The 576,716-nt window shown below is 46.6% G+C and overlaps 2 protein-coding genes across 2 annotated transcripts in view; both read right to left on the bottom strand.

Moving 5' to 3' along the window:
* Window positions 1-95,942: 95,942 nt before the first annotated feature.
* On the bottom strand, window positions 95,943-347,919 carry LOC147708717 (uncharacterized). The gene is made up of 22 exons (XM_086925766.1): window positions 347,796-347,919; window positions 346,284-346,382; window positions 345,703-345,833; window positions 331,495-331,641; window positions 323,227-323,313; window positions 320,560-320,635; window positions 318,058-318,110; window positions 301,810-301,881; window positions 282,492-282,581; window positions 253,373-253,503; window positions 251,556-251,778; window positions 240,031-240,120; window positions 222,673-222,744; window positions 220,732-220,821; window positions 171,324-171,395; window positions 163,386-163,475; window positions 130,941-131,012; window positions 129,122-129,211; window positions 128,384-128,455; window positions 101,377-101,466; window positions 97,333-97,422; window positions 95,943-96,035 (listed from the first exon to the last, which is right to left on the bottom strand). The coding sequence occupies exons 1-22, from the start codon at window positions 347,917-347,919 to the stop codon at window positions 95,943-95,945; spliced, it is 2,154 nt and encodes a 717-aa protein (XP_086781892.1).
* Window positions 347,920-527,087: 179,168 nt separating this feature from the next.
* Window positions 527,088-576,716, bottom strand: part of LOC147708716 (uncharacterized) — a 295,811-nt gene continuing 246,182 nt past the window's right edge. The window contains exons 19-24 of the mRNA XM_086927368.1: window positions 562,170-562,241; window positions 560,352-560,441; window positions 559,614-559,685; window positions 532,615-532,704; window positions 528,571-528,660; window positions 527,088-527,273 (exon numbers count right to left, since the gene is read on the bottom strand). Coding sequence (XP_086783494.1) covers window positions 527,181-527,273; window positions 528,571-528,660; window positions 532,615-532,704; window positions 559,614-559,685; window positions 560,352-560,441; window positions 562,170-562,241 — 507 coding nt within the window. The 3' untranslated portion in view covers window positions 527,088-527,180. The remainder of the gene's footprint in view (window positions 527,274-528,570; window positions 528,661-532,614; window positions 532,705-559,613; window positions 559,686-560,351; window positions 560,442-562,169; window positions 562,242-576,716) is intronic.

Genomic DNA, 576,716 nt, shown 5'->3' with positions numbered 1-576,716 from the left:
TGTCTTGATTCAGGCACATAGTCCTTCCTCTATTGTCTCTCCAAGGCTTTATATTTGGTTTATACTACTTTTAGGTTTTCAGAAAACCAAAGGGCAGGAGGGCGATGAGTGTTCATTTTTTTGTTAGATGTAGGAAGACAAGCATCAATGGATGTCGTCAGCTAGGTTTGAATGGTGTCAGCAACTGCTATATTGGTTAAAGTAATATCAGGAATGTTATTCTTAAGATGTTGATTAAATAGATCTACATCTAGATTCTTCCAATTTCTAAACCCCGCTTTGATAGAAGTAAAGTACTTATCACACCTCATCTCCAGTTTCACCTTCAAACCAACCACAAAATGATCTGACCAGAGTTTAGGGGAGGCTGCCTAGCGTGAGATATTAGCTAAATTGAAAAAAAAGAGTTCTAATACATATCCTGCCTTATGGGTGGGACCTGAGTTACAAAGAAGAACATTCATGGCTGCGAAATCAGATGTCAAAGTGGTGCTGTTAGTTCATGTGGGTTCATTAAAATGCATGTTTAGATCGCCTAAGATAGTGAAATTAGTTGCTCCCAACAACAGAGGGGCGATAAGTTCTGGGAGCGTCGATGCCCATGAACCTGCTGGTCCCAGAGGTCGAAAGATCAGGATCCCGGAGAAAGTGAATTGAGAAGAAAGCAAGAGTTTTAAAAAACTGGCTTCACAGCCTTTAAAGGGTAGGTGCTCCCATTTACAAGTGTAAGCATTTAAAAAAAATAGTGCAATATCCCCTCCAATTTTATCCACGCGATCCTTTCTAACGATCGTATAGTTAGGAGGCAGGGCGATCGCAATATCTGGTCCCAGGCTCTTATTTAGCCATGTTTCCGTAAGGAAAATGGCATCAGGTTTATTTAGTAGGAAGTCATAGATATCTTCCTTGTGTTTGGGAAGTGACCTACAATTTATACTAAAAAAGGTGAATTCCTTTAAGCGAACAACCTTATTTTCAGCAGAGGAGGGCATCTGTTTGTTAAGGTTCCTAGGGGTAATGATAGTATCAATATGTTCCCTATTGGGTAGTGTGGTGAAGGAGAAACCACAGCAGTGACAGTTAAAAGTGAAACATCCTGGTATGAGAGATTTAAATTTCAGTTTAGGCTTAGATCGCAGATCATGTAGTAGTTTTTGGAATAGGTCCTTAAGTACTTGAGAAAAGGAGCAGGGGTTGTGGCCTCTTGACCCGGCCAGGCGCAGATGGGGGCAGACGGGCTTGCCTTTGGTGCGCCTTCGGCACGCCACCGGCGCGCCCGTTGCGTGAGTCCGCTACCCGAAGCGTCGGCCATCGAAATGTATACTATTTGTCAGCTGATCTGACAAGAGCAGATCCCTGCCTCGCCTCGCCTTTAGCCCGGAAATGAAAACTAACTGCAGCTCCCTCCACAATAGTCAGGAAATCCTGTGGTGGGCCGGAGAGAATGCAGTGAAATACAGGTGTCAGAGGCGTTCTGGTAGGCACAGTAGTGCAAGCAATACTATTAGTGCAATTTTAAAAACGTTACTGTGAAGTTATTCAAAATAAAAGGATACGCTAAAACAGCCTCTTCTGTCAGGCTCTTGTTTCCTGCGCATGTTCTTTTTACAATCAGTGGCATAGCAAGGGGGGGCGGTCAGCAGGCGGCTATAGATTGCTCCTTCATGAGTTTGCTGCAGGGGCGGCAAATGCTGGAAATCTCGCCACCACCCACCCGCTCTTCAGCGCAGCCACAGGGCAGCAAAGGCAGGGGTACGCCACTGTTTACAATGTTCCCATCTGTAAAAGAAAAGATGATGGTTTGGGAAGAAGCAGATAGGAGAGCTGAAACTGTCATATCCTATTCCTCTCTTCAGACATCTGTGTGTTTTGAAACTGTTCAATGCCAACAAATAAATCAGCATGCCTTCACCTCCTAGGGCTGGTGATCCGGTCTGTTCCCTGCTGTGAGGCAGCAGTGTGGTGCTTCCGCTTGCTGTGTTCAGGTCCTATTGCGGCCCTCGGAGACCCTATGACGAAAGGGGCGGCGGGCTAGCCTGAGGGCAGGGCCACAATTGGGCTCGTCGGCTTCCCCCTAATCGAGGTCGGGCCATCTTTATGTCCTCCTCCTGTGAGGCTCGACTCTGGGTGCTCGCGACTGATAGTGGCGGGCACCCTGCTGCTGGGTGACACCAGGTTCCAGATTGCGGTGGTTAATTACTTGCTCTGTCTTATCCTGATGCCCGGGGGTGCCTCTCCTGTCATCCATGTCTCAGCGGGCTCCTCTGGGTTATCGGCTCTGCGGTGGACGTGAGTCCTGTTGCATGAATGCCACTCCTGCCATCACATTGATGTCTATCTGCATCTGCCTATTTATCACCACATGTGCAATCCAGACTGTTGTTGGAAGGACTGGAAGCATCATGACAATACTCATTATCTTACCAGTCCTGGCTTGCTTCTCTTCTCCCGTGCACGATTCTACTTAACAGGCCCTATGTAATTTTTCATATATAGATTCTAATGACCATTTGTTCACACCTATAGTTTTACAAGACCGCTCTCATACATAGTGGCCTAACTACAATCTACTTATTCATTTGTCGATGACCTGCTGGTGTTTGTCCTCGCTTTGCCTGCCTGGCGCTCTCTGTTCCTCTTCCCCTGTAATATTAGCACATAGCCCGAACGCTTTTGATTCCAATGGGGCGCAGCAATCTCAAGCAGCTCCTGCTGTTGTTTGACACTGCCATGACCCCCCATTGTGGGGAGATTGAACTTCTTCAGGGGGATGCCCCAGGATCATCCATAGCGGACGCACCTGCATTGGAAGGCACCGCAGCCATTATGGCCAAAATGAAAGTCGGCTTCAAATCAATTGGCTCTCATTTCAACGCTCTCTCATCCCGGCTGAAGAGCATGAACGAATGTCTTGACCAGCATAATAAGCAGCACAGTGCCGTGGAGCAGCATGTCTCCAACCTCGCGGATGCCAGTCCCACGACCAACAAGTTTATCTAGAAGATTGAGGGACTCCTTAATATGGTGGCCGGTAAAGCTGATGACTTGGAGGCAATTTGTTGTATGGAAGGCGGGTGCCTCATGAGGCTTAGAAACGAAGGGGACAAGGTGGTATTTGTACTATGCACCAGGGTAATACTGTGGATATCCACAGAGCGGCGAGGAAGGGATATCTGTACAAGGTAGTACCCTGGTGCATAGTGCAATTGGCACCTTGCCCCCCTCATTTCTAAGGCTCATGAGGCACCCGCCTTCCATACAACAAATTACACATAAGGAAATTCCTTTTGGTATCGTATTTTATCTTTAGGCCATTGGTCTCCTACATGTAGGATTCACTACCTGTTTATGTAGCAGTACACCATTAATGACATCATCAAACTAGCTATGTGAGTAGGGTAGGGATCTGTTAACCTGTCTTGAAGAAGAAGTAGCACGCTTCGAAACGTGTTGACACACACAGGAGGTTTTGTACATTGACACAACACATCTCCGTCCCACACCTTTTTAACAATACCTGCACCATGGCATATTAAAGTTTCTACTCCACAGGAGGTATGTATTTTTTTAACATTCACTTTGCACTCACTCCTTACCCTTCCACTCACTCATTTTCACACGACACATAGTGAACAATATCAGTACCCCTGCGTATCCGCAGATAGTAGCATGTTGCGTCCCGTAGAGGGGCGTGAAGACCACTATGATGAAGCATGACACCAAGGGCCCTTTTGGTGTGTGAAGGGTATTTAAGAAACACTGTGTGCTTCTAATCAATGTAGGCAATGCACATGACCCTGGGCTTAAGGAATCCTCTACTATAATCCTTTTTGGGTGGATCCTATTGTTTATGAGTAATTACAAGGGGAGGTCGAATCCACCCCCGGTATTCGGTTAGGACACCACCTCTCCACTCCCTCTTTTGTTATTTATGGTGGAATGCTCCACCCCCATATGAGGCTTCCTTCACCACGCACATGCATCTGGATGATGTTTCCTAAGTTACACATAGCGAAGACATCTCTGATGCCTTCCTCTCCTAGTACTTTCGCCTGTATACGCCCCGGAGCGTTGTAACTGATGAGGCACTGGCTGAATACGTAGCAGAGGTAGCTATGGTGTGGATAGGGGACATCAACAGTTCCTCTCCTCGCCCATCTACTGCGACAAGATTTCGCAGGCCATTTATGACCTGAGTGGCACTCGCGCCCAGGGTACGGATGGCTTCACTGGTGATTTTTACAAGGCCTATAAGCCTTTATTGAACCCTCACCTGCTACAAGTCTATGCAGAATCTTTAAAACAAGGAATCCCCCCCACAATGCATGAGTCCGTGATAACTCTTTTACTTAAACCAGGCAAATCTCTACAGAGTTGCACCTCATACAGACCTTTGTCCCTGCTAAATCACGACAACAACATTTCGGGTAAGGTCCTTTCTACTCGCCTCTCTCTTCTTATGGACAGCATCATCTCTTCATCGTAATCTGGATTAGTTCCAAATCGCTCTACATTGGTTAATCTCCAAACTTTATTCACTATCCTTAACCAAATAACTCCTGATCTCCCTGCTGCAGCGGTTTTACTCGACGCCGAGAAGGTGTTTGATTCACTTGGATGGTCCTATTTGCATGCTATGCTATGGAAAATTGGTGTGCCAAAGGGCTTTCGGTCCTTGTCCCACTACTCTATACTGCCCCATTGGCTCGACTCAAGGTGAATGGCTAGTTAACCGACCAGTGAGGCACTAGACAGGGTTGCCCTCTCTCTCTCTCTTATTATTTATCATCGCCATGGATCCCCTGGTGCGTAAATTCCAGGAGCGCCATTTGGAGTGCGGATTGCACTTCCATCATAGCCCCCTTTTGGCTTCCATATATGCAAAAAGCGTGATGCTCTTCGTCAAGGACCCCAAATTTAATCTTTCTCCCCTTCTCCGGGAGGTCGTCCGATTTGGGGTATTTTCAGGATTTACTATTAATTGAAGTAAATCTGAAATTTTCCATTGACTGAGGCCACTGTCCCCTGTCCCCTTGAGTTCCCTTTACAGTGATATACAGATTCCTCAAAATACTGGGGCATCAATCAGCATCGGAACAGCGCAGAGGTCAGCGCCTCAATTATGGCTCTGCTATCAATAGGCTGTCATCCCAAATCGATCAGTGAATTAAGCTCCCCTTATACATTGCTGGCAGAATTGCCATCATCAAGATGTTGGTGTAACCTCAGATTTTATATCTATTTCTTAATATTCCCATATACTTATGGGCGATTTCTTTGACACTTTGCGTAGCATGCTTATACAGCTACTCTGGGCCAGTAAACAACCAAGAATTAGCTGACAAACACTAACCTTGGCCTACACATGCGGGGGATTTTTGGTCCCTGACTTCTATCTCTACTATCTTATAGCACAGGCACATTTTGCAATTTATTAGTACCACCTGGATGCTCACTTGCAATTCCTGAAGCCGCAAGGCCTCCCCAGGACTCCCTCGGTAATACAGATGGTCCGTACTACGCACTGGGCCTGGACCAGACTTAAACATTTCCTGGACTTTGAATTCTTATACTCCCCACATATTCCTCTCCCAGATAATCCTTGGCTCCTGATAACGGCGGAGGCATTCACTAAGCGGACATTGGACACGTGCCGTCTTCACAGACTGGGCAATCTCTTTGTTGATGCCACGCTGCGATCTGTGACTTCATTGACAGAGGGGCATGACGTGTCCTATATAGACAGATTCATTCTGCATCGACTATATAACACCGTGCATGCTACACTCTAGTCCTTCCCTGCAAAGCCTTTGGCCTTCCCACCACTTACCATGTAAATTATCAGCCAGATTCATGAAGGTGCCATTCTGCGATTAGCAAATTGCGAGAAATAGCGAATCGCAATTTGAAAATCGCAGAATGGCATTCATGTAGGAATGCGATGCAAAAAAGAGAATCGCAATCGATCGCAATTGCCGATAGCGATCTTGCCACAATCGCTTAATATTCGCAGAATCTGCACTTTTCCATGTAGAAATTGCGACATCGCAATTAGCGAAATCGCAATTAGCGATCTCGCTAACTGCGAGATTGCAAAAACGGGAAGTCCCATTTCGAGCCCAGTGATGACATCACAACCAGGAAGTAGGCTTTCCCCACCCACAAACAGAAGACAGAGCCAGAGAGTGGAAGCAGGTTTCTGAAGACTTCCAAACCTTTGACTGTGCAGCACCCCAGCAGGACACAAATCACCAACATGTCACAGGATGCAACAGGGAGCAGTGGGCAGGAGAGGAAGCGAAAACTCAAGTTTTCAGAACTTGAACTCGAGCATTTGATTGAGGGGGTCACCAAGGACCATGCACGCCTCTTCGGCAAAGACTCCTGGAGGGTGACAGAGGCAGACAAGCGCAGGATATGGCAGTGCATCCGCGCTAAATTAAATTCGGTTGGGGTGACCCAGCGATAAATTGATGACCTCAAAAAGCGCTGGTATGACCTGAGAGGTCGTTCAAAGGAGCGTATTGCCGAGAGGCTTGGGGAGCGACTGGCCACCGGTGGAGTAGAACCTGTAGCCACACCAAACACTCCATTGGAGGACCTGATAGAGGACACCATTGCACCAGAAGCCTGCGTGGGGGTCATCCAGCTGGACTCGTCCCGACCCAGCCAACAATCAGAAGGTAAGTGCCATGCGACTGCGACCCTGTCCCCCAACAATGTCCATGACTCCTGAGCTAGCAATATGACATCCCCAACAATGCAGCCCATGCACACCTGAACTGCCCCATTGCATTGTGGTAGTTGTAGTGAAATCATATACCCCCAGTTAGCTGAACACAGCCAGACCTGTCAACTCAAAGTGAATCCAAAAGCCAGTCAGGGAAAGCAAGCCTGCATGCATGTATCAACATTGCTTGTGCAAGATACATAACATTAATCATGCACCCTTTTACATTACAGGTGCTGTTGAGCAACCCAGCACAGATAGCGAGGCCCTGCACATCGCCGAGACCTAGGAGGACACTGAGGGTGAGGGCCAGTCCAACCAACGACCCGGTCCATCACAGCCACCTGCAGTGCTCCCACCACCACCCCGTGCAGACAGGGCCACCCCTGCAGCCACAGGTGTGCAGCCAACACCCCAACAAACACCCACAGCAGTGGTACAGGCCCCACCACCAGCGCCTAGGAGGCAGACGGGGTGCACAGCTGGAGCCAGATCACACACCAGCGCACTGAGGCGCCAGCAGCGTCATGCCTCAGCAGGCACGGGCAGGGCACTCCTACTTTCTGATCCTGGCCTCGCCATTGAACGCTGCATGCTGGCGGTGCACCATACCCAGGCACGTCACCTGGCAGCAATTCACACACAGCTGCAGGCGACTGGCCAAAATATCGCCCAGATGACCACTGCTGTCAGAGAGAACAGCCAGCTGCTGGTAGCCCAGCAGGACATGACCCGCCGCCGCCACCGCCAACTACTGGCCCGCATGTCGGCATACACCAGGTCGAACCACATTGTTGGTAATGCAACGTCACAGCTGGCACGCAGGTCACTTGCCATGCAGGGCCAGATGGTACAGTGTTGCCAGGATGTGGCCAGGTCACTAGATTTCCTAACAGCAGCAGTGCTCGGCAGCCAGTCCACTGCCCATGGAGAACCAGGGGGGCCTGACGACGTGAGCGAGGTAGCGTCAACAAACAGCAGCGCATCCTTGACGCCTGTGCCTGTACGTCGCCGCAGCAGCAGGCCAACAGCATCAACTCGGGCCAACACCGTCCCTCAGGACACAGATAGACGACTTGGTGCGTCTCGTCGCAACCGACAGTGAGAACTCAGACACTCTCAGGGAGGCCATGCAGTACACCCCTGCAAGCCCACTACCCCAGCATGGGGAGGTATGAAGTAATACTCTCTTTATGTGACACCAAAATTACTAAAGACCAATTTATTGTGCATTAACAGTAAAGATTTATGGTCTGACCTGAATCACACTCATGCAGTGACGGCTCGTGGAGGGAGTTACGGTGGGGCAGGAGGGTGGGGAGGGGGAGGGGCAGGGTGGAGGTTGCTAAAAACCGGCATATGGATAATTGCAGGTAAGTAAACAATTTAATTAATAAAACGAATTTCGTAGCTCGCACTGCATTGCATTTTGCGATGCAAGGCGCACTACGAAATTCGTTTTATTAATTAAATTGTTTACTTACCTGCAATTATCCATATGCCGGTTTTTAGCAACCTCCACCCTGCCCCTCCCCCTCCCCACCCTCCTGCCCCACCGTAACTCCCTCCACGAGCCGTCGCTGCACTCATGTCATTATTACATTTGTCATGCATGAGTGCAGTGTTTTGTGAGGGGAATGGGTGCACTAGAAACAGTTAATAGTGAAGTGGTTGCAGCGCCTGTGTCCTTCAGCAGGATTTTCTCCGCGTGCATGACGCACATATGGAGGCGGGCGGTTGTCCCCTTCCGACTCACTGCCAGATATCTCCACTGGTATCCTGCGCTTGGTAGCAATGTTGTGGAGTATTGCACACACGGCCACGATGCGGCAGCAGACCTCAGGTGTGTATTTGATGGCCCCACCAGTCTTGTGCAGTATGCGGAAATGGCTCTTCAATAGGCCAAATGTCCTCTCAATGCAATTTCTTGTGCGTATGTGTGCAGCATTGTAACGCCGTTGCTGTGGTGTGGCAGGGTTGAGGTATGGGGTGAAGAGGTACTCACGTAGACCGTAGGCGCTGTCACCTGAAGGTAAGAAGCACAGGGTGAGTGCCTGTTCTGCGCAAATACATGATCACAGTGTACTATATGGGGCCATGTGTACTTACCTAGTAGGTGTCCTTCGCCAAAGTCTCCCCTGGCCAGTCTTGTGTGAATGCTGCTGTGCCGGAAGATGAAGGAGACATGTGTGCTGCCCGGATATTGTGCCACTATGTCCGTGATGATATTCTTGGCATTGCACACCATCTGGATATTGAGGGAGTGGTAGGACTCGCGGTTGCGGTACATGCATTCCGTTTGTGCTGGTGGGCAGATGTGGATGTGGGTACAGTCAATGCATCCAATTACATGTGGGAATTGTGCAATGTTGTAGAATTTCAGCTTGGTGTCATTCAAGTCCTGTTGGGTGGTGGGGAATGAGATGTAGTGGTGTAGCCGGGTCAGCATTGCATCCAGGAAACTCCTTAGGCAGCGGGACATGGTGGGCCAGGATATCCCCCCTGCAACAGCGACTATCCCCTGGAAGCTTCCGGAGTCCAGTAGGTGCAGGCTGCACAATCCCTGCACATGGGTGGGAACGGCATTGGTCCTCCTTGTTGGGTGCTGCATCAGGGGGTCTAGGTCTCGGATCAGCTTGATGATCATTGCCCCATTTAGGCGGTACTTTGAATAGATTTGCTCCCTGGTTTGGCCCAGAAGGGTGACCCGCTGACGGAATATCCGCTCCTGGATCCTACGTCTGTTCTGTGCTGCCCGCTGTAGCCTTCGCCGCCTGACCACCATGTAGAGTCCTGGCATTGTGAGAGTCCTCAGGCTCCAGCTGCATGTCCTTAAGTGTGTTTGGTCAGGCCTGCACCTGTTGGTAGTTTGCTAAAGTTATTAGTATTTTTTTTCCCCTTACTGGTTACCACCTGGTTTGGGTTCTCCTTAAATTGCGCGTCGCAAATAGCGATTTTCGGGATTTTCGCAATCAGCGATTTTTCATGAATGGCGATTGCGATTATTTAGCGAGTTCGCAAATGATTTTGCAGAATCCATGGTTTCTCGCAATTTCAGATTCGCTAATGGGCTTGTTCCAGGATGCTGCGATTTTATTTGCGGACTCGCAATTTTATTAACACATTCGCATTTTTGGTATTTTCACTATCATGAATTCCTTTTATTCAAATTGCGATCGCAATTGCTAAATCGCAGCTATTGCGATCGCAATTTGGCTTCATGAATCTATCTGTATGTCCCCTGATAATGACCAAGTGGTTTCTCAATTATACCATTCATCTCTCCAACTGAGACCTGCTGGGGTGGAGGGGGCTTGGGTTACATGGGAGAAAGATGGTTGTGTGACACTACAACGCGGGCTATTACCACGTGTGCCATTACAACGCTGTTTTTACAACGCAAGTCGTTACAACGACTTGCGCTGTAAGCGCTGGATAGTGGAATAGTTTAATTTTCTATTCCAACACCAGCCCACCTTACAGTAGGGAAGGTGTTGGAATAGAAAATTAAACTATTCCCTATCCAACAGTGCCCTCCAGTGCAAGTCGTTGTAACGACTTGCTTTGTAAAAGCAGCGTAGTAATGGCAACGCGTAGTAATGCCCACGTTGTAAAGGCTGCTCACCGAGAAAGATTCGGGGAACCCACTGACGGACGTTACATGGTACTTTTGTTGTGAACAGACACAGTTTGTCTCCAATGACCATCAACACAAGCTACTGCACTTTAAATACCTACACTGGGCATACACTACCTCACATCTCATCATTAAAATTGACCCCGCCAAATCGCCCTGTTGTCCCAGATGCGAGGCGGAGCATGCAGATTTTTCAAATCTGGCATGGAACTGTGCCCCAATACTTTCTTATTGGGAGGAATTCCTTCCAATTTATAGTGGATGATTGATTTTGCACTTACCCCAACCCCCACTATTGGCATTATTAGGCTATGTTAAACTATTGCCTGCAGGAGTCTGACGTTTTGCTGCGAATGCTCTGTTATTGGCTAAACACCAGGTGTCCCTGCACTAGGGCAGCACTACCGCCCGACGGCAAAGGCGTGGATTGTTGATTTGGTATACTGCGATACCATGAGTGATATATAATGCTACATTACAACCACCAGCCTCCATACCCAAGAACATATTGCAACTACTGCAAGGCTATTTGCTACTTTTCCCAATTGCTATAGAGGGACCCAAGAATGATTGATGCATACCCTATTGAGTTTAACACGCGACTGGGAACATACATGTATTCAATGTGATGACTCTGTTGTTTACTTCAACATGGCCACTATCGGGTTGCCCTTTCAGTTGGTGATGCAGTGTAGCTGCCTGATCCTCTTCATACTCCATCTCATGTTCTCTCTCCACTTATTCATTCTTTCCCATTGGCTTTAATAGGTGTCATTTATTTCATATATAATATGCACTGGCATGAATTGCTTTCTGTATTGTACGTGCTGATAATTATTTTGTATCTCTTCAGACCCTTGTACATTTACTTTGTGCTTCTTCTGCATTGTTTCATTGTTATAAAACTCTATAAATAAAGTTTTAAACTAAATTGTCTCCTTGCCCTTAACAGTGAAGTTTATAAAATGCCAATTACCTTGTGGACCAACTGGTCTTTCACAATTTTATCTATCTTCTTTATTATACCTTCTAATCATGATATTTTCTTTAATGTATTTTGTGAAGTACAGAATGTTGTTTTTAATAGCAAAAGGCTTTTTTCATCATTGTAATTTATTCTGTTTGGCCATATGCTTCTTAAATTGTACAAGGAACATCACCCTCCTGTTTTGGACTTGTGCTTTGCAAATGCCAGAAAGGCTTAAAAAGAGACCCATTGTTTCAATGTTGGGGCAAGACGAGGGTCATCAACCATAAGTGACTAACTTATCAGAAAATGTGTTAGATGCCCTCAAGCATGTTTTCTTTCATGTTTACCCTTTCAATTTCTCTCTCTCGGTAACATCATCAGGCACTACCTATTAAAGTAGCACACATGCTTTGATACCCTTGGATAGGTTTTAGTCAGAAAGGGGATCGTCCAGACTGAATATAGTGAACGATGAGAAAGGACACGGATCCTGTCTTGCTAGACGTCAACCTACTCATATCAGCAAATTGTAGTTTCAGCTGCCAAACTCTCTGCAACACTCAGTTCCTTATACAACTCCTCAATACATATGCATTTCTTTGTCCTGTTAATTGCCATTCCTTTAGTTCCTGATTAAGGCAATCATTAAGTATACTCCAGATAAACACATACACTCTGAGAAGGACATTTCCCTTCCTGTCTCCCTCACTCAAACACTCCCAGTGCTGTGCGTGCCTCTTTTCTTCCCAATTCGTTATTTCTTTATAATGCACACTTGCCCTGCAATTAGACCACCAGTGTGCACATAAAACAAATAAAAGGATACATTTTAAAGAATATTATGAATAAAATATAACAATCCCAAATTATAAAAACATTCTAATTTAATCCATTTATCTAGAAGAAAATCGGATCACATGATGCCATAAATATTCTTTCAGATAAAATATTCCCGCACGTCCACATCTTTAGCTTACTGTCTCTTGCCCCTCTTCTTCTGTTAACTCTACCCTTCTACAGATTTCTTGGACACGCCTATACATTGCCCTACTCAATTTTGCTACCCTGCATCGACTCTTTCTGCATTTTTCTAGCCATGCTGACACTGCTCCTTCGTCGCACAACCCTCTCCATCTCTCCATGACCAGTCTAAACAGACCCTGCAACTCTGATGGAAGACTTTGGAGTGTAATGAAACTAAAGAGAGTGGCTACTCCCTCAACCTACCTGCATGGAACGGTGCTTCTTCTGTCAAATGTACCAGTCCCCATCTCCCACATTAATTGGTGAGAGAAGGAGGATTGGATAAGCTGACAGCACCCCTGGTGTCCTAGTGGTATGCTAGACGTAGGACAATGGAACAATATTGGAACTATGGGTGTTTGCGATAGCCATTTTGGGTTTCGCAGACAGAAGTAGGGACTATAGAATTTATACTACACCTAATAGACTAGCCAGACACATAGCCTGCTGTCAGCTACCACAGCCCTCCTTGGCCCACATCTAATGATGGGACAAGTGGCTTTGTTGACCTGAAGCACTAGCCTGAAAAAAGCACGTCTATTGTTGCTCACAATGTCTTCTGTTGGCTTTATTATCATATCAGCTGGTAAGCGCATGCTGCAGTTTCTTCACCATACAATACAAGGAAAGACAAACATTTTCCTATTCAGTGTTCAGCGCGCCCTCGAGCAGCAGGATGGATCGGCCTATTCCAGCAAACATCCAACTAGTCCAACTTTGACACCACCTACTCACACCACTCATGCCACCTACGCCTGCATGAATAATACCAAGTGCAAAACTGCAGCAAGCGAGTGAAGCGAGGTAGCCTTCTTTCCACAAGTGGAGTTCCCCACATGAGAAAGATTTGAAAACATCCAGTCCAAGAATGCATTTTTCCGCTCACTTTTTCTTTAGACCTACACTTTCTAAAAAATCTAAAGTGCAGAAAACTCTTGCGAATAGTCCAGCACTTTCGAGGTGTGTTTTGGAGGAGGCAGTGCTAGTCACTAACACAGGGAGGTATCAGACTCTATGCAGAGTGGTACACCTTAGATTGGTGCCGGGGGCACGGCTTTAGAGAGTTTGTGGTCACTCTACCAACCATACAGAACAGAGAGGGAGCGCTAAATATACCGTCACACTTTACAACCTAGGGCCTACTGCATTTGTGGGCAGCTGTGTGCAATCCTATTGTATCTGTAGTGTACTGAAAGTAGGATTCCCACTTCTCCGTCCATGGTTTTCACAGGTCACTGAGTGGAGTTTCAGTGCCAACAGGAGGTTGGTTACTGGCCACGTAAAAAACATGACTGGACATTTGGGTCCTTTCTACATGTTGAGCAATTTTTACTTTTTATTTTTTATTTTTTAAACACATTTGATTGAGTTTTATTCCACAGACATGGCATTTGTACAAGAACATTCGAATCTCCCCCCCGCCCTTGCAGCAAACAGGTACAACTCCCCACTGCTGTTCCATTAAATAGACGTCCAGTGCAACACTTCTCGTGCATGCAGGATTGACTATCTGAGCCTGACTAACTCAACCTCATCGTATCTTAACCAACTATGGTCACATGCTATAAGAACAACTTAACTGTCGACTATCCCCCCTCCCCTTCCCATCTACATGTTGAGTAATCATATCCCTAATAACCATAAAACAATCGCATGTTAACAGCCACCATCCCTAGACCTAGAAATAATTGACACTGAAGGAAAGCTAAAGAGCAACTCACCCTCTCTATTCAGCATTGAATGTGTTGAGAGAACACTCATACAAAGGTTAACTTCAGTTCTCTAATACATCCACCACAAGGAAAGTACAGCCAGTACAGCTTCTCTCACTCGTGAGTCTCCTTGTTGCCAAGTGCCCACCACATTCCAAAGATCATGATGTCAACAAAGCTCCAAGGCATTGCATCACCTTAAGGAGATAGTACAAAGAAGGTGATAACAGGCCATAACACACCCTTCCCAACAATACCAACCAACAAAAACTAAACCAAAACAATAAACTAAGAAAACAAACACATGCTAAAGGAACTATATTAGCTCAACCAAAAAGAGATACAATGTATTTTCTTTTATTTATATTCTTTTATTTTTGTGTTTTATAGAGCGCAAACTTGACCTGTTAGGGTATCCGAGCGCTTTACATGTATCATATAAGTGTGCAATAGGCATGGAATCACAAAGTACAAAAGATAAAGAGGGTGCGGAGTGCAGGATACATAAGGGATAGAGGACATGTAGGCACAGATTAATTTTATTTACTTTACTTTGCTTATTCATAATAATATCATCATAGTATTATAATACAAAAATTATTATAGGAGCAGGAAATTTGGAATATACTCAAGCAGACACAGTTTTGCAATAATATGAGAACACAGGAAATAAAATCAGACATGGTCCTTGAGGTATATGGATCTCTCCATGTTAAGAGTGTCACAGGGTGAGTCAAACCCGTAGGCAAATCCTTGTTAAGAAATTTTACTTCCCCCATCCTGTTCAGGATTTACATCCTGTGTACTAGTGTCATGGGTTCCATATTGGACGTATTGTAGTTTTCCCTATATTAGACCAATTGTACACAACTTAGGCCGCATTAGCTATGCACATGTTACTACATAATCAAGTTTCCTTTTGCGCCACATTATATTTTCACACCGAACCTGCAGCTGTTTTCCAGTTCTGTTCTTTCCTGGGAATTGTCTGGACAGCAGACAAGATCAAACAACGTTGCTTGTTATTTTGTTCTGGTCAGGCACTTGCAACTAGACACAACACAGAAATACAGCTGCCTGTTTAAGAAAATGTGAACCTTGTGATATAGGTACGTTTATCATTGTAACAGAGAGAGAGAGAGAGAGATATTCCCAGAGAGATCACAGCTGTATCTGAGCTGTAGAACCTTCATCTGTGTATGCTAAGGTTAGCGGTCCGCTGCTAAGCCCAGAGATCTTTGCTATAAGAACAGTTTTGCTTCTGTTGAAGTGAAGGGGAGTTATGATAGATGGTCTTATATTATGCCATTCAGAGATCTTTTGAGAGAATCCCTTGTTCTTTTAACGCCTTGAACATATTACGTAGGTGTGGGGCCAGCAGTCCACTATTCCATTAAAAAAATTCCCACGGGAGTCCATTTGGGCCCCGGGTTTTCCCAGACTTTTGGCAGCCAATGGCTTCCGTCACTTCCTCGAAAGTGAGGTCTTCCTCCAGCCTATCTCTCTTGATTGAGTCTAAATATTGGGTTATTTGCACCTCATTCATCGGCAATTTGGCTGCATATAGATCCCTATAGTTCCAGGCAAAGTCCCCCGCTATATCTTTGGTGGTGGTGGTGTGTGTATGGCTATGTTCTTAAATGGACATTACCCATCTCGACTCCAGTTCCTTCCTACCCAGCCAAGCAAGCAGTTTCCCCGCCCTGTCTCATATAGCTGATTTGAACTGCCAATTGTTGAGACTTTACCTCCTGAGTTGCTAGCGCCTGGTATTCCCTTTATGTTATTTCAATTTGGCGAATGGTATGCCCACTTAGTGCGGAGGTTCAACTTCCTTCTAGACTTAACAGCTTATTTCTAATGCCTCCATCTCTTGGGTTTCCCGTCTCTTTTTATGGGCAATTATATTTTGCACTCTATCCCTAAGCACCGTCTTGAATGCTTACCATAAAGTGACTGTCGACTGTACTGAACCGACATTTTCCTTAAAATAGAGCTCCAAGTCCACCCTGAGTTCTTTAGCAACCCTTTTATCTTTCAAGGCCCATGAGCTGAGTCTCCAGTTGCTACCTGGTTGTCACTTCTCCCCCCCCCACCATTAATAGAAGCGGTGAATGGTCTGAGGTGCCCCAAGCTAAATATTCTGCTCTCTCCACATGTCCGATCTCTCCCGCTGGAGCGAAGAGGTAGTCCAGTCTCGATAACACCCTGTGGGCCCCTGAGAAATAGGAATAGGCATGTACATTTGGGTGATGTCATCGCCATAGGTCATTCAGCCCAAGGGCGTCTTGGAACTTTGCCAACAGTGTGGGTCCATGGGACCCAGGTCGTAATTGAGTTTGGTCTAAAGAGGGCTTAATCACGTAGTTGAAGTCCCCTCCTATAATATGTGTGGCGGGTCCAAAAAGCAATAGGAGCTCCGTCAGTCTGTCTAGCATACTTTGCTGTAATCTTTGGGGAGCGTAAGCACTAATAAATAAAAACATCTTACGATTTCAAATTCCCTGTAGTGCAACATATGTCCTGTCTGAGTCCACCCATTGTTGAGTAACACAAAAGGGGGTGACTTTTTAATGAGAATTGCCACTCCTCTTGAACCCTTAGTAAATCCCGCATGTGCCAGTGTAGTGTAATGCCATCTTTACAGGAAGGACCAACTCGAACCCATCAAGTGCCTCTCATGTAAAAATATTATGTCTGGTTTAAGTCTTTTGAGATAGTGAGACACTAGACCCCGTTTGATTTTGTTCCCTAACCCATTGACATTCTACGTGAGTGTCGTGAACCTGTCCACAGCCATTGCAATGCAGCTATAGAATGATCCCATGCCCAGCCCTCCCCAGAGGAGTGTCCACATACCTAATTTCCATCTCACTTTTGGTATTCATTTGATCTAACTGAAGAGAACATTCCCCCCTCACAATAACCATAACCCACAACATTTGACAATATCTAACATGCCCCCCACCCTACACTCTTCAAGTACCCACACCACCCCCCAATTCGTCAACATGAAAACTCTGCTACGGGTAATCCCTCCCCCCTTGTTTCAATTAACTACACAATAATGCAGGAACAGCACACAATATATTTCCCTTTCTCAGGCCAAATTTGTGCAATGTCTGCCAGGCTCTAGGGTTATCTTACTGTCTTTTGGCGGCCGTCTGGCCCCGAATATCATTCCTCTTTGCCATTGCTCGGTGGATGCAGTTGTTGCGTACTTGTGTCAAGCAAGATCGGGTCTGGAGCTTTGAGCCATTAAATGCTCTCAAGTAGTGTGTGTTTACTATCTGGATCCATTGATTCTTCTCTCTCTTACAGATCAGTGTTGACGTTGTCACTTGATCTCCACCGGGTCTGTGCCGCGTGGTCCAGTACTGTATCGTCGTTTGAGTCTGATATTTGTGTCTTGCTTTCTCTAGGCCTCAAAGTCCTCCCCGGTTTTCCCCCGGCCGTATTCCTCCAGACTTTCAACACTTGCCTCCGACGCTTTTATTAAGGCCATTCTTGGCTTGGGCCTATTCTCTTTTCTGTGTGCCGATCTTGAACCGGGGGTGTTATATGCCTTAACTTGGGCCGTTCTTCGATCCACGACCATGCCTCGTCTGAGATCTGAAAAAACAATATGTTGCCTTGGAAGATGACTTTAAGTTTAGCTGGGAACAGTAACATGTATTGGATCTCTATTGCTCGAAGATTCGCCTTGACTGGGTCAAAAGTTCGTCTTTGCTTTTGCACATCACATGAATAGTCCGGAAATATCATCACACGTGTATTTTCGTATTTAATCGCCCCCTTCTTCCTCAGCTCTCGTAGTATTAGATCTCTGTCTTGAAAGTTCAAGAATCGGGCTATCAAGGCTCGAGGTGGGGCCCCGGTGGTGGGCGGACATTACACATCCAATGCGCTCTCTCTATAACAAACAGGTTGAAAACTAAGTATCTGGAAGGGCATCTTTTAGAAATGTCAGGAGAAACTGGCCCGGATCGGTTCATTCCGCACCTTCCGGAAAACCGATAAATCGAAGGTTATGCCATTGGGCGTGGATTTTGGCATCGTCAACCCTCCAGGCCAGCTCTTTCATTGACGCAAAGAGTACTGTTACGTCTTTCCGCTTGGAGTGAGAGATATCTTCCAATTTCCTCGATATGGTGTTCCGCCTCAGTAACTCACTCTGAGACTTTCTGTAGATCATGGCATAGTAATGTGTCCTCCAAACGTATCTCCACCATCTTTTCTTCCACGCTTTCTCTTGATGCATGAATTGCTTGTAGTACAGTCGCTTTATCTGGAAGGGGAGCAAGACCTCCCTCTGCTCCTGCCGGTGCAGAGAGCCCTTTGGCAAATTGGTCCAGTTTTCCCTGCCTCAACGACTTAGGCTCCTTATCCCATGCCATCTTGAGTGATCTGGTGTTAGGTTGTGCCTATGCATTCTCTCCAACAGTCGTGGCCTCTGTAACACTGGTGGTGGCTTCTTGAAAACTCACACCCTAGAGTGTATCATAGCTACTAGAGCAATGTGAACAGCTTCTGTCAGGCTGTATAGGCTAGTGCATTGGCCCCAGTGTCCCTTCTGCCATGTTCGATGTCCAAAGAGGGCACCAAGGCCCACGTCTCCATCCACCTCTCCGCCGCTTACCTGGGTGATCATCTGTTGGGCAGAGGGTCCCACGAATGGGGAAGAGAAAGAGCCCAGGTCCAGGCCCACCGGTCTACTTTTAGGACGTCCTCTTGATCCCACCACACATAGCAGCTGAACTAGCGTGTCCCTCGTATCCCTGTGTTCTTTGTCGTGCCCCTGCAAGATTATATCAGGAGCATGAGGTTGAATGCCATTAAATCCCAGACAGTTGTGACCGGCAGCTCATGAAGCCACACTGTGAGACCACGGCGCTGCAGTATCTTCACCCACAAGGTCCAGGACCAGGAATATACAGCAGGGCCTGTGAGCTCACCATCTCCCTCAGTTCTTTACCCCAGCCGCCAAATTGGAATCTGCAGGGGAAGGGGGAGAGCAAGAGTCTCACAATTGTCCCACTGGACCCCTTGTATCAGCTCTGTGGACTTCAGCTCAGGCCGTAAGCCCAGGTTCGCAGCCTCCCGGTCTCTCCGCTGCTAGTCCAGGAGGAGCTCTCCAGGGTCGCTCGGTTTCAGGCGGGCTGGCTCGCGCGTGCCCCACAGCAGCCTTTGCCACCCGCTGTGAATAGGGAAATGTGGAGGATCTGCTCTCAACCCCAGGGCATCTTACCAGGGACCAATACCCGGTCCACACCTCAGCTGGGTGCGTTGCCCGAAGGTAGTGAACCACTTCACCACCGGCAAGGCGCATTCTTTTTGCCCATTCCACCTCCGCAATACAGGAGCGCCGCCTGCACCGGGTGGGCACCTACCGCTCTTCATCGCAGGGCACCATCTTGGAGATCGTCATGCGTATTGCATTGCAGGAAAAGGCTCCAATTACTACCTGGAACCTCCAATCGCCGATCTTTCAGCACTCCTCCGCTGCAGCACACCTTCCAATCGCCTCGGGTGCAATTTGTTTGGGCGTCAAGGGTCAGGATTGAAGTCAGGATGTAATCGGTGCCGGCGAAGCTCACAGAGAACGCAGCGACCCGGCCATGTTGTTGGCTGCACCCCCCAAATTGGGGCAGTTTGGAACTTGTGAACACACCTAGTGTCGATATTTCGAAAGGTATTGGAGACTGCATGCAATTGAATTACAATACAGTGCATTGATGTTTGCTGCATCCAATGTTTGTGGTAATATCAGAGAAATCAACAGTATGAACATGCCCACTCGACCACAAACAGCCAAACAACAGCCAAATCAATGGCCTGTCACTCAGACCAGCTCTTCCGGCACTGCCAATTGTCCGATAGGCTGGTCTGACCCTGGTTCTTACTTATCTACAGGTAGCTAACCTGACTTACATGCGCTAATAGCTTTGCTGTAAATTTATAGACACAATGTATCCATTCTAGGACTTATTCATCCTGAACTGTTGCTGAGCACTGTGCATCATATAAGGCTTAAGGTAAGGAGAGACTCCAAGTTATTAGACCCAGTTATATATGTAAAGTTTCCTTTAAGTTACCTAAACGTGAACTTCATCGGATATCATGGAGTTGAGCTTTAATGAAGGATTTTATAGGAACAGCAGACTATTACGAAGTGAAGTGAATAGAAATTAAAAATGAGTAAATGATAAAATGGACTAAAGCAATACATTTAAAATGTAAGAGGGTTCTTTATAAGTTTAATCTTGAGTCAAAGTACCTTTTTGAAGCTTAAAGAAGATCCTCACGCGTAGGTTTGATCCCATCCTCGTTGTTGCGTCATAGGTAGCCAATGTAGGGTGCACAGTAACATCATGGCAGACTGCCATCTCGGCTGCCTGTAGATCAATCTCGCCGCCTGATTCTGAATTATTTGTAGGCGATTGACCAGGCCTAAGGGAAGGCCGGTGTACAAAGAGTTGGAAAAATCAAGGCAGGAGAGTACCAGCGCAATCACCACCTGGATCAAGGCTTGATGAGACAACAGGTAGGCGATCTTTCTTATTTTACGTAGTTGGAAAAGAGAGGAAGAGACCACAGTGCCCACATGACCCCTCAGGGAGAGATCGGAATCTATGGTCAATCCAAGACTTTTCACTGATGGGGACGGGACAGGAGGGGAGCCTAATTCGTCCGGCCAGAAGTGAGGTCCCCAATTAATAAGACTCTTCCCAGGCAACACCAATTCGGTTTTCCCGGAATTAAGCTTCAGTTGGTTCTGATCCATCCAACCTTGAATATGCAGCATTGTAGCTTGAAATTCAGCGGCTGCATTTTGGGAGTCTAGCTTAAAGACCAACTGAAGGTCATCAGCATAATTAAATACTGTTGCACCTAGCCTTGAGTGAGTGAATCAAGGGTGGATATACAGATTGAACAGCAGTGGGGATAAAGATGAGCCCTGAGGAACTCCACATGAGGCAGTCAGGTTAGGGGCTGTATAACTCCCAAGACACACCGCCTGGGTTCTACCTGTTAAGAAGGATTTTATCCACCCATGTGCTGTTCCCCGGATACCCGCTTGTTCAACACGGTGCATTAAGATATTATGATTGACCGTGTCGAACGCGGCCGACAGATCTAACAGCACGAGTGCCTGCGGGGTTCCCTTGTCAGCGTTAGCTCTTAGTGTATCCATCCCCGCCAGGATTACCGATTCTGTAGAGTGGGGAGGCCGAAAGCTGGCTTGGTTCGGTTCTAGATAGTTGGAGTTTTCAATAAACCTAGAAAGGCATCTAGCCACATGGGCCTCCAATATTTTTGAGAGGTAGGGAAGAAGCGAAATCGGGTGGTAGTTGGCAGAGACGAAGGGATCTGCTCCTGGTTTCTTGAGCAGGGGGACTAAGACGGCCTTTTTAAGAGCCGTAGGTACTTCTACTTTACTCAGAGATTCATTAAGAAGGGGTAGGAGGCTGTGCGGTAAGGTCGAGAATACTTCCCTCAAAATAGCGGGGGGACAGCAGTCTTTGGGAGAGCCCGACTTGACTCGAGACATTAGTTCAAGTAGGGTATGAGGAACAATTTCCACGAGTTGATCTATGATAAATGGATTATCAGGGTTAACCCCTGGGAGTTCCTCATGCGCTACCGAGGGGATACTCGCCCTGATGATTTCAATTTTTTCCACAAAGAAGCTGTTTAGTGCATTACACCGCTCTTGAGTAGGGACCAAACAAGGGGTGATTCTGTGTTCGCTACTGAGGTCATTAACAATCCTGAAGATTTCTTTAGATTTATTAGGAGCAGCGAGCACCTTTGTGGAAAAGTATAAGGTCTTCGCAGCCAACAGGGCTTTCTTGTATTCCCTGCGAGCAGTGAGATAAAGTTGTCTTTCATCACTGGCGTAACTATGCCTCCACTTCCTTTCTGACTGACGCAGAAGTAGTTTTTGTGATTTCAGGTCAGAAGTGAACCATTTATGGGCTTCGGCCTGTCTCGCCCGGGAAAATTTTACAAGAAGTCCATGGATATCACTAGCCGCTAGTAACCAGTTTTTCCATCGAGTCGACATTAGCATTAGTGTCAACAGAAGGGAGGGAGCTAGCTAAAGTAGCTATACATTCCTGAGTAACAAGTGTTTTCTATTTTCTAGTCATGCCTCTCGCGACCTTCAATGGCTTAACCCTTCCATTAAAAGTAACTGTAAATTTGATTAAATGGTGATCCGACCAAATGCATGGGGAGATGAACGGGGGTGACAGTTCGATATTATACGACCATATTTTATCCAAGATATGGCCTTTTATGTGCGTGGGAGCCGAGATATGTTGGACCAACTTTAGGTTGGAAAGCGTTTCGGTCAGTTCTGCCGACTGAGTCCCTCCCCCTTCGTCGTTGAACCAGTAATTCAAGTCTCCAATGTGCATGACTCTAGCGTGGTTCATTGCGAGGTTGGCTATCTGTTCACTAAGAGAAAGGGGAAATGAGGGCATAGACTGGGGAGGGCGATACATGAGTACCAACGCCAGAGATCCAGAATTTGTATCAAAGTTGATGACCACATTCTCAGCCTCAGGGAGGATCAAAGAGTTCAACTTGTTGAAATTATGGCATTTACGTATAATGGCAGGAACACCCCCTCCCATCTTCCCTGCCGGCCTATTGACTGATAGAATGTAATAATCAGCGGGAAATGCAGCTAAGATGTCGGGGGTGGAGTCAGAAGTGAGCCAAGTCTCGGAGAGCAGCAGGACATCTGGTTTCACTGACGTCAACAGTAAAAAAATATCAAGTTGATGCCTCACTAGCAAGCTTGTATTAAGATACATGACCCGAAGGGAAGTCGAGTTAGGTTTAGTTGGCGACTCCACGGTTTCCGACGAAAGAGCAGGGTAATCTACCTGTTCGTGGGAGATACCGTGCATCCTAATCCGGTCCATGATATCCAATGATAGCCCAGATTCATATTGCTCAAGAGATCTAAGCTCATGTGAGCGATAAGCCATAATTTGACCAGGGTTTGTGGCCCCTGGGCCCGGGCTGGCGCGGACGGGCACAGGTGGGCATGCCTTTGGCGCACCCGGTGCGCGCATCCGCTATGCTTCCGCGTACTTATGCTCATATGTGCGTGCTCTGACCCCGCCTCTAAGCTCCGCACACAATATTTCAATCCCAATTAAATTCCCACAGTATTTCTATCACAGTTCAGTTTTCAGATTTTAATTAGTGCAAACTGAGAGGACCGCGCGGCAGTGAGCGTGTAGTAGCTGGCCCCTCGCGTTGTTCCTCCTTTTAAGGTCTGCCCCCGCCTCTAAGCTCTACCCCGCTCTGGCTGATTGGCTAAGGCCGCTGGGAGGGTGTCAGGCAGTGTAACAATTCAATTCTAGTGCCCTACGCGATTCGGTAAGTGAGTTTTAAAAACACAATATTTCAATCCCAATTAAATTCCCACAGTATTTCTATCACAGTTCAGTTTTCAGATTTTAATTAGCGCAAACTGAGAGGACCGCACGGCAGCGAACGTGTAGTAGCTGGCCCCTCGCATTGTTCCTCCTTTTAAGGTCTGACCCGCCTCTAAGCTCTGCCCCGCTCTGGCTGATTGGCTAAGGCCGCTGGGAGGGTGTCAGGCAGTGTAACAATTCAATTCTAGTGCCCCACACGATTCGGTAAGTGAGTTTTAAAAACACAATATTTCAATCCCAATAAAATTCCCACAGTATTTCTATCACAGTTTAGTTTTCAGGTTTTAATTAGCGCAAACTGAGAGGACCGCGCGGCAGCCCCCAGTTTTATATGAGCGAATGATTAGAGGTCTTGGGGCCGAAACGATCTCAACCTATCCAACTGATAGTCCCACTCACAGTATACCACACATTCCAAATGACATCATCATTCACACTAACATTCTACTCTCACTGGCTGAACAGCAGAGGCAGAAGCAGAGAAACAGGGAAGATGTAAGGTAGAAACCTTAGATATAACACATTTGTTGTGAAAAAGTAAGAGGAATACAAGGGCAGTTATGGTCAAGTCAAGGTATGAAATCACTGCAAGTGTTTCAATTGCTGCTGATAGTGGCAGCATCTGCTGCCAAGAGTTAGCTGACCTACATCTGTTCTGAGGTCCTAGAACACCTGGGGTGTAGAGCTCAGGTTAACAGATGTACCCACCCCATTCAGGTGTAACAGAATCCACCTATGTACAAACTGAAGTTCTGGGGCTCAGCATGTATTAGTTTAGACATTGACAATGTATTTTTAAGAAAACATGGGTTATTTTTTTCAACTCGTTTTCACTTTAATATCACATAGGCAAATTACAAGCAGATTGACCTGTGTTACATATACGTGTTTAGGAATCCCACCTTGAGCTATGCGCATACATGACAACATATCAAGTCCAACAGGAATAATTGGTCCAGAGTATAAACAATAGAAGCCGTAGGCCACAACATTCGCAGATACAGGTATAGACCTTTAAAGTCTGTATTGGTCCTCCCTTTGAGTGGTCCTCTCACATGTATTCTTTCACTTTCGTACAAGGAGTGCGCGGTGTGCATGGGGTAAGATCCGACCCCATGCCGCAGCGCTAACATGCCTGTGGGGCACAGTATCAGCAGGCTCTCGTGGAAGCTCTCATGTGCTACCTGCAACAGATTGTTGAAGAAAACATGGGTTAGGAACAAAGCACACATTTAGCATGTATGTATGAAGCATTAAAGAGTTGTCTAGTAGCCTATATTTCTACTCAAAAATGTCCTAGGCCACGGAGACAAAAATTAAAAAGAGCACCAGTCTCAGGACAGTGGTGTCACGAAACAAAACTTTAAAGAAAAGTCTGCTATTGTAGGAAGGTGGATATCTGACTATGGTTACCCCCAAACTTTTTGCCTGGTGTTTAGCTGGTTTTTGACTTAGTTGGCCTGGGATCCTGCTATTCAGGGCCCCAGGCTGATTGCTCTCTCCTTAAAATGGACTCCATGTACCTTAGGTGCATAACACAATTGGAAATGGTTCACCTTATGAGCCCCTGTAGTAGTGTACCCTAGGTACCCAGGGCATAGGTGTATCCAAGGCCTACCAGGGGCTGCAGCATGTATTGTGCCACCCCTGGCCTGGCCTCCATATTTGACACAACTGGCTGATCACTCAGCTGGGGTAAGTCGGTGTAACCACCTCTTACTTAGGCGCAGTATGTCTGTGCCTAACCCTAAACTGGACACATAAGTTCCTATCAGCCACTCCTATGGAAGGCCTCATCAATCCTGGAGGCAGAGTGCTTGGAAATATGTGAGATGGTGCTCTGGCATGAGCTGAGCCTGTCTGCAGCTGTCGGGAACAACTCCCTAAGCTGTTCCGGGATATTGCCATACCATATACTCTTAAGTGCATTATAATCCTCGCGGTTAAATGCTATCTTTGGTTTGGCTTTATCAAAACATGTCGAGTAAGGTGTCATACGAATTGGAATACTATCCCCTCGCCAATCCTGGCGACGGGGATAGCATTCCACCCTTCTAGAGGGACACGACATGTGTGTAGCCTTAACCCCGGTTAAAGTTAAACAGAGCCTCAGCTTCACAAAATGGACGCTGCCACCACAGACACAAGTCTGGCCTCCTGCTGCTGACCGAAACTCGGCAGATGGTGGCCTGGACAAAGGGTTTCCTGCCTTGGTAGGTGCGAGCACCACCCCAGACAGGATTTTGTGTATTGGGTAGGACAGGGCTGAATAGAATCAGACATGCCCGGGGCACACAAGGTGTCCCCGTGCATAGGCCAGTCCAAACCGGTTCTGGGGCCTTCCAGCCCCAGTCCTGGCGCGGAGCTGGACAAAGGAAAGGGGGTGTAACCGCCCCCCTTCCTGGTTCCTCCCAGAGGAGGGACCTAGTAGGTGATCCACCCCCTAGATTGGGAATAAGAGGGGGAGCAGTGCCATTGCACAGCAGATCATCCCGAAATCAACTTTAAACAAGAAGAAGACTGGACTTCGACATTCTGCTGCACAGAAGACTGAAGAGAATCTCCCTTGTGGCCTAGGAGTGGCCACCCTGTGAACACAGGTACCAACCAGCAAATCGACGTCTGCTTTGCCGCCGCCTCCCGCCGGAGACCGAGCCCAGAGCCCGACAAGAACCAGACTTCCAGACCTCTCAGAGCCCGATCCACAGTCCCTGCGAAGAAGGGACCCGTGGAGGCACCGAGTGACGTGGGACCGGACCTCTTGAAAGACACTCGAAAAGCTGACTGCGCAGCTTCTGAGGCATCCTCGACGTTGTGCTTTGGGGAGTGAGAACCCCCACCACCGAGCAGCCCTTGCACCGAAGATCAGCCCTCCAGCATCTCCACGATCTGCGTGGGGCCCTTTTGCATTGTGCCACTCGACGCGCCATCCCGGCCACTAGCCACGTGGTCAGCGGCCATCTTGGCGACGAACCCGAAGATTTAAACAGCAGGTCTGGTTGCTCCAGACCTACCCAAGCTCCTGTGAAAAGGAGCACCCGCTCTGACCTTGCTGGTCCGAGTGAACAGCATCTTTCAACTTCTGCGTGGCTTGCATTTGCCAAGGCCTGTTTGCTCCGATCAGGTCGCCGACACCGCCAACAGCGAGAAGCCTACGTGGGACAGCTCGTGACCGACTCCTGGACGTCCTCAACCCCGGGTATCCATGTGGCTGCAGAAAGAAGCTACCCGACAACGCCTGTTTGCACCCGACATCGCCTGGTTCCAATCTGGTTCCACGGTAGTCACTGGCTAGTGACTTTGAACACTGTCCCCTCTGCTTTCAGGTCTTCACATCTTCAGATCCACCCTTGGATCCACCGGAACTCTTCTCATCGAGCCGCCTGCAGCATCTTCAGCTCCAAGCACCATCGACCAGCGTGACGAAACCCGACACAACTTCGACCCTGTGCACCCGCTTCCTGTGGGTGAGGTAACTCAGCTCCGCCGGTGCTCCTGCACTGGTACACCTCCCAAGGGCCTGTGTTTTAAGTTTCAGCTCCGTAGGTCACTCGGAAGGTTCCTAACTTTCTAACTTTGTGCTTTTTACGCACCATAGACTTTGTATTGAGAAGTGCGTGCACTTTGAACACTGCACCCGAGTCCCGTGGGCCTTTCCCGACTTAGTTAACTCCAGTCTCGAATAGCTCCAGCGATTCCCAAGGCCCTAGGCCTCTTCACTTTCCTCTAGGTATCTCTTATACCACTTTCTTAGTATATGGTTTAGGTGGCCCCTAGGGCTCATCCATATTGTGCAACTTTTGTGTATTTTAAACTGTCTTGTGATTTAACGCTTGTGCTTCTGTGCTCATAAAGAGTCCAGGGGATTTTAATAGTTAATAAATCAATATATATTTTCAATATATATCTGTGTGGTGTCCCTTTCATTTGGTATTCAAGGGGGTTGTGTATGGTATAACAGCTGGCTTCACATGCCTTTCAGAGTTTAGCCTAAGACTGCTTTGTCCACGTTACCACTAGGATAACTGGTCTACAAGGTTGAATTACAACCAATCATCATAAGGGTTGCTTGGCATGGTACAAAGTGATCACTAGAACTAGTGAGCATTATATACCAGGCCAACTTCTCACATTGGTGAGCAGCGGATTGGGATCTGAGCTTGCTGTTGTTTTACCATTACAATCTTTGAGATTATCATTTGAAAGATCATACAGGTACCTGCTAGGTACATATAAAACAAGACTAGTATACTTAAGTTCTACTGAACTTAGTTGTTGTAGAGCAAAGGGAGTAGCACACCCTAGCTACAACTACTAGATAGGTTTAGTAGGTAAACACCAGTGTAGGTAGATTGCAACACATCCACCCACACTAGAGCAATGTCTGGAGCAGAGGGGTCCAGTGGACTTACTCCTGTTGAGAGTGACCCTCCAAGGGCACCATCCAAATTTGCTATTTTTTCCTTTAAGGAATTAAGACAGCTTTGTGTCTTAAGGGGTCTGAAGACAGGGCCTTCCCCTACTACAGACCACCTAAGAGAGCTCTTAGACCAGTCTGAGACTCTAAAGCCCTCTAAGGCAAACCCCACAGGGGAGGCTGAAGGAGGCCATCCTTCAGAGGATGACACTGTAGACACCCCTGCCCCTATCATCCTGGTAGGTGAGGAAGCCTCCACCACTGGAGCTCCTCTGGTAGATGTAGAGGAAGAAGAAGAGGAGGGGGAGGTGGAAAGCAGTGAGTCAGATGATGACAGAGATAGTCAGGTGCTGGTCAGTAGACTGAACCAGGCTAACTTAAGCTTACTTGGGAATGAATCAGGTAACAACCCATTCAGACCCCCAGGTGGACTTAACCAGAAGCCTAGGAGGAGAAGGACTCACTCAGGTGACTCTGACAACTCCCATGCTTCTAGAGGTTCTCATGGTCACTCCAGGAGGGAGATGACTAGCCCTCAGAGAAGGGAACATGAGGCCAAGATGAGAGAGGCTGAGCTTAGGATCCAGAGGCAAGAGTTAGAGGTTGCCCTGGCCAAAGAGAAACTTGCTAGAGCAAGACAGCCTAGAGAGAGTGGGGTAATAGAACCCACTGGTGGCAGCAATATCCACAAGGATAAAGACAGGTCTTTTGATAATAGAAACCTGAGTAAGATTGTGCCCCCCTACAAAGCTGGGGATTATATCCATAAATGGATTACTGCAATGGAGAGAGCCTGCAGAGTACAGCAGATCCCTCAGGAGCAGTGGGCAGCAATCTTGTGGCTCTCCTTTGAAGGTAGAGGCAGAGACAGACTCCTCACAGTTAGTGATGAGGATTCTAGAAACTACATGGTCCTGAAGAGCGCTCTGATTGATGGGTTGGGCTTAACCACTGAACAGTACAGGTTAATGTTCAGAGATACCCAGAAGACACAGACTCAGGACTGGTCTGAATTTGTTGAATGTGCCACTAAGGCTCTGGAGGGCTGGTTGCTGGGAAGTAAGGTTACTGACTATACAGGATTGTATAATTTAATTATGAGAGAGCAAATCTTAAGTAATTGTCAAAATCAGCTTCTACATCAGCACCTGGTTGACTCTGATCTGACCTCCCCACAAGAATTGGGTAGGAGGGCAGACAAATGGGTCAGAACCAGGATCAGGCCTAAGAACCAGGGTGGTGACCAAAAGAAAGAGACTACCAAGCCTCAAGAGAAGGGTGGGGATAAAAGTAAGGAAAAGACTTCCCCAGGGCCCCAAAACTCCAAGAATGGGGGTGGGTCCCAAGACACTTCTACAACCCAGAAAAAGCCTTATTGTCATACCTGTAAACAGGTGGGGCATTACAAAACAGATAGCTGTTGTCCCAAGAATGGCAATAAAGAGAATATACCTCCAGGTAAGGCTCCAACACCTCCTGTCACTGTTAGCAGTGGTCCCCCAGGTGGTGGGAGCACCCCCAAGAATTTGGGTGGGTTTACTTTTGGAGGACAGGTGGACTCTGGCCTATCCAGGTCCCCTAACTCAGATACTCTTGTCTATGAGACTGGCATGGGGTTTGCCAATTTCACTGCTTGCCCAAACACTTTGAGCAAGTATAGACAGGAGCCCCTCATCAATGGTTTGAAAGTTGAGGCCTTCAGAGACACAGGGGCTAGCATCACCATGGTGGCTGAATGTCTAGTCCCCTCAAGGCAACGTTTACCTGATGCCAGATATCAGGTGACAAACATTGATGGCATAGAAACCAATCATCCCATGGCAGTAGTCAATCTTAGCTGGGGAGGTGTCACTGGCCCAAAGAGAGTGGCAGTGTCAGCAAACTTGCCTGTAGATTGCCTACTGGGTAATGATTTGGAAATCTCAGCCTGGGCTGAGGTTGAACAGCAAACCCATTCTAGAATGGTAAATCTCCATGGAAAGGTTAGTGGGGCTGTAATGGCTACAGCCCCAATTCAAGATGTCCTTCCTGAAAAGGTTGGGAGGGCTGAGCAAACCTCAGCCCCATCTTTAGATAACCTCCCTCCTGAAAAGAGTAGCAGGGCTGTACTAGTAACAGCCCATACCCAAACTGTGTCTCCTCCTGAAAAGGTTGGTGGGGCTGTGATGGCCACAGCCCAAACTCAAACTGATACATGGGTAGTGAAGCCTGAAATGATGGATCACTACACCCAAACAGAGAGCATTGAGGAGGAAGAGAAATCTCCCTCCCACCAGACTTTAGGAAAGGATCAGCCTCCTCAGGGAACTGATCGTACCCCTGATGAAGGAACTGTCCCAGAGGTTGTTAGGCCTGGCCTAACAGAGCCTCTGATGGCAGTGGACCCTTCTCAGGTGGGACCCAGTCTGGAGCAGGTAACCTGCCCCTCTCTACCTTGCCTTACTCAGCCCAGGGCTGCAGAGGACAAGAAGGACAGTGAGACCCAAAGGGCCCCCTGTCAAATAAAGCACCCCCATCAGCAGATTAGGGGCACCGAAACTAGTAGCCCTAGTGAGGTGAAAACTTTAAAAACTCCTGAGGGATCCCCCTTAAAAGTAGTTAGGGACCTCCCCCAGATGGATATTGTTGGGCACAGCCAAACCTGGGACCCTAAGGGACCAAACCTGACCTGTCCCTCCAGTAAGCCAAACAGAGGGACCCAGCCTCCAGCTTTAGGTAGCCAGAGGTTGACCCTGAGAGCACAGTGCAACTCAGTCAGAGAAAGAAAGGCACACATGGTGGAGAGTGATTGGAGGAAGCTGAGCCCTACAGAGGAAACTCACTTCAGTACTCCATCTCAACACCAGCCTTTGACTTTGCAAAGACACACCACAGGTAGAGATTCCCTATGGTGGAGACCCTCAGATACCCTTAGGGTGAGGGATTGCTTAGTGGACCATGAGACAGGGGGTTACCAAGCCAGAGCTGGTACTTCCTTATATGGCCACTTAGGCAATATAGGCTTACCTGGTCAAGGATAGCCTTATCTCCTTTCGTTTGGGGGGGGGTTATGTAGGAAGGTGGATATCTGACTATGGTTACCCCCAAACTTTTTGCCTGGTGTTTAGCTGGTTTTTGACTTAGTTGGCCTGGGATCCTGCTATTCAGGGCCCCAGGCTGATTGCTCTCTCCTTAAAATGGACTCCATGTACCTTAGGTGCATAACACAATTGGAAATGGTTCACCTTATGAGCCCCTGTAGTAGTGTACCCTAGGTACCCAGGGCATAGGTGTATCCAAGGCCTACCAGGGGCTGCAGCATGTATTGTGCCACCCCTGGCCTGGCCTCCATATTTGACACAACTGGCTGATCACTCAGCTGGGGTAAGTCGGTGTAACCACCTCTTACTTAGGCGCAGTATGTCTGTGCCTAACCCTAAACTGGACACATAAGTTCCTATCAGCCACTCCTATGGAAGGCCTCATCAATCCTGGAGGCAGAGTGCTTGGAAATATGTGAGATGGTGCTCTGGCATGAGCTGAGCCTGTCTGCAGCTGTCGGGAACAACTCCCTAAGCTGTTCCGGGATATTGCCATACCATATACTCTTAAGTGCATGATAATCCTCGCGGTTAAATGCTATCTTTGGTTTGGCTTTATCAAAACATGTCGAGTAAGGTGTCATACGAATTGGAATACTATCCCCTCGCCAATCCTGGCGACGGGGATAGCATTCCACCCTTCTAGAGGGACACGAGTCACACGACATGTGTGTAGCCTTAACCCCGGTTAAAGTTAAACAGAGCCTCAGCTTCACAAAATGGACGCTGCCACCACAGACACAAGTCTGGCCTCCTGCTGCTGACCGAAACTCGGCAGATGGTGGCCTGGACAAAGGGTTTCCTGCCTTGGGAGGTGCGAGCACCACCCCAGACAGGATTTTGTGTATTGGGTAGGACAGGGCTGAATAGAATCAGACATGCCCGGGGCACACAAGGTGTCCCCGTGCATAGGCCAGTCCAAACCGGTTCTGGGGCCTTCCAGCCCCAGTCCTGGCGCGGAGCTGGACAAAGGAAAGGGGGTGTAACCGCCCCCCTTCCTGGTTCCTCCCAGAGGAGGGACCTAGTAGGTGATCCACCCCCTAGATTGGGAATAAGAGGGGGAGCAGTGCCATTGCACAGCAGATCATCCCGAAATCAACTTTAAACAAGAAGAAGACTGGACTTCGACATTCTGCTGCACAGAAGACTGAAGAGAATCTCCCTTGTGGCCTAGGAGTGGCCACCCTGTGAACACAGGTACCAACCAGCAACTCGACGTCTGCTTTGCCGCCGCCTCCCGCCGGAGACCGAGCCCAGAGCCCGACAAGAACCAGACTCCCAGACCTCTCAGAGCCCGATCCACAGTCCCTGCGAAGAAGGGACCCGTGGAGGCACCGAGTGACGTGGGACCGGACCTCTTGAAAGACACTCGAAAAGCTGACTGCGCAGCTTCTGAGGCATCCTCGACGTTGTGCTTTGGGGAGTGAGAACCCCCACCACCGAGCAGCCCTTGCACCGAAGATCAGCCCTCCAGCATCTCCACGATCTGCGTGGGGCCCTTTTGCATTGTGCCACTCGACGCGCCATCCCGGCCACTAGCCACGTGGTCAGCGGCCATCTTGGCGACGAACCCGAAGATTTAAACAGCAGGTCTGGTTGCTCCAGACCTACCCAAGCTCCTGTGAAAAGGAGCACCCGCTCTGACCTTGCTGGTCCGAGTGAACAGCATCTTTCCACTTCTGCGTGGCTTGCATTTGCCAAGGCCTGTTTGCTCCGATTAGGTCGCCGACACCGCCAACAGCGAGAAGCCTACGTGGGACAGCTCGTGACCGACTCCTGGACGTCCTCGATCCCGGGTATCCACGTGGCTGCAGAAAGAAGCTACCCGACAACGCCTGTTTGCACCCGACATCGCCTGGTTCCAATCTGGTTCCACGGTAGTCACTGGCTAGTGACTTTGAACACTGTCCCCTCTGCTTTCAGGTCTTCACATCTTCAGATCCACCCTTGGATCCACCGGAACTCTTCTCATCGAGCCGCCTGCAGCATCTTCAGCTCCAAGCACCATCGACCAGCGTGACGAAACCCGACACAACTTCGACCCTGTGCACCCGCTTCCTGTGGGTGAGGTAACTTAGCTCCGCCAGTGCTCCTGCACTGGTACACCTCCCAAGGGCCTGTGTTTTAAGTTTCAGCTCCGTAGGTCACTCGGAAGGTTCCTAACTTTCTAACTTTGTGCTTTTTACGTACCATAGACTTTGTATTGAGAAGTGCGTGCACTTTGAACACTGCACCCGAGTCCCGTGGGCCTTTCCCGACTTAGTTAACTCCAGTCTCGAATAGCTCCAGCGATTCCCAAGGCCCTAGGCCTCTTCACTTTCCTCTAGGTATCTCTTATACCACTTTCTTAGTATATGGTTTAGGTGGCCCCTAGGGCTCATCCATATTGTGCAACTTTTGTGTATTTTAAACTGTCTTGTGATTTAACGCTTGTGCTTCTGTGCTCATAAAGAGTCCAGGGGATTTTAATAGTTAATAAATCAATATATATTTTCAATATATATCTGTGTGGTGTCCCTTTCATTTGGTATTCAAGGGGGTTGTGTATGGTATAACAGCTGGCTTCACATGCCTTTCAGAGTTTAGCCTAAGACTGCTTTGTCCACGTTACCACTAGGATAACTGGTCTACAAGGTTGAATTACAACCAATCATCATAAGGGTTGCTTGGCATGGTACAAAGTGATCACTAGAACTAGTGAGCATTATATACCAGGCCAACTTCTCACAGCTATCAATAACAAAAGGAGCAACCAACCTTTTTCGGAGCACAAAGAGTGTCTGTCAGGCTGAGCAAAATCCAGCCTAACAGACACTCTTCATGGTCAGGTCAGGCAGTCAAGTGCGGTACATTCGATAATGTGCAAGCATCTGGCTGCCTGAGCTGAAATTTGCTGGGCTGAAGATTTCGCAACCCGGTGGGTATGACCTCCTTAGCCTGGCAAAGTCTTTTGGGAGCCTTTCCCTCATGACGAGAGGGAGTGACACTGATAGACTCAGACCTGGGCATGTCAGTTTGAAGCCCTGAAGTGCCAAGAGCCGAGTATCCATCAGTGACGTTGGTCACAAAGTGCGATCAGCAGCCTCACTGACCCCATTCCACACTGTGATCATAGGCTGGTCCATAACAAGGTCAGCCAACGAGAGAAGGCGGCAGATCCAGTTCTACAGGAACCACTCAGGCTTCCCTTACGCCACCCGAGATCAGCGCTGCGGCTTGGTGGTGTTTTTTTAGAGTGCATGAATATATAGATGAATGTTTGTGTATTTGTGCATGCGTGCCTGGGTGTATTGTGTTTAGGAAATATTCATCCATGTATTGGAAATCCATGTATTTTTTTTTTTTAATACTGTTGTTAGCATTTTACGCAGTAGCGTTTAGACACATACAATCACAACACCTCTCTATTTACCAATTGAATTACAATACAGTGCATTGACAGGAGACCCGTCCTTGTCGAATATGTCTCCTTACAACGCAAGTAATTACATTGCGTGCTTTTACACTGCGGTCGTTACAACGACTGCATTGTAACAACATGGGACCATACAACCACTTGCTCTAAATGGCGCGCTGGACTTAGAAATAGTATAATTTACTATTCCAAATACAGTGTGTGCAACAGTAGGGAAGCTGTTGGAATAGTTAATTATACTATTCCTTAGTTTGGAGCGCCATCTATAGTAAGTTGTTATAACGACTTGCGTTGTAATGGTACTGGGTTATAACAACGCAGTTGTAAAAACTGCGTTGTAAAGGTATTGCGGTGTGATGACCGCTTTGTAAAGGTTGTTTCCCGTCTTTTTCACTCTACGTGCGTCCAGCTATTGTAACAGCCACCATTGGTGACGGTCAGCAACAGTCACAGCACATATAAAAGGAACATAAAAGGAAATCATGGGATCCAGTCATTACATATTTGTAAGTATAACATCGTCTAATCTGTTTAAGGAAGGTGCTCCAGTGGGGAGGCATCCTGCACGCTACTCAACAAACTCAACTACAAACTAATAAGTGTAGGGTGGGGCAGGGAATGTCAGGAGTTACGAAAACAAGCAGAAGGACTTAAATTACCGTGTGGGCAGGAGACGGGGATGGGGTTTGTTCTAATTGGCTTCCAGCCAACAGGCTGTTACATCTTGTTCATAACTGACCCTGGGGATGTTCGGGGGGGAGGGGTGTCTCTGGCATCCCCGTCACACACCACTGCGGGGGCACACCAGAGCACAGTTTCAGTGTCTACTGCTCTCTCTCGCCCCTCAGTGGGGGCCGCCCCCAATCCAGGTTCCCCAGCTACGTGTGTGTGTTCCCCATCTAGAGTGAGATCTATTATAATTCCCTTCCCCGTCGCTACATGCACTTTCCAGATGATCCCAAGTACCCAGGGCCTCCCTCAATTGCTCTGCCATGGGGCGCCGTCTCAGTCCCCTCATTCTTCCCTAGTCAGAGCTCTACCCTCTGCCCCAGCTCAGTGGGATACATTGCGTTTGCAGGTCCCAACCACTGGCCTGCAAGCAGACTTCCATTGGAAATACATGAAGTCAGTGAATTTGGGAGTCGACTATATGGCAAGATTGTAGCCCGTTGGGCTCTGTGCCTGAGCACAAGTGAATAGGCCAGAGGCCTTACATATAGGTGCAGACAATGGTATATGTGTTAAGTTTGTAGTGACGATCACATCTGTCTTTAGATAGCTATACAAACTCTATGTCCAAGCATGTTGTAGATGTAGCGGTATCGGGTCTTTGTCTGCGTAGAGAACAGGTAGGTCTCTTGCAGTCTGGATGTTCCTAGGTCAACAGCATTTCTCTTTTACCAACTAAGGGCCTGATTCTGATCTCGCTAGGAAAGCCCTCCGTTCGACTCGGATCTGGAGGGCTTTCCAAGCGAGACATACTCCGGGAGTCTGAATGAGCAAGTACGATGCTGCCGTATGCTTACTGACTTGGTTCGCTCGGACTCCCATTGAAGTCTATGGGAGCCCATGTACAGACGTGTACACAGGCTCTCATAGCAGAAAAGGGGTGGGTGGGGAAAAGCGTACACCCGGTGGTGAGCACTCCATGGTGCCCGCCACATTGTGCATGCCTGGATCAGGGGCACCCATGGGCACAGCCCCGTGACAGATTTGGAGGGCCCCGGATGAAGAGGAGCCTGCTATGGCCCCCCCAAAGTATGCTTCCGACAGCCGTTTCATGTCGTTGAGACCAAGGCAAAGCGGCTGTCCGATTTGTGCATCGTACTCACTCAGTCAGAATAGGGCTCTAAAGCGCGGCATGATTTGGTTACGAACGAGTCGTACGGACAGGTTTGGGTCCCGGAAATTATTCGGTCGGCACGTACGCGATCTACACGTTGTACTTAGTCGTTCGAACCTTTTTACGATTCGGTCAGAAACAAGGGCTTTGAATTGGATCTGGGCATACCCGTGCCACTCGGGATGACAAATGCAAAAACAACAATTAATGGACAAAATGCTGAAACTTGTCATACATACACCCCAGTAGAGAGATCTGTGCCTAAATTCATTGTTTTTTTGCTTACCATGCCATTCCATTTTGTACCCAGCCACATGAAAATCAGTCTTGACCCTGTGCCTAACGGGAACAGTCCAGCCCGGTCCTCCTGTACTGGGAAGAAGCATCCTGGACTGGTTTCGGGGGTTCACCCTTCATCAGCCATGATAGCATGAGTCTAGTAGCATGGAGAGCACAGACCCCGTCTGGGCATACCCGTCCCACTCGAGGTGACAAATACAAAAACAACAAATTGATGGACCGAATGCAGAACAATGGAATACATTCACCCCAGTACAGAGATCTGGGCCTAAATCCATTGTTTTTTTTATACACCATTTCATTCCAGTTTGTACCCAGCCATATGCAAATCAGTCTTAAACCCAAACCAGATGGGATCAGTCCAGCTGATCTTACTGGCCAGGTCCTCCATGGACTGTAAACAAGCATCCTAGGACCGGTATCAGGGTTCCACTCCTCATCAGCAAGGATAGCTTGAGTCCAGTGGCTTGGATAGCACCGGACCCACATCTGGGCATACCCGTCACACTTGGGATGACAAATGCAAAAACAACAATAGATGGACAAAATGCAGAACATAGCTTACATTCACCCTAGCACAGAGATCTGGGCCTAAATCCATTGTTATTTTGCTCGCCATACCATTCCAGTTTCAACCCAGCCATATGCAAATCAATCTTGACCCTGAGCCCAATGGGAACGGTCCAGCTCGAACTGCCAGTCCAGGTCATCCCTGTACTGGAAACAAGCATCCCAGGACAAGTTTTGGGGATTCACCTCTCATCAGCCATGATAGCTTGATTCCAGAGGAATGGAGGGCACTGGACCTAAGTCAGGGCATAGCTGTCCCACTTGGGGTGACAAAATTTAAAAGTAATAATTGACGGACAGAAGGCAGAACAATGTCATACATTCATCCCAGTACAGAGATCTGGACCTAAATCCCACCATGCCATTCCAGTTTGTACACAGCCATAAGCAAATCAGTCTTCATCCTGTGCCTAATGGGAACAGTCCAGCCCAAACTGCTAGGCCAGCTCCTCCCTAGAGCAGAAACAAGCATCCTAGCACCGGTTTCGGGTTTTCACCCCATATCAGCCAGGATAGCTTCAATACATTGGCATTGAGAGCACAGGACCCATGTCTGGCATACCTGTCCCACTCGGGGTGACGAATGCAAAAACAATTGAAGGACAGAATGCACAACAATGTATTACATTCACCCCAGTACAGAGATCTGTGCCTAAATCCATTGTTTTGTTGCTCACCATACCATTCCAGTTTGAACACAGCCATATGCAAATCAGTCTTGACCCTGAGCCCAATGGGAACCGTCCAGCCTGAACTGCCAGGCCATGTCCTCCCTGGATTGGAAACAAGCATCCTAGGACCGCTTTCGGGGTTTCACCCCTCATCAGCCAGGATAGCTTGAGTCCAGTAGCATGGAGAGCCCAGGACCCACGTCTGGACATACCCGTTCCACTCAGGATGACAAACGCAAAAACAACAATTGATGGACAGAATGCAGAAGAATGTCATACATTCACCCCAGTACAGAGATCTGGGCCTAAATCCATAGTTTTTTTGATCACCATGCCATTCCAGTTTGAACCCAGCCATATGCAAATCAGTCTTGATCCAGTGCCCAATGGGAACAGTCCAATCCAAACTGCGAAGCAACGTCCTCACTGGCCCGGAAACAAGCATCCTAGGACCGGTTTTGGGGTTTCACCACTCATCAGCCAGGATAGCTTGAGTCCAGTGGCATGGCGAGCACGGGACCAACATCTCGGCATAACCGTCTCACTCAGGGTGATAAATGCAAAGATAACAATTGGTGGACAGAATTCAGAACAATGTCATACATTCATCCCAGTACAAATATCTGGTCCTAAATCCATCTTTTTTTGCTCACCATGCCATTCCAGTTTGAACCCTGCCATATGAAAATCAGTCTTGACCCTGTGCCCAGTGGGAACAGTCCAGGCCAAATTGCCAGGCCAGGTCCTACTTGGAATGGAACAAGCATCCTTGGACCGGCTTCGGGGTTTCACCACTCATCAGCCAGGAAAGCTTGAGTCCAGTGGCAGGGAGAGCGCGGGACCCACGTCTGGGCATACCGGTCCTACTCGGGATGACAAATGCGAATACAATAATTGATGGACAGAATGCAGAACAATGTCATACATTCACCCCTCTACAGAGATATGGGCCTAAATCCATCGTTTGTTTGCTCACCATGCCATTCGAGCTTGAACCAAGCCGTATGCAGATCAGTCTTGACCCGGTGCCCAAAGGGAACAGTCCACCCCGAACTGCCAGTCCAGGTCCATCCTGGACCGTAAACAAGCATCCTACCACCGGTTTCAGGGTTTCACCCCTCATCAGCCAGGATAGCTTGAGTCCAGTGGCATGGAGAGCACGGGACCCACTTCTGGGCATACCGTCCCACTCGGGTGACAAATGCAAAAAAAACAATTGATGGACAGAATGCAGAGCAATGTCATACATTCACCCCAGTACAGAGATCTGGGCCTAAATCCATCGTTTTTTTGCTCACCATACCATTCCAGTTTGAACTCAGCCATATGCATATCCGTCTTGACCCTGTGCCCAATGGGAACAGTCCAGCCCAAACTGCCAGGCCAGGTCCTCCCTGGACCGGAAACAGGCATCCTACCTCCCGTTTCGGGGTTTCACCACTCATCAGCCAGAATAGTTTGAGTACAGTGACATGGAGCCCTAGAAACCCACATCTGAGCAAACCCATCCCACTTGGGGTGACATATGCGAAAACAATTGATGGACAGAATGCAGAGCAATTTCATACATTCACCCCAGTACAGAGATCTGGTCCTAAATCTATCAGTTTTCTGCTCACCATGCTATTCTAGATTGAAACTAGCAATATGCAAATCTTGACCCTATGCCCAGTGGGAACAGTCTAGCCCGAACTGCCAACAAGCATCCTAGGACCGGTTTTGGGGTTTCACCCCTCTTCAGCCAAGACAGCTTGAGTCCAGTGGCATAAAGAGCACAGGATCCACTTCTGGGCATACCCGTCCCACTCAGGTTGACAAATGCAAAAAGAACAATTGATGGACAGAATGCAGAATAATGTCATACATTCACTCCAGTACAGAGATCTTGGCCTAAATCCATTGTTTTTTTATCACTATGCCATTCTAGTTTGAACCAAGCCATATGAAAATCAGTCTTGACCCTGTGCCCAATGGGAGCAGTTTAGCCCGAACTGTGAGTCACATCCTCCCTGGCCCGGAAACAAGCATCCTACGACTGGTTTAGGGGTTTCACCCCTCATCAGCCAAGATAGCTTGAGTCCAGTGGCATAAAGAGCACAGGACCCACTTCTGGTATTACCGGTCCCACTCTGGGTGACAAATGCAAAAACATCAATTGATGGACACAATGCAAAATAATGTCATACATTCACCCCAGTACAGAGATATGGACCTAAATACATTGTTTTTTTTTGTTCACCATGCCATTCCAGTTCGAACCCAGCCATATGCAAATCAGTCTTGACCCTGAGCCCAGTGATAACAGTCCAGCCTGAATTGCCAGGCCAGGTCCTCCCTGGACTGGAAAAAAGCATCCTACGACCGGTTTCGGGGTTTCACCCATCATCAGCCAGGATAGCTTGAGTCCAGTGGCATGGAGAGCACGGGACCCACGTCTGGGCATACCAGTCCTACTCGGGGTGACAAATGCAAAAACAACAATTGATGGACAGAATGCAGAACAATGTCGTATATTAACCCGAGTACAGAGATCTGGGCCTAAATCAATCATTTTTTTGCTCACCATGCCATTCGCGTTTGAACTCAGCCGTATGCAAATTAGTCTTGACCCTGTGCTCAATGGGAACAGTCCAGCCCGAACTGCCAGGCCAGGTCCTACCTGGCCCGGAAACAAGAATCCTACCACCAGTTTTGGGGTTTCACACCTCATCAGCCAGGATAGATTGAGGCCAGTGGCATGGAGAGCACGGGACCCACGTCTAGGCATACCTGTCCCTCTCGGGGTGACAAATGCAAAAACAACAATTGATGGACAGAATGCAGAACAATTTCATACAATCACCCCAGTGCAGAGATCTGGGCCTAAATCCATTGTTTTTTTGCTCACCATGCTATTCCAGGTTGAACCCAGCAATATGCAAATCAGTCTTCACCCTGTGCCCAATGGGAACAGACTAGCCCGAACTGCCAGGCAAGGTCCTCCCTGGACTGCAAACAAGCATCCTAGGACCAGTTTCTGGGTTTCACCCCTCATCAGCCAAGATAGCTTGAGTCCAGTGGCATCGAGAGCACGGGACCCACGTCTGGTCATACCCGTCCCGCTCGGGTTGGCAAATGCAAAAACAACAATTGATAGACAGAATGCAGAACAATGTCATACTTTCACTCCAGTACAGATATCTGGACCTAAATCCATTGCTTTTTTACTCATCATGCCATTTCAGTTTGAACCCAGCCATATGCAAATCAGTCTTGACCCTGTGCCCAATAGGGCTGTTCCTCCCTGGACTGGAAACAAGCATCCTAGGACTGTAGTGACGATATGGAATCAACTGCAGACATGGCTACGTTAGCATAAGTGAGTTATATGCTTAAGGGCCATTTTGTCAAATATTCACGTTTTAAGTTGCTTTCTGAATGCTAGGTGGTTCTGAGTAAGGCGAAGGTGAGTGGGAAGTGAGTTCCAGGTTTTAGCTGCCAGGTAGGAGAAGGATCTACCTCCCATGGTGGTTTTGTTGATGCGAGGTACAGTGGCAAGGGCTTGGTTGGCGGATCGTAGCTGGCGGGTGGGGGTGTAGAGGGACAGTCTTGTGTTGAGGCATTAGGGTCGTAGAGCGCTTTGTGTGCGTGGGTTAGGAGCCGGAAAGTAATCCTTTTATTGACGGGGAGCCAGTGGAGGTTTTTCAGGTGTCCAGAGATGTGATCTTTACGCGGGATGTCTAGTATTAGCCTGGCTGAAGCGTTCTGGATGCGTTGGAGTTTTTTCCGGAGTTTTGCGGTGGTACCGGCGTAGAGGGTGTTTCCGTAGTCCAGACGGCTCGTGACCAGAGCGTGGGTGACTGTTTTTCTAGTTTCGGTGGGGATCCAACGAAATGTTTTTTTGAGCATGCGAAGAATGTTGAAGCAAGATGAAGAGACGGCGTTGACTTGTCTGTTCATCGAGAGTGAGGAATCCAGGATGACGCCCAGGTTCCGTGCGTGGTCCGTCGGGATGGGTGCTTTTCCAAGGGCCTCTGGCCACCAGGAGTCGTCCCAGAAGGAGGGGGAGGTGCCAAGGATGAGGACTTCTGTTTTGTCTGAGTTCAGTTTCAGACGGCTGTGCTTCATCCAGTCGGCTACTTCTTTCATTCCTTCATGCAGGTTGGTTTTGGCGGTGTTAGGGTCTTTGGTGAGTGAGAGGATCAGTTGAGTGTCATCAGCGTAGGAGATGATGTTGAGGTTATGTTGGCATGCGATGGCCGCGAGGGGGCTCATGTATACGTTGAAGAGGGTGGGGCTGAGTGAAGATCCTTGTGGTACGCCGCAGATGACTTCAGTGGCCTCTGACTTGAATGGTGGAAGGCGGACTCTCTGGGTTCTTCCGGTGAGGAACGAGGTGATCCATTCCAGTGCTCTTCCTTGGATTCCGATGTTTCTGAGGCGTTGTAAAAGGGTGCTATGACAGACCGTGTCGAAGGCTGCGGAGAGGTCGAGGAGGATGAGGGCGACTGTGTCTCCATTGTCCAGTAGAGTTTGAATGTCGTCTGTTGCTGCGATGAGGGCGGTTTCAGTGCTGTGCTTGGCTCTGAAGCCGGACTGTGAGGAGTCGAGGGATTTGTTGGTTTCGAGGAATGTAGCGAGCTGGTTGTTGACCGCTTTCTCGATGACTTTGGCCGGGAATGGAAGGAGTGAGATAGGGCGGTAGTTTTTGAGTTCGGTGGGGTCAGCTGTGGGTTTCTTCAGGAGGGCGCTGAGTTCGGCATGTTTCCAGCTTTCCGGGAAGGTTGCAGAGTTGAGGGAGCAGTTGATGACGTCTCGGAGGTGCGGTGCTATAATGGAGTCTGCTTTGTTAAAGATGTGGTGAGGGCATGGGTCTGTGGGGGATCCTGAGTGGATGGAGTTCATCAGACGGATGGTGTCCTCAGTGGAGATTGGCTTCCAGTCATTGAGGATGTTCAGGGGGGGTGGGGGTCCTGCAGGGGGTTGGGTGGGTTGGTCATCGGGTCGGTTGTCGAAGCTTTTGTGGATGTCAGCAATTTTGTTGTGGAAGAATGAGGCTAGGGAGTCGCAGAGGGCTTGAGAGGGGGTGATGTCGTTGGAGTTGGCTGAGGGGTTGGTGAATTCCTTGACGATGTTGAATAATTCCTTGCTGTTGTGGGCGTTGTTATCTAGTCGGTCCTTGAAGGCGGTTTTCTTGGCATTCCGGATCAATCGGTGGTGTATGCGGGTGGCGTTTTTGAAGGCGTCCTTGGTGCTGGTGGTTGGGTCTTTTTTCCAGGCCTTCTCAAGGGAGCGACAGAGTTTCTTGGATTTCTTAAGATCATCGTTGAACCAGGAGGCCTTCTTGCTGCCTAGTTTGATTTGTCGTTTTTTCAGTGGTGCTAGGATGTCGGCGCTGTTGGATAACCATTGGGTGAGGTTGGTGGCTGCTTGGTCGGGGATTGAAGAGTGGGCTGGGGGGTTAAGAAGAAGCGATGAGGCGATCTGGTCGATGGTGATTTTGTTCCAGTTCCTTTGCAGAGTGGGTTGGGGGTGGTTGTTGGATGTGGGCTTGTTGTAGGTAAAGTGATCGCAGCTGTGGTCAGTCCAAAGGAGAGCTGTGGAGTGGCTGAAGGAGACATGTTTGCTGGAGGTGAAGATAGGGTCGAGTGTGTGACCTGCGATGTGGGTGGGGGTAGTGACAAGTTGTTTAAGTCCGAGGTTGGCGAGGTTGTCCAAAAGGGTGGTGGTGTTGCGGTCGTTGTTATTTTCAAGGTGAAAGTTGAGGTCTCCCAGAAGGATGTAATCCTTGGAGGGGAGCGCGTGTGGAGTGATGAAGTCCGTGATGTCTTCACTGAATTGTGCGCGAGGTCCTGGTGGCCTGTAAAGGAGGGTGCCTCTGAGTGTGGTCTTGGGGTCGATGTGGATCTGGAAGTGAAGGTGTTCGGTGTTGGCGAGATTGATGTCTGAGCTGGTTGAGATGCGGATGGAGTTCTTATGGACGATAGCGATGCCTCCTCCTGTATGGCCGGAACGGTCCTTGCGGATGATCTTATAGCCTTCCGGGATGGCAATGGTGATGTCTGGGGCTGATGAGGCGTTCATCCATGTTTCTGTTAGGAAGGCGACGTCCGGAGAGATGGTGTCTAGTAGATTCCAGAGGTCAATGGCGTGCCTGTGGACCGAGCGGGTGTTGAGCAGGATGCATTGTAGGTGGTTGGGGTCGGATACCTGTTGTGTGTTCGTAGATGAGGAGTTGTTCTTGGTGCCGTCGAACTTGCAGGAGTAGCAGGAGAAGGGTCCATGGGTGTGTCCAGGAGCGGTTTGGACGCAGTTGGGGGGGCGGCCAGGGTTTAGGGCTTGGAGGGTGGTGGCATCGTAAGTAATGCGGGAGGGGTGGACATGACGGGGACCAGGGGCTCTGGCGCTGGGCGCGGTCCAGGCGCGGACGGGCGTAGACGGGCTTACCTTTGGCGCACCTTCGGCGCGGATTGGGCGCGGTCGCTGCGCGTAGACGTTGCACGTGGGTGCATCTGGCATAAATAGGTGGAGGGGGAGGGGCGAGGGGGGCTCAGCTGGGAGGCGGGGCGGGCTCTGGAGGACGGCCTTGCAGGGGAAAACAACAACAACCAAATGGCGGCGTGTGGAAAAGCACGAGCAGCAAAGCGCCAAGCACTACCAATATAGCGCCACACAAGAGAGCAATGAAGGTACACTCAGAATAAAAGCGCAACAATTTCAGTTTATCTCTGCAGGCAAAATGAGGCACATTAAAAGCAAATCGTCACAATGCAAAATAACGCGCTGAAAGTAAGGAGCCAGATCTCAAGCGCAGATCTGTGCAATGATCGCGTTGTGAGTGTGTGAGCAGGAATTTCAAGCGCAGAATAACGATACCACAAAGCAGTTCGAGCAGCAGGGAGCCAGGGGAGCGTCTGCTCACAGCAAAGATGAGGCAGTCACAGCGCTTCCGGGGACGGGGGCGCTATAAGTAATCAGTGGGAGGGGGGCTCAGCTGGGAGGCGGGGCGGGCTCTGGAGGACGGCCTTGCAGGTGAAAACAACAACAACTAAAATGGCGGCGTGTGGAAAAGCACGAGCAGCAAAGCGCCAAGCACTACCAATATAGCGCCACACGAGTTTCCTAAGTCGCATGTTCTAGGTTGTCTAATCATTGGTAGCTTCGCTGGAGTACACCACAATACACCGAGGTCCTGGTTTCCTGCGCATAGTTCTGTGCTTGAGCAGAATCCCTGCAGCATGGCACACCTATTGTTTGGTCTTATTTTCGAGACACTTTAGTAGTGCTTATACTTGTCCACAATACCCTCACTCCTATTTCCGGAAAACAGTTGTGACCACATAACCTACCTCTATAAATTAATTATAGGTTCATTCAAGTGTGCGATTTTAAAATGGTTCACAATATTATGTTGAATTACTAACCCTTTTTGTGCTACCACAGATATAAGTAGTTTTTCTTTCTTAGTCATTATTGCAGTCGAAATTTCACAGCATAGTCGCGCGGCACTCCATCGTCATTTGACACAATATGGCGTTCCTGATGCAAGTATGGCTCGTATTTTTGTGGTTGGGGCGCAGAGTTTCAATTTGAAATTTTCTACTCTTGGGTTACCTTTGAGGCTGTGGATGGAGATGATAACTTATTCCATTCATATACTCCCACAGCCATACCTGTAGCATATCGGCCATATACGAAACTTGAAGTTCCGATTTTGGCATGGCAACATCGTATTTGGTTTCATGGTGCCCCCCCCCCCACACAGTGACTCTGTTCCGTTTAGGCCCTTTATCGATCGCAGGGGCCACTTGACCAGTTTTGGCCGGGTACACACCACATCCACGTTTTCCTAATGTCACGGTGGATGAATTGGGTATTTTGCGGCCCTCCTTAGTAGGGATGTATCAGGCTTTAGTCCAATATGTACCTCGCCATCTCCAGGTGGGGGCACCTGGGGTTGCAGCGCAACCAGCTGGCCCTGTCAGGATGTCAATTAGTCCTGTCATGGTTAATTCGGTTATGGGCAAGGGACCCCAGAATAAGGATGATTTACCTTATTGGCTTGCTGAGAAATTTGACCAGCAGGAAGCAGTATTTCCTAATAGTACGCCTTTGGAGAAACACAAGATACTCACTATTAGTTTGCAGAAAGACTTAATACCAGAGGTAACAGATTGTGAAAATTGGGGTAAGTCTTTGCAGCTGTGTATGCAAAGTGCTTCGGCATACCTTCCATGACTGTCCTGCCCTCCGTGATCAAACGTGTTCAGGATGAAGACGGTCCGGAGGCCGTAGTTAAGTTGGGAAGGAGGCTTGTTGGAGTGTTTGACGTAGTTGCTGATCTCATCCTTTCAAATGTGAAGGGAGATGCGGTTAACTTTCAGGTGTCTAATGCTTTGCGCCTTGTCCCAGATGCAGCAAAACCCAGTGAGTTACGGAAGATTATTGCAGAGGCATGTAAAACCATTGGCCACAATAGTTTGGGTTTTAAGTCTTTTGCTAAAACAGCAGCACAGACATTAAGAAACGGTTCACAACCTCTCTTTCCTTCTTTCATTTAGTTGCTTCTCTGTGAAATGGATCCAAAAAAGAAAAACACTTGCGAGAAATGCCCTTTTTCTGACATTTTTCTAGTCCAAAGTGCAGCCTCGGGAAGGAGAGAAATAAAAGGTTTTAAATATGAAAAATTAATACATAACTAAATTAAGTAAGACAGCGTGGTTGCAAAGTGGCCAGATTGGTTTCATTCACATCAGACTCACTTTACAGACTTGGCAGTGAAGCGCTACTTTTGTTTTCTCGTCTTTCTTTGAACAGCATTGTTGTCCCCAGGTGGGGAAGTGCACCATTCCTGGATGTATTGCAATACCTGGTTGATGGGTGGATTGGAAAATAAAATGTGTGCCATGACTCTGTGTTTATGGATGTGGTCTTTTTAAAACAGACTGCTTAAGTTTTGTAAGGATCTAAGCAATGGACATTAAAACAGTTCCCTTCAGGGCCCTGTAGTCATGTCCTTAAATTTTCAGCTAAAACCACTCGCTGATTTCTGAATAGTGAGTGAGAGATCGTTAAGGTAGCCATGTTGTTTCCGCTTACATTTCACATGCTTTACTTAATCTTTCATTCCCTATGAGTGTGTGCTTTTACTTTTTTTTTTTTAGGCAGCCTATTACTCTTATCAAGTGTATAATTTGAATTGAGCCACATCCAAGTGTTTATAGTGCGGCACAATTAGGTTGTAGCTAAAGGTAGTACGAGTTTCTCTCGGTGAGGCAGTATGGTGTTCAGTGGGGAAGAGGATGTGGCACTATGGCCAGAGCTGTCCAATTTGGCACTGGGGAACCGGGTTCAGCCTTCATGACTAGTCCACCAGACCACATTACTGAGGGAGCACATTCCCATGCTAGACCTTAGAAGGCCCCACTAGATCTGAGAAGGCCTGATGTCTTAGCACAAGCAGATGTCCCCTAGTGGTGTCAATTGTGGGTTAACCTTGAAGGCCTGTCCACCACAATCCATGCTGAAGTTCATCTCCAGTCTTGCGGGCAGGCCTACGAAGCAGCACACCCTAGACCAACAGTGATTCAGTCACTGTGACTCTGTCACTGAGGTCACATGAACCTTGAGCAGGTTCGGGCGGTGCGAACTGTGTGACTGCACTGGGTACCTATTTCGGGTTGGTGCGTAGTGTTTGCAAGTATATTATGGTTTTAAAAAACCTGCTGCGTCCTTCCTTGTCTCCAGCAATTTTCAGCAACAATAAAAATGTCATGATAACTTCAGTGATTATTGTTCTTCCTACAGAGAGATCGGAGTTTTTTCTAGTGGAAGGGTTGACTCCTGGAAAGGTAGCACAGAGAGTTAATGTGCCTGTTGCACAGAACATGCAGATCACAAAGTGCACACAATGTTAACTAGGTTAGTAGGTTACTGCTTTTGTCAGAGAGATCCCTTTATTACTTGCAGTTTATAAGTTAAAATCATAACATAGAATAGTGAGCTATTAAACTATACTGATTACTAGTATGGTTGTCATGTGGCTTCTACACCTTGTAGTCCTTTGTCTTATATAACATTTCCATTGGTCTTGTTTCAGCAGTAGTAGCTGCAACTCACCAAGGATCAGCAATGCAGGATTTATACACACACCAAACTAAGTTTGCAAACTTTTCAGTCTCTCTACTCATGCACAAACACTTTTAACATGTGCTACCTGCTCTGGAGCCACTGGAATTATACAGCAATGGGGGACAAAATGATCCGCAGTGATGACTGAATTATGCAACAAAAAAAAGGCTGCAGCGTAATGCAATATATTTTCTTATACTTTATTATTTAGACATTTTACACATATTAAGTTTCTGCAAAGATTCTGCCTCATTAGTATCAGTATAACATACAAATACAGCAGTGGGGAAGGTTATCAGTCAACCTTTGCAAAGGGCCATCCACTTTGCAGCAACTCAAGTCACGTTTTTTAGTAACCTTTTATCCATTTGAGCTACAAAAATGATTAGTTAAAACTGTAAGATTATGCAGTGGATGATGTATTATGTGGCAAATATGGCAGAGCCATAATTATATAGAAAACATTTGCAAACTAGGATATTTTGCCATTCATGTTTAAACTGCTCTTGTGGAAGAAGGGAGGAGAAGTACTAATGAGAGAAACTGCATGGTTTGGAGACAAATGGCTTATGATTCCACTTTTAAGCGTATTTGGGACATTCATGTGATTGGAAATAAATCCCACTTTGTGAATATATTGAAATGCCAATAACTCCTATTAAACCCGAAATAATCAAGTGTATCCATTGGTTGAATTAAATAACACAATAAGCTGTAACTGGTCGGTGAAATGCCATAAAAATACTAAAAATTGGGATGTTTGGCACATTCTGGCCACAACTCTGACTCCGCCCACTGATCCAATCCTTGGTTTATCCCAGCCCTCGGAGTCTCCTCCCACAGTTCCCCTACTTTTTATCCCCCCACTTTCACCACTGATTAAAAACCACCTGACCTGACCATGATGACGTTCGTATAGTTGTGGACGGGAACAGCGCACAGAAGTCTCCGCCTCCACGTCTGTGCGCCGGGGTTAAACAGTTAGTTTTACCTTAGGGTGGGGTCTCTGCTGCCTGGTGACGCGCATTAAAAAGTGCGTGTGACTCTAAGGCAGGCATCTCAGAGGCCAGAGACAGGGCTGGGAAAGAGAGAACCGCAGGTGAGTCTATTTAATTACGACTGAACGCCAGCCATTTAAATTGCATGCAATGCATATGCAATCCAGTATAGCATTTATGCCGCCCCAAGCCATGTTGGAGGCGATGAGACCGGCACAGGCATCCTGTTGAGAAAAACAGCATCATTGTTGTGGCTTGCCGTGTTTTGTTATGCTGGCTTTATAACAGGTCAGCATGGCCCTACCTGCAGAGCATAATTAAAGGACTACTTGGCAAAGAGGTGTTCAGTTATGAATGGATGTGCGTCACATCAATATATTCAATGTATGCAAAATTTCATGCATATTAATGAATTTAAAAAAAGCTTTTGTATATGTTTTCATTTATTTTAATGATTTACATAGCGCTGGCATGATGCCTTTATGTCTCTCTGCATCAAGGGGCCCAGTGCAGGCCCTTGCGGTGGTGTCGTTCCACCTTTAAGGGCGCCCAGTTCAGCCTCCATACTGAAAAAGTGTGTGAGATATGAGAGTTTCAGTGGCCTCTCAGCTCATATTGCTGGGGGAGGGGGGTTTGCGTCACACCAATATCTGAAGCTGGGTCTGTGTGATGAGCATAGCGCTACCAAGAACCACGTGATGCCTCCTAGGCGCTTGGCTAGTAAGGAGCTTAAGTCCTGGGAGTGCTAAGTGAGTGAGATAGCATCCCTCCTTTTTAGGTCAAGCTGGCGTTGGAGCGCAAAGCGCTCCCGCCAGCGAGTTCTATAGTCACCGTGCTAACTGGCAAGGGAGATAGAGCTGTGCACGAGCCGCTACTGGCCTGTGCACGAGCTGATTCAGCTCTGTGAACGCGCACGTCTCCGGAAGACGTGCTGCGCCCGAGCCGCCTCCCGCTTGTTTTCTGTAGAAGGTGTGCAGTTTTCGGATTATAGTATAGCACTTATGGTGCAATTCCTAATTTTTGAAATCTCGACTGCCAGAGGAAGGAATTAATAAATGAACATGGTAAGAGGAAAATAAATAAATAATCGGGGGTCCGCCATATTATTAGAATGGGAGGACGTGAGCCAGCCGCTTGACATTGGGCTGGTGATTCCAAACATCATACCCACTCCCTCTCCCCAAATGACTTTGAACGAAGAAGGCGTATCTTGCCTACCTATGGCTTTCATTAGTGGGATAAAATGTCAATGTGAAAATCTGCGCTAGCTCAGTGGGCTAAGGTGCCTGATGCAGATATGCCTGCGTGCACCCATCAGGTCGGGGGTTTTGAATTCCATCTTTTTCAGCCTCCCATCTCTCATGGGGTGCTACAGTGCTCTCCGAAGAGTCGGTAAAAGTAACACCGGATGTTGAAGGGCTACAAAACCAAGCACTACGTACACAAGTATAATTTGTAACCATTTTAATACAGTGTAGCAACCTTGAAATTAAGAAATACTTTTCTTTCGTCCTATATTGTTTACATACTTGATAGTGTCACATTTCATGCTCCATGAAAAATACAAAGTTCATGCTTATTTTTGCGTTTCTTTTTCCAATAGAGATTAACGTGTGACTGCTTATCTATAGTCTTTTGTTTTAGCACTACCGCCTTCATTGTAGCGTTAATATAGCGCCTCACACACACGCGAGCGGGGACATAAAGTGTTTTTGCTAATGTTATCATAGTTCTTACTGTATAGAAATATGCAAATGCCATTGCATGATATTCTGAAGCAAAAAACGCAGAAGTGTAACGCACAAGGCAAAACATCAAAAAAGTTGGCCTAGTTTGCCTCTCACATTAGAGCTGTGGGTTGTGTTGATCCACCCGTACTCACGACAGAAAAAAAACGTACTGCTATTTGCAATCATAAAATGAAACAAGTATTTTCAATGCAATTGGTCTCGCATTTGCGAGAGTTTGAGCTGTTTGCATTGTAAATGAGTCTTTTATTTATGTTTTGGTTTTTAAAACATAAATAAAAGGCATTGCCATTTACAATGCAAATAGCTTAAACTCTCGCAAATGCGAGACCTATTGCATTGCAAATGCTTGTTTAGCAGGTCAGTGAGTGACTAGAGATTTGCGATTTACCACCTCAGTTGTATTTACAACAACTTTTCTTGCCCTGTTTCCCAGTTTGTGTGCTGATACTTGTAACCTGTGTTCATAGGAGGACAATCTAAACTACACAAGCAGCTTGTGTTCTTCTTGTCTATGCGATATTGCATTCTGGTAGCTGCAGTCCTGCATTTGTAAAAAGAAAATCAAAATAACAGTAGGTGTTTGTTCCTTATTACAGGTACGGACTCAATTCCTCCAGGTCTACTACACTGGCTGACTTGATTTGAACATTGGTGGCTTACCATAGCCCCCTCTATTTTCCTGCTCCACACTTGTTGGAAGATGGGCATCCTATACCATTAACCAATGTGTTATACATGATTGCAGACTACTTGACCTGCGTATTGGACACATACGGACATCTACAAATATACTGAATGTTCTGATTTTCAGACGTGGGTTCAAATTTTGCTGATATCCATATATTAATCTTGAGTCGATCAACCTGGAGTAACTTATTACAACCTATGAAATAGACTTTCTGCAACTTCGTTAACACGCTGTTTTGAAATTGGACTCTACTTGTCTTCATCCGATTCGACTGTATATCATCTGGATCAAATTGTATGTCGTCCATTCATTTTGCTATTCTCCCTGATTGTCCGGTACCCCACAAGGCTTACCTTTGCTTGTGAAGCGGTTCCGCAGAGACGACAAGAGCTACCGCCCCTGTACCCACCTGACCCCGTGCAGAAAGTAATACCCGGCAGGGAATAGATGGACCCAGGGAAGGGAGCCAAAAAAGGAGGAATGACAGGAGGCTTGTGGCTGTAGACTCTGGGTTGATTCAGAAAAGGGGGTGGTGATGGACAGAGTATCTGAATTAAGCAGAACACTCCTCCTACCCAGTCCAAAGATCAGGGCTTGATCCATCACCGTTTTTTAGCTCACTGCACCATCCCAGCTCAGAACCTGGCTACATGCAAATTAGTCTGTCCCTGGCCCAGTGCATCATGGGAACAGGGCAGACCAAACTACCAAGCAAATTCTTATACTGGGAAGGAAACAAGCTTCCGGGGACCGGTTTCTGGCATTTCAGCCGTCTTCGGCTCGGCTTGCTTGAATCCTGATGGTGCAGTGAGCAAGGGACTCACATCTGAGTATACCCTTCCACGCTTATGGTGGACAAAACGATTCAGAAAGGGGGGTGGTGATGGACAGAGTATCTGAATTAAGCAGAGCACTCCTACCCAGTCCAAAGATCAGGGCTTGATCCATCACCGTTTTATAGCTCACTGCACCATCCCAGCTCAGAACCTGGCTACATGCAAATTAGTCTGTCCCTGGCCCAGTGCATCATGGGAACAGGGCAGACCAAACTACCAAGCCAATTCTTATACTGGGAAGGAAACAAGCTTCCGGGGAGCGGTTTCTGGTATTTCAGCCATCTTTGGCCCGGCTTGCTTGAATCCTGATGGTGCAGTGAGCAAGGGACTCACATCTGAGTATACCCTTCCACGCTTATGGTGGATAAAACGATTCAGAAAAGGGGGTAGTGATGGACAGAGTATCTAAATTATGCAGAACACTCATACCCAGTCCAAAGATCAGGGCTTGATCCATCACTGTTTTTTAGCTCACTGCACCATCCCAGCTCAGAACCTGGCTACATGCAAATTAGTCTGTCCCTGGCCCAATGCATCATGGGAACAGGGCAGACCAAACTACCAAGCCAATTCTTATACTGGGAAGGAAACAAGCTTCCGGGGACCTGTTTCTGGCTTTCAGCCGTCTTCGGCCCGGCTTGCTTGAATCCTGATGGTGCAGTGAGCAAGGGACTCACATCTGAGTATACCCTTCCACGCTTATGGTGGACAAAACGATTCAGAAAAGGGGGTGGTGATGGACAGAGTATCTGAATTAAGCAGAACACTCCTACCCAGTCCAAAGATCAGGGCTTGATCCATTACCGTTTTTAGCTCACTGCACCATCCCAGCTCAGAACCTGGCTACATGCAAATTAGTCTGTCCCTGGCCCAGTGCATCATGGGAACAGGGCAGACCAAACTAACAAGCCAATTCTTATACTGGGAAGGAAACAAGCTTCCGGGGACCGGTACAGGGCAGATACTTGGTCTGCCCTGTTCCCAAGATGCACTGGGCCAGGGACAGACTAATTTGCATATAGCCAGGTTCTGAGCTGGGATGGTGCAGTGAGCTAAATATCGGTGATGGATCAAGCCCTGATCTTTGGACTGGGTAAGAGTGGTCTGCTTAATTCAGACACTCTGTTCATCACCACCCCCTTTTCTGAATCGTTTTTGGCCACTATAGGTGTGGCAGGGTATACTCAGACATGAGTCCCTTGCTCACTGCACCATCTGGATTCAAGCAAGCCGGGCCGACGACGGCTGAAATGCCAGAAACCGGTCCCCGGAAGCTTGTCTCCTTTCTGGTGAAGAATTGGCTTGGTAGTTTCGTCTGCCCTGTTCCCAAGATGCACTGGGCCAGGGACAGACTAATTTGCATATAGCCAGGTTCTGAGCTGGGATGGTGCAGTGAGCTAAATAACGGTGATGGATCAAGCCCTGATATTTGGACTGGGTAAGAGTGGTCTGCTTAATTCAGACACTCTGTTCATCACCACCCCCTTTTCTGAATCGTTTTTGGCCACTATAGGTGTGGCAGGGTATACTCAGACATGAGTCCCTTGCTCACTGCACCATCAGGATTCAAGCAAGCCGGGCCGACGACGGCTGAAATGCCAGAAACCGGTCCCCGGAAGCTTGTCTCCTTCTGGTGAAGAATTGGCTTGGTAGTTTGGTCTGCCCTGTTCCCAAGATGCACTGGGCCAGGGACAGACTAATTTGCATATAGCCAGGTTCTGAGCTGGGATGGTGCAGTGAGCTAAATAACGGTGATGGATCAAGCCCTGATCTTTGGACTGAGTAAGAGTTGTCTGCTTAATTCAGACACTCTGTTCATCACCACCCCCTTTTCTGAATCGTTTTTTGCCACTATAGGTGTGGCAGGGTATACTCAGACATGAGTCCCTTGCTCACTGCACCATCAGGATTCAAGCAAGCCGGGCCGACGACGGCTGAAATGCCAGAAACCGGTCCCCGGAAGCTTGTTTCCTTTCTGATGAAGATTGGCTTGGTAGTTTGGTCTGCCCTGTTCCCAAGATGCACTGGGCCAGGGACAGACTAATTTGCATATAGCCAGGTTCTGAGCTGGGATGGGGCAGTGAGCTAAATAACGGTGATGGATCAAGCCCTGATCTTTGGCCTGGGTAAGAGTTGTCTGCTTAATTCAGACACTCTGTTCATCACCACCCCCTTTTCTGAATCGTTTTTGGCCCCTATAGGTGTGTCAGGGTATACTCAGACATGAGTCCCTTGCTCACTGCACCATCAGGATTCAAGCAAGCCGGGCCGACGACGGCTGAAATGCCAGAAACCGGATTCAAGCAAGCCGGGCCGACGACGGCTGAAATGCCAGAAACCGGTCCCCGGAAGCTTGTCCCCTTTCTGGTGAAGAATTGGCTTGGTAGTTTGGTCTGCCCTGTTCGCAAGATGCACTGGGCCAGGGACAGACTAATTTGCATATAGCCAGGTTCTGAGCTGGGATGGTGCAGTGAGCTAAATAACGGTGATGGATCAAGCCCTGATCTTTGGACTGGGTAAGAGTGGTCTGCTTAATTCAGACACTCTGTTCATCACACCCCCTTTTCTGAATCGTTTTTGGCCACTATAGGTGTGGCAGGGTATACTCAGACATGAGTCCCTTGCTCACTGCACCATCAGGATTTAAGCAAGCCGGGCCGACGACGGCTGAAATGCCAGAAACCGGTCCCCGGAAGCTTGTCCCTTTCTGGTGAAGAATTGGCTTGGTAGTTTGGTCTGCCCTGTTCCCAAGATGCACTGGGCCAGGGACAGACTAATTTGCATATAGCCAGGTTCTGAGCTGGGATGGTGCAGTGAGCTAAATAACGGTGATGGATCAAGCCCTGATCTTTGGACTGGGTAAGAGTGGTCTGCTTAATTCAGACACTCTGTTCATCACCACCCCCTTTTCTGAATCGTTTTTGGCCACTATAGGTGTGGCAGGGTATACTCAGACATGAGTCCCTTGCTCACTGCACCATCAGGATTCAAGCAAGCCGGGCCGACGACGGCTGAAATGCCAGAAACCGGTCCCAGGAAGTTTGTCTCCTTTCTGGTGAAGAATTGGCTTGGTAGTTTGGTCTGCCCTGTTCCCAAGATGCACTGGACCAGGGACAGACTAATTTGCACATAGCCAGGTTCTGAGCTGGGATGGTGCAGTAAGCTAAATAACGGTGATGGATCAAGCCCTGATCTTTGGACTGGGTAAGAGTGGTCTGCTTAATTCAGACACTCTGTTCATCACCACCCCCTTTTCTGAATCGTAGACTCTGGGTTGTGCAGTGGACAACAGCTGGGGAAAACAAGAGAAACCCGATTAGAAGATTCCCGCACCTCCCACGTCCTATTCCCACTATCCAATCACATACAGAAGAATGTACCACTGGGCAACTCACCAAGGCTTATAATGTCCAAACTGAAGAAGGATAAGAATAGCTCCCAACAAGGAAAGGAAAATAATGTAAACACTCCTGCGCTGGTAAGTATACACGTACAGTTTTTCAGATTAGTAGTTCTGCAAGCACAATGAATCCTGTGCAAAGGTAAGCATTACCTCAGCGCAATGTATATGAACCCATAAATAGCGCTCCTGCGCTATAAAAAGTAGCCAAGACCTGGCACTCTTGGGAGTGCTGGTAATCAAGGAAAGAGTAGCACCCCAGCGCTGTATAAATTAGCCAAGAACAAGCGCTCCTGCACGTTGATGCAAAAGAAAGAACAAGAGTGCCCCAGAGCTTTGCACGTAGAACCTACAATGCGCTCCAGCGCGGATAAAGCTATAACAAACGGAAGCGCTCCTGCATGGGATCAGAACTGTACCTCAAAGCGCTCCTGCGCTTGGATGTCACCCAACTGGTACTCCTTATCAGCGCTCACCAGGGCGGAAAGGAAAAAGGCAGAGTTCCGGCAGAACCAGAAGGAAGGTAGGAAGGCCGAAGGAGAGGCGTCCTCAGCTTTCAGGATTCAGCTCGGGAAACGTTCGCATGGAGACGCGAACCAGGAACACAAAGAATCCAAAGCGGCGAACCTGCGGGAAACGTTGAGTTTAAGTGAATCCCCCGGAAGCGCTACAGGGCAAAAGGCAGTCTCCAGAAAGATGAGACCGGGGCTCTGCTTCCGCCCGGAATTGAGGCTCTTGGTCTTCTGTATATGGATTGGCAGAACCCCCGGGATCGTCAAACACTGGAACGTGACAGTACCCCCACTAAAACAGAACCCCCCACCCACAACCGGGAGATCAAAGAGAAGAGGCAGGTCTGGGGCTAAGAGGGTGATGTAGATGGAAAGCGCGGATCAGCTGGGGAGAATGGCGTACATGTGACAGAGGTTCCAAGGAACGTTCATCAGGACCATAGCCCTTCCAGTCCACCAGGCAGTAGAGCTTACCCCTGGTACGACGAGAACCCAATATGGCCCTGACCTCGTACTCCACATGGTCCTCAACCTGCACCGGAGTGGGAGGAGTGGCAGTGGTGCAATAAGGATGGACTGCACGCAGAAGGGAGACGTGGAAGACCGGGTGTATCTTCATGTGAGGAGGCAGAGAGAGTTTCGTGGCCACCGGATTAACAACCTTCTCGATGACGTATGGTCCCTCATAGCGAGGCAACAGTTTCTTTGAGCCATGTACGTTGAGGTGGCGCATGGAGAGCCACACCTTGTCGCCTTTGTGATAGTCTGGTTCCTTCTGCCGATGAGCGTCGGCGTTTACTTTGTAGGTTTCCTTCGCCTTGGCCAGCTCGAACCGGGCTTGTTGCCAGAGGGTACACAGTGTTCCATTGTAGGCCCCCACAGTGGGCAATGGACTGCACAGAGGTTCCTCCCAAGCAGTGGTACGGGGATGCCGTCCTTGGAGGCAGAAAAAAGGAGACATACCGATAGCGGAATGCTTATTGTTGTTGTCGGCCGCGTTCGACACGGTCGATCACAACATCTTGATCGACCGTGTTGAACAGGCCTGCATACGGGACACGGCGGCCTGCTGGCTGAGGTCCTTTTTGGAGAACCGCACTCAAGTGGTACGCCTTGGAGACCTAGCTGGTGCCAAACAGTCCATCACATGTGGAGTACCACAGGGCTCCTCCCTATCACCCTATTATGACCAAAACCAGCTGAAATTAAACCCGGTGAAAACCTAGTTGGTTCTGACTAGGGATAGCACCAAGAACTGGGGCCCCCTCTACTGGCCATCGGATTTAGGTCAAGCCCCGACCCCTTCTCCATCGGCTAAAACACTTGGGGTCACAGTGGACTGCGATCTTTCATTAAAATCACAAGTGGGCCAGGTGGTCTCCAAATGCTTTTTCCAGTTAAAAAAAATTTGGAAGGTCCGGCGCCTTCTCACCTTGGAGGCAATTACCCAGGTCGTGATCGCCACCGTTCTGTCCCATCTGGACTACGCAAATTCCATTTATCTAGGTCTCCCCATCTACCTTTCTAATTGTCTCCAGATGGTACAGAACTATGCCGCTAGGTTGATTTTGAATTAACCGAGGTGGCATGCAGCCACTCCCCTACTCATGAAACTGCATTGGCTTCCTGTCACCCAACGCTGTGCCTTTAAAACAGGATGTATGATCTTCAAATCCTTGTACTGTAAAAGTCCCAAATTCATTAATCAACTAATTACTAAGTACGTACCATCTCGCAACCTCCGCTCATCCCACCAGGGCCTCCTCCAGACGCTCCCTTTCAAACTCAAGCGCTCTGGAGGCCGTATGTTTGCAATACTTGCCCCCTGCTTGTGGAACACCTTACCTCTTGAGATCCGGACCTGTCAGGACCTCCTCTAATTTCAGAAAGTCCTGAAGACCTGGCTCTACAGACAAGCATTTCAATAACTCTTCACCCCTCATCCACGATATGTTACTGTTGATCTCAGCGCCAAGAAACCAATCGGTGATAGTGCGCTTAACAAATGCTTTATTAACATAACATAACATAACGTAAGCATACTCCGCCATCCATAGTACGTCAGCCCATTCCCCTTCGACTACGAGCAGAAAACAGCGGAGGTACTGCTCCATGGAGTGGCTGGTCCTCTCAGCCTGACCATCCGTCTGGGGGTGGTATGCGGAAGAAAGACGTGCATCCATGTGCAGAATCCTGCACACTTCCTTCCAGAAGCGGGACACGAATTGCGACCCTCGGTCTGTTATAACCACCGATGGGATTCCGTGAAGGCGAACCACTTCCTGCATGAAGACCAGAGCCAGTTCGGTTGCCGTGGGTATTTTCTTCAGCAGCACGAAACAAGCGATTTTAGTGAGATGATCCACCACGGTGGGAACAGTGGTATACCCGGTTTTGGTGATGGGTAACTCCACCACGAAAACCATGGATATGGTGTGCCACGGGTATGGCGGAACAGGAATGGGACGCAACAGTCCTGTAGGAGGTTCCGATCTGTTTTTGCCTTGCAGGCAGATGGCACAACGATTTATGTGGTTCCTAGTGTCTGTGTCCAACGTGGGCCACCAGAAATGTATCTGTATCAGGTCGAGTGTTTTGTGATATCCGGAGTGATTGGAGAGAACATGATCATGGCACATGTGCAGTGCTTGCTAATGTTGAGCCACCGTTGGCAGGTAGTATTTGTCGTCCTTGTACAGGAAACCGTTGGTGTACGTTACACCCTTAAGCCCATCGGCTAGAACGGCCGAACAGGTCAGGCTTACGTCCCTTTGTAACTGAGCTAGGAATCTTGAGGACACAATGGCCCCTTGGAAGTGATGTTCTGGGATGATAGGAACGGGCCCGGTGGTAGGGGTTGCATCAATGGTTTCTTCCAATCGTGAAAGGGCATCTGCCTTTGCATTCTCTTTTGCGGGTGGAAACATAATCGTGAAGTTGTATTCATTTAGGAACAGGGTCCAACAAAGTTGTCTGGCTGTCAAGGCACGTGCTGAACGTAGGAACTGTAGGTTCCTGTGGTCAGTGTAGATGGTTACTGAGTGGTTTGCGTCTTTCAGATAATGATGCCATTCTTCGAATGCCATCTTGATCACCAGCTCCCTATCGGACACAGTGTAATTGCGTTCAGCGGGTTGGAGTTTCTTAGAGTACAATGCCACGGGGTGTAGAAGTCCTGTACTAGCATCCCTCTGTGACAGCACGCCCCCTAATGCATCTTGTGAGGCATCCGCCTCAACTATGAAGGGTAACTCAGTATCGGGGTGCACAAGTACAGGGGATGTGGTGAATCGTCTTTTCAGTTCTCGGAAAGCCTCTTCTGCTTTTGTATCCCAACAAAAGGGTACTCCTTTACGTAGGAGACGAGTGATAGGAACCACCAGCCTAGAGAATCCTGTGATGAAGCGACGGTAGTAGTTAAAAAACCCTAAGAATCTCTGGACGTCCTTCAAGGTAGTTGGAGTAGGCTATAGCAGAACGACCTCCACCTTTTTGTTGTCCATCTGTATACCAGCAGGAGTGATTATATGACCCAGGAATTCGACTTTGGTTAAGTGAAAGACGCTTTTCTCCAACTTCACATATAAACGATGTTTTCTCAACTGCTGGAGGACAGCACGTAGGTGGTGGACGTGCTCCGTGATGTTTTTCGAACAGATCAGTATGTTGTCTATATAGACGATACAGAAGACATCGATGTAGTCCCTCAATACCTCGTCTATGAAGAACTGGAATGCTGCGGGGGCGTTGCAGAGTCCGAAAGGCATGAGGCATGAGGACTAGGGCTGCGAGCTACCAGTCGAGCAGCATTCGAGTCCAGCGATAGATTTTAGATTGTGTTTTTGTACTGTAACGATTTTAACCTGAGGGGGGCTTTTTATTCCTAGAATTAAATGGGAATTGTTTTTTGAGGCACTCTGACACCTCTACACACGCTACTTCGTCGATGACAGCCTCGCCCAGCCGCTCTTTACTCCCGGTTGAGGCGGCGGCGGGCGCCATCTTGGCTGTGGGAAGGGGCTGCGCTATAGTCGCGCCGGCCTCCCACCCTCCTCATCACCTATAAAATGTGCGTAGGGTTCAGACGGCGCAGCGGGCTGGCGCAGCGGGCGCGCCGGACGCGCGCCGAAGCCGCGCCTAAGCCAAGCCCGTCTGCGCCCGTCTGCGACCGACCGGGGCCAGGGGCCCAAACCCCTACATCTCACGCATGCCACAGACAGTCCTAAACAAGTAAGAGACTGAGAGATCTTTGCCCCACTCTACCTACCCTCTGCCGTCACACGATGGAGCCTCTGGACCTAGGTCCATGCCTTCATTGTTCATTTAGAGGAAGTTGTTTAGCGCCCGTTGTCCCTGACTCTGAAGCGATTCTTGTTAAAGGGGGTCTTTTAAACTGTAGATCCATCAGAAAACACACTCTCCAGCTGTGGGATCTCTTATTGGATGAGGACATGCAAATATTGTTCTTAACTGAAACATGGTTAGGAGAACATTCTGATCCAGATATAGTGGACACTATCCCACCAGGTTTCACCCTCCACAGACTTGATAGGATAAAAGGAAGGGGAGGTGGTATTGCCATTATCGTCAAACACCCTTTTGAGTGTGTTCTAAAGCCAGTAAAAATTGATGACAGCGAAGCAGGTGAATTTAGTATTAAATTGACTCAACACGAGGCTATCTCGGGCATCCTAATATACAGACCTCCTGGCTCCCTGGGCAACTTCCGAAGTAGTTTATTAGAAGGGGTTGCTCAGACCGCAATTAAACACAATAAGGTTTTGGTGCTGGGTGACTTGAACCTACACCTAGAGGATCCCATACAGAAGGAGGCAGAGGATGTTCGCCTTGTTCTACAAGAATTACAGCTCAACCTGCTAAGTGTCGCAGCTACACATCAGAGGGGTCACTGTTTGGACCCTATCTTCGCCAGTTGGGATATGATAAAAATACTTACCCCTTGTCAGCTCCCTTGGACCGACCACTTCCTGGTCCCTTTTCAATGTTTTTACCAGCCTGCTAGGATTATTGACAATGGAATGGGAAACATTATGAAACGCAAATGGAGACAATACTCTAAAGAAAACTTTATAGGTGCCATCCAGAAAGCACAACCATTATGTGCCACGGACAGTGATCAGGCGAACAAGGAATTTAATCTACTTGTAACTGCCACCTTGGATGAGCTAGCTCCCATGAGCAAGGGTAAAGCTAGAGAAGGCAGACAACGTACTGCCCCATGGTTCACTACTGTACTCCAGCAAATCAAATCTAACTGTAAAAAACTTGAAAGGAAATGGAGAAGGAACCCGAGTGAACAAGCAAAAAACAGTTATAGCTCAGCACACCGGAGCAACCAGTATGCGGTGCGTAGAGCTAAAGCCAAATACTTTCAGACACGCATTGAGGCTGCCGAGAGCTCCTCGCGCGAACTGTTCAAAATATATAAAGAAATATCTTTAGTCTCTAGCTTTAACACCCCCACAAAGACCTCCAAGGAGGGATGCAATAGAGTCGCCGACTTTTTCTCTAGCAAAGTTAAAAAGATTTATGCTTCCTTCTCTCAACAACCAGATAAGGGCATAGATTTTATAGCAGGCAGCTCACCTGCAGCCCTTGATTCCTCATTACTAACTTTCGAGGTCCCCGCAGCTGACAAGCTAATAAAGATCTGTCAAAGTGTGAAGTCCGGTTCCCCCAACGATCCGGCTCCGGCCTGGGTCATCTCAGAGGGCCTGATAGCCCTGGAACCTCACATCAGACACGTCCTACAAACCTCCTTTTCCACTCAACAAGTCCCCATGGAGTGGAAGAAGGCCATAGTACTGCCAATAAGGAAAAAACCGAATGTAAGCATGGAGGTGCTGGAAAACCTTAGACCTATTTCCTTATTGCTGTACGTGGCGAAGGTGGCTGAGAAGGTGGTTAACGCTCAGCTTACGGAGCACCTGGAGAAATGGAATCTACTCCATCGCTCACAATCAGGTTTCAGGGCGGGCTACTCCACGGAGACGGCTCTCCTACGAGCCACTGAGACCTTAAGAGCTGGGGCAGATGCAGGTCATACAATGGCCTTGATCATGCTCGACCTAAGCGCGGCTTTTGACACCGTAGCGCATTCCATCTTGCTACGGTGTCTGAGCGAAGCCGGGGTCGTTGGTCCTGCGCTGTGCTGGCTACAATCGTTTCTTACGGAAAGATGTTTCCAGGTACAGCAAGGGACATGCCGCTCAGTTGAGATGTCACTAGACCAGGGAGTGCCTCAGGGCTCAGCCTTGAGCCCCACTCTTTTTAATCTATACATGGCCTCCCTGGCGAAAGTTGTACATTCATTTGGGGTGGAATTGGTGTCGTACGCCGACGACACCCAGCTGCTGATCTCCCTATCGCAGAACACCTCCAACACCCCCAACAACTTTAAATCCTGTATGCAGGCACTAGCAGAGTGGATGGATGCCCATTGCTTAAAACTCAATGGCTCTAAAACAGAGGTGCTGGTGGTAGGGGGTAAAAGCGAAAACTGGTTGGCCGAGTGGTGGCCTTCATGTCTGGGCCCTACCCCCATACCATGTCAGGAGGCTAAGAATTTAGGAATCTGGATGAACCCCTCTCTTTCATATGATGGCCATATAAGGCGTCTTGTGGGAAAATGTTTTGGAGTACTAAAGACCCTAAATAAAACTTTAGACCTCCTTCCCTTAGCAGCCAGAAGGACATTAACTCAGGCACTGGTGACATCGCGGTTAGATTATGGAAACATTCTGTTCCTTGGGGCAACCGAGGGCAGCATAGGCCGCCTACAAGTCATACAGAACTCCGCCGCCAGACTGGTGTTAAGAAGACCCAGGAGAGCTAACTCGAAAAAGGCGCTGGACGCGCTCCATTGGCTGCCTGTGAAGAAGCGTGTGCTGTTTAAGTGCCTCCTCTTCTGTCACCGAATTGTCTGGGACAGGTCGCCCGCATACCTAAAGGATCTAGTCAGCCGATATGAACCTACTAGGACCCTCCGTTCGGAGGGTGCCGGACTGCTGACAGTCCCCAGGATTAGGAAGGCTAGAATGGGTGGACGCTCTTTTGCGCTCCAAGCAGCTCAACAATGGAACAAACTTCCTCCTGCTCTGAGACTGGAGAGCAGTGAATCGCGGTTTAGGGCCATGCTTAAAACACATCTATACACTACGTAGATCCTAGGCTCTCTCACTGTTCACTGATAGCTTCAGCGCGGGGACGGCGTTACTGAGCGCTCTATAAGCTCTTTATTATTATTATTATTATGACCTGGTATTCAAAGAGGCCGAACTTAGTCCGGAAGGCGGTCTTCCATTCGTCACCTTTCCGAACTCTGACAAGGTGGTAAGCATCCCGTAGGTCCAGCTTCGTGTAGAGGGAGGCGTTTTTCACCTGATCCAAAAGGCTGGAGTTCAACGGCAATGGGTACCGGTTCTTCACAGTGATGGTGTTCATAGCCCTGAAGTCGATGCAGGTCCTCAGATCTCCTTCCTTCTTAGCCACAAAGAAAAGGGGAGAGGACACTGGAGACCTGGAATGGCGTATGAACCCATTGCTCAGATACTCATCAAGGTAGGAGCGTAGATGGTCGTTCTCTTTGTTCGTAAGGGAGTTGATTCGACAACAAGGGAGCGTTGAACCGGGTACCAGGTCTATCCTGCAGTCAAAAGATCGATGTGGCGGCAGCGTATTGGCTCCCTTTTTGACAAATACGTCCGCCAAGTCCAGATACACCTCTGGGACGTCTGCTTGAGTAACCATCCCCATGCCCAGCAGGGGTAACGGCTGTGCTTGTATAGCACGAACACCAAAGGAGCCACCATCTGTGTAACAAGAAGCGCTGCAGTGGTCCGAATCCAAAGTGATGACTCTGGACATCCAATCGATCCGGGGATTGTGGTTTACCAACCAAGGAAGACCCAGTATTATTTTAAATTGTGGAGCATCAATCACATCAAACCCAATGGTCTCTGTATGATGATTCACGAAGGACATGACCATGTCTTCTGTTTGATACCGAATAAGGCCGGAAGTCAAGTCTGTTCCATCCACTGCCTTGACTGTCTCTGGTTTAGCTTTGGGCACTGTGGTCATTCCCAAGGCTTGTTAATACTGAGTGTCAATAAAGTTGCCTGTAGCTCCGGAATCTATCAGAGCGGTTACCAGCCATGTTCTCCCAGTCATGTTTCACAAGGTTACCTCTACACCCACGTGATGACTACCATAAAAAACCGCAGGGATCGCTGTTTTGCAGGATGATAAACCCAGTGGGCGGACCCCTGTGTCTACTGGGTTGTCTCGTTTCCCGGCTTGTCCCCTTTGGAAACAGGTAACGCGAAGGGTCTTCCGCTCCGGGTGCGTGTGGGTTTCACAGGGCATTCCCTGACGAAATGACCGCTTTGCCGCAATACAGGCACTGGTTCTGTTTCCTCCTCTTTTCTCTTTCGTGGCTGGTTAGAGAGCCTCCTACTCCGCCTACCTGCATAGGTTCTGCGGAATCGCTAGGAGGTGCAGCTTCTTCCCTGCCTTGTCTGTGGCTTTATCTCCGAACGGCAGGAAGCGGATGTCACTTCCTTTCCCTTTTTCGTTTTTTTCTTTATTGTATTTGGTAGTTAACTTTAACCACCAGGTCAATGAACGGGCCTATTTCGTCAGGAGGGTTAGGCATTTGTGAAATCAGGTCCTTGAAGTCATCACGCAAACCCTGATAGAAAACAGACACTTGTTTGGATTCAGGCCAGTGTGCCTCGATGACAAGCCTACTGAACGTAGTAATTCAATGAAGCAAATCGTTGTTGCCTTGCTTTAGACTAAGGAGTTCGTTGTTGGCAGCCTGCACAAACGTGTGTCGGGCGAACATCCACTGCATGGTTTCTTTGAACACCGGTAAGTTGTATAGCATAGGATCATCGTTTCCACGAGAGCTATGGACCACTGGGTGGCGTCTCAACCCATGTAGGAGAGGATAAACGCGATTTTGTATGCGTCATGCGGGAACGCCGGGGCCCTGGCCATGAAGTGCAAGTGGCACTGATGGAAGAAGACACTGTACTTAGTGCTATCCCCATAGAAGCGTTCGGGGGGTGCCAACTGCACCGGATGGGGTGTGATGACTTGTATAGCTGTGTCTTGATTGGATGCAGAGGATGCTCCACCAAATGTGAACGTAGGTGGCCTTAACAACCCTTCTTGATGGACTCTGGGACTCAGGGTGGTTCCCCAAGGGCTGGTTGCCCCTGTCACTATCTGACCCTGTAAGGTGGTTATATCATGGCGTAGGCTAAGGTTCTCTGCCTGCATGTTAGCCAGTAGGGCTGCTATATCCTGAAGGGACACCTCTGGGTCGCTCATGTCGTCTGGGCGGAATAAGAAACGTGGGCTTTGGATTCTGTCAGGTGCCCCACAAGGCTTACCTTTGCTTGTGAAGCGGTTCCGCAGAGACGACAAAAGCTACCGCCCCTGTACCCACCTGACCCCGTGCAGAAACTAATACCCGGCAGGGAGTAGATGGACCCAGGGAAGAGAGCCAAAAAAGCAGGAATGACAGGAGGCTTGTGGCTGTAGACTCTGGGTTGTGCAGAGGACAACAGCTGGGGAAAACAAGAGAGACCGGATTAGAAGATTACCCCACCTCCCACGTCCTATTCCCACTATCCAATCACATACACAAGAATGTACCATGGGGCAACTCACCAAGGCTTATAATGTTCAAACTGAAGAAGGATAAGAATAGCTCCCATCAAGGACAGGAAAATAATGTAAGCGCTCCTGCGCTGGTAAGTATACACGTACAGTGTTTCAGATTAGTAGTTCTGCAAGCACAATGAATCCTGTGCAAAGTTAAGCATTACCTCAGCGCAATGTAAATGAACCCATAAATAGCGCTCCTGCGCTATACAAAGTAGCTAAGACCTGGCGCTCTTGCACGTGCTGGTAATCAAGAAAAGAGTAGCGCCCCAGGGCTGTATAAATTAGCCAAGAACAAGCGCTCCTGCGCGTTGATGCAAAAGAAAGAACAACATTGCCCCAGCGCTTTGCACGTAGAACCTACAATGCGCTCCAGCGCGGATAAAGCTATAACAAAAGGAAGCGCTCCTGCGCTGGATCAGAACTGTACCTCAAAGCGCTCCTGCGCTTGGATGTCACCCAACTGGTACTCCTTATCAACGCTCACCAGGGCGGAAAGGAACAAGGCAGAGTTACGGCAGAACCGGAATGAAGGTAGGAATGCCGAAGGAGAGGCGTCATCAGCTTTCGGGATTCAGCTCGGGAAACGTTCACATGGAGACGCGAACCAGGAACACAAAGAATCCAAAGCGCCGAACCGGTGAGTTTAAGCGAATCCCCCGGAAGCCCTGCAGGGCAAAAGGTAGTCTCCAGAAAGACTAGACCGGGACTCTGCTTCCGCCGGGAAGAGAGGGTCTCGGTCTTCTGTATGTGGATTGGCGGAACCCCCGGGATCAGCAAACGCCGGAATGTGACACTGATGAAGTTCTCACAACGGGAACGAAACGCATTGGCTGTTGTTATTTTCAAAATACGAAGAAGAATAAATAATTTTGATAAAGGTTACATTTGCCTGTCTTGTGACTTCATCCCTGGTGCGACCTCCACGTTTTTTGATGCATTGTTTTATATCATGCATGTACGTTAAATATTGCACTCTGGACCTTGGAGACGGGGTTGAGAGCCAAAATGCTCTGGACCTAAAACCCAGTCTGCGAGGAAAAGACGGGTGCTGGAGCAATCGGTAGAGTGAACAGGCAGGGGCTAAGGGGTGAAAGAACAACAAAGCCTCATTAACATGCAAATGGTCTTTCAAAGACCTGTGAAGTACTCGGGTGCGGCTGTGTGTGCTGTCTCAGCCCGGGATGACACCTCTTAACCCTCTAAGAAGGGGGAGACAGCAGATGGTTGCAAACTGTACTAGTATTTTCCCATTTTTACATATAAATACAGATAAAGGAAAACTTGCTTACCGTCTGTATTTATATGGAAAAATCCGTTTAAACGGAAAACCAGGAGCCCTATATATAATACACTTAGGAGGAATATTGCATTCTGGTACTTGTACTCCTGCCTTTATAAAACGAAAATCAAAGCAACATGTACAGTTTGTATTTTTGTAGCATATCTGTGCTTGATAGATTTCACTCTGGTACTTACAGAACCAGAATGAAATTCAAAATGACATGAATTTTTTATATCATACCTTCCCCAGGGATATTACTTTATGGAACTTGGATTCCTGCGTTTATAAAATGAATATCAAAACTGCATGTACAGTACACATCATTGTATATAGGACTTCTGCAAGGCAGAGTGCATTCTGGTACTTGCAGTCCTGTATTTATTTTTATAATGGTGTTCTGTTAGGGTATTTTAAAGTGAAGCATTTATAATGAGAATTCAAACCACAGATGATGCTTGTATTGTGTCCTCCCATGTCTGTGTGTGGAAAGCTGTTTTCCTTCGTATGTTTAGCACAGACAGGGTCCTGGTCATGATTGACTTGTATGTAGTCTGTGCAGATTAGGTGCTGGGGTTATGCACGTCTCAGTGGTTTAACATACTAGGCACCCTGCATGCTACATGCCCCACGATGAAGAGCAGTTGGCATTGGGTTGGTGCGCACACACTGCCAGGCCAGCAAACCTTGTGACCGAAGATGCTTGGAGTGGGTGCTGCGAGAGGTGTACCCACATATTAAGGGGTGCTCACACATGCAAGGGCAGTCTAATGTGTGTACCACCATGGGATGCCGGCTGGTTCAGGGGCACACTGCTGCTGGAGGGAGATGGGAAAGAAAGTTGGTGGCACCAGGAAAAGCCACTTGGTAACTGGAATCATGTCAGTAGTACCCTTTAAACCCAAGTATGTGGGCACACATTCAGAGATTAGGTGTAGTGAGTTGTAGCTAATGAGGAGGCCAAAACACTGTGTCAAAAACATTTTGACACAGTGTTTTGACATTTTTCTCACCACTGTTTGATGAAATTGTGATTTGCTTTGAAAAACAGACTGTAAAATGACTCCTGACATCTCTGTGATGCTTTCACCCCATCGTGACCTTTTAGCCTCAGCACTTTGCATGAAAATCTAGAACCAGGCCCATAACTGGAAAAACAAAACTACATGTCCTAGAATGCAAGGTAATGTCTATGAAATAAGACTAGCGCCTATTGTCATGGCATGTGTGATTCTGGCAGCACTTCACCCCTGCAGCGACCACAAGCACCCAACCCAGGAGAGACCATGGCACAAAGATGACGTCTTTAATTATTCTCTGGCTCAAGGGCATTGTGATGGAATCATTCATTATACCTATGAACTGGCTCAGTTGTACATGGATGACGTGATCAATTATTGAAATTGCTTCATTTGTTGCAGACATGGTGATGTCATCAGTGCGGTTTAGGAGAGAAAATGTGTAAATGCTTTGTTTTGGCCTTTCTGTCTCCAAACCTTTCTTGGGGGGACAACCCCCCCAAACTCCCCCTAGTAGTGGTTGCTCACTGCGCTTGCTCGCTACACACCATGTGAGGGCTGGTCTCACTTTTACTTTGTTCTCTCTGATTCACTACTTGTCTATTTTTGGTGCTCTGAAAGAATGTCTCTGGGTACATATGACTGGGCAAGTAGCCTGATGTTCTTTAAGGTCATCATCTACTATTTATTGTGCCTTGAAAGTTGATACAATTGAATATGTAATGAAAAATGTGCTGTACAATTCTTCATTTTGGGCTGTCTTTTTCCCAAATTTTCTTTGAGGAAGAACCCCCTACGGTGTACTTAAAGCTGAATTCCTAGCTTTACCCGCCAGAACCCTTGATACTCCTGAGGCGAAAAGCCGGGAGCCGCTTGCTACTCTGTTTTAATCTTTCTGTGTCACATATTTGTTAAATGCCGATTTTATGAGCACTTTTACCTGTGTTATGAAGCTGTGACTGCCATCCCCACCGCTCTGTGGGCTCAGCGCCGCCTCAGCGCTGACAGCCGATTTCAGGCAAGGTAACTCGGCGCCATTGCCGGCGTGCGACGTAACCACGCCCCCTTGGTGGCCACGCCCCCCCCACGGTGTACTTAAAGCTGAATTCCTAGCTTTACCCGCCAGAACCCTTGATACTCCTGAGGCGAAAAGCCGGGAGCCGCTTGCTACTCTGTTTTAATCTTTCTGTGTCACATATTTGTTAAATGCCGATTTTATGAGCACTTTTACCTGTGTTATGAAGCTGTGACTGCCATCCCCACCGCTCTGTGGGCTCAGCGCCGCCTCAGCGCTGACAGCCGATTTCAGGCAAGGTAACTCGGCGCCATTGCCGGCGTGCGACGTAACCACGCCCCCTTGGTGGCCATGCCCCCCCCACGGTGTACTTAAAGCTGAATTCCTAGCTTTACCCGCCAGAACCCTTGATACTCCTGAGGCGAAAAGCCGGGAGCCGCTTGCTACTCTGTTTTAATCTTTCTGTGTCACATATTTGTTAAATGCCGATTTTATGAGCACTTTTACCTGTGTTATGAAGCTGTGACTGCCATCCCCACCGCTCTGTGGGCTCAGTGCCGCCTCAGCGCTGACAGCCGATTTCAGGGAAGGTAACTCGGCGCCATTGCCGGCGTGCGACTTAACCACGCCCCCTTGGTGGCCACGCCCCCCCCTACGGTGTACTTAAAGCTGAATTCCTAGCTTTACCCGCCAGAACCCTTGATACTCCTGAGGCGAAAAGCCGGGAGCCGCTTGCTACTCTGTTTTAATCTTTCTGTGTCACATATTTGTTAAATGCCGATTTTATGAGCACTTTTACCTGTGTTATGAAGCTGTGACTGCCATCCCCACCGCTCTGTGGGCTCAGCGCCGCCTCAGCGCTGACAGCCGATTTCAGGGAAGGTAACTCGGCGCCATTGCCGGCGTGCGACTTAACCACGCCCCCTTGGTGGCCACGCCCCACCCCACTCCTACATAAATCATGTGCCATTTCCGTACGCGCAGCGGACGGGCGCAGCGGGCGCGCCGTTTGCGCGCCTAAGGCAAGCCTGTCTGCGCCCGTCCACGCCTGGACCGTGCCCAGGGCCAGACCCCCTGCCAGTTCCGCTGATTCTACCCGCACGTGCTGGACTAATACCCAACTACATCTCTTAAATCCCTCCCCCTGCTCGGCCACTACCCTCTGCAACCCTGACCACTTGGAAAATGTTCCCTTCCATTGCCCTCAATGTAACTTCACTCTCCCGCCCTACTTACCTCGTTTGCCTTCTTATCCTATACCGCAGCTCTCTTCGTCTCACCACCGGACGCTGAAAGCAGGCTTGGTTAACTACCGGTCACTACCCCGTCATGCCAACGATATCTGGATGTCAATTTCCTCTGACGAGTGGGATATTTTATTTCTCACTGAGTCCTGGATCACTGATTCCTCCTCTCCGGATATCTATCTTGCCATCCCCCCAGGCTATGATATAAAGTGCATCAATCGGGCTGGGGGAAAATCTGGAGGCGGACTAGCCGTCATCCTTAAATCCCATCTTCAGCTGACCGCCACCAAACTTACCAACATCGGTATAATTGAAGCCATGTACTTCTCTGTATCTGACTCCGCGGCAGCTATACTGGCTGGTACCTTAGTCTACAACCCCCCAACTGCCGCCTCCCCTTCTCTTACTGCACTTACCCACCAGCTGGCTGACCTATCCCTTAAACACCAACATTTTCTAGTCTTAGGTGACTTTAACCTCCACGTAGACAACCCTCTCTGCGTGAAGGCCAACAATCTGTTGGAAACCATGGATAGTCTGAATCTCACACAATTAGTCACTGGTCCCACTCATGTGGCTGGTCACACCTTGGACCTTATCTTCGCCAACTTCTCGACTATCACAGTCCTCCCCCCCCCTCCCCCTTACTTGGTCTGACCACTATCTTATCCCCTTTTCTCTCGCTCTAGGCCGGAAACCTGCCCCCACGGTCCCCAGGAAAGAGTTGGGAAGAAAGTGGCATAAGGTCACATGTGTCACTTTGGACCCAGTATTCCACTTCCAGGCGAAATACCTCTCCACTGATATTGACGGAAATGTCTCAAGGCTGAATACCGCCCTAATCAAAGCTATTGATGCCATTGCTCCCCAGAAAATCATTGCCTCCACTAGATCTCGTCCCTCCGCCCCTTGGTTCTCCACCTCCCTCCGTGAGGAAAAAAGCAGATGCAAGGCACTCGAACGTAAGTGGAGACAAAACTATGACCCTGAAGCTAAACTTACTTACAAATCTGCTTTGAAAAAATTCCTCAAACAAAAAAAAATTACTATGAAAGACCATTTCTCTCTTCAAATTGCTAATGCCAAAAACTCGTCAAAAACCCTTTTCACCATTGTCAAAGACTTCATTAATCCTCCTGCTAGGGCCACACAGAACTCTGCGAGTCAGGCCCTATGCGAGGGACTCTCTGACTACTTCCTTGAAAAAATAAACAAACTCTGTATCTCCTTCCCTAAAGGGCTAGCCTTCCTGCCTCCCTCCACAAGGTCCCCAGCTTCTCCGTCCTTCCTTTCCTTCAATAAACTTACCCTGGAGGCTGCTATTAGGTTACTCACCCACTGCAAATCTGGCGCCCCCTCGGACCCGGTCCCTGCTAAACTTATGGGAGAGCTGGCTCCTTCGTTAGCCAGCTCCTTCCTTTCCATCTGGAACGCCTCCCTCCACCATGGCTTTTTCCCTACCACTTGGAAGGAGGCTTTGGTGATTCCCATCCTGAAAAAGGCAGATGCTGATCCCACTATCTTCGCCAACTACCACCCCATTTCCCTTCTCCCCAAACCTGCAAAAGTCCTGGAAAAAGCCGTGCAGCTGCAACTCACGGAGTATTTGGAAAACAACTCTTTGCTGCACGACTCACAATCCGGATTTCGAGCGGGATTCAGCACAGAGACGGCCCTGCTGGAAGTATCGGAGACGATCCGGGAATGCGTGGACAGGGGCGAGGAGGCTATGTTGGTCCTCCTCGACCTGTCCGCTGCATTTGATACTGTCTCCCACCCCATCCTCCTTGACCGACTCAAACAGATAGGCATTGGCGGCACCGCCTTCAGCTGGATCGAGTCCTTCCTTTCAGGAAGAAGTCAGAGGGTTTTGCTGCGGCCGTTCAAATCTGAGGATAAACCCTTGTCATGTGGTGTGCCACAGGGCTCTGCCCTCAGCCCTCTATTTTTTAACATCTATCTTGCCCCACTGGCCGACGTTGTGGAGTCCTACGGAGTCAGGGTGCTGACGATACCCAGCTGATGTTTTCCTTCAGAGACCTCTCGGACTCCGCGTTCACCAACTTCCGCCAGTGCCTCAACAACATCAGTGTCTGGATGACTGATAACCATCTTAGACTCAATGCAGACAAGACAGAGGTGCTGTTTTTTACTCAGAAAAATTCCATCCCTTCCTCTTGGTGGTGGCCCACGGCACTTGATCCTGCTCCCTCTCCCGTTCACTCTGCTCGTAACCTGGGATTTCAGTTTGACGACTCCCTCTCATGCAAAACTCAGGTTAATAAAGTGACTTCTGCCTGCTTCCTGAAGTTGCGCATGATCAAAAAGATACTTCCCTATCTTCCTCTGGACTCCCGTCGAACAGTTACCCATGCTCTCATTACGTCTCACCTGGACTATGCCAACAGCCTTTATGCTGGTGCCCCTCAATATCTGATAGACCGGCTTCAGATTGTCCAGAACGCGGCGGCCAGATTGATTGGTAATATCCCCTACAGTCAGTCAGTCTCCGCCTATCGTAAGGAGCTTCACTGGCTACCGGTGGCCAGCCGTATCCAGTTCAAGATCCTTACCCTCGCCTACCGAGCTATCAATGACCTCGGACCCAATTATTTGAAAAAACAAGTCTCAATATCCCATTCCATCAGATCCCTGAGATCCAACGACCTCCGCCTTCTGATCTCTCCCCGTTTTAGACTCACCAGAATGGGCGGCAGAGGGTTCAGTGTTATCGCGGCAAAATTGTGGAACTCTCTGCCAATCGATCTTAGATTCTGCCCTTCTGAATCCATCTTCCGGGCCAGACTCAAAACTTGGCTCTTTTCTGGACTCTGATTTTTATCCTGCTGACTCCCCCCCTGCTCTTTTCTTCTCCCCCGGAGGTTCAGGTTCTAGCGCCGGGACACCCCCTCGGGGGTAGCTGCGCGCTCTACAAACTACATAAATAATAATAATAACCCCCCCAAACCTCCATATTAGCGGTTGGCTCGCTCACTGAGTTCGCTTGCTTCGTGCCGGACGGGGGCTGGTCTGTCAAAATTTGCCAGGGCTGTTTCAGTTCCCAGCACGTCCCTGCTAATGAGCGCACTTATGATTTGCGCAACCACGCTAGAATTAGGTCTCCTGATAGATTTCAGGTCCCTGATCAGCGTTCTTCTCATTCTTCACTGGGAACATCAGGCTCTCAAGAATGTGGAGGAGATCGCCAGGATCGCTGCAGATGTTGAGGTGCCCCGGAAGGATGCAAGCAACTTTGTCAGACTGACGGTAAAGGCAAGCAGGACGATTTCCCTTGTCAACGCCCTTTCTTTCCGAAAAATAAAGTTGCTGCTTTAACAGCAAGATATGCCACGGATGATGAGAACTCAACTTCGCAACCTTACATGGGCAGTAATGCTGCTAGACAGTGCAGTGGAGGTTACAATAGTGCTGCAAGCACTGCGTCCATTTCTGAAGGCGACTGCAACAGACACTTAAATCACAGTTGAAACTGCTAAACACCCGAGTGGCTCCCCCTGACAGACTATCTGACATAGTATTATTAATTGAAGGTGATATCCAACGTGTTGTTAAAGGGATTTTTTGGGAGAATCTGACTTCTTCATATGACATCTTGTTAGCTGAGACAGATTGACCCCCGCCTTTCGTTTTGGCCACTCCGAGGGGGGGAGGTAATCCTCCCTAGTTTTTCACACACAGTGCCCAAAGTGCAAGCTATGAACTTCGTGGAAGAGTGGGCTTTGATGCTTGCACCGGCATCGTACCATACTCAGGTTAGGTGGGATAAACTTTCACACAAACATGACATTCCATTACGGTCTATGCCACAGCCACAACCCTAATATGCCCCCTGGCGGGAGGCAAAGGCTCCCGTTTCTGAAATTCTAGAACAATTAGAGTATCAAGGAGTGATTGAGACATGTGTGTCATCGATGAATAATCCTCTTTTTACTGTAACCAAACCCGATGGGTCGTACCGCTTAGTTTTGGATTATCGACATTTAAACACACATTGTCGAACATGTGCGGCACAAAATACCCATAGTTCTGCATTCGTAGACAGACTTTACAGGTTTAAAACCACACTCAACACTTCCAACGGCTTTTTTAGTCATAACCTGTCCTCTATAAGTAGTCAATGGACAGCCTTTACTTCTGGCGGCAAACAAAAACAAGTCAAAACATTGGCCATGGGCTACAAGAACAGCCCAGGCGTTTTTGCTGCACGTGTCGTCTCTTCGTTAGACGGCATAGACCCTGATGTGTACTCGCACGTAGATGATATTTATCACACGGCGACAAATTATGGCTGTATCACTGTCACGTGGACCCCATCATAGTTTTGTTTGCCGACTACGGTTACAAATTTAACTTTGCAAAATCACATATTGCAGAGTACACAGTGTTGTTTCTGGGCAATGAGCTCAACAATGAAGGTAGAGACTTGGCGCCTCACTTCTTAGTGAAATGTGCACGTTTGCCTTCTCCAACAACCTTGAAAAAATGACAATCTTTGCTGGGATTTTTTAACTTCGATTGAACATACATCCCCGAATATGCCTAGCGTGTCAAGCCGCTATATGCCTTGATAAAACCAACCTTTCCAAAAGCCAGCTGGCTTCCGGAACATTCAGCTATACTGCAATGTTTGCAGTCTTATCTTCTTGAATCTAAATACTTGTTAACATATGACAACTACACAAACCTGGTGATAAGAATTGCCCCAGGCGCAGTTTGTTTTACATACTTTTTTAGTACTGTGTCACAATCACCCAGCCCAGACACAACACAATGCAATGCATGATAGCGGGGAAAATGAATCCGTGAAAAGCCAAATGTTCTCCGATGAGCTCTTTTCCTTTGTGATCATGTACATATGTTTTAAAGTCTACTTTTGAAATATCTGATCAGCCATAACAAACAAAGACAAAAAATGTATGGCATCACTCAGCAATTGCATATGAAATCCTTTCTAGCGTGGCACACCAGAGAGAATATGCTTTTTAGAGTTTCAGCAAGCAACACTAAATAAATGCATTTCACTTAATTAAGGAGAAAAGGCTGCCAGAACAAGGACCATGGTTTATAATTGTGAAATTAAGACATCTGTAATGGAACTCCTCCACACTCTTCACTAAGTTCGCTGGCCTGTCATTCTTTCAGTTTTTGCTTTAAAGTAATACATTCCAAAGTATAAATCTTTAAGGGCCTATTTTAGCTCTCCATACATCCAGTGGTCTCTCTGTATGTGTGTTAGCCTGTCTTCTTATCTTTAAGGCCATGGGCCAGCTTAATTGTTTGTTTCTATGCCTCCAGGCCTGTGTCCTTGCCCGTTGTAGGTAGAGCCTACCAAACAGTGCATGCGCTGTTGTGAGGCATATTGTGGGCTTTTGTAAGAACATACAGGAGCTTAGAGCCCTCCCATTGATTGTCACTGATTGGCTTTCCTGCCATTCTCTTTTGCCTGCTTCTTATTCAATGGGTTTCCTTTTCCTTCTTATGTCTGCCCCTCCCAAGAGCCCTGCCAATTTACTTCCACCCTTCTGAGTGCTTAATTTGTGCCGCTGGTGTCCCACAAGGAAGCCTAGGGTCTCGAGTTGGGTAGAGCCAACCCAGGCCCCTCCCTTCTTCTCAAAACATTTGTGGAACGGGGGAAGATAAACTCAGAAAGGGAAAGGTTATAGCGCTTCCATCTCTGATCCCGCAAGGTTTAGTATCTGCCCCCACCCAATTGGTCTGGCGCTAATTATAACTCTTTGGATTTTTGGAGGAAAGGAAGTAAGTAAACCAACAAAAGGTATAAAGATCCCCACCTCTCTATGCTCCTTCTTTAAGGTTTAGTCCAAAAAGAGAGAAGCACATAACTCCATCTCCACTTAGTCCTCTCCTAGTGGAGCAGTCACAGGAAAGCTACACCAGAACTGTGGAGGGGCAGCGGAAAAGGGGGATCTCCCTCTGTATCTGCTTTTCTTCCCCCATTCACACCTCACTCCTTTGCTTCTCTCCATTCTTCCTTCACGTTCTGCCCTACGTCCGCCTTTCCCCTTAATCTCTGCCTCCCCTCATTAACTGCTTTTAATTTTTCATCTTTCATTTCCACTCTCCTTTCACGCACTCCTCCCTGTCTGCACCTTCTTCCCTTGCCTTTCTCCTGTTTTCACTTTTCATTCACATCATGTTTCACTCTAATCTTTCTTGCACTCCCAATCTCTGCTTTCCCTCTTCTTTCCACATTCTTTGTCTACCTTTGTATCTTTGTATCTATTCTTGTCTTCAGACCTCTCCTTCTTCCTCCCTTTCCATTTTATGTTTTTCCTTCTTTTACATATCTGTATATCCACTCCAGGAATCTGTGGTTGATTTCAGGTTCATACATTTAAATCTTGGTGTGGCCACTCAGTCGTTCATCTTTCTGGGGTCTAAAAAATGAGTGCCATTGAGCTGGATAGCAACATTTTTAATTTGGTGTCAAGGCCCCCTCTGCTGAATATGTTCTTTACAAACATACATGGTGTGTTAAGGACGCAGACATTTATTTTAATCTTTTGTTTTTCAATTTCTTTGCAATATTACACTGTCATTATTCCCTCTGTCCCTACTTCATCCAGTACCTTTCAAACTTGCATCCATTCCCTTGACCTCCATTCTTTCCTTCGTCCCATCTTTTTCCTTTTTCTCATCCTCTGCACCTCCCGCCATACCTCCTTTCTTCTTTCCATTCTTGGTTCCATATATCCTCATTCATTCCCCATACTTCCTCCCTTGGTGCATTTTTTCCTCCATTTATTCCTTACTTTCTTTTTTTCCCCGACTCCTTCTTTCATTTCTTCCTTTCTTATCCTCAACCCTTCCTTCTGCTGTTCTTCCTCCTTTTCTTTCTTCTTTCTATTCATCCATTACACATTGTTCACTTCTATTCTCGCACTATTCCTTAATTTCTTCCTTGCACCTTCTTTTCTTATTTTCTCCTTCTTTCATCCATTACTTATTTGTTTCCTCACTCCAGTACTCTCCTTTGCACCTGCATTTGTTGCTGCCTTCTTTAGTATATTCCTACCTTCATCCCTTCCTTTCTTTTGAACAGCGCAGTGCAAGCACATTCTTTTTAGTTTGCAAAACTGCTTCAAGTCCTCAAATGGCCTTTCCTAAAGCAGCATTTTGAGATTTAAACACATTCTATAATTTGAGTTCATTTTTAAGTTGTTGTCATAGGCTTCCTATATGTTATATTATGTTATGTCATATTGATTTGTATACTAAACTAATCACTCAAGAGGGTATCCAGATGCTTGGGCAGGTATGTATGTACAAGGCCGCCGAGGTGCTTATGTGAAGAGCCAGGGTTTCAGCTTCTTGCGGAACTCAAGAAGTGAGGAGGTAGCTCTGATGTGTTGAGGCTTATGGGCGCGGGCCATAAGCCTCAAGTGGGCGTGGCCTTCTAAAAAAATGGGAGTACCTGCACTTAATATTTTACAAACTAAGCACTGTATATAAGGGTGCCTGTTTCTCCGTGTATCGAGCTGGAGGCTGTCGTAGTTTGGAGTCGGAGGACCCCGGATTTCGCCATCAACCGCCGGTAAGGAGCGACGACTGCCTGCAGTTACACAAGGAGCATTAGTGCAGGTGGGGTGATTGAGTTGATTCCAGAGACTTTTATTTCATTTTTGATTAGCGGGTTTCCACGCACTTCACAATCTTTCACCGTCCATTATGTCAGCCCAAGACGCGCTGCGTGACAGGGAAGCTGCAGCTGAGGCGCTGTTTGACAATTTGCCTATCGCTAATACAGAAGTCAACAAGCAACCTAATGACACCAATACCAATGATATCAGGGGCACACTAGGAAAATTGGAAAAACTAAAAAAAAATTAGCTTACCAAGTGGTGGGAAAGGAAATCCCTGGAACAATATTGGGATGTAGAAAAGGTGCCTCGTGGCTTGGGAGTTATGATTGCACCTTCATATGAAAATCCACATCCTGATATGCTTTCAGAATGGGCCACCAATATTCTTCAAGCGTCCATGAATATGGTCAACATCCTCATCGAATACGCTGATATTGATAAAGACAGAATTCTTAAAGAGATTGATAAACTTAATTGCATTTTCGACACCAGTGATCAAAAAGATCTTGGGCCCGATGTAGGTAAATCCCATTTACCGATTTAGAAATACCGAATTTTACTGATTCGGTATTTCAAAATCGGTAAATGGGATGTAGGTCCCAACATCTGGATTCGTTACCGAATCCTTACAAATTCGGTATTTACCGATTCGGTAAATACCGAATCAGTATTTGCTATTGAATCCTATGGGCCTTGAAGCCCATAGGATTCAAATCAAATACCGAATCGGTATTTACCGAATCGGTAAATACCGAATTTGTCAAGGGTGCAGGGGGTGTCACTTTGACACCCTCTAGCACCCCCAAAACGGGCATGTGTGCCATGTGGCACACAGACATGCCCTAAGGGCACGTCTGTCTGTCACATGGCACATGTGTACATGCACAGTTGTGCATGTGCACAGGAATCGGTATTTTACCATGGATTTGTATTCCATGGTAAAATACCGATTCTGTAAGCCATGTGCCAATGGTAAATTGGCTACCCACATTGCATTTTCGGTAATTTTACCGAATCGGTAAATATTACCGAATCGGTAATAATTTAACCGATTCGGTACATATTACCGAATCGGTAAATTTACCGATTCGGTAATAATGACGATTCGGTAAAATTACCGAATATGTTCACCTACATCTCCCTAGCCCTTTACCGATCGGAAACGGCCGAAAATCTGTATTTTCGGCCGATTCCGATCGGTAAAGGGCTACCTACATCTGGCCCCTTATCTCTAAGGGGTGAGCAGACATTCTGATCAAATTGAAACAGCATGAAGAGACTATCAAAACTCGCAAAGCTTTTAAATTCGCCAGAGATCGCGATGACTATGCAGCAGGAAGGGTATTTACCTTTTCACAAAAGTATGACAACGTCAAAAGAAAAGCTCTAACCAGCCAACTACCACCCATTGTAACAACTGATGGCGCTAGCACAAGTACAATTTAGGAGGATTCTGATTTGAATTCATTAACAAGTGGCGATTCGGATGATGGAAGAGGCCCCTCAGCAGTAAATCAAACCAGGGTGACGACCAAACACACCTTGGGAGAGGAGCTACATTTTTTAACCATGGACAGGCGCGCAACTCTCCGCCCCAGAAACCCTCAAATCCAAATGAGCACAGCACCAGTCAGCGCTGGAGGGAAAGGCGTAGACAACGGCTCAAACTCATCAAACAGAGGAAAAGGGAGGCGAAGATGGAATCGTTACACACAGGACAATACCATTATTAATTTAACTGACACAGTACTAACCAAAGCTGAAAATCAACTATTAGCTTTAGGTTTGTCTTTTTGCCCTGAGTCCAACTTTTTCTATGAACAGTCGCGCATTGACATATACAAATTTATACGAAAGATTGAGCTCAGAAAGTTTTTCCAATTAAATAAATCAACAAATGTCACTAACATTGAAAGAACCACACATGATAGTTTACAAGTTTGTGATCTTGATGTGCTACATAACATGCATTCACTGGCTAAAGAAAGTCTGGATGGTGATGTATCTGACACTGTTTCTGGGGGTCTTGAAGGAATTAATATGGGCATGGCGGCTGCCAGTCCATTTCGTCCCCCCTCTTCATTTTATCCAGTTATGCCAAAAGACTTTATGGATGTGTTTAATGAAATGGTCACTGAGGACTTAAAGAAATTAAATGTATCTGTTAAATCCCAAGGTCGTAGATAGAATCACAGAATGAGAAGCTAATGGACATTGATTAAAAAACTGTGTGAAAAAAACTATATTGTAATCATGAGTGCTGATAAGGGTGGAAACATATTTTTGTGGCCAAAGTGTGAGTATCTTCAAGAGGCTCAATGCCATCTTACAGATCCCGCTTGCTATTGTACAGTTGGTCATGATTATTTGAGCCAGGATAAATCCACTGTAATGAGTCACCTGCTACAATGGAAAAGAAAGGGTCATAGTCCAAAAACGAATTTCTCTTTCTAAAGGATGACTTCCCTACAACAGCTGTTATGTACTTTATTCCTAAGATTCATAGGGGTATCTCTTGTGTACCTGGTAGACCCATAATATCAGCTAGGAATAATCTTTTGGAGGCAATGTCTAAATACGTTGACTACTTTCTCCGGCCACACATGATGTCCCTGCCATCTTTTATTAAGGAAACAGGTGATGTTTTAAAATAAAATGCAAGCTATAGAGTGGAAACCTAGCTACATATTGGTTACCGTCGATATAGCCTCCTTATACACAAGCATCCTACATACTCAAGGTTTGGAAGCCGTCAAACACGTCCTTAACTCTCGTGCCATCAATCTATATGACCACAACTGCATGCTTCTTCAAATGATTGATCTGCGCCTAAACAACGTTTTCTTATTTGACAAAACTCTGTACCGACAACTGAGAGGGGTTGCCATGGGGGCGTGCTTCTCTCCATATATTCTCTCCATATATATGTATATATATATATATATATATATATATATATATATGTCAGTCTGGTGCATCGCGGCCACTGGTGTTATCGGAATGTTGTATGGCGCTACACGCGGCAAAGCCCCCCAGCAGTGAAATAGAAGGCAAGTCGTCATCATGTGCTAAAGGTCGGTTGTATGTATTCATATTAGAAAAGCTTTACTAAAATGAATGCCTTAAACCTCTGTAGATTTTAAGAAAAGATACTATTATAAAGACAAACATAATGGTTATAAAAATGTATACTGTAGATTAAAGAGAATGGCCACAAATCAGATGATGTTCATTAACTTGTTCGACTGAACTATCCTATGGAAAACCGTGCTTCCCTTTTAGTCTCTGGTTAAGTCTTGTTGGCACCAAATGCGAAGAGGAGTTTCAAAGGGCCTTCTTTGCATACCGCTGCATGATAACATTGTTTTCAACACGTCTGCTCCTGTGCAACGAGATTGGAACTTGTCTGAGTTTTGGTTGTTCCGTACTGTGAACATACAGATAAGTCTGACTCCCAATATCAGCATTTGCCCTTCAGCTCAAGATATCTACATTATACAGTGTTGTCTGCTCATAGCACCCAGAAAAGTCTTTACGTGTCACTCAGTAAAGATGCTTTTGCATCATACTTAGATCCACTTTTGTTGTTGTCATGATAAGTCAGACACCATGAACAGTGATTTAAAATCGAATTGGCAAACAAATTCTGCTTAACACACACTGAAACTTTCTGCGTTATAACTCACATCATATGTGAATAATGGGGGTACTGTCACCATCTAGAACACAACATGTATAAATGGTGCGTATTGAAATATGCATTTATCATGAGAAACGTGCATATATAATTGGATGAAGAAATGCAATTGGAGGCACAAGCAGAAAAATCAAAAGCTCCTGACACTCATAGAATTACATATTTTTTCTTCTCTCCCCACGTGCCGTCTCCCCCTCACATCCCTGCTCCCTGGGACTCCCCATGTTGCTTTCCACCACTCTCCTCATTTGTAAAAGCACAGCAACAGGTATATTTTTGCCAGATTTGGTTACAGGGCAGACATTATGATACTAGTTTTTCTTTTATCTCTCACCTTTCAAATGTTGCATCAAGCCATAGCACACACATGCAGAATTATGGCTATGTGGAGGGTGAGACAGCTGCACCCATTCAGCAATGTTTTAGACAGACAAGTGACTATAGTCTTCTGCCAGAGGCCATTATGTATGTTTTTCAGATTGTTGAACATCATAAAATGTCTGAAGCATTTGTTCCATTTCCTAGTCATTAATGGCAAGTATTTTGTTTTAAACACTGACACTTCCCCCAACAGCTGGTATTTTCGATTAATTACCTGTAACTATCCTTTAGTGGACTAGCTCCTTCCACAGCGCAAAGCCGTCTGGTAGCAGCTGCTGCTGTCCCCATCTACTGCTGCTACTGACCCATAGGCCAGGAATTCAAGGCCTTCCTCTACCCACAGGCTCCTGACTGCCCCTCATCTCTGGTGGTCCAGTGGTAGAGAATCACTGCTCTGCTACGTGACTGCCCTTCTGTCTCTTTTGCTGCTGTTTTTGTCCCTCTTTCTGCTTTTCTCTTTTTGTTTTTCTGCCTCTGTCTTTTGGCTTTTCCTTTTATGCTCCTTATTTCTGTCCCCTGCTGCTGCGATCACCCGCGTCCCAGCCTCCCTCTAGTGTTCCTTCCTGCATCCCAGCTGTCGAGCCCGCCCAGTAGCGCTACTTAATGGCTGATGCTGCGCAGCTGTGCAGGAGGCTTGCCGCTTTGGCGTGCAACGGTAAGCCATTCTAGGCCCGTCTGGGCCTGGAACGCGCCCAGCTACATGGAACCTGCTTTTCTGGCATTCCACCGCTAAGAAGCCAGGGCCCTCCTTGACCTCAACCCGGGACGCCACTCCACTCACCGTCTAACATCACCGAAGAAGACCCTTGGACCCTTCTCCTGTTGGAACTGAAACCAAACCTTCAGCAATGCCAACATGCCAGCGCCTCTCGCCACTCAGCCAACCAACAGCACACCGTCCGGCTCAACTACATCCTTCTCAACGTGGAGTTCCTCCATAAATACACCACAAAAATCTGGGACCTCCTTGACGCCACCTCTCCTGACATCACTTTCTTCACGGAAATCTGGACCAACCCCTGCTCCGGACCGGACATCACCATTGCCATTCCCAAAGGCTATAAAATCACACACAATGACCACGCATTCCAACAACACAACATCGACTATGGAACACCTCCACTTCCAGATCCAGACCAACCACAACACCACCCTCCACTGCACCCTTGTCTACAGGCCCCCTGACCCCGCTTCACCAACGCTATCGTAGACCTCATCAGCACCCCAGGCTCTCGCATACACAGACTACATCCTACTGGGATACCTCAACTTCCACATGGATAACCCCAGTGACCAGACCACGGCCTCCCTAATGGAGAACCTCCAAAATATTTGACTTAAGCAGCTAGTCACTGCATCAACCCACACAGCTGGACACACCTAGACCCCGTCTTCTCCACCTGTGAGAATATCAGCTACAGCCACACAACCAAACTCTCCAGGACTGAACATCACTGTGTGCATCTCGCCTTCACCATGCCAACCACACACCACAATCATCCTCACCCCTCCGCCACAGTTGGATCAAGGCCACCAAAGAACTTCTCATCAACTCTCTCAGCACAACCATTCCACCAACGGACGCCAACTCGGCAGCAGGCAACCTCCACTGCTGACACCCTGGCATCCTTCAAGAAAAGACCAGGTAAGCAACACTTCAGGAAGGCCAGCTGATTCACACCCACCCTCCACTATTTCAGACGCACTAGCAGACGACTTGAGAAGAGATGGAGGAACAACAAAACCCCAGAAACTCATGCAACCTTCAAACCCTCCATCAACACACACCATCGTCTCCTGAAAACCACAAAGAAAACGGTCCTCCAAGACAGGCCCATTGCCAATGCACACAACAGTAAAGAACTCTTCGCCATCGCTAAGGAGTTCACCATGCCCAAAAGTGAAACCACAGACGTTCTCTCATCCCAAGACCTCTGCAACAAACTGACACCTTCTTCCACTACAAGATTAGGAAGATCTACGACAGCTTCGATACCATAGACCCAGGCACTATGCCCACCACCATTGCATACAACCAAGCCACACCCCAACAGACCTTGCTGGACCCCCCTCACAACAGAGGACACGGTCAAGACCATGAAGAGCATCCACTCAGGTGCCCTGATGGATCCTTGCGCCTACGACATCTTTCACAGAGCAGCCGCCCCATCTCCCCCAAGCTTTGCAGCACCATCAACTGTTCCAGCAAAACCACCATCTTCCCTGATGACTGGAAACACGCCGAGATCAACCCCCTGCTGAAGAAGCCGTCCACTGACCCGACAGACTTCAAGAACTTCAGACTCATCACCCTCGTCCCCTTCCCAGCAAAGGTCATTGAGAAGGCCATCAACGCCTAACTGTCGCATTCATCGAAGTGAGTCACATCCTGGACACCTCCCAATCTGGCTTCTGAAGCACTCCTGGCCGCCAATGATGACATCTGCTCCCTCCTCGACCGGGGCGAGACCTCAGCCCTCATCCTACTAGATCTCTTGGCTGTTCTTAACATCTTCTCCCTCCGCACCCTAATCACGAGACTCCACAGCGCAGCCATCCGCAACAAGGCTCTGGACTGGATCCACTCCTTCCTCACCGGCTGGACTCAGTGACTCAGACTACAACCGTTCCTCTCAGAACCAACTGAGTTCAGCTGTGGATGCGCCAGGGTTTGTCCCTGAGCCCCACCCTCTTCAACATCTACATGGTCCTCCTGAAGCCATTGTCAGAAGCCATGGACTCAACATCGTCTCATACGCCAATGACTCCCAGCTGATCCTCTCCCTCACCAACAAACCCACAACCGCCAAAACAAACTTCCACTGTGGAATGAAGGCAGCTGCTACCTGGATAAAAGATAACTGCCTCAAGCTCAACTCGGCCAAGGCAAAGTACTCATCCTGGGACCCACCCCTTCAGCTAGGGATGACTCCTGGTGGCCACCCGCTCTGGGAATTCCCCCCACCTGACAGACCATGCGCGCAACCTCAGCATCATACTGGACTCATCGCTCACCATGAACCGCCAAATCAACGCAGTCTCCTCAGCCTGCTTTTACACGAAAGACATTCAGATGGATCCCCACAGAATCCGGAAAGATACCACTTTAAAGCTCCTCACTCACACCTACAAAGCTCTACACGACGAAAGACCAGCATACCTGAACTACAGCCTCACATTCCACATACCTGCCAGACAAATCAGATCCTACCAGCTTGCCCATGCCTCTGTCCCCAGGATCCACAACACCAGAACCAGAGGAAGGTTGTCCTCCTACTTCACTGCCAAGACCTGGAACACCCTGCCCCTCCACCTCAGGAAATCTGCGTCGCTGACCCAATTCCAGAATGCCCTGAAGACCTGGCTCTTCGAATGATCCTCCACCTATCTGACCAGCAGCCCCACTACCCCAGCGCCTTGAGACCCACATGGGAGAATAGCCATGCTATACAAAGCCCTGATTGATTGATTGATTGATTTAACTTTTCCTTGAAGCTGGTCACATGCAATAAGCTTTTGAATTGTGTTGATTTTTCTGTGTGGAATTTTACAAATAAACCATGACATTTATACAGATTTTAAATAATTAATTCAGTTCTGAGATACCTTAAGATAAGAATGAGCTTTTCCTCCAATGTTTTATGTTTTCTTTTATTTGGTTTAAATTATTTTTACTTTGATTACAAGGAAACCAAAATGCACAGTACAATGGGTACGTATATTAATGCAACTCTCATCGTTCAGAGGTAAGATTAAAGCAACACTAGAGTATGCAGTATGGCACACACAATCAAGGAAACAAAACAGTGAGACATCTGATTGCAACAGCATTCCATTACCATTCAAAGCGTACATCTCAAACAACCCAACAACCCTCTATTGCTCTCCCACTGTCAGAATAAGCTCAGAGAAGGTAGTGCCCAGAGTGCTGCTGGTGTCATTCGCTCAAAACGTATTTTATCCTGTTTTTACCTTGTCTTTCTAACAATTACTGGGGGTAACTTTTAGCTTTGTTTAAATTGTATCTGTTTGTTTCCCTGCGGCATGCACTTTAACCTGCTCACCTCTTTCATTGGTCCCCTGTTGCTCCACTCTCCGATCCACCGCAGCAGCTAGGCTGCTGTTTGAGTGGAGGGAGTTGTTCTCTCTTTCTTTTCAGGAAGTGGGTTTCTCCCACTTCCCTTGGGCCACTACATGGCGGCCATTTTGGAGGTGAGATGCTCTAGTCTTCCTCCAACTCCCATCAGGGCTTCTTGGCATAAACTTAGCTGATGGTGCTGACACGCAGCGGACGTGCACAGCGGGTACGCCGAAGGCGCGCCAAAGGCAGGCCCGTCTGCACCTGTCCGCATCCAGCTGTTACCGGGGGCCACCCCCCTGCCGGTTTCAGTCCTCACTGCCACATATACTCCTCAGAGTTACTTATGAGATTGAGGATGACTCCCAGTAAGAATTGCCTTCACGCCATTCGTTCACTTATGGACATCTTGACTTGTCCTCAATGTTCTTATTCTTTATGTCCTCCACCTAAACCCCACTGAGTTCCTGCCTCCTCCTTAGTCTACAAAATGATGTCTCTTAATTGCAGATCCTTATCCAAACATGCCAAGCAAATCTCTATCTTGCTCCAGGAGGAATTTCCTGCCTCGCTATTTCTTACGGAAACCTGGCTCAACACTGAGTAAGAACCTGATCTAGTCCAATGTCTCCTACCAGTTTATCATATCCAGAGGAAAGATCGGGAACAGGGGAGGGGAGGAGGCATTGCCATTATTCTAAAAGAAGGTTATAAATGCAGCATTATCCCCAATATCCTTCCTGACTGTGAGAACTACTCCTTCTCCATCTCACTTTCTTCAACTCATACCTTCTCAGGTATCCTTATATATCGTTCCCATGAACAACTGTTTAGAATCCTGCCAGGAGCTGGTGCTAACCTGGCAAGCTCCCCTTTTAACTTTACTATACTTGGGGATCTCAGTTTTCATTTCAATGACCCCCTCAGACCGAGTAGCGACTGAACTAATCCAAAATCTTTTGGCTCTCTGGATAAAGCAAAATGTTACGATCCTCACCCATGAAAAAAGGGCATCTTCTAGATCCCATTTTCTCCAACTGCAATGAACTTTCAGTCGCAGACCCAGTCCCAGGACAATGGTCCGACCACTTCCTGGTCCCCTTCACTTGGGAAATATCAACCCCCCCTTTAATACTGGCACGAACAGTAGCGGGAAACGTTCCTGTTCCAACATCCTGTTGGACTCCTGGAATTCAGCTCTGATAAATTACATACCTACTCTAGATCCCTGCCCCACGGTCGCAAATGACCAATTTAACCAATGGATCAACTCCTCCCTTGACCTAGTTATACCTAAGAAACCTATCCATAGAAAAAAATAGGAACAATCCCTCTCCATGGTACTCCTCTACACTGCATAAGTATAAACAAATCTGCAAAAAACTCGAGAGGAAATGGAGAAGAAATTAGGATACAACAAGCAAACAGATCTACATGCACTCTATTAAAATTTACCAATCCAAAGTGAAGGAGGCACAAACACTACACTATGAGGAAAGAACTCCACCTCAAACGCCCCACGTGAAATTTTTAAGATGGCAAGCACCTTCTAAAACTAACAGTCAGGGATATTCCACCAGACAGCTCAAATGCACGCTGTGACAATCTTGCAGAGTTCTTCTCTAATAAGATCAAGGATATCTACAGTTCCTTCTCCCCCCCCCGGTCCATCCATCAATCATCAGCTTACGGAGCACTCAATATTCGGTGAGCACTCTCTCAGGGAAATTCCCCTGATAGACATTGGCACCCTAGTATATACATGTGCCTCAGTAAAATCTGGCTCTTACAATGACCCAGCACCTTACAATTGTTTAGTAAAGCTGGGGATACAATCGTCCGAATGTTGCTGAAGCTGATAAACTCCTCCATTTCAACTAGATTTGTATCCCACCCAGGAAACATGTCATGGTTAGGCCACTATTGAAGAAACCCATCTTGACCCTGATACACTTGGAAATGATTGCCTTTTTTCTCTTCTCCCCAGGATCAGCAAAATGCTAGAAAAGAACGTTAAATCAGTTATCTCTGCTTTTCTTGAATCTAATATTATACTCCACCGTCTCAAACTGGATTTTGCCCCTCAACACAGGACTCAAACTGCATTACTCCCAGTGGTTGAAAAGGCCAAAATGATCCTAGCAGGAGGATCGGCGGCCATCATCCTCTTGGACCTCAGTGCCGCCTTCAACACTGTTAACTATGACATCCTGATCCACAGATTGAAGAATGTTGGTCTGTCAGGTAGTGCCATCACCTGGCTACAGTCCTGACTGTCCTGTCCTGGACACGAGCGGTCGCTCCCCTCGCCTCCTCCTCTCCTGATACCTGGTATTGTAGCGCCTGACTCTGCATTTGAAATTCATATCGTAGCGCTTGACTGCACATTATTTATTCATATCGTAGCGCTTGACTGCACATTATTCATTCATATCGTAGCGCTTGACTGCACAGTCTTTATTCATATCGTAGCGCTTGACTTCAGATTGGTATTTTGTATCGCTAGCGCGCACTTCTTGGCTGTGTATGTGTATGATTTTTGCATATTTTCATAGCGCTTCCACTTCCACTGCTGCTTTATCCTGACTATACTTCGCCCTCTTAGCGCCCCATTGCTCCCACTGCCTGTGCCCCTATCAGCGTTTGTTGTTGTTGCTGCATTTTGTTTGTTATCCCTGGCCCTTCCTCCACCTCGCTCCCGCCTCCCAGCTGACCCTCCCACGCTCCGCCCCCTCCACTATCCTTTTAAGACAGATGTCCCAACGCGCAGCTTCCACGCGCTGCTGCCGCGCCGAAGGTGCGCCAAAGGTAAGCCCGTCTACGCCCGTCCGTGCCTGGACCACGCCCAGCGCCAGACCCCCTGGTCCCCGCATCACCCACCCCTCCCGCATTACATACGACTCATCCACCCTCCTAGCACTTAACCCCGGCCGACTCCCTAACTGTGCCCAAGCCGCACCGGGACACACCCATAGACCCTTCACCTGCCACTCCTGCAAGTATGACTCCATCAAGACCCACACCAAACCCACAAACACCAAACAGAGATCCGACACCAACCACCTTAAATGCATCCTTCTCAACACCCGCTCGGTTCACAAACACGCCATCGACCTTTGGAGCCTACTCGACACCATTTCCCCGGACGTCGCCTTCCTAACAGAAACCTGGATGAATGCCTCATCAGCTCCAGACATCGCCATAGCCATCCCGGGCGGCTACAAGATCATCCGTAAGGACCGCACCAAGCAAACAGGAGGAGGCATCGCCATCGTCCATAAGAACACCATCCGCGTCTCAACCAGCTCAGAAGACAACCTCGCTATCGCCAAACAGCTCCACTTCCAGATCTACACCGACCCCAAGACCACACTCAGAGGCACCCTCCTCTACAGACCCCCAGGACCCCGTACACAATTCAGCGAAGACATCACTGACTTCATCACCCCACACGCCCTCCCCTCAGAAGAATACATTCTACTGGGAGACCTCAATTTCCATCTGGAAAAGAGCAACGACAGGAACACTACCACCCTCCTGGACAATCTCGCCAATCTCGGACTCAAACAACTTGTTAACACCCCCACCCACTACGCAGGACACACACTTGACCCTATCTTCACCTCCAGCAAGCATATCTCCTTCACTCACACCACAGCCCTCCACTGGACGGACCAGAGTTGCATCCACTTCATTTACAATAAGACCACGATCCACAACCACCCTCAACCAACTCTGCGAAGAAATTGGAACAAAATCAGAATCGACCAGATCTCCACATCACTTCTTCAAAAACCCCCTGCCTATTCGACGAACCCTAACCAAGCCGCCATCAACCTCACACAATGGTTAACCCAAACCGCCGACAAACTAGCACCCTTGAAAAAACATCAAATCAAGAAAGGAAGCAAGAACGCCCCATGGTTTAATGATGACCTTAAGAAATCCAAGAAACTCTGTCGCTCCCTTGAAAAAACTTGGAAAAAAGACCCAAACACTATCACCCAAGTCGCCTTCAAAAACGCCACCCGCAAACACCACCAACTAATCCGGACAGCCAAGAAATCAGCACTCAAAGACCGACTAGACAACAACGCCCACAACAGCAAGGAACTTTTCAACATCATCAAAGAATTCACCAACCCCACCGCCAGCTCCAATGACATCACCCCCTCTCAAGTCCTCTGCGACTCCCTCGCCTCTTTCTTCCATGACAAAATCGCCGACATTCATAACAGCTTTGTCAACCAACCCGTAAACCAGTCAACCCCTCTCACCTCCGAACCTGTACCTCCTCCGAATAACCTTCTCAACTGGAACCCAATCACCACAGAAGACACCATTCACCTAATGAACTCCATCCACTCAGGATCCCCTACAGACCCATGCCCCCATCACATCTTCAACAAAGCAGACTCCATTATCGCACCCCATCTCCGAGACGTCATCAACTGCTCCCTGAACTCCGGCACATTCCCGGAAAAATGGAAACACGCCGAACTCAGCGCCCTTCTGAAGAAACCCACAGCTGATCCCATTGAACTCAAAAATTACCGCTCCATCTCGCTCCTCCCATTCCCTGCCAAAGTCATTGAGAAAGCCGTCAACAATCAGCTCGCCGCCTTCCTCGAAACCAACAAATCACTCGACTCCTCACAGTCTGGCTTCCGAGCCAAACACAGCACCGAGACCGCCCTCATTGCAGCAACAGACGACATTCGAACACTACTGGACAACGGAGACACAATCGCCCTCATCCTCCTCGACCTCTCCGCAGCCTTCGACACAGTCTGTCATAGCACCCTAATACAACGCCTCAGCAACATCGGAATTCAAGGAAAAGCATTGGACTGGATCATCTCGTTCCTCGCTGGAAGAACTCAGAGAGTCCGCCTCCCCCCTTTTAAGTCAAAAGCCACCGAAGTCATCTGAGGCGTTCCACAAGGATCTTCTCTCAGCCCTACCCTCTTCAATGTCTACATGAGCCCCCTCGCAACCATCGCACGTCAACACAACCTCAACATCATCTCCTACACTGATGACACTCAGCTGATCCTCTCACTCACCAAAGACCCAATCACCGCCAAAACCAACCTACATGAAGGGATGAAAGAAGTAGCCAAGTGGATAAAGCACAGCCGTCTGAAACTGAACTCGGACAAAACGGAAGTCCTCATCTTAGGTGCATCCCCTTCCGCCTGGGACGACTCTTGGTGGCCAACGGCCCTAGGAAAATCTCCCATACCGACGGACAACGCACGGAACCTGGGCATCATCCTGGACTCCTCTCTTTCGATGACCAGACAAGTCAACGCCGTCTCATCATCATGCTTCAACATCCTACGCATGCTCAAAAAAATATTTCGCTGGATCCCCACCGAAACAAGAAAAACGGTTACCCACGCACTGGTTACAAGCCGTCTGGACTACGGAAACACCCTTTACGCCGGCACCACCGCAAAACTGCTGAATAAACTCCAAAGCATTAAAAACGCCTCAGCCAGACTCATACTAGACATCCCCCGCACAGACCACATTTCCGGTCACCTGAAAGACCTTCACTGGCTCCCCGTCAACAAAAGGATAACGTTCCGTCTCCTCACCCACGCACACAAAGCCCTCTACGAACTTGGACCTGACTGCCTCAACACGCGCCTTTCCTTCTACACTCCCACCCGCCAACTGCGTTCGTCCAACCAAGCCCTCGCCGCTGTTCCAGCGCATCCACAAAGCCACCATGGGGGGAAGATCCTTCTCCTACTTAGCGGCCAAAACCAGCAATTCCCTTCCCATCCACCTCCGCCTTCCCAAAACCACCTAGCCATCAGAAAACAGCTTAAAACCTGGATATTTGATAAGTAAACCCCCCCCTCCTCAAGCGCCTTGAGACCCTCTGGGTATGTAGTGCGCTATATAAATTTTTGACTTGACTTGACTTGACTTCCTCAAGGACATGAGCTTTCAAGTATTTGAAGGGGATAACTCGTCAGATCAAAACCCACTTGGCTGAGGCGTCCCTCAGGGCTCATCCCTGAGCCCGATATTGTTCAAGGTCTACATGAGCCCACTGGCACAGATTGTCCTCCCCCTCAGAATAGACGTTGACACCAAGTTAGGCCCTGAACTACCCAGGAACCACCTTGTCTAGTCTAAGCCCCTGCCTGGAGGGAGTTGCCAAATGGATGGCACTCTCCTTCCTTTAACTAAATGGAGATAAAACAGAGCTTATGATGCTGGGCAACTCGCCCATCTCTGGCATCGGCCTACCTTGGCCAAGCTCTCTTGGCCCTCCACCCACACCCAAAAATCAGATCAAAAGTCTAGGCATGTGACTGGATCAGTCACTCACTTTTGATCATCAGGCAACTAAACTGGCAGCATCCTGCTTTGGCATCCTGGGGATGCTCGGTAAAGTCCTTCCGCTCCTCCCTTTTTCAGCAAGAAGACTCATGGTCCAGGTTTTAATCCTCTCTCGCCTCAACTATGGAAATGCTCTGTTTTTAGGAGCTCATAGGGCTACCACAAATAAACTGCAAGCCATCCAGAATTGTGCAGCACGGATGCTTTGTGTGACTCCCAACAGCCAAACCTCAAGGACTGCTCTGAAAACCCTGCATTGGCTCCCGGTTGCAGACAGAATAAAATTCAAGTCTTTATGTATCGCCTACAAATCTTTCTGGAAGAAAGGCCCCCCATTCTCCAAGCCATTGTCTCCCTCACCACCCTAATAGACTCCTTCGTTCATCCAGTCCCTACCTAGCTGCGGTCCCAAAAATCAACAGGATGAGAAGTAGTAGTCGTTCCTTCTGCCTTACGTCCGCCAAGCTCTGGAATACGCTTTCTCCCCACCTATGATCTGAACCAAATCTCCTTCCCTTCCATAAACTTCTGAAAACTTGTTTTTTTCAAAACCCATCCTACTAAGCTGCTGTGACCTGCCTCTCTCTCGGCTAGTGCTGGGACACCTTTGGGTAGCCATGTGCTCTACAAATATCCATAACATAACATTTCTTTTACTTTTTGAAACTATTCTTTACAAACCAGCAGTCGCAAAGCAAGTTGCTGAATAATTACCTTAGAAAATGGAGATTTATTAGCTTTGTTTATTAATTACGAGGCAGCAAATACGGCTAATACAACTAAGTGGTGCCAGATGCTGGCTGTGCTGAGTTAGCTCTATCTATGTTATAAAAATTAAATAAAAAATATTGATAATTTTCAAATAAAGTACAGTTCGTTGCTGTTGACACCATTTACAGTATAAATATAAAGCATGTATTTACATGTGGCATAGGGGTAGCACATTTCTCCAAGGGGACATAAACAGGCATCTATGAAAAATCATTGTTTGGGTTGCAACTCCAATCTTGACATATACATTTCGTAAATATATGCCTGGGTCTCTTAAACAATCTGTTTAATGGGTTAACATTTCCAGCCTTAGTACTGCTGTGGCCTTGTTATTGCTGCATGCATGCCCCCCCCCCCACCCCCCCAATTACCTTATCTATTATCCTCGCCTCCCCCATCCCATTCCTATTCTTCTGATTGCTGGACATTCGTATTGTTCTGGGTTTCTGTTCTACTGTGTATGTAAGTCTTAAATGGTACCCATATGTCACGTGGTCTGCTACGAATCAGTATCAAGGTGTTAAATATGTCTGAATTGGTATTACAATAGGTCATATCGGCATACGATTCCGGGATCGTCAGCACCGGGCCTCTCATCCAGTACATCGCAACTCGTCTGTTTGCCAGCAGCAGACCTGTTGCCACTAACCTTCTATATTGTTTTGGTACGTCGCAGTCTAGACCCAGTAAGGCTAGCGTTGGAGAGTCTGGAACTGGTTGCCTCACCATTCCCTGGAGCTCATTTGCCATTTTAAACCAGAATGCTTGTATCTCAGGACAGGACCAAGCAAGATGGCCAAACCCAGCATTCTCAGCACCGAATCTTACACATTTCTCATCACTTTGCAGGCTGTATCTCTTTTGAGATATTTATAGCCCACCAGGCGATGTCTGCCATTTTGCGATATGCTCTTAGTGATTGACCACCAGCATGCCCATTACTTGTCTGTTATTATTACGCCCAAGTCCTCCTGCCATTCCCGCTGTACCTGTCTATTTGGTGGATCATCACTATGTCGCATAAGTTTATATAGTGTTAAAACCCCTCGGAGGTTGCCTGGAGCAAATATGTCAGGGTTTTTTTTCAGGCAGTTCTGCTCTGTCTGCGCCCAACAGCGCCTGCAGTGACTGACATGTTCCATGGCAATTATATCTGGTGATCAGAGTTTCCTCAGGTATCGAGTCTTGGACCACTTCCCAGGTTATCAGGATTCCATCTTTAAAGAAGTCTCTCATGTTGTGTATTTTACCCTTTGCAGTGTCCGCGTTATTGACCCATCTGCACTTAAGGGAAACCATGTGCACCACTCTATTGGTAGCTTTGGCGAATACAATAGCGAAATCCACCTTTCATATGCCGTTTCTTAAGTAGGTAACGCATAGACTATAGGGTCAATTGTGCAGGACTTACCCTGTCCTATGCTTAGCAGGTTGCATGGGAGCGATACGGGTCAGCTGCTTCCCTCTCCCAGTACAAGTGTGGGAAAACTGGCAGCCTGTGAATCCAATAATATGCATGCATGATCTGCGATGCCCAATAGTATATTTCAAGGTCTGGTGCATCCAGCCCACCCATCTTATAAGGGAGAGGTAATGTTCCCCATCCCAGGCACAGCAGTTTCCTAGCCCAGGCCAAGTGAGTCATAAGTGTGTGCAAATTGCAAAACACGTATTGACAAACAAGAAAATAATTTTCATGAGAGCTATTCTGCCCATCAATGAGGGGTAACCGTATCCAGCTCTCTATCACCTCTGTCAAAAGCTGCACTGCTTTCCCATAATTCTCTCTTATTACCACGTCAGGGTATGTATGTATCTGAATCCTTAGGTTCAATGGTCCGCACTAAAGGGAATTCTGTTTGTGTAGGCATGGTGGATGTTGTGAGTGAAATATCAATAATTTCTCCCAATTTACTTTCAATCCCGGGGTTTGTTCTATCTATGTAGTACAGATTTGTAAAACTTTTAAAAAATGTTAAACTTAGTCCTAAGGGCTCCTCTTCATTTTGCTTAACTCGTTCGCTGCGGTGGAAATTTCCCCACTGTGCAGGCGTATTGTACGCGTGCAGTAATTGGACGCCCCCCAGCCGTCCGACGCACACACCCAACGTGACAGCCGGGGGCCGTCCGACGCATGGATCGCGTTAATCAGGCCCCACAAAAAAATCTGACATGCTGAAATAGATAACACACCTGGTGGAGGTATTTTGTTAGCATGGTTTAGGCAAGAGTACTACACTTGAAGTAGCCATGCACTGCACATAGCCACACAAGCGAATGATAGCCATCTTCTGTTGTACTAGCACAGTTTGTACACAATATATGTCATTTCAGAAGGAACTATGCCCAGCCTTTTGGCTGTCATTCCACTTACTGATCTGGAAAATATCAGGAACAATAGTTTAACCAAAAGTGTTCTTCAAAAGCATAAATAATTTTCATCAACTTCCTCTGTTATTCAAATACTTTGTCAGTAAGTGTATGTACAGTGCACAGCTAGGGTGGGCAACAAGACACAAGATGAAGTCATACACCAAATTGAATCTGCTGCACAAATCACATGTAGACAGCAACAAACTATTTTATTTTTCAATAAGGTCCTTGACATTCTTTCCTATTTTACAATATGCACTTGGCAGTCTTATTTTTATTATCTGAAAAGAATATTGGCAATAGTGTTAGTTATCTGTGTAGCATTCTTTTTCAAGAAGTTGACTAGTTTGGGGAGAAAAGGCTGTGTTGCCTGGAAAAGAAAGAGATACACATATATAAATATACATTTCAGTTGGGAGTTAAAGAAAAATGGAAAACATTTTTACATTTATAGGTAACTTGAACCCTAAACATAAGCTACTCATGACCAAACAGCAATAGTGATTCATAAACTGCATTGAACAATTACATTATCTAAGTTTCAATACATACAGGTATTATAACTAATGTGGCTTGCAGTACACCTCCAGCACAAGTAAAAAACAGGATAAGTGTTAAAATTTGTCCTGAATTCTTATGATTGTTATGAAGTGCTCAGTTGCACAATAACTCAGGACCAATGTTTATGCTATTACAGTGTAGGCCCTGCATAGCTGAGCTCCCCAGGTTTCCGAGCTCCTTGACAAGTTTCCCAGATCCATGCATAACTAACTGCAATGGTGTGGGTTTTGACTTTCCACTCTGGGATTTGTAGTTCTTGTTTATCCACATAAAACCAGGAATACGCTTCCCAGAAGTCAAAGACTAAGCCCTGTTCTGGAGTAGCTAGTCAAGCCTGAACCAAGGATTCTTGGTAGTTACAAGGAAATGGCAGGGTGTGAAGGGCCTGAAAGGTTTGGGATGGGCGGAGATACCCGACCTCACGATTCAGCAGCTTACTTTTCTAATTTCAGAAAGTGCTAAAGACTCAGTGCCATGCCACAGAAATTTGCACTAGTCAAAACTGATTCCACACAATTTTTCTCTTTGTAAAGATCATATGTTCTCACAGCTTTTTTAATGGAAATTATCGCAGTATGTTTGAGACAAAGCCATTTTGCTCAATAGTTTATAACAGTAGTATCACAGATAGTGTAAAAATAGTTTTTTTTTCCAAAAAGGCAATTATGGATTAAGATTAGTTGAACTTTCTCTGGTGCTTTTTAAATGATGTATAAACAATACATATGTAAAATAAGGTTTCAGCATCCATCTGTAATATGGACAAAAACCTCAGCATAACCTGCAAAGTCAATAAATCTGTCTATCATGTGGGATTATGTGGAAGAAGTGGCTACTGGAAGGCGAGAACTGATGTAAAGATCAGCTAAATACACAGGGCTTGGAAGGATGGAGGAGATGTCATTGGGGTAACAGGATTGTCATGGAGCCATTTTAGTTGAGAGATTAGAAACATCAGTTATGTAGGGGGAGGGGCAGGCAGTGTAAGATGCGGATGGATAGTGGACACCCATTTTGAAGGACAACAACAAACCATGCATGTGGGGGTCAAATAAATACTCAACCATATGGCTCACACCCCTCCATTGATATTCCCTGATGCTTACCCTTTCTCTCTCAGAAACGTAACAGATCTGGTTTAAAAGTATAGGGCTGCTCCTCTGAAACATGCCCGATGTGCCGTGCCACAGTGAGTGCTGTGAAGACACAAAAAAGAGAATGAGGGAAACACTCAGTCAAAGTATTGTGCCCCTGTCAATAAGCATGTTACCCACCCCAAACATCACTTTCTCTTTTTTCTAGTCTCCCCAGTTTGCTCTGTATAAGCTGCAGAAGAATTGTAAACTCCCGTAGACTCTCTGTTACCATTTTGTTTCCAGAACCCACTTTAGATTGTATGTAGTGAAGTAAACCTGTGCAATGCCAGTTGAGTTTCTAGCACATAAGCATTCCTAAGACTGCTTAATTGGGTATAATAATAACTTACAGCCAGATTCATCAAGCGAAATGCGCTCGCAAAAGGGCAAGATTCGGAGAATCTGGCCCTTTGCTAGTGCAATTTTTGCATTTGGGATTCATCATCCCAAATGCAAAAATCGCTAATAAAGAATTCGCAAATTTGCGAGAATTAGCATTTAAGGAATCTGTATTAGAGATTCCTTAAATGCTATTCATGAAACATTTAAAAATTGCGAATTCGCAATTTAGGACCGCTATTTACCACGAAGTCAAACCTCGGTGTAAATAGCGAAAACTTAGAAAAATGCATTTAAATGCATTTTTCTAAGTTGCATGTTACACACACACATGTCCTTTGGACATGTGTGTGCACATCATCAGTGTAAATTCACATTTCAGGGGTGCTACAGGGTGTCCTTGGACACCCCCGGCACCCTTGAATTCGCATCCTTATTTGCGATTAGCAATTTGCTAATCGCAAATAAGGAAGCTGTAGGAATCGCAATTTATTTTGCGATTCCTACATGAATCGGTTTTGCAAGTCCTTAATAGCGATTCCTTAATAATCGCTATTAAGGACTCGCAAAACAGGACAATGATGAATCTGGCTGTTGGTACTTATATAGCGCACGACTCACCACCAGGGCATCTAGGCGCTGTACTCATACCGCTGTAGGAACCCTTCCTGGTTTTTCCCTGTGAAGTGTCCACTCCTGGGCACCCCCATGGTGAAACCAGGCGTCCCAGCGCTGTTGGGGCCGTTGTGGAGATTAAGCAAGCTATTGCCCAGAGTTGCAGCGTGGGACCCATGATTAGAACAGGCACTGAGGCGAGAATATAAGGTCCGAGGAAATTTTGAGCCCGAGACCCGCCGAGGCGGGAATCGAACCCTTGTCCCGGGCCAGAGCTCTGCATCAAGGTCTGCCGCTCTAGCCATTGAGCCACACTTCTCCACTGGCAAAAGGAACAAATGATGGATGGAATGCTGAACAATGCAAACATTCACCCCCAGTCACAAAGATCTTTGTTAAATCGATCGTTATTTTGGTCACCACACCACCCCAACCTGGACCCAGCCATGTGGGTAGGCCAGTAGTTGGAAATTAAAGGGATGGAAGATACCATTGCTGGACAAGCTATCACCAACCAATTATATGCTCACACTGAAACTTATAACACCCTAGGCACTAATGAACCACTGTAGAATGGCATTTTTCCTTACAGGCAATGAAAGCCCCACTCAGAAGCAATTGCATGTTTTCCTTCGGTGTTTAGTGTTTACAACTCTTTCCATTGATTTTTCACCTTCAGAAATGATCATTCTGATGCAAGAGCGATATTATCTTACATAATTCATAAGCAATCACACTAACAAGGAAAATTAAGACTCATTCAGTAACCGGGGGCTCGTTAATGCAACACCCTCTGCCACAAAATATGAGGGCAAAAACGGACAACCTTTCCCATTATTTAAAATGAACAGGGATTCATTTTTCCATTACAATAAATCTGCTTAAAACATGGAACAGAAACTGCACCAGTGGATATCTGGGTCAGCTTGTGAGATTCAGCTAAGGCTTCCTAAGCAAGATGATGCTTTTCAACCACTCTGTCTCATCTCCCTAGACTATCTGTTGCACACATCATTGACCACTCCGCTCCATTTCTTTGAAATCTCCCACACTGCGAGGTCACATGAAGAGTACTGCATCATCCTTCATTCTGACCTAAAAGACACAGCCTTACCTTCCACTCCTAAGATGATGACTTGTAGATTTATTTGCAGGTCACAGGAAGCAACTCATGAATGTGACAGAAGACCTCAAAGCAATAGAGATGTGGATGACTCCGAGCAGCCTGACACTCCCTGGCTCCAAAACAGAAATCCTGGTGCTGAGACACCACATCTCCCTTACAAAATACTGGCACTCTGATTCCCAACCTTCTTTGGAGACATTTTTCCATGAAAACCAAAGTCAGGTCATAGTCTTTATATAGCCACAAACCCCAGTCTCAACTGACAGAAGCAGTGGTCAATACCACTTTCTACTAAATATAACTCCTCAAAAAAATCTTGCCTCTCATCCCAAAAAATACCACCTCTGGAGATAGAAACATCAGTAAATGTGACTACGGCTATTTCCTGTACATCACTCCCCCTGCCAAACCAAAGTACTATGAAAAACGGAAACTTGCCGTTCAACGTTTACAATTCACACTTTTTTCCACATACAAAAGCATAGACCAATCACGCCTCAATAAAATATTCTCACTTTGCCTAACCTTCAACTGCCTTTAACCCGTTAACCGAGGCGGTAATTCCGCCGCGGTGCAGGCGTTTCCGTGCGCGAGCGGGGCCGCGTCGGCCATTGGCCGACGGCAGCACTGGGAAGGTAGTGCTGCCGTCGGCCAATGGCCGACGGCAGCAAGGAAAGGGTTAAGGTTCAACACCCTTATACCTACAGAATAAAATCATACACCACCAGCTTACCATCTAAGATTCAAAGCAATCAACCTTTTAGTGGTTACTGGAGCCAATTGTAGAACACACTTCAGAGTCACTGGCTTTCAATTTTTCAATATCCTCAGCCCACACACTAATAATCCTACTAGTAACCTGACCTTCAGGAATCAAAACTAACCTTGATCAAATTATTGCTTGCACAACCACTTATCAATACAATTAGAAACAATAAGAATGTCATGCAATAACAGTCATCCCCATACAACATGTGTCTTGCGGAAGCCTAGAAACAGTTGACATGAAGTGAGTGCTTAACTAAACAAATAAACATAAAAGTTTGTCAAGAATCATGGTGTCAGCATTAAGTGGTTATCAAGGGCTAGGTGGATGGAGACGACATCGGTCTGAGTTAGATAAAATAAGAATGTAGGGTCAGATTTATCAAGGCTTTGTGTTGGTGCAAAGTCACAAAAAGAGATGAGCACCGGTGCAAAGTCTTGATAAAGTTTTCAATTTTCAGTGCAAACGTTTATTTGTGAGGAAGGTTGACTAAGAATATCGCAAAGTAGCTGTTTGTGTTACTTTGCTTTACTTTATGTCAAGGGGTGTTCCATGGGTGGTACATGGGCGTTCCCATGTAATTACCCAAGGAGATTAACACAGAGCCCCATCTACTAACAGAGGTAGACAGGGGTTTACACTAAAAGAATGCCTCCATGAGAAAGGCACAAAGTAGGAGAAATACTTTTTTCTCCAAACTGTTCGCTCATTGCATGTGTATAAAGAACATGCACAAAGTGGCAAAGTTTAAAAGTAAGTCTAAGCAAAGTAATTTGTACTGGAGGGTTATCATTTCGGTACAAAACCTTCTGGTACAAAAGTTTCTGCATGGCGCTAGGCAACCTTAAGGAGAACAAGAACTTGGGGAAATGGCAGCAGTGCACTATCTGTGTAGATGTGACACTGTCCAGCTCTCTCCCTTCCACGCAACACACCACAGTAACTTTGCTTGTCGCTCTGCGCTGCATGAAAAGTAGATTTTCCCCTTAGAGCTTAATGGCATTTTCAAAATGAGAAAGCAATAGTTTAGAGATTTGATCATTTGGGGGGAGGGTATAAAAGTTTGCAGAAGATTTAAAGACAATTCACTGATAGAGAATTGTAACAGCATGCACTGGGTGGTGAAAAAGGAAACACTCACACATGGGTCTGTCCACTGATCACTTACCCTCTGCCTTCCTGAAGTGTGATTTATGAGGCGACACACCAATGCGATGCTGCTCTCTTGTTTTCCATCTGAGGAGCGTAAGTCTGGCAACTGTGAAGATACCGAAAAAAGTGTCAGGCAAGATATCTCCCAACAGCCACAACAGAGCACTTTATTTTTACCTGCCTGTAGTTCTCCTATTGTACAGTTATCTACTTTTGAAATAGCAACCTATAGATGTACTTCGGGACCAAAGCATATTCTTGAAACTATCAGAGAGGAATGAATAATTACGTAGAAAAAAACGGAATTCAGTTTCGTAAAGCTGTTTTCTGTGCATAGGGCTGATGCTTTAATGCATGGCAAGAAAGCTTTAGAATGCCCAACTATCGAATAAAGCCTGAAAATTGCGTTTTTGAAGTGTCTGGGGAGTGGTTGAGCAAAATACGTCTTTGCTATTTGTAGGGAAAACTCAGACACTGTTTTCTTCTGTGCAAAGAACCATAAAGAAGATGCAGGAGTTAAGATGAAAAGACACAAAAGAGGTGATTTCTGACCATTTGCAATCATGGCATAAAGATGAAGCACCCAGAGTGGGCTAGGAGGGATGGAGATGACATCAATGTGGCAACAGTAGGTGGCTTAAGTTGGCCATGGATTTGCAATCTGATCTGGGTGCCTAAAACTGGTTTATTGGATCACTCGATAGTTACCCTTATGGAAAAAAGATGGGATGAGGGATAATGCGGTTTTAGAATATCCAGTGGTGAAATATTTTTAAAACATATTGATCTAGGCCATTCCATTACAGCTAGCATGGAAACATTTAAAAAACAAGCTAATTCCCTATCCACTGATTACCTCTCACTTATTCTTTGACTTTCACTATCATAAGGGACAAGGCTTGTGGGGCCATATATACGATCATTCTCTTTAGCGAATCGCAAATCGCGACGTTTTGCGACTCACAAAATGGAATGTACAACAGTGTCTGTGACACTATTTGTGATTTTCAATTGGGTCGCAAGGTACCTCCCTCATTAATATTCAAGAGGCAGGTCGCAATTTGTGAATTATTGGGAATGGCCTGCAAACACAGGGATGGTGGTCTGTTGGGGATAGCAGACCCCAATGTCTGTGTTTGACTTTTTAATAAGCAACTTTTTTCAAAATTCAGTCCATTTGGGAGTGGCTTACCACCTACTTGAAGTAGGCTGTAAACTGCAAGTGTTTTGCAAACACAAATGTGGTTGGAAAACAATGGTACATACCATTATGACTCGCTATTAGGAAGGTACGCCCTTGGCATGCCCTATCCTAATAGCAACTTACAAACACTATTTTGCGAGTCACTGACTCGCAAAATAGCGTTTGTACATACCACCACCTTTTTTTGCTGTCACAAACGATCCGATTCCCCGTTTGAGGCCGCAAAAAAAGGTCATACATCTGGCCCCTGGTCTATTCCACTTCAAGTGTGGCAGGGCTGGGTTCTTGCTGTGAAGATACCAAAAAAGCATTAGGCAAGATTCAGTTCAAGGGCAATCTCCTCTATCCACACACATACAGTCTCTCTAGCTCCACAATGAAAGACATTTTGCTTTTTACTGTTGTGCAGCCTACAGGTGATCGTCTAAGTGGGAAGACAGCTCATGTTTAAGTCTGACCACTTTGTGAGATGATCGATTATTACTTCTAGCAAATTTGGCACAATGCCTAAAAAATAGTTTGGGTAATGTGTAGCCCTATTCATTTATTTAGTGTGAACAGGTTAAAAATGGAAATTACATTGTTGGTATGCCGGAAGAAACATTTCAGGGGAAGGTAACATGAGTAATGAGTAACCATTTATCCAGACATCAAGGGAAAGACAAAGAAGGGTGTTCCAGGTCAGCGATAATAATGCAGCAAGGCAAAAAGCCTCAATTACACTGCAGCTGAAGAACTGGTGCAGATAGGAAATTTGGTCTGGGATTACATGGCCCAGCAGCAAAAGATGACCAGCTACCCAACCCCTCAATATCACTTAAACCAGGTAAGGTGCTCCCTTCTTTGCTCAGTGTTCCGTCATGCAGTGATTTTGTGCAGCCTTCTCCTACTTTACCACCACAACTTCCTCTTTAAGCTCTGATTCCTCCACCCAGATGTCTCCATACCATTGGGTTCCCACTTCATCGCAGCCTACCCATGCCCCTGCACACTACCACATTCAACCTCAGACTTACTTATCCAACACACGGCACTAGCCTCTTCATCCATTCATATGCATGTACTTTCATCGCACCACCTATCCATGGACTCAGTTACTCTACAACCAACCAAGCACTAACTTCAATTTAGTCACCTTTTATGTTTAATGATCAGCAGTCAAACTTTAATCTGCAGTTACTTTTAAACACAGAGGGACAGCCCCCTCTTCTGTCCCTGTTTAAAAACCACGACTTCAATTATGTGTATACCCCTTGGTGCCCTTACATACTCAGAGTATTTAAGGCTTATGTACTCCGAGTATTTAACAGTGGCACCGATGGGAAGGTACTGCAGTGAATTTGGTATTTGGCAGCGCTATTTCTTAGAGCATCCTCACATCCATTTTTGGTTGCGAGGGTGCATTTAGCACTGAGAAAATAGCAGCACATGCACACTCCGCTCCATTGCTGAATTCCACAGAATTTTAATATAATACCACAGAATTACACAAAATCAAATTCGACCGTCTGTCTGCCCCAAATGGTACTGCCTGACTGCAAGATTTGGCTTTGCAACTTCTCCAGCAGAAAGGCTGGCAGGCCCAGCAGAGTGTGTTATATACTTAGCTAACTTGGGAGGTATGAAGGCAATGATTAGGAAAATATGGAAATTACAAAGAAAACAATTGGATTTGTTTAGCTGATGTACATGTCTTTTTCTCTTTAGCTTTATCATTTCCTTTGGTACATAATCAAGGATCTAGAGTAAAGAAGTAATGATCCATGTGTAAGAAGACACCTGACTATTTTTGGAGGAGAAAACCAGTGATTACTTATAGCAAGTCTGGCAGAGTCTAAAAGAATATTTTGAGTAAAATGCAGCCTAATTAATTTGTTTACTGTGAATAGATTTAGAATAGAAAATAGATTGATGGTATGTGAGAAGCCCATTGAGCCAGAAATAAAGGTAAAGACTAGGAAAGGGTTCGTGAGTAGCGAGAATCATGCTGTGAAGAAGAAAAGCCTAGCTCTTTGGAGGACGTAGGTAACATCAACATATTGATGGCAAGTGAGAAAGAGGGGTGCTGAGGGTGTACTATGCAACTTTTCCCCTCTACTGATATGTGCATTAATTCACTTAAAATGTTCTTCCTTTGAAAATGCCTGGACAGTAAGGCATCCATGTGGTGCAATGCAGTTGTAAAATTTTAATTTCAGCCCACAGCAGCATTTGCATTCTATTTCAAACCTCTTCAGTCACCCATGGCACTCTGCCTAAGTCAAAAGGTGATCATAAATGCTCCAGTACCATCAATATTGTTTTGAGGAAATCACAAGTGATGGCAGACAAAAGCCTTAACCTCTTAGCTATTAGGTCTTCCCCACCATCCCCCTGGTTATAAGCCTTTTTTTGACTATTTGGGGTAGCTCGCACTTAGGCCCTTGTAACTATTTGTCAACATTAGGTATCCATGCCAAATTTGCGTCCTTTTCTTCCAACATCATTGGAATTTTAAAGATACCCAGGGTTTGTGGATTCCCCTGGAGGGGTCCCAAAAATTAGCCAAAAGACAGCAAAGCACATTTCCTTTCTTTTTTGTGGAAAAGTGGGGGAAAAGTGCTGCAGAAGAAAGCATCAGTTCATTCCCCTGCACATGGTATCATCAAACAGTTTGTGGTACTCAAATCTCCATCTTCCCAGCTTTGAGAAACAGACAGAATTTTGTCAGAAAACCCATATGTTTTAACAGTTTGGGCATTTTACTGGGACATAGCCTATTTTTGCTACTTTTTGTGCACCAACCTCCTTCCAGTTAGTGGTTAAAATAGAATTGGAAGCAATAATGGATCCTGGAAAACTATACATTTCTGAAGTAGACACATTTCTGAATTTAGCTAGATTTTTAATAGAAACTAATAGTTGAAAATAAGAAAAATTGAAAATGAGATTTAAAAAAACAGCTATTTGTGCCAACGTTTTCACCTGTAACATCTTCTATGTAGTTCAGATTTCCTTACAGCAATATACCGTTAAATCCACCAGACCCTTCTGGTTGTGGGGATACATAGGACTTGTAGGTTCACTGTTAGAACTGGGGGTCTCTAGTTAGCAGAGGTAGGTACCCCTGTCCAAATAGGGACCCTTGCTTCTAGTCAGGGTGAGGAGGAAACACTCTTTAGATAACCTCTGCTCACCCCCTTGGTAGCTTGGCACAAGCAGTCAGGCTTATCCAAAAGCAATGTGTAAAGTATTTGTACCAACACTCACAGTGACTCAGTGAAAACACCTCAAACTGACTCCACAACAGTTTAGAAAAATAAAGGTATTTAATCTAAACTACACAACACCAAAACAACAAAAATCCAACATACACAGTTCAAAAATATGGTTGCAAAAGAGTTCTTAAGGCTGCGATAAAAGAATCCACAGTTGCATGAAAAGTTTTCAGTTGCGTCACGTTTAGTGAATAGTACCTTTTGAATGCGACAAAGTTCCAAAGCAGAAGCTGGTGCGGTGGAAAACAAGCGATGCGTTGCTCCTGAGACCCTGGGGAGGCGATGCGACAACCCCGCTGCAGCAGCGGGCGGGTTGCGACGAATCTGGTCTGTATGGGGAGGATGGCGGACTTGTATGGATTCCGATGCGTAGGTTCCGTGGGAAGTTTTCTCTCGCAAAGGCATGATGCGATGATCTTTGGAGTTGCGACGATCTCCAGGGCGACGATGCACGGACCAGAGGTGATCTCTCTCTCGCAGCTCCTCGATGCGATGGCTTCTGCGACGACACTCACAGCGACGTGATGCGGTCCGCAAGCAAGCGGTGCGGCAATCTCACCCAGCGACGACAGGCTCTGCGATGACACTCGCAGCGATGGTAATCTTCCCGCACCACTCTGGTGCGTCCCGCAAACGAAGGATGCGACGGCTCTGGCAGCGGCAACAGGCGCTACGACGATCTCGACCTTCGTAGCGGCGGGAATTTTGTTGCACTGTCGGGAATGCGCTCTGCAAGCGAGCGATGCGACAAAACTTGCAGAAATTCTTTAAAAGCTTGGTTTCCAGCTTCCCAACACAGGTACAACTTCTAAAGGCACCACACATGGGCCATGCACTCAAGGAAGGACAGAACTCTCTCAGTAGAGTTCAGGGAATCTGCGGGTGAAGTCCTTTTGTTCCTGGGACTTCAGAACAGGGAGCCAGCTCTTCCCAGGCCCTTGGAGATTCCTTCAAGACAGGGGACACAGCACAAAACAAAGTCCTTCCCCTCTCCTTGGCAGCAAAGCAACAGCAGGTCAGTCCAGCAGAGCAACAGCAGGTCAGTCTTCCGTCTTCAGTTTCAGCTTTCTCCTTGGCAGAGGTTCCTTCTTGATTCCAGGATGATCTAATTTTCTCTTGTCAGGGGTCCTGTAATTATACCCCTAAAAGTCTTTGTTCTCTTTGTGCAAGTGGGCCCTGAGCCCGGTCTGAACCAGTTCTGGGTGTTCCTCGAGCACTTTGTTTTCCTGGCTTCTCCTTTCCTTTCAGAGTGAGGGGCAGGGTCGTCAGTCGCCCAGCAGGAGGTGGAGCCAGCATTGTGGAAGGTAGGTACAGCCCTATTCAGGCCCAGGGGCTATCTCCTCCCACCACTCAAGTTGCAAATGCAGTCATTCAGCCTAGGGCTGAATCAGCCAGCCTCCTGGGGAATCCCCAGCCCCTGTCACTCTCAAAACAGACAGTCAATTCACAAACAGGCAAAGGCACACAGAAAGGTCAGACAAGAGAACAGCAACTTTCTAAAAGTGCTGTTCTAAAAACAGGATTTAAAAACAACCTTTCCTAAAAGATGTGTTATTAAATTCTGAGTTCAGGGATACTAGACTTTTATGTCCTATCTTGCTCCTATGTGAAGATATGCTGGTAGCCACTGTAGCCAGCATCCCCCATGATAGCCTATGGAGCATGATAGCCTTGCAGCTGTGAAAAACGAAAATGGCTGTAATTCATTACCAGAGCATGTCACCTGCACAAGTACATGCTCTACCTTTCACATACACTGCACCCTGCCCAAGGGGGTACCTTGGGCCTTCCATAGGGGTGACCAATGTGCACAGAAAGGGAAGGGTTAGGCCTGGTCAGTGGGGACACTGACCAGGAGGACATGGCAGTTCACAGATTGCACACAGGCACTGCGGTGGCAGGCCTGAGACACCATTTTAGGGCTACTTATGTGGGTGGCACAATCAGTGCTGCAGGCCCACTAGTAGCATTTGCCATCACCAGCCCTGGCACACTCAGTGCACTTTACTTGGGACTTCTTGGTAATACAAATATGCCAATCATGTATATCCAATCACAATAACAATTTACACAGAGAGCATATGCACTTTAGCACTGATCAGCAGTGGTAAAGTGCCCAGAGTCCTATTGCCAACAGCCACAGGTCAGGAAAAACAAGGGAGGAAGAAGCAAAACGTTTGGGGATAACCCTGCAAAAATGGCCAGTTCCAACATTCACCAAGAACCAGAGGAACCCAGAGCCAATAACTGCGCTGGGTCTTTGAATGACTTTTCATTGTGTACCGGGTATATAGCAATTCATTTATTAAAATATAAAGAGTGAAAAATAGGTATCAAGGACACCTATGTATTTCCAAAATGGGAAAAAATATAGAGTTTAGAAGCAGTAGCCATTTGCTCATCTCCGAAATTGTAGAAACCCATACTAGCATGTGAATTATAGGACATTTTTCAAAGTGACATCTTTTTTGCACATTGTCTTACATTTGAAAGGCAGAGATGCATACAAACTCAATACGGAATATCAGTTGCTCTACAAATTTGTGTTCCTCTAAGTTTCCCATAAAAATGGTACCTCACTTGTGGGAGTAGGATTAGTGCCTGCGTCAGGAAATGGGCCAAACTGCAATGTGGACACACCACATTTTCACAGAAAAAACTGACCCTTTTTTTACAGTGTTTAGCTGTGGATTTTGAACCCTAGCTCTGCTGGAACCTGGGGAAATCTAGCATACCTGTACAGTTTTAAAAAGTAGGCACCCAGTGGAATCCAGGAAGGGGAGACTTGTGCAGATCTCACCAGGTTCGGTTACCCAGTACCCCTTCCAAACCTCAAACTTTGAAAAAAAACACAATTTCCTCACATTTCTGTGATGGGAAGTTCTGGAATCTGCATGGATCTACAAAATGTCATGCACCCCGAATTCCCCAAAGCCTTCCAATAAAAATGGTACCTCACTCATGTGGGTAGGCCTAGTGCCCGCCACAGGCAAAATGCAACGTGGACACACATCAAATGTTTAGAGTGAAAATTACCCTTTTTTCTCAAAGTGCCTAGCTGTGAATTTTTAACCTTAGGCATGCCGACACCTAGGGAAACCTAGCAAACCTATACATTTTTTAAGGGTTGAGTTGTGTGGCTATCACCAGGTTCTGTTACTCTCCTGCAAACCTCAAAATTTGTCGCAAAAAATACAATTTCCGTACATTTCTGTGAGGAAAATTTCTGGAATCTACGTGGATCCACAAAGTTCCACCCACCTCACATTCCCCAAAGTCTTCTGATAGAAATCATACCTCACTTGTGTGGGTAGGCCTAGTGCCACGACAGGAAACATGCCAAAACGTAACGTGGACACACCCCATTTTTACAGTGAAAACTGACTCTTTTTTTTCAAAGTGCCTAGCTGTGTATTTTGAACCTGGGGAATCGTGGTAAACCTATACATTTTTGAAAACTAGACACCCAGGGGAATTCAGGAGAGGGTGGCTTGTGAGGCTCTCATCAGGTCCTGTAGCTCAGAATCCCTTGCAAACCTCAAACTTTGTCACATAAAACACATGTTCCTCACATTTCTGTAATGGAAAGTGCTGGAATCTACGTGGGCCCAGAAGATTCCACCCACCCCGCATTCCCGAAAGTCTCCCAATAAAAATAGTACCTCACTTGTGTGGGTAGGCCTAGTGCTCGCGACAGGAAACGGCCCAAAACACAACTTGGACATACCACATTTTTACTGTAAAAACTGACCCTTTTTTTTGCAAAGTGCCTAGCTATGGATTTTGAACCCTAGCTCTGCCGGCACCTAGGGAAACCTAGCAAACCTATACATTTTTTAAAACTAGACACACAGGGGAACACAGGAGGGGGTGACTTGTGTGGCTGTCACCAGGTTCTGTTACCCAGAATCCCTTGCAGACCTGAAAAACTACTGGCCCATCTCGCTCCTCCCCTTCGCTGCCAAAGTCATATCGAGGCTCGTGAACACCCAACTGACCGCCTTTGTCGAATATAACTCCATCCTAGATGCCTCCCAATCTGAATTCCGCAGCAACCACAGCACTGAGACCACCCTTCTAGCCACCACTGATGACATCCGCATGCTACTGGACCAGGGACACACGGCGACCCTAATCCTGCTAGACCACTCCACGGCCTTCAACACCGTGTCACACCGCACACTCACAGCCAGACTTCACGACGCAGGGATACAAGGAGCTGCCCTACACTGGACCCAATCCTTCTTCTCCGGCTGAACACAGAGGATCAGACTCCCACCCTTCCGCTCCAAACCCACCGATATCACCTGCAGGGTACCCCAGGGATCATCTCTCAGCCCTACGCTCTTCAACATCTACATGGCCCCCCTCACCCCCATTGTCAGACAGCATGGGCTCAGCATCACATCCTACACCGACAACACACAGCTCATCCTGTCCCTCACGAAAAATCCCGAAGACACCAGACTCTGCTTTCAGGAAGGAATGAAGAATGTGGCAACCTGGATGAAGGAAAGCTGTCTGAAACTCAACTTAAAGACAACCAAGGTCCTCATCCTCGGACCCTGCTCCACCGCCTGGGACAACACCTGTTGGCTGCCTGTCCTTGGGATCCCACCCACCCCCACTGACCACGCCCGGAACCTCGGCATCATCCTCAAATCCTCCCTGTCCATGAACCGCCAGATCAACGCTGTTGCCTCCACCAGTTTCAACTGCCTTCGCATCCTCCATAAGTCCTTCAAATGGTTCCCCTCTGACTGCAAAAGGACCGCCACCCACGCACTCATAACCAGCAGACTTGACTACGGCAACGCCCTCTATGCCGGAATCAACAGAACTCTTCTACACAGACTCCAAACCATCCAGAACGCCACAGCCAGACTTGTCCTCGGAACTCCACGGTTCAAGCACATGTCCCAACACCTACGCACCCTCCACTGGCTCCCCGTCAAGAAGAGAGTCACTTTCAAACTCATCACTCACTCCTACAACAACATCGGACCGAAATACCTCAACAAGAGATCCTCTTTCCACACACCAAAGAGAAATCTTCGCTTTACCAACCTCGCTTCGGCAGATGTTCCCCGCATCCACAGAAACAAAACCGGAGGAAGAGCCTTCTCCTACATCGCAGCCAAGCCCTGGAACGAGCTCCCGCCGGTGAACATCAGACGCTCCCCGACCCTGCACACGTTCAGGAAGAAGCTCAAGACTTGCCTCTTCGTCTGATCCGGAGCTGTCTCCCCCTCCCCCCCCCGCCCAGTGGCTTGAGACCCTCATGGGTGAGTAGCACCCTATAAGAACCCCTGATTTATTGATTGATTGAAAACACATTTTACTCACATTTCTGTGATGGAAAGTTCTGGAATCTGTGTGGATCCACAAATTCCACCCACCCCGAATTTTCCCAATGTCTCTCAATAAAAATGTTACCAAACTTGTGTGGGTAGGCCTAGTGCCGGAGACAAGAAAATGGCCAAAACACAAAGTGGATACACCACATTTTTACAGTGAAAACTGACAATTTTTTGGCAAAGTCCCTAACTGTGGATTGTGAACCTTAGCTCTGCTGGCACCTAGGGAAACCTACCAACCCTATACATTTTTGAAAATTAGACACCCAGGAGAATCCAGTATGGGTTGACTTGTGTGGCTCTCACCAGATTCTATTACCAAAAATCCCTTGCAACCCTCAAACTTTGCCAAAAAAACCTAATTCTCTCCACATTTCTGTGATGAAAAGTGCTGGAATCTACGTGGAGCCACTAACTTCCACCCACCCCGCATCCTTTAAAGTCTTCCGATACAAAATGGTACCTCACTTGTGTGGGTGGGCTAAGTACCTGCTGCAGGGAAGGGCATTGTAGAGATTTCAAAATTACCTATCACAAAACCCATGGTTTTGCAAAGGGACTCACATGGTTTTTTTGGCCCCACACTCAGTGGCCATCTATTTATTTATTTATTTATTTATGGATTTTATAAAGCGCACGGCTACCCCCAACGGGGGTGTCCCGGCGCTAAAATTATCTGCTGGAGGAGAAGAGCAATCTAAATAGAAGCGAATAGCCAAGTTTTCAGGCGTCTTCGGAACAGAGCTTCAGATGGGGCGAATCTAAGGTCGATCGGTAAGCTGTTCCAATGTTTGGCAGCTAGGACAGCAAATGCTCTGCCACCCATTCTTGAGCGACGGAATCTAGGCACAAGCATGAGACGCAGGTTGTTAGAACGAAGGTCTCTGACTGAGTGAGACAGTCTCAATCTCTTTCTTAAGTATTCTGGGCCAGAGCCGTTCAGAGCTCGATAGGCCAGAACAAGCGTTTTAAATTTGATACGGTTGGCTATTGGGAGCCAATGGAGTTCTTTGCGAAACGCAGAGATAGAGTGTCTGTATGGGATGTTGCCAATCAGTCTTGCCGCAGCATTCTGAACCACTTGCAGGCGTTCAATTTGATATAAAGGGGCCCCAGCATATAGACTGTTGGCATAATCCAGATGGGCAGTAATTAAGGCCTGAGTGACGGTTCTGCGAGCCTCCATTGGCAGAAATGGAAAGATCTTTCTCATCATTTTTAGTTTGCCAAAGCAAGTCGCAGTAACCTTGTTGATTTGAGGGCTACAGGAGAGGGTATCATCAATTGTGAACCCAAGATTGCGGGCAGAATGGACCGGGACTGGAGGGGGGTTAAGTACCGTTGGCCACCAAAGTGGGGGTGGAATGGTCATTTTTTGATTAAAAAACAAGACCTCAGTCTTGTCGGTATTAAGCCGCAGGTGGTTCGAGGACATCCACAAACAGATTTCGCCAAGACAATGGCGGAAGCTGGAGAGGCTGGAGTCAGAGTGATCTCTAAATGAGAATATCAGCTGTGTGTCATCAGCATATGAGATCACTCTGACTCCGCATGCCTCCACTACCTTGGCTAGCGGGGCCAGGTAGACATTGAAAAACAAAGGACTCAGCGCTGAGCCTTGTGGGACTCCGCGTTCGAGAGGTTTGCATCCAGATTTAAAGGGTCTGAGAAGAACCCTCTGTGAGCGTTCCAAAAGAAAAGAACAGACCCATGCCAGGGCAGTGCCGCTCAGTCCAATCTGCTCCAGTCGGCCTAGAAAAATTTGGTGGGACACCGTATCGAAAGCGGCGGATAGGTCGAGAAGGACCAGCATGGCCTCCTCGCCCTTATCCACACATTCTCGTACAGTCTCCGAAACCTCTAGTAATGCGGTCTCCGTACTGAAACCAGCACGGAAGCCGGACTGGGAATCATGTAGCAGAGAGTTGGTCTCTAAGTACTCTGCAAGTTGTAGTTGGACTGCCTTCTCCAAAACCTTTGCGGGTTTCGGAAGAAGGGAAATGGGCCGATAGTTACTGAATTGCATGGGGTCAGCATCTGATTTCTTTAGGATGGGCACAAGAAGGGCCTCCTTCCACGCAGAGGGGAATTGGCCTAATCGTAAGGAGGCATTCCAGATGGTAGTGAGTGGCTCCAGCAATAGGGTAGACAGTTCACTCATGATTTTTGGGGGGACTGGGTCTAGCGGGGAGCCCGATTTGCACTGTAAAAATAATTTAAGTGCAAGGTCAGGAGTAAGATCCTTAAAAGAGTCTAGTGAAGGAGCAGTATCATGGGTGGTAGAGGCCAAGGGGAGGGGAGGGGCAGGTGGAGGAAAGGAGGATGCAATTTTTAAAAACATTTCTTGAAAGAAATCAGATAGTCCGTTGCAAAGAGACTGGTTGGCTAAGTTGTTAGGAGTCATGGCAGGAGGTTTTACAAAATCTTTAACAATTTTAAACAGTGTCTTTGCTGAATTGTCTGCGGCTTTTATTTGGGAGGCAAAGAACTCTGTCATGGCAGATTTTTTTAATTTGATGAATTTCTTAAGGGCCATTCTGTAGATAGTTTTAGCCTCAGCATCATATGTCCGTCTCCAGCAGCGTTCTAATTTTTTGCAGTGACTTTTCTCTTTATGTAAAGCAGCTGAGAACCAGGGAGCAGAGGGGCGAGATCTTGCGGATGATACTGGTAGAAGTGGGGCAATTTCATCAACCGCAGCCGATAAGGTCGTATTGAATTTGGTGACGCAGTCGTCGATATTTACCACTTGAGACTCCAGAGGGCAACTAAATAACGGCTCTAAGGCAGTGCAGGTGATCTTGTGCCATTTTCTCCTGTAGTCTGTTCCCAATTCCACCGGGGTAGGTGCCTGAGGGAGTGGAATATCCACCCTGAGTAGGAGATGATCGGACCAAGTAAGGGGGAGGGAAGGATAAATAATGGTCCCTGGGAGGTTGGAAAAAATAAGGTCCAGTGTGTGGCCAGCGACGTGCGTTGGACCTTGGATTAGTTGCATCAGACTCAGGCTATGAAGGGCGTCGAGGAAACGAGTGGCTTGAATGCAGGTGGGATCATCTACATGGAGGTTGAAATCTCCTAATACAATAAAGTGCGGGTGCTTGAGGGATAAATCCGTGATAATGCTTACCAACTGAGATAATGCGGAGGGAGAAGCTTTAGGGGGATTGTAGACTAAGATGCCAGTTAGGTAAACTGCCGCTAGGTCAGCAATAGAAAAATACATAGCTTCAATCAGTCCAATGTTAGTAATTTTTTTAATGGTTATATTAAGGTGGGATTTGAACAAAATGGCAAGACCACCTCCCGTTTTTCCCTCTCGGTTAACACCCAAGAAGCGATAATCCGGGGGGGTGGCTAGATAGATATCCGGGTTAGAAGTATCTTTCGTCCATGATTCTGTAAGGAATAGAATGTCCCAACTGTAAGTGGTCAGAATCGACCAAATTTCATTGGCGTGACGAGGAAGGGATCTACAATTAATCAGTGCTAGTTTTAAAGTGCGAGCAGCCGGGGCGGGAGAGAGAGGTAAGGTACGTTCGCTCCAAGGGGGGAGAGATATGTTGCACTGAGGACAATTAAAGGCATGTCCGTCCAAGTTGTTAGGGGGGCAGCGAGCCGAAGTGGAACAAGAGCCCGCTCCTATTTGTAATAGCTGTTCCCTAGAACAACTTACGCAGGACTTGGTAGTTGCCTGAGCAGGGGGACTGGCCCTAGGCCCGTGCCAGGCGCGGACGGGCGCAGACGGGCTTGCCTTAGGGAACACTACCAAACCCAGACATCTTTAAAAACTAGACACCTGTGGGAGTTCATGGAGGTATGGCTTGTATGGACCCCCCAACGATTTCCTATCCAAAATCCCCTGCAAACCTCAAATTTAGTGGGGGCATTGGCATGCCAATTCTGGGCAGCCTCCACTCCTACATACAAAAATGCCAGTGTAATCCCTGGTGCCTGGGCTATTGACCCCAACTGCCTCCTGGAGGGGCAGAACGAATTTGGCATTTTTTGAGGGGGTGGAGGCATTGACATGCCCAATCTGGACAGCCCCCACCCCTGACCATTAAAAAAATAATGCATGGCCTGGTGGGTTTTCAGCCCGCCCATGGAGGCAGATACGGGGCTATTGCCCCCACCTGCCTCCCAGGGGCAGAAAGACTGTTCCAATTAGTTTTGGGGTAGGGGTATTGGCATACCCATTCTGTGCAGCCCCCACCCCTATGTAATAAAAAAAATCCCTGGTGCCTACTGGGCTTTCTGTCCCCCCCAGGAGGCAGATAAGGGGCTACTGCCCCATCTTCCTCTGGGGGGGCGTAGAATGACTGTGGCTTTTTTTTGGGGGGGGGGGGGGGGGCATTGACATGCCCATTCTGGACAGCCCCCACCCCTGACCATTAAAAAAATATTGCATGGCCTGGTGGGTTTTCAGCCCCGCCCATGGAGGCAGATACGGGCTATTGCCCCCACCTGCCTCCCAGGGGGCAGAAAGACTGTTCCAATTGATTTTGGGGTAGGGGTATTGGCATGCCCATTCTGTGCAGCCCCCACCCCTATGTAATAAAAAAAATCCCTGGTGCCTAGTGGGCTTTCTGTCCCCCCCAGGAGGCAGATAAGGGGCTACTGCCCCATCTTCCTCTGGGGGGGGCGTAGAATGACTGTGGCTTTTTTTTGGGGGGTGGGGGCATTGACATGCCTATTCTGGGCAGCCCCAACCTGAACTTTGAAGAAAAAAACATCCCTGGCGCCTAGTGGACTTTCTACCCCCTCCCGGGGCAAATTTTCACAGAGGCAAACGAACAGCATAACATATCCCCCAACTGTCAAGGACTTGGAGCGGAACATGCATCAATTATTACATAGGTCTTCCTGAGGCCTGGGCCGAAACATAATGCCAATGCAGTCTTTTTCCTTTCATTGTTTGCATCAACATGAAAACCCACCAGTTGAACTTCTGGATCAAGCCTGTTCCACCCTCCGTCAGCTAAGAATCTCCCACTTTTCCTCACTGTCTCTCTTTCCTCACTTTTCTCCAGGGTTGCTAATCTTCTCGAATTTGCATGGGCACCCTCTTGCCTGGTACACCAGTTTTTCTGCTCCCATACACTAATTCATGTCTTCCTCCCACTCCCGTATGATAGGTGTAGGAAAGTGTCCCTTTTTGCATGGTTGCCCCCCACTTTTTGCCTGATGTTTGATGCTTCTTGACTAAGTGTGCCCTGGGTACCTACTAATCAGGTACCCAGTGCCTATGTTCTTTCCCCAAAACTAAACCCTTGCTCCCACATTGGCACTCCGCTGGCCTACATATAAGTCCCAAATTAAAAGGTGCCTGGGGCTCCAAGGGCCTTGGAACCTGAGATAGTCTCACAGGGCTTAATCATATATTTTGCCACCCTCAGGAACTCCTCCGCCGATCCATACACCCTGCCACTGCAGTCTGTGTGCCAGGGGCAGAGCCTAAAACTACAGGTCGACATGACACAAATCGATGTGTGCCACACCCACCAAAACCCTGCCTCTAGTAGGCCTTACAGCCCTTAGGCAGGGTGCACTATACCACAAGTGAGGGCACAGTTGCATGAGCCCTCGGCCCCTACCGTACCTGTGCCATTTACAGGTGTTTGTAAGTGCAGTGAAGCCATTTTAGACCATGGGCTGGGAGTTTGGCACCCCGGACTCCACAGCTCCATGATGGCTTTAATGAAGACTGAGAAGTTTAGTACCAAACTTCTCAGCCCATGAAACCCACACTGATGCCATAGACTCATGAGGCTTGAGCCAGGAGCGGAACACAGCGTCTTTGCTCTTTTGCAATCTGCTCGTATTTTAATAGTATTTTAACCTGCTCGTGTTATATTAGAGGCTGTTGCTGGGGGGGGAGTCCGCAGTACTCTCTGTGATTGTTTGGAGCGGGACCACCATTTTGGGGTTAGTGTAGTTCAGCGGGCTAGTTTTCAACCCCTGACACTACATACGGACGTGGTAAGACGAATGCGCAGCGGACACACGCAGGGGGAAGGCAAGCCCATCTGCGTCCGTCCACACCGCCGCCAGATGCCAGACCTTCTGCTCAATCTACAGTTGCCCCGCGCAAGTATTCACACACTGTGCTTTTGTCTTTCGACACTAAATGCTCTACTTCTGCCTGGATTCCCCCACCTGGTTCCTTTAAGTGCAAGCAATGCCCCTTTCAACTCCAAATATATATGTTAGGCTCACTCCCTCTGTATTTAGTTGAGTTTAAGTTTCTAAGCCTTAATTGCCGGTCGCTGGCTAGGTACCATGCTGAGGTCTTCGACTTACTAATAGATGAGTCTCCAGATGTATTATTCTTAATCTTGGTTGGCTCTTCCTCAAGGCGTTATCATGAACCAAGTTAACAGATCAGGTAATGGGGGGGTGCATTGCAGTAATTCACAAGGAGTTTTACCACTGCAGTTTATTAAAGGAGGACATCCATGACTGCAAAAGCGCCCTTTTCAAAATAACATTAAATCAAATCTCACTGTTACTGGTCTTCTTATTTATCAACCTCCAGGGCCATCTAAAGTGTTTAGGGAAGAACTGCTGAATAAAGTTATCTTCTTTGCCAGCAAAGCGGCAAATTTTACTATTTTAGATGACCTCAATTTACATCTTGAAAACAATGGCAAATCGGAGATCGACAGTTTCCTGGCAGATTTAGAGGCCTGTCAATTGGCTCAATGTGTCTCTAATAGCACACATGTAAAAGGCCACCTGTTGGACCCTATATTTTCGAACTTAAGTTCCTTAAAGGTTCTGTTGCCAATCCCTGTGGTCTGGACAGATCATTTTCTCATAACTTTTTCCCTGCAGTGGCAAGGAAAACCTACATTGAACTGCTCTTTACCAGTTTTAAAACATCCTTGGCACAAGTTATACATAAATCATTTCTTGATTTACTGTTAAGCCACAAGCCTCAGCTTCCACCTGATATTGATGATGCAAATACGCTTTTTCGGGATTGGCTGACTCAAGTTGTGGACAGTTGTATCCCTGCCAAATTGAGTGTTAAAAAAAGAGGGCAGTCTAATCCCTGGTTTAATGAATCGCTGATTAAAGCTAAAAAAGACTGCAAAGAACTTGAGTGCACTGGGAGGCACGCTTATGATGTTGAAGCAAAAAATAAAACCGAGCATCTATGAAGCTCTATCATAAACTGGCCCGGAGAGCCAGAGCAGAGTTTATGGCCGGTAACATCTCGACAAGCAATAAACCCTCTAAAACAATCTTCACCCTGCTCAAGGTTATGAAGAGTTCTGGGTTGAAGGTTGACTCACCTGTCATCTCAAATCACCAGTGTGACGACCTGGCCAGTTACTTTTTGAATAAGATGGAAAAGATATATAAGAGTTTTCCACCGGTCACTGGCATCACTGACCTTATGGAAAGGCATGGGGGTATTGGATCCACTGTGATCGGAGCACTTTCGTCTTTCCCCCTGCTGTCTCTCACTGAATCTGAGTTCCTCTGTCTGAAAATTAAATCAGGCTCCCCTGCCGACCCTTTGAAACCCATTCACTTTCGTCAGTTTCATACCCTCATCACACCAGTGAGTAGGGACTTGGTTAATCTATCTTTAACCACAGCGTCCATACCATCTGCGTCAAAGCGCACTAAAGTTATACCTCTCCTGAAGAAACCGTCACTAGATCCATCTGAGCTGGGTAATTACAAGTCCTATATCCCAGCTACCATTCCTGGCAAAGGCGGTAGAATCTCATGTAAATACTGTGATTACAGAGTTTATCGAGCTAAATGAAATCTTAGATCCCTCGCAAAACGGTTTCAGATCTCGCCACAGCACCGAATCTGCTTTGCTGGCAGTGATGGAAGAAATCTGTGGTAGCCGTGATGTCGGAGATTATTATCTATATAAGAATATCCATTAAATAATGTAATCCCCAATATCTCTGTTTTTGGATAGGCCAAAAGAGAGTCAAAGATCCCCCAGAGCCTTAAAAAGAGTATTCTCGAAATAGACAGTATTGATAATGCCAAAGTGTGAGCTGATCTCGGCTCCCAAGAGAGGAATTCTGGAAACAAAACACCTAACCCCCCATGGTTCGCATCCCAATACTTTTACTAGTCTGGACATAAACGTTGCTAGAAAGTAGATACGTAAATCCAGTCATGGTCACTGCAACTAACCCTAGATGTAGTGGGTGGAGTGTGGCTATGCAGAGCGCCACGGAGTTGAGACCAAGCTCCATGAAAGTCTGCGTAGCTCCGCTACGTCACCCGCCTCCCACATCCCACCTGCCCTATTAACAATTGGTAAAAACTTTTTTAAAAAGAGTTAAAAGTAAATAAAAACGCCTTACCTTAGCTGCGCCGTCCCCGGACTGCCCTCTTCCTCTTCATCACGTTCTTGGTAAAAACAGCGCATCCGCGGGTGCCTGGGCATGTGCAGTTTTCACCAAGAACGTAATGAAGAGGAAGAGGGCAGCCTGGGGACGGAGCAGCTGAGGTAGCAGTTTTTATTTACTTTTAACTCTTTTTTAAAACGTTTTTACCAATTGTTAATAGGGCGGTGTGTGGCGGGGGCTAGCCAACTCTGCTCCGCCGCAGAGTGTGTGGAGATTTCCCTACTTCGTGTTCTCATCGGAACGCGGAGTAGGCAAATTTCCACACACTCTGCCGGCGGAGCGGAGTTCTCCGCACACGGTTAACTGTCACATATGTATGTTAACCTTAGGCTTTTTATACCCCCCAGATGATTTTTTGCCACATAGCCTCAGTCTGTGGAAAAAAACTTTAGCTAAATGCAAAGGTATGCCCGCAAGAGGTATAGTTAGAAAGGGAGAATAATCGTCTTGATTAAGTTGCATGGAATGATTAGACCTATGTGAAAATAATGCCACTTAATCAATATTGCCTGCGTTCTACTATATAGTACGCCATCATTTGATTCCCTTACATCCTCCATTTTTACAGAGACTTTGATTCCCAGGTAGGTGCCCATTTGACTCATCACCTATTATCCCAAGAATGGACAATGCTGGTGAGGACTAGGGTCTTATCAAAGTTTAGTTTGTACCCAGAGAATGCCCCACACTCATTAGCCAATTTTTCAATAGCTGCCAGAGAATCCTCTGTGGCAGAGGTCATGATGATAATGTCGTCTGTATACACAAGCACTTTGAGCTCAAGTTGATGTATCCGCAGCAAAGCAATATTCCTCAAGGTCTTGAGGACTTGAATTTAAGGTTCAATTTAATGGGCAAAGAGCAAGGTGAAAGTGCACATCCCTTTACGGATGCCACGATTTATCTAAATTAGGTAGGTAGAAGACCCTGAACACAAAACCCTTGCCTTAAGATTCTGGTAAAGCTTTTGAACCAAAGCAATAAAACACGGCCCAAACCCTTGCACAGCCATACTGCCCTAAGAAAAGGCCTTGAGCCCCAGTCGAAGGTCTTTTCAGCGTCTAACATTATTGCTCCGCCCGGATATCCCTGAGCACAGCCTGCCTCAAGAGCAGTGATAACAATATTGACATGAGCGGTGTTATCCTGCCCTGGAACAAAACCATGTTGATTCTCATAAATAACTGTAGCAAGTCTTTTTGCTAAAATCTAAGTATAAGTCTTGGAATCAGAATTAATCAAAGAAATAGGCTGATATGAATCACTAAGAAAGGGATCTTTCCCTTTCTTAGGAAAGATGACAATGTTGGCCTCAGTCCATGACCCAAGAACCTCCCTAAGTAATTCAAAAGAGTTGAATAGATCATGGAGAACCGGCACTACAAGATGTGACAAACTAACAAAGAATTCCAATGGAAGTTGATCGGTGCCACAGGCCTTGCCTCGTGCCAGCTAGCCAACAGCGTCTTACACTTCGGATGGCGATTTTTGACCTTCTATCTTATGCTATTGTGTAGAAGACAGTTTCCAATGATGGTGGACCCGAAGAAACTGAAAGATCTGGTCCGTGGAAGGGACCAATTCTTTGTCATAAAACATCTGATAAAAGCTGTGGAACTCCTCTTGCATGAGGGCAGAATTGCTCACAATAGCCCCTTGAGAGTTCTTAATCCCAGCAATAGCAGATGCATTAGCGCTGTCCAGGACCCAGAAAGATAACACTCAGCCCATTTCTTCGATAAAGAATTGTGATCTGATATAACCCTAGGATTTAAGGAAGCTCTCTGCAAATATGGACACCCTGAACCCACAACTTGTACAAGTTGAGAAGGTTCAGGAAAGCCTTCAAACTGCTGTGGGAGCAGTCAAGACCCAGATCTCATGACAGGAAGTTCAGAAGACCATACTCTCATCAAGAGTCAAAGATATGGAGAATAGGTCTCGCTGGAATAACCTCAGGGTATTGGGGATCCCAGAGGGGTCAGAGGAATAATCCTGGATGCTATATAGTTTGGTTGTTTAGTTAAGCCTTTACTACACTGCGGGGCTGGGACATGGACAGCATAATTCAGAGAACCCATCGCTATCCATTTCGGCCTCCCGTGAGGCCAACCTGATATATATGGGTTACTTCCTCCTCCATTAGGAGATAAACAGGGCTGCTAGTCCAAGATCACCAGTGAAAGCGGCTGGCCTGGACTTTTTTGTTCAATCAGATTTCTCTCATGAGATGTAGTCCTGGCACTTCAAAAGCTTGGAGCTTTGGTTTTATTACAGGAGCCAGCAATCCTATGCATCCAATACGAGTATAAAAAATGTATGAATGTTTTGAACAGCCTGAGAGTGAGGAGCGCTTAACCAAGTTCGTGGGGGGGGATAAGGAGGTTAATGGATCTTCCTTTTTTTGTTGTCTTTTTCCTCATAGGTTTCTACAGAGTTGTTTACTCAGTCTCTTGGGTACTCCTTCCCTCTTTTCTTTTTTTATTTCTCTTTGCGAATGGAAGCGTTAGATCTGCAAGGGCCAGCAGGCACCTAGTTTTGATTTCATGAATGTTTCATGAGGGTTTTTCACTTATTAATTATGGGTCTGGGGAAAAAAACATGTGGGTCATTTTGGAGGGTGTCTTGAGTGGTATCTGCCCTGCCCCTTTAGTGCTTTTCCCCAAATTAATCCTTGGTCTGGGGTGCTACGGGGGGGCAGGAAGTTAATGTACTCATGTCTACTGCCCGTCCTAGTGATATTATTTTGGCCAGGAAGTGGTAAGCCCTTTTTCTGGGCCTTTCATGAAAGGAACACGTTGGGGGAAGGCTGGGGGTGGAGTGGGTGGTTTCGCCAGGGTTTGGGGTCACTTTGTCTTTATAATGATTTTGTATTGTAGCATGTTAAGGCAGGTTGCTGGACAAAAATTGAGGCCTCATGGTTGTGGACGATAAAGTTGGGACCAAGAATGATTCTGTGTTGTTGTTCTCTTTCACTGTGTGCTGGTTGTTTGATCAAGAATGTCAAGATTTAGCCAGGGGTGTGGTCCAGTGACCAGCGTCTTCATATTCTTTTGTGGAATATCAATGGAATGTAGGCACCTTATAAGCAAAAATTAATTAAAGAGGTGCTACACTATCTTCATCTACATTTAGGTGGCCTACAGGAAACTCAGCTCTTGAATAAATCGGCCTCTCTTCTGGATGATTTCTCATATCAAGTCCTATCCTCAGCAGGTTTCACTTCTTTCAGAGAGGGATTACCCTATTGGCTCGGTATAAGAGCTGGAAAACTCACCAACCACTGTACAGATGTGGGTAGACGATGGCTCATAGCAACAGTCAAGAGGGGCCAACTAAGCATTATGCCATGTGTGCTCTATGGGGCCCACACTGATGATCCTGTGGGCGTTAATAGTCTGATTTCTGAGCTACATCAATGGTCAGAACCATTGATTATTTGCGGGGACTTCAGCATCGTCCTTAACCCATGGATAGAATCCTCTTTTAGTAGTTGAGGGCTAAACTCTTCTTCAAGAACCTCCTATAGCTCAAAGGAAATGGCTAGGGTTGCTTTGTTGCAAGTAATGGAATCTTATGCTTTGGTGGATGTCTGATAATATTCTCTGATGACAAAACATTGGTTTACATATTTTTTCGCCTCTCGTAAATCTTTTTTTTGGATAGACATGTTCCTTCCTACCAAGCTCTTATGCCCCATCTTAGGGCCTGATTACGAGTTTGGCAGTGCGTCGCTGGTTCTGCCCTGCTGCCGCAGCGCCAAACCCATGGTCAGGTCGCCTGCCAGATAACGAGTATTTCTTGTGTTTGGCGGGCTATTATTTGACGTTCTCAAGGCAGTGCCTCAGAAAATGGGCACCACAATTGGAACGCCAAAAACAGTTCCTGCATGGTATGGCATGTAATGACCATGCCGTGCAGGATCTGGGCTGCATGCACACAGGGGGGCACATATAGTGCCCCCTGCATGCACCCCATGGCCCTGAGATACAAGGGGGCCTTATCGGTCCCCCTTTGTTTCCTTTCCACCACAGTTTTCATGGAGGAGGAACCACCATGAAAAATGTAGCAGAGAGGAAACTTGTAATATGTTTGGTGGGATCGCAGCAGTTCCTCTGCGGTCTGTGGACTGCCAGACTCTTAATAAGCCCCTTGGTATCTCCTTGTACCCTAGGGTTATATCAGATCACAATTCTTTTTCTCTTCTCTCTTTCGTCCATCCTGACAAATGGGGACATAAACAAATGTAAGCATGTCCATCATAGGAATTGAAGATATAAGTTGGTGAGCTTTGCTGTCATTCCTAAATGTGCTCCTTAGTGTACACCATTTGATGCCAATATTTTGATGGTCAGTGTTAGGAACTTCAAAGTTAGTGACACCCAGTTAGCCATTAGTGTTGCCATAATTTGTTATAGAAGGAAGATAATGAATTCTTCATCTAGTTAATTGGAAAAATGCCTGTATCCAGTGGTTGAGGAATGAAAATAGCATAGTAATCCATTTTGAAATTCTGTAAAAACACATCCTGACTTATTTAATGAAATGCTAAAATGGACATTTATGGCGCTTGTGTTGGAAGATTATGATTGGCTCACATTGTATTTGTAGAGTAACAAGGAACGTTGAAATTACTCATATAGCCAGTCAGTTATGATAAATCATCTGAATAAATGTACATCTAATCATATTGAAGTAATTTAGAGATTTTTCTTTAATATATTGCTTTTGTTTATGATGAATCAGTTGCATTTCATAGTTAATCAGAGTTTGTTTACTCACAACTGATGCGATATCACCAGTAATTAGAAAGAATACAGATGTGCTGCCCAAAAAAGAAGCTCTGTAGACTGGTCATACTAGGCCTCGTTGCCCGGCTTAGAGGATATGTTTTTCCACAAGAAAATCTTATATATATTTATTTTGAATTAAAATTGTCAATTCATGCTTGTTTTTTAATTTATGAAGAGCAAGCATATTGCCACCCTTCTGCATATGCATAGCAAAGATGTGAATGGCTATCCTGCTACAGGACTTTTCGCTCATCAAAGCATCTCATTATTTCTGTGTATCTCTAAATTGTTGTGGAAGCAGTTTACTTTGTGAATGTTTAGCTTAAAAATATTTCACCATTGCGGGGCACGGCATCCTGAATTGCATAATCTAAATTGGATGAGTTTCATTCAGATTTCAGCTTTGGAGGTGTCTCACACAAATAAAATGTAACAGAAATACATCCATGGAGGTTAAAGGAAACACACAAATGTATAAATTATCCAACAACCCCCCCCCCACCCACTGACATCCCCTCTTACTTAACCAGTCTCCCTCGGCATTGTACAGGGTGACACTGAACATCGCAGTTCTGTTCCCCTGTGTAATTCTGTCTAGGAATGGCCCGACTGATAGCCCTATATACACAAAAAAGAGAGCCAGGCACAACCCAGTACAAGGCCCACCTTCAGTAACCGCCATCTCTGCCCTCCACAAATGATCCCTCTCCTATCACTAGACCACACTTCCCAAATCACTCAGCTCAAGTAAGAAGTGGCTACATAATCACTAAAGTAGTCTTTAAGACAGTGTGTGGAATAACAGACGAAATAGCGTTTAACCGGAATGCTATTGGCATCAGCAATCTTTAAAGATTCACTTGCTTTGAATAGAACTTAACATTAGAAGAGAATCCCATTCCACCTAGAGATGACACACCTATGTTGACCATTGCACTTAATAGAAGTCCCTTCAACGGAGTTCTCACTGAAGCTACAAGTGGCAAAACATGCAGCGGGCACAGTGTTATCACTTTGCAGCCATTCCTGCAGTTCTGCAGCATTCAGAGGTTTCATCTCTCCCCTACACACTGGCATGTATCTGAACCCCCCATACAATTACTGTTATCCTTATGAATATTTAATGGAGCTTTCAGTATGTATTAGATTGAGAAGCCATTAAAGTCAGTTCAAATAGACCAATACGTCTATGGAGAAAGTGATCTGGTATTACTCCTGGTCGAATCTTTCTTTTGACCAATGAGATCCAGCAATCCACAGAGGTAGATTCAAGTATTTTGGTACATGCCTCGTATCATTCATAGAGATGCAAGAATGCTGGAAGGAAGGGTTTTGCGTATTTCTTTATAGTTTATTGGACCAATTTTTGTCAGCCTTTTACAAGACCCTACTCTGCAGAGTAGATTTGAGCAATTCAAATGCGGTGCTGAACAGTTTAAGAAACTTTAAAAGACAAATGTACTTTCTATGTCAGTAGGGCGATGCTATGTTGTTGGAGAAAGATGCCCACAACTGGAGAATTAGTAGGAATTTTAGTTTTAAAAAACAGGAGTTATATGTTTTCTACTTTTTTTCCTTCTGGATGTCATTGTACTTTAATGTGTGCTTGTGTGTGAGTGTGCATGCTTCTGTATTAATGTGAGTTTTTATTTTTTGCAAATTAATCCAGCTTATTTACATTTGCATTTTTTAACACTGGTAGATGAAAGAAACATGCTGCCTGAACAGCAAATGGTTAAAAAAGTGTTTCTAGAGCTGGCATTTATAGCATGGGGGGGGGGGGGGGGAATCAATCTGTCGAAGGCACTTGTGTTGATGATTCTTGGCAAACCTGTTACATCCATTAGAGAATTCACATTGCCACCCATGGTAAAATACTGCCCTCCAATAATGGTAATATTTCTTGGCAACTTGTGGTCTACCTCCTAGTAACATTACAGCCCTGTGACAATAAATCCTGGCATGTTTTGGGCATCTGTGATGGTGTAAATCTCTGGCATAACGAGAGTCCTTGGAGAATGCTGGGTATTCTTGACAAATTGAGAAGTGCCATGGTCTGAATGATCTGCCATAGAAAATGAAACCAGTATGTGGCTGAGAGGGATTGGCTAAACGTGTTCTTTAGTATGTTCTTAAGTATTTCTACCTTATGTTTGTTAAGATGTCTATTCTGTAGATGATAAAGGTAGGACTATGAGTTTCCAGGATTTGCCATGTGGTCAGAGTATCCCAGAGGGTATGGATATTACCAGGACAAACAAGGCATTCCATTTGTCCACTTATGTGTGGTGTCACTAGGGACAGGAACGTTTTAAACGGCCAACATAAAGTTCAAGGCAAAACAGAAATCTTAGAAGCTTATTGTATCCAACACAAATATCTATCGTTTGGGGCACTGCTGCAGGTGATATGAAAATAACTATGTTGTTGAACAATCAAGCCAAATATTATGTTTCAGGTAGAAAGTACTGCAAGGTTACTGGAAAAAAAAGTTGTTTGAAAAATGTGTCCCAAGATAAGTGAACATGAATAGCACACAATGCAATCACCATTATGTAGTTATGTTTTAGTCACATGCTCCATTGAAAATGCTTTCTCAGATTGCACCAAGACCTTGGGCCCTGCAACAAATTGGACAAGATACTTTCCACCATGCCAAAATGTGTAGAGTTCTGCAAAGGGGAAAAAAGTTAGGAGGCGAGTTGAAAAACTTAAATATTCTAAATCTAATAAATGTCATTGTTAGCTGACCATTTGAGAGAACAGCTTGGACAATCCCTTACTCATACAAGAAGAATGTGTTTATTAACTGACTCTGGGGCATATTATCAAGGAGGACGTTAAAAATTATCGCCGGTTTAGCGGCAGAAAACTGCTGCTGAAGCACCGATAATGGGCTTGATAATATGCCCTTGAGAATTCCAATAGAAGTCCATGTTCTGGTGTGAACCTGGGCTTCTGTTGGAATTCTCCAGGGCATATTATCAAGCCCTTTATTACCGTTTTAGCAGCAGTTTTCTGCCGCTAAACCGGCGATAATTGTAACGCCGTCCTTGATAATATGCCCCAGTGTTTTTTCTAAAATTCCATATTCAACATAATCAAGCACTACTTTTTCTTTCCCTGGAGGCAACTAAATAGGATAATCCAATATTTTACTTACTATTGTCAATAAACATTTGTCTGTTTGAAATCAATATTTTCAAGTTTATTACCCCAAAGTAAATATGTAAAATAAAAAATACATCAAAGGTAACATTGAATATGGCCCACTAGCTTATAGATGGGTTCCTTTGACGTCATATACCAAAAAGGGTGGGGGGAAAGTGCTCTGCAAACATCCAAAAATAAGATTGTGCCTGAAATTGGATTGCCACTCCCAATTGGACTGGAAAACATGGTGTCTCTGTTTTGTCAAAAGTGCTGTCATTATTTACAAAATACAAAAAGAGGGTACTGGATTGTGAACAGTACAACAGTCAGATGTCTTAGGCACTTGTAAATGGTAATGTGGATATACACGTTGTGGAGATCTAGCAAGTAAAAATAAATATAATCTCTGTATCAATGGCAGAATAGTTGCAAGCTTACCTTGAAAAGTCTTGGTGATTACATAAATATGTTTACTCAGTGAAGGTGCAGAAAAGGGATGTGAAGGGAGTGTGGGATAATTTGGAAGAGTGAAAGAAAGGATGAGAGCCAGACTGCCTTGCAAATTGTGCATCGTAAATATTCATTCATGTAAAGAATTGATTGGTGACCTTTATTAGTCCTTGCAAAAACAGCATTTATTTGCCATTTATAAACCTTCAGAAACAGTCATTTCAAAACCCAGAGGCCAATAGGATTAGGATGCTGTAAAGAAGAGGTTGTACAGTTTTACTTTAGATGGGGGCCAAGGGCAAGGGATGAGATTGGCTTTTTAGACCATCCACCATTGCTAGAAGCCAACTGGATAAAATGTACTAGGAAAAAGAAAATACACAAAAACATGGTGGCCTTTGAAATACTGTCTCACTTACCCTTTCGCCAGAGTAAAGTATCAAGCTGTTATTCTTCCTCATCATTGCCTCTGTGGTGGGCCAGCGTGGCTGCTGAAGTGATAAAAAACCGCATGAGGAAAAATGTTCTCTAAGGCCCACTTCCATTATCTACACAACACCATGCCCATAAAGAAATACCCTCATCAAAGTGTTTAGCAGCGCCCACGTTTAAGAAGGTGATTTTATCTACTGGATGCAATCTCATAAATTGTATGACAAGCAAGTGCATGTAAATGTAGAAATATGGTTGTGGTTAAAACTGGCGAGCCAACAAATATCCAATGTGTATGAAGATCTATGCCTATTGAACTTATCTACACTTTATTTGTAGGTTGGGTAGGTGAGGGAGGAAGTGCCAGAGAATCGAATGGGGAAGCTAATAGAAGAGTGACGTCTAATCCAGCCATAAGGGGAAAGAAGAGGAAAGGGGAAAGAATTTGCCAGAAAAGAAGCATAGTGGAATAGTGAAGTGGGCTTAATGACAGCGCAACAAGTGGAGATACTAGATGATGGTCCAAATTTTAGAGGTATTATTGGTTAGTGAGAAATGCTAGGAACAGCTTTGTTTAGAGGCTGGTCAGGTTAGTTATAGATTGAGAGCAGGGTGTGAGAAATAACATTTATAGTGGATCCAATGTTAGAGAACAGGCATGGAGGGCAACTGAAACACCCAAATACCTGGCTCCTATTCCTCCATTAAAATACTTTTTAACTTACGCATACTCTTCCAGCAATATGATGTGGGATGCGCAGAATCAATGGAAAACTCCTCTGTCCCAGGCGGTGTCTAGAAAGGCATACAGGAAGCTGTAAAGAATCCAAAAAAGATTTCAGCAAAATTAAGGCCAACTCCAGCCTCCACTAATGAGGCTCACGTTCCTTCTTAGCCCACTACTTTGTATTTGAGGATATCAAACTATTAATATTGTCCTACCATTTTATAACAAAAACATGCTTGAATATATATGTATTATGTGTATATCATCAAGTTATACACACACAGACACATACATAAATGTATATAACATATATACATTTATATATAGATATATTTTGAAATATATGTATACATGTGGGTACAGAAGCTAGCCAACTATTCACTCAGTATGGCCCTTTCGTTTGGGTTGAGTATCCCTCTGTTCAAAATACATCTTTGGAAAACTCCCCTGGGAAATAATGAAGTCCACATAAACCTGTTTAGTTGTGCAGGTTTAGATGAGTCGAAGCTCAGTGAATCTCATGTCAGGTGTTTTCTTGCACCTGAATGTGTATTCAGAATGTGTGAAGCTGCAACAGTCACTAAAGTCTTCTGAATATGATAATCTAAGTGTTTCAAAAGACTACAGAATAGATACACATTGCATGGTGTGTGCATGTGTGTGCTTTCCCTAAGATGTCTCTAGCATTCCTCTAAGACCTTGGTAGTCCAGCAACATCTTATGAAGCTTGCAGGATTCCACAAGCTCCTTGAGTGACTGGGCCTAAATCAGCAGAGCTGGAGGAGGCTTCTTAGGTACCAAGGAATATTTATCATGCATTAAAAGTTACTCTGGCAGAGTAGTTCCATGTATTATGGCAGCTTTGGGTGCTAAGCTTCAATAATGCAATCTTGATTCTCGATCTTCCTACCAAACTAGTCCGTGACACATTTCTGGTCTGTCAATACCATGTCCTGGTCTTATCATCAAGGAGTACAAAGATTAAAATTAAGTCAGTAGATCATGGTAAGAGTGATGAAAGAGTTTGGTGGCTCTGGCAGAGGGCATCGAATTAACTGCAGATATTTCTGAAAATGTTGTATTCCAAATCTTGTATTATAAAAGGCATCATAATTCTTTTAGACTTGTTTGTGAAATATATGTAAAGGACACCATATTTCTACTTGTGAATGACATTAAGATGGGTGCTGCCATTAAATATGCATTTACAAAGCCAGGGAAAGTCCTATTTACTTTTGCACAGTTGAAGTTTGTACAAGCCATCAGTCTGGGTCTACTTCATTAGGAGAAAGTTTGCTTTCTGGTGGTGGTGAGATAAACAGTTTCAACGGTTTGCTTGGAATTTTTTAATTCATCTAGAAGATTGCGGTGTCTTTTATATTGAGAGTGTGAATGGCGAGTTCCGCTGGTAATGTTAGAATCAAAAACGAAAGAAACAGCAGTGATTCACATACAATCTTCCTTATTCATTTTGGCTATGTGTATATGGTAGTATTGCATAAACTACGCTGTCTTGAGAAATGTACTTTGTAAATAGTCATCTATTTAAAGAATCCATTAGAAACCTTTATTAACCTTGATGAAACAGCATTCATTTGAAGTTAACAAACTTCAGTAGGCAGTAAGATAAGACAATGTATGATAGAGCAGATTGTGTAGTTAGTTATACAGAGAGACAGGTGGCAAGAAACAACTGGTTTTGTCGACTACACATTCATAGAAACCAAAAGATTAAATGTTCTGAGGCACAGGAAATGCTCAAACACATGGTGAAGGAAATGCTCAAACACATGGTGGACTTTCGTGCCCCGTCTTACCCTTTTGCCAGAATGAGGTAGGAGGCTTCGGCTCTCGCTCATTATTGTGTCTGCCTGGAACTTCTGTGGCTGCTGTAAAGATAAAAATTGCATTAGGCAAAACATACTTTAAGGTCCATTTTCACTTTCCACATCAAACTCCCCTTCCATGACCACAATGAAAGACTCTCATCAAACTTTTCAAGTATATGTAGGAACATTGATCACACAGAGTTTGTTGCCAGCAACCTAGTTTCTAGTAAATCATGTGAAGTAGGAGATGACAATATTATTAAGCTGTAAGAGTATCTTTAGCCATGGCACCCTTAAGGGTTTAAAGGTTTTAAAGATCTCCAGTGTCAGAGCAGTGTATTTGGCTAGTTTGCCTATAGACATTCCATGAGTATAAATAGACTGCATGAAGTATTTTTCTGGCAGACAAATAATGCAAGCAAATATGTTTAAAGAGAAATAACAGCAAGGATGCATGTTCACCTTGTTAGGATGTAAGGGAGTGGACAAGTTCATAGCCAATGGAAAGAGGTGGTTTCTAGTAAAATATACTAATTCAAAACAACAAACGTAAACTGATAAGTTTAATGAAAGTTACATAATTTTGGAGAGAAAGGTGAGGATTATTGTTACATGTGCAAGTGATGTTTTCCTAAACATCAGCCTGCCTATGCAGTGTGTGCTATTTATTGGTACTACACTGATACATGCTTATTATTTTTTGTAATTGCACTCTGATCTCACTGCCCATAGGCATGTGTTCCCTAATGATGAAGAGTGTCCTAAGAGTTCTCATCTAGAGCTGATTGTAAGGTATTATCCACTATTGCAAAATGTGTTATGATTAGTTAATACCATCTGCTCAGAGCATAACCCATTAATTGACTACCATGTATGTGAGGGGATAAGACAAGAACAACAGGCAATTAGGAACTTTTACTACTGAGCATGTGGAGAATACATCTACTAGCACCCCTATAGGAAGGCCAAAAAGCTGATTGCACCTGCTGGCTTCTAGTCCTTCACTGAACCTGGAACACAGGCAAATAAGAATACTTAGTGTGATCATTCTACTGCCTTGGACTTGCTGAGCCAGTTTCAATATTCCAGAGAACATTTTAATAATTATATTAATCAAAAAATGTCCATCCACTGGAACAATAGCTGAAGATGAAAATCTTGAGAATTTAATACCACGCACAGAAAATGTATTTTTGGTATTGTTTATTTCTAAGAATGCTCTTTCACTGACTATACTAACAAATAAAAACAACAAAAATTCATACATGGTCACAAAAATCTTTATTTCGATGTTCCTCAAATTAGCTAGACATAGATTCCCTTCAAATGTGTTGCCATGAACAACAGGCATTCAATCCATACGGCCTCTCAGCATCAATCAATCAGTAGGTTTGTATAAACCTTCTTGTCACGCATGAGGTTATACAGGCGATGGCAGGGTTCAGTTGATTAGCCAAATAGTCAGGTTTTCAGGACTTTCAGAACTCTGGAAGAAGTAGGGAAGTCCGGAGGTAAGGGGGTAGCTCCTTCCATGTCTTTGTTGCTAGGTAGGAGAAGGCGCGACCTCTGCATCTGCTAAGTCAGATGCAGGGTGAAAGTTAGAGACGGAAGTGGAGCGGAGATGTATGGTGGGCGATGTAAGTACAGTTGATGGTTCAAGTAGGTGGGTCTGCAGTTGTGTAGGGCCTTGTATGCGTCGGCCAGGAGCTTGATACCTAGCATCTTTTATGTACAGGGAGCCAGTTCATTTCCCTGAGGTAGGGGGAGATGTGGGTTTGTCTAGGGAGTTCTAGGGCGAGTCTGACTGCTGTGTTCTGTATGGTCTGTAGTTGATTCGTATTGTGGTCATTGAGGGTCTGAGTGAAGAGGGCCACCATGATGCATCCGAGGGGGAGCTTTTGTTTCTGAAGATCAGTACTCCTGTCTTGTCTGTGTTGAGCTTCAGGCAGTTGTCCTTCATAAAGTTAGCAACGTCTGTACTGCAGTTGTGGAAGTTGTTCTTGGTGTTGGTGGTGTCTTCATAGAGAGAGAGGATGAGTTTTGTGACATCGGCGTAGGATATAAGGCCAGTCCATGGCTTTTGATGATGCTGGACAGAGGTAACATATAAGTGTTAAAGAGGTTGGGGATGAGCGAGGAGCCTAAGGGCACTCCACAGATGATTTCCTTTGGTTCAAAGGTGAAGGGTAGAATTATATTTTGCATTCTTCTGGTGAGGAGAGGCCATCCATCCAAGAGCAGCTCCTTGGATGCCCCTGTTGGGCAGCCATGTGATGAGTGTGTGGTGGGAGCCATATCATAGCCTTCTAGAGGTCTATGAGGATCAGAGTCACAGTCTCTCCTCAGTCGAGTAGGGATTGGATGTCGTAGGTAGCCGCCATGAGGGCTATCTTGGTGTTGTGGTTGCTGCGGAATCCAGACTGAGAGCAATCCAGTAGGAAGTTCGGTTCCAGATGTGAGGAGAATTGTTGGTTGACAACTTTTTCTATTACTTTGACTGGGAATGAGAGCAGAGAGATCGGTTGAATTCACTGGTCTCTGCTAATGGTTTCTTTAGTAGGAGGTTGACTTTTGCGTGTTTCCAGTGTTTTTGGAGAAGGTGGCTGTGGCTATTGATGTGTTAAACAAGGCAATGAAAAGGTGGCTGATTTCATTACAAGACCGGAGGCTACCATTATGCAATAACCTTTTATTGCTGCCCCAACATTCAGCTCTTTAAAGAACAATAATACATTATAAAGCAATAGAATGTCCAAACAATATGTATGTCCAGAGTCATCATCCTCTTTTATTCGTTGCTTCATTACAGATAAGTACTTCTGCTATTTGCTTGTCTGTTGCTACTTATTGATTGCTGTTAAAGATCATATCTAGTCTTTAGTCATAGTTTAGGACTGCCCTTCCAATTAATAGCTGGGCCTGATAAGTTTTTAGGGAATTGAGTTTAACCTTTGTTAATATTGTGTCAATGCTACTGCTTGACTTGTGTCAATACCTGCTTGAAAGACCGCTAGTCATTTGGCTGAGTATATTTGTGTAACACGAGGGTCCAGCCTGCAACATCCAGCCTCTTGGTCCCTTATCGGCTTCTTCGCCAGTAGTCAAACTGCTTCTATTTCAGTGGCAGCTTTCAAGCCGTAACACCACTTGCTCCTCAGTGCGATCATGGACCCACAGCAATCTCACACCTCCTCTTTCCACTACTTTGGGAAGGGGGCGAATGCGGAAGCTTTGGGTTTGTGATCGGGCAAGTATTTGAATATCAAAGATGACTAGAAATCCTCAATTGGAGATTTCTGGCAGGTTGCCTGGCAGAGTTGGTGGAGGCCAAGTGCAACCCTTACAACTAAGATCCAAGCTATTCTGGACTCGGAGGGTCCAACAACATAGAATCAAGTCAAGGCATTCCTTGGTTTCACTGTGTATTATAGGAGGTTTGTGAAGGGGGTATGGATCCATTATGACACCCTCACAGAACTCACATCCAAGAAAATGCCCAAGAAAGTAAATTCACCAGTTAGTTGTCAAACGGCTTTTGACACCATGAAAGAGGCAATGTGCTCAGCACCCATTCTCAAAACTCCAGTCTACACCAAGCTTTTAATGTGCAGACTGATGCCTCTGAGCTAGGGATAGGAGCGGTCCTATCTGAGAGCAATGATGATGGCCAAGACCAGCCTGTTGCTTTGATAAGTAGGAGGTTACTCATTTGTTACGGAAAGCCGTTTAGGAAGTTGTCAGGTTGTCCCGTCACAGCCCAAAGGTTTTGGACTCCATTACCCATTAGGCAGTGTGATGCGCAGAGATACGTCCTGAGGTATATTCGACGTCAAGGCGGCATTAAAGGAAGTACGGGTAAACAAGCGATGCCGATTATTCTTCTTGGATCCAGTTGTGACGCTGGTTGCCGGTTCCCATTCTTGGACTCGTTATGGTGTGTAAGGGTGCCTTAGCACCGGCTTTCATTTACGAACTGTTCTTGGTGAGTTTTGCTATTTAAAACATTTCACACGCGGCCGTGATGGAAACGGCTTGGGTGAATTTACTAGCATATTAAACAGTAACGTGTAACCAAAAGGGTTGTGGGTTCAAAAGGGCAGCGCTACTACAACCCACAATGGAACCAGTTTGGATGTATTCATTTTGTGCCACTACCATAAACGTGCAACGTAACGGCATTTCTGAGTTCTAGTGTGCTGTGTATTGTTTGTTGTTTAAACAGCCGTGACAGAAACGGCACAACTCTTGGATTGTAGTGTGTTCATAATCCACAGTGAAAACAGCTGTAAGTGTGTACTTGGTATTTTGGAGGATGCACTAGTAGCAGAAGCCGGGTTTACAGATGGCAATTGTATAGTGCTACATTGGAATGGTATGACAAAGCCGTGTTGAGAAACGGTGGATAAAAACAGTAAATATTGTATTGGTTCTTATTAACCAGCAAATTTCCATATACTGGGTTGTGTGTTATTTGGAATCCTTGTTTGCTTTTGATTCTTTGTCTTTACTATTATGTTTTGAGGAACAGGGGGCATTTGAAGTACGTAGTGAGAAGCTCCCCTGTGAAGTGCAATACCCTGATTGTAAGGGTGGGTACACGGATAAAAGATCACTCCTCTTTATTCCTGGACACACACTACATGCTGATGTACTGTTTAGTCTTTTTTGTATATTCATGTTCCTCTATGTCTTAAAAGGCGAACATGGAAAAGATAGAGCCATATGCATTTCATGATTATAATGAAGACCAGGTTCTGTTGTTTTCTCTTACAGGTAATAGAGAGTGTAACGCATTACCTATACCAGTTTGAAAGGGACCTATACCAGTTTGAAAGGGATAAAATTGTGTTTAGCTAATGTTATCTAATTGTTTGCTTTCTTTCATTGGTCTCCCTCCCTGCTGTCCCCATCCTTTCCTTCCCTCACTTGATCAGATCAACATTCTGTGCTGTAAGAGCTTCCAGAATTGAGAAGTTCAAGAGGTTGAATGCCTTTTTTGCAACAAACCAACTCCGAGGTATCAAACGATCTACGTGTGAAGCTTTCAGAGCTGACATCATTTAGGGAGCAGCTTTGGAGTGCCATTGAGAGGGAGGCATTTGGTTTTGTACCTGAAGAAGATGAGACAATACCTGTTTGATGCTCACTTCACAGTTCAAACTGACCACAGACCTCTCAAACGGCTAATGCAAATGAAAGGTGAGAATGCCAAACTTTTGAGGTGATCCGTCTTCCTACAGGGAACAGACTTTACAGGGGGGTGGCGCTTGCCTGGCCCAAAGATGGCTGCTTGCTAAGTGAGCTCCGCTAACCGCCACATCGATCCTTCAGCTATTAGCTATAATTATCCTGGTTACTCGCTCGAGATCCTGAGCGTGCTGTGCCCTATCGAAACGGAGGCTGTAGGAATGGAGTAATTCGGCACGGCCGGGCTGCAGTTCTCGGACCAGACGCTGCTTCCCCTGAGCCGCATGACGCAGCTGCTGAAGAGGACGACGATTCCTGCTGAGGCGGGGGCGAGCGTTCACCCGGCCCTCGCGACCATCGAGGTGTGGAGATGGCTGGCCCCCTGGTTGGTGGCAATCCTTCTGCGGAGTGAGTGGTGACTCTGCCGGCGACCGGGCTGCTGAGCTCTGTGGCGTGTTTGGTGAGACGGAGGTCAAGGCCAAGCTGCGGCGATGATCTTTGACGTGCGGCCTAACTGGCACCGACCTGGCGTGCAAGCCTGCTGGCAGACTACCTCCGGAGTGGATTCTTTGGCATTAGGCGAGTGCAGGGGGCCTGGATTCGTTGTGAACATTACACCATTTGCCTCATCACCTGGCGGGAGCGGCCCTATATCCCATTATGGGACTGCTACTGTATTGGGGATGTACGTCAGTACAACGCGATCTTTTAGATCGCAGTACTTTGCAACGCTGCCATTAGAACGCAAGTCGTTACAACGACTTGCGTTGGTGTGCGCGGATTGAGGATTATTATAATTTTATATTCCAACACCAGCCCACGTAACTGTAGGGATGGTGTTGGAATATAAAATTACAATAATCCTTATCCAACAGCGCCATCCAGCGCAAGTCGTAGTAACGACTTGCGTTGTAATGGCATTGTTGTAAAGGTACTGCAGTGTAAACACCGCATTGTAAACAATGTTTCCCGTATTGGGTCCTGGTAGCTGTGCATGGACAAGCAGTGCCACATTGCATGGCAACAAAGCGGGGGCCACACTCCAAGAGGGGCATGGTGGATCTGAGCCTTCCTTCATGGTGAACTATTAAGCTGCCTAGTGTGAAACCCTCATGGGACATAAGCCGCCCCCGGGAGCCCCTCCTCGACCTGTAAAAGCGAAGTTACTTAACTTCAGAGGCCGGGATGCGGCGCTGAGGAGGGCAAAAGAACTGGGAGATTTGCAACATGAGTGCTCTTCTCTCTCTTTATTCCCGGACTTTACTATAAGAGTCCAGGAGGCCAGGAAGCAATTTGCGCCTCTGAAACGCAAGCTGCGAGAGCAAAAAGTAGAATGCGCGATGCTGTATCTGACGCGGCTGCGAGTGATGTTCGATGGTAAAGCAAGGATATTTCTGACCCCCAGTCCCTGCAAAAATCCCTCAAAGATTGGGACTTGAACGGAAAGCGCAAGAAAGACAAGATGGCAGATGATCGGGCTGATGGAGCGGATGGAGGACTTGATAAAAATGACTGATGAGAAACACTGCACGGCAGACTTTTATGATGATTTTCCCCGTGAGTAGATAATCTGTGCAGGATTGGGGTGATTGGACCTTTAGCTTTCAGGGAGTGCCACCTTACTGTGAAATATAACTTTATGCCGAAATGTATGATTCTGCTGACGCTTACTCGCATAGGCCAGGCTTAATGGTACGGGAAGTCAGCATCATGTTGAGTGAGAGATGCTATCCATCAATAGTTGTTTCCGAGGCTCCCTGAGAGACTTAGTACCTCCAGTGGAAGTCTCTTATTATTTGGAAAGTGGGTGTGTGGCATTGGGACCCCACAGAAGGGATGGCGGTAACATCTGCCCCAATGCGTTTTACTCTCAACCGTCACAAGTTAAATAGTGCTTATTACTAAACAATTGTAGTTTTCTTGCTATATGTACTAGTAATTGCTAGTGAGGGGGAAGAGAGCAGCTTATGCCTAATTGGGGTTAGCATGGGATGGTACATTTGTTACAGTTCACATGGTCACACTGGGCGTGAATGATTAAGGCAACACATTTGTTATAGCAGCTAGGATTGTCAGAACATGTGAAAGTGAAGAATGACGCACAGTGAACATGAGGAGGGATATAGACGAAGCCTGCGATTAATGACATGGAACATGAGGGGCTTAAATGACCATAGAAAATTGTGTAAAATTCTGGCGTACTTGAACAGAAAGGAGGTAGACATTGAGCTGCTGCAAGAGACGCATCTTGCCCCTAATAGCGCTATGCTCGCGAGGTGTAACCTAGCAGGGCCATTCCATGCAAGCGGCTTCACCTCACACTCCAGGGGTGTAATTACCTTGGTTAATCCCAAGTCAGGCATACAACTTGAAGAATGCAAGACTGATCCTGCTGGTTGATTTGTAACCTCAAGATGTCATGGTAGGAAGGCTGACTTTCAAATTCTAAATACATACAGGCCTGACTATGATGACCCTCAGTTCTACCATTCACTGTAAACATACATTAGGGGCTGTCACCCATTGCCACTAATTTGGGGTGGGGATCTTAACTGCGTGTGAGATCCGGCGCTTGATCGATTGAAGAGACCCTCAGATTTTAGAACCATTGAAAATAATGTTGGAAGAGTACCACGGGGTAGCTGACAGAGAAATCAAGCAAATGGGGAAGTACACATTGGCCAGATCTTATGGTGAGGGAGACAGGCCGGGCTCAGTGCTGGCGGCGATTGCCCGCTGACGGTATGAATCTGGAGTCACCCAAGAATTGTTAGATGAGAGGGGAACTGCCCTGAAAGAGCAGGCGGAAATAGTAAATAGATTTGGCCAATATTATCAGAACCTGTATAGTTCCAAAGTTACCCCAGACAAAGAAAATATAGTGAACTACCTGAAATACATACAAGTACCCTGGCTGATGGATAGCCACGGAGAGTATCTCATGAGACCTCTAGATGCTGTTGAGATCCGTATGGCACTCAACTCCATGCGGGATGGAAGTGCACTTGGCCAAGATGGGCTCACTGTGGCCTTTTATAAGGCCCATACTTGATCACTCTACCAGGAGATGGAAGAACATGCCATAATTTATTTATTTAATTTATTTAATGGTTTTTGTAAAGCGCGTAGTAACTCCGAAGAGCATCCCAGCGCTGATCTGCTTCTCCAGGGGTTTTTAGCCAGCTAGTGAAATTATATTTGCGGGAAAAGGAGGGTTTTTAAGGTTTTTCTGAACTGGAGATAGTTCGGTTCTGTCCTGAGTTTCCGGGGTAAATGGTTCCATCGTTTAGCCGTGTGAACCGAAAAGCGACGGCCACCGGTCTTGGCTTTTCTCACTCTAGGGACTGCAATGAGATTTTCTGTATTGGACCGGAGATCTCTCTCTGCTTTGTATGGGATTAAAAGTTCTTTCAGAAGCGGGGGACCGTTGTTGTTGAGGGTTTTATGGGCCAGACAGAGGGCTTTGAAAACGACCCTTTCTCTGACTGGGAGCCAGTGGAGAGAGTTGAGGGCCGGCCTGGCGGAGGATCTTCCAGGTGTGCCCGTAAGTAGGCGGGCTACAGCGTTTTGGACTTTCTGCAGTGAGTTCATGGTGGCTTCAGGGGCTCCCAAGTATATAGCGTTACAGTAGTCTAATCTTGCCAGGATTAGACCCTGAATGAGGAGCCTCCTTGCGGTGTCTGGGAGCAGGGGAAAGATCTTCCTGCAGGCTCTGAGTAGCCCAAAGCATGTCCCTGCGGTTCTTTTTGCCTGGGTTTTAAAACTCATGTCCTTCTCAATCCACACACCAAGGCTCTTGACCTCTTCCTTGGGTGCGGGAGGGTCCCCTAGGCACCTAGGCCAAAGGTGAGATGGTAGAGAGGGCCCGTTGTGGCCCATCAGGAGGATCTCAGTCTTGGAGCCGTTCAATTTTAATGAGGAGAGATTCATCCATCTGTGGACTTCGGAAAGGCAGTTATGGAGGTCGGATGGGGCGTGATGAGGGTGAGAAAGGGTAACGACCAGCTGAGTGTCGTCGGCGTAGTTGATAACTGACAAGCCGTACGAGCTGTCCCTCTTCTCCAGTGGGGCCATGTACACGTTGAAAAGTGTAGGGCTCAGAGATGAGCCCTGTGGCACTCCACACTGGAGGGGGATGATGGGTGAGCAGCTGTCATTTTCCCGCACCTGGAAAGAGCGTCCCGTCAAAAAGGATTCTAGCCATTTCAAGGCCATACCCTTTAGTCCGATCTCTCCCAGTCGGTGGATTAGGGTGGGGTGGTCTACAGTGTCGAAGGCCGCACTGAGATCTAGGAGGATCACTGCCACTGATCCTCCCATGTCCATAATGCTTCTGGCCTTCTCCACTGCTGTCAGGAGGGCGATGTCCGTGCCCTGACCTGGACGGAATCCTGTCTGGGAGGCCGCTAAGAGGTTGTTGCTTTCTAGGTAAAGCGATAGTTGCTTATTTACCAGCTTCTCTGCGATCTTGCTGTTTCCAGGGAGAAGGGAAATGGGCCTGTAGTTGGCGAGATCCTGCGGGTCTAAAGAGGGTTTTTTCAGTAGACCTTTGACTGCCGCCGCTTTCCAGCTGGCGGGGACAATGCCCTCTGAGAGAGAGGAATTGATCAGGGCCGTGAGGGGGGGACGATGGTACTTGACACTTTTTTTAGGAAACGGAGGGGGGCAGGATCAAGGGGGGAACCACTTTTTATTGCGGCCAGCGTAGCTCCTACTTCTTCCGTTGTTACGGGACCGAAAGTGTCCAGGGAGGGTTGGGGGGCTGGCGGCAGGGGAGGGATGGTGGTGGTGATGGTGGGGTCCGGCTGTGTGGGTTCCTGTTCGGGGGGGGTATGGTTAGAAGAATGTTTTGAATCTTCTCATCGAAGAAGGTGGCTAATTTTCTACATTTAGTTTCAGCTGCATTGGGATAGAGGGGTTTGAGTGGGGGGTCAGGGGCGTGGAGTAGTTCTTTTAGAACTGAGTAGGTTTCATGGGCCGAGCAGGCAGCGTTTTTAATTCTGTCCTCGTAGAAACTAGTTTTGATGCTACGTAGCTCTTTTTTGTAGGATTTTACCGCGGTGCGGAATGCTTCTTTCCGTTCCTCGGTTTTTTCCTTCCTCCAAATCCGTTCATTTCTTTTGCAAGCCTTACGCAGCAGGTTGAGTTCCGGGGTATACCAAGGTGAGGGATTAACTCTCTTGATGTGTCTGAGAGAGTGGGTTTTGGGCAGGATGGCGTCTAGCGATTGGGTAATCCAGGTACTGAATTTTTTGTCCCCTACTAAGGTGTTATTGGGGGGAAGGGGAACGTTTTCTCGGAGTTTGGCTGCCCAGACGTCTGGTTCCAATTTCTGCCATCATCTGGAGTACGTTCTGATTTTTGGGGGTATAGGGAGCACTGTGATAATGTCCCAAACTAGGGGAACCAAGAAGTGGTCCGTCCAGGGAAGGGGGATATGGTCAAGGGATCTTAGGTTGGGGATGTTGGAGAAAATGGGGTCAAGCAGTTGACCTTTTTCATGGGTGGCCTGTGGGTTTTTAAGGTCAAGGCCCATTGCGGTGAGATCCTGGAGTAGTTCTTTGGCCGGTTTACCGTCTGGGTCCAGGAGATGTGCATTCAGGTCTCCTAATAATAGGTAGTTAGTAGTGGACGTGCATTTGGTGGAGGTCTGGTCAGTAATTTTGGTCAGAAAGTCTCCTAAGTTGCCTGGTGGACGATATATCAGCGTTCCTGATATCGAGGTGACAGGGGAGATTATAATAGTATAGTGGCAGCTTTCATAACCCTTGATGTTGCCATCAGACGTTTTGCAGGTGAAGGTGTCTTTGAAGATTATTGCAAGTCCACCTCCCCTACCCTCTGGTCTGTTTTGTGAGCACATAACGTACCCGGGGGGAGTGCTAGAACGATGTCTGGGCCACTACTGGAGGTAAGCCAGGTTTCTGTTAAAAACAGAATGTCTAAGGCAATGTTGGTGATTAGGAGATTCACTTCTTGTGCGTGTTTCACAAGCGACCTGCAGTTAAGTAGGCCTAGGTGCAAACCCTTTGATGCCCTGGTCTGATTGACGGGGTTGCATCGGTCACATCCGGAGAATTGGGTGTCTCCCGTCAAGATGCGTGAGCAGGAGGGATGTTTGTTGGGGTTCAAGGCTAGCAAGTCAGCCCGGGTGTATGTCTGGTTGTTAGAGGCTGCAGCGGGCAGAGTGACTGGGCCTAAGGCCGGCTGGGCCCGGACGGGCCCAGACGGGCTTGCCTTTGGCGCGCCTTCGGCGCGCTGACGGCGCGCCCGCTGCGCCCGTCCGCTGCGCGTCCGGTGATTGCACATCTTTATAGGTGGAAAAGGGGGCGGGTGGGCGTGGCCTGAGAGTGGGCGTGGCCTCAATTCCTCGCCGTGAATGGCGTCCAAAGGTTTGTTTTGTTCCTGATTCGGTGCAGCGAAGGGGTCGCTGTTTTGGCGTGTCTCAAGCCCGCTGTAGAGGTGCCAGCCGGGTGAGTGCGCAGTTAAAAATACAGGTTTATTTTATAAGTGACACAGAAAATTACAATTTAAAAAATTCGGTCGTCTCCCGGCTTCCGCCTCAGGAGTTTTAGCAGGTTCTGATTGCTTAGCGCTGTTAATCGCGCGTTTATACTGTGGCGGGTGGGCGTGGCCTGAGAGTGGGCGTGGCCTCAATTCCTCGCCGTGAATGGCGTCCAAAGGTTTGTTTTGTTCCTGATTCGGTGCAGCGAAGGGGTCGCTGTTTTGGCGTGTCTCAAGCCCGCTGTAGAGGTGCCAGCCGGGTGAGTGCGCAGTTAAAAATACAGGTTTATTTTATAAGTGACACAGAAAATTACAATTTTAAAAATTCGGTCGTCTCCCGGCTTCCGCCTCAGGAGTTTTAGCAGGTTCTGATTGCTTAGCGCTGTTAATCGCGCTTTTATACTGTGGCGGGTGGGTGTGGCCTGAGAGTGGGCGTGGCCTCAATTCCTCGCCGTGAATGGCGTCCAAAGGTTTGTTTTGTTCCTGATTCGGTGCAGCGAAAGGGTCGCTGTTTTGGCGTGTCTCAAGCCCGCTGTAGAGGTGCCAGCCGGGTGAGTGCGCAGTTAAAAATACAGGTTTATTTTATAAGTGACACAGAAAATTACAATTTTAAAAATTCGGTCGTCTCCCGGCTTCCGCCTCAGGAGTTTTAGCAGGTTCTGATGCCCCCCTCCATGCGTGAGGCACTGATCGCAACCATATTGAAATCTGACAAGGCTCCCCAAGAGTGCTCATCTTATAGACCACTATCATTGATAAATGTTGACACTAACATTTTTGCTAAAATATTGGCCAACAAACTGACCCCGCTTTTGGCTATTTTGGTGGGTCCTGAGCAGGCCGGCTTTGTACCTGGCCGTACAGTAGCCGACAATCTGATAACAGTTTTGCGGCTCTACAGCATGTTAAACCGGGTGTCAAGGCGGCAGCAGCTGAAAATGCCTTCGATTTGGTTGAGTGCTTTTGGGGTACACGAAGACTCTGAATAAGAAAGTCAGGAGACTGGTCTCCATGGGTCTACTCTTTTACAAGGTTTTGGGGTCTATATGTGCAATATTTGTTGGCGAAACAAGCTGATATTGGGGATAATGACTGAATGTATGTTGTACGAGGTTGCCCCCCAAAAAATGAATATTAATAAGCCATATGAGTCTCGTATTAACAGATTATGATAGCTTAATATCCTACATGTAATCGCTTGCACTCAGAAAAGTGAATTCTGCAGACTGTCATAGTATGGTTCTAGAGTATTTTATCCCACTGTGCAAACCCTGACTGTAACATTATAATGCTATAATGCTATTGTGTTATGTGGCAGCAATTGTTGCCAGCCACTTGAAGGCCCGTTTGTGATGTATATTCTGCTCTGTGTACCAATGTGAACTGGGTTATGAAAATTTATAAAAATACATTTAAAAAAAAAACAAAAAAAAAGGGAACAGACTTTACAGTAGAACACCGACCTGGGACTGCCCATGCCAATGCAGATTGACTTTCCAGGTTCTTCCACTTATGAAATGAAAATAAAATGTATAAAGCGTGACAATCACCCAGGGGTATCTAGGCACTAGCAGACACGGACAAGCTAAAAATCTAGCAGATATCAAGATTATTTACTATATAGCCAAGTTTTTAGATTCTTCCTGAATTCCAGTAGATCTGTATAAAGTTTTAGTTCTGTCAGGAGTGAGTTCCACAGCCTTGCTGTGCTTGAGATGAATCCTCTACCACCCCAGTTGGCTTTCTTAAATCTGGGGATTACAAGGTTTCCACTGGTGGATGAGCGTAGGGAGCATGTTGGGATATAGCGTTGAAAACATTGTATCAAATATTCTGGGCCAGCGCCTTTCTGTGACCTGAAGGCAATACAGAGTGTCTTAAACTGGATGCGTTTACTTATTAGGAGCCAGTGTAATTGAATCAATGCTTGAGATGTGGATTTATATTTCGGGATGCCTAGCAGTAACTGTACTGGAGCATTCTGCAGCGTTTGTAACTTATGTAAATATTGCTTTTGAATATTAATAAAAAGATTGTTGCAGTAGTCCACTTTGGATGAAATAAGAGTCGTAAATACCATCTTTTGTAGGCTCAATAATTACTCCAAAGTTTTTTACTTTACCACTGGGGATCGCTAGAATCCCCAGTTCCTGGGGCCACCAAGTGTTCGACCAAAAAGAGGATCTCAGTCTTGCATGTCATCCGCATACGAAACCAGAGAAAAGCCGAATGATCTGATCATATCTGAGCCCCCCTCTATTTAATCTCTGTGTTACCCCACTTACAGCCTTATCAGAACAGTCCACTTTTAATTCTTAGACATCAGTTCAGAGACATGATTCAATCCGTATTCGATTTTCATAAATACAGCTTCATCAAGAGCATGGCTTAGTTCATCAACAATGCAACTTGATACAATTAATTCATCAACTATACTACTAAGCCAAGGAAACACATAAAGAACACAGCCATTACTGTGTTCTTTATGTGTTTCCTTGGTTTATTCTTTTGAAACCTTTATTACTATACATAGTCTGTCACTATGCTGGGTGACGGTTCTGTCTCTTTTAATCACAATTACTCTATCGGGAGCTTTTTTCCTTTACAATAGGAAAATTCACTTTGCATGATGCACTAATGGGTGTCGGTTTTGTCTCGAGACTTGAGATAACTCTTGTGACACTGTGTATTTGGAATTGCAGCCCTGAAGAAGTCAAGGTGTGAGATAACACACAACAAAGTACGTGTTGGCTAGAAGAAACTGCATTGTTATTGAATCAACTGTAACACGTTTTATTGTTGATGAACTAAGCCATGCTGGTGATGAAGTTGTATGGATGAAAATGGATTATGACTGAACGGATGTCTATGGAATAAAAGTGGACTAGAATATTGGAGACTTTCAGATTGTTATTGATCATCTATTACTTAATGTGTGCTGAGAAAGGATTTGTATAGATTTCCTACTCTTTTCATTGAAGGGAATTTTGGGGTGGAATTGGCAACGGACCCCTCCTCACCTGGTAGCACCATCATTACTGCAGTACAACTACTTCCCAATACTGTTTGTTGAGCGCCCATTGTCTTCTTCTATGCCTGATTGCCAATCGATTGTTCATTAATGTCTGCAAAATGTCAGCCCGTTGTTGGATCTCTGTTGGCAGGATCATTTGATACGCCCAACTAATACCCTTCTTAGGTAGGACCTGCCTCAAGTATTCTAAAAAGGCGTTAAAGGAACAATTAACGTCTTCCACCCTCGAGGAGAAAACAAGCATGGAAGAGAAAATCGCTGTGATATTATCTCGAAAGAGAGAAGACAGCCACCTTCAAAGAAAGAGCCGCCTAAAGTAAGTATGCAGGATGCCTGCCAGCAGTTGATCAAATTTTCGTGCAGTTGAAGGGAATAGTTAGGATTATAACCTATATAAGAATATGTATTAAATAATGTAATCCCCGACATCTGCATTTTCGGATAGGCCCAAAGAGAGTCTAAGAACCCCCAGAGTCTTAAAACGAGTTTGCTTCAAATAAACAGTGTAGGAAAGTAGGATCTGCTTCTTATGGTTACCCCCACTTTTTTGCTTGATGTTACACTGTTTTGATTAGTCTGACTGGGATCCTGTTAATCAGGACCTCAGTCTATCTGCTTTCTCCTTAAATTAGTTATGTTGTGTACTAGGTACACTCTAGATTGGATACTGATGTACTCTTGTCAGTCCCTAGTATATGGTACACATGTACCCAGGACATAAGTACCCCAGAGGACTCCCATGGCCTGAAAGATGTATTATGCCACGCAGGAGAGGCCATGCAAAATGGAACTACAGCTTGCTACTGCAGTCTATATAAGTTGGTGCTTGCACCACTTACGAAAGAGATAGGTTGACAATATTTATGGGCCACTACACTTAAAACGTATAAGTCACCCCTATAGCAGCTCTTAACAATCCTGAAGGCAGGGTGCTGAGTTTTAAGTGAGAGGATGCCCCTGCAAGAACAGAGCCCTTCTGCAGCCTTGGGAGACCATTCTCCTGGGTTGTCTGTGACGCAGCCAGACTTGCGGTAAATGCTATCTCGAGAACGGCTGCAACAAAACATATCATGTTTGCTATCAAACATCAACCATCAAACATCTTGAAAACAAAGCTCAACCTGGTAACCAGAGTGGGAGGTATGATTCCACCCTTCTGAAGCAACCTACGTGGGACCCATTTGTCAAAAGATGCCAATTGTCCCAAGGCCAAGGATTCAACTCCAACCACTACTGTCCCTAAGGCAACTGCTCCCCCCAGTACAGTTTCAAGTGGTGGTACAGGGAACAAAGGATTAATAGGTTTAACCTTGGGCTTTGAGGTGGGGTCTGGCCTAGTCAGAACTCCAGCTCAGGCTGCACTTGTCTGTGATGATGGCAGGGATCTTGCCACCTTATTTGTCAGTCCCAGTAACCTGGGCAAATACAGGCAGCAGCCTTTAATTAATGGTATGGAGGCCATGGCATACAGGGACGCAGGAGCAAGTGTCACTATGGTGAGAACAGATCTTGTGGACCCTGACCAGATCATACTTGGTGAAATGTACCAAGTGACCAATGCTAACAATGTCAGGACAGACCATTCCTTGGCAGTTGTTAATTTCAGCTGGGGAGGGGTAACTGGCCCAATGAAAAGTTGTTTGCTCAGACCTTCCTGTGAAATGCTTGTTGGGCAATGATTTGGAGACATCAGTTTGGGCTGATGTGGAATTAAGGACTCATGCAGAAATGCTGGGCATCACTGCAGGTGTGTTTGCTGTGACCAGGTCACAGGCCAAGAAGACAAACACTGAACAGGCCCTGGATCCTGGCACAATGGACCAGGTGCCTTCCAAGAGAAGTAACAGGAGAGGCAAGGCCGTGTCTGCCCCCCAAACAAAGAGTGAGGATAATTCTCCAGATTGAGATGATCCTATTCCCTGTGAAGGAACTACCCCACATGAGCTTGAACCTGACCAGGTTGAGTTCTTGGGGGCAGGGGGCCCTTCTAGGGCAGACCTGAGTTTGGAACACCAAACCTGCCCTTCTCTTGAACCTCTCAGACCGCAAGCTGCAGCTGAGGCTGCTGGGAGTGTCAGTGGGTCCCACAGGATCTACTGGGATGAGGGACTCCTATATTCAGAGGGTGGACACCCCAAACCTGGTACCACCTGGAGGTTGGTTATGCCTCTGAAGTTTAGGGGCTTCCTACTCACCCTTGCATATGGCATTCCCTTGGCAGGACATCTAGGCCAAAGTAAAACTTGGGACAGACTTATCCCTCACTTTCACTGGCCTCACATGTCAGGGGAAACCAAGGAGTATTGTAGCTCCTGTCTTACCTGTCAAGCCAGTGGTAAGGCAGGTAGAACCACAAAGTCCCACTTGATTCCACTTCCAGTGTTTGGGGTCCCCTTTGAAAGGGATGGGATTGATATAATTGGTCCCATGAACCCTCCAACTGCCTTTGGGCACAGTTTTATTCTAGTGATGGTGGACCATGCCACTAGATACCCATAAGCAATTCCCCTTAGGACCACCACAGCCCCCGTGGTGGCAAGGGCCGTCCTGGGAATCTTTTCCAGGGTGGGTTTCCCTAAGGAGGTCTTAACTGACAGAGGTACAAACTTAATGTCCAGTTATTTTACTGCAATGTGGAAGGAGTGTGGAGTGAACTACAAGTTCACCACACCCTATCACCCACAATGCAATGGGTTAGTTAAAAAGGTTCAAAAAAACCCTGAAGGGAATGATAATTGGACTCCTAGAAAAGCTCAGGCGAAAATGGGATGTTCTGTTGCCCTGTCTTTTTTTTTGCCCACAGAGAGGTCCCACAGAAGGGTGTTGGCTACACCCCTTTTGAACTTCTGTTTTTGGTATCCAGTTAGAGGTCCCTTGTGTTTAGTGAAGGAGGGATGGGAGTTACCTCTCAATCCACCTAAGCAAGACATAGTGGACTATGTACTTCGTCTCCGCTCCAGGATGGCTGACTACATGAAGAAGGCAAGTAAAAACCTTGAGGCAAGTCAAGAATGACAGAAAGCTTGGCATGACCAAAAGGCTGTACTGGCTGTTTATCAGCCAGGATAGAAGGTATGGTTGTTGGAGCCTGTAGTTCCAGCGGATCTCCAGGACAAGTGGAATGGACCCCATACCATTCTTGAGCAGAAGGGAGAGGTCACTTACTTAGTGGACCTGGGAACTACCAGGAGCCCCACAGGGTGCTCCATGTGAACAGGCTCAAGTCATATGTTGACAGGGCAGACATGGGCTTGCTCATGGCTACTGATTAAGGGCAGGAGGAGGAGAGTGACCCACTCCCTGACCTCCTCTCACAGAACCATGACAATGGCTCAGTTGATGGCGTAGCTTTGGCAGGCAGCCTCACTGAGCAGCAACAGGCTGTTTGAAGGAAGGTGCTCAATCAATACACGTACATGTTCTCTCTGACTCCCAGTCGGACCACCTGGTATACCCATGAAGTGAAAAAAGGGGAGAGCATACCTGTGAAGAACAAAATGTACAGGCAGCCTGACCATGTCAGAGATTGCATCAGGACTGAGGTCTAAAAGTTGCTGGAATTGGGAGTGATTTAGCCCTCTGATAGCCCTTGGGCTAGTCCAATGGTCCTGGTGCCAAAACCTCATACGTAGGGTGGTAAGAGAGAAATGAGATTTTGTGTTGACTACAGGGGACTCAATGCAGTCACTAGGACTGATTCTCACCCTATTCCTCCATGACCAGGCAAGTCAACAACGTCTCCTCGGCATGCTTCAACATCCTACGCATGCTACGGAAGATCTTCTGGTGGATCCCCACCGAGACCAGGAAGACCGTCACCCAGGCCCTCGTCACTAGCCGACTGGACTACGGCAACGCCCTCTACGCCGGCACCACCGCCAAGCTTCAGAAGAGACTCCAGCGGATCCAGAATACCTCAGCCAGACTCATCCTCGACATCCCACGAACCAGCCACATCTCCGGACATCTGAGAGACCTGCACTGGCTCCCCGTCAACAAAAGAATCACCTTCCGCCTCCTCACCCACGCACACAAAGCCCTACACGACCAAGGCCCGAGCTACCTCAACAACCGAATCAACTTCTACGCTCCCAAACGCCACCTCCGATCGGCCAACCACGCCCTCGCCGCCGTCCCCCGCATCCGAAGAGCGACTTCAGGAGGAAGATCCTTCTCCTACCTGGCCGCCAAGACCTGGAACGCCCTCCCGACCGACCTGCGCCTGACCCAAGACCACCTCTCCTTCAGGAAGAAGCTGAAGACCTGGCTGTTCGAGCAGTAGCGGCACCCCCCTCCCCCCAGTGCCTTGAGACCCTACGGGTAAGTAGTGCGCTCTATAAATGCCTTTGATTGATTGATTGATTGATGAGCTTATTGATACTTTGGCCTCAGCCAAGTTCTTAAGCACATTTAACCTCACTGCTGGTTATTGGCAAATCAGACTAGCTGAGGATGTCAAACCCCAAACAGCATTGTCAGCCCCTTGTGTGCACTATCAATTTGTGGTAATGCCCTTTGGGTTGAAAAATGCACCTGCCACATTCCAAAGGTTGGTGAATAAAGTTCTCACAGGCCTGGAAGCCTATTGAGCAGCATATCTAGATGGTATCGCTGTCTTTAGCTCCACATGGGAGGATCACCTGGTCCACCTAAAGAATGTTTTGGAGGCTCTGAAAAAAGCAGGCCTCACTATCAAGGCTACTAAGAGCCAGATAGGGCTGAGTAAGGTTGTGTACCTGGGCCACCTTGTGGGTGGAGGTCACATTCAACCATTGCAGAGCAAAATTCAGACCATCATGGACCGGGTTGCTACCACTATGCAGACTCAGATCAAAGCTTTCTTGGGCTTAACTGGGTATTACAGGAGGTTTGTTAAAGGAAATGGGTCTATAGTGACTCCCTTGAAGGATCACACATCAAAAAGAATGCCCAAGAAAGTTCAGTGGACAGTTAGCTGTCAGAAGGCATTTGATGACCTTAAGCAGGCCATGTGCACTGCTCCCATTCTACAAAGTCCTGACTATTCTAAACAATTAATTGTCCAAACAGATGCTTCTGAGTTGGGGTAGAGGCTGTGTTGTCACAACTTAATGCTGAGGATCAGGAACAACCAGTAGCTTTTATTAGCAGAAGGTTGACCCCACAGAGAAACGTTGGTCAACCATACAGAGGGAAGCCTTTGCTGTGGTTTGGGCTCTGAAGAAGTTGAGGCCATACCTGTTTGGCACACACTTCATTGTTCAGGCAGGCCAAAAGCCCCTCTTATGGATAAAACAGATGAAGAGTGAAAACCCCAAACTTTTGAGGCGTCCATTTCCCTACAGGGGATGGACTATACAGTGGAACATAGGCCTGGGACTAACCATGCCAATGCAGATGGACTCTCCAGATATTTCAACTTAGAAAATGAAGACTCAACTGGGCAAGATTAGTCTCATCTCCTTACATTGGGGAGTGGGGGGGCGGTTGTATAGGAAAGTAGGATCTGCTACTTATGGTTACCATCATTCTTTGCTTGATGTTACACTGTTTTGAATAGTCTGACTAGATTCCTGCTACCCAGGACCCCAGTCCATCTGCTTTCTCCTTAAATTGGTTATGTTGTGCACTAGGTACACTACAGATTGGATACCGAGGTACTCTTGTCAGTCCCTAGTATATGGTAGACATTTACCCAGGACATAGATGCCCCAGAGGCCTCCCATGGGCTGAAGCATGTATTATGCAACCCATGAGATGCCATGCAAAATGGACCTACAGGCCAGCTACTTAAGCCTGTGTAAGTTGGTGCTTGCACCACTTACGAAAGATATAGGTTCACTATATCTACAGGTCACTACACTTAAAACCTATAGGTCCCCCCTATAGCAGGCCTTAACAATCCTGAAGGCAAGGTGCTAGGTTTTAAGGGAGAGGGGGCTCCTGCATGATCAGAGCCCTTCTGCATACTTCGGGGACCATTCTCCCAGGTTGTCTGTGACACAGCCAGACTTATAGGTAGAGGTGCATTGTAACTAAGGCTTCTGCTTTTAATTTTTTATGGATGTTTACAGATAATTACAGACAGAAAACAAAGTGTTTACTGTCTGTATATATTTGTAAAAGCAGATATATGCAGAAAAGTGGGCTTTTTGTGGGTGACTCTCCATGCTATTTTTCGTGATTTCTAAGATAACAGCTGAGCAGATAAAGAACATGAGAAGCTAAAAATAGGTTGAGATTTCCCAAAATGCAGGTGTATGGTAACATATATTTGTATTATAATGCTCATATTTACCTGAAGGTGTAGTGTTTTGCACTATATTTGGCTGCTTAAATTGCTACAACGCGACAGGCAGCAAATTATGAGTGCATGTTTATCAGTTAAATAAATGAGGAAACATCCCATTGTATGACTCCATATATTCTCAAATCACAAACTAAATATGGATAAATTCCAATAAGATGGGTAAAAAATAAATATGGATAAATACAGACGGAAATGTTAAAAAAGATAAATACCATAAAACCGGAAGCCCTAATTATAACCTTGCAGTAAATGCGATCTTGAAAACGGCTGAAACAAAACATGTTGTGTCTGGTATAAAACACCTTGGAATCATACCTACACATTCTTAACTGGTGTGGGAGGTAAGATTCCACCCTTCTGAAGCAAGCTTCGGCGGGTCCCTAGTCTCCTCAGTACCAGCCTTCTTGACCCGGTCAGCACAAAATGGATGCAGCCGACCAGATTTCTGCCCTCTTGCTGCTGAGCCAAGCTCCAGCAGGGGAAGGCAGTACACTAAGCAGCCTGTCACAGGGAGGAGTAATCACCTCCGAGACAGGATGTAGTGTATTGGGACTAGGTGGGTGCACTTCCAAAGTGCGTGAAAGCCTGCACGAGGGGCCCACTTGGTGTCCTTGTGCATAGTCCAGTTCAAACTAGTTCTGGGAGCCGTTGGCTCCTGCTCTGACGCAAAACTGGACAAAGGACAGGGGAGTATCCTCTCCATTGTCCAGACCCTCCTCTGGGTGGGTCTCCTGGATCTGTCCAACCCTCTCCCGTGAGTACAAAAGGTCTTACCTGACTGTGTGACATTAGATTCGATGTGGAAAAGATTCAACAAGAAGAAACCACTGACCTTCAACAGTCTGGACACTCTGCACTCAGCTGGACTTCGGCTAGGACCGACTTTATCTCCCACTCCGACCAAAGCTTGGTCTGTGCCTGTACACCATACAGGCTCCGTGCAGGACTTGTGGTGCATCAAAGACAACAGAAGTATCTCCCTTGGAGTGCAGGAGTCACTCCCCAGCATCTGCAGGCACAGCGTCTGACTGGTTTGCTGCTCCTGAGTACTCCAAAGATTCCAGCAACACTGGAGGTGGGTTCCGACGTTCCTTGAGGCTCAGCTGCCATTTCACCAAGTTTGAGGCCAGTATTCCTTATGGGGACTGCATAACTTGAACCCATGTGCACCGCATACTTTTGCAAGTGCATATGCTTGTTGGAGTTCCCAAACTTTGTGCACTGGGCTGTTTATCGCCCCCACCTCTTTGCACATTTTCTATCAAGAACTCAGGCTTCAATTGACTCTGTGCCCTGCAAGCTGTTGTTCTTTGAAACTGCCAGAGGGCACCTCGCGACTTCTATGGCTCCGGCCCGTGGGTCTCTGTGAAGGTCAATTTTACTTTCTTGTGGCTTACCTAGTTGCTCCAGGATTACCCTGATTCCACTGCAATTGGTGAGTCCCCTGGACCTTGCTGGTTCACTCCGCAACCTTTCTTGACCTTCTGCGTGGGTTGCCGGTGCCAAGGCTTGTTGGTGCTCCCGCCGGACACCAACCCCTCAGCACTCAACATCCTTCGTGGGACAGCTCGCATCTGGCTCCTGGTTGTCTTCAACATAGTCTGGTCCCCCTGGCTGCAGAGTCAAGAAAACCTTCATCTCATCTTGGTGGGCATCTGCTTATGAGCCCCTGGTCACTCCCAATGGCCCAGACTCTGTCTCCTCTGCTTTTAGGTTCTCTTCATCCTGAAGCCACATTTGGATTACACCAGACACTTTTCTCCTTCCCTGCAGTGACTGTTTATGGAAGACTCCCATGGAGATCGACTGCGGTTTCCGACGCCTCTTCAGACCTATCCACCCTGCTCCCCTGGGATAGGTAACTCGGGTACGACAGTATCCACAGGTGGTTTAGCTCTCCAGCCTCCTAACTTCCACGGGGTTTCTTCCTAGTGCTTCCGGAAGGGTCCTTAAACTGTAAACTGTAAAAGTGCAACCACGACTCTCCTATTGAATTATCTGGCAGAAGAGGTTGTGTACGCACACTGCACCCGTCCTCCGTGGGGTCCCTAAGTACTCACTTTGGGTGGTTCCTTAGGGTCCCAGCGATTATACACCTTCTAGACTTGGTCTTGACTCGAGTCGTGGTTCTTATACCCCTATTTTAGTACATGGTTTGGTTCCCCTTCTGGGCCCACTGTGCATTATTGCTACTTACGATTGATTCTGTACTAAAGTATTGTGTTCTTTGTGCTGTATCCTTGTGTATAGGATACTAGAGAGTGTTATATAAATAAATACATATTTCTATAACTACTGTGTGGTTCCCTTTCATTTAATTAATACTAAAGGTGACATTCTGGTAAAACAAGCTGCTTTACATTCCTTCACGATTAAGCCTAAAGGTTTTCTTTGACCTTATACATCATAAGGGTCGTTTGAACTGGTGCAAGGTGCCCACTTTAATTTGTGGACAGTATATACTAGGCCAACTTCTTACAGACAGTATCGATAATTCCAAAGTTTGGGGAGATATTGGTTTCCCCAAGAGAGGAATTCTGGAAACAAGTCCCCTTGGTTCGTATCCCAATGCTTTTACTAGTCTGGACGTAAATGCTGCTAGAAAGTAGAAACGTAAATGTGGTAATTAAAGTCCACCCTCCAGTTGTGTTTGCTGTAACATAAGGATATTAGCCCTAGGCTTTTTATACCTCAGATAAATATTTGCTAGATAGCCTCTGTTTGTGTAAAAAAAGCCTTTGGCTAAATACAAAAGTATGCCAGAAAGAGGTATAGGTAGCAAGTGAGAATAATCATCTTGATTAAGTTGCATTGACAGATTAGACCATTGTGAAATTATGCTGCTTTGTAGCGGTTCCCTGGCTGCTGCTGGAGGCCATTGGCGGTCTGACCACTATAATTGTAACAGGGCGCTCGGAAGACCACTGCATCCCTGCGAGTCTGGCGGTCCATGGACCGCCAGACTTTTAATAAGCCCCTTGGTATCTCCTTTAACCCTGGGGTTATACCTGATCACAGTTCTTGGTTTCTTCACTCTTTTGTCCATCCTGACAAATTGGGACATAAACAAATTTAAGCATCAGCACCAGGATAGGAAATTTGACATTGAAGATATAGGTTGGTGAGCTTTGTTGTCATTAGTGCAGACCAGTTCATGCCAATATTTTGATGGTCAGTATTGGAAACTTCAAAGTTAGTGACACCCAGTTAGCCATTAGTTTTGACATCATTTGTTATAGAAGGAAGATAATGAATCCCTCATCTATTTTAAAAAATGTCAGTATCTAGTGGTCGAGGAATGAAAGTAGCATAGTAATCCATTTTGAAATTCAATACAAAACACACCCTGACTTACATAAAATGAAATGCTAAAATGGACATTTATGGCACATGTGTTGGAAGATTATGATTGGTTCATATTGTATTTTTAGAGAAAAATGGAAAGTTGAAATTACTCCTTATAGCCTGTCAGTTATGACAGATCATCTGAATAAATTTAAATCTAATCATGTTGAAGTATTTTAGAGAATAAAATTTAAATATATTGCTTTTGTTTACGATCGATCAGTTGCAATTCATAGTTAATCAGAGTCTGTTTATTTACAACTGATTTTGGAATCTCCAGTAATCAGACTGAATACAGATGTGCTGCTCAAATAAGAAGCTCTGTAGACTGGTCATGCTCGGGCTCTTTGCCCGGCTTACAGGATACATTTTTTCATGAGAGAATCATATATAATTATTTTGAGTTAAAAGTGTCAATGCATGCTTGGGTTTAATTTATAAAGAGCAAGGATCTTGCCACTCTTCTGCATGCACATAGCAAAGATGTGAATGGCTATCCTGCTACAGGACTTTTCGCTCATCAAAGGATCTCATTATTTCTGCGTATCTCTAAATTGTTGTGGCAGCAGTTACTTTGTGAAGGTTTAGCTTGAAGATATTTCATCATAGCAGAGCTCAGCATCCTGAATTGCATAATCTAAATTGTTCGATTTTCCATCAGATTTCAGCTTTAAATGTGTCTCACACAAATACCGTAACAGAAATACATCAATGGAGGATAAAGGAAACACAAAATTGTATAAATAATTCCCCTCACTGACATCCCCTCTTACTTACGCAGTCTCCCTCATCATTGTGCAGTACGACACTGAACATCACAGAGCTGCTCCACTGTGTAATTCTGTCTCGGAATGGCCAGACTGATAGCCGTAAATACACAAAAAGAGAGCCAGGCACAACCCAGTACAAGGCCCACCTTCAGTAACCGACATCTCTGCCCTCCACAAATGACCCTCTCATATCACTAGGCCACACTTCCCAAATCACTAAGCTTAAGTAAGTAATGGCTACATAATCATCAAAATAGTCTTTATGACATCATGTGGAATGGAGGATGAAATAGCATTTACCTGGAATGCTATTGGCATCAGTAATCTTTAAAGATTCACTCACTTTGAATAGATCTGAACATTAGAAGAGTATGTTGGCCTTTGTACTTCATAGCAGTACCTTCAAGGGAGATGTTACTGAAGCTACAAGTTGCAAAATATGCAGAGAGCACAAGGTTATCACTTTGCAGCTGTATCTTCAGTTCTGCAACATTCGGAGGTTCCTTCTTCTCCGTACACACTGGAATGTATCAGAACTCCTAGCACAATTACTGCTATCCTTAAGGATTCTTAATGGAGCATTCAGTATGCATTAGATGGATAAGCCATTGAAGGCAGTTCAAATATACCATTAAGTCTATGGAGAAAGTGATCTGTTATTACCCCTGGTCGAATCTTTATTTTGACCCATGAGATCCACCAATCCACAGAGTTAGATTCAAGTATTTTGGTACATGCCACCAATCATTCAGGAAGATGAAAGGAATGCTGTAGGGAATGAAGGCTCTTGCTTATTTCTTCATAGTTTAGCCGACCAATTTATGTCAACCTTCTACAAGACCCTAATCTACAGAATAGATTTGAGCAAACCAAATGTGGTGCTGAACAGTTCAAAAGCCTTCAAAAGATCATTGTACTTTCTATGTCTGTAGGGCGATGCTACATCGGTGGAGAAAGATGCCCACAACTGGAAAATAAGTATGGCTTTTTAGTTAAAAAGAAATCAGGAGTTATATGTTTTCTACTTGTTTTCCTTCTGGGTTTCATTCTACTTTAATGTGTGAATGTGTGTGAGTGTGCATGCTTGTGTATGATTTTTTTTTGTGCAGATTAATCCTGCTTATTTACATTTGACTTTTTTGGGGCTCTTTTTAGGGAGATGAAAGAAACATGCTCCCTGAACATAAATTGGTTAAAAAAGTGTTCCTACAGCTAGTATGTATTGCATGGGGAAAAAAATCAATGTGTCGGAGGCACTGGTGTTGATGATTCTTGGCTACCAGTTACTTTCATTAGAGGATTCACATTGCCCACCCATGGTAAAATACTGGCCCTACCATAATGCAATATTTCTTTGCAACTTGTAGTGGTCTATCCCCTAGTACTATAACGGCCCTGGGACAATGAATCTTGGAAATTCTTGGGCATCCGTGATGGTGCAAATCTCTAGCATAACAATAGTCTTAGAGAATGCTGGATATTCTTGACATATTGAGAAGTGCCATGGTCTGATGGGTCTGCCATAGAAAATGGAACTAGAATGTGACTGAGAGGGATTGGCTAAACATGTTCTTTAGTATGTTCTGAAAAATGTCTATTTTATATTTGTTATGATGTCTATTATGTAGATGTTAAAGGTAGGAGTAGGACTTTCCAGGAATTGCCATGTGGTAAGAGTATCCTAGAGGGTATGGATATTACCAGGACAAACAAGGCATTCCATTTGTCCCCTTATATGTGGTGTCACTAGGGACAGGTACGTTTAAAACGGCCAACATAAAGTTCAAGGCCAAACAGAATTCTTAGAAGCTTATCGAATTTAACACAAATTTCTATTGGGTGGGGCACTGCTGCAGGTGATATGAAAATATCGACTTTGTTGAAAAATTAAGCAATCAAGCCAAATGTTATGTTTCAGGTAAAAGTATTGCAAGGTAACTGAAAAAATGTTGTTTGAAAAATGTGTACCAAGATAAGTGCAAAAAGAACAATTGATGGACAGAATGCAGAACAATGTCATACATTAACCCCAGTACAGAGATCTGGGCCTGAATCCATCGTTTTTTTGCTCACCATGCCATTCCCGTTTGGACCCAGCCATATGCAAATCAGTCATGCACCTTGTGCCCAATGGGAACAGGCCAGCCCGAATTGCCAGCCCAGGTCCTCCCTGGACTGGAAACAAGCATCCTATGACCAGTTTTGGGTTTTCAGCCAGGATAGCTTGACTCCAAGGGCACAGAGAGCACGGGACTCAGGTCTGAGCATACCCGACCCGTGACAAATGCAAAAAGAACAACTGATGGACAGAATGCAGAACAATGTCATACATTCAGGCCAGTACAGACATCTGGGCCTAAATTCGTTGTTTTTTTTGCTCACCATGCCATTCCAGTTTGGACCCAGCCATATGCAAATCAGTCCTGACCCTGTGCCCAATGGGAACAGTCCAGCCTGAACTGCCAGGCTTGGTTCACACTGGACTGGGAACAAGCAACCTACGACCGGTTTCGGGATTTCAGCCCTCATCACCCAGGATAGCTTGACTGCAGAGGCATGTAGAGCAAGGGCCTCACGTCTGAGCATACCTGTCCCACTCGGGGGGACAAATGCAAAAAGAACAATTGATGGACAGAACACAGAACAATGTCATACATTCACCCAAGTACAGAGATCTGGACCTAAATCCATAGTTTTTGTACTCACCATGCCAATTCAGGCACAGGGTCAAGACTAATTTGCAAATGGCCAGGTCTAAACTGGGGTGGCATAGTGAACAAAAGAATGTTGGATTTAACCCAGATCTCTTGACTGGGGGGAATGTTTTGATTTGTTCTGCATTCCATCCATCAATTGTGTGTCTTTTACTTTCTCACCCAAATTGCTTCAGGTATGCCCGGACGTGAGTCCTGGGCTCACTGTGCCACTGGAATCAAGCTACCCTGTCTGAAGAGGGGTGAAACCCCTAAACCAGTCCTAGGATGCTTGTTTCCGGTCCAGGGAGGACCTGGCTTGGCAGTTCGGGCTGGACTGTTCCCATGAGGCACAGGGTCAAGACTGATTTGCATTTAGCCAGCTATAAACTGGGTTGGCACGGTGTGCAAAAGAATGATGGATTTAACCCAGATCTCTTGACTGGGGGTGAATGGTTTGATTTGTTCTGCATTCCGTCTATCAATTATGTGTATTTTGCTTTCTCACCCAAAGTGCGCCAGGCATGCCCAGATGTGAGTCCTGGGCTCACTGTGCCACTGGAATCAAGCTACCCTGGGTGAAGAGGGGTGAAACCCCTAAACCAGTCCTAGGATGCTTGTTTCTGGTCCAGTGAGGACCTGGCTTGGCAGTTCGGGCTGGACTGTTCCCATGAGGCACAGGGTCAAGACTGATTTGCATATGGCCAGCTATAAACTGGGTTGGCATGGTGTGCAAAAGAATGATGGATTTAACCCAGTTCTCTTGACTGGGGGTGAATGTTTTGATTTGTTCTGCAGTCCATCTATCAATTATGTGTCTTTTGCTTTCTCGTCCTTTTTACCCCAGGTATGCCCAGACATGTGTCCTGGGCTCACTGTGCCACTGGAATCAAGTTATCCTGGCTGAAGACGGGTGAAACCCGAAACCGGTCCTAGGATGCTTTTTTTCCGGGCCAGAGAGGACCTGGCTTGGCAGTTCGGGCTGGACTGTTCCAATGAGGCACCGGGTTAAGACTGATTTGCATACGGCCAGGTCTAAACTGGGATGGCATGGTGAGCAAAAGAATGATGGATTTAACCCAGTTCTCTTGACTGGGGCTGAATGTTTTGATTTGTTCTGCATTCTGTCTATCAATTGTGTGTCTTTTGCTTTCTCATCCTAAGCGCACCAGGTATGCCCAGATGTGCGTCCTGGGCTCACTGTGCCATTGGAATCAAGCTATCCTGGCTGAAGAGGGGGAAACCCCGAAACCGGTCCTAGGATGCTTGTTTCTGGTCCAGTGAGGACCTGGCTTGGCAGTTCAGGGTGGACTGTTCCCATGAGGCACATGGTCAAGACTGATTTGCATATGGCCAGGTTTAAACTGGGGTGGAATGGTGAGCAAAAGAATGATGGATTTAACCCAGATCTCTTGACTGGGGGTGAGTGTTTTGATTTGTTCTGCACTCCGTCCATCAATTGTGTGTCTTTTGCTTTCTCGCCCTAAGATAAGTGAGCATGAAGAGCAATGAGTGACTCTTGGTCAAGGCATTATTAGAAAGACAAGGAATAGGGCAATCTTTGGTGTCATGCTGAATAACTACACTAGAGACCATTTCGACATTGCTAGCATGGAAAGACAAGGGAAACATTCAATACAAGGTTCCAACTCACTTACTAGCATCCCTTATCACCTACCATTTCTCTTCCAGCATTATGATGAAGGGGCGTAACCTTTTGGGTGCTCCAATGTGCCATTACACCTGTGGTAGGCCAAATGGGTAGCTGGGAAACATATAAAAAAAAGGCATCAGGCAAAAAGACTTCAGAAGCTGACTGCACTAAACATTATTACAACCCCTCTCCTCTCAGATCAGTCTACAGACCCAACTCTCAGATAGGTGAAAAGATAATCACAGGACGTTAGAAAACTGAATTGTTTTTACCTGTAATGTGATTCGTCTAGAAAAGGCGTTTTTTTCATTTCTTGTTGTTTGAATATGCACAAATGTCTGGAGAAAACTACAGCCTATCACTTGCTCGCTCAAGATATATCCAAATGTATCTCAAACATTTATCTCAATCTCTATCTCTCTCTCTCTCTCTCTATATATATATATATATATATATATATATATATATATATATATATATATATATATATATATATATATATATATATATGTATATATGTTCATATACACGCACACACATGTATAGCACACAATGCAGTCACAATTATGTAGTTACAAAATGGAGCAGTTTAGGCAAATGCTCCATTGAAAAATCTTTTTTAGATTCCACCAAGACCTTGGACCCTGCAACAAATTTGGCATGATAATTTCCACCATGCCAAACTGTGTACAGTTCTGTACAGGACAAAAAAAGTTAAGAGGAGAGTTGAAAAAGGTAAATATTCTAAATCCAATAAATGTCATTGCTAGCTGACCCTTTGAGAGAACAGCTTGGACAATCCCTTACTCGTATAAGAAGAATGTGTTTTCTAAAATTCCATATTCAGCATAATCAAGCATTACTTTTTATTTCACTGCAGGCAACTAAACGATATGATCCAATATTTTACTTACTATTGCCAATAACATTTGTCTGTTTGAAATCAATCTTTTCAAGTGTATTACCCCAAAGTAAGTATGTAAAATAAGAAAATACATAAAAGGTAACCTGTAATATGGTCCACTGGCTATAGAGGAGTTCTGGTGACATCATATACAAAGAAGGGAGGGAGGGCAAATGCTCTGCAAACACCAAACAATGAGTTTGAGTCTGAAATTGGATTGCCACTCCCCACTGGACTGGAAAATATGGTGTCCCTGTTATGTCAAAAGTGCTGTCACTATTTACAAAAAAACAAAAAGGGAATACTTTTATTTTGTAATGGATTGTGAACAGTCGATTTAGGTTTAGGGGATTTTGAAAGCGCATAGCTACCCTTGGGCATCCCAGCGCTGAGGTGAGATAGTACAGGCAGTTGTTTGCGCATGAATTTAGGGGAAAAGCCATGTTTTGAGTCTTTTTTTGAAGGACGCTTTGTTTTAAATCAGTCGGAGTTTCGGATCCATACTGTTCCACAGTTTAGATACCAGGTGGGCGAAAGACATTCCACCCCACCTGGCTCTCTTGAAGCTGGTGGGATTCATCAGAAAGTTAGAGCTTGACCTGAGGTGGCGAAGGGGAGAATAATGTGAGACCAACTTTTGTATCAGGGTGGGGCCTCCCCCATACATGGCTCTGTGAGCCAAGCTTATGGACCTAAATTTGATCCTAGCTTGGACCGGGAGCCAATGAAGCTCCCTCAAGGAGGATCTGGCTGATTGATGTCTGGGTATATTCAACAGCAGCCATGCAGCTGCATTCTGTACGACTTGGAGTCTGTTCGTAACGTATTTAAGAGAGCCAACTGTCAGATAAGGTCTTAGGCACTTGTAAATGGTGATGTGGATATACACGGTCTGCAGATCTAGCCAATAACCTTGAAAAGTGGTTGTGATTTGAAAAATATGTTTACTCTGTGTAGGTGCGAAAAAGGATGTGAAGGGAGTGTGGGGTAGTTTGGAGGAGTGAAAGAAAGGATGAGAGATAGACTGCTTTGCAAATTGTGCATTGTAAATATTCATATATGTAAAGAATAATTGGTGGCCTTTATTAATCCTTGCAAAAACAGAGTTAATTTGGCATTGATAAACTTAAAGAAGCAGTCATTTCAAACCCCAGAGGCCAATAAGATTAGGATGCTGTAAAGAAGAGATTAACGGTTTTGCTTTGGACGGGGGCAGAGTGCAAGGGATGAGATTGGCTTTGTAGACCTTCCACCATTGCTAGAAGCCAACTAGATAAAATGTGCTGGGACAAAGACAATACTAAAAAACATGGTGCCTTTGAAATCATCTGTCACTTACCCTTTCACCAGTGTAAAGTATTAAGCTGTTGTTCAGCCTCATCATTGCTTCTGTGGTGGGCCAACGTGGCTGTTGAAGAGGTAAGAAATAGCATGAGGCAAAAAATACTCCAAAGCCCACTTCCATTATCCACACAACACCATTTGAAAAACCCTCATCAAAGTGTTTAGCACCACCCACATTTAAGAAGGTGAGTTTATCTACCTGATGCAATCTCATAAATTGCATGAAAAGCATGTAAATGTAGAAATATGGAAGTGGTTAAAACTAGCGAGCCAAAAAATATCCAATGTGTCTGAAGATCTATACCTGTTGAATTTAATTAAACTTTATTTTTAGGGTGTGTAGGTGAGGGAGGAAGTGCCAGAGAATGAAATGGGGAAGCTAAAAGTAGAGTGATGTCTAATCAAGACATATGGGGAACGAAGAGGAAAGGGGAAAGAATTTGCCAGAAAAGTGGCATAGTGGAATAGTGAAGTGGGCTTAATGACAGTGCAACAAGTGAAGATAGTCTAAGGTTTAGAGGTATTATTGTTTGGTGAGAATGCTAGGATCAGCTTTGTTTAGAAGAAGGTCAAGTTAGTTATGGATTGGGAGTAGGGTGTGTGAAATAACATTTATAGTGGATCCATTGTTAAAGAACATGCATGGAGGGCAAATGAAACACCCAAATACCTGGCGCCTATTCCTCCATTAAAATAATTTTTCACTTACCCATACTCTTCCAGCAATATGAAGTGGGATGCGCAGAATCAATGGAAAATTCCTCTGTCCCATGCGGTGTCTTGAAAGGCATACAGGAAGCTGTAAAGAATCCAAAAATGACTTCAGCAATGATTACAGCCAACTCCAGCCTACACTAATGAGGCTCACGTTCCTTCTCAGCCTACTACTTTGTATTTGAGGATATCAAATAATAATATTTTCCTACCGTTTTATAACAGAAACATGCTTGAATATATATATAGTATGTGTATATCATCAAGTTATACACACACACACATACACACATATATATGTATATATACATTTATATATAGAAATATTTTGAAATATATTTATTTATGCCTTTGTACATGCGGATGCAGCGGCTAGCCAAATATTCACTCAGTATGGCCCTTTCTTTTGAGTTGTGTATCCTTCTGTTCAAAAGACATTTTTTGAAAACTTCCCTGGGAAATAATGAAGTCCACATAAACGTTTTTAGTTTTGCAGATTTTGATGAGTCGACATCGCGTCGGGGGAACGTCAGAGGTAGTGAGCTACAGAAGCTCACTGAATCCCATGTCAGGTGTTCTCTTGCACCTGAATGTGTATTCAGAATTTGTGAAGTTAAAACAGTTACTAAAGTCCTCTGAATATGATAATGTAAGAGTTTTCAAAAGTCCACAGACTAGATATACACTGCATGGTGTGTGCATGTGTTTTTTTTCCCTAAGATGTCTCTAGCATTCCTCTAAGACCTTGGTAGTCCAGCGACAGCTTATGAAGCTTGCAGGATTCCACAAGCTCCTTGAGTGACTGGGCCTAAGTCAGCAGAGATGGAGGAGGCTTCTTATGTACCAAGGAATAATTATCATGCATTAAAGTTACTCTGGCAGAGTAGTTCCATTTATTATGGCAGCTTTGGGTGCTCAGCTTCAACAATGCAATCTTGATTCTCGACCTTCCTACCAATCGAGTCTGTGACACATTTCAGGTCTGTCAATACCATGTCCTGGTCTTATCATTAAGGAGTACAAAGATTAAAATGAAGTCAGTAGATCATGGTAAGAGTGAGGAAAGAGTTTGGTGGCTCTGGCAGAGGGTATCGAATTAACTCCAGATATTTCTGAAAAAGTTGTATTCCAAATCTTGTATCATAAAAGGCATCATAATTCTCCTAGACTTCTTTTTAAAATATATGTAAAGGACACCATGCTTCTACTTGTGAATGACATTAAGATGGGTGCTACCATTAAATATGCATTTACAAAACCGGGGAAAGTCTTATTTACTTTTGCACAGTTGAAGTTTGTACAAGCCATCAGTCTGGGTCTACTTCATTAAGAGAAAGTTTGATTTCAGGTGGTGATGAGATAAACAGTTTCAAAGGTTTGCGTGGAATTTATAATTTATCCAGAAGATCCTGGTGTCTTTTATATTTAGAGTTTGAATGGCTAGTTCAACTGGTAATGTTGGAATCAAAAAAGAAAGAAACAGCACTGATTCACATAAAATCTTCCTCATACATTTTGGCTATGTGTATATGGTAGTATTGTATAAACTACGCTGTCTTGAGAAACATACATTGTAAACAGTCATCTATTTAAAGAATAAATTCGTAGCCTTTATTAACCTTGATGAAACAGCATTCATTTTAAGTCAACAAACCTTCGGAAACATTATTGTCAAAACTCAAAGAACATAATAATGTAATCACTGGAGGAGGAGCTACGCGGGCATCCAAGATGGTCGCGTGAGCAGAGAGCTCCCGAGACCCGCGCCGTCCTCCTTTATCTATCCTTCACCTATCCTGGTCATTTTGACGGGCTTTTGCAGCACTATCATCGCTGATGCGACTGATCCTTTTCCGGTCGAAATCGGACCTTGGGGACCATTTTTCTGCAACTTGGAACTTTCTGGCCTGCCCGCTGGCGCGACCGGGGACTCGGCTGCCCACTGTGGCCGACATGTAATTGAACAACAACGGCTGCCTGGCATCTGGCCCGCCGGAGGTGTATTGCTTTCACTTTCGGTTTCCTTCCCTTTGTTCCTGTCTCCTCCTACTCTGCCTCGCCTGCTGCCCTCTCGATCTCAACGATCCTCCGCTGGACTGGCAAGGAGGCCGCTACACCTCTGCTTCATTGGCGCATCGGAGTTTCGAGACTTTTCTACCTGTTCATCACCTCCTTTGGCTAGCCGCCCAACTCTGGAGGCGAGATGGCGACGAAAGTGGAGGCCGAAAGACGCCGGAAAGCTGCGACCCGGGGGGGATCGATCCAAACGAACATGATCGAACGCTATACCCAGCCGAGAGGCTCCCCCGGGACCGTATGCATGGGTGCTGAAGGACTTCAAACGGACACATCGTCCACGTCGGAAGTATCGCTCCAAGACCTAATGGCTGCCATCACTGGACTTAAGGCCGACATGGGCCAACAGTTTGAGGCCGTGGTGACCAAAATTGACACGGTGGCGGTGGATGTGACTCTGATTCGAGCCGACCTGGCCAAAACGAATGAGCGGGTGAAGGCACTGGATCTTAAAACGTCGAGCCTGGTGACCGACATGGCTGAGGCGCAGTCCGAAATTGGCAATCTGCGTGCATCGCACGACTTGCTGCTCAAGCGGATGGAGGACTATGATAACAGGGCCAGGCGGAACAACATACGCCTGGTCGGAGTTCCGGAAGGCGATGGTTCGGTAGCGACCGATCTGCTGGTCGAGGAACTGATAGTCGCCCACCTGGCCCCGGCAGGGCTTAGTAAGTTCTTTGCCGTTGAGCGCGCCTATCGTTTCCCCGGAGGTCAAGCGAAGCTGGGGAATCCGCCGAGGCCTATCATTGCCAAGCTTTTTCATTACCGGGACAGGGATGCTATCCTCCAGGCCGCCCGTAAGCATGGTCCCCTGAAGTATGACAATAACTCTATCTCCATATATCCCGACTTCACTCCTCAAGTGCAGCGGCAAAGATCTGGTTTCCTCGGAGTGAAGCGTCGCCTAAGGGACCGGGGACTGAAATACGCCATGCTGTTTCCGGCTCCGGATTGAATATCGGGAACGTGCCTATTTCTTTGATCAACCTGAACGTGCTGCCGACTGGTTGGACTCGTTGCCGGCAGATGACTGTGGGAGCGGAGGCCCTGGTGGCGCGGAGGGTGGTGCAGAGGCCCAGGAGTAACAGATGCCCTGGAGGTTCCGATTGAGACTATGCAACGTACTGTACATATTGACTTATTTTTTGATGACCCTGCCCGTGGCGGTGCGGTAACGGGTGATTTCTCCCTTGCTCCTCGGGGGGTTCTTTGTGTAGAAGTATGGGGCGACAGGCACACTGCAGTTGGGGGTGGCTTTTTAGTCAGCAGGGGTGCAGGGAGGGGGGTGTTGTAACGGGTTTGGGTTCTGGGGTTGGTGTTTGGGGACTGGTTTGTGTTTCGTTTCATTTGTTCTGTTCTCTGTTTCATGGTATTTCATTTCTTGCAATGATTGTTCACAGTGGGTCCTGCTGGGGGGTGGGTGTGGAATGCTTCTGCCATAATGGGGGGGGGTGAACTGCGGATTCTTTCCTGGAACGTGAATGGTCTGGGGGATAGAATTAAGCGGGGCATTGTACTGCAATTTTTGAGGCGCCACGCCCCTGATGTTGTGTTCCTTCAAGAGACCCACTTGATTGGTAACGCTTGCAAGGCATTAGACCGCCGGGGTTATCGACTGGTTGCACATGCGGGTTTCACTTCGGGTTCCCGGGGTGTGGGTATTATGGTAAAGTCTTCCCTTGCTCTTGCTATTGATGATGTTATCCTTGATGAGCGTGGGCGGTATGCTGCTGTTTCGGGGAGGTGGGAGGGTAAGCAGGTCGTGTTTGTTGTTGTCTATATCCCCCCGGGACTGCAGGCTACCACTTATGCTGATTTAGGTAGGACTCTTCTTGGGCTGCCTGACGGCCTGTTGGTCCTGGGCGGGGACTTCAATTCTGTCATGTCCGGCGACTGCGACCGACTACCCCCTAGAGTAGTACCACAGTCCCAGATGTGGCTCAGTGAAATGGCTGACACTTTTGGCTTAGTAGATGTCTGGCGCTCACTACATCCCACGCTCCAACAATACACTTTTCATTCTGGCGCGCACGGCAGCCTCTCCCGTATTGACTATCTTTTTATGTTAGCCTCCACTTTGTCCACTGTTCGTGAGGTTCGGCACCTTCCCCGGGGTATCTCGGACCACTCCCCCCTGTTGATCACGATTTCTGTGGGTGGTCGGCATGGTAACAGAGTCCCCCCGATTCCCCCCTGGCATTTTAAAAATCCCCGGCTCCGCTCGGAATTGATTAAAGCAATAGATTGCTATTTTTCTGAGAACCTGGGCTCTGTCACTTCCCCCACTGTTCTCTGGGAGGCCTTCAAGACGGTTATTCGGGGTTCCGCCCTGTCACTCATTGCTACTGAGCGTAGGGTGAAGAGGGAGGCTGTTGTGGCTCTTGAAACTGAAATCACTGCGCTTGAAAGTGAGTTGGGTGGGAATGACACGCCTGCACTGTTGCATGAATTGGAACTGAAACAAGCAGACTATAAGGCCTGTGTCACGGATGCTGCTAAATTGATGCGGTCTAATCAACTTGGTCGACTGTATGATGTGGGTGACAAGGCTAGCAAGCTTCTTGCATGGCTGGATAGAACTGAGCGTGCGAGTCGTGTTGTTCCCTCCATTGTTCGTGATTCTGGTGTTACTGTCTCGGATCCGGGTGAGGTTGTCGAGTGTTTTGTTGACCACTTTCGTATGGTTTATACGCCTGTTAGTGATCGAGATGAGGCCGACTCCAGATTTCTCCTGCGTGACATTGCTCTGCCTACCGTGTCTGATGAGGACTGCCTCGCTTTGCAGGCCCCCTTTACTGTCGACGAGATTGCCCTCGCAATCCGTTCCCTTCGCTCGGGTAAGGCAATGGGCCCTAACGGACTCCCCATTGAACTCTATAAACTTTGCCCTGACAAGATGGCCGCTCATCTTCGTCACATGTTTCTTGAGGCGGTTGAGACCGGATGCCTCCCCCTTGAGCAGCGCCTTGCTACCATAGTGGTCATTTATAAGGATGGCAAACCTCGTGACCGCTGTGCCTCGTACCGCCCCATCTCCCTCCTTAATGCGGAACCCAAAATCCTTGCTAAGGTGCTGGCCAATCGGATGCTTGCTGTTATCTGCGACTTGATCCATCCGGATCAATCCGGGTTCATCCCTCACAGGAACACTGCTCTTAATTTACGTAGGCTCCACAGTGTCCTCGCGAGAGCCTCTACTCTCGCCGAGCCAGCAGTGATCGCCTCCCTTGACGCCACGATGGCATTTGACACCATTGAATGGCCTTATCTATGGGCAGTCCTCGCCAAATTTGGCTTTGGCCCTACCTTCATCGCCTGGGTCAAGCTTCTCTATGAACAGCCGCTAGCTCAGGTCGCTGTGAACGGGAGGTGCTCAGACCCATTCCCTTTGGGCCGTGGCACACGTCAAGGATGTCCCCTTTCTCCGCTTTTGTTCGCTTTGGCACTCGAACCTCTAGCCGCGTGGCTCCGGTGGGAACCCTCGATCAAAGGGATCCGATGGTCCCCTGACCTCGAGGATCGTGTTTCCTTGTATGCGGACGACATCCTCCTTTATCTTACTTCCCCTCAGAAGTCACTCAATGTCCTCTTCGACGTCCTTACGTCCTTCGGTAAGAACTCGGGGCTGGTCATTAATTGGACCAAGTCCTGTGTCTACGCCATAGCTGGTACTCTACCGCCTCTCCCCCGTAGATTTCCCATCCTGGTAGCTACTGACGGTTTTAAGTACCTGGGGGTCCATGTATCCATGATCTCTTCGGTCCGCTATGAGCGGAACTTGTATGCTCCGCTCCGCAGGCTGAAGCAGGATGTTCGGCGATGGCGCGAACTGCCCTTATCCCCATTGGGCCGGGCGGCGCTCTTTAAGATGATGTCGCTTCCCCGCTTCCTCTATGCCCTGCAAAATTTCTTCGACCCCGTTCCAGCCCGCTATTTCCATGAAGTCGAAAGTTTACAGCGGCAACTTATCTGGGATGGCCGTGCCCGGATTGCCTTATCTAAGCTCACACTCTCCTGGTACGATGGGGGTATTGCGCTACCGGATATTAGACGGTACTACTGGGCCTCGCACCTGAGCGCCATCAACCATGCGACATATTCTCCGGAGCCAGCCCCCGCCTTTGCTTTGGATAAGCTGTTGTTGCCCGGCGGCAACTTTAATAGGGCGCTATACTCTAAAGCCCCCTTTCGACTCCTTACGGGCCCAACGAAATGTGCAGTGCGGGCATGGCGGGATGCTACGGTGGCCACGGGCTGGGGTGGCAGACTGACACGTATGACGCCACTATACGACTCGGAGCGACTGGGCAACCTGTGGAAGACGAAGGGGTTTGAGAAATGGGACATGATTGGGATTAGTACTGTGGGGGACCTTTGGACACGTGGCGCGGTTAAGTCCTTTGAATCACTAAAGCTGGAGTACCGGCTCGACGATAAGGAGTACTTCCGTTATATGCAGGTCAGACATGCCTTGTCTTCTGTCTTCCCCTCCGGTACTGATGTTCCGCAGTCCTCCCCTTTGGAGGATCGAGTTTTAGATGGCCATGTCCCAGACAGTACTATCTCCTTAATTTATAAAAAGCTCATCCATAACAGAGCTGACCAGCTCGAGAAGCTCCGGGCTTCCTGGACTGCTGACGGACTTGAATTGGACGACGAGGACTGGCAGTCCGCCGTGTCCTCCCCCAAGGAGGTGGCTATTCCGGCACGACTTCGCTTTGTCCAATTGAAAATCCTCCATCGCGTGTATCTTACTGGAGTGCGTTTGGTGCGAATGGGTCTGATTGCTGACGGACGCTGCAGGCGTGGGTGTGGGATGGATGGTACTTTTCTTCATGTTCTGTGGGAATGTCCAGTGATTGTAGCGTACTGGTCGAGGGTGCATGAAGTTATGAGTCGTGTCACGGGGGTTCCCTTGCTTCCTGAGGCGCGTCGTTGTCTGTTGAATGTGTGGGAACCGTCTGACTGCACTGCTGCCCAGACGCTTTGGGTCACCCTGGGCAATATGATCGCGAAGAGGGATATCGCACAGCTCTGGGGCTCCCCTAGGCCGCCAGTGCTCAGTGCCTGGAAAGAAAACATGGACTGGTCCATGTTTCGAGAGAAGACGGTTTATGAGGCCCGGGGGCGCCCTGGGAAGTGGTCCAGAGTTTGGACTCCCTGGAACACTTATCGTGGAGACATCTGTTCTCCTCCACTTGACTACGAAGTCCCTCTCCCCTCCTCTCCGTGATTTCCGTTCCTCTCCTCCACTCACCAACTGCTCTGCTCTCTTATGCGCGCCACCCCCCCCTACACTCGCTTTTTCTCCTACATCCATTCCCCTCCTCCCACCTCCAGCAACCCTTGCCACCATGATACCATGTGTTTGTTTGTTTGTGTTCAGTTCAACAAAAACATAAAATTAAACCTCTCTTATCCTGATTTGTATGATACTTCGCTCTTGCCGATAATGTTGATTTGATAGATTGCGCCAGCAACGTTCTGCCTGATATAACATTTTGTGCTCAACAAGTTTTTGTCATAGCGGCCGGCCCGGTGGGGTTGTAGGCAGACGCTGTGTATCGTGCACTTGTAAATAAAGGTTTTAAAAAAAAAAAAAAAAAAAAAAAAAAATAATGTAATCACTGTTGGGTAAAATCCTTTGAAGGGTGAGGCAGTAAGATAAGACAATGTATGATAGAGCAGATTGTTTAGCCAGTTATAGAGAGGGACAGGTGGCAAGAAATGACTGTTTTTTTTACTACGTATTCATAGAAACCAAAAAATAAAATGTTCTGAGGCAAAGGAAATACTCAAAAACATGGTGAAGGAAATGTCTAAACACATGGTGGCCTTTGGTGCCCCATCTTACCCTTTCGCCAGAATAAGGTAGGAGGCTTCGGCTCCCTCTAATTATTGTGTCTGCCGGAAACCACTGTGGCTGCTGTAAAGGTAAAAATTGCTTTAGGCAAAACATACTTTAAGGCTAACTTTCACTTTCCACACCAAACTCCACCTCCATGACTACAATGAAAGACTCTCATCAAACTTTTCATTGGCACCGAGGTTTAAGTAGGACCATGATCACACACAGTTTGTTGCCAGCAACCTTGTTTCTAGGAAATCATGCGAAGTAGGAGATGACAATATTATTTTGCTGTAAAGTCATATCTTTAGCCATGGTACCCTTAAGGGTTTAAAGGCTTTAAAGATATGTGTCAGAGCAGTGTATTTGGCTAGTTTGCCTATAAACATTCCATGAGTATAAATAGACTGCATGAAGTATTTTTCTGGCAGACAAATAATACACGCAAATATGTTTAAAGAGAAATAACAGCAAGGATGCATGTTCACCTTGTTAGGATGTAAGGAAGTGGACAAGTTCATAGCCAATGGAAAGAGGTGAATCTTAGTAAAATATACTAATTCAAAACAACAAACGTAAACTCATAAGATTAATGAAAGTTACATAATTTTGCAGAGAAAGGTGAGGATTATCGTTACATGTGCAAGTGATGTTTTCCTAAACATCAGCCTGGCTATGCAGTCTGTGCTATTTATTGGTACTACACTGATACATCCTTATTATTTTGTGTAATTGCGCTCTGATCTCACTGCCCATAGGCATGTGTTCACTAATGATGAAGAGTGTCCTAAGAGTTCTCATCTAGAGCTGATTGTAAGGTATTATCCACTATTGCCAACTGCAAAGTGTGTTATGATTAGTTAATACCATGTGCTGAGAGCATAACCCATTAATTCACTACCATGTATGTGAGGGGATATGACAAGAAGAACAGGCAATTAAGAGCTTTTTCTACTGAGCATGTGGAAAATACATCTATTAACACCCCTATAGGAAGGCCAAAAAGCCGATTGCAACTGCTGGCTCCCAGACCTTCACTGAACCCGGAACACAGGCAAAAAAGAATACTTAGTGTGATCATTCTACTGCCTTGGACTAGCTGAGCCAGTTTCACGATTCCAGAGATCATTCTAATAAGTATATTAATCAAAAAATGGCCATACTTTGGAACAATAGCTGAAGATGAAAACCTAGAGAATTTAATACCACGCACAGAAAATTTATTTTTGGTATTGTTTATTTCTAAGAATGCTCTTTCACTGGCTGTACTAACAAATAAAAACAACAAACCTTCATACATGGTACACAAAAATCTTTATTTCGATGTTCCTCAAATTAGCTAGACATAGATTCCCTTCAAATGTGTTGCCATGAACAACAGGCAGTCACTCCATACTGCCTCTCTGCATCAATCAATCAGTAAATTTGTTTAGCACTTCTTGTCACGCGTGAGGGGGTATACACCCGTTACAACGCATCTTTTACTCCGCACTACCATTACAAAGCGACTTTTACTCCGCATACCATTACAACGCATTGCGCTGGGGGGCGCTCTAGGATAGGGAATAAGTATAATTTACTATCCAACACCTTCCCTAGGGTCCACGGGGACTGGAGTTAGAATAGTAAATTATACTTACCACTATCCAGCACCCCAAAGCGCTATGCGTTGTAATGATATGCGTTGTAAATACCGCGTTGTAACGGTATGCGGAGTAAAAGTATGCGGAGTAACATGGTACATCCACGTGAGGGTATACAGCCGATGGCAGGGTCCAGTTGATTAGCCAAATAGTCAGGTTTTCAGGAACTTTCAGAACTCAGGAAAAGATAGGGAGGTCCTGTGGTTCTGGGGGTTCTGAACCTGTGTTTCAAATGTCATGATTCTGTTATGAATTTGGTATCAGTGAACCGCAAATAATGAATGCGTTATTCATGAGCATTTTCATCATGTTACACCAATGGATTCACTGTGCATTTGAAGGTTTTGCATTGAACACTTGGGTTTCATCTTGTAAATAGCAGCCATGTTATTTCATTGCCCTTACAGTAGGCTTTCCCCATGGCAGAGCAAGCATTTAAAGGACATAACCTTAGCATGGGTTTGTGCTGACTTCTGCATGACCTGACGACAGCTGACCCTGTTGCTTGAGGCTAACCTCCCAAGCCAGTTCCTTGTTCAGCAGCTGGCGCAATAAAGTTCAAAGAGCAGGACATGTCCGACCTTTTATGGCACCATTCCCACCGCTTCTATCTCCGTCCCATCTGTTGCTGCCTTTCCTTTACAACATGTTCATTGATCTGGGTTGAAGGTTTTATGGTGGGTTTGTCCGGCCTGATGGAACAGGAAACCAAGCATGTGTGCAATCCTTTTTTTAGCCTGGACTTATCTTGAAAGTGATGCTTTGTATGCACGTCCTGGGAATTTCCAACATAATGCACTTCAAAGCAGGAATGTGTGCTTAAGGCGAAATATTCTGTATAAAAGGCCTGTGCGAAGGCCATGCAGCAGACTCTCTCATCCAGTTGCTTTAAGAGTGGCTGGGCGACGGAGCCTCACAATTAATGATAATAAAGATGTCTTTTCATATTTCAGATTCTGTGTTGATTTCTTTGCCACTCTTGAATGGACTACTTATTGGTAAGACCCCTGAGAAGGAGTATTGTAAATATTTGGTTCTTCAGTCCGACGATAAAGGGGTAGCTCTTTCTATGTCTTCCTTGCTAGGTAGGAGAAGGAACGACCTCTGCATCTGCTAGGTCAGATGCAGGGGTGAAAGTTAGAGACGGAAGTGGAGCGGAGATGTATGGTGGGCGATGTAAGTATAGTCGATGGTTCAAGTAGGTGGGTCAGCAGTTGTGTAGGGCCTTGTATACGTCTGCCAGGAGCTTGATACCTAGCATCTTTTCTGTACAGGGAGCCAGTTCATTTCCCTGAGGTAGAGGGAGATGTGGGTTTGTCTAGGGAATTCCAGGGCGAGTCTGGCTGCTGTGTTCTGTATGGTCTGTAGTTGGTTCGTAGCGTGGTCAGTGGGGGTCTGAGTGAAGAGGGCCACCATGATGCACCAAGGGGGAGCTTTTGTTTCTGAAGGTCAGTACTTCTGTCGTGTCTGTGTTGAGCTTCAGGCAGTTGTCTTTCATCAAGTTGGCAACGTCTGTACTGCAGTTGTGGAAGTTGTTCTTGGTGTTGGTGTCTTCATAGAGAGAGAGGATGAGTTGTGTGACATCGGCGTAGGATATGATGCCAGTCCATGGGTTTTGATGATGCTGGACAGAGGTATCATATAAGTGTTAAAAAGGGTGGGGATGAGCGAGGAGCCTAAGGGTACTCCACAGATGATTTCCTTTGGTTCGAAGGTGAAGGGTAGAATGCCTTTTTGCATTCTTCTGGTACGGAGAGGCCATCCATCGAGAGCAGCTCCTTGGATGCCCCTGTTGTGCAGCCTTGTGATGAGTGTGTGGTGGGAGCCATATCGTAGCCTTCTAAGAGGTCTATGAGGATCAGAGTCACAGTCTCTCCTCAGTCGAGTAGGGATTGGAGGTTGTAGGTAGCCACCATGAGGGATGTCTTGGTGTTGTTGTTGCTGCGGAATCCAGACTGAGAGCAATCCAGTAGGCAGTTTGGTTCCAGATGTGAGGAGAATTGTTGGTTGACAACTTTTTCTAATAAGTTGACAGGGAATGGGAGCAGGGAGATCGGTTGTCAGTTGTGGAATTCACTGGTCTCTGCTAATGGTTTCTTTAGTAGGGGGTTGACTTTTGCATGTTTCCAGTCTTTGGAGAAGGGGGCTGTGGCTATTGATGTGTTAAAAAAGGCAATGAAAAGGTGGCTGATTTCATTACAAGACCAGAGGCTACCATTATGCAATAACTTTTTATTGCTGCCCCAACATTCAGCCCCCTAAAGAACAATAATACATTATAAAGCAATAGGATGTCCAAACAGAGTCATCATCCTCTTTTATTTGTTGCTTCATTACAGATAAGTACTTCTGTTATTTGTTTGTCTGTTTCTACTTATTGATTGCTGTTAAAGATCATATCTAGTCTTTAGTCATAGTTTAGGACTGCCCTTCCAATTAATAGCTGGGCCTGATAAGTTTATAGGGAATTGAGTTTAACCTTTGTTAATATTGTGTCAACGCTACTGCTTGACTTGTGTCAATACCTGCTTGAAAGACCGCTAGTCATTTGGCTGAGTATATTTGTGTAACACGAGGGTCCAGCCTGTAACATCCGGCCTCTTGGTCCCTTATCGGCTTCTTCCCATGTAGTCAAACTGCTTCTATTTCAGTGGCAGCTTTCAAGCAGTAACACCACTTGCTCCTCAGTGCGATCATGGGTCCACAGCAATCTCACACCTCCGCTTTCCACTACTTTGGGAAGCGGGTGATTGCGGAAGCTTTGGGTTTGTGATCAGGCAAGTATTTGAATATCAAAGATGACTAGAAATCCTCAATTGGAGGTTTCAGGCAGGCTGCCCGGCAGAGTTGGTGGAGGCCAAGTGCAACCCTTACAACTAAGATCCAAGCTATTCTGGACTGGGAGGGTCCAACAACGTAGAATCAAGTCAAGGCATTCCTTGGTTTCACTGTGTATTATAGGAGGTTTGTGAAGGGGGTATGAATCCATTGTGACACCTTCACAGAATTCACATCCAAGAAAATGCCCAAGAAATTCACCAGTTAGCTGTCAAAAGGCTTTTGACACCCTGAAAGAGGCAATGTGCTCAGCACCCATTCTAAAAACTCCAGACTACACCAAGCAGTTAATGTGCATACTGATGCCTCTGAGCTAGGGATAGGAGCGGTCCTATCTGAGAGCAATGATGATGGCCAAGACCAGCCCGTTGCTTTTATAAGTAGGAGGTTACTCATCTGTTACAGAGACCCATTTAGGAAGTTGTCAGGTTGTCCCGTCACAGCCCGAAGGTTTTGGACTCCATTTCCCATTGGGCAGTGTGATGCGCAGAGATACGTCCTGAGGTATATTCGACGTCAAGGCGGCATTAAAGGAAGTACGGGTGAACAAGCGATGCTGATTATTCTTCTTGGATCCAGTCGTGACGCTGGTTGCCGGTTCCCATTCTTGGACTCGTTATTGTGTGGTAAGGGTGCCTTAGCACTGACTTTCATTTACGAACTGTTCTTGGTGAGTTTCGCTATTTAAAACATTTCACACGCGGCCGTGATGGAAACGGCTTGGGTGTAATTTTCCAGCATATTAAACAGTTGCTGTGTAACCAAAAGGGTTGTGGGTTCAAAAAGGGCACGCTACTACATCCCACAATGGAACCATTTTGGGTGTATTAATTTTTTGCCACTACCATAAACGTGCAACGTAACGGCATTTCTGAGTTCTAGTGTGCTGTGTATTGTTTGTTGTTTAAACAGCCGTGACGGAAACGGCACAACTCTTGCATTGTAGTGTGTTCATAATCCACATTAAAAACAGCTGTAATTGTGTACTTGGTATTTTGGAGGATGCACTACTAGCTGAAGCCGGGTTTACAAATGGCAAGTGTATAGTGCTACATTGGAATGGTATGACAAAGCTGTGTTGAGAAACGGTGGATAAAAACAGTGAATATTGTTTTGGTTCTTATTAACCAGCAAATTCCCATATACTGGGTTGTGTGTTATTTGGAATCCTTGTTTGCTTTTGATTCTTTGTCTTTACTATTATGTTTTGAGTAACAGGGGGCATTTGAAGTACGTAGTGAGAAGCTCCCCTGTGAAGTGCAATACCCTGATTGAAAGGGTGGGTACACGGATAAAAGATCACTCCTCTTTATTCCTGGACACACACTACATGCTGATGTACCGTTTACTCTTTTTTGTATATTCATGTTCCTCTATGTCTTAAAAGGCAAATGAATTGCAAAAACATGGAAAAGATAGAGCCATATGCATATCATGATTATAATGAAGACCAGGTGCTGTTGTTTTCTTTTACAGGTAATAGAGAGTGTAACGCATTACCTATAACAGTTCGAAAGTGATAGAATTGTGTTTAGCTAATGGTATCTAATTGTTTGCTTTCTTTCATAAGTCTCCCTCCCTGCTGTCCCCATCCTTTCCTTCCCTCATTTGATCAGATCAACATTCTGTGCTGTAATAGCTTCGAGAATTGAGAAGTTCAAGAGGTTGAACACCTTTTTTGCATCAAACCAACTCCGAGGTATCAAACGATCTCCGTGTGACGCTATCAGAGCTGACATCATCAGGGAGCAGCTTTGGACTGCCATTGAGAGGGAGGCATTTGGTTTGTACCTGAAGAAGATGAGACAATACCTGTTTGGTACTCACTTCACAGTTCAAACTGACCACAGACCTCCCAAATGGCTAATGCAAATGAAAGGTGAGAATGCCAAACTTTTGAGGTGATACGTCTTCCTACAGGCAACAGACTTTACAGGGGGGTGGCGCTTGCCTGGCCCAAAGATGGCTGCTTGCTAAGTGAGCTCCGCTAACCGCCACATCGATCCGTCAGCTATTAGCTATAATTATCCTGGTTACTCGCTCGAGATCCTGAGCGTGCTGTGCCCATTTGAAAACGCTCTGAAGGCTGTAGGAACGGAGTAATTCAGCTCGGCCGGGCTGCAGTTCTCGGACCAGACGCTGCTTCCCCTGAGCCGCGTGACGCAGCTGCTGAAGAGGACGACGATTCCTGCTGAGGCAGGTGCGAGCGTTCACCCGGCCCTCGCAACCATCGAGGTTTGGAGATGGCTGGACCCTCTGGTTGTGACGATCCTTCTGCGGAGGGAGTGGTGACTCTGCCGGCGACTGGGCTGCTGAGCTCTGTGGCGTGTTTGGTGATACGGAGGTCGAGGCCATGCTGCGGAGATGATCTTTGACATGCGGCCTGACTGGCACCGACCTGGCGTGCAGGCCTGCTGGCAGACTACCTCCGGAGTGGATTCTTTGGCATTAGGCGAGTGCAGGGGGCCTGGATTTGTTGCGAACATTACACCATTTGCCTCATCACCTGGCGGGAAACACTGCACGGCAGACTTTTATGATGATTTTCCCCGTGAGTAGATAATCTGTGCAGGATTGGGGTGATTGGACCTTTAGCTTTCAGGGAGTGCCTCCTTACTGTGAAATATAACTTTATGCTGAAATGTATCATTCTGCTGACCCTTACTCGCATAGGCCAGGCTTATTGGTATGGGAAGTCAGCATCATATTGAGTGAGAGATGCTATCCATCAATAGTTGTTTACGAGGCTCCCTGAGAGACTTAGTACCTCCAGTGGAAGTCTCTTATTATTTGGAAAGTGGCTGTGTGGCATTGGGACCCCACAGAAGTGATGGCCGGTAACATCTACCCCAATACGTTTTACGCTCAACCGTCACAAGTTAAATAATGCTTATTACTAAACAATTGTAGTTTTCTTGCTATATGTACTAGTAATTGCTAGTGAGGGGGAAGTGAGCCGCTTATGCCTAGTTGGGGTTGGCATGGCGTGGGTGGGGGGGTTGGTACTTTTGTTACAGTTCACATGGTCACACTGGGCGTGATTGATTATGGCAAAGCATTTGTTATAGCAGCTAGGATTGTCAGAACATGTGAAAGTGAAGAATGACGCACAGTGGACATGGGGAGGGATATAGAAGAAGCCTGTGATTAATGACATGGAACAGGAGGGGCTTAAATGACCATAGAAAATTGTGTAAAATTCTGGCGTACTTGAACAGAAAGGAGGTAGACATTGCGCTGCTGCAAGAGACGCATCTTGCCCCTAATAGCGCTATGCTCACGAGGTGTAACCTAGCAAGGCCATTCCATGCAGGCGGCTTCATCTCACACTCCAGGAGTGTAATTACCTTGGTTAATCCCAAGTCAGGCATACAACTTGAAGAATGCAAGACTGATCCTGCTGGTAGATTTGTAATCTCAAGATGTCATCGTAGGGGGGCTGACTTTCAAATTCTAAATACATACAGGCCTGACTATGATGGCCCTCAGTTCTACCATTCACTTTTAACATACATTAGGGGCTGCCACTCATTGCCACTAATTTGGGGTGGGGATCTTAACTGCGTGTTGGATCCGGCGCTTGATCGATTGAAGAGACCCTCAGATTTTAGAACCATTGAAAATAATGTTGGAAGAGCACCACGGGGAAGCTGACAGCAAAATCAAACAAATGGGGGCATACACATTGGCCAGATCCTATGGTGAGGGAGACAGGCCGGGCTCAGTGCTGGCGGCGATTGCACGCTGACGGTATGAGTCTGGAGTCACCCAAGAATTATTAGATGAGAAGGGAACTGCCCTGAAAGAGCAGGCGGAAATAGTATATAGATTTGGCCAATATTATCAGAACCTGCACAGTTCCAAAGTTACCCCAGACAAAGAAAATATAGTGAACTACCTGAAATACATACAAGTACCCTGGCTGATGAATAGCCACAGAGAGTATCTCATGAGACCTCTTGATGCTGTTGAGATCCGTATGGCACTCAACTCCATGCGGGATGGAAGTGCACTTGGCCAAGATGGGCTCACTGTGGCCTTTTATAAGGCCCATACTTGATCACTCTTCCAGGAGAAGGAAAACCTGGCATAATGCCCCCTCCATGCGTGAGGCACTGATCGCAACCATATTGAAACCTGACAAGGCTCCCTAGGAGTGCTCATATTATATACCACTATCATTGATAAATGTCGACACTAACATGTTTGCTAAAATATTGGCCAACAAACTGACCCCGCTTTTGGCTATTTTGGTGGGTCCTGAGCAGGCCGGCTTTGTACCTGGCCGTACAGTAGCCTACAATCTGATAACAGTTTTTGCGGCTCTATAGCATGTTAAACCGGGTATCAAGGCGGCAGCAGCTGAAAAAGCCTTTGATTTGGTTGAGTGGAAGTACATGCTGGTGGTGCTAAGGCATTTGGGAGTTGGATACATTTTTTGAAGATTAATTTCATTGCTTTATAACCCCTCACCCCCACAGCTCGTGTGCGTTTGGGAGATATTGTTTCCTCCCCATACAGATTTCTAGAAGCACAAGACAAAGGTTCCCCTTGTCACCATTGCTGTACGCCGTGGCTTCGGAACCCTTGATCTGCGCTTTTCGTGAGTATCACGGCAATAGGGGCATTTGTTTCCCCAACTATAATCTTATTGTCTCTGCTTACATGTACGACATGCTACTGTACATACGGCATCCGGGCACTAATCTTTGTCCAGTTATCCGAGAGGTGTTGCGATTTGGCAGCATATCGGGTCTAAAAATGTATTGGGATACATGTATTATCTTTTCTTTGACCTGGGCCACAGTGCAGATGGCCTTAGATTAGCCCCTTCAATGGACGTCAGAACTGGTCCGATACCTGGGTATACAGGTCCACTCCGATGCAGAACAAGTACTCAGGGCAAATTATGGCCGGGCAATCACTAAATTGGAGGAAGATATAGACAGATGGATCCGCCCTCCTCTCTCACTTGTGGGGTGTGTGTCGCTGATGAGAATGATAATACTACCCAGATTCCTTTTTCTTTTTGTTAATATTCTGGTGGTGGTACCCCAAACAATTTTTAAAACACTAAGGACCCTGTTGAGTAAATTATCTTGGGCTGGTAAAACTCCCCGTGTTAAACTGGATATACTTACTTTGCCTTATTCTGCGGGGGGCCTGGGGGCACCAGACCTGGAGCTATATTATCTCACACTTGGATCCACGGCCCACATAACTTGCCACATCTTCAAATAGAGAAGGTAGCTGCAAGCCCTGACCACCTCCCTCGTTGTCTTTTTCAGGCACCAATTAGGCCCTGCAGTGTGCTGGACTCAGTTAACTCTACTATTCACGTCTGGCACGTCTCTCTAAGAAAACAGGCAGGTGACTTATTATTTCCCAACTAATGCCGGTGGAATGGTGCCATTGGCTTAGCATTAGAGCTGAGAGAGGGGTGCGACACTCGCTGGGAGCTTTGCGGATACTCGTGATGGGCAATTAGTTTGTGGAAGGAAGAATGTGCACTTGGGAGGAGGCAGCAGAAGGCATACCTGACCTTACCCCTCTCACACAATTTCATGTTTTTAGAGTTCGTCATGCACTGAGAGCCTTACTTGGAGACAAACTGCAATAACCTCTGGAGTTAGCCTCTCGCTCGCTGGTGATACGCTCAGAATCCCCCCTCAAGGTAGTTTTGAACGTTTATGCCAAGTCACAAGCATTTAAGCATACGCAATAAGCCAAGGCTCGACTGGAGTGGCAACATGATATATGGATTCACCTCACTGATGATATATGGCGTTACTGCTGTGAAGCCTTCAAAGATTTCACTTAATCGACAGCACAGACTGGTCCATTTCAAGTATCTCAATAGGGTACACTATACGCTGCTGAGATTATTTCGATATGGGCTTAGGGATACAGACTGCTGCGAACGCTGTGGGGAGGCAAAGGCAGGCTTGTTGCATGTGGCATGGTTATGACAACCAGTGGCGGACTTTTGGAAACACATTTTTCATATATTACATGAGATTACAGTTCAATCCCTCTCACCTGATCCTTTACTAATGCTTTTGGGGTACACAAAGACTCTGAATAAGGGTCTACTCTTTTAAAAGGTTTTGGGGTCTATAAGCGCAATATTTGTTGTCGACACAAGCTGATATTGGGGATAATGACTGAATGTATGTTGGATGAGGTTGCCCCCCCCAAAAAAAGAATAATAATAAGCCATATGAGTCTCGTATTAACAGATTATAACAGCTTAATATCCTACATGTAATCGCTTGCACTCAGAATAGTGAACTCTGCAGACTGTCCTAGTATGGTTCTAGAGTATTTTATCCCACTATGCACACCCTGACTGTAACATTATAATGCTATAATGCTATTGTGTTATGTGACAGCAATTGTTGCCAGCCACATGAAGGCACGTTTGTGATGTATATTCTGCTCTGTGTACCAATGTGAACTGGGTTATGAAAATTTATAAAAATACATTTAAAAAAAAACAAAAAAAGGGGAACAGACTTTACAGTAGAAACCCGACCTAGGACTGCCCATGCCAATGCACATTGACTTTCCAAGTTCTTCCACTTAAAAAAATGAAAATAAAATGTATAAAGTGTGACAATTACCCAGGTGTATCGAGGCACTAGCAGACACGGACAAGCTAAAAATCTAGCAGATATCAAGATTATTTACTGAATAGCCACGTTTTTAGATTCTTCCTGAATTCCAGTAGATATGTCTAAAGTTTTAGTTCTGTCAGGAGTGAGTTCCACAGCCTTGCTGTGCTTGAGATGAATCCTCTACCACCCCAGTTGGCTTTCTTAAATCTGAGGATTACAAGGTTTCCACTGGTGGATGAGCGTAGGGAGCATGTTGGGATATTCAGGGCCAGCGCCTTTCTGTGACCTGAAGGCAATACAGAGTGTCTTAAACTGGATGTGTTTACTTATTAGGAGCCAGTGTAATTGGATCAATGCTTGAGATGTGGATTTATATTTTGGGATGCCTAGCAGTAATTGTACTGCTGCATTCTGCAGCGTTTGTAACTTATGTAAATATTGCTTATGAATATTAATAAAAAACTTGTTGCAGTAGTCAACTTTGGATGAAATAAGATTCGTAAATACCATCTTTTGTAGGCTCAATGGAATGAAAGGCAACACCTTCCTTAGAGTTTTCAAAATGAAAAAACACGAGGAAGTGATGTGATTTATTTGTCCCTCACAAGATAGCTTACTATCAATAATTACTCCAAAGTTTTTTACTTTACCACTGGGGATCGGTAAAATCCCCAGTTCCTGGGGCCACCAGTTGTTCGACCAAAAAGAGGGGTTATTACCAAACAACAGTATCTCAGTTTTGCATGTCATCCGCAAACGAAACCAGAGAAAAGCCGAATGATCTGAGTAGAGCTGAGAATGGGGTAACACGGAGATTAAATAGAGGGGGGCTCAGATATGAGCCCTGGGGGACCCCAGACGGCAAAGAGAAGGCTGGTGAGATAAACTCACAGAGAGAGACTGTCTGGATACGGGCAGCCAGAAAAGAGGTGATAAACTTGAGTGCCATGTCTTTGATCCCAATTGATTCAAGGTGACCATTTAAAAGAGCGTGATTAATCGTATCAAATGCGGCTCAAAGATCCAAGAGGATCAGAGCTGCATTCACTCCACTATCTATCATCTGCCTGATTTCTTCTGTGGCTGTAATCAACACCAGTTCAGTACTATGACGACTCCGAAATCCAAACTGTGTAGAATCAAGACTCTTTGTTTTGTCTAGAAAGGTAGTTAAGTCCTGGTTGATGATTTTTGTGACCAATTTGGCAGGAAAAAGCAATCGATTAATTGGTCAATAATTGTTGGGGTCCGCAGTATCTAAGTTTTGTTTTTAATAATGGAAGAATAGACCCTATCTTCTAGTCTATTGGAAAATATCCTGCTTCAAATAGGTTGTTGGACATGGCTGTGAGGTGTGTGGCTATCACCTCTGGGACCAAGTGCAGTATCTTGGCCAGACATGGGTCCTGTGGTGAGCCCCATTTAATCTGCATCAGTGTCTTTTGTGTCTGATCCACCATAAGAGGCGCAAAATAGGATAGGGGACTGACATTATGTGTGTCCTTCGCCAGTCTGTTGTTTAAATCAACAGTTTGACTAATATCTAGAAAAGACTCATAGACAGATTTAACTTTGTCTTGGAAGTGAAGGGCTAGTTTGTTACAGAATTGTTGATTAATATTAGGATTCTTTGGATCTGGAAGTTTTTATAGTTTTTTAACTGTTGCGATAATTCCTTAGAGGTTTTCACAGATCCTTCTATTTTTGCCTCAAATTATTTATTTTTCTCAATTAGACTAGTCAGTCAGTCAATCACTTTTATTCGATTTTTAAAAAATCATAAAAAGACACAGGACATATTTCAAAGATAACGCACAAAAAGGAAAACAATCACAGGAAATATTTACACAATATATATACATAATAAGTCATAAATCATATCATCAAGGTGATGGTTTGTAAAGTGACATGTGCATAAACAATCAATGTATACAATCAAAAGGTTAAAAGAGACAGTTAAAACATTTTAAAACATCGATATATCTATTGTCTATTAAGGTTACACTTAGGAAATTTCGTTTATAATTAATCCATTATTACCTTTGCTGCGCTTCTTATTAATGCGTACTCCTGCTACTAAAAAGTTAGCAACGTGAAAAGTGACGTGTGCATTGTGGAAAAGTTGCAGGAATAAGAGTGCAGGCCTAACTTGTAAGAAGCGAGCCTCTCTAAGGATGGGAACAAGATATTTTCTTCTGATTTTGTCATAGTGATCACAGAACATAATAAAATGTAAAGTGTCCTGGGATGAAAAGTTATCACAATCACAAGGTTTGTTATTATCAGGAGTTTCCCATCTGTAGTATGTGCCCAATAAAAAATGTATTAAATTCAAACGAAATCTAATTAAAAGAAAGCGGTGGAATGGATTATTTACAAATACCAGGTAAGGTTCTGGGCCTGGGACAGTTTTTAGTGCAAAGTTCCTTCTCACTGTCATTTTCTTTAGTTCAATTTCCTCTCGCTCTGTTATAAAAAGGTTTATCAGTGATTCCTTAATTGTTTTAACATCCTCCTTCCGTATGCTCTCGGGGGAATTAAAAAGGTCGATACGTCCAACATGGGCTAGCATATTTTTCACATACATCATCCATGGGATCTTAAGTACTCCATCCATACTTAGACAATCTTCCAAAATGTTGTGATTTAAAGAAATCAGGAAATGACAGGGGCAGATTTTATGACGTCTGAGACATACCAAAACCCCAATTCTGAATGAATAGTAAAAGTGGGGGTAGACTGGGGAACAGTAAGTAATGATCTTAAAAACCTGTTCTCTGCCCTTTGGATAAGGACAGGACTTGTGTATCCCCAGATTGAAGCCCCGTAGGTGGCGATCGCAATACTCTTAGCATTATATACTTTGAAGATCGCGTTCGTCGGTCTTGACCCCAATTTCCTTGCAAAGTTCAAAATGGCTCCTGCCGATCTACTCACTGCGTTTGATTTGGCTTATGTTGAGCACCCCAAGTGCCTTTATCATCAAATAGGACACCCAAATAGGGAAAAGAAGGAACCCTCTGTACCTCCTTTCCCGTGCAAACCAGGGTTATGGGTTTCATCCTTTTACCATTGAGTCCCATGATCATGACGTGAGATTTTTGCGTATTTATTTTTAAATCTAGAGAGGTCATGAAATCCCCAAAAGAGGCCAATAATTTGTTAAGGGCAACACCTGTTCTCGCCAAGAGGACCGCGTCGTCCGCGTACAGGAGGACCGGGATATTAGTCTCTCCTGCACGTGGAACATCGGCCCCCAGGGCGGAAAGCACCGGCTCAAGTGTATTTATATACAGTGTAAAGAGGAGAGGGGCAAGGATGCATCCTTGCCTTACTCCTCTCTCGGAGCTAAAAGGTTTGGTGCATCTGCCATCCCTAGTAACTCTAACCGATGCCTCCAGACCCTGATGCAAATCAGCCAAAATTAGACTAATTTTTTGTAGCTCTGAAAATTGATTTTATATTTCTCTTTATCTTCTGGTTTATACTCAAGTCTCCATTTACGTTCTGATCCCCTACATTCCTGCTTTTTCAATCTAAGATCATCGATAAAACCAGGTTCAGAGATATTAGTCTTATGGCTACGAAGGTTCTTATCTGGAGCTCACTGAGTTAATGATACGTCCAGCCATTGATGGTAGTTATGAACAGCTGTATCCGAATCGGGGCTGACCAATGGAGTTGAATGAATAAGAGGTGAACTAAACTGCCCAGCATCAATAGTACTTCATAGGCGTCTAGTAGTACTTCCAATTTGTGGGCATCTTTTTATTGCCTCTGATAGCCATTTATCTCGAACATGATCGCCTTATGGTCAGAGGGGAGCAAGGATGTCCAGATGAGCTGTGGATTGTCCGTGAAAATACCATCAAGAAGATGCCCATCTTTGTGTGAGGAGCCCTGTATAATTTGTGTTAGACCTGCACCATCCATATGATCCATTAAGTTAATAGACTCTGGATCAAACGGGTTAGCCATATGGAAAGTAAAATCACCTAGAATAGCAAAATCTGCGGCGTCAGCTTTTAATTCTATGAGACTACCAATGGATTCGGTAAAGGCTTTTCTAGACCCAGGCTGGAGAAAAATGAGAAGTCCTTTAGAAGAATAGTGACTATTAAGTTCAATTTTAAAATGTATAGTTTCACAGAGTGACCTCTTAGGAAAGATATTGAAAATAGTTTTATGATGATCGCTGGATATGAATGCAAGCCCTCCACCCTTTTTTAGTGGTTGGTCATGTCTAAATATCCTGAATCCCATGAGTAATGCCGATAATAGGTCTGGGTCAGATGATGAATCTGCCCAGGTTTCAGTGATAAAGGCCAGATCAATATTCTGACTCTCCATGAACACCGCAAACTCTAGTACATGCTTAACAAGCAATCTGGCATTGCTAAGGATACAACTACAACCTAATTTAAATTGTTTAGGGGTTGCCTCTGGCAATTTAGTAGCAGCAAAAGAGATACAATGAAAGTTAGTGAGGAAGAAATCACAAACCAAGCATTTTGAGCCATTTGTCTAGCAGTGAGCGTATAACTGGGGACCCAGACAAGGCTTACATGAGGCGTTGATAAAAAAAACAGGGAATCACTAGAATAGGTAATAGGTCCCTTAATTTCTAAGGTCAAACAGGGGCTGGCGCTGAGCGTGGTCCGAGCTTGGATGGGTGCAGACGGGCTTGCTTTCTGTGCTCCATCTGCTTTAGAAGCCCCCAGGTACCAGAAATATACAAATGCTAGACTGTCATACACCCGAAATGGTGGCCAGCAAAGGAACAAAGAGAAGAGAAAGAGGAACTACCACTGCACATGCGAAAGGGAGAACCTACAGCGGCCCAGAGAGTCAGGCAGAAAATATAGGAGGTAAGATGCTCCCTAGTTGCAGTGGGAGTGAGTATCAAGAGCAACAACCAACCCCCAATGATAGTTTTAAAAAGTTAAAAAGTGCACAGAAAAAGTGAAAGTGCATCTTACTAGTGTCTATTAGTGACAATTATGGCTCTCTAGGGAAAGGTTAGCCTCATTGTCTTTCGTTTGGGGGCTTGTGTAATGAAAGTGCCCCTTTTTGCACAGTTGCTCCCCACTTTTTGCCTGATGTTTGATGCTTCTTGACTAAGTGTGCCCTGGCCTCCTGCTAATCAGGTACCCAGGACCTATCTTCTTTCCCAAAAACTGAACCTTTTCTTCCTCTATCTTTACATCACTCTGAAGGTATTTTTCCATCTATTCCTTCTCTCCTTGTTTCAGTTTCTTATCGTTCTCTTCCTCCTTTCCCCGTCTCTCACTACGAGCGAAAGTCTGATCATGAAAAAATAGAGTCCTGGGTCCCAGAAATGCTGATGATCACCACCAGCACAAATCTATTGCTAGTACACTACACTTTAAAGCATTTTTGGAATGTTGTATGTGTTAATCTCGCGCCCTGCTGACCAGGTCCTTTTGTCAATTGAAGGTTCAAACTTCCTGCAAAACTTTTGTTCAGGCTCAATGGTATAGTATTCATGTAATATAATACCTGAACAACTCCTGTAGGGTGACAAACTATCTTAATATTTGTAGTATCTGTCATTAACCCCGATTGGGCCCTCTTGATAAATATATCTACGTGTTCAAACAACAGAGAATACTCATTTCCTGGGACTTTGATACAGTGTATAGAAAATCAGTCTGATTGATCATATCTGATGGTCACGTGAATAAAAAATTCAGTCATCTAAATATGGGTAGACATTCTTGGTCATTCAAATGTGCTGTCACGCCTCGATTTCTCTGAATGTGCTGAAGGTCTGAGGAGAGGACTTTTAATTTGCACAGAATAACTCGGACTTATGAAAGAGGTAATGGCAACATCCAAACTGTTGACATTTGATAACATCACTGAGCTGGAGAGGCACCCATGATTTTTGTATCTTCCTTTCTTTTATTCACTCAATGAGCTCCAACTTGCTATCTCCAACAGAGTTTAAAAGAATTAAACATATACCAGGATATGAATAAACACAAGAAATAACTAGAACAATTATTTTTAAAAAAGGAGTTCATCCGTTGAACAAGGATGGAGTGAACCTACTTGAGATGTTCTAACTGATAATCTAGAGAGTGTACTCCCAGTTGTGAAGTTACGCTTGAAAGAAAGAGTTAACAATTATGTTCTTGAGCTCAGACATTCCGAAAAACTCAATTGCATATTGTAGCATTTTGATTTTTCTATGTTCATGGCAATAGAGTACTTCAACTGTTCCACTGTGTTTTTTTTAGGAAGAAATTCCATTATTATTGGGGCCGGAGTATTTTTCATGGCTCTCGCAATGACTTATCAGGCTACATTCGTCAAAGCAAAGACGCTTGTGCCATTATTTCAAAGCAGCAGAAAATCTGTTGCCACTCATTTACCAGCAGCAAAACCCAAGCACACTCTTTTGGCTTTTTTTTTTAGATATTTTTATTAAGGTCATAAGTATGACACAAAATAACACATTACAAAACAAATCCATCAGTTGGTAGTACGAAAGTTGTTGGACATAACAATCGAACAATCATAGAGACAATGTAACTGGTCACATAAAAAAAGGAGTATGATCAAGGACAGAAAAAACTAAGGGGCAAATTATCAAGAACGGCGTTAAAAATTATCCCTGGTTTAGCCGCTAAAACAGAGATAAAGGGCTTGATAATATGCCCTTAAGAATTCCAATAGAAGTCCATGTTCTGGTGTGAACATGTACTTCTATTGGAATTCTCCAGGGCATATTATCAAACCCATTATCACCGCTATAGCAGCAGTTTTCTGCCGCTAAGCCGGCAATAATTTTAATGCTGTTCTTGATAATATGCCCCAAGGAAAGTATAAGCTGTGGAGATGGGTGGTCACGACCTGCCTCCAATATCGCTAAACTGCCCCTAAACGGTGCCCATATCTTCCTAAGGCAAGCACGCCATCATCATTAGGGTTAATCAGGCTCTCCAAGAGGCCTATATTGGTCAATTCATGCCACCAGAGCATAAGGTTGGACCCTGGGCCAGCAACCAATGTCAGGCCAGATCCAGTCGAGCAAAAGAGATAGCACAGAAATAAATACTACTTAGGTGGGCTGCCACACAAGATGAATGACCCAATACAATTAATTTAGGGTCCCACCATCAAGATAGTTATTCAAACCATATTCAGCTTAACAAATACGGTCTGCCAGTAGTGAAAAATAGCAAGACTAGTGACAAGGATATGAACTGAGTCTGCCCAATCGCCAGGACATCGAAAACACTTTGAGTCCTGCCTCAAATTCATAATAAATAAATAATAAGGTGTATAATAGAAGTCATTGATACATTTGAACTGATAAGTTTTAACCCGGGAGACATTCAGAACTGAATTTGATCAAATATTTGTATGTCTCATTTCATCAGGAATAACTTTGACCCCAAGATATCGGCTTCACTTATCAGCCAATGTTTGAAAAATATATACAAATCCTCTCCCAGCACACATTAAGTAATAGATGATCAATAACAGTCTCAAAGTATCCAATATTCTAGTCCACTTTTTATCCTTAGATATCAGTTCAGGGACATGATTCAATCCATATTCGATTTTCATAAATACAGCTTCATCAAGAGCATGGCTTAGTTCATCAACAAGGCAACTTGATACAATTAATTCATCAACTATACTACTAAGCCAAGGAAACACATAAAGAACACAGCTATTACTGTGTTCTTTATGTGTTTCCTTGGCTTATTCTTTTGAAACCTTTATTACTATACATAGTCTGTCACTATGTTGGGTGACGGTTCTGTCTCTTTTGATCACAATTACTCTATCGGGAGCTTTTATCCTTTACGGTAGGAAACTTCACTTTGCATGATACACTAATGGGTGTCGTTTTTGTCTCGAGACTTGAGATAACTCTTGTGACACTGTGTATTTGGAATTGCAGCCCTGAAGAAGTCAAGGTGTGAGATAACGCACAACAAAGCACATGTTGGCTAGAGGAAACTGCATTGTTGATGAATCAACTGTAACAAGTTTTATTGTTGATGAACTAAACCATGCTGTTGATGAAGTTGTATGGATGAATATCAATTATGAGTTGAATCATGTCCCTGAACGGATGTCTATGGATTAAAAGTGGACTAGAATATTCGCGACTTTGAGACTGTTCTTGACCATCTATTACTTAATGTGTGCTGAGAGAGGATTTGTATAGATTTCCTACTCTTTTCATTGAAGGGACTTTTGGAATGGAATTGGCAAAGGACCCCTCCTCACCTGGTAGCACCATCATTACTGCAGTACAACTACCTCCCAATACTGTTTGCTGAATGCCCGTTGTCTTTTTCTATGCCTGGTTGCCAATCGATTGTTCATTAATGTCTGAAAAATGTCAGCCCGTTACTGGATCTCTTTTGGCAGTTTCCTTTGATACACCCAACTAATACCCTTCTTAGGTAGGACTTGCCTCAAGTATTCTAAAAAGGCGGTAAAGGAACAATTAACGTCTTCCACCCTCGAGAAGAAAACAAGCATGGAAGAGAAAATCGCAGTGATATTATCTCGAAAAAGAGAGAAGACAGTCACCCTCAAAGAAAGAGCCTCCTAAAGTAAGTATGCAGGATGCCTGCCAGCAGTTGATCAAATTTTCGTGCAGTTGAAGGGAAAAGTTAGGATTATAACCTATATAAGAATATGCATTAAATAATGTAATCCCCGACATCTGCATTTTCGGATAGGCCCAAAGAGAGTCTAAGAACCCCCAGAGTCTTAAAACGACTCTGCTTCAAATAAACAGTGTAGGAAAGTAGGATCTGCTTCTTATGGTTACCACCACTTTTTGTTTGATATTACACTGTTTTGACTAGTCTGACTGGGATCCTGTTAATCAGGACCCCAGTCTATCTGCTTTCTCCTTAAATTGGGTATGTTGTGTACTAGGTACACTCTAGATTGGATACTGATGTACTCTTGTCAGTCCCTAGTATATGGTACACATGTACCCAGGACATAAGTATCCCAGAGGACTCCCATGGCCTGAAACATGTATTATGCCACCCAGGAGAGGCCATGCAAAATGGAACTACAGCCTGCTACTGCAGTCTGTATAAGTTGGTGCTTGCACCACTTACGAAAGACATAGGTTGACTATATTTATGCCACTACACTTAAAACGTATAAGTCACCCCTATAGCAGCCCTTAACAATCCTGAAGGCAGGGTGCTGAGTTTTAAGTGAGAGAACAGAGCCCTTCTGCGGCCTTCGGAGACCATTCTCCAGGGTTGTCTGTGACGCAGCCAGACTTGCGGTAAATGCTATCTCGAGAACGGCTACAACAAAACATATAGGGTAGAAATACGGAATTATGGGGAGACCATTGGTCGCCTTCTACTCTGGGGAAAGCTCCTATACCAGTCAGAAGTAAAGAACTTGGGAGTCTGGTTAGATTCAGCATTAAGCTTCAGCACCCAAACAAAAAAAGTCGCCGCTACTTGTTTCGACATACTACGCAGTTTGAAAGCAGTCTTGAAACTTTTTGACCCTGCTACCAGACAACTAATTGTTCAATCTACGGTGATGTCGTCCAGATTGGACTATGCCTCCTCTCTGCTCCTGGGTGCTAATAAAGTGGAAATTGCCCGTCTGCAACGCATTCAAAATGCGGCTACTAAAGCCTTAATAGGCCTGCCTCGTTTCAGTTCTACCTCCAGAACTATTAGGAAACTCCACTGGCTTCCTGTAGCCCAGCGGATACAGTTTAAGGTCTTATGTATCTCATTTAAAATCTTAAAACAGTCGACCCCTAAAATTCTGGGGCCATTGCTGAAGATGTATGCGCCTACACGGGCTCTACGTTCAGCTGGCCAGAATCTGGTTGAGATCCTCCGGTTCAAGCGATGCAGAGCCAGTGGACATTCCTTCCGTTTCTTAGCAGCAAAATTATGGAATACTCTTCCAGTCCATATTCGAGAAATAAAGGAGCTGTATCAATTCAGGATAGCCATCAAAACTCATCTATTTCCTTAAAATAATCTTTGTGTCCTTCTGTTCTCAGTTTCGTTTTACTCAGGATTAGCGCCGGAACGCCACTTTACTGGGGCAGCTGTGGGCTTTATAAATCACATAACATAACATAACATAACATAACATAACATAACATAACATAACATAACATAACATAACATAACATATCATGTTTGCTATCAAACACCTTGAAATCAAAGCTCAACCTGGTAACCGGTGTGAGAGGTATGATTCTACCCTCCTGAAGCAAGCTACGTGGGGTCCCTAGTCTTCTCAGTACCAGCCTTCTGGACCCGGTTAGCACAAAATGGATGCTGCCGACCAGAGACACATTTCTGCCCTCCTGATGCGGAGCCAAGCACGAGCAGGGGAAGGCAGAACAATAGGTATCCTGTCACAGGGAGCTGTGACAACCTCCCAGACAGGAATTAGTGTATTGGGGATAGGTGGATGCACTTCCAAAGTGCCTGAAAGTCTGCACGAGGGGTTTACTTGGTGTCCTTGTGCATAGTCCAGTTCAAACCAGTTCTGTAAGCCGTTGGCTCCTGCTCTGGAGTGAAACTGGACATATGACAGGGGAGTATCCTCCCCATTGTCCAGACTGTCCTCTGGGTGGGTCCCCTGAATCTGTCCAACCCTCTTCCGTGGGTACAAAAGGTCTTACCTGGCTGTGAGACATTAGATTTGACGTTGACAAGATTTAACAAGAAGAAACCATTGACCAACCATCTGGACACTCTGGACTTCGCTGGGCTTCGACTGGGTCCGACTTTGTCTCCTTCTCTGTCCTAATCTTGGTCTGTGCCCATGCACCATACAGGCTCCATGCAGGGCCTGTGGAGCATCAAAGACAACAGAAGTGTCTCCCGTGGAGTAAAGAAGTCACTCCCCTGCATCTGTAGGCACCGCAATGCACCTGACTGGTTTGCTGCTCCTGAGGTCCTGAGGTCTCCAAAAGATTCCAGCAACACAGGAGGTGGGTCACGATGTTCCTTGAGCCTAAGCTGACATCTCACCAAGTTTGAGGCCAGTTTTCCTCGTGGGGACTACATAACCTGAACCCCTGTGCACTGTGTGCTTTTGCAAGTGCATATGCTTGTTGGCCAACTTTGTGCACTGGGCTGTCAATAGCCTCCACCTCTGAGCATATTTCCTACCAAAAACTTTGGCCTCCACGCACTCTATGCCCTGCAAGCTGTTGCTCTTTGAAACTGCCTGAGGTCCCCTCACGACTCCTATGGCTCTGGCCTGTGGGTCCCTGTGTGGGTCAACTTTACTTTCTTGTGGCTTCCTTGGTTGGCCCAGGCTTGCCCTGACTCCCCTGCAATTGGTGAGTCCCCTGGACCTTGCTGGTCTACTCCGCAACCTTTTTTGACCTTTTGCGTGGGTTGCCGTTGCCAAGTCTTGCTGCTGCTCCCGCCGGACTCCGAACCCCTCAGCACTCGACATCCTTCGTGGGACACCGTGGCTGCTGAGTCAAGAAACCCTTCATCTTACCTGAAACATCCGACATTGATGGGCATCTGCTTACTGAGCCCTGTCACTCCCGGTGACACAAACTCTGTTCCCTCTGCTTTCAGGTTCTCTTCATCCTGAATCCACATTTAATTCCGCTGGATGCTTTTCTCCTTCCCTGCAGTGACTGTTGATTGAAGACTCCCATTGAGATCGACGGCGGTGTCCAACTCTACTTCAGACCTATGCACCCGGCTCCCCTGGGAGAGGTAACTTGGGTACCATAGTATCCACGAGTGGGGCGGCTCTCTGACCTCCTAACTTCCGCAGGGCTTCGTCCTAGTCCTTTGGGAAGCGTCCCTAAACTGTAAAAGTGCAATCACAACTCTCCCATTGAATTGTACGGCGCACGCGGTTGTGTACTCACACTGCACCTGTCCTCCGTCGGGTCCCTACGTACTCACCTTGGGTGGTTCCTTGGGGTCCCAGCGATTATACACCTTCTAGACTTGGTCTTGACTCAAGTCGGGGTTCTTATACCACTATTTTGGTTTATGGTTTAGTCCCCCTCTGGGCCCATTGTGTATTTTTGCTACTTACGATTGATTCTGTGCTACAGTATTGTGTGCTTTGTATCCTTGTGTAGAGGATACTATAGACTGTTATATAAATAAATACATATTTTATAACTAGTGTGTGGGTCTACTTTCATTTAATTAATACTAAAGGTGACATTCTGGTAAAACAAGCTGCTTTACCTTCCTTCAAGATTGAGCCTGAAGGCTGCTCTCCACAGCTACCACTAGGATAGCTTTCTAAAGGTTATCTTTGACCTTATACATCATAAGGGTCGTTTGGACTGGTGCAAGGTGTCCACTTTAATTAGTGGACAGCATATACCAGGCCAACTTCTCACATTGGTGTGCAGCAGTTGGGATTCAAGCCTGCATTGTTTTACCAGATAAAACTTTGAATTGATGAACTGAAAACCATTAGTATATAGGTACAGATAATACTAGCTTGGATAAGTAAGTTCTACTGAACTTGGGGTTGGGTAAATCAAGGGTTTAGGACACCCTTTCTTCAACCTAAGAGAGTTTAGTTTCCCCCTAGGTTAGGTAGGTGCACACACCACACATTACTTAGTATGTCTTATAAAGGATATGTCAGTAGCTCTCTGCCCTCTAGATACAGTGAGCTTTCATTCCAAGAACTAGAAATCCCTGTGTGCCTCTAGAAAGCTGAAGGCAGGGAGAAATGCCAACACTCAAAGCCTGATAGAGGTGTTAATCCTAGATTACCTCAGGAAGAACGCTGGGTCAGAGGAATTGGATAGAGTGGGTGGGATAGGGAATGAGGACAGGTCAGGACAGGAAACTTTCTATTACTTAGACTCAAACTCTGGCCAGGAGCACCAAGATGGGTCTCCCTGGACAACTCAGATGTTCAGGAAAAGAATGAAGATAAGGGCCAAGATGGACCCTTCTTCACCCCTACTGGAAGAGTGCAGAGTTTACCCAGGAGATCTAGATCTCCCTCTGCAGAGTCTAACCATTCAGGACAGTCACTAGGGACTCCTGCATCAGGTAGGAGGGACCACTCCTTGGATAGGGAATACCAATTACTTGAGCTTAAGAAAGCCAGTTTTAGCCTCAGACAAGAGCAGTTGGCCTTTGATAAGGAGTCCCTGGAAGTCCAGAAGGCTAGGAAGAAATTGGGACTCAAGTCCCACGGTGGCTGCAAAAGTGTATCTAGAGTTAAGGAACATTCTTTTGACAATAGGAACCTGAGCAAGATTGTACCTCCCTACCATGTTGGGGATGGCATCCACAAATGGATAACTGCTTTAGAGAGGGCCTGTAAAGTTCAGAGGGACCCTCAGGGGCATTGGGCAGCTATCTTTTGGCTCTCCTTTGCTGACAAAGGTAGGGATAAGCTCCTCACTGTTAGAGAAGAGGATGTTGATAAGTATTCATTCCTGAAGAGTGATCTCATTGATGGGTTTGGCTTAACCACTGAACAATACAGGTTTAAGTTCAGAGACACCCAGAAGGCATAGAATCAGGACTGGGTGTACTTTGTGGACTGTGCTATCAAGGCTCTGGAAGGCTGGTTACTTGACAGCAAAGTGAATGATTTCAAGGGATTGTACAATTTGATTATGAGGGAGCAGATCCCTAATAATTGCCAAACTCAATTGTTGAATCAATATCTGGTTGACTCTGATCTGCATTCTCCCCAAGAATTGTGAAAGAAGGCAGATAAGTGGGTCAGAATCAGAGTGAAGCAGAACAAACAGAACACTGGTGGTGATCCTAAGAAGCAAGATGCTAAAACTTCAGATAAGGGTGGGGACAAGGGTAAAGATCAAAGTCTTCATCAGGGACCTAAAAACCTGCATCTGGGGAGGAGTCACGGTCCAACAAGGGTAAAAGCAAACATAAACCTTGGTGCTATTTATATAAGGAAAAGGCCCATTGGACAAAATATGCCATTTGTCCCAAGGCCAAGGATTCAACTCCAACCACTACTATCCCGAAGGCAACTGCGCCCCCCAGTACAGTTTCAAGTGGTGGTACAGAGAACAAGGGATTAATAGGGTTAAGCTTGGGCTTTGAGGTGGGGTCTGGCCTAGTCAGAACTCCAGCTCAGGCTGTACTTGTCTGTGATGGCGGCAGGGATCTTGCCACCTTATTTGTCAGTCCCAGTAACCTGGGCAAATTCAGGCAGCAGCCTTTAATTAATGGTATGGAGGCTATGCCATACTGGGACGCAGGAGCAAGTGTCCCTATGGTGAGAAAAGATCTTGTGGACCCTGACCAGATCATACTTGGTGAAAATTACCAAGTGTCCAATGCTAACAATGTCAGGACAAACCATTCCTTGGCAGTTGTTAATTTCAGCTGGGGAGGGGTAACTGGCCCAAAGAAAAGTTGTGGTTAGCTCAGACCTTCCTGTGAAATGCTTGTTGGGCAATGATTTGGAGACATCCGCTTGGGCTGATGTGGAATTAAGGACGCATGCAGCAATGCTGGGCATCACTGCAGGTGTGTTTGCTGTGTCCAGGTCACAGGCCAAGAAGACAAATACTGAACAGGCCCTGGATCCTGGAACAATGGACCAGGTGCTTTCCAAGAGAAGGAACAGGAGGGGCAAGGCTGTGTCTGCCCCCCAAACAAAGAGTGAGGATCATTCTCCAGATTGAGATAGTCCTAGTCCCTGTGAAGGAACTACCCCTCATGAGCTTGAACCAGAGCAGGTGAGTTCTTGGGGGCAGGGGACCCTTCTAGGGCAGACCTGAGTTTGGAACAGCAAACCTGCCCTTCTCTTGAACCCCTCAGACAGCAAGCTGCAGCTGAGGCTGCTGGGCGTGTCAGTGGGTCCCACAGGATCTACTGGGATGAGGGACTCCTATATTCGGAGGGTAGAGACCCCAAACTTGGTACCACCTGGAGGTTGGTTATGCCTCTGAAGTTTTGGGGCTTCCTACTCCGCCTTGCATATGACATTCCCTTGGCAGGACACCTAGGCCAAAGTAAAACTTGGGACAGACTTATCCCTCACTTTCACTGGCCTCACATGTCAGGGGACACGGAGGAGTATTGTCGCTCCTGTCTTACCCGTCAAGCCAGTGGTAAGGCAGGTAGAACCACAAAGGCCCGCTTGATTCCACTTTCAGTGTTTGGGGTCCCCTTTGAAAGGGATGGGATTTATATAATTGGCCCCATGAACCCTCCAACTACCTTTGGGCACAGTTTTATTCTAGTGGTGGTGGACCATGCCACTAGATACCCATAAGCAAGTCCCCTTAGGACCACCACAGCTCCCGTGGTGGCAAGGGCCCTCCTGGGAATCTTTTCCAGGGTGGGTTTCCCTAAGGAGGTCTTAACTGACAGAGGTGCAAACTTAATGTCCAGTTATTTTACTGCAATGTGGAAGGAGTGTGGAGTGAACTACAAGTTAACCACACCCTATCACCCACAATGCAATGGGTTAGTTGAAAGGTTAAAAAAAACCTGAAGTGAATTATAATTGGACTCCTAGAAAAGCTCAGGCGAAAATGGGATGTTCTGTTGCCCTGTCTTCTCTTTGCCCACAGAGAGGTCCCACAGAAGGGTGTTGGCTACAGCCCTTTTGAACTTCTATTTTGGTATCCTGTTAGAGGTCCCTTGTGTTTAGTGAAGGAGGGATGGGAGTTACCTCTCAATCCACGTAAGCAAGACATAGTGGACTATGTACTACGTCTCCGCTTCTGGATGCCTGAATACATGTAGAAGGCAAGTAAAAACCTTGAGGCAAGTCTAGAGTTACAGAAAGCTTGGCATGACCAAAAGGCTGTACTGGCTGTTTATCAGCCAGGATAGAAGGTATGGGTGTTGGTGCCTGTGGTCCCAGAAGCTCTCCAGGACAAGTGGAATGGACCCCATACCATTCTTGAGCAGAAGGGAGAGGTCACTTACTTAGTGGACCTGGGAACTCCCAGGAGCCCCACAGGGTGCTCCATGTGAACAGGCTCAAGTCATATTTAGACAGGGCAGACAAGACATGGGCTTGCTCATGGCTACTGATGAGGGGGAAGGAGGAGGAGAGTGACCCACTCCCTGACCTCCTCTCACAGAAGCCTGACAATGGCTTAGTTGATGGCGTAGCTTTGGCAGGCAGCCTCACTGAGCAGCAACAGATTGATTGTAGGAAGGTGCTCAATCAATACAGGCACATGTTCTCTTCGGCTCCCAGTCAGACCACCTGGTATACCCATGAAGTGGACAAAGGGGAGAGCTTACCTGTGAAGAACAAAATGTACAGGCAGCCTGACAATGTCATAGATTGCATCAGGACTGAGGTCCAAAAGATGCTGGAATCGGGAGTGATTGAGCCCTCAGATAACCCTTTGGCTAGTCCAGTGGTCCTGGTACCAAAACCTCATACGTAGGGTGGTAAGAGAGAAATGAGGTTTTCAGTTGACTACAGGGGACTCAATGCAGTCACTAGGACTGATGCTCACCCTATTCCTAGGGCAGATGAGCTTATTTATACTTTGGCCTCAGCTAAGTTCTTAAGCACATTTAACCTCACTGCTGGTTATTGGCAAATCAGACTAGCTGAGGATGTCAAACCCCAAACAGCATTGTCAGCCCCTAGTGGGCACTATCAATTTGTGGTAATGCCCTTTGGGTTGACAAATGCACCTGCCACATTCCAAAGGTTGGTGAATAAAGTTCTCACAGGCCTGGAAGCCTATAGTGCAGCATATCTAGATGGTATAGCTGTCTTTAGCTCCACATGGGAGGATCACCTGGTCCACCTAAAGAATGTTTTGGAGGCTCTGAAAAAAGCAGGCCTCACTATCAAGGCTACTAAGTGCCAGATAGGGCTGAGTAAGGTTGTGTACCTGGGCCACCTTGTGGGTGGAGGTCAATTTCAACCATTGCAGAGCAAAATTCAGACCATCATGGACTGGGTTGCTACCACTATGCAGAATCAGATCAGAGCTTTCTTGGGCTTGACTGGGTATTACAGGAGATTTGTTAAAGGAAATGGGTCTATAGTGACTCCCTTGAAGGATCACACATCAAAAAGAATGCCCAAGAAAGTTCAGTGGACAGTTAGCTGTCAGAAGGCATTTGATTACCTTAAGCAGGCCATGTGCATAGATACCCCAGAGGCCTCCCATGGGCTGAAGCATGCATTATGCAACCCATGAGATGCCATGCAAAATTGACCTACAGGCCAGCTACTGTAGCCTGTGTAAGTTGGTGCTTGCTTGTAGGTTCACTATATCTACAGGTCACTACACTTAAAACTTATAAGTCCCCCCTATAGCAGGCCTTAACAAACCTGAAGGCAAGGTGCTAGGTTTTAAGGGAGAGGGTGCTCCTGCATGATCAGAGCCCTTCTGAATACTTCGGGGACCATTCTCCCAGGTTGTCTGTGACACAGCCAGACTTATAGGTAGAGGTGCATTATAACTAAGGCTCCTGCTTTTCAGTTTTTATGGATGTTTACAGATAATTACAGACAGAAAACAAAGTGTTTACTGTCTGTATTTATTTGTAAAAGCGGATATATGCAGAAAAGTGGGCTTTTTGTGGGTGAGTCTCCATGCTATTTTTTGTGATTTCTAAGATAACAGCTGAGCAGATAAGCAACATGAGAAGCTAAAAATAGGTTGAGATTTCCCAAAATGCAGGTGTATGGTAACATATATTTGTATTATAATGCTCATATTTACCTGAAGGTGTAGTGTTTTGCACTATATTTGGCTGCTTAAATTGCTACAACGCGACAGGCAGCAAAAATATGAGTGCATGTTTATCAGTTAAATAAATGAGGAACCATCCCATTTAATGACTCCATATATTCGCAATTCACAAACTAAATATGGATAAATTCCAATAAGATGGGTAAAAAATAAATATGGATAAATACAGACGGAAATGTTAAAAAAGATAAATACCATAAAACCGGAAGCCCTAATTATAACCTCGCAGTAAATGCTATCTTGAAAACGGCTGAAACAAAACATGTTGTGTCTGTCTGGTATAAAACACCTTGGAATCATACCTACACATTCTTAACTGGTGTGGGAGGTAATATTCCACCCTTCTGAAACAAGCCTCGTGGCGTCCCTGGTCTTCTCGGTACCAGCCTTCTTGACCCGGTCAGCACAAAATGGATGCAGCCGACCAGAGACATATTTCTGCCCTCCTGCTGCTGAGCCAAGCTCGAGCAGGGAAGGCAGTACACTAAGCATCCTGTCACAGGGAGGAGTTACCACCTCCAAGACAGAATGTAGTGTATTGGGACTAGGTGGGTGCACTTCCAAAGTGCCTGAAAGGCTGCACGGGGGGCCCACTTGGTGTCCTTGTGCATAGTCCAGTTCAAACCAGTTCTGGGAGCCGTTGGCTCCTGCTCTGGCGCAAAACGGGACAAAGGACAGGGGAGTATCCTCTCCATTGTCCAGATCCTCCTCTGGGTGGGTCCCCTGGATCTGTCCAACCCTCTCCCGTGAGTACAAAAGGTCTTACCTGACCTTGAGACATTAGTTTCGATGTGGACAAGATTCAACAAGAAGAAACCACTGACCTTCAACAGTCTGGACACTCTGGACTTAGCTGGACTTCGGCTAGGACCGACTTTATCTCCCACTCCGACCAAAGCTTGGTCTGTACCTGTACACCATACAGGCTCCGTGCATGACTTGTGGAGCATCAAAGACAACAAAAGTATCTCCCTTGGAGTGCAGGAGTCACTCCCCAGTATCTGCAGGCACCACATCTGACTGGTTTGCTGCTCCAGAGCTCCTGAGTACTCCAAAGATTCCAGCAACACTGGAGGTGGGTCCCGACGTTCCTTGAGGCTCAGCTGCCATCTCACCAAGTTTGAGGCCAGTATTCCTCATGGGGACTGCATAACTTGAACCCATGTGCACCGCGTACTATTGCAAGTGCATATGCTTGCTGGAGTTCCCGAACTTTGTGCACTGGGCTGTTGATCGCCCCCACCTCTGTGCACATTTCCTATCAAGAATTCAGGCCTCCATTGACTCTGTGCCCTGCAAGCTGTTCTTCTTTGAAACTGCCCGAGGGCACCTCGCGACTTCTATGGCTCCGGCCCGTGGGTCTCTGTGAAGGTCAATTTTACTTTCTTGTGGCCTACCTAGTTGCTCCATGATTACCCTGATTCCACTTCAATTGGTGAGTCCCCTGGACCTTGCTGGTTCACTCCGCAACCTTTCTTGACCTTCTGCGTGGGTTGCCGGTGCCAAGGCTTGTTGGTGCTCCCGCCGGACACCAACCCCTCAGCACTCAACATCCTTCGTGGGACAGCTCGCATCCAGCTCCTGGTTGTCTTCAACATTGTCAGGTCCCCCAAGCTGCAGAGTCAAGAAAACCTTCATCTCACATTGATGGGCATCTGCTTATGAGCCCCTGGTCACTCCCAATGACCCAGACTCTGTCCCCTCCGCTTTTAGGTTCTCTTCATCCTGAAGCCACATTTGGATTACACCAGACACTTTTCTCCTTCCCTGCAGTGACTGTTTATGGAAGACTCCCATGGAGATCGACTGTGGTTTCCGACGCCACTTCAGACCTACCCACCCTGCTCCCCTGGGATAGGTAACTCGGGTACGACAATATCCACAGGTGGTGTAGCTCTCCAGCCTCCTAACTTCCACGGGGTTTCTTCCTAGTGCTTTCGGAAGGGTCCTTAAACTGTAAACTGTAAAAGTGCAACCACAACTCTCCTATTGAATTGTCCGGCACAAGCGGTTGTGTACGCACACTGCATCCGTCCTCCGTGGGGTCCCTAAGTACTCACTTTGGGTGGTTCCTTAGGGTCCCAGAGATTATACACCTTCTGGACTTGGTCTTGACTTGAGTCGTGGTTCTTATACCCCTATTTTAGTACATGGTTTGGTCCCCCTCTGGGCCCACTGTGCATTATTGCTACTTACCATTGATTCTGTGCTACAGTATTATGTTCTTTTTGCTGTATCCTTGTGTAGAGGCTACTAGAGAGTGTTATATAAAGAAATACATATTTCTATAACTACTGTGTGGTTCCCTTTCATTTAATCAATACTAAAGGTGACATTCTGGTAAAATAAGCTGCTTTACATTCCTTCACGATTAAGCCTGAAGGCTGCTCTTCACAGCTACTACTGGGATAGCTTACAAAAGGTTTTCTTTGACCTCATACATCATAAGGGTCGTTTGGACTGGTGCAAGGTGCCCACTTTAATTTGTGGACAGTATATACCAAGCCAACTTCTTACAGACAGTATCGATAATTCCAAGGTTTGGGGAGATATTGGTTTCCCCAAGAGAGGAATTCTGGAAACAAGCCCCCTTGGTTTGTATCCCAATGCTTTTACTAGTTTGGACGTACATGCTGCTAGAAAGTAGAAACGTAAATGTGGTAATTAAAGTCCACCCTCCAGTTGTGTTTGCTGTAACATAAGGATATAAGCCCTAGGCTTTTTATACCTCAGATAAATATTTGCTAGATAGCCTATGTTTGTGTAAAAAAACCTTTGGCTAAATACAAAAGTATGCCAGAAAGATGTATAGGTAGCAAGGGAGAGTAATCATCTTGATTAACTTGCATTGACAGATTAGACCATTGTGAAATTATGCCGCTTTGTAGTGTAGTTCCTATATTCCCAATAGGCTCTGCTCATTGGAAAAACATATACTATAGATTAGACGTAGGACTGAGGTCGACTAGGTCTCTATCGAATATATTAGACTTAATTGTGAGTGCCAGTTAGCTCAGAGGTCACTAGAAACTTTCTCAAATAAACAAGAAGGGATTCGTTTCTGACAACCGCTTAAAACATGACAACTTTGTTTCCCGAGATAAAAACTTATCTTCAGAGTCGCTGAAACAATAGATAGTTATTTCACTCAGTCAATCGTGCATGCTTTGTTTCACCAGAGGTACAGAGAAATAGAGAGACTGGAGTTTTCAATAAAAGTATTTAACAAACAGTCTTCTTTCTCATGCAGAGGAAATGAACTGCTACAATTGTAATACTGGTTGCAAAGTACAATGCCTACAGTACGAAGAGTATTATAAAATAATACTGTAAAAACATAATATGGTTTCTAAACCATAAGATACATAGAATATGTACATTAATAAATAAAGACTAAAAGTACTCAACTGGTGCTTCTAAAATATGCCTACCCTGGTGTACCTAACCTAGGTCTAGTACAAGGAAGAAGTAAGTGAGGTGTAGCCTAGTTTCAGTATTCTTTTGCTAAGAACCTATCCAAGATTTCTCTAAGGGTCTAATCAGCTCCGTACCTTGGTTTTAGAATGAAAGAGGTCTGGTATCTCTCTCTCAGGACTCGATTTCCCAACAACCCACAAGGGTAGCTTGGAAACACTGGAGTTGGATTTCTCGGCAAGAGAAAAGACAGCGTCTCTTTCAGTGCATCTGCTGGAGGGTCGGTTTCCTTCTGCACTTGCTGCAGCGAGCTGCGTCAGGCAAGTAGATAGTCTAACTGCTCCAAACCACAGTGTGTTTGCCTGGGCAAGTGTGGGCATATTTATACCTTGAAGGTGCCAAGTTTGACGTAAGGTTGGACATAATAACGTCATCAAAGACTCAGTTCTTTTGAAAACTCCATGAGGTCTTAGATAAATCAATATTCAAGAAAGGGGAAGTCCCTGTCTGCTGAAGGCGGGTTTTTCCAAGAAATCGCTCTATGCCTATATAAGGATAGGGTGATTTATACCTATATATGGGCATGAATCGGGAAAATTACACTAGTGTCCCAAATTCATATACAACAACTTACTAAATATCTCCTGCGTTCTGCCAGATAGTATGCCATAATTAGATTCCCTTACATCCTCCATTTTCACAGAGACTTAGATCCCCAGGTAGGTCACCGAATTGACTAATCGCCTATCATCCCAAGAAGGGACAGTGCTGGTAAGGACTAGGGTCTTATCAAGGTTTAGTTTGTACACAGAGATAGACTCACACTCATTAGCTAATTTTTCAATAGCTGCCAGAGAATCCTCAGGGGCAGAGGTCATGATGGTGATGGTTGCTGCACAGGCAAGCAGTTTGAGCTCAAGTTGATGGATCTGCAGCAAAGCTGTATTCCTCAGGCTCTTGAGGGCTTGAATTTAAGGTTCTATATAGTGCGCAAAGATCAAAGGTGAAAGTGGACATCACTTTACAGGTGCACAACGTATCTAAATTAGGTTGGTAGAAGACCCTGAACATAAAACGCTAGCCTTAAGATTCTGATAAAGCTGTTGAATCAAAGCAATAAAGCGCGGCCCAATCTCTTACACAGCCATTATGGCCCTAGGAAAAGGTCATGAGCCCCTTTTGAAGGCCTTTTCAGAGTCTAACGTTATTGCTCTAACCAGATTTCCTCGAGAATAGTCTGCCTCAAGAGCAGTGATAACAATATTGAGATTGGCGGTTTTATCCCGCTGTGAAATATAACCATGTTGATTCTCATTAAGCATGGGCAGAAAATCCGTTCTGCTCGTGGATTTTCGGTAAATTCGCAATCCGCGAGCGTTCGCGAATTTACCGAAAAACCGCATATTCGCACGCAGCGGATTTTTTTTTCTTGGTGATACAATTTTGCGGCGTGCAGCGTTCACTTACCGTCATTCAGCGTTTGCCGAGTTGTTTTTCTCGATATTTTGCAAGTGCTGCGCCATTTTGGATCTTGCTGCAGGATCCCGCAGGAGTTTGGCGACGCATCGCGAGAGTTCGCAATTGCGAACAAGTAGGTGCGGCGGGCAGCAACAATCTCGCACTCGCGAAATTACAAAATTTGCAATTCTGCACAAAAAATCCACTAGCAAGCAGCATAGACCTGAAAATCATGATTTTTATCAGAATAACTCCTCAGGTTGACATTTGCCTGCACTTTTTTGGATTTGAGGCCTTTTGCCTCTCTTTGGATCACTTTTGGATTAGAAATCAACTTTCATAAGTAAGTTTGTATGGGGCATTACAGTTGCTGTACTGCAGAAAGCACTCAGCAGGTGCAAAAGTTCACTCATCATTAGTAACCATTCCCTGTAGTACTTCCTGAGGGCCCCCTCCAGAGTTCAGTTGCCTATGTTTGTTTGGGGCATTACTTTCTGTTGAGCAGGTGCAAAAGTTCAAACTCATCATTAGTAATAGTAACCATTCCCTGTAGTGCTTCCTGACTGGGGCCCCTCCAGAGTTCAGTTGCTAGTTGCAACAATTGTATGACCCTGCTCTGACCCTCACAGCAGGCTCATAGAATAGCTACAAGTAGGCCACAAAGGTCCTGGAAAAAAATTGCACTGCAACAGAAAGCAAATTACAGATAAGGAAGCAGGAGCCAGACTGGAATTTTAAAACAGTGACACATTAATAAACCAACCCCAAATTAATTCATGTCAGTTGAAGCAGGGCAGGTGTGCTTGCTTTTCCCCCCCATAATCTACAGTGATGATGAACCAGAGGGTGGCATTGATGTACCAGAGGGTGGCATGGGTGAAACAGAGGGTGGCAGTGGTGAAACAGAGGGTGCTGGGAACCTGTGATGATGAACCAGACGTAGAAACAACATAGTCGCGACCGTTGCGAGCCGACTAGTAAGATCGCAATTGCGAACTGGTACAAAAACCTCACGAACTGGCAGAAACCCTTGCAAACACAAAAAAAATCCGCAAATTCGCGAGAATTCGTGGATTTTGCGGATTGCGAGTTCGCAAATACGCAAATTCGCGAACGCCAGATTCGCAAAATTCACCCATGCTTAATTCTCATCAACAAGATCAGAAACAACCGTAGCAAGCCTGTTTACTAAAATCTAAGTATAAATCTTGGAATCAGCATTAATCAAAGAAATAGGCTGATATGAACCACCGAGAAAGGGATCTTTCCTTTTCTTGGGAAAGATGACGATGTTGGTCTCAGTCCATGATCCAGGAAGCTGCCCAAGTAATTCAAAAGAGTTGAATAGATCACGGAGAACCGGTAGTACAAGATGTGACAAACTAACATAGAAATCCAATGGAAGTTGATCGGTGCCACAGGCCTAGCCTTGTGCCAGCTAGCCAATTGTGTCTTACACTTTGGAGGCCGATATTTGTCCTTCTTGCTTGTGCTACTGTGTAGTAGACAGTTTCCGATGATGGTGGACCCGAAGAAACTGAATGATCTGGTCTGTGGGAGGGACCAATACCTAGTCATACCACTTATGATGAATGCTGTGGAACTCCTCTTGCATAAGGGCAGGATTGATTACAATAGCACAGTGAGAGTTCTTAATCCCAGAAATAGCAGATGCATTAGATCTATCATGGACCCAGAAAGGCAACAGCCCATTTCTTTGATAAAGAATTGTGATCTGATATAACCCTAGGATTGAAGGAAGCTCTCAACAAATATGGACACCCCAAACTCACAACTTATGCAAGTTGAGAAGGTTCAGGAAAGCCTTCAAACTGTCTTCTCAAGACCCAGATCTCATGACCATTCTCTCATCAAGGGTCTGATATTTGGCAAATAGATCTCGCAGGAATAACCTTAGGATATTGGGGATCCCCGAGGGGTCAGAGGAACAATACTAGACACTATATAGTTTTGTTGTTTAGGGAAGCCTTTCTTACACTGTGGGGCTGGGACATGGAAGAACATGATTCAGAGAACCCATTGCTATCCATTCTCACTTCCTCGGTATTCACGGGCCATCCTGATATATGTGGGTAACGTCCTCCTCCGTTAGGAGATAAACAGGGCGGCTCCTCCAAGATCACCAGTGAAAGAGGCTGGAGTAGACTTTTTTTGTTCAATCAGAGTTCTCTCATAAGACTGTAGTTCGGCGTTGGCAGCTGAGAGAGCATATCCCGGCACTTCAAAAGCTTGGAGATTCGGTTTCATTACTGGAGCCAGCAATTCAATCCTGTGCATCCAATATAAGGAGCATATGTATTCATTTTTTGAACACCCTGAGGTTGAGTAGCTCTTGACCAAGTCGGTGGTGGAAAATCAGGAGACTAATGGATCTGGCTGATTCTGTTTTGTCTTTTTCTTCTTGATTCTTTTTCCTGGTAGGTTGTTACAGAGTGGTTTATTTAGTTTCTTGGGTATGTTTTCCCTTTTTTCTTTTTTTCTTTCTCTCTGCTAATGGAAGCTTAAGGTCTGCAGGGTCAGCTGACACTTAGATTTGATTTCATGAAGGTTTCATTAGGGTTCTTTATTAATTAATTATGGCTCTGGGGGAAAACATTTTGGGTCCTTTGAGCGGTTGTCTTGTGAGGTCTCTGCCCTGCCCCTTTAGTTCTTTTTCCCACATCCATCCTCGGTCTGGGGTGCTCCGGGGGGAGGGGAGTTTATGTGCTCATGTATATTACAGTGCTAATGGTATTCTTTTGACCTGGGGAAGTCAGCCCTTTTTCTGGGCCTTGCATGGAAGGGATAGGGTTAGGGGAAGGCTGGGGGTCGGGTTGTTGGAAAAAAGAATGTCTTATGGTTGTGGACGGTAAAGTTAGGACCAATAATTATTCTGTGCTGTTGTTCTCTTTCAATGTGTGCTAGTTATTCGATCAAGAATGCCAAGGTTTCGCCTGGGGTGTGGTACTGACCAGCATCTTCATACTTTTTCATGGAATATCAATGAAATATAGGCTTCTTATAAGCGAAAATTATTTGAAGAGGTGCTACACTATCTTCATCCACATTTAGTTGGCCTACAGGAAACGTAGCTCTTGAATAAACAGGCCTCTCTTCTGGATGATTGCTGGGATGAAGTCCTATCCTCAGCTTGTTTCACTTCTCTCAGAGAGGGATTGCCCTACTGGCTCGGGATAAGAGCTAGACACTCATCAACCACTATATAGATTTGGGTGGACGATGGCTAATAGCAACAGTCAAGAGGGGCCAATTACGCATTATGACATGATTATCCTGTGGTCTTTAATAGTCTGCTTTCAGAGCTACATCAGCGGTCAAAACAATTGATTATTTGAGGGGACTTCAACATCGTCCTTAACCCATGGATAGACTCCTCTTTTAGTTGTCGAGGGCTAAATTCTTCTTTGAGAAGCACCTACAGCTCAAATGAAATGGCTAGGGCTGCTTTGTAATACAAGTAATTGAATCTTATGCTCTGGTGAATGTCTGGCGATATTCTCAGATGACAGAACATGGGTTTACATATTTTCCCTCCTCTCGTAAAAAAAATCTCAGATAGATATGTTCCTTGCTAGCGAAGGTCTTATGTCACATTCTGGGGCCTGATTACAAGTTTGTCAGTGCCGCGCCTGTTCTGCCCTGCAGCTGCACCGCCAATCCCGTGGTCAGGTCACTCGCCAGATTGCGAGTAATTCTTGTGTCTGGCGGGCTTTTATTTGACGTACTCATGGCAGTGCCTCAGAAAATGAGCACAACAATGGGAACGGCAAAAACAGTTCCTGCGCGGTATGGCATGTATTGACCATGTTGTGCAGGAACTGGGGTGCATGCACACGGGGGGCACATGTAGTGCCCCCTGCATGCACACCATGGCCCTGAGGCAAAAGGAGTCCCTATAGAGGGCCTGCTTTGTTTCCCCCCCAGCACAGTTTTCAAGGAGGAGGAACCACCATGAAAAATGTGGCAGAGAAGAAACTTGCAATATGCTTGGCAGGACTGCACTGGTTCCTTTAGGCATATTGTGGCCTCAAGACCATCGCAGCACTGCCATGGAACAGCGGTTCCCTGGCTGCTGCTGGAGGCCATTGGCGGTCTGACCACTATAATTGTAACAGGGCGCTCGGAAGACCACTGCATCCCTGCGAGTCTGGCGGTCCATGGACCGCCAGACTTTTAATAAGCCCCTTGGTATCTCCTTTAACCCTGGGGTTATACCTGATCACAGTTCTTGGTTTCTTCACTCTTTTGTCCATCCTGACAAATTGGGATATAAACAAATGTAAGCATCTCCAGCATAGGGTATTTGACATTGAAGATATAAGTTGGTGAGCTTTGTTGTCATTAGTGCAGACCAGTTCATGCCAATATTTTGATGGTCAGAATTGGAAACTTCAAAGTTAGTGACACCCAGTTAGTCATTAGTTTTGCCATCATTTGTTATAGAAGGAAGATAATGAATCCCTCATCTATTTGAAAAAATGTCAGTATCTAGTGGTCGAGGAATGAAAGTAGCATAGTAATCCATTTTGAAATTCAGTACAAAACACACCCTGACTTACATAAAATGAAATGCTAAAATGGACATTTATGGCACATGTGTTGGAAGATTATGATTGGTTCATATTGTATTTTTAGAGAAAAATGGAAAGCTGAAATTACTCCTTATAGCCTGCCAGTTATGACAGATCATCTGAATAAATTTAAATCTAATCATGTTGAAGTATTTTAGAGAATAACATTTAAATATATTGCTTTTGTTTACGATCGATCAGTTGCAATTCATAGTTAATCAGAGTCTCTTTATTTACAACTGATTTGGAATCTCCAGTAATCAGACTGAATACAGATGTGCTGCTCAAATAAGAAGCTCTGTAGACTGGTCATGCTCGGGCTCTTTGCCCGGCTTACAGGATACATTTTTTCATGAGAGAATCTTATATATTTATTTTGAGTTAAAATTGTCAATGCATGCTTGGGTTTAATTTATAAAGAGCAAGGATCTTGCCACTCTTCTGCATGCACATAGCAAAGATGTGAATTGCTATCCTGCTACAGGACTTTTCGTTCATCAAAGGATCTCATTATTTCTGCGTATCTCTAAATTGTTGTGGCAGCAGTTACTTTGTGAAGGTTTAACTTGAAGATATTTCATCATAGCAGAGCTCAGCATCCTGAATTGCATAATCTAAATTGTTCGATTTTCCTTCAGATTTCAGCTTTAAATGTGTCTCACACAAATAACGTAACAGAAATACATCAATGGAGGATAAAGGAAACACAAAATTGTATAAATAATTCCCCTCACTGACATCCCCTCTTACTTACGCAGTCTCCCTCATCATTGTGCAGTACGACACTGAACATCACAGAGCTGCTCCACTGTGTAATTCTGTCTCGGAATGGCCAGACTGATAGCCGTAAATACACAAAAAGAGAGCCAGGCACAACCCAGTACAAGGCCCACCTTCAGTAACCGACATCTCTGCCCTCCACAAATGACCCTCTCATATCACTAGGCCACACTTCCCAAATCACTAAGCTTAAGTAAGTAATGGCTACATAATCATCAAAATAGTCTTTATGACATCATGTGGAATGGAGGATGAAATAGCATTTACCTGGAATGCTATTGGCATCAGTAATCTTTAAAGATTCACTCACTTTGAATAGATCTGAACATTAGAAGAGTATGTTGGCCTTTGTACTTCATAGCAGTACCTTTAAGGGAGATGTTACTGAAGCTACAAGTTGCAAAATATGCAGAGAGCACAAGGTTATCACTTTGCAGCTATATCTTCAGTTCTGCAACATTCGGAGGTTCCTTCTTCTCCGTACACACTGGCATGTATCAGAACTCCTAGCACAATTACTGCTATCCTTAAGGATTCTTAATGGAGCATTCAGTATGCATTAGATGGAGAAGCCATTGAAGGCAGTTCAAGTAGACCATTAAGTCTATGGAGAAAGTGATCTGTTATTACCCCTGGTCGAATCTTTATTTTGACCTATGAGATCCACCAATCCACAGAGTTAGATTCAAGTATTTTGGTACATGCCACCAATCATTCAGGAAGATGAAAGGAATGCTGTAGGGAATGAAGGCTCTTGCTTATTTCTTCATAGTTTAGCCGACCGATTTATGTCAACCTTCTACAAGACCCTAATCTACAGAATAGATTTGAGCAAACCAAATGTGGTGCTGAACAGTTCAAAAGCCTTCAAAAGACCATTGTACTTTCTATGTCTGTAGGGCGATGCTACATCGGTGGAGAAAGATGCCCACAACTGGAAAATAAGTATGGCTTTTTAGTTAAAAAGAAATCAGGAGTTATATGTTTTCTACTTGTTTTCCTTCTGGGTTTCATTCTACTTTAATGTGTGCATGTGTGTGAGTGTGCATGCTTGTGTATGATTTTTTTTTGTGCAGATTAATCCTGCTTAATTACATTTGACTGTTTTGGGGCTCTTTTTAGGGAGATGAAAGAAACATGCTCCCTGAACATAAATTGGTTAAAAAAGTGTTCCTACAGCTAGTATGTATTGCATGGGGAAAAAAATCAATGTGTCGGAGGCACTGGTGTTGATGATTCTTGGCTACCAGTTACTTTCATTAGAGGATTCACATTGCCCACCCATGGTAAAATACTGGCCCTACCATAATGGCAATATTTCTTTGCAACTTGTAGTGGTCTATCCCCTAGTACTATAACTGCCCTGGGACAATGAATCTTGGAAATTCTTGGGCATCCGTGATGGTGCAAATCTCTAGCATAACAATAGTCTTAGAGAATGCTGGATATTCTTGACATATTGAGAAGTGCCATGGTCTGATGGGTCTGTGTTGGACTTGGCCTTTTTCCCCCAAAATTTTTCGCTTTTGACCCCCTTACCTAGGATGTCTCCCCCATGGGATTAAACCTGTATAGGCCATGAGTGGTGTGAGACCCCTTTTGAAAAATGTAATTACCTGACATAATGTGAGCACTTGTAAATATCCCCCATTTTGAAAACGCACCTGACTGAAATGTATTGCTTTTAAAATGGATGCCATGGCCATGGGTTTTGCCACTGGACTGACATAGGTCAGCGGTCTAGATAACATTACCCAGCAACCCCTAGCTTTTGGAGGGAAAGCCTGGCACCCAGGGTGCTCACCCCCTCCCCTAGAACCAGTTTAGGCTAGATGTGCCAACATTCTAGAAGGTCCTGGCACTGCCTGGGAGGAGGGTATAAATAGGGGAAAGTGTCACCAGAGGTTTAGTCAGCGCTGGGACAAGGAAGAGAGGGGACCTGCTGTGAGGTGCTACCGCCACATAGGCCTGTGAGCTGGGCCCTGCACCCCTATAAACCCCCCCTCTGCTGTCCCCATGGGCCCCTGACAAGGGAGGGCCCCTACCCAGGTCCCTGACACTGTGGGAACCGGGAGTTACGCCAGCGCTGCGATGAAGAAGCGCCCAGGAGGTGAGAAATAGGATTGTCCACTCCCCCTGCTGAAGCTGTGACCCTGTGGAAGTACTGGGTCGTGAGGAGCTGCCTGAAGGAACTGTTGCCCTTGTGAGGTACTGCCCGGCAAGCGCTATTCTGAGGAGGAGTGTGCCCTCGAGGAACTGTGTCTATTAGACTGCCCCTGGACTGCCTATCAAGCGCCATCTGGGGAAGAGTAGGCTCCTAGGAACTGTCACCCCCCTTGTAGGCACTGCCTGTCAAGCGCTATAATTGAGAAGCGCTAGGAACTCGAACTGTGCCCTGCATAGCGCTGTGTGGTGAAGCGCTGAAGAGCAGTGCGCTGTAAATAGCGCCATCTGCTGAGGAGAATCGCGCTGTGTGGGCTGAGGAAACTGTGAGGAGAAACAGCGCTGAGGAGCCTACCCTCGTGTCAGCGCGCTGTCTGCCTTATTATTAATTAATTACAAGGGAACCTACCCCTTATCGCCGCTGGGATTCACCGCCGCGGTCCGGCGTGGGTGGGACCCCCCCCCCACTGCTGAGGGTCTCGTTGCGGCGGCCCCCGGTGCCAGGAGAGGGCCGCCGAAGTGGAGTGAGGGCCGCGCTGGGCCCTGAAGCCGCCGTCTACCTCGTCACGTGACGGGGGCCTGACCGCGTCATCGGCCCGCCCCCGCCACGCACTGATTGGCCTGCGCGGCCGTGACCCCTGAAGGCCGCGCAGGGATTGGTTATCGGCCGAGAAGGCCGGGAGAAGGGGAATCGAAGCCCCGGGTCCCCGTGAGGTAGGAGGGGGACCCGGGTGAAGCTCCGTTGCGGGGCCCCCGTGACGAGGAGGGAACCCCGAGTGAAGCGACCGTTGCGGGAGGCTACCCCGCTGGTCTGTGCCCCACGCGAGGGGCCGGTGGGGAAGGCGGGGCCGGGGCACGCTGTCGGTGCCGGCCCGCCATAGCGAGGAGAGCGTCGCCAAGCCCTAGGTCCCCGTGAGGCAAGGGGACCCAGGTGAAGTGTTGGTGCGGGGCCCCCGTGCCGAGGAGGGAGCCCCGAATTGGAACGACCGAAGCGGGAGGCCACCCCGCCGGTCTGTGGTCCTCAGTGAGGGGCCGGGGCACATTGTCGGTGCCAGCCCCGCCCCCTCCAACGAAGCCGTCTGCAGGAGCCTTGAAACGTGGGAGGAAAGCCAGGCAGGCTTCCCCCACGGGTGCCCAGACACCGTGTTGAAGCCCCAGGCCCCTCTGAGAGAAGGAGGCCCGGGTGAGGAGAGAGTGGCCGTCCAGAGGCCGTTTTGGAACCCCTGGGCCTCGAGGCATATTGTCGGTGCCTGGTCCCCCCCTGCAGAGGAGACCCCAAAGGACGCCCCGCAGAACCTATTGAGCCTGGTGAGTGGGGTTTGGATTAAACTGTGTGGAGGTCGGGGCACAGGGTCGGTGCTCGCCCCAGGACTTGTGCTAGCCCCTGGAAACTGTACTGATCTTCATTGGCCCTATTGATCTCCTTTTTAAGCCTCTAGGCTGGGCTGGGACATTACTGAAACCTCCCCGGGATTGGTAGAGAGACAAGTTAACCCCTAGCTAGGTGTCAGGCCCTGCAGAGTGAAGGGCTGGGTAACTCAGCCTGGTTGTTAATGGCTTGTTGACCCCTGTGCCCTGCAATGGTTATTTGCCATGTTCATTTCTGATCAGGATGCTGGTTGCCTAGGGTAACGCAGCGTTTCATGTTACCTGTCCAGGTGTGATGCGCCACTGCGCCTAGTGTTATGGTCTGCTGATTACCCTGCTAAGGTGGTTATGCAAATGTTATGCCTACACTAAGGTTATTGAGGCCTAGGTACACTGTGGTTTTACACCTGATGGGTGATCGTATGCTTTTGCGCCCTGTTAGTGCCGTGGTGCCCCTATGCTGGCCTGAAGAGTTATTCCAGGCCCCTGTTATGCCCCTGGTTAATGAGCCTGCCGTACTGATTTCTTACAGGTGCTCCTGACTAGTATGTGCTGTAATGCTTTGTTGTTGTTTTTCCCTTACAGGGGTGGGGTTGGCGTTGTCACGCATGAGGTGTAGTTATGCTAATATGCAACTTACAATTTCAGCCAACCTCTCAAGGATGAAGGCCTGAGTTGGCCCCGCCAGATTGGCCCCAGGTCTAATGTTCATTTAACCAACCATTTTTATTACAGCATGGACTTTGGACTCAACCCTTTTTGTCCCATGTAAATAAATCCCCAGGATGTACTTGGCTCTGGCGCCAGTTGGCGCCTTGTTGTGATTACCAGTGTATTTTTCCTTTTTGCCTTGCAGGTTGGAGATACTAAACTGCTTAATTTTCCAACTCAAATTGGTGTCCTGCCTCTTTTGTAGTGTGCCTGGTGTGTTGACTGAGGGTACTGCGTGAATGCTTCACATGTCCTCGAAGTTTGGCCTGCCCGCTTGATGCCATGCTACCCCCTTTGAGACTTGGGCAACCCCCATTTCCAACAGTCTGCCATAGAAAATGGAACTAGAATGTGACTGAGAGGGATTGGCTAAACATGTTCTTTAGTATGTTCTGAAAAATGTCTATTTTATATTTGTTATGATGTCTATTATGTAGATGTTAAAGGTAGGAGTAGGACTTTCCAGGAATTGCCATGTGGTAAGAGTATCCTAGAGGGTATGGATATTACCAGGACAAACAAGGAATTCCATTTGTCCCCTTATATGTGGTGTCACTAGGGACAGGTACGTTTAAAACGGCCAACATAAAGTTCAAGGCCAAACAGAATTCTTAGAAGCTTATCGAATTTAACACAAATTTATATTGGGTGGGGCACTGCTGCAGGTGATATGAAAATATCGACTTTGTTGAAAAATTAAGCAATCAAGCCAAATGTTATGTTTCAGGTAAAAGTATTGCAAGGTAACTGAAAAAATGTTGTTTGAAAAATGTGTACCAAGATAAGTGCAAAAAGAACAATTGATGGACAGAATGCAGAACAATGTCATACATTAACCCCAGTACAGAGATCTGGGCCTGAATCCATCGTTTTTTTGCTCACCATGCCATTCCCGTTTGGACCCAGCCATATGCAAATCAGTCATGCACCTTGTGCCCAATGGGAACAGGCCAGCCCGAATTGACAGCCCAGGTCCTCCCTGGACTGGAAACAAGCATCCTATGACCAGTTTTGGGTTTTCAGCCAGGATAGCTTGACTCCAAGGGCACAGAGAGCACGGGACTCAGGTCTGAGCATACCCGACCCGTGACAAATGCAAAAAGAACAATTGATGGACAGAATGCAGAACAATGTCATACATTCAGGCCAGTACAGACATCTGGGCCTAAATTCGTTGTTTTTTTGCTCACCATGCCATTCCAGTTTGGACCCAGCCATATGCAAATCAGTCCTGACCCTGTGCCCAATGGGAACAGTCCAGCCTGAACTGCCAGGCTTGGTTCACACTGGACTGGGAACAAGCAACCTACGACCGGTTTCGGGATTTCAGCCCTCATCACCCAGGATAGCTTGACTGCAGAGGCATGTAGAGCAAGGGCCTCACGTCTGAGCATACCTGTCCCTCTCGGGGGGACAAATGCAAAAAGAACAATTGATGGACAGAACACAGAACAATGTCATACATTCACCCAAGTACAGAGATCTGGACCTAAATCCATAGTTTTTGTACTCACCATGCCAATTCAGGCACAGGGTCAAGACTAATTTGCAAATGGCCAGGTCTAAACTGGGGTGGCATAGTGAACAAAAGAATGTTGGATTTAACCCAGATCTCTTGACTGGGGGGAATGTTTTGATTTGTTCTGCATTCCATCCATCAATTGTGTGTCTTTTACTTTCTCACCCAAAGTGCTTCAGGTATGCCCGGACGTGAGTCCTGGGCTCACTGTGCCACTGGAATCAAGCTACCCTGTCTGAAGAGGGGTGAAACCCCTAAACCAGTCCTAGGATGCTTGTTTCCGGTCCAGGGAGGACCTGGCTTGGCAGTTCGGGCTGGACTGTTCCCATGAGGCACAGGGTCAAGACTGATTTGCATTTAGCCAGCTATAAACTTGGTTGGCACGGTGTGCAAAAGAATGATGGATTTAACCCAGATCTCTTGACTGGGGGTGAATGTTTTGATTTGTTCTGCATTCCGTCTATCAATTATGTGTATTTTGCTTTCTCACCCAAAGTGCGCCAGGTATGCCCAGATGTGAATCCTGGGCTCACTGTGCCACTGGAATCAAGCTACCCTGGCTGAAGAGGGGTGAAACCCCAAAACCAGTCCTAGGATGCTTGTTTCCGGTCCAGGGAGGACCTGGCTTGGCAGTTCGGGCTGGACTGTTCCCATGAGGCACAGGGTCAAGACTGATTTGCATATGGCCAGCTATAAACTGGGTTGGCATGGTGTGCAAAAGAATGATGGATTTAACCCAGATCTCTTGACTGGGGGTGAATGTTTTGATTTGTTCTGCAGTCCATCTATCAATTATGTGTCTTTTGCTTTCTCGTCCTTTTTACCCCAGGTATGCCCAGACATGTGTCCTGGGCTCACTGTGCCACTGGAATCAAGCTATCCTGGCTGAAGATGGGTGAAACCCGAAACCGGTCCTAGGATGCTTATTTCCGGGCCAGAGAGGACCTGGCTTGGCAGTTCGGGCTGGACTGTTCCAATGAGGCACAGGGTTAAGACTGATTTGCATACGGCCAGGTCTAAACTGGGATGGCATGGTGAGCAAAAGAATGATGGATTTAACCCAGTTCTCTTGACTGGGGCTGAATGTTTTGATTTGTTCTGCATTCTGTCTATCAATTGTGTGTCTTTTGCTTTCTCATCCTAAGTGCACCAGGTATGCCCAGATGTGCGTCCTGGGCTCACTGTGCCATTGGAATCAAGCTATCCTGGCTGAAGAGGGGGAAACCCCGAAACCGGTCCTAGGATGCTTGTTTCTGGTCCAGTGAGGACCTGGCTTGGCAGTTCGGGGTAGACTGTTCCCATGAGGCACATGGTCAAGACTGATTTGCATATGGCCAGGTTTAAACTGGGGTGGAATGGTGAGCAAAAGAATGATGGATTTAACCCAGATCTCTTGACTGGGGGTGAGTGTTTTGATTTGTTCTGCACTCCGTCCATCAATTGTGTGTCTTTTGCTTTCTCGCCCTAAGATAAGTGAGCATGAAGAGCAATGAGTGACTCTTGGTCAAGGCATTATTAGAAAGACAAGGAATAGGGCAATCTTTGGTGTCATGCTGAATAACTACACTAGAGACCATTTCGACATTGCTAGCATGGAAAGACAAGGGAAACATTCAATACAAGGTTCCAACTCACTTACTAGCATCCCTTATCACCTACCATTTCTCTTCCAGCATTATGATGAAGGGGCGTAACCTTTTGGGTGCTCCAATGTGCCATTACACCTGTGGTAGGCCAAATGGGTAGCTGGGAAACATATAAAAAAAAGGCATCAGGCAAAAAGACTTCAGAAGCTGACTGCACTAAACATTATTACAACCCCTCTCCTCTCAGATCAGTCTACAGACCCAACTCTCAGATAGGTGGAAAGATAATTACAGGACGTTAGAAAAACTGAATTGTTTTTACCTGTAATGTGATTTGTCTAGAAAAGGCGTTTTTTTCATTTCTTGTTGTTTGAATATGCACAAATGTCTGGAGAAAACTACAGCCTATCACTTGCTCGCTCAAGATATATCCAAATGTATCTCAAACATTTATCTCAATCTCTATCTCTCTCTCTCTCTCTCTCTCTCTCTCTATATATATATATATATATATATATATATATATATATATAAATATATGTATATATGTTCATATACACGCACACACATGTATAGCACACAATGCAGTCACAATTATGTAGTTACAAAATGGAGCAGTTTAGGCAAATGCTCCATTGAAAAATCTTTTTTAGATTCCACCAAGACCTTGGACCCTGCAACAAATTTGTCATGATAATTTCCACCATGCCAAACTGTGTACAGTTCTGTACAGGACAAAAAAAGTTAAGAGGAGAGTTGAAAAAGGTAAATATTCTAAATCCAATAAATGTCATTGCTAGCTGACCCTTTGAGAGAACAGCTTGGACAATCCCTTACTCGTATAAGAAGAATGTGTTTTCTAAAATTCCATATTCAGCATAATCAAGCATTACTTTTTATTTCACTGCAGGCAACTAAACGGTATGATCCAATATTTTACTTACTATTGCCAATACCATTTGTCTGTTTGAAATCAATCTTTTCAAGTTTATTACCCCAAAGTAAGTATGTAAAATAAGAAAATACATAAAAGGTAACCTGTAATATGGTCCACTGGCTATAGAGGAGTTCTGGTGACGTCATATACGAAGAAGGGAGGGAGGGCAAATGCTCTGCAAACACCAAACAATGAGTTTGAGTCTGAAATTGGATTGCCACTCCCCACTGGACTGGAAAATATGGTGTCCCTGTTATGTCAAAAGTGCTGTCACTATTTACAAAAAAACAAAAAGGGAATACTTTTATTTTGTAATGGATTGTGAACAGTCGATTTAGGTTTAGGGGATTTTGAAAGCGCATAGCTACCCTTGGGCATCCCAGCGCTGAGGTGCGATAGTACAGCCAGTTGTTTGCGCATGAATTTAGGGGAAAAGCCATGTTTTGAGTCTTTTTTTGAAGGACGCTTTGTTTTAAATCAGTCGGAGTTTCGGATCCATACTGTTCCACAGTTTAGGTACCAGGTGGGCGAAAGGCATTCCACCCCACCTGGCTCTCTTGAAGCTGGTGGGATTCATGAGAAAGTTAGAGCTTGACCTGAGGTGGCGAAGGGGAGAATAATGTGAGACCAACTTTTGTATCAAGGTGGGGCATCTCCCATACATGGCTCTGTGAGCCAAGCTTATGGACTTAAATTTGATCCTGGCTTGGACCGGGAGCCAATGAAGCTCCCTCAAGGAGGATCTGGCTGATTGATGTCTGGCTATATTCAACAGCAGCCATGCAGCTGCATTCTGTACGACTTGGAGTCTGTTCGTAACGTATTTAAGAGAGCCAACTGTCAGATGAGGTCTTAGGCACTTGTAAATGGTGATGTGGATATACACGGTCTGCAGATCTAGCCAATAACCTTGAAAAGTGGTTGTGATTTGAAAAATATGTTTACTCTGTGTAGGTGCAGAAAAGGGATGTGAAGGGAGTGTGGGGTAGTTTGGAGGAGTGAAAGAAAGGATGAGAGATAGACTGCTTTGCAAATTGTGCATTGTAAATATTCATATATGTAAAGAATAATTGGTGGCCTTTATTAATCCTTGCAAAAACAGAGTTAATTTGGCATTGATGATAAACTTAAAGAAACAGTCATTTCAAAACCCAGAGGCCAACATGATTAGGATGCTGTAAAGAAGAGATTAACGGTTTTGCTTTGGATGGGGGCAGAGTGCAAGGGATGAGATTGGCTTTGTAGACCATTCACCATTGCTAGAAGCCAACTAGATAAAATGTGCTGGGACAAAGACAATACTAAAAAACATGGTGCCTTTGAAATCATCTGTCACTTACCCTTTCACCAGTGTAAAGTATTAAGCTGTTGTTCAGCCTCATCATTGCTTCTGTGGTGGGCCAACGTGGCTGTTGAAGAGGTAAGAAATAGCATGAGGCAAAAAATACTCCAAAACCCACTTCCATTATCCACACAACACCATTTTAAAAACCCTCATCAAAGTTTTTAGCACCACCCACATTTAAGAAGGTGAGTTTATCTACCTGATGCAATCTCATAAATTGCATGAAAAGCATGTAAATGTAGAAATATGGATGTGGTTAAAACTAGCGAGCCAAAAAATATCCAATGTGTCTGAAGATCTATACCTGTTGAATTTAATTAAACTTTATTTTTAGGGTGTGTAGGTGAGGGAGGAAGTGCCAGAGAATGAAATGGGGAAGCTAAAAGTAGAGTGATGTCTAATCCAGACATATGGGGAACGAAGAGGAAAGGGGAAAGAATTTGCCAGAAAAGTGGCATAGTGGAATAGTGAAGTGGGCTTAATGACAGTGCAACAAGTGAAGATAGTCTAAGGTTTAGAGGTATTATTGTTTGGTGAGAATGCTAGGAACAGCTTTGTTTAGAAGAAGGTCAAGTTAGTTATGGATTGGGAGTAGGGTGTGTGAAATAACATTTATAGTGGATCCATTGTTAAAGAACATGCATGGAGGGCAAATGAAACACCCAAATACCTGGCTCCTATTCCTCCATTAAAATAATTTTTCACTTACCCATACTCTTCCAGCAATATGAAGTGGGATGCGCAGAATCAATGGAAAATTCCTCTGTCCCATGCGGTGTCTTGAAAGGCATACAGGAAGCTGTAAAGAATCCAAAAAGGACTTCAGCAAAGATTACGGCCAACTCCAGCCTCCACTAATGAGGCTCACGTTCCTTCTCAGCCTACTACTTTGTATTTGAGGATATCAAAATAATAATATTTTCCTACCATTTTATAACAGAAACATGCTTGAATATATATATAGTATGTGTATATCATCAAGTTATACACACACACACACACATACACACATATATATGTATATATACATTTATATATAGAAATATTTTGAAATATATGTATTTATGCCTTGGTACATGCGGATGCAGCGGCTAGCCAAATATTCACTCAGTATGGCCCTTTCTTTTGAGTTGTGTATCCTTCTGTTCAAAAGACATTTTTTGAAAACGTCCCTGGGAAATAATGAAGTCCACATAAACGTTTTTAGTTTTGCAGATTTTGATGAGTCGACATCGCGTCGGGGGAACGTCAGAGGTAGTGAGCTACAGAAGCTCACTGAATCCCATGTCAGGTGTTCTCTTGCACCTGAATGTGTATTCAGAATTTGTGAAGTTAAAACAGTTACTAAAGTCCTCTGAATATGATAATGTAAGAGTTTTCAAAAGTCCACAGACTAGATATACACTGCATGGTGTGTGCATGTGTTTTTTTTTCCCTAAGATGTCTCTAGCATTCCTCTAAGACCTTGGTAGACCAGCAACATCTTATGAAGCTTGCTGGATTCCACAAGCTCCTTGAGTGACTGGGCCTAAGTCAGCAGAGATGGAGGAGGCTTCTTATGTACCAAGGAATAGTTACTATGCATTAAAAGTTACTCTAGCAGAGTGGTTCCATTTATTATGGCAGCTTTGGGTGCTCAGCTTCAACAATGCAATCTTGATTCTCGACCTTCCTACCAATCGAGTCTGTGACACATTTCAGGTCTGTCAATACCATGTCCTGGTCTTATCATTAAGGAGTACAAAGATTAAAGTGAAGTCAGTAGATCATGGTAAGAGTGAGGAAAGAGTTTGGTGGCTCTGGCAGAGGGTATCGAATTAACTGCAGATATTTCTGAAAAAGTTGTATTCCAAATCTTGTATCATAAAAGGCATCATAATTCTCCTAGACTTCTTTTTAAAATACATGTAAAGGACACCATGCTTCTACTTGTGAATGACATTAAGATGGGTGCTACCATTAAATATGCATTTACAAAACCGGGGAAAGTCTTATTTACTTTTGCACAGTTGAAGTTTGTACAAGCCATCAGTCTGGGTCTACTTCATTAAGAGAAAGTTTGCTTTCAGGTGGTGATGAGATAAACAGTTTCAAAGGTTTGCGTGGAATTTATAATTTATCCAGAAGATCCTGGTGTCTTTTATATTTAGAGTTTGAATGGCTAGTTCAGCTGGTAATGTTGGAATCAAAAAAGAAAGAAACAGCACTGATTCACATAAAATCTTCCTCATACATTTTGGCTATGTGTATATGGTAGTATTGTATAAACTACGCTGTCTTGAGAAACATACATTGTAAACAGTCATCTATTTAAAGAATAAATGCGTAGCCTTTATTAACCTTGATGAAACAGCATTCATTTGAAGTCAACAAACCTTCGGAAACATTATTGTCAAAACTCAAAGAACATAATAATGTAATCACTGTTGGGTAAAATCCTTTGAAGGGTGAGGCAGTAAGATAAGACAATGTATGATAGAGCAGATTGTTTAGCCAGTTATAGAGAGGGACAGGTGGCAAGAAATGACTGTTTTTTTTACTACGTATTCATAGAAACCAAAAAATAAAATGTTCTGAGGCAAAGGAAATACTCAAAAACATGGTGAAGGAAATGTCTAAACACATTGTGGCCTTTGGTGCCCCGTCTTACCCTTTCGCCAGAATAAGGTAGGAGGCTTCGGCTCCCTCTAATTATTGTGTCTGCCGGGAACCACTGTGGCTGCTGTAAAGGTAAAAATTGCTTTAGGCAAAACATACTTTAAGGCCAACTTTCACTTTCCACACCAAACTCCACCTCCATGACTACAATGAAAGACTCTCATCAAACTTTTCATTGGCACCGAGGTTTAAGTAGGACCATGATCACACACAGTTTGTTGCCAGCAACCTTGTTTCTAGTAAATCATGCGAAGTAGGAGATGACAATATTATTTTGCTGTAAAGTCATATCTTTAGCCATGGTACCCTTAAGGGTTTAAAGGCTTTAAAGATATGTGTCAGAGCAGTGTATTTGGCTAGTTTGCCTATAAACATTCCATGAGTATAAATAGACTGCATGAAGCATTTTTCTGGCAGACAAATAATACACGCAAATATGTTTAAAGAGAAAACAGCAAGGATGCATGTTCACCTTGTTAGGATGTAAGGGAGTGGACAAGTTCATAGCCAATGGAAAGAGGTGAATCTTAGTAAAATATACTAATTCAAAACAACAAACGTAAACTCATAAGATTAATGAAAGTTACATAATTTTGCAGAGAAAGGTGAGGATTATCGTTACATGTGCAAGTGATGTTTTCCTAAACATCAGCCTGCCTATGCAGTCTGTGCTATTTATTGGTACTACACTGATACATCCTTATTATTTTGTGTAATTGCACTCTGATCTCACTGCCCATAGGCATGTGTTCACTAATGATGAAGAGTGTCCTGAGAGTTCTCATATAGAGCTGATTGTAAGGTATTATCCACTATTGCCAACTGCAAAGTGTGTTATGATTAGTTAATACCATGTGCTGAGAGCATAACCCATTAATTGACTACCATGTATGTGAGTGGACATGACAAGAAGAACAGGCAATTAAGAGCTTTTACTACTGAGCATGTGGAGAATACATCTATGAACACCCCTATAGGAAGGCCAAAAAAGCCAATTGCACCTGCTGGCTTCCAGACCTTCATTGAACCTGGAACACAGGTAAATAAGAATACTTAGTGTGATCATTCTACTGCCTTGGACTAGCTGAGCCAGTTTCACGATTCCAGAGATCATTCTAATAAGTATAATAATCAAAAAATGGCCATACTTTGGAACAATATCTGAATATGAAAATCTTGAGCATTTGATACCACACATAGAAAATGTATTTTTGGTAAGTTTAATATCTATGAACTCTCTTTCACTGATTATACTAAGGAATAAAAACAACCAACATTCATACAGGGTGCACAAAAAGCTCTACTTCTATGTTCCTTTAATTAGCTAGAAATAGATTCCCTTCAAATGTGTTGCCATGAACAACAATCATTCACTCAATTCTGCCTCTCAGCATCAATCAATCAGTAGATTTGTATAGCACTTCATGTCACACGTGAAGGTTTACAGGCGATGGCAGAGTCCAGTTGATAAGCCTAACATCTAAGTCTTCCGGGACTTTCAGAACTCTGGAAGAGATGGGGGTGTACGGAGATAAAGGGGTAGCTCATTCCATGTTTTTGTTGCTAGGTAGAAGGAACGATCTCTGCATCTGCTATGTCAGATGCGGGGGTGAAGGTTAGAGACGGAAGTGGAGCAGAGATGTATGGTGGGCTGATGCAAGTGCAGTCGATGGTTAAAGTAGGAGGTCCGCAGTTATGTAGGACCTTGTATGCGTGGGCCAGGAGCTTTTCTGTACAGGGAGACACATTCATTTCCCTGAGGTAGGGGGTGATGTGAATTAGTCTAGGGAGTTCCAGGGCGAGTCTGACTGCTGTGTTCTGTATTGTCTGTAGTCGGTTCGTAGGCTTGGTCAGTGGGGGTCTGAGTTAAGAGGGCCGCCAAGATGCGTCCAAGGGAGAGCTTTTGTTTCTGAAGTGCAGTACCTCTGTCTTGTCTGGGTTAAGTTTCAGGCAGTTGTCCCTCATCCAGTTGGCAATGTCTGTAATGCAGATGATTTTCTTTGGTTCGAAGTGAGGGTAGACTGACTTTTTGCATTCTTCTGGTGAGGAGAGGCGATCCATCTGAGAGCAGCTCCTTGGATGCGTCTGTTGTGCAGCCTTGTGATGAATGTGGGGTGGCAGCCGTATCATAGGCTGCCAAGAGGTCTATGAGAATCAGAGCCACAGTCTCTCCGCAGTCGTGTAGGTCTTAGATGTCATCGGTACCTGCCATGATGACTGTCTTTGTGTTGTGGTTGCTGCGGAATCCAGATTGAGAGGAATCGAGTAGTTCTGTTCCAGTTGTAAGGAGAGTTATTGGTTGATTACTTTTTCTAATACTTTGGCAGGGAATGGGAGCAGGGAGATCGGTTGTCAGTTCTGGAATTCACTGGGATCTGCTAATGGTTTCTTTAGTAGGGGATTGACTTTTGCCTGTTTCCAGTCTTTGAGGCAGGTGGCTGTTGCTATTGAGATGTTGAACAAGGCAATGAGAAGGTGGCTGATTTTATTACAAGACCGGATGCTACCATTTACAATAACCTTTTTTGGCAGCCCCAACATTCAGCCCTTTAAAGAACAATAATACATCATAAAGCAATAGAATGTCCAGACAATATGCATGTCCAGAGTCATCATCCTCTTTTATTTGCTCCTTCATTACAGATAAGTACTCTGTGTTTTGTCCTTGGTAGGTCGCTCCCCACACTGCACAGCACTGCCTGTGTGCCCTTGCCTTAGCCCAGCTGCCGCTGTCTGGGATTCGAGGCCCTCCCTGCTCTTGCCCCTGTTTCTGGTATTTTTATTTTCATTGTAAATTGTATTATTTGTCAGCTCACTGTGTGTTTTTGCCCTTGTGCCCCCTTCCCAGCTGTGCCATTACTGTGTCCCTTTTCCTTTCGGTATCCCTGCTGTTCTGCCCCCCAGTTCCTGCCGCTGCGTCCCCTGCGCCCCCACTCCCCTGCTCTCCCATTCGCCCGCTCCCACCTCCCAGCTGCTCCTCCCTCCCACCTCTCCTTCCAAAGGCAAGCCCATCTGCACCCGTCCATGCCTGGACCGCGCTCAGCACCTGAACCCCTGGCCCCCGCGAGTCCCAACACCGATACGACGCCAACCCCATCCACGCACTCAACACCGGACAAGAACTCACATACTGCCTGGCCACCCCAAAGCGCATCCAAGGGCCCTTTTCCTGCCAGAACTGCAGCTTCACCAGCACACGACCCGCCAGCCCACCCACCAGGAAAGAACCCAACTACCTCAGATGCATTCTTCTCAACACTAGCTCCGCACGCAAACACGCCGTAGTACTCTGGGACCTTCTCTACTCAACCTCCCCAGACGTCACCTTCCTGACAGAGACCTGGCTGAACCCCTACTCTGCACCCGACATCGCTATAGCTATCCCGGACGGCTATAAAATTTCCCGCAGGGACCGCACCAACGGAGTAGGAGTAGTAATCGCCATTGTCCACAGGAACACCCTCAGAGCCTAGACCAGCACCGACGACACCCTCAACATCGCCGAACACCTACACTTCCAGATCCACACCGACCCCAACACCACCCTCAGAGGAACCCTCATCTACAGACCCCCTGGACCCCGACCACAGTTCAGCGACTCCATCTCCGACTTCATCAGCTCACACGCGCTCGCCTCCATAGACTACATCCTCCTTGAGGACCTGAACTTCTACCTCGAGAACAACGACAACAACTCCACCACCCTGATCGACAACCTAGCCAAACTCGGACTCAGACAACTCATCACTACACCCACTCACTCCGCCGGCCACACGCTTGACCCCATCTTCACCACAAGCCCCCACGTCTCCTTCAACCACACCACCGAACTCCACTGGACCGGCCATCACTGCATCCACTTAACCTTCCGGAAACCCACCATGCACCACCTCACCCAACTGATTCCTCGCCGCTGCTGGAACAAAGTCACCGAAGACCAGCTAACCACCACCCTTGCCCACAGCTTACCCACCGACCCCACCGACGCCGACATCGCCGCCCACATTCTCAGACAGTGGATCGACGACTGAGCCATCACCCTCGCCCCGGTCAAGAAATCCTCCAACAGTCACACCAGTAAGAAAGCAAGCTGGTTCACTGAAGACCTCCAGGCCTCCAAGCAAACCAGCCGAAAGCTGGAGAAGAAGTGGCTCCGTGAACGAACACCGGACAGCTACGCAGTCCACAAGAACGCCACCCGCAGACACCATCACCTCATCAGATCCGCCAAAAGGGCCTCCTTCAAAGACCACCTAGACAACAACAACAGACAACAGCAAGAGAGCCAGCTGGTTCACTGAAGACCTCCAGGCCTCCAAGCAAACCAGCCGAAAGTTGGAGAAAAAGTGGCTCCATGTACGAACACCGGACAGCTACGCAGTCCACAAGAACGCCACCCGCGGACACCATCACCTCATCAGATCCGCCAAAAGGGCCTCCTTCAAAGACCGCCTAGACAACAACGCACACAACAGCAAAGAGCTCTTCAACATCGTGAAGGAACTCTCCAACCCCAGCTCCAACACCAACACCAACGACATCCCACCTTCGCAAAACCTGTGCGACTCGCTCGCCACCTTCTTCCATCGCAAGATCGCAGACATCCACGACAGCTTCAATGCCATGACCGCCCCGACAACCACTGATACCGCCGCCCCCACGACCACAATTTGCACCAATTGCCTGCTCTCCTGGACAACATCAATGACAATGACACCATCAAGATCATGAACACTGTCCACTCCAGATCTCCGTCAGACCCATGCCCACACCACATCTTCAACAGAGCCAGCACCAACATCGCAACCCACCTCCGGAAAGCCATCAACATCTCCTTCGAGACAGCAACCATGGCCCTCATCTCCTGGACCTGTCAACCGCATTCGACACTGTCTGCCACTGCACACTACGAACATGCCTCCACGACGCCGGGATCCAAGAGAAGGCCCTGGACTGGACCACCTCCTTCCTATCCAGTAGAACACAGAGCGCCCCCCACACCTCCCTTCGGCTCCAAAGCCTCCGAGATCATCTGCGGCGTACCCCAGGGCTCATCCCCCTTCCCTACGCTGTTCAAAATCTACATGGCACCTCTAGCCCACGTCGTCCGACTGCACGACCTCCACATCATCTCCAACGACGACGACACCCAGCTGATCCTCTCTATCACCAAGGACCCCCACACCGCCAAAACCAACCTCCACGAAGGAATGAAGGCCGTTGCCGAATAGAGAAGGAACAGCCGACTGAAACTGAACTCGGACAAGACGTAGGTCCTCATCCTCGGATCCACCTCTTCAGCCTGGAACGGCTCCTGGTGGCCAACCGCATTGGGAACAGCTCCAACACCCACCGCCACGAACACAACACGGGGGTCATCCTCGACTCCACCCTCTCCATGACCAAGCAGATCAATGCTGTTTCTTCCTCCTGCTTCAACACCCTCTGCATGCTTTGCAAGGTCTACAAGTGAATCCCCACTGAATTGAGAAGAACGGTCACCCAGGCCCTCATCAGCAGCAGGTTGGACTACCGAAACGCCCTCTACGCAGGAGCCTCGGCCAGACTCCTGAAACGGCTCCAACGCATCCAGAAAGCCTCTGCACGCCTGGTCCTTGACATCACTCGCCACAGCCACGTCACATCCCACCTGAGAGACCTGCACTGGCTCCCTGTCAACAATAGGATAACCTTCAAGCTCCTCATCCACACACACAAGGCACTCCACAACACCAGACCAGAGTACCTCAACAGCCGACTCCGCTTCTACACCGCCAGCTCCTCTCCGCTGACCTCGCCCTCGCCACAGTCCCCCGCATCTGAAGAGCGACCTCAGGTGGCAAATCATTCACCCACCATGCCGACAAGACCTGGAACACACTACCCACTCTCCTACGGCAGACCCAAGACCTGCTAACCTTCAGAAGACTCCTCAAGATCTGGCTTTTCAAGCAGTAGCAGCATTTCCCTCCCCAGCGCCTTGAGACCCTCACAGGTAAGTAGTGCGCTTTACAAATACCATGATTGATTGATTGTTGCTATGTATTGATTGCTGTTAAAGATCATATCTAGTCTTTAGTCATAGCTTGGGACTGCCCTTCCAATTTATAGTTTAGCCTGGTAAGATTTTAGGGAACTTAGTTTAACCTCTGTGTAATATTGTGTCAATAGTTGTTTGACTTGTGTCAATTCCTGCTCGAAAGATCGCTGACCATTTGGCTGAGTATATTCGTCGTGTAACACGAGGGCCCAGCATGCATTATCCGGCCTCTTGGTCCCTGATCGGCTTCTTCGCCAATGGTCAGACTGCTTCTATTTCAGTGCCGGCTTTCGAGCTGTAACACCACTTGCTCCTCAGTGCGGTTAATGGCCCACAGCAATTCACACTGTCATTTTTCCCTGCTTTGGGAGGGGGGGCGATTGCAGAAGCTTCGGGTCTGAGATCAGGTAAGTATTTGAATGTAAAAGATGACTAGAAAACCTCAATTGGAGATTTCAGGCAGGTTGCCTGGCAGTGTTGGTGGAGGACAAGTGCAACTCTTACAACCTAAGATCTAAGCTATTCTGGACTGGAAGGGTCCAACAACCTAGAACAAAGTCAAGGCATTCCTTGGCTCGACTGTGTATCATAGGAGGTTTTTGAAAGGGTATGGATTCATTTTGGCACCACTCACAGAACTCGCCTTCTAGAAAATTCCCCAGAAAGTAAACTCAACAGTTATGTCAAAACGCTTTTGACACCCTGAAAGAGGCAATGTGCTCAGCACCAATTCTCAAAGCTCCAGACTACACCAAGCAGTTCATTGTGCAGACTGATGCCTCTGAGCTAGGGATAGGAGCAGTTCTATCCCAGACCAATGATGATGGCCAAGACCAGCCTGTTGCTTTTATTAGCAGGAGGTTACTCATCAAGGAGCAGCTTTGAAGTGTCATTGAGAGGGAGGCCTATGCTCTGGTTTAGTACCTAAAGAAGTTGAGACCATACCTGTTTGGATCTCACTACACAGTTCAAACTGACCACAGACCTCTCAAATGAATAATGCAAATGAAAGATGAGAATCCCAAACTTTTGAGGTGGTCCATCTTCCTACAGGGAACAGACTTTACAGTTGAACACTGACCTGGGACTGCCCATTCCAATGCAGATGGACTTTCCAGGTTCTTCCACTTATGAAATTAAAATAAAATTTATAAAGCGACACAATTTCCTAGGGCTACCTAGGCACTAGCAGACACAGACAGGATAAAAATCTGGAAGACATCAAAATTATTTTCTAAATAGCCAAGTTTTTAGATTCTGCCTGAATGCCAGTAGATCTGTCTTAATAGTTTAGTCGGGAGTGAGTTCCACAGCCTTATTGTGCATGAGACGAATCTGCTACCATCCCAGTGGGCTTTTTTAAATCTGTGGATTACAAGGTTTCTACTGGTGGATGAGCATAGGGAGCGTGCTGGGATATAGCGTTGAAAACGCTGTATCAAATATTGAGGGCCTACACCTTGTTGTGAATTGAAGGCAATACAGAGTGTCTTAAACTCGATTGGTTTACCTATTAGGAGCCAGTCTAATTGGATCAATGCTTGAGATGTAACCGTGCTGTGGCATTCTGCAGCGTTTGTAACTTATGTAAAAATTGATTTTGAATAATAATAAAAAGCTTGTTGCAGTAGTCTACTTTGGATGAAATAAGAGTTGTAACGAACATCTTTTGAAAGCTCAATGGAATGAAAGGCAACACTTTCCTTAGAGTTTTCAAAATGAAAAAAGACAAGGAAGTAATGTGATTAATTTGTCCTTCAAAAGATAGCTAAGTTTCAATAATTACTCCAAGGTTTTTTACTTTACCACTGGGGATCCTGGGGCCATCAGGCGTTCGACGAAAAAGAGGGGTTATTACCAAACAACAGGATACCAGTCTTTGAGGAATTTAATTTTAGGCAGTTGCTGCTCATCCACTTCCTGATATGAAGCATACAGTTGTGAAACTGAACTGCTGTGGCTTCAGGATTATCAGTGACAGATACAACAATCTGTGTGTCATCTGCATGTGAAACCAGAGAGAAACCAAATGAGCTGATTGGAGTTGCAAGTGGGGTAACATAGACTTTAAATAGAGTGGGGCTCAGGGGTTAGGCCTGAGGGACCCCACAGGGCAAAGAGATGGTTGATGAGTTAAAATCACAGTGAGAGACTGTCTGGATACGGTCAGCCAGAAAAGAGGTGATGAACTTGAATGCATTGTCTTTGATCCTAATTGATTCAAGGTGATCAATTAAAATAGGGATTAACCTTATCATATGCGGCTGAAAGATCCAAGAGGAGCAGAGCCGCATTTCCTCCACTATGTATCATCTGCCTGATTTCTTCCGTGGCTGAAATCAACACCAGTTCGGTTCTATGATAACTACGAAATCCGAACTGTGTGATATCAAGACTCTTTGTTTTGTCTAAAAAGGCAGTTAATTCCTGGTTGACGATTTTTTTTTTCCAATTTGGCAGGTAAAGGTAATCGAGTAATTGGTCGATAATTGTTGGGGTCAGCAGTATCTAAGATTTTTTTTTAATAAAGGAAGAATACTATTCTTCCTTTATTAGACCCTATCTTCCAGTCTATTGGAAAATATCCTGCTTCAAAGAGGTTGTTTAACATGGCCGTGAGGTGTGAGCTATCACCCCTGGGACCAAGTGAAGTATCTTGGCCGGATATGGGTCCTGTGGTGAGCCCAATTTAATCTGCATCAGTGTCTTTTGTGTCTGATCCACCGTCAGAGACCCAAAATGGGATAGGGTACTCACAGTATGCTCGTCCTTCGCTGGTCTGTTTAAATTGACAGTTTGACTATTATCTAGAAAAGACCTATAGAGAGATTTAACTTTGTCTTGGAAGTGAAGTGCTAGTTTGTTACAGAATTGTTGATTATTATTAGGATTCTTTGGATCTGGAAGTTTTTTAACTGTTTGAGAATAAATCCTTAGAGGAGTTCACATTTCCTTCTATTTTTGCTTCAAAGAATTTCTTTTTCTCAATTAGAATCATTTTTTTGTAGATCTGTAAATTGACTTTATATCTCTCTTTATCTTCTGGTGTATACTCAAGTCTCCAATTATGTTCTGATCGCTTACTTTCCTGCTTTTTCCATCTAGTATCTCCGGTAAACCAGGGTTCAGAGGGATTAGTCTTATGGCTATGAAGGTTCTTTGCTGGAGCTAACTGAGTTAGTGATACGTCCAGCCATTGATGATAGGCTGACCAATGGAGTTTAATGAATAAGAGCTGAATTAAACTGACCAGCATCAATAGTACTCCATAGGCGTCGAGTAGAACTTCCAATTTGTGGGCATTATTTTTTTTGCCTCAGATAGGCCATTTAGCTCAAACATGCTCACCTTATGGTCAGCCCATGTCAAGGGAAGGGAAGATGTCCAGATGAGCTGTGGATTGTCCATGACAATGCCATCAAGAAGATGCCCAGCTTTGTGTGAGGAGCCCTGGACAATTTGTGTTAGTACTGCACCATCCATATTAACCATTAAGTTCAGAGACTCTGAATCAAACGGGTTTTCCATATGGAAAGTAAAATCGCCTAGAATAGTAAAATCTTTGGCGTCAGCTTTTAATTCTAGGAGACTACCAATTGATTTTGTAAAGGCTGTTCTAGACCCAGGTGGTCGATAACTGAGAAGTCCATTGAAAGAATAGTGACCGTTAAGTTCAATTTTAGAATGTATAGATTCACAGAGTGACCTATGAGGAATGATATTGAAAATAGTTTTCAATTATCTCTGGATATGATTGGAAGCCCTCCGCCCTTTTTTAGTGGGCCGTCATGTCTAAATATTCTGAACCCCGTGGGTAATGCAGATATTCGGTCTCATCAGATGATAAATCTGCCCAGGTTTCAGTGATAAAGGCCAGATCAATATTCTGACTCTCCATAAAGACCGCGAAATTTAGTGCATGCCTAACAAGCAATCTGGTATTGCTAAGGGTACAACTACAACTTATTTTAAATTGTTTAGAGGGTGCCTCTGGCAATTTAGTAGAAGCTAAAGAGGTACAATGAAAGTTAGTGAGGAAGAAATCGCAAACCAAGCATTTTGGGCCACTTGTGCAGCAGTGAGGGTCTAACTGAAGACCCAGGCAATGCCTACATAAGGCATTGATAAGAAAACAGGGAATCCCTAGAATAGATAATAGGTCCCTTAATTTCTGAGGCCAAACTAACAGGGGGCTGGCGCTGAGTGCAGTCCGAGCTTGGGTGGGTGCAGATGGGCTTACCTACGGCACACCAGTAGCGCGCCAGCTGCGCGCCTGGCCCTGCATCTGCTTAAGAAGCCCCCAGGTACGGGAAATATAAAAATGCTAGACCGTCACCCACCCAAAATAGCTGCCAGCAAAGGAACAAAGAGAAGAGAAAAAGGAACTCTCTCTGTAAAAACGGAAGAACCCGCGGCGAACCAGAGAGTCAGGCAGAAAATATAGGAGGTATGATGCTCCCTAGTTGCGGTGGGAGCGAGTATCAAGAGCAACAACCAACCCCCAATCATAGTTTTAAAAAGTTAAAAAGTGCACAGGAATGAAATATACTTTACAAATATTTAAGCGTGAAAGAAAAAAAAAGTGAAAGCACGTCTTACTAGTGTCTTTTAGTGACAATTAAGGCTTGCTAATGAAAGGTTAGTCTCCTCCTCTTTTGTTGGGGGGCTGTGTAGGAAAGATCCCCTTTTTGAATGGGTGCCCCCTACTTTTTGCCTGATGTTTGATGCTTCTTGACTAAGTGTGCCCTGGGCTCCTGCTAATCAGGTACGCAGACCGGTGTTCTTTCCCCAAAACGGAACCTTTTCTCCCTCATTGGCACTCTTCTTGACTTCGGTCATAGACCTGCACTCTCCCTGCAGCTCCTGCTCTTCGTCGCTGCCTGCGGAGCCCCTGGCCCTGTGTGTTCGAGGCTGCTGCCTCCGAGATTTTGCGATCCTGGTCTAATTGTGCTTGTTTACTTGTTGCTAATCTGTTTCTGCCACTCTCCAGCATCTGTCTTTGTTTTTATCTTTATTTTGTTTTATTGTTAATTATTCTAATTCCCTCCTCATCTGTGCCTGCTCTCTCGCGCTTCCCCTGTTCCCGCCACTGCTGCCCTGACACCGCCCCTCTACCAGCGCCTGTTTGATTTTCATCAGTACAGCTTCATGATCAGCATGGCTTAGTTCATCAACAATGCAACTTGATACAGCAAGCAAGGAAGAGAAATCGCTGTGATATTATCTCGAAAGAGAGAAGACACTCACCCGCAAAGAAAGAGCCTAAAGTAAGTATGCAGGATTTCTGACAGCAGTCGATCCAATATCCGTGCAGTTGACGGGTAAAGTTAGGATTAGAACCTATATAACAAAATGTGTTAAATGATGTAATCACCAACATCTGCATTTTCGGATAGGCCCAAATAGAGTCAATCTCAAAACGAGTTTGCTTCAAATAGACACTATCGATAATGCCAAAGTGTGGGGTGATATTGGTTCCCCGAAAGAGAGGAATTCTGGAAACAATCCGCCTAGCTGGTTCGCACCACAATGCTTTCACTAGTCTGGACATGAATGCTGCTAGAAAGTAGAAACGTAAATCTGGTAATTAAAGTCCACCCTCCAGTCATGGTTGCTGTAACATATGTATGTTAGCCCTAGGCTTTTTATACCCCCAAATGAACTTTTGCCAGATAGCTTCTGTCTGTGTAAAAACTATTTGGCTAAATATAATGGTATGCCAGAAAAAGGTATAGGTAGCAAGGGAGAATTATCACTGTGATTAGGTTGCATTGACAGATTATACCAATGTGAAAATGATGCCACTTACTCAATCTCTCCTGTGTTCTGCCGGATAGTACGCCATAATTAGATTCCCTTACATCCTCCATTTTCACAGAGACTTCGGTCCCCAGGTAGGTCACCGAATTGATCAATCGCCTATCATCCCAAGAAGGGACTGTGATGGGGAGGAGCAGGGTCTTATCAAAGTTTAGTTTGTACCCAGAGGTAGCCCCATATTCATTAGCCAATTTTTCAAAAGCTGCCTGAGAATCCTCTGGGGCAAAGGTCATGGTGGTAATGTCGTCCGCACAGGCAAGCACTTTGAGCTCACATTGATCCGCAGCAAAGCAGTATTTCTCAGGCTCATGAGGGCTTGAATTTAAGGTTCTATATAATGCACAAAGAGCAAAGGTGAAAGTGGACATCAAGTTATGGGTGCCACGATTTATCTAAATTAGGTTGGTAGAAGACCCTGAACATTGAACCCTAGCCTTAAGATTCTGGTCAAGCTGTTGAATCAAAGCAATAAAGCGCGGCCCAAAGCCTTACACAGCCATAATGGCCCTAAGAAAAGGTCATGAACCCCAGTCAAAGGCCTTTTCAGGGTCCAACATGATTGCTCTGCCCTGATTTCCCTGAGCACAGCCTGCCTCAAATGCAGTGATAACAATATTGACATGGGCAGTGTTTTACCTCCCTGGAACAAAACCATGTTGATTTTCATCAAAAAGATCAGAAATAACCATTGCTAAAGCTTGTTTCCTAAAATTTAAGTATACATCTTGGGATCAGCATTAATCAAAGAAATAGGCTGATATGAACCACTGAGAAAGGGATCTTTCCCTGTCTTAGGAAGGATGACGATGTGGGTCTATTTTTTTAAATTTTGCAAGTAATTCAAAAGAGTTGAATAGAGCATGGAGAACTGGTAATATAAGATGTGACAATCTAACATAGAAATTCAATGGAAGTTGATCGGTGCCATAGGCCTTACCTCGCACCAGCTAGCCAATAGCGTTTTACACTTCAAAGACTGATATTTGACCTTCTTGCTTAAGCTATTTTGTAGCAGACAGTTTCCGATGATGGTGGACCCGAAGAAACTGAATGATCTGGTCTGTGGAAAGGACCAATTCTTAGTCACACAACTTCTGATAAATGCTGTGGAACTCCTCTTGGATAAGGGCAGGATTTTTCACAATAGTCCCTTGAGAGTCCTTGATCCCAGAAATTGCAGCTTCATTAGCACTATAACAGAACCGGAAAGATAACACTCAGCCCATTTCTTCGATAAAGAATTGTGATCTGAGATAACCCTAGGATTAATGGAAACTCTCTGCAAATATGGACACTCTCAACTCACAACTTGTGCAAGTTCAGAAGGTTCAGAAAAGCCATAAAACTCTCTTGAGAGCAGTCAAGAGCCAGATCCCATGACATGTAGTTCCAATGACCATGCTCTAATCAAGCGTTTAAGATTTGGAGAATAGGTCTCACCAGAATAACCTCAAGATATTGAGGATCTCGAGGGATCAGAGGACCAATCCTAGAGGCTATATATTTTGGTTGTTTAGGGAAGCCTTTTCGACACTGGAGTGCTGGACATGGACAGCATGATTCAGAGAGCCCATCGCTATCCATTCTCATATCCTCGTTATTCACAAGCCATCCTGATATATGTGGGTAACTTCCTCCTCCCTCAGTAGATAAACATGGATGCTCATCCAGGATCACCAGTGAAGCGGCAGGATTGGACTTTTTTGTTCGATCAGATTTCTCTCATGAGACTGTAGTTTGGCATTGGAAGTTGAGAGAGCATATTCCGGAACTTCAAAAGCTTGGAACTTCGGTTTCATTACTGGAGCCAGCAAACCTGTGCATCCAATATGAGGAGCAAATGTATTCATGTATTAAACAGCCTGGGGTGAGGAGCTGTTGACCAAGTCAGTGGAGGGAAATAAGGAGACTAATGGATCTGGTTGATTCTCGTTTGTCTTTTTCTTCTTGATTCTTTTTCCTTGTAGGTTGTTACAGAGTGGTTAACTTAGTTTCTCGGGTACGCCTTCCCTCTTTTCTTTTTTTTATTTCTCTCTGTTAATGGAAGCTTTAGGTCTGCAGGGTCAGCTGACACCTAGGTTAGATTTCATGAAGGTTTCATGAGGGTTCTTCATTTATTAATTATGGCTCTGGGTAAAAACATTTTTGGTCCTTTGCACGGGTGTCTCGGGCGGTCACTGCCCTACCCCTTTAGTTCTTTTTCCCACATCCATCCTTGGTCTGCGGTGCTCTGGGGGGTAGGGGACTTTATATACTCATGTGTACTGCAGTGCTAGTGGTATTCTTTTGACCAGGGTTGGTCAGCCCTTTTTCTGGGACTTGCATGGAAGAGATAGGGTTGGGGGAAGGCTGGGGTTCGGGGTGGGTGGCGGGGCCAGGGTCTGGGTCACTTTTGTCTTTATACTGATTTTTTTGTTGGAATGTTTGGTCAGGTTGTTGGGGAAAAAATGAGGCCTTATGGTTGTGGATGGTAACATTAGGACCAATAATTATTCTGTGCTGTTGTTCTCTTTCAGGGTGTGCAAGTTATTCAATCAAGAATGTCAAGGTTTAGCCTGGGGTGTGGTCCTGACCAGCATCTTCATATTCTTTTGTGGAATATCAATTAAATGTAAGCATCTAATGAGCAAAAATTAATTAAAGAGGTTCTACGCTATCTTCATCCACATTTAGTTGGCCTACAGTAAACTCAGTTCTTGAATAAACACGCCTCCCCTCTTATTGATTTCTGGGATGAAGTTCTATCCTCAGCTTGCTTCACTTCTCTCGGAGAGGGATTGCCCTACTGGTTCAGGATAGGTGGATGATGGCTCATAGCAACAGACAACAGGGGCCTATTATGCACTATGCAATGTGTACTCAACTGGGCCAACACTGATGATCCTGTGGTCTTTAATTGTCAGTTTTCTAAGCTACATCAATGGTCAGAACCATTGATGATTTGCGTGGACTTCAACATCATCCTTAACCCGTGGATAGACTCATCTTTTAGTATTCAAGAGCTAAACTCTTCTTCTTCAAGAAGCACCAGTAGCTAAAAGGAAATAGCTAGGGCTGTTTTGTTGCATGTAATGAGATCTTATGCTCTGGTGGATATGTCTGCCGATATTCTCAGATGGCAGAACATGGGTTTACATATTTTCCTGCCTCTCGTAAATCTTTTTCTCTGATATATATGTTCCCTGCTAGCCAAGCTCTTATGTCCCATTGTGGGGCCAGATACGAGTTTGGCAGTGCAGCGTCGGTTTTGCCCTGCAGCCGCACCACCAAACCCGTGGTCAGGCCACCCGCCCGATTACAAGTATTTCTTGTGTTTGGCGGGCTAATATTTGAGGTTAAAAAAGTGGGATTTCTTCCCTTGGCGAGCAACTGAAGTTACACAGACATAATATTTGTCTAGGTCAACTGAACACAGTAAATAGGTTTTGTACGCTATAATGCACCCACACAGTAACAGTATAGTTTTGTTATTTATTTAGTAAAATATGTTTCTATATATTACATTGCTTAAAAACAAGCCATTGCGCGCCTTTATAAAAACATTTTACAATTACATTAACATCATTTTATACACATAATAGTTAAAAACACATTAAATCACAAATAATTTTCATCAACATGAATTGATTAAAGAGAAACAAGAAACACATTGGGGGAGATACAAACAGACACTTCTTATAGGTCTTTATATTTAGCACATCTGGAAACCTGGTATTCACAGAATCTAAACCTGGACCCGTTGTATATCTTGTCTACAGGATAGATTTGGTTTCTTGATTGTGCAACAATGGCGTTGACGCGTTTCGATGGCCTTTATTGATACTCTGCCATCTTTTCAAGACTAAATGATCAGTCTCTCCTGCTTCTGGGCACTGGTTGGTTACCACTTGCAAAGAGATTTCCTGGTTACATCACCCTAAGTTGTATCTCTAGGATTTCTCTCGCGTCATCTTTTGAGTCTTAAAGCGTTCCTTCTTAATTTTAAAATCGCTTCTCCTAGAAGCCGCTCTTTCTTTGACTGTAGGTTTCACCTTATTACTTATTTTTTTAAATGGACACTGCCCTCGGCGATTCTTCCTTTAACTTTTGTATATACGGGCTGTCTGTTAATCCTTATTAGTTGCCCCAAAATGTAACTGTTTGCCAAATCTCAATCTCGTGATTCTATAAGGGTAAGAGTAAAACTATCGCGGGGTGGGTTCTTCTTATGGCATGGGTCTCGTTTTTCTAATGATAAACAATCCAAAAAGTCTCCCACTCCCGATAGCCTTGAATCTTGTGTGCTCCTCTTTTTACAACTCAAAAGGCGCGCAATGGCTTGTTTTTAAGCAATGTAATATATAGAAACATTTTTTACTAAATAAATGACAAAACTATACTGTTACTGTGTGGGTGCATTATAGCGTACAAAACCTATTTAACTGTGTTTAGTTGACCTAGACAACTATTATGTCTGTGTAACTTCAGTTGCTCGCCAAGGGAAGAAATCCCCCTTTTTTACTGTTTAAAGTACTCTATTCCCCTGGTGTGCTAAGGGGTCACTCTCAAATTTTAAAACTATTATTTGACGTTCTCATTGCAGTTCCTGCGAAAGTGGGCACCACAATGGGAACGTCAAAAACAGTTCCTGCACGGTATGGCATGCAATGACAATGACGCGCAGGAAATGGGGTGCATGCACACAGGGGGCACATGTAGTGCTCCCTGCATGCACCCCATGTCCCTGAGGCACAAGGAGGCCCTTGAATGAAAGTTAATGCTAAAATGGACATTTATGGCGCACGTGTTGGAAGATTATGATTGACTCATGTTGAATTTTTAAAGAAAAAAGGAAAGTTGAAATAACACCTTATAGCCTGCCCGTTATGACAGATCATATGAATAAATGTAAATCTAATCATGTATTTTAGCGAATAAAATTGAAATATGTTGCTTTTGTTTACGATGGATCAGTTGTATTTCATAGCTAATCAGAGTTTGTTTATTTACAACTGATTTTGTATCACCAGTAATCAGACAGAATACAGATGTGCTGCCCAAAAAAGAAGCTCTGTAGACTGGTCATGCTACAACTCTTTGCTCGGCTTAGAGGATACCCTTTTTCACAAGAGAATCTTATATATTTATTTTGGGTTAAAATTGCTTGTATTTTAATTCATGAAGAGCAAGCATCTTGCCACTCTTCTGCATAAGATGTAAATGGCTATCCTGCTACCTGACTTTTCGCTCATCAAAGCATCTCAGTATTTCTGCGTATCTCTAAATTGTTGTGGCAGCAGTTTACTTCGTGAATGTTCAGCTTCAAGATATTTCATCATAGTGGATCTCAGCATCCTGAATTGCATAATCAAAATTGGACGATTGTCCTTCAGATTTCAGCTTTAAATGTGTCTCACACAACTAACATGTGACAGAAATACATCCATGGAGGATAAAGGAAACACAGAAATGTATAAGTAATTCCCCCCTCTGACGTCCCATCTTACTTACCCAGTCTCCTTCAGAATTGTATAGTATGACACTGAACATCATGTAGCTGCTCCACTGTGTAATTCGGACTTGAAAAGTCCAGACTCTTAGCTGTAAATACACAAAAAAGAGAGCCAGGCACAACCCAGTACAAGGCCCACCTTCAGTAACCGCCATCTCTGCCCTCCACAAATTATCCCTCTCCTATCAATAGACCACACTTCCCAAATCACTCAGCTTAAGTAAGGAATAGCTACATAATCATCAAGGTTGTCTTTATGATTTCAAGCAGAATAGTAGATGAAATAACATTTACCTGGAATGCTATTGGCATCAGGAATCTTTAAAGATTCACTCACTTTGAATAGATCTTAACATTAGAAGAGAATTCTACATCATCTAGATATAACACACTTATGTTGACCTTTGCACTTTAAAGCAGTACCTTCAAGGGAGAAGTTACTGAAGCTCCAATTTGCAAAATATGCAGAGGGCACAAGGTTATCACTTTGCAGTCATCTTCAGTTCTGCAACATTCAGTGCATCCTAGAAGGTATGGCTATTACCAGGACAAACATGGCATTCCATTTGTCCCCTTTATGTGGGGTCACTAGGGACAGGAACATTTAAAACGGCCAACATAAAGTTCAAGGCAAAACAGAACTCTTACAGGCTTATTGAATCCAATGTAAATTTCTATTGTTTGGGGGGAGAAAGTACTGCAAGGTCACCGGAACAAATGTTCTTTGAAAAATGTGTCCCAAGATAAGTGAGCATGAATAGCAATGAGTGACTTTTGGTCAAGACAAGGAATAGGTGAATGTTAGGTGTCATGCTGAATAACTACTCTAAAGGCCATTTCTTCATCGCTAGCATGGAAGGACAAGGGAAACATTCAAGACATAGTTCCAACTCAATTACTAGCATCTCCTCTCACCTACCATTATTCCCCCAGCAGCATGATGTATGTGCGTAACCATTTGGGTGCTCCCATGTGTCATTCCACCTGTGGCAGGCCAAATGGGTAGCTGCGAAAGATACCAAAAAACAGGCATTAGGAAAAAAAGACTTCAAAAGCTGACTGCACTAAACTTTATTACAACCTGTCTCCTCTCAGATCAGTCTAGAGACCCAAATCTTGGATAGGTAGAAAGATAATCACTGGGCGTTAAAAAATGGAATAGTTTTTACCTGTATTGTGATTTGTCTAGAAAAGGCAGCTTTTATAATTTCCGGTAGTTTGAATATCTATAAAATCTAATGAGAAGACTACAAACTATCTCTTGCTTGAGATATATCTAAATTGATCTCAATCTCTCTCTGTCTCTCTCTTTCTCTTTCTCTCTTTCTCTCTCTCTCTTTCTGTCTCTCGCTCTTTTTTTTGTTTGAGGACAATAAAAGAATAGATTTCCTACATCTCCGGTGGTTCGTGAATTTCTGTTTGGCAGAAGCAATCGCAACGAAAGACGGAGCATCTTTATTGTCTTGATATATATATATATATATATATATATATATATATATATATATATATATATATATATATATATATATATATATATATATATATATATGGGGCGGAGCAGCTCTTCATCAATCAGGAGGGGGCTGGATACTTAATCCGGTATATACACGCCTGCTTCTTGTTTTGGTACACCCTCGGCGCTGAAGAAGGCACAGACGCCGAAATGCATTCGCCACAATGGGTGTTTTGAATCGCCATGGCTTGTGGTTTTGAATAAAGATGCATCTCATGTTTCCCCTGCTGTGGCCTCTTCTTCTTTTTGGAGGAGTTTCTTGGACATTTTACAGTGCAAGCTCCAGTGTCGTGCTTAAGAGGCCCCCGCATCTTCAAGAGGCCTTGGACTTGCTGGTCTCCGCTTCGGTTGATTGTCGTTGGAATCCAGGGTACTAGAACGACCTTGGCCCACCTCCAGGCCAGGGAGGAGATGGGGCGGTGTTAAAGTCATTCGACATCACGCTGGGCTAGGTGGATTCCCTGCCTTGCCCCCGCCGAAAGGATTCCTGTGGCATGGGGGTTGATGCGGTCTGGGGACTCGAGGGGGCACTTTGTTTTAAGGTCACATGGACTTTGGGGTTCACCAACATCTGAGCACTGATCTACTCCCCGCAATACCTGCCAGTATTGAACATTGCATGCTGGGAACTGTAGGCGCCATCCACGAGGCGGCTAGAAGGAGGTATAAGGCGATTGGTACTTACCTTGGGGGCGGAGCAGCTCTTCATCAATGAGGAGGGGGCTGGATACTTAATCCGGGATACACGCCTGCTTCTTGTTTAGCTACACCCACGGTGCTGAAGAAGGCACAGATGCTGAAATGCATTCGCCACAATGGGTGTTTTGAATCGCCATGCCTTGTGGATTTGAATAAAGATGCAACTCATGTTTCCCCTGCTGTGGCCTCTTCTTCTTTTTGGAGGAGTTTCTTGGATATCACTGTGCTAATCCTATGCTTAAAAACTTTGATAGAAAAAACAGAAATTTGAGGTGAGCAGATCTAGAGTGTCGCTGGTGTTGAGAGTGCTCTAACAGGAGCTGCTTTCCACCTAAACTTGGAAACTACCCAGAGTTCTCTCCTTTTTTGCATAATGTATGCGTCACTCTATGCCTGAAAGGGTTTTGTTTTGACTTAATACTGGGTGCTCCTTTGTGTCTGGACAAAGTTATACCTCTCTGAAGAGCTCTAATTAGAGCGAAACACTGTGTCAGGGGTTGCTTTTACTCATTTCAAGTTGGCTTGAGTTGGTATTTTACCAATTCAAATATGTAATATTGTGCCTGGAGTGATAAATAGCTTTTGTCATTCTACAGCTCGGCAAGGACAGCACTGTACTAGTCCTATGCTTAAAGACTTTGCTGTATAAATGGCAAAAGACTTTGTCATTTTCTATCTCGGCGTGGATAGCACTGTGCTAATCCTATGCTTAAAACTTTGATAGAAAAACAGACATTTGAGGTGAGCAGATCTAGAGTGTCGCTGGTGTTGAGAGTGATCTAACAGGAGCTGCTTTCCACCTAAACTTGGGAACTACCCAGAGTTCTCTCCTTCTTTTTTGCATAATGCATGTGTCACTCTATGCCTGAAAGGGTTTTTGTTTTGACTTAATACTGGGTGCTCCCTTGTGTCTGGACAAAGCGATACCTCTCTGAAGAGCTCTAATTAGAGCGAAACACTGTGTCAGGTGTTGCTTTTACTCATTTCAGGTTGGCTTGAGTTGGTATTTTACCAATTCAAAGCTGTAATATTGTGCCTGGAGTGATAAATGGCTTTTGTCATTTTACAGCTCGGCAAGGACAGCACTGTACTAGTCCTATGCTTAAAGACTTTGCTGTATAAATGGCAAAAGACTTTGTCATTTTCTGTCTCGGCGTGGATAGCACTGTGCTAATCCTATGCTTAAAAACTTTGATAGAAAAACAGACATTTGAGGTGAGCAGATCTAGAGTGTCGCTGGTGTTGAGAGTGCTCTAACAGGAGCTGCTTTCCACCTAAACTTGGGAACTACCCAGAGTTCTCTCCTTCTTTTTTGCATAATGTATGTGTCACTCTATGCCTGAAAGGGTTTTGTTTTGACTTAATACTGGGTGCTCCCTTTTGTCTGGACAGAGCTATCACTCTCTGAAGAGCTCTAATTAGAGCGAAACACTGTGTCAGGTGTTGCTTTTTCTCATTTCAGGTTGGCTTAAGTTGGTATTTTACCAATTCAAAGCTGTAATATTGTGGCTGGAGTGATAAATGGCTATTGTCATTTTACAGCTCGGCAAGGACAGCACTGTACTAGTCCTATGCTTAAAGACTTTGCTGTATAAATTTCAAAAGACTTTGTCATTTTCTATCTCGGCGTGGATAGCACTGTGCTAATCCTATGCTTAAAAACTTTGATGGAAAAACAGACATTTGAAGTGAGCAGTTCTAGAGTGTCGCTGGTGTTGAGAGTGCTCTAACAGGATCTGCTTTCCACCTAAACTTCTTCTTTCATGCATAATGTATGCGTCACTCTATCAACAACAACAAAAAAAAGCTCCAAGGGTACAAGGCAATATGACTGCACCTATCTACAATTAGGTCCCCTGTGTACACTAAATATGGGTGCCAAGAACCTGAAGCCACATACCCCTAGGCTCCCCAGGGTATTCACCCCAAATTCCACAACGAAACACAATGGTTCAGCACTCCACAATAAGTAATAGTAAATCAATAACTTTTGATGAATCCGCTTAGTAGGGCTTAAAATTCTTTTATTCTGATTTCTTGATACATCTAGAAATGTATCAAGAAATCAGAATAAAAGAATTTTAAGCCCTACTAAGCGGATTCATCAAAAGTAATTGACTTAATATTACTTAGTGTGGAGTGCTGAACCATTGTGTTTTGTTATGTGTCACTCTATGCCTGAAAGGCCCCGAGGGAATTGGCGTACACTCTCGGCGGAGCACGCCAAGATTTAATCCTCATTTTTTGCGACAAAACCGAATATATATATATAGTTAGACCTGGTACTATTGGAGTGAGTCTCCCTTTATGTTTTTGCTGGTTTTAGATGCTTTGGGCACTGTGTCACTGCTATTCAGTGCCACAGTGCAAGTGCTCCCTATTGTAAATTGTTGTTGTAATGTATTAGTGACTCCATGATTGCCTTATTTGATTTACTTGTCAGACCCTAGTACAGTGCACTGTGTGTGCCCACGGCATTTGGATCTAATGCTGCTAGTGGGCTTGCAGCACTGATTGTGCCACCCGCAGAAACAGCTTGTAAAGTGTGTCTCAGGCCTGCCATTGCAGAGCCTGTGTGCAGTCTAGTACTGCCATGTCGACTTGGTAAGTCCACCCACTAACCAGTCCCTAACCCTTCCCTTTTCTACATGTTAGATTCCCCTAAGGTAGGCCCTAGGGCAGGTTGCAAAATGTGGGAAAGGTAGGACATGCCCTGATGTGTGTGGCATGTCCTGATAGTGAATTATAGCCAATCTCGTGTTCACTATTGCATGGCTACCTGTCCCCATAGGCCAGAATGGGCAGTTTGATTATAACATCTTATAATCCTAACTGTCCCAGGGAACATGGTAGAAAAACACATTTAGTATACCTGAACTCAGAATGATAAAATACATCTTTTAGTGAAGTTGATTTTGTGTTTGAAAATAGCATTTTAGAAAGTAGGTATTTTCTTGCCTAACCATCCAAGCCTCCCTCTGCTAGGTTGTGTATTCCATGTCTGGTTTGTGAGTGACAGGGGCTGGGTGAGTCAGCACAAGGCTAAATAGACCTATCTGCATTGGGAGTGGTGGGAGGAGTAGCACCTGGGCCTGAATTGGGCTGTGTCTGCCTTCCACAATGCTGGTTCCACCTCCTGTGGTGAGTCTGATAACCCTGGCCCACACTAACAAAGGAAGAAGTTGTGGCCTGGCAGAATGCACCCAGAACTGGTTTGGACCAGGTACAGAAACTCTCTGCCTTCAGAGACAAAGGATTTGTGTGTATAAAAAAGGGGGCCCAGACCCCGAACTTTAGATGTAATTGCTGGGGGTGGCCTGCAGTGGTTTTTTTATTGCCAAGGAAATGAGACATACTTTTATTTGCAACGTTTATCATCTTGAAGAAGAATCTCCAAGGGCTTGAACTGTGCTTGCCTCCTGCTGAAGTCTCAGGGGTACAAGACTTCACCACCAGCTCCCCCCCTGAATTTCCTTGCTGGGAATTATGTCTGCAGAAGCCTGCGTGTTGTTGGGAGCTGGAAGTGCGACTCAACGAGAAGAAGCATGTTGCATCCGCAGCTGTTGCATCATTAAAAAAGCATGCCGCCACCACAAGGGTCACATCACAGGAGAAGCATGTCTCAGTCGCAGCTGTGTGTCGTCACATCACTGGAGAAGTGTGTCGCTACCGCAAGGGTCGCCGTCGCATCACCGGAGAAGCGTGTCGCAGGGCCTGTCGTGGCTCCCTAAAGTTACAGAGTCGCCTCGGGAATGCACGCATCGTCTTCACGTTGTCGCATCGCATCAAGGGCACCATCTTCCTGCATTGAACCGGATCGTTGCATCGCATCAAGGCGCCATCTTGTTGCATCGCAACCGGGACGCACCACAAGATCGTCGCATCTCCACCTCTCCGGTAAGGAACAGACGCATCGCATACTTCGCGCAAACAGTGAGGAACAGACGCATCACCTACCTCGAAGCAAGGAACAGATGCATCATTCTCCCTGTAAACCTTTTGTTTATCTTGCGTGATGCATCCAAAGGTACTTTGTGAGAAATGTGTCGCATTTACCATCTAAAGTGAACTGAGGTATTTCTACCATCTTAAAGTCATTTTCTTACTTCTGTACTGTGGATTTTTGTTGTTTGGGTCTTGTGTTATGTCTATATAAAGAATACTTATTCTTATAAAACCTGTATTGTGTCCATCTGTAGGATTTTCACTGTATTACTGTGTGTGTTCACAAATGCTTTACACAGTGCCTCTGAGATAAGCCTTCCTGCTCGTGCCAAGCTACCACAGGGTTGAGCAGGGGTTATTTTAGGAGTGTAGCCCCTTACTCTAACTAGAAGCAAGAGTCCCTATTTGGACAAAGGTATAAGCCATTGCCAACTAAAGACACCCAGTTCTAACATTTGTGGTTAGCGGTGATGATTTGGACTTCCATTTGTGACTCATATACAGTGATTGGTGTGCACTACTAGTGAGTGCAGACCAAACGCAACCATATACATTTTTTTGGGTAGAATTATTTTTCCTTGGAACTGTTATTTTTACTAAAGACTGCCAGTTTGTATTGATGGATATAGATTTTGAGGAAGAAAGGTTGGAGGCCTACAATGTAAAACAGCTGAAAGCCTTCTGTAGAAAATTTAAAGTTGCTACTCCAGGCCTCACCAAGAAGAATGAGTTCCAAGAGGCGCTGAGGGCCTGGGTGGAAGCAAGAAATGCCTCTGAGCATGTGGAAGAGCCTACAGAGGAGGCTGAGAATGCAGAACGGCAGCTGGATTGGCCATTGGGTCCAGCCAGGGAGAGAGTGTATTCCCCCATAAGCAGCAGTGTTTCTTCCAAGGGCATGTCCCCAGGACAGCTGGAGGACAGAGAGAGAAATAGATTGCATAGAATGGAGATGGCCAAGCTAAAGTTGGAAAGTCAAAAGGACCTAGAGAGTAAGAAGTTGGAGCTTTAGAATAACAGAATAGCTTTTGAAAGGAAAAAAGAGAAATTAGCACATGAAAGATTTTTGAGGGAATTGAAGCTTAAGGCTAAAAGTTTTGAATTGAGTCCCTCTGGTGGCAGCGCATCATCTGTGCCTGCAGAAGGCAGGGTATATTTCCCAAAGAATGTCATCAAAGATTTCCATAAGCATGAAGATATTGGGCAGTGGTTTGCAGCCTATGAAATTGCAATGTTGGGCCACCGGGTCCCTGAGAAGGATTGGGGAGCAGGAATGTGGGGACGCTTTGTTAGTGATGGGAGGGATACATTGTAAGACCTGCCCAGTGAGAGTAGGATGCTTTATGCCCACATGAAGGAAGCCCTGATGACAAGGTATGGATTGAGCCCAGAACTCTATAGATAGAGGTTCAGGAATTGTAACAAGCTGGAGGCTACCACCTGGGTAGAATATGTGTCTTTATTTTGCAGAGCTATGGATGGTTGGGTGAAGGGTAGCAAAGTGAGTACTTTTGAGGAACTCTATGATTTATTTGCATGGGAGCACTTGTCTGGTAATTGTTTTCCAGAGCTACGCGAGCACCTAATTGATAGCAAGCTAACTAACCCTAGGAAGCTTGCTGAGGAGGCGGACCGTTGGGTGAATACCCAGGACCATAAGGGTCATGTGGGAGACTCCACCAAGGTTGGTAAAGTGTCCCAAGCAGAAGAGTGGGTGGGACAAGGGTAAACAGAGGAAGTTCCAGAAAGGGCCCCAAAGTAATTCCCAAGGGAACCAAGGTAAGGGTTCCCAGCCTCCGCCTGAGAAGAGGTTGAGCCCCTGACAGGTAAACCTGTTCACAGGGGGCCCCCTACATGCTTTCAGTGTAAACAAGTGGGCAACCGCTGGTATGATCCTCAGTGACCCCAGAAGGATCACAATGCACCACCCTGTACACCACCCCGTCAGGTGGCGAGTGTAGCCCTGGGAGGGGAAGAGATGGGTGCCCAAGGTGGGTGGGGTCACGCAGAAATGTCCCTTGTCTCTTTAAAAGATTGTGAGGTGGTCCCCAGAACCCAGCTGCCTGATAACACCAAAAAGTACAGGCAGTGGGTGACCACGAATGGCCATAGGGAGAAGGCTCTGAGAGACACCGGGGCCAGTTTGACAGCTGTCAGTAGTCAGCTGGTGTATGAAGAGCAGGTGGTCCCAAATGCATGTTACCCTGTTGTTGCCGCTGACAACACAGAGAGCCACCTCAAGGTGGCTCAGGTTTCCTTTGAGTGGGGGGGTTTCAGGTACTCTCCAAGTAACTGTAAGGCCAGCCATGCATGTGGATTGTCTGTTGGGCAATGATTTAGACAGCTCTCCTTAGGCTAAGGTGGAGAGAAGGTTTCATTTAGAGATGTTGGGTTTGCCTGAGTGGGAGTGTGTGACCACTCGGTCTATGGCAGCCAGTAGGGGTGCTCAAGAGGTCCTGGAGCCTGAAATTATGGCCCAGGTACCTGCCTTAAAGAGAAGAGGTAGGAGGTGCGAGAAACCAGCCCACATTGTTCCCACAGTCCAGGAGGAGGCATACCTTGAGGGGGATGCCCTGGAACCGACAGGGGAGCAAGTTGCAGAACTGAGGGACCTTCTGAGCTGACCCAGGGAGGAATTCTGTGCAGAACAGAAGAAGTGCCCATCTCTTGTGGGTTGGCTTCAAGCCAGGCAGCAGGTGATCAGTCTGGATCACATTGGATCTTCTGGGAGAATGACCTACTGTATAGCGAGCCTAATGCTGCTGAGCCTGGGTCAGCCCGTGTGCTGGTGGTACCCCAGCGCTTCAGAGCCTTCCTTCTGGGTTTGGCTCACGATGTACCTTTAGCTGGACATCTGGGGTAGGACAAGACTGTTGAAAAGCTTGTCACCCACTTTTATTGGCCCCAGATGTGCAAGAGTTCAGATACTCATTTTAGGACTTGTCAAACTTGCCAGGCAAGTGGGAAGAGTGGGAGGAAGCACACAGCTCCTCTCCAGCCCTTCCCTGTGATCAGCAACCCCTTTGGATGGGTGGGTGTTGACATTGAGGGGCCTCTGGACCCCAAGTCAGCCATGGGCAACAGTTTTATCCTGGTCCTGGTGGATCATGCTACCCGGTACCCGGAAGCCATCCCTCTCAGGACATTGACGGCCCCCGTGGTGAGACGTGCACTGATGGGTATTCTCTTCCATGTGGGGTTTCCCAGAGAGGTGGTGTCAGACCGTGGTACAAACTTCATTTCTAAGTATATGAAGTCCCTGTGACAGGAGTGTGGAGTAACTTATAAGTTCACCACTCCTTACTGCAGGAAGGTGGAATCTGACTACATGGTTGCCCCCACTTTTTTCTGGTGTTTTGATGGTTTTTGACTTAGTTTGGCTTGGATCCTTCTATTTAGGGCCCCAGTCTTTCTGCTTTCTCTTCTAAAATGATTCCTTTTTTTTTAATAAACTTTTTACTTTCCATCAGATAGTGCATGTTCATACAGTTGACATAAACTTTTCCATGCTCATGACGAGCTGAGCTCGTCATGAGGGACGGTGTTCCGGTGCTCATGACGAGCTCAGCTCGTCATGGGCCGTGGTACGCTCAGGTGCGGGGAGAATTCCCCTGCTGTGCGTTCCATGGGAACCAATGCACCTGTGACGAGCTAAGCTCGTCATGAGCACAGGAGCACTGTAGCTCATGACGAGCTCAGCTCCCCCCCAGCACAGCGGGGGAATTACCCCCGCAGCGAAGGGGATAAACAAATAAATTAATATGAATAAGCAAACATATTAATACATAGGCAAGAGAATAGTGAGAAACAAAAGAGAGGAAACAAATTGAAATTTCACAGTAACAGCATATGTAAGCAAAATGTTTTTTGGGGGGAAACACTTCTTATTTCATATTTAGCCAAATCCAGCTACCTTAAGCCATCCAGGGCCAATGGCCCCCACAGCACCTCTAATTTAACTAACGATTTGATGCCACTTGCCTTTGCCAGAGTTTCCTCTACACCATAAGTATCTCTGATAATCGCCCACCAATCCTCTGCCACCGGTGGTGTAGTAGAGACCCATGCCATGGCAATAGCCAGCCTAGCTGCAGCCATTAGAATCGTAAAGAGACCCGCTACTGCCGGATTACCATCTTTATATCCCAACATAATTTCAAGATCCGTGAGTGGGTGATCCAATCCTATTTTAGAATAAAGTATTTGCTCGATTTTCCTCCAGTACCTATTCAATTCTGGACATTCCATAAACATATATTTTCAGTTAGCAGCATACAGTCCACATTTGGGAGTGTAATACATCATGCAAGTAATACGTGTTTGCTGGAGCTGTTAGCTAACAGAATGGGCAGAGTCCTTAACATAGCCTAATACCTGTTCTATCATTCTAGGTGAGAGCATTGTCCCCAAGGTTTGAGTCCAACGTTCTGCTAATTTCTCATTGCCCAATGGTCTGAAACTATGTAGAAGAGCATACATTGAGCCAATGAGAGATTTAGACTTCTCCCTATAAATACAATCCCAGACTGTTGAATGTTTTATTTCTTTTACGGCCACATTAGAAGCAAGATAATCCCTAATCTGCAAATATTGTTAAAAAATGGCCCGGAAGTTTATAGGCCAGTCTTACATTTTCAAATGATTTAATACCTCTATCATTATATAAATCGCCAAAGCAGTTTACTCCATAGTTTGCCCAAATTTTACCCGCTTGATCCCTAAATACCTCAGGAAAAGTGGGATCCCCCACAAGGGGTAGTTTTTATGGAATATAAGTAGATTGCACCTAGTAGACATTGCTTGCCAAATATATACAATATCCTTAACAGTCTTAAATGTTACCCTTTTAAAATAGTTTGGATCTCTAATTCCATATAAAAATGTATCCCTCTGGTTCCCCAGCATAAATGTGAAGACAAAATCAGTCTGATCTAGGCCGACCAAACTACGAAAACGACCCGTAAAAGTGGCCCAGAAAAAGTCTTTGAAATCTGGGAATCCAAGCCCACCTTGATCATATGTAGCTTTAAGCAGCTCAATCGCCCTCCTCGGTTTTTTATATCCCCAAATAAAACTACTAAAAAACCCCTCTAATTTTTAAAAAAATATGTTGGGGACTTTCAAAGGAATAGAACGAAACAAAAATAGAAATGTAGGCAATATTTTCATTTTGATCAAGTCACATCTTCCTAACAGGCCTATAGGGATCCTATGTCAAATTCTTAACAATTTAATAGTTTCTTTTAGCAAGGATACATAATTTAAATCAATGATCTGATTAATCTTAGCTGTTATCTTTACTCCCAAGTAAGTTATAGTGATACAAGATCCGATAATGGAGTTCTGAATCCCGACAGTGGTAAGTACCTGAGTTTTGTCAGGATTCAATTTGTACCCTGCAACTTTGCAAAATCTGTATGCTTCTACCTTAATACTAATTGCAGCTTCCTCTGGGTTGATTGCATAGTCTGCAATATCGTCTGCATAGGCTGTGATCTTTAGTTTAGTATTTTCAGCTTTTAGAGGTTTAATTTGTGTGCACTTTCGTAGTGTGCCCAGAATTTCTGGTCTTTCAATACCATGTCCTGGTCTTAACATTAAGGAGTAAAAAGAATAAAATTAAGTCAGTAGATCTTGGTAATAGTGATGGTAGAGTTTGGTGGCTCTGGCAGAGGGCATGAAATTAACTGCATATATTTCTGAAAATGTTGTATTCCAAACGTTGTATCACAAAAGGCATCATAATTCTCATAGACTTGTTTGTAAAATATATGTAAAGGACACCATATTTCTACTTGTCAATGACATTAAGATGGGTACTGCCATTAAATATGTATTTACAAAGCTAAGGAAGGTCCTATTTACTTTAGTGCAGTTGAAGGTGTCATATAAGTTTTACAAACTTCAACTGCGCTAAACTAAATAGGAGTTGAAGTTTGTACAAGTCATCAGTCTGGGTCTACTCCAGTAAGAGAAAGCTTGCTTTCTGGTGGTGATGAAATAAACAGTTTCAAAGGTTTTCTTGGGATTTATATAATTTACCCAGAAGATCGTGGTGTCTTTTATATTGAGAGTGTGAATGCCTAGTTTAGCTGGTAATGTTGGAATCAAAAAAGAAAGAAGCAGAAGTGATTAACATAAAACCTTCCTCATACATTTTGGCTGTGTGTATATAGTACTATTGCATAAACTATGCTGTCTTGAGAAATATACATTGTAAATAGTCATCTATGTAAAGAATCATTTAGTGGCCTTTATTAACCTTGATGAAACAGCATTCATTTGAAGTTAACAAACCTTTGGAAACTTTAATCCAAAACTCAAAGAACTTTGTGCCACCTTTTTTCCAGTCGCAAACGGTTCGATTCTGCGATTCGGCCCATTTGCGACCGGAAACCGGCCTTTTCCGATGCATGAAGTCATTTCCATTTGCAAATTAGGTCATCGCAATTTTTTGCGATTACCTAAATAGCTAATGCATTGAGGGAATGTCAATTTGCAATTCCCTAAAGGCGATGCATCAGCTCTTTCCTAAATGCAAAGAGTGCCTTTAGGAAATGCTAATTACCATCAACTTCAAGTTGATGGTCATTTGCACATTCTTTGAAAAATGCACAAAAGTGCATATTTTAAAGTGAGATGTGGTGCACACACATGCCCTTAGGGCGGGTGTTTGCGCCACATGAGCACTGTTCCATTTTTTGGGGGGTGCATCAGGGGGGCCTTAGGCCCCCTGGCACCCTTGGAATTGCATTCGCAATTTGCGATTACCAATTTGGTAATCGCAATTTGCGAATGCATTTCCATTCATTCCTATGGGCCTGTAGGCTCATAGGAATGAATGGAGTAACATTCCCTAATAGCGTTTCACAATTTGCAAATCGCTATTAGATGATGTTAAGGAATCACAATTTATTTTGAGATTCCTATATGCATAGGGATTTGCGATTCCAAAATAGCAATTCCTCAAAAATCACTATTTAGGGATCGCAAATCCAAATGTTGATGCATGTGGCAGAGAAAGATGTAATCACTGTTGGGTAAAATCCATTGAGGGATGCGGCAGTAAGATAAGGCAATGTATGATAGAGCAGATTGTATACCATGGCAAGAAATTACTGTTTTTTTCGACTACACATTGATAGAAAACCAAAAAATAAAATGTACTGATGCAAAGAAAATACTCAAACACATGGTGAAGGAAATGCTCAAACACATGGTGGCCTTTGATGTCCCGTCTCACCCTTTCGCCAGAATAAGGAAGGAGGCTTCGGCTCTCGCTCATTATTGTGCCTGTGGGGAACCACTGTGGCTGCTGTAAAGGTAAAAATTGCATTAGGCAAAATATACTTTAAGACCCATTTTCACTTTCCACTCCAAACTCCCCCTCCATGACCACAACGAAAGACTCTCATTAAACCTTTGAGTGGCACCCAAGTTTAAGTAGGACCATGATCACACAGAGTTTGTTGCCAGCAACCTAGTTTCAAGTAAAACATGTAACAAAGGAGCTGACAAAATGATTTCGCTGTAAAGTCATATCTTTAGCCATGGTACCCTTAAGGGTTTAAAGGCTTTAAAGACCTGTGTCAGAGCAGTGTATTTGGCTAGTTTGCCTGTAGACATTCCATGAGTATAAATAGACTGTATAAAGTATTTTTCTGGCAGCAAGGATACATGTTCACCTTGTTAGTATGTAAGGGACTGGGCCGGTTCATAGCCAATGGAAAGAGGTGGACCCTAGTGAAATATACTAATTCAAAACAACAACTGTAAACTTGTAAGATTAATGAAAGTCACATAATTTTGCAGAGAAAGGTGAGGTATATCTTGACATGTGCAAAGTGAGGCACGTTTTCCTAAACATTAGTCTGGCTATGCAGTGTGTACTATTTATTGGTACTACATTCATGCATATATATATATTTTTTTAATTGCACTATGATCTCACTGCCCATATTCATGGGTTCACTAATGATTAAGAGTGCCCTGAGAGTTCTTCTCTAGAGCTGATTTTAAGGTATTATCCACTATTGCCCACTGCAAAGTTTGTTAACATTAGTTAATACCATATACTGAGAGCATAACCCATTAATTGACTACTATGTATGTGAGGGGATAAGACATGTATAGAAAATTAAATTTTGCTAATGGTTATTTCAAGGCACGCTCTTTCAATTACTATTCTAAGGAAAAAAAACAACCAACGTTCATACAGGGTGCATCGATATGTTTACTTTGATGTTCCTCAAATTAGCTAGACATAGATTCCCCTCAAATGTGTTGCCACGAACAATAGAAATTCACTCCATACGGCCTCTCAGCATCAATCAATCACTAGATTTGTAGAGCACTTCTTGTCACCCGTGAGGGTATACAGCTGATGGCACTGTCCAGCTGATTAGCTGAATAGCCAGGTCTTTAGGGGCTCCCCATCTCATCAAAACTCTGGAACAGATGGGGCGGTCCGGAGATAATGGGGTAGCTCAATCCATGTCTTCCTTGCTAGGTGGGAGAAGGAGCGACCTCTGCATCTGCTACATAAGATGCGTGGTTGAAGGTTAGAGACGGAAGTGGAGTGGAGATGTCTGATGGGCTGATGGAAGGTCAGGCGATGGTTCAAGTAGGTGGGTGCGCAGTTGTGTAGGGCCTTGTATGCGGGGGCCAGGAGCTTGATACCCAGTGAAGTAGTGTGGCTCACTGGTTAGAGGCGGCAGACCCGAGAGCAGAGGACGGCCCGGGACCAGGGTTCGATTCCCGGCGCGGCAGGTTTCTGGACCAGGGTCAGCGGACTCGATAATTCTCTCGCCTCGGTGCCCACTCTGATCAGCGATCACACTCGGCAACTCTGGGCATTAGCTTGCCTCATCTTCACTAACGGCCCCACCAGACCGCCGGGGATGCCTGGTCTCACCCTGGAGATACCCATTAAGGGACCATCTCTCAGGGAAGCCAGGAAGGGTTTCGCAGCGGTCGAAGCGCCTTGGGACCCTACGGGTAAGTAGTGCGCTATATAAATGCCTATACATTTACATTTACATCTGTACAGGGAGCCAGTTGATTTCCCTGAGGTAGGGGGTGATGTGGGTTTGTCTAACGAGATCCATGGCGAGTCTGCCTTCTGTGTTCTGCATGGTCTGTAGTCGATTTGTAGCATGCTCATTGGGGGTCTGAGTTAAGAGGGCCACCAGGATGCATCCATGGGGGAGCTTTTGTTTCCAAAGATCTGTCCCTCTATCTTGTCTGTGTTGAGATTCAGGCAGTTGTCGTTCATCTATTTGGCAATGTTTGTAATGCAGTTGTTGAAGTCAGTCTTGGTGTTTGGTGGTATCTTCGGAGAGGGAGAGAATGAGTTGTGTGTCATCAGCATAGCATATGATACCAGTCCATGGTTTTTCTTTTATGATGCTGGGCAGAAGTGTCATATAAGTTTTAAAAAGGGTGGGGATGACCGAGGATCCTAGTCCACAGATGATTTCTTTGGTTCGAAGGTGAAGGGTAAAATTACTTTTTGCATTCTTCTGGTGAGGAGAGGCGATCCATCTGAGAGCAGCTCCTTGGATGCCTCTGTTGTGCAGTCTTGTAATAAGTGTGTGGTGGGAGCCACTACGTAGGCTGCCAAGAGGTCTCTCCTCTTTCTGAAGTTAGCAACTTTATTTTGTCAAATTTCTTTTAGAAGGGTTTCTGACGTTCAAGCGTTGGAGACTTCAAACAGATTCTATTCTCCTGAAGGGGTACATTGTAACATATGGAAAAGGACTAAAATAATGTCTGAGCCTGTTTTGTATCCTTTTTTTCCATGAGTGTGAAAAGCTATGTGTGGTAAAATGTATGAGAGTAAGGTGCTGGAGTTTAGGGCAGATGGTGAGGAACAGTTGTTACTGTCTAACGTCAAACCCTATAAGGAAGTCTCCATAGCCACTTTAGCTAATCGGGCAAGAGTAGTAATAAGTGAGGTAAGAGTAGACCTTTCCAGATATGGTGCCTATTCCTCAGAAGTGCAAAGGCTAGTAAGGTTTTCTGGGCAGGTAGTTTGCTAACAAATATTTTAAAAGTAGCAGATTGATCTAATGTGAATACTTTTGCAAAATGTTATTTAAGACCTGTGGCCACTGGATGGCTTTAAACTTGCAAAATGGTAGCCTTCAGAGGCTAACATTATCCCTTCCTCCTCACCCTACGAGGAGAAAATAAAAAAAATGTAAAAACAAAAAGAATGACTAGGATAAAGGTATTATTTAAGTTTGTTATCAGGTTTATAATTGATAGTGTTATAGCATCAAGTACTTGTGAATTCATTTTTTTTGCACAAAAAAAGTACAGCACAATTCACGCATTTTAATTTCCCAGATATAAAGTACATGTGCATTACAATGTCAGTACTTTTTATTTGTGCTTTTATGTCCTCAAAGGCTGAAATAAAGAATTTCTTTTGACTTTGCTTGAATTCTATTTGCAGACAACTTATTATAAAGCTTGACAGAAAATGAAGATGTTGTCCTGTTTTGTCGTAGCTTAAAGATGATGATGACTGTGTGCCCTGGATATACATATTGTCTGGACATTCTATTGCTTTATGATGTATTTTTGGTCTTTAAAGGGCTGCATGTTGCGGCAGCAATAGAAGGCCATTGCATGATTTAAACCTCGATTGTCTTTAATGGAATCAAAATTCTTCTTGTATGTTGATTGGAGAATCGCTATTCTGGCTTCGCCTAGGTTAAAGATGAGGTGAGGTCAAAAGCCAGCTGGGGTCCCTGATTGGACCGAGTTCATGATGGAGGCAGTGTCCTGTGGGGGGAGCTGTCCCCATTCAGTTAGTCGGATGTCTCTGGTGATAGCGGGGTTGTTGTGTTGCTTAAAGAAGTCAGTGGCCTTGGGCTAGGGTTTAAAGTATCTGTAGACGTTGCAAGGTTGTTGCAGAATTCCTGTGCGGGGGTAATGTTGTTAGTTGCCGCTGAGGGGTTGGAGAATTCTTTGACGCTGTTGAAGAGTTGTTTGCTGTTATTAGAGCTTGATTCAAAGCATGAGGGTAAGGCCTTTTTCTTCAATTCTCTCAACTGTCTGAATCAGAGGTTGAGGGTTGTGTTGAAGTTGGTCTTGTTGGTTGTGTCCTTGTTGGTGCGCATCTCCTTTCCAGTTGTTTACGGTGCTGTTTAGTTGTTCGGAGGTCTTCAGTGTCCCAGCTAGCCTACTTAGTGAACTTTCTGTGGGTTGTTGCCAATGGAAGCAAAGCTGTTGGTGCAGTTTCTGATGTTCTGGTCTGGGTTGTTGGAGGACATGAGGCGGGTGGTGTTGAGGGTATTGATCCATGTGTCCTTTAAGACTTTGCTTCAGCTGTAGTGGGGGGATTGGGTAGACTGGGGGCAGCAGTCAGTGAGCTGGTGATGTTGAGGTGAATGATGGAGTGGTCAGTCCAGGTGAGTTCTGTGGTGTGGTTGTACCTGAGGTTGTCACTGGAGATGAAGATTGGGTCTAGTGTGAGGCCTGCGGTGTGCATGGGGTCATGAGCGAGTTGGGTGAGTTGGATGTTGTTCATGCTGTCGAGGATGTTGGTAGTGTTGATGTCATTGAGATCAAACACAAACATAATGTCTTTTAACTGGCAATATTATCTACCCAATACAGTCTCATGAAGAGTATGAGGAGCATGTGCATATAAATCGTAAAATGTTCATTTGGTAAATTATGTTAGCCAACACATATCGAGCCCTCCTACTATGTCCTTGAGGGGTTTATGGCAAGGTCGACTGCAAACCTGTATAATGACCCTGTTGACTTGATTGTCCTTGAAGGCATTGTAAAATCACCATCAGAAGTGGTCACTTTTACTAAACTTATTCCCTCTACAATGGTAGGTAGGGGAAGTGAGGAATGCAATAGGAGAGATGAATAAGGAAGCAGAAATAAAGCGGTTTCTGACCTAGCAAATATGCGAAAGAGGAAAAGGGTAAATACTGGTAGGAAATCTTGGCATGGTGCGGTATTATGGGCTGACAAGAAATTATAGAAAAGGGATTGTGTAGAGACTGGGCTGTTTAGTTATGGATTGGAAGCAAGGGTTGGGAGATGAGATTGTACTTAGGAAAGATTCAATGTAAGAGAACTGCAAATAACATTCAAGGATGGCTACTGAAAGGCTGAGATACACAGGTACTTTATATCCATTAAAATACCCTTACTCTTACCAGTCTTCTCCCAGCAATATGGTGTGTGGGGTTGTATAACAGTGAGAAGCTTCTCTGTCTCATGGTGGTTCCAGAAGGCAATACAGGAAGCTGACAAGAAGACAAAAAGGATTTCAGACAAGATCAAGGCCAAGCCCAGCCTTTAGTAATGAGACCCACACTTCCTCTATGCCCACACATAAACACCCTTAACTTTGTCAGAATATAACAATTTTAATATTGCGCTACCATAATATTGTAGAAAAACTATGAACTAAAATATTGATAATTAAGTATATAACATTTAATTTAGATGACTTATTATTATTCTAACACCTACACTCCTTTAAGATGTAGATATCACTACGGTACCTATACACAGAGTTATGTTCATATGGTACTTCTTTGTACAGGCCTGACCCTAGAAAGTGCTCGCATCTCTTCGGTATTTGGACAAAATATCGGAAACACAAATGTTGTGGGACAGAATATCATGTCAAAAATATAGAGGACAAGAATATCATGTATGTCAGTTTCTAAGGGTAAGTAAAGTTTTGCTACATATAACTCCTCATATATGTACCTTGACGATATATCTATAAATCTTCAAGGTACGTAGATCTGGAGTTAAGAATAGTAAATTTACATTTACCTAGTTGCACTTACCTACTCGATATTCTTGTCCTCGATATTTTTGACACAATAGTCTGTACACACTCTATTTGTGTTTCTGATTTTGTCACTAATCAATCTCTTCAAATGTTCTTCCTGAAGTGACCTCTAATAGGAAGACTATCTTGTAAAATATGCTTGTAAATATTCCTCTATGTAAAGGATGGAGCAGTGGCTTTTGCTACCTTGCTGAAAGAATATTTGAAGTTTATAAACTTTTGAAATACTCAACCAGACCCTCCAGGATTTTGCATTTTGCAAAAAAGTCGCAAAATCTGCAGTTTTGTAAAAAGGCTGTTCTTTTTACAAAAGTGCCCACTACATTTGGGGAATGTGATCTGATGTTTTTTTTTGAGTGAAGAGGCTGACAAAAGGTTGTTAAAACATAATTGAAAGGGTCGTGAAAACATAACTTACAGATATTTTCGTCTCTCAGTTCCCAACTTTTTGGAAACTAGGACATCTTGTGGCCAGGGATGGTAATTGTTTTCAAAATATCTCTATTATAAAGTTCAAAGGTGAACAGTAGGTCGTACTTTTTTAAAGAGAAAGGAATCAAAACGAAGGGAAAGGGAAATGAGCACGCGTCTCTGGAAGAGAGTTAATGTGCTAGAAGTCAGGAAGTGGAGATTAAAGGCTCCAGGAGTGATTTGGGTGTCCTCTGGACAATTTACACTCCTCATTTAGTGGCCATAGCGAGTAAGGTTTATTTGGTTGGCCATCACTGAGCTAAGCATCATTAGTGTTGTGAGATTTGCATGAACCTGTGTGGAGTAATTTCTCTAAGAGATCAGATTTTTGTAGGTGTGGACATCATAAGTGTACTCCTACGTTCAGCCAGGGCCAAAACACAGGCCCCGACGGCCCATGCGGTGCAGGAGGCCCCAGGCCTTCTGCCTTCCTCCATTCAGCCAAAGAGCAATTTTTTTAGTATCAGATAAGTCTTTATTTCAAATCATGTCATAAAAGACAACATAAAAAAAACCATCATCAATACCTTAAAAGTACATTAAGCACAGCTGATTAATTGACAATTATACATAAATAAGGGCTTTTCACGCAACCTACTGGCAAAATCTGTCCTCTGATTATTCTTTATCAATAATTAAAAAGGTAGAAACTCAATTTAAAAGTAATAAGTTTTATCTAAAAATCTTTAAAAAAAATAAAAAAAATAAAGGACAATTCATTTTACATAATAAGGAGGAGACATTTAAACATTTGGGACAACAGCTGATTTTAGTTTGGTCCCTCGAATTGCCCACATCCAATTGAGAAATTTAGACACAGCAATAATTAGGCTTTCCGAACAGTCTGTTTTAAAAATCCGTAGGGCCTCAGTTCCTTTTTTGATACCTTTTTGAAGACATACTGGCCTAAGCCACCTAAGCCGCGGCAGTTTGTACACAGGGCATATTAACAATATATGAGCTAGACTTTCCAGTTGTGAACTACAAAAGGGACACATAGCATCATTACCAGAGGACTATTTACTTGCAAAGGTATTAATTAACAGGGTACCTACCCTATATTGATGGAACCGTGTCCGGTCCTCAGGGATTGTAATAAAATCCCAATATGGTTCATAAGCTGGTAAGTGTTTAAGCTCAAGAAACTCCCTATGTAGTGAAGAGGTGGAACATCTTTGGAATTTTGTGTTGTGACCATCGACCAGTATAGTTTCTTAAGAATCTTGCGTGATGGAAAAATATTGTGCGCTGGGTTATCCCATAGCTCAGCCAAGCCCATGGCATTATAAATAGCCTTGGATTAACGAAACCATTTTATTCTATTGGCTGTGTCCATGTTCCTAACTTCAAGGAGTGCTTGGGCATAGTGGGAGAGCTCTGGGGTAACCCAGATCCTCGGCCAGTATGCTATGGGTCTAAAGCGCGCTACATCCTCTAATCTCTGGCAGCCCAGGTCAAGATAGAGCAGCAAAAGCGGGGTAGATGGTGGGAGCCTCGCTATTCCTCATACAAATTTATTTTGGGCATTTGTCAGTTCAGAGATGTTACATGACCCCCATAGTTCGGCCCCATGCAATATAGATGCTCGTATTTTTGTGTCATAGATTTTTAGTGCCGGAGATATGGGTTGGGTGGCCGAAGAGCGCAGTTCTCTCAAGAGAACTCCCGCCAGCTGGGCATGTCTAGTAGCTAGTTGATTAATGTGTGGTTTCCAATCCAGCCTTGAACCCAGTGTGATACCCAAGTATGAGAACAAATGGGTTTGCTCTAGCAACTCCCCATTCATTATTGCTCTTCCTTTCACTTGCTTATACCTATGCATTACCATAAATTTGGTTTTAGACACATTGATGGTAAGGCCATAGTCACTACAGAAGGTCTCAAACCGCCCGATTGCTCTCTGGAGCCCTTGTTGGGTCTTGGATATTAAAAGAGTGTCATCTGCGAACATCAACAGGGGTATAGACTCACCACAGAGCTTGGGTGCATCCGTAGGAAAATCCCTGTAGTAGTCGGTAACCCTGTTGATGTACAGAGAAAAGAGCAATTAATATTGGTGGTATAAGGGAGACTCAGGGGCCCTTCATCACAATCTGCAGGGGGGTGTACCTGCTATTTTCTTTAGGGCAGAGCCGCGGGCTGGACACTGCTTCACTACTGCTTGTGGCTGGGCCAGGCTCCGCTGAGACCCCTGTGCATTGTACTCTGCTTGGGGATTGTGCTCTGGGCTGGGTCTCGCTCTGCTGCTTCCCTGGCTGGGCTAGGCCCCGCAGAGTAACTGCATCCTGGTTGGGGGCTGTATTCCGGGCCGGGCTTTGCTCCGCTCTCCAACTGGCCAGGCCTGGCTCCGCCAAACACTCTGACTACACCTCAGAGCAATCTCGCAAAACGCCAGTACCAAGAGCCAGGAGGCGTATAAAGGGGAATTTGGGGCCGAGTTCCCTGTTTACCTGCTATTTTCTTTGGGGCTGATCCGAGGACTGGACACTGCTTCACTACTGCTTCTGGCCGGGCCTGGCTCCGCCGAGTCCCCTGTGCATTGTATTCTGCTTGGGGATTGTGCTCTGGGCTGGGTCTCGCTCCGCTGCTTCCATGGCCGGGCTTGGCTCCGCCGAGTGACTGCATCCTGGTTGGGGGCTGTATTCGGGGCCGGGCTTTGCTCCGCTCTCCAACTGGCCGGGCCTGGCTCCGCCAAACACTCTGACTAAACCTCCCAGCAATCTCACAAAACGCCAGGACCGAGCGCCAAGAGACGTATATAGGAGAATTTGGGGCCGAGTTCTCTGTGTACCTGCTATTTTCTTTGGGGCTGAGCCGCGGGCTGGACACTGCTTCACTACTGCTTCTGGCCGGGCCTGGCTCCGCCGAGTCCCCTGTGCATTGTATTCTGCTTGGGGATTGTGCTCTGGGCTGGGTCTCGCTCCGCTGCTTCCCTGGCCGGGCTTGGCTTCGCCGAGTGACTGCATCCTGGTTTGGGGCTATATTCCGGGCCGGACTTTGCTCCGCTCTCCAACTGGCCGGGCCTGGCTCCGCTAAACACTCTGACTACACCTCCCAGCAATCTCACAAAACGGCATTGCCAAGCGCCTGGAGGCGTATAAAGGAGAATTTGGATCCCCGCCACGCGAGATGTGCGGGACGCGCCGGGACAAGGGTGGGCCGTCTGAGGCCGTAAGAGGCCAGAGGAGGCTGGGCTGGGCCACCCCCTTAACATCTCTACTATTTTCCCTGGAATTGATTCATACCCAAAGGTACTTTTAAAAATCACTCCATCTTGGACATTTAATTTAATTACTCTAAAACTTTTCGCCGCAGGACCGTCAATGCAAATATTTTTTCTTGCTATCAGTCCTTTTTTAATATTGTGGGGCGTAGGTATTAAGTATTGTGCATTGTGGGATTTGTCCACCTGGTTATAAGAATGTGCGACAAGGGTAAAAATACTAAGCCTGCTACCTCTCACCCCATGACTAAGCACCAGGCTGCCACGTCACTACCTCTCCCAAGCCTCACTGCCATTGATAAGATGCTACAGAAGACGATCGGGGTAGTGGCATCTGCCATAGAGAATACTGAGAGGCGATTATCAATTACTCGGGCCATCCCCCCTCTCCAGTCTGTAGGGGATTTTTCAGCAGTTGCTGTTATTCCCCCTGACTTCAGTTCTTCCCTTATGTGCTCTTTTGCAGAGCTGCCCTGTGCACAGATTGTTCTTGATGTAAATGATACCCCAGAGGATGCCAATTCCCCTCCACACCCTGTAGCCAGAAAAGTCCCCAAACCGCGCCTGAGAAGTAAGAAAATTAAACTTGTAAAAAAATTAGCTAAAAGATCCACGACCCTACCTGACTGTGCACAGGTTGCTGCTGGTCCTTCACTGTCCTCTGTGGGAACTCCTGTTTGGGTCACTCATCTATTATCTGATTTCGAAGCTCATATGGAACAGATTATTGGTTCACATTTTAAATCACTGACATCTAGGCTTGATAGATTAGTTTCCACCATCAACAATATAGGTCTAGGGAGAACCCAGCCGATTAGTCCATCGGAGAATCCTAGAACTATTAAGCCCACTTCCACTTTCAACCCTAAAACTCTACCAGCCAGTAAAATATACCAGCAGTACCAGCTCGGGTAAATGGCAATTCTACCCCTGACACTATTCTACCTCTGCCCAGGGTTGGAAAAGTAGACACTGGAAATACCACAGTGCCGAGGGGGGCCACTGAAGTCAGAGCAAACTTACTGGACCAACAAGCCCAAGCTAGCAGAAATACTTCAGATGAAGGGTCTCCAGCTGTCCTGCCCTCCCTTGATGTCCCTCCTGAGTCTCTACCATATGTTGTGGTCCTTGCTGGGGTTCCTCCTTTAAGCCAGGGAAAAAGTGAGGATCATTTTGAATTAAAAAATACATGTATACAATGGCTTAACTCCAACAGGACTCTCCCCCCTAATGTCTCTGGAGAAATATTGTGTGTTAGAAGAGTAGACTGGATTGGGACTGGACCTAAAAGTATTGCAGGAAACTGTGTTGTGATTAACTTTAGGAACACACGCTCTGTAAAATACATCTGCAGCAGGTCGCCATCCTGGTCTAACACCCAAATTTTCCCCCTACACTTGTCATATTTCTATCCCACTCCCCAGCGGAGAACTGGACAGAATAGCGGTATGCGACAAGAGGGGGGGCCAGAACCTCTTACCACCCAGAATCCAACAGGGAATAACATCCTGGGAGGGCTATCAGACGTATATTCCCTTGCTTTCACTATTCCCTCAAAGAAATAGATTTAGCATGTTGGAACAGGTCGACTGACGCCCTGTGAAGCAGAGTCCCTTACACCAAATACGTAGCAGTCTGGGCATCCAAACAGCGATATTGGTGGGTAATGGTGACAGTAGTATACCTGAGAACCTAACAACATATAACAACATCACAGAGGGTGAGATGGAATCGGGGGCAGGTACTACGCATGTGGGGGTCTGTCCTTCCTCCGAGGAAATGCTAAGAGGTGAGGCAAGGGAAAAGACACCAGAGCCCAAGATCCTATTGTGTAGTACTGGGCCTGACCAATGTAAGGGTGAACCATCAATAAACATCAGGCCAGTTGATAGAGGTATACAAATATTGTCCTGGAATGTGGCCGGGATGAAAAAGAAACTGGCTTTACCTGAATGGGGCTCATTTATGGCAATGCACAACATTTGCCTGATGCATGAAACATGGGCACTGGAGGAAAGTGTAAGGGCCGGCGTTGCCACTTTTGATATCCTGGCGACAACTAGGGGTAGGGGGAGACCCTAGGGTGGCCTGTCAATATTGGTGGGCACGCATTTGGGTATCCAGGCAGTTCAAATATCAACTAACTCGCTTGATGTCCAATTCGTTCTTTTAACACCTCAAGATAGGCCCCAGGTGGCCATATTAAACATCTATTCAAGACCTCTTAAGAGTGGTCAAGAATCTGATACTATTGAACATTAAAGCAGGTTATACATTCACTCGACCCTTTAGTCGCCCTAATAGTTGGAGGCGACTTCAACTGCCAGTTTGAGCCCCTCGTGATTTCAGATATGGGAGAGCTGGATGATGAAGACCCGTTCTGGCATGTTCCCAATCCGCAGATCCCTACTGTCAGAGCATGGACCCCATTGGTCCTTCAAATTAAGTCTTTCTCCCTCTCAATGTCTCTGCGGGCGTGTAATAAGAAATTGGAGGCCGACAGACCGGGATCAGTCACTTTTAACAGACTGGGGCAAACTTCTATCATTGACTATATAATGATGGAAGCCAGACATTGGGATACATTGCTGGAATTTAGGGTCTACCCACGACAAGATAGTGACCACAATGCCCTTGTCTTAACACTCAAACCTGGGAGTTTTGGGCTAACAAAGCCTGCTCCTGATTCTAAAGGTCCGCTGTTGCCACTTTTGAATTCTAACAACAGGCAGAGGGTTAAATGGCCCTACCTCCAGGACTCCCCCATGAAACTCGCTGAAATATACCAGATAGCAATACCGCTGCTAACAGATATAGGGGATATAGGCATTGACAATTTGGATCTAGACTCCCAGGGTACAGCTGTGGAAATTCACAAACAGCTGGCTGTCAGGCTTGTGGATGTGTTTAGTCCTGTGGGAAGGGAAAAATCCCACCAGGCCAGGATACATCCCTGGTATGACGCCGCCTGTAGGAAAGCAAAAAAAGATTTGCTTTCTGCAATAAATAATAAAGATAGAATTAACATTAAGAAAATCCGCCTGGACTATAAAATGGCCATTATCAGGGGAAAGAAGCAATGGGAGGAGAACAGATGGGATGAGCTTAGATCTGCACTCTCACAAAAGGACTCCAAGTCGTTTTGGACTATTTTGAGTTCTGGTGTGAGCGCTGGAGGAATGGCTACAACCCTGAATATAGCACCGCAGTGTGGGAAGGGCACTTCGGTGCGCTATATGCCAATTCGGGCGAAGAAACCATACTCCCCCCCAATCCCGATCCTCTCCAGGAGCATAAACCGGTGGGGACGGAAGATTTGGTCTTAAGGGAAACTGTGGCATGTCCCCTGTTGGCCGTCCCGGGGCCCAGCCACGAGTATCGACTGGTGGGGTCCTTGGATGGTGATCAGAGGCAGGATTCCCGGCTTGTTGGGGACGTGTATCATCTAGAACGGTCTGAAGAAATTACTCTGAAGGAGGTTGAGTCTGCAATAGCAAGACTATTACCTAACAAGGCCCCCGGCCTAGATAAAATCCCTGGGGATTTATTCCAATCCCAACCCAAAATATGGGCACCGTATCTGGTGGTTTTGTATAAGGCAATTCTTAGGGGTATTGACCCGCCAGATACTTGGCTTGGAGCCGAGATCGTCCCTATCTTTAAGAAAGGCTGCCCATTAACCCCATCAAACTATAGGCCTATTAGTCTCATAGACACCGCACAGAAACTAATGGGCAGGATCATCCTAGATAGGATCCAGGGGTGGATGGAAGAAAATTAGATACTGACCACACTCCAGGCTGGGTTTAGGACGGGTATTTCAACTTTGGATCAAATATTTCGGCTGCAGGTCTTATTTTGGAAAACGGTGAGAGTGGAGGGTGGCAGCCTCTATCTCATCTTTGTTGACCTGCGGGCCGCTTTCGACCTAGTTCCAAGGGAAAAATTATGGAAAGTCTTAGCAGAACTGGGTCTCCCATCCTATCTATTGAACATCCTAATTAGGCTTCACACTAGAAACTATGCCAAAGTTAGGTGTGGGAGGCACGGAGATCTCTCGGCACGTTTCCCCGTTTCGAAGGGTGTACGCCAGGAGTGCGTCTTGGGGCCAACGTTATTTTGTCTTTACATCAATGGCCTTGTGGACCATTTAATTGGTGTAATTGACAATGACGCCCCTAGGCTGACACCTTGTTGCTATCTAAAACATCATTGGGCATCCAGCGCACCCTGGACGGCTTTGCAGCATTCTGTGCTTCACGAGGATTGGAGATAAACTTGGACAAGACCAAGTTTATGATTTTCAATCCCCCAAAGCAGACCCGCCCGAACCCCATTCTCAATGGTTCTGCCTTAGAAAGAGTTAAGACTTTTGTCTATCTGGGCATTACCTTGACGGAAAATTTTGACTGGGGTTCCCAAATTTCCAAATCAGCTCTTAGGTTACCCCAAGTAATGGGGGGCATTAGCAAAGTCCACAGATTTTCGGATTTGAAGCCGGCAGCCCCGGTCATTGAAATATATCGACTCCAGGCTAGAATGGCCTCGACGTATGGTGCAGAACTTTGGGGCCATAAAAATACATCTAATCTCCTGAGGGTCGAGCAGGGCTTTATGAGGAGCCTTTTGGGCTTGCCACCAAGCACACCACTCATTCCTCTATGACTTGGCCTGGGGCTGGAATAAATAGAAGAACTAGTAGCAGCACGGCCCATGCTCTACTCGAAGAGACTTTGGTCAGTGCCTGAACTGACTCCATAAAGAGGAATTTTTAGAGGTCTGGGCTCTTCTAAAAGGAAAGAACATTCCGTGGCTGCACCACATCAAGACTCTTAGCATCCGGATTAGTCTGTCTGAACTCTGGGAGACCCCGGAGGTGTGTTGCTCGGGGATATCCAAATTGGAACTCAAAAGTCAGCTGAGGCAGCAGAGCCCATTAGCCTTACAGAGATCAGGTTCCCTAGGAAGACTGTCAGCAGAGTTCCTCCTGGTGAAAACTGAATTGCGAGCGTAGGAATTCATAGATGTAATTTATCCACCCCTTGCAAGGAAGCTTTACATCCAGTTAAGGCATGGCAGTCTACCACTCAGAGCATTCAGCTGTAAATGGGCAAAATCAGAAAATATAGCCTGCCCGGCATGTAACTATAAGTGCCAAGATGTTTGCCATGTTATGTTTTTTTTCCCTGCGTATGAAACTATAAGGAAATGCTGGCTGATTCCGTTATGTAGGAATCCAGGGTTCAGATATTGTATTCAGGCATGTAGGGTCTTAACGTATGATACTCACCCCCCCCCCCCCCCCATTGTTTTTGCTGTATCTCGTTTTCTATTTGGCATGTAGCGTAAAAGAAAATGTTTTGGATAAATTCTTGTGTTTAATTGTGTCCAATTATGAATTTTAAACTTTCAGGTCTTGATAACTATCTAGTTTAATCTATTTTTAATATTGACCGGTCTTCTATTTATTGTTTTACTGACTTGTGCTCTTTTGTATGTATTTTACTTGCACTTTTATGGTCTTTGACCGAAATAAAGTTATCTAAAAAAAAGATTCAATGTAAGAGAACTGCAAATAACATTCAAGGATGGCTACTGAAAGGCTCAGATACACAGCTCCTTTATATCCATTAAAACACCCTTACTCTTACCAATCTTCTCCCAGCAATATGGTGTGTGGGGTTGTATAACAGTGAGAAGCTTCTCTGTCTCATGGTGGTTCCAGAAGGCAATACAGGAAGCTGGCAAGAAGACAAAAAGGATTTCAGACAATATCAAGGCCAAGCCCAGCTTTTAGTAATGAGACCCACACTTCCTCTATGCCCACAAATAAACACCCTTAACTTTGTTTGTCAGTATATAACAATTTTAATATTGCGCTACCATAATATTGTAGAAAAACTATTAACTTAAATATTGATAATTAAGTATATAAAATTTAATTTAGATGACTTATTATTATTCTAACACCTACACTCCTTAAAGATGTAGATATCACTACGGTACCTATACACAGAGTTATGTTCATATGGCACTTCTTTGTACAGGCCTGACCCTAGAAAGTGCTCGCATCTCTTCGGTATTTGTACAAAATATCGGAAACACAAATATTGTGGGACAGAATATCATGCCAAAAATATAGAGGACGAGAATATCATGTATGTCAGTTTCTAAGGGTAAGTTAAGTTTTGCTACATATAACTCCTCATATATGTACCTTGACGATATATCTATAAATCTTCAAGGTACGTAGATCTGGAGTTAAGAATAGTAAATTTACATTTACCTAGTTGCATTTACCTACTCGATATTCTTATCCTCGATATTTTTGACACAATAGTCTGTCCACACTCTATTTGTGTTTCTGATTTTGTCACTAATCAATCTCTTCAAATGTTCTTCCTGAAGTGACCTCTAATAAGAAGACTATCTTGTATAATATGCATTGTAAATATTCCTCTATGTAAAGGATGGAGCAGTGGCTTTTGCTACCTTGCTGAAAGAATATTTGAAGTTTATAAACTTTTGAAATACTCAACCAGACCCTCCAGGATTTTGCGTTTTGCAAAAAAGTCGCAAAATCTGCAGTTTTGTAAAAAGGCTGTTCATTTTTATAAAAGTTCCCACTACATTTGGGGAATGTGATCTGATGTTTTTTCTGAGTGAAGAGGCTGACAAAAGGTTGTGAAAACATAATAGAAAGGGTCGTGAAAACATAACTTACAGATATTTTCGTCTCTCAATTCCCAACTGTTTGGAAACTAGGACATCTTATGGCCAGGGATGGTAATTGTTTTCAAAATATCTCCATTATAAAGTTCAAAGGTGAACAGTAGGTCGTACTTTTTTAAAGAGAAAGGAATCAAAACGAAGGGAAAGTGAAATGAGCACGCGTCTCTGCAAGAGAGTTAATGTGCTAGAAGTCAGGAAGTGGAGATTAAAGGCTCCAGCGGTGATTTGGGTGTCCTCTGGACAATTTACACTCCTAATTTAGTGGCCATAGCGAGTGAGGTTTATTTGGTTGGCCAGCACTGAGCTGACAGCTAAGCATCATTAGTGTTGTGAGATTTGCATGAACCTGTGTGTAGTAATTTCTCTAAGAGATCAGTTTTTTGTAGGTGTGGACATCATAAGTGCACTCCTACTTACATTCATTCTCAGCCACAGCCAGGGCCAAAACACAGGCCCGACGGCCCATGCGGTGCAGGAGGCCCCAGACCTCCTGCCTTCCTCCATTCAGCCAAAGAGCAATTAATATTGGTGGGATAAGGGAGACTCAGGGGCCCTTCATCACATTCTGTAGGGGGGTGTACCTGCTATTTTCTTTGGGGCTGGCCGCCAGCTGGACACTGCTTCACTACTGCTTCTGGCCGGGCCTGGCTCCGCCGAGTCCCCTGTGCATTGTATTCTGCTTGGGGATTGTGCTATGGGCTGGGTCTCGCTCCGCTGCTTCCCTGGCCGGGCTTGGCTCCGCCGAGTGACTGCATCCTGGTTGGGGGCAGTATTCTGGGCCGGGCTTTGCTCTGCTCTCCAACTGGCCGGGCCTGGCTCCGCCAAACACTCTGACTACACCTCCCAGCAATCTCGCAAAACGCTAATACCAAGAGCCAGGAGGCCTATAAAGGGGAATTTGGGGCAGAGTTCCCTGTGTACCTGCTATTTTCTTTGGGGCTGAAACGCGGACTGGACACTGCTTCACTACTGCTTCTGGCCGGGCCCTGGCTCCGCCGAGTCCCTTGTGCATTGTATTCTGCTTGGGGATTGTGCTCTGGGCTGGGTCTCGCTCTGCTGCTTCCCTGGCCGGGCTTGGCTCCGCTGAGTGACTGCATCCTGGTTGGGGGCTGTATTCCGGGCCGGGCTTTGCTCCGCTCTCCAACTGGCCGGGCCTGGCTCCGCCAAACACTCTGACTACACCTCCCAGCAATCTCGCAAAACGCAAGTACCGAGCGCCAGGAGGCGTAAAAAGGAGAATTTGTGGCCGAGTTCCCTGTGTACCTGCTATTTTCTTTGGGGCTTAGCCGCGGGCTGGACACTGCTTCACTACTGCTTCTGGGCGGGCCTGGCTCCACCGAGTCCCCTGTGCATTGTATTCTGCTTGGGGATTGTGCTCTGGGATGGGTCTCGCTCTGCTGCTTCCCTGGCCGGGCTTGGCTCCGCCGAGTGACTGCATCCTGGTTGGGGGCTGTATTCCGGGCCGGGCTTTGCTCCACTCTCCAACTGGCCGGGCCTGGCTCCGCCAAACACTCTGACTACACCTCCCAGCAATCTCGCAAAACGGCAGTACCAAGTGCCAGGAGGCGTATAAAGGAGAATTTGGATCCTCGCCACACGAGACGCGCGTGGGACGCGCTGGGAAAAGCCCAGGACAAGGGCGGGGCCGTCTGCGGCAGTCAGAGGCCAGAGGAGGCTGGGCTGGGCCACCCCCTTAACATCTCTCCTATTTTCCCTGGAATTGATTCATACCCAAAGGTACTTTTAAAAATCACTCCATCTTGGACATTCCATTTTAATTACTCTAAAACTTTTCGCCGCAGGACTGTTAATGCAAATATTTTTTCTTGCTATCAGTCCTTTTTTAATATTGTGGGGCGGAAGTATTAAGTATTGTGCATTGTGGGATTTGTGCACCCGGTTGTAAGAATGAGAGACAAGGGTAAAAATACTAAGCCTGCTACCTCTCGCCCCATGACTAGGCACCAGGCTGCCACGGCACAACCTCTCCCAAGCCTCACTGCCATTGATAAGATGCTACAGAAGACGATCGGGGTAGTGGCATCTGCCATAGAGAATACTGAGAGGCGATTATCAATTACTCCGGCCATCCCCCCTCTCCAGTCTGTAGGGGATTTTTCAGCTGTTACTGTTAATCCCCCTGACTTCAGTTCTTCCCTTATGTGCTCTTTTGCAGAGCTGCCCTGTGCACAGATTGTTCTTGATGTAAATGATACCCCAGAGGTTGCCAATTCCCCTCCACACCCTGTAGCCAGAAAGGCCCCCAAACCCCGCCTGAGAAGTAAGAAAATTAAACTTGTAAAAAACTTAGCTAAAAGGTTCACGACCCTACTTGACTGTGCACAGGTTGCTGTTGGTCCTTCTCTGTCCTCTGTGGGAACTCCTGTTTGGGTCACTCATCTAATATCTGATTTCGAAGCTCATATGGAACAGATTATTGGTTCACATTTTAAATCACTGACATCTAGGCTTGATAGATTAGTTTCCACCATCAACAATATAGATCTAGGGAGAACCCAGCCGATTAGTCCATCGGGGAATCCTAGAACTATTAAGCCCACTTCCACTTCCAACCCTAAAATTCTACCAGCCAGTAAAAATATACCAGCTGTACCGGCTTGGGTAACTGGCAATTCTACCCCTGACACTATTCTACCTCTGCCCAGGGTTGGAAAAGTAGACACTGGAAATACCACAGTGCCGAGGGGGGCCACTGAAGTCAGAGCAAACTTATTGGACCAACAAGCCCAAGCTAGCAGAAATACTTCAGAGGAGGGGTCTCCAGCTGTCCTGCCCTCCCTTGATCTCCCTCCTGAGTCTCTACCATATGTTGTGGTCCTTGCTGGGGTTCCTCCTTTAAGCCAGGGAAAAAGTGAGGATCATTTTGAATTAAAAAACAAATGTATACAATGGCTTAACTCCAACAGGCCTCTCTCCCCTAAAGTCTCTGGAGAAATATTGTGTGTTAGAAGAGTAGACTGGATTGGGACTGGACCTAAAACTATTGCGGGAAACTGTGTTGTGATTAACTTTAGGAACACACGCTCTGTAGAATACATCTGCAGCAGGTCGCCATCCTGGTCTAACACCCAAATTTTCCCCCTACACTTGTCATATTTCTACCCCACTCCCCAGCGGAGAACTGGACAGAATAGAGGTATGCGACAAGAGGGGGGCCAGAATATCTTACCACCCAGAATCCAACAGGGAATAACATCCTGGGAGGGCTGTCAGACGTATATTCCCTTACTTTCACTATTCCCTCAAAGAAATAGGTTTAGCATGTTGGAACAGGTCGACTGATGCCCTGCGAGGCAGAGTCCCTTACCCCAAATATGTAGCAGTCTGGGCATCCAAACAGCGATATTGGTGGGTAATGGTGGCAGTAGTGTCCCTAAGAACCTAACAACATATAACAACATCACAGAGGGTGGGATGGATTCGGGGGCAGGTACTACGCATGTGGGGGTCTGTCCTTTTTCCAAGGAAATGCTAAGAGGTGAGGCAAGGGAAAAGACACCAGAGCCCAAGATCTTATTGTGTAGTACTGGGCCTGACCAAAGTAAGGGTGAACCATCAATTAACACCAGGCCAGTTGATAGAGGTATATAAATATTGTCCTGGAATGTGGCTGGGATGAAAAAGAAACTGGCTTTACCTGAATGGGGCTCTTTTATGGCAATGCACGACATTTGCCTGATGCATGAAACATGAGCACTGGAGGAGAGTGTAAGGGCCGGCTTTGCCACTTTTGATATCCTGGCGACAACTAGGGGTAGGGGGAGACCCTCGGGTGGCCTGTCAATATGGATGGGCACGCATTTGGGTGTCCAGGCAGTTCAAATATCAACTAACTCGCTTGATGTCCAATGCATTCTTTTAACACCTCAAGATAGGCCCCAGGTGGCCATATTAAACATCTATTCAAGACCTCTTAAGAGTGGTCAAGAATCCGATACTATTGAAACATTAAAGCAGGTTATACATTCACTCGACCCTTTAGTCGCCCTAATAGTTGGAGGCGACTTCAACTGCCAGTTTGAGCCCCTCGGGATTTCCGATATGGGAGAGCTGGATGATGAGGACCGGTTCTGGCATGTTCCTGATCCGCAGATTCCTACTGTCAGTGCATGGACCCCATTGGTCCTTCAAATTAAGTCTTTCTCCCTCTCAACGTCTCTGTGGGCGTGTAATGGGAGATTGGAGCCCGACAGACCGGGATCAGTCACGTTTAACAGACTGGGGCAAACTTCTATCATCGACTATATAATGATGGAAGCCAGACATTGGGATAAATTGTTGGAATTTAGGGTCTACCCACGACAAGATAGTGGCCACAATGCCCTTGTCTTAACACTCAAACCTGGGAGTTTTGGGCTAACAAACCATGCTCCTGATTGTAACAACAGGGTTAAATGGCCCTTTCTCCAGGACTCCCCCATGAAACTCGCTGAAATATACCAGACAGCAATACCGCTGCTAACAGATATGGGGGATATAGGCATTGGTTAATCAAAAGGGAAGGATCACTTGTCCTGCTCAACCTTGAGTGTACAGGACTGGTAAGGGGTGTCCCAATAAAAAGACCCTCATGCACGTGATGGGTAAGGTGGGTTCAGAGCGGTATATCTTGATTCTCCGCTTTGCTATCACGTGTCTGCATAATCATAAGGTCTAGTTTCGGTATGCAGCCTCCACCCGGAGGTATTTTACCCAAGGTTGGTGCAGTAGTGAGCCAGAAATAAAAATAGAAATATTAAAAAGACCAAAAAGCTCAGAAAAGGTAAATTTATTCAGTCTGGTTCATGGTCTAGTACACTCTGTTACAGTGCAACTTGTTTACTTGGTAATGGGTAGTAGTTGCACTTAGAGTTAAGAAATTACAAAAATAGGGAGGGGGGTGACTGAACATAGGTCGACATGTTTCTGCCTTGATTGCCTGGTATTTAGGGCTTACGGGCATTCATCAGGACCAGTGATAAGTGAGGTGGGGGTTAAAAATTCAAGTGCTCAGAAAAGTGAAAAAAGGAAGAGGGTTATTGACCTGTTCCTATGTTTGGAGGTCTTATGGTACCTGTAACGAGTAAACACAAGTTTGCAACACTCATACAGGGAGGGGAATAGTGGAGGGACACACGTTAAGCAAAAGTTTGCTTCTCATATCCAACAATTGTAAACAACTATAAAATGACAATACTTTACAGGACCGGTTACTGTCTACGATAGTTTCAACTTACTCTACTACTTTCCTGTCTCATGCAGTAGGCTATAGCATGCTGGTGGAAAAACGAGCATGCATCTCTTGTGAGTATCACATCGTCTGGTGCTCGTAAAGGTTTGCGCTAAATGTGATCAACTCTGTCGTGTTTCCTATTAAATTGTGAAAAAAACACACTTAAAAATGCACAGAATCTTAGTGGGCATCGCGTATTTAATACGTGGAGCTAGGTGCAATAATGCGGATATACAGCGTAGTGCACAATGGACTGATTCGCATGCGTATGGGAAAAGGGGCATTGTGACTGTCGGCGTGTTGTGGCTTTACCTCGCGCAAATGTTATGCACACTCCAATCGGTGGTAAGGCTCTGAGGAGGGGCTATGAGGAAAGAAGAAAGGCAGAAGGATTCTGAAAATTAGACAGAACGCCATTCAATACTTGCGGTTTTGATGGGAGCGCATTCGCGATGTTTTGGCGTCTACCTATTGCGCCCGTCCCGCTGCTTTCGAGTTGATGCGCTGTGCTGCTCTTACCGAACCGGAAGCACTAGGCATTGCTTCCGGTTCGTATAAATGGGCGTTGGTTGTGTACTTAGCGGCTTCCTATTGGTCTAGAGCTTGTATCAACGTTACTATGGAGACCGAGTGTGTTGATCTCGGTGTTATAGTCCGGTTTACGGAGGGCATTGTATGCGTTGTTAAGCTCATTGGGTCACTGGTTCATTTCAAGGTAGAGGGAGGATTTGAGTAGTCCAAAAATATTCCTGCATTTTATATTTCGTTCCCTCGTGTTTTTGATGGAATATAATCTTCCTCATTGGGGCACAGATTTATATTGCATACTGGACAGTGAGGGGATCATCGTGGATGTATATTTTCATATAATGGTATGTCTGGGTTATTCACTGATTGATCACCTTCTCACTAAGGATAACCAAGGTATATTATCATTCAGTCCCTCGGTATCGGTCCTGAGTCTATGGACCCATCTTTGCTCTTTCTCAAATAGGGTTTTTTCCGCATTGTGATCCTTATTTGTCAAAGTTTCAAGGACCACCCATTGTAGGTCCAGAACAGTGTGTCCTTTCTCCAGATAATGTGAAGCCATTTTGGTCGTGTTTTTTCTGCATTTCACGCTGCTTCTATGTTCACAAATTCTTTGCTTCACTTTTCTGCATGTCATCCCAATGTAGTTAAGTTGACACGGACACGTGATCATATATACAACATGTGTCGTGTTGCAGTTAGTATGGTTGTTAAGTGTCCATCTGAAATTGGGTAAAAGCTGTATTTCTTTTACTGATCTTGTCAGGGCACAGACCGAGCACGAGCCACATGGATAGTGGCCTATAACTCTGGGGTTGCCCCATAAAGAGACATTGTCTCTAGGTGTTTTAGGGGGCGGTCGTGTGTGAACCAGCATATCTTTTAGGTTTCTACTCCTTTTGTTTGCAAATCTGGGTTTCTGCCAAGTTAGATTACCTGATGTCAATATTCGCCAATTTTTATTGACAATCTTTTTAATGGCATTTGTCATGGGGCTGTATGTGGTTACACATGTCAGCACTTCCTCTTGTGGGGCTTTTTGAGCATTATCCAGAAGTGCCTCTCTGTTCTGGTTTCGAGCCCGTTTCTTACAGTTAGATATGATCTTCTTTGGGTAATCTCGGGCTTCAAGCTTTTCACAAAGATCGTTGGCTTGAGACTTATACTCTGAGAGGTTGCTACAATTACGTCGTAACCTGAGGAACTGACTGTGAGGTAGATTCTCTCTTAGAGGTCATTGACAATTTGGATCTAGACTCCCAGGGTAGAGCTGTGGAAATTCACAAACAGCTGGCTGTCAGGCTTGTGGATGTGTTTAGTCCTGTGGGAAGGGAAAAATCCCGCCAGGACACATCCCTGGTATGACGCCGCCCGTAGGAAAGCAAAAAAAGATTTGCTTTCTGCAATAAATAATAAAGATAGAATTAACATTAAAAAATTCCGCCTGGACTATAAAAATGCCATTACCAAGGGAAAGAAGCAATGGGAGGAGAACAAATGGGAGGAGTTTAGATCTGCACTCTCACGAAAGGACTCCAAGTCATTTTGGACTATTGTGAGTTCTGGTGTGAGCGGGGGAGGAATGGCTACAACCCCCCCCCCCGAATATAGCACCAGCAGTGTGGGAAGCGCACTTCGGTGCGCTATATGCCAATTCGGGCGAAGAGACCATACTCCCTCCCAATCCCGATCCTCTCCAGGAGCATACACCGGTGGGGACGGAAGATTTGGTCTTAAAGGAAACTGTGGCATGTCCCCTGTTGGCTGTCCCGGGGCCCAGCCACGAGTATCGACTGGTGGGGTCCTTGGATGGTGATAGGAGGCAGGATTTCCGGCTTGTTGGGGACGTGTATCATCTAGAACGGCCTGAAGAAATTACTCTGAAGGAGTTTGAGTCTGCAATAGCAAGACTATTACCTAACAGGCCCCCGGCCTAGATAAAATCCCCGGGGATTTATTCCGATCCCAACCCAAAATATGGGCACCGTATCTGGTGGTTTTGTTTAATGCAATTCTTAGGGAGATTAACCCGCCAGATATTTGGCTTGGAGCCAAGATCGTCTCTATCTTTATGAAAGACTGCCCATTAACCCTAGAAAACTATAGGCCTATTAGTCTCATAGACACCGCACAGAAACTAATGGGCAGGATCATCCATATAGGATCCAGGGGTGGATGGAAGAAAATGAGATACTGACCACACTCCAGGCCGGGTTTAGGATGGGTATTTCAACTTTGGATCAAATATTTCGGCTGCAGGTCTTATTTTGGAAAACGGTGAGAGTGGAGGGTGGCAGCCTCTATCTCATCTTTGTTGACCTGCGGGCCGCTTTCGACCTAGTTTCAAGGGAAAAATTATGGAAAGTCTTAGCAGAACTGGGTCTCCCATCCTATCTATTGAACATCATAATTAGGCTTCACACTAGAAACTATGCCCAAGTTAGGTGTGGGAGGCACGGAGATCTCTCGGCACGTTTCCCTGTTTCGAAGGGTGTGCGTCAGGGGTGCGTCTTGGTGCCAACGTTATTTTGTCTTTACATCAATGGCCTTGTGGACCATTTAATTGGTGTAATTGAGAATGAGGCCCCTAGGCTGGCCATCGGGCGGTGCCCGCTCTGATGTTTGCAGATGACACCTTGTTTCTATCTAAAACATCATTGGGCATCCAGCGCACCCTGGACAGCTTTGCAGCATTCTGTGCTTCACGAGAATTGGAGATAAACTTGGACAAGACCAAGTTTATGATTTTCAATCCCCCAAAGCAAACCCGCCCGAACCCCATTCTCAATGGTTCTGCCTTAGAAAGAGTTAAGACTTTTGTCTATCTGGGCATTACCTTGACGGAAAATTTTGACTGGGGTTCCCAAATTTCCAAATCAGCACTTAGGTTATCCCAAGTAATGGGGGGCATTAGCAAAGTCCACAGATTTTTGGATTTCAAGCCGGCAGCCCCGGTCATTTAAATAAATCGACTCCAGGCTAGAATGGCCTCGACGTATGGTGCAGAACTTTGGGGCCATAAAAATACATGTAATCTCCTGAGGGTCGAGAGACGAGCAAATTGTCCACTCAAGACGAGCAAATTGTCCACCTCAAGACGAGCAAATTGTCCACTTTAACCACTCTATGGTAGGAGACTCTCTGTTTATCCGAACTAGGTCTAGTGGTAATAAACGAGGTGAAAAATCCTCCGGGACTACTGGATCCAACTTATTTGGGGAGTGGGTGTGAGTCAACTATAGATTACATCCTAGCCACCACTACATTGGTAAATAAGCTTAAGGAGTTTAGAGTGCTAGTAAACACTCTAAGTAACCACGCGGCTTTGGGCGTGAATCTATATGTAGAACAGGGGCAGCTCTCACCCCAGCTCATAATGAGCGCTCTCGCCCAGAACAACCTACATGTACCCAAAATGAATGGTTACGCTCTAGGGTGGGGAAAGATAGAACCAGCCGAGTTAACAGCCAAGGTGGTATGTGCTGAATATCCGGCCATATTGAAATGTTTAGACACTGACATAGGGGAAGAGGAGGTTCTTCAAAATTTTGGATTAATTCTGGAAAGTGTGAATAAAACACTAACTGTAAGGAAGAAAGAGAATAGGGACACAAAAAAGGGTGGTTCAATCATAAATGTTCATTGGCTCATAAAAATTTTAAAAGAGCACTATCTAACACACCGAGAAATCAGGAGGAAATAAGGACGCTAAGAAGGTCTTATAGATTAGCCCACAAGGAAAGAAAATTAGAACTAAAACAAGCCTTGTGGAACCAACTACATGAAAGTTCCTTGAACAAAAACAGCGAGACATTTTGGGAAGTAGTGAGAGCCCCGTTCCTAGTAGACAACAAAAACCAACCATCAGTAGAGGTGGCTATTGAGGGACCAACATGGGTAAATCATTTCTAAAAAATCTTTGGTAAAAACCCACATGCAGATCGCGTAGGGGAGAGCAATAGCGATAGCAATACCCAACAGTTAAAATCTCTTCCAATCCAACTAGTTTTTGCATTAACTGAGGTTATTGATGCAGTGAAGGCCAGTAAAAGTGGGAAAACCCCTGGCCCAGATGGGGTACCAGTGGACTTTTTTAAATACAATTTAGATTTGTGGGCCCCAATTTTAAAAAGGGTATTTGACTCTGCTATGAAGTGTGGGCTACCTAAATCCTGGACCAAATCTACTATGGTCCCCATCTTTAAGAAAGGTGAAAGACAGGATGTCTCCTGTTATCGTCCAATCTCGCTCCTGGATTCGCTGGGGAAAGTCCTGGGCAGAGTGGTTCTCCAGCGTCTACAGGAGTGGGCCGAAGATGGTGACGTTCTCTCCGATATCCAGTTTGACTTCCGAGAGGGTTTTGGGACAACGGAGCAAGCCCTGAATTTGGCATTAATGATGGGGAAATACGTCTCAGCTAAGCGGGGCTGGTTGTATATGGTCTATGTTGACCTGTCCGCAACTTTTGACTGTGTTTCCCATTCAAAACTATGGTCCGTTCTCACTGAGATGGGGATAGATCAGGCCCTCGCAACCTTTCTGAGAGAGCCCTATTCAAACGCTTCTGCTAGAGTACGTTTTGGAGTGAATGGCGAACTATCTGACTCGTTCGCGGTGGAGCGTGGTGTCAGGCAGGGCTGTGTCCTGGCTCCCTTTCTTTTCTCCCTCTATACAAATGGGCTTGAGGTTGAGATGTTGAGGGGGGGTCAGGACCTTCCCCGAGTAAGAAATCAGCCGGTTCCCGCTCTGTTATATGCAGACAACGCCGTGATACTCACACGCACTCCGTGTGAACTGCAGAAGGCACTAGATAGGTACGCAAGGTTTATGGGTGGCCTGGACCTGCGCATAAACATAAAAAAGACTTACGTTATTGTGGCAGGAATAAGGAAAAAAGGGGGAAAAGGCATCTTCCTTGACAGCGAAAGGATTGAAATGACTGCCCAATATCCATACCTTGGCATTATGATGGATGAAAAGATAAATTGGAAACCAGCCATAGAAGCTCGTAAGCACCAGTTGCTGCGAGCAATCGCTGCCCTTAAAAAAATCTCTCAAAAACTAGGAAAGAGGCCTCCAGTAGAACTGCTCCATATTTATAAAGCAAAGTGTCAATCCACCGCACTTTATGGGGCAGGACTGTGGGGACACAAAAACACTAATTCCCTACAGGTTGTAGAGAATACCTTTCTAAGATTCCTTTTGGTGGTCCCCAGACGTGTATCCACTTTTGCCTGCCATATGGAGCTAGGTATTCCGCATATAGAGGACTTGGCAAAAATACAACCGCTCCTGCTTTGGCGACGGATCTGGACCACAACAAAGAATACTTTTTCTAAACAGATAGTGACAGACTGTATGTCACTGGATTATGCTGGGAAAATTGAGTGGCTCATGTATGTAAAGAACTTCCTCACTGATCTAGGGTTTAGTAAATATTATTTTTCCCCGGAACTAATCGGTGAAATATCCAGAAAAGATCTAAAAAAAGGGCATTGAGCCATGTAGAAGAGTTACGAATTTGTACTGAGGCAAGAAAACCCTGGGTCCAACATTCTATGGCGGTTATGACTACCATAGAGATTGAGCCATATCTGACATATGTCCAGTCACAATTCGAGCGTTTTCTACTGACAAGATTCAGAATGAATATTTTCCATAGATTGGTGGCATTTCCTACAAAAAAATTGCTGGGAAGACTGTCTAACAGTGTGTTCATGCGATGACATATCAGAACAAACCCCCATGCACACCTTTCTGTTTTGCAAATTTTACTCTGCACATCGTAAACTCTGGCTGATTCCACTGTTAAGAAAAATGGGTCTTAGAAGATGTCCCCCCGCTATGCTGCGGTTGCAATTTGTAGAATCAGAAATGGCTTGCAAATATATAGCAACTTTTTTAAAATGTATCTTTAAGCATAGAGTAAATCTTTGATAAAATCCTGTTGTACATTTTAGGAAAACTGAGAGAATCTTTGATAAAATCCTGTTGTACATTTTAGGAAAACTGAGAGAAACTTAAAAATTGCTTGATATGTATAAACTCTTTTTTACAGTTTTTAATGTAATATTAATCTTAATGAGGGGAAAATGATCCCTTTTTATGATGTAAAAGTAATAACTTGAGGGTTGTATATGATAAGATATGTTTGTTGAAATTCTTTTGTGGTTTTTTATGTACCTTGAAAACCGAATAAAGATTTACTTACTTACTTACTCCTGAGGGTCGAGCAGGGCTTTATGAGGAGCCTTTTGGGCTTGTCACCAAGCACACCACTCATTCCTCTACGACTTGACCTGGGGCTGGAATCAATAGAAGAACTAGTAGCAGCACGGCCCATGCTCTACTGGAAGAGACATTGATCAGTGCCTGAACTGGCTCCATATAGAGGAATTTTTAGAGGTCTGGGCTCTTCTAAAAGGAAAGAACATTCCGTGGCTGCACCACATCAAGACTCTTAGCATCCGGATTGGTCTGTCTCAGCTCTGGGAGACCCCGGAGGTGTGTTGCCCGGGGATATCCAAATTGGAACGCAAAAGTCAGCTGAGGCAGCAGAACTCATTAGCCTTACAGAGATCAGGTTCCCTAGAAAGACTGTCAGCAGAGTTCCTCCTGGTGAAAACTGAATTGTGAGCGGAGGAATTCTTAGATGTAATCTATCCACCCCTTGCGAGGAAGCTTTACATCCAGTTAAGGCATGTCAGTCTACCACTCAGAGCATTCACCTGTAAATGGGCAAAATCAGAAAATATAGCCTGCCCGGCATGTAACTATAAGTGCGAAGATGTTTGCCATGTTATGTTTTTTTGCCCTGCGTATGAAACTATAAGGAAATGCTGACTGATTCCGTTATGTAGGAATCCAGGGTTCAGATATTGTATTCATGCATGTAGGGTCTTAACGTATGATACTCACTCCCCCATTGTTTTTGCTGCATCTCGTTTTCTATTTGGCATGTGGCATAGAAGGAAAAGTTTTGGATAAATTCTTGTGTTTAATTGTGTCCAATTATGAATTTTAAACTTTCAGGTCTTGATAACTATCTAGTTTAATCTATTTTTAATGTTGACCTGTCTTCTATTTATTGTTTTACTGACTTGTGCTCTTTTGTATGTATTTTACTTGCACTTTTATGGTCTTTGACCGAAATAAAGTTATCTAAAAAAAAAAAAAGATTCAATGTAAGAGAACTTAAAATAACATTCAAGGATGGCTACAGAAAGGCTCAGATACACAGCTCCTTTATATCCATTAAAACACCCTTACTCTTACCAATCTTCTCCCAGCAATATGGTGTGTGGGGTTGTATAACAGTGAGAAGCTTCTCTGTCTCATGGTGGTTCCAGAAGGCAATACAGGAAGCTGACAAGAAGATAAAAAGGATTTCAGACAAGATTTAGGCCAAGCCCAGCCTTCAGTAATGAGACCCACACTTCCTCTATACCCACAAATAAACACCCTTAACTTTGTTTGTCAGAATATAACAATTTTAATATTGCGCTACCATATTATTGTAGAAAAACTATTAACTAAAATATTGATAATTAAGTATATAAAAATTAATTTAGATGACTTATTATTATTCTAACACCTACACTCCTTAAAGATGTAGATATCACTACGGTACCTATACACGGAGTTATGTTCATATGGCACTTCTTTGTACAGGCCTGACCCTAGAAAGTGCTTGCATCTCTTCGGTATTTGGACAAAATATCGGAAACACAAATATTGTGGGACAGAATATCATGTCAAAAATATAGAGGACAAGAATATCATGTATGTCAGTTTCTAAAGGTAAGTAAAGTTTTGCTAGATATAACTCCTCATATATGTACCTTGACGATATATCTATAAATCTCCAAGGTACGTAGATCTGGAGTTAAGAATAGTAAATTTACATTTACCTAGTTGCACTTACCTACTCGATATTCTTGTCCTCGATATTTTTGACACAATAGTCTGTCCACACTCTATTTGTGTTTCTGATTTTGTCACTAATCAATCTCTTCAAATGTTCTTCCTGAAGTGACCTCTAATAGGAAGACTATCTTGTAAAATATGCATTGTAAATATTCCTCTATGTAAAGGATGGAGCAGTGGCTTTTGCTTCCTTGCTGAAAGAATATTTGAAGTTTATAAACTTTTGAAATACTCAACAAGACCCTCCAGGATTTTGCGTTTTGCAAAAAAGTTGCTAAATCTGCAGTTTTGTAAAAAGGCTGTTCTTTTTACAAAAGTGCCCACTACATTTGGGGAATGTGATCTGATGTATTTGTTTGAGTGAAGAGGCTGACAAAAGGTTGTGAAAACATAATTGAAAGGGTCGTGAAAACATAACTTACAGATATTTTCGACTCTCAATTCCCAACTTTTTGGAAATTAGGACATCTTGTGGACAGGGATGGTAATTGTTTTCAAAATTTCTCCATTATAAAGTTCAAAGGTGAACAGTAGGTCGTACTTTTTTAAAGAGAAAGGAATTAAAACGAAGGTAAAGTGAAATGAGCACGCGTCTCTGGAAGAGAGTTAATGTACTAGAAGTTAGGAAGTGGAGATTAAAGGCTCCAGGAGTGATTTGGGTGTCCTCAGGACAATTTACACTCCTCGTTTAGTGGCCATAGCGAGTGAGGTTTATTTGGTTGGCCACCACTGAGCTGACTGCTCAGCATCATTAGTGTTGTGAGATTTGCATGAACCTGTGTGGAGTAATTTCTCGAAGAGATCAGTTTTTTGTAGTGTTGACATAAGTGCACTCATACGTTCATTCATTCTCACCCACAGCCAGGGCCAAAACACAGGCCCCCACAGCCCATGCGGTGCAGGAGGCCCCAGGCCTTCTGCCTTCCTCCATTCAGCCAAAGAGCAATTATTATTGGTTGGATAAGGGAGACTCAGGGGCCCTTCATCACATTCTGCAGGGGGCCCTTCATTTTGCGTTATGCCACTGACAGGTTATAACAAGGTGCAGTTAGTTGAATCTTTCTCATAAGTTCGTTTCAAGGAACTCTATTCCTCCAACAGCATGGAACCAGTATGGGGAGTATCTTCGTCCCCAGTGTAGCGGGCCTCTATGTACATCATCTCGAAACTCAAAGAATCCTCAATCAAGCAAACCCCTTTCTTCAACATATCAAACTTTGGAAGAGCTATATTGATGACATTTTACTAATTTGGGAAGGCAACCAGACTACAGCCAATGCTTTCCTATTATATATAAACCGGTGTAAAAACATACACTTGTTGTAAATAGATATAACCAAACTTTGAATAATTAACATGGTTAATGTCCGTGTTTTGTCACGTATTTTCATGATACTGTTCGTTTTGGGTGCTCGGACCGAGCATCTATTTACAACAAGTGTATGTTTTTACACCGGTTTATATATTTTAACTATTGACATGTTTCATAAGGTGTTGTGTAAATGACGCATATTTAATACAATCTAGGGAAGAGCGGGGTATTCTGAGTTACCAAGGGAGGCACGTCAGTTCAAACAGGGGAACAGTCAGGCAACATGACGGAGTTTAATAGTCAGAAAATTGAGGATTATGGGAGTTGAAGTTCAAACATGATTGTTTACACAATTGAATAATGACGTGGGAGTGGTCATGTGGTTATAAAGGCCCCTAGCACATGGGAGGGTGAAAAACCAGCATTAGAGGAGAAACGCGAGAAACGCTATGCACACGTTTGAATGGAAAACAGAGGTATGAAAGTTCCTGGATTTTTGCCTTAGTGTAATGGCAGTGTTTATAGTGGAATATCTTATTGGGCAGAGGATTATCTAAAAAATTCCCTAGAGTGTCATTGTAGATCAGGTTACTTGGTAGCACATTTCGAAAGTGTTCTTTTACGCTTTTAGAGGGAAAGCGTTGTTTATGGGACATTTAACATAACAGATATAGAAGGTGTTTAACATTGTCTGTTGAAATAACTTCACAGCATACTAATGACAATTCTTTTGATGTTTAACATTTTTAGAAAAGAACCCCTGACGAAGGGCCGGTCAGGCCCGAAATGCATTGGGTCAAGCTTTTTCACAGTTGCTAAATGTACTGGGAATTTCGACATGCTGTATTCAAGGCGCTTGAGCATAATGCACACATCTGAAAATTGAAATTACCTCGTTCTGCAACCTCAACTCACGAACAATAAAAATCATGGAACATTGATTAAATTGGCTTACGATGATTCTTTCATCTTACATGGCGAGATGCATCCTGGAACTGATATTACCCATATCAGCAATGGCTATGTTGTTTACCCAGCGCTTCAGGACGTAGCGCAAAGCAGGATTGCTCCCCCAAAGAGATTACCATTGATAAAAAGGAATAGAAACAAGGAGTGCGGGCCAAAGACTTTCTCTATAAATGTACTGTAAATAACATCCCTTCGATGTTACCCATGGGCCATTACCCATTACCCATGTGGGAATTGCAGCGTTTGCTGTTTCACTGAGACAACTAAAACAGTATCTTTTAACAATGGAATGATTGGGCAACTCTGAAAATTTACAATTTGCAATACATCTAGGGTGGTCTACCTGATTACTTGCTCTTGCAATTTGTACTACGTGGGCATGGCCACTCAAAAAGTCAGAAAAAGGATCTACAAACACTGCAGCAACTTACGATGCCAACGGATTACTATAAAAATCTAATCACACTATCTCGAACTAAAACACACACCCAGTGTTCTGAAATAGATAGTCCCGGAATGTATAAAAGACACAGACATTCTGGAAAGGAGACTCCTCGAAAAGGAACAGAGATGGATGTTCAAACTCAATACAGACACCCGGCGCCTCAACAATAACATCTCATGGGGCCAATTCCTCTAGAAGTGTAGCTCAACTTTTACCTTCCCTAAGCTATTGGTGTAAAATGAAGATACATAGAACCAAAGTAGAATTTTTTTAAAACATCTTACCTATAAGCTAATTTCTTCTTTGAGACCGTTGATGAAATATCCTCTATTTAGATCGATAAAGAAGTTTTTTTGTAACCTGGTAATAAGACTTTCACAAGGTTTTTTCGATTCAATTCCCACTCCCTCCCCCCGGAGTGTCTCCCCAACCATCCGCCCCCCTTTTTGTTTTGAAGATTTCTTTAATGCACAAAATCTCATTCCTTGACTATTTATCCACTGAGTCGTTTTCATGTTCTCGCAATGCTGGTAGCCAATTATTTATCCCAAGATGGCCTGTTTTGTAGTTTTTGAGAATATAGAAAAGCATATGAGCACTTAACTTTTCCAACATGGATCGGATTCTGATCCAAAGTTGACGGGCAGTTTTAAAGTAACACGAGCGGTATAGTGTTCTGCAATTCAAACACGTATGTGGAAGTCCTCCGCTACCTGCCGGCACAAAACACCCTTTCTGGAATGCACAACCGCAGGATGCGGTCCCTGGTGAGCCGATTCAGATGCAGTGGCAGAGGGCAGCCTTCACGAAGTGTAGCAGGTTAGCTCCCAGTTTGGGCACTAAAAGGATTTCTAATAGGACACTGCACAACAGGGTCAACAGCTCGAACAGACCCTGCCTCTTTTGTTTGGAAATACACGTTAAATGTTTCGACAACATTTTACCTCCTGTCTTTCAGGGTTTGACTACAGGCATCATCCTCCCAGGTGGGATCATGACGCCAGAAAACGGCGTTTAAAATGTATGTTTTTTTCGTATGTTTTTTCAGTGTGTTCAGCTTATTGTTAAGTATTTTCGTTAGTCATTTAGGCTAAAGGTTGTTCCTCACTACCTACAGTATAACCACTGATTTTTGTGCATTTTGGAAGCACAAATACACCTGGGTGTTTCGTATATTCACTGCTTTGAACATTATTTTGTGTCAGCCACAACTAATGTTTTGAAACTCTATCCTCTCCCTCATTTTTTTAGTAATGCAGTGACATTATCCTGGGAATAAAATCATATGTAGGTTGTGTGATTTGCAGGGCTTGTAACTCGATGCGTTCCTATTTAGAAACTTTTAGAGATGTGGTACCGATAGGAACTAGGTTCCTTAGGTCCTGATGAAGAGCCAATAGGGGCAAGGCTCAAAACATGTTGACTAGATAATCAAGAAATAGATTCATTGATATCCATTTCCTTCTTTTTCTTTTTCCTTGATTTTAAATCTTACCGACTAGAGGTGGGAATACAAAAATGGTGACCTACTAGTCAGGTGTTTTTAAATTTGTTTAGCACCTGCACTCTACTCCCCTCCCACAACATTGTTTTCATCATAGACAAAAACCAAAAAAGTACTTCCTACGTATTCCGTCTGGTTGAAGCACGCCTCAATCCGCAGCAGATCGGGAAGAACCCCAATGATAAAGCATGCCACCAAGGAGCAACCTTGGTGGGTGAGGGGTCTTTAAGAAAAACAGGGGTTTTCTCTTATTGTGGAGGGTATGTCCATTGCTATCCTTTCTGAATTTACTGGGTTCTTTGTTTTGCTAAAATTGTATAATTAAGGGTGGCAAATATAGTTATTCCTCTTCCTCCCTCTCTACTTTTAGGTTTAAAGTATTTTATTGAGCATTCACAAAAGGGAAAGAAAAACAATCAGTCGACACAAAGGAGCAAAGCATCCGATACAATCATATAATAGCGCACCAGCGCGTTAGGGTCCTGTAAAGAGTAGTGTACATCCAGATGTGATGGCTGGTGCGTATGCTACAACAAGGCGCTCCAAAGTGAACAAACCCCCCCAACTTCCCCTCCTCCCCAAACCCAACCATGACCCCTCCCTCCTGCCCCGTCCAGTGCCTCAGAACAACACCCGCCCTCCTCCCCTAAACCGCTCCTCCCTCCCCAGTGCTCTCTTGTCTAGGCTCGTTGGCCATCCGAATCTGCTAATGTAGTCAACCTCAACAGGCGGAGATATCTGGGGCATGTAAGCTCTGTAAATTCCCCTACAAGCAATGAATGAAACGGTTGCCACAGTTCATTAAATTGCTCCACCTCTCCCGCCACCATGAGCGATAATTTTTCCATTCCCAGGACATGCCATAATCTATGCAACCACCCTGTGGTGGAGGGGAGTGTGGTGGTGCGCCAATGAATAAGTATATTTTGTACAGCAGAACCCAATGCTATCGCAATTTGCCTCCCTCTACGAGACCTCAGAGGATACATCAGTCCGTTGGGTAAGCCCAGCAGGACATATGCTGGAAAGCGGGGCAATTCAATCTCAAAGTTGGAGTCGATCATATCTAGTACATCTTTCCAGTAAGGGGATAGCATCGGGCATTCCCATAAAACATGAGTGAGGGTGCCCAATTGCCCGCATGCTCGCCAGCAGGTGGTGTCGATGTTGCGATTCATCTCATGTAATCTCTGAGGCGTGTAATACCAGTATGTGGACACTTTTGTAAATGTTTACGTAAGCCCAGTGTGATATGCGGAGTGTCGAGCCCTATAGGCAATGCTGTCCCATTCCTTACGGCTTAAGGATCTCCCCAGTTCTCTTTCCCATCGTTCCCTACCCGGGTTATAGAGGTCAAAAGGGGAGGGCTGCAAGAATTTGTACAAGTCCGAAATGAGTTGCTTGTCTGAGGTGCGTGTTATAAGCCATTTCTCATATGGAAGGAGCTTCCGATCTGCCGACTCCTGTGTCTGTGGCTGCAGCGCCCAATGGCGCACCTGCATATAGCGCAACCTTTCCACCTCCGGCAACTGATATTCTTTCCTGAACTCTGGGAACGGAATAATGCCATCCGGGCCATATAGATGAAAAAGTGCTCTGCATCCCGCAGCCCGCCAGCGTGCAAAAGCCCCCGGTTCTGTGCCAGGGTGAAACTCTGGGTTATCGATCAATGGCGTGAACGGAGAGGGGAAGGTGGTAAGTGTATGAGTCAAGTTCGTGGCATCCCACACCCTCATGGGAACCCGTGTGATGTAAGATGCATATAAATTGGGAGGGCGATGTGTCCGCCGCAAAAAGGGCACTTCCTGCAGGGTCCGGCCCGCCACTGCCTGGTCTTGAAAAAGCCAGTGTTTGTCGGTCTCCCATTTGCTCCACTCTACCAGATACCTTAGCTGTGCCGCCTGAAAATATTTACGGAGGTCCGGTATTCCTAGTCCCCCCGCTTCAGGTGCCAGGGTAGCCAAGGCCCTCTTGAGTCTAGGTTTACGGCCCTGCCATATGAATCGTGCAATGTCCGCCTGAGTCTGCAGCAGCCATCCTTTCGGGGGCTGCAGCGGCAGGGCACGAAACAGGTAGAGCGCCTGCGGTAAGATGGTCATTTTCACCGTGGCAATTCTGCCTAGCCAGGACAATGTGCCCCTGCTCCAGCGGCCCAGTTCCTCCTTAATTTTAGAACCTAGGGCAGTGTAGTTAGCAGTCACCATAGCGGGTAGCGTGGGTGCCAGAAGAATGCCCAGGTAGGGCACCAGGTCTTTCGACCAGTGCATGGGAAACCGCCTCTGCAAGTCAGTCCTGGTGGCCATGGTGAGCGAGACGTCAAGGGCCGCCGATTTCACCATATTCATCTTGAAGCCCGCTATGGCAGCAAAGGCTTCCATCTCATCGATGCATGCAGGGAGCGCCCTCCCCGGATCCGCTAATGTCAGAATAATATCATCTGCGTACAGACTGATAGTGTGGGTGTACTCCCCCATCTTAATTCCCAGCGCTTTGGGATTCTGACGTATCCTCTGGGCCAGGGGTTCCATATAGAGTGCGAATAGAAGCGGGGATAACGGACACCCCTGTCTAGTACCCCTTTCTATCGCGAACTGTTGGGAGCTGCAGCCATTAACCCGTACCACTGCTGATGGAAACTTGTAGAAGTTAAACACCAGAGTGCGAAATTTCTCGCCAATACCTACTTTCGCTAGAACTTTCTCTAGATATGGCCAGTGCACCCTGTCAAAGGCTTTCTCCGCATCAACTGCTAGCAACATCCTTTCCCCGGGTATCCTGGAGGCTTTCTCCAGTACATGGACCACCCTCTTGGTGTTATCCACCGTTTGCCTCCCCGGAACGAACCCGGCTGGATCCGATTCCACTAGTCCCGGAAGGTGAAGCGCCAGACGGGCCGCCAGGATCCCCGAATACAACTTAAGGTCAATATTCAAGAGAGAGATTGGCCTGTAGGAGCCACATTGCGTCCGATCCTTCCCCGGTTTAGGAATAACCGAGACCGTTGCCCTAAGCAAATCCGGAGGGATAGTTCCAGGAACGGAGAAGGAATTAAATAGGCGCGTGAGGATCGGGGCCAACGTAGGGCAGAAAGTTTTATAGAAAAGGGAAGTATAACCGCCAGGGCCCGGGGCCTTCCCATGTTTAAGCCTGGAGATGGCCGTAATTACTTCCTCCACCCGAATGTCCCTTTCGAGCTATTCTGCTTGCTCCGGAGTGAGGGAGGGAAGGTCAACCGAGGCCAGGTAGCTCTCCTCTGCTTGTGATGACGGGGGTTCGCCCTTGTAGAGGTCAGCATAAAATCGGCGGAAGCCTTCAGCTATTTGGTCGTCTTCCGTTACTGACCCCCCAGTGGGTGTTGATAGCTCCTTCACTAAGTGCTTCTGATGTGCTTCCCTAAGTTTGTGTGCCAGGAGTTTCCCGCACTTGTCCCCATCTGTATAATATGCATGCTTCAAGCGCAATGCAGCATATTCCGCCCTGTCCATATCTAAGGCTGCCAAAAGCTTCCTCGCAGCCTTAAGCTGCTTCCAGATTCTGGGAGCCCCCGTCCTCTGGTGAACCTGCTCCAATTCTCGTACCTTGCCAGTGAGTTCCTCACGCTTCTTTTGACGCTCCCTATTCTCAGCGGAGGAGATGGCAATAAATTCCCCCTCGGAGCACCACTTTCCGCGCCGCCCATTGCGTTGCCAGGGTAGTGTCACCGTTATCATTGTGCTCCTGGTATTCCCGAATTGAGTCTTGAATATGCTTTACCACCGTCTGTTTGTGCCGCAAGGTATCCCTGAGGCGCCACACCCCACGCTTCGGTGACATCGATGGCAATTGAAACGTTCCCGTAACCGGGGCGTGGTCCGATAGAGAGAGAACCCCTATCGTTGACGCTATGGCTAAGTCGCGGACCGGTTTTGAGACCAAGATATGGTCGAGACGTGCGTAGGTCTTATGGGCGTGTGAATAATAGGAATAATCCCGGGTGGTGGGGTGTAAGCAACGCCAAAGGTCATGGAGATCCGAGTCCCCTAGTTGGCGTTTGCCCGTCTGCGAGATCTCCCCAGTCTGCGGGCGCCGTTGCACCGACCTATCCAGGGAAGAGTCGAAGACCATATTCAGACCCCCCTATGATTACGTGTCTATCTGGTGTGGCGGTGATATCCACCACAACCGAGTGTAGGAATCATTCTTGGTGTTCATTGGGGCTATACATTGATCCAATAGTGAAAATCAGTCCCCCGTACTTGACCCTATAAGCCAGGAGTTTACCCTTCTGCTCAGCAAACTTATGGAGGATCTCTCCCTTAAACGTTTTGGATACCAAAATTGCAACCCCAGCGGTCTTAGTGGTATTGCAGGAGAAGAGTTGCGTGGGAAACTTATGGGAGCGCATCCTTTGGCAGTCTTTGGCTAGGAGATGAGTCTGCGTGGGTATTCTCCAATAAGGAAAGTACTGCCCTTCTCTTGACAGGATTATTTAATCCCTTCACATTGAGGGTAACTACTGTGAAAGCCGTCATCTGTGTGGGTAAAACCAAGGTAGAAGCAGTGTGTCACGGTCTAAGAGAGGTGGGTGCGGTGTAGACAATGTATAGAAGCACAGCAAGGCTGTGATGAGTGGCATAGTTGCACTGGACGGGCCCCGTGACTCCCCCCCAACCCCCCCCAAACGTCCCCCAAGCTGCCCATCCTCCCCCTCCCCTTTCCCCAAACACCCTCCACACCCCAACAAACCCTTCATGCAAACAACCAAGCGCCCTCCTCCCACACCCCCCAACAAACCCCTGAAGTCCAAACAAATGTTAGTCCCAGTCATGCCCTCGGGCAAGCCTGTGGTGAGTTACCAATGTGGACGTCCGGCCACTTACCCCCTTTCCCTCTTCCCCCCCACCCTTCCACCCTCCAAGACCCGAACCTGCTACTCCAGTAAGGCTGTGGTGTTCTCCCCCCGGAGCGTCATTATGCTGTAAGAGCCACATCACCGTTGGAGGCGTTGCTTCTGGCCGCCTCAGAGACTGCATCCGCCATGTTGGCTCTAATGGTGGGCGAGTCCGGCCTTCTGGGGTTGGCCGACCCTCGTCTCCGTGACACCCTCTGCCATCCGTCTCTGGGGCCGCGCCTTCGGGTCGGCGTGTTCGTGTCTTCCTCCTCCGCCGTGATCCCCAGAACCTCACAGGTTTCCTGAAGCGATCTAAGTTGATGCATCGTGCCATTCCATCTAAAGATGAGGCGGAAGGGGTGGGCCCAGGCATAGGGTGTTTCGTGCTCTCTCAGAAAGTCCTTGGCGATCTTGAATGATTTCCGTTTTTGCAAAGTAATGGCGGACAAGTCCTGATACAGTCCCACAGAATGGCCACCGAAAGTGAACAAAGATTGTTTCCGGGCCTCAGTCATGATGCGTTCCTTTAGTGGGAAGTCCGGAAGGAAGGCCAAAATGTCTGGGGTGGGTGCTGATGCTCGTCGTGGCGGGCCCACTCGGTGCGCTCTATCAATCCTGACCGGGAATTCAGGCGGTTCACCCAGGATAGCTCGGAACAAGTCTCCCAGGTAGCCAGCTATATCTGTGCCTTCATCCGAGGACGGAACCCCCCGGACTCGAATATTGTTTCGCCGAGAGCCGTTCTCAAGGTCCTCATTGTGCATTTGCAGATCTAAGTGCTGTTCTCTGAGGCGCAACACCTCCTGTTGCAATAGGACTAACTCCTCATCAATACAGTGATTCGTGCCCTCCACCGTGGCCACTCGCTCCCCGATCTCTTCCACCTCTCTGCGCACCTCCCGAACCTCGCCCGCCACTTCCTGTTTCAGTGTCTGAAAATCATCTCTGAGGGTGCCGAACAGCGACTCAAGGAACGATCTGGTGACCGGTGGTTCCCCTCCATTCGAACTCTGCGATCCTCCGGCCGGGCTTGCTGATAGCGGCCCCCTATCTTCTCTTTGCTGGGATCTGCTGAGCATGTCAGGGAGAGTGCGTTCTCCCCGCTTGGCGCCTCTGCCCGACGCCATCTTGGATTGAGTGCGGGCCAGGTCTCCCGTCCCCTTCTACTCGATGTGTCTCTGTCCGCCGTTGGTATCCTAGGGCAGACAAGGGACTGGCGATCGTCACCGGCAACTGCACCAAGCACCGTCTGGGGATAGCACCTCTGGGTCCGTTACGCTAGGTTCCAGACGTGGTCGCTATGACGAGATGCGCACTCCTCCTATAGGCCTCGCCGGTTTCCGTCTGTCGCGGCCTCCACTAGGCCCGGATGGTATCACCTGCGATTGTCTCCTCTTTCTGCCTCCGATCGCTCCCGAAGGGAGAGACGTTGTGGATCCCTCGGGGAATGTGCAGGACTCTCCAGCCACAGCTGCCAACGGAGGCCTCTCAGGGCGAGTCTGCTATCTTCCACCTCCGGCCAGGTTCGTCGTGCGTCGGCCGAGAATCGCTCCGGGTCCGACCATACAAGCTGTGGGGCCACCAAGGACTCCGGTTTTGCTGTGGGCCTCGGCGTTCACTGAGCTGTGGAGTCTCGCCACTGGAGGGAAGGCTCCGCGCGAGGCCCCGGTCCCACACCCTTGCTGCTTCGATGCTCTCCCGGTGGGCGGTTAGACGCGTAGGCTTGGACTCACGCGCCTCACCCTGCTGCTCCCATGGGGCCAATTCGGTGGTCCCCCCAGGCACCCAAGACCTCCCGGTCGAGGCGCCGCAGTATCTCCTCCGGCTGCTCACTCCAAGCGGCAATGGGCGCGGCGTGCGTCCGGCCGACGTGCTCTGGGGTCGGCCTCCTCCTCTTCGCGCTTCCCGGGCCGGACCTCCAACACTGTCCGACGGGCTATCCTGAGACTAAACGAAGGCTAGGACTCGACCAGCGTCGTCTCTGCAGGTTCCTCCGCTTCTCCCCTGCGGTTAAGCTCCGGAGGGGGGAGAAAAGGCTATATTTCAGGGCTCGGGACTAGTCGGGTCGGGGAGCTGCGAGAAGAAGCGTCCTTTCACTCCGCCATCTTGGCCACGGCCCCCTCTCTACTTTTGATAGATTCCTTATTATCACATCTAAAAATGGAGCAGAATTCAGTACTTACCGATTGCAATCTAGGGCCCACCACCCATGGGGCAAACGACGGGCCAAGGGGGGTATTATTATATGCAGAATAACAAAATAAGGTGCTGCAAAAATGCTGCAAAATGTGCCCATTTGTGCCAAACAATTTCCATGATTGTGCCACAAAATTTGCCAATCCATGCCTGAATATCTTGGAGGGGTCTGCTCACCTAAGGCATATGATGGATGACTAACCAAAGAACAATGTTCAGATTTTAATCCCATAGGTTTCTAGTCTGTTTAGAGCACTATCTTATTTGAATGCAATAATAACAATTCTCCATTTCAGTCATGCCTAATATTGCTCTTGTTTTACTTGTCTTATACTTTTCACACTCTTCATGCCAGACAACTATAGTTCAAAGAACCGTGGCCCTGCGATGAGAGACAATAGAGTTAGAGACAATGTATGGCCAATATAGAAGCCATTTACTCCATTGAACATTTTGCTCTCTTGATCTGTGCCACAATCCCTCACATATCACAGCTTACTGGCACCTGGCGCATGATTGGATTGGAAATTAAAAGCTGCACAGGCAAATATTTTCAGACTAGCCCGGTTCCTCTCCTCGTCTCTCTTTCCTTTATCTCCATTTTTTTGTGTTCTCTGTACCCACCCACTCTAATTTCTCTCCAAAGTCTTTCCATCTGTGCTCTTTCCATAACCTTCATCTCTTTTCCTTTTCTCTTTCTCTGCTAATGACCCCTCTATAAATGCTGAAATAGACCCTGAGGAGCTAAAGAGGGAAAGGCAACGTGGCCTTTCTAAGACTGGTCTCCAGTGGCTCTAGCTCCTGTGTATATATATATATATATATATATATATATATATATATATATAGTAGTTATAGTTAGGATCTACTTTCCATAGGAACTCCGCAACATTCTATTGGGAATAACTTTGGCGCCGGTGGACGAATCTTCGCAAATTTCTCAAAGTTCGTGGCCCGCTCCACTCCGGTCCTTCCCTGAAAGTTTGGGGGGGATTCGTCAAGCGGGTGCCGAGATAAAAGGGGGGTCCCAAAACGAGTTTTCCCCATGTTAATTTCCATAGGGCGGTCGAACTCACTTTTAGCCCGAATGGTTGAATGGTTTTTGAGTAAATTAGGTTAAAAAAATATACATATCTATGGCAGCGCCCGGGTAAGCGCACCGGGGAGCGCTCCGGGCGCGCCACGTGAGGTGCGCACGGAAAGCTGATTGGCTCTCGGGTGTCTGTAAACATTCGAAACAGTCCGGAGCGGCCGCCAACTTGTGTCTCGGTAGAATCGAGACACAAGAGGTGGGAAAAACAAAGGGGGAAATGACCATAAGGGGGAAGAGTAGATCCCCCTTGACCCCCTAGGTTTGATGTGGGGGCTATAAAAGGGTCCCGCGGGGCAAAAAAAAAATTGTTTTTTTTGATTTGCGCGGGGGGAGTGCCCAGTACGCGCACCGGGGAGCGTACCATGGGGAAAAAAGAATGATAGAGTTTTAAAAAAAATTAGCCTTTTTTTAGAAATTGGAGGTAGTTCTAAAAATAACTTTTTTTCTTCTTTTTGTTGTTTTATATTTTTTTTATGTTTTTTGAACATTTTGTAATTTTTTTGGCTTTTATGAACTATTTTGTATTTTTTTTGGTATTTTTTATGGGGAGAAACAAAAAACAGGGAATTCAAAATGGCTCAACAGGAGCAAAAAAAAAACATTTGTGGTTGTCACCAGAAAGGAGGATCAGCTTTATGCTTTGTTCACCATATGAGATGGTCTTTCCACAAAAAATACAGGTGACCCTAAATTCTCCAAACCGTGGTTGAATGCAAGGGATTGTCTCCCTTGTTTCTGGTCCCGATGGAGTGGGTTGATTTTGTTTGGAGGTGCTGGGTGTAGATTGGGGAAGGTTGCTGGCCAGTTCTCTCATTTCTGCAGCAGAATAGTTGATAGGATGCTTGCGCTGCATGTGCCTTATCATGGTATTGTTCCCAAATGAATATTTTTTATTTGGGTTACCCCTTGAGAGTTCCATGCCACAGATAAGGCAAGTCACCTTTGCTGCATTGACTTTCTTTTTTCCTTCAGGGATGGAAAAAAACTCCCATACAATATGTGGCTTGGGTTGGTATGGGGTATTAGTTTCTTGCAGCCACCTCGTCCTCCTCCCCTCCTCTTCTTCTTCCTCCTCCTCCTCTTCTTCATTTCCACCACTGTAGTGTTGTGGTGGGCCTCTTGGTGGTGGTGGCTGAGATGCTCCTGCTGCTGCTGCTACTGAAGCCCTTTTATAATAGTTCAAAAGGTACAGAGAGGTACAAACAGGTCTTCCTCAGTCAAAAGTCAGAATAAGGAAAAAAGGTGGGGGCTTTCATCATTTGGAAAAAAAACTGTCCTGAACCAATGAAAAGTGTTATTTTCAGGTCACTAGACCAGGGGCTTCATCATTATGAAACCAAAACTGTTATAAACCAATGAAAAGTTTATTTTCAGGTCACATGACCCGACGCGCTTACGCTACGTGCCCCCGGGTACGCCCCGGGGCGCCCCACGGGGCGCGTCGCGTAAGCGCGTCAGATGCTTATGTTACGTCGCTCGAGTGCTTCCGGGTGCTCTTACGCCGTGCGTATCACGCGAACGCGGCTACGCGATACGTCACAATCATGTTTTCGTTCGCGATATTGGCGCTAACGGGACGCTTCCCCGGGGCGCTTCAAAATACTACACTTTCCGGGGCACTCACCGGGGCGTGCACCGGGAGCTCTCCGAGGCAAAAAAAATAAAAAAATAAAACAATATACATAAAAACATTGTTTACCATACATATACAATATAGCTATAGAAATTTGCTATGAAAAAACCTTTGAAATTCACTGAAAAACCATAGGTTTGACACCAGTTATATATATATATATATTCACTGAAAAAACCATAGGTTTCACACCAGTTATAGTTAGGGATTAGCATTTAAAAAACCTATGAAATTCACTGAAAAAACCATAGGTTTCACACCAGTTATAGTTAGGGATTAGCATTTAAAAAACCTATTAAATTCACTGAAAAAACCATAAGTTTCACACCAGTTATAGTTAGCTGGAAATTTTACTGACATAAAAGCATTGAAATTCCACGTTATAGTTAGTTGGACTCACTATAACTTGCGCGCCTGCAATGCACTGCTGATGACGTCACATATTACATCACTCATGACATGGTCAGTGACATCACTCATGACATCACTGATGACACCATCCAGTGAATGTGTGTCTTTCTGAAAAATAAATATGTTTTCTATATGTATATGAAAAAGGTCGATGTAAGAATAAATGTTTAAGTAAGTGTCTAAATGGATGTTTAAAAAAAATTGATTGGTTAACTGGCTTATTAAGTGTATCCTAGTGAATACATATATTAGCGAGTAACTTTTAAATATTGAAATGTATGTATGTCGGTATCAGTGTTTCACTTTGTGTATAAGTGGCTGCATGGGTTGGTGACTGACTCACTCTTTGTATGTGTTTTGAACACAGCATATGTACAGGACTGTATGGATGGATGAGTGTGTATATGTGTGTGTTAGTGAGTAAACGACTGTCTCACTATTGTCTTTATCAGTAACGACATATGTTTTAATCTAGTATATGTGAGTATTGATATATATAAGAGTATATGTGGAAGTGAGAGATTGTAAGAGTTCCTGTTTAAATAAGTATGTGTTTCTATAAGTGATTGTTTAAGAGAGTAAGTATGTGTACGTTTCCTTAGAAGTAAAGTGGTAGTGTGTGTATAGCTGTATATGCAAATAAATGGATGTTCAATAGTTTATTTGCATGTGTGAATATGTGTGTGAGTAACTTTTGGATGACTGTCGGTGTGTAACAGGATGTATAGGTGTTTCACTACATATGATGAGTGAATATATGTATGAGTGACTATATAGAACTGTTGGTGAATGAGTGGATGTGTATTAGATGGTGGTATTACTGAATTGGTTGTTGTAACTGGTATGGGTATCTCCACTTTTTTGAAAATGTTAGTTACTATTTTTGAATATGTGTTTCAAGGGTTACTTTACAGTGAAAGGAGGTCTGTCACTCTGTCACAAGGATGGTGTCATCAGTGATGTCATGAGTGATGTCACTGACCATGTCATGAGTGATGTAATATGTGACGTCATCAGCAGTGCATTGCAGGCGCGCAAGTTATAGTGAGTCCAACTACTATAACGTGGAATTTCAATGGTTTTATGTCAGTAAAATTTCCAGCTAACCATAACTGGTGTGAAACCTATGGTTTTTTCAGTGAATTTAATAGGTTTTTTAAATGCTAATCCCTAACCATAACTGGTGTGAAACCTATGGTTTTTTCAGTGAATATATATATATATATATATATATGCACTCCAACTTGCCTCCAAATGCGCGTGCAGCTCAGACAGGTATGTGGACCACAAAATCAAAATCAAAACGCCAGAGCCAGTCTTGGAATATTATCGTGTTTTATTCCATTTCATGATGAAAGGATGCAAGCCTCGTCAAACGCGTTTCAGGCACCGGCTGTGCCCTTGCTCACTGACCTATATATATATATATATATATATATATATATATATATATATATATCGTTTTAGAAACTCTTTAGAACAAGGGACGCCACACTCTTTCTGGCTATTTCAAAGAAGTCAATTTTATGATTTATGATTTAATAAATTTTTGATTAGAAAAATGTCCAAACTACTGGTGAAGACCTTGATAAAAGTTAACCTTTCATAAACTACGATGCCCACAATGCTTCATAATGGTAATAGTGGCGACATAGTATAAATATCAAGAAACAAATGTAGGACTTGTTAAACTACCGTGAACAGTGACTGTTCAAGTCCGAAACGCGTAGGAGGGTCTTGAAGAAGCTGGGTCAATAAAATTGACTTCTTTGAAATATCCAGAAAGAGTGCGGCGTCCTTTGTTCTAAAGGCTTGCTAAAATGATTTTTTGCAGGTTCTGCTCCCAAGCCCGCCGCCGGCACCAGCTAACTGTTGCTCCCCCTGAAAGGGACATTTTGCTGTATTCATATACAACAGGTATGAAGAATCAGCAAGGGGGAGTTACCATGCAGGACTACTAATACTGAGTTGTTGAGAAGGGACTATTTTTAGCAAATGACTCTCTGCGGTATGGGGCGCTGAAGAAGACTTAGGGTCGAAATGCATTCGCCAGTACTGCAAATTGCTTCCTAATAAACGTGGTTTATTCCTGGAATCCCCCTCTGGCCTCTGTTTCCTCTACTTGTGGAGGGAAGTTACTGCATATTTTCTGCGCCAACCAGCGACGCAGTCCAGATGGCCCTGCCTCATAAAGTGACTCGGACTCAAGCCGGTGACCGTTCGCTGCTCGCAGCGGATCTACGAACTCAGGGTATTGAGAAGTCCGATGTCCGCCATTTCATCTCCGGAGGCTCCGGTGGCGTGAGGTATTCATACCTCCATCAGGACGCTGTGCCGCATTATGTCTGTCCCTGCTAGATTTGCTCACCTGATTTTGAATGGCAGCGGTGGTCCGAGGGGACCCAGGGAGAGCCATGCAGAGTTTGGAAGTACTCGGAGGTTCCCGCGCCACCCTTCAGCAAAGTCCAGGCACTGTGTCAACACAACTCACAACCTCCACACCACCAACCAGGATGCATCGCATATTGCATACTGGGAGTTGGAGTTCCGGTATTCACCGCGACAGGCAACAGGTGTGAAGAATCATCAAGGGGGAGGTACCATGAAGGACTACTAATACTGAGTTGCTGAGAAGGGACTATTTTTAGCGAATGACTCTCTGCGGTATGGGGCGCTGAAAAATAATAACTTAACTCTGCAATAGTACTAGCCATCACTGATTTTGATGTAACTTTAAGGAAACTAAGTTTTCAGTTGTATACAGCACAAACGTGGAGCGCTTTACCTGAGTACCAGTTACATTACACAAGGACCTATTCATTTGTTGAATCAGAGGATATTGTGCCAACATCAGGCTCGAACCCACTTTCTCAGCTCTAAAGTCGGCAGCTCTAGACTTACGCCACAACCTCACCCACAAGATCAGTAGCATTTTCAATATCATATACAACAAAGTCATAGTTGTTGGTAATTTATCTTATGCAATATACAACCATTGACAATGTCAATAGTCCTGGCTTGTTGTAGGTGTAATGCTACTTGTTGTGTTATATATCTTGATGAATGGACAGGAGCAGCAAAATACCAGTGGGGCAGCACACTATGCTGAGCACAGATTTTTATCTTAAGTTTTTTAAGCCATGCCCTTAATTACGGCAATCACGCCTCTGTGAGAGACCCCCCAGCTTTTTCATCCCACTTAAAGCCCTGTTCACACCTATTCTATTACTTTTTCTGTTTGCGCACGGCACACCTACTGAAAGGAAAAGAGCGTCCTCTCTGTAGTAGAATCATAGGAGGGTTATTATATCTAAGGCATTATGCTTCATTATCTTTTAAACTTTTGATTCATATGCAATTGTAATGTTTTCCAAAAGAACATCTTTAACAGTGCTTCAAATGGTGGTGGTATTATTAGAGATCACAAGTCAATGACAACCCAGGCACATTAGGGTGCACTAGAACGTTTTGCTTGATCTTTCTCAAAATAGACAGCCATTTTGACATTGTAGATAAGGTATCCTTTCACAAGTACATGCACTGTCTCTATCAAGAGGACTGTACGTGTCAATCACAGGCCAAAAGAGAGAACTTTCAATTAATTCTCTGTGACCAATCTAGATCTGAGAAATCCTCTTGAGTGCTTAGGAGCCTGGTTTTCCTAATATACATTCTGTAGATTTATGGAACAAATATCCTCTCTTGATGGTAAAATGGACCTCAGAGTCACCATCACCAATAGCTGCTGTTTGATTAATCTGTTCTATTCTACATCCATTTCGGTGAAGATGTGAGGAATAAGGTGTGGTAGATGAGAGAGGATTTGGAGAGGGATAACTGTACCTTACATCCAAAAATGACGAGAAAAAACAGGAAAAGGTAGTAGTTGGCTAACAAGGAGCAGTGGGAGGCATGGCCTAAGTATGAAGCACGCCTATATGGTTCGGGAAGGATCAATGTGACATCTGCAGGGAATGTGCTAGTAGATAGGAGGATGATCTGGGAAAAAGAATGTTTTTTAAATTTGAATTTGATTTGATAATAAAAAGGCATCAAAGCCATGTTGAGGACGCATGCAAATGATAACTTTGGAAACTAGGGTCTTTTGTTATGAAGCTTAACCCAGGGACTAAGGATGACATTGAGCGTATAGTGGGTCTACTAGCAGAGGACAATCGTGACAGTTTGTTAATTACTCGCATCCCCCATTCACTCACACCCCCTTTCCACTTACCCTTTCAGGTTGGCCACCATAAGGTACAAGACATCTATTTTGGATTTTATCCTGTGCAGATCCCAGCGGCTTCTGTGAGGATACCAAAAGAGGGCATCAGTCAATCATTCAACACTGGCGGATCCAATCGAGGGACCACCATATACCACACTCCCTTCCGGAAGACAGAAAATGTATCTCTAATACTTGTTCTAGAGTCCCGTGGATGCTCTACCTGAGAAGTAAGTTCATCACAGACTATGGATATTCATCACAGTCATTAGGAATGATACATTTAATAGCAATGTTTATTTTTCCAGCCCATCTGAACATAGTTTTGTTAAGGAAGCTAAACGAACAATGATATAGCCTTTAGGTTTGGCTTGCATTTTGAATCCTGACTAAAATATTTTTTAAAAGCCTGCTTTGATATACAATGGATTTATGTGATAAAGAATTCAATGTATCATGAGTTCAGTTGGGGCTGCTGTGCCAAGGTGGAGGAGCGCCACCCCACTGCTTTTAAAAGCAGTGTGACTAAAGGAAAAATAAAATTATAATAACTGAATGTTATTATCATTTTATTTGTTCCAGCTGCTTTGCGAGCGGGTGGTCGGGCCTGCTCTGCTGTCAGAGCATGGCACAGGAGGAGTGGTGGGCACACTGAAGGGTGCATGATGCTTTGGCTGGCATTCTGGGGCTGGTCGAAACTGTCATGCGCACTTTCCATGTTTTACGTCCAGGCTGCATTACAGCCTGGACGGAGAACATTCCCAGGCCACCAGTCCCTGTCTGAGTGCCGAACCACGGCACTCAGACCAATCGCAACTCTGCATTGCAGCATTATGATTGGTCAGGGGAGCCTGGGTGCTTACCAATCACAATGCTGCAATGATGCATTGTCATTGGTCAGGGAAGCCTGGGTGTGCTTCCTGGTTCCTGTTCCAACAGACAGATACGGAGCAGAGACGTGGGATGCGGCGATAAGGTTACTGGTTTTTATTGACATTTTTTTACATTCCCCTTCCTTCTTCCCCCGATCCATGCCGGCTGCCACTGCATGATATAGTGCATGTTTGAGATGTAAAACACTCAACACTGCATAGGAAGCAGAATAATACACTAACAACTATACTCTGAGGTGTAAGAGAAGTACTCTATTGGGTGAAGCCAACATCTACCCTATGTATATTTTGAAGAATTGGTAATAATAGGTACTACAAACAGCCGCAGTTTCAACCCTTCCCTAATAAAAAGAGCTTGCTCCAAGCAGCCAATTTAAAGTGCTGAAAGCAAATCAAGGGAGATAAACATGTGAGAGTCAAGCAGTTTTACAGATGTGTAAAAATTCAAACAAATGCAGATAAAAATGTCTAAGAAAAATACGGTATCTGAAGAGGGCCAGTAAACAGAGCTTTGTGTTGTCCATCATAAATCAAACCACAACAGAAATGTGGCAGTGGCAACACTTAGGCAGCATTGGGAAACAATGGCCTTGTGCAGTAAGCAGCATGTAACAATGCAGGACCAGTATGAAGAGCCATATCAGAGAATAGGGCTTTGGGGGGCTTCCAGAGCACACTGGACTGGTTAGGCTCCATTGGGCTCGTTGGGCTTCGGCTGGGCTAGTTTTGGGCTTGGCAACCAGAGCCCAATGGGCTGGTTGGGCTCCATTGGGCTTGCTTTCGGCTTGTTGGCTTGGACTGGGGTAGTTATGGGCTTGGGGGTTTTATAACCGGTCATCTTGTGTCACAAGCCACCATTTTGGTGTTTGTGACACCACAGTCGGTCAGGGAGGACACTGGACAGTTTATCTTTGTCCCGCCCTCCCTCCCTAGGGAACGAATTTCCAGGCTGGTTTTTGCGGGGTTTGTTGTTGGATAGCTCATTACTTTTTGAGCTAGGTAGTTTTCTTGGGAGCAGCTGCATCGGGGGTGGGGGATTTCGTATTGGTGTTGTCGCTGGAACAAGTGCTGGATTGGTGCACTATGTTTCTTTGGGGCGTTTTTCCTAGGTCAGTTGTGGTATAATGATGTATAGTTACAGTTATGAAAGAACATAAGAAGTTTACCTAGTTAGGTAGTTGTAGAAAGGTTAGGAAATTGCAAGTTGTGTTTATAATTGTTGCAAGGGGGGACATGTTTAGGGGAGGGGGTGGAGGGTAAAGTAGGAAGACATTATTTAGTGAGGTTTTGTTTTGTACGGCACAAGCCAAGGGAACTTGTATGTAAGGTGCACCTGTTTCCAATAAAGCAGCCTTTTTCACACCAACAAGCTAGTCTGTGGTCTGTGCTGCCCCCCTTTTTGGCCCAAACAGCATTATTGGAGAGTGGCGAGTGTGAGAAGTATAATGGCTACATCACGTAGGCAATATATGACCCCATGAAGCATGCAGCAGTCATACCTATCAACACCCTGGGCCAGGTAGAACATGTGGTTTTTAAGCCCCCTAAATTGTAAGCTCCCATGAGTGTATGTCTCCTAAATGTCAATCCAATGTAATGTTATGTTACGTTTTGTTATATACTTTACTAAGCAAATAGGCACTACACAAATATGTTAACATTTTAAATACCATGTCATGTTTTTTAAGGGTTGTCATGTAACAGAATCCTACATGTTGGGAATCAAAGGAAAATCAACACTGTAGAACAACCGAGTCTTAAGTTGTTGCAGAAACCTTTGATGAGAGAAAGTTGTTCTAGAAATCTTTTCTAAGTGATGTGAGACGGAATCAAAAAGCAGGGACACCCAACATTGCCTCTTAAATGCAGAAGAGGAGGCGGAACCAAGGCTGAAAAGTCATATAGTCAGGCAGCATTTCCCTTGAGAAACCGTGGGGACAACCCACACACAGCTTTAGCTTTATGAACAACAAATACAAGTTTAACAAGCATTGGCAATGCAAAGAGGTCTGAGCACCATTTTCATTTTTTTTTTTTTTCATAACAGTATTTATTAGAAGTTCAAGCAGATCAAGTGTACAGTCCTCCAAGAACAGGAGAACACATCAGCAGGCAAAATACAGTAGAATATACGTATAGCTCAAACTTCTGTCTAGCCCCCACCCGCCCCATTATCCCCCCCCACAACTGTAACATTTCCCACTACCCACCCCTTATCCCGCCCTAACCCGATGCACGTGATCACAATCAGCTGCAGTATACATAAGAAAACACGACTAAGTGTCTTGGAGCTATCCAGGCCCTGAGATCTCAATCAGTGGATAGACCATCTTCTGTTTCAGCGGGAGGTTCCAATGTCAGGTCTCTATAGTCCGCCCACCGCTTCCAGATCTTGTAATGTTTCCGAGGGCAGCCCCTGGCCTCAAACACCGGCAATTCCAGCCCCATGAGGAAGTCCAAGCCCGCCTTCCATGCGCAAAGTGGGGGGGCGCGGTCACTCTTCCAGGCCCTCGCCAGATCCCTCTTGGCTACAACAAGGCCTAATAGAAGGAGATGGCGCTTATAGATGTTCCCACCCACTTGATCTAGGACATGAAGAAGACCCAACCTAGGTGTACGAGGTAGGTCTCATTCCAGTCCCACACCCCACCCCAGAACCGGACCAGGCTCACACACGACCACACAGTATGCACCAACGTGCCTCTCTCGGCCCCGCAGCGCAGGCAGTCTGGGGAAGCAATAAGGCCCGCCCTCCACAGTCTCTCTCTGGTGTAATAAGCCCGATGCAAGTATTTATATTGTATGAATCGCAACCTCACTGCTATAGCCGTGCCTCGGGGGGACTCCAGCGCCTCCCGCCAGTCATCCTCATCCAACGGACCAACATCCACCTCCCAAGAGGCCTTCAACGACACCAGGGAAGAGGAGCAGTGAATGATCAGTGTTTGGTAGATTTTTGAGACTTTTTTATCCCCTAGGTCTCCCATGAAAAGCTTAGCTTCCACGGGGCTAAAGTCCGGAAGCTGGTCCAGCTCCACCAGACTCGGCGCCAGAGCATGACGAAGCTGTAGATATTTAAAAAACTGGGTCTTGGGCATGTCAAACTCAGCGCAGAGCGCTTCAAAGGATTTAAGGGTAGTCCCGGTAAGTACATGACCAAGCGACGTGATCCCTATGGACTCCCAGCCTCCAAACCCCTGCAATGAGGCCAGCGCAGGGAGCCGTCCGTTGTTCCACAGCGGAGTTTCGGCCGTCAGTCGTCCCCACCAGCCCATGCGACGCAGCGCCTGCCTCCAAATCAGGAAGACCACTTGCGTCACATGTGGCAGTATCTTCCGCCGCCCTGCCGAATACAAGAGTGTATGGAGCGTGGCATCACCCATCAGAAAATGTTCTAGGGCATACGCTGGATCGTCACGGCCACCGTACCACCACTCATTCAAGACTAACAAGTGAGAGGCTTGGTAGTACGACAAGATATCGGACGTCGCGAGACCACCACAGTACGTGGACAAAAAGCAGGTCCGCAGTGCTACCCTAGAAGCACCCCCAGCCCATAAAAACCGGCCTAGCAAGGAATTTACACGCCGGAACCACTGCGGGTCCACTCTGTACGGATGATTTTGCAGCTGGTAGAGCAGTCTAGGGAGGGCAACCATCTTAAAAATAGCAGATCTGCCATAGATATTAAGAGGCATGCGTGACCACGTTTTGACGTCGGATTGAACCCTGTCCCATACCGGCTGTATGTTACGCTCCCAAGCAATAGCGGCAGATTCCGACAGGAAGACTCCTAGATATTTCAGGCCACCAATCGCCACCTGTAGATCCGCTGCCCAAGGAGACACCTCGCGCCGACCCCCAGCATCCAGAGAGTCGATTTGCGCGGGTTGAGGTAGAGTCCCGAGACGTCACCGAAAATGCGTAATATCTCCAAAATACGCGGGCCCGAACGATCAAGGTCCGTCAGAAAGAAAAGGACGTCATCTGCATACAGTGCGATCCTATCAGTGAGGCTCGCACTCCATACAAAGCCCCTAAGCTGCGCGTCTATGCGCACCCAGGCAGCCAGCGGCTCCATGACTAGCGCAAAGAGATACGGGGACAGGGGGCACCCTTGCCGGGTCCCCCTAGCAACCGGGAATCTCTCCGAGATGGCTCCCGAGACACGTACCGAGGCCGTGATGCCAGTGTACAACAGTTTGACATATGAGACAAAAACTGGACCCAAGTTGAGGCGCGGTAAGAGAGCAAAGAGGTAAGTCCAGCTGACAGAATCAAACGCTCTGTCAATGTCCGCCAGTAGGAGCGCCGCCCGCTCTTCAGTCGCCCCCATCGCACCCACCGCTACCTGCGCCCGTCTGATGTTGTGCCTTGTCGCTCTGCCCGGCATAAAGCCCGCCTGATCCGGGTGGACCAGATCCGCCACGTATGGGAGAAGACGATTCGCCAACGCCTTAGCCAACAATTTGGCTTCGAAATTAATGAGAGATATCGGGCGATACGACTCGTGTCTGTCAGGGGGCCTGCCCGGTTTCTGGAACACCACAATCTCAGCTTGACGCCAGTCCACCGGCAAGCAACCACACTCCCGAGCTGCCTCCAAAGCCTGCCGATAGCGTGGCCCCAGCTGCAAATGAAATTTTTTGTAAAATTCACTGGGAAAGCCACTTGGTCCGGGCGCCTTACCCGTGTTAAGTTGTCCCAGCGCGTCGCCCAGTTCCTCCGCCGACAGGGGAAGGTCTAGAGCTGCCCTGGCCTCATCTGATACCACCCGGGGGGGAAGGTCAGCTATGAATTTGTCAATTGCCTCCGGTGGGAGACAATCCCGTGAAGCGTATTGTACCTTATAGTAGTCGGCAAAACTCGCCGCAAGCACAGCAGGGTCCGTTATGGCAACCCCTTCCCCGTCCGTCAGGCCCGGCAGAGAGATCGGCTGCAGAGTTTGCTGACACAACCGGTGGAGCATAGTGCATGATTTGTCGCCCCATTGGTACACCCTACTCCGCGTGGCCAGCCAGGCTTGGCGAGCCTCGTCCAGTAGGATCGAAGCATATGTTTGCTGTGCCTGTAGGAGTAGCCTGAGCGCCACATCGCCTGCACCTCCTTTACACTGCCCCTCCAAAGCTCTCACCTGTGCCGTGGCTGCTACAGTGGCCTCCTGACGCTTCCGACGGGCGGCAGCACACCAGGCGATGTCCACCCCACGCAGCGTGGGCTTCATGGCTTCCCAGACCGTCACACTATCCATGCCCTCTGTCGAATTCTCCCTCCAATACTGGGCAATCGCTCCGCGCATGTGTGTCGTATAATCTGCCCGTTGGAGATGCCACGAAGACATCCGCCAACGGAACGGCTGATGCGGTTTACGCAGTGCAATCCGTACTGCAACCGGGGAGTGGTCCGACAGACCCCTAGGTTGAATCACGGCCTGCTTCACCCTATCGAGGAAGGCCCCGGGTACAAACACACAGTCCAAACGGAAGAAAGAGCCATGCACTGCGGACACATACGTGTATTCACGCGACCTGGCATGCAAATGTCGCCATGTATCTACCCAGCCCAACCCATCGATCATCGCTTTCAGACGCGTTGGGGTAGGTGCCACCGCGGCCCCCTGCATTCTCTGCCTGTCCAGACCCACATCCACCACGTCGTTCCAGTCACCCCCTATCACAGCCAGGCATTCCGGGACGTCGGCCCACAATTCAAACAGGCGCTCCGCCAAAGACCATTGCAGGGGAGGGGGAGCATACACACTGCCGAACACCACAGGTTCCACACCAATCATGCCCCTGACAAACACAAACCGACCCTGGGGATCAAGCCAATGGCGTTCATGAGTATAAGACAGTCGTCGGTGAATAAGGACAGCTACCCCTCTCGACCCCCTGGTAAAGCCTGCATGGAACACCTGGGTATAGCCAAATCGTTGTAAACTCAGAACTTTCGTTCCTAACATATGCGTTTCCTGCAACAACATGACATCCGCCGAGTCTCTCTTACCCCAGCGCAGTACCGCTCCCCGTTTAATTTTGTCCAGCATCCCCCTGACATTCCAACTAAGTATTTTCATGGAGCCACTAACAGGCGCCCTCACCGGGGAATCACCCATAGTCTCGGTGGGAGAGCATCTGGAAACCCTCGGACCCAGCCCAAGCACCTTGCATTACAGAAATCACAGCAGCAAAGATCACGTGCATCTCTACCCAACTACCCCGCACCCCCCCTCCCCGTTCCCCAATACAACATCCCCAACTACCAAACCCCCGCCTATCCCGCCTCCCCCACCCCTATACCTCATGGAACAGTGAAGTACCTGTCGCGGCATGAAGAGCCTCAGGCCCAAAACAGAGCGCCCAAAGCCCCCCGCGCCAATGGATCCCTTCACACTCCCCAACTAACAGTACCTCCCCTTAGGGCCCCCCTCGAACATGAGAGGAGTAGGCCGCCCATGGGTCAGCACCCCGAACCCCATTAAGCACATGTGACCCACCGCTTAAGCGCAGCGGGACAGAACTACAACAGACATTACGCCCTTCCTGTGTCCAGCTATGGCCTAGACCACACCACACCATGCACCCGCCCATCAATCAGTAGTGTTACCCCAATGGCCATCAGCCAAGGCCAGAAACGAAATGTCGCTTAGGAGACAAGAGGGGGGCTCCACGGCTCTCAGGTCCCAGTCCCAGACTGAGCAGTGTCTGACTGTGCACCATCCAGCTGGCCACCCCCGGTTTGGGAGCGTCGCCGTGACCTAGACTTCCTGTGTCTCCTGCTCCTGTTGGATGATTCGCCCCTCTCTTGCGATGACCCACGCGATGCTCCGGAGTTCAGGCCCGGCTCGGCATTCAGTCGGATCCTGACTGTCTCATCTGTCCAGCTAAACACCGCCTCCGGGGTGTCGAAAAAGTGGGTCTTGGAATGAAACACAACCCGCAGACGAGCAGGGTACAACAGTGAATATTGAATTTTCAATCCACGTAACTTGGCTTTCGCATCTTGGAAGGATCGGCGCTGCTGCTGCACCAGCCTGGTATAATCCGGGAAAATCATAATCCTGTGACCCTCGAACGACAAGTCCTCCTTTGCTCTTGCTTCTCGGAGAATAACGTCCCTGTCATGAAAGTTAAGGATCTTGGCGATGACTGGACGTGGTCGCTCTCCGGCCGGCGGTTTCTGCGCCAAGGCCCTATGGGCGCGCTCCACCACAAAGCAGCGTGACAAGACGTCCGGGGGAAGCCAGCTCTCCAACCAGCGTGTCAAGAATACATCCATGGACCCCTTTTCACAATCCTCTGGAAAGCCCACAAAGCGCAGATTATTCCTTCGCGCCCTCCCTTCCGCATCCTCGACACGGAGCGCTAGCCCCTTTTGGATCCTGGCCATGTCCTCCACTTTCTTTTTCAGAGCCACCACATCGTCCTCCACCCCTGTAATCCGAGTTTCGGTTTCGGTGATGCGGGCCACAGCATTGCGGAGATCTTGACGCAGCAGCATGACATCGGCGCCAACCGCCCCAATTTTGGCATCAAGCATGTCTCTGGACTGCGTAATGGCGGCCATCAGGGCCGCATTATCAGGGCCTGTGTTCTGGCCACCGCCGGAGGCCCCGGAGCCTCCACTGGGCCCTGTGAATTTATCAATCGTCCCTTGCTTGGTGGACCCAGTGCCGCCCCCACCTCTCGTCATGGTTAGTGGCAAGGAAAAGGGCCTCACTGCCCCAGCGGTGGGCCCCTCGTCAACAGCAATTCAACAGTATCGTCCACTCGGGGGCCAAGGAGACTCCGTCGGGGCTCAAATGCCGTCCCCAGTGGGCAGCCCCAGAACACAGACACCGCAGCTCAGCTCCGGGCAGCAAGCCCCAGCGGGAACGTTCAACAGGATAGTTTCTTCACCAGGTTAGGGCTTCCTGGATCTCAGTCTGGACCTCACCCAGGATCTGCGAGCCAGGACGCGCAGAGGAAGGTCTCAAGAACCGGGGACGTCCAGCCCCGTCGTCTGCCTGGCCACCCCACACCCAACTCGTGTCCCAAAGCAGCAGATGATGCAGGGCAGACACTCGGGTCTTCAGACTGACTAGCCCCGAACACCTCCCGGGTCACAAGTCACAAGTCCCGTCACAGCGTCCCAGCGCCGGTCCACCAGAGGGGAGGAGGAGGGGGGGGGGCCCACTCACAGTTTGTCTCGGGCTATCCGTGGGAGACCTCCACGCACCATCCGGGCAGTAGGCTCGTCCCTCCAGGCACCACCAGCTCCAGCCATCCAAGTCCGACGTGGCGTGCAAATCTCTAGCTCTCCAGCCGCTCCGAGCCCACCTCCCGGTCTAGGAGCCAGGGAGAATACCATCCGGCCGAGGCCCACCAAACTCGAGGCCCCGGCGTCCCCAGGGCCAGGCAAGCTTCAAGGACACTCCAGAGCACCAGTATCCGAGGCAGGCTCCCTCCGTCGTCTCACCGGCCCCAAGCAGTCCCGGGAACAGGCCCGGAGAGGCGCGCCTCAGAGCGCACGGTATGGGCAAAATGCAAGGCCACCGGGCAGTCGGGTGTGGTCCGCGTCCCAGCCCCCCAGGGTCCTCCTGGACGTGGTCAGTGGTCACTGCGCACAGTAGGTGCCACGCCAACCCTAGGAGCCGACCTCTGCGACCCCCAGTCTCTCAGACTCGGTCCGGCCCGGGGTCGCAAAACTCGAGGCCCCGGTCTCCCGGGGTCCGCACAGGCCGCGGTGCCCCCACGCTGTCCCAGGAACACCCCAGGTGTAGCCTCCGACGTTCCAGGTACCCCCAGTGGTCCTCGTGAGCTCCGGCGCCGATGCTGCTGGGTGGGGAATCCCCCGACCGGCCCGACCACTGGCCGTCGGCCCCGGGTCCCGAAAATCGAGGCCCCGGCTCCACTCGTGGACAGTAGGCCGCACCGCGTCGCCGACAATCGCGGGTCACTGGAGCAGCTGATTCAAGCGGGGCGGCACACCGGATAGGTCTCGGTGCCACCCGGAACACTCCCAGTACAGGTAGGGCAGTTTGCAGGGCTCGGGGGCCAGGATAATGATCGGATAACGTGTGGGCCGGCGGGAGCTCCTCTAAGCTGCGACCGCCATCTTCGCCCTCCAAGCCACGCCCCCATTTTTTTTTTAAAATTTTTTTTTATTCATCATCATCAAGATTACAATTACATTTTCATTATGTATTTCACAGGGATAAGAAAATCAAATAACATTCATTATTAACTTAATTCTTTTAAAAAGTTTGTAGATTCGTGCTTGCATTTAACAAATTCTATCCATAATAGATCTTACAAATTCAATTTAGTACCTAAAACAAATTATTAGTTATCTTGCTATATGCTTATAACTCCCCCAGCTTTTGCTTCCATGTTATTATTGGAGCCCATATTCGCCTCGCAACCTCCCTTCTTACCCTTCCCTTTTTTTCGTATAGAGATGTTCCAAGGTAAAGATTGCCAGCAACCTAGAAACCCATTGATGTACAGTCGGTGGACTAGAATCTTTCCATAGCGATGCTATACATAGTCTGCTTAATACCATGGCTATATACAAAAACTCATAATGGGGAACAACCATGCCATCCTTAGCAACTCTTAAGATCATAACTTCGTTTGACAATGTTATATTCATTCCCAGTGTTTTCTGAAAGAATTGTTCCATATCCTGTTTATAGCTATCTAACCTGGGACATGAAGCAAACATGTGAATCGTATCAGCTTGGGTAGAGTGACATCTTGGACAAATAATCCCACTTGTTCCGCCCCACTGTGCCACCCTATGGGGAGTATAATACAATTCATACAATGTTTTATATTGCTGTGTTTGCAAATTTGTTGTACTCAGCACCTTATTTGACATTATTAGAGACTTCTCGGCCTCATTCCCAGTCAGCCCTAATTTAGTTCCCAATTTCTCAAACAATTTTTAGAGTCATCCTTCTTAAATTTACATATTTCGACATACAACTGCGATATAGAGCAACCTGACTCCTTTCTCAAGTCTTCCATCAAATCTACTTTTTGCATGTCAGCCTCTCCAGCCCCTCTTTCTTGATAGGACTGACCTGACTTGTAAATATTTATAAAAATCTCTTCGCCTTAAATTATAAAGCCTTTGCGCATTTTCATACGTGATAATTGCCCCTGTCCGAACTACAAGGTCTCCTAAAGTTTTTACCCCTTGCCTGTCCCAATCTTTCATTATGGAATCGTGGAAGATTCCTGGAAACAATGGATTCCCATATAGTGGTGTATAATAGTTTATTCTGCCCAGTTTTAGCTTCTTTTTAAGGATAGACCATATTGTTATGGCAGCCCCCAGGGTCTTAAACCGTACCTTCTTGTAGTAACTTTTCTCATCATATTTGAGAAGCCAGCTGTCCAAATCCGTGACCAGAAGCTCATATACATCCGGAATCATATCCCTCCCTCTCCATTTGTCCGTAATATCTCCCCCCAGCATCCCTCTTATAAATTGTAAAACTGATGCCCAATAATAGGTTTTGAAGTCTGGGAGTGTCAACCCGCCACGTTCTCGGGGCAACGACAAAAATTTCTGGCTACGTCGCGTTCTTCCTCCTGCCCATATAAACCTGTTTGTTACCCCTTCTAGCTCTCTGAACCATTTATTGTCGAATAGTAGGGGAATGGACCTAAAAAGATATAGCACTTTAGGACATTTTTATCAGTTTGCATCGGCCAATTGTAGTCAAATGCAGGTTATTTAATCGGTTAAAGTCAGTTTTAGCCTTGCGTATTATAGGTTCTAAATTCTTCTCTACTATGGTTGTGATATCGGAGGAGATTGAAACCCCTAAATATATCGCAGTCTCAGTGACTCTTTGATCTGCCAACGTTACTTTGTTATTTATTACAACTTGCGTTTTATCTGCGTTTAGCTTATATCCTGATAATCTTCCATATATAGCTGCCTCTGTTTCTATTGCCCGTAATGCAGTTTCAGGATCGCAAGAGGTAACCGCCAAATCGTCCGCGTACCCCAGAATTTTTGTTTCGTGTCCATTCAAGACTATTGGCCGTATGTCTATGTTCTGTTCTATTTTCCTAATAAATGCATCTATATATAGGGCGAAGAGAAGTGGAGAGCAGGGACATCCTTGTCTAGTTCCCTGTCCAATCATTATCTCTTTACTCCATTCGCCCATAATTCTAAGTTTAATTCTTGGATTGACATATAAAGCCCTGATAGCCTTTATAAAGCCACTCCCAAGATTTACCTTCTCTAATACTGCCCATAGGAACCCCCACGAGACCCTATCAAATGCTTTCTCTGCATCTAATAATATTAATGACATAGGATCTCGTGAGGCTGTCGTTCCATCAAACGGGGTGAGCACCATTTTCAGTTATAACCAGACCTATTGAGTTAGACTGGTGGCCTTTCACCTGTACACTGACATAAAGAAAATGGGAATGAAATGCATGTACTGTTATATAGTTCAAACATAGTTAACAACTTTGAAAAGTTGTATTGAGATCACAGTAGTTTTAGGATTTGTCTCATCTTAAAAATACATCAAGATTCCCTGAGTTTATTTATCGAGGCCATAGTTTTTTGCCTGAGCTCTTATCAAGCAAGAGCTTACTCTACTCTGCAGTAGAGATAGAACTCTGCAACTCCTAGATTTCCCACAGTATTCCAGAGAGCTGTGTGCTGAAAAGTCATGCAAGTAACGATCAGAAGTACATGAACACCCTCAGGATATTTTTGTGCGTCACAACAAAGGTTTTTATGAGACCATAGTGATTATTTTTGTCAATTATAAACTGTAGCTGCTCACTAAAATGGCTAAATACCACAAACTTAATTGGTGATAAAAAGTAAAGATTTTATGATGATGATGAATTGGTGATAACTCAGTGTACTGGAGTAATTGTGTCAATGTACGACATTGTTCCACAGAAATAATGCACATCTAAACACAAATCCAGGAGAAATATTTTATCAAGAATGCTGTGCCAGGAGAGATGAGTGACCACCAGGGACACAGAATACCAAAGAGGGATTTCCCTGCATGTTGCGTGGGAATGTAAACCTATTTTTCAATAAGACACTTAGGAGCATATGTACAAGCCCTATAGTCACCAGAGCGTCACTTTTGTGGACGCTACAGTGGCCTAACTTCATTTTCATATTTATAAGGTTGCGCTGAGCCACTCAACGTGGCTTAACGCCATCCTGTAAATATGCCCCTTTCCGCCACAGTGATCTGCTGGCAAACAATTCAAAGAGAACAAGAGACTCAGGGCATATTTACAACAGAATGGAGAAGCATGTTATATTGCTAAAGCCACGCTTCTCCATTCTGAAAACACAGGGATATGCCGTATTTACAAGAATGTGGTGCACCCCTGCGTTTCTCCTAGTGCTGGTGCTGAGTTCAGCTGCCTAGCGCCAATGCACGCACCCTTGTACCATAGTGCATAATGAATGTTAATGATTGTTATGTGCAGGAAGGGAGGCCTTCCTGCAGATAAACACTCATTCATGGGGTTTTGAAACTTCTATGTGTGCTGCTTAATGCAGCAAACATAGAAGTTGCAAAAAGTCTTTTTTTTCAATGATTAAATATGTGCAGGAAGGCTCGCCTTCCTGCACATACACAATCAATTGCATTTTGCTGTTTCTATGTGTGCTGCACAAGGCAGCACATATGGAAACAGCAAAGACGAGGAGAAATAAAGCATTTCTCCACATTGCGCAAGGGTAAGACCAGGTTTTCCCTGGTCTTAATTCTGGCGCTGCCTCTTATTTATATGAAAAACAACAATCCCAGGCAATATGTGACAAAAGCAATGTGAAGAGAAAGTTCAAGAAAAAATTATTAAAAAATCATACATTTTAATTATTTCAGCAAATGATGTTGACATTTAAAAACAGCAGTCGATGATTTTCATTAAAAAATGTTAAATTCATTGCAAAATCAACAATTTGGTACAAATAACCATGGTTTCTTCGACGCGCATTTCGACACTGGAGGTGTCTTTGTCAGGAAATAACCATCAAGCACAAAAATTTCCAAAATCCAAGGCAGTAGAGCAACCTACGGTTCTTGAGATTATTGTCGCTCAAGCATATAGCTTTAGAGCAAAAATGTTGTTGTGGGGTGTAATGCTTCAGAAATGTGGTTGAATATTTAAAAGGGGCAATCGTTGTTTGGAGAGACCTATCCGTGTCGCTTACAAACGAACACTGAGTGTGTGTTCATTAGTTACGAAAACGAGCACTACCCTATTTCTCACCCATACCTCTATCAATAGCTTTAATCTACATATACTTACCTCCTTTATGCATCTATATACTTTCAATGTACTTATGGATCTATATATTTATCACTTTCCTCTAATTTAGCATTTCCAATGCACTACCCTATTTCTCAGCCTACACTTCTCTCAATATATCTTCTAGCCCAACTTTCTGACTCATCTCAAACTTCTTTCTACTACTCTTTCCAATGCACTACCTTATCTCTCACCCTATAAATCTATCAATATATCCTCTACATCCACTCTCTCATTTATCCCAAACCCCATATACCACTACTATGATCCCCAAAATAACCCTTTCTAGACTCTCTCCTACTCTACCCCTCCTTGCATCATCTGACACCTCTTTTACTATACCGATCCCCCAAAACAAACCTTTCTAAACTCTTCCCTCTGACTCTTCCCCTCCAAAAGCCCTTTTTACTCATCCAAAAGCCTCCTCCTACTGCTATGACCAAAAACAAAAGAAGAAGAAAAAAACCTTCACTCTTCTATCTCTCCGCTATCCTGTTCAATCAAAATAACAGACTAACATATTCGCTGCTCAAATTTCATAACCACTATACTAATTTACCACTAATCCTTTATGGGTTCTAGAATAGTGTGCTACTCTGCAATAAAGCGTATCAACACCCCATCAGGGTTACAAGTGCTATAAAAATGCAAACCTTTTCCCCTTTTTAACCCCTCCCCAACCCTTCTCAATCCAAATAACTGACTAACATATCCACCACTCAAATTAATTTCCTGTTTCACCATACTAACTTTCAACACTAATCCTTATGGGTTCCAGAGTAGCATGCCACTTGTCAAAAAAGTGCTTCAAAACCGCATCAGGGGTAACAGGTGCTATATGAATGCAAACCTTTCTTCCCCTTCTATCGCTCAGCTATCCTTCACACAGCAAATAACTGAGTAATATCCACCACTCAAATTACTTTCATATTTCACAATACTAATTCACCACTAATCCTTTATGGGTTTCAGGAGTAGCATGCTTCAACACCCCATCAGGAGTAACAAGCGCTATATAAATATAAACCCCTTTTTCCTCTTCTATCCTTCTGCTATTCTTCCGAAAACAAATAACTGCTTAACCTATCCACCACTTAAAATTTACTTGCATGTTTCACGATACTAATTCAACACTAATCCTCTATGGGTCCCGGAGTAGCGTGCTACTCGTCGAAAAAGTGCTTTGACGCCTCATCAAGGTAGTAAGCGCTATACAAATGCAATTACAATACAATGCAATAGGCACATGGCCAAGTTGAAACGTTGGCAATGCATTAAATAGGCGCTTGCTTCTGCACTGAAACATCACAGTCTTGTATGGAGGGGCCTTAGGTTCCCTAAGGCAGCCCCTCCTGAAAAGAGGGCTCTCAAAAGCCATATAATAAAGTCAGAATAAAAAAGCCAAACTCTGAACACTGCAAGTGTTTGCAGTTTAAAAAAATTACTGAGCAAAGCAATTGACACTTTACCCCTCAATCAACCACTCACAAGATCTCGCGCAGCTTTATGCACTCCATAATGATGGCAGCAGTAAAAGAGCAAAACAAAAGAGTTTTTTTTAAAACACTCTCCAAAACAATTTCGAACAGCAGGAAATATAAACAAACACAAAATGCATTGGACTGACAAACATTTCATCAGGCCAATACTTAAAGGAAGCTCTCCCACACAGGCAAAGGGCTGTCCCAGAATCCCTCTTTAGTTGCCATATGGTGTGTTGACACTGTTACTCCTTTCAGCTTTCATCCATGTATCAGTTGGTATCCCAAACACAAAGAAACCTGCCTTGTAATACCTGCATGGTCAAGAGAGTACTCATAAAAGCATTTCACACTCACGCTCTCGAGCTTTTTCCATAACATTAATGCACCATAGAAACTCTAGCAAACTATTCAGTTTGTCTCTCTACATAACCCTTGTGCTAACCGGGAAATTGGCACTCTAAATAAAACAAATTAGGCATCTTAGATCCTGATAAGCATGTTGTAAACTGCTGTCCCTTTCCCTAAAGGTTAACATGTGGCACAGGCTCTCTGGAGACACAGCCTTATGCTACTTACCTCAATACCAGACGCTTGAGCTCCTGCATCCAGTAGTTCACTTTGAGTTGTCTCTAGAGAGAGGCAAAAATATTTAAAATGAGCAATTACTTTTCTAACCAGATGGTAGGCCCTTGATCTATCAGATTGTTTTATTGAATTATTGTCTTTGGTTTCAGATCATCACCAATTATAGGGTTTAATGTAAAACAATCTATGAACAATAAATGGAAATGTTTCCCACCTGTTCACAATAACTCTAATATTCATACTATGTAAATGTCTTCTGTGTTTACTATAAGACACAGTAGCTCGTGGGACCTGGAATAGCAGTGCAACAAGATGAGTGTCATAAAGATGCGGCATGCATCCAGAGAAGTGTCTTCTCCCTATTGCTCCCTAGTCTTTTTAACCCCTTCCATGCTGATGACGGCTGGGAGCCGTCATGCACACAGTGCTCGTGTGCTGATGACGGCTCCCAGCCGTCATGACCACGCCCGCGATCCGAATGTGCCGCATAGGAGCGGAATTCTGGCCGCGGGCAAGGGGTTAAAGAGATCACCGCCTAATTCACTGTCGGAATATTACAAAGAGCATATTTGCTGGCCAAACAAACCTAGAGGTAGAGATCAGTAGCATGATAAGAAACCCTCAAAAAGAAAAGAGGAGGGCCAGAATACTCACCAACAGGGGTTGGAAACACAAGGGCAGCGAGTGCTGATCAAGCCAAGAGGCTGCATCGGAAATCAGTTTGTAAACCAGAAGCCATCCTTTCAGGAACATCACCAGCGAGGGCAGATCCATACATAGCAAGATTTCTTTCAGTTCTCAAAGTCGAGAACCTAAGGTACATTCTAGAGACAACCTCTTGCTAGGACAATTGGACCTAGACCTACAGAAATGTTTTAGCAACTGTTTGAACTGAAAAACATCCTGTTAGTCAGTTTTCTGGTATTCAAATCTAGATCATTTCCTGCTTGGTAGTCTATGCCTATTCTATGGTTCCAAAAGTTTCAAAAACATTGGACACTCCATCTGGAAAAAATAATTCAATCATGATGAAGCCGTGCGCAATAATAAATCATATTAACATAACATAGCCTAAGCCTATTGCTTGATGTTCACAAATATATTGCCAAGATGCAAAACATGAGTATTGAGGCCTGTAACCAGGATGCTCGTTGGCAGGGTAAAATCTACGTTTAAACTGAGGTGCAGGTAAATAGGAATCCAAAGACTGGGTCGACGAGGCTAGAGGTGAAGAATAAAGTTTGTAAATTTAGGCTTCCCAGATCTATTCCAGACTGCCAACAAAAATCAGATTTTGGTCTCTAAATGCAGGCTGATAAACCATAGCAGTCCAAAGCCCTCCCTTGTCATAAGTTTTTGAGAATATGTTCACCATCATCACATTTGACAAAGTACTACAAATAAAGATTTACTTTTTGTATTGCACTGAATTTTGGCAATCACTTTCCTGTTTAGCATCAAAACTACTTTTGATGGAAATCATACTTGTTAAAAAATACAACAGATAAAGTAAAGAGTAAGGCAGTGAAGGTAATAGCAGAGAATGTATGGGCACGTGCATGAGAAGAGGAGACATGAACAAAGGAGGTGTCTATAAACAGCCTCTGTGGGAGGGATTGTGTAGGAACATGGGCAGTTTGCAGGCAAGAGGAAAGAATGGATGAGAAAAAAGAAAGATGTATGGCCACAGGGTGTGAGGAGGTGATTAATGTTTACTGATGAGGCATGGCAGAGGAAACCGAGACAGAAAATAACTACAGCAGCGTGAGTAGACGATGCATCGACAGAGAAAACATTTAAATGGTTCTGAGGAAAGTTATGAGTAACAGAATGAGCCTGGAGACAAGAGCAAAGGTTATGTTCAGAGGATCCATGGACAGTGGAGATGCACTCATGTGATTTATCAGCAAGGCAGGGATAGAAACTGGCAATAGCAGTGGTAAGGGCATGGGTGGAACTAGCAATGCACAAGCAGAAGCAGCATTGGCAAAGGAGGCAATATAGAGATATGTGAGGAGGGCACAGCCAGAAGCAAAGGTGAATAGTACAAGACAATAACCAATGAACAAGTTTGCTCTTTCAATTACAGTTACATTTTTAGACTAAAAAATGTTTTTGTACTTGTATAGCGCACAGTTACCCGCAGTGGGTTTCCCGGCGCTTGCTTAGGGAACCCGTCCTGGTATTCCCCTGCGAGATAACCCATTACTGGCCATCCCCAAGGTGAAAGCCAGGCATCCCGCTGCGAGGGGCCGTTGTGGAGATTAAGCAAGCTATTGCCCAGAGTTACAGAGTGGGACTCCATGATTGGAATAGGCACCAAGGCGAGAATTGTCAGGTCCGGGGAAATTTGAGCCCAAGACCCACTGAGGCGGGGAATTGAACCCTGGTCCGGGCCAGACCTCTGCATCAAGGTCTGCCGCTCCAACCACTTGAGCCACACTTCTCCACAAAAATAAATGGGGTTTGAGGATTTACCAATCCTGTACTCACCAAGCAGGAGGAGTAGCTCATTTGCTGTCTGTTTAGCTGCTTGCCCTTTGTGAGACAGAGGTTCCTGGGCAGAGAGCTGCCAAAGAAAAGAAGACCATATTTAGTGAGGGGGCGATTATCATTTGTGATTTCACATACTGTAATCGGCAGAACAAGAGGATCTCTGATACTGTGGATAAAAGAGCTGTGTGTAGTTAAGATCTTCCTCACAATCCCAGCTCTCTTTCAGGAGCCGAAATGCGTATTTATTATCCCAAATATTTTGGTAACTCTGGGTCCAAGTTGTTATTCTCATTCTAGGGAAAACTCAGGATAGCCAGCATTTGAAGCGGGATAACATTCAAGAATTATAGATTCCAGGACCCGGTGTCCTCAAACCAATTTTCAGCCAGCTCATAATGAGGCCACAGTGGAAAATAGAAGGCAGCTGAGGGGCTGATGCTTAAACAAATGAGAAACCCAATCATTACGTTGGGCGATCAAAGGGTTTGAGATATCAAAAACACTACCCCTGAGCATTTTGGTGAAAATACATCTGTGAGTGTGATGTGTGTGTGCCACTGTTTTTTAAAAGCTGATCTCAGGCAATAGCGGTACAAAAGGGAGTGGTGATGGACGGAGCATCTGAATCAATCAAACACTCACACCCAGTCAAAAGATCTGGCTTTAATCCATCACCGTTCTTTAGCCCACTCTGCCACCCCAGTTCAGACATGGCCATATGCAAATCAGTCTGACCCTGTGCCTCATGCGAACAGTCCAGCCCGAACTGCCAAGCCATGCCTTCCTTGGACCGGAAACAAGCTTCCGAGGACCGGTTTCTGGCATTTCAGCCGTCTTCAGCCTGGCTTGCTTGAATCCAGTGGCAAAGTGAGCAAGGGACTCACGTCTGAGCATACCCTGCCAACTTATGGCGAACAAAGCGGTACAAAAGGGGGTGGTGATGGACGGAGCATCTGAACCAATCAAACACTCACACCCAGTCCACAGATCTGGGTTTGATCCATCACCGTTCTTTAGCCCACTCTGCCACCCCAGTTCTGAGTGGGCTAAAGAACGGTGATGGATTAAACCCAGATCAGTTGACTGAGGGTGAGTGCTTGTATTGTCAATGCTCCGTCCATCATTTCCTTTGGTTTTTCTTTGTTTGCCATAAGTGTGGCAGGGTATGCTCAGACGTGAGTCCCTTGCTCACTTTGCCACTGGAGTCAAGCAAGCCGGGCTGAAGACGGCTGAAATGCCAGAAACCGGTCCTCGGTAGCTTGTTTCCGGTCCAGGGAAGGCATGGCTTGGCAGTTCGGGCTGGACTGTTCCCATGAGGCACAGGGTCAGTTCGATTTGCACGTGGCCATGTCTGAACTGGGGTGGCAGAGTGGGCTAAAGAACGGTGATGGATTAAACCCAGATCAGTTGACTGGGGCTGAGGGCTTTTATTGTCAACGCTCCGTCCATCGTTTCCTTTGGTTTTCCTTTGTTCGCCATAAGTTGGCAGGGTATGCTCAGAAGTGAGTCCCTTGCTCACTTTGCCACTGGATTGAAGCAAGCCGGGCTGATGACGGCTGAAATGCCAGAAACCGGTCCTCGGTAGCTTGTTTCCGGTCCAGGGAAGGCATGGCTTGGCAGTTCGGGCTGGACTGTTCCTAAGAGGCACAGGGTCAGACTGATTTGCACATGGCCATGTCTGATCTGGGGTGGCAGAGTGGGCTAAAGAACGGTGATGGATTAAACCCATATCAGTTGACTGGGGGTGAGTGCTTGTATTGTCAACGCTCCGTCCATCATTTCCTTTGATTTCCTTTGTTCGCCATAAGTTGGCATGGTATGCTCAGACTTGAGTCCCTTGCTCACTTTGCCACTGGATTCAAGCAAGCCGGGCTGAAGACAGCTGAAATGCCAGAAACCGGTCCTCGGTAGCTTGTTTCCGGCCCAGGGAAGGCATGGCATGGCAGTTCGGGCTGGACTGTTCCCATGAGGCACAGGGTCAGATTAATTTGCACATGGCCATGTCTGAACTGGGAAGGCATAGTGGGCTAAAGAACGGTGATGGATTTAACCCAGATCAGTTGACTGGGGGTGAGTGCTTGTATTGTCAACGCTCCGTCCATCATTTCCTTTGGTCTTTCTTTGTTCGCCATAAGTTGGCAGGGTATGCTCAGATGTGAGTCCCTTGCTCACTTTGCCACTGGATTCAAGCAAGCCGGGCTGAAGACGGCTGAAATGCCAGAAACCGGTCCTCGGTAGCTTGTTTCCGGTCCAGGGAAGGCATGGCTTGGCAGTTCGGGCTGGACTGTTCCCATGAGGCACAGGGTCAGACTGATTTGTACATGGCCATGTCTGAACTGGGGTGGCAGAGTAGGCTAAAGAACGGTGATGGATTAAACCCAGATCCGTTGACTGGGGGTGAGTGCTTGTATTGTCAACGCTCCGTCCATCATTTCCTTTGGTTTTTAAAGAGAATGGGTGGCATTTTCAGCCTTCTGTGATAAAGATAACAGGGGACTTTATTTTAGTGCTCTCTCATGAGAGGTGTCAGTGAATGGGCAGGAGTGGAATCCACATCTCTACTATCTAATCAGGATTTGTGTCCATCACACGAGCTGATCATCTTTATTGTTCAGAAGATACAGTGATTTCATGATAGAAGAGTCTACTCAAAAAATCTCCTACCATATTGTGCAGTGCTGCAAACCCTTCCGGTAAAGAAGCCTCCTTGCAAGCTTTTGTGACACCAGCTCTAAGGAAATGTTCGAGAGGCTGAATGGAAAAGAACATGAAATTAGTAAGGGAGAAGCCTTTAGAAAGAGATCACTCATCCATATGGCTTTCAATTTCATTTATCACATTCATTTCCAACTATTTTAGGTTTAAAGTATTTTATTGAAGCAGGGTGGGATAGGACACAGAGGGGTAAGAAACAGGTGACCCCCAAGATCCGCGCTTCAGTGCGCATCATATAGCCAGTACAATCAATGCAATCATAATTCGTGAGAGGCTCCATCCAACTCGGGAGCGTAGCTTCAGCACCTGTGGGTACGGACAAACGACGGAGGGAGGGGAGGGGGGGGGGGGGGGGGAGGGGGGGAGAGGAGGGGAGGAGTGAGGAGAGGAAAAAGGGGGGGGAAACTACCCCGCTCCAAAAAACCTACCCAACCAAACTAAACCCTAAACAACCCTTTCCCGACCCACCCCCTGTACTGTGCCAGCATCTACAGTCTCCGCCACTGTGAACTCTCAATGAAACACTACTATGCAACACCGACCCCACCCATTCAGGCAGGCGGGTCCGGCGGCGGTGTCAGCCTCAACAGACGCAGATATCTAGGGCAGGTAATCTCTCGGAACTCAGAGCATAACAGGCTGTGAAAGGGCTCCCACAATTCCGCAAAGGTATCCGTATCCCCCAGGGCCACTAAGGACATCTTTTCCATTCCAAGAACGTGCCACAATCTGTGCAGCCAACCAACTACAGAAGGAAGTGTTGTAGTGCGCCAGTGTATGAGAATATTCTGCACCGCTGACCCCAGCGCAATTGCGATCTGTCTACCCCTCTTGGACCTAAGGGGATACATCAACCCATTCGGCAACCCCAACAGGACATAAGCCGGAAACCTAGGCAGTTCTATCCCGAAGCATCTGTCAACCTCGCTCAGGACCTCTTCCCAGTACGGAGCCAGCAGGGGGCATTCCCACAGAATGTGTGTCAGTGTACCAGTGTTGCCACAGTTGCGCCAGCACGTCCCTGGTATCGCCCTATCCATCTCATGCAGTTTCTCCGGAGTGCGGTACCAGTAGGTCGAAATCTTAGTAAAGGTCTCTGTAAGACCCGTGTGATAGGCCGAGTGGCGCGCGCGGTAGGAGATGTGGTCCCATTCTTTATGACTCAGCTCACGCCCAAGCTCTCGCTCCCAACGTTCCCGACCAGGGTTGTGAATGTGAAATGAGGGGGGCTGCAGCATCCTATACAGGTCCGAGATCAGTTTGGCGTCCGATGTGCGAGTAATTAACCAACGCTCATATTCCGTGATCTCCCTGTGTGCCGCGTCGCGCACTTGGGGTTGTAATGCCCAGTGGCGGACCTGCATATATCGCATGCGTTCCGTCTCAGGGAGGCCATAATCCCTTTGCAAGTCCTGGAAGGAGACAACTCCTTCGGGGGAGTACAAGTGGTACAGAGTGCAGCAGCGTGCCACCCGCCAGCGTTCATAGGCTCCCCGTACCATCCCCGGGCCGAAGTCCGGGTTGCCAATGAGCGGCGTGAAGGGAGAGGGGAAGGTAGTCAGCTCGCATCTGGCAGCCACCGAGTCCCACGTCTGGAGCGGGACCCGCGTCACCAGGGACGCGTAAAGATTGGGAGGCCGATGGGTTCTCCTCAAGAATGGGACTTCCTGCAGCGTCCGACCCGCCACCGCCTGATCTTGGAACAACCAGTGTTTATCTGATTCCCACCGGCTCCATTCCACGAGGTATCGGAGCTGGGCGGCCTGAAAATACTTCCGTAAGTCCGGTATTCCCAGCCCTCCGGACTCCGGTGAGAGCATAGCGATGCTTCTCTTGATCCTCGGCCTACGGCCCTGCCACACGAATCGTGCAATGGCGGTCTGAGTCTCCGCAAGCCACCCCGCAGGGGGGTGGAGCGGTAATGCTCTGAAGAGGTAAAGCACTTGAGGCAGAAGGGTCATCTTCACTGCGGATACCCTACCCAGTAGCGACAGCGTGCCTTTATCCCACCGGCCCAGTTCTTCCTTGATTTTAGTGCCTAGAGCTGCGTAATTGGCCTTGACCATCTCCGGGAGGGAGGGTGCCAGCAGGATCCCCAAATACGGGATCTGGTCCTTGGACCAGCTCAGAGGGTAAAGCCTCTGCAGTTCCACTCTAGTGGCAGCAGAGAGCGAGATATCTAGGGCGGCCGACTTACCCAGGTTCACCTTAAAGCCCGCCACATCAGCGAATAAGTTCAGTTCCTCCACACAGGCCGGAAGTGATCTCCGCGGGTCATCCAGTGTCAGTATGACATCATCCGCGTACAGGCTAATCGCGTGGCGAAACCCTCCCATCTGGACACCGATAATGTCAGGGTTCTGCCGAACTCTCTGGGCAAATGGCTCCATGTACAAGGCGAAGAGCAAAGGGGAGAGCGGGCACCCTTGTCTCGTGCCCCGTTCAATGGGGAAGGGTCGAGAGCTGCCGCCGTTCACCCGGACCACCGCAGATGGAAACCGGTAGCAGTTAAAGATCAGGTGACGAAACTTCTCCCCTATCCCAAATTTGCTCAGAACTTTCTCAAGGTAGGGCCAGTGCACCCTGTCAAAGGCCTTCTCCGCGTCAATGGACAGGAGCATCCTCTCTCCAGGGACCCTAGAGGCCTTCTCGAGAATGTGCGTCACCCTCTTTGTATTATCCACCGTTTGCCTACCGGGCACGAAGCCTGCTTGGTCCGCGTCAACCATGCCAGGGAGATGCAACGCCAGGCGCGCCGCCAAGATACTGGTGAACACCTTCAAGTCGGTGTTCAGCAGCGAAATGGGACGGTAGGACCCACAAGCGGTCCTGTCCTTGCCCGGCTTAGGGATCACTGAGACCGTGGCCTGAAGAAATTCGGATGGGATGGCCCCCGGTTCTGCGAAGGAGTTAAAAAGGCGAGTCAACAGAGGCGCCAGCTCCTGACAGAAGGTTTTGTAAAACAGCGGGATAAAGCCATCCGGGCCCGGAGCCTTGCCCAGTTTGAGCCGGGATATCGCCGTGACCACCTCCTCAATGCGTATGTCACGCTCCAGATACTGAGCCTGATCCTGAGTCAGCGACGGAAGCGGAACCGAGTCCAGGTAGTCCCCCTCAGCCTGGGCCGATGGGGGCTCCCCGGAGTAGAGGTCCGCATAAAAGCCGCGGAAGACGTCTGCTATGTGGTCATCTGTCGTGACTCTGCCTCCGGCCGGGTCTAGCAATTCCTTCACTCGGTGCTGCTGGTGCTGCACCCTGAGTTTGTTAGCCAGGAGCCGCCCACATCGATCGCCTCCCGTGTAATATTTGTGCTTCAGGCGGAGCACTGCGTACTCCGCCCGATCCGTGTCTAGGGCTGCCAGGAGCTTCCGCGCCGCCTTCAGCTGCCTCCACACCCTGGGGGCCCCTGTCCTGTGATGAACCTGTTCCAGCTCCTTCACCTGCTGGGTGAGCTCATCCCTCTTAAGTTGCCGGTCCCCATTCTCGGCAGCGGAAATCGCGATGAATTCACCTCGGAGCACTGCCTTCAGGGCCGCCCACTGTGTTGCACGGGAGGTGTCCCCATTATCGTTCACGGTCTGAAAAGCCAAAATGGCCGCCCTGATCTGCTCCACTACCGACCGCCTATGCAAAAGCGTATCTCGGAGCCTCCAGACCCCCCTCGGCCGAGCCGCCGGCGGAAGAGTGAAAGTGCCCTCAACCGGGGCGTGGTCAGAAAGAGAAAGGACCCCCATATCTGCATTCGAAGCCAAAAGAAGCAGCGGGCCCGACACTAAAAGGTGGTCTAAGCGCGCATAGGACCTATGGGCGTGTGAAAAATAAGAATACGCGCGGGTGGCGGGGTGGAGGTCTCGCCACAAGTCATGCAGATCCAGCTCCGCAAGTCGAGTTCGTATCGAGCCCGAGAGCTCACCCAACTGCTGGCGCCGCTGCACAGACCTATCCAGCGCTGCATCAAAAACCAGATTCAAATCACCCCCCAACACTATGTGCCTATCAGATGTGAATGCAACGTCGTCCAAGGCCCTGTGTAAGAATTGGTCCTGATGATCATTGGGGCAATAAACGGAGCCTACAGTCAGTGCTAAGCCCCCCACCTTGATTCTATATGCCAGGAGTCTTCCTTTCTGCTCCGCCACCTTGCTCACAACCTCACCCCTGAACCTTCTAGAAAACAAAATGGCCACCCCTGCCGTCTTGGAGGTACTAGAGGAAAATAGCTGAGTGGGAAACCTGGGGGTTCTCATCCGTGTGCAGTCCTTAGCCAGCAAGTGGGTCTCCTGCAACAGGCAGATGTCCGCCTGTGAGTTTTCCAACAGGGACAACACTGCCCGCCGCTTAACCGGATTATTCAGTCCCTTCACATTGAGAGTAAGCACCTTAAGAGCCATCTAAGAGAGAGGTCCGGAAGCACATATCAGTAGGCGAAGCCTGGTCAGCAAACGCAGAAGGCCACTTTCGAGACCTCAAAACAGAGCAACGTTGAATCAACCATTGGCACAGTACAGTCCCCGGACCCCAACCTCCCACAACCAAAACCCCCCCCCCCACCCCCACCCCAACAAAACCGCGCCACCCCTCGCAACTGACCCCCCCTCTAGGTCCCAAAAACGAAACAACTACCCAACCGCCCCGACCCCTTCCCCCGCTTCTCGAACTTTTCACAAGAAACATTGTCCCAGTCCGGCCCAAACGGGCAAGGCCGTGGAAAGTCAACCTAGTGGACGTCCAGCCACCACCTTTCGCACTCGCCCTTCCTCCCTCGCCACCCCCCGAAACCCCGCACCTGCAATAAGAATATGCTAAAGTAGACTCCCCCCGGAGTGAGTTCAGGCCGTCAAGGCCACTTCGCCATTCGTCGCCACTCTGGAGGCCTCCTGGATGGCAGCCGCCATTTCAGCCCGGATTGCAGGCGAGCCCGGGCGCTCCGTCGGGGGAGAGGCCCCCCCCTCAGCTCGTTGCCAGCCGTTACGATTGCTGCGCCTCCGTCGCGGGGCCGGGGTATCCGTGTCCGTTGCAGTAAGGCCCAGCACATCGCAAACATCCTGAAGGGACCGAAGTTGATGTAAGACCCCGTTCCACCTGAAGATCAGGCGGAAGGGGTGCCCCCAGGAGTACTGCGTTTCATGCTCCCGAAGGAAGTCTGTAGCGATCTTGAAGGACTTCCTTTTCTGCAACGTGACCGTAGATAAGTCCTGAAACAGTGTCACAGGGTGGTCTCGGAACCGAAAAGGCTGCTGCCCTCGTGCCTCACGGAGGATCCGCTCCTTCAGAGGAAAGTTCGGGAGGAATGCCAAAATGTCCGGGGCGGGCGCCGTAGCCCTGCGGGGGCGACCCACCCGGTGCGCCCGGTCAATGCGAATCCGAAAGTCCTCCGGCTCTCCCAGGATCGCTCGGAAGAGGGCCACCAGATATGCCGTCACGTCTTCCCCCTCTTCACCAGACGGCACTCCGCGGACCCGAATGTTGTTCCGCCTGGACCGATTTTCAAGGTCCTCGGCATGGGCCTGTAGCTCGATCTGTTGCTCCCGGAGCCGTATGACCTCCTGCTGCAGATGGGTGATCTCCTCATCCCTGGAGTGGCCCGCTTCCTCCACCGTGTTCACCCGGTCCCCCAGGGAGTCCATCTCTCTCCTCACTTCGCGGACTTCCCCGGCCACTTCGTTCTTGAGTGCTTGGAAGTCTTCCCTCAGGGAGCTAAACAGGGACTCGAGAAAGGACCTCGTCACCGGGGGCTCTCCACCTTCCGCCCCCCTGGCTGGAGCCGGGGAGGTCGCAGCCAGCTGAGCACCTCCGCTGCGTAGGGCGCCTCGTCCCAGCATCTCCGGCAAGGTCCGGTCGCCTCTTCGCTGTCCCCTGGCATTCGACATCGTTGAGCGAGAACAAACACTGAGACTCGCTGAATAGCAGAGAAAGCGGCTATATGCCAGCCGGGAGTGTCCGTAGCGAGCGAGGGGATGAGCCGCCCGGCCGAGTCCCCACAAAATGGCCGCTCGGCAGTGTCTTGGGGACAACGCCCAAAATGGAGACCCTTTGTCCTTCTCCGACCCAAAAACCAGAAATCCGGTCAGGGGGCCAAGTCACAATGCCACAGCCACCGGGGTCCGCTGCGTCAGGGAGAGGGTAACCTCGAAAGACTCGGTCCCCAGATCCGCACAGATAACCAGCCGAGGCGACCCCCACCGGCAGGCCTCGCCGAGCCGCGGGCTGGCGTAGCAAGGGGGCACCGACTCCGCCACCGCTCTGCGTCTCCGCTCCGCTCCGCTCCGTACAGCTACTGCTGGACAGCTCCAAGCCTCGTGCGGAGCCGTCGCCGAATCCAACTCCACCAGCCCTTGCACCACCGCGGACTTCACACCTCAGGGGCCGATCACCCCGTCGCGCTCCGAGGGTCGGGAGACGCGCGGCTTCCAGCTCCCAATCGGGTCATGCAGCGGGGTCCGATCTGGGCTACACCGGCCAAAATCTCGTCCCCGACGGCGCTAACCAGGCTCAGCGGGCTCTCCACACATCCACCGCAAGCACCAGGCTCGGTGGCCGCTTGATCCGGGGGGGAATCAGCGGTTCCAAGCGGTGCAGAAATTCAGGGGTCCGGGAGCCCTCGGCAAGTGCGACCGCTCAGCCCGCCATCTTGGCCACGCCCCCCATTTCCAACTATTTTAAATGATTACTGCACATAAACAACAGATCTTGACCAACTAAGCAACGAAATCACAGCCATCTGACACCTCTTGGGACATGGCCCTTCCTAGTGATGAATAATCATCACTTTAAAATGTGAGGAAAGGATCAAGCTCCATCTTCAGCTAAAGAACTTCAAGGCAGTCAAGGGGTTTGAAGTAATCAAGATCCTTGTAACGGACAGGCGATCCACACTCTCAAGGGGGTCAGTGGTTGACTGGGGAGAGGTGATCAGTATCACCACAAAGGAAGACGTGATCAGAAGCTTTACAGGGTGAGAATCCTCAAGAGGTAGGAGAGTATTATCTTCTGTTGCAAGTGAAGTTCAGGATCCCAAGAGATTTGATGCAAATACCCAAAAGGGAGAGGAGAGGTGATCAGAATTCTCAGAGAGGAGAGTTGATAAGAATCTTAAGATAGAAGTTGTTGATGAGGCTGCTCTTGGGAGGAGGGTGACATTGGAATGTACAAAGTGTATATGGTAAGTTCCCAAGCTTTTAGATGTTTTCTATAGGACATTTATGAGGCACATGTGAACTATTAAGAAAACATACAAGGACAGTTTAAAAAAAATGTGAAAACCTTTTCCAAAGTATATAAACCAACTCATGAAAAATAAGGTAGGTGTTCGTCGAACGATGGAGGTTAAAGGGAAGAAGTGATCTGGATCCCTAGAAGGGGCCCATGATTAGAACTCTTAAGGGTGATGTCAAGTACAATCGTAACAATAAAACCAGCTGGTTATTGTTACTTTCTCAATATGGGGATTATAGAAAAAATAAAAATAATTTATACATTAAGAAAGTTGTGAACAAGTTTGTTTTTAACTCCTAGTGAGGCAGTAAGGCTAATAAAGTGAAGGAAGAAAAAATGACATGGTCTTGATTCAAAGTTTTACTTTTTTGACACAATGGATCTCCAAAAGCATTACTTTCTTCTATGTAGTGGTGCACTGACCACACAAAAAGGCAGTTTCTCCCAAGAAAACTGAAAATGAAAGGGTTTTAAAAAATAATGCACCAGTGTAAATAATTTCTGTAATTCCTTAGATTCCATCTGCATTACTGTGACCCTCATTATGAGTGACCTATCATAATTTGCTATTTCGCTGTGAGTCTAGGAAGGGCAAATAACAAGGACTCAAATTTTGGGAGCAATAACATATGGGTGTCACATTTCATTTACTGTACTTGTTTTTCCCCGGGCTTTTGAGGAAACACAGCAGAGCTGCCATATTCCTCCAAACCTCATGATTCCAATGAGACCTGTACCATCAGAATTATTGTGCCACTTGTAATGAAGGCCCAACTATAATATCCCTGGTGAAAAAAAGAGAAGACCCAGATAATGACCAATCAGATCTGGGCTCTAGGTCAGATGTTTTGAAAGCTACAGAAAAATCCAGATCTGAAAGACAAGCAGAGAATACCCCCAAACACAACATTTTCTCGCTAGACAACCACTTATGATTCTCTTCGATAATTCATTCAAACATACAGTAGATATTTCTGAGGGGTATATTTGCCCCAGACATACCTTTATCAGGCCAAAGGTGTTCTCTTTCGGCAGGCTTGCCTGGAGGTATAATACCTCTCGGAACACTCTTGGTAGTTCCAAAGCCAGCTGGTCTGAAGGAAGCAGAGTGGCCATTGAGCCAAGTGTAAGTAGCACCTGTTCACGTATCTACAGGAAGTAACACAAGAGAGAGTACATACCTCTGACCTCTGTATGTCTGAAGCAAGGGGACACTGATTGTTTTTGTATGGCAAAATACAAATACTTGTGGTGGAGATGCGTGTTTATGCATTGTCATAAAAAAAAAGTCATGGCATGGGTTAACTTGTACTCATATGCCTGCATTCAGGAAGTTCTTACCATAGTCAGAAGGTAACATTTATTTCCTAATTGAACACGTCACAGTTTCTTGTTTTATTTATCCCATGTTACAATCACTTTGCAGAGGAAGCCAGGTTGCCCCATACTTACAAGACCCACGCAATTTAATTTGCTTATATTTCCGGATTTAGGCCCACATCCATCAAAGGAAATCCCGATTGCAAACGGGCAGATTCTCAGGATCTGACCCTTTGCGCCCGTTATTTTTGCATTTGGGATGCACTTAAGGAATCGCAAATTGCGATGCCTTGAATGCAATGCAAGATGCTTTTTAACGGGGATTTGGGGGGGGGGGGAGGGCGACCAGCGGGAGGTCTGCCCCCTTTGGGGTTTTTGGGCCGGGTGGCAGCCAGAGCCCATTGGTCTGGTTGGGCTCCATTGGGCTGGTGTTGGGCTTGTTGGGCTTGGAGTTGGGCTAGGTTTGGGCTTGGCAGTCAGAGCCCATTGGGCTAGTTGGATTCCATTGGGCTGGCGTTGGGCTTGTTGGGCTTGGGTTGGGCTAGTATTGGGCTTGGGGGTTTTATAACCGGCCATCTTGTGTCATTAGCCACCATTTTGGTGTTTGTGACACAACAGCAGCCCTTGACCCTTCCAGGTAGATCGCCCCTCCTCCGCACAGCACTGCCTGTGGCTCCCTGCCCAGCTGCCGCTGCTGAAGAAGTTCAAGGCCCTCCTCCACCTGTAGGGTAGCACCTGCGCCTCATCCCTGGTGGCCAATGGTAGGCCGTAGGTTTGCTCATCCTCCATTGTATTGCCTGTATCTTCTTTCATTGCTCCTGTTGTAGTGACTGCATTTTCATTGTTGTGTCTGTGACTGCTGTTGTCTGTCTCCCCTGCTGCCTGTACATGGTCTTTGCCCGCTCTCTCCCTCTGTTCCCCTCGCTGCCCCCGTGTCTCTCTGCCCGGTTTTTCCTTCTGCTCTCCTCACGGCCCCCGTGTCTCTCTCCCCGTGTTTGCCCTCTGTTGTTTAGCTGCCCCTGCATTTCTGTGACCTTTCTGCCTTCTGTGCCACTCTTTCCCCCCGTTTTTTGTGACCTTTCTGCCCTTTCTTGTGACCTTTTGCCTTCTGTGCCACTCGTTTACCCCGTTTTTCTGTGACCTTTTTACCCTTGTTGTAACCTTTGTGCCTCTGTGCCACTCGTTTCCCCCTGTTTTTTGTGAATTTTCTGCCCTTTCTTGTGACCTTTGTGCCCTCTGTGCCCCCCCGTTTTTTGTAACCTTTCTGCCCATTCTTGTGACCTTTGTGCCTCTGTGTCACTCGTTTCCCCCGATTTTTCAGACCTTTTTGCCCTTTCTTGTGACCTTTGTGCCTCTGTGCCACTCTTTTCCCCCATATTTTGTGACCTTTCTACCCTTTCGTTGTGACCTTTGTGCCTCTGTGCTACTCGTTCCCCTGTATATTTGTGACCTTTTGCCCTTTTTGTGACCTTTCTGCCTTCTGTGCCACTCGTTTCCCCTCAATTGTTGTGCCCTTTTGCCTTCTGTTTCCTTTGTCACTCCTCCCCGCTGCATCCCCTGCGGCCCCTCCCCCCGAGCTGCCCATTCGCTGCCCCCACCTCCCGCCTCCCAGCTGCTCCTCCCTCCCACCTCCCCATATAGGCCGGTCGCTGCGCGGTGAGGAGAGCGACCCTTGACCTTTCCAGGCAGGTCGCTCCCCCTCCGCACAGCACCGCCTGTGCCTCCCTGCCCAGCTGCCGCTGCTGAGGAAGTTCGATGCCCTCCTCCACCCGCAGGCTACCACCTGCGCCTCATCCCGGGTGTCCAGTGGTAGGCCGTAGGTTTGCTCATCCTCCATTGTATTGCCTGTATTTTCTTTCATTGCTCCCGTTGTAGTGACTGCACTTTCATTGTTGTCTGTGACTGCTGTTGTCTGTCTCCCCCGCTGCCTGTATGTGGTCTGTGCCCGTTCTCTCCCTCTGTTCCCCTCGCTGCCCCTGTGTCTCTCTCCCCGGATTCCCTTCTGCTCCCCTCACTGCCCCGTGTCTCTCTGCCCGGTTTTTCCTTCTGTTCCCATCGCGGCCCCCGTGTCCCTCTGCCAGTTTTTGCCTTCTGTTGCTTAGCTGCCCCTGCATTTCTGTGACCTTTCTGCCTTCTGTGCCACTCGTTTCCCCCATTTTTTGTGACCTTTCTGCCCTTTCTTGTGACCTTTTGCCTTCTGTGCCACTCGTTTCCCCTCTTTTTTCTTCAACCTTTTTGCCCTTCTTGTGACCTTTTGCCTTCTGTGCCACTCGTTTCCCCCTGTATTCTTGTGACCTTTTTACCCTTTTTGTGACCTTTCTGCCCTCTGTTCCACTCGGTTCCCCCTCAATTGTTGTGCCCTTTTGACTTCTGTTTCCTTCGTCGGCCCTCACCTCCCCCGCTGCTGCGAACCCTGCGGCTCCGCCCCCTGACTGCCCATTCGCTGCCCCCGCCTCCCAGCTGCTCCACTTCCACCTCTCCATACATGCCACTGGTGCGTAGCAAGCCCATCTGCGCATGTCCGCGCCTAGACTGCGCCCATCGCCAGAACCCCTGGCCCCCGCACCCGCCATTATGACGGCCGCCACTACGACGCCAGCACTCTGCACGCTCTCAACCCTTGACGGACCCACAACTGCTTCAAGGCCGCCCCGAAACGCACACACGGTCCCTTCACCTGCCGGAACTGCAGCTACACCAGCCACAGAGCCGACGAACCACCCGGCATGAAAGACCTCAACCACCTCGGATGCATACTACTGAACACCCACTCCACACGCAAACACGCCGTCGAGCTCTGGGACCTGCTCAACACAACCTCCCCGGACGTCGCCTTCCTGACAGAGACCTTGTTGAACAACTCCTCCACACCCGACATCGCCATAGCCATCCCAGACGGCTACAAGATCACCCGCAGAGACCGCACCAACGGAGTCGGAGGAGGAATCGCCACTGTCCACAAGAACAGCATCAGGGTCTCGACTAGCACCAATGACGCGCTCAGCACCACCGAACACATGCATTTCCTGATCCACACAGACCCCAATTCCATGATCAGAGGCACCCTCGTCTACCGACCCACCGGACCCCGCCCCCAGTTCAGCGACTCCATTGCCGACTTCATCAGCACGCACGCCCTGACCTCCACCGACTACATCCTCCTCGGAGACCTGAACTTTCACCTTGAGAACAACAACAACAACAACCCCACAACCCTGATGGATAACCTCGCCAAACTCGGACTGAGACAACTCACCACAACACCCACCCACTCCGCCGGCCACACGCTCGACCCCGTCTTCTCCTCAAGCCTGCATGTCTCCATCAGCCACACCACTGAACTCCTCTGGACCGACCCCCGCTGCATCCACTTCACCTTCCAGAAACCAACCACACACCACCGCACCCAACAGATCCCCCGCCGCTGCTGGAGCAAAATCAGTAAATCACCGAAGGCCAACTACATGCAAACCTCACTCTCAGCCCCCCACCGAACCCTCCAACACCGACGTCGCTGCCCACAACCTCAGACGCTGGATAGAGGACTGCACCAACACCCTCGCCCCACTGAAGAAACCCCCCCACTGAGACACCAGCAAGAGGGCCAGCTGGTTCACCGCAGAACTCCTAGATTCCAAGCAAGCCTTCAAGAAACTAGAGAAGAAATGGCACAGTGAACAAACTCCGGACAGCCACGCAGCACACAAGGACGCCATCCGCAACCACCACCACCTCATCAGGGCTGCCAAAAAGACCTCCTTCAAAGACCGCCTCTACAACAACGCACACAACAGCAAGGAGCTCTTCAACATCGTGAAGGAACTCTCCAACTCCAGCTCCAACACCAACGACATCCTGCCATCGCAAGCCCTGTGTGACTCCTTTCCCACCTTCTTCCACCGCAAGATAGCAGACATCCACGACAGCTTCAACACCCAGACATACCCAACTGACAGCAACACAACAGACCCTCTGCACACCAACAACCACATCCCCTTGCTAGCCTGGACCAGCGTGAGCGTTAATGACACCATCAAGACCATGGGCACAATCCACTCCGGCTCTCCATCAGACCCATTCCCGCACCACGTCTTCAACAAAGCAGGCAGCTCCATCGCACCCCACCTACACAACGTCATCAATCTCTCCCTTGAGACCGCGACCTTCCCAGAGGCTGGAAACACGCCGAGATCAACACCCTACTTAAAAAACCCAAGGCAGACCCAAGAGACCTCAAGAACTTCCGACCCATCTCTCTGCTACCCTTCCCGGCCAAGGTCATTGAGAAAATCGTTAACAGACAGCTAACCCGATACCTCGAAGAGAACAGACTCCTGGACCATTCCTAGTCAGGGTTCCGCATCAACCACAGCACTGAGACCACCCTCATCGCCGCCACTGAGACATCAGGACCCTGCTAGACAATGGGGATACTGCAGCACTCATCCTCCTAGACCTCTCCGCCGACTTCTACACCGTCTGCCACTGCACACTACGCAAACGGCTCCACGCCGCATGGATCCGAGACAAGGCTCTGGAATGGACTACCTCCTTCCTCTCCAGCAGAACCCAGAGCATCTGCCTACCCCCGTTCCGTTCCAAAGCCTCGGAGATCATCTGCGGTGTACCCCAAGGATCCTCCCTCAGCCCCACACTGTTCAACATTTACATGGCCCCCCTTGCAGACGTCGCCTGACAGCCTGACGTCAACATAATCTCCTACGCCGACGACACTCAACTGATCCTCTCCCTCACCAAGGACCTCATCACCGCCAAAGCCAACCTCCATGAAGGAATGAAGGCCGTCGCCGACTGGATGAAGATCAGCCGTCTGAAGCTGAACTCGGACAAGACGGAGGTCCTCATCCTCAGCTCCAACCCGTCAGCCTGGGACGACTCCTGGTGGCCAACGGCACTGGGGGCATCCCGACCCCCACCGACCACGCACGCAACCTGGGAATCATCCTCGACTCAACGCTTTCAATGACCAAGCAAGTCAACGCCGTCTCCTCCTCCAGCTGCAACAGCCTCCGCATGCTCTGCAAGATCTACAGATGGATCCCGACAGATACAAGAAAGACAGTCACCCAGGCCCTTGTCAGCAGCAGACTCAACTACGGAAACGCCCTCTACGCGGGAGCCCCGACCAAGCTCATCAATCGATTACAACGCATCCAAAACGCCTCAGCACGACTGATCCTTGATGTACCATGGCACGGCCACATCACCCCCCACCTGAGAAACCTGCACTGGCTCCCCGTCAACAAGAGGATATCCTTCAAGCTCCTCATCCACGCACATAAGGCCCTCCACAACACCAGCCCAGCCTACCTCAACAGACGGCTCTCCTTCTACTCCCCAACCGCCTGCTACGCTCCGCCGACCTCTCACTCGCCACCGTCCCGCGCATCCGGAGAACAGCCACTGCCGGGAGATCCTTCTCCCACCTCGCCGCCAAGACATAGAACACCCTCCCACTGAGCCTTCGACAGACCCAAGACCTGCTGACCTTCAGGAGGACACTGAAGACCTGGCTGTTCGATCAGTAGCGGCCCCCACCTCCTCCCCCAGCACCTTGAGACCCTCGCAGGTATGTAGTGCGCTTAACAAATGACTGATTGAACAGCCGGTCACGGAGGACACTGGGCAGTTTAGCTTTGTTGACTTTCGCTTTGTTTATCTTTGTGGTGGGTGTGGTGGCATTCTGATGTGCGTTTCTCGGTGATAGTGGCAGCGGGAGCCTTTGGTCACCAGCTGTGAGGGACGGTGCATGGTGTCAGCAAGGAGATCTGAGGAGCGCCTCTGCACAGGGCCCATTGACGGAGACGGATAGCGCGCTTGGAGGATCCGAGTGTCCTAGAGGCCATCCGCCTCTTCGAGGATACGGACCACTCTGACATGCTGCGGCCCGACGTGAAGGTGAGACCCTCTAGGAGCGCAGCGAGTGGCAATCGCCTGTCAAACGCCCGCGGGGTGGGAAGCGGGGCACTGTTGCGAGGCCTACCTTGGTGTTTAGGTAGGGAGCAGCACGGCCCAGGGAGGGGCAGGGGATGCAGGGTGAAGCGGGCGAGGGTGGGTGGCGCCCACAAGCGGAAACGTGGCAATAAGAGAGGTGCGGTGGTCCCAGAACAGGGGTGGAGCGTGGGGGGACGCGCCTGCCCCGGAGAACAGCGGGGGGGTCTTCCCCCTTGCTTATTGACAGCACGGTGGAGGGGGAAGGGGCAGGGGAGGGGGCATGGGGGGACATGGGGCATTAGAGGGTCCGAGAGAGGATGCCAGGGGCATGGGGGTACAGGCCAGGTCGCGGAGTTTTGGTGTGGGGGAGGGGTCAAGTGGGAGAGAGGCGGGGGATCCCCAAGAATATCAGGTTGAGGGAGACGCCGGGTGACGGGTGATGGGAGAGGCAGGGGGGAGGCAAGGATTTTCCACATTGGGGTCCATGCCGGCTTTGGACGTGGGGGAGCGGCAGGGGAGGGCGTCTGAGGACTGGCACAATCGGTGGCCGGCCGCTGGAGCCTGGGGGAAGCCGGTGGGATTGTCGGGTGTCGTGGGGGGTGCATGGGTGCCGGGGGGGGCCAGGGGGGAGGCATGGTCCGCCGGGAGCTGGAGTCCTTGGTATGGAGTGACGGGGAGAAAAGTGCAGGCGGTTGGGGGTGGGGGCGCTCAGGGGAGTGAGCCTGGGGCTTGGCGGTCTACCCAGTCGCGGTGCAGGGCCATTCGTCTGGTGCGGTGGGGGTTGGGGGGGATTGGGGGCCCCTGGGGGGACGCTGGTGGGTTTGACAGCTTAGGGGACAGGTTTAACCCCGGCATGTTGGACTCCACCTCTTTCTTTCAGCAGGACTGTATGGTGAGGTGCTCGGGAGGATGGGCCGGCTCTGCCTCATGCGGGCGGTTGTGCTCCCCTGAGGGACCTGACGGTAGCGTCCTATAGGAGGCGGGCAGTAAGTCCCCGCCAACCCCACCCCGACGGGTCAATGCAGCCACCGGGGCACGGGGGCGGGGGTCCGTCAGTTCAGATCAGGACCCGGAGGAGTGGAGCACAGGGCAGAGGGGAGAGAGTTTGGATTTGGGTTACCTGCTCAGCTCATGTAGAGAGCTGGCAGGGCTGAGCAGGCTGGACCCCTCAGAGGGCAGCCTATGGCAAGAACGCATGGGGCTAACAGGGCTGGAGTCCGAGGTGGATGGCCTGTCCCAGTTGGATTACATGTAGGGAGCGGGTAGGGCTGAGCAGGCTGGAGCCCGCGGAGGGCGGCCTATGGCAAGAACGCATGGGGCTAATAGGGCTGGAGTCCGAGGTGGACGGCCCATCACAGTTGGATTATGATGAGGAGAGTGTGGTGGAAGGAGAAATATTGTAGCAGAGACGGGGAAGGTTTAGGATGGGGGGATTGGAGTAATGCTGTTCCTAGTTGCTTGCAGGGTACGCGAAAGAGACCCGAGTGACAGCCCCCCTGCTCAACTGGTTAGGTGGCGGGATCCAGTGTGGACGCAACCTTGACGCCAGGTAAGTCACGCAGGACAAGGTCTCGGTCGGCACGGATGCGGGGGGAGGAAGAGGGGTGCGTTTGAAAAAAGGAACTTACGTGCGGGACACAGGGGTGGGGCCGTACGAGACGGGTCTAGGTGCGACGGGGCCACAGGCGGATGGGGGCATACCCAAGGAGGGCAAGTAGGGTAAGGAAGGTAAGCAGAGTCATGAGGTCCCGGTGCACAAGCAAGCTGCCGTATATGGGCATTTCGAATCCCTTGGGGGCAAACCTGTCGTTGGCCACCAAAGAGAAGATATGGAAAGGGGAGTATGTGGATATCTTAAAGCTCCTGTATCATGAGCTGACGGCAAAGGAGGGGTCTAAGGAGGAGGAGCTGGAGTTGGCTAAGCGCCCAAGGGTGCCCCTGAACATTGAAAATTGGTCGGCTGGTTTCTTGATTTTTGCCAGTGTGTACTGCGAAAAGTACCCGGACCGGTCTGTTGTGCTGTTTAAATACATGGACATGATCCTTCGGGCGCAGGTCATGTACGGGCATTAAGCATGGTCGCACTATGACGAAGAGTTTAGAGCGCGCTTGGCCTGGGACCCGGAGGCAAAACGGGGGGAAATCGATTCAGATCCACACCAGCAGACATTGGGATGGGGTAACGTTTGGCAAAATGATATTCACCGGCAGCAGTTTACAGCTCGCGCCTCGCCCCTTTCAGGTGGGGTGGGGCAGGGAGGGAATACGGTCAGTGCCACAGTGGGAGTGTGTTAGGACTACAACAAGGGCGCTTGTGCAAGATAATATTGCAGGTTCCGGCGCGAATGCTCCAAATGCGCAGGGCGGTACCCAGTGGTGCAATGCTGGGGGACAGGAGGCGGCAATCAGGGTCAGCAGTCCGCGCCGTCAGGGCAACAGTCGGGGGCAGGGGAGGTAGGGGAGGACAGGGGTCTCTGGGGAAAGGCTCATACGCCAGTTAAACAGGACCGGCAGGAAACCTTCTTGGCGTCTTATCCACGGACCGAAGACACAGGACTGCTCCGGCAGGGGTTTCGGGAGGGTTTCCGGCTGGGGTACGAGGGTCCGAGAGCTGCCAGATGGGCCGAAAAGCTAAAATCTGTCAGCACACACAGCGGTGGTACTGGATAAACTGGGAAAGGAAGTCTGGGAAGGGCGGATGGCGGGCCTTTTCAAGTGACCCTTATTCGGGACCTGATTATCTCCCCTATCGGAGTGGTACCGAAGAAGGAGCCTGGACAGTATCGGCTGATTCAGCATCTGTCATGACCGGAGGGGGCGTCGGTCAATGATTACATAGCGGCCGATTTGTCGTCGGTTTCTTACTCCTCCATGGACGTGGCAAGGCGGCTGGTTGTGACGGTAGGGACAGGCGCCCTCATGGCAAAATGCGACATCAAGTCAGCTTTTCGGCTGCTACGGGTACACCCGGAGGATTTTCAACTATTGAAGATTCAGTCCGAGGGGTTCATCTTCGTGGACAAAGCTTTGCCCATGGGGTGTTTCATCTCTTGCGCTTTGTTTGAACGGTTCAGCTCCTTTTGCAGTGGCTTTTTTCGTGGCACACAGGCAAAGAGACGGTGACGCACTACCTGGATGACTTTTTCCTGATGGGACTGCCTCGTTCGGTGGACTGCCAGCAGCAGCTGGACAGTTTTACAGAGCTCATGGGCTACCTGGGTGTGCCCCTGGCACCAGAGAAGACACAAGGTCCAAGCACGGGGCTGTCATTTCTGGGTATTGAACTAAACTCTGTGGAGACCTGTTTGCTGGGAGATAAGAAGGTGCACATGCTGCTGTTGATTGACACCATGTTGGCTAAGTAGAAGGTAACGGTACGGGAAGTGCAGGTTCTCTTAGGGCACTTGAACTTTGCTTGCCGGGTGGTGCGAGCGGGGCAAACCTTTTGCAGACATCTGGGCGTGTCCCTGTCCGCTTTGACACTACAGCACCATCATCTGCGCATGTCGGCGGGTACGAAGGAAGACCTGCGCATGTGCAGTGCGTTATTGGAATGGTTTAATGGTATTCCCATGGCCCCCCCGGAGGAGTGGGAATGGGACGCGACCATCTCCTTGGACGCGGCGGGGGTAGGTGGTTTTGGACTGTATTGGCAGGGGAAGTGGTGCGCTAAGGTTTGGCCCCCACAGTGGCAGAACGGGGGAAGGAGCATTGCATTTTTGGAACGGTTTCCCCTGGTGGTGGCGGTGACGGTGTGGGCAGGGGAGCTGGCACACAAAAAGGTGATTTTTAAGGTGGATAACATGTCGGTGGTACATGTCGTGAATAAGCAGTCGGCCAGGGACCCACAGGTGCTCAAGTTGTTTAGGGTATTTGTGCTGCAATGTTTGGAACATGACATTTTATTTCAAGCCCGGCATGTGCCGGGGGTGGACAATGACATTGCGGATGCTTTGTCTCGTTCACAGTGGTAGAGGTTCCATGGGCTAGCCACTGAGGCGGACGATTGCAAGATGCCGGTGCCGACAGGGATGTGATCAGTAGGAGAGAAAGAGTTGCTCAACTGGTAAGAGGGTCAGTGCCTGTTTCAGCGTAGAGGGCATACGAGCAGGCTTGGTGGGACTTTTTGGACAGTGGGGCGACGCAGCTAGACAGTCGTGGGGTGAGGGGTGAGCAGGCGGTGAACTTCATTTTGGCAACGATGGACGAAGGAATGTCCGAGGTCACGATTGCGGCCAAGCAGTCGGCCATAGCATTCATGAGGAGAAAATTGTGGTGAGGCTATGCACCGTCGGCGGGTGAACTGGATGCACGTTTATTGGAAGGATGGGCGCGGGAACGAGGTGCCAATGCCTTACAGTGCCACCTGTTACGGCGGGGATTCTTGTCGGCTTGATAAGGCTCATGCCGGAGATTTGCCACAACAGAGAGGAAGCTATTCTGTTTTCCACGCTAATGTTGTGGATGTATTTCGGAGCTTTTCTGGTGTCAGAGCCCCTGGGAACAAGAGTGAAACAGGGGGTACGGTGGGGGGAGGTGGAGTTGCGGACCGTGGAGGTGGCGGTTTATTTGCGGCGCTCGAAAACTGATCAACGGGGAGTGGGGAAGTGGGTTGTCATGGGACGCGTGGCGGATAGGGCGGTGTGCCCCGTAGAGTGGGGTGAGATGCTGGCGTCCAGGGCGAGTGATGAGGCGGGTGAGGTTTTTCGACGGGCCGAGGATAGCCGGGTGTCAGCGGCGCAACTACTTTGGGTTCTGCGGCACACCCTTCGCGCTATGGGTGAGATCACCAGACTGCTTGGGACGCACTCCTTTCGTATAGGCGCAACAACAGACGCAGCAAAGAAGGGGTGGGGGAGGGAGGATTTAATGCAGCTGGGGTGCTGGAAATCGGACTGTTATAAGACATACATCAGGATGCGGGGTTTCAGGGAGGAGTAGGCTTGATTTGTTGTCGCTTGTCTCACATATGTGTCTTTTCAGGGGCGGAGGCGGGACCGACCATAGCAGGATTTTCCATCCTCATCTTAGGACACTCTTTCATGAAACAAGCGGAGCGATATGAATGGGACAAGACCAGGAATTTGAATCTAGCATTGGATCCTAGGCTTTTCGTTGTTACTGACAAGGGAAGGGGGGCATGAGGTGGCATGAGTTAATTCCAGCGCTGAGTAAGGTAGTTAAGGGGGGAGTTTGCCCGGATGTTCTGGTTATTCATTTAGGGGAAAAGGCTTGGTGTTGCTGAAACAAATGAAGCAGGATTTGCTGGAGATTCAGCGGCAATGGTCTGTTTGTCATATGATATGGTCTGAGTTTATACCGAAGAGATGTTGGAGAGGGGCTGAACGGCCGGCGGCCATAGAAAGGGCGCGAAGGAAGATTTATAGGGTCATGAGAGTTTTTTGCGACAAAGAAAAGTTTGGAAGGAGGGAACATCCGGAGCTGTGCTATGCGGCAGTGTATTTCTTCAGGGAAGATGGTTTGCATCTGTCCCGCTATGGCATGGAATTGTATATAGTGCAGTTGAAGAAGGCTTTGGACCGAGCAATAGGGGTGTGCAGATACCCGAAGTGTCAGGAGTCCTAGTGGGGGGGTCGGAAAGCTGCCGGGGTCCACTTTCCGGGTCTCTTTTTTCCTGGTCAGTTGTGGTATAATGATGTATAGTTACAGTTATGAAAGAACATAAGAAGTTTACCTAGTTAGGTAGTTGTAGAAAGGTTAGGAAATTGCAAGTTGTGTTTATAATTCTTGCAGGGGGAACACGTTTAGGGGAGGGGCTGGAGGATAAAGTATGAAGACAATATTTAGTTAGGTTTAGGTTTGTACGGCACAGGCCAAGGGAACTTGTATGTAAGGTGCACCTGTTTCCAATAAAGCTGCATTTTTCACACCATCAAGCTAGTCTGTGGTCTGTGCTGCCCCCCTTTTTGGCCCAATAGGGCGTTGGGGGTGGTGGCCGGCCTGCGAGTGGTCTGTCCCCCCGGGGGGTTTTGGGCCGGGGGCAGCCAGAGCTAATTGGGCTGGTAGGGCTCCATTGGGCTGGCGTTGGGCTTGTTGAGCTCGGGTTGGGCTAGTTTTGGGCTTGGGCGTTTTATAACCGGCCATCTTGTGTCACTAGCCACCATTTTGGTGTTTGTGACACAACAGCCGGTCAGGGAGGACACTGGGCAGTTTAGCTTTGTCCTACCCTCCCTCCCTAAAGAACGAGCTTCCAGCTGTTTTTTGCGGGGTTTGTTGTTGGATAGCTCATTACTTTTTCAGCTAGGTAGTTTTCTTGGGAGCAGGTGCATCGGGGGAAGTTTGTATTGGGGTTGTCGCTGGAACAGGTGCTGGTGTGGTGCGCTATGTTTCTTTGGGGCGTTTTTCCTAGGTCAGTTGTGGTATAATGATGTATAGTTACAGTTATGAAAGAACATAAGAAGTTTACCTAGTTAGGTAGTTGTAGAAAGGTTAATAAATTGCAAGTTGTGTTTATAATTGTTGCAGGGTGGAACATGTTTAGGGGAGGGGGTGGGGGGTAAAGTAGGAAGTGAGGTTTAGTTTTGTACGGCACAGGCCAAGGGAACTTGTATGTAAGGTGCACCTGTTTCCAATAAAACGGCCTTTTTCACACCAACAAGCTAGTCTGTGGTGTGTGCTGCCCCCCTTTTTGGCCCAAAATAGCGATTTTGCTATTTGGGTCCGCTAGTTACAGAGAAATTATACCAGACGGTAAATAGCGAAAACTTTGAAAAATGCACTAAAGTGCATTTTTCAAAGTTGTAGGTTGCACACACATACATGTCCTTGGGGCATGTGTGTGCGCAACATGTGTGCACAGATCAACTTCAGGGGTGCAACAGGGTGTCCTTTTGACACCCTTGAAATTGCATGCGCAATTTCCCATTCATTCCCATGGGTCTGTAGGCCCATAGGAATGAATGGGAAGCCATTCCTTAATTGCGACTCGCAATTTGCAAGTAGCAATTAAGGAATGTTTAGAAATCGCTATTTTTATAGCAATTCCTACATGCATAGGCTTTTGTGATTCCTTAATTGCAATTCCTTAATAATCGCAAATAAGGAATCGCAAAAGCCTACCTTGATGCATGTCCCAGTTAAAGTCTTACTTTCTGGTAATGGTTAAATAGTATTGTGACAACTTCTACACAAGAAAGACAGCATGGCATATGCCTATGAGTAAATTCAGAAGTGATGGGCAGAATGGATTAACCTAAACCATTTGTACTTTTGGTTCAATTCTAATCCATCACTCTTTTACTCAGTTTGCCACTACAGATAATGATCAACAGTTTGTAAATCAGCCTCGGTCCTTCTACAATAGGAACATTCCATTTGAAGCTAGTATGTTTGCACTGTATGTGAGTATATGCAAATTCAGACCAATGTATAGCTGACTGGGCCGCTCTGCATTTGGCCTATGGCACAATGGACTAGGGCATCCCCATTTTGATGCAGCCATCATGATAAGCACTTAGGCCGTCTCACTTAGAAAAAAAGTGATGAATGGAGTGCTAGATTTAATCTAAACCATTGGTAATTAATTGGGGTTGAATTCAAGTCCAAAGTCTTTTGTTGACTTTGCTACTAAAGACAGACAGTGACCAACCGCATGGTATCAGTCTGAGCCATCTTCCAGTAGTAGCAGCCAAGACCTGTTTAGTGTTTCTCAGTGAAGCACCATAGATGCTCACTCAGTGACAGCTGCATGCTATTTATTACCACTGTTCATGCAGAGAGAGGGGCATCATGATCCTCACAAGGCTCCATCGTTTGTGAATCATGGCCCCTTCCTCAAATGATCCATGGTGATAAAAGCGATATGACATTTGGCACTTTTGCACATTTCTGTAAAGTATGTGGTACTGGTGTCTCAGTAGATAATAGTAACATGCTTTGTCTCTCTCAAGAATCCATTCTGACTTGAAAACTTACCTTGCACTTTTCCTTGGTGTTCATGCACGGTATGTCAAGATAGACCTTGCAGATAACATAGCCCTTCAAATATTGCGGAACAAGCTTTGCTTCTGTGCTCCGGGCAAATGCCCAAGTTAAGGATTCAAAGGCTGCAGAGAAAATACAAATCAGTTCTGTCCAAAAGCCCACTTATGCTCTCTCTATACACACCCTTAACCCTACCAACTTTCCCCTTCCCCAGAATACATGCTTGTGGTTCATAAAAATCAAGGGGAGGGTGGGCAGTTTTTTAATGACTTTTGACACATTCTAATACCTCAGCTGTTGCTCAAAATAATACAGAGCATATCAATTTTACATACAATGTACAGAATCTGTCCATTTTATGAAGAAAAGCGAAATAATTTCTCAGAGATGAATTCAACACCCAGAAGATTTTGGTAAAATTCTCAGACAATCTCTGCGGCTGTTGATTAAAATGATACATATAATTATATCAAATTATCCCTGGCTTTTTCTGAAAAATTGCAAGTATTCTTGTAGTGGGTACTCTCTCCATCCCGTTTCAGAGAAGCTTCCTAATACTAGTTTATACTTACCACGGCAGAAATACCAACAGTGAGTGAAAGTTCTTGCTTTCTTCATGATGGGTAGAAAGCGTTCAAGGATTAAACCCTCAGAATACTTCATTGTGGACACTGTGAGGTGACAACAAAAAACACAGCTCAGACTGGTTGCATAGTGGAGGCAAAAGCCTGTGGTGCCCGGGTGTACACAGGTGCCACAGTAGAGATGGGAGTCCTGTAGTGCCCTTCAAACTGAAACATACCACAAATAGACATTAGGACTGGGATGTACTTTGAACTGAATGGTTTGCGTTGCTCCCTGGGCGGAAGGAAGTCTCAAATTGCACTCTTTTACATTTCAATAAATTATTCACTCTTTTAAATTATTTTCCAAATCAATTTTATTATTTGCTGCTTTTTATTCCATTGTGTCATATTACTTTCTTCAGTAATACAAAGATGTGTTCTTTTTATACTTTAATGCCTTATCATGCCCAAAGGAGTGCAATTGGTGACCCCCTCCCGCCCAGGGAGCAACGGAAAACATTAATTGAATTCATCCTCATACTCAGGAGGATTTACCAATTTGCACCAACGACCATAACACCAACTGAAATAACATGAGTACATGGGAGTGCTATGGTCCTTCCCCATTTGGATCCAATATATGTACTTTGAACTGACATGGGTGGGACAATATAAAGGGAGAGCCTTGGGGTGTACATTGAAGTGAGATGGGCGGCCCAACAGAGAGACGGTGCAGCCTTTGGGCTTCCTTTGATCTGACACAGGCGGCACACAAAGATTTAGAAGAGTATTTGCTTAGGTCCTTTCTGGAGACTGGCTGTGTTTCCTTGTAGGAGATTCTGGGAAAAAGACAGCCAATTCCCTGAGAGTCAAAGTCTAAAAGGAGTATCTTTTTATTCTGTGATCTCACAGTAGTATCTGGCTACTAGTATTTCAAGTACAAGAGGCCATACTTGTTAGAAGGGTTGCTCATGAATTCCCTAGGCCCTGAACCTGGGAGCACAAATTTCCCCAAAACTAGAGTCAGAAAGTAAAACTGAAGTGGAAGGGGGAGGGGGTAACGAGTAACAATGATATCACAGAGAGAGTACCAAATATGCGGAGTAAAATTCTGCCAGAAATTGTATGGATCAGTAACTTAATCTAAAATGTTCAAGTGAGACAAGTAAAGAAAAGTACTAAGTGGAAAAGCTGAAGCTGAGAACCAGATTGGATTATACATTTCCGAGAAGCAGGCAGTAAGCAGACTGACGGCCCAACAGTCTTTATCTGCTGTTAAACCCTATGGTTCTAAGCTTAACTGCCAGAACTACTGATGTTGAAATTTCACAGTGCTGTACTCTCCTAACCGGAGACCCATGTCTGTAGCTATCACTACCCCATTGTGCTTTGAATATTGTCTATCTTGGATTGTGTGATCATTGTACCAATAGTGTCCAACAGAACTTAATCCATTTCCCACTTCACTTAGCATGGTCTTCCCTGATGCAAGGATCTCTCAAATGCCAGGCAACTTACCGTGACCGTAAATGACTTGTTTGAGGCATAACGCAACATATGGATGTGGGATGGTCTCCATGTCAAAAAGATCCAGGATGTTCCTAAGTACCACGCTGGGAAGCCAGCGAGCAAGCTCCACCATCACTCTGCATCCAACTTTCTCCACGTCTGTGAACTCAGACAGCTGTTCAAGATTATGGGAGATCAGTTAGCAATGAAGACCGACTACTTTTAAAAAAAAAACAATCCTTAGTATCAAACCGGCAGACCATAATCTTTAATTCTGTAGAATGTAATATCTAAACTTGAGGCTGGGAACATAGCTGTTGTCAAATACTAAGAGGGAGAATTTCAAACCTTTTGCGCCACAAAAGAGGTGTTAACCAGCGTGAATACTTTTTTTTGCTATTTTCTTTCCAGCGCAAAACTTGATTTGTGCTGGAAACCACCCTATAAGTAGCGCAAATCAGCGCAAAGCTCCGCTTTGCGTTACTGTGCACTGAGGGGGCATTACATGAGTGGTACATGGGTGTTCCCATGCAACCACCCAAGCCTTCTGATGCAAAACCATATTTACAAAGATTTGTAAACATGGTTTTGCACCAAAAGTTAACACCCCTTCAAAGGAGGCGCTAACAGGAGAAATGCTCTCATTTCTCTACGCTTTTCCAACTTTCCATGCATGCTGCACATATGCAAAGTGGGAAAAGCTTTGCATCATGCCTAGCATAGTATTTTGTACAGGAAGGGTACCCTTTCTGTACAAAACGTATGCTACACTCATGCACGCACCATAGCGCTGCAGCGCTAAGGTGTGTGCATGGTGCACAGCTGCTGAAATTAGCGCCGGCACAAGGGAAAGGGGGTAGAGAGCCCCTCTCCTGCTCCCTTTCTGTCATGCAACGTAGTGCAGCCTCGCTGCGGGCTGCTCTGCGTGACTTTATAAAGAGATCCCCCTAACTGCAGTGCCAAAAATCCCTGAGTATGATGTCTATGACTACAGTTGGGAGACCGTGAGTTCAAGATCCATCATCAGTAAACCTTGAATACAGTGACAGAAGGTAGAAGGCCTGAGTAGCCCAAGGCCCAAAGCATGTATGTGTGTGCTGCATGGAGTAACTGCACTGCAATACTGAAATGAGTGCAGTGTGTCTTTGAAGATAGATGGTCTATGCAGACCAAAGCACATACCATTTATGTGTATGTTGCATGGAGTAACGCATTGCAGCGATGAGCACTTAGGATATTATTTAATAAGATGTTTCACAGGTGCACTCAAAGCATACCACAAAATTACTCAGATCAAGTGTTTACACATCACTTAGTAAATGCTAAGTGCCTGAGTGCTGAGGAAGGAACATCATAAAATCTAGGAATATTATATAATCTACCTGCGAATCAAGACATTTGCCTTTTTAGGTTTAAAGTATTTTATTGAAGCAGGGTAAAGAAGGAAACAACAAGGACATGAAAAAGAAAAACCACAGGTGCCCCACAATCAATGCGTACGGTACATTAGATACATCAAAGCATTTCTGTCTCCTCAATGGGCACCATCCAGCATGGAAATACAGCTTGCGCGCCTGTGGTTAAAGACAAAAAGGAAAAAGGGGGGGGGGGGGGGGAAGGGGGGGGAGGGGAAAAAGGAAAAAAGGGGGGGAGAAAGGGTGGGGAAACAACCCTGCTCCATATCCTACCCAACCAACAAACCCCCCAACTACAGCACCCAAACCCACCCCCTGCACTGTGCCAATGACCATCTGCTCTCCCCTCGTAGCGACCCTCCGGTGGACTCCGCTACTAGACGCCAACTCCAACCAATCAAACAGGCGGATCCGGCGGCGGTGTCAGCCGTAACAGCCTGAGATACCTCAGGCAGGTGATCTCCCTGAACTCAGAACACAACAGACCATGGAAAGGCGCCCACAGCTCCTCAAAAGCATCTACATCCCCCACTGCCACTAAGGACATTTTCTCCATGCCAAGAACATGCCACAATCTATGCAGCCAGCCGACAACAGAGGGGAGTGTGGTGGAGCGCCAGTGTATGAGAATGTTTTGCACCGCTGACCCCAGAGCTATCGCAATCTGTCTACCCCTTCTAGACCTGAGGGGGTACATCAACCCATTCGGCAATCCCAATAGGACATAGGCAGGGAACCGTGGCAGCTCTATCTCGAAACATTTGTCAACCTCGCTAAGGACCTCCTCCCAGTAAGAAGCCAAAAGGGGACAATCCCACAAAATATGTGTAAGCGTGCCAGTTTGGCCACAGTTACGCCAGCACGTCCCTGGTATTGACCTATCCATCTCATGTAATTTCTCAGGAGTGCGATACCAATAGGTCGAAATTTTGGTGAAGGTCTCCGTGAGCCCCGTGTGATAGGCAGAGTGGCGTGAGCGGTAGGAGATGTGGTCCCATTCTGTATGACTCAACACTCATCCGAGCTCCCGGTCCCAGCGCTCCCGACCCGGGTTGTGAATGTGAAAGGGGGGGGGGGCTGCAGCATCTTGTACAAGTCGGAAATAAGCTTAGCGTCCGATGTGCGAGTGACTAACCAGCGCTCGTACACCGTGATCTCCCGGTCAGCCCTTTCGCGCACGTGGGACTGTAGCGCGCCTGCATATACCGCATGCGCTCCGTCTCAGGGAGGCCATAATCCCGCCGCAAGTCCTGGAAGGGGATGACACCCTCAGGGCCATACAGGTGATACAAAGTGCAACAGCGGGCCGCCCGCCAGCAGTTGTAAGCACCAGGTTCAGTTCCCGGACCAAAGTCCGGATTGCCAATTAGCGGCATGAAGGGAGAGGGAAAGGTAGTGAGTTCATGCCTAGTGGCCACTGAGTCCCACACCCGGAGTGGGACACGCGTCACAAAAGAGGCATAAAGGTTAGGGGGTCGATGGGCCCGTCGCAAGAATGGCACCTCCTGTAGCGTTCTGCCTGCTACCGCCTGGTCCTGAAACAGCCAGTGTTTGTCTGACTCCCACTGGCTCCACTCCACCAGATAGCGAAGTGGGGCGGCCTGGAAATATTTCCGTAAGTCTGGAATCCCTAGCCCTCCAGATTCAGGCGCCAGCGTAGCAATGTTCCTTTTAATCCGTGGTCTTCGGCCCTGCCACACAAAACGCGCAATGGCCAACTGAGTCTCCGCGAGCCATCCCGCGGGGGGTTGCAACGGCAGTGCCCTGAACAGGTACAGCACCTGGGGTAGAAGGGTCATCTTCACTGCGGCCACCCTACCCAGCAGCGACAACGTGCCCTTATCCCACCGAGCCAGTTCCTCCCTAATTTTCGTGCTCAAAGCCGCATAATTGGCCGTGACCATCGCTGGGAGTGAGGGTGCTAACAGGATCCCCAGGTACGGAATCCGGTCCCCGGACCAGCTCAAAGGGAAAAGCCTCTGTAGTTCCGCCCTGGTGGCGCCGGTCAGCGAAATATCGAGGGCAGCAGATTTCCCGAGGTTCACCCGAAAGCCCGCCACCGCGGCGAAAAGGTCCAATTCCGCGATACAAGCCGGCAGCGACCTCCATGGGTCATCGAGCGTCAAAATGACGTCGTCCGCATAGAGGCTAATCGCGTGGTGAAATTCTACCATCTTGACCCCGATAATATCGGGGTTCTGTCGAACCCTTTGAGCAAACGGCTCCATATAAAGAGCAAAAAGCAAAGGGGACAGCGGACATCCCTGTCGTGTTCCCCCTTCTATAGGAAAGGGTCGGGAGCTGCCTCCGTTCACTCGGACCACCGCGGACGGAAACCGGTAGCAGTTAAAAATCAGGTGCCGGAACTTCTCGCCTACCCCGAACTTGCCCAGGACCTTCTCTAGGTAGGGCCAGTGCACTCTGTCAAAAGCCTTCTCCGCGTCGATGGAAAGGAGCATTCTTTCCCCGGGGATCCTGGAGGCCTTCTCAAGAATATGAGTCACCCTCTTCGTGTTGTCCACCGTCTGCCTGCCAGGCACGAAGCCGGCTTGATCCGAGTCGAACATGCCCGGGAGATGAAGCGCCAAACGTGCCGCCAGTATGCTAGTGAACACTTTCAGGTCCACGTTCAGTAGCGAGATAGGACGGTAGGATCCACAGGCAGTCCGGTCCTTGCCCGGTTTCGGGATCACGGAGACCGTGGCCTGGAGAAATTCGGGGGGGATGGCGCCCGGCTCCGAGAATGTGTTGAAGAGGCGTGTCAACAAAGGCGCCAGCACCTGACAGAAGGTCTTATAAAAAAGGGGGATGAAGCCATCCGTGCCTGGGGCCTTACCCGGTTTATTCCGGGAGATCGCCGTGACCACCTCCTCGATACGGATCTCCCGCTCCAGATACTGGGCCTGATCTGGCGTCAACGACGGGAGCGGCACCGACTCCAGATAGTCCGCCTCTGCCTGGGCGGAGGGGGCCTCGCCAGTGTAGAGGTCAGCGTAAAAACTACGGAAAACGTCCGCAATTTGCTCGTCTTCCGTGACTGAACCTCCGGCAGGGGTAACCAGCTCCTTCACCCAGTGCTGTTGGTGTTGCACTCTAAGCTTGTTGGCCAAGAGCCGTCCGCACCTGTCGCCACCGGTGTAATACTTGTGCTTCAGACGAAGCGTCGCGTACTCAGCCCGGTCCATGTCGAGGGCAGACAAGAGTTTCCTGGCGGCTTTCAGTTGTCTCCAGACCCTGGGGGCTCCCGTCCTAAGATGGACCTGCTCCAGCTCCCGCACCTGTCGGGTAAGCTCATCCCTCTTGAGCTGGCGATCCTTATTCTCCGCCGAGGAGATAGCGATAAATTCGCCCCGGAGCACAGCCTTCAGGGCGGCCCATTGCGTCGCGCGGGAGGTGTCGTCATTATCGTTTACGCGCTGAAAGTCCGCAATGGCCGCACGAATCTGCTGCACCGTCGACCGTCTGTGCAATAGGGTGTCCCGGAGTCGCCAGACTCCTCTTGGTCGAGCCACCGGGGGTAAATTAAAGGTACCATCCACCGGCGCATGGTCGGAAAGAGAGAGGACTCCCATATCGGCATTCGAGGCCAGAGCGAGCATCGGGCCAGTCACAAGTAGATGGTCCAGTCGCGCGTAGGACTTGTGTGCGTGTGAGAAATAGGAGTACGCGCGGGTCGCAGGGTGGAGGCGGCGCCACATGTCATGCAAGTCCAGCTCCTCAAGTCGGGCGCGAACCGAGCCCGAAAGCTCTCCCAACTGGTGGCACTGTTGCACAGACCTGTCCAGAGCAGCGTCGAAGACTAGATTCAGATCTCCCCCCAACACTATGTGCCTATCAGAGGTGGACGCCACATCTTCCAATGCCTTGTGCAAAAATTGATCTTGATGGTCATTGGGACCGTAGATCGAGCCCACAGTCATCACCAGGCCCCCCACCTTAATCCTGTATGCTAAGAGCCTCCCTTTCTGTTCCGCTACCTTTTGTAAGATCTCTCCCCTGAACCCCTTGGAGAACAGAAGTGCCACCCCTGCCGTTTTAGAAGCGCTGGAGGAAAAAAGCTGCGTAGGGAACTTGGGGGTACGCATTCTGGGACAATCTTTGGCCAGCAGATGGGTCTCCTGTAGCAGGCAGATGTCAGCTTGGGAGTTCTCTAACAGAGACAACACTGCCCGCCTTTTAACCGGGTTATTCAGCCCTTTCACATTCAAAGTGACAACCTTAAGGGCCATCAAGGAGGGGAACCCTTAAAACGCACATGAAGGTGGGCAAGGCCCAGCAGGCGAACATAGAGTCCACCTCACGAAGCCTCAGCGCACAGCAAACGCAGACATCCTTACGGCACAGTGCAGTCCCCAAACCCCAAAACCCCCCAACTAAGTGGACCCCCCTTTCCTCTGGAACTTCACACACCCAACCCCATACCGCTCCAAACTCCCAGCCCCCCTGCAAACCCCCAAACTCAAAACACCCCCCTGCAATTCCCATTTCCCATCCCCGCTTCTCAAGTCATTCAAAGAAGCCATTGTCCCAGCCCGGTCCTTATCGGACAAGGCCGTAGAAAGTCAGTCTAGTGGACGTCCAGCCACAACCACCTGCACTCGCCATCCCGACCCTCCCCAACCCCAGAACCCCCGCACCTGCAATAAGGAAAAGCTAGTGTAGACTCCCCCCGGAGTAAGTTCAGGCCGTCAAGGCCACTTCGCCAACCGCTGTTGCTCAGGAGGCCTCCTGAATGGCGGCCGACATGTCCGCCCGAATCGTGGGCGAGTCAGGCCGCTCCGGTGGCGGGGAGCGCCTCTCCCCAGCCTGCTGCCAACCATCTCGAGTGCTTCATCTGCGGCGCGGCGCCGGAGTGTCCGCATCCGATGCCGTGATGCCCAATACTGCGCACACATCCTGGAGGGACCGGAGCTGGTGCAATATTCCGTTCCATCTGAAAATCAGGCGGTAGGGGTGCCCCCAAGAGTACTGCGTTCCCTGCTCCCGGAGAAAGTCCGTAGCGATTTTAAAGGATTTTCTCTTCTGCAGCGTGACCGTAGACAAATCCTGATAGAGGGCCACCGGGTGATCTCTGAAGCGGAAAGGCTGCTGCCGCCGCGCCTCGCGGAGGATCCGCTCCTTCAGGGGGAAGTCCGGTAGGAAGGCCAGAATGTCCGGAGGGGGCGCCGTAGCTCTGCGAGGGCGGCCCACTCGGTGCGCCCTGTCGATGCAGACTTGAAAATCCTCCGACTCCCCCAAAATTGCACGGAAGAGGGCCTCTAGGTAGGCGGTCACGTCTTCACCCTCTTCGCCGGACGGGACGCCCCGGACCCTGATGTTGTTCCGCCTGGACCGGTTTTCGAAGTCCTCGGCGTGGGCCTGCAGCTCAATCTGTTGCTCCCGCAGCCGCAGGACCTCCTGCTGCAGGTGGGTGATCTCTTCGTCCCTGGAATGACCAGCTTCCTCCACGGTGTTGACTCGCTCCCCCAGGGAGTCCACCTCTCTCCGTACCTCACGGACCTCCCCGGCCACCTCCTGCTTCAAAGTCTGAAAATCTTCCCTTAAGGAGCTAAACAGCGACTCCAGGAACGATCGTGTCACCGGGGGCTCCCCGCCTTCAGCGCCTCTAGAAGGGGCCGGGGAGTTCGGGGCGGCCTGGCTCCCTCCGCTGCGTAGGGCACCACGCCCCAACATGTCCGGCAAAGTCCGGTCGCCTCTCCTCTGACCCCTGGCATTCGACATCCTGGCGGCGCGGGAGCCACCGATGGCCGTCGCTCGGCAAAGAGGCCACTAGGGTCAGGACCGCTATTCGCCAGCCAGGAAGCACCGCCACACAGAGGCCCCGACCAAGGCCGGGCGGCCGGTCCGTGGTTGCCAAAATGGCCGCCCGTTGCAGTCAATGGGCCAACGCCCAGGGAATGAGGCCTACCTCCGCCGCGAGTCCAGTGGCGATAAACACAGCCGGACGGCAGGCTCGCGGGGCAAAGGCAGCCGGGGTCGGCACGTCTGGATGAAGAAATGCTCCGGTGGCGTGACACCACTCCGCCACGACCAGGGTTGGGCCGGAGCGGCCGCGCGAGGCGAGCGTTCTCAAGCCCCGGACTTGCGTAGTAGCCGGAGGCCGGCTCTGCTTCCGTCGCCCTCCTCCGTTCGGCTCCGCTCCGCCGGCGAAGTCCTCCTCGGCACCCACTCGATCACCGCGGTGCAGGCACTCCGGCAGGCCACTCAGTCGGCAGAGCACACCGTCGAGACCCCAAGCCTGAAGGTCTCGCGGCCTCCGGGCCGCACACAAGCCGACCAGAGGGCTCCGCCCCAGGCTATCTCGGTCAGAATCGCACCTCTAGCGGGGTACCCAGGGCTCAACGAGCGCTCCACACCACCACGGGAGTCACCAGGCCCAGTCACCGCTCGATCCGGGGGGGAATCAGCGGCTGCGAGCGGTGCAGGGTTTCAGGGGTCCGGGAGCTCTCGGCAAGTGCGACCTCTCAGCCCGCCATCTTGGCCACGCCGACATTTGCCTTTTTTACTAATTCAGTGGGCTTATTCTTTATGGGGGAAAGAATCCTGTAAACAAGATTGAGATGGTCAGGATTGCTACTCCTCACTACACTCCTCACTACACTCCTCATCTCTCCTTGCTACACCTCGAAAAGCGGATGCTTGTCAAACAAGTGATCAATGAGCCCACTGCAGCGTCTGGGATGTGGAGGAGGGATAGTTGTGGGGGAAGGTATCTTGTCACCTGAAGGATTGCAGAAATGACTTGAGCAGTTTTTACTGGGTTTTTTGCTTGTCTCTTTTTAAGAGTAGTAAGTTCACTTATCCTAGACAGTGAAGCTTATTATCTATAATTTCCTTGACGAGGGGAACTTCAAAGGGGCTGACACAGGTCTAGATGTAGGTGAGCCTGCAAAACGTCTACCTGATCATTTCTATGCATTGCAAACTTGTTGCACGAATTGACAGCCAGAGCATTCACAAGTATATGAAGGTATATATATAGATTATTTCAACTTTGTTAAACTCCACATAAACATACCTATGACATTTGTATCTTTGCTGAACATGAATATTGAATTAAAAGTAAATCCGCACTTACCAATTTATACTTCCACAATATTTGCTTTTTTTATATTTTGCTATAATATTCTTGTAGCAAATATTTCTGTTGTTAATATTGTGACATACAATCTTGTATGCAGCTAGCCTACTTTAGATATATTTTATACCCTATCAATGCATTATTAAATGCTCTGACCAGTGCAACATGGATGTATGAATAATCAGCAGTAACTTTCGACCTTAATTGAAACTAATGAGAACTGCCGCACATCCCTCGTCTAGGTATTCCTAATCATGTCTCACTCATGGTGCTCCTGTGGTGAGCTAATCGCCCCGTATCTCTGAAAAGAATGTGTAAAGTCAGAAAGTTCCTGAATTTAGATAATCGGGTAGAAACTATCACTATGTTTCCAAATTTGTTATTTAGAAGCATCTACTTCTCTGACTCCACAAAAATAATTGCATTAAACGCTGGAGAACTAGTCCTGCAAACGTATATGATAAACATGTGTTATCAGTATAGGGGTCAAACCATATTCTGAAACTTCTGAATATAGCACTTATCTCTTGCCCCTTGTGCTTCTAAGGGAATTAGAGCCCAGATCCCCACAGAGATGACAATTCGACCCTCAACACCTCCATACTCTCGCCACTGAAACGTACGCCCTCAAGAGACATGAAAAATTGCCTACCTCAGCATGGAAAGTCAACTCGAATTACTTATCTCCATCGAACTATATATCCACAATCGGCATAACTGATCGTTTAATTCACTTGGAGAGTCAACACGCTACGGTATCAAAGGGTATCAACAACATCAGTAAGATTCTTAAAACCCACCCTGCATATGATTGACAATCAAACAGACCCTTCTCCAACATCACCAGGCAACCCCTATGTTTACCTGAGACCCAGATCAACAGCTGGCACACAATTCCCCTCGATAACCATTTTCACAGGCCGGAATATCAAGCCGCATGATGTTCCTAAGGGAGACGATGGATCTAGCGAAAACATACAACCCTACAACATCCCTGGACACCCCCACCTTCAAGATACAGGTGATTTCTGGTGTAGAATGAGACCTTAACCCTCCTTAGTTTGCCAGGCCACCAGCACAGTACATCAAAATACCTATGACACCCCTCTCCCAGAAGCCCAAAAGCAGCAGCAATTCAAACTGCATGCTCATAAACTGTAGACCGGCCATCAAGCATGCAATAGAGCTGGAAGAAACCATCCTGAACAACGACATTGACATCACATTCATCCCAGAAACATGGTTAAATGAATCTTCCTATATTATCCTTCCTATCCTTATTATTATTATTATGCAATGTGTAATGCATGCAGCTACCCGAGAGTGTTTACAGGCACAGGATAATGCACAGGTCCGATGTGATAAGCTAAAATAACCAGGTTTTCAGACCCTTATGAAAGCTCAGGAGAGGATTACCATTCCTTAAAGCGGAGGGGAGAGAGCTCCGCAGTTTAGGGCAGGAGTCTTCAATCTGTGGGGCGCGACCCCCAGGGGGGCCGTGGAGGGACTTGAAGGGGGTCGCGCATTCCCAGTCACACTTCTGCCCAGTCTTACCGGGCTTCAGCCCCCCCCCCCCTGCCCCCTCCTCCCCTAATTGTGTCTCAGCCCGGGCTGTTGCAGTGCAACTCGAGCTGCTGGGGGCTCGGCTGGACAGTGTCAGGAGTCTTATCTCCAGCACGCCAGAGTTGTTCACAGGTCTTTAAAGACCATTTTCATATTTACATGCCTTTGTAAACTTGTTACCGAGGCTTAGCTTTTTTTCTGGTTCCAGCACCCCCTGGGCCCTCTGCCTATTCCTTACATTTGTATTTTTTCATTTACTGCTGTAGTGTGAGAATGCATTTAATGAAAAGGAATATAAAGTAGGGTTGCCAAAAGAAAAATGCCTGCTGTGTATTGTTTAAAGTCTTTGTACAGTCTGGGCCATCAAAATAATGAGCTGGTAACCCTAACCATAAGACTGGAAGTTTGTTGCAGGATCAGCACATTATTTATTTCCTCCACCCTCGATCCCTGATTAATGCCATAATAGCAATAGTTTAACTTATATCTGAAACCCTACGCTTCAGGTGTCTGGGAATGCACCCTGCATTCGGACAACTCACTCCTCATTCTCACCCTTCACTTTCACGCTCATCCTGCACTCACAGCGATCACAATGCACTGACACTGATCACCATGCACTCACACCATTTACCCGCTCACCCTGCACTCACAGTGATCACTCTGCACTAACAATGCGCTTGTGTTGTTCACCCTGTACCTCACCCTGCAGGCACACGAGCACACTACTCACGCTGCACTCATGTGACACTTCACTCACCTGTCCCCCCTTACTGCTCAATCTGTAGCTCACTCTAACAAGGTCATCACTAACCATGCATTATTTCATCCCACTCTGCACTTACATCGGCACCCAAATTGATATGGTCACCTCACTCACCCTGCAAGCACTACTTTTACCCTACTTTCACACTGTTGCAGCGCTCACCGCGCACTCACATGGAGTGTGAGTAAACTATGAGTAGCGCTCTAAAAAATGAAATGTTGGTCAGAAAGGTGCTATAGAGAGATGAGGTGTATTGTTGGTGAGTGGTAGTGAGGGAATTCACAGAGGAGGAAACAGGGGAGCACCAAAAAAGACTGTTGCACCCTATACGACCAGTGCTAGGGCCAGCCCTGGCTTCGAGTGTTAGCCCCCCCCCCCCCCCTCGCACTTCGGGTCTATTGGATCCCTTGCTTCTGCCTATTATTATTTACATTTGTAATGCGCTACTGTTACAAAAAGGTGTTCTGAGGCTAATAACAATATGCTGCAGAAGGCAAACGAGAAACACACAGAAGGGGAAGGAGAGCCAGCCAATTTGCGTAACCTATAGGGCAAAGAGCCAGGTTTTTATATCTTCCTAAAGGATAATAGATTCTTGGTTGAGCAAAGCAAAGGAGGGTGCAAGTTCCATAACTGAGTTGCCCTCACCAAAACAGCGAGATAGACAATTCATGCCTTCCTGAATTAGGGAACAATAAGCAGAGTGGCACTGGCTGAGAGGAGCATACGGGTCCTGTATACGGGTCCGACCCGAATGCTCAGTGTGGAGAGATGAGAGGACAGCAAGGGAGTGAGAGAATTCGATTGAAGAGGTCAGGGATGAGGTGAAATGTGAAGTGCCAAAGGGAAGTGTGGACATGCAATAAATGAGTGTGAGCAAAAGGTGAGGTTTACTGTTAGACTGTGAGATAAGATAGCTGAGAGATGATCTGTAACCTAAAAAGATAATTTGATGCGACATGGGTGAGGGACAGCAGTGATAGGGGAAGAGGGGGAGTACTGGGGTGGGTGCTGAGCAGTGATTAATTTGTAATACAACATACGCCATGGCCCTCACCAGTAAGCCACTGCAACTTTAAACACCCACCCTGTGCCTTGCCTGCACAGTCAACGACAATACTTATGCAACTACCGGCCATAAAACTTGTACAAGTGTGACTATTGAGACTATTTCAAGCCCCAAAGCTATAAGCATGAGTGTCAGGAGTTTATCATTTTTATTGTATTTTGAATTAATAAACACCTGTTCTGCTCATCTCTAAATTACACACCAAGACTTACACGTAGAATGGGGAGAGTTCAGAAGTTGTAAAAAGGGGTGAAAGAAAAGGGCCTGCAAAGTGAGAGAGGGATCTGGGGTTGGGAGAGGAGAGAAGAGAGGGATGGAGGGGAGGGGGTGAGACGAAAGGGGCATGGGTAAACTGCTTAACTCTGCACAAGACCGCCAAGGTTTGAAGGGACCCTTGCTGCTCCCGGCCAGGGCCAGGTGAGCTTCTAATGTGGCAGCACCTATTCCTTGAGGAGTGGGAGGCCCTTCACAAAGGTTGACTAGACATCTTTCTGATGTTAATTGCTGTATTTTGGTTATAAACTGGTACTGATGGGGTAGAATCTTTCCTCAGTGTTACTGTGTTTACAAAATTTCAAAATAATAAAGCAATGCTATCCCAAGATACGCAGCATCATAGAACATTATTTACATTTTCTTTCCACACAATTTCGTCAAGCCTGTTGCATAATTTGGTCCTCACCTGCCTCATAATTCCAGTAGCCCTGCCTGCAAGTTTAGATATTTTTGTCAGGAGGGGGTCCTTCCGCCTGAAAATTATGACAGGCGGGTCTCTGCATCCAAAAGTTTGAAGACCTCTGGTTTAGGGCCTAGATATGCAAAGGAGCGGACTTTCATGTGGGTTAGACGAAACCTCGGTACAGAGAACTGTGTTTCGATTTGAAGATCTTAAGGAGCGAGTCGGCAGGTAGGGAGCCACCAGTTTCTGAATGTATTGAGGTCCTAAGCCATGTCCAGGGCCTACTGGCCGTAGTGGGCATTTTCCCAGTGAGCTGGAGGGGTTTGTGCTGGTTTTGGACCGGTGAGGGTCGTTTTTGTTACTGGGAGCCAGTTTTGCAGCAGTGCTGCAAAATCACCCCCCTGTAACAAAAGCACAGCACCAGTGTTTCCCACCAGTACCCCCTTCCCACCCCAGGCTGGTCCGACATAATTGCCAGGGCTGGTTTGCGTTCCCGGTCCGGGCCTGGACATGTTTTGCTTTAAACATAAAGCACAATGCTTTAAACTCAATGCTCTTGATGATCCTCAAACAATGCAATTCCCGAAGCAGATGGGAGACTGAGGCAGATTTTGGAAGGGTAAGAGCAGCCTATCTGCAGCATTTTGACCACCTGAAGGTCGCAGAACCAGAAATCATGTTAGCGCCTAGGTACAACACATTACAATACTCTGGATACGAATAGGGCCTGGATTGGTTCTTTGCGCTGCTAAAGGGATCAGCTAAAGAATCTTTTTCAGCCATCTGAGAACTGCAAAGCACATAGCAGTGAATCTAGTCCTGATTTCATGGGGTGTTTAATATCCTTGGGAATGCCCAGATTTTTCACCAGAGGAGACAGGGTGGGCAGGGTCCCAAGGGACTGCAGCCAATGTCTAGAATCCCACAGTGTGAGAAGCTGGCCTGGTATATGATGTCCACTTATGTAAGTGGGCACCCTGCACCATTCCAGACAACCCTTATGCTGATTTAAGAGGTCTTAGACAACCTTAGAAAGCTCTCTAAGTGATAGCTGTGGAGAGCAGCCTTCAGGCATAGTCCATACGGAGTATAAAGCAGCTTGTTTTAGGAGAATGCAATCTTATAGTATCAATTAAGTGAAAAAGATCCACCCAAGGTATTTATAAAAATATGTATTTATTATATAATACTCGCTAACATGTTTAGATATCTCCTACCCGGAGATAAATACAATGCACACAATACTTTGCATAGAACTACTGTAAATAGCACGGAATACACAGTGGGCCCTGGGGGGGCTTAACCATATACTAAGAAAGTGGTATAAGAACCACGACTCAGGTCAAGATAATGTTGAGAGGACGAAGAAGTGCTGGGGACCCAATGAACCACCCAAGGTAAGCGACAGGGAACCCCATGGAGAGCATGTGAAGTCTGGGAACACGACCCCGTGCTCGGTACAAGTCTACGTGTAAGTCTTGGTTGGATTTTTAAAGATTAAAGACCCTTCCCAGTGGGCCCTGAAGAAACCCTATAGAAGACAGAAGGTTGGAGAGCCACCGCACCTGTGGATACCCTAGTACCCATGTTACCTACACCAGGGAAGCAGGGTGCAGAGGTTTGAATTGGTGTCTGAAACCAAAATTTAACATAATGGAGGACTTCAGGAAAGTGCCACTGCTGAAGAAGGAGAAAGTGTCCGGTGGAATCTGAAGGTGGATTCTAGATGAGAGGTACCTGCAAGCAGAGGGGACAGAGTCTATGTTACTCGGGAGTGACCAGGAGACTTGGAAGACGAAGGCCCGCCGATGTCGGATGTTACAGGGGAGATGACAATGACCTTGACTCTGCAGCTGTGAGGACCAGGCAATGCTGAGGAAGACCAGGAGCCATGCACAAGCTGTCCCTTGTCGGATGTCGAGTGATGAGGGGTTGGTGTCCGGTGGGAGCACCAACAAGCCTTGGAAAAAGCAACAAAGTCGAAGAAGGTGCAATGTTGGAACCAGCAAGGACCAGGGGACTCACCACAAGCAGGGGAGTCAGGGCAGGCCCGGAGCAATCAGGGGAGCCCAAAAGAAGCAAAGGTGACCCTCATATTGATCCACAGGCAGAATGCACTGGTGTCACGAGAGGACCTCAAGCAGCTCACCAAAAGATGCAGGCCACAATGCACACAATACAGTCTGGCTAAAGATTCTGGTCACTCGATGTTGGAGCTACTTGGAGCCCGAAGATCTTCTCTGAAGGAAGCCAACAAGTATTTACAACTGCAAGTTGATGTGGTGCATAGGGGTTCAGGTATTGCAGCCCCCACGAGGGATACTGGCTTCAAACTTTGTGAGACGGCAGGGCAGGCCTCAAGAGTTGTGGGGAACCACCACCTGTGTTGCAGAACCTCTTGGATTCCAGAGGAGCTCAGGATCAGCAGACCGGTCGGCTTTTTTGTGGTGCCTGTGAATGCAGGGAAGTGGCTCCTTCACTTCAAGAGAGATTCCTTCAGGTGTCTTTGATGCCCACAAGCCTTGGAAGGTTCCTGAATGGTGCACAGGCACAGATAATCCAGCAGACTGGAAGGTAGACGAAGTCGAGCCTAAAGGAAGTCCAGCTAAGTCCAGAGTGGCCAGTTGGTAGAAGAAGAAGTGGTGTCTTATCTGAATCGATTCGACGAATCCAGGGACCCACCCACAGGTAAGCCCTTAAGAACCCTAAGGAAAGGGTTGGGATGATTCAGGGGACCGTCCCAGGGAAGGGTTTGGCCAGGGGGGAGGTTACTCCCAAGTCCTTTGTCCAGTTTTGCGCCAGAGCTTGCTTGAACTGGACAATGCATGGGGACACCAAATGTGCCCCTAATGCAGATTGAGTGGCGCTGGCAAGTGCACCCACCCAGCCCCAATACACTAAATCCTGTCTGTGAGGGGGTCACACCTCCCTTTGACAGGATGCCTATTGTTTCCCCTTCCCCTGCTTCAGCTTCGCTCAGCAGCAGTAGGACAGAATCGTGTCTCTGGTCGGCATCAACCATTTTGTGCAGTCCGGGTAAAGAAGGCTGGCATCAGGAACACTGCGTGCCTAATGGAGGGCTTTTCCAAATGTGATCAATTTGTTGCAGCCAGTTTTGAGGTGGTCATCGCGTAATTACGCGGTGCCCCTCTATATGGTATATGGCTGCTTCTCTTACAATCTGGGAGAATGGTCTCCATAGGCTGTATGGATGTCTTGCTCATGCAGGGGTACACTCACACTTAGAACCACGCACCATGCCTTCAGGATTGCTAAGGCCTGCAATAGGGGTGACTTACAGGTTTTAAGTAGAGTCAGCCACATGCATCAACAGAAGCAATTGCGATTCCTAAATAGCGATTTTTAAGGAATCGCTATTTAGGAATCGCAAAAGTCTATGCAATATAGGAATTCCTACACATTCCTTAATTGCTATTCGCAAATTGCGAGTCGCAATTGAGGAATGCTGTCCCATTCATTCCTATGGGCCTTCAGGCCCATAGGAATGAATTGGAGATTGCATGAGCAATTTGCGAGTACCAGTAGGTACTCGCAAATTGCTCATGCAATTTCAAGGGTACAAGGGTGTCAAAATGATACCCTGTTGCACCCCTGAACTTGATCTGTGCACATATGTTGCACACATACATGCCCTAAGGGCATGTGTGTGCGCAACATGAAACTTTGAAAAATGCACAAAAGTGCATTTCTCAAAGTTTTTGCAAATTACCATGAAGTTCAACTTCATGGTAATTTGCTACTCCTATTAGCGAAATCTCTAATTTTTTTACTTTGATGCATTGAATTTAAGGAATCTCAATTTGGGATTCCTTAAATGCAATTGCAATTTAAGGAATCTCAATTTAGAGATTCCTTAAATTGCGATTTTTGCATTTGGGATGATGCATCCTAAATGCAAAAACACTGGTTGCAAAGGGACAGATTCTGAGAATCTGCCCGTTTGCGACCGGTTTTTAGCTTGATGCATGTGGCTGAGTGTCCCTAGGTATAGGAAACCTATATCTTTAGTAAGTGTGCTTGCACGGCAGGCCTGTAGCTCCATTTTGAATGGTCTCTCATGGGTGGCATAATGCATGATTTAGCCCATGGGGGACCTCTGGGGTACCTATGCCCTGGGTACCTTAGTACCATATACGAGGGACTGATGAGGGTACCACAGTATCCATCTGGGATGTACCAAGTACTAACACAACAATTTAATGGAGAAAGCAGATAGACTGGGTCCTGATTTGCAGGATCCCAGTCATACTAGTCAAATAACAGCTTAGTACCAGGCAAAAAGTGGGAGTAACTGTAGGAAAGTAGGATCTGCTTCTTATGGATGCCCCCACTTTTTGCTGGATGTAGTACTGTTTTGACTAGCCTGACCAGGATCCTGCTAATCAGGACCCCAGTCTATCTGCTTTCTCTTTAAAACTGTTATACTTTGTACTAGGTACACTCCAGATTGGATACTGGGGTACCCTTGTCAGACCCTAGTATATGGCACATATATACCCAGGGCATAGCTACCCCGGAGGTCTCCCATGGGCTGCAACATGTATTGTGCTACCCGTGAGAGACAATGCAAAATGGAACTAGAGGCCCGCCATTGCAGCCTGTGTGAGTTGATGCATGCACCACTTACAAAAGATATATGTATACTATATCTAAGGGTCACTGCACTTAAAACCTATAAGTCACCCCTATAGCAGGCCTTTACAATCCTGAAGGCAGGGTGCTTGGTTCTAAGTGAGAGGGTGTCCCTGCATGAACAGGAGACCCCTGCAGCCTACGGAGTCCATTTTCCCGGGTTGTCAGTAATGCAGCCATAGGCTAACATAGAGTGGCATTACGCGACCGCGTGAAGACCAACTCTAAAATGGCTGAGACTAACCCTATTCTCTTTGGTATCAAACATGTTAGAATCCTACCGCCACACCGGTAACCAATGTGGGAGGTATCATTCCACCCCTCAGAAGCGAGCTTCGTGGGGTCCCTGGTGTTCACGGTACCAGCCTTCTAGTGCCGAACAGCATAAAATGGTTGCTGCCGACCAGAAACACATTTCTGCCCTCCTGCTGCTGAGCCAAACTTGAGGAGAGGAAGGCAGGACAATAGGCATCCTGTCACAGGGAAGTGTAATCACCTCCCAGACGGGATTTAGTGTATTGGGGTTGGGTGGGTGCGCTTGCCAGTGCCTGAAAGTCTGAATGAGGGGCACATTTGGTGTCCCTGTGCATCGTCCAGTTCAAACCATTCCTGGGAGCCGTTGGCTCCCACTCTGGTGTGAAACTTGACAAAGGACAGGGGAGTATCCTCCCCATTGTCCAGACGCTCCCTAGGAGGGTCCCCATAATCTGTCCAACCCTCTCCCGTGGGTACTTAAGGGCTTACATGGGTGTAGGTCCTTAGATTTGACGTGGACAAGATTCTAAAACCAGAAACGGCTGAACTTCGACAGTCTAGACACACTTGGACTTCGCAGGACTTTGTTTGTTTTTTTTTTTTTTTATTTGTTTTTATTGCAGAATTAGAAACCACAGAATACAAAGGCTCAACCAGTCCACTCGTAATGTCCCCCCGTTCAAGCATTAAAACGTATTACATACACAGCCATTCAGCCCGCATCCCAGAGGCCGGGCGGCGTAGTACCTCAAATAGCAGTAAGGCATCACGGTGAGTGTCCCACTGGGACAATGGTCGAAAGGTCATTTTACGTATCCGCATTTTACCCCCCCACCCACAACAACGAACACTGTCAGCCATCCTACTTACGCAGGTCAATGCTACCAGCCGCTTCCTGACCCGCCCCGTGCTCTGTAGGGCCCCCCATAACTAACCCGTGGTCCTGCACCACCTCCCGCTCATCACCCACGTTCCACAGGCCCTCGCAGCTCAGTGTCACCATCGCGATCAACCAATCTCCTGGCTTCCGACCCACCCCGAACTCCCACAAAACAACCCCCCAGTGTCCCCCCCCGGCAACTGCTAATGGTGTGTGTCCCGTCCGTAAATGTAGTATGGATCTCGCTACAATGTCAATGACGACTCCGAGTTAGTGCGCCTCGCGGTGTCCACAGGTCCCTTGCACTCAGTCCTCATCCTCCACTAAAGAGTCACGCAAGGCTTGCACCACCAATTCCCATGCACGCGCCGCATCCAAGGCTTTCTCATTACCAAGCTTGACAGCCTGTTTCATTCGGAGCACACTCTCACAATCAGACCACCGCAACAATTCATTCTTCCACCTCCTCACCGACGGCCCGCTCCTGGACTTCCAATGCCATGAGATCTCCCTTTGTGCCAGTATCAGACCCAAATCAATAAATTTGCTCGTCACCTTAGTGTGTTTGGTATGCGGGAACCAGAGTAGCAGACATGCCGCCATGTCGAAGTCCACCTCCCTGTCGGTTACTTCGTTTAGAAGGTCCCCCACCTCTGCCCAGTAGGCCTCCAAATGCGGGCAACCCCAGAACAGATGATCCATGTCCGCTTTCGGAGACGAGCACCTCGGGCACCGTGCGTCCTGCACCTGAAAGTACCGCCGTATTTTTTCCGGAGTCAGATAGGCCCTATGTAGCACAAAGAAATGCACTTGTTGGAAACGCGCATTCCTCGTACCTTTCCATGTGCGCCGTAGAATGTGGCTCCACACCGTGTCTGGAATGGGTCTGCCCACACTCTCCTCCCATTTAGCTTTGAGCCCCTGGAGCGGTTCCAGTCCCTCGTTCAGCATCCTGTTATGGAGGCAGGTCACAGCCTTAAAGGTGCCCGCTGCCATCACCACATACTGGCAAGCCATAGTGGTATCCGGTTTTATGAGCCCTCCCTTCCAGTGCTTCTGTATAGCCGCTACCACCGCCGCATGCAACAGAAACCCCCCGTCAGACAGCCCGAACTGCTCCTGAAGCACACCGAAGGGCACCAAGGTACCGTCGACATACAGGTCTCCCACCACCTGAAGTCCAGCTTCCTCCCATTCCAACAATGGGGACCAATCGCCCCCATGTGGCAGGGCCGTTAGCATGCCTATCGGAATTTCCGGCGCATAAGGTCGAGTCGCCCTCGCTCTCCTAAGACTCCTCTGCCAGCATAGCCTGAGCGTCCGTTCCTCCATAGTGAGGCCCCGCAGCTCCAGCTTTTGCTGCATGACGATATAAGACAGTACATGGCGTTGTATCCCCAGCTCTCGGTCACCTTCCAGTCCCCTAAACACCCGGGCCACATGTTGCGTAAGGATCTGGAGCTGCGCCGCCAAGTAATACAGTTCAAAATCAGGAACAGCCATCCCCCCCTCAATCTTGGGGCGCAGCAATGTGGTCAGAGCCATTCTTCGGCGGCCATGTCCCCACAGGAAACCAATAATGTTTTTGTTATGTTTTTGAGCTTATATAGCGCACAGCTACCCATAAAGGGTTTCCCGGCGCTTGCTTAGGGAACCCGTCCTGGTATTCCCCTGTGAGATAACCCCGGCAGGGTATCCACAAGGTGAAAGCCAGGCATCCCGCCGCGAGGGGCCGTTGTGGAGATTAAGCAAGCTATTGCCCAGAGTCGCAGAGTGTGAACCCGTGAGTCGAGAAGGCACCGGAGCGAGAATTATCGAGTCCGTGGAATTTTTGAGCCCAAGACCCGCCGAGGCGGGGAATTGAACCCTGGTCCAGGGCAGATCTCAGCTTCCGGGTCTGCCGCCTCTAACCCCTGAGCCACACTTCTCCTCATCATCGTCCTCAGATCCCTAAATCATCGTCCTCAGATCCCTAAAGATCCTCTGAGGAATCCAGATGGGTAACGTCCGGAAGTAGTACAGGAGGCGGGGGAGTGCCACCATTTTCAAGAGAGCAATCCTACCCAGTACCGTCAGCGGGAGGGTCGACCAAAAAGACATACTGCCCCTCAGCGCCTGAATGCACCGACCAATGTTGCCTTCCAATAGGTCCGCAGTCACGTGGTAGATGCGGACTCCCAGATAAGTAAAACAAGATGGCTCCCAGATTACCCCTAAGTCACGAGCAGGGCCGGGCCTCTCCGCTCTCAGCGGGAACACGCAGGTCTTCGCCCAGTTGACCTTGAGGCCCGACAACTGGCCGAATTCTGATAACATGTCCATCGCTCCTTCCAGGGCCCGCTCCGTGTCGTCTAGGTATAGCAACAGGTCGTCCGCATATAGCGAGATGTGATGTAGCCGCCCGCCGCTATTTATCCCCGCGTATCTGTCACCCGACCTAGCATGGACCACCAAGGGTTCCATCGCCAGGGCGAACAGGAGGGGGGAAAGGGAGCACCCCTGCCTCGTGCCCCTACCCACCGGGTATGCTGCCGACACCAAACCACCCAGACGTACTCGCGCCGTTGCCGAGGAGTACAAGACCTTCGTCCACCGGCGGAACCCGTCACCTATGCCAAACCTCTCCAGCACTCCATCCAGATAAACCCATTCCAAACTATCAAACGCCTTCTCTATGTCCACGGACAAGACCGCTTGGGTCCCATCCTCGTCCAAAATGGCGTCCATTATCCCAACCAGACGACGAATATTCATCGCCGTGCTCCTCGTGGGGATAAACCCCGCCTGATCTCTATGTACCAGGCCCGTCATATGTGGGGCCAGCCTGGCGGCCAGAATCCGGCTTAGGATTTTGTAGTCCACTGTCAGCATGGACAACGGGCGATAGGACCTCACATCTGTGGCATCCCTGCCGGGTTTTAAGAGCGGCACAATCAAAGCTTCCCTCATGGACCCAGGCAAACCCCCTGACTCATAAGCCTCCGTGTAAACCACCAGCAGTCTGGGCGCCAAGCTGTCTACAAACTGCTGGTAGAATTCTACTGGCAGCCCGTCCACCCCCGGCGTTTTGTTCCGAGCCATATTTTTAATGGCCACCCGTATTTCCGTGAGCGTGATCGGACCGCCTAACTCCTTCGCGTCCTCCTCATCAAGGACCGGAAGCTGCCTCGCCTCTAGGTACTCCGCTATTTCCAGAGCCTCAACTCCCAACTGACTCTGGTACAATTCCTCGTAATACACCCGAAAGCACTCCAACACCGCTGCCTGAGAATACACCGTCTCCCCCAGTGCGTTGTTAATGCTAAGGACCGGGCAGCCCCTAAGTTCGGGGGTACCGAGTCTGGCCAAGAGCGTGCCCACCTTATCCCGTTCAGCGTGCGCTCTGATGGCGTATTGCCTGTAATCGTAACACCTCAACCGTTCTGTTTCTGTGGCGACCACCTCCTTCGCTTCCAACAACCTGGCCTGTAAGTCTGGCCTGGCCGGCCTGCGCCACTCCAAGTCTCTCAGATTCTCCTCCGCTTTCGCAAGAGCATTCAACACAGTCGTACGAACATTCGAAAACCGACCCAGACACACCCCTCTCACCACCACTTTCATCGCATCCCAATCAGTGGACCTACACATGGCCGTACCCTCGTTCTCGCCAAAGTAACTATCAATGCCCTGTTGGATAGCGTCACTGAACACTGAGTCCTCCAGCGTGTCCGGCCGAAGCCGCCATGTTGGAATCGCTGAACGCTCCCGCTGCCACTGGACATGTACCAAGAGGGGATTATGATCCGAAATGGTTCTAGCCAAGTATTCTGTGTGTGAAATCAATGGGGCCAGGGATCCGCCACAGAGCACTGAATCTATCCTCACATGTAGTGCATGGAGAGCTGAGTAAAAGGAATAGTCCCTGGTGTCCCTGTGCTGTTCCCGCCACACATCCAGCAACCCCCACCTGTCCTGCCAGTCCTTCCTGTGCATGGCCAACTTACGTACCAGGGAATCCACAAGGGGGGGGTGAGACCTATCCAATACCACATCCGTAATCGAGTTAAAATCCCCCCCAGTACCACCAGGCCCGCTAGGAAAGAGGCCAAAGACCCATAAAGGCCATCGAAGAATCGGGCCTGGTCAGTATTTGGCGCATACACACAACAGAGAACCACATCTCTACCATACAGCCTCCCCTCCACCGCCACAAACCTGCCATCAGGGTTCACCACTTGGTTCAGCACCTGGAACGGTATCCCTGCTCTCACCCAAATCAATACCCCCCTGGCATATGCTGAGTAAGTGGTGCCGAACACCCGGCCTGCCATCTTTTCTGCAACGCCGCACACTCCTTTTTTGTCAGATGGGTCTCTTGTAGCATAGCAATCTGCACCCCCCTTCGCACCAGATATGCGTGCACCTTGTGGCGCTTGACCATGGTACGTAGCCCCCGGACATTCCACGTTAGGCATTTTAAGCTAGGTAACGTCCCCATACCAGCAGCAATTAGTCCAGGTCAAACTACACCAGTTCACAACCCCCCCAAAGCAGTTGCCCCCCCCCAAAACAAACTCTGAAAAGAAAAACACCCCAAACCCCACTCCCCAGGACAGAGCCCACAAACCCAGTGTCAGCCCCAATCCAAACCTCGGTCCAACCACACATTCCCCTAACCTGTGGTCTCCACCACAGAAGGCCTTAAGGGCCCTAGGGGGGTGAGTTATCGCCGACCCCAGCTAGCGGAGCCCACGCCTCGCGCTCCCATCCCATCCTGCCGACGTGGCACCCTATCCGGCAACCCACCCATCGCCAACAGGATACCACCCTACCATTAGTTCTTGTCCAAGTCCCAGCACAGTCTCAACCATGAAATATCCCATCAGAAGTCTGGGGGGTCACCACTGGCCCCTTCAAGCTTTCCGCTTCCGAAAGGTCCTCTCCTGTCCTGCTGCCCTCTCCGCCGGAGTCCGTCTCCACCAGTTCACTGTCCTGCTGCGACCCCGTGATGGCCGCCGTCGCTGCGAGCGCATCCCTCTTTTCCGCAGCCATTTGAGCCTCCCGTTTCTCCCGCTGGCGCCTTTTACGGGACCGGATGCGTTGCGTTTGTCTGACCTGAGGCTGTTTAGACCGATCTCGCCTACTTTTGTGGGACCGATCCGTCCCCGCTCTATACGACTCCAGCCACTGCCATGCCTCGTCCGGGGTCTGAAAGAAGTGCGTAGTCTCATCCAGGATAACCCGCAGCTTGGCCGGGAAGAGCAAGGAGTATTGAATGCCCTCTTCTCGCAGCTCCTTCTTCACCGCCAGGAACGATGCTCTACTTTTCTGGACCGCCTGGGTGTAGTCCGGGAAGATTGTAACCCTACTGTTCTCTACCTCAAACGGGCCCGACATCCGAGCCTTCTGAATGAGGAGGTCCCGGTCCTTATAGTGGAGGAGCCGCACCACCATCGGTCGGGGGGGCGGCCAAGCCCTGGCGGGCGAGCAGGCACCCTGTGGGCTCGTTCCAACGTAAAGAAAGGAGTAAGCCCCTCCGGCGCCACCACAGTTCGAAACCAGTCCTCCATGTAGGCCACTGCATCCTCCCCCTCAATTCGTTCCGGCAGGCCTACGACCCGCACGTTGTTCCTCCTATTGCGGCCTTCAGCATCCTCAGCACGCCGGTCCAGCGAGTCCAGCCGGGCCAGGATGTCCGTGATTTTATGCTCCGCGGTCACTACCGACGGTTTCAGGTCCAATAGCAGCTGATCATGGTCCTTGACCTTATCCGCCAGCTTCGCATGGTCCGCTCGCAAGAGCCCCAGCCCCGTGGCTACTTGCGTAATGTCCTGCTGCAACGCCTACTTGGTCGAGGTAATCGCATCTAGTATGGCATCCAGGCGTCGGTTCAGTCGTTGCTCCTGGTCCAACTCCTTCGGGGGGGTCTCGCCCATCTGGGACGGCGCCGCCAGGTTCCCCTGTCCGTGTTCTACGGCCACCGGTCCTCCCTTGGCCGCCATCTTAGGGTACTGCGTCACAGGCCAGGAAACCCGTCCGGTCCCGGCACTCGTGAGCCGGTGCAACCTTCCCAGTATTGAACAGGATCAAATGCCACCGCCGGTGCCCGTAGTTCCAAGGGCCAAGCGGGTGAGCTCTGTCCGACCCGACCCCACGTGAGCCCGGAGGAGGAAGGGGAAAGGGAAGGGTAGCGGCCGGCAAATGTCCTCGAAGCCCGAGCGGGGTCGGGTCCTTTGTCCCCCGATCTTCAGGACTGTCGCCGCAGTCCCTGCCACCTCGATCTCTCAGCTACAGAGCCCTCCACCAGTGGGCACCAAGTCAGCTCAATGTCGATGTCCGGAGTTGCCCGGCCGCTCCGCCGCCATCTTCTTCTCACTCTCGGCGACACCACAGCCGTCGCCCAACTGGGTCTCCACGGGGCCAGCAGTCCCCCGACAACTTTCTATCAACGCCCAGTGGACCCCCTACACTTCGTAGGGCAGGAGCGCTGACCACGGGTCGCCCAGGGTGCTGAAATCAGGAGAATTAGCGGGATTCCGCGCGGAGCTGCGAGCTCACGCCGCCATCCCGATCGGCGTCCAAGCCACGCCCCTCTTCGCAGGACTTTGTTTGGGCCCAACTTTGTGTCCCACTCAGTCTGCTATATCGACTGTGCCCACATGCACCAAACAGGATAAGTGCAAGACCTGTGGAGCATCAAGGACAACTGAAGACAATCTCCCATGGAGTGAGGGAGTCACTCCCCTGCATTTGTAGGCACCACATCACGAAGAGCTGGTCTGCTGCTCCTGAGCTCCTACAAACTCCGAAGATCCCAGCAACACAGGTTGTGGGTTCCTACATCCCTTGAGGTCCGAGCTGCCCTCTTACTAAGTTTGAGGTCAGAATCTCTTATGAGGGCTGCAATACCCGAACATTGTGCACCTCGTACTTTTGCAAGTGCATGTGCTTGTTGACCGTTCCCGGACAAGTACATTAGGCTGTTGATAGCCCCAACCTCTGGCACCATTTTGTACCAAGATCTTTGTCCTCCTTGCACTAGTGCTCTATGGGCTGTTGTTTTGCGAAATCGCTTGAGGTCCTTTCGCGACTCCTGTACCTCCGGCCTGTGGGTCCACTTGAGAGTTAACTTTAACTTTACTTTACTTGAGCTTCCCTGGTTGATCCAGGCTTTCTCTGACTCCCCTGTGCTCCTGGTCCTTGCTGGTCCTACTTGCACACTTCTTTGACCTCTTGCGTTGGTTGCCGTTGCCAAGGCTTGTTGGTGATCCCGTTGGACACCGACCCCATAGCACTCGACATATTCATGGGACAGCTTGTATCTGGCTTCTGGTCATCCTTGACGTCTTCTAGTCCCCGCAGCTGCATAGTCAAGAACTCCTTCAACTAACCTGAAGCACCCAACATCAGTGTGCATTTGTCTATCAAGCCCCTGGTCACTCTCCAGTGACCCAGACTCTGTCCCCTCTGCTTTCAGGTACTCCTGGACCAGAATCCACATTTGAATTCTAACAGACACTTTTCTTCCTTCCAGCAGCTGCACTTCTACAAAGCTCTCCATTGGGTTCGACTGCGGTTTCGACACCACTACATACCTATGCACCCGGCTCTCCTGGGAAAAGTAACTCTGGTATTCAGTATCCATGGGTGGGTTGGCTCTCTAACCTTCCATCTTCCAAGTGGCATCTTCGAAGTCCACTGGGAAGGGTCCTTAAACTCTAAATCTTAAACCGCGACTTTCCCATAGAACTGCACGGAGCACGCGTTTGTGTTCCCACACTGCACCTGTCTTCCGTGGCGTGCCTACTTACTCACCTTGAGTGGTTCCTTGAAGTCCAGTGATTCTATGTCCTCTAGACACTGTCTTGACTTGAGTTGTGGTTCTTATACCACTTTATTAGTATATAGTTTGGTGCCCCTCTGGGCCCACTGTGTATTATTGCTACTTACTGTCATGTCTGTGCTTAAGTATTGTGTGCTTTGTGATTATCTCCATGTATGAGATATTGTGTTGTACTAGAAGGGTTATATTAGTAAATACACATTTTTATAACTACTGTGCAGTGGCGGGCACTCCATTAGGGTGTTGGAGCACCGCCCCACTGCTTTCTTGCAATGCGAGAAGCAAAAAAATAAAATGGTATTTTAAATACCATTTATTTTCTGCAACTCGCGGCTGCGAGAAAGCAGAAGGCAGGGGTATATGCTTGTTTGGGGGTGGGCGGGTCTGGAGGAGTGGCTTGCAACACACTGAGTCCCCTGACTGTTTGGTCAGCCCTGGGGCCAACCAAAGCAGTCATGCACACTCTACATTTTCTCAATGTAGGCCTACATAGAGACAAGCATTTGCAATGCAATAGGTCTCACATTTGTGAGAGTTTGAGCTACTGGCATTGTAAATGAGAATGCCTTTTATTTATGTGTTGGTTTTCAAAACAGATAAATAAAAGGCATTGTCATTTATAATGCCAATAGCTTAAACGCTAGCAAATGCAAGACCTATTGCATTGTAAATGCCTGTTTTCCCCATGTCCTCTGTGTGTGTCTCCCGTTTATGAGAGAAACTCTTCCTGCTTCTGTAAACGCCTTTAGCTCTCAACAGATGGGGTAAATGCCATTCAGGTTCCAAAGGCAAAACATGTTTAGATGTTTACTCCTCTCAAAATCCGAATGGTTGTACTAAAAATGCAGAAATGGTTGCCGTGTGTTATGGTCAAAAATTATACATTCTTTAATGTTCAACAATTAAACTCAGGAGCCACATAAACGTGATTTGCCTCAGTAGTTCAGCCAGTGGGGAACAAAGATGCTTTTGCGACCAGAAACTGTCCTTGCGACACTGTGTCTGGTTTGATCCGTGCAGATATCACGAGCATTACCATACAGTGGGTGCAATAATGGCAGGCCAGGCTCAGACATACAGGTGTTTCACTGTGTAGAAGGGGTGGGGAATGAGAGAGAGGGAAGTAATGTGTCTTGGTTAGTGTGCGAGAGCGGGACAGAGGTGCAAATCTGTGTTTGTGTGTGTGTGACAGCGAGACAAAGTACGTATGTATTTACATGTGTGCAAAAGCCATCTTGATTCTGTTTGTATGTTTGAGTAGGAAGCAGAGACACGCATACACAAGGGATGTGTGTGCGTGCAAGCGAGAGTGAGTGTGTGTGTGTGAGAGAAGAGAACGGTGAGACATCATGTGTGTGTGTGTGTATGTGTGTGTGAGAGAGAGAGAGAGAGAGAATCAGAGAGAAATACATATGGATTTGTTTCATTCTTTGGCTAGGGGGTTAGTTTACCTCTGTAAATACCCTTATATGTCAGATTCTGCCTAAGGTGGTATTGAAAAGTGTGACCATAAGTGCTCTTTTGCTGAGAACTCCTGGTGAAAGAGCACACTGGGGGAGGGGGTCAAGGGGGGAAGCTCATTCGCACTGCCTACTACATCTATAGAAACACACGTGCCCTTGGAATGCAGGGGGCATGCCCTGCTGCAGGCTGGCAACAGGTCTGCTGTCATGCGCATCTGCTAGGCACACGGGAGTGCGGACGCATTCAAAGGTGTAACTTAAATGTAATGTAAATTGATACTTGTATAGCGCACTACTCACCCGCAAGGGTCTCAAGGCGCTTGTACGAATATCGCTGTGGAACCCATCCTGGCTTCCCTGTGAGGCGTCCACTCCTGGGCACCCCCAACGCCCTTAGCGTTGTGGGGGCGGTTGTGGAGATTAAGCAAGCTATTGCCCAGAGTTGCAGAGTGGGACTCCATGATTGGAAAAGGCACTGAGGCGAGAATTATCAGGTCGTGGAGTTTTTGAGCCCAAGACCCACTGAGGCGGGAATTGAACCCTGGTCCCGGGCTAGACCTCTGCATCAGGGTCTGCCGCTCTAATTATTGAGCCACACTTCTCCACTGTAAACTGTATACAAGCACCCTCGTGCCTGCCAGTACAAATTCCCGTGCCAGGGACTCTGCTACTACAGAAGATGTCTTGAAATGCCGAACCTCCAGCCTGCTCAAGATCTGATTCGCCCATCCTCCTCTCGATGTCTGTAATTGTGGCAGGGGGGGGGGGCGGGGGGGGCACTCTCTCCCTGCCGCATACCTGATGTAACCTTGTGCATGTCATGAACACCCAGAGTGCTCCCACGCACCACTAATGTTCAAAATGTCGCTCACAATGGTTTCAAATCATCAGGTTTATTACAGCACTAAACCAAAGCTGATATCCCGCAGTATCCCTGGCGCTCACAAAAATGATGAAAAGAGCTTCACAAAACCAGCCTCATCTTCCTAGGAGGAGATGCGCAAGATATCCAATGTCAAAACTCTCGGGACATGCAGGTTTACGTCAAACTAGTGTGCAGATAGGTACCTACGTCATGGGACTACCAGGTAAACATGTTGAGTTGCCATAGATTTTATATACATTTGTGCTTTCACATGACTTTCAGGTGACTTTCTTTTTCCCACATGTACGTCCACAGGGCCTCCTTGTTGCAGACAATGCTCATGCATACGTATGGCAACGAAATTAGAAATAATTAAAAAATATCTACTGAGTTCAGTTTTTCTTTTATTGAACATATATTTTCCTTGAAAATCGGTGAATTTTCAACACTCCTATTTGAAAACGAGGCTCACAGGTGCATTTATCAGGGGACCATCAGGGTACCGCTCAAAGTATGAGTAAATTATTTCCACCCCAGAGATGCCAATGATAACTCCTGGAAAGAGGAAGAGCGTACAGAGCCATTTGGTGGTACCTGAGTCAGAATGGTCCCCTGCCGCAGCCTTGCGCATGCGCCGCTGCCATGTTTACGTCAGGGAGAGATGCCGACCAAAAAAAAGTGTGATCTGGCTGACGAAAACTGTAGTTAGTGGCCGCTGCTTCCAGACTACAAGGAAGTCAGTTTGACTTCAACAGCCAGTGAAAATCCAGCTAACAGGAACTGTGTCAACATTCACCGAATGGCTAGCGGCAGGAGAAACAACCGGCCGCTTGCCAACACATACAGATTACTTGATGCCTCATAGAAGCAGTGCATGTGCTGTCTATGCGAGACCTAAAAATGGAATCCCTACAGGCGCCGGGCTGGGCGCTGTCCAGTACTCCATACCAATTACAACGCTGCCATTGCAGCGTTGTGTTTGGCTTACAGGAAGGGAGGGTCGAGGGAGCATGCCTGTTCTGGATTGTCCAGGAGCAGAACTGGCGCAGTACCCTGTCACCGACGGTCAGGTAAGTTTTATTTATTTTTTGTTTTAACCACCCCCCTTATTGAGAGCTGCAACTGTGCCTGATTGTAAACATTAATTGCAGCAAGGACTGTTACCGTTCTGCCTTACATCATGAGAGGAGACTTTGAATTTTTTATTCCTGAAAGTCTCTGGGGTTAACGTGACTGGCGTTCTAGGGAGACTCCCATGAACCCGGTTTGGGCTACCCATTTGTAAAATATCTTTAAAAGGGAATAGAAGTAACAGCTGGAGGGGACTCTCATAGGCGTGGGAAACTATTCTGTCCGTTCCATTGTTTGCACCTTTGAAGTAAAGATCCTTCGATATTGCAGAGGGATTTGTAAAGCCCCACGTCTGTCTTTGGCACGTCCTCCTAGCGCTATCTTGAACTGGTTAAAGGTTTGCTAAGAACAGCTCAATTTTTGCTGAAGTGGCCATCCTAAAATACTTATTTGCAGAGCACAATTTAAATATTTTAAATAAAAAAAAAAATCATAAGATAACCAAAGACCAGACTAGGCCATTCCAGATGTTATGAACCAGAACCTCAGAAGTGCAGGAAACATTGAGAAATCAGAACCCGAGCCTGGAGTCAGGACCGCTGCCAGCAGGGACAGGATGGCCCATGTGCTCCTCGAAGGACGGAATACTCAAGAGACAAAGCGCATGGCCCGTGCAAACGGTAAGCAGGAACTATAAAAATACCGACAATGTGCGCTGTCCGCATCCAGTAACAGATGTACACAACACTGAAGCCTAGCCCTGGCACCTGGGTCCGGACACTTCAAACTGCACACTGCACACTGCAGAAAACTCGTAGCTGTGTCCATTTTTAGTGCATACACATTCTCAGTGTGGGCAGTGGGGCATAGGGGTCTCCTGGGAATAGACATTCCCTATGTAGCACTGCACAGAAAAAAACGTGGAAGGTAAGCACTTCCAGCGCCACAAAGCACAGGAGAAAATGGCGCACGTTATACATGTTTAGTGTCACACTGAAAAGAGCAAATGATGCACTGTAGATATTCCCAGTGTTGTGCAGCACAGAACAAGTGGTGCTGTATACCATGTTTAGTGCTAATTGCACCGAACAACTGTAGACATTTCCAGTGTTTCACTGCACAGAATAAACAGTGTGTTGTAGATATTTCCAGTGTTTCACTGCACACAAAAAAATTACACTCTGTAAGTATATGTTGTGAGGTTGGTGGGGAGGCAGGGAGTGGTGCTTGGCGTATAATGCAAAGGATCGATGTGTACTGTGTGTAGGCATTCCGTGTGGTCTGTGGAGGGTCGAGTTCCAGTACAGTGTATGGGAGTGCTCTGGTGGAGTGGAAGAGGTGTTGTGACTGAGGTTCTGGGGGTACATGAAAGCTGATTGGTAAGTGGGGCGTGCAGCACATGTACTTTGGGGTAGACCGTGTTGAGACCAAAGTCCTTGCTTGCAATGCAGTGTCTATGAGGAGAAGCAATGCAGGGGCTGACACTGTGTCCAGTGACCAGGCAGTGCTGCTTTCCGCATGGTGTGTATGGCGCTGATACTTCTGATATTTCTTTCGGTGTGAGCTGGGGTGAGAACAGCTGTACTCAGACGGAGCTAGGTGTGCAATACTGAGGTGTGTGGCACAGCGCCGAGTGTGAAGCTGGGCTTGTGCGGTGTTGGTACAAGGAAGCTGGCTGTGCAATGCGTGTGGCTTTTAACCCTGCTTCTGTTCATGCTTTTGCAGGGAAGACATTGAGGAATCGGGGTTTGTGCATGTTGTGAGCATGAAAGTGCACTTTTCAGCCTCCCCTGCATTCTGTCCTCTTCTAGGCCTCACGGTGCACATGGAGACGCTTGCCGCCCTCAGCATCTGCTCTTAGTGAGGGGGCCCATGCCCGAAGTGTGCAGGCAGTTGTGCTTTGGGCAGGGGGTGACCATCACTCCTCCCAACAGCATGGGGAAGGGCAAGGACCTCCTCCCTCTTCTGCAGGTGACAGACACGTGCTCATGAGAAGTGGTGTGTCTTGTATCCTCGGCCAAGATGGTCCCCTGAAAACGCGCCTTCAAGCATGCAGTTCGAGGAAAGTTTAGGCTCCAGTTACCCCGGGGTTATCACTTCACTGCCGTGGCCCAGCTCAGCATCCTGTATTCCCCAGACCTACCGTCTGCAGGGGAATGTGTGTACCCTAAAGGTTTAACGAAAGTTCCTGCAGTGGACGCATTAACCTGCCGCACCCAGGCTGTTTTATGGCACAGAAAGCTGTTTCATTTCCCTGCCTGAGACAGTTTTGCCAGTCATTGTCTTTGTTAGAACAGATTCACAAGTGCTTTATTAACCTTCCTGCTTTCTCAAATTTGCTTGAAAATGCACGCTTTGCCCAAACTTTTTTTTACATTTTCTCGGGGGCAGAACTCCCCGAACAACTCATAGGTGGTTCGGGCTTGCTCGCTATGCTCGCTATGCTCGCTCGCCTCAGTGAACTACGATAATTGTTTTATGGTCACACTCTCAAATGTCACCAGCCGCCACTGCTACTGTGTCATTTTCCTTTCATTTAACAATACTATAAGATTGCATTCTGGTAAAACAACAAGCTGCTTAGTATGCCTTCCAGACTAAGCCTGAGGGTTGCTCTCCGTAGCTACCACTTGGATAGCTTTCAAAGGTTATCTTTGACCTCTTAAATCACCATAAGGGTTTTTTGGACTGGGGCAAGGGGTCCACTTTAATTAGTGGACAGCATATACCAGGACAACTTCTCACAGTAACCATGAAAGCAGATCTTACTTTCCTGCACACAGATAGGTTTTCTTACCCACTATCATGTCCTCTGTCTTATCCCCATTAGGCATGAGGGAGTTCATGTTCATCCATGTCAAAATTTTGCTCCAGCCCAGGTTCAGAAACAAGGAGTCATGGTTCTGTGCCGACGATGAAGAGAAAATAATCTGAGTATCGTCAGTATATTAAAAAAAAGGGTAAGTCTATAGCTCTCCACTAAGACTGTCAATGGGTGGACATAGATGTTAAATAGAAGTGGGCTCAAATCAGAGCCCTGTGGAACTCCTGAGGTCAGGGCTTTTGGCTTAGAGTACCCAATGGACAAAAAGACCTGAACTATATGGCCTTTTAAGAAGGAACCAAGTCATCCCAGTGCTGAATCATCCAGACCCAATGCCTCCACTGTAGCTAAGAAGATCGAATGGGATACTGTGTCAAAAGTGACACTCAAATCCAATAAAATTAGTGTGGCAGTGCTGCCACCACCTAGATGTTCTCTTAGATGCTCATGACACCCAAAAGGGCGGACTGCGTACTATGTTCAGCCCTAAAGCTGAATTGTGAAAGGTGGACAACATTTTGGGCCTCAGCAAACGAGATGAGCTGGCCATTCACATGTTTCTCCAATATTTTGGAAAAGACTAGAAGCAGAGAGATGGGACGAAAGTTAGAGAAATTGAAGGAATCCAAGTGGCCTTTTTTTTAGGAGCGGAAGGACCATAGCAGGCTTCCATCTCCTTGTCTCAATGAAAAGTTGAGAATGTCCTGTATCATAGTTAGGTTTACGAGGTTGAGGGGGTAATAGGCCCAGATTTTGTGCTCTCCTGCGTATAACTGAGGATATTTATGAAAGTACTTGTCCTCAGCAATGGGAAACCCCTTCCCCATTTATTTTATGACCAAGAAGTGTGCCAGGACAAATCAAAATATTCATTGTTTATTAGGAATGACATCCATTTATTGGGTCCAGAGTAAGGTGTGAAGAGGACTCTTTACTTTCAGAGTCATATGAGAGCTTAATCATAAACAGAGAATAAAGGAAACAAAATTGTGGCACAGCTAACACGTGTTTCGCCCCCTATGATCGGCCTTTCGGCCATGGGGCCTCATCAAGGCTGCCAAATCAAATATCATAATATACATATAAGGAAAATAGAAATACGGTACATTAAAGATACATTTTTACAGAGGGAAATTTTTTCAGGGATGGGGAGAAATTAACAGATACAACAAACCAAAAAAGCAAATAATAATTACATAGTACATCAGTGGAGAAACCCGTATAGTACAAGGCATGGTGGTGGGAAGGAAAGAGAGCGAAATAGGCTCATTGGGGGGAAAAAAAGGAAAAAGAAGAGAAGAAAAAAAGGAACCCATTAGGAAAGGAAAATATAAAGAGGAAATTTCCTCCATCATCTTTCAGCGCTTTGCAGCGTTTCCTTTCTGCTTTAGGTGCATCATTAAACCAAGGGGCTGGTGGGTGAATTCTGCCTACACGCTTAATTGTAAGTAGTTGGCAGAGTAGAATCGATGGCCTCAGTAAGCCAGTGACAAATTGGATCTTGGTCTAAATCGATCTGTTATTGTAGAGTAGGTTTAGTATAAAGCTGTTGCTCATTCAGTGCAGTGATATTGAGCTTAGGACAATTTCTGCATTCTGATTGCAATTTTAGACGCTCTGTAAGAAGGAAAGAAAGGACCTTGACCGTAAAAGGCACAGCGAATTCGTCAGACCAGCGAAGTGGAAGGGTGGGCTCTGTCTTCAAGTCCTTTATATTTGAAAAAATAGGATCGAAAAGATGCCCAGTCACGAGTGGGCCATGAGTTAGTAAGTGCCAAAATAAGTGCATTTAGATCCTCAATCAAAGAAGCACTTTGGGAGCTCTGTCAAACTTTCTTTTTTGGATACAGCCACACCAAGACTTGCTAAGCTTTTACCTGCCAAACTGCTGTCGCTGCTTATCGGGGGTTCCGGGGGAGCCGCCACCACCACGAGTCAGCGGACTACTCTTCTTAGCAACCTTCGCGGCGCGCACAACGCCACCACGTTAGAGAGGCGTCAGGAGGCGCTCATAAGGAACATTGCGCCCGCATCGCCGGACGCGCGTGGGCGGCCCCGGGAGAAACAACTAATCATGAGTAAATGTAAGGGTGCTGCTGGCACACTTGACGATTTTATATTAAGAGCAGAATCAGTATTATGCCATGAAATTGAACTAGTACAAAGAAGGTTATCACTTGACCCCTCAAAACTTCCAACTTATAGGAAATCTGGTATACACTTGCCAACAAATGCATCACATTTAAATGTGGATAGTTGTACTGAAATCCCCCAGCTTGTTTTGAATACCCCTGTAATAGAATCAATACAAATCATAGAGGGGTCCTCTAATTTAAACAAACCGATGACCCCCGGGATATCAACAAGATTACAAGCCCAAAAACTAGTGGGAATGACAAAAGAAAGAACTCAGAATCTGCAGAGGGGAAAAAGAATTGGTGAATAGAAAGGGAAATTTGGGAGAACAGGGAGAACAAATAAAGGGGATACCAATGTGCCGGAACACGAGAAGGTCTTGTGTAGGACTATTGGGGTGCAAACCGATGTTGATAACTTTCTAAGTTTAGGTAAAGAGTATGAAGCAGTCGGAGCAGTAGAACAAACCGTGGTGGATATTTTTAAAACTGCCTTAGATTCTGTGCAAACCCAAATAAATGAATGTATGGATTTTAAAATGAGGGCCATGGATAGCAAAATTGATCAGTTAAACTTTACTATAGCCTAATTAGGTACCACGATCGGGGATGGAAACAGAATAATTGAAGAAGGGGACAGACTACTAGCATATCTCAGTATAATACAAAAGGAAAGTAAGGAAGTCAGTGGTGATGAACAAATCCCAAAACAACTTAGAATGGAACTAGCAAATAGTGCTGGGACGGGAAAGGAACAGAGGAATTAGGGGATAGTGAGTCACAGAGGAAGACTGACACTCGATCTGATAATAGAACAAATCACCCCGAAAGAGATAGCTCCAGGGCAGCAGTGTACAGTCCAAAGGGGATTGATTTGATTCCTAATTCTGATATCCTGAAGCTACCTCCTGCTGCATGCCCCTACGTCCCAGTATTAGCTGGTGTGCGAGCCCTGAGAAGGGATCAAAATGAATCCTGGTACAATCTCAGGAACAAAGATGTAGATTGGCTCTCCAAGTATAAAAAGTTAAACCCCCACAAAATGAATGAAATCCTGATGGTGCGCAGGGTAGGGTGGGTGTGGGATTCTCCAAAGGATATACAAAGAAATTTTATTGTTGTAAACTTTAAGCACCCTCATATAGTGCGTAACTTGTTGAGAGCACATGAGGAGATACCAACTAGTATTTATGCCCTACCACTAGGTTATTTTTATAAACCTGTTGACATTGTAACAAATCATAACCATGGTATTTTCTTATTTCCCGAGACTTTCAATAGCTTCCAAGAGTTAACATCCCTGAAGGCGGTTGATTCACTGCAACCGACAAATGTCATAGCAAAAGAAACCCAGGTAGTATTCAAAGAAAAGAAATTAGGGGGGAAAAGTAAGGCATTAATTAGTAATCACTGTGAAGAAATGGAAGTAGGGGAAGAGCTAGGTGTGAGTGAATTTGCTTTACTAAATCCAATAGCAAGTGAAATTTTCGAGAGTATACAGGCTAGGGGGATATTAACACAGATAATCTGTTAAGAGATGCGCCCATGAGAGAGGCAAGTCCTAAAGATCTTGACGAACTAAAAATGATTTCATGGACTATAGCGGGTCTTGGAAGGAATGCTAGTGATCCTGAGGTGAATGATTACATTGAAACAAGTGATATTTGTATCCTACAGGAGACTTGGGCAATAAAGATTCCACACAGGGTAGGGTATAACACTTTTTATATAGCTGCAATCCAATCAGTAAGAGGAAGGCCCTCTCGTGGCCTTATAATATGGGTAAAAGTAACCCTCAACATTAGAGTCACACAATTATGTATTGACTCACTAGATATACTTGGAATAAAAATAGTAACCAAGGATAGAAGGGTTCTGTACCTATATAATATCTATAATAGACCTTGCCCGGCTTTTAAGGAGTCAGCGATAATAGCACAAATTGATTCCATTTTAAATGTACTAGATACAAGGATAAGGATAGTAATAGGTGATGACTTTAATTGTAACTATGAACCTATTACGGGGCTTGGAAACATCTTAGAAGATGAAGACAGCGCTAACAAGATTCCTATAATGCACAATTGTAAGACGGTTCCGTGTACTGTGCTAGCACGCCAAATTATGAGATTAATGGTTGGGCATGGCCTGAGAGCATGCAATGGACGTTTACCATCAGACGTACCAAAGGGCCCAACGTTTTGTACAAGTAAGTCCCAGAGCAAAATCGACTACATAATTTTATCCTTTGATATTTGGCCATATGCAGTAGACCTAAATATTATGCCAAGAGTAGAGAGCGACCATCGTCTGCTTGAACTTGTTCTTCATAGTAGATTGTTGCCTAGCTTAACCGAGAGTAACAGTATAACTCACCTGAGCCCAGATGATATCATAGTTAGCAATAATTGCCGCTCAGTTAAATGGGCGTACATGTTGGAGCATGGTGAAATGCTGGCAAGTGTTTACAATACATTTGCCAATACTTTTTAAAGATATATGACCACATTAGTGGAAAGAAACATATTCTTAGATTTACATAAGGTGTTCTTTAAAGCACTTATCCTGCTGGTAACAAAAATACCAAAAAAGACCTGAACAAACAGAAATCCTCAGCTGGCAGGGAAATCCTGGTATAATAAGGATTGTCGTATTGCTAAGGCTGAATTAGTTCAAGCTATGAAAAACAACCATATGCCGATAGTCAAAGAAGCTAGATTGAAATACAGGAGAGTACAAGAGAAGGCTAAAGCATCATGGGACGAAGAGATTTGGTCCGATCTGCTTACTGCCGCTAAGAATAACGATCAAATGTCATTTTGGAAACTTGTGGCTAAAGGAAATAAAAAAGAAAAAGGATCTAGGGATGTTTTCCTTGATGAAACTACCTGGATCGAGCATTTTACTAAGTTCTATGGAGCACCCGAGAATGATAGGACTCTTCTTAAGGATGAGTTATTGCTAAGTCCAAGCAAAGTCAAATAAGACTTTGGTTTACAGGAAACAATATTGCCTATTAATTTAGTTAAAAATGGGAAAGCCCCCGGACTAGACAAAATTCTGGGAGATTTATATAAACATGAAATTAGTGTTTGGGGCCCCTATATTAACTGTTTATGTAATGCTGTAGCCGCAGGTGCAGATCTTCCGGAGACATGGAGGGGGGCGGAAATCCTTACAATTTTTAAAAAGGGCGATAGGAGCGATCTTGTAAACTATCGCCTAATTAGTTTAATTGATATTTTACAAAAGATTTATGCAAGGTATGTTTTAAACCGTATAAACATTTGGATTGAGGAAAAAGCGGTTCTTTCAAAGTTTCAGGCAGGGTTTAGAGCCAAAATAAGCACTATAGAGCAGGTCTTTAGGTTCTGTTGCTTGTGTTGGAAGAATGTAAACATAAGAAAGGGTTATTTATACGTAGCCTTTGTAGACCTCAGGGCCGCGTTTGATCTCTTCCCCAGAAACTTGTTATGGAAGACACTCAGCTGCCAAGGGCTAAAAGCCAACGTTTTAAAACAGATAATGAGGTTGCATGAAAATAAGTATGCAAGGGTTAGGTGGGGTCCGGGAGGCGAATTAACTAGTCAAATCCCCATAAAGAGGGGGGTTCGTCAAGGCTACGTGTTGGCATCTACATTATTTTCACCATTCGTTAACTATATTCCATCTTTTTTGAAGGGCTGTACAAACGACGCACCAAAATTGAGGGAGAAATGATACGAGCCCTCCTTTTCGCCGACGATACCATATTCATATCGCAAACACCCAAGGAACTACATTGTCTACTAAATACATTCCAAACATATTGTAGCAAAAAAGGCCTTGAGATCAATACCAATAAGACAAAGTATATTGCCATAAATACTCACAAATCTTTTAGGGAAAACGTGATTTTAAATGGACAAAAATTGGAACATGTTCAGAATTTTTGCTATTTATGTGTCTCCCTGGATTCCAAACTATCATGGAAAACCCAAATAGAAAAAAGCAAAATGACATTAAACCAAAACATGTTACTGATTAAGAAAAGACATGGAAATAGTCTTAGTAAAGCTGTTTCGCCAGCGCTAGAGGTATTTAAGTTCAAAGCCCAATCAGCAGCATTATATGGAGCTGAATTATGGGGACCCTCATTCAAAAAGGTTTTGTGGTTGGTGAGAATACATTTTATAGAGTGTTTATAAGACTACCTGTGCGTACGCCACTAACACCAATTATTCTTGATCTGAACACGAAACGCACTGATCACCATGCGATTTTGAGACCATTGATGCTTTGGGTTAGACTTTTGTCGACACCAGAGTTGTTAGATTATAAGGATGGTCTAATAGAAATAATGGAAGAGGATAACAACAATAGTATCTTATGGCTCAAACACGTTTGTAATTGGCTAAAAAAGATCGGTCTATCACACCTTTGGGATGATCCGTCAACATTAACTCCAAATTCAAAAACGTTGTTAAAATCATCATTCTGGGGATAGATGGAACATAGTAGGTCAAGTGAAAGAGTGAATGGATCTTTAACAAGCAAGTTCCTTATGTTTAAAGATAGTGCTTGCTTTTAATGTTTTTAGATGAAATATATCCACCACTTGCTAAAACACTATATATGAAATATAGATATGGAGTTTTGATGATAAATACAAGTGTAGCAAGGTGGTCAAATGATAGCAATGATGTATGCACTTTATGCTCAAGCAAAGCTAAAGTAGCCGATTTGCATATTCTGTTCTTTTGTTCGGCTTATGCAGCCCATAGAAAAATATAGATTAGCCCACTCTGTTTAAATATAGGTGTGAGATCATATAAAGAGGGAGAAAGGATTTTAAAGACTGATACTAGTCAGGTTATTATTTTTGGTATTAGAAGGTTTTTGCTAGCTATACATTTTATAAGAGCAAAAGCAGGCCTGACAAGTGTTTATTTGAGATGTAAGAGCTGCACTATGAAATGACATGGTTAATTGTATTACTAATGAAATATAAAATGCACATATATAAAATATTTTGATTATCATTAACGCTGGATCGCTTAGAATAACCATGGACTCAATTCCGAATGTTATATGTTTTTATTTTATGAATGCCTTTTTAACTATTTATACAAGGTTTTTAATGCAAGGATAGACACCCCCACAATTGCTTCCTCGTAATAATTAGTGGACTGCATTCCTTTGGTATTTTGTAATAAAGTCAATCCATGTTTTTATGCATCAGTATATGTTTTTATGTATCTTTTATGGTACTAATGTACCGAAATAAAGATTATGAAATGAAATAAAATGAGTGCTCTTTTAGTCATCTAAATGAAGATTTAGATCCCCAAGTATCGTAGAATTAGCAGTTTGAAAATGTGGGTAGCCAGTAGATCAGGTAGAGAGCCGCATCATTTCCCAGCGTACCTTGGAAGGTGGTAAATCAGAGCTCTGGAGAACAAAAAATGTAGGAGTGAAAGCAAGTGTAAAGATCAATGCTTCCCAATCAGAAATCAAAAAATGTTAAATTTTACAGTGGCACTCCTTCTTAAAAATAATAGCAATGCCTCCACCTATCCGGTCTTGCCTATCTATCCTTACAATAGAAAAATGTGCAGGTAGTGCCATAATTATATCCGGCAAGGACCCAGCATGTAGCCAAGTCTCTGTAAGATATAGGGCATCAGGTCTGTGGTCGCATAAGAAACCAAACAGGTATTGTTAATGTTTGGACTGTGAGATGGCTTCTGTCTAAGGAACCATCACTGTGGGCGCTGCCATTCGCATCAATAGGTGAGAGAATATTCAATGAGTGTTGTAGAGTTTGACTACCAACATTATTTGCAAAGCAAGCATAATTGCTTTCAAAAAAACGATTCCAGGGGTTGAATACCTAAAAACGAATCCAGGGGTTTCATACCTGACAGTTCGTTTTGCAAGACGGCTGCAGTGATCTCAGAACAACTGGGGTTTAGAATCTGATTTGGTTGCAAAGGACCAGAGTTCCAGGCAACTGGCCCCGAACGGCGTTGGTGTTCGTAGACAGGCTTGCCAGCGGCGCATCAGCTGCGCATCTGACCATCCAATTGTACCTTCTAGTCCCCCAGGTTTTTCTGTCATCAAGAAGAACTGGGAGGACCTGCACAGCGGTGGCATAGCTAACATTCACAAGTACAACAACACTGTGACAGAAACAGACTTCTTCTCCTTCCCAACATTTGAATATTGCAGCATTAGTATAACGCCTAAAGACAATAAAGTAACAAAATGTCACTTACTCTACCACCCACCAGGAAACACGCTCCCCCCTTCAGCGAACAACTGTCAGATCTGATAATGCATTTCTCCCTCTCCAACGTCAACAACTTAATACCAGGAGACCTCAACCTCCATTGGAATGAAGAGAAGGACATACTACTCAAATCTTTAAGCTAACTATTACTCAGCAAAGATCTTACCCTATATTGCAAAGGCCAAACCCACAACAGAGGCTCAACCTTAGATGCCATCAGAACAATTCAATAAACATAGACAACATCCTGCCAGTTCACCGGTCAGATCACCACATCATCATGTTTCACCTGCGCTAAAAACGAAAGTGCATCCAAATTGATCTCGGAATGGTCCAGAAACATCAATCAGATGCCTCTTTCCGATCTGAGAGAAAGAACGATGTCCCTCCCCCCACATTGACAAGCTTGCAACCCACTACATTTTGACAATGAAAGCTATCCTAGTTAATGTAGGCCCATGAAACTAAAAAGGATCAGGGAGACACCATAAAGATCCTGGTTCAATCAAATACTTCAACTGGGAAAGAAGACAACTAAAAGCTGCAGAGAGACTCTGGAGAGCCAACCCATTCCCAACTCACCTATATCAGCTCAAAAGGGAATGCAAGAAATGCAAAGATCCCATAGTAACAGAGTAAGCCACCTTCTTACACAGTAAGCTAGATAAAGCAACAAAAAAAAAACAAAGAGCTTTTCAACATCATCAAACGGCAAACCCCCAAACCTACCAAAGAAGCCCCTCTTGTCTCCAGAGAAAGATGCAACAACTTTGCAAAATTCTTCAATGATAAAATCATGAAGATTGAACTCTCCCTAGGCTGCCAATGAAGATTTCCACTGGCAATTCCCCCCCCCCACATCACAGAGGTTAGTACTACTCTACCTACCCACCAGTCTAGCTGTCAGTGGCTTCTCTACCTTTGACCACCAGTCTTTACCAACGCACAAGGTCCTACACAGCCCCCAGGAGTTGGAAGACTTTCCACCCACTCACAGAAGAAGACATCTACTAGGTGATTGCAAAATCCAAAACCCTCCCCATCCTATGCAGACCCTCTTCCAGCCTCCCTTGTTAAAAGTCTCAACCACACCATAACCACTCCTTGGACCAAGATAATAAACAGCTCTCTCATCAATGGGACTATGCCTGACTGTGTCAAGGAGGGCCAAGTCACTCCTGCAGAAGAAAAAACAGGCGCAAACCCGCATGACCGGCCTAAGCAATTTCAGGCCTGTTTCCAACCTCCCCTTCCTGGCAAAAACTTTTAAGAAGTATGTTCTCTCCCAATCAATACAATGACAGCAACAACCTATTTGATTCCACCAATCCGATTTCAGGAAGAGATGCAGCTTGGAAACAGCTATGATGAATATAACAGACTACAGCAAAGGGTGCCTTCTACAACCTAAAACTCCTTAACACAATTTAGCACTTCCTCCCACCAAATGACTTAAAAACTTCCACACAAGCTCTGGTACTATCCAGACTGGACTACCGAAACTCCACCCTCACAAGGATCCGAAAATTTCACTTAGCCCCTCTGAGAGCCACTCTTAATTCAGTGGCAAGGATGATCACAGGAGCAAGGTGATTCTACTACATCTCCCACGCAATCAATAGTCTAAAGTGGCTACCTATCGAACCATGCTGTTGGTTCAAGACTGCCTGCCTCACCCACAGGGTTCCTCGCATCCAAACTCACAAAGGCAGGCCAAACAAGAAACCCAAGAAGCTCCAATACACCTCTCCTCCTCCCCCTAGAAAACATAAACAAAAAGTCCTCTCTCGCTCCTTCTCAAACAATGCCCCCAAAATCTAGAACTCTCTTTCAGTACATATCAGAACTAACTCTTTCTTCATGAGTTTCAAAAGACAACTGAAATAATCCTTGCTCATTCAACACCTCAACCATCCAGGATATAACATCTAAATCAATCTGGAACTACCACCTCCTTCTATCTTATTTTCGCGCAAGGACTATACACTGACTTGACTCTCCTCACTTTATGTATATTGTATTGATACTGATTGATAATGCCTTGACAATGATGTAAAGTGCTCTGATACCCTCAGGTCTAGCCAACTCTATAGAAAACTCTTTAATAAATAAACTATTAGAATTTGACAATGCTAAAAACACGACCTAGTTGAGGGGAATCCAGCCTGTAAGAGGCTTTATTCTTTTCCCTCATACTAGTCCACACCTGTCACAACTTGCTTCAAGCAACATACCGGCTGCTGCAGGAACTTTAGGGAAGTTTGCGAGATGCACACAATGTTCTTTAATTCAACTGTCTCGCGCTGTAGGATAAGTAGAAGTATTTCGAACACTGCCAATCTTTGCTCCCATACGAGCTGAAAAAAGAAAGAAATATGGTTTTAAACATGACTGCTCATACCAAGAGTACGAAGCCTACTTCCTCAGTTCTTACCATTGCCTTCCCTCACCCTCTGCCAATGGAGGTGGTGGTCAGAGTTGTATTTGCATGAGCAAACTTACTTTCTTAAAACACTCCAAATAGCGACAACAGGAGATTGCCGTTTTGTTTGGATAGCATGCAGCACAGAAATCCAGTGTTTGCAGGATTGTGGTTCTGTCCATCTCTTTCAGATGCTTCATCTTTGGAACTGTGGCAAAATACAGAAAAAATGAACATGTTGAATTCCCCAAATAAAAGATGTTTCTATGCACCTGAATTTTTAGATCAATGTATCTCTCCAGAAAAGTATTTTACTTTAAGAATCCCTAGATTCTTAATTTAAAACCAGCAAGACACAAAGACATACTCAATTTGCAATCTGTAAAACAGCAAGAGTATGGTTTTGTCAGCAAGCCTTTGACTTGGACCATAATTTTGCATATTTAGAAAGCCCCATGTACCTAGTAAGGATCTCTTTCTATAGTGAATCTGCCAGTGCGCTCATGCTCTGTAGGATCAAGTGAATGTTGAGCAAGCACCGTGTTCTTTTGTCCCACTGGGCGTTCTTTGTTTTTCACAACCAAACTCCCAAATCATAACTTAATTAGAGGAAAACAAAAAGTACTTTGCTCTGATGTCCAACTAGTTTTCTCTGTGCATCAGGCCATGTTTGTATTTCATAACTGAGTAAACATGCCTTAAAGACTCTACATTAACTGTGTTGATGTTTACTAGATCAATACTGCAGCTTTAAGGGCTTCCGACTGCTAAGAGAAGGGCAGATAGGCTGAGTTTAAAGCGTGAAGAATAAGAGATACATTGATCTGCAATGTACAAGACATTTCATTCAATAGTCCAACAACCTGGTAGAAAGTGCTTAAGGTAATGAAATAATTTCCAATATCATAGAAGATTGAGACTTTAAACAGCTCCAGCCATGTAGCTGGTAACTAAGAGGATATAGAGTACTGCCAAGTTCTGACATTTTGATACCTTAACACAGACAGGCGGGCCAAGAGGGACATCTTATAAAATGGATCATGCTGGAGGGGATGTGGGTCTCTGATATCTTGATAAATATGTTCCCAGAATATTCCCTTTATCTGCCTTAATGGAAGATGCGGTAGGCTTCGGGATTTGAACAGACTGTAGAATGCTTATCTAAGGTTAGCCTCCATGTTGGTACATATTTCTAGGGCCTGTGCACATTTTTGACAACTATTACCATTGTCTTTGGAGCCAGAGAACGCATATTCTACTGCAAACTCATTGAGTTGCTAGGACCCTCCTTTTGAGGATTCTGATTTTAAAGTCAAAGTTCATTAAGGCAGGGAAGGTACACAGATCAGTTTGCAGGTGCAAGACGAGGGTTATGCTGCTACAGCACTGGCAGTCCCTTCTGAAGGTCTTTGGCTCCAAAGACAGTTAGGAAATTTCAGATGGATAGTATGGCCCTTGAGACACAGTTTCCTGCACTTGTGATTTTACATGAGGGATGGTGCCAGGCAGAGTCTTCAAACTCATAAGACTTGCAGTTGGAGATACCAGGCTTGGTGGAGCAGGCATACGGTCAGGGTGGATACTCATAGGCACTAATGCACAGCAGGGGCCATCAGCACCACCATCAGAGCATCGCAGCCCTCATGCACAGAATGTGTGCCTTGAAGGGGTACACACAGACAATGGGGGTAGTCTCCACACCGACAGCTAGTGGTTCACCTTAATGCACCTCCACTCTCTATCCTTTCCAATGCTTACTTGTCAAACCTTGGTCAGGTTAGGCAGTGGTTGGAGTCCTCCAGGCTCAGTAGTGTCTATTGAACAAGGATTCTTACTTCAGTGTATTGGGCAGCTGGATTTGAACTCTGGGCTGAAGCAAGTCATATTTTCTAAATTCCAGGGAGTCATTCTCCTCCTTCTCTTCTTCATGTTGCAGCAGAAACAAAGTATTCACCTCAGCTCTAGAGTATGTTCCCTACTCCTTCAATGGTGGCATTCAAGTTGTCTTGCTCTGGTCTCCCTAACTATGCAACTTTGGTGATGGACATAGGCTAACACACTGGGCTACAGAAGTTAACACAAAGGAACTTTAATACGTTGTTAAAGTTTGTGATTTGAACTGAGGCACATACTCCTGGCTCTGCAATGGTTTCTCCTTTGAGAGTTGGTATAAATGAGAGAACAGCGCAGAGGGGAGAGATAGAAAAAAAAACAACAGCTCTAACTACCAGTAAACTTTCTTGATCACCCCGCAGCTTTAAGGGTTTTATGTAGACCCACATTCAGAGGTTCGTCACCACTTACGTACCCAATGAGTAATCACACATACAATCAGAGGAATGAGAAGACCCAATCATGAAAGACTTCACAAATGTACATAGGAAGAGCTTGTAGGCACTCCCTCCAATGGGGTGCACCCCATGGCTATTAATCATCTATCACAAACCAGTGTCATGGCTGCATCACCGAAACAGTCACAACCCCTGAGAAAATAAGTATTACTTTGGCTGTATCACTGACACCCAACAGATTCTAGCAATGTGCTGGTGAGCAACATTCAAATCCCAAAACACCTCTCAGCGGACTTTCCTCACAAGTCAGGGAGTTTCAAGCCTACCCACATGGAACCCTAGGAAAACTTCTCAAGAGAATGCCTTTGACTGTAATCTGACAGGGAAAAGAATCCTTTTGGACAGATGAATATTACGGGAGATTCCTTTTTAGAGTGGGTTGAATCACTTGACATAGGTTACCAGTTATGATATGTTTCCTACCTCCCGCCGGAGAAAAAATGTTGCATAATGTTTGGTGCTAATTCATTTCCTTATCTTCAAAGAGTGTGCAGAGGTTCCATGTTGAAACTGTAATTGTGTTTATTGATCTTCAGTTTCCTTTAACTCGATGCTTTATGTTGGATTTTCTACATCATATATTGAGGGAGAGGGACTGTTTATCTACCTGAGCAGGTGTCTTAGTTAAGCTAACCACTGGCATTTAGTGCCTGTGAAAGTTTCTTCTGCACTAGGTACTGGAATTGTAATGTTTGATTAAACATTTAATCCCTAATCGCGTTATTTTTATTGGTGATCACCAGTGGATTACAGCCTTGAATATCTATTCATAGCTTATCAAAATTCAATGAAGTTTAAATAAACACTAACTCCAAGGAAGAAAAAAAGATAGATCTTACTTCCATCCTTGACCATGTGGGAACCACATTGAGAAAAACAGCACCTTTTCTGAAACATTAGAGAGAAAAGTGGTTACCTTTTCATACATAGAATTAATGTTCATGCATTGTTATTAATTACCACTTGTATATGTTAAAATCAGCCAATATTGTGACAATGCAGGGTCTTCAATTGGTCTAAACTACCAAAAGCTTACATTTCAGCACCTCATTGGCTACTTTCAGAAGGTAGTATCTATTCTCTGCAACCATTACTTACCCTCGGTTGGTCTTCAGGTTAAACTCAAGGCTCTCATAAGAACTATACTGCGATGCAAGTCTGGCCTTACCTAGCCTGCCCAACCCCGAACAGTGTGCTATGTAAAGAAGGCACAAGGGCTAAGCTAGACCCAAAAATGTCAACTGCCATTAACAAGCAACAAGCCCAAGCAGAAAGCAAACCCTCAAATTTCAAAGAAGCAAAGGTCCTGCAAGACCCAAAATCATTAACAACTGCACACAACCAAAATGTAACCATCAACTAACAAACACCATCAAACCTGCTCATGCAGACAAACTATTCCCTGACATACAGAAGTTACCAGATCCAGAGAGACATGCATGGATGAGCCAAAAAGACACCAAGCGGAACAACATTTGTGCAGCACTGCCAGCAAGTTGTCTCTAACAACCCACACAAGAAAGTCCTGAATTCAGTTGGTTTATGGTACTAAGTATGTATTTGGTGAGCTAAGACTGGTTTCTTGTCAGATTGTTATTTATTTTTGTGTAAATGCCTCCAGTAGCAAAACCAAGTCATCTGCTTGGCATCTCCAGAAAATGTTTTTAACCTCTGCCTCAATAGAGTGGGCAGGAAATACCAAGGCATACAGAGCTAGGCAGTGTCCCCATATCTGGCAATGAGAATGTGAGATAAATATGCATTGTGCCATTGAGGAGGTGAAACACATTCTGCATCAAATATATCGCTTTTTAAAGATCCCCTCAAATCTGCCAAATGATAACAAATGCTAAACAGAAAAAGAGGCCATGTCTGCCACAAACCTAACAAGAATAGACTAACAGCCATGCCGCCCTCAACCAAGTACTAATTACAAGATTGCCACGCCACCAAACCAGGACAAACATGCCAACCATTTACCAGAGAACCAGAGGAAAACCCAGACCCTTCTCTTTCAAAACGAAAGCACCTTGTATTCTGAACAACAAATGATACTCACCCGTAGCATTTTGAAATTAGCTTAAATGGATCAGTTCGTAGATTCCTGGAAATGGCATTCAGGAACAGAGAACTGGAAACAAAAAAGACAGTATGAAATAAATACAATCGTTAATACCTTTAGAAACACATTTGTGGATGTTATACACTATGAGCAACTGTGTTCAGTTGGCACTGGCCTCTATGCCAGCAGACTGTAACAGGACAGTCTCCAGCATTGTTCTTAGTGACTGAGAGTCTTTTCAAGGGCAGATCTATACACAACTGTATTATTCAAGGAGTATCTCCTTGTTTTTTTTAAATCTACAGTTGGGAGTGAGTCTGTATTATTAAAAGAGTTATGAGGGTTATGAAGAGCAGAGCTCTTAGTGTGTCTGAACTGAATTTTGAGGCCGGAGGTGATCTAGTGAATGTGGGCTCTGGGTGGCATATCACCTGAATGCCGCCTAGTTCATGATTGTGACAGAAGGGGTGATAGACGTGGGTGGTTTGAAAGCAGGAGGTGAAGGAGACTGTGTTTAGGGGGGCATATGTTTAGATACTGTGGTATATTTTGCTACCTCATTGGATTGGACTTTGAACTTTTTAGAGGTTGACTTGAATAAGATGATTTTAGTTTGTGTGTAAGACTATATTGCCTATAAACCGATGTCGGGCGTGCATGCTAGGCACAAGAAATTACAGGTAATTATTGCATTATTGTGCATAAAGGAGGTCTGAATAAATTGGCTTTATAAAGATCAGTGCAATGGGTGACGTAAGTATGAGTTCTGTAAACAACAAACCTCCGAGTGTTATCATTGGCAGAGCAGAATTAAGAGAAGCACTTTCAAGGGATCTCTGTATCTTACACAGCAGCCATGAAAACAAATACATCTGGGTGGTGTCACATGTTTAGCTCCATGAGGTTTTGTCATTGTGATGTACACATTCCTAGTGAATCTGGTTTTTTTTTAGGAAATCTGTATATTGTCAAGAACAGAACTCTGAGTGATGCTGGGTATTATCAATAAGATAACTCTTAGTAGCCTATAATCATATCTAGAACAGGATTTCTCACTGTATGACTCGCAGATCACATGTGACCCTTGAAATCTACACATGTAGCTGTTGCTGTTTTCTAGGCTGATTGCTGAAAATCTGGAGATTATCAGACAAGCTGAGACTAGCAGTGAATCTCTATGCAGAGCCCAGTTCACAGTAAACAATTGTGTAGAGCTGGGTTTAATAGGCATTAAGAAGATGCATCACAGAAGGTCTTTACACAACAGCTTCAGGGACATGTTTACCTTTAGAAAAGCAGTGAAATGTGAAAACTTAAAAGTAAAGCTGCCCTGAACCAGCAGAGGAGGAGACTAAAATCAACAGGGGGCTGCCCAAAAGCTTTTAAATTTGCCAAATTAATTTAATTGCCAGGACTAGTTATAAAAAGAGCAGGGGAACCAGTGTTTAGTGCAGTATTAAGTATTTGACTGTTTTTACTGTCCATGAAAAAAGAAACATACAACTGATTCCTGAAATCTTTTTTCCAGCAGTAAGGGAAATGTTGGAGGTTTTGCATTTCTATATATCTTCATTGTAGTATGAATGTAAGAGCATAGGGTAAACATTACTGGGTCGAGGACATCCAGGACGTTCAGAGGCTCATTACTTGTCAAATATCCTTTATCTAACTACAAAACCAGGATTAAATCATCATCCATCAAAAGTGCCCCTTGAGCCTGTCCAGGTCCCTAGTGGTCCTTGCTGGTATTAAGCCTGTTTTACAGTTCTCATCTAATGACAGCTAAGGAGGCAGAGGTATTGCCAATAAATTTGGTCAAGTAGCAAAACAAAGACTGTACTGCAGGACAGTATTAAGGCACATAACTTTCCCACTATAACACGTTAGTGGATTATGAGACTAGGGCATGAAAGAAGTCTCCTACTGGGGTGGGTGAAGGGTAAACACATTATATATACTGTGCTGGGTTCTAGGAAGATTTCTTATCAAATACTTGCTATCAGTATTTAACTTTATTTTAAGTAATTCTAATCTTTTCAAACAGGTGCAAAGGAATGATATAATATGATAGCTCAAGAGCACATAATTTGGTCCTATTATCAGGGCCGGACTGTGAACACATAGGGCATCCGTGGCAATTTTGACGGACAAGCCTCCCTGCTGCCTTTGTTACTGGGGACCAATATATCAGCACTGCTGCAAAACCGGACCCAGTAACAAAAACAGCACAAACGGTTGCAAATTCAGCCATCCCCCGCCCCTTTAAGCCTGCCAGGAAAACGCGTGAGGCCTGCTACGGCCAGTCCGGCCCTGCCTATGAGTAGCCCCTGAGCGTACACTATGACTCTCATTACGTTATCGCTGGACTAGGGAGCGGTATTTCCCACGGTTGTATGTTGTTCCTCAACAACGTCTGCCCTAACATTGAGGTCGCTATCACGACCTCGTCTAAACCACGATTTATTTTACCACGCATTCCTTTGCCACGTTTTTTTGTGGCAAAGGCATGCATGGAAAAAAAATGCATACCGACTACTACCCTGATCCCCCAACCCCCCCACCCCCTAAAACTAACCCCAACCCCCTCACCCCCTAAAAACAAATACGATCCCCCACATCCCCTAAAAACTAACCCCAACACCAACCCTCTGAAAACTAACCTCAACCCCGGCACACGGTAAAAACTAACCCCAACCCCTAAAAACTAACCCCAAGCCCCCGCCCCCTGAAAACTAACCCCAACCCCTCCCACCCCCTGAAAATGAACCCTGCACCCTCTAAAATTTAACCCCACTGCCCTACCTCCTAAAAACTAACCCTAACCCCCACCCCTGAAAACTAACCCGAACCGCCCACCCCCAAAAAACTAACTCAATCCCCCCACCCCAATGAACTCTCCACCCCCAAAAAGTCACACAGCCAGCCCCCACCCCCACTAACCCCTCCCACTCTCAAAAAACTAACACAACCCCCCCACCCCCTGAAAACTAACCCAGACTGCCCACCCCCACAAACTCCTCGCACCTCCAAAAAACTAACTCAATACCCCGACCCCCACAAACTCTCCACCCCCAAAAAACTAACACAACCAGCCCCCACCCCCAGAACCCCTCCCACTCGCAAAAAACGAACACAACCCCCCACCCCCAAAACACGTACATGACCCCCTCCTCAACCCCACAAACCCCTCTTACTGGTTCCTGTGTGATGCTCCTCCGAACACTGCCTTGCCTAAACACTAGACCAAATCAGCCTTAACCAAGCACATGCGTGGTTAAGGCTAAGTCATTGTTCCAGCATGTAGTTGTTTGACTTGCGTGACTTCGCTGTTCAGGTCGGTCTCATACATCGCGTGAATGTCTGCCATGGCATTTGGCAGCTGTCTGAGCTGTAGGTGGACAGGAGGCACCAGTACCTTGACGCTGGTTGTCCGTTGTTCCATGTTCCTGTCTCCCATCATATGTTATACTGACCTTTGTGTGCCTCCCGTTCCTCTGGGATTTAGACGTTCTGTCTATTCATGTGGTCTCCTCCCCAGTGTTTTCATCAACGACATTCGTAGGTTATGGAAAAACACACATCAATGAGCAAAGACAACACTCCCAGAGCCAAAATCGAATTGTTAACTTTTGAAACACATTTACATCACAGGACTCGAAAGGATAAGTCCTCTCATAGAGGTTCACCAGTTATATATGAGTACCATCTTCAATAGGAATTCATTTTTGAATAGAGCCCTGAAGAAGTCCAGAAGGATGAAACACGTTGGCTATAAGATTATCCCTTTTTATAATAAAGAAGAAGAATGTGAACATGAATAAAGAACTAGCAGCAAAACTCAGCTAATGAAGAATGTGAATTATTGAAATTGTGCATGAAATAATATGGTCTTGTGCTGAATTACCATGAATAAGACTTAAACACCATTTTGAAATGAGTGGCGAACCACTGCAATTGTTAGGTTTCATTAAGAGAAATAACAGTGTTCCTTAAATAAAATGACTGTAGTTGCTTAGTTCCTTTAACTGCATGAAAATCAGTTCTTATGATATCATAAAAATTCTCGAAAATGAAATTGATATGCCTCTTCATTTCCCATCTATCGCTTTCTATTGTCCTCTTCATACATTTACAACAATCCTTTCCATGAATTTAAGCTAGCTACACTATGAATAAAACGTTATTTTGCAACCAACTTTCCCTAATATCTCAATTTAAACATTTGTCTATATTACTGAAGCTGCCTCCTTAAGTAATGATAAGCTTTCCCGAATGGATGAAATCTATAAAATATGTGGCTTGCTCTCAAGATGGTTCTGTTAGGAGGGTAAAATTCTAGAAAACAAAACAGTTAGTTAGGAACCATGGAAGAAAGTCTCCAAGAATACCAGGCTCTGAAGACTAATGTTTTTGTCCTAAACAGCTGAGCCACCCGTGAAACCACCTAACTCACCCTTCTTTGAGCAGAAATGGTCATACACCTACGTTTAGGCACACTCACGGGCAAGGGATAACTCACTATGACAAGACTGAGGAGGTTAATTGCATTATTTCCTTGAAATTCAGCGTGATGTTTGGAAAATGCTAATGATTTAGGACCAATTGCCATCTCCCTATTTTCGGTTTTTACAATATCATCTAATTAGGTTTTATTCTTTAGATTACTCTGTGTAAAGCACATACATACTATGATATCCACAGATACCTTTTGTTGAGCAAGGGTGTTCCTACAAACTCGGGGGCTTATTTACAAGCCCCTTGCGCCACGTTTGCATTATTTTTAACATAGGAAAAGTGATGTAAAAGTGGTGCAAGGGGCTTGTAAATACGCCCTTGTAAATACACGTATATTAACAACAGGTGGAAATACTTTGCTTAACCTGTATGAACAGACTTTAACATCCTCTAATCAGTAAATTGTATTCTCCTCAATCAATCACTCTGGAGTAACCCAAAGACAACAAAGAGCACTAAATATAAATGATTCAATAATTGTGTAACTTATCTCCTCGACATTGAAGATTATTCCTTTATATTCTGATGTATCTAAAATTCCACAAAGTGGACCTTTTTCCACATGGGTGAGGCTGCCGCCTATCAGGATGGGCTAAGCATCTAAAGGAGTAGGACTTTGAAAGACATGGACTGTCATCCCAAAAAGAGGTTACTGTCTCTCACAAGAGGATGGATTATTTACACCAAACACTACAAAACAACAATATGGATCAAAATTCACAGAAGCTTTAGAAGAATTGACAGACTCCAAATATCAATATTTCTGTCTGTTGAAAAACAAGGCAGTATCTGTGAGACCTGCACAAATAACATGATTACATTTGTCCTTCACTGGGAACCAAACATCCAATTGTAGCGCCTGACTCTCAGAGGGTAGCGTTGCAGAGCAGTCTGAGGCTTACTCAAGGTAGGTGGTGTGGGCTAGTAATCGTCATTACAGGTGCGGAGCAATAACACTTAATAGTTGATTGTCCGGTTTGCTTTATAAAAGTAAGAGTACATTTATTAAACACACACTATTCAATACTATGCACCAATTTACAAATATACATAAGCTGGTGGAATTACTTTGTGACATTGCCTAACATCGCCAACCTCTCCTGCAGGGTGGGTGGGGCCTAGTACCACCACTCCCATGTATGCGCAACATCTTGTCCCCAAATGCAGATAGTGGAACATAAACTAGAGCGAGGGCCATGGGCACTGGCATCATCTCATTGGCCACCCAGACCATTACCTCAACAAGCATTTAAAATAGGCACACCTGCCATGGTGACACACAGCCCTGACTGAGCATTTTCTACTGACCATGAAGTATACACCTCTACATCTTAAGGGCTAACAGTCTGGGTTCTTCACCTAAGTGCAGCAGCAAGAAGACATGTTTAAGCATAAATTTAGAATGACAGTACTCATCACCTATGTGGATCATTCGAATGCATTGCAATCACAGCCCCTAAAGGCATCACAGATTAAATCACAGGATTACGCATATACAGCCAGACACCCTATTTTTATTTATTTATTTATTTAATGCGATTTTATATAGCGCAACCATTACCCGAAGGTGTCAGAGTGATTTACAAAAGAACCAGTTGCATTACATATTGACTTTGGATTGAATGAGTTACATATGAGGGTAACTAGACATCATATCGAATACAAAATATAGAATGGACATAATATCAAAGTAAAACCATAGAATGGACAAAATATTGAATGGACACAATAAAGTGGTTAAAAGTATCGAATTGGAGGTAAGTCATAAAATATAATATCGATTGTCAGAATATAGAAGTTTAAAATATCTAAGTATATAATATAGGCATTTAAATATATCGAATTTTTAATAATATCAAATTTTTTAAAGTGTTTTGTATGTTAGTATATCTTTGAAAAGTGTATATTATTTTTGTAATGTATGTTTAATTTATTTTAAGTAATTAATTTTATGTTATTTAATTTTTGCGTAATTGAATTCTGTAGCGGGTTGTGGGTTTATAGGGTAATAGGGTGGGAAGTAACTTCATTGTAATTAATTAAATATTTGTACTTATTTATTGGTATGAATTTTGAATTTATTGGTAATTAATTTTTAATTGGTAATTAATTTTTATTAATTAATTAATTGATAATTATGTTAATTATTTTATTAATTTATTTTCCGCAGTGAGTTGTGGGTTTATAGGGGAATAGGGTGGGAAGTAATATAATTGTAATTAAGTAAATAATTTATTTTTATTTATTGGTATTGATTTTTAATTTATTGTTAATTAATTTTTAATTGGTAATTAATTTTTATTAATTGGTAATGAATTTGTAATAATTAATTATTTAATAATTATGATAATTGTATTAATTTATTTTCTGTAGCAGGTTGTGGGTTTATAGGGGAATAGGGTGGGAAGTAAAGTAATTGTAATTAAATGTTTTTTGTGTATTGATAATTAATTCACTGTTAATTATCAATTGGTATTAATTTGCATTATTAATTATTTTTTGTTATTAAAAATTAAATAGCTGTTAATGAATAATGAATAGGTAATTAATTTATAATAACTAATATTTATTTGTATTTCTAATTAATTAATTATAATATAATATTAAATGGGTAATTCATTTTAATTAATGTTTTATTGGTATTGATATTTAATTTATTTTTATTAATATATTAAATCATTACTTTCCCTACCGTTAAACTCACTGGAGTGGGAATAGTAAATTTTTACCCCTACGCTATCCAATGCTTTCCCTACTGTTGCACTCTCTGCAGTGGAAAGAGTAATTTTTACCCCTACGCTATCCAACGCTTTCCCTACTTTTGCACTCTCTGGAGTGGGAATAGTAATTTTTACCCTCCCGCTATCCAATGCTTTCCCTACTGTTGCACTCTCTAGAGTGGGAATAGTAATTTTTACCCTCCCGCTATCCAACGCTTTCCCTACAGTTGCACTCTCCGGAGTGGGAATAGTCATTTTTACCCTCCCGCTATCCAACGCTTTCCCTACTGTTGCACTCTCTGGAGTGGGAATAGTATTTTTTACCCCTACGCTTTCCAATGCTTCCCTACTGTTGTATTCTCTGGAGTGGGAATAGTAATTTTTACACCTACGCTATCCAACGCTTTCCCTACTGTTGCACTCTGTGGAGTGGGAATAGTAATTTTAACCCTACGCTATCCAATGCTTTCCCTCCTGTTGCACTCTGTGGAGTGGGAACAGTAATTTTAACCCTAAGCTATCCAATGCTTTCCCTCCTGTTGCACTCTCTGGAGTGGGAATAGTAATTTTTACCCTCCGGCTATCCAACGCTTTCCCTACTGTTGCACTCACTGGAGTGGGAATAGTAATTTTTACCCCTACGCTATCCAACGCTTTCCCTACTGTTGCACTCCCTGGAGTAGTAATAGTAAATGTTACCCTCCCGCTTTCTTACAGTAAAAATATTGTATATTAATATTATGTTAATATATATATGTATTAAAAAATAAAATTGTATATATTTTTTTTACTTAGATTAATTATTTATTAATTTTAAGGTTATTTAAGTATTTTTAAGTATGTTTCAGTTAATTATATTTATTATTTCATTAATTGTAAATTACTTTTAAGACATTTAAAAAAATTCAATATTTTGACTAACTATATTTTTTACAACTATATTTTTGATTCGATATTTTTGTACTTACCGGTTTGTAGATAGGACTTCAATATTTTTGCATTCTATATTTTGTCAACGATATGTTGGTAAGTCTATATTTTTGTATTTGATATTATGTCAGTGATCCACACAAGAGATATAAACAGGAAAAAAATTGCAAATGTACAAGTGGAGCGAAAGGAGGGAAAAATTGCAAATGTACACGTTGTAAAGTCACTCAAGGAAGAGATACAAACAGATAAACTCTAAAATCACATAGAAATGATAGCAAGTACAAAGGTCTACTACATATACTAGTGGTTGGAGTTATATATACAAGTTGAGAAAAAGGAGGGAAAAATTGCAAATGTACAAGCTGTAAAGTCACTCAAGGGAGAGATACAAACAGATTAACTCTAAAATCACATAGGAATGGGAGTAAGTACAAAGGTTTACTACATATACTAGTGGTTAGAGATAAATATATATACAAATAGCAAATTCACTCAGGATTACATTTTAACAGTGATTATGCTTCGACAATTATAAATTACATATTTACAGAGCAGGAAATTCTTGCCATCGTTCACCCAGGTGTTCAGGTGGTGTTGCACTCAAGGGTGGTGGTCTTGGGTGACCGAAAGTCTTGAGTGCAGAAACGCATATGATTCAATTAAAACCTGAATATGCCCCTCATTCTAATCTCTGGTGGGCTCACAACTTCCCTAATCATGTTGAGAGAGCACAATGGCAGAGGCAGCTTGTCAAAAACGGGCCCGCGGGTAGGGGCTCCCCTATAAGGCTGTAAGATGGCGCCTGACTGCCGCCATCTTAAGGTCAGTCGCCAGTCTGCTAATGGGTGCTTCCAATAACCGTGGCAAGCTTGGGGAGCCCCCCAGCCCCTCCTCGCAACCGGAGCTCCACTCACCGCCAGGCGCTGGGGGGCGTTATGCCCCTGAAGGTCCTCTGTAGCTGGTGGGGTCCCTGCTCAGACCGTCACCCTCCTGTTGCGGGCGTCACCACGAATCATGCTCCAGCAACAAAGCTGCAAGGGCGGCCGGGGGTGGGGTTTGCACTGCAGTGCCTCGGCGTCCGCTGCCTCGGTGGTTGTCGCGGGGCACCCCTTGAGACTCGGGCCACCGCACTCCCCGGAGCAGGAAGCAGAGTCGGTGTCAATTGCTATTTTAGGAGGCGCCCGCCGCGGGCTCCATTCTCCGGGACACTCACTAGCAAGAACGTCTGAGCAACATAACCCCATTTGTCTTACGGCATCACCTTACATAGATACTGCACATTACACATGTGACTTGCAGTCCCTCTAAAAAGAAATAACGCTAGTAAATGCAGTTCTGGTGCAATTACACCTCTTCACCTCTAGGGGATGCCCGCCTCAAGACATCCCCAGCTCAGTCCTTCATCCCTTAGTACACTTGTCCATACACCCCCAGCGGTAGAACAAAAGCTCCAGCCCAGGAGGTGTTAAAATGCTGGCTGAGCCCTAGAGGGGTTATTCTTTTCAAGTCCCCATGAGATTTAGGGAGGGACTCTTCTTCTTCGTGCTGGGAGGGGCTGCCTTGTCCTGCAGCTCCCCCGGGACCTCATCACACATGTGGTGGTGACTTCATTCTCCTGGGGCCACCACAACCAGAGGAATCGTTGTTTGTCCTTGCACGCCAGTCCGGGCCTGCAAGGCATTATGGGCACTTTTTCATATCAGAGTAGTGGCTTTGCCGCTGCTCCGGGGAGAGTTGAGATGTGGGCCTCCGGCTGCGTTGGTGCTGTGATGGAGGGTACGGTTCTACCCGGACCCCCAGGTGAGTGGTACGGCTCGGGGAGCCCACCCCCAGCTGATCTGTGGATTTTCGGGGGTCCAGTCCCACCCAGGCCCCGTGCACCACTCTCGCTCTTCTGCGGGAACGCGGTCCGGACACACCTGGGCTCGCCGCAGTGTCCTCTCGGGGTCCTGGTCCCACCTGGGACCCCTGCATACCTTCACGTTGGAGGGCAGCTAGGGAGCCCACATCCCCGGCTGCCCCCACTGGCTCCCTGCCTAGCCAGCACTCTCGGGTGCTGCTGTGGGAGCCGGCACTTCTCATCTGGTCCGCCCGCTCCGGGCGGACTCAGAGACTGCTGCCGGCCCAGCGAGGCCTCGGGAGAGTGCGACTGCACTCCCCTCTCCTTCCCGCTGCAGAGGGGAGTGCAGCAGCACTCCCCCCCCCCTTCCAGCATTTGAGGCCTGGAGATGGGGTCCCAGGCCCCTAAACATCTATGAGGGGGACGCAACGGCACTCCCCTCCATCCCACATCTGCAGAGCCGGTATGGGCTCCAGGCACCCTGCTTGGGGTCATCTTCATGACTTTGCTTCGGGCCCAGAGATGGGGTCCCTGGCCCCTCCCCCTTCTTCCCAGGGAGCGCAACAGCTTGGAGGTCATAGGTCGCCTAACTTCTGGGGGGCATATCTCAGCCCCCAGGATACCGATCTGCACTATTTCCGCCTCCTCTTGCTCCTGGTGGCGCTCCCCAGCCACTGGGAGCACTCTCCTTCGACCTCTGGGTCTCACAGAGGGTGGATTCAGGCAGGAGCTGTCTTCACTGGCTCCCTGCGGCAGCCTTTCACCTGGCTCTCCTCCTGGGCCTCTCTTCTCCCTGTGCAGAGGCCCCTGCTTCTGTGCACCAGTCCTGGTCTCTTCTCCTGGCGCTGTTCAGGATCCTGGGACAGTCAGGGGGTTCCTCCTTCCAACTGCCCATTGCACTAGGCTCAAGTACCCTCTGCCTCAGCAGACCACACCCCAGAGAGAGTTGCTCTTCCTGTACAAACACTTTTAAAAGTTTGGGTAGGGGGCTGGCAGGAAGTCTCTGCTTGTCCTATCAAACAGCTACACATCACTCCAATGCCCCTTCTCCCACCATCCTGCCCAGGCCTCTGGGTTGGTTCAAGATGGCGTCGTCCAGGGGTCTCCTGTCACATGGTCTCTGAAAGCCTCTTACCCTGTTCTGCCTTCTCCCTTGTGCACCCTGGTGCCTGGCACGCGGTGACAGCAGTTGATGAATGAGCCTGGAGCTCCACCTATCTTCTCTTCTTTGGAGAGGAGGCCTTCGCTCTTGGAAGAAAGGTCATTAATCCAGCCTGCTGGGGTCAGCCCCCATCCAGGCCCTGGTTATGAGCTGACTCAGAGAAATATAAAATTTCTGGATGACCCAAAAGCAGTACAAATATGACTTTGGACTCTGCAGAATACTTCTTCTCACACAAGTTACAGTGGACTTTACTGGGTGTCTGGAACTGGTAGGCCTTAGGAAAGTGAAACTAGCACCTGGGCTTTACATCCCCATAGGAGAATAATGAAGTAAAAACAGTGAAACACAGTGACTTTCCCGGGCATGTTTATTCCCAGTGTATAAAGCCTATTCCATGTCACCACCCAATTCTGCATAAGTCCTGCCACACCATTGACTTTGTATCTGCTCCTGGGCTGCACACGGCAGGAATCTCCCCTGCACAGCCCCTACACGTGTGCACACGCATGTACACATGTGTCTGCATGTAACCAGTCCGGTGCGCCTTACTCCATTTGCTGCACAGCGGCCTAGTCAAGCTAGGGGGACACCAGTAAAATCCACATGCAGTTTCTTTCATCATGAGTTCACTGTGGGTGAGTGCCAACTTATGAGGCTCTCCCACAGTAAAAGCTCAACAGAAAGGTGCTCAAAAAGCAGAAAATCCAGGCGGCCCAGAGTGTCAGAACCATCTTCTAACACTGTCCTAAAGAGCAGAGCAACCAGAGAAGCCTTCTAACCCTTCCCTGTCTGAACAGAAATGGCCACACAGTAGAGTTTAGGCATGTTGGAGGGCAGGTGGTAAGTCACTATGGCATGGTTGATCAGGGCATTTCATTGTCTCCTTGACAGTAACAGTAAGGTTTATAAAATGCCAATGACTCTGAGGACCAATTGATATTTCCCTATTTCCTATATCTTCTTTAATACATCTTCTAATCATGTTTTTTCTTAAGGTCACTGTGACAATCACAAAACATTGTTTGTAACAGTAAAAGAGTTCTTTTTGTCATTTCAGTATATTCTATGTGGCCATATGCTTCTACAATTGTACAAGAAAGGGGTTTGGTCAAGCAACACGGCTGGTAGGATGTGAGCCCTTTGGCTAACGACCAGCCTGCCATAATAATCCTTGTATCCTGCATCAAATCCAGCTCCTGGGGGGGCGCTAGAGGGCGCCAGACAAAGATGGCCGCACTTTAGTGTAGCTCTGCCCGGCAGACCGCCAATCCGCCTACTATTGAAGCATCACCACATCAACAAAGACTGTCTAGTAAGATGAAGTCCGCATGCTGCCGCTGGTGTCATTAAGGATTGGATGAAAGCTCTGTAGCGGCTGAAAATCAAGTTGACTGGAGAGCAGGTCTGATGAATTATATGGCAGCTGCTGGCGTGCGGCGCTGAGGCCTCCGACAATCCGGAGTGCTGAGGGATGTGGGGGAAGAGGCCTTTCTGAGGGGTGTCTGGCCGTCTGCCTGACGTCGACGGACAGAGTGCTATAGTCGACTGCAGGACTGGGGAGCAGGGAAAACACCTAGCCGCCCTGCGGGCCTGCACTGGCTTGTGCCGCCCCGTAGCGGGGAGAGTAGGCCTTGCCCACCTGTGTGCAAGTTACCTGCCTTCGGGTGCACAGAGGTGACTCAGTGGAGTGGACCCTTACGTGCCGTGGAGGTCAGTGACAGGCTCGAGGTGTGCGGGAACGCAGCCTGAGGTGACTGGCGCAGGGGACATGAAGGCGACCGCGGCTTGCATCGCTGCATGCGTCGGTCCAGATCCTCTTTTGGGTGACTGGAACAGGCCTCCACACGAATCTCCTGTCGGCTGCGGACCGAGAGTGTGCTCATCGTTGCTGTGGATGCAGGCTGGCACTGGCTGCGGTGAATGGGGTGCGGTCTGCTGAGGCCTGCGGCTGCGGAGGCGGGTGCTGGCCCGGAACTAGGCTGCGAGTTGTGCGCAGTGTCCTGGGAGCTGGGACCTACCTGTCCTGTGTCGTAGCTGCCCTTGGGTTGCTTGGAGGCCCGTCGCCCCTTGGGGTTCCTCCCTTATACCATCTGCAGTCACGGAACCTCAAATGCGCAGTGAGGCACAGGATCCATTGTAAAACATCTCTTGAAGTCCAGACTAGCTATTGAAGGGACGTTGGCGCTGTGGGAGAGTCCTTCATATACGCCATTAAGCCCAGGCTGCCCATGACTGCTGCACATGGAAGTGACTAGGTCCTGGTAAAGTGGAGGGCTGATCTTGCATGTGACACATTGGGACTGAGTATCAAACTTTCCAGGTGGTGTGCCCGATCTTACGAGCGGCTATGGAACTGTGCTGCCTGCCATATACCTACTCCTGCTAAGGCCCGGCTGGTGTGCAATATCGTCATATCTGTGCTCCGCGGCCTATGAGCCCCTAACTCCACGTACTTGTAACCACTCATGACAGTGGAGGCACTGTTCTGTTGGTAGGCGACGGGTTTTGCTTGGGGTCTTCGTCTTACACAGTTGAATATACTCTGGAACAGCATTCTCTGGGTGCCTTGAGGCTCCCCTGTGGTGTTTGGTGGCGGTTGCGCTCAGACTCCCCTGACCTACACGACCCCTTGAGATCTGTCACTGCCATTTGCTCGACACCTAGTTCATGATGGGGCGGATGGACAGGACTCAGTCGCGCATCAATTTTGAAGTCAGTAAATCCAATAAACAGCAGCAGAAGTCAGCTTCTGACTCTGAGGCCGACTCTCTAGGGGGGGGAGCGGGACCATTCACACTGGAAGTAACCTTGTTGGAAGTGCAAAAAAGTCTCCAGTCTATTGAAGGCAGCTTGGCAGCAGTAACTCACAGGCTGGACCATATGTCCTCTCAGGTAGAGAAACAAAATTCCAGAATCTGGGAGGTCGAGCAACGGGTCTCTAACACCGAAGACGGCCTGGGTAAAGGGTCGGAGAAGGCCTTGAATATGGAAAAGGTATTTTCGCTGATCCAGGCAAAGAAAGAGGACCTGGAGGCATGGCCCCATCTAAATAACTTACGTATCACTGGACTGCCAAAGTCGATAAACACGGGGAAGATGGAGACATTTATCGAATCCCTAATTAAAGATATCTTCGGGCTGGAGAACCTGTCCAACATGTTCATTGTGGAGCGGGCTCACCATTCCCTGGCGGCAAGGCCAGTGCCGGGTGCCCCTCCTCGCCCTATCAATGCTAGCCTACTGAACTATAGGGATCGCAACGTAATTTTAAGGCTGGCAAGAGAAAAAGGTACTGTAGAACACCAGGGCAACTCCTTGTCCTTTTTCCCAGACTTCACAGTGGCGGTCCAGGCAGCTCGGCAGGAATATGGAACTGTTAAAAAATTCCTCCAGGCTGAAGGCATCCCCTATGCCATGCTATACCCGGCCCACCTACGAATTGGCTCAGATGGAGAATCCAAAATATTTACCACTCCCAAAGCGGCGATGGACCACACTAAGAAGCTGAAGTGCAGACGTCGCGAGGCGCAGGCTGAGCCGGAGGAGGAGGAGATGTGATCTAGTCTGCACTGTATTATCTTACTACTTTTGAGATAAATGTTCGTAATGCGAGTGCGCTGTACACCTGGGGTGTTCCAATGTCTATTGTTACCTATATGGTCCCTGGACAAGGGCACTATTTCTTATATGAAGAGACTTGTTTTTCTTCGGTTGGAAATCTTTGCTCTGTCTGCCCCCACTAGCTTAGATATTATGTGCTGTGGGCACATTCATACCTCACACAAGGGAGACTATCGGTTTGCAGGCCTCTTACCATTTCAGTGGCTAGTTTATCATGTTCATCTTAAGTTGCAGCAGCGGCTGGATGCTACTCTGCCTCCCGGGGTGGTGGGTGATGTCTTGGTGGGGATTAATCCCCCCTTCTTACTATTCAAAAATTTCCCTTTAGCACAGAAGCGTGGTATGAATCAGCCACCTCCTACTCAGTGGGAGGGTAGAAGCCCTCTGGCGATCCCCACATGGTAATGGCCTCCCGTCTCTACATTGTTAGTTCTTTATTTGGGGTCTGCTTGTTTTAAGATGTAATGGCTTTAGCGTGTTGGGGTTGCTGAAGTGGGTGGGGGGTGGGGGGAAGATGGGGGGGTTTGGGGGGATGGCACTTTTAATTCACATTAAAACTGTACCCAGGCAGCACAACACTTGCGTTCTACACTCTATAGATATGTCTACATATGACAGCAAAGGGTCTGGTGGTAATATTAAGCTAATTACCTGGAATGTCCAAGGGTTAAACAGCCACAAGAAAATACGCTCTGTCCTTGGCTACTTGGACCGACACAACGTCCAGGTAGTTGTTTTGCAGGAGACGCATCTCACCCCCCACTCTGATAAAACTGTGGGTATGCGCTGGGCCGGGGTGTGGGTGGCTTCATCTTACTCCTCATACTCCAGAGGTTTGCTTGTCCTAATCAAGAGAGGTGTCACATTTAAAGCTTATGGTTCAGAGATAGATGATATGGGTAGGTTAGTGATTGTACATAGCAAACTTGGTGATGTGGAGGTGGTGCTTGCGAATATATATGGGCCGAATGCGGATGAACACACCCTTTTCGCAGATGTGTGGCGCTGCATTTCTAAATAGCCATCAGCGGCAATCATATGGGGGGGCGACTTCAATGTGTGCCTTGATGTGAGTATGGACAGAATGGGAAATTCAGTCCCCCAACATAAACTTGCGGTGGATGACATTGTATGGTTACTAGAGGCTGGTAGCTTGTACGATGTGTGGGGGAAGCGAAACCCTCGACACGAGAGAGTACGTTTGTATCCTTTGTTCTCGTGACGTGGTCACAGCTGGACTACTGGCTCGCGTCTGAAGTGGTCTGCACCTGGGTTACAGAGGTTTGCCACTTAGCCAAAACACTGTAAGAACACTTGCCGGTTTTACTGGAACTGTGTATTCCTGAATGTCATCGGCCTCCCTTCCTGTGGAGACTTCAACAGTCCTCTCTTACTGATCAAGTATTCAAACACACGGTTAGAGAGGCTATTAAAAACTTCTTCAACGAGAAAGAGGGTACGGTGGACAGTTCCGGTACGCTTTGGGAAGCATTTATGGTTGCCATACATGGAGTGTTTATCGGCGCGCAGGCTGGAGTCCTGAAGGACATCCGAGGCCGCCTTGATAAACTAGCTTCTCAAATCTCTCCATTGGAACACGAATATGAAACTCATCTGGATTCGTCTACGTTGGCTGTGACCCGCGATCTAGTTACGGAGTACAATGACATTGCTGATCAGGAGCAGGCCCATATATCGCGGCGCACCAGGGCACGCTATTATGGTGAGAGGGGTTGGCCCAGCCGAACTCTGGCGCAGAAGTTGTTGGCGCCCCGTGGTCCGGACTTCATCACTGAGGTCCTTGATGAGGAGGGCAATGCACACTATTCCAGCAGAGTGGTGGGAGATTTTTACGCTAACCTCTATAGCGAGCGGTCACACACCCCCGAAGCAGATATTACGTCTTATTTGGATGATGTGGCACTCGGCTGGCTAGGCCATGGCCAGAGGGAATTTCTCATACAGCCCTTTGATGTAGAGGACGTCAAGTTAGCCATTGCATCACTCCCAACGGGCAAGGCGGCTGGCTTCGATGGACTCCCCAGTGAATTTTACAAGGCCTTTGCAGAAGACCTCGCACCTCGGCTGCTAGACATCTATGCGGAAGCATACGAGACAGGTACACTTTCACCGACCCTTTGGGAAGCCCTGATAATAATGCTTTTGAAACCGGATAAGGCAGCCAATGTTTGTGACTCATACCAGCCGCTGTCCATGATAAATATCGACACCAAGATCCTGGCGAAAATGATAGCCAGTAGGCTCCAGCCCTTGGTACTGCTTCTGATCCTTCCGGACCAGCCCGGATTTGTCCCGGCTCGCTTGACTATGCACAATATACGCACGGTGTTCGCCACCCTGCAATATTTCGACCCAGATTTCCAGGCTGTGGCGGTGTTCCTTGATGACGCCAATGCATTTGATTCTCTCCTATGGGAAAATATGTTTGTGGTCTTTTCATGTATGGGAATGCCCCCCTTTTTCCTTAAATGGATTAATTTACTCTACACGGATCTGCGAGCCCGGATCCGTGTGAACGGCTGGGTGTCGGACGCCTTCTCGATACACCAGGGCACGCGTCAGGGCTTCCACGTGTCACCCATTCTTTTTGCGCTTGCGCTTGAGCCTTTGGCTTGCAAACTGCGCCAGGGACATGCCCGGAGCCGTGTGAACATGTGTATTCCTGAAAATTGAAACTTATCTGGATTCGTCTACGTTGGCTGTGACCCGCGATCTAGTTACGGAGTACAATGACATTGCTGATCAGGAGCAGGCCCATATATCGCGGCGTACCAGGGCACGCTATTATGGTGAGAGGGGTTGGCCCAGCCGAACTCTGGCGCAGAAGTTGTTGGCGCCCCATGGTCCGGACTTCTTCACTGAGATCCTTGATGAGGAGGGCAATGCACACTATTCCAGCAGAGTGGTGGGAGATTTTTACGCTAACCTCTATAGCGAGCGGTCACACGCCCCCGAAGCGTATATTACGTCTTATTTGGATGATGTGGCACTCGGCTGGCTAGGCCAGGGCCAGAGGGAATTTCTCATACAGCCTTTGATGTAGAGGACGTCAAGTTAGCCATTGCATCACTCCCAAGGGGCAAGGAGGCTGGCTTCGATGGACTCCCCAGTGAATTTTACAAGGCCTTTGCCGGAGACCTCGCACCCCGGCTGCTAGACGTCTATGCGGAAGCATACGAGACAGGTACACTTCCACCGACCCTTTAGGAAGCCCTGATAATAATGCTTTTGAAACCGGATAAGGCAGCCAATGTTTGTGACTCATACCGGCCGCTGTCCACGATAAATATCGACACCAAGATCCTGGCGAAAATGATAGCCAGTAGGCTCCAGCCCTTGGTACCGCTTCTGATCCTTCCGGACCAGTCCGGATTTGTCCCGGCTCGCTTGACTATGCACAATCTACGCACGGTGTTCGCCACCCTGCACTATTTCGACCCAGATTTCCAGGCCATGGAGGTGTTCCTTGATGACGCCAATACGTTTGATTCTCTCCTATGGGAATATATGTTTGTGGTCTTTTCATGTATGGGAATGCCCCCCTTTTTCCTTAAATGGATTAATTTACTCTACACGGATCTGCGAGCCCGGATCCGTGTGAACGGCTGGGTGTCGGATGCCTTCTCGATACACCGGGGCATGCGTCAGGGCTTCCACGTGACACCCATTCTTTTTGCGCTTGCGCTTGAGCCTTTGGCTTGCAAACTGCGCCAGGGACATGCCCGGAGGCGTTGCAATTCCGTCAGCGCCCACTGGTGGTATGGTTGTACGTGGACAATATATTACTATATGTCCACGAGCCTGCCACATATCTGCCCAAACTACTCAGTGAATATGTGAAATTCGAACGATATTCTGGTCTAAGTATTAATTGGGTGAAATCGACGGTGTTTCCCCTGACTACGGGCACTCTCGAAATAGAATTAGACTTTCCACTCTAATCCGGTTCGTTACTTGGAAGTATGGCTGCATAGGGACCCGGAAGTAGTCATCTCTACAAATTACGGACGCACCATTACTAAAATTACTGAACAAGCGGCGAGGTGGTCTTTACTGCCGCTCTCCCTAGCTGATCGCATACTGGTCGTTAAAATGACGATCTTACCTAAACTACTCTATATGTTCATTAATATTCCCATTCGCCTAAACCTCGCTCTTTTTAACACGCTCCAGTCAGTCTTGCTCTCTTTTGTCTGGGAAGGCAAGAAACCCCGGTGCAGCTGGGAGGTGTTGACGCTGCCATTTGACCGGGGTGGCTTTGAAGCTCCGGATATGCGTCTTTACTATCTGTGTGCTCAGGCACAGTTTGAACACTTTTGGTTTCATCCACAACTGTTCCAGCCGCACATAGCAGTGGAGGCTGACTCCATCCTCCCGGTTCCATTGGTAGCACCCGCGCTGTTTGGCGGGCAGGGTGGGCCGAGGTCAGAGATTATCCGAGTCCGCTGCACGGCTTGGACATGGCAGTCCATGGTGCGATGGGCACAGCTGACTTACCTATATGCCTCGACACTTCCGATCATGGTGCATCCTGGCATTTCCGCTGCACAGGCACGGGTTGCGCAACGCACATTAGCAAAAGCGGGGATTACACACCTTGGCGACCTGTATCAACAGGGTCAGTTCACGACACTCCTAGAGGTGCAAAAGGGACGGCATAGTGGCTTGATGTTGGGCTTCACTTATGTACGAATCCGACAGGCCATCCGTGCGGTTTACCCCGACTTTCCAGAGGAACCAACGGCGCTGCACGCACTACAGGCAGTGTTGGCGAGCAACTCTAGACGAGGCCTGATCACTAAAATTTACAATGCCTCCCTCAGGGATCGGGAACATGAACACACTGAAACCACTTCCTATAAACGGTGGAATACGGCGCTGGGAGATGCCCTCACTCTGGAAGATTGGAAATTCAGTTGTGCTATCACAGGACGCCTGACAGCGAACTGCAACCTGCACATAATCCAGTTTAAATATTTGCACCAGATTTACTATACACCTGAGCAATTGTGCAAGTTCGGACTGAGAGATAATGCGTGATGTGTGAGGTGTGGTAGCGATGATGCAGATTTTCGGCATCTTGCATGGGACAGTGCGGGCATGCTGGCTTTTTGGAACAAAGTGGTGGTAGTTCTCTCGGAGGCGATCCTGGAGCATGTGCCGTGCACACCTGTTGTTTGTATACTTGGGTGGGTGAAAGGTCTTAAGCCAACTCCACCAAGGCCGGACTGGGAACCAAAACCAGCCCTGGCAAAGCGCTCGGTGGGCCCCCCTCCCCACTGGGGGGGGGGAGGGGGGTTGGAGGTGCCGCCGAGCGCTTTGCTAGGGCCGGATTTTGTCCGATTTTGTGGGCTCAAAACCGTCCCCCACCCTTGCGGCGCACCGGTGGATTGCCCGTTGCCCGCTATGGCCAGTCCGGGCCTGATCTCCACATTATTTGCTAAATGGGCCATTGCACAATGCTGGGGGGCCAAAAGTCTCCCAACAGGAAAAAAAATGGGTCCGGGACCTATTATACTGCAGAGACCAGTTAGGAATCTATGCAGAGGAGCTGCCCATGGCTTTGCGCCCTAAGGAATTATGGGCCACATTAACAGGGTATTTGTTAAGCCATCCGGACATACAGTGAGAGTTGGTAAAGGTAATGCAAGTATCTGTAGGTGTTGCTAGGACGGTCAGCTTATGTTCAGTGCTTGGGTGGCTGTTCAAGTGTGCCCCAAGGCACCAAGGTCATATAAGTGCCGGGGTGGGCGGTGGATTTCAGGGGGGGCGGGGTAGACGGTGTGTTTTTTGTAATATGTTGTCATTTACTGCTCCTTTATCTAGTGTTTAACTCAAGAAAATGGCTTGCATTGACTATTGTTTAGGTGGACTTACTTTCCCCCAACTTGGGGGGGATGACTGTGTTCATTGTTACAAGCTGTCTAATAAAGAGATAAAAAAAAATCCTGCTCCTCGACACTAATTTGTTGTTCCCTCGGTGCTGTGAATGCCTGTTGACACCTGCATCTGATCAGGGTCGCATGTCAGCCCTGGACAGCGTACCGGTAATGTGTGGCCACAGCAAGGAGAAATGCTGTGTTGTGAGGCCTGTGGCGAGAAGCGGAACCACGGCCTCTAGTAATAGCAGAGGCCAAGCGAGGCTGCAGGAACCTGCACCCAGGGGACGAGGGTTTGTCGACCGCTCACCCCCACAGCTGCCGAGATCCACCCCCGCCAGTGGCACGGGAACGTAGAGGAGGTGAGGGAGCTCAGTGCGGGTAGCGCCCTCATTTAAATCCTACGTTGGTGATTGAAGCCTGGGCCCCACAGAGAGTGTGCGTGGAGCCGGGGCTCTCGGAAGAGAGCCCAAACAAAACGCAGGGACAATGCCTAAGTGAATGTAATGAGTGGAGCACTCCAGAAATCCTGCTGCCTGCATTACAGAGGGGTTGGCCTCGGCTTTGGAAGACGAGGGACAAGCGTATCATCCCGTGTAGAGGGCACATCACCAGATGGAGAGTGGCCGGAAGATAATTGAGCTGTGCCCCAGGCCCTGCCGCATGGTTGGGGACCACAGGGGCTGCGTGGAGACTGCTCGCTCATCCAGGCACTTCGATTGAAACTACTGCCTTGACTTGTGTAGGGAGTGGACCAACGTCTGCTTGCCCTGCGGAGGGACTGATTCCATTCTACTCCTAACCACATTACTTTGCCTGAGATTGGTCATAGGGGTCCCAGAGTGCCCTTGAGCTTTGGTGTTTGACCATTTGTGACTGTGCTCACCTCCACCCCTCACCCCCTGCCTGGATGCTATGACGCTGCACAGAATTTTGGAGTGGGGGCTGTTCCATGCTGCTGTTCATCTGCATAATTGGGTGCACGTGGGGGTGCCCCAGGGCTGGTATTGAGTCCTGTAACCTAAGGTGGAGGTCAATCAATCAATCAATCAATCAGAATTTGTATAGCGCGCTACTAAGCTGTAAGGGTCTCAAGGCGCTGAGGAGGGTATGGCACTCACTGCATCGCTGGAGATTAGGTCCTGCCGAGAAGGGCAACAGCACTAATGGGGAAGGACAAGGCAGTGTGGGCTCAAGCGGCCAACATCATAACACAATATACCACCCGGCACCAGCCAACGCAAAAGATTACGTGGCAGTCGGACACGCAAAATGTCACTGACGAACCAGACGGGGATGTAGAACCAACTAGAGCGGAACGTTTGCCAGCCATAGACGGATCACATACTGCCCTTGAACATAAGATTGAAACAGTCTCTATTGATGTCCACCTCCTCCGTGCAGACATCCGAAAAGTAGCTGATAAAATCAAGTCAGCGGAGGGTAATATCACTAAATTACAGGGGGGGGTAAAGTCCCTCAATTCTCAAACACCAAGTTGTCCAACTTAACTCCATCACAGTGGACCGAGAGCGACGGGCCAAAGATGCGGAAGGACGCTCTCATCGAAGCAACATTTGATTATTAGGCTTTCCAGAAAAGGCAGAAGGACTCTACACAGAGTAATTTTTTGAGAACTGGGTGAGGACAGAATTTAGACCAGAAGGCGTCTCCGAATTGTTCATGGTGGAAAGAGCTTAAAGGGCCCTTGTGCTGCCTCTTCATCTGGGGACGCCTCCTCAAACCCTCATTACTAAGATCTTAAACTACTGTGACAGAGACTGTATCCTTTGGGCTGCGAGGGAGGGGGCTGTCCCCCAGTTTGGAAGTGCCAAAATTGTGATCTACCCAGACTATACAAAACAAGTGCAGGAATGATGTAAATCATATCTCAGCATCAAGCAGAAATTTAGGGCTCTCAATCTTTGGTACATGCTCCAGTACCCAGCTAAGCTTAAAGTCCTACATAATGGGAAGGCCCACTTCTTCAAGCGACCGTAAGAAGTATAGGAATGGATTGAGATTGGGGTGAACTGTCAGGCTCCCTGTCGAATGCTCGGCACTCCCGAGTGTGGGGTACCTGCACTTGTCAGCACTCTGGACCGCCACAGGATAGTGCAACCAGCCCTAACTCTTGCACTCTGGGACCTCGAAAAATTATAATCAGCGAGGTTAGGACTAGTCATCTGTCTACCATAGACCGACCGACTGATGCACGGGATGCAGAATTGCTGTGCAACCGGATGGAGCAGACACAGATTCCTCCAGTCAAGTGAGGGACATCTGATTGGAATGGTGGGCGAGACTGAGGTTGTATGAGAAAAATGTCTGGGGCTGTATCTTATGTTATGTTATGTTATGTTATTTGAGCTTATATAGTGCACGGGTACCTTAGGATGTCCTGGGGCTGAGCATACCTGCTGGATGTCATCGATGGGTGTTTTACTGTGAGAATAGCCAAGTTTGCAGTTTGCAGGCCCCCTTCTGAAGGAAAGGAGATTTGCTGAGTTCCTTAAATGGAATAGGAGCTCATTCCATGTCTTAGAGGCACAAGTGATGAAACTTCTACCCCCTCAGCTGGCCTTTTTAATCAGAGGAACTAGGACTTGTTTCGCTCCTGTGGACCAAAGGTTTCTTGCAGGGACATACCATTTGAATTTTTGCCTCAGATGGTTGGAACCTATTCCATTGAGGGCTTTAAAAGCCATGCAGAGGGCCCTACAGCGTACCCATGGCTTCACGGGGAGTCAGTGTAGTTGTTTTAACTCCTTCTTTATAGAGACACATTTGGGAGTACCTGTAAGCATTCTGGCTGCAACATTCTGTGCAATCTTGAGCCTGTCAACATGCTGTTTTTGGGCATTTAAATATAGACTATTACAGTAGTCAATCCGTGCCATATTAAGGGCTGTGATCACTGTCCTGAGACTGCTCTCCAGAAGAAGGAACTTTATTTTCCTTTGATTCTCAGGATTAGGAAACATGGCGAGACCACCAAGCTTATGTGATCCCCAAAGGAGAGCTTGTTGTCCATAATCACCCCAAAGTTTTTTGCTTTCCTGGTGGGCGAAGGGCAGAGGCCAAGTTCTGCTAGCCACCAATCTGGCGTCCACAGGTTAGGGTTGTTTCCAAACATAATAACCTCTGTTTTGCCTAAATTTAATTTCAGGCAGATGGACGACATCCATCCTGAGATGGCCCTCATGCAATCATGAAAGCGAGCCCCTGTTTCCTTTTCTTCCCTGTCTCTAATTGACAGCACTATTTGTGTGTCGTCTGCATAGGAAGTGATTTGGAAGCAGTAGGATTTAATTAGGCCAGCCAAGGAGATCACATACACTTTGAAGAGTGTCAGGCATACCGATGAGCCCTGTGGCACCTCGTACAGTAGTGAGAAAGGCTTTGACCTATGGTTGTCCAGTTCCACTGTTTGCAATCTTGCAGAGAGGAAGGACTGTATCAGGTTCCAAGCAGCAATGTGTACTCCTACTTCAGACAACCAGTCCATCAGAACTTCATGATGAACCGTGTCAAATGCTGCTGACAGAACTAACATGATCAGAATTGCCTTTCCTCCTCTGTCCAAGGCCTCCCGCACCTCCTCTGTGGATTTGATCAAGACCAACTCAATACTGTGTTCTGCTCTAAATCCATATTGCGATGAGTCAAGCAGATTGTTGGTTAGCAGAAATGTGCTGATCTGGGTGTTCATGGCCTTTTCAATAATCGTGGCGGGAAGCGGGAGTCTTGAGATTGAACTATGGTTGTTTGGATCACTAGGGTACAGGGTAGGTTTTTTTAATAGGGGAAGGATAGAAGCCTTCTTCCAGTTGCTGTGGAATTTGCCCGTTTTAATTTATTTGTTCAACAATGGTGTAAGGCTCGATCCTATAACTTCTGGGATTTGCTTTAATATCAATGCCGGACATGGATCCATCTGGGATCCAGACCGAATGGAACTCAGAAGTTTGATTGCATCTGGAGTCTCTAACAGAGAGAAATTGGCTAATGCCGGTTTGTTTGGTTCCATGTTTGGAGGCACCGTCCTTATCCCTCTTTGAGCTAGGCTAAATGAAGAAAAGATCGCTTCCCCTTTTTGTTGGAAAAATGGGGCCAATTTTTCCCAGAGCTCTTGGCTTCTTTGGCTCTTGGGGACCTTTGGGCCCGCTAGTTTAGTGATAGTTTTAAAGAGTTCTTTAGCATTGGATTCGGCCTGGGAGATTTGTTCAGCAAAGAACTTCTTTTTGGTTTTCAAGAGTTTATCCTTGTACTGTCTAAGGCCTGGCTTATAACTTTCTTTGTCCATGTTTTTGTAGCCTTTCCTCCACACCCTTTCTAAACGTTTACAGGCCTGTTTTTGGTTTTTTAGTTCATCCAAAAACCAGGGGGCGGATGGATGAGCCCTTTTGGGGGTCCACACTTTAACGGGGCGAGTTTGTCACACGCTACTTCTAGCCCCTCCGTGAGTACTGAGGTAGCTTCATCTACCTCTGCAGGGAGAGGATACTTGGTATTTTTCAATGCCTCTCCTAATTCTACGCAGTTTTTTCCCGATGGTCCCTGTGGGTACTGATCTAAGTTTGTGGTCCTTAGACTCTTTCACCTCAAAGAGGATGGCACATTGATCAGACCACACCTAAGGGAGTACAGAAGAGACTGCCAGTGTGGGATTGTTGAAATAGATCCCATCGAGCGTGTGCCCCTTGTTGTGTCGTGGTACTCTGATCACCTGCTTCAGTTCCCCTGTCAATCACATGCCCCAGTGTGACAGTGTCCGAATTGGATTGATCCTCCAGATAGAAATTAAAACCCCCCAGCACCGTAAAGGAATCTGCACATAGCCCTTCTTCGAGCAGTGTCCCCAGCAGTTCTAAATATCCACCCCTGGGGCCTGGAGGGCGGTAGAGGAGTATCCCCTTAAAGGTGCTATGGTGTGACGAGTGTAAGCTAAATGAGAGAGCCTCACACGTGGCATTTGAAGCAGTGTGAAAAATGGGCTTCAGTGAATCATGGTAAATGACTGCTACTCCCCATCCTCTCCCATGAGGTCTGTCCAAAGTGTGACAGTAGAAGCCCGGGGGGGTCGCATTAGCTAAATCAGGACTAGACGCCTGATCAGACCAGAATTCAGTTAGCAAGGCCAATTTGATATCTTGTGCCTCAATAAGCAGTGTACACTCCATGCTGTGTTTAATGAGAGATCTGACATTCAGCAGCAAACAACTAAGAGGAGGTTGGTCCGCTGTATTATCTCTCCTTCCTATTATATCGTTATGGCCAGAATGTGTGGCAGAAGTGTGTTGTAATAAGGGCAAATACTTCTAAGGTGGTTGGGCTTAGCCTTAAAGGGAATACAGAGGCACCCCGCAATCCTCCCAAGCAGGTTTAATCTAACAAGATCTTCTCTAGTGTAGGCCATCGTATTTGAAATAAAACGGCCATGGGGACGGGCCCTGAGCCCGGTCCAAGCATGGAAGGGCACAGACGGACTTGTATGAGGAGATGGGGTTGGAATGTGAATTGTGTGTCCTGCGGTTGTGATTCTATGTACCGGTTAAGGTGCATGGCATGGTGCTGAAGTGTCTGTGCATATGCCTGGGGTGGATGGGCGTTCTCAGGATCCTCCGGTGTCGAGGATGCATCCAATTTGCATTAGTTCTGTAGATTATCATCAAATACTTTATTCAGCTCAACTGAGGCATAAAAGTCAGAGCAAATAAAAGACAACCCATCAGTATTAAGTTCATAAATGTGAGATAGACACTTCCCATAAACACCTAAAATAAGTATTAAAAGACATCTGTGCGATGAGACAATTATTCAGTAATGAGATCGTGTCGATACAGCACTTAAAATGTAATTTAAAATGGCATGTATCACACTATCATTTCTCAAGCAGATAAGCAAAGTTCTGTAGTTATATGGTGTGCCTCGTCTTGGTGTTTGCGCGTGACAACATATTGATTGTAAAGATGGGGACCATGATTCCATGAATGCCAAGCCGGGATGCTGTTTGACAGTTGGTTGTTAGCCAGTCCCTGCTGGACTGGCAAGGGATGCGGAGCGAGTCCTGGCACGCGCGTTTGGTAGACATAGATAGACATATGCTTGTGCTATGTTTGTCCATGGGTGGGTTAGTTGGTTGGGGGAGTTCTGTTCATGTTGTTTGTTTACTTTTACAGTGGTGCAGCGGACAGGTGGGTCAGGTGGGTTGACGATGCATGGTCCACATTCACACCAGGAATGGGGGGCACTTACAGAGGCCCGACCTGGAACGTCTGGGGATTGGGCTTAAATGTAAAGAGATACCGGGTGCTCACATTTCTTAAGCACCACAAAATTAACATTGCATGTCTGCAGGAAACTCACATGAATGATGCAGGTGCCACCACACTAGCCATGAAATGAATATGTCACATTTTCCATTCATCTTTTTCCACATACGCCAGAGACACATTGAAGTCCCATTTTCCCTCAATTACATGGAGGCGGATGTGGGGCAGATACTTCCTCATACTGGGTTTCCTAGATGGGCAGGATGTATCCCTCCTTACATGTTCAGGTAATGCACATGGCACGGTTCCTATCAGATCACTCTCCGGTTTGTCGCAAGGTTACTCTTGCGGATGCACCGCTGGGGGTTGAGTATTGGCAGATTCCTGTGGATGCACTTGAGGACCAGACAGGCAGAGAATCATTGTTGCTTACCCTGTCGGGTTACTTTGAGTCGAACTGTGGCACCTCTGGGAATAGCAAAATGTAGGGAGATGGCGGCACACAAAGCGTGTAATGTTCATCAAAGTGATACAGTAAGCCAATGGTAAGTGTTTTAGGGTGCCAGGAAATGGTCCCTTCCGGCCGGTAGGGACAAAAATTTGACAACAAACGAAGGAGTGCAAGGGGGGCTTGCACTGTTTCCAATGGCACTCCTATAGGAGGTGTAAATCCTAAATAATGGTTTCCAGAATGTATTGCATGTAATTTGAACAATCGTATTCAAAGTAATCTTTCTCAAGGAATTTATTTAGTGGGTCACATATTAAATCATCATAGTGACATCCTTATGGAACAGTACGTTAAGGGGAACGTTTAAACAGCATCAATGAATCTATGCATCATCCCTATGCATTTCGGGCGGAGCCCTTGGTGCTGAAGTGTCTGTGCATATGCCTGGGGTGGATGGGCGTTCTCAGGATCCTCCGGTGTCGAGGATGCATCCAATTTGCATTAGTTCTGTAGATTATCATCAAATACTTTATTCAGCTCAACTGAGGCATAAAAGTCAGAGCAAATAAAAGACAACCCATCAGTATTAAGTTCATAAATGTGAGATAGACACTTCCCATAAACACCTAAAATAAGTATTAAAAGACATCTGTGCGATGAGACAATTATTCAGTAATGAGATCGTGTCGATACAGCACTTAAAATGTAATTTAAAATGGCATGTATCACACTATCATTTCTCAAGCAGATAAGCAAAGTTCTGTAGTTATATGGTGTGCCTCGTCTTGGTGTTTGCGCGTGACAACATATTGATTGTAAAGATGGGGACCATGATTCCATGAATGCCAAGCCGGGATGCTGTTTGACAGTTGGTTGTTAGCCAGTCCCTGCTGGACTGGCAAGGGATGCGGAGCGAGTCCTGGCACGCGCGTTTGGTAGACATAGATAGACATATGCTTGTGCTATGTTTGTCCATGGGTGGGTTAGTTGGTTGGGGGAGTTCTGTTCATGTTGTTTGTTTACTTTTACAGTGGTGCAGCGGACAGGTGGGTCAGGTGGGTTGACGATGCATGGTCCACATTCACACCAGGAATGGGGGGCACTTACAGAGGCCCGACCTGGAACGTCTGGGGATTGGGCTTAAATGTAAAGAGATACCGGGTGCTCACATTTCTTAAGCACCACAAAATTAACATTGCATGTCTGCAGGAAACTCACATGAATGATGCAGGTGCCACCACACTAGCCATGAAATGAATATGTCACATTTTCCATTCATCTTTTTCCACATACGCCAGAGACACATTGAAGTCCCATTTTCCCTCAATTACATGGAGGCGGATGTGGGGCAGATACTTCCTCATACTGGGTTTCCTAGATGGGCAGGATGTATCCCTCCTTACATGTTCAGGTAATGCACATGGCACGGTTCCTATCAGATCACTCTCCGGTTTGTCGCAAGGTTACTCTTGCGGATGCACCGCTGGGGGTTGAGTATTGGCAGATTCCTGTGGATGCACTTGAGGACCAGACAGGCAGAGAATCATTGTTGCTTACCCTGTCGGGTTACTTTGAGTCGAACTGTGGCACCTCTGGGAATAGACCTGTAGAGTGGGAAGCACTCAAGGCAGTGCTAAGGGGCACATGTATGGGACTGTCTTTTGGGGTCTGTAGACAATTCAAGGACGACCTGTGTGCTTGGTCGGAGCCAGGTGATGCATACAAATACTCTGGCCTTGCTTCTGGATGGACAAGACATATGGGGACGTATCTCTGATATCTGGAACTGACTAGACAAATACACTTTAAAGCAGTATCGACAACAATTGCATCATGAAGGCAATAAATCTGGGCACTTATTGGTTTTGATTTTGAGTAGGGAACTGTCACCCCTGATTCTGACGAGTTTAGTCTCCCCGAATGGGACCAGGGTTACCTCGAGGGTGGGTATTGTGGACTTGTTTCGCACACACTTACATCGCATATATACGGTAGATGAGAATGACAGTGCGGGTATCTACTCCCCCTTTTTGGAAGGGTTGGCCACTCCTAAGTTGGCACGTGCCTCTTCTGAGGAGATGGATGAACAGTTAACACTTAAAGAGCTTAGCTCGGTGCTTAACATGCTTCCACGGGCCAAGATGCCGGGTGGTGATGGTTCCCCGACTGAGTTTTATCAGGCTAATCATGTTAAAGCAGGGCCTCCTGGAGTTTTTACTGAGGCTTCTCTATGCTCCTTAAACCGGGGTGGTGATGCTACTGACCCTACAGCATACAGACCTCTCACTATGATAAACACAGACATGAAAATACTAACCAAGACACTAGCCGTTCGTTTATCACCACATATGCCACGTTTGGTTCATGAGGACCAGTGTGATTTTATCCCAGGAAAGAGCACCAGCATGAACTTTAGGCGTCTGACGCATGTTTGTACACGAGACAGATCACTGCAATGAAGAACTTACACTTGTGTTGATTGATTGATCTGGAAAATGCATTCAACACCATTGACTGAGGTTAATTACTTCAGGTGCTGCAGATCATGGGTTTTCGGCCCTCGGTATTGCAGGTGGGTTTGGCTCCTCTACACAAACCTGGCTGCACAGGAGAGGGTAGGGTGATGTTGCTCGGAGTCGTGGACACTCGGTAGGAGAACTCGCCAGGGATGTCCACTTTCTCCTCTTCTATTTACGTTGCCAATAGAGTTGCTAGCTATATGGGCACGCCAGGAACTACATGACTGGGGCATACAGGTGGGTGAGGTACGACATGTCAATTCCCTATGTGGAAATGAGGCATTATTTTATCTTTCCTCCCCTAGGGTCACCGCCACAGCTTCTACAGCTGCCAGATGATTTTGGAAACATCTTGGGTCTTTGTCTACACTGAAATAAGTCCTTAATATTCACACTCACTTCTCTCATAGGCACACCAGTGGATTGTTTACCAATTTTGGAACTGCTTTGGGAATTAGAGCAATTAGAGCATTTGGGTGCTTGAGGACATCAGTAACTTTCTGGACCACCTTGCCCCTCTCCCTATTGGTCTGGATGGCTATTGCAAAAATGGTGTTGCCTCCACAATGTCTCTACGTGCTGCAGAACTCACTTTGTCCCCTAATGCACACAAAATTTAAACAGCCTAACTCCCACTTAAATGTGCTCCTCTGAGCGAGCCGGCATAGCAGGGTGGCTCTGATGACCTTAACCAAACGTTATGAAGATGGGGGATTGGAGGTTCCATGTCTAGAATTATATTACTATGCCACACATCTTCAACATTTGGTCAGGTGGCTTGAACTGGGTGAGCATTGGGAACAAAGCATATGTTGAGCAGTGCAACAGTGGGCCACTTAACGGAATTGCTGATGAAGGGGGCTGGGACGTCTGCGGACCACCTTACATAGTGCGACAAACAGCTTTTATCTGCCAGTGTTTCATGCAGACCATCTTAAAGCGGGCCCCATTCCACAGGGAACTTGACAAAGGGACATTAAAACCGATTAGCCAGTGTTGGAAAACGAGGCAGTATCTGTGAGGCCTACACAAATAACATGTCTACGTTTGTCCTTCACTGGGAACCAAACACCCCATTGTCGTGCTAGACTCTCAGAGGGTAGCGTTGCAGAGCAGTCCAAGGCTTACTCAAGGGAGGTGGTGTGGGCTAGTAATGTCCATTTACCAGTGTGCAAAAATAAAACTCGATAATTGATTGTCAAGTCTGTACTTTGCTTTATGAAGGGAAGAGCACATTTATTAAACACACATACTACTAAATACCATGCAACAATTTACAAAAATACATAAGCTATTAGAATTACTTTGTGGCATTGCATAACATTCCCACCCCTCCCGCAGGGGTGGGGTCTAGTACCATCATTCCCATGTATGCACATCATCTTGCCCCCTAATGCAGTGGGTTGACCATAACTTGGAGTGAGGGCCCTACCCTCTGGCACCATCTTAGTGGAGACCCACCCCAGTATCTCAACAAGCATTTATAATGGGAACACCTGTCATAGTGACACATAACCCTGACTGAACATCTCATACTGACCATACAGTATACACCCCTGAATTACAGTAGCTAATAATCTGAGTTGATCATCACTTAATGCAGTAGCAAGAATACATGTCTAGCATCCCTTTATAATCGCAGGTACTTATCATATCTGATAACAGTTATAATACATTGCAATTAAAGCCCCTAAAAGGCCTCACAATAATAATCACAGAATTAAGCATGTACAGCCAGACATCCTAGCAGGAATATCCAGCAACAGAATCCCAATTTGCTTATGATTTCACATTACACATGTGATTTCCAGTCCCCAAAAGGGACACCATTTATAAATGCGCCACCTGTGCAATTACACCTTCCCACCTCTAGGGGATATCACCTCAGTGCCAATCCATGTTTGACCCTGCACACTACAGTGCAACCCTAAGTTTCAGCTCCTGGCTGGAGAATAAAGGTTCCAGCATAAGGCATGTGTAAAAACACGGATGAATCCTTGAGGGGTAGTCTCCTTTGTGTCCCTCAGAGACCGAGGGTGGGGACATTCCACATTCATTCTAGGGGAGTCTGCATTGCTCCTGCATCTCCCCCTGCACCTTTGCAACCAATTAGTGGCGACCCCATCTTCTTGGGGCCACCACACACTTAAACCTGGCTGGTTTTCATTCAGGACTTCCCTGGCCCTCCAAAGCCTTATGGGGCGCTCTTCCCAATCTTCCCAATTGTGTGCATATTAGATTAGCTGCACTCCCGCTGCTCCGGGGAGAGCCGCGCTGCCCGGGATGGCAGGTCATCCGCCGCATTAGCCCTTCGTTGGGGGCAGAGGCGCAACTAGAGCCAAATTTCGGGGGGGGGGCTAAGAAAAATTTCGGGGGGGGCTGAACCTTTGATCAGTAGGCAGAGTGGAGCTGCAGGGCCTCCAACAAGGGGTGAAACAACAGCAAGGCCTAATTAACATTCAAATGGTCTTTTAAAGACCTGTTAAACGTTCGGGTGTGGCTCTGTGTGTGCCCGGGATCTGTCTCATCCCGGGCTGCCACACACGACGGGGGGGGGGCTGAAGCCCGGTGAGTTCAATGGGTGTTGCGCGCCTGGTTGGGGGCCCGGTCCCAGCCAGTCCAGGTGGGGAGAGCAGCCCAGGGAGCCCATCCCCGGCTACTCACGCCGGCTCCCTGACTGGCTAGCACCCTTGCGTTCTGCCGCGGGAGCCGGCACTGTCATTCTGGTCTGCCCGAATGCGGGCCGACACAGAGGCTGCCGCCCTCCTTCCTCCTGCCACAGTGGAGTGCGAAGGCACTCCCCCATTCTTGCCACGGACACTGAGGACCGGGTCCCAAGCCCCCTGGAAATCTTTACGGGGAGTGCAACGACACTTCCCGGCTTCGTCTTCTTCTGCCGGGTGGGAGTGTGACGGCGTTCTCCTCTTTTTCACTGCAGCCACGGGGGACCGGAGTTGGGATCCCAGGCCCCAGTGATCTTCACGGGGAGCTCGACGACTGTGGTGTCTTCCTGAAGTCAACATCGGATTGGCCCTCATCGGAAAGAAAAGGGGCAACCGATATTGAGGAGGAATGTAAGTATTAGCGGGTCTACAACAGGACATGCTGAAGGGGAGGGGTTTAAAGTCCTGTGGGGTGAGGTCCAGTGTCCTATTGAGGAGCCTAATGTGTCTGGTGCTTGCAACAAGCTCATATGTGAATGTACTTGGTTTCTGTGCGTCTGTCTCTCGCCGCACTCACCAATACTTGCTGTTTGGTTCTTTGTACTGTGTGATAAAATGGTAAAATAAAGGTTTAAAAAAGGAATAACATCCTCATCCTTTTATTGATACATTGTAAAAGCTAGAGTTTAGCAAGACATCTTGTTTCAATAATGGAGCAAGGTGAGGGTCATGACCTTTTTCCTCAAGCAAAGAAAGAGATTACATTGCCGGGATGTATTAGATGGCCTTCGATGTGTTTTTCTCTCATGATTCGGCCTTTGAAAAATCTGTCCCTCCCTCCGTATTATCATGCAGCATCTGTTTGAATAGCATATTTTTTGATACCCATGGATAGGTCTTGGTGAGAAAGGGCATATAGTGACTGATAGGAACAGTTCATGTATCCTATCTAACTGGACTACAGCCTCCTCTTTTCAGAAAATTATATTTGAATGTGCCAAAAGCACTGAAGTTATTCTAAGGTGTCACACAGCGCTTTTTTTAAGTTCCTTTTAAATCTGTACTTTTTTTTGCTCATTTAGATGTCATTCCTTTAAATTCTGATTAAGGCAATCAGCAGGCTCTGGGTGTGCAATCTTCAAAGAAGCCCCTACATGCTAAGAGGAAGAGAAAGTTTATCTCATATGACTGTTAATTTCCTTCCTCTGAAAAGAAATCTCATACCTAAAATGTCACCGTTTTGAGCTAAAATGAGGATTAATAATAAGAGAATAAAAAACCATGTTTTCACAATATTATTATTATTACATTTCTATGGCGCACAGCTACCCGGAGGTTTCCCGGCACCATTGGACCCACGCAAAAAGAAAGAGAAACTCTGTTGGTTAAATAACCAAGTTTTTAGGTCTTTGCGGGATTTGTAATAAATAGTTTCATCCCGGAGTTGTAAGGGGAGTGCATTCTACAGTGAAGGAGCTAAGCAAGCAAAAGACCGATCTCCCATACGTACTTGTTTGATCTTGGGGATTTGGAACTTAGCCTGAGTAGAGGATCGGAGAAGACGCGTGGGGAGGTAAGGGTGTACCAAGACACTGAGATACTATGGCGCTGCACCCGATTTAATCCTATGCATATAGCATAGTGCTTTTAAAATTTGTGCGATTTTCCATCCTAAGCCAATGAAGGTCGCAGAGGGAACCTGAGATAGAGGCCTTTCTAGGTAGCTGGCACAGTAGTCTAGCCGCAGAATTTTGGACTACTTGCAGCTTCCGAATTACCTACTTTTTGGCTCCTAAATACAGGACTTTGCCATAGTCCAGTCTGGACATGATCAAGGCCTGGATAATTGTTTTTTGCGTAGGATTTGGCAGCATCCAAAGTATATTTATGAGCCGTCTTAGGATTGTAAAACAGGTTGAGGTGACCTTAAACGTTTGCTACCTCATAGATAGTTGGTCATCTATGATTATGCCTAGATTACGGACCGATTGTGACGTTTGAGGGAGATCACCCATTTGAGGCGGCCAATGTTGGGGACCCCAGAGATCTTTGTTTCCGCCCGTTTAATTTCAACCTGTTGGTATGCTCCAAGCTGGCTATCTTTTGTAGCCCTACCTGGAGAGAGGACACATTGGATGCCTCCTTGGTCGACAAGGAAAAGATAAGCTGGGTGTCATCCGCGTAAGAGAACATGGTTCGCCCAGCCTCTTCAGCTATTGTGGCCTAGGATAGAACCTTGTGGCACTCCATATGGAGAATCATGGCCCTTAGAGCATGCAGGCGGAGAAAAAACCTGAAAAGTACTGCCAGACAAAAGGCTCGACAACCACTTGAGTGCTGATCCAACAATGCCCCAAGAATGTAAAACTTGTAGAAGGGCAGTGTGTGACACAGTGTCGAAAGCAGCACTCAAATCAAGCAGTATGAGTGCCACAGTTTCTTCCATATTAAGACGTTGGAGAAGAGCTTCTGTGGCTCCCAAGAGAGTGGATTCTGTAGAGAAGCCAGCTCTAAATCCTGATTGGGATGTGTGTAGGATTTTTTGGGAGTCTACAAACTGCATCAGCTGTTGATTGATGTTTTCTAAGATTTTAGAAAACTCTGGGAGTAATGATATCGGGCGGATGTTGGATGGTTCCGCCGGATCAGAATTCACTTTTTTTAGAAGGGGGGGAACCCTGGCATGTTTCCAAGCCACTGGTACTGTTGCTTACCGTAGTGAAGCATTAAGCAGTTCCATAATAACATTGAGTAATGGTAGTTCCAATTTTTGAAGAATGGGAATGGGGAGAGGGTCCTTGGGAGAGCCAGATTTAAGGCTGGTTAGGATGCGGCTAAAAGATGGAGTGTCCAAAGGCAGCCAGTTTTCAAGCGTCTTGCCAGGGCTTGCAATAGTGTCCTGCGTCATTGGAAGAGTGGTACACCCTGATGTGGAGACATTGATCTTTAATTGCAACTCATTTAACCCAGGTGGCACTGGTTGGCAAGTCGCACCTGGCAGCTCTTTCACTACTTTAAATAGGACTTTAGGACTGTTATGTGCCAACAACATGGTATTTAAGTGCTCAGCAAGAGCAGCATTACACAGGGCATGATAATCTTTTTTTGCCAATTTATGACTTTGTCTTGATTCAGGCACATAGTCCTTCCTCTATTGTCTCTCCAAGGCTTTATATTTGGTTTATACTACTTTTAGGTTTTCAGAAAACCAAAGGGCAGGAGGGCGATGAGTGTTCATTTTTTTGTAAGATGTAGGAAGACAAGCATCAATGGATGTCGTCAGCTAGGTTTGAATGGTGTCAGCAACTGCTATATTGGTTAAAGTAATATCAGGAATGTTATTCTTAAGATGTTGATTAAATAGATCTACATCTAGATTCTTCCAATTTCTAAACCCCGCTTTGATAGAAGTAAAGTACTTATCACACCTCATCTCCAGTTTCACCTTCAAACCAACCACAAAATGATCTGACCAGAGTTTAGGGGAGGCTGCCTAGCGTGAGATATTAGCTAAATTGAAAAAAAAGAGTTCTAATACATATCCTGCCTTATGGGTGGGACCTGAGTTACAAAGAAGAACATTCATGGCTGCGAAATCAGATGTCAAAGTGGTGCTGTTAGTTCATGTGGGTTCATTAAAATGCATGTTTAGATCGCCTAAGATAGTGAAATTAGTTGCTCCCAACAACAGAGGGGCGATAAGTTCTGGGAGCGTCGATGCCCATGAACCTGCTGGTCCCAGAGGTCGAAAGATCAGGATCCCGGAGAAAGTGAATTGAGAAGAAAGCAAGAGTTTTAAAAAACTGGCTTCACAGCCTTTAAAGGGTAGGTGCTCCCATTTACAAGTGTAAGCATTTAAAAAAAATAGTGCAATATCCCCTCCAATTTTATCCACGCGATCCTTTCTAACGATCGTATAGTTAGGAGGCAGGGCGATCGCAATATCTGGTCCCAGGCTCTTATTTAGCCATGTTTCCGTAAGGAAAATGGCATCAGGTTTATTTAGTAGGAAGTCATAGATATCTTCCTTGTGTTTGGGAAGTGACCTACAATTTATACTAAAAAAGGTGAATTCCTTTAAGCGAACAACCTTATTTTCAGCAGAGGAGGGCATCTGTTTGTTAAGGTTCCTAGGGGTAATGATAGTATCAATATGTTCCCTATTGGGTAGTGTGGTGAAGGAGAAACCACAGCAGTGACAGTTAAAAGTGAAACATCCTGGTATGAGAGATTTAAATTTCAGTTTAGGCTTAGATCGCAGATCATGTAGTAGTTTTTGGAATAGGTCCTTAAGTACTTGAGAAAAGGAGCAGGGGTTGTGGCCCCTTGACCCGGCCAGGCGCAGATGGGGGCAGACGGGCTTGCCTTTGGTGCGCCTTCGGCACGCCACCGGCGCGCCCGTTGCGTGAGTCCGCTACCCGAAGCGTCGGCCATCGAAATGTATACTATTTGTCAGCTGATCTGACAAGAGCAGATCCCTGCCTCGCCTCGCCTTTAGCCCGGAAATGAAAACTAACTGCAGCTCCCTCCACAATAGTCAGGAAATCCTGTGGTGGGCCGGAGAGAATGCAGTGAAATACAGGTGTCAGAGGCGTTCTGGTAGGCACAGTAGTGCAAGCAATACTATTAGTGCAATTTTAAAAACGTTACTGTGAAGTTATTCAAAATAAAAGGATACGCTAAAACAGCCTCTTCTGTCAGGCTCTTGTTTCCTGCGCATGTTCTTTTTACAATCAGTGGCATAGCAAGGGGGGGCGGTCAGCAGGCGGCTATAGATTGCTCCTTCATGAGTTTGCTGCAGGGGCGGCAAATGCTGGAAATCTCGCCACCACCCACCCGCTCTTCAGCGCAGCCACAGGGCAGCAAAGGCAGGGGTACGCCACTGTTTACAATGTTCCCATCTGTAAAAGAAAAGATGATGGTTTGGGAAGAAGCAGATAGGAGAGCTGAAACTGTCATATCCTATTCCTCTCTTCAGACATCTGTGTGTTTTGAAACTGTTCAATGCCAACAAATAAATCAGCATGCCTTCACCTCCTAGGGCTGGTGATCCGGTCTGTTCCCTGCTGTGAGGCAGCAGTGTGGTGCTTCCGCTTGCTGTGTTCAGGTCCTATTGCGGCCCTCGGAGACCCTATGACGAAAGGGGCGGCGGGCTAGCCTGAGGGCAGGGCCACAATTGGGCTCGTCGGCTTCCCCCTAATCGAGGTCGGGCCATCTTTATGTCCTCCTCCTGTGAGGCTCGACTCTGGGTGCTCGCGACTGATAGTGGCGGGCACCCTGCTGCTGGGTGACACCAGGTTCCAGATTGCGGTGGTTAATTACTTGCTCTGTCTTATCCTGATGCCCGGGGGTGCCTCTCCTGTCATCCATGTCTCAGCGGGCTCCTCTGGGTTATCGGCTCTGCGGTGGACGTGAGTCCTGTTGCATGAATGCCACTCCTGCCATCACATTGATGTCTATCTGCATCTGCCTATTTATCACCACATGTGCAATCCAGACTGTTGTTGGAAGGACTGGAAGCATCATGACAATACTCATTATCTTACCAGTCCTGGCTTGCTTCTCTTCTCCCGTGCACGATTCTACTTAACAGGCCCTATGTAATTTTTCATATATAGATTCTAATGACCATTTGTTCACACCTATAGTTTTACAAGACCGCTCTCATACATAGTGGCCTAACTACAATCTACTTATTCATTTGTCGATGACCTGCTGGTGTTTGTCCTCGCTTTGCCTGCCTGGCGCTCTCTGTTCCTCTTCCCCTGTAATATTAGCACATAGCCCGAACGCTTTTGATTCCAATGGGGCGCAGCAATCTCAAGCAGCTCCTGCTGTTGTTTGACACTGCCATGACCCCCCATTGTGGGGAGATTGAACTTCTTCAGGGGGATGCCCCAGGATCATCCATAGCGGACGCACCTGCATTGGAAGGCACCGCAGCCATTATGGCCGAAATGAAAGTCGGCTTCAAATCAATTGGCTCTCATTTCAACGCTCTCTCATCCCGGCTGAAGAGCATGAACGAATGTCTTGACCAGCATAATAAGCAGCACAGTGCCGTGGAGCAGCATGTCTCCAACCTCGCGGATGCCAGTCCCACGACCAACAAGTTTATCTAGAAGATTGAGGGACTCCTTAATATGGTGGCCGGTAAAGCTGATGACTTGGAGGCAATTTGTTGTATGGAAGGCGGGTGCCTCATGAGGCTTAGAAACGAAGGGGACAAGGTGGTATTTGTACTATGCACCAGGGTAATACTGTGGATATCCACAGAGCGGCGAGGAAGGGATATCTGTACAAGGTAGTACCCTGGTGCATAGTGCAATTGGCACCTTGCCCCCCTCATTTCTAAGGCTCATGAGGCACCCGCCTTCCATACAACAAATTACACATAAGGAAATTCCTTTTGGTATCGTATTTTATCTTTAGGCCATTGGTCTCCTACATGTAGGATTCACTACCTGTTTATGTAGCAGTACACCATTAATGACATAATCAAACTAGCTATGTGAGTAGGGTAGGGATCTGTTAACCTGTCTTGAAGAAGAAGTAGCACGCTTCGAAACGTGTTGACACACACAGGAGGTTTTGTACATTGACACAACACATCTCCGTCCCACACCTTTTTAACAATACCTGCACCATGGCATATTAAAGTTTCTACTCCACAGGAGGTATGTATTTTTTTAACATTCACTTTGCACTCACTCCTTACCCTTCCACTCACTCATTTTCACACGACACATAGTGAACAATATCAGTACCCCTGCGTATCCGCAGATAGTAGCATGTTGCGTCCCGTAGAGGGGCGTGAAGACCACTATGATGAAGCATGACACCAAGGGCCCTTTTGGTGTGTGAAGGGTATTTAAGAAACACTGTGTGCTTCTAATCAATGTAGGCAATGCACATGACCCTGGGCTTAAGGAATCCTCTACTATAATCCTTTTTGGGTGGATCCTATTGTTTATGAGTAATTACAAGGGGAGGTCGAATCCACCCCCGGTATTCGGTTAGGACACCACCTCTCCACTCCCTCTTTTGTTATTTATGGTGGAATGCTCCACCCCCATATGAGGCTTCCTTCACCACGCACATGCATCTGGATGATGTTTCCTAAGTTACACATAGCGAAGACATCTCTGATGCCTTCCTCTCCTAGTACTTTCGCCTGTATACGCCCCGGAGCGTTGTAACTGATGAGGCACTGGCTGAATACGTAGCAGAGGTAGCTATGGTGTGGATAGGGGACATCAACAGTTCCTCTCCTCGCCCATCTACTGCGACAAGATTTCGCAGGCCATTTATGACCTGAGTGGCACTCGCGCCCAGGGTACGGATGGCTTCACTGGTGATTTTTACAAGGCCTATAAGCCTTTATTGAACCCTCACCTGCTACAAGTCTATGCAGAATCTTTAAAACAAGGAATCCCCCCCACAATGCATGAGTCCGTGATAACTCTTTTACTTAAACCAGGCAAATCTCTACAGAGTTGCACCTCATACAGACCTTTGTCCCTGCTAAATCACGACAACAACATTTCGGGTAAGGTCCTTTCTACTCGCCTCTCTCTTCTTATGGACAGCATCATCTCTTCATCGTAATCTGGATTAGTTCCAAATCGCTCTACATTGGTTAATCTCCAAACTTTATTCACTATCCTTAACCAAATAACTCCTGATCTCCCTGCTGCAGCGGTTTTACTCGACGCCGAGAAGGTGTTTGATTCACTTGGATGGTCCTATTTGCATGCTATGCTATGGAAAATTGGTGTGCCAAAGGGCTTTCGGTCCTTGTCCCACTACTCTATACTGCCCCATTGGCTCGACTCAAGGTGAATGGCTAGTTAACCGACCAGTGAGGCACTAGACAGGGTTGCCCTCTCTCTCTCTCTTATTATTTATCATCGCCATGGATCCCCTGGTGCGTAAATTCCAGGAGCGCCATTTGGAGTGCGGATTGCACTTCCATCATAGCCCCCTTTTGGCTTCCATATATGCAAAAAGCGTGATGCTCTTCGTCAAGGACCCCAAATTTAATCTTTCTCCCCTTCTCCGGGAGGTCGTCCGATTTGGGGTATTTTCGGGATTTACTATTAATTGAAGTAAATCTGAAATTTTCCATTGACTGAGGCCACTGTCCCCTGTCCCCTTGAGTTCCCTTTACAGTGATATACAGATTCCTCAAAATACTGGGGCATCAATCAGCATCGGAACAGCGCAGAGGTCAGCGCCTCAATTATGGCTCTGCTATCAATAGGCTGTCATCCCAAATCGATCAGTGAATTAAGCTCCCCTTATACATTGCTGGCAGAATTGCCATCATCAAGATGTTGGTGTAACCTCAGATTTTATATCTATTTCTTAATATTCCCATATACTTATGGGCGATTTCTTTGACACTTTGCGTAGCATGCTTATACAGCTACTCTGGGCCAGTAAACAACCAAGAATTAGCTGACAAACACTAACCTTGGCCTACACATGCGGGGGATTTTTGGTCCCTGACTTCTATCTCTACTATCTTATAGCACAGGCACATTTTGCAATTTATTAGTACCACCTGGATGCTCACTTGCAATTCCTGAAGCCGCAAGGCCTCCCCAGGACTCCCTCGGTAATACAGATGGTCCGTACTACGCACTGGGCCTGGACCAGACTTAAACATTTCCTGGACTTTGAATTCTTATACTCCCCACATATTCCTCTCCCAGATAATCCTTGGCTCCTGATAACGGCGGAGGCATTCACTAAGCGGACATTGGACACGTGCCGTCTTCACAGACTGGGCAATCTCTTTGTTGATGCCACGCTGCGATCTGTGACTTCATTGACAGAGGGGCATGACGTGTCCTATATAGACAGATTCATTCTGCATCGACTATATAACACCGTGCATGCTACACTCTAGTCCTTCCCTGCAAAGCCTTTGGCCTTCCCACCACTTACCATGTAAATTATCAGCCAGATTCATGAAGGTGCCATTCTGCGATTAGCAAATTGCGAGAAATAGCGAATCGCAATTTGAAAATCGCAGAATGGCATTCATGTAGGAATGCGATGCAAAAAAGCGAATCGCAATCGATCGCAATTGCCGATAGCGATCTTGCCACAATCGCTTAATATTCGCAGAATCTGCACTTTTCCATGTAGAAATTGCGACATCGCAATTAGCGAAATCGCAATTAGCGATCTCGCTAACTGCGAGATTGCAAAAACGGGAAGTCCCATTTCGAGCCCACTGATGACATCACAACCAGGAAGTAGGCTTTCCCCACCCACAAACAGAAGACAGAGCCAGAGAGTGGAAGCAGGTTTCTGAAGACTTCCAAACCTTTGACTGTGCAGCACCCCAGCAGGACACAAATCACCAACATGTCACAGGATGCAACAGGGAGCAGTGGGCAGGAGAGGAAGCGAAAACTCAAGTTTTCAGAACTTGAACTCGAGCATTTGATTGAGGGGGTCACCAAGGACCATGCACGCCTCTTCGGCAAAGACTCCTGGAGGGTGACAGAGGCAGACAAGCGCAGGATATGGCAGTGCATCCGCGCTAAATTAAATTCGGTTGGGGTGACCCAGCGATAAATTGATGACCTCAAAAAGCGCTGGTATGACCTGAGAGGTCGTTCAAAGGAGCGTATTGCCGAGAGGCTTGGGGAGCGACTGGCCACCGGTGGAGTAGAACCTGTAGCCACACCAAACACTCCATTGGAGGACCTGATAGAGGACACCATTGCACCAGAAGCCTGCGTGGGGGTCATCCAGCTGGACTCGTCCCGACCCAGCCAACAATCAGAAGGTAAGTGCCATGCGACTGCGACCCTGTCCCCCAACAATGTCCATGACTCCTGAGCTAGCAATATGACATCCCCAACAATGCAGCCCATGCACACCTGAACTGCCCCATTGCATTGTGGTAGTTGTAGTGAAATCATATACCCCCAGTTAGCTGAACACAGCCAGACCTGTCAACTCAAAGTGAATCCAAAAGCCAGTCAGGGAAAGCAAGCCTGCATGCATGTATCAACATTGCTTGTGCAAGATACATAACATTAATCATGCACCCTTTTACATTACAGGTGCTGTTGAGCAACCCAGCACAGATAGCGAGGCCCTGCACATCGCCGAGACCTAGGAGGACACTGAGGGTGAGGGCCAGTCCAACCAACGACCCGGTCCATCACAGCCACCTGCAGTGCTCCCACCACCACCCCGTGCAGACAGGGCCACCCCTGCAGCCACAGGTGTGCAGCCAACACCCCAACAAACACCCACAGCAGTGGTACAGGCCCCACCACCAGCGCCTAGGAGGCAGACGAGGTGCACAGCTGGAGCCAGATCACACACCAGCGCACTGAGGCGCCAGCAGCGTCATGCCTCAGCAGGCACGGGCAGGGCACTCCTACTTTCTGATCCTGGCCTCGCCATTGAACGCTGCATGCTGGCGGTGCACCATACCCAGGCACGTCACCTGGCAGCAATTCACACACAGCTGCAGGCGACTGGCCAAAATATCGCCCAGATGACCACTGCTGTCAGAGAGAACAGCCAGCTGCTGGTAGCCCAGCAGGACATGACCCGCCGCCGCCACCGCCAACTACTGGCCCGCATGTCGGCATACACCAGGTCGAACCACATTGTTGGTAATGCAACGTCACAGCTGGCACGCAGGTCACTTGCCATGCAGGGCCAGATGGTACAGTGTTGCCAGGATGTGGCCAGGTCACTAGATTTCCTAACAGCAGCAGTGCTCGGCAGCCAGTCCACTGCCCATGGAGAACCAGGGGGGCCTGACGACGTGAGCGAGGTAGCGTCAACAAACAGCAGCGCATCCTTGACGCCTGTGCCTGTACGTCGCCGCAGCAGCAGGCCAACAGCATCAACTCGGGCCAACACCGTCCCTCAGGACACAGATAGACGACTTGGTGCGTCTCGTCGCAACCGACAGTGAGAACTCAGACACTCTCAGGGAGGCCATGCAGTACACCCCTGCAAGCCCACTACCCCAGCATGGGGAGGTATGAAGTAATACTCTCTTTATGTGACACCAAAATTACTAAAGACCAATTTATTGTGCATTAACAGTAAAGATTTATGGTCTGACCTGAATCACACTCATGCAGTGACGGCTCGTGGAGGGAGTTACGGTGGGGCAGGAGGGTGGGGAGGGGGAGGGGCAGGGTGGAGGTTGCTAAAAACCGGCATATGGATAATTGCAGGTAAGTAAACAATTTAATTAATAAAACGAATTTCGTAGCTCGCACTGCATTGCATTTTGCGATGCAAGGCGCACTACGAAATTCGTTTTATTAATTAAATTGTTCACTTACCTGCAATTATCCATATGCCGGTTTTTAGCAACCTCCACCCTGCCCCTCCCCCTCCCCACCCTCCTGCCCCACCGTAACTCCCTCCACGAGCCGTCGCTGCACTCATGTCATTATTACATTTGTCATGCATGAGTGCAGTGTTTTGTGAGGGGAATGGGTGCACTAGAAACAGTTAATAGTGAAGTGGTTGCAGCGCCTGTGTCCTTCAGCAGGATTTTCTCCGCGTGCATGACGCACATATGGAGGCGGGCGGTTGACCCCTTCCGACTCACTGCCAGATATCTCCACTGGTATCCTGCGCTTGGTAGCAATGTTGTGGAGTATTGCACACACGGCCACGATGCGGCAGCAGACCTCAGGTGTGTATTTGATGGCCCCACCAGTCTTGTGCAGTATGCGGAAATGGCTCTTCAATAGGCCAAATGTCCTCTCAATGCAATTTCTTGTGCGTATGTGTGCAGCATTGTAACGCCGTTGCTGTGGTGTGGCAGGGTTGAGGTATGGGGTGAAGAGGTACTCACGTAGACCGTAGGCGCTGTCACCTGAAGGTAAGAAGCACAGGGTGAGTGCCTGTTCTGCGCAAATACATGATCACAGTGTACTATATGGGGCCATGTGTACTTACCTAGTAGGTGTCCTTCGCCAAAGTCTCCCCTGGCCAGTCTTGTGTGAATGCTGCTGTGCCGGAAGATGAAGGAGACATGTGTGCTGCCCGGATATTGTGCCACTATGTCCGTGATGATATTCTTGGCATTGCACACCATCTGGATATTGAGGGAGTGGTAGGACTCGCGGTTGCGGTACATGCATTCCGTTTGTGCTGGTGGGCAGATGTGGATGTGGGTACAGTCAATGCATCCAATTACATGTGGGAATTGTGCAATGTTGTAGAATTTCAGCTTGGTGTCATTCAAGTCCTGTTGGGTGGTGGGGAATGAGATGTAGTGGTGTAGCCGGGTCAGCATTGCATCCAGGAAACTCCTTAGGCAGCGGGACATGGTGGGCCAGGATATCCCCCCTGCAACAGCGACTATCCCCTGGAAGCTTCCGGAGTCCAGTAGGTGCAGGCTGCACAATCCCTGCACATGGGTGGGAACGGCATTGGTCCTCCTTGTTGGGTGCTGCATCAGGGGGTCTAGGTCTCGGATCAGCTTGATGATCATTGCCCCATTTAGGCGGTACTTTGAATAGATTTGCTCCCTGGTTTGGCCCAGAAGGGTGACCCGCTGACGGAATATCCGCTCCTGGATCCTACGTCTGTTCTGTGCTGCCCGCTGTAGCCTTCGCCGCCTGACCACCATGTAGAGTCCTGGCATTGTGAGAGTCCTCAGGCTCCAGCTGCATGTCCTTAAGTGTGTTTGGTCAGGCCTGCACCTGTTGGTAGTTTGCTAAAGTTATTAGTATTTTTTTTCCCCTTACTGGTTACCACCTGGTTTGGGTTCTCCTTAAATTGCGCGTCGCAAATAGCGATTTTCGGGATTTTCGCAATCAGCGATTTTTCATGAATGGCGATTGCGATTATTTAGCGAGTTCGCAAATGATTTTGCAGAATCCATGGTTTCTCGCAATTTCAGATTCGCTAATGGGCTTGTTCCAGGATGCTGCGATTTTATTTGCGGACTCGCAATTTTATTAACACATTCGCATTTTTGGTATTTTCACTATCATGAATTCCTTTTATTCAAATTGCGATCGCAATTGCTAAATCGCAGCTATTGCGATCGCAATTTGGCTTCATGAATCTATCTGTATGTCCCCTGATAATGACCAAGTGGTTTCTCAATTATACCATTCATCTCTCCAACTGAGACCTGCTGGGGTGGAGGGGGCTTGGGTTACATGGGAGAAAGATGGTTGTGTGACACTACAACGCGGGCTATTACCACGTGTGCCATTACAACGCTGTTTTTACAACGCAAGTCGTTACAACGACTTGCGCTGTAAGCGCTGGATAGTGGAATAGTTTAATTTTCTATTCCAACACCAGCCCACCTTACAGTAGGGAAGGTGTTGGAATAGAAAATTAAACTATTCCCTATCCAACAGTGCCCTCCAGTGCAAGTCGTTGTAACGACTTGCTTTGTAAAAGCAGCGTAGTAATGGCAACGCGTAGTAATGCCCACGTTGTAAAGGCTGCTCACCGAGAAAGATTCGGGGAACCCACTGACGGACGTTACATGGTACTTTTGTTGTGAACAGACACAGTTTGTCTCCAATGACCATCAACACAAGCTACTGCACTTTAAATACCTACACTGGGCATACACTACCTCACATCTCATCATTAAAATTGACCCCGCCAAATCGCCCTGTTGTCCCAGATGCGAGGCGGAGCATGCAGATTTTTCACATCTGGCATGGAACTGTGCCCCAATACTTTCTTATTGGGAGGAATTCCTTCCAATTTATAGTGGATGATTGATTTTGCACTTACCCCAACCCCCACTATTGGCATTATTAGGCTATGTTAAACTATTGCCTGCAGGAGTCTGACGTTTTGCTGCGAATGCTCTGTTATTGGCTAAACACCAGGTGTCCCTGCACTAGGGCAGCACTACCGCCCGACGGCAAAGGCGTGGATTGTTGATTTGGTATACTGCGATACCATGAGTGATATATAATGCTACATTACAACCACCAGCCTCCATACCCAAGAACATATTGCAACTACTGCAAGGCTATTTGCTACTTTTCCCAATTGCTATAGAGGGACCCAAGAATGATTGATGCATACCCTATTGAGTTTAACACGCGACTGGGAACATACATGTATTCAATGTGATGACTCTGTTGTTTACTTCAACATGGCCACTATCGGGTTGCCCTTTCAGTTGGTGATGCAGTGTAGCTGCCTGATCCTCTTCATACTCCATCTCATGTTCTCTCTCCACTTATTCATTCTTTCCCATTGGCTTTAATAGGTGTCATTTATTTCATATATAATATGCACTGGCATGAATTGCTTTCTGTATTGTACGTGCTGATAATTATTTTGTATCTCTTCAGACCCTTGTACATTTACTTTGTGCTTCTTCTGCATTGTTTCATTGTTATAAAACTCTATAAATAAAGTTTTAAACTAAATTGTCTCCTTGCCCTTAACAGTGAAGTTTATAAAATGCCAATTACCTTGTGGACCAACTGGTCTTTCACAATTTTATCTATCTTCTTTATTATACCTTCTAATCATGATATTTTCTTTAATGTATTTTGTGAAGTACAGAATGTTGTTTTTAATAGCAAAAGGCTTTTTTCATCATTGTAATTTATTCTGTTTGGCCATATGCTTCTTAAATTGTACAAGGAACATCACCCTCCTGTTTTGGACTTGTGCTTTGCAAATGCCAGAAAGGCTTAAAAAGAGACCCATTGTTTCAATATTGGGGCAAGACGAGGGTCATCAACCATAAGTGACTAACTTATCAGAAAATGTGTTAGATGCCCTCAAGCATGTTTTCTTTCATGTTTACCCTTTCAATTTCTCTCTCTCGGTAACATCATCAGGCACTACCTATTAAAGTAGCACACATGCTTTGATACCCTTGGATAGGTTTTAGTCAGAAAGGGGATCGTCCAGACTGAATATAGTGAACGATGAGAAAGGACACGGATCCTGTCTTGCTAGACGTCAACCTACTCATATCAGCAAATTGTAGTTTCAGCTGCCAAACTCTCTGCAACACTCAGTTCCTTATACAACTCCTCAATACATATGCATTTCTTTGTCCTGTTAATTGCCATTCCTTTAGTTCCTGATTAAGGCAATCATTAAGTATACTCCAGATAAACACATACACTCTGAGAAGGACATTTCCCTTCCTGTCTCCCTCACTCAAACACTCCCAGTGCTGTGCGTGCCTCTTTTCTTCCCAATTCGTTATTTCTTTATAATGCACACTTGCCCTGCAATTAGACCACCAGTGTGCACATAAAACAAATAAAAGGATACATTTTAAAGAATATTATGAATAAAATATAACAATCCCAAATTATAAAAACATTCTAATTTAATCCATTTATCTAGAAGAAAATCGGATCACATGATGCCATAAATATTCTTTCAGATAAAATATTCCCGCACGTCCACATCTTTAGCTTACTGTCTCTTGCCCCTCTTCTTCTGTTAACTCTACCCTTCTACAGATTTCTTGGACACGCCTATACATTGCCCTACTCAATTTTGCTACCCTGCATCGACTCTTTCTGCATTTTTCTAGCCATGCTGACACTGCTCCTTCGTCGCACAACCCTCTCCATCTCTCCATGACCAGTCTAAACAGACCCTGCAACTCTGATGGAAGACTTTGGAGTGTAATGAAACTAAAGAGAGTGGCTACTCCCTCAACCTACCTGCATGGAACGGTGCTTCTTCTGTCAAATGTACCAGTCCCCATCTCCCACATTAATTGGTGAGAGAAGGAGGATTGGATAAGCTGACAGCACCCCTGGTGTCCTAGTGGTATGCTAGACGTAGGACAATGGAACAATATTGGAACTATGGGTGTTTGCGATAGCCATTTTGGGTTTCGCAGACAGAAGTAGGGACTATAGAATTTATACTACACCTAATAGACTAGCCAGACACATAGCCTGCTGTCAGCTACCACAGCCCTCCTTGGCCCACATCTAATGATGGGACAAGTGGCTTTGTTGACCTGAAGCACTAGCCTGAAAAAAGCACGTCTATTGTTGCTCACAATGTCTTCTGTTGGCTTTATTATCAGCTGGTAAGCACATGCTGCAGTTTCTTCACCATACAATACAAGGAAAGACAAACATTTTCCTATTCAGTGTTCAGCGCGCCCTCGAGCAGCAGGATGGATCGGCCTATTCCAGCAAACATCCAACTAGTCCAACTTTGACACTACCTACTCACACCACTCATGCCACCTACGCCTGCATGAATAATACCAAGTGCAAAACTGCAGCAAGCGAGTGAAGCGAGGTAGCCTTCTTTCCACAAGTGGAGTTCCCCACATGAGAAAGATTTGAAAACATCCAGTCCAAGAATGCATTTTTCCGCTCACTTTTTCTTTAGACCTACACTTTCTAAAAAATCTAAAGTGCAGAAAACTCTTGCGAATAGTCCAGCACTTTCGAGGTGTGTTTTGGAGGAGGCAGTGCTAGTCACTAACACAGGGAGGTATCAGACTCTATGCAGAGTGGTACACCTTAGATTGGTGCCGGGGGCACGGCTTTAGAGAGTTTGTGGTCACTCTACCAACCATACAGAACAGAGAGGGAGCGCTAAATATACCGTCACACTTTACAACCTAGGGCCTACTGCATTTGTGGGCAGCTGTGTGCAATCCTATTGTATCTGTAGTGTACTGAAAGTAGGATTCCCACTTCTCCGTCCATGGTTTTCACAGGTCACTGAGTGGAGTTTCAGTGCCAACAGGAGGTTGGTTACTGGCCACGTAAAAAACATGACTGGACATTTGGGTCCTTTCTACATGTTGAGCAATTTTTACTTTTTATTTTTTATTTTTTAAACACATTTGATTGAGTTTTATTCCACAGACATGGCATTTGTACAAGAACATTCGAATCTCCCCCCCGCCCTTGCAGCAAACAGGTACAACTCCCCACTGCTGTTCCATTAAATAGACGTCCAGTGCAACACTTCTCGTGCATGCAGGATTGACTATCTGAGCCTGACTAACTCAACCTCATCGTATCTTAACCAACTATGGTCACATGCTATAAGAACAACTTAACTGTCGACTATCCCCCCTCCCCTTCCCATCTACATGTTGAGTAATCATATCCCTAATAACCATAAAACAATCGCATGTTAACAGCCACCATCCCTAGACCTAGAAATAATTGACACTGAAGGAAAGCTAAAGAGCAACTCACCCTCTCTAATCAGCATTGAATGTGTTGAGAGAACACTCATACAAAGGTTAACTTCAGTTCTCTAATACATCCACCACAAGGAAAGTACAGCCAGTACAGCTTCTCTCACTCGTGAGTCTCCTTGTTGCCAAGTGCCCACCACATTCCAAAGATCATGATGTCAACAAAGCTCCAAGGCATTGCATCACCTTAAGGAGATAGTACAAAGAAGGTGATAACAGGCCATAACACACCCTTCCCAACAATACCAACCAACAAAAACTAAACCAAAACAATAAACTAAGAAAACAAACACATGCTAAAGGAACTATATTAGCTCAACCAAAAAGAGATACAATGTATTTTCTTTTATTTATATTCTTTTATTTTTGTGTTTTATAGAGCGCAAACTTGACCTGTTAGGGTATCCGAGCGCTTTACATGTATCATATAAGTGTGCAATAGGCATGGAATCACAAAGTACAAAAGATAAAGAGGGTGCGGAGTGCAGGATACATAAGGGATAGAGGACATGTAGGCACAGATTAATTTTATTTACTTTACTTTGCTTATTCATAATAATATCATCATAGTATTATAATACAAAAATTATTATAGGAGCAGGAAATTTGGAATATACTCAAGCAGACACAGTTTTGCAATAATATGAGAACACAGGAAATAAAATCAGACATGGTCCTTGAGGTATATGGATCTCTCCATGTTAAGAGTGTCACAGGGTGAGTCAAACCCGTAGGCAAATCCTTGTTAAGAAATTTTACTTCCCCCATCCTGTTCAGGATTTACATCCTGTGTACTAGTGTCATGGGTTCCATATTGGACGTATTGTAGTTTTCCCTATATTAAACCAATTGTACACAACTTAGGCCGCATTAGCTATGCACATGTTACTACATAATCAAGTTTCCTTTTGCGCCACATTATATTTTCACACCGAACCTGCAGCTGTTTTCCAGTTCTGTTCTTTCCTGGGAATTGTCTGGACAGCAGACAAGATCAAACAACGTTGCTTGTTATTTTGTTCTGGTCAGGCACTTGCAACTAGACACAACACAGAAATACAGCTGCCTGTTTAAGAAAATGTGAACCTTGTGATATAGGTACGTTTATCATTGTAACAGAGAGAGAGAGAGAGAGATATTCCCAGAGAGATCACAGCTGTATCTGAGCTGTAGAACCTTCATCTGTGTATGCTAAGGTTAGCGGTCCGCTGCTAAGCCCAGAGATCTTTGCTATAAGAACAGTTTTGCTTCTGTTGAAGTGAAGGGGAGTTATGATAGATGGTCTTATATTATGCCATTCAGAGATCTTTTGAGAGAATCCCTTGTTCTTTTAACGCCTTGAACATATTACGTAGGTGTGGGGCCAGCAGTCCACTATTCCATTAAAAAAATTCCCACGGGAGTCCATTTGGGCCCCGGGTTTTCCCAGACTTTTGGCAGCCAATGGCTTCCGTCACTTCCTCGAAAGTGAGGTCTTCCTCCAGCCTATCTCTCTTGATTGAGTCTAAATATTGGGTTATTTGCACCTCATTCATCGGCAATTTGGCTGCATATAGATCCCTATAGTTCCAGGCAAAGTCCCCCGCTATATCTTTGGTGGTGGTGGTGTGTGTATGGCTATGTTCTTAAATGGACATTACCCATCTCGACTCCAGTTCCTTCCTACCCAGCCAAGCAAGCAGTTTCCCCGCCCTGTCTCATATAGCTGATTTGAACTGCCAATTGTTGAGACTTTACCTCCTGAGTTGCTAGCGCCTGGTATTCCCTTTATGTTATTTCAATTTGGCGAATGGTATGCCCACTTAGTGCGGAGGTTCAACTTCCTTCTAGACTTAACAGCTTATTTCTAATGCCTCCATCTCTTGGGTTTCCCGTCTCTTTTTATGGGCAATTATATTTTGCACTCTATCCCTAAGCACCGTCTTGAATGCTTACCATAAAGTGACTGTCGACTGTACTGAACCGACATTTTCCTTAAAATAGAGCTCCAAGTCCACCCTGAGTTCTTTAGCAACCCTTTTATCTTTCAAGGCCCATGAGCTGAGTCTCCAGTTGCTACCTGGTTGTCACTTCTCCCCCCCCCACCATTAATAGAAGCGGTGAATGGTCTGAGGTGCCCCAAGCTAAATATTCTGCTCTCTCCACATGTCCGATCTCTCCCGCTGGAGCGAAGAGGTAGTCCAGTCTCGATAACACCCTGTGGGCCCCTGAGAAATAGGAATAGGCATGTACATTTGGGTGATGTCATCGCCATAGGTCATTCAGCCCAAGGGCGTCTTGGAACTTTGCCAACAGTGTGGGTCCATGGGACCCAGGTCGTAATTGAGTTTGGTCTAAAGAGGGCTTAATCACGTAGTTGAAGTCCCCTCCTATAATATGTGTGGCGGGTCCAAAAAGCAATAGGAGCTCCGTCAGTCTGTCTAGCATACTTTGCTGTAATCTTTGGGGAGCGTAAGCACTAATAAATAAAAACATCTTACGATTTCAAATTCCCTGTAGTGCAACATATGTCCTGTCTGAGTCCACCCATTGTTGAGTAACACAAAAGGGGGTGACTTTTTAATGAGAATTGCCACTCCTCTTGAACCCTTAGTAAATCCCGCATGTGCCAGTGTAGTGTAATGCCATCTTTACAGGAAGGACCAACTCGAACCCATCAAGTGCCTCTCATGTAAAAATATTATGTCTGGTTTAAGTCTTTTGAGATAGTGAGACACTAGACCCCGTTTGATTTTGTTCCCTAACCCATTGACATTCTACGTGAGTGTCGTGAACCTGTCCACAGCCATTGCAATGCAGCTATAGAATGATCCCATGCCCAGCCCTCCCCAGAGGAGTGTCCACATACCTAATTTCCATCTCACTTTTGGTATTCATTTGATCTAACTGAAGAGAACATTCCCCCCTCACAATAACCATAACCCACAACATTTGACAATATCTAACATGCCCCCCACCCTACACTCTTCAAGTACCCACACCACCCCCCAATTCGTCAACATGAAAACTCTGCTACGGGTAATCCCTCCCCCCTTGTTTCAATTAACTACACAATAATGCAGGAACAGCACACAATATATTTCCCTTTCTCAGGCCAAATTTGTGCAATGTCTGCCAGGCTCTAGGGTTATCTTACTGTCTTTTGGCGGCCGTCTGGCCCCGAATATCATTCCTCTTTGCCATTGCTCGGTGGATGCAGTTGTTGCGTACTTGTGTCAAGCAAGATCGGGTCTGGAGCTTTGAGCCATTAAATGCTCTCAAGTAGTGTGTGTTTACTATCTGGATCCATTGATTCTTCTCTCTCTTACAGATCAGTGTTGACGTTGTCACTTGATCTCCACCGGGTCTGTGCCGCGTGGTCCAGTACTGTATCGTCGTTTGAGTCTGATATTTGTGTCTTGCTTTCTCTAGGCCTCAAAGTCCTCCCCGGTTTTCCCCCGGCCGTATTCCTCCAGACTTTCAACACTTGCCTCCGACGCTTTTATTAAGGCCATTCTTGGCTTGGGCCTATTCTCTTTTCTGTGTGCCGATCTTGAACCGGGGGTGTTATATGCCTTAACTTGGGCCGTTCTTCGATCCACGACCATGCCTCGTCTGAGATCTGAAAAAACAATATGTTGCCTTGGAAGATGACTTTAAGTTTAGCTGGGAACAGTAACATGTATTGGATCTCTATTGCTCGAAGATTCGCCTTGACTGGGTCAAAAGTTCGTCTTTGCTTTTGCACATCACATGAATAGTCCGGAAATATCATCACACGTGTATTTTCGTATTTAATCGCCCCCTTCTTCCTCAGCTCTCGTAGTATTAGATCTCTGTCTTGAAAGTTCAAGAATCGGGCTATCAAGGCTCGAGGTGGGGCCCCGGTGGTGGGCGGACATTACACATCCAATGCGCTCTCTCTATAACAAACAGGTTGAAAACTAAGTATCTGGAAGGGCATCTTTTAGAAATGTCAGGAGAAACTGGCCCGGATCGGTTCATTCCGCACCTTCCGGAAAACCGATAAATCGAAGGTTATGCCATTGGGCGTGGATTTTGGCATCGTCAACCCTCCAGGCCAGCTCTTTCATTGACGCAAAGAGTACTGTTACGTCTTTCCGCTTGGAGTGAGAGATATCTTCCAATTTCCTCGATATGGTGTTCCGCCTCAGTAACTCACTCTGAGACTTTCTGTAGATCATGGCATAGTAATGTGTCCTCCAAACGTATCTCCACCATCTTTTCTTCCACGCTTTCTCTTGATGCATGAATTGCTTGTAGTACAGTCGCTTTATCTGGAAGGGGAGCAAGACCTCCCTCTGCTCCTGCCGGTGCAGAGAGCCCTTTGGCAAATTGGTCCAGTTTTCCCTGCCTCGACGACTTAGGCTCCTTATCCCATGCCATCTTGAGTGATCTGGTGTTAGGTTGTGCCTATGCATTCTCTCCAACAGTCGTGGCCTCTGTAACACTGGTGGTGGCTTCTTGAAAACTCACACCCTAGAGTGTATCATAGCTACTAGAGCAATGTGAACAGCTTCTGTCAGGCTGTATAGGCTAGTGCATTGGCCCCAGTGTCCCTTCTGCCATGTTCGATGTCCAAAGAGGGCACCAAGGCCCACGTCTCCATCCACCTCTCCGCCGCTTACCTGGGTGATCATCTGTTGGGCAGAGGGTCCCACGAATGGGGAAGAGAAAGAGCCCAGGTCCAGGCCCACCGGTCTACTTTTAGGACGTCCTCTTGATCCCACCACACATAGCAGCTGAACTAGCGTGTCCCTCGTATCCCTGTGTTCTTTGTCGTGCCCCTGCAAGATTATATCAGGAGCATGAGGTTGAATGCCATTAAATCCCAGACAGTTGTGACCGGCAGCTCATGAAGCCACACTGTGAGACCACGGCGCTGCAGTATCTTCACCCACAAGGTCCAGGACCAGGAATATACAGCAGGGCCTGTGAGCTCACCATCTCCCTCAGTTCTTTACCCCAGCCGCCAAATTGGAATCTGCAGGGGAAGGGGGAGAGCAAGAGTCTCACAATTGTCCCACTGGACCCCTTGTATCAGCTCTGTGGACTTCAGCTCAGGCCGTAAGCCCAGGTTCGCAGCCTCCCGGTCTCTCCGCTGCTAGTCCAGGAGGAGCTCTCCAGGGTCGCTCGGTTTCAGGCGGGCTGGCTCGCGCGTGCCCCACAGCAGCCTTTGCCACCCGCTGTGAATAGGGAAATGTGGAGGATCTGCTCTCAACCCCAGGGCATCTTACCAGGGACCAATACCCGGTCCACACCTCAGCTGGGTGCGTTGCCCGAAGGTAGTGAACCACTTCACCACCGGCAAGGCGCATTCTTTTTGCCCATTCCACCTCCGCAATACAGGAGCGCCGCCTGCACCGGGTGGGCACCTACCGCTCTTCATCGCAGGGCACCCTCTTGGAGATCGTCATGCGTATTGCATTGCAGGAAAAGGCTCCAATTACTACCTGGAACCTCCAATCGCCGATCTTTCAGCACTCCTCCGCTGCAGCACACCTTCCAATCGCCTCGGGTGCAATTTGTTTGGGCGTCAAGGGTCAGGATTGAAGTCAGGATGTAATCGGTGCCGGCGAAGCTCACAGAGAACGCAGCGACCCGGCCATGTTGTTGGCTGCACCCCCCAAATTGGGGCAGTTTGGAACTTGTGAACACACCTAGTGTCGATATTTCGAAAGGTATTGGAGACTGCATGCAATTGAATTACAATACAGTGCATTGATGTTTGCTGCATCCAATGTTTGTGGTAATATCAGAGAAATCAACAGTATGAACATGCCCACTCGACCACAAACAGCCAAACAACAGCCAAATCAATGGCCTGTCACTCAGACCAGCTCTTCCGGCACTGCCAATTGTCCGATAGGCTGGCCTGACCCTGGTTCTTACTTATCTACAGTTAGCTAACCTGACTTACATGCGCTAATAGCTTTGCTGTAAATTTATAGACACAATGTATCCATTCTAGGACTTATTCATCCTGAACTGTTGCTGAGCACTGTGCATCATATAAGGCTTAAGGTAAGGAGAGACTCCAAGTTATTAGACCCAGTTATATATGTAAAGTTTCCTTTAAGTTACCTAAACGTGAACTTCATCGGATATCATGGAGTTGAGCTTTAATGAAGGATTTTATAGGAACAGCAGACTATTACGAAGTGAAGTGAATAGAAATTAAAAATGAGTAAATGATAAAATGGACTAAAGCAATACATTTAAAATGTAGGAGGGTTCTTTATAAGTTTAATCTTGAGTCAAAGTACCTTTTTGAAGCTTAAAGAAGATCCTCACGCGTAGGTTTGATCCCATCCTCGTTGTTGCGTCATAGGTAGCCAATGTAGGGTGCACAGTAACATCATGGCAGACTGCCATCTCGGCTGCCTGTAGATCAATCTCGCCGCCTGATTCTGAATTATTTGTAGGCGATTGACCAGGCCTAAGGGAAGGCCGGTGTACAAAGAGTTGGAAAAATCAAGGCAGGAGAGTACCAGCGCAATCACCACCTGGATCAAGGCTTGATGAGACAACAGGTAGGCGATCTTTCTTATTTTACGTAGTTGGAACAGAGAGGAAGAGACCACAGTGCCCACATGACCCCTCAGGGAGAGATCGGAATCTATGGTCAATCCAAGACTTTTCACTGATGGGGACGGGACAGGAGGGGAGCCTAATTCGTCCGGCCAGAAGTGAGGTCCCCAATTAATAAGACTCTTCCCAGGCAACACCAATTCGGTTTTCCCGGAATTAAGCTTCAGTTGGTTCTGATCCATCCAACCTTGAATATGCAGCATTGTAGCTTGAAATTCAGCGGCTGCATTTTGGGAGTCTAGCTTAAAGACCAACTGAAGGTCATCAGCATAATTAAATACTGTTGCACCTAGCCTTGAGTGAGTGAATCAAGGGTGGATATACAGATTGAACAGCAGTGGGGATAAAGATGAGCCCTGAGGAACTCCACATGAGGCAGTCAGGTTAGGGGCTGTATAACTCCCAAGACACACCGTCTGGGTTCTACCTGTTAAGAAGGATTTTATCCACCCATGTGCTGTTCCCCAGATACCCGCTTGTTCAACACGGTGCATTAAGATATTATGATTGACCGCGTCGAACGCGGCCGACAGATCTAACAGCACGAGTGCCTGCGGGGTTCCCTTGTCAGCGTTAGCTCTTAGTGTATCCATCCCCGCCAGGATTACCGATTCTGTAGAGTGGGGAGGCCGAAAGCTGGCTTGGTTCGGTTCTAGATAGTTGGAGTTTTCAATAAACCTAGAAAGGCATCTAGCCACATGGGCCTCCAATATTTTTGAGAGGTAGGGAAGAAGCGAAATCGGGTGGTAGTTGGCAGAGACGAAGGGATCTGCTCCTGGTTTCTTGAGCAGGGGGACTAAGACGGCCTTTTTAAGAGCCGTAGGTACTTCTACTTTACTCAGAGATTCATTAAGAAGGGGTAGGAGGCTGTGCGGTAAGGTCGAGAATACTTCCCTCAAAATAGCGGGGGGACAGCAGTCTTTGGGAGAGCCCGACTTGACTCGAGACATTAGTTCAAGTAGGGTATGAGGAACAATTTCCACGAGTTGATCTATGATAAATGGATTATCAGGGTTAACCCCTGGGAGTTCCTCATGCGCTACCGAGGGGATACTCGCCCTGATGATTTCAATTTTTTCCACAAAGAAGCTGTTTAGTGCATTACACCGCTCTTGAGTAGGGACCAAACAAGGGGTGATTCTGTGTTCGCTACTGAGGTCATTAACAATCCTGAAGATTTCTTTAGATTTATTAGGAGCAGCGAGCACCTTTGTGGAAAAGTATAAGGTCTTCGCAGCCAACAGGGCTTTCTTGTATTCCCTGCGAGCAGTGAGATAAAGTTGTCTTTCATCACTGGCGTAACTATGCCTCCACTTCCTTTCTGACTGACGCAGAAGTAGTTTTTGTGATTTCAGGTCAGAAGTGAACCATTTATGGGCTTCGGCCTGTCTCGCCCGGGAAAATTTTACAAGAAGTCCATGGATATCACTAGCCGCTAGTAACCAGTTAGAGATACCCTTTTCCATCGAGTCGACATTAGCATTAGTGTCAACAGAAGGGAGGGAGCTAGCTAAAGTAGCTATACATTCCTGAGTAACAAGTGTTTTCTATTTTCTAGTCATGCCTCTCGCGACCTTCAATGGCTTAACCCTTCCATTAAAAGTAACTGTAAATTTGATTAAATGGTGATCCGACCAAATGCATGGGGAGATGAACGGGGGTGACAGTTCGATATTATACGACCATATTTTATCCAAGATATGGCCTTTTATGTGCGTGGGAGCCGAGATATGTTGGACCAACTTTAGGTTGGAAAGCGTTTCGGTCAGTTCTGCCGACTGAGTCCCTCCCCCTTCGTCGTTGAACCAGTAATTCAAGTCTCCAATGTGCATGACTCTAGCGTGGTTCATTGCGAGGTTGGCTATCTGTTCACTAAGAGAAAGGGGAAATGAGGGCATAGACTGGGGAGGGCGATACATGAGTACCAACGCCAGAGATCCAGAATTTGTGTCAAAGTTGATGACCACATTCTCAGCCTCAGGGAGGATCAAAGAGTTCAACTTGTTGAAATTATGGCATTTACGTATAATGGCAGGAACACCCCCTCCCATCTTCCCTGCCGGCCTATTGACTGATAGAATGTAATAATCAGCGGGAAATGCAGCTAAGATGTCGGGGGTGGAGTCAGAAGTGAGCCAAGTCTCGGAGAGCAGCAGGACATCTGGTTTCACTGACGTCAACAGTAAAAAAATATCAAGTTGATGCCTCACTAGCAAGCTTGTATTAAGATACATGACCCGAAGGGAAGTCGAGTTAGGTTTAGTTGGCGACTCCACGGTTTCCGACGAAAGAGCAGGGTAATCTACCTGTTCGTGGGAGATACCGCGCATCCTAATCCGGTCCATGATATCCAATGGTAGCCCAGATTCATATTGCTCAAGAGATCTAAGCTCATGTGAGCGATAAGCCATAATTTGACCAGGGTTTGTGGCCCCTGGGCCCGGGCTGGCGCGGACGGGCACAGGTGGGCATGCCTTTGGCGCACCCGGTGCGCGCATCCGCTATGCTTCCGCGTACTTATGCTCATATGTGCGTGCTCTGACCCCGCCTCTAAGCTCCGCACACAATATTTCAATCCCAATTAAATTCCCACAGTATTTCTATCACAGTTCAGTTTTCAGATTTTAATTAGCGCAAACTGAGAGGACCGCGCGGCAGTGAGCGTGTAGTAGCTGGCCCCTCGCGTTGTTCCTCCTTTTAAGGTCTGCCCCCGCCTCTAAGCTCTACCCCGCTCTGGCTGATTGGCTAAGGCCGCTGGGAGGGTGTCAGGCAGTGTAACAATTCAATTCTAGTGCCCTACGCGATTCGGTAAGTGAGTTTTAAAAACACAATATTTCAATCCCAATTAAATTCCCACAGTATTTCTATCACAGTTCAGTTTTCAGATTTTAATTAGCGCAAACTGAGAGGACCGCACGGCAGCGAACGTGTAGTAGCTGGCCCCTCGCATTGTTCCTCCTTTTAAGGTCTGACCCGCCTCTAAGCTCTGCCCCGCTCTGGCTGATTGGCTAAGGCCGCTGGGAGGGTGTCAGGCAGTGTAACAATTCAATTCTAGTGCCCCACACGATTCGGTAAGTGAGTTTTAAAAACACAATATTTCAATCCCAATAAAATTCCCACAGTATTTCTATCACAGTTTAGTTTTCAGGTTTTAATTAGCGCAAACTGAGAGGACCGCGCGGCAGCCCCCAGTTTTATATGAGCGAATGATTAGAGGTCTTGGGGCCGAAACGATCTCAACCTATCCAACTGATAGTCCCACTCACAGTATACCACACATTCCAAATGACATCATCATTCACACTAACATTCTACTCTCACTGGCTGAACAGCAGAGGCAGAAGCAGAGAAACAGGGAAGATGTAAGGTAGAAACCTTAGATATAACACATTTGTTGTGAAAAAGTAAGAGGAATACAAGGGCAGTTATGGTCAAGTCAAGGTATGAAATCACTGCAAGTGTTTCAATTGCTGCTGATAGTGGCAGCATCTGCTGCCAAGAGTTAGCTGACCTACATCTGTTCTGAGGTCCTAGAACACCTGGGGTGTAGAGCTCAGGTTAACAGATGTACCCACCCCATTCAGGTGTAACAGAATCCACCTATGTACAAACTGAAGTTCTGGGGCTCAGCATGTATTAGTTTAGACATTGACAATGTATTTTTAAGAAAACATGGGTTATTTTTTTCAACTCGTTTTCACTTTAATATCACATAGGCAAATTACAAGCAGATTGACCTGTGTTACATATACGTGTTTAGGAATCCCACCTTGAGCTATGCGCATACATGACAACATATCAAGTCCAACAGGAATAATTGGTCCAGAGTATAAACAATAGAAGCCGTAGGCCACAACATTCGCAGATACAGGTATAGACCTTTAAAGTCTGTATTGGTCCTCCCTTTGAGTGGTCCTCTCACATGTATTCTTTCACTTTCGTACAAGGAGTGCGCGGTGTGCATGGGGTAAGATCCGACCCCATGCCGCAGCGCTAACATGCCTGTGGGGCACAGTATCAGCAGGCTCTCGTGGAAGCTCTCATGTGCTACCTGCAACAGATTGTTGAAGAAAACATGGGTTAGGAACAAAGCACACATTTAGCATGTATGTATGAAGCATTAAAGAGTTGTCTAGTAGCCTATATTTCTACTCAAAAATGTCCTAGGCCACGGAGACAAAAATTAAAAAGAGCACCAGTCTCAGGACAGTGGTGTCACGAAACAAAACTTTAAAGAAAAGTCTGCTATTGTAGGAAGGTGGATATCTGACTATGGTTACCCCCAAACTTTTTGCCTGGTGTTTAGCTGGTTTTTGACTTAGTTGGCCTGGGATCCTGCTATTCAGGGCCCCAGGCTGATTGCTCTCTCCTTAAAATGGACTCCATGTACCTTAGGTGCATAACACAATTGGAAATGGTTCACCTTATGAGCCCCTGTAGTAGTGTACCCTAGGTACCCAGGGCATAGGTGTATCCAAGGCCTACCAGGGGCTGCAGCATGTATTGTGCCACCCCTGGCCTGGCCTCCATATTTGACACAACTGGCTGATCACTCAGCTGGGGTAAGTCGGTGTAACCACCTCTTACTTAGGCGCAGTATGTCTGTGCCTAACCCTAAACTGGACACATAAGTTCCTATCAGCCACTCCTATGGAAGGCCTCATCAATCCTGGAGGCAGAGTGCTTGGAAATATGTGAGATGGTGCTCTGGCATGAGCTGAGCCTGTCTGCAGCTGTCGGGAACAACTCCCTAAGCTGTTCCGGGATATTGCCATACCATATACTCTTAAGTGCATTATAATCCTCGCGGTTAAATGCTATCTTTGGTTTGGCTTTATCAAAACATGTCGAGTAAGGTGTCATACGAATTGGAATACTATCCCCTCGCCAATCCTGGCGACGGGGATAGCATTCCACCCTTCTAGAGGGACACGACATGTGTGTAGCCTTAACCCCGGTTAAAGTTAAACAGAGCCTCAGCTTCACAAAATGGACGCTGCCACCACAGACACAAGTCTGGCCTCCTGCTGCTGACCGAAACTCGGCAGATGGTGGCCTGGACAAAGGGTTTCCTGCCTTGGTAGGTGCGAGCACCACCCCAGACAGGATTTTGTGTATTGGGTAGGACAGGGCTGAATAGAATCAGACATGCCCGGGGCACACAAGGTGTCCCCGTGCATAGGCCAGTCCAAACCGGTTCTGGGGCCTTCCAGCCCCAGTCCTGGCGCGGAGCTGGACAAAGGAAAGGGGGTGTAACCGCCCCCCTTCCTGGTTCCTCCCAGAGGAGGGACCTAGTAGGTGATCCACCCCCTAGATTGGGAATAAGAGGGGGAGCAGTGCCATTGCACAGCAGATCATCCCGAAATCAACTTTAAACAAGAAGAAGACTGGACTTCGACATTCTGCTGCACAGAAGACTGAAGAGAATCTCCCTTGTGGCCTAGGAGTGGCCACCCTGTGAACACAGGTACCAACCAGCAAATCGACGTCTGCTTTGCCGCCGCCTCCTGCCGGAGACCGAGCCCAGAGCCCAACAAGAACCAGACTTCCAGACCTCTCAGAGCCCGATCCACAGTCCCTGCGAAGAAGGGACCCGTGGAGGCACCGAGTGACGTGGGACCGGACCTCTTGAAAGACACTCGAAAAGCTGACTGTGCAGCTTCTGAGGCATCCTCGACGTTGTGCTTTAGGGAGTGAGAACCCCCACCACCGAGCAGCCCTTGCACCGAAGATCAGCCCTCCAGCATCTCCACGATCTGCGTGGGGCCCTTTTGCATTGTGCCACTCGACGCGCCATCCCGGCCACTAGCCACGTGGTCAGCGGCCATCTTGGCGACGAACCCGAAGATTTAAACAGCAGGTCTGGTTGCTCCAGACCTACCCAAGCTCCTGTGAAAAGGAGCACCCGCTCTGACCTTGCTGGTCCGAGTGAACAGCATCTTTCAACTTCTGCGTGGCTTGCATTTGCCAAGGCCTGTTTGCTCCGATCAGGTCGCCGACACCGCCAACAGCGAGAAGCCTACGTGGGACAGCTCGTGACCGACTCCTGGACGTCCTCAACCCCGGGTATCCACGTGGCTGCAGAAAGAAGCTACCCGACAACGCCTGTTTGCACCCGACATCGCCTGGTTCCAATCTGGTTCCACGGTAGTCACTGGCTAGTGACTTTGAACACTGTCCCCTCTGCTTTCAGGTCTTCACATCTTCAGATCCACCCTTGGATCCACCGGAACTCTTCTCATCGAGCCGCCTGCAGCATCTTCAGCTCCAAGCACCATCGACCAGCGTGACGAAACCCGACACAACTTCGACCCTGTGCACCCGCTTCCTGTGGGTGAGGTAACTCAGCTCCGCCGGTGCTCCTGCACTGGTACACCTCCCAAGGGCCTGTGTTTTAAGTTTCAGCTCCGTAGGTCACTCGGAAGGTTCCTAACTTTCTAACTTTGTGCTTTTTACGCACCATAGACTTTGTATTGAGAAGTGCGTGCACTTTGAACACTGCACCCGAGTCCCGTGGGCCTTTCCCGACTTAGTTAACTCCAGTCTCGAATAGCTCCAGCGATTCCCAAGGCCCTAGGCCTCTTCACTTTCCTCTAGGTATCTCTTATACCACTTTCTTAGTATATGGTTTAGGTGGCCCCTAGGGCTCATCCATATTGTGCAACTTTTGTGTATTTTAAACTGTCTTGTGATTTAACGCTTGTGCTTCTGTGCTCATAAAGAGTCCAGGGGATTTTAATAGTTAATAAATCAATATATATTTTCAATATATATCTGTGTGGTGTCCCTTTCATTTGGTATTCAAGGGGGTTGTGTATGGTATAACAGCTGGCTTCACATGCCTTTCAGAGTTTAGCCTAAGACTGCTTTGTCCACGTTACCACTAGGATAACTGGTCTACAAGGTTGAATTACAACCAATCATCATAAGGGTTGCTTGGCATGGTACAAAGTGATCACTAGAACTAGTGAGCATTATATACCAGGCCAACTTCTCACATTGGTGAGCAGCGGATTGGGATCTGAGCTTGCTGTTGTTTTACCATTACAATCTTTGAGATTATCATTTGAAAGATCATACAGGTACCTGCTAGGTACATATAAAACAAGACTAGTATACTTAAGTTCTACTGAACTTAGTTGTTGTAGAGCAAAGGGAGTAGCACACCCTAGCTACAACTACTAGATAGGTTTAGTAGGTAAACACCAGTGTAGGTAGATTGCAACACATCCACCCACACTAGAGCAATGTCTGGAGCAGAGGGGTCCAGTGGACTTACTCCTGTTGAGAGTGACCCTCCAAGGGCACCATCCAAATTTGCTATTTTTTCCTTTAAGGAATTAAGACAGCTTTGTGTCTTAAGGGGTCTGAAGACAGGGCCTTCCCCTACTACAGACCACCTAAGAGAGCTCTTAGACCAGTCTGAGACTCTAAAGCCCTCTAAGGCAAACCCCACAGGGGAGGCTGAAGGAGGCCATCCTTCAGAGGATGACACTGTAGACACCCCTGCCCCTATCATCCTGGTAGGTGAGGAAGCCTCCACCACTGGAGCTCCTCTGGTAGATGTAGAGGAAGAAGAAGAGGAGGGGGAGGTGGAAAGCAGTGAGTCAGATGATGACAGAGATAGTCAGGTGCTGGTCAGTAGACTGAACCAGGCTAACTTAAGCTTACTTGGGAATGAATCAGGTAACAACCCATTCAGACCCCCAGGTGGACTTAACCAGAAGCCTAGGAGGAGAAGGACTCACTCAGGTGACTCTGACAACTCCCATGCTTCTAGAGGTTCTCATGGTCACTCCAGGAGGGAGATGACTAGCCCTCAGAGAAGGGAACATGAGGCCAAGATGAGAGAGGCTGAGCTTAGGATCCAGAGGCAAGAGTTAGAGGTTGCCCTGGCCAAAGAGAAACTTGCTAGAGCAAGACAGCCTAGAGAGAGTGGGGTAATAGAACCCACTGGTGGCAGCAATATCCACAAGGATAAAGACAGGTCTTTTGATAATAGAAACCTGAGTAAGATTGTGCCCCCCTACAAAGCTGGGGATTATATCCATAAATGGATTACTGCAATGGAGAGAGCCTGCAGAGTACAGCAGATCCCTCAGGAGCAGTGGGCAGCAATCTTGTGGCTCTCCTTTGAAGGTAGAGGCAGAGACAGACTCCTCACAGTTAGTGATGAGGATTCTAGAAACTACATGGTCCTGAAGAGTGCTCTGATTGATGGGTTGGGCTTAACCACTGAACAGTACAGGTTAATGTTCAGAGATACCCAGAAGACACAGACTCAGGACTGGTCTGAATTTGTTGAATGTGCCACTAAGGCTCTGGAGGGCTGGTTGCTGGGAAGTAAGGTTACTGACTATACAGGATTGTATAATTTAATTATGAGAGAGCAAATCTTAAGTAATTGTCAAAATCAGCTTCTACATCAGCACCTGGTTGACTCTGATCTGACCTCCCCACAAGAATTGGGTAGGAGGGCAGACAAATGGGTCAGAACCAGGATCAGGCCTAAGAACCAGGGTGGTGACCAAAAGAAAGAGACTACCAAGCCTCAAGAGAAGGGTGGGGATAAAAGTAAGGAAAAGACTTCCCCAGGGCCCCAAAACTCCAAGAATGGGGGTGGGTCCCAAGACACTTCTACAACCCAGAAAAAGCCTTATTGTCATACCTGTAAACAGGTGGGGCATTACAAAACAGATAGCTGTTGTCCCAAGAATGGCAATAAAGAGAATATACCTCCAGGTAAGGCTCCAACACCTCCTGTCACTGTTAGCAGTGGTTCCCCAGGTGGTGGGAGCACCCCCAAGAATTTGGGTGGGTTTACTTTTGGAGGACAGGTGGACTCTGGCCTATCCAGGTCCCCTAACTCAGATACTCTTGTCTATGAGACTGGCATGGGGTTTGCCAATTTCACTGCTTGCCCAAACACTTTGAGCAAGTATAGACAGGAGCCCCTCATCAATGGTTTGAAAGTTGAGGCCTTCAGAGACACAGGGGCTAGCATCACCATGGTGGCTGAATGTCTAGTCCCCTCAAGGCAACGTTTACCTGATGCCAGATATCAGGTGACAAACATTGATGGCATAGAAACCAATCATCCCATGGCAGTAGTCAATCTTAGCTGGGGAGGTGTCACTGGCCCAAAGAGAGTGGCAGTGTCAGCAAACTTGCCTGTAGATTGCCTACTGGGTAATGATTTGGAAATCTCAGCCTGGGCTGAGGTTGAACAGCAAACCCATTCTAGAATGGTAAATCTCCATGGAAAGGTTAGTGGGGCTGTAATGGCTACAGCCCCAATTCAAGATGTCCTTCCTGAAAAGGTTGGGAGGGCTGAGCAAACCTCAGCCCCATCTTTAGATAACCTCCCTCCTGAAAAGAGTAGCAGGGCTGTACTAGTAACAGCCCATACCCAAACTGAGTCTCCTCCTGAAAAGGTTGGTGGGGCTGTGATGGCCACAGCCCAAACTCAAACTGATACATGGGTAGTGAAGCCTGAAATGATGGATCACTACACCCAAACAGAGAGCATTGAGGAGGAAGAGAAATCTCCCTCCCACCAGACTTTAGGAAAGGATCAGCCTCCTCAGGGAACTGATCGTACCCCTGATGAAGGAACTGTCCCAGAGGTTGTTAGGCCTGGCCTAACAGAGCCTCTGATGGCAGTGGACCCTTCTCAGGTGGGACCCAGTCTGGAGCAGGTAACCTGCCCCTCTCTACCTTGCCTTACTCAGCCCAGGGCTGCAGAGGACAAGAAGGACAGTGAGACCCAAAGGGCCCCCTGTCAAATAAAGCACCCCCATCAGCAGATTAGGGGCACCGAAACTAGTAGCCCTAGTGAGGTGAAAACTTTAAAAACTCCTGAGGGATCCCCCTTAAAAGTAGTTAGGGACCTCCCCCAGATGGATATTGTTGGGCACAGCCAAACCTGGGACCCTAAGGGACCAAACCTGACCTGTCCCTCCAGTAAGCCAAACAGAGGGACCCAGCCTCCAGCTTTAGGTAGCCAGAGGTTGACCCTGAGAGCACAGTGCAACTCAGTCAGAGAAAGAAAGGCACACATGGTGGAGAGTGATTGGAGGAAGCTGAGCCCTACAGAGGAAACTCACTTCAGTACTCCATCTCAACACCAGCCTTTGACTTTGCAAAGACACACCACAGGTAGAGATTCCCTATGGTGGAGACCCTCAGATACCCTTAGGGTGAGGGATTGCTTAGTGGACCATGAGACAGGGGGTTACCAAGCCAGAGCTGGTACTTCCTTATATGGCCACTTAGGCAATATAGGCTTACCTGGTCAAGGATAGCCTTATCTCCTTTCGTTTGGGGGGGGGTTATGTAGGAAGGTGGATATTTGACTATGGTTACCCCCAAACTTTTTGCCTGGTGTTTAGCTGGTTTTTGACTTAGTTGGCCTGGGATCCTGCTATTCAGGGCCCCAGGCTGATTGCTCTCTCCTTAAAATGGACTCCATGTACCTTAGGTGCATAACACAATTGGAAATGGTTCACCTTATGAGCCCCTGTAGTAGTGTACCCTAGGTACCCAGGGCATAGGTGTATCCAAGGCCTACCAGGGGCTGCAGCATGTATTGTGCCACCCCTGGCCTGGCCTCCATATTTGACACAACTGGCTGATCACTCAGCTGGGGTAAGTCGGTGTAACCACCTCTTACTTAGGCGCAGTATGTCTGTGCCTAACCCTAAACTGGACACATAAGTTCCTATCAGCCACTCCTATGGAAGGCCTCATCAATCCTGGAGGCAGAGTGCTTGGAAATATGTGAGATGGTGCTCTGGCATGAGCTGAGCCTGTCTGCAGCTGTCGGGAACAACTCCCTAAGCTGTTCCGGGATATTGCCATACCATATACTCTTAAGTGCATGATAATCCTCGCGGTTAAATGCTATCTTTGGTTTGGCTTTATCAAAACATGTCGAGTAAGGTGTCATTCGAATTGGAATACTATCCCCTCGCCAATCCTGGCGACGGGGATAGCATTCCACCCTTCTAGAGGGACACGACATGTGTGTAGCCTTAACCCCGGTTAAAGTTAAACAGAGCCTCAGCTTCACAAAATGGACGCTGCCACCACAGACACAAGTCTGGCCTCCTGCTGCTGACCGAAACTCGGCAGATGGTGGCCTGGACAAAGGGTTTCCTGCCTTGGGAGGTGCGAGCACCACCCCAGACAGGATTTTGTGTATTGGGTAGGACAGGGCTGAATAGAATCAGACATGCCCGGGGCACACAAGGTGTCCCCGTGCATAGGCCAGTCCAAACCGGTTCTGGGGCCTTCCAGCCCCAGTCCTGGCGCGGAGCTGGACAAAGGAAAGGGGGTGTAACCGCCCCCCTTCCTGGTTCCTCCCAGAGGAGGGACCTAGTAGGTGATCCACCCCCTAGATTGGGAATAAGAGGGGGAGCAGTGCCATTGCACAGCAGATCATCCCGAAATCAACTTTAAACAAGAAGAAGACTGGACTTCGACATTCTGCTGCACAGAAGACTGAAGAGAATCTCCCTTGTGGCCTAGGAGTGGCCACCCTGTGAACACAGGTACCAACCAGCAACTCGACGTCTGCTTTGCCGCCGCCTCCCGCCGGAGACCGAGCCCAGAGCCCGACAAGAACCAGACTCCCAGACCTCTCAGAGCCCGATCCACAGTGCCTGCGAAGAAGGGACCCGTGGAGGCACCGAGTGACGTGGGACCGGACCTCTTGAAAGACACTCGAAAAGCTGACTGCGCAGCTTCTGAGGCATCCTCGACGTTGTGCTTTAGGGAGTGAGAACCCCCACCACCGAGCAGCCCTTGCACCGAAGATCAGCCCTCCAGCATCTCCACGATCTGCGTGGGGCCCTTTTGCATTGTGCCACTCGACGCGCCATCCCGGCCACTAGCCACGTGGTCAGCGGCCATCTTGGCGACGAACCCGAAGATTTAAACAGCAGGTCTGGTTGCTCCAGACCTACCCAAGCTCCTGTGAAAAGGAGCACCCGCTCTGACCTTGCTGGTCCAAGTGAACAGCATCTTTCAACTTCTGCGTGGCTTGCATTTGCCAAGGCCTGTTTGCTCCGATTAGGTCGCCGACACCGCCAACAGCGAGAAGCCTACGTGGGACAGCTCGTGACCGACTCCTGGACGTCCTCGACCCCGGGTATCCACGTGGCTGCAGAAAGAAGCTACTTGACAACGCCTGTTTGCACCCGACATCGCCTGGTTCCAATCTGGTTCCACGGTAGTCACTGGCTAGTGACTTTGAACACTGTCCCCTCTGCTTTCAGGTCTTCACATCTTCAGATCCACCCTTGGATCCACCGGAACTCTTCTCATCGAGCCGCCTGCAGCATCTTCAGCTCCAAGCACCATCGACCAGCGTGACGAAACCCGACACAACTTCGACCCTGTGCACCCGCTTCCTGTGGGTGAGGTAACTTAGCTCCGCCAGTGCTCCTGCACTGGTACACCTCCCAAGGGCCTGTGTTTTAAGTTTCAGCTCCGTAGGTCACTCGGAAGGTTCCTAACTTTCTAACTTTGTGCTTTTTACGTACCATAGACTTTGTATTGAGAAGTGCGTGCACTTTGAACACTGCACCCGAGTCCCGTGGGCCTTTCCCGACTTAGTTAACTCCAGTCTCGAATAGCTCCAGCGATTCCCAAGGCCCTAGGCCTCTTCACTTTCCTCTAGGTATCTCTTATACCACTTTCTTAGTATATGGTTTAGGTGGCCCCTAGGGCTCATCCATATTGTGCAACTTTTGTGTATTTTAAACTGTCTTGTGATTTAACGCTTGTGCTTCTGTGCTCATAAAGAGTCCAGGGGATTTTAATAGTTAATAAATCAATATATATTTTCAATATATATCTGTGTGGTGTCCCTTTCATTTGGTATTCAAGGGGGTTGTGTATGGTATAACAGCTGGCTTCACATGCCTTTCAGAGTTTAGCCTAAGACTGCTTTGTCCACGTTACCACTAGGATAACTGGTCTACAAGGTTGAATTACAACCAATCATCATAAGGGTTGCTTGGCATGGTACAAAGTGATCACTAGAACTAGTGAGCATTATATACCAGGCCAACTTCTCACAGCTATCAATAACAAAAGGAGCAACCAACCTTTTTCGGAGCACAAAGAGTGTCTGTCAGGCTGAGCAAAATCCAGCCTAACAGACACTCTTCATGGTCAGGTCAGGCAGTCAAGTGCGGTACATTCGATAATGTGCAAGCATCTGGCTGCCTGAGCTGAAATTTGCTGGGCTGAAGATTTCGCAACCCGGTGGGTATGACCTCCTTAGCCTGGCAAAGTCTTTTGGGAGCCTTTCCCTCATGACGAGAGGGAGTGACACTGATAGACTCAGACCTGGGCATGTCAGTTTGAAGCCCTGAAGTGCCAAGAGCCGAGTATCCATCAGTGACGTTGGTCACAAAGTGCGATCAGCAGCCTCACTGACCCCATTCCACACTGTGATCATAGGCTGGTCTATAACAAGGTCAGCCAACGAGAGAAGGCGGCAGATCCAGTTCTACAGGAACCACTCAGGCTTCCCTTACGCCACCCGAGATCAGCGCTGCGGCTTGGTGGTGTTTTTTTAGAGTGCATGAATATATAGATGAATGTTTGTGTATTTGTGCATGCGTGCCTGGGTGTATTGTGTTTAGGAAATATTCATCCATGTATTGGAAATCCATGTATTTTTTTTTTTTAATACTGTTGTTAGCATTTTACGCAGTAGCGTTTAGACACATACAATCACAACACCTCTCTATTTACCAATTGAATTACAATACAGTGCATTGACAGGAGACCCGTCCTTGTCGAATATGTCTCCTTACAACGCAAGTAATTACATTGCGTGCTTTTACACTGCGGTCGTTACAACGACTGCATTGTAACAACATGGGACCATACAACCACTTGCTCTAAATGGCGCGCTGGACTTAGAAATAGTATAATTTACTATTCCAAATACAGTGTGTGCAACAGTAGGGAAGCTGTTGGAATAGTTAATTATACTATTCCTTAGTTTGGAGCGCCATCTATAGTAAGTTGTTATAACGACTTGCGTTGTAATGGTACTGGGTTATAACAACGCAGTTGTAAAAACTGCGTTGTAAAGGTATTGCGGTGTGATGACCGCTTTGTAAAGGTTGTTTCCCGTCTTTTTCACTCTACGTGCGTCCAGCTATTGTAACAGCCACCATTGGTGACGGTCAGCAACAGTCACAGCACATATAAAAGGAACATAAAAGGAAATCATGGGATCCAGTCATTACATATTTGTAAGTATAACATGGTCTAATCTGTTTAAGGAAGGTGCTCCAGTGGGGAGGCATCCTGCACGCTACTCAACAAACTCAACTACAAACTAATAAGTGTAGGGTGGGGCAGGGAATGTCAGGAGTTACGAAAACAAGCAGAAGGACTTAAATTACCGTGTGGGCATGAGACAGGGATGGGGTTTGTTCTAATTGGCTTCCAGCCAACAGGCTGTTACATCTTGTTCATAACTGACCCTGGGGATGTTCGGGGGGGAGGGGTGTCTCTGGCATCCCCGTCACACACCACTGCGGGGGCACACCAGAGCACAGTTTGTGTCTACTGCTCTCTCTCGCCCCTCAGTGGGGGCCGCCCCCAATCCAGGTTCCCCAGCTACGTGTGTGTGTTCCCCATCTAGAGTGAGATCTATTATAATTCCCTTCCCCGTCGCTACATGCACTTTCCAGATGATCCCAAGTACCCAGGGCCTCCCTCAATTGCTCTGCCATGGGGCGCCGTCTCAGTCCCCTCATTCTTCCCTAGTCAGAGCTCTACCCTCTGCCCCAGCTCAGTGAGATACATTGCGTTTGCAGGTCCCAACCACTGGCCTGCAAGCAGACTTCCATTGGAAATACATGAAGTCAGTGAATTTGGGAGTCGACTATATGGCAAGATTGTAGCCCGTTGGGCTCTGTGCCTGAGCACAAGTGAATAGGCCAGAGGCCTTACATATAGGTGCAGACAATGGTATATGTGTTAAGTTTGTAGTGACGATCACATCTGTCTTTAGATAGCTATACAAACTCTATGTCCAAGCATGTTGTAGATGTAGCGGTATCGGGTCTTTGTCTGCGTAGAGAACAGGTAGGTCTCTTGCAGTCTGGATGTTCCTAGGTCAACAGCATTTCTCTTTTACCAACTAAGGGCCTGATTCTGATCTCGCTAGGAAAGCCCTCCGTTCGACTCGGATCTGGAGGGCTTTCCAAGCGAGACATACTCCGGGAGTCTGAATGAGCAAGTACGATGCTGCCGTATGCTTACTGACTTGGTTCGCTCGGACTCCCATTGAAGTCTATGGGAGCCCATGTACAGACGTGTACACAGGCTCTCATAGCAGAAAAGGGGTGGGTGGGGAAAAGCGTACACCCGGTGGTGAGCACTCCATGGTGCCCGCCACATTGTGCATGCCTGGATCAGGGGCACCCATGGGCACAGCCCCGTGACAGATTTGGAGGGCCCCGGATGAAGAGGAGCCTGCTATGGCCCCCCCAAAGTATGCTTCCGACAGCCGTTTCATGTCGTTGAGACCAAGGCAAAGCGGCTGTCCGATTTGTGCATCGTACTCACTCAGTCAGAATAGGGCTCTAAAGCGCGGCATGATTTGGTTACGAACGAGTCGTACGGACAGGTTTGGGTCCCGGAAATTATTCGGTCGGCACGTACGCGATCTACACGTTGTACTTAGTCGTTCGAACCTTTTTACGATTCGGTCAGAAACAAGGGCTTTGAATTGGATCTGGGCATACCCGTGCCACTCGGGATGACAAATGCAAAAACAACAATTAATGGACAAAATGCTGAAACTTGTCATACATACACCCCAGTAGAGAGATCTGTGCCTAAATTCATTGTTTTTTTGCTTACCATGCCATTCCATTTTGTACCCAGCCACATGAAAATCAGTCTTGACCCTGTGCCTAACGGGAACAGTCCAGCCCGGTCCTCCTGTACTGGGAAGAAGCATCCTGGACTGGTTTCGGGGGTTCACCCTTCATCAGCCATGATAGCATGAGTCTAGTAGCATGGAGAGCACAGAACCCCGTCTGGGCATACCCGTCCCACTCGAGGTGACAAATACAAAAACAACAAATTGATGGACCGAATGCAGAACAATGGAATACATTCACCCCAGTACAGAGATCTGGGCCTAAATCCATTGTTTTTTTTATACACCATTTCATTCCAGTTTGTACCCAGCCATATGCAAATCAGTCTTAAACCCAAACCAGATGGGATCAGTCCAGCTGATCTTACTGGCCAGGTCCTCCATGGACTGTAAACAAGCATCCTAGGACCGGTATCAGGGTTCCACTCCTCATCAGCAAGGATAGCTTGAGTCCAGTGGCTTGGATAGCACCGGACCCACATCTGGGCATACCCGTCACACTTGGGATGACAAATGCAAAAACAACAATTGATGGACAAAATGCAGAACATTGTCTTACATTCACCCTAGCACAGAGATCTGGGCCTAAATCCATTGTTATTTTGCTCGCCATACCATTCCAGTTTCAACCCAGCCATATGCAAATCAATCTTGACCCTGAGCCCAATGGGAACGGTCCAGCTCGAACTGCCAGTCCAGGTCATCCCTGTACTGGAAACAAGCATCCCAGGACAAGTTTTGGGGATTCACCTCTCATCAGCCATGATAGCTTGATTCCAGAGGAATGGAGGGCACTGGACCTAAGTCAGGGCATAGCTGTCCCACTTGGGGTGACAAAATTTAAAAGTAATAATTGACGGACAGAAGGCAGAACAATGTCATACATTCATCCCAGTACAGAGATCTGGACCTAAATCCCACCATGCCATTCCAGTTTGTACACAGCCATAAGCAAATCAGTCTTCATCCTGTGCCTAATGGGAACAGTCCAGCCCAAACTGCTAGGCCAGCTCCTCCCTAGAGCAGAAACAAGCATCCTAGCACCGGTTTCGGGTTTTCACCCCATATCAGCCAGGATAGCTTGAATACATTGGCATTGAGAGCACAGGACCCATGTCTGGCATACCTGTCCCACTCGGGGTGACGAATGCAAAAACAATTGAAGGACAGAATGCACAACAATGTATTACATTCACCCCAGTACAGAGATCTGTGCCTAAATCCATTGTTTTGTTGCTCACCATACCATTCCAGTTTGAACACAGCCATATGCAAATCAGTCTTGACCCTGAGCCCAATGGGAACCGTCCAGCCTGAACTGCCAGGCCATGTCATCCCTGGATTGGAAACAAGCATCCTAGGACCGCTTTCGGGGTTTCACCCCTCATCAGCCAGGATAGCTTGAGTCCAGTAGCATGGAGAGCCCAGGACCCACGTCTGGACATACCCGTTCCACTCAGGATGACAAACGCAAAAACAACAATTGATGGACAGAATGCAGAAGAATGTCATACATTCACCCCAGTACAGAGATCTGGGCCTAAATCCATAGTTTTTTTGATCACCATGCCATTCCAGTTTGAACCCAGCCATATGCAAATCAGTCTTGATCCAGTGCCCAATGGGAACAGTCCAATCCAAACTGCGAAGCAACGTCCTCACTGGCCCGGAAACAAGCATCCTAGGACCGGTTTTGGGGTTTCACCACTCATCAGCCAGGATAGCTTGAGTCCAGTGGCATGGCGAGCACGGGACCAACATCTCGGCATAACCGTCTCACTCAGGGTGATAAATGCAAAGATAACAATTGGTGGACAGAATTCAGAACAATGTCATACATTCATCCCAGTACAAATATCTGGTCCTAAATCCATCTTTTTTTGCTCACCATGCCATTCCAGTTTGAACCCTGCCATATGAAAATCAGTCTTGACCCTGTGCCCAGTGGGAACAGTCCAGGCCAAATTGCCAGGCCAGGTCCTACTTGGAATGGAACAAGCATCCTTGGACCGGCTTCGGGGTTTCACCACTCATCAGCCAGGAAAGCTTGAGTCCAGTGGCAGGGAGAGCGCGGGACCCACGTCTGGGCATACCCGTCCTACTCGGGATGACAAATGCGAATACAATAATTGATGGACAGAATGCAGAACAATGTCATACATTCACCCCTCTACAGAGATATGGGCCTAAATCCATCGTTTGTTTGCTCACCATGCCATTCGAGCTTGAACCAAGCCGTATGCAGATCAGTCTTGACCCGGTGCCCAAAGGGAACAGTCCACCCCGAACTGCCAGTCCAGGTCCATCCTGGACCGTAAACAAGCATCCTACCACCGGTTTCAGGGTTTCACCCCTCATCAGCCAGGATAGCTTGAGTCCAGTGGCATGGAGAGCACGGGACCCACTTCTGGGCATACCGTCCCACTCGGGTGACAAATGCAAAAAAAACAATTGATGGACAGAATGCAGAGCAATGTCATACATTCACCCCAGTACAGAGATCTGGGCCTAAATCCATCGTTTTTTTGCTCACCATACCATTCCAGTTTGAACTCAGCCATATGCATATCCGTCTTGACCCTGTGCCCAATGGGAACAGTCCAGCCCAAACTGCCAGGCCAGGTCCTCCCTGGACCGGAAACAGGCATCCTACCTCCCGTTTCGGGGTTTCACCACTCATCAGCCAGAATAGTTTGAGTACAGTGACATGGAGCCCTAGAAACCCACATCTGAGCAAACCCATCCCACTTGGGGTGACATATGCGAAAACAATTGATGGACAGAATGCAGAGCAATTTCATACATTCACCCCAGTACAGAGATCTGGTCCTAAATCTATCAGTTTTCTGCTCACCATGCTATTCTAGATTGAAACTAGCAATATGCAAATCTTGACCCTATGCCCAGTGGGAACAGTCTAGCCCGAACTGCCAACAAGCATCCTAGGACCGGTTTTGGGGTTTCACCCCTCTTCAGCCAAGACAGCTTGAGTCCAGTGGCATAAAGAGCACAGGATCCACTTCTGGGCATACCCGTCCCACTCAGGTTGACAAATGCAAAAAGAACAATTGATGGACAGAATGCAGAATAATGTCATACATTCACTCCAGTACAGAGATCTTGGCCTAAATCCATTGTTTTTTTATCACTATGCCATTCTAGTTTGAACCAAGCCATATGAAAATCAGTCTTGACCCTGTGCCCAATGGGAGCAGTTTAGCCCGAACTGTGAGTCACATCCTCCCTGGCCCGGAAACAAGCATCCTAGGACTGGTTTAGGGGTTTCATCCCTCATCAGCCAAGATAGCTTGAGTCCAGTGGCATAAAGAGCACAGGACCCACTTCTGGTATTACCGGTCCCACTCTGGGTGACAAATGCAAAAACATCAATTGATGGACACAATGCAAAATAATGTCATACATTCACCCCAGTACAGAGATATGGACCTAAATACATTGTTTTTTTTTGTTCACCATGCCATTCCAGTTCGAACCCAGCCATATGCAAATCAGTCTTGACCCTGAGCCCAGTGATAACAGTCCAGCCTGAATTGCCAGGCCAGGTCCTCCCTGGACTGGAAAAAAGCATCCTACGACCGGTTTCGGGGTTTCACCCATCATCAGCCAGGATAGCTTGAGTCCAGTGGCATGGAGAGCACGGGACCCACGTCTGGGCATACCAGTCCTACTCGGGGTGACAAATGCAAAAACAACAATTGATGGACAGAATGCAGAACAATGTCGTATATTAACCCGAGTACAGAGATCTGGGCCTAAATCAATCATTTTTTTGCTCACCATGCCATTCGCGTTTGAACTCAGCCGTATGCAAATTAGTCTTGACCCTGTGCTCAATGGGAACAGTCCAGCCCGAACTGCCAGGCCAGGTCCTACCTGGCCCGGAAACAAGAATCCTACCACCAGTTTTGGGGTTTCACACCTCATCAGCCAGGATAGATTGAGGCCAGTGGCATGGAGAGCACGGGACCCACGTCTAGGCATACCTGTCCCTCTCGGGGTGACAAATGCAAAAACAACAATTGATGGACAGAATGCAGAACAATTTCATACAATCACCCCAGTGCAGAGATCTGGGCCTAAATCCATTGTTTTTTTGCTCACCATGCTATTCCAGGTTGAACCCAGCAATATGCAAATCAGTCTTCACCCTGTGCCCAATGGGAACAGACTAGCCCGAACTGCCAGGCAAGGTCCTCCCTGGACTGCAAACAAGCATCCTAGGACCAGTTTCTGGGTTTCACCCCTCATCAGCCAAGATAGCTTGAGTCCAGTGGCATCGAGAGCACGGGACCCACGTCTGGTCATACCCGTCCCGCTCGGGTTGGCAAATGCAAAAACAACAATTGATAGACAGAATGCAGAACAATGTCATACTTTCACTCCAGTACAGATATCTGGACCTAAATCCATTGCTTTTTTACTCATCATGCCATTTCAGTTTGAACCCAGCCATATGCAAATCAGTCTTGACCCTGTGCCCAATAGGGCTGTTCCTCCCTGGACTGGAAACAAGCATCCTAGGACTGTAGTGACGATATGGAATCAACTGCAGACATGGCTACGTTAGCATAAGTGAGTTATATGCTTAAGGGCCATTTTGTCAAATATTCACGTTTTAAGTTGCTTTCTGAATGCTAGGTGGTTCTGAGTAAGGCGAAGGTGAGTGGGAAGTGAGTTCCAGGTTTTAGCTGCCAGGTAGGAGAAGGATCTACCTCCCATGGTGGTTTTGTTGATGCGAGGTACAGTGGCAAGGGCTTGGTTGGCGGATCGTAGCTGGCGGGTGGGGGTGTAGAGGGACAGTCTTGTGTTGAGGCATTAGGGTCGTAGAGCGCTTTGTGTGCGTGGGTTAGGAGCCGGAAAGTAATCCTTTTATTGACGGGGAGCCAGTGGAGGTTTTTCAGGTGTCCAGAGATGTGATCTTTACGCGGGATGTCTAGTATTAGCCTGGCTGAAGCGTTCTGGATGCGTTGGAGTTTTTTCCGGAGTTTTGCGGTGGTACCGGCGTAGAGGGTGTTTCCGTAGTCCAGACGGCTCGTGACCAGAGCGTGGGTGACTGTTTTTCTAGTTTCGGTGGGGATCCAACGAAATGTTTTTTTGAGCATGCGAAGAATGTTGAAGCAAGATGAAGAGACGGCGTTGACTTGTCTGTTCATCGAGAGTGAGGAATCCAGGATGACGCCCAGGTTCCGTGCGTGGTCCGTCGGGATGGGTGCTTTTCCAAGGGCCTCTGGCCACCAGGAGTCGTCCCAGAAGGAGGGGGAGGTGCCAAGGATGAGGACTTCTGTTTTGTCTGAGTTCAGTTTCAGACGGCTGTGCTTCATCCAGTCGGCTACTTCTTTCATTCCTTCATGCAGGTTGGTTTTGGCGGTGTTAGGGTCTTTGGTGAGTGAGAGGATCAGTTGAGTGTCATCAGCGTAGGAGATGATGTTGAGGTTATGTTGGCATGCGATGGCCGCGAGGGGGCTCATGTATACGTTGAAGAGGGTGGGGCTGAGTGAAGATCCTTGTGGTACGCCGCAGATGACTTCAGTGGCCTCTGACTTGAATGGTGGAAGGCGGACTCTCTGGGTTCTTCCGGTGAGGAACGAGGTGATCCATTCCAGTGCTCTTCCTTGGATTCCGATGTTTCTGAGGCGTTGTAAAAGGGTGCTATGACAGACCGTGTCGAAGGCTGCGGAGAGGTCGAGGAGGATGAGGGCGACTGTGTCTCCATTGTCCAGTAGAGTTTGAATGTCGTCTGTTGCTGCGATGAGGGCGGTTTCAGTGCTGTGCTTGGCTCTGAAGCCGGACTGTGAGGAGTCGAGGGATTTGTTGGTTTCGAGGAATGTAGCGAGCTGGTTGTTGACCGCTTTCTCGATGACTTTGGCCGGGAATGGAAGGAGTGAGATAGGGCGGTAGTTTTTGAGTTCGGTGGGGTCAGCTGTGGGTTTCTTCAGGAGGGCGCTGAGTTCGGCATGTTTCCAGCTTTCCGGGAAGGTTGCAGAGTTGAGGGAGCAGTTGATGACGTCTCGGAGGTGCGGTGCTATAATGGAGTCTGCTTTGTTAAAGATGTGGTGAGGGCATGGGTCTGTGGGGGATCCTGAGTGGATGGAGTTCATCAGACGGATGGTGTCCTCAGTGGAGATTGGCTTCCAGTCATTGAGGATGTTCAGGGGGGGTGGGGGTCCTGCAGGGGGTTGGGTGGGTTGGTCATCGGGTCGGTTGTCGAAGCTTTTGTGGATGTCAGCAATTTTGTTGTGGAAGAATGAGGCTAGGGAGTCGCAGAGGGCTTGAGAGGGGGTGATGTCGTTGGAGTTGGCTGAGGGGTTGGTGAATTCCTTGACGATGTTGAATAATTCCTTGCTGTTGTGGGCGTTGTTATCTAGTCGGTCCTTGAAGGCGGTTTTCTTGGCATTCCGGATCAATCGGTGGTGTATGCGGGTGGCGTTTTTGAAGGCGTCCTTGGTGCTGGTGGTTGGGTCTTTTTTCCAGGCCTTCTCAAGGGAGCGACAGAGTTTCTTGGATTTCTTAAGATCATCGTTGAACCAGGAGGCCTTCTTGCTGCCTAGTTTGATTTGTCGTTTTTTCAGTGGTGCTAGGATGTCGGCGCTGTTGGATAACCATTGGGTGAGGTTGGTGGCTGCTTGGTCGGGGATTGAAGAGTGGGCTGGGGGGTTAAGAAGAAGCGATGAGGCGATCTGGTCGATGGTGATTTTGTTCCAGTTCCTTTGCAGAGTGGGTTGGGGGTGGTTGTTGGATGTGGGCTTGTTGTAGGTAAAGTGATCGCAGCTGTGGTCAGTCCAAAGGAGAGCTGTGGAGTGGCTGAAGGAGACATGTTTGCTGGAGGTGAAGATAGGGTCGAGTGTGTGACCTGCGATGTGGGTGGGGGTAGTGACAAGTTGTTTAAGTCCGAGGTTGGCGAGGTTGTCCAAAAGGGTGGTGGTGTTGCGGTCGTTGTTATTTTCAAGGTGAAAGTTGAGGTCTCCCAGAAGGATGTAATCCTTGGAGGGGAGCGCGTGTGGAGTGATGAAGTCCGTGATGTCTTCACTGAATTGTGCGCGAGGTCCTGGTGGCCTGTAAAGGAGGGTGCCTCTGAGTGTGGTCTTGGGGTCGATGTGGATCTGGAAGTGAAGGTGTTCGGTGTTGGCGAGATTGATGTCTGAGCTGGTTGAGATGCGGATGGAGTTCTTATGGACGATAGCGATGCCTCCTCCTGTATGGCCGGAACGGTCCTTGCGGATGATCTTATAGCCTTCCGGGATGGCAATGGTGATGTCTGGGGCTGATGAGGCGTTCATCCATGTTTCTGTTAGGAAGGCGACGTCCGGAGAGATGGTGTCTAGTAGATTCCAGAGGTCAATGGCGTGCCTGTGGACCGAGCGGGTGTTGAGCAGGATGCATTGTAGGTGGTTGGGGTCGGATACCTGTTGTGTGTTCGTAGATGAGGAGTTGTTCTTGGTGCCGTCGAACTTGCAGGAGTAGCAGGAGAAGGGTCCATGGGTGTGTCCAGGAGCGGTTTGGACGCAGTTGGGGGGCGGCCAGGGTTTAGGGCTTGGAGGGTGGTGGCATCGTAAGTAATGCGGGAGGGGTGGACATGACGGGGACCAGGGGCTCTGGCGCTGGGCGCGGTCCAGGCGCGGACGGGCGTAGACGGGCTTACCTTTGGCGCACCTTCGGCGCGGATTGGGCGCGGTCGCTGCGCGTAGACGCTGCGCGTGGGTGCATCTGGCATAAATAGGTGGAGGGGGAGGGGCGAGGGGGGCTCAGCTGGGAGGCGGGGCGGGCTCTGGAGGACGGCCTTGCAGGGGAAAACAACAACAACCAAATGGCGGCGTGTGGAAAAGCACGAGCAGCAAAGCGCCAAGCACTACCAATATAGCGCCACACAAGAGAGCAATGAAGGTACACTCAGAATAAAAGCGCAACAATTTCAGTTTATCTCTGCAGGCAAAATGAGGCACATTAAAAGCAAATCGTCACAATGCAAAATAACGCGCTGAAAGTAAGGAGCCAGATCTCAAGCGCAGATCTGTGCAATGATCGCGTTGTGAGTGTGTGAGCAGGAATTTCAAGCGCAGAATAACGATACCACAAAGCAGTTCGAGCAGCAGGGAGCCAGGGGAGCGTCTGCTCACAGCAAAGATGAGGCAGTCACAGCGCTTCCGGGGACGGGGGCGCTATAAGTAATCAGTGGGAGGGGGGCTCAGCTGGGAGGCGGGGCGGGCTCTGGAGGACGGCCTTGCAGGTGAAAACAACAACAACTAAAATGGCGGCGTGTGGAAAAGCACGAGCAGCAAAGCGCCAAGCACTACCAATATAGCGCCACACGAGTTTCCTAAGTCGCATGTTCTAGGTTGTCTAATCATTGGTAGCTTCGCTGGAGTACACCACAATACACCGAGGTCCTGGTTTCCTGCGCATAGTTCTGTGCTTGAGCAGAATCCCTGCAGCATGGCACACCTATTGTTTGGTCTTATTTTCGAGACACTTTAGTAGTGCTTATACTTGTCCACAATACCCTCACTCCTATTTCCGGAAAACAGTTGTGACCACATAACCTACCTCTATAAATTAATTATAGGTTCATTCAAGTGTGCGATTTTAAAATGGTTCACAATATTATGTTGAATTACTAACCCTTTTTGTGCTACCACAGATATAAGTAGTTTTTCTTTCTTAGTCATTATTGCAGTCGAAATTTCACAGCATAGTCGCGCGGCACTCCATCGTCATTTGACACAATATGGCGTTCCTGATGCAAGTATGGCTCGTATTTTTGTGGTTGGGGCGCAGAGTTTCAATTTGAAATTTTCTACTCTTGGGTTACCTTTGAGGCTGTGGATGGAGATGATAACTTATTCCATTCATATACTCCCACAGCCATACCTGTAGCATATCGGCCATATACGAAACTTGAAGTTCCGATTTTGGCATGGCAACATCGTATTTGGTTTCATGGTGCCCCCCCCCCCACACAGTGACTCTGTTCCGTTTAGGCCCTTTATCGATCGCAGGGGCCACTTGACCAGTTTTGGCCGGGTACACACCACATCCACGTTTTCCTAATGTCACGGTGGATGAATTGGGTATTTTGCGGCCCTCCTTAGTAGGGATGTATCAGGCTTTAGTCCAATATGTACCTCGCCATCTCCAGGTGGGGGCACCTGGGGTTGCAGCGCAACCAGCTGGCCCTGTCAGGATGTCAATTAGTCCTGTCATGGTTAATTCGGTTATGGGCAAGGGACCCCAGAATAAGGATGATTTACCTTATTGGCTTGCTGAGAAATTTGACCAGCAGGAAGCAGTATTTCCTAATAGTACGCCTTTGGAGAAACACAAGATACTCACTATTAGTTTGCAGAAAGACTTAATACCAGAGGTAACAGATTGTGAAAATTGGGGTAAGTCTTTGCAGCTGTGTATGCAAAGTGCTTCGGCATACCTTCCATGACTGTCCTGCCCTCCGTGATCAAACGTGTTCAGGATGAAGACGGTCCGGAGGCCGTAGTTAAGTTGGGAAGGAGGCTTGTTGGAGTGTTTGACGTAGTTGCTGATCTCATCCTTTCAAATGTGAAGGGAGATGCGGTTAACTTTCAGGTGTCTAATGCTTTGCGCCTTGTCCCAGATGCAGCAAAACCCAGTGAGTTACGGAAGATTATTGCAGAGGCATGTAAAACCATTGGCCACAATAGTTTGGGTTTTAAGTCTTTTGCTAAAACAGCAGCACAGACATTAAGAAACGGTTCACAACCTCTCTTTCCTTCTTTCATTTAGTTGCTTCTCTGTGAAATGGATCCAAAAAAGAAAAACACTTGCGAGAAATGCCCTTTTTCTGACATTTTTCTAGTCCAAAGTGCAGCCTCGGGAAGGAGAGAAATAAAAGGTTTTAAATATGAAAAATTAATACATAACTAAATTAAGTAAGACAGCGTGGTTGCAAAGTGGCCAGATTGGTTTCATTCACATCAGACTCACTTTACAGACTTGGCAGTGAAGCGCTACTTTTGTTTTCTCGTCTTTCTTTGAACAGCATTGTTGTCCCCAGGTGGGGAAGTGCACCATTCCTGGATGTATTGCAATACCTGGTTGATGGGTGGATTGGAAAATAAAATGTGTGCCATGACTCTGTGTTTATGGATGTGGTCTTTTTAAAACAGACTGCTTAAGTTTTGTAAGGATCTAAGCAATGGACATTAAAACAGTTCCCTTCAGGGCCCTGTAGTCATGTCCTTAAATTTTCAGCTAAAACCACTCGCTGATTTCTGAATAGTGAGTGAGAGATCGTTAAGGTAGCCATGTTGTTTCCGCTTACATTTCACATGCTTTACTTAATCTTTCATTCCCTATGAGTGTGTGCTTTTACTTTTTTTTTTTTAGGCAGCCTATTACTCTTATCAAGTGTATAATTTGAATTGAGCCACATCCAAGTGTTTATAGTGCGGCACAATTAGGTTGTAGCTAAAGGTAGTACGAGTTTCTCTCGGTGAGGCAGTATGGTGTTCAGTGGGGAAGAGGATGTGGCACTATGGCCAGAGCTGTCCAATTTGGCACTGGGGAACCGGGTTCAGCCTTCATGACTAGTCCACCAGACCACATTACTGAGGGAGCACATTCCCATGCTAGACCTTAGAAGGCCCCACTAGATCTGAGAAGGCCTGATGTCTTAGCACAAGCAGATGTCCCCTAGTGGTGTCAATTGTGGGTTAACCTTGAAGGCCTGTCCACCACAATCCATGCTGAAGTTCATCTCCAGTCTTGCGGGCAGGCCTACGAAGCAGCACACCCTAGACCAACAGTGATTCAGTCACTGTGACTCTGTCACTGAGGTCACATGAACCTTGAGCAGGTTCGGGCGGTGCGAACTGTGTGACTGCACTGGGTACCTATTTCGGGTTGATGCGTAGTGTTTGCAAGTATATTATGGTTTTAAAAAACCTGCTGCGTCCTTCCTTGTCTCCAGCAATTTTCAGCAACAATAAAAATGTCATGATAACTTCAGTGATTATTGTTCTTCCTACAGAGAGATCGGAGTTTTTTCTTGTGGAAGGGTTGACTCCTGGAAAGGTAGCACAGAGAGTTAATGTGCCTGTTGCACAGAACATGCAGATCACAAAGTGCACACAATGTTAACTAGGTTAGTAGGTTACTGCTTTTGTCAGAGAGATCCCTTTATTACTTGCAGTTTATAAGTTAAAATCATAACATAGAATAGTGAGCTATTAAACTATACTGATTACTAGTATGGTTGTCATGTGGCTTCTACACCTTGTAGTCCTTTGTCTTATATAACATTTCCATTGGTCTTGTTTCAGCAGTAGTAGCTGCAACTCACCAAGGATCAGCAATGCAGGATTTATACACACACCAAACTAAGTTTGCAAACTTTTCAGTCTCTCTACTCATGCACAAACACTTTTAACATGTGCTACCTGCTCTGGAGCCACTGGAATTATACAGCAATGGGGGACAAAATGATCCGCAGTGATGACTGAATTATGCAACAAAAAAAAGGCTGCAGCGTAATGCAATATATTTTCTTATACTTTATTATTTAGACATTTTACACATATTAAGTTTCTGCAAAGATTCTGCCTCATTAGTATCAGTATAACATACAAATACAGCAGTGGGGAAGGTTATCAGTCAACCTTTGCAAAGGGCCATCCACTTTGCAGCAACTCAAGTCACGTTTTTTAGTAACCTTTTATCCATTTGAGCTACAAAAATGATTAGTTAAAACTGTAAGATTATGCAGTGGATGATGTATTATGTGGCAAATATGGCAGAGCCATAATTATATAGAAAACATTTGCAAACTAGGATATTTTGCCATTCATGTTTAAACTGCTCTTGTGGAAGAAGGGAGGAGAAGTACTAATGAGAGAAACTGCATGGTTTGGAGACAAATGGCTTATGATTCCACTTTTAAGCGTATTTGGGACATTCATGTGATTGGAAATAAATCCCACTTTGTGAATATATTGAAATGCCAATAACTCCTATTAAACCCGAAATAATCAAGTGTATCCATTGGTTGAATTAAATAACACAATAAGCTGTAACTGGTCGGTGAAATGCCATAAAAATACTAAAAATTGGGATGTTTGGCACATTCTGGCCACAACTCTGACTCCGCCCACTGATCCAATCCTTGGTTTATCCCAGCCCTCGGAGTCTCCTCCCACAGTTCCCCTACTTTTTATCCCCCCACTTTCACCACTGATTAAAAACCACCTGACCTGACCATGATGACGTTCGTATAGTCGTGGACGGGAACAGCGCACAGAAGTCTCCGCCTCCACGTCTGTGCGCCGGGGTTAAACAGTTAGTTTTACCTTAGGGTGGGGTCTCTGCTGCCTGGTGACGCGCATTAAAAAGTGCGTGTGACTCTAAGGCAGGCATCTCAGAGGCCAGAGACAGGGCTGGGAAAGAGAGAACCGCAGGTGAGTCTATTTAATTACGACTGAACGCCAGCCATTTAAATTGCATGCAATGCATATGCAATCCAGTATAGCATTTATGCCGCCCCAAGCCATGTTGGAGGCGATGAGACCGGCACAGGCATCCTGTTGAGAAAAACAGCATCATTGTTGTGGCTTGCCGTGTTTTGTTATGCTGGCTTTATAACAGGTCAGCATGGCCCTACCTGCAGAGCATAATTAAAGGACTACTTGGCAAAGAGGTGTTCAGTTATGAATGGATGTGCGTCACATCAATATATTCAATGTATGCAAAATTTCATGCATATTAATGAATTTAAAAAAAGCTTTTGTATATGTTTTCATTTATTTTAATGATTTACATAGCGCTGGCATGATGCCTTTATGTCTCTCTGCATCAAGGGGCCCAGTGCAGGCCCTTGCGGTGGTGTCGTTCCACCTTTAAGGGCGCCCAGTTCAGCCTCCATACTGAAAAAGTGTGTGAGATATGAGAGTTTCAGTGGCCTCTCAGCTCATATTGCTGGGGGAGGGGGGTTTGCGTCACACCAATATCTGAAGCTGGGTCTGTGTGATGAGCATAGCGCTACCAAGAACCACGTGATGCCTCCTAGGCGCTTGGCTAGTAAGGAGCTTAAGTCCTGGGAGTGCTAAGTGAGTGAGATAGCATCCCTCCTTTTTAGGTCAAGCTGGCGTTGGAGCGCAAAGCGCTCCCGCCAGCGAGTTCTATAGTCACCGTGCTAACTGGCAAGGGAGATAGAGCTGTGCACGAGCCGCTACTGGCCTGTGCACGAGCTGATTCAGCTCTGTGAACGCGCACGTCTCCGGAAGACGTGCTGCGCCCGAGCCGCCTCCCGCTTGTTTTCTGTAGAAGGTGTGCAGTTTTCGGATTATAGTATAGCACTTATGGTGCAATTCCTAATTTTTGAAATCTCGACTGCCAGAGGAAGGAATTAATAAATGAACATGGTAAGAGGAAAATAAATAAATAATCGGGGGTCCGCCATATTATTAGAATGGGAGGACGTGAGCCAGCCGCTTGACATTAGGCTGGTGATTCCAAACATCATACCCACTCCCTCTCCCCAAATGACTTTGAACGAAGAAGGCGTATCTTGCCTACCTATGGCTTTCATTAGTGGGATAAAATGTCAATGTGAAAATCTGCGCTAGCTCAGTGGGCTAAGGTGCCTGATGCAGATATGCCTGCGTGCACCCATCAGGTCGGGGGTTTTGAATTCCATCTTTTTCAGCCTCCCATCTCTCATGGGGTGCTACAGTGCTCTCCGAAGAGTCGGTAAAAGTAACACCGGATGTTGAAGGGCTACAAAACCAAGCACTACGTACACAAGTATAATTTGTAACCATTTTAATACAGTGTAGCAACCTTGAAATTAAGAAATACTTTTCTTTCGTCCTATATTGTTTACATACTTGATAGTGTCACATTTCATGCTCCATGAAAAATACAAAGTTCATGCTTATTTTTGCGTTTCTTTTTCCAATAGAGATTAACGTGTGACTGCTTTTCTATAGTCTTTTGTTTTAGCACTACCGCCTTCATTGTAGCGTTAATATAGCGCCTCACACACACGCGAGCGGGGACATAAAGTGTTTTTGCTAATGTTATCATAGTTCTTACTGTATAGAAATATGCAAATGCCATTGCATGATATTCTGAAGCAAAAAACGCAGAAGTGTAACGCACAAGGCAAAACATCAAAAAAGTTGGCCTAGTTTGCCTCTCACATTAGAGCTGTGGGTTGTGTTGATCCACCCGTACTCACGACAGAAAAAAAACGTACTGCTATTTGCAATCATAAAATGAAACAAGTATTTTCAATGCAATTGGTCTCGCATTTGTGAGAGTTTGAGCTGTTTGCATTGTAAATGAGTCTTTTATTTATGTTTTGGTTTTTAAAACATAAATAAAAGGCATTGCCATTTACAATGCAAATAGCTTAAACTCTCGCAAATGCGAGACCTATTGCATTGCAAATGCTTGTTTAGCAGGTCAGTGAGTGACTAGAGATTTGCGATTTACCACCTCAGTTGTATTTACAACAACTTTTCTTGCCCTGTTTCCCAGTTTGTGTGCTGATACTTGTAACCTGTGTTCATAGGAGGACAATCTAAACTACACAAGCAGCTTGTGTTCTTCTTGTCTATGCGATATTGCATTCTGGTAGCTGCAGTCCTGCATTTGTAAAAAGAAAATCAAAATAACAGTAGGTGTTTGTTCCTTATTACAGGTACGGACTCAATTCCTCCAGGTCTACTACACTGGCTGACTTGATTTGAACATTGGTGGCTTACCATAGCCCCCTCTATTTTCCTGCTCCACACTTGTTGGAAGATGGGCATCCTATACCATTAACCAATGTGTTATACATGATTGCAGACTACTTGACCTGCGTATTGGACACATACGGACATCTACAAATATACTGAATGTTCTGATTTTCAGACGTGGGTTCAAATTTTGCTGATATCCATATATTAATCTTGAGTCGATCAACCTGGAGTAACTTATTACAACCTATGAAATAGACGTTCTGCAACTTCGTTAACACGCTGTTTTGAAATTGGACTCTACTTGTCTTCATCCGATTCGACTGTATATCATCTGGATCAAATTGTATGTCGTCCATTCATTTTGCTATTCTCCCTGATTGTCCGGTACCCCACAAGGCTTACCTTTGCTTGTGAAGCGGTTCCGCAGAGACGACAAGAGCTACCGCCCCTGTACCCACCTGACCCCGTGCAGAAAGTAATACCCGGCAGGGAATAGATGGACCCAGGGAAGGGAGCCAAAAAAGGAGGAATGACAGGAGGCTTGTGGCTGTAGACTCTGGGTTGATTCAGAAAAGGGGGTGGTGATGGACAGAGTATCTGAATTAAGCAGAACACTCCTCCTACCCAGTCCAAAGATCAGGGCTTGATCCATCACCGTTTTTTAGCTCACTGCACCATCCCAGCTCAGAACCTGGCTACATGCAAATTAGTCTGTCCCTGGCCCAGTGCATCATGGGAACAGGGCAGACCAAACTACCAAGCAAATTCTTATACTGGGAAGGAAACAAGCTTCCGGGGACCGGTTTCTGGCATTTCAGCCGTCTTCGGCTCGGCTTGCTTGAATCCTGATGGTGCAGTGAGCAAGGGACTCACATCTGAGTATACCCTTCCACGCTTATGGTGGACAAAACGATTCAGAAAGGGGGGTGGTGATGGACAGAGTATCTGAATTAAGCAGAGCACTCCTACCCAGTCCAAAGATCAGGGCTTGATCCATCACCGTTTTATAGCTCACTGCACCATCCCAGCTCAGAACCTGGCTACATGCAAATTAGTCTGTCCCTGGCCCAGTGCATCATGGGAACAGGGCAGACCAAACTACCAAGCCAATTCTTATACTGGGAAGGAAACAAGCTTCCGGGGAGCGGTTTCTGGTATTTCAGCCATCTTTGGCCCGGCTTGCTTGAATCCTGATGGTGCAGTGAGCAAGGGACTCACATCTGAGTATACCCTTCCACGCTTATGGTGGATAAAACGATTCAGAAAAGGGGGTAGTGATGGACAGAGTATCTAAATTATGCAGAACACTCATACCCAGTCCAAAGATCAGGGCTTGATCCATCACTGTTTTTTAGCTCACTGCACCATCCCAGCTCAGAACCTGGCTACATGCAAATTAGTCTGTCCCTGGCCCAATGCATCATGGGAACAGGGCAGACCAAACTACCAAGCCAATTCTTATACTGGGAAGGAAACAAGCTTCCGGGGACCTGTTTCTGGCTTTCAGCCGTCTTCGGCCCGGCTTGCTTGAATTGAATCCTGATGGTGCAGTGAGCAAGGGACTCACATCTGAGTATACCCTTCCACGCTTATGGTGGACAAAACGATTCAGAAAAGGGGGTGGTGATGGACAGAGTATCTGAATTAAGCAGAACACTCCTACCCAGTCCAAAGATCAGGGCTTGATCCATTACCGTTTTTTAGCTCACTGCACCATCCCAGCTCAGAACCTGGCTACATGCAAATTAGTCTGTCCCTGGCCCAGTGCATCATGGGAACAGGGCAGACCAAACTAACAAGCCAATTCTTATACTGGGAAGGAAACAAGCTTCCGGGGACCGGTACAGGGCAGATACTTGGTCTGCCCTGTTCCCAAGATGCACTGGGCCAGGGACAGACTAATTTGCATATAGCCAGGTTCTGAGCTGGGATGGTGCAGTGAGCTAAATATCGGTGATGGATCAAGCCCTGATCTTTGGACTGGGTAAGAGTGGTCTGCTTAATTCAGACACTCTGTTCATCACCACCCCCTTTTCTGAATCGTTTTTGGCCACTATAGGTGTGGCAGGGTATACTCAGACATGAGTCCCTTGCTCACTGCACCATCTGGATTCAAGCAAGCCGGGCCGACGACGGCTGAAATGCCAGAAACCGGTCCCCGGAAGCTTGTCTCCTTTCTGGTGAAGAATTGGCTTGGTAGTTTCGTCTGCCCTGTTCCCAAGATGCACTGGGCCAGAGACAGACTAATTTGCATATAGCCAGGTTCTGAGCTGGGATGGTGCAGTGAGCTAAATAACGGTGATGGATCAAGCCCTGATATTTGGACTGGGTAAGAGTGGTCTGCTTAATTCAGACACTCTGTTCATCACCACCCCCTTTTCTGAATCGTTTTTGGCCACTATAGGTGTGGCAGGGTATACTCAGACATGAGTCCCTTGCTCACTGCACCATCAGGATTCAAGCAAGCCGGGCCGACGACGGCTGAAATGCCAGAAACCGGTCCCCGGAAGCTTGTCTCCTTCTGGTGAAGAATTGGCTTGGTAGTTTGGTCTGCCCTGTTCCCAAGATGCACTGGGCCAGGGACAGACTAATTTGCATATAGCCAGGTTCTGAGCTGGGATGGTGCAGTGAGCTAAATAACGGTGATGGATCAAGCCCTGATCTTTGGACTGAGTAAGAGTTGTCTGCTTAATTCAGACACTCTGTTCATCACCACCCCCTTTTCTGAATCGTTTTTTGCCACTATAGGTGTGGCAGGGTATACTCAGACATGAGTCCCTTGCTCACTGCACCATCAGGATTCAAGCAAGCCGGGCCGACGACGGCTGAAATGCCAGAAACCGGTCCCCGGAAGCTTGTTTCCTTTCTGATGAAGATTGGCTTGGTAGTTTGGTCTGCCCTGTTCCCAAGATGCACTGGGCCAGGGACAGACTAATTTGCATATAGCCAGGTTCTGAGCTGGGATGGGGCAGTGAGCTAAATAACGGTGATGGATCAAGCCCTGATCTTTGGCCTGGGTAAGAGTTGTCTGCTTAATTCAGACACTCTGTTCATCACCACCCCCTTTTCTGAATCGTTTTTTGCCACTATAGGTGTGGCAGGGTATACTCAGACATGAGTCCCTTGCTCACTGCACCATCAGGATTCAAGCAAGCCGGGCCGACGACGGCTGAAATGCCAGAAACCGGTCCCCGGAAGCTTGTCTCCTTTCTGGTGAAGAATTGGCTTGGTAGTTTGGTCTGCTCTGTTCCCAAGATGCACTGGGCCAGGGACAGACTAATTTGCATATAGCCAGGTTCTGAGCTGGGATGGTGCAGTGAGCTAAATAACGGTGATGGATCAAGCCCTGATCTTTGGACTGGGTAAGAGTGGTCTGCTTAATTCAGACACTCTGTTCATCACCACCCCCTTTTCTGAATCGTTTTTGGCCCCTATAGGTGTGTCAGGGTATACTCAGACATGAGTCCCTTGCTCACTGCACCATCAGGATTCAAGCAAGCCGGGCCGACGACGGCTGAAATGCCAGAAACCGGATTCAAGCAAGCCGGGCCGACGACGGCTGAAATGCCAGAAACCGGTCCCCGGAAGCTTGTCCCCTTTCTGGTGAAGAATTGGCTTGGTAGTTTGGTCTGCCCTGTTCGCAAGATGCACTGGGCCAGGGACAGACTAATTTGCATATAGCCAGGTTCTGAGCTGGGATGGTGCAGTGAGCTAAATAACGGTGATGGATCAAGCCCTGATCTTTGGACTGGGTAAGAGTGGTCTGCTTAATTCAGACACTCTGTTCATCACACCCCCTTTTCTGAATCGTTTTTGGCCACTATAGGTGTGGCAGGGTATACTCAGACATGAGTCCCTTGCTCACTGCACCATCAGGATTTAAGCAAGCCGGGCCGACGACGGCTGAAATGCCAGAAACCGGTCCCCGGAAGCTTGTCCCTTTCTGGTGAAGAATTGGCTTGGTAGTTTGGTCTGCCCTGTTCCCAAGATGCACTGGGCCAGGGACAGACTAATTTGCATATAGCCAGGTTCTGAGCTGGGATGGTGCAGTGAGCTAAATAACGGTGATGGATCAAGCCCTGATCTTTGGACTGGGTAATAGTGGTCTGCTTAATTCAGACACTCTGTTCATCACCACCCCCTTTTCTGAATCGTTTTTGGCCACTATAGGTGTGGAGGGTATACTCAGACATGAGTCCCTTGCTCACTGCACCATCAGGATTCAAGCAAGCCGGGCCGACGACGGCTGAAATGCCAGAAACCGGTCCCAGGAAGTTTGTCTCCTTTCTGGTGAAGAATTGGCTTGGTAGTTTGGTCTGCCCTGTTCCCAAGATGCACTGGACCAGGGACAGACTAATTTGCACATAGCCAGGTTCTGAGCTGGGATGGTGCAGTAAGCTAAATAACGGTGATGGATCAAGCCCTGATCTTTGGACTGGGTAAGAGTGGTCTGCTTAATTCAGACACTCTGTTCATCACCACCCCCTTTTCTGAATCGTAGACTCTGGGTTGTGCAGTGGACAACAGCTGGGGAAAACAAGAGAAACCCGATTAGAAGATTCCCGCACCTCCCACGTCCTATTCCCACTATCCAATCACATACAGAAGAATGTACCACTGGGCAACTCACCAAGGCTTATAATGTCCAAACTGAAGAAGGATAAGAATAGCTCCCAACAAGGAAAGGAAAATAATGTAAACACTCCTGCGCTGGTAAGTATACACGTACAGTTTTTCAGATTAGTAGTTCTGCAAGCACAATGAATCCTGTGCAAAGGTAAGCATTACCTCAGCGCAATGTATATGAACCCATAAATAGCGCTCCTGCGCTATAAAAAGTAGCCAAGACCTGGCACTCTTGGGAGTGCTGGTAATCAAGGAAAGAGTAGCACCCCAGCGCTGTATAAATTAGCCAAGAACAAGCGCTCCTGCACGTTGATGCAAAAGAAAGAACAAGAGTGCCCCAGAGCTTTGCACGTAGAACCTACAATGCGCTCCAGCGCGGATAAAGCTATAACAAACGGAAGCGCTCCTGCATGGGATCAGAACTGTACCTCAAAGCGCTCCTGCGCTTGGATGTCACCCAACTGGTACTCCTTATCAGCGCTCACCAGGGCGGAAAGGAAAAAGGCAGAGTTCCGGCAGAACCAGAAGGAAGGTAGGAAGGCCGAAGGAGAGGCGTCCTCAGCTTTCAGGATTCAGCTCGGGAAACGTTCGCATGGAGACGCGAACCAGGAACACAAAGAATCCAAAGCGGCGAACCTGCGGGAAACGCTGAGTTTAAGTGAATCCCCCGGAAGCGCTACAGGGCAAAAGGCAGTCTCCAGAAAGATGAGACCGGGGCTCTGCTTCCGCCCGGAATTGAGGCTCTTGGTCTTCTGTATATGGATTGGCAGAACCCCCGGGATCGTCAAACACTGGAACGTGACAGTACCCCCACTAAAACAGAACCCCCCACCCACAACCGGGAGATCAAAGAGAAGAGGCAGGTCTGGGGCTAAGAGGGTGATGTAGATGGAAAGCGCGGATCAGCTGGGGAGAATGGCGTACATGTGACAGAGGTTCCAAGGAACGTTCATCAGGACCATAGCCCTTCCAGTCCACCAGGCAGTAGAGCTTACCCCTGGTACGACGAGAACCCAATATGGCCCTGACCTCGTACTCCACATGGTCCTCAACCTGCACCGGAGTGGGAGGAGTGGCAGTGGTGCAATAAGGATGGACTGCACGCAGAAGGGAGACGTGGAAGACCGGTGTATCTTCATGTGAGGAGGCAGAGAGAGTTTCGTGGCCACCGGATTAACAACCTTCTCGATGACGTATGGTCCCTCATAGCGAGGCAACAGTTTCTTTGAGCCATGTACGTTGAGGTGGCGCATGGAGAGCCACACCTTGTCGCCTTTGTGATAGTCTGGTTCCTTCTGCCGATGAGCGTCGGCGTTTACTTTGTAGGTTTCCTTCGCCTTGGCCAGCTCGAACCGGGCTTGTTGCCAGAGGGTACACAGTGTTCCATTGTAGGCCCCCACAGTGGGCAATGGACTGCACAGAGGTTCCTCCCAAGCAGTGGTACGGGGATGCCGTCCTTGGAGGCAGAAAAAAGGAGACATACCGATAGCGGAATGCTTATTGTTGTTGTCGGCCGCGTTCGACACGGTCGATCACAACATCTTGATCGACCGTGTTGAACAGGCCTGCATACGGGACACGGCGGCCTGCTGGCTGAGGTCCTTTTTGGAGAACCGCACTCAAGTGGTACGCCTTGGAGACCTAGCTGGTGCCAAACAGTCCATCACATGTGGAGTGCCACAGGGCTCCTCCCTATCACCCTATTATGACCAAAACCAGCTGAAATTAAACCCGGTGAAAACCTAGTTGGTTCTGATTAGGGATAGCACCAAGAACTGGGGCCCCCTCTACTGGCCATCGGATTTAGGTCAAGCCCCGACCCCTTCTCCATCGGCTAAAACACTTGGGGTCACAGTGGACTGCGATCTTTCATTAAAATCACAAGTGGGCCAGGTGGTCTCCAAATGCTTTTTCCAGTTAAAAAAAATTCGGAAGGTCCGGCGCCTTCTCACCTTGGAGGCAATTACCCAGGTCGTGATCGCCACCGTTCTGTCCCATCTGGACTACGCAAATTCCATTTATCTAGGTCTCCCCATCTACCTTTCTAATTGTCTCCAGATGGTACAGAACTATGCCGCTAGGTTGATTTTGAATTAACCGAGGTGGCATGCAGCCACTCCCCTACTCATGAAACTGCATTGGCTTCCTGTCACCCAACGCTGTGCCTTTAAAACAGGATGTATGATCTTCAAATCCTTGTACTGTAAAAGTCCCAAATTCATTAATCAACTAATTACTAAGTACGTACCATCTCGCAACCTCCGCTCATCCCACCAGGGCCTCCTCCAGACGCTCCCTTTCAAACTCAAGCGCTCTGGAGGCCGTATGTTTGCAATACTTGCCCCCTGCTTGTGGAACACCTTACCTCTTGAGATCCGGACCTGTCAGGACCTCCTCTAATTTCAGAAAGTCCTGAAGACCTGGCTCTACAGACAAGCATTTCAATAACTCTTCACCCCTCATCCACGATATGTTACTGTTGATCTCAGCGCCAAGAAACCAATCGGTGATAGTGCGCTTAACAAATGCTTTATTAACATAACATAACATAACGTAAGCATACTCCGCCATCCATAGTACGTCAGCCCATTCCCCTTCGACTACGAGCAGAAAACAGCGGAGGTACTGCTCCATGGAGTGGCTGGTCCTCTCAGCCTGACCATCCGTCTGGGGGTGGTATGCGGAAGAAAGACGTGCATCCATGTGCAGAATCCTGCACACTTCCTTCCAGAAGCGGGACACGAATTGCGACCCTCGGTCTGTTATAACCACCGATGGGATTCCGTGAAGGCGAACCACTTCCTGCATGAAGACCAGAGCCAGTTCGGTTGCCGTGGGTATTTTCTTCAGCAGCACGAAACAAGCAATTTTAGTGAGATGATCCACCACGGTGGGAACAGTGGTATACCCGGTTTTGGTGATGGGTAACTCCACCACGAAAACCATGGATATGGTGTGCCACGGGTATGGCGGAACAGGAATGGGACGCAACAGTCCTGTAGGAGGTTCCGATCTGTTTTTGCCTTGCAGGCAGATGGCACAACGATTTATGTGGTTCCTAGTGTCTGTGTCCAACGTGGGCCACCAGAAATGTATCTGTATCAGGTCGAGTGTTTTGTGATATCCGGAGTGATTGGAGAGAACATGATCATGGCACATGTGCAGTGCTTGCTAATGTTGAGCCACCGTTGGCAGGTAGTATTTGTCGTCCTTGTACAGGAAACCGTTGGTGTACGTTACACCCTTAAGCCCATCGGCTAGAACGGCCGAACAGGTCAGGCTTACGTCCCTTTGTAACTGAGCTAGGAATCTTGAGGACACAATGGCCCCTTGGAAGTGATGTTCTGGGATGATAGGAACGGGCCCGGTGGTAGGGGTTGCATCAATGGTTTCTTCCAATCGTGAAAGGGCATCTGCCTTTGCATTCTCTTTTGCGGGTGGAAACATAATCGTGAAGTTGTATTCATTTAGGAACAGGGTCCAACAAAGTTGTCTGGCTGTCAAGGCACGTGCTGAACGTAGGAACTGTAGGTTCCTGTGGTCAGTGTAGATGGTTACTGAGTGGTTTGCGTCTTTCAGATAATGATGCCATTCTTCGAATGCCATCTTGATCACCAGCTCCCTATCGGACACAGTGTAATTGCGTTCAGCGGGTTGGAGTTTCTTAGAGTACAATGCCACGGGGTGTAGAAGTCCTGTACTAGCATCCCTCTGTGACAGCACGCCCCCTAATGCATCTTGTGAGGCATCCGCCTCAACTATGAAGGGTAACTCAGTATCGGGGTGCACAAGTACAGGGGATGTGGTGAATCGTCTTTTCAGTTCTCGGAAAGCCTCTTCTGCTTTTGTATCCCAACAAAAGGGTACTCCTTTACGTAGGAGACGAGTGATAGGAACCACCAGCCTAGAGAATCCTGTGATGAAGCGACGGTAGTAGTTAAAAAACCCTAAGAATCTCTGGACGTCCTTCAAGGTAGTTGGAGTAGGCTATAGCAGAACGACCTCCACCTTTTTGTTGTCCATCTGTATACCAGCAGGAGTGATTATATGACCCAGGAATTCGACTTTGGTTAAGTGAAAGACGCTTTTCTCCAACTTCACATATAAACGATGTTTTCTCAACTGCTGGAGGACAGCACGTAGGTGGTGGACGTGCTCCGTGATGTTTTTCGAACAGATCAGTATGTTGTCTATATAGACGATACAGAAGACATCGATGTAGTCCCTCAATACCTCGTCTATGAAGAACTGGAATGCTGCGGGGGCGTTGCAGAGTCCGAAAGGCATGAGGCATGAGGACTAGGGCTGCGAGCTACCAGTCGAGCAGCATTCGAGTCCAGCGATAGATTTTAGATTGTGTTTTTGTACTGTAACGATTTTAACCTGAGGGGGGCTTTTTATTCCTAGAATTAAATGGGAATTGTTTTTTGAGGCACTCTGACACCTCTACACACGCTACTTCGTCGATGACAGCCTCGCCCAGCCGCTCTTTACTCCCGGTTGAGGCGGCGGCGGGCGCCATCTTGGCTGTGGGAAGGGGCTGCGCTATAGTCGCGCCGGCCTCCCACCCTCCTCATCACCTATAAAATGTGCGTAGGGTTCAGACGGCGCAGCGGGCTGGCGCAGCGGGCGCGCCGGACGCGCGCCAAAGCCGCGCCTAAGCCAAGCCCGTCTGCGCCCGTCTGCGACCGACCGGGGCCAGGGGCCCAAACCCCTACATCTCACGCATGCCACAGACAGTCCTACACAAGTAAGAGACTGAGAGATCTTTGCCCCACTCTACCTACCCTCTGCCGTCACACGATGGAGCCTCTGGACCTAGGTCCATGCCTTCATTGTTCATTTAGAGGAAGTTGTTTAGCGCCCGTTGTCCCTGACTCTGAAGTGATTCTTGTTAAAGGGGGTCTTTTAAACTGTAGATCCATCAGAAAACACACTCTCCAGCTGTGGGATCTCTTATTGGATGAGGACATGCAAATATTGTTCTTAACTGAAACATGGTTAGGAGAACATTCTGATCCAGATATAGTGGACACTATCCCACCAGGTTTCACCCTCCACAGACTTGATAGGATAAAAGGAAGGGGAGGTGGTATTGCCATTATCGTCAAACACCCTTTTGAGTGTGTTCTAAAGCCAGTAAAAATTGATGACAGCGAAGCAGGTGAATTTAGTATTAAATTGACTCAACACGAGGCTATCTCGGGCATCCTAATATACAGACCTCCTGGCTCCCTGGGCAACTTCCGAAGTAGTTTATTAGAAGGGGTTGCTCAGACCGCAATTAAACACAATAAGGTTTTGGTGCTGGGTGACTTGAACCTACACCTAGAGGATCCCATACAGAAGGAGGCAGAGGATGTTCGCCTTGTTCTACAAGAATTACAGCTCAACCTGCTAAGTGTCGCAGCTACACATCAGAGGGGTCACTGTTTGGACCCTATCTTCGCCAGTTGGGATATGATAAAAATACTTACCCCTTGTCAGCTCCCTTGGACCGACCACTTCCTGGTCCCTTTTCAATGTTTTTACCAGCCTGCTAGGATTATTGACAATGGAATGGGAAACATTATGAAACGCAAATGGAGACAATACTCTAAAGAAAACTTTATAGGTGCCATCCAGAAAGCACAACCATTATGTGCCACGGACAGTGATCAGGCGAACAAGGAATTTAATCTACTTGTAACTGCCACCTTGGATGAGCTAGCTCCCATGAGCAAGGGTAAAGCTAGAGAAGGCAGACAACGTACTGCCCCATGGTTCACTACTGTACTCCAGCAAATCAAATCTAACTGTAAAAAACTTGAAAGGAAATGGAGAAGGAACCCGAGTGAACAAGCAAAAAACAGTTATAGCTCAGCACACCGGAGCAACCAGTATGCGGTGCGTAGAGCTAAAGCCAAATACTTTCAGACACGCATTGAGGCTGCCGAGAGCTCCTCGCGCGAACTGTTCAAAATATATAAAGAAATATCTTTAGTCTCTAGCTTTAACACCCCCACAAAGACCTCCAAGGAGGGATGCAATAGAGTAGCCGACTTTTTCTCTAGCAAAGTTAAAAAGATTTATGCTTCCTTCTCTCAACAACCAGATAAGGGCATAGATTTTATAGCAGGCAGCTCACCTGCAGCCCTTGATTCCTCATTACTAACTTTCGAGGTCCCCGCAGCTGACAAGCTAATAAAGATCTGTCAAAGTGTGAAGTCCGGTTCCCCCAACGATCCGGCTCCGGCCTGGGTCATCTCAGAGGGCCTGATAGCCCTGGAACCTCACATCAGACACGTCCTACAAACCTCCTTTTCCACTCAACAAGTCCCCATGGAGTGGAAGAAGGCCATAGTACTGCCAATAAGGAAAAAACCGAATGTAAGCATGGAGGTGCTGGAAAACCTTAGACCTATTTCCTTATTGCTGTACGTGGCGAAGGTGGCTGAGAAGGTGGTTAACGCTCAGCTTACGGAGCACCTGGAGAAATGGAATCTACTCCATCGCTCACAATCAGGTTTCAGGGCGGGCTACTCCACGGAGACGGCTCTCCTACGAGCCACTGAGACCTTAAGAGCTGGGGCAGATGCAGGTCATACAATGGCCTTGATCATGCTCGACCTAAGCGCGGCTTTTGACACCGTAGCGCATTCCATCTTGCTACGGTGTCTGAGCGAAGCCGGGGTCGTTGGTCCTGCGCTGTGCTGGCTACAATCGTTTCTTACGGAAAGATGTTTCCAGGTACAGCAAGGGACATGCCGCTCAGTTGAGATGTCACTAGACCAGGGAGTGCCTCAGGGCTCAGCCTTGAGCCCCACTCTTTTTAATCTATACATGGCCTCCCTGGCGAAAGTTGTACATTCATTTGGGGTGGAATTGGTGTCGTACGCCGACGACACCCAGCTGCTGATCTCCCTATCGCAGAACACCTCCAACACCCCCAACAACTTTAAATCCTGTATGCAGGCACTAGCAGAGTGGATGGATGCCCATTGCTTAAAACTCAATGGCTCTAAAACAGAGGTGCTGGTGGTAGGGGGTAAAAGCGAAAACTGGTTGGCCGAGTGGTGGCCTTCATGTCTGGGCCCTACCCCCATACCATGTCAGGAGGCTAAGAATTTAGGAATCTGGATGAACCCCTCTCTTTCATATGATGGCCATATAAGGCGTCTTGTGGGAAAATGTTTTGGAGTACTAAAGACCCTAAATAAAACTTTAGACCTCCTTCCCTTAGCAGCCAGAAGGACATTAACTCAGGCACTGGTGACATCGCGGTTAGATTATGGAAACATTCTGTTCCTTGGGGCAACCGAGGGCAGCATAGGCCGCCTACAAGTCATACAGAACTCCGCCGCCAGACTGGTGTTAAGAAGACCCAGGAGAGCTAACTCGAAAAAGGCGCTGGACGCACTCCATTGGCTGCCTGTGAAGAAGCGTGTGCTGTTTAAGTGCCTCCTCTTCTGTCACCGAATTGTCTGGGACAGGTCGCCCGCATACCTAAAGGATCTAGTCAGCCGATATGAACCTACTAGGACCCTCCGTTCGGAGGGTGCCGGACTGCTGACAGTCCCCAGGATTAGGAAGGCTAGAATGGGTGGACGCTCTTTTGCGCTCCAAGCAGCTCAACAATGGAACAAACTTCCTCCTGCTCTGAGACTGGAGAGCAGTGAATCGCGGTTTAGGGCCATGCTTAAAACAAATCTATACACTGCGTAGATCCTAGGCTCTCTCACTGTTCACTGATAGCTTCAGCGCGGGGACACGCCGTGATGGCGTTACTGAGCGCTCTATAAGCTCTTTATTATTATTATTATTATGACCTGGTATTCAAAGAGGCCGAACTTAGTCCGGAAGGCGGTCTTCCATTCGTCACCTTTCCGAACTCTGACAAGGTGGTAAGCATCCCGTAGGTCCAGCTTCGTGTAGAGGGAGGCGTTTTTCACCTGATCCAAAAGGCTGGAGTTCAACGGCAATGGGTACCGGTTCTTCACAGTGATGGTGTTCATAGCCCTGAAGTCGATGCAGGTCCTCAGATCTCCTTCCTTCTTAGCCACAAAGAAAAGGGGAGAGGACACTGGAGACCTGGAATGGCGTATGAACCCATTGCTCAGATACTCATCAAGGTAGGAGCGTAGATGGTCGTTCTCTTTGTTCGTAAGGGAGTTGATTCGACAACAAGGGAGCGTTGAACCGGGTACCAGGTCTATCCTGCAGTCAAAAGATCGATGTGGCGGCAGCGTATTGGCTCCCTTTTTGACGAATACGTCCGCCAAGTCCAGATACACCTCTGGGACGTCTGCTTGAGTAACCATCCCCATGCCCAGCAGGGGTAACGGCTGTGCTTGTATAGCACGAACACCAAAGGAGCCACCATCTGTGTAACAAGAAGCGCTGCAGTGGTCCGAATCCAAAGTGATGACTCTGGACATCCAATCGATCCGGGGATTGTGGTTTACCAACCAAGGAAGACCCAGTATTATTTTAAATTGTGGAGCATCAATCACATCAAACCCAATGGTCTCTGTATGATGATTCACGAAGGACATGACCATGTCTTCTGTTTGATACCGAATAAGGCCGGAAGTCAAGTCTGTTCCATCCACTGCCTTGACTGTCTCTGGTTTAGCTTTGGGCACTGTGGTCATTCCCAAGGCTTGTTAATACTGAGTGTCAATAAAGTTGCCTGTAGCTCCGGAATCTATCAGAGCGGTTACCAGCCATGTTCTCCCAGTCATGTTTCACAAGGTTACCTCTACACCCACGTGATGACTACCATAAAAAACCGCAGGGATCGCTGTTTTGCAGGATGATAAACCCAGTGGGCGGACCCCTGTGTCTACTGGGTTGTCTCGTTTCCCGGCTTGTCCCCTTTGGAAACAGGTAACGCGAAGGGTCTTCCGCTCCGGGTGCGTGTGGGTTTCACAGGGCATTCCCTGACGAAATGACCGCTTTGCCGCAATACAGGCACTGGTTCTGTTTCCTCCTCTTTTCTCTTTCGTGGCTGGTTAGAGAGCCTCCTACTCCGCCTACCTGCATAGGTTCTGCGGAATCGCTAGGAGGTGCAGCTTCTTCCCTGCCTTGTCTGTGGCTTTATCTCCGAACGGCAGGAAGCGGATGTCACTTCCTTTCCCTTTTTCGTTTTTTTCTTTATTGTATTTGGTAGTTAACTTTAACCACCAGGTCAATGAATGGGCCTATTTCGTCAGGAGGGTTAGGCATTTGTGAAATCAGGTCCTTGAAGTCATCACGCAAACCCTGATAGAAAACAGACACTTGTTTGGATTCAGGCCAGTGTGCCTCGATGACAAGCCTACTGAACGTAGTAATTCAATGAAGCAAATCGTTGTTGCCTTGCTTTAGACTAAGGAGTTCGTTGTTGGCAGCCTGCACAAACGTGTGTCGGGCGAACATCCACTGCATGGTTTCTTTGAACACCGGTAAGTTGTATAGCATAGGATCATCGTTTCCACGAGAGCTATGGACCACTGGGTGGCGTCTCAACCCATGTAGGAGAGGATAAACGCGATTTTGTATGCGTCATGCGGGAACGCCGGGGCCCTGGCCATGAAGTGCAAGTGGCACTGATGGAAGAAGACACTGTACTTAGTGCTATCCCCATAGAAGCGTTCGGGGGGTGCCAACTGCACCGGATGGGGTGTGATGACTTGTATAGCTGTGTCTTGATTGGATGCAGAGGATGCTCCACCAAATGTGAACGTAGGTGGCCTTAACAACCCTTCTTGATGGACTCTGGGACTCAGGGTGGTTCCCCAAGGGCTGGTTGCCCCTGTCGCTATCTGACCCTGTAAGGTGGTTATATCATGGCGTAGGCTAAGGTTCTCTGCCTGCATGTTAGCCAGTAGGGCTGCTATATCCTGAAGGGACACCTCTGGGTCGCTCATGTCGTCTGGGCGGAATAAGAAACGTGGGCTTTGGATTCTGTCAGGTGCCCCACAAGGCTTACCTTTGCTTGTGAAGCGGTTCCGCAGAGACGACAAAAGCTACCGCCCCTGTACCCACCTGACCCCGTGCAGAAACTAATACCCGGCAGGGAGTAGATGGACCCAGGGAAGAGAGCCAAAAAAGCAGGAATGACAGGAGGCTTGTGGCTGTAGACTCTGGGTTGTGCAGAGGACAACAGCTGGGGAAAACAAGAGAGACCGGATTAGAAGATTACCCCACCTCCCACGTCCTATTCCCACTATCCAATCACATACACAAGAATGTACCATGGGGCAACTCACCAAGGCTTATAATGTTCAAACTGAAGAAGGATAAGAATAGCTCCCATCAAGGACAGGAAAATAATGTAAGCGCTCCTGCGCTGGTAAGTATACACGTACAGTGTTTCAGATTAGTAGTTCTGCAAGCACAATGAATCCTGTGCAAAGTTAAGCATTACCTCAGCGCAATGTAAATGAACCCATAAATAGCGCTCCTGCGCTATACAAAGTAGCTAAGACCTGGCGCTCTTGCACGTGCTGGTAATCAAGAAAAGAGTAGCGCCCCAGGGCTGTATAAATTAGCCAAGAACAAGCGCTCCTGCGCGTTGATGCAAAAGAAAGAACAACATTGCCCCAGCGCTTTGCACGTAGAACCTACAATGCGCTCCAGCGCGGATAAAGCTATAACAAAAGGAAGCGCTCCTGCGCTGGATCAGAACTGTACCTCAAAGCGCTCCTGCGCTTGGATGTCACCCAACTGGTACTCCTTATCAACGCTCACCAGGGCGGAAAGGAACAAGGCAGAGTTACGGCAGAACCGGAATGAAGGTAGGAATGCCGAAGGAGAGGCGTCATCAGCTTTCGGGATTCAGCTCGGGAAACGTTCACATGGAGACGCGAACCAGGAACACAAAGAATCCAAAGCGCCGAACCGGTGAGTTTAAGCGAATCCCCCGGAAGCCCTGCAGGGCAAAAGGTAGTCTCCAGAAAGACTAGACCGGGACTCTGCTTCCGCCGGGAAGAGAGGGTCTCGGTCTTCTGTATGTGGATTGGCGGAACCCCCGGGATCAGCAAACGCCGGAATGTGACACTGATGAAGTTCTCACAACGGGAACGAAACGCGTTGGCTGTTGTTATTTTCAAAATACGAAGAAGAATAAAGAATTTTGATAAAGGTTACATTTGCCTGTCTTGTGACTTCATCCCTGGTGCGACCTCCACGTTTTTTGATGCATTGTTTTATATCATGCATGTACGTTAAATATTGCACTCTGGACCTTGGAGACGGGGTTGAGAGCCAAAATGCTCTGGACCTAAAACCCAGTCTGCGAGGAAAAGACGGGTGCTGGAGCAATCGGTAGAGTGAACAGGCAGGGGCTAAGGGGTGAAAGAACAACAAAGCCTCATTAACATGCAAATGGTCTTTCAAAGACCTGTGAAGTACTCGGGTGCGGCTGTGTGTGCTGTCTCAGCCCGGGATGACACCTCTTAACCCTCTAAGAAGGGGGAGACAGCAGATGGTTGCAAACTGTACTAGTATTTTCCCATTTTTACATATAAATACAGATAAAGGAAAACTTGCTTTCCGTCTGTATTTATATGGAAAAATCCGTTTAAACGGAAAACCAGGAGCCCTATATATAATACACTTAGGAGGAATATTGCATTCTGGTACTTGTACTCCTGCCTTTATAAAACGAAAATCAAAGCAACATGTACAGTTTGTATTTTTGTAGCATATCTGTGCTTGATAGATTTCACTCTGGTACTTACAGAACCAGAATGAAATTCAAAATGACATGAATTTTTTATATCATACCTTCCCCAGGGATATTACTTTATGGAACTTGGATTCCTGCGTTTATAAAATGAATATCAAAACTGCATGTACAGTACACATCATTGTATATAGGACTTCTGCAAGGCAGAGTGCATTCTGGTACTTGCAGTCCTGTATTTATTTTTATAATGGTGTTCTGTTAGGGTATTTTAAAGTGAAGCATTTATAATGAGAATTCAAACCACAGATGATGCTTGTATTGTGTCCTCCCATGTCTGTGTGTGGAAAGCTGTTTTCCTTCGTATGTTTAGCACAGACAGGGTCCTGGTCATGATTGACTTGTATGTAGTCTGTGCAGATTAGGTGCTGGGGTTATGCACGTCTCAGTGGTTTAACATACTAGGCACCCTGCATGCTACATGCCCCACGATGAAGAGCAGTTGGCATTGGGTTGGTGCGCACACACTGCCAGGCCAGCAAACCTTGTGACCGAAGATGCTTGGAGTGGGTGCTGCGAGAGGTGTACCCACATATTAAGGGGTGCTCACACATGCAAGGGCAGTCTAATGTGTGTACCACCATGGGATGCCGGCTGGTTCAGGGGCACACTGCTGCTGGAGGGAGATGGGAAAGAAAGTTGGTGGCACCAGGAAAAGCCACTTAGTAACTGGAATCATGTCAGTAGTACCCTTTAAACCCAAGTATGTGGGCACACATTCAGAGATTAGGTGTAGTGAGTTGTAGCTAATGAGGAGGCCAAAACACTGTGTCAAAAACATTTTGACACAGTGTTTTGACATTTTTCTCACCACTGTTTGATGAAATTGTGATTTGCTTTGAAAAACAGACTGTAAAATGACTCCTGACATCTCTGTGATGCTTTCACCCCATCGTGACCTTTTAGCCTCAGCACTTTGCATGAAAATCTAGAACCAGGCCCATAACTGGAAAAACAAAACTACATGTCCTAGAATGCAAGGTAATGTCTATGAAATAAGACTAGCGCCTATTGTCATGGCATGTGTGATTCTGGCAGCACTTCACCCCTGCAGCGACCACAAGCACCCAACCCAGGAGAGACCATGGCACAAAGATGACGTCTTTAATTATTCTCTGGCTCAAGGGCATTGTGATGGAATCATTCATTATACCTATGAACTGGCTCAGTTGTACATGGATGACGTGATCAATTATTGAAATTGCTTCATTTGTTGCAGACATGGTGATGTCATCAGTGCGGTTTAGGAGAGAAAATGTGTAAATGCTTTGTTTTGGCCTTTCTGTCTCCAAACCTTTCTTGGGGGGACAACCCCCCCAAACTCCCCCTAGTAGTGGTTGCTCACTGCGCTTGCTCGCTACACACCATGTGAGGGCTGGTCTCACTTTTACTTTGTTCTCTCTGATTCACTACTTGTCTATTTTTGGTGCTCTGAAAGAATGTCTCTGGGTACATATGACTGGGCAAGTAGCCTGATGTTCTTTAAGGTCATCATCTACTATTTATTGTGCCTTGAAAGTTGATACAATTGAATATGTAATGAAAAATGTGCTGTACAATTCTTCATTTTGGGCTGTCTTTTTCCCAAATTTTCTTTGAGGAAGAACCCCCTACGGTGTACTTAAAGCTGAATTCCTAGCTTTACCCGCCAGAACCCTTGATACTCCTGAGGCGAAAAGCCGGGAGCCGCTTGCTACTCTGTTTTAATCTTTCTGTGTCACATATTTGTTAAATGCCGATTTTATGAGCACTTTTACCTGTGTTATGAAGCTGTGACTGCCATCCCCACCGCTCTGTGGGCTCAGCGCCGCCTCAGCGCTGACAGCCGATTTCAGGCAAGGTAACTCGGCGCCATTGCCGGCGTGCGACGTAACCACGCCCCCTTGGTGGCCACGCCCCCCCCACGGTGTACTTAAAGCTGAATTCCTAGCTTTACCCGCCAGAACCCTTGATACTCCTGAGGCGAAAAGCCGGGAGCCGCTTGCTACTCTGTTTTAATCTTTCTGTGTCACATATTTGTTAAATGCCGATTTTATGAGCACTTTTACCTGTGTTATGAAGCTGTGACTGCCATCCCCACCGCTCTGTGGGCTCAGCGCCGCCTCAGCGCTGACAGCCGATTTCAGGGAAGGTAACTCGGCGCCATTGCCGGCGTGCGACTTAACCACGCCCCCTTGGTGGCCACGCCCCCCCCTACGGTGTACTTAAAGCTGAATTCCTAGCTTTACCCGCCAGAACCCTTGATACTCCTGAGGCGAAAAGCCGGGAGCCGCTTGCTACTCTGTTTTAATCTTTCTGTGTCACATATTTGTTAAATGCCGATTTTATGAGCACTTTTACCTGTGTTATGAAGCTGTGACTGCCATCCCCACCGCTCTGTGGGCTCAGCGCCGCCTCAGCGCTGACAGCCGATTTCAGGGAAGGTAACTCGGCGCCATTGCCGGCGTGCGACTTAACCACGCCCCCTTGGTGGCCACGCCCCACCCCACTCCTACATAAATCATGTGCCATTTCCGTACGCGCAGCGGACGGGCGCAGCGGGCGCGCCGTTTGCGCGCCTAAGGCAAGCCCGTCTGCGCCCGTCCGCGCCTGGACCGTGCCCAGGGCCAGACCCCCTGCCAGTTCCGCTGATTCTACCCGCACGTGCTGGACTAATACCCAACTACATCTCTTAAATCCCTCCCCCTGCTCGGCCACTACCCTCTGCAACCCTGACCACTTGGAAAATGTTCCCTTCCATTGCCCTCAATGTAACTTCACTCTCCCGCCCTACTTACCTCGTTTGCCTTCTTATCCTATACCGCAGCTCTCTTCGTCTCACCACCGGACGCTGAAAGCAGGCTTGGTTAACTACCGGTCACTACCCCGTCATGCCAACGATATCTGGATGTCAATTTCCTCTGACGAGTGGGATATTTTATTTCTCACTGAGTCCTGGATCACTGATTCCTCCTCTCCGGATATCTATCTTGCCATCCCCCCAGGCTATGATATAAAGTGCATCAATCGGGCTGGGGGAAAATCTGGAGGCGGACTAGCCGTCATCCTTAAATCCCATCTTCAGCTGACCGCCACCAAACTTACCAACATCGGTATAATTGAAGCCATGTACTTCTCTGTATCTGACTCCGCGGCAGCTATACTGGCTGGTACCTTAGTCTACAACCCCCCAACTGCCGCCTCCCCTTCTCTTACTGCACTTACCCACCAGCTGGCTGACCTATCCCTTAAACACCAACATTTTCTAGTCTTAGGTGACTTTAACCTCCACGTAGACAACCCTCTCTGCGTGAAGGCCAACAATCTGTTGGAAACCATGGATAGTCTGAATCTCACACAATTAGTCACTGGTCCCACTCATGTGGCTGGTCACACCTTGGACCTTATCTTCGCCAACTTCTCGACTATCACAGTCCTCCCCCCCCTCCCCCTTACTTGGTCTGACCACTATCTTATCCCCTTTTCTCTCGCTCTAGGCCGGAAACCTGCCCCCACGGTCCCCAGGAAAGAGTTGGGAAGAAAGTGGCATAAGGTCACATGTGCCACTTTGGACCCAGTATTCCACTTCCAGGCGAAATACCTCTCCACTGATATTGACGGAAATGTCTCAAGGCTGAATACCGCCCTAATCAAAGCTATTGATGCCATTGCTCCCCAGAAAATCATTGCCTCCACTAGATCTCGTCCCTCCGCCCCTTGGTTCTCCACCTCCCTCCGTGAGGAAAAAAGCAGATGCAAGGCACTCGAACGTAAGTGGAGACAAAACTATGACCCTGAAGCTAAACTTACTTACAAATCTGCTTTGAAAAAATTCCTCAAACAAAAAAAAATTACTATGAAAGACCATTTCTCTCTTCAAATTGCTAATGCCAAAAACTCGTCAAAAACCCTTTTCACCATTGTCAAAGACTTCATTAATCCTCCTGCTAGGGCCACACAGAACTCTGCGAGTCAGGCCCTATGCGAGGGACTCTCTGACTACTTCCTTGAAAAAATAAACAAACTCTGTATCTCCTTCCCTAAAGGGCTAGCCTCCCTGCCTCCCTCCACAAGGTCCCCAGCTTCTCCGTCCTTCCTTTCCTTCAATAAACTTACCCTGGAGGCTGCTATTAGGTTACTCACCCACTGCAAATCTGGCGCCCCCTCGGACCCGGTCCCTGCTAAACTTATGGGAGAGCTGGCTCCTTCGTTAGCCAGCTCCTTCCTTTCCATCTGGAACGCCTCCCTCCACCATGGCTTTTTCCCTACCACTTGGAAGGAGGCTTTGGTGATTCCCATCCTGAAAAAGGCAGATGCTGATCCCACTATCTTCGCCAACTACCACCCCATTTCCCTTCTCCCCAAACCTGCAAAAGTCCTGGAAAAAGCCGTGCAGCTGCAACTCACGGAGTATTTGGAAAACAACTCTTTGCTGCACGACTCACAATCCGGATTTCGAGCGGGATTCAGCACAGAGACGGCCCTGCTGGAAGTATCGGAGACGATCCGGGAATGCGTGGACAGGGGCGAGGAGGCTATGTTGGTCCTCCTCGACCTGTCCGCTGCATTTGATACTGTCTCCCACCCCATCCTCCTTGACCGACTCAAACAGATAGGCATTGGCGGCACCGCCTTCAGCTGGATCGAGTCCTTCCTTTCAGGAAGAAGTCAGAGGGTTTTGCTGCGGCCGTTCAAATCTGAGGATAAACCCTTGTCATGTGGTGTGCCACAGGGCTCTGCCCTCAGCCCTCTATTTTTTAACATCTATCTTGCCCCACTGGCCGACGTTGTGGAGTCCTACGGAGTCAGGGTGCTGACGATACCCAGCTGATGTTTTCCTTCAGAGACCTCTCGGACTCCGCGTTCACCAACTTCCGCCAGTGCCTCAACAACATCAGTGTCTGGATGACTGATAACCATCTTAGACTCAATGCAGACAAGACAGAGGTGCTGTTTTTTACTCAGAAAAATTCCATCCCTTCCTCTTGGTGGTGGCCCACGGCACTTGATCCTGCTCCCTCTCCCGTTCACTCTGCTCGTAACCTGGGATTTCAGTTTGACGACTCCCTCTCATGCAAAACTCAGGTTAATAAAGTGACTTCTGCCTGCTTCCTGAAGTTGCGCATGATCAAAAAGATACTTCCCTATCTTCCTCTGGACTCCCGTCGAACAGTTACCCATGCTCTCATTACGTCTCACCTGGACTATGCCAACAGCCTTTATGCTGGTGCCCCTCAATATCTGATAGACCGGCTTCAGATTGTCCAGAACGCGGCGGCCAGATTGATTGGTAATATCCCCTACCGTCAGTCAGTTTCCGCCTATCGTAAGGAGCTTCACTGGCTACCGGTGGCCAGCCGTATCCAGTTCAAGATCCTTACCCTCGCCTACCGAGCTATCAATGACCTCGGACCCAATTATTTGAAAAAACAAGTCTCAATATCCCATTCCATCAGATCCCTGAGATCCAACGACCTCCGCCTTCTGATCTCTCCCCGTTTTAGACTCACCAGAATGGGCGGCAGAGGGTTCAGTGTTATCGCGGCAAAATTGTGGAACTCTCTGCCAATCGATCTTAGATTCTGCCCTTCTGAATCCATCTTCCGGGCCAGACTCAAAACTTGGCTCTTTTCTGGACTCTGATTTTTATCCTGCTGACTCCCCCCCTGCTCTTTTCTTCTCCCCCGGAGGTTCAGGTTCTAGCGCCGGGACACCCCCTCGGGGGTAGCTGCGCGCTCTACAAACTACATAAATAATAATAATAACCCCCCCAAACCTCCATATTAGCGGTTGGCTCGCTCACTGAGTTCGCTTGCTTCGTGCCGGACGGGGGCTGGTCTGTCAAAATTTGCCAGGGCTGTTTCAGTTCCCAGCACGTCCCTGCTAATGAGCGCACTTATGATTTGCGCAACCACGCTAGAATTAGGTCTCCTGATAGATTTCAGGTCCCTGATCAGCGTTCTCCTCATTCTTCACTGGGAACATCAGGCTCTCAAGAATGTGGAGGAGATCGCCAGGATCGCTGCAGATGTTGAGGTGCCCCGGAAGGATGCAAGCAACTTTGTCAGACTGACGGTAAAGGCAAGCAGGACGATTTCCCTTGTCAACGCCCTTTCTTTCCGAAAAATAAAGTTGCTGCTTTAACAGCAAGATATGCCACGGATGATGAGAACTCAACTTCGCAACCTTACATGGGCAGTAATGCTGCTAGACAGTGCAGTGGAGGTTACAATAGTGCTGCAAGCACTGCGTCCATTTCTGAAGGCGACTGCAACAGACACTTAAATCACAGTTGAAACTGCTAAACACCCGAGTGGCTCCCCCTGACAGACTATCTGACATAGTATTATTAATTGAAGGTGATATCCAACGTGTTGTTAAAGGGATTTTTTGGGAGAATCTGACTTCTTCATATGACATCTTGTTAGCTGAGACAGATTGACCCCCGCCTTTCGTTTTGGCCACTCCGAGGGGGGGAGGTAATCCTCCCTAGTTTTTCACACACAGTGCCCAAAGTGCAAGCTATGAACTTCGTGGAAGAGTGGGCTTTGATGCTTGCACCGGCATCGTACCATACTCAGGTTAGGTGGGATAAACTTTCACACAAACATGACATTCCATTACGGTCTATGCCACAGCCACAACCCTAATATGCCCCCTGGCGGGAGGCAAAGGCTCCCGTTTCTGAAATTCTAGAACAATTAGAGTATCAAGGAGTGATTGAGACATGTGTGTCATCGATGAATAATCCTCTTTTTACTGTAACCAAACCCGATGGGTCGTACCGCTTAGTTTTGGATTATCGACATTTAAACACACATTGTCGAACATGTGCGGCACAAAATACCCATAGTTCTGCATTCGTAGACAGACTTTACAGGTTTAAAACCACACTCAACACTTCCAACGGCTTTTTTAGTCATAACCTGTCCTCTATAAGTAGTCAATGGACAGCCTTTACTTCTGGCGGCAAACAAAAACAAGTCAAAACATTGGCCATGGGCTACAAGAACAGCCCAGGCGTTTTTGCTGCACGTGTCGTCTCTTCGTTAGACGGCATAGACCCTGATGTGTACTCGCACGTAGATGATATTTATCACACAGCGACAAATTATGGCTGTATCACTGTCACGTGGACCCCATCATAGTTTTGTTTGCCGACTACGGTTACAAATTTAACTTTGCAAAATCACATATTGCAGAGTACACAGTGTTGTTTCTGGGCAATGAGCTCAACAATGAAGGTAGAGACTTGGCGCCTCACTTCTTAGTGAAATGTGCACGTTTGCCTTCTCCAACAACCTTGAAAAAATGACAATCTTTGCTGGGATTTTTTAACTTCGATTGAACATACATCCCCGAATATGCCTAGCGTGTCAAGCCGCTATATGCCTTGATAAAACCAACCTTTCCAAAAGCCAGCTGGCTTCCGGAACATTCAGCTATACTGCAATGTTTGCAGTCTTATCTTCTTGAATCTAAATACTTGTTAACATATGACAACTACACAAACCTGGTGATAAGAATTGCCCCAGGCGCAGTTGGTTTTACATACTTTTTTAGTACTGTGTCACAATCACCCAGCCCAGACACAACACAATGCAATGCATGATAGCGGGGAAAATGAATCCGTGAAAAGCCAAATGTTCTCCGATGAGCTCTTTTCCTTTGTGATCATGTACATATGTTTTAAAGTCTACTTTTGAAATATCTGATCAGCCATAACAAACAAAGACAAAAAATGTATGGCATCACTCAGCAATTGCATATGAAATCCTTTCTAGCGTGGCACACCAGAGAGAATATGCTTTTTAGAGTTTCAGCAAGCAACACTAAATAAATGCATTTCACTTAATTAAGGAGAAAAGGCTGCCAGAACAAGGACCATGGTTTATAATTGTGAAATTAAGACATCTGTAATGGAACTCCTCCACACTCTTCACTAAGTTCGCTGGCCTGTCATTCTTTCAGTTTTTGCTTTAAAGTAATACATTCCAAAGTATAAATCTTTAAGGGCCTATTTTAGCTCTCCATACATCCAGTGGTCTCTCTGTATGTGTGTTAGCCTGTCTTCTTATCTTTAAGGCCATGGGCCAGCTTAATTGTTTGTTTCTATGCCTCCAGGCCTGTGTCTGTTGTAGGTAGAGCCTACCAAACAGTGCATGCGCTGTTGTGAGGCATATTGTGGGCTTTTGTAAGAACATACAGGAGCTTAGAGCCCTCCCATTGATTGTCACTGATTGGCTTTCCTGCCATTCTCTTTTGCCTGCTTCTTATTCAATGGGTTTCCTTTTCCTTCTTATGTCTGCTTCTTATGTATGTTTCCTTCTTATGTCTGCCCCTCCCAAGAGCCCTGCCAATTTACTTCCACCCTTCTGAGTGCTTAATTTGTGCCGCTGGTGTCCCACAAGGAAGCCTAGGGTCTCGAGTTGGGTAGAGCCAACCCAGGCCCCTCCCTTCTTCTCAAAACATTTGTGGAACGGGGGAAGATAAACTCAGAAAGGGAAAGGTTATAGCGCTTCCATCTCTGATCCCGCAAGGTTTAGTATCTGCCCCCACCCAATTGGTCTGGCGCTAATTATAACTCTTTGGATTTTTGGAGGAAAGGAAGTAAGTAAACCAACAAAGGTATAAAGATCCCCACCTCTCTATGCTCCTTCTTTAAGGTTTAGTCCAAAAAGAGAGAAGCACATAACTCCATCTCCACTTAGTCCTCTCCTAGTGGAGCAGTCACAGGAAAGCTACACCAGAACTGTGGAGGGGCAGCGGAAAAGGGGGATCTCCCTCTGTATCTGCTTTTCTTCCCCCATTCACACCTCACTCCTTTGCTTCTCTCCATTCTTCCTTCACGTTCTGCCCTACGTCCGCCTTTCCCCTTAATCTCTGCCTCCCCTCATTAACTGCTTTTAATTTTTCATCTTTCATTTCCACTCTCCTTTCACACACTCCTCCCTGTCTGCACCTTCTTCCCTGGCCTTTCTCCTGTTTTCACTTTTCATTCACATCATGTTTCACTCTAATCTTTCTTGCACTCCCAATCTCTGCTTTCCCTCTTCTTTCCACATTCTTTGTCTACCTTTGTATCTTTGTATCTATTCTTGTCTTCAGACCTCTCCTTCTTCCTCCCTTTCCATTTTATGTTTTTCCTTCTTTTACATATCTGTATATCCACTCCAGGAATCTGTGGTTGATTTCAGGTTCATACATTTAAATCTTGGTGTGGCCACTCAGTCGTTCATCTTTCTGGGGTCTAAAAAATGAGTGCCATTGAGCTGGATAGCAACATTTTTAATTTGGTGTCAAGGCCCCCTCTGCTGAATATGTTCTTTACAAACATACATGCTGTGTTAAGGACGCAGACATTTATTTTAATCTTTTGTTTTTCAATTTCTTTGCAATATTACACTGTCATTATTCCCTATGTCCCTGCTTCATCCAGTACCTTTCCAACTTGCATCCATTCCCTTGACCTCCTTTCTTTCCTTCGTCCCATCTTTTTCCTTTTTCTCATCCTCTGCACCTCCCGCCATACCTCCTTTCTTCTTTCCATTCTTGGTTCCATATATCCTCATTCATTCCCCATACTTCCTCCCTTGGTGCATTTTTTCCTCCATTTATTCCTTACTTTCTTTTTTTCCCCGACTCCTTCTTTCATTTCTTCCTTTCTTATCCTCAACCCTTCCTTCTGCTGTTCTTCCTCCTTTTCTTTCTTCTTTCTATTCATCCATTACACATTGTTCACTTCTATTCTCGCACTATTCCTTAATTTCTTCCTTGCACCTTCTTTTCTTATTTTCTCCTTCTTTCATCCATTACTTATTTGTTTCCTCACTCCAGTACTCTCCTTTGCACCTGCATTTGTTGCTGCCTTCTTTAGTGTATTCCTTCCTTCATCCCTTCCTTTCTTTTGAACAGCGCAGTGCAAGCACATTCTTTTTAGTTTGCAAAACTGCTTCAAGTCCTCAAATGGCCTTTCCTAAAGCAGCATTTTGAGATTTAAACACATTCTATAATTTGAGTTCATTTTTAAGTTGTTGTCATAGGCTTCCTATATGTTATATTATGTTATGTCATATTGATTTGTATACTAAACTAATCACTCAAGAGGGTATCCAGATGCTTGGGCAGGTATGTATGTACAAGGCCGCCGAGGTGCTTATGTGAAGAGCCAGGGTTTCAGCTTCTTGCGGAACTCAAGAAGTGAGGAGGTAGCTCTGATGTGTTGAGGCTTATGGGCGCGGGCCATAAGCCTCAAGTGGGCGTGGCCTTCTAAAAAAATGGGAGTACCTGCACTTAATATTTTACAAACTAAGCACTGTATATAAGGGTGCCTGTTTCTCCGTGTATCGAGCTGGAGGCTGTCGTAGTTTGGAGTCGGAGGACCCCGGATTTCGCCATCAACCGCCGGTAAGGAGCGACGACTGCCTGCAGTTACACAAGGAGCATTAGTGCAGGTGGGGTGATTGAGTTGATTCCAGAGACTTTTATTTCATTTTTGATTAGCGGGTTTCCACGTACTTCACAATCTTTCACCGTCCATTATGTCAGCCCAAGACGCGCTGCGTGACAGGGAAGCTGCAGCTGAGGCGCTGTTTGACAATTTGCCTATCGCTAATACAGAAGTCAACAAGCAACCTAATGACACCAATACCAATGATATCAGGGGCACACTAGGAAAATTGGAAAAACTAAAAAAAAATTAGCTTACCAAGTGGTGGGAAAGGAAATCCCTGGAACAATATCGGGATGTAGAAAGGGTGCCTCGTGGCTTGGGAGTTATGATTGCACCTTCATATGAAAATCCACATCCTGATATGCTTTCAGAATGGGCCACCAATATTCTTCAAGCGTCCATGAATATGGTCAACATCCTCATCGAATACGCTGATATTGATAAAGACAGAATTCTTAAAGAGATTGATAAACTTAATTGCATTTTCGACACCAGTGATCAAAAAGATCTTGGGCCCGATGTAGGTAAATCCCATTTACCGATTTAGAAATACCGAATTTTACTGATTCGGTATTTCAAAATCGGTAAATGGGATGTAGGTCCCAACATCTGGATTCGTTACCGAATCCTTACAAATTCGGTATTTACCGATTCGGTAAATACCGAATCAGTATTTGCTATTGAATCCTATGGGCCTTGAAGCCCATAGGATTCAAATCAAATACCGAATCGGTATTTACCGAATCGGTAAATACCGAATTTGTCAAGGGTGCAGGGGGTGTCACTTTGACACCCTCTAGCACCCCCAAAACGGGCATGTGTGCCATGTGGCACACAGACATGCCCTAAGGGCACGTCTGTCTGTCACATGGCACATGTGTACATGCACAGTTGTGCATGTGCACAGGAATCGGTATTTTACCATGGATTTGTATTCCATGGTAAAATACCGATTCTGTAAGCCATGTGCCAATGGTAAATTGGCTACCCACATTGCATTTTCGGTAATTTTACCGAATCGGTAAATATTACCGAATCGGTAATAATTTAACCGATTCGGTACATATTACCGAATCGGTAAATTTACCGATTCGGTAATAATGACGATTCGGTAAAATTACCGAATATGTTCACCTACATCTCCCTAGCCCTTTACCGATCGGAAACGGACGAAAATCTGTATTTTCGGCCGATTCCGATCGGTAAAGGGCTACCTACATCTGGCCCCTTATCTCTAAGGGGTGAGCAGACATTCTGATCAAATTGAAACAGCATGAAGAGACTATCAAAACTCGCAAAGCTTTTAAATTCGCCAGAGATCGCGATGACTATGCAGCAGGAAGGGTATTTACCTTTTCACAAAAGTATGACAACGTCAAAAGAAAAGCTCTAACCAGCCAACTACCACCCATTGTAACAACTGATGGCGCTAGCACAAGTACAATTTAGGAGGATTCTGATTTGAATTCATTAACAAGTGGCGATTCGGATGATGGAAGAGGCCCCTCAGCAGTAAATCAAACCAGGGTGACGACCAAACACACCTTGGGAGAGGAGCTACATTTTTTAACCATGGACAGGCGCGCAACTCTCCGCCCCAGAAACCCTCAAATCCAAATGAGCACAGCACCAGTCAGCGCTGGAGGGAAAGGCGTAGACAACGGCTCAAACTCATCAAACAGAGGAAAAGGGAGGCGAAGATGGAATCGTTACACACAGGACAATACCATTATTAATTTAACTGACACAGTACTAACCAAAGCTGAAAATCAACTATTAGCTTTAGGTTTGTCTTTTTGCCCTGAGTCCAACTTTTTCTATGAACAGTCGCGCATTGACATATACAAATTTATACGAAAGATTGAGCTCAGAAAGTTTTTCCAATTAAATAAATCAACAAATGTCACTAACATTGAAAGAACCACACATGATAGTTTACAAGTTTGTGATCTTGATGTGCTACATAACATGCATTCACTGGCTAAAGAAAGTCTGGATGGTGATGTATCTGACACTGTTTCTGGGGGTCTTGAAGGAATTAATATGGGCATGGCGGCTGCCAGTCCATTTCGTCCCCCCTCTTCATTTTATCCAGTTATGCCAAAAGACTTTATGGATGTGTTTAATGAAATGGTCACTGAGGACTTAAAGAAATTAAATGTATCTGTTAAATCCCAAGGTCGTAGATAGAATCACAGAATGAGAAGCTAATGGACATTGATTAAAAAACTGTGTGAAAAAAACTATATTGTAATCATGAGTGCTGATAAGGGTGGAAACATATTTTTGTGGCCAAAGTGTGAGTATCTTCAAGAGGCTCAATGCCATCTTACAGATCCCGCTTGCTATTGTACAGTTGGTCATGATTATTTGAGCCAGGATAAATCCACTGTAATGAGTCACCTGCTACAATGGAAAAGAAAGGGTCATAGTCCAAAAACGAATTTCTCTTTCTAAAGGATGACTTCCCTACAACAGCTGTTATGTACTTTATTCCTAAGATTCATAGGGGTATCTCTTGTGTACCTGGTAGACCCATAATATCAGCTAGGAATAATCTTTTGGAGGCAATGTCTAAATACGTTGACTACTTTCTCCGGCCACACATGATGTCCCTGCCATCTTTTATTAAGGAAACAGGTGATGTTTTAAAATAAAATGCAAGCTATAGAGTGGAAACCTAGCTACATATTGGTTACCGTCGATATAGCCTCCTTATACACAAGCATCCTACATACTCAAGGTTTGGAAGCCGTCAAACACGTCCTTAACTCTCGTGCCATCAATCTATATGACCACAACTGCATGCTTCTTCAAATGATTGATCTGCGCCTAAACAACGTTTTCTTATTTGACAAAACTCTGTACCGACAACTGAGAGGGGTTGCCATGGGGGCGTGCTTCTCTCCATATATTCTCTCCATATATATGTATATATATATATATATATGTCAGTCTGGTGCATCGCGGCCACTGGTGTTATCGGAATGTTGTATGGCGCTACACGCGGCAAAGCCCCCCAGCAGTGAAATAGAAGGCAAGTCGTCATCATGTGCTAAAGGTCGGTTGTATGTATTCATATTAGAAAAGCTTTACTAAAATGAATGCCTTAAACCTCTGTAGATTTTAAGAAAAGATACTATTATAAAGACAAACATAATGGTTATAAAAATGTATACTGTAGATTAAAGAGAATGGCCACAAATCAGATGATGTTCATTAACTTGTTCGACTGAACTATCCTATGGAAAACCGTGCTTCCCTTTTAGTCTCTGGTTAAGTCTTGTTGGCACCAAATGCGAAGAGGAGTTTCAAAGGGCCTTCTTTGCATACCGCTGCATGATAACATTGTTTTCAACACGTCTGCTCCTGTGCAACGAGATTGGAACTTGTCTGAGTTTTGGTTGTTCCGTACTGTGAACATACAGATAAGTCTGACTCCCAATATCAGCATTTGCCCTTCAGCTCAAGATATCTACATTATACAGTGTCGTCTGCTCATAGCACCCAGAAAAGTCTTTACGTGTCACTCAGTAAAGATGCTTTTGCATCATACTTAGATCCACTTTTGTTGTTGTCATGATAAGTCAGACACCATGAACAGTGATTTAAAATCGAATTGGCAAACAAATTCTGCTTAACACACACTGAAACTTTCTGCGTTATAACTCACATCATATGTGAATAATGGGGGTACTGTCACCATCTAGAACACAACATGTATAAATGGTGCGTATTGAAATATGCATTTATCATGAGAAACGTGCATATATAATTGGATGAAGAAATGCAATTGGAGGCACAAGCAGAAAAATCAAAAGCTCCTGACACTCATAGAATTACATATTTTTTCTTCTCTCCCCACGTGCCGTCTCCCCCTCACATCCCTGCTCCCTGGGACTCCCCATGTTGCTTTCCACCACTCTCCTCATTTGTAAAAGCACAGCAACAGGTATATTTTTGCCAGATTTGGTTACAGGGCAGACATTATGATACTAGTTTTTCTTTTATCTCTCACCTTTCAAATGTTGCATCAAGCCATAGCACACACATGCAGAATTATGGCTATGTGGAGGGTGAGACAGCTGCACCCATTCAGCAATGTTTTAGACAGACAAGTGACTATAGTCTTCTGCCAGAGGCCATTATGTATGTTTTTCAGATTGTTGAACATCATAAAATGTCTGAAGCATTTGTTCCATTTCCTAGTCATTAATGGCAAGTATTTTGTTTTAAACACTGACACTTCCCCCAACAGCTGTTATTTTCGATTAATTACCTGTAACTATCCTTTAGTGGACTAGCTCCTTCCACAGCGCAAAGCCGTCTGGTAGCAGCTGCTGCTGTCCCCATCTACTGCTGCTACTGACCCATAGGCCAGGAATTCAAGGCCTTCCTCTACCCACAGGCTCCTGACTGCCCCTCATCTCTGGTGGTCCAGTGGTAGAGAATCACTGCTCTGCTACGTGACTGCCCTTCTGTCTCTTTTGCTGCTGTTTTTGTCCCTCTTTCTGCTTTTCTCTTTTTGTTTTTCTGCCTCTGTCTTTTGGCTTTTCCTTTTATGCTCCTTATTTCTGTCCCCTGCTGCTGCGATCACCCGCGTCCCAGCCTCCCTCTAGTGTTCCTTCCTGCATCCCAGCTGTCGAGCCCGCCCAGTAGCGCTACTTAATGGCTGATGCTGCGCAGCTGTGCAGGAGGCTTGCCGCTTTGGCGTGCCAACGGTAAGCCATTCTAGGCCCGTCTGGGCCTGGAACGCGCCCAGCTACATGGAACCTGCTTTTCTGGCATTCCACCGCTAAGAAGCCAGGGCCCTCCTTGACCTCAACCCGGGACGCCACTCCACTCACCGTCTAACATCACCGAAGAAGACCCTTGGACCCTTCTCCTGTTGGAACTGAAACCAAACCTTCAGCAATGCCAACATGCCAGCGCCTCTCGCCACTCAGCCAACCAACAGCACACCGTCCGGCTCAACTACATCCTTCTCAACGTGGAGTTCCTCCATAAATACACCACAAAAATCTGGGACCTCCTTGACGCCACCTCTCCTGACATCACTTTCTTCACGGAAATCTGGACCAACCCCTGCTCCGGACCGGACATCACCATTGCCATTCCCAAAGGCTATAAAATCACCCACAATGACCACGCATTCCAACAACACAACATCGACTATGGAACACCTCCACTTCCAGATCCAGACCAACCACAACACCACCCTCCACTGCACCCTTGTCTACAGGCCCCCTGACCCCGCTTCACCAACGCTATCGTAGACCTCATCAGCACCCCAGGCTCTCGCATACACAGACTACATCCTACTGGGATACCTCAACTTCCACATGGATAACCCCAGTGACCAGACCACGGCCTCCCTAATGGAGAACCTCCAAAATATTTGACTTAAGCAGCTAGTCACTGCATCAACCCACACAGCTGGACACACCTAGACCCCGTCTTCTCCACCTGTGAGAATATCAGCTACAGCCACACAACCAAACTCTCCAGGACTGAACATCACTGTGTGCATCTCGCCTTCACCATGCCAACCACACACCACAATCATCCTCACCCCTCCGCCACAGTTGGATCAAGGCCACCAAAGAACTTCTCATCAACTCTCTCAGCACAACCATTCCACCAACGGACGCCAACTCGGCAGCAGGCAACCTCCACTGCTGACACCCTGGCATCCTTCAAGAAAAGACCAGGTAAGCAACACTTCAGGAAGGCCAGCTGATTCACACCCACCCTCCACTATTTCAGACGCACTAGCAGACGACTTGAGAAGAGATGGAGGAACAACAAAACCCCAGAAACTCATGCAACCTTCAAACCCTCCATCAACACACACCATCGTCTCCTGAAAACCACAAAGAAAACGGTCCTCCAAGACAGGCCCATTGCCAATGCACACAACAGTAAAGAACTCTTCGCCATCGCTAAGGAGTTCACCATGCCCAAAAGTGAAACCACAGACGTTCTCTCATCCCAAGACCTCTGCAACAAACTGACACCTTCTTCCACTACAAGATTAGGAAGATCTACGACAGCTTCGATACCATAGACCCAGGCACTATGCCCACCACCATTGCATACAACCAAGCCACACCCCAACAGACCTTGCTGGACCTCCCTCACAACAGAGGACACGGTCAAGACCATGAAGAGCATCCACTCAGGTGCCCTGATGGATCCTTGCGCCTACGACATCTTTCACAGAGCAGCCGCCCCATCTCCCCCAAGCTTTGCAGCACCATCAACTGTTCCAGCAAAACCACCATCTTCCCTGATGACTGGAAACACGCCGAGATCAACCCCCTGCTGAAGAAGCCGTCCACTGACCCGACAGACTTCAAGAACTTCAGACTCATCACCCTCGTCCCCTTCCCAGCAAAGGTCATTGAGAAGGCCATCAACGCCTAACTGTCGCATTCATCGAAGTGAGTCACATCCTGGACACCTCCCAATCTGGCTTCTGAAGCACTCCTGGCCGCCAATGATGACATCTGCTCCCTCCTCGACCGGGGCGAGACCTCAGCCCTCATCCTACTAGATCTCTTGGCTGTTCTTAACATCTTCTCCCTCCGCACCCTAATCACGAGACTCCACAGCGCAGCCATCCGCAACAAGGCTCTGGACTGGATCCACTCCTTCCTCACCGGCTGGACTCAGTGACTCAGACTACAACCGTTCCTCTCAGAACCAACTGAGTTCAGCTGTGGATGCGCCAGGGTTTGTCCCTGAGCCCCACCCTCTTCAACATCTACATGGTCCTCCTGAAGCCATCGTCAGAAGCCATGGACTCAACATCGTCTCATACGCCAATGACTCCCAGCTGATCCTCTCCCTCACCAACAAACCCACAACCGCCAAAACAAACTTCCACTGTGGAATGAAGGCAGCTGCTACCTGGATAAAAGATAACTGCCTCAAGCTCAACTCGGCCAAGGCAAAGTACTCATCCTGGGACCCACCCCTTCAGCTAGGGATGACTCCTGGTGGCCACCCGCTCTGGGAATTCCCCCCACCTGACAGACCATGCGCGCAACCTCAGCATCATACTGGACTCATCGCTCACCATGAACCGCCAAATCAACGCAGTCTCCTCAGCCTGCTTTTACACGAAAGACATTCAGATGGATCCCCACAGAATCCGGAAAGATACCACTTTAAAGCTCCTCACTCACACCTACAAAGCTCTACACGACGAAAGACCAGCATACCTGAACTACAGCCTCACATTCCACATACCTGCCAGACAAATCAGATCCTACCAGCTTGCCCATGCCTCTGTCCCCAGGATCCACAACACCAGAACCAGAGGAAGGTTGTCCTCCTACTTCACTGCCAAGACCTGGAACACCCTGCCCCTCCACCTCAGGAAATCTGCGTCGCTGACCCAATTCCAGAATGCCCTGAAGACCTGGCTCTTCGAATGATCCTCCACCTATCTGACCAGCAGCCCCACTACCCCAGCGCCTTGAGACCCACATGGGAGAATAGCCATGCTATACAAAGCCCTGATTGATTGATTGATTGATTTAACTTTTCCTTGAAGCTGGTCACATGCAATAAGCTTTTGAATTGTGTTGATTTTTCTGTGTGGAATTTTACAAATAAACCATGACATTTATACAGATTTTAAATAATTAATTCAGTTCTGAGATACCTTAAGATAAGAATGAGCTTTTCCTCCAATGTTTTATGTTTTCTTTTATTTGGTTTAAATTATTTTTACTTTGATTACAAGGAAACCAAAATGCACAGTACAATGGGTACGTATATTAATGCAACTCTCATCGTTCAGAGGTAAGATTAAAGCAACACTAGAGTATGCAGTATGGCACACACAATCAAGGAAACAAAACAGTGAGACATCTGATTGCAACAGCATTCCATTACCATTCAAAGCGTACATCTCAAACAACCCAACAACCCTCTATTGCTCTCCCACTGTCAGAATAAGCTCAGAGAAGGTAGTGCCCAGAGTGCTGCTGGTGTCATTCGCTCAAAACGTATTTTATCCTGTTTTTACCTTGTCTTTCTAACAATTACTGGGGGTAACTTTTAGCTTTGTTTAAATTGTATCTGTTTGTTTCCCTGCGGCATGCACTTTAACCTGCTCACCTCTTTCATTGGTCCCCTGTTGCTCCACTCTCCGATCCACCGCAGCAGCTAGGCTGCTGTTTGAGTGGAGGGAGTTGTTCTCTCTTTCTTTTCAGGAAGTGGGTTTCTCCCACTTCCCTTGGGCCACTACATGGCGGCCATTTTGGAGGTGAGATGCTCTAGTCTTCCTCCAACTCCCATCAGGGCTTCTTGGCATAAACTTAGCTGATGGTGCTGACACGCAGCGGACGTGCACAGCGGGTACGCCGAAGGCGCGCCAAAGGCAGGCCCGTCTGCACCTGTCCGCATCCAGCTGTTACCGGGGGCCACCCCCCTGCCGGTTTCAGTCCTCACTGCCACATATACTCCTCAGAGTTACTTATGAGATTGAGGATGACTCCCAGTAAGAATTGCCTTCACGCCATTCGTTCACTTATGGACATCTTGACTTGTCCTCAATGTTCTTATTCTTTATGTCCTCCACCTAAACCCCACTGAGTTCCTGCCTCCTCCTTAGTCTACAAAATGATGTCTCTTAATTGCAGATCCTTATCCAAACATGCCAAGCAAATCTCTATCTTGCTCCAGGAGGAATTTCCTGCCTCGCTATTTCTTACGGAAACCTGGCTCAACACTGAGTAAGAACCTGATCTAGTCCAATGTCTCCTACCAGTTTATCATATCCAGAGGAAAGATCGGGAACAGGGGAGGGGAGGAGGCATTGCCATTATTCTAAAAGAAGGTTATAAATGCAGCATTATCCCCAATATCCTTCCTGACTGTGAGAACTACTCCTTCTCCATCTCACTTTCTTCAACTCATACCTTCTCAGGTATCCTTATATATCGTTCCCATGAACAACTGTTTAGAATCCTGCCAGGAGCTGGTGCTAACCTGGCAAGCTCCCCTTTTAACTTTACTATACTTGGGGATCTCAGTTTTCATTTCAATGACCCCCTCAGACCGAGTAGCGACTGAACTAATCCAAAATCTTTTGGCTCTCTGGATAAAGCAAAATGTTACGATCCTCACCCATGAAAAAAGGGCATCTTCTAGATCCCATTTTCTCCAACTGCAATGAACTTTCAGTCGCAGACCCAGTCCCAGGACAATGGTCCGACCACTTCCTGGTCCCCTTCACTTGGGAAATATCAACCCCCCCTTTAATACTGGCACGAACAGTAGCGGGAAACGTTCCTGTTCCAACATCCTGTTGGACTCCTGGAATTCAGCTCTGATAAATTACATACCTACTCTAGATCCCTGCCCCACGGTCGCAAATGACCAATTTAACCAATGGATCAACTCCTCCCTTGACCTAGTTATACCTAAGAAACCTATCCATAGAAAAAAATAGGAACAATCCCTCTCCATGGTACTCCTCTACACTGCATAAGTATAAACAAATCTGCAAAAAACTCGAGAGGAAATGGAGAAGAAATTAGGATACAACAAGCAAACAGATCTACATGCACTCTATTAAAATTTACCAATCCAAAGTGAAGGAGGCACAAACACTACACTATGAGGAAAGAACTCCACCTCAAACGCCCCACGTGAAATTTTTAAGATGGCAAGCACCTTCTAAAACTAACAGTCAGGGATATTCCACCAGACAGCTCAAATGCACGCTGTGACAATCTTGCAGAGTTCTTCTCTAATAAGATCAAGGATATCTACAGTTCCTTCTCCCCCCCGGTCCATCCATCAATCATCAGCTTACGGAGCACTCAATATTCGGTGAGCACTCTCTCAGGGAAATTCCCCTGATAGACATTGGCACCTTAGTATATACATGTGCCTCAGTAAAATCTGGCTCTTACAATGACCCAGCACCTTACAATTGTTTAGTAAAGCTGGGGATACAATCGTCCGAATGTTGCTGAAGCTGATAAACTCCTCCATTTCAACTAGATTTGTATCCCACCCAGGAAACATGTCATGGTTAGGCCACTATTGAAGAAACCCATCTTGACCCTGATACACTTGGAAATGATTGCCTTTTTTCTCTTCTCCCCAGGATCAGCAAAATGCTAGAAAAGAACGTTAAATCAGTTATCTCTGCTTTTCTTGAATCTAATATTATACTCCACCGTCTCAAACTGGATTTTGCCCCTCAACACAGGACTCAAACTGCATTACTCCCAGTGGTTGAAAAGGCCAAAATGATCCTAGCAGGAGGATCGGCGGCCATCATCCTCTTGGACCTCAGTGCCGCCTTCAACACTGTTAACTATGACATCCTGATCCACAGATTGAAGAATGTTGGTCTGTCAGGTAGTGCCATCACCTGGCTACAGTCCTGACTGTCCTGTCCTGGACACGAGCGGTCGCTCCCCTCGCCTCCTCCTCTCCTGATACCTGGTATTGTAGCGCCTGACTCTGCATTTGAAATTCATATCGTAGCGCTTGACTGCACATTATTTATTCATATCGTAGCGCTTGACTGCACATTATTCATTCATATCGTAGCGCTTGACTGCACAGTCTTTATTCATATCGTAGCGCTTGACTTCAGATTGGTATTTTGTATCGCTAGCGCGCACTTCTTGGCTGTGTATGTGTATGATTTTTGCATATTTTCATAGCGCTTCCACTTCCACTGCTGCTTTATCCTGACTATACTTCGCCCTCTTAGCGCCCCATTGCTCCCACTGCCTGTGCCCCTATCAGCATTTGTTGTTGTTGCTGCATTTTGTTTGTTATCCCTGGCCCTTCCTCCACCTCGCTCCCGCCTCCCAGCTGACCCTCCCACGCTCCACCCCCTCCACTATCCTTTTAAGACAGATGTCCCAACGCGCAGCTTCCACGCGCTGCTGCCGCGCGCTGCTGCCGCGCCGAAGGTGCGCCAAAGGTAAGCCCGTCTACGCCCGTCCGTGCCTGGACCACGCCCAGCGCCAGACCCCCTGGTCCCCGCATCACCCACCCCTCCCGCATTACATACGACTCATCCACCCTCCTAGCACTTAACCCCGGCCGACTCCCTAACTGTGCCCAAGCCGCACCGGGACACACCCATAGACCCTTCACCTGCCACTCCTGCAAGTATGACTCCATCAAGACCCACACCAAACCCACAAACACCAAACAGAGATCCGACACCAACCACCTTAAATGCATCCTTCTCAACACCCGCTCGGTTCACAAACACGCCATCGACCTTTGGAGCCTACTCGACACCATTTCCCCGGACGTCGCCTTCCTAACAGAAACCTGGATGAATGCCTCATCAGCTCCAGACATCGCCATAGCCATCCCGGGCGGCTACAAGATCATCCGTAAGGACCGCACCAAGCAAACAGGAGGAGGCATCGCCATCGTCCATAAGAACACCATCCGCGTCTCAACCAGCTCAGAAGACAACCTCGCTATCGCCAAACAGCTCCACTTCCAGATCTACACCGACCCCAAGACCACACTCAGAGGCACCCTCCTCTACAGACCCCCAGGACCCCGTACACAATTCAGCGAAGACATCACTGACTTCATCACCCCACACGCCCTCCCCTCAGAAGAATACATTCTACTGGGAGACCTCAATTTCCATCTGGAAAAGAGCAACGACAGGAACACTACCACCCTCCTGGACAATCTCGCCAATCTCGGACTCAAACAACTTGTTAACACCCCCACCCACTACGCAGGACACACACTCGACCCTATCTTCACCTCCAGCAAGCATATCTCCTTCACTCACACCACAGCCCTCCACTGGACGGACCAGAGTTGCATCCACTTCATTTACAATAAGACCACGATCCACAACCACCCTCAACCAACTCTGCGAAGAAATTGGAACAAAATCAGAATCGACCAGATCTCCACATCACTTCTTCAAAAACCCCCTGCCTATTCGACGAACCCTAACCAAGCCGCCATCAACCTCACACAATGGTTAACCCAAACCGCTGACAAACTAGCACCCTTGAAAAAACATCAAATCAAGAAAGGAAGCAAGAACGCCCCATGGTTTAATGATGACCTTAAGAAATCCAAGAAACTCTGTCGCTCCCTTGAAAAAACTTGGAAAAAAGACCCAAACACTATCACCCAAGTCGCCTTCAAAAACGCCACCCGCAAACACCACCAACTAATCCGGACAGCCAAGAAATCAGCACTCAAAGACCGACTAGACAACAACGCCCACAACAGCAAGGAACTTTTCAACATCATCAAAGAATTCACCAACCCCACCGCCAGCTCCAATGACATCACCCCCTCTCAAGTCCTCTGCGACTCCCTCGCCTCTTTCTTCCATGACAAAATCGCCGACATTCATAACAGCTTTGTCAACCAACCCGTAAACCAGTCAACCCCTCTCACCTCCGAACCTGTACCTCCTCCGAATAACCTTCTCAACTGGAACCCAATCACCACAGAAGACACCATTCACCTAATGAACTCCATCCACTCAGGATCCCCTACAGACCCATGCCCCCATCACATCTTCAACAAAGCAGACTCCATTATCGCACCCCATCTCCGAGACGTCATCAACTGCTCCCTGAACTCCGGCACATTCCCGGAAAAATGGAAACACGCCGAACTCAGCGCCCTTCTGAAGAAACCCACAGCTGATCCCATTGAACTCAAAAATTACCGCTCCATCTCGCTCCTCCCATTCCCTGCCAAAGTCATTGAGAAAGCCGTCAACAATCAGCTCGCCGCCTTCCTCGAAACCAACAAATCACTCGACTCCTCACAGTCTGGCTTCCGAGCCAAACACAGCACCGAGACCGCCCTCATTGCAGCAACAGACGACATTCGAACACTACTGGACAACGGAGACACAATCGCCCTCATCCTCCTCGACCTCTCCGCAGCCTTCGACACAGTCTGTCATAGCACCCTAATACAACGCCTCAGCAACATCGGAATTCAAGGAAAAGCATTGGACTGGATCATCTCGTTCCTCGCTGGAAGAACTCAGAGAGTCCGCCTCCCCCCTTTTAAGTCAAAAGCCACCGAAGTCATCTGAGGCGTTCCACAAGGATCTTCTCTCAGCCCTACCCTCTTCAATGTCTACATGAGCCCCCTCGCAACCATCGCACGTCAACACAACCTCAACATCATCTCCTACACTGATGACACTCAGCTGATCCTCTCACTCACCAAAGACCCAATCACCGCCAAAACCAACCTACATGAAGGGATGAAAGAAGTAGCCAAGTGGATAAAGCACAGCCGTCTGAAACTGAACTCGGACAAAACGGAAGTCCTCATCTTAGGTGCATCCCCTTCCGCCTGGGACGACTCTTGGTGGCCAACGGCCCTAGGAAAATCTCCCATACCGACGGACAACGCACGGAACCTGGGCATCATCCTGGACTCCTCTCTTTCGATGACCAGACAAGTCAACGCCGTCTCCTCATCATGCTTCAACATCCTACGCATGCTCAAAAAAATATTTCGCTGGATCCCCACCGAAACAAGAAAAACGGTTACCCACGCACTGGTTACAAGCCGTCTGGACTACGGAAACACCCTTTACGCCGGCACCACCGCAAAACTGCTGAATAAACTCCAAAGCATTAAAAACGCCTCAGCCAGACTCATACTAGACATCCCCCGCACAGACCACATTTCCGGTCACCTGAAAGACCTTCACTGGCTCCCCGTCAACAAAAGGATAACGTTCCGTCTCCTCACCCACGCACACAAAGCCCTCTACGAACTTGGACCTGACTGCCTCAACACGCGCCTTTCCTTCTACACTCCCACCCGCCAACTGCGTTCGTCCAACCAAGCCCTCGCCGCTGTTCCAGCGCATCCACAAAGCCACCATGGGGGGAAGATCCTTCTCCTACTTAGCGGCCAAAACCAGCAATTCCCTTCCCATCCACCTCCGCCTTCCCAAAGCCACCTAGCCATCAGAAAACAGCTTAAAACCTGGATATTTGATAAGTAAACCCCCCCCTCCTCAAGCGCCTTGAGACCCTCTGGGTATGTAGTGCGCTATATAAATTTTTGACTTGACTTGACTTGACTTCCTCAAGGACATGAGCTTTCAAGTATTTGAAGGGGATAACTCGTCAGATCAAAACCCACTTGGCTGAGGCGTCCCTCAGGGCTCATCCCTGAGCCCGATATTGTTCAAGGTCTACATGAGCCCACTGGCACAGATTGTCCTCCCCCTCAGAATAGACGTTGACACCAAGTTAGGCCCTGAACTACCCAGGAACCACCTTGTCTAGTCTAAGCCCCTGCCTGGAGGGAGTTGCCAAATGGATGGCACTCTCCTTCCTTTAACTAAATGGAGATAAAACAGAGCTTATGATGCTGGGCAACTCGCCCATCTCTGGCATCGGCCTACCTTGGCCAAGCTCTCTTGGCCCTCCACCCACACCCAAAAATCAGATCAAAAGTCTAGGCATGTGACTGGATCAGTCACTCACTTTTGATCATCAGGCAACTAAACTGGCAGCATCCTGCTTTGGCATCCTGGGGATGCTCGGTAAAGTCCTTCCGCTCCTCCCTTTTTCAGCAAGAAGACTCATGGTCCAGGTTTTAATCCTCTCTCGCCTCAACTATGGAAATGCTCTGTTTTTAGGAGCTCATAGGGCTACCACAAATAAACTGCAAGCCATCCAGAATTGTGCAGCACGGATGCTTTGTGTGACTCCCAACAGCCAAACCTCAAGGACTGCTCTGAAAACCCTGCATTGGCTCCCGGTTGCAGACAGAATAAAATTCAAGTCTTTATGTATCGCCTACAAATCTTTCTGGAAGAAAGGCCCCCCATTCTCCAAGCCATTGTCTCCCTCACCACCCTAATAGACTCCTTCGTTCATCCAGTCCCTACCTAGCTGCGGTCCCAAAAATCAACAGGATGAGAAGTAGTAGTCGTTCCTTCTGCCTTACGTCCGCCAAGCTCTGGAATACGCTTTCTCCCCACCTATGATCTGAACCAAATCTCCTTCCCTTCCATAAACTTCTGAAAACTTGTTTTTTTCAAAACCCATCCTACTAAGCTGCTGTGACCTGCCTCTCTCTCGGCTAGTGCTGGGACACCTTTGGGTAGCCATGTGCTCTACAAATATCCATAACATAACATTTCTTTTACTTTTTGAAACTATTCTTTACAAACCAGCAGTCGCAAAGCAAGTTGCTGAATAATTACCTTAGAAAATGGAGATTTATTAGCTTTGTTTATTAATTACGAGGCAGCAAATACGGCTAATACAACTAAGTGGTGCCAGATGCTGGCTGTGCTGAGTTAGCTCTATCTATGTTTTAAAAATTAAATAAAAAATATTGATAATTTTCAAATAAAGTACAGTTCGTTGCTGTTGACACCATTTACAGTATAAATATAAAGCATGTATTTACATGTGGCATAGGGGTAGCACATTTCTCCAAGGGGACATAAACAGGCATCTATGAAAAATCATTGTTTGGGTTGCAACTCCAATCTTGACATATACATTTCGTAAATATATGCCTGGGTCTCTTAAACAATCTGTTTAATGGGTTAACATTTCCAGCCTTAGTACTGCTGTGGCCTTGTTATTGCTGCATGCATGCCCCCCCCCCACCCCCCCAATTACCTTATCTATTATCCTCGCCTCCCCCATCCCATTCCTATTCTTCTGATTGCTGGACATTCGTATTGTTCTGGGTTTCTGTTCTACTGTGTATGTAAGTCTTAAATGGTACCCATATGTCACGTGGTCTGCTACGAATCAGTATCAAGGTGTTAAATATGTCTGAATTGGTATTACAATAGGTCATATCGGCATACGATTCCGGGATCGTCAGCACCGGGCCTCTCATCCAGTACATCGCAACTCGTCTGTTTGCCAGCAGCAGACCTGTTGCCACTAACCTTCTATATTGTTTTGGTACGTCGCAGTCTAGACCCAGTAAGGCTAGCGTTGGAGAGTCTGGAACTGGTTGCCTCACCATTCCCTGGAGCTCATTTGCCATTTTAAACCAGAATGCTTGTATCTCAGGACAGGACCAAGCAAGATGGCCAAACCCAGCATTCTCAGCACCGAATCTTACACATTTCTCATCACTTTGCAGGCTGTATCTCTTTTGAGATATTTATAGCCCACCAGGCGATGTCTGCCATTTTGCGATATGCTCTTAGTGATTGACCACCAGCATGCCCATTACTTGTCTGTTATTATTACGCCCAAGTCCTCCTGCCATTCCCGCTGTACCTGTCTATTTGGTGGATCATCACTATGTCGCATAAGTTTATATAGTGTTAAAATCCCTCGGAGGTTGCCTGGAGCAAATATGTCAGGGTTTTTTTTCAGGCAGTTCTGCTCTGTCTGCACCCAACAGCGCCTGCAGTGACTGACATGTTCCATGGCAATTATATCTGGTGATCAGAGTTTCCTCAGGTATCGAGTCTTGGACCACTTCCCAGGTTATCAGGATTCCATCTTTAAAGAAGTCTCTCATGTTGTGTATTTTACCCTTTGCAGTGTCCGCGTTATTGACCCATCTGCACTTAAGGGAAACCATGTGCACCACTCTATTGGTAGCTTTGGCGAATACAATAGCGAAATCCACCTTTCATATGCCGTTTCTTAAGTAGGTAACGCATAGACTATAGGGTCAATTGTGCAGGACTTACCCTGTCCTATGCTTAGCAGGTTGCATGGGAGCGATACGGGTCAGCTGCTTCCCTCTCCCAGTACAAGTGTGGGAAAACTGGCAGCCTGTGAATCCAATAATATGCATGCATGATCTGCGATGCCCAATAGTATATTTCAAGGTCTGGTGCATCCAGCCCACCCATCTTATAAGGGAGAGGTAATGTTCCCCATCCCAGGCACAGCAGTTTCCTAGCCCAGGCCAAGTGAGTCATAAGTGTGTGCAAATTGCAAAACACGTATTGACAAACAAGAAAATAATTTTCATGAGAGCTATTCTGCCCATCAATGAGGGGTAACCGTATCCAGCTCTCTATCACCTCTGTCAAAAGCTGCACTGCTTTCCCATAATTCTCTCTTATTACCACGTCAGGGTATGTATGTATCTGAATCCTTAGGTTCAATGGTCCGCACTAAAGGGAATTCTGTTTGTGTAGGCATGGTGGATGTTGTGAGTGAAATATCAATAATTTCTCCCAATTTACTTTCAATCCCGGGGTTTGTTCTATCTATGTAGTACAGATTTGTAAAACTTTTAAAAAATGTTAAACTTAGTCCTAAGGGCTCCTCTTCATTTTGCTTAACTCGTTCGCTGCGGTGGAAATTTCCCCACTGTGCAGGCGTATTGTACGCGTGCAGTAATTGGACGCCCCCCAGCCGTCCGACGCACACACCCAACGTGACAGCCGGGGGCCGTCCGACGCATGGATCGCGTTAATCAGGCCCCACAAAAAAATCTGACATGCTGAAATAGATAACACACCTGGTGGAGGTATTTTGTTAGCATGGTTTAGGCAAGAGTACTACACTTGAAGTAGCCATGCACTGCACATAGCCACACAAGCGAATGATAGCCATCTTCTGTTGTACTAGCACAGTTTGTACACAATATATGTCATTTTAGAAGGAACTATGCCCAGCCTTTTGGCTGTCATTCCACTTACTGATCTGGAAAATATCAGGAACAATAGTTTAACCAAAAGTGTTCTTCAAAAGCATAAATAATTTTCATCAACTTCCTCTGTTATTCAAATACTTTGTCAGTAAGTGTATGTACAGTGCACAGCTAGGGTGGGCAACAAGACACAAGATGAAGTCATACACCAAATTGAATCTGCTGCACAAATCACATGTAGACAGCAACAAACTATTTTATTTTTCAATAAGGTCCTTGACATTCTTTCCTATTTTACAATATGCACTTGGCAGTCTTATTTTTATTATCTGAAAAGAATATTGGCAATAGTGTTAGTTATCTGTGTAGCATTCTTTTTCAAGAAGTTGACTAGTTTGGGGAGAAAAGGCTGTGTTGCCTGGAAAAGAAAGAGATACACATATATAAATATACATTTCAGTTGGGAGTTAAAGAAAAATGGAAAACATTTTTACATTTATAGGTAACTTGAACCCTAAACATAAGCTACTCATGACCAAACAGCAATAGTGATTCATAAACTGCATTGAACAATTACATTATCTAAGTTTCAATACATACAGGTATTATAACTAATGTGGCTTGCAGTACACCTCCAGCACAAGTAAAAAACAGGATAAGTGTTAAAATTTGTCCTGAATTCTTATGATTGTTATGAAGTGCTCAGTTGCACAATAACTCAGGACCAATGTTTATGCTATTACAGTGTAGGCCCTGCATAGCTGAGCTCCCCAGGTTTCCGAGCTCCTTGACAAGTTTCCCAGATCCATGCATAACTAACTGCAATGGTGTGGGTTTTGACTTTCCACTCTGGGATTTGTAGTTCTTGTTTATCCACATAAAACCAGGAATACGCTTCCCAGAAGTCAAAGACTAAGCCCTGTTCTGGAGTAGCTAGTCAAGCCTGAACCAAGGATTCTTGGTAGTTACAAGGAAATGGCAGGGTGTGAAGGGCCTGAAAGGTTTGGGATGGGCGGAGATACCCGACCTCACGATTCAGCAGCTTACTTTTCTAATTTCAGAAAGTGCTAAAGACTCAGTGCCATGCCACAGAAATTTGCACTAGTCAAAACTGATTCCACACAATTTTTCTCTTTGTAAAGATCATATGTTCTCACAGCTTTTTTAATGGAAATTATCGCAGTATGTTTGAGACAAAGCCATTTTGCTCAATAGTTTATAACAGTAGTATCACAGATAGTGTAAAAATAGTTTTTTTTTCCAAAAAGGCAATTATGGATTAAGATTAGTTGAACTTTCTCTGGTGCTTTTTAAATGATGTATAAACAATACATATGTAAAATAAGGTTTCAGCATCCATCTGTAATATGGACAAAAACCTCAGCATAACCTGCAAAGTCAATAAATCTGTCTATCATGTGGGATTATGTGGAAGAAGTGGCTACTGGAAGGCGAGAACTGATGTAAAGATCAGCTAAATACACAGGGCTTGGAAGGATGGAGGAGATGTCATTGGGGTAACAGGATTGTCATGGAGCCATTTTAGTTGAGAGATTAGAAACATCAGTTATGTAGGGGGAGAGGCAGGCAGTGTAAGATGCGGATGGATAGTGGACACCCATTTTGAAGGACAACAACAAACCATGCATGTGGGGGTCAAATAAATACTCAACCATATGGCTCACACCCCTCCATTGATATTCCCTGATGCTTACCCTTTCTCTCTCAGAAACGTAACAGATCTGGTTTAAAAGTATAGGGCTGCTCCTCTGAAACATGCCCGATGTGCCGTGCCACAGTGAGTGCTGTGAAGACACAAAAAAGAGAATGAGGGAAACACTCAGTCAAAGTATTGTGCCCCTGTCAATAAGCATGTTACCCACCCCAAACATCACTTTCTCTTTTTTCTAGTCTCCCCAGTTTGCTCTGTATAAGCTGCAGAAGAATTGTAAACTCCCGTAGACTCTCTGTTACCATTTTGTTTCCAGAACCCACTTTAGATTGTATGTAGTGAAGTAAACCTGTGCAATGCCAGTTGAGTTTCTAGCACATAAGCATTCCTAAGACTGCTTAATTGGGTATAATAATAACTTACAGCCAGATTCATCAAGCGAAATGCGCTCGCAAAAGGGCAAGATTCGGAGAATCTGGCCCTTTGCTAGTGCAATTTTTGCATTTGGGATTCATCATCCCAAATGCAAAAATCGCTAATAAAGAATTCGCAAATTTGCGAGAATTAGCATTTAAGGAATCTGTATTAGAGATTCCTTAAATGCTATTCATGAAACATTTAAAAATTGCGAATTCGCAATTTAGGACCGCTATTTACCACGAAGTCAAACCTCGTGGTAAATAGCGAAAACTTAGAAAAATGCATTTAAATGCATTTTTCTAAGTTGCATGTTACACACACACATGTCCTTTGGACATGTGTGTGCACATCATCAGTGTAAATTCACATTTCAGGGGTGCTACAGGGTGTCCTTGGACACCCCCGGCACCCTTGAATTCGCATCCTTATTTGCGATTAGCAATTTGCTAATCGCAAATAAGGAAGCTGTAGGAATCGCAATTTATTTTGCGATTCCTACATGAATCCGTTTTGCAAGTCCTTAATAGCGATTCCTTAATAATCGCTATTAAGGACTCGCAAAACAGGACAATGATGAATCTGGCTGTTGGTACTTATATAGCGCACGACTCACCACCAGGGCATCTAGGCGCTGTACTCATACCGCTGTAGGAACCCTTCCTGGTTTTTCCCTGTGAAGTGTCCACTCCTGGGCACCCCCATGGTGAAACCAGGCGTCCCAGCGCTGTTGGGGCCGTTGTGGAGATTAAGCAAGCTATTGCCCAGAGTTGCAGCGTGGGACCCATGATTAGAACAGGCACTGAGGCGAGAATATAAGGTCCGAGGAAATTTTGAGCCCGAGACCCGCCGAGGCGGGAATCGAACCCTTGTCCCGGGCCAGAGCTCTGCATCAAGGTCTGCCGCTCTAGCCATTGAGCCACACTTCTCCACTGGCAAAAGGAACAAATGATGGATGGAATGCTGAACAATGCAAACATTCACCCCCAGTCACAAAGATCTTTGTTAAATCGATCGTTATTTTGGTCACCACACCACCCCAACCTGGACCCAGCCATGTGGGTAGGCCAGTAGTTGGAAATTAAAGGGATGGAAGATACCATTGCTGGACAAGCTATCACCAACCAATTATATGCTCACACTGAAACTTATAACACCCTAGGCACTAATGAACCACTGTAGAATGGCATTTTTCCTTACAGGCAATGAAAGCCCCACTCAGAAGCAATTGCATGTTTTCCTTCGGTGTTTAGTGTTTACAACTCTTTCCATTGATTTTTCACCTTCAGAAATGATCATTCTGATGCAAGAGCGATATTATCTTACATAATTCATAAGCAATCACACTAACAAGGAAAATTAAGACTCATTCAGTAACCGGGGGCTCGTTAATGCAACACCCTCTGCCACAAAATATGAGGGCAAAAACGGACAACCTTTCCCATTATTTAAAATGAACAGGGATTCATTTTTCCATTACAATAAATCTGCTTAAAACATGGAACAGAAACTGCACCAGTGGATATCTGGGTCAGCTTGTGAGATTCAGCTAAGGCTTCCTAAGCAAGATGATGCTTTTCAACCACTCTGTCTCATCTCCCTAGACTATCTGTTGCACACATCATTGACCACTCCGCTCCATTTCTTTGAAATCTCCCACCCTGCGAGGTCACATGAAGAGTACTGCATCATCCTTCATTCTGACCTAAAAGACACAGCCTTACCTTCCACTCCTAAGATGATGACTTGTAGATTTATTTGCAGGTCACAGGAAGCAACTCATGAATGTGACAGAAGACCTCAAAGCAATAGAGATGTGGATGACTCCGAGCAGCCTGACACTCCCTGGCTCCAAAACAGAAATCCTGGTGCTGAGACACCACATCTCCTTTACAAAATACTGGCACTCTGATTCCCAACCTTCTTTGGAGACATTTTTCCATGAAAACCAAAGTCAGGTCATAGTCTTTATATAGCCACAAACCCCAGTCTCAACTGACAGAAGCAGTGGTCAATACCACTTTCTACTAAATATAACTCCTCCAAAAAATCTTGCCTCTCATCCCAAAAAATACCACCTCTGGAGATAGAAACATCAGTAAATGTGACTACGGCTATTTCCTGTACATCACTCCCCCTGCCAAACCAAAGTACTATGAAAAACGGAAACTTGCCGTTCAACGTTTACAATTCACACTTTTTTCCACATACAAAAGCATAGACCAATCACGCCTCAATAAAATATTCTCACTTTGCCTAACCTTCAACTGCCTTTAACCCGTTAACCGAGGCGGTAATTCCGCCGCGGTGCAGGCGTTTCCGTGCGCGAGCGGGGCCGCGTCGGCCATTGGCCGACGGCAGCACTGGGAAGGTAGTGCTGCCGTCGGCCAATGGCCGACGGCAGCAAGGAAAGGGTTAAGGTTCAACACCCTTATACCTACAGAATAAAATCATACACCACCAGCTTACCATCTAAGATTCAAAGCAATCAACCTTTTAGTGGTTACTGGAGCCAATTGTAGAACACACTTCAGAGTCACTGGCTTTCAATTTTTCAATATCCTCAGCCCACACACTAATAATCCTACTAGTAACCTGACCTTCAGGAATCAAAACTAACCTTGATCAAATTATTGCTTGCACAACCACTTATCAATACAATTAGAAACAATAAGAATGTCATGCAATAACAGTCATCCCCATACAACATGTGTCTTGCGGAAGCCTAGAAACAGTTGACATGAAGTGAGTGCTTAACTAAACAAATAAACATAAAAGTTTGTCAAGAATCATGGTGTCAGCATTAAGTGGTTATCCAGGGCTAGGTGGATGGAGACGACATCGGTCTGAGTTAGATAAAATAAGAATGTAGGGTCAGATTTATCAAGGCTTTGTGTTGGTGCAAAGTCACAAAAAGAGATGAGCACCGGTGCAAAGTCTTGATAAAGTTTTCAATTTTCAGTGCAAACGTTTATTTGTGAGGAAGGTTGACTAAGAATATCGCAAAGTAGCTGTTTGTGTTACTTTGCTTTACTTTATGTCAAGGGGTGTTCCATGGGTGGTACATGGGCGTTCCCATGTAATTACCCAAGGAGATTAACACAGAGCCCCATCTACTAACAGAGGTAGACAGGGGTTTACACTAAAAGAATGCCTCCATGAGAAAGGCACAAAGTAGGAGAAATACTTTTTTCTCCAAACTGTTCGCTCATTGCATGTGTATAAAGAACATGCACAAAGTGGCAAAGTTTAAAAGTAAGTCTAAGCAAAGTAATTTGTACTGGAGGGTTATCATTTCGGTACAAAACCTTCTGGTACAAAAGTTTCTGCATGGCGCTAGGCAACCTTAAGGAGAACAAGAACTTGGGGAAATGGCAGCAGTGCACTATCTGTGTAGATGTGACACTGTCCAGCTCTCTCCCTTCCACGCAACACACCACAGTAACTTTGCTTGTCGCTCTGCGCTGCATGAAAAGTAGATTTTCCCCTTAGAGCTTAATGGCATTTTCAAAATGAGAAAGCAATAGTTTAGAGATTTGATCATTTGGGGGGAGGGTATAAAAGTTTGCAGAAGATTTAAAGACAATTCACTGATAGAGAATTGTAACAGCATGCACTGGGTGGTGAAAAAGGAAACACTCACACATGGGTCTGTCCACTGATCACTTACCCTCTGCCTTCCTGAAGTGTGATTTATGAGGCGACACACCAATGCGATGCTGCTCTCTTGTTTTCCATCTGAGGAGCGTAAGTCTGGCAACTGTGAAGATACCGAAAAAAGTGTCAGGCAAGATATCTCCCAACAGCCACAACAGAGCACTTTATTTTTACCTGCCTGTAGTTCTCCTATTGTACAGTTATCTACTTTTGAAATAGCAACCTATAGATGTACTTCGGGACCAAAGCATATTCTTGAAACTATCAGAGAGGAATGAATAATTACGTAGAAAAAAACGGAATTCAGTTTCGTAAAGCTGTTTTCTGTGCATAGGGCTGATGCTTTAATGCATGGCAAGAAAGCTTTAGAATGCCCAACTATCGAATAAAGCCTGAAAATTGCGTTTTTGAAGTGTCTGGGGAGTGGTTGAGCAAAATACGTCTTTGCTATTTGTAGGGAAAACTCAGACACTGTTTTCTTCTGTGCAAAGAACCATAAAGAAGATGCAGGAGTTAAGATGAAAAGACACAAAAGAGGTGATTTCTGACCATTTGCAATCATGGCATAAAGATGAAGCACCCAGAGTGGGCTAGGAGGGATGGAGATGACATCAATGTGGCAACAGTAGGTGGCTTAAGTTGGCCATGGATTTGCAATCTGATCTGGGTGCCTAAAACTGGTTTATTGGATCACTCGATAGTTACCCTTATGGAAAAAAGATGGGATGAGGGATAATGCGGTTTTAGAATATCCAGTGGTGAAATATTTTTAAAACATATTGATCTAGGCCATTCCATTACAGCTAGCATGGAAACATTTAAAAAACAAGCTAATTCCCTATCCACTGATTACCTCTCACTTATTCTTTGACTTTCACTATCATAAGGGACAAGGCTTGTGGGGCCATATATACGATCATTCTCTTTAGCGAATCGCAAATCGCGACGTTTTGCGACTCACAAAATGGAATGTACAACAGTGTCTGTGACACTATTTGTGATTTTCAATTGGGTCGCAAGGTACCTCCCTCATTAATATTCAAGAGGCAGGTCGCAATTTGTGAATTATTGGGAATGGCCTGCAAACACAGGGATGGTGGTCTGTTGGGGATAGCAGACCCCAATGTCTGTGTTTGACTTTTTAATAAGCAACTTTTTTCAAAATTCAGTCCATTTGGGAGTGGCTTACCACCTACTTGAAGTAGGCTGTAAACTGCAAGTGTTTTGCAAACACAAATGTGGTTGGAAAACAATGGTACATACCATTATGACTCGCTATTAGGAAGGTACGCCCTTGGCATGCCCTATCCTAATAGCAACTTACAAACACTATTTTGCGAGTCACTGACTCGCAAAATAGCGTTTGTACATACCACCACCTTTTTTTGCTGTCACAAACGATCCGATTCCCCGTTTGAGGCCGCAAAAAAAGGTCATACATCTGGCCCCTGGTCTATTCCACTTCAAGTGTGGCAGGGCTGGGTTCTTGCTGTGAAGATACCAAAAAAGCATTAGGCAAGATTCAGTTCAAGGGCAATCTCCTCTATCCACACACATACAGTCTCTCTAGCTCCACAATGAAAGACATTTTGCTTTTTACTGTTGTGCAGCCTACAGGTGATCGTCTAAGTGGGAAGACAGCTCATGTTTAAGTCTGACCACTTTGTGAGATGATCGATTATTACTTCTAGCAAATTTGGCACAATGCCTAAAAAATAGTTTGGGTAATGTGTAGCCCTATTCATTTATTTAGTGTGAACAGGTTAAAAATGGAAATTACATTGTTGGTATGCCGGAAGAAACATTTCAGGGGAAGGTAACATGAGTAATGAGTAACCATTTATCCAGACATCAAGGGAAAGACAAAGAAGGGTGTTCCAGGTCAGCGATAATAATGCAGCAAGGCAAAAAGCCTCAATTACACTGCAGCTGAAGAACTGGTGCAGATAGGAAATTTGGTCTGGGATTACATGGCCCAGCAGCAAAAGATGACCAGCTACCCAACCCCTCAATATCACTTAAACCAGGTAAGGTGCTCCCTTCTTTGCTCAGTGTTCCGTCATGCAGTGATTTTGTGCAGCCTTCTCCTACTTTACCACCACAACTTCCTCTTTAAGCTCTGATTCCTCCACCCAGATGTCTCCATACCATTGGGTTCCCACTTCATCGCAGCCTACCCATGCCCCTGCACACTACCACATTCAACCTCAGACTTACTTATCCAACACACGGCACTAGCCTCTTCATCCATTCATATGCATGTACTTTCATCGCACCACCTATCCATGGACTCAGTTACTCTACAACCAACCAAGCACTAACTTCAATTTAGTCACCTTTTATGTTTAATGATCAGCAGTCAAACTTTAATCTGCAGTTACTTTTAAACACAGAGGGACAGCCCCCTCTTCTGTCCCTGTTTAAAAACCACGACTTCAATTATGTGTATACCCCTTGGTGCCCTTACATACTCAGAGTATTTAAGGCTTATGTACTCCGAGTATTTAACAGTGGCACCGATGGGAAGGTACTGCAGTGAATTTGGTATTTGGCAGCGCTATTTCTTAGAGCATCCTCACATCCATTTTTGGTTGCGAGGGTGCATTTAGCACTGAGAAAATAGCAGCACATGCACACTCCGCTCCATTGCTGAATTCCACAGAATTTTAATATAATACCACAGAATTACACAAAATCAAATTCGACCGTCTGTCTGCCCCAAATGGTACTGCCTGACTGCAAGATTTGGCTTTGCAACTTCTCCAGCAGAAAGGCTGGCAGGCCCAGCAGAGTGTGTTATATACTTAGCTAACTTGGGAGGTATGAAGGCAATGATTAGGAAAATATGGAAATTACAAAGAAAAAAATTGGATTTGTTTAGCTGATGTACATGTCTTTTTCTCTTTAGCTTTATCATTTCCTTTGGTACATAATCAAGGATCTAGAGTAAAGAAGTAATGATCCATGTGTAAGAAGACACCTGACTATTTTTGGAGGAGAAAACCAGTGATTACTTATAGCAAGTCTGGCAGAGTCTAAAAGAATATTTTGAGTAAAATGCAGCCTAATTAATTTGTTTACTGTGAATAGATTTAGAATAGAAAATAGATTGATGGTATGTGAGAAGCCCATTGAGCCAGAAATAAAGGTAAAGACTAGGAAAGGGTTCGTGAGTAGCGAGAATCATGCTGTGAAGAAGAAAAGCCTAGCTCTTTGGAGGACGTAGGTAACATCAACATATTGATGGCAAGTGAGAAAGAGGGGTGCTGAGGGTGTACTATGCAACTTTTCCCCTCTACTGATATGTGCATTAATTCACTTAAAATGTTCTTCCTTTGAAAATGCCTGGACAGTAAGGCATCCATGTGGTGCAATGCAGTTGTAAAATTTTAATTTCAGCCCACAGCAGCATTTGCATTCTATTTCAAACCTCTTCAGTCACCCATGGCACTCTGCCTAAGTCAAAAGGTGATCATAAATGCTCCAGTACCATCAATATTGTTTTGAGGAAATCACAAGTGATGGCAGACAAAAGCCTTAACCTCTTAGCTATTAGGTCTTCCCCACCATCCCCCTGGTTATAAGCCTTTTTTTGACTATTTGGGGTAGCTCGCACTTAGGCCCTTGTAACTATTTGTCAACATTAGGTATCCATGCCAAATTTGCGTCCTTTTCTTCCAACATCATTGGAATTTTAAAGATACCCAGGGTTTGTGGATTCCCCTGGAGGGGTCCCAAAAATTAGCCAAAAGACAGCAAAGCACATTTCCTTTCTTTTTTGTGGAAAAGTGGGGGAAAAGTGCTGCAGAAGAAAGCATCAGTTCATTCCCCTGCACATGGTATCATCAAACAGTTTGTGGTACTCAAATCTCCATCTTCCCAGCTTTGAGAAACAGACAGAATTTTGTCAGAAAACCCATATGTTTTAACAGTTTGGGCATTTTACTGGGACATAGCCTATTTTTGCTACTTTTTGTGCACCAACCTCCTTCCAGTTAGTGGTTAAAATAGAATTGGAAGCAATAATGGATCCTGGAAAACTATACATTTCTGAAGTAGACACATTTCTGAATTTAGCTAGATTTTTAATAGAAACTAATAGTTGAAAATAAGAAAAATTGAAAATGAGATTTAAAAAAACAGCTATTTGTGCCAACGTTTTCACCTGTAACATCTTCTATGTAGTTCAGATTTCCTTACAGCAATATACCGTTAAATCCACCAGACCCTTCTGGTTGTGGGGATACATAGGACTTGTAGGTTCACTGTTAGAACTGGGGGTCTCTAGTTAGCAGAGGTAGGTACCACTGTCCAAATAGGGACCCTTGCTTCTAGTCAGGGTGAGGAGGAAACACTCTTTAGATAACCTCTGCTCACCCCCTTGGTAGCTTGGCACAAGCAGTCAGGCTTATCCAAAAGCAATGTGTAAAGTATTTGTACCAACACTCACAGTGACTCAGTGAAAACACCTCAAACTGACTCCACAACAGTTTAGAAAAATAAAGGTATTTAATCTAAACTACACAACACCAAAACAACAAAAATCCAACATACACAGTTCAAAAATATGGTTGCAAAAGAGTTCTTAAGGCTGCGATAAAAGAATCCACAGTTGCATGAAAAGTTTTCAGTTGCGTCACGTTTAGTGAATAGTACCTTTTGAATGCGACAAAGTTCCAAAGCAGAAGCTGGTGCGGTGGAAAACAAGCGATGCGTTGCTCCTGAGACCCTGGGGAGGCGATGCGACAACCCCGCTGCAGCAGCGGGCGGGTTGCGACGAATCTGGTCTGTATGGGGAGGATGGCGGACTTGTATGGATTCCGATGCGTAGGTTCCGTGGGAAGTTTTCTCTCGCAAAGGCATGATGCGATGATCTTTGGAGTTGCGACGATCTCCAGGGCGACGATGCACGGACCAGAGGTGATCTCTCTCTCGCAGCTCCTCGATGCGATGGCTTCTGCGACGACACTCACAGCGACGTGATGCGGTCCGCAAGCAAGCGGTGCGGCAATCTCACCCAGCGACGACAGGCTCTGCGATGACACTCGCAGCGATGGTAATCTTCCCGCACCACTCTGGTGCGTCCCGCAAACGAAGGATGCGACGGCTCTGGCAGCGGCAACAGGCGCTACGACGATCTCGACCTTCGTAGCGGCGGGAATTTTGTTGCACTGTCGGGAATGCGCTCTGCAAGCGAGCGATGCGACAAAACTTGCAGAAATTCTTTAAAAGCTTGGTTTCCAGCTTCCCAACACAGGTACAACTTCTAAAGGCACCACACATGGGCCATGCACTCAAGGAAGGACAGAACTCTCTCAGTAGAGTTCAGGGAATCTGCGGGTGAAGTCCTTTTGTTCCTGGGACTTCAGAACAGGGAGCCAGCTCTTCCCAGGCCCTTGGAGATTCCTTCAAGACAGGGGACACAGCACAAAACAAAGTCCTTCCCCTCTCCTTGGCAGCAAAGCAACAGCAGGTCAGTCCAGCAGAGCAACAGCAGGTCAGTCTTCCGTCTTCAGTTTCAGCTTTCTCCTTGGCAGAGGTTCCTTCTTGATTCCAGGATGATCTAATTTTCTCTTGTCAGGGGTCCTGTAATTATACCCCTAAAAGTCTTTGTTCTCTTTGTGCAAGTGGGCCCTGAGCCCGGTCTGAACCAGTTCTGGGTGTTCCTCGAGCACTTTGTTTTCCTGGCTTCTCCTTTCCTTTCAGAGTGAGGGGCAGGGTCGTCAGTCGCCCAGCAGGAGGTGGAGCCAGCATTGTGGAAGGTAGGTACAGCCCTATTCAGGCCCAGGGGCTATCTCCTCCCACCACTCAAGTTGCAAATGCAGTCATTCAGCCTAGGGCTGAATCAGCCAGCCTCCTGGGGAATCCCCAGCCCCTGTCACTCTCAAAACAGACAGTCAATTCACAAACAGGCAAAGGCACACAGAAAGGTCAGACAAGAGAACAGCAACTTTCTAAAAGTGCTGTTCTAAAAACAGGATTTAAAAACAACCTTTCCTAAAAGATGTGTTATTAAATTCTGAGTTCAGGGATACTAGACTTTTATGTCCTATCTTGCTCCTATGTGAAGATATGCTGGTAGCCACTGTAGCCAGCATCCCCCATGATAGCCTATGGAGCATGATAGCCTTGCAGCTGTGAAAAACGAAAATGGCTGTAATTCATTACCAGAGCATGTCACCTGCACAAGTACATGCTCTACCTTTCACATACACTGCACCCTGCCCAAGGGGGTACCTTGGGCCTTCCATAGGGGTGACCAATGTGCACAGAAAGGGAAGGGTTAGGCCTGGTCAGTGGGGACACTGACCAGGAGGACATGGCAGTTCACAGATTGCACACAGGCACTGCGGTGGCAGGCCTGAGACACCATTTTAGGGCTACTTATGTGGGTGGCACAATCAGTGCTGCAGGCCCACTAGTAGCATTTGCCATCACCAGCCCTGGCACACTCAGTGCACTTTACTTGGGACTTCTTGGTAATACAAATATGCCAATCATGTATATCCAATCACAATAACAATTTACACAGAGAGCATATGCACTTTAGCACTGATCAGCAGTGGTAAAGTGCCCAGAGTCCTATTGCCAACAGCCACAGGTCAGGAAAAACAAGGGAGGAAGAAGCAAAACGTTTGGGGATAACCCTGCAAAAATGGCCAGTTCCAACATTCACCAAGAACCAGAGGAACCCAGAGCCAATAACTGCGCTGGGTCTTTGAATGACTTTTCATTGTGTACCGGGTATATAGCAATTCATTTATTAAAATATAAAGAGTGAAAAATAGGTATCAAGGACACCTATGTATTTCCAAAATGGGAAAAAATATAGAGTTTAGAAGCAGTAGCCATTTGCTCATCTCCGAAATTGTAGAAACCCATACTAGCATGTGAATTATAGGACATTTTTCAAAGTGACATCTTTTTTGCACATTGTCTTACATTTGAAAGGCAGAGATGCATACAAACTCAATACGGAATATCAGTTGCTCTACAAATTTGTGTTCCTCTAAGTTTCCCATAAAAATGGTACCTCACTTGTGGGAGTAGGATTAGTGCCTGCGTCAGGAAATGGGCCAAACTGCAATGTGGACACACCACATTTTCACAGAAAAAACTGACCCTTTTTTTACAGTGTTTAGCTGTGGATTTTGAACCCTAGCTCTGCTGGAACCTGGGGAAATCTAGCATACCTGTACAGTTTTAAAAAGTAGGCACCCAGTGGAATCCAGGAAGGGGAGACTTGTGCAGATCTCACCAGGTTCGGTTACCCAGTACCCCTTCCAAACCTCAAACTTTGAAAAAAAACACAATTTCCTCACATTTCTGTGATGGGAAGTTCTGGAATCTGCATGGATCTACAAAATGTCATGCACCCCGAATTCCCCAAAGCCTTCCAATAAAAATGGTACCTCACTCATGTGGGTAGGCCTAGTGCCCGCCACAGGCAAAATGCAACGTGGACACACATCAAATGTTTAGAGTGAAAATTACCCTTTTTTCTCAAAGTGCCTAGCTGTGAATTTTTAACCTTAGGCATGCCGACACCTAGGGAAACCTAGCAAACCTATACATTTTTTAAGGGTTGAGTTGTGTGGCTATCACCAGGTTCTGTTACTCTCCTGCAAACCTCAAAATTTGTCGCAAAAAATACAATTTCCGTACATTTCTGTGAGGAAAATTTCTGGAATCTACGTGGATCCACAAAGTTCCACCCACCTCACATTCCCCAAAGTCTTCTGATAGAAATCATACCTCACTTGTGTGGGTAGGCCTAGTGCCACGACAGGAAACATGCCAAAACGTAACGTGGACACACCCCATTTTTACAGTGAAAACTGACTCTTTTTTTTCAAAGTGCCTAGCTGTGTATTTTGAACCTGGGGAATCGTGGTAAACCTATACATTTTTGAAAACTAGACACCCAGGGGAATTCAGGAGAGGGTGGCTTGTGAGGCTCTCATCAGGTCCTGTAGCTCAGAATCCCTTGCAAACCTCAAACTTTGTCACATAAAACACATGTTCCTCACATTTCTGTAATGGAAAGTGCTGGAATCTACGTGGGCCCAGAAGATTCCACCCACCCCGCATTCCCGAAAGTCTCCCAATAAAAATAGTACCTCACTTGTGTGGGTAGGCCTAGTGCTCGCGACAGGAAACGGCCCAAAACACAACTTGGACATACCACATTTTTACTGTAAAAACTGACCCTTTTTTTTGCAAAGTGCCTAGCTATGGATTTTGAACCCTAGCTCTGCCGGCACCTAGGGAAACCTAGCAAACCTATACATTTTTTAAAACTAGACACACAGGGGAACACAGGAGGGGGTGACTTGTGTGGCTGTCACCAGGTTCTGTTACCCAGAATCCCTTGCAGACCTGAAAAACTACTGGCCCATCTCGCTCCTCCCCTTCGCTGCCAAAGTCATATCGAGGCTCGTGAACACCCAACTGACCGCCTTTGTCGAATATAACTCCATCCTAGATGCCTCCCAATCTGAATTCCGCAGCAACCACAGCACTGAGACCACCCTTCTAGCCACCACTGATGACATCCGCATGCTACTGGACCAGGGACACACGGCGACCCTAATCCTGCTAGACCACTCCACGGCCTTCAACACCGTGTCACACCGCACACTCACAGCCAGACTTCACGACGCAGGGATACAAGGAGCTGCCCTACACTGGACCCAATCCTTCTTCTCCGGCTGAACACAGAGGATCAGACTCCCACCCTTCCGCTCCAAACCCACCGATATCACCTGCAGGGTACCCCAGGGATCATCTCTCAGCCCTACGCTCTTCAACATCTACATGGCCCCCCTCACCCCCATTGTCAGACAGCATGGGCTCAGCATCACATCCTACACCGACAACACACAGCTCATCCTGTCCCTCACGAAAAATCCCGAAGACACCAGACTCTGCTTTCAGGAAGGAATGAAGAATGTGGCAACCTGGATGAAGGAAAGCTGTCTGAAACTCAACTTAAAGACAACCAAGGTCCTCATCCTCGGACCCTGCTCCACCGCCTGGGACAACACCTGTTGGCTGCCTGTCCTTGGGATCCCACCCACCCCCACTGACCACGCCCGGAACCTCGGCATCATCCTCAAATCCTCCCTGTCCATGAACCGCCAGATCAACGCTGTTGCCTCCACCAGTTTCAACTGCCTTCGCATCCTCCATAAGTCCTTCAAATGGTTCCCCTCTGACTGCAAAAGGACCGCCACCCACGCACTCATAACCAGCAGACTTGACTACGGCAACGCCCTCTATGCCGGAATCAACAGAACTCTTCTACACAGACTCCAAACCATCCAGAACGCCACAGCCAGACTTGTCCTCGGAACTCCACGGTTCAAGCACATGTCCCAACACCTACGCACCCTCCACTGGCTCCCCGTCAAGAAGAGAGTCACTTTCAAACTCATCACTCACTCCTACAACAACATCGGACCGAAATACCTCAACAAGAGATCCTCTTTCCACACACCAAAGAGAAATCTTCGCTTTACCAACCTCGCTTCGGCAGATGTTCCCCGCATCCACAGAAACAAAACCGGAGGAAGAGCCTTCTCCTACATCGCAGCCAAGCCCTGGAACGAGCTCCCGCCGGTGAACATCAGACGCTCCCCGACCCTGCACACGTTCAGGAAGAAGCTCAAGACTTGCCTCTTCGTCTGATCCGGAGCTGTCTCCCCCTCCCCCCCCCCGCCCAGTGGCTTGAGACCCTCATGGGTGAGTAGCACCCTATAAGAACCCCTGATTTATTGATTGATTGAAAACACATTTTACTCACATTTCTGTGATGGAAAGTTCTGGAATCTGTGTGGATCCACAAATTCCACCCACCCCGAATTTTCCCAATGTCTCTCAATAAAAATGTTACCAAACTTGTGTGGGTAGGCCTAGTGCCGGAGACAAGAAAATGGCCAAAACACAAAGTGGATACACCACATTTTTACAGTGAAAACTGACAATTTTTTGGCAAAGTCCCTAACTGTGGATTGTGAACCTTAGCTCTGCTGGCACCTAGGGAAACCTACCAACCCTATACATTTTTGAAAATTAGACACCCAGGAGAATCCAGTATGGGTTGACTTGTGTGGCTCTCACCAGATTCTATTACCAAAAATCCCTTGCAACCCTCAAACTTTGCCAAAAAAACCTAATTCTCTCCACATTTCTGTGATGAAAAGTGCTGGAATCTACGTGGAGCCACTAACTTCCACCCACCCCGCATCCTTTAAAGTCTTCCGATACAAAATGGTACCTCACTTGTGTGGGTGGGCTAAGTACCTGCTGCAGGGAAGGGCATTGTAGAGATTTCAAAATTACCTATCACAAAACCCATGGTTTTGCAAAGGGACTCACATGGTTTTTTTGGCCCCACACTCAGTGGCCATCTATTTATTTATTTATTTATTTATGGATTTTATAAAGCGCACGGCTACCCCCAACGGGGGTGTCCCGGCGCTAAAATTATCTGCTGGAGGAGAAGAGCAATCTAAATAGAAGCGAATAGCCAAGTTTTCAGGCGTCTTCGGAACAGAGCTTCAGATGGGGCGAATCTAAGGTCGATCGGTAAGCTGTTCCAATGTTTGGCAGCTAGGACAGCAAATGCTCTGCCACCCATTCTTGAGCGACGGAATCTAGGCACAAGCATGAGACGCAGGTTGTTAGAACGAAGGTCTCTGACTGAGTGAGACAGTCTCAATCTCTTTCTTAAGTATTCTGGGCCAGAGCCGTTCAGAGCTCGATAGGCCAGAACAAGCGTTTTAAATTTGATACGGTTGGCTATTGGGAGCCAATGGAGTTCTTTGCGAAACGCAGAGATAGAGTGTCTGTATGGGATGTTGCCAATCAGTCTTGCCGCAGCATTCTGAACCACTTGCAGGCGTTCAATTTGATATAAAGGGGCCCCAGCATATAGACTGTTGGCATAATCCAGATGGGCAGTAATTAAGGCCTGAGTGACGGTTCTGCGAGCCTCCATTGGCAGAAATGGAAAGATCTTTCTCATCATTTTTAGTTTGCCAAAGCAAGTCGCAGTAACCTTGTTGATTTGAGGGCTACAGGAGAGGGTATCATCAATTGTGAACCCAAGATTGCGGGCAGAATGGACCGGGACTGGAGGGGGGTTAAGTACCGTTGGCCACCAAAGTGGGGGTGGAATGGTCATTTTTTGATTAAAAAACAAGACCTCAGTCTTGTCGGTATTAAGCCGCAGGTGGTTCGAGGACATCCACAAACAGATTTCGCCAAGACAATGGCGGAAGCTGGAGAGGCTGGAGTCAGAGTGATCTCTAAATGAGAATATCAGCTGTGTGTCATCAGCATATGAGATCACTCTGACTCCGCATGCCTCCACTACCTTGGCTAGCGGGGCCAGGTAGACATTGAAAAACAAAGGACTCAGCGCTGAGCCTTGTGGGACTCCGCGTTCGAGAGGTTTGCATCCAGATTTAAAGGGTCTGAGAAGAACCCTCTGTGAGCGTTCCAAAAGAAAAGAACAGACCCATGCCAGGGCAGTGCCGCTCAGTCCAATCTGCTCCAGTCGGCCTAGAAAAATTTGGTGGGACACCGTATCGAAAGCGGCGGATAGGTCGAGAAGGACCAGCATGGCCTCCTCGCCCTTATCCACACATTCTCGTACAGTCTCCGAAACCTCTAGTAATGCGGTCTCCGTACTGAAACCAGCACGGAAGCCGGACTGGGAATCATGTAGCAGAGAGTTGGTCTCTAAGTACTCTGCAAGTTGTAGTTGGACTGCCTTCTCCAAAACCTTTGCGGGTTTCGGAAGAAGGGAAATGGGCCGATAGTTACTGAATTGCATGGGGTCAGCATCTGATTTCTTTAGGATGGGCACAAGAAGGGCCTCCTTCCACGCAGAGGGGAATTGGCCTAATCGTAAGGAGGCATTCCAGATGGTAGTGAGTGGCTCCAGCAATAGGGTAGACAGTTCACTCATGATTTTTGGGGGGACTGGGTCTAGCGGGGAGCCCGATTTGCACTGTAAAAATAATTTAAGTGCAAGGTCAGGAGTAAGATCCTTAATAGAGTCTAGTGAAGGAGCAGTATCATGGGTGGTAGAGGCCAAGGGGAGGGGAGGGGCAGGTGGAGGAAAGGAGGATGCAATTTTTAAAAAAATTTCTTGAAAGAAATCAGATAGTCCGTTGCAAAGAGACTGGTTGGCTAAGTTGTTAGGAGTCATGGCAGGAGGTTTTACAAAATCTTTAACAATTTTAAACAGTGTCTTTGCTGAATTGTCTGCGGCTTTTATTTGGGAGGCAAAGAACTCTGTCATGGCAGATTTTTTTAATTTGATGAATTTCTTAAGGGCCATTCTGTAGATAGTTTTAGCCTCAGCATCATATGTCCGTCTCCAGCAGCGTTCTAATTTTTTGCAGTGACTTTTCTCTTTATGTAAAGCAGCTGAGAACCAGGGAGCAGAGGGGCGAGATCTTGCGGATGATACTGGTAGAAGTGGGGCAATTTCATCAACCGCAGCCGATAAGGTCGTATTGAATTTGGTGACGCAGTCGTCGATATTTACCACTTGAGACTCCAGAGGGCAACTAAATAACGGCTCTAAGGCAGTGCAGGTGATCTTGTGCCATTTTCTCCTGTAGTCTGTTCCCAATTCCACCGGGGTAGGTGCCTGAGGGAGTGGAATATCCACCCTGAGTAGGAGATGATCGGACCAAGTAAGGGGGAGGGAAGGATAAATAATGGTCCCTGGGAGGTTGGAAAAAATAAGGTCCAGTGTGTGGCCAGCGACGTGCGTTGGACCTTGGATTAGTTGCATCAGACTCAGGCTATGAAGGGCGTCGAGGAAACGAGTGGCTTGAATGCAGGTGGGATCATCTACATGGAGGTTGAAATCTCCTAATACAATAAAGTGCGGGTGCTTGAGGGATAAATCCGTGATAATGCTTACCAACTGAGATAATGCGGAGGGAGAAGCTTTAGGGGGATTGTAGACTAAGATGCCAGTTAGGTAAACTGCCGCTAGGTCAGCAATAGAAAAATACATAGCTTCAATCAGTCCAATGTTAGTAATTTTTTTAATGGTTATATTAAGGTGGGATTTGAACAAAATGGCAAGACCACCTCCCGTTTTTCCCTCTCGGTTAACACCCAAGAAGCGATAATCCGGGGGGGTGGCTAGATAGATATCCGGGTTAGAAGTATCTTTCGTCCATGATTCTGTAAGGAATAGAATGTCCCAACTGTAAGTGGTCAGAATCGACCAAATTTCATTGGCGTGACGAGGAAGGGATCTACAATTAATCAGTGCTAGTTTTAAAGTGCGAGCAGCCGGGGCGGGAGAGAGAGGTAAGGTACGTTCGCTCCAAGGGGGGAGAGATATGTGGCACTGAGGACAATTAAAGGCATGTCCGTCCAAGTTGTTAGGGGGGCAGCGAGCTGAAGTGGAACAAGAGCCCGCTCCTATTTGTAATAGCTGTTCCCTAGAACAACTTACGCAGGACTTGGTAGTTGCCTGAGCAGGGGGACTGGCCCTAGGCCCGTGCCAGGCGCGGACGGGCGCAGACGGGCTTGCCTTAGGGAACACTACCAAACCCAGACATCTTTAAAAAGTAGACACCTGTGGGAGTTCATGGAGGTATGGCTTGTATGGACCCCCCAACGATTTCCTATCCAAAATCCCCTGCAAACCTCAAATTTAGTGGGGGCATTGGCATGCCAATTCTGGGCAGCCTCCACTCCTACATACAAAAATGCCAGTGTAATCCCTGGTGCCTTGTCTATTGACCCCAACTGCCTCCTGGAGGGGCAGAACGAATTTGGCATTTTTTGAGGGGGTGGAGGCATTGACATGCCCAATCTGGACAGCCCCCACCCCTGACCATTAAAAAAATATTGCATGGCCTGGTGGGTTTTCAGCCCGCCCATGGAGGCAGATACGGGGCTATTGCCCCCACCTGCCTCCCAGGGGCAGAAAGACTGTTCCAATTAGTTTTGGGGTAGGGGTATTGGCATACCCATTCTGTGCAGCCCCCACCCCTATGTAATAAAAAAAATCCCTGGTGCCTACTGGGCTTTCTGTCCCCCCCAGGAGGCAGATAAGGGGCTACTGCCCCATCTTCCTCTGGGGGGGCGTAGAATGACTGTGGCTTTTTTTGGGGGGGGGGGGGCATTGACATGCCCATTCTGGACAGCCCCCACCCCTGACCATTAAAAAAATATTGCATGGCCTGGTGGGTTTTCAGCCCCGCCCATGGAGGCAGATACGGGCTATTGCCCCCACCTGCCTCCCAGGGGGCAGAAAGACTGTTCCAATTGATTTTGGGGTAGGGGTATTGGCATGCCCATTCTGTGCAGCCCCCACCCCTATGTAATAAAAAAAAATCCTGGTGCCTAGTGGGCTTTCTGTCCCCCCCAGGAGGCAGATAAGGGGCTACTGCCCCATCTTCCTCTGGGGGGGGCGTAGAATGACTGTGGCTTTTTTTTGGGGGGTGGGGGCATTGACATGCCTATTCTGGGCAGCCCCAACCTGAACTTTGAAGAAAAAAACATCCCTGGCGCCTAGTGGACTTTCTACCCCCTCCCGGGGCAAATTTTCACAGAGGCAAACGAACAGCATAACATATCCCCCAACTGTCAAGGACTTGGAGCGGAACATGCATCAATTATTACATAGGTCTTCCTGAGGCCTGGGCCGAAACATAATGCCAATGCAGTCTTTTTCCTTTCATTGTTTGCATCAACATGAAAACCCACCAGTTGAACTTCTGGATCAAGCCTGTTCCACCCTCCGTCAGCTAAGAATCTCCCACTTTTCCTCACTGTCTCTCTTTCCTCACTTTTCTCCAGGGTTGCTAATCTTCTCGAATTTGCATGGGCACCCTCTTGCCTGGTACACCAGTTTTTCTGCTCCCATACACTAATTCATGTCTTCCTCCCACTCCCGTATGATAGGTGTAGGAAAGTGTCCCTTTTTGCATGGTTGCCCCCCACTTTTTGCCTGATGTTTGATGCTTCTTGACTAAGTGTGCCCTGGGTACCTACTAATCAGGTACCCAGTGCCTATGTTCTTTCCCCAAAACTAAACCCTTGCTCCCACATTGGCACTCCGCTGGCCTACATATAAGTCCCAAATTAAAAGGTGCCTGGGGCTCCAAGGGCCTTGGAACCTGAGATAGTCTCACAGGGCTTAATCATATATTTTGCCACCCTCAGGAACTCCTCCGCCGATCCATACACCCTGCCACTGCAGTCTGTGTGCCAGGGGCAGAGCCTAAAACTACAGGTCGACATGACACAAATCGATGTGTGCCACACCCACCAAAACCCTGCCTCTAGTAGGCCTTACAGCCCTTAGGCAGGGTGCACTATACCACAAGTGAGGGCACAGTTGCATGAGCCCTCGGCCCCTACCGTACCTGTGCCATTTACAGGTGTTTGTAAGTGCAGTGAAGCCATTTTAGACCATGGGCTGGGAGTTTGGCACCCCGGACTCCACAGCTCCATGATGGCTTTAATGAAGACTGAGAAGTTTAGTACCAAACTTCTCAGCCCATGAAACCCACACTGATGCCATAGACTCATGAGGCTTGAGCCAGGAGCGGAACACAGCGTCTTTGCTCTTTTGCAATCTGCTCGTATTTTAATAGTATTTTAACCTGCTCGTGTTATATTAGAGGCTGTTGCTGGGGGGGGAGTCCGCAGTACTCTCTGTGATTGTTTGGAGCGGGACCACCATTTTGGGGTTAGTGTAGTTCAGCGGGCTAGTTTTCAACCCCTGACACTACATACGGACGTGGTAAGACGAATGCGCAGCGGACACACGCAGGGGGAAGGCAAGCCCATCTGCGTCCGTCCACACCGCCGCCAGATGCCAGACCTTCTGCTCAATCTACAGTTGCCCCGCGCAAGTATTCACACACTGTGCTTTTGTCTTTCGACACTAAATGCTCTACTTCTGCCTGGATTCCCCCACCTGGTTCCTTTAAGTGCAAGCAATGCCCCTTTCAACTCCAAATAGATATGTTAGGCTCACTCCCTCTGTATTTAGTTGAGTTTAAGTTTCTAAGCCTTAATTGCCGGTCGCTGGCTAGGTACCATGCTGAGGTCTTCGACTTACTAATAGATGAGTCTCCAGATGTATTATTCTTAATCTTGGTTGGCTCTTCCTCAAGGCGTTATCATGAACCAAGTTAACAGATCAGGTAATGGGGGGGTGCATTGCAGTAATTCACAAGGAGTTTTACCACTGCAGTTTATTAAAGGAGGACATCCATGACTGCAAAAGCGCCCTTTTCAAAATAACATTAAATCAAATCTCACTGTTACTGGTCTTCTTATTTATCAACCTCCAGGGCCATCTAAAGTGTTTAGGGAAGAACTGCTGAATAAAGTTATCTTCTTTGCCAGCAAAGCGGCAAATTTTACTATTTTAGATGACCTCAATTTACATCTTGAAAACAATGGCAAATCGGAGATCGACAGTTTCCTGGCAGATTTAGAGGCCTGTCAATTGGCTCAATGTGTCTCTAATAGCACACATGTAAAAGGCCACCTGTTGGACCCTATATTTTCGAACTTAAGTTCCTTAAAGGTTCTGTTGCCAATCCCTGTGGTCTGGACAGATCATTTTCTCATAACTTTTTCCCTGCAGTGGCAAGGAAAACCTACATTGAACTGCTCTTTACCAGTTTTAAAACATCCTTGGCACAAGTTATACATAAATCATTTCTTGATTTACTGTTAAGCCACAAGCCTCAGCTTCCACCTGATATTGATGATGCAAATACGCTTTTTCGGGATTGGCTGACTCAAGTTGTGGACAGTTGTATCCCTGCCAAATTGAGTGTTAAAAAAAGAGGGCAGTCTAATCCCTGGTTTAATGAATCGCTGATTAAAGCTAAAAAAGACTGCAAAGAACTTGAGTGCACTGGGAGGCACGCTTATGATGTTGAAGCAAAAAATAAAACCGAGCATCTATGAAGCTCTATCATAAACTGGCCCGGAGAGCCAGAGCAGAGTTTATGGCCGGTAACATCTCGACAAGCAATAAACCCTCTAAAACAATCTTCACCCTGCTCAAGGTTATGAAGAGTTCTGGGTTGAAGGTTGACTCACCTGTCATCTCAAATCACCAGTGTGACGACCTGGCCAGTTACTTTTTGAATAAGATGGAAAAGATATATAAGAGTTTTCCACCGGTCACTGGCATCACTGACCTTATGGAAAGGCATGGGGGTATTGGATCCACTGTGATCGGAGCACTTTCGTCTTTCCCCCTGCTGTCTCTCACTGAATCTGAGTTCCTCTGTCTGAAAATTAAATCAGGCTCCCCTGCCGACCCTTTGAAACCCATTCACTTTCGTCAGTTTCATACCCTCATCACACCAGTGAGTAGGGACTTGGTTAATCTATCTTTAACCACAGCGTCCATACCATCTGCGTCAAAGCGCACTAAAGTTATACCTCGCCTGAAGAAACCGTCACTAGATCCATCTGAGCTGGGTAATTACAAGTCCTATATCCCAGCTACCATTCCTGGCAAAGGCGGTAGAATCTCATGTAAATACTGTGATTACAGAGTTTATCGAGCTAAATGAAATCTTAGATCCCTCGCAAAACGGTTTCAGATCTCGCCACAGCACCGAATCTGCTTTGCTGGCAGTGATGGAAGAAATCTGTGGTAGCCGTGATGTCGGAGATTATTATCTATATAAGAATATCCATTAAATAATGTAATCCCCAATATCTCTGTTTTTGGATAGGCCAAAAGAGAGTCAAAGATCCCCCAGAGCCTTAAAAAGAGTATTCTCGAAATAGACAGTATTGATAATGCCAAAGTGTGAGCTGATCTCGGCTCCCAAGAGAGGAATTCTGGAAACAAAACACCTAACCCCCCATGGTTCGCATCCCAATACTTTTACTAGTCTGGACATAAACGTTGCTAGAAAGTAGATACGTAAATCCAGTCATGGTCACTGCAACTAACCCTAGATGTAGTGGGTGGAGTGTGGCTATGCAGAGCGCCACGGAGTTGAGACCAAGCTCCATGAAAGTCTGCGTAGCTCCGCTACGTCACCCGCCTCCCACCTCCCACCTGCCCTATTAACAATTGGTAAAAACTTTTTTAAAAAGAGTTAAAAGTAAATAAAAACGCCTTACCTTAGCTGCGCCGTCCCCGGACTGCCCTCTTCCTCTTCATCACGTTCTTGGTAAAAACAGCGCATCCGCGGGTGCCTGGGCATGTGCAGTTTTCACCAAGAACGTAATGAAGAGGAAGAGGGCAGCCTGGGGACGGAGCAGCTGAGGTAGCAGTTTTTATTTACTTTTAACTCTTTTTTAAAACGTTTTTACCAATTGTTAATAGGGCGGTGTGTGGCGGGGGCTAGCCAACTCTGCTCCGCCGCAGAGTGTGTGGAGATTTCCCTACTTCGTGTTCTCATCGGAACGCGGAGTAGGCAAATTTCCACACACTCTGCCGGCGGAGCGGAGTTCTCCGCACACGGTTAACTGTCACATATGTATGTTAACCTTAGGCTTTTTATACCCCCCAGATGATTTTTTGCCACATAGCCTCAGTCTGTGGAAAAAAACCTTTAGCTAAATGCAAAGGTATGCCCGCAAGAGGTATAGTTAGAAAGGGAGAATAATCGTCTTGATTAAGTTGCATGGAATGATTAGACCTATGTGAAAATAATGCCACTTAATCAATATTGCCTGCGTTCTACTATATAGTACGCCATCATTTGATTCCCTTACATCCTCCATTTTTACAGAGACTTCGATTCCCAGGTAGGTGCCCATTTGACTCATCACCTATTATCCCAAGAATGGACAATGCTGGTGAGGACTAGGGTCTTATCAAAGTTTAGTTTGTACCCAGAGAATGCCCCACACTCATTAGCCAATTTTTCAATAGCTGCCAGAGAATCCTCTGTGGCAGAGGTCATGATGATAATGTCGTCTGTATACACAAGCACTTTGAGCTCAAGTTGATGTATCCGCAGCAAAGCAATATTCCTCAAGGTCTTGAGGACTTGAATTTAAGGTTCAATTTAATGGGCAAAGAGCAAGGTGAAAGTGCACATCCCTTTACGGATGCCACGATTTATCTAAATTAGGTAGGTAGAAGACCCTGAACACAAAACCCTTGCCTTAAGATTCTGGTAAAGCTTTTGAACCAAAGCAATAAAACACGGCCCAAACCCTTGCACAGCCATACTGCCCTAAGAAAAGGCCTTGAGCCCCAGTCGAAGGTCTTTTCAGCGTCTAACATTATTGCTCCGCCCGGATATCCCTGAGCACAGCCTGCCTCAAGAGCAGTGATAACAATATTGACATGAGCGGTGTTATCCTGCCCTGGAACAAAACCATGTTGATTCTCATAAATAACTGTAGCAAGTCTTTTTGCTAAAATCTAAGTATAAGTCTTGGAATCAGAATTAATCAAAGAAATAGGCTGATATGAATCACTAAGAAAGGGATCTTTCCCTTTCTTAGGAAAGATGACAATGTTGGCCTCAGTCCATGACCCAAGAACCTCCCTAAGTAATTCAAAAGAGTTGAATAGATCATGGAGAACCGGCACTACAAGATGTGACAAACTAACAAAGAATTCCAATGGAAGTTGATCGGTGCCACAGGCCTTGCCTCGTGCCAGCTAGCCAACAGCGTCTTACACTTCGGATGGCGATTTTTGACCTTCTATCTTATGCTATTGTGTAGAAGACAGTTTCCAATGATGGTGGACCCGAAGAAACTGAAAGATCTGGTCCGTGGAAGGGACCAATTCTTTGTCATAAAACATCTGATAAAAGCTGTGGAACTCCTCTTGCATGAGGGCAGAATTGCTCACAATAGCCCCTTGAGAGTTCTTAATCCCAGCAATAGCAGATGCATTAGCGCTGTCCAGGACCCAGAAAGATAACACTCAGCCCATTTCTTCGATAAAGAATTGTGATCTGATATAACCCTAGGATTTAAGGAAGCTCTCTGCAAATATGGACACCCTGAACCCACAACTTGTACAAGTTGAGAAGGTTCAGGAAAGCCTTCAAACTGCTGTGGGAGCAGTCAAGACCCAGATCTCATGACAGGAAGTTCAGAAGACCATACTCTCATCAAGAGTCAAAGATATGGAGAATAGGTCTCGCTGGAATAACCTCAGGGTATTGGGGATCCCAGAGGGGTCAGAGGAATAATCCTGGATGCTATATAGTTTGGTTGTTTAGTTAAGCCTTTACTACACTGCGGGGCTGAGACATGGACAGCATAATTCAGAGAACCCATCGCTATCCATTTCGGCCTCCCGTGAGGCCAACCTGATATATATGGGTTACTTCCTCCTCCATTAGGAGATAAACAGGGCTGCTAGTCCAAGATCACCAGTGAAAGCGGCTGGCCTGGACTTTTTTGTTCAATCAGATTTCTCTCATGAGATGTAGTCCTGGCACTTCAAAAGCTTGGAGCTTTGGTTTTATTACAGGAGCCAGCAATCCTATGCATCCAATACGAGTATAAAAAATGTATGAATGTTTTGAACAGCCTGAGAGTGAGGAGCGCTTAACCAAGTTCGTGGGGGGGGATAAGGAGGTTAATGGATCTTCCTTTTTTTGTTGTCTTTTTCCTCATAGGTTTCTACAGAGTTGTTTACTCAGTCTCTTGGGTACTCCTTCCCTCTTTTCTTTTTTTATTTCTCTTTGCGAATGGAAGCGTTAGATCTGCAAGGGCCAGCAGGCACCTAGTTTTGATTTCATGAATGTTTCATGAGGGTTTTTCACTTATTAATTATGGGTCTGGGGAAAAAAACATGTGGGTCATTTTGGAGGGTGTCTTGAGTGGTATCTGCCCTGCCCCTTTAGTGCTTTTCCCCAAATTAATCCTTGGTCTGGGGTGCTACGGGGGGGCAGGAAGTTAATGTACTCATGTCTACTGCCCGTCCTAGTGATATTATTTTGGCCAGGAAGTGGTAAGCCCTTTTTCTGGGCCTTTCATGAAAGGAACACGTTGGGGGAAGGCTGGGGGTGGAGTGGGTGGTTTCGCCAGGGTTTGGGGTCACTTTGTCTTTATAATGATTTTGTATTGTAGCATGTTAAGGCAGGTTGCTGGACAAAAATTGAGGCCTCATGGTTGTGGACGATAAAGTTGGGACCAAGAATGATTCTGTGTTGTTGTTCTCTTTCACTGTGTGCTGGTTGTTTGATCAAGAATGTCAAGATTTAGCCAGGGGTGTGGTCCAGTGACCAGCGTCTTCATATTCTTTTGTGGAATATCAATGGAATGTAGGCACCTTATAAGCAAAAATTAATTAAAGAGGTGCTACACTATCTTCATCTACATTTAGGTGGCCTACAGGAAACTCAGCTCTTGAATAAATCGGCCTCTCTTCTGGATGATTTCTCATATCAAGTCCTATCCTCAGCAGGTTTCACTTCTTTCAGAGAGGGATTACCCTATTGGCTCGGTATAAGAGCTGGAAAACTCACCAACCACTGTACAGATGTGGGTAGACGATGGCTCATAGCAACAGTCAAGAGGGGCCAACTAAGCATTATGCCATGTGTGCTCTATGGGGCCCACACTGATGATCCTGTGGGCGTTAATAGTCTGATTTCTGAGCTACATCAATGGTCAGAACCATTGATTATTTGCGGGGACTTCAGCATCGTCCTTAACCCATGGATAGAATCCTCTTTTAGTAGTTGAGGGCTAAACTCTTCTTCAAGAACCTCCTATAGCTCAAAGGAAATGGCTAGGGTTGCTTTGTTGCAAGTAATGGAATCTTATGCTTTGGTGGATGTCTGATAATATTCTCTGATGACAAAACATTGGTTTACATATTTTTTCGCCTCTCGTAAATCTTTTTTTTGGATAGACATGTTCCTTCCTACCAAGCTCTTATGCCCCATCTTAGGGCCTGATTACGAGTTTGGCAGTGCGTCGCTGGTTCTGCCCTGCTGCCGCAGCGCCAAACCCATGGTCAGGTCGCCTGCCAGATAACGAGTATTTCTTGTGTTTGGCGGGCTATTATTTGACGTTCTCAAGGCAGTGCCTCAGAAAATGGGCACCACAATTGGAACGCCAAAAACAGTTCCTGCATGGTATGGCATGTAATGACCATGCCGTGCAGGATCTGGGCTGCATGCACACAGGGGGGCACATATAGTGCCCCCTGCATGCACCCCATGGCCCTGAGATACAAGGGGGCCTTATCGGTCCCCCTTTGTTTCCTTTCCACCACAGTTTTCATGGAGGAGGAACCACCATGAAAAATGTAGCAGAGAGGAAACTTGTAATATGTTTGGTGGGATCGCAGCAGTTCCTCTGCGGTCTGTGGACTGCCAGACTCTTAATAAGCCCCTTGGTATCTCCTTGTACCCTAGGGTTATATCAGATCACAATTCTTTTTCTCTTCTCTCTTTCGTCCATCCTGACAAATGGGGACATAAACAAATGTAAGCATGTCCATCATAGGAATTGAAGATATAAGTTGGTGAGCTTTGCTGTCATTCCTAAATGTGCTCCTTAGTGTACACCATTTGATGCCAATATTTTGATGGTCAGTGTTAGGAACTTCAAAGTTAGTGACACCCAGTTAGCCATTAGTGTTGCCATAATTTGTTATAGAAGGAAGATAATGAATTCTTCATCTAGTTAATTGGAAAAATGCCTGTATCCAGTGGTTGAGGAATGAAAATAGCATAGTAATCCATTTTGAAATTCTGTAAAAACACATCCTGACTTATTTAATGAAATGCTAAAATGGACATTTATGGCGCTTGTGTTGGAAGATTATGATTGGCTCACATTGTATTTGTAGAGTAACAAGGAACGTTGAAATTACTCATATAGCCAGTCAGTTATGATAAATCATCTGAATAAATGTACATCTAATCATATTGAAGTAATTTAGAGATTTTTCTTTAATATATTGCTTTTGTTTATGATGAATCAGTTGCATTTCATAGTTAATCAGAGTTTGTTTACTCACAACTGATGCGATATCACCAGTAATTAGAAAGAATACAGATGTGCTGCCCAAAAAAGAAGCTCTGTAGACTGGTCATACTAGGCCTCGTTGCCCGGCTTAGAGGATATGTTTTTCCACAAGAAAATCTTATATATATTTATTTTGAATTAAAATTGTCAATTCATGCTTGTTTTTTAATTTATGAAGAGCAAGCATATTGCCACCCTTCTGCATATGCATAGCAAAGATGTGAATGGCTATCCTGCTACAGGACTTTTCGCTCATCAAAGCATCTCATTATTTCTGTGTATCTCTAAATTGTTGTGGAAGCAGTTTACTTTGTGAATGTTTAGCTTAAAAATATTTCACCATTGCGGGGCACGGCATCCTGAATTGCATAATCTAAATTGGATGAGTTTCATTCAGATTTCAGCTTTGGAGGTGTCTCACACAAATAAAATGTAACAGAAATACATCCATGAAGGTTAAAGGAAACACACAAATGTATAAATTATCCAACAACCCCCCCCCCCACCCACTGACATCCCCTCTTACTTAACCAGTCTCCCTCGGCATTGTACAGGGTGACACTGAACATCGCAGTTCTGTTCCCCTGTGTAATTCTGTCTAGGAATGGCCCGACTGATAGCCCTATATACACAAAAAAGAGAGCCAGGCACAACCCAGTACAAGGCCCACCTTCAGAAACCGCCATCTCTGCCCTCCACAAATGATCCCTCTCCTATCACTAGACCACACTTCCCAAATCACTCAGCTCAAGTAAGAAGTGGCTACATAATCACTAAAGTAGTCTTTAAGACAGTGTGTGGAATAACAGACGAAATAGCGTTTACCCGGAATGCTATTGGCATCAGCAATCTTTAAAGATTCACTTGCTTTGAATAGAACTTAACATTAGAAGAGAATCCCATTCCACCTAGAGATGACACACCTATGTTGACCTTTGCACTTAATAGAAGTCCCTTCAACGGAGTTCTCACTGAAGCTACAAGTGGCAAAACATGCAGCGGGCACAGTGTTATCACTTTGCAGCCATTCCTGCAGTTCTGCAGCATTCAGAGGTTTCATCTCTCCCCTACACACTGGCATGTATCTGAACCCCCCATACAATTACTGTTATCCTTATGAATATTTAATGGAGCTTTCAGTATGTATTAGATTGAGAAGCCATTAAAGTCAGTTCAAATAGACCAATACGTCTATGGAGAAAGTGATCTGGTATTACTCCTGGTCGAATCTTTCTTTTGACCAATGAGATCCAGCAATCCACAGAGGTAGATTCAAGTATTTTGGTACATGCCTCGTATCATTCATAGAGATGCAAGAATGCTGGAAGGAAGGGTTTTGCGTATTTCTTTATAGTTTATTGGACCAATTTTTGTCAGCCTTTTACAAGACCCTACTCTGCAGAGTAGATTTGAGCAATTCAAATGCGGTGCTGAACAGTTTAAGAAACTTTAAAAGACAAATGTACTTTCTATGTCAGTAGGGCGATGCTATGTTGTTGGAGAAAGATGCCCACAACTGGAGAATTAGTAGGAATTTTAGTTTTAAAAAACAGGAGTTATATGTTTTCTACTTTTTTTCCTTCTGGATGTCATTGTACTTTAATGTGTGCTTGTGTGTGAGTGTGCATGCTTCTGTATTAATGTGAGTTTTTATTTTTTGCAAATTAATCCAGCTTATTTACATTTGCATTTTTTAACACTGGTAGATGAAAGAAACATGCTGCCTGAACAGCAAATGGTTAAAAAAGTGTTTCTAGAGCTGGCATTTATAGCATGGGGGGGGGGAATCAATCTGTCGAAGGCACTTGTGTTGATGATTCTTGGCAAACCTGTTACATCCATTAGAGAATTCACATTGCCACCCATGGTAAAATACTGCCCTCCAATAATGGTAATATTTCTTGGCAACTTGTGGTCTACCTCCTAGTAACATTACAGCCCTGTGACAATAAATCCTGGCATGTTTTGGGCATCTGTGATGGTGTAAATCTCTGGCATAACGAGAGTCCTTGGAGAATGCTGGGTATTCTTGACAAATTGAGAAGTGCCATGGTCTGAATGATCTGCCATAGAAAATGAAACCAGTATGTGGCTGAGAGGGATTGGCTAAACGTGTTCTTTAGTATGTTCTTAAGTATTTCTACCTTATGTTTGTTAAGATGTCTATTCTGTAGATGATAAAGGTAGGACTATGAGTTTCCAGGATTTGCCATGTGGTCAGAGTATCCCAGAGGGTATGGATATTACCAGGACAAACAAGGCATTCCATTTGTCCACTTATGTGTGGTGTCACTAGGGACAGGAACGTTTTAAACGGCCAACATAAAGTTCAAGGCAAAACAGAAATCTTAGAAGCTTATTGTATCCAACACAAATATCTATCGTTTGGGGCACTGCTGCAGGTGATATGAAAATAACTATGTTGTTGAACAATCAAGCCAAATATTATGTTTCAGGTAGAAAGTACTGCAAGGTTACTGGAAAAAAAAGTTGTTTGAAAAATGTGTCCCAAGATAAGTGAACATGAATAGCACACAATGCAATCACCATTATGTAGTTATGTTTTAGTCACATGCTCCATTGAAAATGCTTTCTCAGATTGCACCAAGACCTTGGGCCCTGCAACAAATTGGACAAGATACTTTCCACCATGCCAAAATGTGTAGAGTTCTGCAAAGGGGAAAAAAGTTAGGAGGCGAGTTGAAAAACTTAAATATTCTAAATCTAATAAATGTCATTGTTAGCTGACCATTTGAGAGAACAGCTTGGACAATCCCTTACTCATACAAGAAGAATGTGTTTATTAACTGACTCTGGGGCATATTATCAAGGAGGACGTTAAAAATTATCGCCGGTTTAGCGGCAGAAAACTGCTGCTAAAGCACCGATAATGGGCTTGATAATATGCCCTTGAGAATTCCAATAGAAGTCCATGTTCTGGTGTGAACCTGGGCTTCTGTTGGAATTCTCCAGGGCATATTATCAAGCCCTTTATTACCGTTTTAGCAGCAGTTTTCTGCCGCTAAACCGGCGATAATTGTAACGCCGTCCTTGATAATATGCCCCAGTGTTTTTTCTAAAATTCCATATTCAACATAATCAAGCACTACTTTTTCTTTCCCTGGAGGCAACTAAATAGGATAATCCAATATTTTACTTACTATTGTCAATAAACATTTGTCTGTTTGAAATCAATATTTTCAAGTTTATTACCCCAAAGTAAATATGTAAAATAAAAAATACATCAAAGGTAACATTGAATATGGCCCACTAGCTTATAGATGGGTTCCTTTGACGTCATATACCAAAAAGGGTGGGGGGAAAGTGCTCTGCAAACATCCAAAAATAAGATTGTGCCTGAAATTGGATTGCCACTCCCAATTGGACTGGAAAACATGGTGTCTCTGTTTTGTCAAAAGTGCTGTCATTATTTACAAAATACAAAAAGAGGGTACTGGATTGTGAACAGTACAACAGTCAGATGTCTTAGGCACTTGTAAATGGTAATGTGGATATACACGTTGTGGAGATCTAGCAAGTAAAAATAAATATAATCTCTGTATCAATGGCAGAATAGTTGCAAGCTTACCTTGAAAAGTCTTGGTGATTACATAAATATGTTTACTCAGTGAAGGTGCAGAAAAGGGATGTGAAGGGAGTGTGGGATAATTTGGAAGAGTGAAAGAAAGGATGAGAGCCAGACTGCCTTGCAAATTGTGCATCGTAAATATTCATTCATGTAAAGAATTGATTGGTGACCTTTATTAGTCCTTGCAAAAACAGCATTTATTTGCCATTTATAAACCTTCAGAAACAGTCATTTCAAAACCCAGAGGCCAATAGGATTAGGATGCTGTAAAGAAGAGGTTGTACAGTTTTACTTTAGATGGGGGCCAAGGGCAAGGGATGAGATTGGCTTTTTAGACCATCCACCATTGCTAGAAGCCAACTGGATAAAATGTACTAGGAAAAAGAAAATACACAAAAACATGGTGGCCTTTGAAATACTGTCTCACTTACCCTTTCGCCAGAGTAAAGTATCAAGCTGTTATTCTTCCTCATCATTGCCTCTGTGGTGGGCCAGCGTGGCTGCTGAAGTGATAAAAAACCGCATGAGGAAAAATGTTCTCTAAGGCCCACTTCCATTATCTACACAACACCATGCCCATAAAGAAATACCCTCATCAAAGTGTTTAGCAGCGCCCACGTTTAAGAAGGTGATTTTATCTACTGGATGCAATCTCATAAATTGTATGACAAGCAAGTGCATGTAAATGTAGAAATATGGTTGTGGTTAAAACTGGCGAGCCAACAAATATCCAATGTGTATGAAGATCTATGCCTATTGAACTTATCTACACTTTATTTGTAGGTTGGGTGGGTGAGGGAGGAAGTGCCAGAGAATCGAATGGGGAAGCTAATAGAAGAGTGACGTCTAATCCAGCCATAAGGGGAAAGAAGAGGAAAGGGGAAAGAATTTGCCAGAAAAGAAGCATAGTGGAATAGTGAAGTGGGCTTAATGACAGCGCAACAAGTGGAGATACTAGATGATGGTCCAAATTTTAGAGGTATTATTGGTTAGTGAGAAATGCTAGGAACAGCTTTGTTTAGAGGCTGGTCAGGTTAGTTATAGATTGAGAGCAGGGTGTGAGAAATAACATTTATAGTGGATCCAATGTTAGAGAACAGGCATGGAGGGCAACTGAAACACCCAAATACCTGGCTCCTATTCCTCCATTAAAATACTTTTTAACTTACGCATACTCTTCCAGCAATATGATGTGGGATGCGCAGAATCAATGGAAAACTCCTCTGTCCCAGGCGGTGTCTAGAAAGGCATACAGGAAGCTGTAAAGAATCCAAAAAAGATTTCAGCAAAATTAAGGCCAACTCCAGCCTCCACTAATGAGGCTCACGTTCCTTCTTAGCCCACTACTTTGTATTTGAGGATATCAAACTATTAATATTGTCCTACCATTTTATAACAAAAACATGCTTGAATATATATGTATTATGTGTATATCATCAAGTTATACACACACAGACACATACATAAATGTATATAACATATATACATTTATATATAGATATATTTTGAAATATATGTATACATGTGGGTACAGAAGCTAGCCAACTATTCACTCAGTATGGCCCTTTCGTTTGGGTTGAGTATCCCTCTGTTCAAAATACATCTTTGGAAAACTCCCCTGGGAAATAATGAAGTCCACATAAACCTGTTTAGTTGTGCAGGTTTAGATGAGTCGAAGCTCAGTGAATCTCATGTCAGGTGTTTTCTTGCACCTGAATGTGTATTCAGAATGTGTGAAGCTGCAACAGTCACTAAAGTCTTCTGAATATGATAATCTAAGTGTTTCAAAAGACTACAGAATAGATACACATTGCATGGTGTGTGCATGTGTGTGCTTTCCCTAAGATGTCTCTAGCATTCCTCTAAGACCTTGGTAGTCCAGCAACATCTTATGAAGCTTGCAGGATTCCACAAGCTCCTTGAGTGACTGGGCCTAAATCAGCAGAGCTGGAGGAGGCTTCTTAGGTACCAAGGAATATTTATCATGCATTAAAAGTTACTCTGGCAGAGTAGTTCCATGTATTATGGCAGCTTTGGGTGCTAAGCTTCAATAATGCAATCTTGATTCTCGATCTTCCTACCAAACTAGTCCGTGACACATTTCTGGTCTGTCAATACCATGTCCTGGTCTTATCATCAAGGAGTACAAAGATTAAAATTAAGTCAGTAGATCATGGTAAGAGTGATGAAAGAGTTTGGTGGCTCTGGCAGAGGGCATCGAATTAACTGCAGATATTTCTGAAAATGTTGTATTCCAAATCTTGTATTATAAAAGGCATCATAATTCTTTTAGACTTGTTTGTGAAATATATGTAAAGGACACCATATTTCTACTTGTGAATGACATTAAGATGGGTGCTGCCATTAAATATGCATTTACAAAGCCAGGGAAAGTCCTATTTACTTTTGCACAGTTGAAGTTTGTACAAGCCATCAGTCTGGGTCTACTTCATTAGGAGAAAGTTTGCTTTCTGGTGGTGATGAGATAAACAGTTTCAACGGTTTGCTTGGAATTTATAATTCATCTAGAAGATTGCGGTGTCTTTTATATTGAGAGTGTGAATGGCGAGTTCCGCTGGTAATGTTAGAATCAAAAACGAAAGAAACAGCAGTGATTCACATACAATCTTCCTTATTCATTTTGGCTATGTGTATATGGTAGTATTGCATAAACTACGCTGTCTTGAGAAATGTACTTTGTAAATAGTCATCTATTTAAAGAATCCATTAGAAACCTTTATTAACCTTGATGAAACAGCATTCATTTGAAGTTAACAAACTTCAGTAGGCAGTAAGATAAGACAATGTATGATAGAGCAGATTGTGTAGTTAGTTATACAGAGAGACAGGTGGCAAGAAACAACTGGTTTTGTCGACTACACATTCATAGAAACCAAAAGATTAAATGTTCTGAGGCACAGGAAATGCTCAAACACATGGTGAAGGAAATGCTCAAACACATGGTGGACTTTCGTGCCCCGTCTTACCCTTTTGCCAGAATGAGGTAGGAGGCTTCGGCTCTCGCTCATTATTGTGTCTGCCTGGAACTTCTGTGGCTGCTGTAAAGATAAAAATTGCATTAGGCAAAACATACTTTAAGGTCCATTTTCACTTTCCACATCAAACTCCCCTTCCATGACCACAATGAAAGACTCTCATCAAACTTTTCAGTGGCACCCAAGTATATGTAGGAACATTGATCACACAGAGTTTGTTGCCAGCAACCTAGTTTCTAGTAAATCATGTGAAGTAGGAGATGACAATATTATTAAGCTGTAAGAGTATCTTTAGCCATGGCACCCTTAAGGGTTTAAAGGTTTTAAAGATCTCCAGTGTCAGAGCAGTGTATTTGGCTAGTTTGCCTATAGACATTCCATGAGTATAAATAGACTGCATGAAGTATTTTTCTGGCAGACAAATAATGCAAGCAAATATGTTTAAAGAGAAATAACAGCAAGGATGCATGTTCACCTTGTTAGGATGTAAGGGAGTGGACACGTTCATAGCCAATGGAAAGAGGTGGTTTCTAGTAAAATATACTAATTCAAAACAACAAACGTAAACTGATAAGTTTAATGAAAGTTACATAATTTTGGAGAGAAAGGTGAGGATTATTGTTACATGTGCAAGTGATGTTTTCCTAAACATCAGCCTGCCTATGCAGTGTGTGCTATTTATTGGTACTACACTGATACATGCTTATTATTTTTTGTAATTGCACTCTGATCTCACTGCCCATAGGCATGTGTTCCCTAATGATGAAGAGTGTCCTAAGAGTTCTCATCTAGAGCTGATTGTAAGGTATTATCCACTATTGCAAAATGTGTTATGATTAGTTAATACCATCTGCTCAGAGCATAACCCATTAATTGACTACCATGTATGTGAGGGGATAAGACAAGAACAACAGGCAATTAGGAACTTTTACTACTGAGCATGTGGAGAATACATCTACTAGCACCCCTATAGGAAGGCCAAAAAGCTGATTGCACCTGCTGGCTTCTAGTCCTTCACTGAACCTGGAACACAGGCAAATAAGAATACTTAGTGTGATCATTCTACTGCCTTGGACTTGCTGAGCCAGTTTCAATATTCCAGAGAACATTTTAATAATTATATTAATCAAAAAATGTCCATCCACTGGAACAATAGCTGAAGATGAAAATCTTGAGAATTTAATACCACGCACAGAAAATGTATTTTTGGTATTGTTTATTTCTAAGAATGCTCTTTCACTGACTATACTAACAAATAAAAACAACAAAAATTCATACATGGTCACAAAAATCTTTATTTCGATGTTCCTCAAATTAGCTAGACATAGATTCCCTTCAAATGTGTTGCCATGAACAACAGGCATTCAATCCATACGGCCTCTCAGCATCAATCAATCAGTAGGTTTGTATAAACCTTCTTGTCACGCATGAGGTTATACAGGCGATGGCAGGGTTCAGTTGATTAGCCAAATAGTCAGGTTTTCAGGACTTTCAGAACTCTGGAAGAAGTAGGGAAGTCCGGAGGTAAGGGGGTAGCTCCTTCCATGTCTTTGTTGCTAGGTAGGAGAAGGCGCGACCTCTGCATCTGCTAAGTCAGATGCAGGGTGAAAGTTAGAGACGGAAGTGGAGCGGAGATGTATGGTGGGCGATGTAAGTACAGTTGATGGTTCAAGTAGGTGGGTCTGCAGTTGTGTAGGGCCTTGTATGCGTCGGCCAGGAGCTTGATACCTAGCATCTTTTATGTACAGGGAGCCAGTTCATTTCCCTGAGGTAGGGGGAGATGTGGGTTTGTCTAGGGAGTTCTAGGGCGAGTCTGACTGCTGTGTTCTGTATGGTCTGTAGTTGATTCGTATTGTGGTCATTGAGGGTCTGAGTGAAGAGGGCCACCATGATGCATCCGAGGGGGAGCTTTTGTTTCTGAAGATCAGTACTCCTGTCTTGTCTGTGTTGAGCTTCAGGCAGTTGTCCTTCATAAAGTTAGCAACGTCTGTACTGCAGTTGTGGAAGTTGTTCTTGGTGTTGGTGGTGTCTTCATAGAGAGAGAGGATGAGTTTTGTGACATCGGCGTAGGATATAAGGCCAGTCCATGGCTTTTGATGATGCTGGACAGAGGTAACATATAAGTGTTAAAGAGGTTGGGGATGAGCGAGGAGCCTAAGGGCACTCCACAGATGATTTCCTTTGGTTCAAAGGTGAAGGGTAGAATTATATTTTGCATTCTTCTGGTGAGGAGAGGCCATCCATCCAAGAGCAGCTCCTTGGATGCCCCTGTTGGGCAGCCATGTGATGAGTGTGTGGTGGGAGCCATATCATAGCCTTCTAGAGGTCTATGAGGATCAGAGTCACAGTCTCTCCTCAGTCGAGTAGGGATTGGATGTCGTAGGTAGCCGCCATGAGGGCTATCTTGGTGTTGTGGTTGCTGCGGAATCCAGACTGAGAGCAATCCAGTAGGAAGTTCGGTTCCAGATGTGAGGAGAATTGTTGGTTGACAACTTTTTCTATTACTTTGACTGGGAATGAGAGCAGAGAGATCGGTTGAATTCACTGGTCTCTGCTAATGGTTTCTTTAGTAGGAGGTTGACTTTTGCGTGTTTCCAGTGTTTTTGGAGAAGGTGGCTGTGGCTATTGATGTGTTAAACAAGGCAATGAAAAGGTGGCTGATTTCATTACAAGACCGGAGGCTACCATTATGCAATAACCTTTTATTGCTGCCCCAACATTCAGCTCTTTAAAGAACAATAATACATTATAAAGCAATAGAATGTCCAAACAATATGTATGTCCAGAGTCATCATCCTCTTTTATTCGTTGCTTCATTACAGATAAGTACTTCTGCTATTTGCTTGTCTGTTGCTACTTATTGATTGCTGTTAAAGATCATATCTAGTCTTTAGTCATAGTTTAGGACTGCCCTTCCAATTAATAGCTGGGCCTGATAAGTTTTTAGGGAATTGAGTTTAACCTTTGTTAATATTGTGTCAATGCTACTGCTTGACTTGTGTCAATACCTGCTTGAAAGACCGCTAGTCATTTGGCTGAGTATATTTGTGTAACACGAGGGTCCAGCCTGCAACATCCAGCCTCTTGGTCCCTTATCGGCTTCTTCGCCAGTAGTCAAACTGCTTCTATTTCAGTGGCAGCTTTCAAGCCGTAACACCACTTGCTCCTCAGTGCGATCATGGACCCACAGCAATCTCACACCTCCTCTTTCCACTACTTTGGGAAGGGGGCGAATGCGGAAGCTTTGGGTTTGTGATCGGGCAAGTATTTGAATATCAAAGATGACTAGAAATCCTCAATTGGAGATTTCTGGCAGGTTGCCTGGCAGAGTTGGTGGAGGCCAAGTGCAACCCTTACAACTAAGATCCAAGCTATTCTGGACTGGGAGGGTCCAACAACATAGAATCAAGTCAAGGCATTCCTTGGTTTCACTGTGTATTATAGGAGGTTTGTGAAGGGGGTATGGATCCATTATGACACCCTCACAGAACTCACATCCAAGAAAATGCCCAAGAAAGTAAATTCACCAGTTAGTTGTCAAACGGCTTTTGACACCATGAAAGAGGCAATGTGCTCAGCACCCATTCTCAAAACTCCAGTCTACACCAAGCTTTTAATGTGCAGACTGATGCCTCTGAGCTAGGGATAGGAGCGGTCCTATCTGAGAGCAATGATGATGGCCAAGACCAGCCTGTTGCTTTGATAAGTAGGAGGTTACTCATTTGTTACGGAAAGCCGTTTAGGAAGTTGTCAGGTTGTCCCGTCACAGCCCAAAGGTTTTGGACTCCATTACCCATTAGGCAGTGTGATGCGCAGAGATATGTCCTGAGGTATATTCGACGTCAAGGCGGCATTAAAGGAAGTACGGGTAAACAAGCGATGCCGATTATTCTTCTTGGATCCAGTTGTGACGCTGGTTGCCGGTTCCCATTCTTGGACTCGTTATGGTGTGTAAGGGTGCCTTAGCACCGGCTTTCATTTACGAACTGTTCTTGGTGAGTTTTGCTATTTAAAACATTTCACACGCGGCCGTGATGGAAACGGCTTGGGTGAATTTACTAGCATATTAAACAGTAACGTGTAACCAAAAGGGTTGTGGGTTCAAAAGGGCAGCGCTACTACAACCCACAATGGAACCAGTTTGGATGTATTCATTTTGTGCCACTACCATAAACGTGCAACGTAACGGCATTTCTGAGTTCTAGTGTGCTGTGTATTGTTTGTTGTTTAAACAGCCGTGACAGAAACGGCACAACTCTTGGATTGTAGTGTGTTCATAATCCACAGTGAAAACAGCTGTAAGTGTGTACTTGGTATTTTGGAGGATGCACTAGTAGCAGAAGCCGGGTTTACAGATGGCAATTGTATAGTGCTACATTGGAATGGTATGACAAAGCCGTGTTGAGAAACGGTGGATAAAAACAGTAAATATTGTATTGGTTCTATTAACCAGCAAATTCCCATATACTGGGTTGTGTGTTATTTGGAATCCTTGTTTGCTTTTGATTCTTTGTCTTTACTATTATGTTTTGAGGAACAGGGGGCATTTGAAGTACGTAGTGAGAAGCTCCCCTGTGAAGTGCAATACCCTGATTGTAAGGGTGGGTACACGGATAAAAGATCACTCCTCTTTATTCCTGGACACACACTACATGCTGATGTACTGTTTAGTCTTTTTTGTATATTCATGTTCCTCTATGTCTTAAAAGGCGAACATGGAAAAGATAGAGCCATATGCATTTCATGATTATAATGAAGACCAGGTTCTGTTGTTTTCTCTTACAGGTAATAGAGAGTGTAACGCATTACCTATACCAGTTTGAAAGGGATAAAATTGTGTTTAGCTAATGTTATCTAATTGTTTGCTTTCTTTCATTGGTCTCCCTCCCTGCTGTCCCCATCCTTTCCTTCCCTCACTTGATCAGATCAACATTCTGTGCTGTAAGAGCTTCCAGAATTGAGAAGTTCAAGAGGTTGAATGCCTTTTTTGCAACAAACCAACTCCGAGGTATCAAACGATCTACGTGTGAAGCTTTCAGAGCTGACATCATTTAGGGAGCAGCTTTGGAGTGCCATTGAGAGGGAGGCATTTGGTTTTGTACCTGAAGAAGATGAGACAATACCTGTTTGATGCTCACTTCACAGTTCAAACTGACCACAGACCTCTCAAACGGCTAATGCAAATGAAAGGTGAGAATGCCAAACTTTTGAGGTGATCCGTCTTCCTACAGGGAACAGACTTTACAGGGGGGTGGCGCTTGCCTGGCCCAAAGATGGCTGCTTGCTAAGTGAGCTCCGCTAACCGCCACATCGATCCTTCAGCTATTAGCTATAATTATCCTGGTTACTCGCTCGAGATCCTGAGCGTGCTGTGCCCTATCGAAACGGAGGCTGTAGGAATGGAGTAATTCGGCACGGCCGGGCTGCAGTTCTCGGACCAGACGCTGGTTCCCCTGAGCCGCATGACGCAGCTGCTGAAGAGGACGACGATTCCTGCTGAGGCGGGGGCGAGCGTTCACCCGGCCCTCGCGACCATCGAGGTGTGGAGATGGCTGGCCCCCTGGTTGGTGGCAATCCTTCTGCGGAGTGAGTGGTGACTCTGCCGGCGACCGGGCTGCTGAGCTCTGTGGCGTGTTTGGTGAGACGGAGGTCAAGGCCAAGCTGCGGCGATGATCTTTGACGTGCGGCCTAACTGGCACCGACCTGGCGTGCAAGCCTGCTGGCAGACTACCTCCGGAGTGGATTCTTTGGCATTAGGCGAGTGCAGGGGGCCTGGATTCGTTGTGAACATTACACCATTTGCCTCATCACCTGGCGGGAGCGGCCCTATATCCCATTATGGGACTGCTACTGTATTGGGGATGTACGTCAGTACAACGCGATCTTTTAGATCGCAGTACTTTGCAACGCTGCCATTAGAACGCAAGTCGTTACAACGACTTGCGTTGGTGTGCGCGGATTGAGGATTATTATAATTTTATATTCCAACACCAGCCCACGTAACTGTAGGGATGGTGTTGGAATATAAAATTACAATAATCCTTATCCAACAGCGCCATCCAGCGCAAGTCGTAGTAACGACTTGCGTTGTAATGGCATTGTTGTAAAGGTACTGCAGTGTAAACACCGCATTGTAAACAATGTTTCCCGTATTGGGTCCTGGTAGCTGTGCATGGACAAGCAGTGCCACATTGCATGGCAACAAAGCGGGGGCCACACTCCAAGAGGGGCATGGTGGATCTGAGCCTTCCTTCATGGTGAACTATTAAGCTGCCTAGTGTGAAACCCTCATGGGACATAAGCCGCCCCCGGGAGCCCCTCCTCGACCTGTAAAAGCGAAGTTACTTAACTTCAGAGGCCGGGATGCGGCGCTGAGGAGGGCAAAAGAACTGGGAGATTTGCAACATGAGTGCTCTTCTCTCTCTTTATTCCCGGACTTTACTATAAGAGTCCAGGAGGCCAGGAAGCAATTTGCGCCTCTGAAACGCAAGCTGCGAGAGCAAAAAGTAGAATGCGCGATGCTGTATCTGACGCGGCTGCGAGTGATGTTCGATGGTAAAGCAAGGATATTTCTGACCCCCAGTCCCTGCAAAAATCCCTCAAAGATTGGGACTTGAACGGAAAGCGCAGGAAAGACAAGATGGCAGATGATCGGGCTGATGGAGCGGATGGAGGACTTGATAAAAATGACTGATGAGAAACACTGCACGGCAGACTTTTATGATGATTTTCCCCGTGAGTAGATAATCTGTGCAGGATTGGGGTGATTGGACCTTTAGCTTTCAGGGAGTGCCACCTTACTGTGAAATATAACTTTATGCCGAAATGTATGATTCTGCTGACGCTTACTCGCATAGGCCAGGCTTAATGGTACGGGAAGTCAGCATCATGTTGAGTGAGAGATGCTATCCATCAATAGTTGTTTCCGAGGCTCCCTGAGAGACTTAGTACCTCCAGTGGAAGTCTCTTATTATTTGGAAAGTGGGTGTGTGGCATTGGGACCCCACAGAAGGGATGGCGGTAACATCTGCCCCAATGCGTTTTACTCTCAACCGTCACAAGTTAAATAGTGCTTATTACTAAACAATTGTAGTTTTCTTGCTATATGTACTAGTAATTGCTAGTGAGGGGGAAGAGAGCAGCTTATGCCTAATTGGGGTTAGCATGGGATGGTACATTTGTTACAGTTCACATGGTCACACTGGGCGTGAATGATTAAGGCAACACATTTGTTATAGCAGCTAGGATTGTCAGAACATGTGAAAGTGAAGAATGACGCACAGTGAACATGAGGAGGGATATAGACGAAGCCTGCGATTAATGACATGGAACATGAGGGGCTTAAATGACCATAGAAAATTGTGTAAAATTCTGGCGTACTTGAACAGAAAGGAGGTAGACATTGAGCTGCTGCAAGAGACGCATCTTGCCCCTAATAGCGCTATGCTCGCGAGGTGTAACCTAGCAGGGCCATTCCATGCAAGCGGCTTCACCTCACACTCCAGGGGTGTAATTACCTTGGTTAATCCCAAGTCAGGCATACAACTTGAAGAATGCAAGACTGATCCTGCTGGTTGATTTGTAACCTCAAGATGTCATGGTAGGAAGGCTGACTTTCAAATTCTAAATACATACAGGCCTGACTATGATGACCCTCAGTTCTACCATTCACTGTAAACATACATTAGGGGCTGTCACCCATTGCCACTAATTTGGGGTGGGGATCTTAACTGCGTGTGAGATCCGGCGCTTGATCGATTGAAGAGACCCTCAGATTTTAGAACCATTGAAAATAATGTTGGAAGAGTACCACGGGGTAGCTGACAGAGAAATCAAGCAAATGGGGAAGTACACATTGGCCAGATCTTATGGTGAGGGAGACAGGCCGGGCTCAGTGCTGGCGGCGATTGCCCGCTGACGGTATGAATCTGGAGTCACCCAAGAATTGTTAGATGAGAAGGGAACTGCCCTGAAAGAGCAGGCGGAAATAGTAAATAGATTTGGCCAATATTATCAGAACCTGTATAGTTCCAAAGTTACCCCAGACAAAGAAAATATAGTGAACTACCTGAAATACATACAAGTACCCTGGCTGATGGATAGCCACGGAGAGTATCTCATGAGACCTCTAGATGCTGTTGAGATCCGTATGGCACTCAACTCCATGCGGGATGGAAGTGCACTTGGCCAAGATGGGCTCACTGTGGCCTTTTATAAGGCCCATACTTGATCACTCTACCAGGAGATGGAAGAACATGCCATAATTTATTTATTTAATTTATTTAATGGTTTTTGTAAAGCGCGTAGTAACTCCGAAGAGCATCCCAGCGCTGATCTGCTTCTCCAGGGGTTTTTAGCCAGCTAGTGAAATTATATTTGCGGGAAAAGGAGGGTTTTTAAGGTTTTTCTGAACTGGAGATAGTTCGGTTCTGTCCTGAGTTTCCGGGGTAAATGGTTCCATCGTTTAGCCGTGTGAACCGAAAAGCGACGGCCACCGGTCTTGGCTTTTATCACTCTAGGGACTGCAATGAGATTTTCTGTATTGGACCGGAGATCTCTCTCTGCTTTGTATGGGATTAAAAGTTCTTTCAGAAGCGGGGGACCGTTGTTGTTGAGGGTTTTATGGGCCAGACAGAGGGCTTTGAAAACGACCCTTTCTCTGACTGGGAGCCAGTGGAGAGAGTTGAGGGCCGGCCTGGCGGAGGATCTTCCAGGTGTGCCCGTAAGTAGGCGGGCTACAGCGTTTTGGACTTTCTGCAGTGAGTTCATGGTGGCTTCAGGGGCTCCCAAGTATATAGCGTTACAGTAGTCTAATCTTGCCAGGATTAGACTCTGAATGAGGAGCCTCCTTGCGGTGTCTGGGAGCAGGGGAAAGATCTTCCTGCAGGCTCTGAGTAGCCCAAAGCATGTCCCTGCGGTTCTTTTTGCCTGGGTTTTAAAACTCATGTCCTTCTCAATCCACACACCAAGGCTCTTGACCTCTTCCTTGGGTGCGGGAGGGTCCCCTAGGCACCTAGGCCAAAGGTGAGATGGTAGAGAGGGCCCGTTGTGGCCCATCAGGAGGATCTCAGTCTTGGAGCCGTTCAATTTTAATGAGGAGAGATTCATCCATCTGTGGACTTCGGAAAGGCAGTTATGGAGGTCGGATGGGGCGTGATGAGGGTGAGAAAGGGTAACGACCAGCTGAGTGTCGTCGGCGTAGTTGATAACTGACAAGCCGTACGAGCTGTCCCTCTTCTCCAGTGGGGCCATGTACACGTTGAAAAGTGTAGGGCTCAGAGATGAGCCCTGTGGCACTCCACACTGGAGGGGGATGATGGGTGAGCAGCTGTCATTTTCCCGCACCTGGAAAGAGCGTCCCGTCAAAAAGGATTCTAGCCATTTCAAGGCCATACCCTTTAGTCCGATCTCTCCCAGTCGGTGGATTAGGGTGGGGTGGTCTACAGTGTCGAAGGCCGCACTGAGATCTAGGAGGATCACTGCCACTAATCCTCCCATGTCCATAATGCTTCTGGCCTTCTCCACTGCTGTCAGGAGGGCGATGTCCGTGCCCTGACCTGGACGGAATCCTGTCTGGGAGGCCGCTAAGAGGTTGTTGCTTTCTAGGTAAAGCGATAGTTGCTTATTTACCAGCTTCTCTGCGATCTTGCTGTTTCCAGGGAGAAGGGAAATGGGCCTGTAGTTGGCGAGATCCTGCGGGTCTAAAGAGGGTTTTTTCAGTAGACCTTTGACTGCCGCCGCTTTCCAGCTGGGGGGGACAATGCCCTCTGAGAGAGAGGAATTGATCAGGGCCGTGAGGGGGGGACGATGGTACTTGACACTTTTTTTAGGAAACGGAGGGGGGCAGGATCAAGGGGGGAACCACTTTTTATTGCGGCCAGCGTAGCTCCTACTTCTTCCGTTGTTACGGGACCGAAAGTGTCCAGGGAGGGTTGGGGGGCTGGCGGCAGGGGAGGGATGGTGGTGGTGATGGTGGGGTCCGGCTGTGTGGGTTCCTGTTCGGGGGGGTATGGTTAGAAGAATGTTTTGAATCTTCTCATCGAAGAAGGTGGCTAATTTTCTACATTTAGTTTCAGCTGCATTGGGATAGAGGGGTTTGAGTGGGGGGTCAGGGGCGTGGAGTAGTTCTTTTAGAACTGAGTAGGTTTCATGGGCCGAGCAGGCAGCGTTTTTAATTCTGTCCTCGTAGAAACTAGTTTTGATGCTACGTAGCTCTTTTTTGTAGGATTTTACCGCGGTGCGGAATGCTTCTTTCCGTTCCTCGGTTTTTTCCTTCCTCCAAATCCGTTCATTTCTTTTGCAAGCCTTACGCAGCAGGTTGAGTTCCGGGGTATACCAAGGTGAGGGATTAACTCTCTTGATGTGTCTGAGAGAGTGGGTTTTGGGCAGGATGGCGTCTAGCGATTGGGTAATCCAGGTACTGAATTTTTTGTCCCCTACTAAGGTGTTATTGGGGGGAAGGGGAACGTTTTCTCGGAGTTTGGCTGCCCAGACGTCTGGTTCCAATTTCTGCCATCATCTGGAGTACGTTCTGATTTTTGGGGGTATAGGGAGCACTGTGATAATGTCCCAAACTAGGGGAACCAAGAAGTGGTCCGTCCAGGGAAGGGGGATATGGTCAAGGGATCTTAGGTTGGGGATGTTGGAGAAAATGGGGTCAAGCAGTTGACCTTTTTCATGGGTGGCCTGTGGGTTTTTAAGGTCAAGGCCCATTGCGGTGAGATCCTGGAGTAGTTCTTTGGCCGGTTTATCGTCTGGGTCCAGGAGATGTGCATTCAGGTCTCCTAATAATAGGTAGTTAGTAGTGGACGTGCATTTGGTGGAGGTCTGGTCAGTAATTTTGGTCAGAAAGTCTCCTAAGTTGCCTGGTGGACGATATATCAGCGTTCCTGATATCGAGGTGACAGGGGAGATTATAATAGTATAGTGGCAGCTTTCATAACCCTTGATGTTGCCATCAGACGTTTTGCAGGTGAAGGTGTCTTTGAAGATTATTGCAAGTCCACCTCCCCTACCCTCTGGTCTGTTTTGTGAGCACATAACGTACCCGGGGGGAGTGCTAGAACGATGTCTGGGCCACTACTGGAGGTAAGCCAGGTTTCTGTTAAAAACAGAATGTCTAAGGCATTGTTGGTGATTAGGAGATTCACTTCTTGTGCGTGTTTCACAAGCGACCTGCAGTTAAGTAGGCCTAGGTGCAAACCCTTTGATGCCCTGGTCTGATTGACGGGGTTGCATCGGTCACATCCGGAGAATTGGGTGTCTCCCGTCAAGATGCGTGAGCAGGAGGGATGTTTGTTGGGGTTCAAGGCTAGCAAGTCAGCCCGGGTGTATGTCTGGTTGTTAGAGGCTGCAGCGGGCAGAGTGACTGGGCCTAAGGCCGGCTGGGCCCGGACGGGCCCAGACGGGCTTGCCTTTGGCGCGCCTTCGGCGCGCTGACGGCGCGCCCGCTGCGCCCGTCCGCTGCGCGTCCGGTGATTGCACATCTTTATAGGTGGAAAAGGGGGCGGGTGGGCGTGGCCTGAGAGTGGGCGTGGCCTCAATTCCTCGCCGTGAATGGCGTCCAAAGGTTTGTTTTGTTCCTGATTCGGTGCAGCGAAGGGGTCGCTGTTTTGGCGTGTCTCAAGCCCGCTGTAGAGGTGCCAGCCGGGTGAGTGCGCAGTTAAAAATACAGGTTTATTTTATAAGTGACACAGAAAATTACAATTTAAAAAATTTGGTCGTCTCCCGGCTTCCGCCTCAGGAGTTTTAGCAGGTTCTGATTGCTTAGCTCTGTTAATCGCGCGTTTATACTGTGGCGGGTGGGCGTGGCCTGAGAGTGGGCGTGGCCTCAATTCCTCGCCGTGAATGGCGTCCAAAGGTTTGTTTTGTTCCTGATTCGGTGCAGCGAAGGGGTCGCTGTTTTGGCGTGTCTCAAGCCCGCTGTAGAGGTGCCAGCCGGGTGAGTGCGCAGTTAAAAATACAGGTTTATTTTATAAGTGACACAGAAAATTACAATTTTAAAAATTCGGTCGTCTCCCGGCTTCCGCCTCAGGAGTTTTAGCAGGTTCTGATTGCTTAGCTCTGTTAATCGCGCGTTTATACTGTGGCGGGTGGGCGTGGCCTGAGAGTGGGCGTGGCCTCAATTCCTCGCCGTGAATGGCATCCAAAGGTTTGTTTTGTTCCTGATTCGGTGCAGCGAAGGGGTCGCTGTTTTGGCGTGTCTCAAGCCCGCTGTAGAGGTGCCAGCCGGGTGAGTGCGCAGTTAAAAATACAGGTTTATTTTATAAGTGACACAGAAAATTACAATTTTAAAAATTCGGTCGTCTCCCGGCTTCCGCCTCAGGAGTTTTAGCAGGTTCTGATTGCTTAGCGCTGTTAATCGCGCTTTTATACTGTGGCGGGTGGGTGTGGCCTGAGAGTAGGCGTGGCCTCAATTCCTCGCCGTGAATGGCGTCCAAAGGTTTGTTTTGTTCCTGATTCGGTGCAGCGAAAGGGTCGCTGTTTTGGCGTGTCTCAAGCCCGCTGTAGAGGTGCCAGCCGGGTGAGTGCGCAGTTAAAAATACAGGTTTATTTTATAAGTGACACAGAAAATTACAATTTTAAAAATTCGGTCGTCTCCCGGCTTCCGCCTCAGGAGTTTTAGCAGGTTCTGATGCCCCCCTCCATGCGTGAGGCACTGATCGCAACCATATTGAAATCTGACAAGGCTCCCCAAGAGTGCTCATCTTATAGACCACTATCATTGATAAATGTTGACACTAACATTTTTGCTAAAATATTGGCCAACAAACTGACCCCGCTTTTGGCTATTTTGGTGGGTCCTGAGCAGGCCGGCTTTGTACCTGGCCGTACAGTAGCCGACAATCTGATAACAGTTTTGCGGCTCTACAGCATGTTAAACCGGGTGTCAAGGCGGCAGCAGCTGAAAATGCCTTCGATTTGGTTGAGTGCTTTTGGGGTACACGAAGACTCTGAATAAGAAAGTCAGGAGACTGGTCTCCATGGGTCTACTCTTTTACAAGGTTTTGGGGTCTATATGTGCAATATTTGTTGGCGAAACAAGCTGATATTGGGGATAATGACTGAATGTATGTTGTACGAGGTTGCCCCCCAAAAAATGAATATTAATAAGCCATATGAGTCTCGTATTAACAGATTATGATAGCTTAATATCCTACATGTAATCGCTTGCACTCACAAAAGTGAATTCTGCAGACTGTCATAGTATGGTTCTAGAGTATTTTATCCCACTGTGCAAACCCTGACTGTAACATTATAATGCTATAATGCTATTGTGTTATGTGGCAGCAATTGTTGCCAGCCACTTGAAGGCCCGTTTGTGATGTATATTCTGCTCTGTGTACCAATGTGAACTGGGTTATGAAAATTTATAAAAATACATTTAAAAAAAAAACAAAAAAAAAGGGAACAGACTTTACAGTAGAACACCGACCTGGGACTGCCCATGCCAATGCAGATTGACTTTCCAGGTTCTTCCACTTATGAAATGAAAATAAAATGTATAAAGCGTGACAATCACCCAGGGGTATCTAGGCACTAGCAGACACGGACAAGCTAAAAATCTAGCAGATATCAAGATTATTTACTATATAGCCAAGTTTTTAGATTCTTCCTGAATTCCAGTAGATCTGTATAAAGTTTTAGTTCTGTCAGGAGTGAGTTCCACAGCCTTGCTGTGCTTGAGATGAATCCTCTACCACCCCAGTTGGCTTTCTTAAATCTGGGGATTACAAGGTTTCCACTGGTGGATGAGCGTAGGGAGCATGTTGGGATATAGCGTTGAAAACATTGTATCAAATATTCTGGGCCAGCGCCTTTCTGTGACCTGAAGGCAATACAGAGTGTCTTAAACTGGATGCGTTTACTTATTAGGAGCCAGTGTAATTGAATCAATGCTTGAGATGTGGATTTATATTTCGGGATGCCTAGCAGTAACTGTACTGGAGCATTCTGCAGCGTTTGTAACTTATGTAAATATTGCTTTTGAATATTAATAAAAAGATTGTTGCAGTAGTCCACTTTGGATGAAATAAGAGTCGTAAATACCATCTTTTGTAGGCTCAATAATTACTCCAAAGTTTTTTACTTTACCACTGGGGATCGCTAGAATCCCCAGTTCCTGGGGCCACCAAGTGTTCGACCAAAAAGAGGATCTCAGTCTTGCATGTCATCCGCATACGAAACCAGAGAAAAGCCGAATGATCTGATCATATCTGAGCCCCCCTCTATTTAATCTCTGTGTTACCCCACTTACAGCTCTAATCAGAACAGTCCACTTTTAATTCTTAGACATCAGTTCAGAGACATGATTCAATCCGTATTCGATTTTCATAAATACAGCTTCATCAAGAGCATGGCTTAGTTCATCAACAATGCAACTTGATACAATTAATTCATCAACTATACTACTAAGCCAAGGAAACACATAAAGAACACAGCCATTACTGTGTTCTTTATGTGTTTCCTTGGTTTATTCTTTTGAAACCTTTATTACTATACATAGTCTGTCACTATGCTGGGTGACGGTTCTGTCTC

This window comes from Lissotriton vulgaris, chromosome 6 (assembly GCF_964263255.1).
Source record: "Lissotriton vulgaris chromosome 6, aLisVul1.2, whole genome shotgun sequence".
Taxonomy (NCBI): Eukaryota; Metazoa; Chordata; class Amphibia; order Caudata; family Salamandridae; genus Lissotriton; species Lissotriton vulgaris.
This window is presented reverse-complemented; position numbering and strand designations above follow the sequence as displayed.

Bases quoted from the DNA above. Each gene is read 5' to 3' on its own strand.
- LOC147708717 (XM_086925766.1), bottom strand. From the start codon at position 347,919: ATGGTGGAGCTTGCTCGCTGGCTTCCCAGCGTGGTACTTAGGAACATC. The intron at 220,822-222,672 runs GTAAGACGGGGC...GATTCTTTACAG, and splicing joins TACCTTATTCTGGCGAAAGG to CTTCCTGTATGCCTTTCAAG. The intron at 171,396-220,731 runs GTAAGTGAAAAA...TTACCTTTACAG, and splicing joins ATATTGCTGGAAGAGTATGG to CAGCCACAGTGGTTTCCGGC.